At 43.2% G+C, this 576,716-nt stretch overlaps 5 protein-coding genes across 9 annotated transcripts in view; 2 read left to right on the forward strand and 3 right to left on the reverse strand.

Annotated features, from left to right (window-relative positions):
• Positions 1-804: 804 nt before the first annotated feature.
• LOC115482380 lies at positions 805-134,481 on the reverse strand. The gene is made up of 27 exons (XM_030222127.1): positions 134,455-134,481; positions 120,752-120,898; positions 117,635-117,749; positions 115,752-115,864; positions 109,088-109,175; positions 100,021-100,246; positions 96,394-96,517; positions 95,516-95,684; positions 94,020-94,198; positions 90,909-91,052; positions 83,739-83,900; positions 82,168-82,283; positions 77,846-77,877; positions 73,719-73,816; positions 72,970-73,126; positions 59,795-59,902; positions 58,834-58,995; positions 55,911-56,022; positions 46,533-46,683; positions 41,702-41,906; positions 40,881-41,059; positions 39,038-39,203; positions 35,442-35,603; positions 29,585-29,748; positions 17,120-17,301; positions 3,818-3,875; positions 805-951 (listed from the first exon to the last, which is right to left on the reverse strand). The coding sequence occupies exons 1-27, from the start codon at positions 134,479-134,481 to the stop codon at positions 805-807; spliced, it is 3,693 nt and encodes a 1,230-aa protein (XP_030077987.1).
• Positions 134,482-143,436: 8,955 nt separating this feature from the next.
• RNFT1 (ring finger protein, transmembrane 1) lies at positions 143,437-161,409 on the forward strand. The gene is given in 9 exon segments (XM_030222610.1): positions 143,437-143,517; positions 143,907-143,981; positions 144,459-144,513; positions 144,516-144,561; positions 147,096-147,249; positions 154,888-155,047; positions 155,590-155,654; positions 156,983-157,084; positions 160,842-161,409. Coding segments are annotated over 8 exon segments (753 nt in total). The 5' UTR covers positions 143,437-143,517; positions 143,907-143,945; the 3' UTR covers positions 160,977-161,409.
• A 5,559-nt stretch (positions 161,410-166,968) lies between these two features.
• Positions 166,969-254,446, reverse strand: RPS6KB1 (ribosomal protein S6 kinase B1). The gene is made up of 15 exons (XM_030222609.1): positions 254,255-254,446; positions 239,557-239,603; positions 236,923-237,043; positions 231,469-231,537; positions 229,961-230,108; positions 229,082-229,139; positions 217,516-217,616; positions 210,649-210,739; positions 210,194-210,284; positions 207,230-207,337; positions 202,454-202,516; positions 179,844-179,921; positions 176,667-176,774; positions 169,032-169,144; positions 166,969-168,445 (listed from the first exon to the last, which is right to left on the reverse strand). The coding sequence occupies exons 1-15, from the start codon at positions 254,384-254,386 to the stop codon at positions 168,208-168,210; spliced, it is 1,566 nt and encodes a 521-aa protein (XP_030078469.1). The 5' UTR covers positions 254,387-254,446; the 3' UTR covers positions 166,969-168,207.
• A 130-nt stretch (positions 254,447-254,576) lies between these two features.
• TUBD1 (tubulin delta 1) lies at positions 254,577-315,403 on the forward strand. Of its 3 annotated transcripts, XM_030185878.1 has the most exons (10): positions 254,577-254,778; positions 260,874-260,878; positions 271,127-271,323; positions 274,040-274,187; positions 280,675-280,891; positions 281,308-281,539; positions 290,209-290,373; positions 306,308-306,448; positions 308,779-308,962; positions 315,233-315,403. In XM_030185878.1, exons 3-10 carry the CDS (start codon positions 271,152-271,154, stop codon positions 315,333-315,335), a joined length of 1,362 nt encoding a protein of 453 aa, XP_030041738.1. In that variant the 5' UTR covers positions 254,577-254,778; positions 260,874-260,878; positions 271,127-271,151; the 3' UTR covers positions 315,336-315,403. The 3 variants fall into 3 exon arrangements, with proteins under 3 accessions (XP_030041738.1, XP_030041737.1, XP_030041739.1); XM_030185877.1 differs by lacking the exon at positions 260,874-260,878 and having other exon boundaries at positions 254,577-254,784; XM_030185879.1 differs by lacking the exons at positions 254,577-254,778; positions 260,874-260,878 and adding an exon at positions 267,485-267,510.
• Positions 315,404-381,997: 66,594 nt separating this feature from the next.
• The window catches only part of VMP1 (vacuole membrane protein 1), a 224,134-nt gene continuing 29,415 nt past the window's right edge, over positions 381,998-576,716 (reverse strand). For all 3 annotated transcript variants that reach the window (XM_030186296.1, XM_030186295.1, XM_030186297.1), the window contains exons 4-12: positions 566,110-566,200; positions 552,928-553,038; positions 505,727-505,894; positions 497,127-497,258; positions 436,207-436,287; positions 429,504-429,620; positions 425,308-425,369; positions 384,499-384,601; positions 381,998-382,820 (exon numbers count right to left, since the gene is read on the reverse strand). In XM_030186296.1, the coding sequence (XP_030042156.1) occupies positions 382,677-382,820; positions 384,499-384,601; positions 425,308-425,369; positions 429,504-429,620; positions 436,207-436,287; positions 497,127-497,258; positions 505,727-505,894; positions 552,928-553,038; positions 566,110-566,200 (1,009 nt within the window). In that variant the 3' untranslated portion in view covers positions 381,998-382,676. The remainder of the gene's footprint in view (positions 382,821-384,498; positions 384,602-425,307; positions 425,370-429,503; positions 429,621-436,206; positions 436,288-497,126; positions 497,259-505,726; positions 505,895-552,927; positions 553,039-566,109; positions 566,201-576,716) is intronic.

Below are 576,716 nucleotides of genomic sequence, written 5' to 3' on the forward strand. Positions count from 1 at the left end.
TAAAGATTCCAGAAAAATCCCACCCTCCGATATCCAAGATTTACTATATAGAACCTAATCGGAAAAAAGAACTGTTACAGGAGGATAGGATGGTTCCTCCGCCAAAGACATTAGACTTGAACTTGGACTTGACTCAAATAATAGAAGGAGAGAATGTGGGTTTAACAACTGCTACTCTTAAAGTATTTTTCATACTTCAGCCAGATAGAGACTGGATACTTAAGCAATATTTTCTTAATAAAAGTCAGGATTTCTTAGGTTGCCAAATTAGAATGTATCCAGATATCTCTAGGGCGACCCAGAGAAAAAGACAGGAATTCCTTAAATTAAGGCCGAAGGTATTACAATTAGGAGCACTTTTTTGGCTGAATTTCCCATGCAAGTGTGTAATAAAATTGAATTCAGTAAAGTATGTATTTTTTGAGGCAAAGCAACTAAATACTTTTATAGAGGCTAAACTGAGAGATTCTTCATCTCCATTTCCAATAACTGTAACAACTTCAACTCCATGATTGATTTAAATTCCCGATTGCTCTCACCAGCCACTTTATTCTTAATTAGAAATTGCTTTTCTGATTTTTTTTTCATTATTTCCTTAAGTTAGTAGGGGCTCCCTTTCTATTGTGGACTAAAGATGATAATTTAGTTTATTGTATTTGCCTGTATTGTTTTTCTTGTATAACTGGAAAAGGAACTATTATAACCATCTTTTCTATTCAAGATGTATACTTGATGTAAAAATTAAAATCTTATAAAAAAAAAAAAAAAAAAAAGAATGGTAGAATGAAAGGAAAAATAATGTATTTAAAATTCCTCCCTGTGAAGAAGTAAGTTCAGGTTTCTGAAATCCAAGATGCAGCATAAGTCTCCAGTCTTCTCTGGAATGAGGAAATACTTGGAGTAGAAGCACTGATGTCGTTCCTGTTGTGGGACTGACTGAATGGCACTGGACTGAAGGAGAGGAAATATTTCTTATTTCAAGAGTTTAGTATGGGTGTGGGGTAGATGAGTCCAGTGTAAGGACTGATCTGGAGGTCAGTGACAAATCTGAGTCAGTACTACTTTGATTATACTGTAGTGATCTTCTCCTAGGATGGAAAGAAGAAGTGAGTGCTCCCGCCCCCCGAAAGAATGTATATTGTGGTTGCTATAAATGATCATAATCAAAAAGAAGGCTGCAGCTTTGTTTGAGCACTTTCCTGTTGATGTGGCTTGAGAAAGACAGAGTACTGGGTCTGCTCCGGTTGTTGATACGGATACAAATCTTTTATGGTATTAAAAACATTTGTGGTACTGATTTAAAGTGCTATACTTTGAGGATGATCCAGATGTGGGTAGGATGGCAGAAAAATGTCAGAGTGGAGTGGTGATTTTTTTAAATGTTCACTGTCTGTTTTGCTTTATTGAAAAATAATAAATCTTCTGTAAAACAAGTGTCTGCCAATTTGGAATGAATGTCTTCAAGTAATCCAGATGCATGCTGCCAAGCTGGGCACATGGTGGCAGTGATGGAACCAGAAATTCTGGATGAGAATACAAAGATATCATACGCCATCTGTGTAACCCTGGAATACTGGTTAAACTCTTTAGGATTGGCACCCAGACCAGGATTTACAAAAGATATTGGGTCTGATAAGCTGGGTGCAGACCAGGGCCAGGCTAATTTCCTGTAGGTTAGGTGGGTTTCGCCACCACCTTTCCTCTCCCCAGTTAGTCCAGCAACAAACTCCACTCATACCCCAAAGGTTTCTTTTATAAAACATTGGACTTCACTAACAGGGCAAAATTTTAAAAAAAGTCAAAATGAACAGTTCTCATCAACAATCACAAAAGAAAAAATATCTGATGTAGCAACGTGATACTTCTCAGTCTTCAGTCTTCTCCACCACTAATTATGGTCCCACACCTTGCAGGCTCTGTCCCATCCCACCCTGCAGAAAAACTCAAGGCTATGGTTTGCCTTCACATTCCAAACAGACATCCTGCTGGGCTTTTCCTCAGCAACCAGACTGAACTGAGGACCGGATCTCCGTTGTCAGTCCTTTTCCAGAGGTACTTTCCCTCACCCATCTCCAGGTTCCTTTTCCTCTCCCCAGAGTCTTCACACTTCAAGACAGCTAACTTTTGTTTGCAGCAGCCCCTGTTTCTTATGACAACCCCCTTAGCTTCAGGGGTTCTGGCAGGGGTTTGGGCTACCAAAGACCTCATGCTCAGCTCAGTGGGTGGTTTTATCTCTTGCCATTCCCATCCCGCAGTCACAACCAACTGTCAATCAACTATCAATTTTTCCATAATCATAACAGCATAGCATTACGTCTACTCTACACCCTAGAGTACAGAGCATTAAACATACAGGAACCTGCTGGATGCACCCCTCAACAGACTGTCACTCACTTAGACCCTCCCTCTGCGACATATTTATTCTCTGGTAATCCCCCGGGGGAAACTCTCCCAGATATTTCCATGACAGTGATGGAAGCAGAAACTCTGGATGAGATTACAAAGACATACAGCATCTGTATCAAATGGAGGCCACACTCATCTCATCTCTTTCTGCTAATATGGCACTCTTTGAATCTGAGCCCACTGTGAAAGGCTGGGCAAAAAGGCTTGAACTTTTTGAAAGACTATATGCATGCACTGGACTATATAAAGCTGTTGAGCCACTGTGCAGGCAGAAAGCATGATGATCCCCTGAAATACTTTATTGTCAAAGTGGTATAAAAGTCATGGATCTTTATCAGGAGAAGGAGTAGAAAACTCCCAACATTTCTTGGCCTTCCTCATAGCCACGTCAACCGTAATGGAGGTGCGTGAAAGTTGGACGTTACTGAACCTGGCTAAGTCTCCCCATCCCAAATCATGACCTTCCTCTCTCTCCTCTTTTTCTCTTATCCCTCCAGAACATAAAAGGGAAAACAGCGGGAATAAGCCTTGAAAAGACCAGAATGTGAAAATGTGCCTGGGGCTGTGAGAGACAGAGAGAGAGAGAGGGAATGAGCTGGAGAGGCGTGGATAAGTGTTTGAGGCTGGGGGTGAGTGGATGAGTGGCTGAGTCTCGGTGTTGGGGGTCATGAGCCTTTGGTTGGAGAGTGAAGGCAAGTGAGAGGATAAAAGGAAAAGAAAAAGGGCAGACAGAATGGAGAGGAAAGAAAGAAAGGGGAAGGGAGCGTAGGATGGTGAGAACATAGACGCGGGTACATGCAGCAGAAACATCCACTTTAGAAAAATAAACACTGAAAATTTCAACAGGTTAAAACCCAACACATAAACATGTATGTGCCAGAAAATACATATTTATCTTTGACAGCTTAGAAATATAAATGCGTATTTTCCTGCCACTGTCACAGAGACTGGTATACCTTGCCAGTTTGGCTTTTTCAGGGGACAAAAACCACTAGGGAATTAAGGGACAACCTTCCTTTATCCCTCTAGAGTGCTGCTCAATTAGAGCAGTTTGCCAAAACCTAAATGTACTTGGTAGCAGGTATAAATATTGATGTTGATCTCTTAGGACATTGAGGTTTATTCCTCTTCTGAAATAAGGAATAAATATGTATTTTCTAGGTGTGCCCTTATTCCCCCCCCCCAAAAAAAAAAAAAACAACAAAGTACGTCCAGACCATGCACCTTTTGCCATTTGTATGCACTGTGATTTTTGTCATGCATATTCCAGTTTTGTAAAATGGAAACAGACATTTATGCAAGATAAACATTTAAGTGTATTTTATGCAAGTCTCAGATGTGAATAGTCCATCTAAAAATGACTGCCGGTATATTATAGAGCAATATTAATGTCTTTTTCTTGCATACTCACTGCACTGGGTACACCCTGAAACAATGGTGCACTATGGATCCCACTCTTCACGTACTGCCTGTAATTAAACATGAAAAAAAATGAAAGTAGTGAGACTAGATAAATTATGAAATTTATATTATAATGCATTCATGGCAAAAATGTGAAGTATCTCACCTGTGACTGTTTCAGTAATACAGACCTTGTTTAACACAGAATTAGTGCAAAAGTATTGGGTGCTCTAGATTGGTATTGTGATAACTATAGGGGAATAGTTATAGGACCTGCCCTGACATGACCTGACCACCAGGGGGAATTTTCCCAGAGAAGCTCGATGTAGTTGCATGAAAGAAGCCACTAGGGGGTGGTTAGGAGTTGAAGTGACTTGCTTAGTTGGGAAGCGGCTACTAGAGGGCGCTCAGGAGTTGAAGTGACCTGCTTCATTGGGGCATGGTCATTAGAGGGCACTCTAATATTGGAGAGGATTTGTTATCCTGTGGAGGCCACTAGAGGAAGCCTACCTCAGAGAGAACTCATATCCGTCTGACAGGGGGGAGAGACATAGGTTACCCTGGCTAAATGGAGAAGGGAAGGGCCTTGGTCGAGGGAAGGAAGTATTTCCTTGTAAGAGATAAGCCCACTGGGGAAGGTTCTGGACTTTTTTAGAACCTGTAGGATGAGGAGCCACAAGAAGGGTGGAGTTGGTAATAGGCCGCCCTTTAAGAAGGAATTTCTCTAACAGGAGGTCAGAAGGGAAGGGGAACTCCAGGCAGTAAGAAGGAAGAATCCTGAGCAGAGTCCCAGGAAATGAACCAAGGTGGGCTGAAAACCCTGGAGACCAGACCCCAAGGAGAAAGTCCATAAAGAATGAGAAGGAAGTATAGCAGAGAGAGAGAGATGGCTGTTCTAAACTGAGACCCATATCCCCCATAAAGTGGGCTCAATGGAAAAGTGTTTTGATGAACTGTTTGCTGAAAGAAGAATTCCCTGCATGTGTGATTAAGGAAGGCTAAGGGAAGTGTAATTTGCTAAGGGAAGTGGCTAATTTGCATATTTTGGTGAAGCCTGCTAGTACAGTGTTGTGTTCCCCAGAAAAGTACAAAGGCAAAAACAGAAGAGCAGGAGCAGAGCCTCTATGTGTGTAAACACAGTTAAAAAAAGGAGTAGAAACAAATGATAAATCTTTATTAAAAGCACCAATGTAATGGGACCCAACATGGGCCGTTTTTTTGGTGGGCACAGACAACTTCAAGCCCCTTACTGTAGGCTCAATGACCGGGGTGTCTATAGAGCAAAACACTGAACACTTTTTGCTGTTTTGCAACGGTGCTCACAGTGTTTTGCTCTATAGACACCCCGGTCATTGAGCCCATGGTAAGGATTTTACTGTGTCATGCACCACAGATACACTTTTTTAGCACGATATTGGGCTTGGAGTTAAACTTGCGACCCCTGAGGCAAGTGGCCTTGCCCACCGAAACACAGCTCATGTCTGGTTCCATTACACTGGTGCCTTTAATAAAGATTCGGAGACTTCATCCCCATGGCTGATCATCATTTGGTTCATCCTCTACTCCTTTTTTAACTGTGTTTCCCCAGTTCAAGTTCAAACTCATTGCCAGAGAAATCGATGGGATGCCGAAGAAGGAAACTGGCTGGCAATTTCTCTGGCAATGAGTTTGAACTTGAAGTGGGAAGAATTATAATGTGTTTCCCCAGTGCCAGGAGGGTGCACCACAAGTGTACAGAAACTGCAACCTGTTACCAAGAGAAACCTCAAAAGGAGGGGATTGGGAACAGGATGGCTGATAGCTGAGGAGCAGCCACCCTGAGTGTAAGGAGGACCCTTATCCCTAAGACTGAAGGTATGAGCAGCTATAGTTACTAGCTGTTTCTGAGATCTTTATTGGAAGTGAAGCTTTTGGGAGGCTTCTGTGAATGTTCCAAGTCGTGAGGCTCTGACTAAGGCCTGATGGTCCCAAGTAAAGGTGGCCTCCTCAGAAATTTGTTTTATTTATTTATTTGTTGCATTTGTACCCCACATTTTCCCACCTATTTGCAGGCTCAGTGTGGCTTACATAGTACCGTCAAAGGCGTTTGCCCAGTTGGTGGATAACAACTACAAAGTTGTATAGTGATCGTATGAGATATAAGTGGAGGGTCAGAATGGATGAAGATTGCGTGATGTCCTGTTTGATCATAGTCATGCTGTGTTGGTAGGTGAAGAGGGTTACGTGGGGTCGTTGGGGTAGGCCTTTTTGAAGAGGTAGGTTTTTAGTGATTTCCTGAAGTTCAAGTGGCCGTGGATTGTTTTCACAGCTTTTGGGAGCCCATTCCATAGTTGTGTGCTTATGTAGGAGAAGCCGGCTGCGTAATTTGTTTTGTATTTCAGTCCTTTGCAATTTGGGTAAGAATTTTCCTGCTAACTACCTGGAAAGGAGTTGAGTTCCTGATCTGCAGTGCCCCCTGTCTAAACGGAGGAATCATCACAACTGCACCTTCTTCTGGAGAAAGGAACATCACAGTATTCAGTCTTATATCTCACTCAATTGATTCTACAATCATGATTACCCTACAATTCTATAAAAAAAAATCAAAACTGGACATCATACTTTTAAATATTAATTGGTCAATATTCAGCCTGCAGTAGACAGAGTTTTTAAAAGCACTGACCATCACCAGGTAAACTAGAACTGGATATTCAATGCCAGGCCATGCCTCAAACCGATCCACCCTCCTGCCTCTGAACATATCCAGACCCCCCCCCCCCCCCCCGCTGGCCTTTTAACCAAATAAATGATGGCTTCTCCCAAGATGTCCTGACCCCTCCCCCCCCCCCGTCCCAGTAGGCCCCCCCTGGCCCTACCTTAACTTTCTTGGTGATCCAGTGGATAAGCGGGGCAGAAGCGAACTCTACTTGCTCCTGCCCCTGTTAGCTTCTGTATAAAAATGACAGCAATGACCTCTAGTGATATTCTCATGTTACTACTGCTAGGTCAGCCCCCTAGTGGCAGTAAAGTGAGACTACTGCAAGAGGTCACATCCTGTTGTTCTGTAGGAGGGCTGCTAAGTTTAGACCAACCCCTTAATTGGTATGTATTTGACTTTTACAGTTCTGTTTTGTGCTGCTGTTCAATATTGATTCACTCAGTGTACTGCATATAGTATGCATTTCACTAGTATTGCATCAGCTCTCTGAATAAGAGGAATTAGACTTAAATATGTTAATATGCTATTCACCAATATTATATCAGCTCACTACATAAAAGAAACTATATTGTAATACATTTGTTACTGTTGGATGATATATGGATTATCCTATGAATGAGCCACTACAGTGGATACAATTTTGTTGTTGAATATTATTCGTGCACACCATATCAGAGGGTTCCCATATAATTTTATTTTGATGTATATATTGTAATTTCTTTGCTTTATAATTAGTTGATTTGAACATGATTTATATTTATATTTTGGGAGTGTTTTTATTAATAAATGTTATGTTTTTAGTTTACACCTGAAGAAGCCTAGTTGTGGGTGAAACGAGGACCACGTTGGGTGCTTGAACCAATAAAGAAATTGTGTATATGAGAAACATACTCTGGGATCTGCTCTTTTTTATTCCACTGGACCACAACAGAGCCTCTGTTGTTTCACTGCAATGAGATACAATCTCACATCAAATTAACAAACCCCTAAATGATATTATCTTAATTCACTTCATCATTTCAAAAATATATTTTTTAAAAGGACCATCAGAGGGATTTACAATCAGTTCTGTAGACTGATAGCTGATATCTATTTCATCCAAATTGTCATTGGTCTGATTTAAAAAAAAAAAAAAACCTCATTCTCTCAATTCATATCTATATATGAATGTGCTTTATTGAAAGTAATCTCTTCTTTATATTACATAAGAATAGCCATACTGGGTCAGACCAATTGTCAGTGTAGCCCAGTATCCTGCTTCTAGCGGTGGCCAATCCAGGTCACAAGTACCTGGCGGAAACCAAATTAGTAGTAGATCCTAGGCTTCCAGAACCCCCCACCCCCGGAGGATGGAGATCTTGTATTGCTTATGATGAAGTGAACCAGCTCATTAAATTCAGACAAACTCTTCTGAAAAATAAATATTTGTTCCTTTTACTTGACCTAAATAAACAAATTACACTGTTTTATGAATTGGCTTTCACAATCATTTTATTAGACAGCTATTGCTGGCAGTTTTTAATTATTGGTCTTTAAATACAGTTGTATGTATATAAATGATAGCTGTGCTTCCTATGTGGTTCAGAGTTTTCATGGTGTTGCCAAAGACCCAGGAGGCTAATGGCAAAGTAAGCCTGTATTTAGTCTTGTAAAGGCTTTTTACATAATTAACAGAAGGCAATGATGATGTAAGCCATTTCCAAGGCTCCTGCTTTCTAATTCCCAAGCTTATATATTCCCTCCAGATGGAACAAACAACTGATACAACTTTCTAATATTATCTTTACTGACAACGCATAATTCTTACTGTTTCTGGAGACAGCTACCTCTCAATAAACAAGCTTTCAGGAAGACAGTGATCTTGGGGGAAAACGTTAAATTAAGTCTCAGGATAGCTTCTTATTCTAAGCAAGCAGACTGGTGTGCTTTCTATTTTATCACCAAATTGGGAATCAAATATAATTTCTTCCAATTCAGTTATATGGTATTTGCTTGTCTGTGGATAAAATAGAAATCTAATGCTGCTCTTCCAACATATTTCAATGTTCCTGTCAACAATGCTATTAACCAGATTTCTTGATTTCAAAGTAAATAAAAGCAGCTGGGATGATAGCACAGCAAGTCAGTCTTGCATATTTAAGCCTCATGCATGGAGGAATTTGTACTGGACCAAATTTGCATATTAATGAAGTGCTAATTGAGCTTTGCAGTCAGTTTTGCAGAAAATGGCTTTATTGCTGTTTGCACAATTTTCAGAGTGTTTGAGGAGGGAAAGGGAATGTGGCAGAGGGTGACAAAAATGAACACATGAGGAAATAGTAAGGAAAAATAGCAGGTAGAGAAATTAAATCACAGTTACATTCAATGTATATATTAGGGAAACAAAAGCCGATTAAGAATTATACCCAAGCTGAATATGGGACATAGAGTAACATGTTTCTTTTACAAGCTCTTTTTCTGATAATCTTCCCAAAGCCTCACAATTAATTCTGATCCTCCAAGGGCTCTTTCAATCAGCCCTACATTCCCAACTCCTGCCATCAAGGATTCTGGGATTTGTAGTTTTGTACTTTGCACTGGTAAAAGGTGGCAGAGAAGAGAAGGGGTTAAAAGTCAGGCAATACGAAAGGTGTCTGATGAATTGGAGGCAAATGAGAGTTATGTTTCTTTCATGTTAGGCTTTTCTTATTTTTATTTTGCAGCTGCCCTTATCGCTAGCCAACCAAGGACTCAACCTGTACATCTATGCAGATGATGTCACGATATACATCCCATTCAAACAAGACATAACCGAAATCACAAATGAAATCACACACAGCCTCCAAATAATGAACTCATGGGCAGACGCATTTCAACTAAAGCTAAACGCTGAAAAAACACAATGTCTCATCCTGTCCTCACAATATAACACTAACAAACCCAATACCATAAATACCACGGATTACACTCTTCCGATATCAGACAGCCTGAAAATTCTGGGAGTCACAATTGACCGAAATCTGACATTCGAAGATCATGCGAAAAATACAGCAAAGAAAATGTTCTTCTCAATGTAGAAACTTAAAAGAATCAAACCTTTCTTCCCAAGGGAAGTATTCCGCAGCCTAGTACAATCAATGGTATTAAGTCATCTAGACTACTGCAATGCCATTTATGCCGGATGTAAAGAACAAATCATTAAGAAGCTTCAAACTGCTCAGAACACAGCAGCCAGACTCATATTTGGAAAAGCGAAATATGAAAGCGCCAGGCCCCTAAGAGAAAAACTACACTGGCTCCCACTAAAAGAAAGAATTGAGTTCAAAGTATGCACCCTGGTCCACAAAATCATTCATGGAGACGCTCCAATTATATGTCAGACCTAATAGACCTGCCTATCAGGAATGCAAAAAGATCATCACGCACATTCCTCAATCTCCATTATCCTAATTGTAAAGGACTAAAGTACAAATCCATATACGCGACCAGTTTCTCATACATCTGCACGCAGTTATGGAACGCACTACCGAAGGCCATAAAAACAACACAAGACCTACCCATCTTCCGAAGGCTACTGAAAACAGATCTTTTCAAGAAGGCTTACCGCAAACATCCATCTTAGATACTAAATAATAACACTATACACGATCTATACAAAACCAATCTCTTATCACACAGAAGACTAACCTCCCTGATATTAACAATCAAGCAATACCACCCTAAACATTAAACTGAATAAGATCTATTTACAATGACCTAATGTATGTTACAAGCCAACCTATTGTTCAGGAACCTCATACAATACCATTATCTATTCTTCTTTACCTTATATATACAGTATATATATACATGATGTATATATATACCATGATCTGCTTCATATATGTTATGCTCCATGTATGTCACCTTGTATACATACACCTTTAATGTAATACCATATGTAACTCAGGTACCCAGAAATGGCATTCGCCATTACGGCAAATGTAAGCCACATTGAGCCTGCAAATAGGTGGGAAAATGTGGGATACAAATGCTACAAATAAATAATAATAATAATTTATGGTGTGGGCCTCCCCAGTGATTCCCCTTTTCCACCAATATATATATCAATGAAATACTGCAGCAATCTGTCTACTGATGATGGCATAAAATAGCTTCCTCAAGAGCTATGACACTATGAGCAGGACTTGGTGCTACCTTAGGAGCAGTGGCATAGCTACAGGTGGAAGGAGCCTACCCACTTTGGGTTCAGGCCCACCCAGAAGCAGCGTACCTCTTTGGTGTTCCTGGTGGTGATCCCCAAGCCCTACAAGCTGAGGATGTCCTCTGTGGAGCCTCTCAGATCATATGAAGAGCGGTGAAGTCGACAGCACACTTCTAGATGCTGACACCAGCAAACCCTCTCCCCCCCCCCCCTTGTATGCACAGTTCAGTCCCAGATTCGCAGCCACCATTTTTAAGCAGCAGCAGTGAGGAGCAAGAGTGAGTGGGGTTCGCTTCTGCCCTGATCACCCACTTGACCACCATAGACCTTAAGGTAGGCCATGGGGGGGGGGGGCTACACATGAGGGGGAGGTAGGAATTAGGAGGGGAATAGGAATTAGGGGGGAGGGGAATAGGAATTTGTATAATGCTGTCAGGATCCCAAGGAAAAGTTCAGAATGGGGGGGGGGGGAAACTGGGAGAATTTGTAAAGTTGGTGGGGTCCAGTCATATTGTAGGGGGGCTCAGGAGGAGAGAAGCAAGTGTGAAAGATGCAAGGCACCACTGACAGCTATGCGGGTTCAGGCTAATCTTCAGTGTCAGCACCCACATAGCTAAACAACTAAAGTTAAGACTGCTATTTATGTAGACCTATTTGGTCACTTAGCTATGCAGACACTTAACTATGCAGCTGCCAGCTTCTCCCCAACTTTGCCCTTGGATCGCCCCTCTCCAGCCCACTTCAAAAATGGCTTGTCAGAGCTAATATTCAGTGGTACTGCCTGGTCAATTAATGCTGAATATCAGCACCGGCTCACAGAGTGCAATTTAAGCAGGCGGGAGCCTCTCCTGCCCATTTAAATCACTTTGGGGCTCATTTTCAAACGAGAAAAATGTTCAAAAAATGTGTCATAAAACACGATTTGGACTGATTTCTTCTCAAAACATCCAAATCGGTATTTTTGAAACCTGTTTTGCAGATGTCTATGCATTTCGTCTGCAGTGCGTCCAAATCACAAGCGGGTTTGTCAGAGCCTTTCGAAGGCGTGCCTAACACTTGGACGTTTTACAGCCATAATGGAACAAAACCAAAACATCTAGAGTGAAATCTGCAACATTTGGTCTAGACCTGTTTTTCTAACGAATAAGACAAAAAAAAGATGCCCTAAATGACCAGATGACCACAGTAGGGATTCAAGGATAACCTCCCCATCCTCACCCCAAAATGTGAATAAAAATAGTACTCACCAGCCTCTATGACAGCCTCAGATGTTATAGCCAGGTCCACTAGAGCAACATGCAGGTCCCTGGAGTAATCTAGAGGTGAGTGTAGTGCACTGTAGACAGCTGGACCCAGGCCCATACCTCCCCTACCTGTTACACTTGTAGTGGAGACTGTAAGCCCTCCAAAACTCATCAGAAACCCACTGTACCCAAATACAGGTGCCCCCTTCACCCATAAGGGCCATTGTGATGGTGTACAGTTGGGGGTAATGGGTTTTGGAGGGCTCAGCAGACAAGATAAGGGAGCAACAGTGAGATATGTACCTGGGAGCATTTATATGAAGTCCACAGCAGTGCTCCCTAGGGTGCCCCATTGCTTTCCTGGAATATCTGGGGGACCATGCTAAAAATGCTGGTCCCCTCATATATCCCAATGATTTGATTTTGTGCATTTTTAACTTGTGCAGGGTTTTTTGAAAATAGCCTAAAAAGATAAACGTACAAAGCCTTGTTCAAAATGGTATTTTAGAAAAAAAGATCTTTTTTTCTGAGAATGGGTATATATCCTATTTGGATTTGGTAAGTTTAGCACAAAACGTCTAAAGTCCGTCTTAGAAGCACTATCGAAAATGCCCCTCCATGAATAACAACTGGTATGGCTTTTCAGAAGAGAAGACAAATAATTAAAAATGCAGCGGTAGGCACATGAGTGTGCAGACTAGCATGACATGTTAGGTGAGAGGGAAGAAAGAAAGTATCTACACAAAAATGGACTATCTTATTATTTATTCAGATTCTCAGTCCTCGATTTAAGATTTGCTGCTGTTCTGGCCCAGTAGCCAAGCATTACCTTTACATATTCCATAAGCTATAGGACCCAAAAAGTGATTCTTTAACAAATGTTTAGCCAGCTATATATCTTTTGATACCTTCCCCTAAAATGCAGGACTACAAGCTCTAGAATGCACTGAAAGGAGACTATGGAAATACTATTTAGCATGGAGGAAATTTTAGAAGGGTTGTGCAAATCAGAATTGAGATGTCCAGATCTGTGTGTCTCAAGTTCCACTAGTATTTTAGACATGGGGCCTGTTCTAAAACACCTGCTGAAATGGACATTTATCGGCTAGTTATATGCGGCAGGAGCATCTGTTTTAGAATCATAAATATCTAAAGTATGAATTAGACAATATGAGCACACAAATGCTTATGTTCCATGCTAACCGCCAATGGCATTTTACCTGGAAATTAAATGTCGGGCCATGTCAGCCATTTTAGATACATAAGCATTTCTTTTCCCCCAAACTATCATAGAGCCTGATATCCCTTGTCAGTTTCACTTTGGTGGTGGTGGTGGTGGTGGGGAACATCAATCAATGGGGTATTAGGGGGGTGATCTCCCCTAATCCGTCCAGTGGAGAATTGCTTAATACAAGCATTTTTCCTGAAACCTACATGTCCCGGGCAGCAGGTATAAATCCTGGTGTCGATCAATTTGGACATATGTTCAGACCTGTATATCTCAGCTTTGTAAAGTCAGGATTTAGGTGTTTAGGGGAAAGGGAAAGGGAATGGGACTTGATATACCGCCTCTCTGTGGTTTCTGCAACTACATTCAAAGTGGTTTACATATTATATACAGGTACTTATTTGTACCTGGGGCAATGGAGGGTTAAGTGACTTGCCCAGAGTCACAAGGAACTGCAGTGGGAATCAAACCCAGTTCCCCATGATCAAGGTCCACTGCACTAACCACTAGGCTACTCCTCCACTCTGTTTATGCAATATAAATGTCTAAATGCCAGTTTATATATGTGTAAGACTCAAGCTGTGCTACTAAAGTAAGCACCGTAATGTTTATGTTTATTTGGGAAGACCTCCTAATCCAAAAGCAGTTGCATGTTGAACTGGTAAATTAGTATGTGGCCTTTGACACTTAGACTTGCATGGGTCAAACTGAAATATGCTTCTTCAAACTGATTATTATAACACATTAACAGCATACAATCTAACACAATGAATCTATGGAGCAGGGTTCATAAAACAGAATGGACTAATAATGAAGGAATACAATTAAATTAGGTAGTAGGTGTAGGGCATAGAAAGCTATAATTGCACCCTGTGTAACTCACCTATCATTGTGTCCCTGACCCCCCCCCCCCAAAGCATCCATCCCCTTCTCATAGCCCCCTGAACCTCCTCCAAGTGTATCCATACCCTTCCTAAAAGCTCCCCAGAAGACATCAAATGCATCCATTCCCCTCTCATAAGCCCCACCTAACCCTCACAAAAAGCCCCCAAGTGTATCGACACCCCTCCCACGGACTCACCCCCACCCCTGTAGTCCCCCACGCCTCTCTGAAGGTTGCCTCTTCCAGTCCAGCATCTTCACCTCTCTCTCCATTCCTCTCTCCCCTTCCAGTCCAGCATCTCCACTTCTTTTCCCTTCCCTCTCACTAGTCTAGCATCTCCACCTCTCTCTCCCCAACACCAACCAACATCACTACCTCTTTCTCTTACTCCTACTGGTCCAGATCCTCCACCTCTCTCTCCTCCTCTCCCTTTCCAGTTCAATATCTGCATCCCTCCCCCTCTTGTCAGTTCAACATCTCCACCTCTCTCTTCATTCCCTTCTCCCCTTCCAGTCCAGTATCCCCCACCTCTCTCTCCCTGCTGCCAACCAGCATCAGTAATTCTTTCCCCTCCCAATCCAGCATCACTCTCTCCTAGTTCCCAACAACCAGCATTACTACCTCTCTCCCTTCAAAGCACCCTCCCTGCAGTACTCCTTTACCCAGCCAGGCCACAGCAGCAAGAAGAACAGCATTAAAGAGAAACATTAAGATGCCTTGAGGATATTTCCAGCGCCTGTGTGCAGTGGGGTTTTGCTGATCTCCTACCCTTGAGGTTGCAGGAATTGTATGTTGAGAGTAGGTCGCCTGCATTGGAAGTCTCTACAGGGCACTTTAATATTTCTCTTTAAAGTTTTTCTTCTTGCTGCCACATCCTGGCTAGGTAAAAGAGCACCACAGGGAGGGAGCTCTCAGGGGAAATATGACAGCACCAGAGGAGACCGCGGTGAAGGATAGGTTGGTGAATCAGGGACAGTAGGTAACTTTCCTCCATGAAGATGTGGACATCCAGCCATAATTAGGAACAATCCCGCAAAATTGGCGCCATCTGGTAACCTAAAGACTCTGGCTACCTTGGGAAGTGTAGGGAGGAGAAAGGGAGATGCTGGCCAAGCAGGGGAAGCAATGGAAGGGGTGCAAGTTTGATGTCTCCACCTCCCTTACACCCTGTGCAGCTGCACCAGCCACACATACCTCGGTAAATATGAATAGTTAAAGCATATACAATTATTACAGACTCAGCACAAAAAAACACTGTACCACAAGTTATAAGGATTAAAGATCAGTACATTGGATTCATATCCTCTGTCTGGCTCAAGCAAACATCAGTTGATTCTCTGATCATTTGAACTTTCTTCCATGAAATTTTTACACCTTCTTGAGGACCTACTAGGTTAGAGTACTGATCCAGAAAGAAGGCGTTACCATACTGATGGACATATGCAGACACTTGCTCTGTAACCAGTGGTGTAGCCAGAAGGCTGATTTAGGACGGGCCCAAAATGTCATCCCCACCCACGTGCCCCCCCAAAACTAAAAATAGAAATACTTGAGCTGGCGGGGAATCCCCATATCCCACCAGCCTAAGACCTACTGCATGATAGAGAAGTAGGGTGGCAAGAGATGGAGGAAAGAGAGGGAGAAAGATACTGGACACACAGAGGGAGGGAAACATGCTGGATGGTGGGGTGGGGTGGAGAGGAGAGAGACGGAGAGATGCAGAACTATGTGGGAGGAGGATAGGAAAAATGCTTGACCATATTGGGGGTGAGAAGAAGCTGCTGGGTGCAATTTACAGGGGGAAAGCGAAATAGGAAAGGATATGGATGATATTTTTGTTGTGTTTCCTCCTGCTCCTTTATCCTTTCAGATCAGCTGGAACTAGGGCTGGGATCTTGTACCATGAGGTTTCATTTTCAGAACAGGTGTAAATATATGCATGTATGCCTGCTGGGTTTTATGCACATACCTTATAAAATAGAAGATATGTGCATAAATATGCAACCCTGCCTAGCCCTGACCTCTGGAATGCCTACTCTAACAACACATAAAAATATGCACGAGTCCAACCTAAATACATAGGAGTTAATTTTATAAAAGCTTTTTTTGCTTATATGCCAGTATAACTGTGTAAAATGCCTCATAACATTACCCCTCACACAAAAGAATGCATAATGACAAGAATGCAAATACTGTGGTGAGGGCTTTATCTTTCGATTGTCTTGTATAGGAAGGGTACATTTGGGTTTAGGTACTCAGGCACAGGACAACTGCCTTTAGCCTTCTCTGCTGTACTTTTCCATTTACATTTTGATGACAATCACTCTAAGAAGTGCCTGTGGTCAACATCACAGGCCTGCTAGTATCAGTATCCACCACCCCAATAATTCTAGGTATTGTATATAGTTGAATATAAGCTGAGATAACATTTTTCCCCTAAAAAAAAGGGGGAAAGATTATACCTCAAATCCCTCTCCTACCTCCCTCCTTCTCACAGCGACTGACACTTCTCTTTTCCCTCCCCTCTCCCCACATTTACCAGCACATCATCTCTCTCCTTCCCCCACCCAACCCCCCAGGTGACCCACATTTCTCCTTACTGGTAAGCCTAGATGCTAACATTGATGCGGACACAGAAATAACTGCAAGTAGGGTTGGTCTGGGGCCCTTAAGCATCTGCACATGCTTGAGGCCTTCCACCTCCTACCTTGTTCGCAGTTACTTCTGTGTCTGTGTCAGCGTCCAGGCTTACCAGTAAGGAGAAATGCTGGTCACCACAGGGGGGAGGGGGAAGAGAGAAAGGTTCTGGTCACTGAAGGGGAAGGAGGAAAGGATAGAATATTGTGCGGACTCAACTATAAGCCGAGATTCCAATTCTGTTTTTTTTTTTGGGGGGAGGGAGCCCAAAAATCTCAGCTTACAGTCAAATATATACTGTATTTATTACTCCAGCACGTTCTCTAACCCTGCTTCAGAGAGTCAGTGCCCGATAAGTACTGTATCATAAGAACATAAGTTTTGCCATACTGGGACAGGCCAAAGGTCCATCAAGCCCAGTATTCAGCATCTTTGTTACCTGTCAAAGAGTGGAACAGCAGTCCAGCCTAACTGTGTTTGAGTATAAAGTTCAACATCTTGACCAGAACGGGATGTCACTATTCCTACTCTTTGTCCACTTGGGTCTGGAATGTAAACAGCATCAATACCAAACAGTTGAACTAGAAGCACACTGTGCTCATCAAGGTAAGGGTGCAGCACCTACAAAGAAAATAAAGTAGAACCAGTGACATTTTATATCTATGACATTCATATGGAACATACATCCAAAATCCTGTTGATAAAAGGCCCCTCACTCAATATTTTATTTGGATCCCTAGTAATTCCCACCCTTTCTGTGGTTTTCAGTTCATTGCTTTAAAATATATGAAAAGAGACAGAGGTAAAAAATTACAGTTTGAGTAAGGGAAAGGGGATGAGATTTGATAGACTGCCTTTCTGTGGTTACAATCAAAGTGGTTTACATATCATATACAGGTACTTGTTTTGTACTTGGGGCAATAGAGGGCTAAGTGACTTGCCCAGGGTCACAAGGTGCTGCAGCAGGAACTGAACCCAGTTCCCCTGGTTATCAGGCCACTGCACTACCCATTAGGCTTCTCCTCCACTCCACCCTGAGAATAAGGCTTGCCTAAACATTATCCAAATATAAACCAGAGATTCTTAAAAGTGGATACACGCTCTAGGTAGAAGGGTGATTACACATATAGAAAAAGTTGAAGCGCTTACTTTTGTTATGGAGAGTTCTCAGAGTAATAACTCACCCAAACGAGACTTGTTCTCTTAGTCTCTAGGGGTGTGGTTGAGCATCTCAATCATAGAACCTCTCCGTGGTTTTTTGTTTTTTATATATACCAATAATTTTGAAAAACCACATATAGTGCTCCAAATACTGTTCAAACTTTCAAAAATATAAATTTAAATTTAAATGTGAATGACACTCACTTCAACCTCGTGTTCCACTACTCCTCAGTCACTCTAATATCAAAAATGCCTTAATAAAGGTCTAATAATCAAAAGGAGGCACTTATCATATTCCGTCGATTGGTATCGGTAGGCTCTCCTTTGAGCTATTCGATCAACAACTTTCTCATGCTCTTGCTTCTCATCCGTCCGCCTCTCGACAAAATATTTATATTCACTCCATTAATCATCAAGAGTCTTGATGATTAATGGAGTGAATATAAATATTTGGGTGAGTTATTACTCTGAGAACTCTCCATAACAAAAGTAACGCTTCAACTTTTTCTATATGTGTAATCACCCTTCTACCTAGAGCGTGTATCCACTTTTAAGAATCTCTGGTTTATATTTGGATAATATTAACGTTTTACCAGGGAGTTATTTTGGGATCTATTGTTTGTTGCTTAAACATTAAGCAGACTAGGTAGTCACCAAGAGGGGCAGCAAAGAATAGCTGTAATCAAAGCAAACAATAGGTCCTAACAGTCATGGAAATTCAAAGAACCATCAGCACATGATTTTAAGTGCAGGAAGGATGACAAATTTTCAAATGCATGGCTTTTGGAATTAGCCTGGAGCTTTCAAGATTTCTTCCATCCAAACAGTCTTTTTAAAGACTAATTATTTGTGACCATCTATTTGGTATTGACTACCCACATTTTGTTACCCATTGCCAACAGACTCCTGAGGCAGGCATCTTGCCGAAACATGGTGCCATGTTGAGTCACATATGAATTAAAGGTTTTGCTGATTGAACATACGTCACTCTCCTGTTGTTTCTGGAAGTGCCTTGTTGGTCATACTGCTATATCCTCCCCAGGACAAACCATGCAATGAGATAAAGAGAGGTAGCACCTGCATCATGTAAAGCCATTTAGATAGCATAACCATTTTGACAAGGTAGATTCTCCTCAGCAATGGGAGAGGTAAAGGTTGCTATTTTCTCCAGAGGTGCTGAAGCTCTCTCAGGAGCAGGAGAATGTTAAGTTTATATGGACCCCTTAAGTCTTGTAGCAACCGTGATCTCAACATAAAATCCACATCTTCATCCCTCTGATACAGCATCCAACAAGGGCATCACCTCAGACTTACTATAAATCAATTTTAAACCAAAAAAGGTATCAAAGGTATCATCTCTTAAAGCTAAGAGTTTGTGCATGGAATCATGTGGATTAATCAAATATACCAGAATATCATCAGCAAAAGCTGCAGCTTTGAATGCAAAACCTCCCATATTAATCCATCCTTGATTTCTTCCTCTCGTCTGATGCAAACCATCAAAGGTTCAAAAAATAACAGAAACAGGAAGAGAGAGGGCAACTTTACCTAGTACCTTTCTGTAGTAAAAATGCCCTGAGAGGCAAGCCCATTGACTATTACAGCACCAAATATTTTCAGTTGTTCTGATTTTTATTTTATTCCTGAATAGATATCAGTGTTTAAAGCTTTTGAAAGTTCCTCCCACTCAGCCATTTCCACGTTGTGTACTAGGGAAGTTTCCCATAATCAGAAAATAAAAGAAGCTCTTTACTACACCTTGCCCTAGAATCCAGATTATAAATGTATGATGGCTTCCAAATTTGGTTACATGGAATTTTGGTTATAATATTTTAAAAAACATTTCTCAGCCCTGAGATTACACAAAGCACAAACTAAAATAATCAATATCTGAGGAGTTCACAAATGCATGATATTACCAAGGAAATGAAAAAAAAAGATTCTGTAGCTGTTTACATTCAGTTTCTCCTTTCGTCCTCCCTGACCCTCGACAAAAAAAAAAAAATCACAGATTTGTGAAGCTATTTTCTGTTCTTTCAAACCTGCCATGGAGAGATTTAGCTTTCAACCCAAATGTGGCTTTGTTGGGCAGATTCTCTGAACAACTGGCGATCATTCATGCAGAAAGAACATTGTTCTATGGTACATGCTGTTAATGTATGCCAATGTTATATAATGAGACTTTGGGAATCGGACAATGCTCTTTTATTACAAGGCTGGTTCTAGCCAAATGTCACATGACAGCAGACAGAGTGGCAGAAGGTATGCAAGTTATTATCTTCATGAATAGCTAACTGCATAGCTCCATAGCCTGATATATTTAACAAACACCATACTTCTCAGCAAACTTTCTGACTTAGAAGTCCCCATTAACAAAATTATGCCATACACTAATATACCCCTGCATTTGGAAATTTGATGCATTTATTTAAATTCTTTTCTCAATTTTTAAAAGTAGTAATACATTAAATTATTGGAAATGGTGTCTTGAGAATTTATTCTGTCTATAAGCATAAATATGTCCTAATCGATATTCTGCCAGTGACCTATATCCAGGCACCAACATTGAATATATGGGCCCATCCAGACATGTCCTGACCATTGGCAATTATGCAAGTCCCAGCCGATATTCAGCTGTGACTTGCATAAGTCATTTATAGGGGTCCAGGCTGAATATCAGCCAGGACCCACATAAAAAGATCTGTCAGGTTCCCATAACTCCTTCTCCCAGTCCCTCCCCCCCCCCCCCCCACCTTTCTGATCCCCCAACTGCATTCTCCAAACTCTCTGGATCCAATTCCTGACCTCCCGATTCACTTCTCCATTCTGGTCCCAATTCTCCTACTCTAGCTCCCCCCCCCCCCGAATCATGATTTGTAGAGCAGAAGTTGATATTACATCCTCGACAATCAGGATTTCATGCAAATCACAGTATGAAAACTATTCTAGCTCAGTTCTTAGTGAAGTGAGGTCTCAGTTAGATGCTCATTGTTTCAATTTAGCTATCTCACTTGATCTCTTAGCAGCCTTCGGTTTGGAAGATCATTCAATATTACTTTCACAATGCCAGTTACTAGTGATCTCTGGTGTGGTTTTTCAATGGTTTCAGTATTTTCTTGAAGATTGCTTATTTCATGTCACCACTAATCATTCTACGTCCTCAGATAAAGTTTTGTCATAGCAGTCAAATGGGCCCATTCCTCCTTACTAGGATATTAGCATCCATGGATATGATCCCCGAGTATCTCCAATTCTTGTAAACCGTCCCATCCAATCACTTAGCGTAGGTCCAGCCTGTTTCTTCCAATGAGCAACTATCTCACATTTAGCTTCTGCTAAACTTGCCATCGAAATCCTCTCTGACTGTGAAGTCCCAATAAGCAGGCTCTAGGATCCATAGAAAATGGTGTCCCCAGACCCCGTGCCAAACTAGTCACCTCCTCCCGCCAAAAAATCCGTATCATCCCACGTTCCCACCATATATGAAAAAAGGTACCTTTGACTTCCAAATACCGCCAACATACATCAGTAGTTACATGCGGGAATTTAGCTTTGAATATTTCTGGGTTGTAATACCATCAGGTGACAACCTTATAGGTATGTTCTTTTTTTTTAATAATTTTATTGATAGCAAAGATATAAATCAAGAATAGCACAACAAAGATAATACAAATAACCAACCCAAACCCCACCCACCATGTCATTAACAAAGGACTAAGCAAACCGCTATAAAGGGCTCAAGGGTTCATAAGTTAAGCAACCTACTACAAGCTAATAGGCATGTTCTTCTTTAACTAAAACACATATAGATGATTTTTGTACCTCCTGAAACACTTGCTTCCATTCAGTCTGCACCATTTCAACCCCTAGAACAGTTTCCCACTGGGTCATAAACCTATGTCTCTGAAAAACTCTGCCCCTCAAAAAATTTATACACCAAAGAGATGGGTCGTCAAAGCTTACCCAAAGCCATCCATACATTTTCAAATTGTTCTGTCTCATCTGGGTCAGACTTAAACCAACTCTGGCTCATCATATAATGTTTAACTTGTAAATAAGGAAAAATATTCCCCATCCGTAACTGATATGTGGCCTGCGACTCCTCAAAAGGGACAAATTCTCCCATATCCAAAAATTCCCTAAAATTCAATAATCCCCCAGCCTCCCATTTCACAAACACCCCATTTTCCCTCCCTGCCTGAAACTAGGGTTCATAGCGAATTGGGGACAAGGAAGAGCTCCTTGAATTGATGAACACTGCTCTAGAGTATATATATTCAAATGTTTAAATCTCTTCTCATACATCTTCTGGTGCAGACTCTACATCATTTTAGTTATTTTTCTCTGAACCGCCTCAAGTCTTTTTATATCCTTAGCAAGCTACAGCCCTCAAAACTGAACAGAGTACTCCAAGTGAGGGCTGTAACCTGTTAAGGAGAATTATCACCTCCTCTTTTCTGGTGGTTATGCTCCTCTCTATACAGCCTAGCATACTTCTGGCCTTGGCCACCATCTTGTCATTTTGTGTCACCACCTTGAGATCCTCAGACACTATCACCCTGTGGTCTCTCTCATGTTCCATGTTCATCAGCTTCTCCACCCCTACTCTATATTTCCTTTCAATTTCTACACCCCAAGAGCATCACTCAGCAGTTCTTCACGTTAAATCTTAGCTGCCAAGTATTATGTCATTCTTCTAGTTTTTGTATGTCAGTTCTCATGTTGTCTTCTCCCTATGGGATGTCCACTCTGTTGCAAATCTCTGTATCATCTGCTGAAGAGCAAACTTTCCCACTACCCCTTCGGTAATATTACTCACAAAGATAGTGAACAGAATTGGCCTCAGGACCAAAGTAAAAAATCAATCCAGGTTCATGAAATGCACATTATGTCATGCAGAACAGAAGTATCACATTAATAATCTTCTAAAAAGCAACAGCCTGGGAGCAACACTCAGGTTTTAATAATAAGAAAAGCTTTTATTAATTTTATTTTATAGCCTGTGTTATGATTATTATCTCCTAGTGCAAATGGAGACAGAGATCTAATTCACCAAAGCAGCAGGAAGCAATGCTTACTGGATGGAAATAAGATCATTTTGTCTGCCCTTAAGGACTATTAGACACCAATTGCTCAAACAAATTTCAGGTGTCAGATTCTATTTGGTGCAGGACAGTGAACAAAATCCTTAATGAGTAGAGCCTCTTCTACCTCCTGTATCATTGTTTTGAATGAAATAGAGCTCTGACCGCCACACCGTTGCCACAATAAACTCAAATTTAATTCTGTTGAGAATATTTGTGCACTAAGCATGATGAGCCTCATCTGAAAATACAACAGTTATTTTTTTGTGTGTGGAGGATGCAATAGCATATAATGAGGCTGATGTACTAAGGTGCATTACAAAAATGTCAAACAATGCATGTTATTCTGTTTACAAAATTCTGCATGTGCTATTTGCCATTTTTCTGTGTATTGTTTAACTTTGGTGATACACCACATAAAATATTCATAAAATAGGTAATGATCTGCATAATTATGAAAACAGAGCACATTACCTGTATTTACATAAGTAAATATTGTGCAGAAAACTGCGGTTTTGCACAGAATTTAACTTGAGAAACTGTAGAATGTTTTGCAATAAAATCCAGAATTTCAAGTGACTGTTATTAAAAAATATATATAAAATATAATTTCCATAATATGAAAAATATGTCATGTTATCAGATCAATTCCTGTGGAGTCCAATCCAGATTGGTATATTGGCCACTTAAAGTCAGGGCCACCAAGAGGGGGAGGGGCAAGATTCTCCCAGGCCCAGCCTCCAAGGGAGGTCCGGCACCAGGGTCTTTCTCTCTCCTGCTCCTAACGGGATCTGGGTGATCGAGTTCCGACAGGTCAAGGAGAGAGAAAACTCTGGCGCTGGGCCCCCCATTGAGTTTGGGGAGGAGCAGACACAGGGCTTTGGGGCCTTTGGTTTGGCTGGCGGGGATCCCCAAGCCCTGCCAGCAGAAACCTTCTTCCAGTTCTGTTCTACACCGCATTGCCTGCCCTGCAGCTGCTTTTCCCCTCACATCGCACATGCTGAGCATACAATGTTCAATATACAATGGTCAATATTCAAACAGATTTAAGCAGAAGGGAAAGGCTCTGGCCTGCTTCAATCACACTCAGTAGACCAGCCACCAATATTCAGTGGCACTTAACCGGGCACTGCCATTTTATATTGGTACTACTAACTTGCCAAACTGAAACTGGGCAGGAGAGGGGCATTAAGGGGGCAGAGTTGGGGAGGAGCTGGTGCCAGTGCTATTCAATGCCAGTATCCACATAGCTAACCAGGCAGGACTGCATAAAAAGCAGTCCTATCTTTCCCTGGATAGCTATCCGGACACTGGCATTGAATACTGGCCGGTGCTTAGATAATTTCTGGGCAGCAGCCTGAGAGGTTTCTGGTGCCTACTCCCTCCCCCCAATCCTGAGCTCTCCTTCCTCCCAAAGACAAGATCCCTCATCCCCTGTAGGCCACACCCAGCCTACCTTTGATAATTCTTGTGGTCTAGTAGGTCCTAAGGGCAAGAGAAATGCCCATTCACTCCTGTCCATCAGAGTTCCAGCCTCAAAATGGCTGTTACAACCTCTAGCCGGTTGAATATTGACCAGGATATCTTTTGTTACAAATATACCTTACATTGGTGGGGAAATAAATCAAGGAAATTGTCAGCAAACGATCAGACCCAGTAATACTTGACGTACTACTACAAACATACAAACAAGCAAGCACAGAGGAGTAAGTACAAAATCTAAAAAAAAATTGCAGAACTATTTTTTCAGCATCTTAAGGATCTATATGGACAAGGACCTAATGTTAGTATACCAGAGAGAAGGTTTTTTTTTTCCAGAATCAACTTATAACTTCAAAAGAAATAAAAACAGTCATTAGAGCACTAAAGTTACCAAATCCCCTGAACCTAATAGCCTAAGAGTTTAATTTTATACAACTATGTGATATGCAGTGAAATTTATCAGATGAGCTCTTCAGTTTCTCCAGTCTCCTCAGTCTCCTATTTCTAACAATAAATCTCTCCCCCCCCCCTGACCATCCATGCCCAGCAGACACTCTCTCTGTTACCCACCAACCCAGCAGTCACTCTCTCCATCACCCACTGTCCAGCATTGTTTCCGTCAGACTGTCAGTAATCACTCTCACTCTCTCAAAACCCCAAGCAACAAAGGCTGCCTATGAGGATTTCCTTCCCCTGTGGCTCCTTCCCACGAGCTCTCTGACTTGGACTACTGCTGCTCCAGCATAGCCATATATACCACTCAAGCCATCAAACACCTTCAAAGTTAATGCCTGGGGCAGTGTGCACAGAGGAGCTAATTAACACATATGCACACAAGCAACAAGCAGAGTCACAACCCCTTTATTAAATCAAAATGTTAACATTTTGACAATGGTATTAGCCAACAGACTAACAAGTCCTTTTACAAAGCCGCGATAAAAGGTGGTTTGCAGTAGTGTGGGAGCGTCTTTTAGGTGCGTGCTGGGCCAATTTTTATCGTGGCTGGAAAAAGGCAATTTTTCAATGGGCCGGTAAATGGGACTGCGCTAATATTAAAACTAGTGCGCCTATTTAAGACCTGAGCCCTTACCCTTGCACCATGCCAATGTGGACACGCCGCCAGTTACCACCAGGAACGTGCCCCCCCCCCCCCCCCCAGTAGAAAATAGAAAATTATTTTCTACAGTGGGATTTGGCGTGCACCAAAATCGGAATTACCGTCGGGCACACGCACTACCCCGGCAGTAGTATCGATTGGGCGCATGCTACCCGCGTGTTAGCCCTTCCGTACCTTTGTGTAAGGGTCCCTAAATAAGGTGCTAATATATAAAAACCAAATTGGTTTTAAAGCAGTATAACGGAGACAACTCTGAAGACAGTATTGGCCAGTTTGGATGCAAAAAAAGCATTTGATCAAATAAACTGAGTATCTCTTTTCTGGGGATTAGAACAATTTGGCATCAAATAAACTCAATAAAATTACTGTAGATTAAAGCAACAGCCCAATAAATTAATTAATGGACAACTGCCAGAGAAATATGAACTCCAAAGAGGGACTAGGCAGGAGTATCATGTCTCATCATTACTGTTTATACTTTCACCTGAACCACTAACAATAACATTGGAGAATCCAAAGAACTGCATATTAGCCTCTTTGCAGATATCTTCATTCTCATAGCAAATGCAAAAAACAAATATGAGAATAATTATTACTTTTGCTCGCTTTTCAGGTCTAAAAATAAACTTCAAAACATCAGAAGCTATGACGATGTGAATTACACCTGCTGTAAAATGTACATAAGTACATAAGTGTTGCCATACTGGGACAGACTGAAGGTCTATCAAGTTCAGTATATCCTGTTTCCAACAGTGGCCAATCCAGGTCACAAGTACCTGGCAAGATCCCAAAACATTTCAATACATTTTATGCTGCTTACCCCAGAAATAAGCAGTGGATTTTCCCAAGACCATTTTAATAATGGCTTATGGACTTTTCTTTTAGGAAGCTATCCAAACCTTTTTTAAAAACCCGCTAAGGTAACTGCTTTTACCACACTCTCCGGCAATGAATTCCAGAGTTTAATTACATGTTGAGTGAAGAAATATTTTCTCCGATTCGTTTTAAATTTACTACTTTGTGGATTCATTGCGTGCCCCCTAGTCCTAGTATTTTTGCAAAGAGTAAACAAGCGATTCACGTCTACCACTCCACTCAGTATTTTATATACCTCTATCACATCTCCCCTCAGCTGTCTTTTCTCCAAGCTGAAGAGCCCTAGCCGTTTCAGCCTTTCCTCATAAGGAAGTCGTCCCATCACCTTTATCATTCACATTGCCCTTCTCTGTACCTTTTTTAATTCCACTATATCTTTTTTGAGATGCAGTGAGCAGAATTGCACACAGTATTCAAGGTGCGGTCGCACCATGGAGAGATACAAAGGCATTATAAAATCTTCGTTTTTATTTTCCATTCCTTTCCTAATAATACCTAACATTCTATTTGCTTTCTTTGCTGCCGCAGCACACTGAGCACACGGTTTCAAAGTATCATCAATGATGAATCCTAGATCCTTTTCCTGGTCAGTAACTCCTAATCTGGAACCTTGCATCACGTAGCTATAGTTCGGGTTCCTTTTTCCCCACATGCATCACTTTGCACTTGCTCACATTAAACATCATCTGCCATTTGGATGCTCAGTCTCCCAGTCTCATAAGGTTGTCTTGCAATTTTTCATAATCCTCTTGCAATTTAACAACTTTGAATAACTTTGTGTCGTTGGCAAATTTAATTACCTCACTAGTTATTCCCATACCTAGATTTATAAATATGTTAAAAAGCAGCTGTCCCAACACAGACCTCTGGGGAACCCCACTATCTACCCTTCTCCATTGAGAATACTGACCATTTAACCCTACTCTCTGTTTTCTATCTTTTATCCAGGTTTTTTTTTTTTTAATATTTTTATTGAAGAAAAGTTAAGATAACTTTTCACTGGCTTGAGTAAAAGGAAAAATGAAATAGCTAGGATTATTCTTTAGTAGTAACTTACAGGTGGAGAGTAATTTTACAATACTACTAATACAACTTTTCATTTCTATAGTGCTACTAGACGTATGCAGCGCTGTACACTGAACCTGTAAGAAACAGTCCCTGCTTGATAGAGCTTACAATCTAATCAAAACCGACAAACAGGACAAATAAGGGATAAGGGAATTACTTAATGTGGGAAGTATAAAACAGACATGAGTACCGAACAAGTGAAGAGGAGTTAGGAGTTAAAAAGCACCTCAAAAAGGTAGGCTTTTAGCCTAGATTTGAAGATGGCCAGAGATGCAGCTTGACGCGTACTGATTCAGGAAGTCTATTCCAGACAACATAAAAGGAACAGAGTCTGGAGTTTGCAGTGGAGGAGAAGGGTACAGAAAAGAGAGATTTACCCAATGAACGGAGTTCCCAGGGAGGAGTGTTGAGAGAGATAAGAATGGAGTATGTCATTACGTTGGGAGCCCAAGCAGGCACCTGTTGTGAAGCTATTTTATAAAGATAAATAAGTGCCTATCCAGCTTATAATCGAACGAGAATAACACCCAAGTTCCGATCTAAATCGGGAGATGGGCGTTCTTCTCACAAAAACAAATAAAGCGGCATAATCGAAAGCCGAACTTTGGACGCTTTCAACTGCACTCCGTCGCGGATGCGGACAAAGTTGACGGGGGAGTGTCGGAGGCGTGGTGAAGGCGGAACTGGGGCGTGGTTATCACCCGAACAGAGATGGGCGCCCTTCGCCGATAATGGATGCGTTTGTAGCTAGAATTTAGGGCACTTTTCCTGGACCCTGTTTTTTGACGAATAAGGCCCCAAAAAGTGCCCTAAATGACCAGATGACCCCCAGAGGGAGTCGGGGATGACCTCCCCTGACTCCCCCAGTGGTCACTAACCCCCTCCCACCACAACAAATGATGTTTCACAACTTTTTACTTTCACCCTCAAATGTCATACCCTCCTCCCAAGCAGCAGTATGCAGGTCCCTGGAACAGTTGTTAGGGGGTGCAGTGGACGTCAGGCAGGTGGACCCAGGCCCATCCCCCCCCTACCTGTTACAATTGTGCTGCTTAATGCTACTAGTCGTCCAACCCCCCCAAACCCCCTGTACCCACATGTAGGTGCCCCCCTTCACCGCTTAGGGCTATAGTACTGGTGTAGACTTGTGGGCAGTGGGTTTTGAGGGGGATTTGGGGGGCTCAACACCCAAGGGAAGGGTGCTATGCACCTGGGAGCTCTTTTACCTTTTTTTTTTGTTTTTGTAAAAGTGCCCCCTAGGGTGCCCGGTTGGTGTCCTGGCATGTGAGGGGGACCAGTGCACTATGAATCCTGGCCCCTCCCACGAACAAATGCCTTGCATTTATTCGTTTTTGAGCTGGGCGATTTCATTTTCCATTATCGGTGAAAAGCAAAAACGCCCAGCTCACACCTTGGCGAATAAAGCATGGGCGTCTATTTTTTTTAAAAAATACGGTTCACTCCGCCCCTTCACGGACCCGTTCTCGGAGATTAACGCCCATGGAGATAGGCGTTTCTGGTCGATTATGCCCCTCCAAGTGTTTCTGCAAAAAGAGTCTCACAACACCTGCTGAAACAAAACAAGCTAAATGCAACCGTATCAGGAGATCTTAAGATGAGCCAATAGGTAGAAAAGGTGACAGCAAAAGCAAGAAGGATGTGAGTGTCTATGGCCAGCAGGAAATGAGAGGTGACAATGCCAGTGCCTCTATTTAAGTCTCTGGTGAGATCTCTTTTGGAGTACTGTGTACAGTTCTAGAAACCGCACCTTCAATCCGGAAAGTGGCTACTACAATGGTCAGTGGTCTTCATCAGAAAGCATATAGGGAAAATGGGAGAGGTGGCAGAGGATTAAAAAGAAGAGGGATAGACTCAGTAGTAATCTAAAGAAATATTTCTTTGTGGAAAGGTGGTGAAAGTGTGGAATAGCCTCCCAGCTGACACTGATGCTGAATATTTGTGTTTTTTTTAATCCCACGGCCAGCATTAAAAACAATGCTGACTGCTACATCTATATATTGACCTTAGCTAGGTTTTAAGGGTCATAAGCTATGAAAGCAATTAGAAATTAATAAATCAGTATCTATCACTATAAGCAAAGAAAGTTGTGGCATACCACAGATGGATCAGTCCACCTTGGTGATTTCAAGAGGCTGGAGAAATCATGTTGACGTGTTAGAAATTTCTCATCTCCTCGCCATCGTCCAGGTAACTCGGGTAAATGCATACTCGAGGTTCCCTTTAGGATTCTAGCAAATGCATTTATATAAAGTCCATCAACTGCATAAAAGACAAGATTCACACATTTTTACAGATCTAAAGGACACACTGTAGAGTAAAAAGGGGGACAGTCAGATTATCATCTTGTACCTTTAAAGTTCTTGTTATATATCTATTTTATATTATACATACATATGTATACACAGACACATTTTGATCCTACAAAATCAGTCCAGTTTTGCTCTGCTGATTCGTGGACATCTTAAAATGAGCTTCTAGAATTCAAAAGTTACTTTGGAAAACTGAAAATTCTTTGTTACTGTTGTAAAATTCCGTTGTGACTTCAGCTCAGTTTGCTGGCTAAAATCAATTAAAACAAATATTCCGTTATTTATTTAGTTTATTTATTTATTTCCAGACATTTGATATACCACAAATTGAGGGGCCCTTTAACAAAGTGGCGGTAAGTCCAACGCGGACTTATTGCTCGCTCATCCGGGACTACCGCCAGCCCAATGCAGCCACCAGCGGTAGTCCCGCCCTGAACACGCACCATTTCCGGGGGGGGGGGGGGGAAAGAAAACCCTCAGAAATGGCTTTCGCAGCGGTAACCTGGCAGTAACTTCAACAGATGGTGGTAAGGGCTCCCCATCGCATGGCCATGCGGTAAGGGTTCTCTTACCGCATGGCTGTGTGTGTCTGGGGGCTTTTTACCCGGTGCGGTAAAAAGGGCTTTTTTTCCTGCAGCTTGGTAAAAGGACCCCTGAGCCTGTACAGGCAACTATGTGGTTTACAACAATAAAACAAAATTCATCTCATTCTGAGCAGTGGGTGGGGGGCAAAAAGGAGGAAGGGGGATTGAAGAGGAGTGAAAAATGCCTTGGAGCTTAAAAACTAACCCCTGATATCAAGTCTATGGCAGTCAGCAATTTTTTTCAAACTGCTGGTCAGCGTAGGCAAAAAAATTGGATTCTCAGTGGTAGTATTCAGTTGGGAGCCAGGATGCTGCACACTAACAGGGGAATTGTATAATGGTGCTTAAAATTGCATGCACAAATTTGGGCATGCATTCAATTTACACGTGCAATTTAATTGAGTCACAAACCTATTAACACCAATAACTGGGTGCTAACAGTCAATTATTGACATTAGTTGGCAACAAGTTGGATTTACAAGTGCTTCTTGCTATGTGCTATTCTATAAATTGCACATGTAAATCTTTTAGAGTGCAACTGAAAAGGGGGCATGGCCATTGGACAGGTTCAGCTGGTGTAAATCCTTGCACCTAAAAGTTGGGTGCGGATTAGAGAGCTGCACGGGAACGGGGTTTCCCGTGGGGACGGAGGCAGTTCCTGTGGGGTTCCTGCGGAAGTGTAAGCTGCATCTGCACCAGCCTCTCATCTAGTGAGTACCAAGTTCATTGAGTGCTGTCTCCTCCTCCTCCTCTTCTTCCTTGCTTTAACAGCACAAATGTGGGAAGTCTCCATTAAAGAGGTGGTAGAGACACAAATGATGATGGAATTCAAAAAGGCATGGGATGAACACAGAAAATCTCAAATTAGAAAATGGAAGTTATAAAAAAAACCTAACCTTAAATGGCTGCATGTGTGTGGATATGTCAAGTGACGCTTAGATGGCGACTCTGGCTGTGATGAACTAGGGCTGATACCGGGCAGACTTGTATGGTCTGTGTCTCATACATGGCAATCTGGTTTAGGATGGGCTGGAAAGGGCTTTTTTTCAGCAACTTCAGTGGCTGGAACATAAGGACAGTGCTGGACAGATTTTTACGGTCTGTGGCCCACAAATGAGAAGACATGCATCTTGAGCCTCAAGAACCATGCAATGCATTTCTCCAATGCCAATAGGTGGGTAGTGCATTCAGTGTCCAATGTTGCATAATGAATTTTTTTTTACCTACAATTCTAGCTTTATACAGAAATAAGCGTTCTGCCTGCCGAAGTGGACTCCCACTCTACATTTCCAAAAAGTATGTGTTTGGGGAAAAGATATATGGATCTATACAGCAGTTGGGCGCAATATCTCATCAGCCATATCCAGTACCGTCTGATTAGGGGGCAAGTCCACAGCGCATGGGATAAGATGGTCTCTGATGAGCCACATTTAATACATGTGTCTGTTGGGAGGCATCCCGCATAGTAAGCTTGTTTTGGACAAAAATACGCTCTAGTAACAATCCTATGTTGATTTTCCCTATACTGGGAACTTCATTGGCTACCAGTACAATACAGGGCTAAACTTAAAACTCTATGTCTGATCTTCAAGGCCCTGAAAGGAAATGGCCCTGAGTACCTAAGAACAGGATGATCCTCCACACACCGCCAAGGACACTTAGGTCCTCCCAAGGTCTGTCACGAACTACAACCTCTCCAAAAGACATTACACGATGTGATACCCACAAGAGAGCCTTCTCCGGAGTAGCCCCCACACTCTGGAATGCATTGCCTGAAAGGCCACACTTAATAGAAGACTATCTCTACTTCAGGAAGCAGGTGAAAGCTTGGCTCTTCAACCAGGCCTTTAATGGAAGAAGTAACTAACTTGTTAGTCTCAATCACACAGACAAGGAGTGACTTGGGCTGCACATACTGCAGCGGGACATGTTAATCCACTCCTCCATGTGCAACTTTCTTCAAATCAGTCACCTTACTTTCTAATTCTTCCTACTTTCTTACCCATCTATATGTTACAACTTTGCCTCACCCTTCACTACCAATTATAATGTTCTATTAAGTATTGTGTTGACATTGCTAGTATACCATGCCATACTTTGTACTGTTTTCAAATATTTCTACTGCTGTAATTGCCTATTGGTCATGTCTGATCTATTCTTACTGTACACTGCCTTGAGTGAACTCCTTCAAAAAGGCGGTAAATAAATCCTAATAAATAAAATAAATTATACTGGAGTGGGCTTCAACGTCAACTCCAGCAGTTGGAACATAATTGATAATGAGTGTGACCATTGGGCAGACTGGATGGACCGTTCAGGTCTTTATTTGCTGTCACTCACTATGTTACAATTAATCCTCTTTGCTCCCGGGCTGATGCACAGACCTCAGCTTTGACACAGGCATGAGCATCGGATGCCACCAGACCTACTGGCGCGTGTATATGGTGACCTCTCAGCACACAGTGCCAGTAAATCAGAGACAAATTTTACATGTGCATACCACAGTGTTCCAAGTTTCAACTTCCATTCCTTCCTTGCCTACAGTGCTGTGGCTCAAATCCAAAGAGAGACTGAGGGAGCTGAAATTTTCTTTTATGTACCATTAAATTCTTACGGGGATGGGTTAAATTCTTGCAGGGACGGGTTAAATTTTTGCGGGGATGGGTGGGGATGGGTAAGATTCCAGTGGGAATTGGTGGGGATGGGTAAGATTCCAGCAGGGACGGGTGGGGATGGGTAAGATTTCTGTCCCTGTGCCACTCTCTAGTGTGTATCCCGTGCTATGTGCTATTATATAAATGGTGCCCAATTTGGAGCCCTATTTATAGAATAGGGCTCAGCGTGTTACTGAATTTTGTCCTAAAGGCTTATTTTATAGCAGCAATTGCATGTGTAATTGCTGTTATAGAATACTAGCACAAGTCCACATTTACATATCAAACTTTAGGCACGAACACAGGCTAACCAAATGGCTGGTATAAGAACGCATGCCTAACTGGAGGTAAGAGTAATGCAGGAGGGGGGGTTTTGAGGTGATGTGCCAGGGGTGCGTGTACAATGCTGTGCCGGGGGGGTGGGGTGCAGCGGCTATCCGCCTTTGGTGGCAGCTGACCAAGGAACACCACTGCTTACACACTTACATAATACTGGAAGTTATCTGCCAAAGTGCCACATTTAGGCGTAACCATTTAAGTCAGTCATAGAACTGGCAAAACTGGGTGTGCCTAAATGATGCAGACTTACACTAGTATTTTATTTTGTGTGTGTAAGTGTTCTTACAGAATAGGTTCACAATCTGTGTTAGTTGGGCCCCTAAACTGTGGTAACAACGAATAGCAGAGGCAGTCCAAAGAAGGAGAAGAAAACCATGGATTTGCCACAGACACTTTATTGGATTTTGACCCTTGGATAATGACTCGAATCGGCCAAGTTTCGGCAAAAAGCCTTCTTCAGGGGTCAAAAAGTTCTTGAATGTAGTAAAAAGGCAAATAACAGGGATAAATACTCTTCTCTTGAATCTGCCCGCGTCATGGGCAATCAAGGTTGCAGCACATTATGCAAAAACTAAACTGTGGTGCCCAGTTATAGAGGGCGCTAAGAAGCAAATTCTATAACAGCATCTGGCCACCCAGATTCCGTTCTAGAATGCTAACCTAAGTCAGCATTTACATGCCAACATCTATGCGCACTCACTTACGCCATGTCAATAGCAGGTGTAAATGCTCGTGCCTAAATGCAGTACTTTAGCAGTACTTATGTGCATATATGTGGGACTCGCCCATGCCCTGCCCAAGCATCACCTATGTGTATGTCCCCTTGCAATTACGTGCTAAGGGCTGGATTCAATAAATGGCATTCAAAATTTGGTGCCCAAAAAACTGGGGCTGAACGATATTTTATAATGGATATTCCAGGATGGGCGCCCCTTATAGAATATCACATAGTACAAAGATCCGCACCTAACTGGGTGCGAGGATTTACACCAATTGAAACCTGGTGTGAATCCTGGCGTGTAAGTTAGGTGCAGATCCCCGGTATTCAGTAATGCTGTGCGCCATCTTCAGTGAACACCCCTGACCTGTCCATGCCCCTCCCATGGCCACACCCCTTTTGAGTTGCACACTATAAGATTTGCGCATGGATCTTTATAGAATAGTGTTTAGCAAATCAAAAATGTTGCCAATTAACACCAGTAATTTATCGTTAGCACCCAATTAGCGCTAATTGGCTCATTAGACAATTTAGTTGCACGTGTATCTCAGGATAGTGAGCAATTTTGCACACGGAAATTTTCACGCCATTTATAGAATCCAGCCATAAGCATGTTGTATACCTATATTATACTGCTAAGAGCAGAACTAAAACTTACGCACATAACTGTAACAATTACGTGCGTAAGTGCTAGTATTTTATAAGCTACATGCATGATTGGTGCCTAACTTTAGATGACCTGTTACACAATAAGGAGGATAGCACTGAGGCGGCCTGTAAAGATATTCAGTGGCAGTATCCAAATGGTGCCGCTGATTATCTGTCTCAGCAAGACCTACCCAAGTAGTAGGTGCTGCTACCTGGATAAGTCCTTTTAAATATTTATCTCTGACTTAATTAGCAGGCAGCTCTGAGGGAATCACTAACACAAAAGTTATAAAGTGCAGCAAACAAGTGTGAATGGCCACAGATGGAATCACAAGACAAAGTCAGATTGCAAAGGAAGCAGTGTTTCTTGAAGGACCAGACATGTCCGTGTTCTGGCAATTGCCTGCGTCAGGGGTCAATGAAGTACAACATGGAATGTAATCTCTAAGGTCTTCACTGCACAAAAACAGCAAATATAAGCAATATCACAGCATTAAAAATAGGCGGGAGCAGAAGCTTCCTCTCTCGTGACCCCTGTGGCCAATCACATTTGTTTGCTGCACCCTGGCTTACTTAGATAATAGTTCTTTCTGAATGTACCTTATGTCCTATCAAAAGAAAATTTTGGTTGCAATTAGAGTTTATTTTTACACTTGTCTATTTATTATATTAAACACCAAAGCTCTGAGCTTCTCCTTACCATCCAATCCAAAGGCTTGTGCAATCCTTAAACGGATGCCTGATTCCTGACGATAGCGGACAAGATGATGAATGTTGATAGACTGTGGAGTATGCTGAGCTGCTGAATGATTTGACGCATTTAACCGTTCCTTATACCAATCTTGCAGCTGATCAGGTGGTACTGAAAGATCAAGCATACAAACATCCTTCATGTAGAACTGACCACTGAAGAAGGGTACAAGGCTTAATCTTCTGTCTGCAGGGACAATTATTAATTGTTTCATCATCAGGGGTGTTTAAACCCGGAAAAAGCAGTACTTGAAAGAAAATATCCTGGCCAGATAATATTATCGTAATTCAATAATGGATTAGTCAATGGTCAGGTACTAAAGGGTCAAGCCAAGGAAACTGAGCATTTCTAGGGAATTAAAACCCTGTTTGGAATCAAACTGAGCAGCCTAGTTAGCTGATATGAGCTGCACAGGAATGGGGATAGTGGGAATCCAGTAGGGATCTCTTCCAGGTCCACGGGGATGGACCGAGGTACTTCAAGGAGGAAAGATCCTCACTCTTTCCTGCCTACTGCCGCTGATCCTCTTGCTGCCGCCACTTGTTTAAAATGGCTGCCGAGATTTCAAGCGGCAGCCTCGCAAGACTTTATTAGAAATAAAGGATTGCTTATGCATGGTCCATCTGTAAAAAGTCAAAAGCTGTTCTAGTTGGATAGGCAATGCCTTAAAAGGTGGAGGACAAAAGAATTTTTTTTCTTACTTATTTGACAGCTTTTTAATTTATTTGAAAGGTTCCCATATGTAGATATAAATATCATGAAATAAAAACTGAATATCACTAAAACAGGTTCAAAAATTATTGTAGCTGGTAGAAACAGCACTAATAAAGGCTGTATTTTGTGCTCATTTTTCTACACTGTTCTATAAAATACATGGCCAAATTTCAGTGGGGATATCCTGTTTACTGATGGGTTCATCGTAACTATTGTAATCTGCCTTGGGAAACCTGGTGTTATAAAGCTTGGAAGTAACATTAAACTCTTCTTCCATTGGGGCGCAGAGAATCACATCTTCACCTCATCTTTTTTATACAAATGGATTATTCTGTTGCGAGCATGTTTCAGGGACAAGTGGTTTTCATGTCAAAATAATAAAAACAAATATTTCATGCAGATCTCTTGGGGGGGGGGAGGGGGAGCAAGGTGACTACGGTGCGTCAGGGGTTGGGTGGGCCAGGGGCTGAGATGGAGGAGATTACTTGTGGCAGGGATGGCCAGGAATGGGTTAGATTCCCATGGGGACATAGTAACATAGTAACATAGTAAATGACGGCAGAAAAAGACCTGCATGGTCCATCCAGTCTGCCCAACAAGATAAACTCATATGTGCTACTTTTTGTGTATGCCCTACCTTGATTTGTACCTGTCCTCTTCAGGGCACAGACCGTATAAGTCTGCCCAGCACTATCCCCGCCTTCCGCCACCGGCTCTGCCACCCAATCTCGGCTAAGCTCCTTAGGATCCATTCCTTCTGAACAGGATTCCTTTATGTTTATCCCACGCGTGTTTGAATTCTGTTACCGGGTTAGATTCTCCATGGGGACGAGTTGGATTCCAGCGGACACGGATTAGATTTCTGTCCCCATGCAACTCTCTACTTTGGTGAGCAATTTTACTGCTTGTTGTGCTTTCTTAATACTTTAATGTAAATGTGTCAATTTCCTAATTACTGTATAACATTTTTATTGCTTCTTTCTAACTATTCAAATGTTTTATGACAGCAAAAATGAAAGATTTGCCTTTTTCCTGGGTCTATTTAAATGAAGCAGTTGGATAACTGAACTGTGAACAGACACTTCTGGCTCCTTGCTGTCAGCTGATGCTGACTTTATCGTGGGAATAGGCTCAGTGTGATTTCTCTGCCAAATTCCAGATGTTTCCTGACATCAGGAAAAGAACAACCCCACATAAAGAGAAAGGATAACAGATAGTGGAGGAGTAGCCTAGTGGTTAGAGTTTCAGCCTTGAAATCCAGGGGTGCCTGGTTCAAATCCCACTGCTGCTTCTTGTGATTTTGGGCAAGTCACCTAACCCTCCATTGCTTCAGGTACAAAATTAGATTGTGAGCCCTCCAGGGAAAGGGAAATATCCAGCACACCTGAATGTAACTCACCTTGAACTACTACTGAAAAAGGTGTGAGCAAAAATCCAAATAAATATTGTGGAACTGAGACATGAGGAATCAGTGCATCTCTAAGAGCTAAGTGAAGAGATTGTTTGGATTATATTTAAATACAAATTTTTGGGAGGCTTTTTAGCCAATGATGACAGCAAGAACTCTTAGAATCTATCAGCTTTAATGTCATGAAAGAGTCTGTTGAGTCTTTTCCTCCCGATATTTTAGAAAAATTGAAATAAAAAGCGATAAAAAGTTAAATATTGAAAAATTGTTTAGTACTCATTAGAGAGGATTATTTCTAAGTTGTTTGTGATATAAGTTATCCTCAGAGGTCCCCTGTAGACTGTTCTGAATATCAGCACTTGACTGGCCAAGTACTGACTCTGCCCCCAGAACACCCCAAAAGTAGCAACCTATGATGTTAGCCTAGAAGAAAGAAGGGACAGGGGAGATATGGTACAGACATTTAAATACTTGAAAGGTATTAATATAGAAACAAATCTCTTCCAGAGAAGGGGAAATAGTAAAACTAGAGGACACGAACTGTGGTTGCAGGGTGGTAGACTTAGGAGTAACGTCAGGCAATTCTTTTTTACGGAGAGGGTGGTCGATGCCTGGAATGCCCTCCAGAGGGAGGTGTTAGAGACAAAAACAGTGATGGCATTCAAAAAGGCATGGGATGAACACAGAGGAACTCTAACTAGAAAATAAATGGTATAAAACAATAACAAAAAGTTTAGGATAGGCTGGACAGAGCTTCAGTGATGGGCAGACTTTTACAGTCTGGGTCCCGCAAATGACAAGACGAATTCGGATAGGCTGGAGTAGGCTTTGACGGCAACTCCAGTAGTTGGAACATAAGGACAGAGTGGGGTGGATTTCTATGGTATAAGTCCCAGAAAAACCAAAGAAAAACTTGTGATAAAGTGTATAATAATATCGTATTCATTGTTGGTTTAATCATGAATTGATAATGGGTGTGACTGTTGGGCAAACTGGATGGACCATTCAGGTCTTTATCTGCCGCCACTTACTATGTTACTAAGTTAGCTTTCACTTAGGTGCTAACTGCTAATTTTCAGTCATGATAACTGCTTAGGTGCTGCTGAAAATTAGTGGATAGCTTCGAACAAGCGATTTAACTGGTCAGCAGCCATTTTCGACCAGTTAAATCATTTTTAATATCAACAAGATTTTAAGTGTAAAACCACATCTAAATGCGTGGGAATAAATGATTAATACCATGCTTTTTAAGATGACATTTTCTACTGTATCACTGTGATAGTGCTTAAGAAATACACATGTGGTCCGTAGATCTGCTGAAAAATCATGGTTGAACCACATAAACAGTTCTTTCGAACTGTGGAATCAAATAAACGATACAGGGTAAAACATCCACACATGGACAGTCAGCTGTTTTGCTCACCTCTACTCTGTTCTTTATCCATTAATTGTTTTGACATGTCTTGCACGTGTTTTGGAAAACTACTGTCCCTTTCAAAAGTGGACATGATCTGCAATTCAGATTTAGTGGGCTTCGCATCACTGGAGAAATAATATCCTGTCAAGTAACTTGGTGCGGGTACTGGATCCTATAAGCAAAGACAGGAAAGATGTGACAAGCTGAGCTCAGTATTGGACACTTAGATAAACGGTCACAAAAGAGCATCCCAAAACTGTATTGGTAATCTATTGGCCTGCAAAACAAGATATAATGGACTGGATTCAGTTAAAAATGAGTACTGAGTGCTATTCTAAAAACTGCGCTCTGAGTTGGGCGCCGTTTATAGAATAGCGCTTAGCAAAGGGATCCACGCCCAATTACACTAACTGAAACCTGATGTAAATGTTTGTGTCTAAGGGGCCCTCTTACCAAGCTGCGGTAAAAGGGGCCCTGCACTAGCGGCGGCCATTTTTGCCATGTGCCAGAGCCTCTTTTACCGCAGCAGGTAAAAAGTCTGAAAAAAATGGTCATGGGGTAAGTTTGCAGTCGCACTTGCCATGAGGCCATTTCGGGGCAGTATGAGCTCCCGTGCTAAAACGGCGATAACCAGGTTTCCGGGTAACCCCCTGCAGAAATAGTTTAAAAATATTTTCTCTAGTGCCAGAAATGGTGTGCGCTGGGTTGGATCTACCTCCAGCACCCGCATAGGGCCGGTGGTAGTTCCAGGTTGTCGCATGGCAACTCTTTAGTAAAAAGGCCCCTAAATTAGGTGCAAATCTTCTGTATTCTATAATACTGCTTGCATCTTAAGTTAATGCCCCTGACCCGCCCATGTTCCGCTCATGGCCACACCCACTTTTCAGTTTCACGCTAAAAAAATGTATAAGCGCATCTTTATAGAATATTGTCTAGGAAGATGCGCACGTAAATTCAAATTGTTGCCAATTAGTGCCAATAATTGATCACAAGCACCCAATTATTGGTGCTAATTGGCTCGTTAATCAATGAAATTGCACACTCAAATTGAGCTCATGCCCAAATTTGTGCATGCAATTTTGAGCTCCATTTATAGAATTTGAGGGGAATCTGGTAATTAAATTGCACAAGAAGCTTATTTCTGTATGTGCTCTCATTGAAGACTTGTTATTTTTCTTCATAGGAAAGAGAAGGTAAACACGCTAAAAGAAAGAGGTTAATTTCAAAACAGTGCAGCTAGGTCAAGTTAATGCAAATCCAGCAGAAACAGCACCTAAAGGCACAGACATTATCCCTACTCGAGAGCATATTTTATAAAATACATGCATAAATCATAACTCTACCCTAACTCTGCTCCTGTGAAGGCCTATTGTACAACTGCATGCCAGCTTGCACCACGCAAGCCCTGACAATATTATACGAGTCCATTTATGCACATAAAACGTTGTTTTATATATGAAAATGTTTTTAAAACATTACCCCCCCCCCCCAATGGATGTAATTCTGTAAAATAGGAGCTAACATTTATTCGCCTATTATGCATGTAAATGATTAGAATAATGATATGTAGATGTCTATGTGTTCCCATATGCATGTAAATTTCACCTGAGAGCTACAGATGTGCCCCCTCAACCTGCCTTCTTGGCACTATATAGGAGTGATTTGCCACTGCCTTCTCCTGAGGCATGGAGAGTTAAATGGTTCAAGGCCAAAAGGAGCCACTGTGGGAGTTCAGCCTAGGCCTTCTGGTTCCCAGCCTGCTGTTCTAACCACTAGGCTATTCCTCTGCTTCAGAAATTTTAAACAACTACAGAAGTCCAGCCCAAATAAAGAACAATCATTAACTTGCCTGAGTGTGTGGTAAGAGGCGAATCAGCAGAGTGCAGCAAGAAAGGGCAGGGCAGTGATCAAAAGCTGATGGTGTTAGAGATCTGGATTTCTTTGAAGGCATTTCAAACCTGAGTGGGAGCTGAAATCCCCCCACATTAAGCTTCCCCTCCTCATCGAACACACGGATCATACAGTTTCCTGCAGCAATCACAGAAAGCTGAAAACATACAGTGTGCTACCAAAAATAACTATTTGCTTGGATATTTTAAGGTTAGGAAGATCAGCAGGTTTTTGTAACAGTTATTCTTGCCCAAGCCAAAATGTCATACATTCCATAAATAATGAAATCATTGTCAACAGATCTATAATGTACAAATCTGCAAAAATGTTCATGAGCTAGTCCCCATCTTTGTAAAATTTGTCTTTCCTTTGTTGTGATTGTCCTGGCATGACTGGCTTTACCCTCTTTCCAATTGAATTTTGTAGTTTTTTTCTACTCTGTTTTACCTGTTTGTTTTTACTGATTGCAAACCACCCAGTTCTGCGAGTCAGCTTGGGCGGTATAGCAAGTTTTAATAAACCATAAACTATACATGCGGTTGAACAATTCTTGGATTTTTAGCTGTACTGAGGGACAGCAGTTTTTTAACAGCCAAGTTATGCATGTAAATTGCTACTTATATAAATAACGTCAAAAACTCTCCTCAAAGATCTTGAAAAGAACCAGTCCTATTACTGAGCCCTGGAAAACCCCAGTGGTAATTTTTACCATAAGAAGGGAAGAGAGAAGGAGAGAGGAAGGGGGAAGATGGAGACTTACAACAATTCTGACTTACATACCTAACACAACAACTTCTGCAGAATCATAGTCCACTGTGGAAACTTGTAGCAGAAGAAATGTGTTGCTATTCATAGCTTTTGGATTGTCCAAATTTATTGCCATACAGTACTGGAATTTTGGGTTTCGGAACGAACTATTAAGTACCGGAAAAGCTATAATATCTGGCAGGTTATCAAGTCCAGAATTTATTAGTTGCCCAGTTACCTAGAATAAAATAGATTATTAACTTTAGATATTTTATTCAGTGTTGTTGTTTCCTATTCTCTTTCTACCCAATACTGTCTGGGTTTTGAGTGCTAGATATTCACAACCCCACAGTGGCTCTTGTGACTTTTTCTTGGTACTGTAGAATATTTTTTTTAATCAACATTTTAACATTACAACCAAGTAAAAAACTTGTACAGAAAAGTGTAGCTATGCAAATAATATAAAAAGAAAAAGAAATAACAAACTTTACAAAATAATAACTAGGGAAGCTTCACTCAAGTCCACAATACTAGATCCAAGATTACACAGAGTGGAGTACTTTACCAAAGAAAAAAAAAAAAGAAATTACAAAAAGAAATTAGCACCTGAGATACTACAGAATTCCATTTTAAAGTTAGAGCAATATCACAAGGAAATAATCAAACCTCCATGATCCATTTCTCTGCAAGAAAAATAGTGAGATGAGAAGGTTCGAAAAAAACATACTTTATAGATTAAATACACATTTATATGGATAACGTAAAAAGAATGTAGCGCCAATCTGAAGAACACCTGGTTTAAGCAGTAAAAACTGTCAGCATCTCGTCTTAGTTTCTCTTGATATACATCCAGAAAAATCTGGATTTTTAAACTCAAAAAGGTTTTATCCCTATTTTTAAAGAACATTTTTATCAACCAATTTTTATCTGGTGCAAGAGTAACAGTAGTAAGCAAAGTTGAAGGCATCGCAGAAGGCAGAGAGGGGCATAATCAAACGCGAATGCCCATCTCCATGGGCGACTATCTCCGAGGATGGGTACACGAAGGGGCGGGACAGACCGTATTTTCGAAAAAGATGGGCGTTCATTTTTTGTTTCGATAATACGGTTGGTGCCGGGCAAATGCATTGGATTTGGGCGGATTTGAGCTGGGCGGTATCGGTTTTCAGCAATAATGGAAACTGAAGCTGCCCAGCTCAAAAACAAACAACTCCAAGGCATTTGGTTGTGGGAGGGGCCAGGATTCATAGTGCACTGGTCCCTCTCACATGCCAGGACACCAACCGGGCACCCTAGGGGGCACTTGTAAAAAAAAAAAAAAAATTTAAATACCTCCCAAGTCCATAGCTCCCTTCCCTTGGGTGCTGAGCCCCCAAATCCCTCCCAAAACCCACTCCCCACAACTCTACACCATTACCATAGCACTTATGGGTGAAGGGGGGCACCTAGATGTGGGTACAGTGGGTTTGGGGGGGCGGTTTGGAGGGCTCCCATTTACCAGCACAAGTGTAACAGGTGGGGGGGGGGGGGGAATGGGCCTGGGTCCACCTGCCTGAAGTCCACTGCACCCACTAACAACTGCTCCAGGGACCTGCATACTGCTGTGATGCAGCTGGGTATGACATTTGAGGCTGGCATACAGGCTGGCAAAAAAAGTTTTAAAAGTTCTTTTTTTTTTGTGGGAGGGGGTTAGTGACCACTGGGGGAGTCAGGGGAGGTCATCCCCGATTCCCTCCGGTGGTCATCTGGGCAGTTGGGGCACTTTTTGGGGACTTGATCATGAAAAAAAAGGGTAAAAAAAAAGCCCCCCAAATTCTCGCTTCTGCCGCCCTTCTTTTTTCCATTATCGGCTGAACGCGCCCATCTCTCCTCGGCCGATAAACACGCCCCAGTCCCGCCTTCAGCACGCCTCTGACACGCCCCCGTCAACTTTGTTCGTTCCAGCGACAGACTGCAGTTGGAGGTGCCCAAAATCGGCTTTCGATTATACCGATTTGGGCCCCCACGGGAGAAAGGTGCCCATCTCCCGATTTGGGTCGAAATATGGGCACATTTTTCTCTTTCAAAAATAAGCCTGAGAGACATCCAAAGGCAAATTATCTTGATCCAAATTTTTTTGACCTTCCACAGATTTTACTGGGAGGTAATATGCTTGAGAAAATGGAGGAATATTGTCCTCTAAAACACCAATAGTTTCCTTAATGTACCTTTTAAGCATTTCCCTAGGAGAAACAGAATAAACCTTAGGAAAGTTTAATAGATGCAGATTATTAGCTCTTACAGTGTTTTCAAATGCTTCTGTCTTCCTACGAAGATTTATTTTTTAAATTTTTTTATTTTTGTTACATTTGTACCCCGCGCTTTCCCACTCATGGCAGGCTCATTACATCATTTATTATAGTTCCCTGTCAGGCTTATTTTCGAAAGAGAAGGGCGCCCATCTTTCGACAGAAATCGGAAGATGGGCGTCCTTCTCTCAGGGTCGCCCAAATCGGCATAATCGAAAGCCAATTTTGGGCGTCCCCAACTGCTTCCCATCGTGGGGATGACCAAAGTTCACGGGGGCATGTTGGAGGCATAGCAAAGGCAGGACTGGGGCGTGCCTAACAGATGGGCGTCCTCGAGCGATAATGGAAAAAAGAAGGGTGTCCATGACGAGCACTTGGCCGACTTTACTTGGTCCATGTTTTCTTACGACCAAGCCTCAAAAAGGTGCCCGAACTGACCAGATGACCACCGGAGGGAATCGGGGATGACCTCCCCTGACTTCCCCAGTGGTGACTAACCCCCTCCCACCCTGAAAAAAACAACTTAAAAAATTTTTTTTGCCAGCCTGAAATGTCATATGCAGGTCCCTGGGAGGGGAGGTATGCGTGTGTCAGCGGAGGCATAGCGAAGGCATGGATGTCCTTCTTTCAAACATTTTGGACGTCCTGAACTGCCCTCCCCCACAGGGATGGCCAAATTTCAAGGGAGTGGGGTGGAGTGGAGTGGAGGAGTGGCCTAGTGGTTAGAGCACTGGTCTTGCAATCCAGAGGCGGCCAGTTCAAATCCCACTGCTGCTACTTGTGATCCAAAATCCAAATAAATAAATGGGGTGTCAGAGGCATAGCAGGCATGGATATCCTTCTCACAGAAACATCCACATTTTGGATGTCCTGTCGAACACTTGGACGTTTTCACCTGGACTTGTATTTTTCTAAGGTTGTAGATGGCAATTTATTTAAGGTTGTAGATGGCTATTATACATGCAGTTTGTCTGCATGTATGAAGCCATCTTTGGCATGCGCAGAGCAGCAACACATAATGCTTGGCTGCTCTGCACTGGCTTCCCCTCCCTAGGAAGGAAATTGTGTGCAAATGAGCTAACGGTGAGCAGCTCATTTGCATGCGATTTCCTCTATGCATGCCCGTTCCTTTCCGAATCGCTAAGGGATCGGTAAGGGAAGGGCTTTTTCCGTTCAGTTAGTGCATCAATTAGTCCACTGCAGTGCCCCCTAGGGTGCCCGGTTGATGTCCTGGCATGTCAAGGGGACCAGTGCACTACGAATGCTGGCTCCTCCCATGACCAAATGAGTTGGATTTGGTCGTTTTTGAGATGGGCGTCCTCGAAAACCGGGGATGACCATCTCTAAGGTCGACCATCTCAACATTTAGGTTGGCCATCTCTAAGGTCGACCTAAATGTTGAGATTTGGGCATCCCCAACCGTATTATCGAAACGAAAGATGGACGCCCATCTTGTTTCAATAATACAGATTTCCTCGCCCCTTCGCGGGGACATCCTGCGAGGACAACCTCAGGAAAACTTGGGCGCCCCGTTCGATTATGCCCCTCCACGTCTTCTGAACATTATCCAAATGCTTCTTCTGGTTTTTCAACCCGCTCCTTTAATTTCTTAACCTCAGAATCAACAGTATCCAGCCTTTCCTCGCAAGAAGAAAATCGTTGCTTTAATATTTGAACCTGAGGATGCAAATCCTTACCCAAGTTTGCAATCAGAGCCCATAAACTGTCCAAAGTCACTTCAGATGGCTTGACAAGCAAAAAAGAAGGAAATTGTGGAGAAGGTACCAGTTCCTGAATTTTAGAAATTACTTCCTGCTCACTTTCTGCAGTAATCGGCTCACCTACAGAGAATGATGGTCCTGCTGCAACAATTTGGGGGTCCGAACAACCGGCAATCCCTGGTCCGACATTGACTGGTTCAGAGCCTCATGGTGCTGAGACTCCACTATACTTCCTTAAAGTAGAATCTGAAACGCCTACAACAGCGAACTGCTGGTCTGCGGCTGTGGGGGAGAAGCTCTAAAGTTGGAGCTCAAGGTTATATCTAGCCCTAAGGAAGCCACAGGGTCTCCACCAGCCACGGGCATCTCAAGCAAGCTGCCTTCCGAATTCCAGGCCTCACCATGAAGGATTTCATAGAGCTGGTAGCCTGGGTACTGGTATTACTGTGATTACATTGCACTTCTTTATTTGAGCTCTGACTTCATGACACTGGTCCTGCTGTTCCTGTTGCAAGGCATTATAAGACTAGTAATTGCTAACTTTAACAGAATAGGAGTAGCCATGTTAGCACAAGAGTCAAACAAATATTTAAGCATAAACATTAATTTACTTTATTTACAAGGTTTATCCCATGCCATACTAGGGCATCTTAAAATAAGAGGACAAAGAAAACGCGAAGATAAAATGCTATTGGAGATACACTGGCTAGAATTTAAAAACATAATAAATAGCTTGACCTCTATTCACTTTGATATCACTAATGATATCATGAACTGCCTGAACCAATCAGAGCCCATCCCATAAACTGTAATGATCTGTAAAGCATGGAATGACCCTATAGCTGCAGTGCTCACCTTTGTTATTGTTGCATTATCAGGGATGTAATGAAGTGCATCAATGTACAGATCAAATGGATGGTCAACTCGGGTAGAATCTGGTAAAACAGTGAGGTCATTGTGTGGGATCCAGGATGCATATGGAAAAGGTAACTCCTGATCTAAACCTCTAAAAACGACAAACACATTTATACAAATTTGAATCTTCTGTTGCAATTACTACATTTTAGCCCTCATTTCAAAGGTAATAGATAGAAATAAACAAAACATAAAAAAGAAAATAAGATGATACCTTTTTTATTGGACTAAATACATTTTTTGATTAGCCTTCAAAGGTAACACTTTCTTCTTCAAATCAGAAATTACCTACGTGCAGTGCGTTTTTTCTAGCAAAAAAGGTGCCGGTATTCAAATGCTAGACCACTCTTCAGGGGTGGGTTGATCACTGAGAGGGACTCATCCCACAATAGCCAGGCCCCCTGCAACCAGTCACAGAATCTATGACAAGGCAGAATTGGTGTGTAGAGCCTGAGCTCTGTCATTAAAACTTGGGGACCATGGGTCAATTTTAGCAGACAATGGAAAAGGTGCCAGTACTCAGTATCCCCAAGTACCCCCTCAAAAAAAGCACTGCCTACATGAAACATAAAAGCATTCCAATAGTCTCACAGGAAGAAGGTGGGGTGGGTTAGGTGAGAAACAGGGAGAGCTGGGTGGGTGATAGACAGGGGGGATAGATGGGTTATAAGAGGATGATAAAGCACCATGGAGCCCTTTTACTAAGCCACATAGGTGCCCACGTGTTCCCAACTTGCGCCAAGTCAGAACTACCGCCCGGCTATCGCATGCCCAGGTGGTAATTTCATTTTTTAAGCGTGACTAATACACATGCCAGAACATTTCTGGCACGCGGCGCTAATCGGGAAGTAATCAGCATTGTATGCGTGCTGACGATTACCGCCTGGTTAACGCATGAGACCTCACCACTAAGTCAGTGGTTGGTGGTAAGGTCTCAGGCCCAAAATGGACGCGCACCAATTTTCATTTTGCCTCATGTCTAATTTTGGCCCTCCAAAAAAGGCCTTTTTTGCAGGTGCGTTGAAGAATGAACCTGTGCATGTCGAATACATGCGTCTACATCAGCACAGGCCAGTTTTCGGCGCACCTTATTAAAAGGACCCCTATAATTTTATGGTTTATTGTGAGATAGAAAGCCTAGATCTTTGTTAAGTCCTGTCTGGTGGGTGTCAAAATATTCCATCATTTTGACTTCAAAGGTCTTACGCTCCTGGATTGTCTTAAAATTTCCTTTTAGTGTTCTCACTATAAAATCATTGATGCAGTGTTCTGGTTTTGTAAAGTGCTGTCCCACAGAGGTGACTTCCTGGTTTGCACTGTGATGTTTAATATGATGTCTGTGTAAATTGATTCTCATCTTTAGAATCTGGCTTGTCTCTCTAATAGCCCTCATTTTACAAACCCTGTTTGTGCTTGAGACATGCATAAACCAGCACTTGAACACTTATCTTCCATAAACATCTATTTCCCCATTTTGCAGTGCCGGGATATACGTGTATCAAACAAAAGTGCATGGAAATGGAAAGGGGGCACATAACTGGTTATCTTTGCAACCATGGAAATATAACTGGTTATTATTTCAATGCACACAGTGATCATTTTATTTTGCCAGTTTGACATGGTGGGGGGGGGGGGGGGGGGTGGAAACAACTGGGGGATTAAGGGGGCATCCCCCCTAGTCCCTCCAGTGGAGTGCTGTTCTATAGAAGTTGTTTTACAAATCCTAAACTTGCTTGGTAGCAGGTATAACTCCTAACGTAACTATTTTGGACATAGATGTTCAGTCCCTTTCTGAAGTGGGGAATAAACATCTATGAACTTGCCATGCCCTTGTCCCACCACAGACACATGCAGACCATGCTCCCTTCCATTTGCATGCTCTTGGGTTTTTGACGTACATATTCCAGCTTTGTAAAATGGGAACAGACAGTTATGCAAAATAAATATACAAGTGCCAGTTTAGGCATGTCTCCAATATGAATAGCCCTTCTAAAACGATCACCATAAACTTGTAACTGTACTCAGAATTTTAACTGTCTTATGTCATATGTACGACCAATATGTCTAGCAGGTTGTAAATACTTCTTTTACAGATTTTGGAAAGATTTTATTTTTGACAGTGCATGCAGTTATTGATTTATGGTCAGTTCGGTGATTTTGAGAGGTCCATGTAAGGATCCGAGATAGGAACCTTCCTGAAGCAGCCTGGATATCGGCGAAACAAGGCGCACTTGTTGAAGGGAGACACGGGATGGTGTCAAAGGCAACTGAACAGTGTGGTGTCTTCTCCATGTTGGATTATCATCAGCCTGGATTCACTAACCGAGCCCTGAGTTACCAACAAGCAGATAAGTGTCTGGTTTGTGGAAATTGGACTTGTGGAAAATTGACCTGTGGAAAGATTGTGTGGATTAAATAAGCCTGCAATTTTTTTGAGGACATTGTAGATTTTGTGGGTTTAACAGGCCCACGATTTTCCTTAAAGTTCTTGTTCATCTTGTAAAACAGGGCGGGTAGTTGTAGTTTAAGGGGCCAGGCTTTAAGTAATTGATGAGTGGTTCTTGGGGGGATACAAGATTTATTTGTTTAGAAGAGGGGTGTTTCACCTTGTTTAACTCTGTAGTTAGTGAAGGAGAAGGAGAGTTTTTATGCCATCCGTTTTTCTCATGTAATTATGAGTTTTTGCGGTTGGCTTTTTTTCTTTTTTTTTCTTTTCTTTTCCTCACTGGAACCAGTGATAGTACTCTACTCCTTCATTTAAACAGTGGACCAAGCTAATGCAGCAGTGTGTTCCCTATGAGGAGGTTTGAGGTTCCTTGTTTATTTACTTGAGATGATCCCGATTGTGGAATATTGAGTTACAGGGTGTTACACCACTGAATTCTATTTATTTTTCAAACCAGTTTTGGGTAGTGGAATGTATTTATGTATGCCATTAAATACTGCTTTGAAACCTATAATTGTCCCAAACTAAAGTACCCCCTAGAAGCTAACTATCATAGACTTTAAGTCTAGCCACTAGAGGTCACCATTGTGTACAGGCTGAGACTCCCTCCCTCTCTTCACAGCATTCCCATCTCTGGCCAGTCCAGAAATTGAGCTTGGGCTTTCACATGGCAATGCATACCACATGACACTCAGCTGTACTTTCTAACATCTCTGCAACTAGCTTTTTATAATTTACAAAATTGCTTTCAACATCTTTTCTTTTACTGTTACAATATCAATTTTATGCTCAAGTTGATTAATTTATTTTTGTAATTTATTACTTTCTTGAGCAAGTATTTTTGTAGATTTATGATAAACTAAGGGGTTCATTTTCAAAGCACTTAGGGTGTCTTTTACTAAGCCACAGTAGTGTTTTTAGCTTGCAGCAGAAATCAACTGATGGTAAACGTTGAAACGTCCATTATATACCTATGGGCATCTCAGTGTTTACTGCCATCTGATTTCTACTGTGAGCTAGAGAGGTGTGGTAGCCGTGTTAGTCCAATTTTAAAGGTAATCAATAGAAATAAAACAAAATAAAACATGGAAAATAAAATAAGATGATACCTTTTTTATTTCTTGATTAGCTTTCGAAGGTTGCCCTTCTTCGTCAGATCGGAAATAAGCAAATGTTGGTAGATGACAGTATATATAAGTGAAACATCAAAGCATTTCAGTGGCAGTCTAACAGGATGGGGGTGGATAGGTGAGAGACAGGGAGATATGCATGGAGAAAGGAGGGTGACAAACAAAGCAGTACATTTTTATGGTTTATAATGGGCTAGAAAACCCAGATCTTTGTTAAGTCCTGTCTGGTGGGTGTCAAAATATTTATTCATTCTGACGTCAAAGGTCTTACGTTCCTGTATTGTTTTAAAGTTACTTTCAGGATTCTTACTATGAAATCACTGGTACAGTGTTCTGGTTTTGTAAAGTGCCGCCCCACAGGCGTGACATCCTGGCTGGCACTGGCATTTTTCATATGATGTCTATGTAAATTAAATCTTGTCTTTAGCATCTGGCTTGTTTCTCCAATATAGCACCCTTCGTCACATTTTTTACACTGAATGATTGGAAGATGAGCATGTAAAGGATTCCTTTATGTTGAATATTTTTCCTTTGTGAATGACTGTGGGATCCTGTGAAACGTTTTGGCATAGTTTGCAGCTGGATATATTGCAAGGATGTATGCCATTCTCTTCTTTTTGAGTCTGTGTTGGGATCTTACTTCTAATTAGCTTGTGTTTTAAGCTGGGTGGCTGTCAGAAAGCCAGCACTGATGGGAATGGGAATATCTCATTCAGTAATTCATCCTCCTGGAGTAGAGGCTGCAGATCTTTTATGATTTTTCTTAATTTTTCCAGCTCTGGGTAGTATGTCACTATAAGGGGGATTCTGTCTGTGGCTTTTTTTTCTTTGTACTGTAGCAGATTTTCCCTGGGTGTTTTGAGGGAGGAGGCAATATTCTTGGAGATTATTTTGGGGTTGTAGCCTTTCTGTTTGAAGGATGCAGTCAGGATTTCAAGGTGTCAGTCTCTGTCCCCTGGGTCAGAGCAGATACGGTGGTATCTTGTGGCTTGGCTGTAAATAATGGATCTGTTTGTATGTGAAGGGTGGAAGCTGGAGTTGTGGAGGTAGCTGCATCTGTCTGTGGGTTTCTTGTACATAGATGTTTGTATATAGCCATCGCTGATTGAGACCGTGGTGTCCAAAAAATTGACTTTTTCTGGGGAGTAGTCAATTTTGAATCTGATTGTAGGATGGTATGTACTGAAAGAATTGTAAAATTGTTTCAGAGTTTTTTCCCTCTCAGTCCAAATCATAAAAATGTCATCGATGCACCGGTAGTATTTTAGAGGTTTGGTCTGGTATGTATTCAAAAATGTCTCTTCCAGTCAGCCATAAAGAGGTTGGCATATTGGGGCGCTGTCCTGGTGCTCATCGCAGTGCCCATTATTTGTAGATAGATAGATAGATAGATAGAAATGTATTAAGTTATGTCCAATAAAAAGGTATCATCTTATTTTCTTTTCCATGTTTTATTTTGTTTTATTTCTATTGATTACTGTGATCTAAAAATGCTACTGTGGTTTAGTAAAAGACCCCCTTAGACTTACAAAGTTCTGTAGGTTACTATCAGCCTTATTTTCGAAAGTGATGGGCACCCAGATTTCGACCCAAATTGGGAGATAGGCGCCCATCTCGCAAAGGCGCCCAAATCAGTATAATCGAAAGCCGATTTTGGGCGTCTTCAACTGCAATCTGTCGCGGAAATGGGCAAAGTTGACGGGGGGGTGTCGGAGGCGTGGTGAAGGTGGGACTGGGGCTTGTTTATCGGCCGAGGAGAGATGGGTGCCTTCGGCCAATAATCAAAAAAAGAAAGGCGTTTATAGCGCAAATTTGGGTCATTTTTATTGGACCCTATTTTTTCATGAACAAGTCCCCAAAAAGTGCCCTAAATGACCACATGACCACCGAAGGGAATCGGTAATGATCACCACTGACTCCCTCAGTGGTCACTAACCCCCTCCCAGCATAAAAAAAAACTTTAACAACTTTTTTTCCAGCCTGTATGCCAGCCTCAAATGCCATACCCAGCTCCATCACAGCAGTATGCAGGTCCCTGGAGCAGTTGTTAATGGGTGCAGTGGACTTCACCCAGGTGAACCCAGGCCCACCCCCTACCTGTTACAATTGTGGTGGTAAATGGGAGCCCTCCAAACCGCCCCCAAAACCCACTGTAACCACATGTAGGTGCCCCCCTTCAGCCATAAGTGCTATGGCAATGGTGTAGAGTTGTGGGCAGTGGGTTTGGGGGGGATTTGGGGGGCTCAGCACCCAAGGGATGGGGGCTATGGACTTGGGAGGTATTTACATTTTTTTTCCAATTGTTACAAGTGCCCCCTAGGGTGCCCGGTTGGTGTCCTGGCATGTGAGGGGGACCAGTGCACTACGAATCCTGGCCCCTCCCATGACCAAATGCCTTGGATTTGTTTGTTTTTGAGCTGGGCGTCTTCGGTTTCCATTATCGCTGAAAAACAAAACCACCCAGCTCAAATCCGCACAAATCCAATGCATTTGCCGCAAACCGTATTATCGAAAAAAAAGATGGGCGCCCATTTTTGTCAAAAATACAGTCTGTCCCGCCCCTTCATGTACCCGTTCGCGGACATAGATGCCCATGGAGATGGGCTTTCGCGTTCGATTATGCCCCTCCACGAAACTTTGTAAGTCTATGTGCTTTGAAAATACGCCACCATGTCTTCCAATTTTATAATGAATACAAAACTGAATTTTAGTATAAATTTCTTATGATTTTATTGCAAATTAATTTGCAGAACATGGCGTTTAGGGGGCACTGCCAAATGATGTTGTATATAAATGAAAGAATTACGCAAAGCTGAAGGCATAAAATAAACTGTCACTACAGCAGCTTGGCATGCAGTGGGAGAGGTTTGAATATTAATTTTGGGGCTATACTAAATCTATAATGTCAACTGTCCTAGTCCTTCTGCAGGTAAACCAAATCAGTCATGATGAAAGGCACAATATAGCATGCAAAAATGTTAAAATAAAAATTTAAGGAAGCTGAAGAAAATGATTCAAACCTTTTAAACAAATCAAACCAAGATTAATTTTGGTGAACCATATTTATGTCTTAGGATAATAGTCAATATTGTCTTTGGACCTTTCCAACACAGTCTGAACTTAAATATGTAACGGACTTGATTTAGTTGTATCTTCAACATATAAACTCCTTCTTAGTACAGGACTTGCAGTTCTGGAATAAGGCATATCAGTGGATTTTGTAATAAAGGACACAAATGATGTCTTTTCTCACACAGAAAAAAAGGGAGAAGATCTTTAGAGGTCTATATTAAATAAGTTTGTCTAGATGAACCTTGAGTTTTCAAATGCTCCTCTGCTCACTGGCTACAATTGATTCCCACTCAAAATTTACCTGGTTAAAAAGAGGAATTGCTAATGTTCCTAGGGCTGGTGAAACTTTGGCTGATCAGCCCTGATATTCATCATTGACTGGCCAAAGTGGACTTTTCTAGAGTTTAATAAGAGAACCTTGTCTAAGTAACTTCAGACTAAGGCTCGACAACGTTTTTTAAGATCTAAGTGCCAGCCCCAAAATCTAGGAGCCTGAGTTGTAGCAAGTCAGCACACGCGTACACACACACACACTGGTCTCCAGCATTTTATCTTCTCAGAAGGTGGGACCGGCAAAAGGAAGTCCTCAACATCGGCAAGAGCAAGCATGTCTTGAAAGGCTGCCACTGCCAGTGAGATCAGAGGCAAGTTTCCCAGGGAGGGGAGAGGAAGGGAGATAGAGAGATGCTGAATTTGGGAGCGGTGGGGAGAGGGAGAGAGATGCCGTCTGGATCCAGTAGGGGAGAGAGAGGAACTGCCAGCAGAGACAAAACCTAGGCGCAAGGTCAGATTATTTTTAAGTGCCGTGGAGGGGCATAATTGAACGTCGCCGGCCAAATAGATCGCTGGCGATCTATGTTGGCGGCGGCGCTACAGCTGGCCGGAACTGTATTATTGAAAAAGATGGCCGGCCATCTTTTTTTTTCAATAATACTGTTTAGCCCGGCCAAATGCCTTGGAGTTCGCCGGGTTTGAGATGGCCGGGTTTGTTTTTCAGCGATAATGGAAAAAAATGCCAGCCATCTCCAACCCGGTGAAATCCAAGGCATTTGGTCGTGGGAGGAGCCAGCCTTTGTAGCGCACTGGTCCCCCCTGACATGCCAGGACACCAGCTGGGCACCCTAGGGGTCAGTGCGGTGGACTTCAGAAAAACCTCCCACATGCATAGCTCCCTTACTTTGGGTGCTGAGCCCCCCCAACCCCCCCCCAAAAAACCTACTACCCACAAATGTACAACACTACCAAAGCTCTTAGGGGTGAAGGGGGTAACTACATGTGGGTACAGTGGGTTTTGGAGGGATTCCATTACCAGCACAAGTGTTACAGGTAGGGAGGGATGGGCCTGGGTCCGCCTGCCTTAAGTGCACTGCGGTACCCACTAAAAGTGCTCCAGGGACCTGCATACACGCAGGCCTCTAGGACTTATTGCTGCTGTAAAACCTTGGCACACCAGTTGACACCTGAAGACTAATCTCTTTGAAAAAGTCCTTATTTGAATAAGCATGTTTACTCACAGTTAACTGCAGATCAGAGGTTCTGCCCCACTGGCAAAGAGTCTCTCTGGTACTGAGATTAGCAGTAGGTCAGAGCTGGCAGAATGGTGTACAATGCCCTCTTTCAGCCACATTCAAGGTAATAATGTTCTCTAACGTGGGTGACACATGAAAGGGATCTAAAACTGGCTTTAAATAATGGCCACTACCTCATGGACTACCAGAAACGAAACAGGGCACACTCTGAACCCAGTTAGCAGGGGGGAAAAGCACCATGGGAGTAGAGTGGGTGTAGGGTACTGGGCTCTACTCCCATGGTGCTTTTCCCCCCTGCTAACTGGGTTCAGAGCCCAGTACCCTACACCCACCACAATGCATTGCTGATGTGACTCTGCAGGGCACCTAACAGAAAAGGTGTCACACTCACCCGAGAGCCACATCGCAACCAGGGAAGGGCTGTTGGAGGATACAACACATTCTGCTGTCATGGAGGTGGGTACAGCATTTGAAGCTGGCATACAGGCTGGCAAAAAAGGTTTTTAGTTTTATTTTTTTAGTATGGGAGGGGGTTGGTGACCACTGGGGGAGTATGGGGAGATCATCCCCCATTCCCTCCAGTGGTCATCTGGTCATTTGGAGCACCTTTTTGAAGCTTGGTCGTGAACATAAAAGGACCAAGTAAACCTGACAATATACTGCTTATCGCCGGGTTTTCTTTTCCATTATCGCCGAAAGCCGGCCATCTGGTAGCCACGCCCATGTCCCGCCTTCGCTTCGCCGCCGACACGCCCCTTTGAACTTTGGCCGGCGACGCGACAGGAAAGCAGTGATGTTGGCAAAAAAGTGGCTTTCGATTATACCGGTTTGGCCGCTTTTCCGAGATCGCCGGCCATTTCCCGATTTATGTCGGAAAATGGCCGGCAATCACTTTCGAAAATGAGCTGGATGGTGATCTGGCACCTGGGGTTTGTCAAGCCCTGCTTTAGACTGGATATTCAGCCTAAACACATTCAGTCTTAATATTCAGATAAACTTAGTAGGTCAAAGTTGCCTGGTTAATTTTATCCAGTGACTACCGGATGAATACTGGCCTCGTAGTGAATGAGGCTTATACTGCAACAATTTCCTATTACAAAGAAAGATCACTTTATCTGTAGATCCCAAATTCAATACTGACCTCTCATCCCTCACTTGGGTACTTCTCTCTCTTTCCTCTTCCTTCAATGGATCAAAAACAGTTAGATGGACGTTTGACAAACTCAGTGAAGATTCTTCATGTGGGTGACTTCCTATAATTCATCCATGTTTTAAACAGCACTTATGTTATGTTAAAAACTACAGGCATCAATATTCAAAAACACTTAGGTAGTTGCCAATGGGCACTGACTGCATAAGGAAAGGGAAGTGGATTTGTATTTAACTCATGATGAGTTACATTCAGGTGCAGTAGGTATTTCCCTATTCCCTCAGGGCTTATTCTGAAGGGTCCTTTTACTAAGGCGTGCTAACAGATTTAGTGCATGCTAATCATTAGCACGCACTAAATGCCATGCAGACCATAGGAATATAATGGGATGCATGGTATTTAGCATGCACTAATCATTAGCAGAAGAACCCCTAAATTTGTACCTGAGGAAACGGAGGGTTTAGGGAGCAATTCTATAACTGGGTGTCTTCAATTAGGCGCCCAGAAGGTACATGATAGGAGCCTATTCTATAAAGGAACCATATCGACTAGATTCCATTATAGAATATTAGCATAGCCAGCTATCAATGTGCCTAAAATTTGGGTACTTGCACTTACACCAACCATAGAGATGGTGTAAGTGTGCGTGTCTAAGTGTGACAGGAACACATGTAACTTAAAGTACTCTGTAAGTTATGCACATAAGTGGGAGCTCCGCCCAGTGGTGTGCTGGTACATGTTTAACAACAGGCTCTCTCCCCAGTCCACCTCTGCGCACCCCCCCCAAATTGCAGATCTGGCTATAGCCGGGGGGGGGGGGGGGGGCAGCAATGCATTACTCTCTCCAGGAAAAAAAAAATTAAATGCTCCGAGGTTCACATCTAATTCATATTTAATGTGGGATAAAATGCCATAAATAAGTAAATAAATATAAACTTTTAACGTTGAGAACCTGATTCTCATAACATGATGTCTGTTTTAGAAGCCCTTTACCAGGAAAAAAAAAATCTCTGCAGTATACCCAAAATAACACAAACCAAATTAGCATACAGACCAGGAATTAGGAGAACAGACAGTCTTGCCAACTCTGAAAAACAATGTGTTATCAAAATCTCAGAACCTAACAAACAGATCCCTATTCAGACACTTGGCCATGCAGAACAGAGATAGCCCCTATTCAAATTCTTCAAAATTAACCTGAAATCCTAAGAAGTTAGTCTCTGCATGCAGCACAATACCAGAAAAACAGAAAGAAACACGTTGCTATACACTGCAAAATATGATAGCAGATGTAAATTCTCAACGTGAGTGGACATATTCCAAACACTAAAATGAAAATAATTTTTTCTACCTTTGTTGTCTGGTGACTTTGTTTTTCTGATTATGCTGGCCCAGTATCTGATTCTGCTGCTCTCTATCTGTTCCCTTGACTCCGTTTCCAGGGCTTCCTTTCCATTTATTTATTTTCTTTCCTCCTTTCTTCTTCATTTCTGGTCCTCCACAGACTTGACTGTCCAGTGGATCCAGCTTCTTCCTATTTTCTCCATCCATGAGCAGTTTTTCTCCTCTCTTCCTTTTCCCTCATCTCATCACCTTCCTCTCTCTTCCCTCCATGTCCAGCATTTCTCCTCTCTCCCTTCCCTCTCCTCTATCCATGACCCCTCCATTCATGTTCATCTCACTTCCTCTCTCTTCCCTCCCCTCCATCCATGTCCAGAATTTCTCCTGCCCTTCCCTCCACCCATGTCCTGAAACTCTCCTCTCTCCCCTGCCCTCTCCTCCATCCATCCATGTCCAGCAACCCTCCTCTCTCCCCTGCCCTCCCCTCCATCCACCCATGTCCAGTAACTCTCCTCTCCCCCTTCCATCCACCTATGTCCAGCAACTTTCCTCTCCCCCGCCCTCCCCTCCATCCACCCACGTCCAGCAACTGTCCTCTCCCCTGCCCTCCATCCATCTATCCATCCATATCCAGCAATTCTCCTCTCTCCCCTGCCCCCTCCATCCATCCATATCCAGCAGCTGTCCTCTCTCCCCTGCCCTCCCCTCCATGTCCAGCAATTTCTCCTCTCTCCCTGTGCCCTGCCTTCCCATCCATATCCATCGATGGCTTTGATGCTCCTCTCTCCCATGACCTCCCGTTCCCATGTCCACCTGCCCGCCCTCTTCTCCCCCCAACATCCCTCATTTTGCTCCTGCTGTCCTGGTGGGTTTAAATCTTTGATTTACCTCCATCACAGCAGCCGCAGTGAAAGCCCGTCTCTAGCCTTCCCGTCATTTCCTGTCAGTGTCCCACCCTCGCGGAAAGAGGAAATGATGTCAGAAGAAGGCAGGACACTGACGGGAACGAAGGGAAAACTAGAGACGGGCTTTCACTGCAGCTGCTGCGACGGAGGTAAATCAAAGATTTAAACCCCCCCCCAGAGCGGCGGGAGGTGAGGTAAGCATGGCTTGTGGCGCCCTCCTGCCATGTTTATCTCACGTACCGCCGGGTTGCACCGCTCCTAGAAGCCAGCTTGCCTGCCAGAACAACCGGCTCACAAGAGCTTTAAAAATTTAACAACCAGCTCTTGCAAGCCGGTGCGAGTCGGCTCCAGCACATCACTGCCTATATGCTAGGTGCAAGCACGTCACACAGAGCTGGTGTAAGTGTGTGAACATAAGTTCCAGTGATACACCTAACTTGCAGTATGCTAATGATTTACCAGTATAATGGCGTGCTAACAGATTTAGTGCATGCTAATCATTAGCACGCACTAAATGCCATGCAGACCATAGTAATATAATGGGATGCATGGTATTTAGCATGCACTAATCATTAGCAGAAGAACCCCTAAATTTGTACCTGAGGAAACGGAGGGTTTTTGAGCATACTTTATACCACTGATAAGTTTACCATTCCCCCTCAAGTTACCTTTTATGCTGTATCCTATACTATGGTCTACAATATTATATGGCTCTTTCCCAGGATGCAGCAAAAGATGTAGAGTTGTCTCCCTAGGTGCCCAGGCACCTCTAGTAACAATGGTCTCTTCCTTAAATGCCTCTACTTTTGTCCATCCAAGTGTTAGTGAGTCTGTAAAGAGTAAAGGAAAAATACATAAATAGGTGTTTACTACTGACAGGGTGCTTTGGCTCTACTTGTTCAAAGTCTTGGTCAGTGATGAATACTAAAGGGCTGATTTTCAAACGAGAAAAACATTTCAAAATTGCATAAAGCGGCATTTGGACATTTCTCGCAATTTTTGAAACTCGGATTTGAGCCGTTCTTCTCTGTAGTGCGTCCAAATCACAAGGTGGCATGTTGGGGGCATACTAGGGGCGGGACTTGGGAGTTCCCAAAACTTGGACGTTTGTCTGCCATAATAGAACAAAGCAAAAACATCAAGGGCTAAAAGTTAGCCATTTTGGTCTAAACCTGTTGCAGTCATGCCTAAGTCACAAGAAGGTGCCCTAAATGATGAGATGACCACTGGAAGAATTAAGGCATGACCCTTCCTTACTCCTCCAGTGGTCAATGAGGTGGCGGTAAGGATTCCCACACAGCACTACCCAATTACCGCCGGATTACCCCCTGCGGTATATTTTTAAAAATCCAGCAGCGCCAGAAATGGAGCACGCTGAAGACGGATCTACCGCCGGTGGCCACTTGGGCTGGCGGTAGTTCCGGGTTGCCACGAAGCAACCCTTTAGCAAAAAGGCCTCTCAGTGACTAACAAACACCCCTAGCAATTAGATATATAGGGATGAGCCACATTGAGCCTGCAAATAGGTGGGATAATGTGGGGTACAAATGCAATAAAGAAAGAAAGAAAGAAAGAAAGAAAGAAAGAAAGAAAGAAAGAAAGAAAGAAAGAAAGAAAGAAAGCACACACCATTTGCTCCACGGCTGTATATTACAGTCAGTACCATGAAGGGATTTGCATCTGTAGGTGCAACATCAGTAAATTCAGATGGGTCCAAAGTATTAAAGGTCCAAGTTTCTTGAAATAATAAAAAATAAAAATAAGAAGTCAAAGTTGCACTACAATTTTAAAATTATTTTCTCTGATCAATTTAATTGAAAACTGCAGTATGACTGATGAAGTTTTGTGAAGTTAGACGATAACTTTTTTAACAGATTTCCTAACTTATGCAGCAGGAATATACCTAAGCTACACCATACTTTCCCTTGTAAATTTAAACATGCATTTGTTCCTGGCTGGTCAAAAGGTTTTGAATATTGGCCAGATAAGTTCTATTTGTTGTGCTAAATCAAAACTGTATTTTGTGTAATAGTTCAAACAATATAATAATCCACTTTTCTAAATTTCTCACAAGCAGTGTTATTCTTTTGCCACTGGATCCAGCAACCTGCGGGACTGAGATACTGCAGGTTGCTGAATCCTCTGGTATGTCAATGTGCAGAAAAAGATCACCTTTTACTGTACCTTGATAACTTCTCCCCTTAACAACACATTTGAAGGGACGTTTAAGAAAAAATAAAGCACCCAATTGTAGCACCGACAAATGAAACAGGATAAAAAAAATCCTTACTTTAATATTCAAAAACAATTTATCCCAATTCTTGAAGAGCATCTGGAGAAGCCAGTTTCAATCTGAACTAAGAGGTAATGTACTCATAGTTACAGGTACAACTGCTTCAGAATTCAATCTTTCCAACATAGCACAGACATCTAATGTACCCGTAGCATGAGAGGCATCCAATTGATCTTCTGGGAAGCTGGTAAGTGATAAACGTTTGTAACTAGGGAAATAGATTCTGCAGAAACTTTTAATATATCCACTAAATACCTCTTCAACATTTCTCTTGGTGAATCAAGCATAGGGGTCCTTTTACTAAGGTGCGCTGAAAAATGGCCTGCAGTAGTGTAGATGTGTGTTTTGGGCGTGCGCAGAATTGTTTTTCAGCGCTCCTACAAAAAATGCCTTTTTAAATTTGTGCCGAAAATGTATGTGTGGCAAAATGAAAATTGCCGCACATCCATTTTGGGTGTGAGACTTAGTGGTAAGGTCTCACACGGTAACCGGGCGGAAATGACCTACGCGTGTCAAATGCCATTTGACACGTGTAGCTGACGCGAGCCAGAAATTTAAAAATATTTTTCGGACACGCATAGCAGACATGCGCTAAAATTGAAATTACCGCGAGGGCCACACGGTAATTGGGTGGTAACTCCAATTTGGCATGCATTGGGTGCACGTAGGTGTCCATGCGGCTTAATAAAAGGGCCCCATAATTTGGGATAATCAGTAAAATTAAGATTACAAAGCAAATTAATTTGAGGCATCACTGCTTTCCCCATATCTGAAATTCGTTCCCAAATGACTTCCAAGGTAAAAGATTTTGGCTGGGTACTGACACAGCCAAAATCTTTTACCTTGGAAGTCATTTGGGAACCAATTTCAGATATGGAGAAAGCAAACTGAGATAAAGGTTGACCATGACATTCCATTTGTGAGAAGGGAGAGGCTGTCCTACCCTGGTTAGGCCCCTAGAGGGCACTGTTCCCCTAAAATGTCCAGGGAGAAGGGCTGGGTGAGTCGCTGAAGGGAGCCAGTAAGGGGAGGTATAGCTGGAGGTCACTAGGACCGGGGAGAGTCCTGGAGGTGGAAACAGGTGCAGCAGGTTATGGGCTGGGTCCTGTTTGGCCATTAAACACTTAATACCCCACCTGAGTGGTGAGGGGGAGAGGAGAGCTAGCAGCGGAAGAAGAGAGCTGGTAGCGGAAGCAGGAGGTCCCCATGTGAAGTACTGGCTGAGCCCTTTGGACTGGTGGTGAACTGTGTGCAAAGCAAGGTAGCTGGCTGGGGTAAGAAGGCCCTAGGGTGCCAGGTATAAGAACTGTGTGTTACAAGGACGGACTGGGTGTCCGGGTTACAAGGAAGGACTGGGTGTCCAGGTGCTTAAGCTGGAAGAGTGAACTGAGTAGGAAGAAATGCTTAAGCTGGAAGATTGAACTGAGTAGGAAGAAAGGTTTAAGTTGGAAGAACTGTTTAAGCTTGTAAAAGTGTCTTAAAGCTGGAAGAAGTGTGCCCAGGGGCTGGAATAAAGATGTGTATGAAAATATCCTGTTGGTGAGACCTGACTATGTTTGCCTTTTGAGAAGCAGGTCACCCTGAGCAGAAAGGGGTAGTAGAATAATTTGCATACAATCTGCATACTGAGAACCAGCTCACCCTGAGTGAAAGAGGGACCTGGGATCTTGAGGTGGGAGCTTCATCTTCACAGTAGCCTCATCTTCACACATTGTAAGCTCTTTGAGCAGGGACTGTCCTTTTATGTTAAATTGTACAGCACTGCGTAACCCTAGTAGCGCTTTAGAAATGTTAAGTAGTAGTAGTAGTAGAAGCTACCAAGTTCACAGACAGACAATCATCTAGTTCTAGGCTTGCAGCCACCCATCGTTGCAGGATAAGCCACACCAACAACTCCACGTACCTTCCCAGCATCCCAGAAAGACTTGATCACTTCAAGTCCCATTTCACCTCCAGCTGCCTGTATGTTGATTTCACTAGTCACCACCAGAGAGGCAGATGTTGCTGGAGTACTTGCAAGATTGAAGTTGCAGTGGGGGAGCCCTCTGTTCTGGGCTACAAGAGGTCTCAAGCTCTAAAGTCTCCAGAGGTCCTCCTATCTCCCACGAATATTCCAATGGGCCACACCTAAAACCAACTGCCTGAACCCCAGGGTGCTCCACGAAATTATCTATTGGTCTAGACAGAGGTAAGAAGACTGCCAGGGAGTCAGCTTTCTAAGAAAAGAACTTAGTCCTACCCTTCCATGTAACCATCTTAAGCAATACAGAAAATGGAAAGGCAGCATCCCAACCAGCTTCACAGACCTGCCAACATCTTGCCTCCCCCCCATCTCTCCCCCTCCCCCCCCAAATCAGAGGAAAACAGAGCATGGATGTAAACAGTGCTGGGAGAATGGGTTGTCAAAAATTTCAAAAGTCCCTGATGTAGAATAGAGGTTTAAACATGATATGTGTCAAATGAGCATACACAGTGGAGATAAATGATTTTTAATGGATTTTGGAAAATTGAAGAGAGACTGTTTGGATCATTATACCGTTTGCATAATTACAACACAACTAATATGAGCGATGATTACAGTTAATGGAGTGTGTTGATTTATTGGTGTAAGCTCTCCATTTTGTATGATGGTCCCTATATTTCAGCAGGAACTGACTGTATGTGTGGACAGTATTGGCTTGTATCAGATTTCCTATTACTATACCTTTCATGCATTATTATTTTATGTGCCTTTATAAAATAGGGTTGTACAATGAGTTCCAGCAGCACACAAATTTGCACCTGCTCCAAAGAAGGTGTAAATAAGTATATTATTTATGTGTGTGAATTTATAATTTGCCTAGAATGGTATATCATGTAGATAAGAAATGTCTTGCATAAACAAATGGTTTATAAAATATGCATCTCCCCAAATTATGACACTAGGAATGCATACTCATAGATTGTGTAAAAGTAGGTAGATGTGAAGCGTCTGTTTAAGCTCTCCAAAAATACTAGGACTAGGGAGCATGCGATGAAGCTACAATGTAGTAAATTTAAAACGAATTGGAGAAAATGTTTCTTCACTCAACGTGTAATTAAACTCTGGAATTCGTTGCCAGAGAATGTGGTAAAGGCAGTTAGCTTAGCGGAGTTTTAAAAAGGTTTGGACAGCTTCCTAAAGAAAAAGTCCATAGACCATTATTAAATGGACTTGGGGAAAATCCATTATTTCTGGGATAAGCAGTATAGAATGTTTTGTACTTTTTTGGGATCTTGCCGGGTATTTGTGACCTGGATTGGCCACTGTTGGAAACAGGATGCTGGGCTTGATGGACCTTTGGTCTTTCCCAGTATGGCAATACTTTTGTACTTAAGTATGCATGTATACGTGAGTTCAATTTATCATGGCCATTTTCCATGTGTAAAACCTCCATACCCCTAGATTCTATATAAAGCGCAGCGAGTGGCACAAATTAAATTGTGCGCACGGCCAATTTATGCGCACTACTCAATTGGGTAATGAGCCAATTAGAGATAATTGGCTGATAACAACCAATTATGATCACTAATTGACCATAATTGGAATTTACACGCTCTTCTTTTCAGGTGTATTCTAAAAAGAGGCATGCATAAATTCCAACATTTGTAGCTGAAAAAGGGGTGCAGCCATGGGAGGAATATGGGCGTATCGGGGGTGTCAATCATATATACACACCTTGTTATAGAATTTGGGAGAACACACGTACATTTAGGTATTTACAACAGGTTTTCAGTGGCGGAAATGGCCACGCCTAGATGTATGCATGTTCCCCCAGCTTATGCGCTTTTCTATAAACCACGTCTTACTGTAGACGCGGTTTATAGAATTGCACCATGCGTGTTATTGCAACGTGCCTAAATTGTGGACGCATATATAGAATCTAGCCCATATTGTATAAAATATGTGCGTTAAGTGCAAACCTGTTCCTTGGCAACCCTCCATCTAGATCAGATAATGCTGTGTCCATATAATGGTGGAGCAGGTTAGAGCAGTGGGTTGAGAACCAGGAGAGCCCAGTTCAAATCCCACTGCAGCTCCTTGTGATTTGGACAAGTCATCTAAGCCTCTGTTGCCTCAGGTAGAAACTTAGAAGAATATCTACTGTACCTGCATGTATACTGCTTCTATAGCCTTTGGGCTTGTAGGCAGTATATAATAAATAAATAAATAAAGGTGTCGATATTCAAAGTGATTTAACTGGTCAGACATAGCACCTGGCCAGTTAAATCACTTGTTCAGGGCTAACCAGGCACAGTCAGCAGCGTTTAACTGGATAGTACCACTGAAAATGATCAGTTAGCACCCAATGTGAAACTGGCCTTTTTGGGGGGCATTCCAGGGGCAGAGTCAGTGCTTGACTGATTAAGTGCTGATATTCAGCACTTAACCAGCAAAGGTAATCACATAAATAGGACAGCATAAAACACAGTCCTATTTTTATGCAGTTCAACACAGACAGTTAAGTGCTGAATATCGCACTTAACCAGTTATGTTTTCACCAGCCCCATATACCCAGAAATTTAATGCCGGAGCCCAGGCATGGCCCATTATTGAACTTCCAGAGACAAAAGCAAAATGCCGATTGCTGCCGGTTGAATATCAGGTCCATAAGGTATAGGCACCGGCACCTAATATTATGGGCATATACCCCAGCTAATTTTAGAAAAATCAATTTCTGCACTTGAAACACTGTTTTACAAGTAGAAATACCTTTTAAAATATCCCCATGAAGGTTACAATTATAAAATGGTACCTAGGTGATCAAAGCACACAGATTCATCCATTGTGCATATTTTATAAAGGCAACACAAGTTCCTATATGCCCTTAAAACATCTTACCTGAAAGAACATAAGAATAGCCATACTGGGTCAGATCAATGGTCCATCCAGACCAGTATCCTGTTTCCAACAGTGACCAATCCAGGTCACAAGTACCTGGCAGAAACCCAAGTAGTAGCAATGCTCCCATATACACTTACACCTATTCCAAGAAAGGAGTAACTTTATATGTGCATGTTCAAATAGGAATTGGCTCATCTATTTTGTATACGTGTATACCCCAGGTAATTTTATATGTAACTCCTTGTTCTCCCAAAACTGCACAGCTCAAGTTCACACATCACCATGCCTTTTTCTTCACGGTCCCCTGCTATTAGAATTTTTGACCCTAATCTTTGCGTTTGGAACTTTTATTCAAAAAGTTTAAAATAGCCTTAAAAATTTGGCTTTTTAAGGAGGCTTTTTCACCTCGATACTTCATGTAGAAATTGCCTGCACCTGAAACATTACCCTCCCCCTTCCAGTTTTTCCTATTAACGTTATCTAGCTTTGGCCTTTCCTCTGTCTACCCTTACTGTTATATCCTGATTGTTGGTTGACTGTTTTACTTTCCTATCAAAAATTTTTAGCTCTTTTCTTTCTCTTCTTTGTATTTTAATTTAGGGGGTCTTTTATACAGGTGTGGTTGCATTTAGCACGTGTTAAATGTTAGAGACACCCATGGGAATATATATGCATCTCTAGTGTTTAGCACACATTTATTTTTAGCGCATGCTAAAAACACTAGAACACCTTTGTAAAACACCCACAATCTGTAAACTGCCCAGTTCTGCTAGTCAGCTTGGGCAGTACAGAAAGTTTTAATAAACATAAACATAAAATGCTGTTTTACCCTCAAGTCATTTAGGGGTCCTTTTATTAAGGTGCGCTGAAAAATGGCCTGTGGTAGTGTAGGTGCGTGTTTTGGGTGTGCACAGAATCATTTTTCAGTGCACCTACAAAAAATGCCTTTTTAACATTTTTGCCAAAAATGGATGTGCGTCAAAATGAAAATTGCCACGCGTCCATTTTGGATCTGAGACCTTACCACCAGCCATTGACCTAGTGGTAAAGTCTCATGCGGTAATCGAGCAGTAAGGACCTCTGCAAGCCAAATGCCACTTGGCGCACGTCTGATACGTGTGGCCAAAAATAAGGTAAAATTATGTATCATACCTGATAATTTTCTTTCCATTAATCATAGCTGATCAATCCATAGACTGGTGGGTTGTGTCCATCTACCAGCAGGTGGAGATAGAGAGCAAACTTTTGCCTCCCTATATGTGGTCATGTGCTGCCGGAAACTCCTCAGTATGTCGATATCAAAGCTCCATCCGCAGGACTCAGCACTTAGAGAATTACACCCACGAAGGGACACTCTGCCCAGCTCACCACCGCCGAAACGGGGGAGGGGAATTAACCCAGCTCATCCCCACACAAGTGGGGGAGGGGAATCCGTCCAGCTCATCCCCGCGGAGCGGGGGAGGGACACCACACCCGCCGATGCGGGGGGATCTGGCTTATCCTGCAACCACAACCGTGGGAGGAGCTGACTAACCCTAACACCGCCGAAGCGGGAGGGGTACAAAGCTGCCCTACAGCCGCACGAAGCGGGAGGGAGTGCCGGCAGAATTTAAATCTCAATCCAGCCCCGTAAAACGGAGGGGAGAGGAATGCAGCAGCTCACTGTAACACAAACTCGTCTCAACTCTTGAAGAATCCAAGTGAAAAAAAAAACTTGAACACGAAGTCTTTCTGAAGTAACTGAAGACTAAACTTGAACCTGAAATGCAACCAGAATAAAAACAGTACAGATATCTGGGAGGGGCTATGGATTGATCAGCTATGATTAATGGAAAGAAAATTATCAGGTATGATACATAATTTTACCTTCCATATCATCAAGCTGATCAATCCATAGACTGGTGGGATGTACCGAAGCAGTACTCACCCAGGGCGGGACATTGAAATCCCTGACCTCAACACTGAAGCTCCAAACCGGGCCTCCGCCCGTGCAGCCACAGTCAAGCGGTAATGCTTGGAGAATGTATGAGCCGAAGCCCAAGTTGCCGCCTTGCATATCTCTTCCAAGGAGACGGACCCGGCCTCTGCCATCGAGGCCGCCTGAGCTCTAGTGGAGTGAGCCTTCAGCTGGATAGGCGGCACCTTCCCCGCGGCCACATAAGCCGCTGCAATGGCTTCCTTGACCCATCTTGCCACTGTAGGCTTAGCAGCCTGCAGACCCTTACGAGGACCTGCAAACAGGACAAACAGATGATCCGATTTCCGGAACTCATTGGTCACTTCCAAGTATCTGATGATGACTCGTCTCACATCCAGATATTTAAGAGCAGAGTACTCCTCTGGGTAGTCCTCCCTACGAAAGGAAGGGAGACAGAGCTGCTGATTCACATGGAAGCGAGAAACAATCTTGGGCAGGAAGGAAGGCACTGTGCGAATAGTCACTCCTGCCTCAGTGAACTGCAGAAAGGGCTCTCGACAAGAGAGCGCCTGGAGCTCGGAAACTCTTCTGGCTGAAGTGATAGCCACCAAAAAGACTGCTTTCAACGTCAGGTCTTTCAGAGATGCCCTCGACAAGGGTTCAAAAGGCGGCTTCTGCAATGCTCTTAGCACCAGGTTGAGATTCCACGCAGGCACCACTGAGTGCAGAGGAGGGCGCAGGTGATTAACTCCCTTGAGAAAGCGCACCACATCTGGCTGCGAAGCCAGGGAAGCACCCTTCAGGCGGCCCCTGAAGCAAGCCAGAGCCGCTACCTGGACTTTAAGGGAACTGAGCGACAGGCCTTTCTCCAGACCTTCTTGCAGGAACGCCAACACTGAAGAAATTGGAGCAGTGAAGGGAGAAAGTGAGCCTGCTTCACACCACGCTGCAAATATACGCCAAACCCTGGCGTAAGCAGTAGAAGTAGAGCGCTTCCTCACTCTCAGCATAGTGGCGATGACCTTGTCTGAGAAGCCCTTCTTTCTCAGACGCTGCCGCTCAATAGCCAGGCCGTAAGACCAAAGGGGGAGGGATCCTCCATCACCACGGGACCCTGATGTAACAGGCCCTGCTCCACTGGCAGCCGCAGAGGATCATCGACTGAGAGCCTGATCAAGTCCGCATACCAGGGACGTCTGGGCCAATCCGGACCCACCAGGATTACCCTGCCGGGATGCCTTGCCACCCGGTCTAGCACCCTGCCCAACATGGGCCAGGGCGGGAACACATAGAGAAGCTCTTGAGTCGGCCACTGTTGGAGAAGAGCATCTACTCCCAGGGATCGAGGGTCCCGTCCTCTGCTGAAAAAGCGCGGCACTTGGCAATTGGCCGATGACGCCATCAGATCTAGGCTCGGCTGGCCCCAGCGCTTCGTGATGTCCAAGAACGCCTGAGCAGATAGCTGCCACTCTCCGGGCTCCAAGGTATGGCGACTGAGAAAGTCAGCCTTGACATTCATGACTCCGGCAATGTGGGCCGCTGACAGCTGCTCCAGGTTCGCTTCTGCCCACTGGCATAGATTCATAGCCTCCTTGGCTAGAGGGGCGCTCTTGGTACCTCCCTGGCGGTTGACATAGGCCACAGCCGTGGCATTGTCCGACAGGACCCGTACAGGCTTCCACACCAGTACCGGGATGAACTCCAAAAGCGCCAACCGAATGGCTCTGAGTTCCAGGAGGTTGATAGATCACTTTACCTCTGCAGGAGACCAGAGCCCCTGCGCTGTCCTTCCCAAGCAGTGGGCTCCCCAGCCCGACAAAGAGGCGTCCGTCGTGACGACAATCCACTCCGGGGTCACCAGAGGCATTCCCGCAGACAACTTGTCTGTCTGCATCCACCAGCTCAGCGCCTTGCGCACTGCTGGGTCCAAGGGAAGGCGCACAGCATAATCCTCCGACATCGGAGTCCAGCGCTGCAGCAGAGATTGTTGTAGTGGTCTCATATGAGCCCTGGCCCAGGGCACTACTTCCATCGTGGCCGTCATAGAGCCCAACAGCTGCACATAGTCCCAAGCCCGAAGAGGAGAGGCTACTAGGAACTGGTCCACCTGAGCCTGAAGCTTGACAATCCGATTGTCTGGCAGGAACACTCTGCCCACTTGGGTGTCGAATCGAACTCCCAGATACTCCAGGGACTGAGTCGGGCGCAGCTGGCTTTTCTCCCAGTTGATGATCCATCCCAGGGAGCTCAAAAGAGCAACTACCCGGTCCACAGCTTTGTCGCACTCTGCATAAGAGGGGGCTCGGATCAACCAGTCGTCCAGATAAGGATGGACTTGTACTCCTTCCTTTCGCAGGAAGGCCGCGATGACCACCATTACTTTGGAAAAGGTCCGCGGAGCAGTAGCCAACCCGAACGGGAGGGCTCTGAACTGGAAGTGTCGGCCCAGGACTGCAAAACGCAGAAAGCGTTGATGAGGAGGCCAGATGGGAATATGCAAGTACGCTTCCTTGATGTCCAAGGATGCCAGGTACTCCCCTGCCTTCACTGCCGCTATAACAGAGCGGAGAGTCTCCATGCGAAAGTGCCGCACTTTCAAGGCCCGATTGACCCCTTTGAGGTCGAGGATAGGCCGGACAGAACCTCCTTTCTTTGGTACCACAAAGTAAATGGAGCAACGCCCCTTGCCAAGCTGACTTTCTGGCACCAGAACGACCGCACCCAGGCGGATCAGATTGTCCAAAGTCTGCTGCACTGCCACAGCTTTGACCGGAGACTTGCAGGGAGAGAGTACAAACCCGTCTTTTAAGGGTCGGCAGAACTCTAGCTTGTAGCCGTCTCTGATGACTTCCAGCACCCAAGCGTCTGAAGTTATTGTGGTCCACTCGCCCAGAAACGAGGACAGCCGTCCTCCAATCTGCACTGGGGCGTGGACCAAGGCCCTGTCATTGGGTACGAGACCCTGGGGGAGAACCGGAGGGAGCACCTCCGGGACGGCGGTCTCTGCGAAAGGAATGCTGCTTGGGGGAGAAATTCCTCTTAAAGGAAGAGGGGGCAGAGGAACCCGACCTGCCCGGGCGGTACCGACGGGCTTCCTGAAACCGTCCTCTGGAGGTACCGGGACGAGTACTAGCCCGAGCCCTGACCTCTGGTAACTTCTTGCCCTTAGACGTGCCGAGATCGGTCACGATTTTGTCCAGCTCGACCCCAAAGAGCAGCTTGCCTTCGAAAGGCAATCTAGCCAGGCGGGATTTAGAGGCGTGGTCAGCAGACCAATGTTTCAGCCAAAGCCACCGCCGCGCAGAGATTGTCTGAGCCATGCCTTTAGCTGAGGCCCTCAAGACATCATACAGCAAGTCTGCCAAATAGGCTAAGCCCGATTCCAGGGCCGGCCAATCAGCCCTCAAGGAATGATCCGAGGGGAAAGCCCGCTGCACCATAGTCAGGCACGCCCTGGCCACATAGGAGCCGCAAACTGAGGCCTGCAAACTTAAGGCAGCCGCCTCAAAGGACGACCTTAAGGCCGCCTCCAATCTTCTGTCTTGGGCGTCCTTTAGGGCCGTGCCACCTTCCACCGGCAACGCCGTTTTCTTAGTCACCGCAGTGATTAAAGAATCCACGGTAGGCCACAGATAGGCCTCACGCTCACTTTCAGTCAAAGGATAGAGGCGGGACATAGCCCTAGCCACTTTAAGGCTCGCTTCAGGGACATACCATTGAGCCGAAATTAAGGTGTGCATGGCATCATGCACGTGGAAGGTTCTAGGCGGGCGCTTCGTCCCCAGCATAATGGCAGAGCCAACAGGGGCTGAGAGAGAGACGTCCTCCGGAGAGGAAATCTTCAAAGTGTCCATGGCCTGTATCAACAGGTTGGGCAAATCCTCTGAGCTAAAAAGCCGCGCTGCAGAGGGGTCATCCGCTCCATCCGAGCGGGGATCCGTCTCCTCCAAGGAATCTGCAAAGGACCGTTGGGAGAACTCAGATACGCTGCCCTCATCTACATCGGAGGAGACAAAGTCCTCCAAGGCCTGGGAATCAACCCGAGGGCGTTTACCTCTGGAAACCTCAACCTCTTTACCAGACGAGGGAGCAGGGGCAGCGTTTTGCATAAGGAAGGCCTGATGCAGCAGCAAAACAAACTCGGGGGAGAAACCCCCCAGACTGTGCACTTCCGCAGCCTGGGCTACAGCCCTAGACGCACCCTCAACCGGCGCTCGCAAGAGCGGGGGAGAGACATGCTGCGCATCCAAAATGGCGTCCGGCGCGACACTCCGCGAAGGAGCCGCGCGGGAAGAACGGCGCTTAACTTTAGCCGCTTTTGTGCCGTCGCCCAAATTAAGGGCGTTCATGGCATTAATGTCTCCAACCTCAAGGGCGGCCCAAGAAGAAGCCGTCCGAGCCGCGTGGCCGGCCAAGATGGCGGAGGCGAGGAGCGGGGGATGGGCGTTTATGGCGGGAAAAACCGCCACGCCGGAGGAAGGACCGGGACATTCATCGGTCACGAAACTGTCACCCAACAAGGGCGAATCAGGCTTTAAGACCCCCGCATCCCCTCTAGAAGCGCTCAAGCGATCCGGGGAGCGACTCTTTGCGCCCTCGCCCTCCGACGCCATATGCCATGAGGAGAAGAATCGGGGAACCCCCTGCCCGCTATAAAAAGGTAAAAATTACCTGCTTGCCGCTCCGAGCTGTAACGACCTGGTGTCCCAGTGAGTAGCTGCAATAAACGTTTAAATAAACGTCGAAATAAACGCCTTTAAGGACGTTCAAAATTTTTTTTTTTTTTTTTTTTTTAAACGGAGCCAGCGGGAGGGGGGAGAAAAGGAGGGACCTGGCACCACCAGGTTTGCACTTGCTCAAAAGAGCCCTCAACCCCAGGCACTCAACAAAACCTAAGAATTAGGCTTGGAGGCCTAGCCAGAGCCTGCTGTGTGTGACCACCACCTGCTGAGATAGAGAACATACTGAGGAGTTTCCGGCAGCACATGACCACATATAGGGAGGCAAAAGTTTGCTCTCTATCTCCACCTGCTGGTAGATGGACACAACCCACCAGTCTATGGATTGATCAGCTTGATGATATGGAAAAATGATTTTCCAGATGCGCATATTGGACGTGCGCCAAAAATGAAATTACGGCAAGAGCCACGCGGTAGCTGGGCGGCAACTCCATTTTGATGTGCATTGGGCCTGCATAGACGCTTATGCGGCTTCGTAAAAGGGCCTCTTACTACTACTACTACTACTACTTAACATTTCTAGAGCGCTACTAGGGTTACGCAGCGCTGTACAGATTAACATAAATTGACATAAAGGACAGTCCCTGCTCCAAGGAGCTTACAATCTAAAGGGCAAAATGTCAAGTAGGGGCAGTCCAGGTTTCCTGAATAGAGGTATGATGGTTAGGTGCCGAAGGCTGGAGAAAATCATATGAATGGCATCCAGCTCTGTGGGTACTGTGTATGCATAAGCACCCTCGGTATTCAGTTAACAATAGAACTTCTCCAGAGAGGAGTATTTCCCAATCATTTTGAAAAGTTGGCTTCTATATGTAAATCAGTCTTACTGTGTGTGCTCTCCTATACTTTACTCATCCCGAGACTCTAAGGATGTATGGAATAATGAACATGTGTATGGAAAGGTTGTTCTTCAATCCAGAGCCTCTGATGGCAATTTATGATAACTACAATGAAGCGCAAGGAAACTGAGAAAAAGAGAAAGATCAATACCATTGAAGTTTAAAGTCATGGCAGTAGCTTTTCCTTTGTTCTTTGTTAGCAGACTGGGTTGAAAAGAGCCCATTTTGGAACGTAGTTTCACGCAGCCATAAAACACAGAGACTCTTAACTTCACAGCAAGGGGGTCAAATTCATTCAGCCAAGTCTGCTGAAAATAAAGACATGACATGAACATAAGGCACAAAATACTAGTCTGCAGTATGCTTACAACTGTTGGAGAATTCAACTGAGGGCAGAAAATGATTCCATATCTTTTTCTTCATCTGTCGTGATGCATTTTGGTCACAATTCTTTTCTGCAACAGCTACACATAAATTTTGGACTAGAGTTCCCAAAATCAAAACTTTATCCCCAGTTAATTCACACCCCGCTCAATACAGTGAGTTATCCCTGAAAAAAAAAATCCTTTTAGCTTCTATAGAGCAATATTAATCACTGAAATTATAAATCAGTTCATTAATAACGAGCCTTGAGAGAGTTTCTTTGAAAAGGTAGTAAATAAATCCTAATAAAGAAAGAACTAAAATTTATATTCAAGGTTCTCTTCCCTGAAAATGTTGCTAAACCTGTGCAGGCATGCAACAACTGAAATATCTAGTAGAGGAGGATCCTAGCATGTAGCTTTAGAGGTCAAATAACACTCGTGATGTAGGCACCCCCAATAGGATAGCTTTAGAATTGTCTTCTTTAATGTCATCACTGTACTGTTAGTCCCAGATGCAACAGAAATTTTCACTCACCTCGTAAGATTTCTCAGCTGAAGACACAGGAAGAACCAGATTCAGTAAAACATCCTTCACTCCAACTGGCAGGATCTGCCTGGAACCAACAGAAACTTCTGCAAGAACCACAACGATAAGTTAACCAGTTCTCGTCACTTTTACATTTTGATTTTACACCATATTCAGTGCAATCCGATCACAAAATGTTAACAAAGGGGTAACCGGCTGCGGCATTTAACTTATTCCATATATTCAGTACCACATAACTGCTCTGCTGCTATAACATATCCAGATGAATGCCAAAGCAACCTACAGGGATAATTTGGGGCCCTCCCTCTGTCCCTTTACTATATGCATAGTGTTGAGTCATTCAGATGGATTTTCAGCCCAAAACAATCTGTATAGGACCAACACTCCATTGGCAGGGAAGTCACATATTCACCAGTTATGTGTGAACATATAGGAGTTAATTTTCAACATTAAAAAACATCATAAGGTGGCAGAAGGACATTTTTCTCTCAAAAACGCCTATGTTGCAACTTTCAACACCTGAATTTTAGATGTTTTGCTCCACAGTTCTTCCACATTTTAATGAGAGTGTTTTGGGCGGACATGGACGACGCCATAAGATGGATGTTTTTCTGCAATAATAGAACAAAATGATAATGTCTAGGGCCAAAATAAAGACATTTTGGCTAGACCTGTTTCAATCACAACTAAATGACCAAAACGTGTCATAAATGACCACTGGAAGGATTAAAGTATAATCCCTCTTACTCTCCCATCCCCCAAAGATGCGACAGTGAAAGTATTTACCAGGCTCTATAACAGATTCAGATATGATGACCATTCCTATTAGAGCAGCAAGCAAGTCCCAGGAGTAGCCTAGTAGTCAGTGAAGTGGACTGTAAAGAAGGGAAACCATATCCCACTCTAACTGGTACACTTGTGGTGGAACGTGTAAGCCCTCCAAAACCCACCAAAAACCTACTGTACCTACACATAGGTGGCACCTGCAGGCATAAGAACTATTGTACTGTTCTACAGTTGGGTACAGTAGGTTTTTGGTGGGCTCACCATACAATATAAGGGGGTAATGGTGAAATACGTACCTGTGAGCTTTTATGTGAAATCCACTGCACTGCCTTCTAGGGTGCCCCACTGCTCTGCTGGGATCTCTGTGTGGCCAGTCTACTAAGAATGGTGGCCCTCATATATCCCAATGGCTTGTTTTTGTGTGTATTTCTCTTGAACTTTTTTTTAATGGTCCAAAAAGATAGATGCACTAAAACATCTAGCAAATGGACATTTTTTAAACAAAAAGTTGGTAGTTTTTCTGTTTCGAAAATGGCTATGTTCATTTCTGGATTTTTGGATGTTTTTTTGCAAAACAACATAACAGTTTCATATTGAGTATAATAATAATGTGTTGGCAGGTCTTGCTTTTGGAATGTGCAATCTTTGCACAAGGTGCTATCCATGAATGATGCTATTGTTCCATCACTTTCTTCTTGATACTGCCCTCAGGGCCCAAGAACTGCAGCTGCTCCAGGAGTATAGAGGAGCAGTTGCCCCCTTACTTCAGAACACCTGTGCAAGTAGAGGGTATCTTGATATAAACACAAGAGACAAGAGAGAGGACTAGAAAGTGAAACAAAAAGTCAACAGCTGAACATATTCCTGCAGTTCTGAGGAACACATTTCTGAATCTAAATGTGGCCTGTATTATATTTTGAGATCTACTGAGAAAATTGTAAAAAGAAAACCTCAACAAGGCAGCAAGCTGTAAAAGAGACCCTACTTATGAATATCTTTAAGAGGTTTCTTTACCTATGCGTCAAAGTCCTTATTCTCGATTGTTTCCCAAACTATACAACGTCCTGCCAAAACTAATAGTGTTTTGCCCTCTGCTAATGATTTGGCACTTTATTCTCATCCAGAATTTCAATGCTTCTAGCCTCTCTACCTCCCGTCCCAGTAGGCCTCCCTTCCTCTCCCCATTCTCATGCCCTGTCTTCTCCTCCACTACTGGTCCTTCCGTTTGGAGTTCCTTCACTATTCCCTCCCTGACTCAGCTTACTAAAGCCTTTCACACTATGAACATGACAACTTGCTCCCTAGACCCTTTAACTTGTAAATGGTTTTCTTACCTTGGTCACGGTTTGCTCCCACTTTGGCAACAAATGATTACAGAAAGCATCTCCTCTGGTTCCATTCCCGTGTCATGGAAATCAGCCATGGTCACCCCTATTCTTAAGAAACCTTGTTTGAACTCTACTTGTCCCTCAAATTTCCACTCTGTTTCTAATCTCCCATTTGTGTCCAACTCTGTGAGAAGGTGGTGTTCAATCAGCTCCTCCCCAACTATGAGCAATTATCCATTCTTCATCCCTGCCAAACAGGCTTTTTGTTCCATTCATAGTAATGAAACAACCATTACTGCCCTTTTGAGTGAGCTATATGCCATATTAGATCACAATCAGATTGCACTTCTAGTTTTCCTTGACCTTTCAACCACCTTCGACCTGGTGAGTCATCCCATTCTTCTTTCCCATCTTCAGGATATTTGGTATCTGATACCATTCTCTCTTGGTTCTCTTCCTATCTTTCCAACCATACATTTAGAGTCTCTACTTCTTCCACCACATCATCTGACCAGTCTCTGCCATGCAGTGTCCTGCAGGGTTCAATCTTATCTCCACTGTTGTTCACATCTATCTAGGTCCCCTAGATACTCTCATTTAGGATCACAATATTTGCTTCTTCATATACACTGATGGCATCTTATTGATTTTTCCTACCTCTCACCTTTTTCCGGTTCTCACCCAGTTTCAGTGCTGTCAATGTATTAGCAGATTGGCTTGCTTCTTACAGATTAATTCTTACCCCTTCTAAAACAGTCACCTCTTTGTTCACAGGATTTCATTCTTGTCCTTCTGTCATCCCTTTCCTCTTTAACAGACCCATACCAACAGTTACATCTTTTCGTTATCTTGGAATCATTATTGACTCCGAGCTGTTCTTTGATCTTCAGGTCACGCAAGTTGTAAAACTGGGCTTCCTTGCTTTAAGAAGACTCCAATCTGTCTGTAGCTACATACACTAACTCATGCCATTTTGATCTCCTACCTCAATTATTATAACCCCATTTATTGTGGTATCTCAAATTCATCTCTTCGTAAACTTCAAACCCTCCAAAATTCAGCAGCTTGTCTGATCTTCAATGCACGTACATTTGATCATATCACCCCACTTTTGGTAAGCTCACAGTGGCTCCCCATTCATTTTCATCCTGTCTTCAAAATCCTTTGTCTCACTCATGAGGCTCTTCATCTTGGTTCCCGTCCTACCTGTCCTCCCTGACTATCCCTTACAACCCTGCCTGTCTCCTCAGATCCCTTAATGCTAACTGCCTTGTTCTACACTCTCCCCGTTTCTCCCATTATGAATCTACCCAGTCCTGTGCCTTCTTTTTCATAGCTCCTAAATTCTGGAATTCAGCTATCAGATTAGCGGGCCCCCTGAATTCAAATCACAGCACCTCACCTCGCTCGGTGTGAAAGCGCAGCAGCAGCAGTCTGTAGATCGGCTCCCTTCGGGATTTCCCTCCCTGTGTCCCGCCCTCGTGGAAGTTACATCAGACAAGGGTGGGACACAAGGAGGGAAGGCCTGAAGGGAGGCGATCTGCAGACTGCCGCTGCTGCGCTTTCACACGGAGCGAGGTGGTGAGGCGCTGTGATTTGAATGGAGGGGGCCCGACCCGGTGGCGGACAGTTGATGGAGCTGAGGGCAGGTGGGTGGGACTGCAGCACCGGGCCCCCCTTGGAGGTCCAAGCCCGGGGAATTTTGTCCCCCCTGCCCCCCCCCACCCTCGGCGGCCCTGGATTGAGCCACCTTCCCATCTGCCCACTTAGCTTCACAAAGTATAAAAACCAGATCCTGCGGACTGACCTGGAAGGCACATATTTAATACTCTCCTGTCCTCCCCCTCCAAGGTAAAACAGACTTCTACAATCTCCATATTATCTTCCCCCAATGAGAATGAAGCTAAAGGCAGATTTGACCATATGTAAATATTTTTTGTGGTATTTTAAATTAACGCTGAGAAACATTACATTAAACGATCACCATGAGGTGTTACATACCTGGTAGCACTGAAGCCAGTGAGAAGCGCCGCCTGCACACAAACATTACTAATTAGTCTGTTTTAATAGTTTTTATCAGTCTTGTCTCAATGCACACTGCAATAAAAATAATCCTAGCTGAATTGAAATTTTAATTACCTTACAGTAATATAGTCAGTTAGGAAAGATGAATAAAGTACACTGTAACCAATCTAGGCAGTTATACTAGCATCATTGCACATTTGCTGCAAGAAGAATTTATCATTCCCAGGTGTTTATTATACTATTGTGGGGATTTTGAAACAAAATTAAATCCTTGCAAGTACTTTCCCTGCCCTAACTTTAACCTACCCAATTTTCCCCTGAGGTAAGAGCATACATATTTTACTTGCACTGAGGGGAGTGGGACAATTTCCAGGCAAGCTTTCTTTGCTTATGTACATAACATTTTTTACATTTATAAGGGCTCCTTTTACTAAGCAGCGGTAAGCCCAACGCAGGCTTACTGCTCACTATACAAGAAGTACTGCTGGGCTACCACAGCAGCCCAGCGATACTTCCCACCCCTAGTGCGCTGTCATTTCCGGTGCTATAAAAATGTATTTATTTTTGTAGCGCCAGAGTGTCCAGGGAAACCTCAATGGGTGGCGGTAAAGGCTCCCCCCAAAATGGCCATGTAGCAAGTGTTTCTATATTAATACATTTCAAGTATTTAAATGTCTGTATTACATCTCCCCTGTCCCTCCTCTCCTCTAAGGTATGTACATTCAGGTCTTCCAGTTTCTTCTCATACGTCTTTTGACATAAGCCCCTTAACATTTTTGTAGCCTTCCTCTGGACCGCTTCAACTCTTTTTACATCCTTAGCAGGATACGGCCTCCAAAACTAAACTCCAAGTGGGGCCTCATCAATGACTTGTACAGGGACACTGCTGTCCTCTCTCCATACAGCCTAGCATCCTTCTGGCTACAGCCACCCCCTTGTTATACTGTTTTGTTGCCAAATAATATCACCCCAAGGCAGTGGCGTACCTAGGGTAGTTGACACCCGGGGCCGGTCATTTTTTAACACCCCCCCTCCCCCCCAAATCCAGTACTAGGCATGCCGAGAATACAAAACACTCAGGACCTATAGAGCAATTCTACCATACCATAAGCAGTCATTTCTACGAGTCACACAAGGAAAAGGAAATCATCTTAAACACTACAGTGAGCACTAGAACATCAATTCACCTATTGTAAAATGAAACCAGACAGAATAGTACAGATCGTAGATCCTGCACAGTCAACGCCAACTGAAAGCCATGTCTTTTTCACAAACACAGATACACCCTAATCCACTATAGAATAAGTAATCATAAACTTTCTATTTAGACAAAAATTAAACTGAACCCCCAATGCCAGACTCTGCATACAATGCAACACCACAGAAACAAAAACTGTCCCCTAGTACTGTGCAAAATATAAAGACAGCAGATGTAAATTTGAAAAAAACTAACAAGTACCAATCACCACTTTACAAATTAACAAATAGAAATAAAACAAATATAGAAAGTAAAATAATACCATTTTATTGGACTAATACATTTAGCTTTCAGAGGCCAAAACCTCCGTCCTCGGGTCAGTACAGTATAGTGCTGTTACAGTATCCTATCCTGACCTGAGGAAGGGGGTTTTGTTCTCCGAAAGTTAGTCAAAATGTATTAAAATTAGTCCAATAAAAAGATTACCTTATTTACATGTTCTATTATAAACATTTAACACATCTATAATACTTTATCCTAAAGCAAAAAAAATAAAAAAATATATTTTATTTACAGTTTGTTGTCTCTGGTTTCTGCTTTCCTCATCTTCTTTTCACCGACTTCCTTCCATCCAGCATCTGTCTTCACTCTCTCTCTCTCTCTCGCTGCCATCCAGTGTCAGCCCTCTCTGCCGTCCCTTCCATCCACTGCCTGCCCTTTCTCTCTGCCCCTTCAATCCACCATTTGCCCTCCCTCTCCCATCCATCCAGGGTCTGCCCTCCCTCTCGCTCCCCCTTCCATCTAGGATCTGTCCCCTCTCTGTCTCTGCCCCTTTTTTCAGCCCCCAGTTCCAGCCCCCTTCTCCCCTCTGAACACCCCCACCCCAGTCCCCTTCTCCCCTCCCCTTCTCCTGTCTGAGACCCCCACCACAGTCCCCTTCTCCCCTCCCCTGTCTGAGACCCCCACCCCAGTCCCCTTCTCTCCTCTGAACACCCCCACCCCAGTCCCCTTCTCCCCTCTGAGATCCCCACCCCAGTCCCCTTCTCCCCTCCCCTGTCTGAGATCCCCACCCCAGTCCCCTTCTCCCCTCCCCTTTTCCCCTCTGAACACCCCCACCCCAGTCCCCTTCTCCCCTGTCTGAGATCCCCACCCCAGTCCCCTTCTCCTCTCCCCCTCCCCTGTCTGAGATCCCCACCCCAGTCCCCTTCTCCCCTCTGAACACCCCCACCCCAGTCCCCTTCTCCCCTCTGAGATCCCCACCCCAGTCCCCTTCTCCCCTCCCCTGTATGAGATCCCCACCCCAGTCCCCTTCTCCCCTCCCATTTTCCCCTCTGAACACCCCCACCCCAGTCCCCTTCTCCCCTGTCTGAGATCCCCACCCCAGTCCCCTTCTCCCCTCCCCTTCCCCCGTCTGAGACCCCCACCCCAGTCCCCTTCTCCCCTCCCCTTTTCCCCTCTGAACACCCCCACCCCAGTCCCCTTCTCCCCTCCCCTTCTCCCTCTGAGATCCCCACCCCAGTCCCCTTCTCCCCTCCCCTGTCTGAGACCCCCACCCCAGTCCCCTTCTCCCCTCTGAACACCCCCACCCGAGTCCCTTTCGCCCCTCTCCTTCCCCACCGGCAAAGCAGCGTCGCAGGCAGCGCCTCGTGCCCTGCTTGTAAAAAAAAAAAAAAATCAAATCTCCTTCCTTCTCCTCGTCTTGACGTCGACTCGGGCCTTCCAATCAAATTGATTGGAAGGCCCGAGTCGACGTCAAGACGAGGAGGAGAAGGAAGGAGGAGATTTGATTTTTTTTTTTTTACAAGCAGGGCACGAGGCGCTGCCTGCGACGCTGCTTCGCCGGTTTTTTTAAATGTGCGGCGCCGCGGGAACGGCCACGGGAGGCGGCAGGAGCGGAGCACCCCCCCACCCACTGGCACCCAGGGCGGACCGCCCCCACCGCCCCCCCTTGGTTCGCCACTGCCCCAAGGTCCATCTTCCTGTATGTACATAACCAGCCTCTCACCTCCTAGCACATACAGCTCCCTTGGATTTCAACTCCCTAACTGCATTACTCTGCATTTCTTTGCATTCAATTTTAATTGCCAAACATTAGACCATTCTTCTAACTTTTGCAGATCTTTTTCCGTGTTTTCCACTCCGTCCAGGGTGTCCACTGTTACAAATCTTAGTATCATCCAAGAAAAGGCAAACCTTACCATATATAACCTTTTAGCAATGTCGCTCACAAATATGTTGAGCAGAATCAGCCCCAGCACCAATCCTTGAGGCACTGCACTACTCACCATTCCCAGTTAAGTGAAGAGACAGTTAAAGTGGTTGAAGCCTTTACATAACAAAAGTGCTTGCAACTTTCAAAGTTCCACTGATGCAGGTATGTGTCAATAGTGTGTGGGCAATAATCAAGCAAACTGACCCAAGTGAAAATATGGATCGATTCTCCCCCCCCCCCCCCCTTACCCAACTGAATGTGGGTAAAATTTCATGGTTCTTTCACAACATAAAAAGGGTTACATTAGCTTGAAGGAGTGAAAGTGTGCATGGAGATAGTGTTTTGAAATTTGCATAAGTGCTTTTGCATTCACACTTTGCAATTGCTCTCATGCAATGCAAAACACATGGGTACCTCTGTACATTCGCTGTGTTTGCTGGCCATATTTTCAAAGGGAAACTCTACAACAAGTTTGACTTTGAATATGACTTTGCAGATTCATGGGTTTAAAACAGCCATGGAGCTTGAAGATCAACAAGGAGGCTCATTATTGTCCTCAGTCAGAGCTGTCCTTGTAGAGGGGAGGGTGGGGAACACAGACCCCACACTATCGTCCCCATCCCAGCATCATAATTTACTGTCAGCTTGCAGATGGAGCCTCATAAGTCAGCATTCTCATAGCACCCTCAGTATAGCCCTTTCCTCACTGTTAACAAAATAATGCCAAATAACCAGTGATAATGAAGTTGATGGCACTGAGCCCAACCTACTGAACGACACTGAAGACATCACAGTTGAGAGTGAACAAATTCCACTGGCATTATCAATCCCCAGCATAGTAAATCCAGGACTTGTTGTTTAATCTGCATATTTTAACTCCGCTTTTACCTCTCATTCAGCCTGTTGAATCCTGGGATATCAGCTGCTAAGCCTCCTTGTTGCAGGTGAATCCACGCTCTCTGAATGTCTGCCGTAAGGAGGTGATAACCATGAAACAAAAATACCTGGCAGGATAAAGAGAGAGAGTTACAGGTGGAGGCAGATTTTAGAAAGGACGCACAAATATCAATGGGGTCAAAATGGGCACATAAATGTTTACTGCCAGCACATCAACGAAATAACAACCTACATGCTTATGGTCATTTTAGAAATATAAATGTGTTTTTTTTTAAGATGTCACATAGTCTGACATCCCTTGCCAGTTTTGCATTCAGGGGGGACATCAACTACTGGGGGATTAAGTGGGTGACCTTCCATAATCTCGCCAGTGGAATGCTGCTCATTATGAGCACTTTTCTGAAATCTAGACATCCCAGGTAGCAAGTGTGAATCCCCATGCAGGTCTTTTTTGACACAGATATGATTTCCCCTCCTGAAATGGGGAATACTCATTAGGGAGTAATATTCAGATCAGCGATTTTTAAGCCATGGGCTGAATTAAACTCAGATATTCAACGTGGGCTATGTCCTGACTCCAGCATTGAATATCCGGGTAAGTGCGGTCACTCAGTAGTTAACAGGGCACCAGCCAATATTCAGACTGGTGTCCGGTTAGCTCGGCAGATAAAGTTAGGAAAGCCTTTTTACTTATTTAACTATCACCACTAACTGGTTCCACCCCAACCACCCTGGCACTAACTAGACAGTGTCATGGCAGTCAGAGGAAATATCCAATGACACTACCTGCTAGTGCTGCTGAATATTGGTAGATGCGTTGTCTCAGCAGGGTTTAACTGGGCAGAAGTCTCTCTTGCTCAGTTAAACTCCTCTAAATATAGGGCACATTTATTTTTTAGGCCCGCCCTACCCAAACAACACCCAGACCATGCCCCTTGCCATAGGCACATTTTTCATTTTTAGATGTGCATATATTTTACCAAAAAACTGTGCAAGCAAACTTTTGTGCTGAAAACAATGTATATCTTTTATCTAATGCTCAAATTTAACACTTTATAACAAAATTTCTGTGGCTCTTTTTGCAGTTTTTCATCTGAGAATGCATAAAAATAATACAAACTATTTACTATTTTAGAAGCATACTAACTAGGAGTGTCTGATTTTTGTCAACTAAAGGCATTAAAAATACCACTCATTCTACATCTTGCTTACTGAAGCCTTAGGTAATTTCCCTCATGCAATGCAAAACACATGGGTACCTCTGTACATTCGCTGTGTTTGCTGGCCATATTTTCAAAGGGAAACTCTACAACAAGTTTGACTTTGAATATGACTTTGCAGGTTCATGGGTTTAAAACAGCCATGGGGCTGGAAGATCAACAAGGAGGCTCATTATTGTCCTCAATCAGAGCTGTCCTTGTAGGGGGGAAGGTGTGGAACAGAGGCCCCACACTGTCACTGTAGTCCCCACCCCAGCATCATAATTTACTATCAGCTTGCAGATGGAGCCACATAAGTCAGCATTCTCATAAACAGTGGCAGAGAAAGTAACATTGTCATACCTGTCTTATAGAATAATAATCATTTGCAGCCATGAAAGAATTCTTCAGTAACATAAGGATGGCTACACAGAAGTTCTCCATCACCTTTTGATTCCAGTCCTGCATGAACAGCTGGTCCCAGATCAGCCATACTGCAGGTAAATCCACAATACCAACGAAGCCCTGAGTACAGTCAAGAAGAGGGAAATGTATTCCACACAGCTTACTTAAAAATCATGGCAGTGCTAGTTGGGTTCAACGAAAGGAGTATGTGCCTGGGTTTGAGGCTTTTCCTCCTATAAATACATAACTGGACACTACATTACAAGTAGAGTAGAGGTCACAGGGTTTGAGTTCTTATTTAGTAACTAGCAGACTCTCTACGAGCTCCTGTTGATATTTACAGGTTATCTGATAAAAATAAGAGCATATGACCCCAGGAATGCCTACACACACATCATACTGTATAAAAGTAAATGCTATGAGTCCAATACTCAAAGCAAATTATGCATCTGTCAGCAAGCACCGAACACATAGCTCACTTCGCAGGACATTTTCATCCCTTATCCTAATAAAAATCAGAAGTTTAGCTTGCTAGTCAGATTTTATCTTGGTAATAATGAGCCGTGTTTGGAAAGGGTTGGAGGCAAAGCAACAGCTATCCATGTAACAGGAAAAAAATGATCAGTTTATTTAGTTCTGGTGAATAGTTGCCTGCATAGTCATTGCCTATAGGTATAGGGGTCAATTCTTCAACTGGGTGCCACACGTTTGGTGCCTCGATGCAGCATGGTTAACACTAATTCTACAATGTCATCTGGGCGCCTGAATTCTGTTCTAGAATACTAGCATAAGTCAGCATCTATGTGCCGACGCTTAGGGGCATGAATCCTTCTCTTACACATCATGCCAGCAGAAGTACATGTTGGACACGCCCATGTCCCACCCACGCCCCTCCCCCTGTGCAAGCTCCCGTGAATTTATGCTTTAAGGGGCCCTTTTACTAAGCAGAAGTCAGCCCACCGCAGGCTTACCGTGCACCAAACCAGAACTACCACCGGGCTACCGCAGGAGCTTGGTGGTAGTTCCTACCCTTAGCATGCACCATTTCTATTTTTGTAGCACTGGAACTTAACTGGCGGTAATCGCCGGATTAGCATGGCAGCCCTTACCGCCATCTCGATGGGTGGCGGTAAGGGCTCCCCCCTGAAACAGCCACATGGTAAGTGTTTCACTTACTGCACAGTCATTTCTTTTCCTAAAAAAAAAAAAGACAGCCTTTTATCTGCTGTTTTAAAAGGGGGCCTCAGCGCATGTCAATAACACGCACTGACGCTAGTGCAGGTCCCATTTTACTGCAGCTTAGTAAAAGGGGCCCCTAAGTGAGCTGCGCACTGTTTTAGAATAATACTTAGCACCCAACCAATACTTATGTGTAAATGTTGGCACCAGGGGCGTATCTGAGGTTCGGCGGTAGGGGGGGCAGGGGCTAGAGTGAGGGGGCACATTATAGCCCCCCCGGCCGCCGCCCCCCTACCGCCGTCAACCCTCCCCTACCGCCGTCACCTACCCCCGCCGAGGTCCGCTTCCTCCGGTCCGGTGCCTTTAAAAGTGTTACTTCAGCTGGCTGGGGACCCCCAACCCCCACCAGCCCAGCCGAGGTCTTGTTTTAAGAAGTTCTTCCATCCTCGTGCTATTGAAAACTGCCTGCCTGCATCCCTTCCAGTTAGAGACTGAGTCTGACGTCGCAGCACGTTGTACGTGCACAGACTCAGTCCGAAACTGGAAGGGATGCAGGCAGGCAGTTTTCAATAGCATAAGAATGGAAGAACTTCTTAAAACAAGACCTCGGCTGGGCTGGCGGGGGTTGGGGGTCCCCCGCCAGCTGAAGTAATACTTTTAAAGGCACCGGACCGGAGGAAGCGGACCTCGGCGGGGGTAGGTGATGGCGGTAGGCGGGGGAGGGTTGACGGCGGTAGGGGGGTCCAGGACGAAATCTGCGGGGGCCCAGGCCCCTGTGGCCCCACACAGATACGCCCCTGGTTGGCACTAAGTTATAAAATGAAGAGGACAGTCAGCAGTGCTTCTTAAATATTTACCGCCCATTATTCAGTGCTATTTAACCAGCCAAGAACGGCTCCTGGAGGGTTAAATAGCACTTAATCAGCTATCCGAGAATATTCAGCGGGGAATAGCTGGCTATTTACCGCTGAATATTCATGGCCAGCACATGGTGCCTAACTGGCTAAATCATGCGATATAACCAGCTAGCCGCAAATATTCAGCACATCACCAGCTAAGTTTGACAGCCAAATCAGGCCACCCAAATAGCAGGCCTTTCTTTGGTCACTATAAACCTAACTGGCCAGTAGTGAATATTGACTTGGCTGGTAAGTTTAAACCAGCCAAAAATAAACCGGATATTCAATGCCAGTCACCTGAAATGGCCCCACATTAAATGTCTAGGCTCACCACCAACTGCAGGAGTTAGCTGGGCTGCCTCCCACCACCTGAATACCGACCCTAGTGCCATTTTATATATGTATAAGATTAAGCACTGCGGATGATTCTTTATTTTACACTATCCATGCTTTTAATTGAGAGCCAGTGCAGATCAATCAAAAATGGAGACACATGTCAAATTTGGCTTTAAGAAAAATAACTTGCAACAAAACACTGTAAATGAGTTTATATATTTATGAAAAATAAGCCTACCTGCTGTGTTCTGAATCAACTGCAATCTCTGGAATTGCTTTTGATTAATTCTAACACACAGAGAATTACAGTAGTCCAATTGTGATAAAATTAATAACTCACTAGCAACTTAAAGTGATTAGGAACAAAATAAGAACAAACTAGTTGGCGTTGTTTCAGATTAAAACAAGCCTTCTGAAAGAGATGTTTAATCTGAACATTCACTGTTAATGCAGAGTCTAAAATAACCCCCAATACTCTTGAGGTTCTATTCACTATCAACTGAGACCCATCTGAGCAAATAATATAACTAGGAATATTATGTACATTTACACTGAACCAAAGAACTTTTGTCTTATCAGTATTTAGCTTAAGCATAACAGGAAAAGACAACTTTCTAATTTTCTCCATACAGTAGTTGATTCTAGAAAATTTAAAGTTTTGCGATAAGTCCACTGAAAATTACATAACATAAATTCTAAGCTAGGAGAAAACTCAGTTGACACTATAGGAAGCTTAAAAAATTGCCTAAAAATTATAGCTAAACCTTTTTCTTTTTACCTTTCCTAGCAGAATGTAGAATACTATAACCTGGTGCATAGAGATGAGAAATAATTGAAGTATCTTCCTCTAATATCCATGTTTCAGTAATGAGCATAAAACCTAAATCTAATGTAGCTAAAAGATCCTGAAATAGTAAAAGCTTATTGTTAAGAGATCTTGCATTTATATAATAGACAGGATAGGAGCCATAGAGCAACAAAAAGGTCAAGTCAACTGTGCTGACAGAGGTATTACATATCTATCTAACCTAATATCTCCCAACGGCTTTTACTATATCATTTCCTAGTATGAATTCTTTTAGGACATACATCAGGCAAGACCCTTCTGCCAATAATGACATCAATGCTACGAGGGCAGACATCTAAACAATCAATCAATTGCCTTCTTGTTGTATAATTAGATGATTTAAATTTCGGCCTGCTCGCTGAAGATGTCAATACTGGAATTTTAATCTTATAATCTTGTATAGTTCCCAAATTTCCCTGAAACAACTCAAGTAAAAACACTAATAAGAAAAGTACCACTTCATCTTGAGGGTGATACACAAAATAATAGTAAGAAAACCAAATAAGTATTACCCAGTTAATCACTCCACAAAGATGCTTCACAAAGGTGCTTGCTAAAAACGCTCCACAAAGATGCTTCGCAAAGGTGCTTGCTAAAACGCTCCACAAAGATGCTTCGCAAAGGAGCTCGCTAAAAACCCCGCGACGTCTAGCATGAAATTCAATAGGTGGAGCTTGCTCCCACGCATAGTGCCCAGATGGCAATGACAACTATAGACAGAGCTTGTTCCCAGGCCAAAAATAGCAGTAGCAGCAACCATGTTGACATTAAAATAAGCACAGATTGGAGCAATTCTGTTTGACAGTCAGCTGCAATGTGGTTTAAAGATGGCGAAACAGCATGAGTTTAAAAGCCCTGCGATGTCAAGCATGGACCAAAGCTAGCCAGGTCCCTCCTTCCAGGTCTTTTCGTACTTTGGGTGAATTACACAGACAGTTCAATGAAAGTTCTCAGGCATAAATAATAACCATTGAAGTTGTTTCAAACAATTCTTTTACTTAATTAAACTTAACTTCTTAAAGTCTTTCTTCTCTATAATAATATGGACATGTAGACAAGTTCCCAGCAATCTGAGGGTATGCAAATGAGATCACTTCTTTCACTGGCTGAAGTCCAACTTTATGCAAATCAGAATGTCACCTTCTTCAAGAGAATAGAATATCAGCAATCAGCTTCTCTTGATTCACTGAAACTTATAACCTTTTATATCCTCTCCAGTTCCTTTCTCTCACCAAGGAGACCAAGATATAAAACTATGTTGCTAGAGTCCCTTCATTATGCAAATTGGCTTTACAAGCCTTCATCATGCACCAGTAATCAACCCTCTAACGAGTCCTGGAGTTCTCTTTTCAAACTCTTACAAACAGCAAGGCTGGCTTCTTTTCTGAACACTGTACACAGCCCAGCCTTTAACAGCTACTGCCCCTGGATGATACCCAGCACTCATAGCTCTCCAGTATCAACCTCCACCCCTGGCTGTTATCAAAAGAAAAAGGAAAATGCCAGAAAACACATTCTGCTGGCTTTCACTTTCAATTCAGTTTTCAGGTTTAAACAAAACTAGTATCTTGTTCCTTTATTCTTTGTCCAGTCAGGTCTGATCCAATTTGGTCATAATTCAACTGGTTTACCTCATAGAGCTTGTCTGGGCAGAGTCCACTCAGGTACAGCAAAAACTGAAAAACAGCCAATCACAATCCCAAAGGGTTGTATAGAGTGAACATACAACAATAATGGAAACGTGGGAATTACCCTCAGAAACCAAGGCTTCCACCAAGGTCTGACCAGCAGGACTCTGATATCTATATAAGATTTTTGTGTCCGCGGTCTAATCTCTTTCATAGGGTAAAACTTTCTCACTCGCTCTCAACTGAAACTGTTCTCATTTAAACATAAGTTTCGAAACATTGCTGAGTATACAAATATTCCCAAGTCACAGCTTAGCATAGGTAAACTTAGCTTTCTCTTAGCTGGCTTGGTAACCCCACATTCCAACTGCTGATTTTCATTCAACGGGGCCCAAACTGTTTCACCCACTTCAGGGTTTCATCAGGAACCACCCAGTTTAAACATAATTACAGGCGTATTGTTTTAGCTGACTAGAGAAGTCTAGTCAGCTAAATCAATACGCCTGTAATTATGTTTAAACTGGGTGGTTCCTGATGAAACCCTGAAGTGGGTGAAACAATTTGGGCCCCGTTGAATGAAAATCAGCAGTTTCAGTTGAGAGCGAGTGGGAAAGTTTTACCCTATGAAAGAGATTAGACCACGGACACAAAAATCTTATATAGATATCAGAGTCCTGCTGGTCAGACCTTGGTGGAAGCCTTGGTTTCTGAGGGTAATTCCCACGTTTCCGTTATTGTTGTATGTTCACTCTATACAACCCTTTGGGATTGTGATTGGCTGTTTTTCAGTTTTTGCTGTATTAGATTACGGAAGTAGGATTAACAGCCCATACTGTTTATTTGAATATTAGGCAGAGTCCACTCAGGTCCCAGATTGGGACTCTTCCTTGTTCCCCCACTCATCCTCCCTCTCTCATCCCAGGGAGGTTTATATAAGTTCAGGGTAAGATTTCCCCTCCCTCTCCTCTCTCATTGGACCAGTCCACCTCATTAATACAGGAGCTATGGAGTCTACCTAAGAATTTCCCCTCCCCTTTCTTTAAAGAGATATAGCTACTCTCCTCCCTTTAATACTTCCTCTGACTAGAAACACCTTCTATCAGGTTCTAGTGCTACCCTGTGGCTAGTCAAGATCAATACACCAGGGAGAGAGGACAATGTGAATGTCACAGGATCCTCCAAAGCCTCTGTTTAAAGCATGTCTACTATAGGACAGAGACCCTTACTGGCTCCTGTCTCTGTTCCCTGTAACAATATCCTGAAAAGCTGATTGACTGTGTGTGCCCTGAGGACTGGGTTGAGAAGCGCTGGTTTAGTGGGATGGGCTGGAGTGGTATCCTTTCCAGATGCCATAATGGCGACACTGGCCTCCAAGCAGTAGTACTACTGCTAGGGGTCAGCTTTCTATATATCTTTAAAACACTGACCGCCGCTGGCTAAATATTCACTGGCAGGTTTATTTGATCATTTCACTATTGTTATCATGTTTAGCAAAATTGTACATCCCCCCCCCCCCCCCCCGGATTCTTTATATAGAGCGCTGAGTAGTGTGCATTAAATTGCGCGTGTGGCCAATTTACATGCACTACTCAATTAGTTAACGAACCTATTAATGTTGCTAATTGGCCAATAATGACCAATTATCAAATCTAACTGGCTATAATTGGAATTTTAGGCATATTCTAAGAAGAGTCGAGCGTAAATTCCAGTGCACACAGCCAAAAAGAGGGCACAGCAATGGGAGGAGTGTGGGCATGTCAGGACAATCAATCAAATCTACATGCGTAGTTATAGAATTCAGGACCTAGATTTAGGTGCGGGCATTTACACCAGCTTTTCACTGGCATAAATGGCTGCACAGAAATTTAGGCACATCCACCCAGCCTATGCACAATTCTATAAACCGCGTCTGAATGCAGACATGGCTTATAGAATAACAGTAGGCAAAAAGTCGGACTCGCCTAAATTTTAGTCATCATATATAGAATTCAGCCCATGTCAAGCTCTACCTGCTGTACACTGCCTTTGGTGAATCTTTTCATAAAGGCAGGTAATACATCTCAATAAATAAATCAATAAATAAATAAAATGTGGCATTACCTGTTATCATAATAAGGAAAATGTACTTTGAGAAAAAAAAATCAAACATGCTGGTTTCTTGCAGAATGTAACTGAAAACATGACAATAGCTAAAGACTATTTCTTATACCAACTCATAGAGTATCCATATGATCTCTACCTCCCCCATCCACTTTCTCAGGAAGATAATTGGGCTTGGTGTTAATTCCTCGCCAAGAGAGTGGGGCAGGTCCATCCCATCTGAAGTTGTATGCACTTTCTGAGCCTCTCCCCTCTTCTGACTTGTCATTTCCACCAAAAAATCCTACAGGAACCAGAAGTGTGTTAGATTATGATTTTATAAATTTGCAAACCAAACTGTGTGTTTCATAATTTTTGGTGGCTTCATTATGTATGATATTTGTACTCTGCTTAGATTTTCAGATAATTCAGGTTATAAATTTTGTAAATAAACAAATTTGAAAATAAGAAAATGCATAAAATATAAGCACCCCCAGCTTGGTTTCTGTTTATTTATTGTTGCAGTAGGGTTTACTTCATTTCTGGCGTCCCTTAATAAAAGAGACATAAATTAGGCACTTTTTTTTGGATACTTCATATAGACACCCTATTATGAAATTATTCCTCACTTGACCAGGCTCCAAAAAATGATCCTTGACAGCAAGTAAGATTGTGAAAACTACCCTTTAAAGGTAGCTAGTTGTGTTCCTGTTTATTTTCAAATAAATGTAATTAGTTACAATTACTAACGACTGAAACATCAAACTAAGTAGGTATGGTCCAAGTACTTTTAAGGGGTCTTTTACTAAAGTGTGGTAAGGTTTTGCAGTAATTCCCCAAACTCCTGGAAGAAATAGTAGAAGCTGCATTAATTCCATCTTTTCATTGCTTAGTCTTAAAGGGAAAAAAATTCTTAATATTATTCCGTGCCTCTATAGCCTACCAGGCAGTAAAAGTCTGGAATAGTTTACCAAAAGAGTTATAAGTCTTAGGGGTCCTTTTACCAAGCTGCAGGAAAAAGGGTCCTGCGATAGCAGCGGGGGCCGTTTTCCCCACGCGTTAGGCACTTTTTACCACAGCGGGTAAAAAGCCCCCAGCACACATGGCCTTAATGAGGTGGTGATAAGGGCTCCCGCGCTAACCCGGCTGTAACCGTGCATTGCGCAGTTGATGCCCAATTACCGCCAGGTTATTGCCATGCAAGCCATTTCCTGGGGTCTTCTTTTTTCCCCAGAAATGGCTGCGTACCATAGGCTAAGCTAAAGAAGTAAATGTCCATGCTTGCAAGATAAGCAGAATTTCTGCCACTTACATTAGTATTTTATAAAGGCGAGTAGGCACCTACTTGTCTTTATAAAACATGCATATGTAAGCACTTACTTACCCTCTTATACCAGGTACCCTGTGTTATAAAATGACCTTCTAATAAGGCAATTCTGTAACATGGCACCTACATTTATGCATGACTTGAGTGCGTAAATGTACAGAATACTGTCACTTTTGTAGCTAAGTGTATATTTACATGCATAAGTTGAAGGGAAGCAACTAAGTTGGTGAATCGCAAACCTGGTCCTGGAGGCACCCCAGCCAGTCTGATTTTCAGGAAATCCACAATGAATATTCATGAGAGAGATATGCATGCATGAAGTACTTGATCCCAATCATTTTGGGTTTCGTCCTGGTCACGATACTGAAACATTATTATTGTTTCTGTTTGATATTGTACGTCTTGTTATTTAACTATGGTCAGTGTATTTTGTTGGTTATATTAGACATGTCAGCTGCATTTGATACTATAAATCATGATATTCTGTTAAACAGATTACAATCGATTGGAATTCAGGGTATAGTGTTAAGTTGGTTCAAATCCTTTTTGAAAAATAGATGCTTTTGTGTTGTAAAAGGGGAAGATGTATCTGACTTTAAACCGTTACTGACTGGTGTCATGCAGGGTTCCTGCTTATCTGCTGTTTTTTAAACATATATTTTTGATTCCCCTTTGCCAACTATTGAGTCGTTTTGGTGTTCAGTTCAGATTGGACATGCATGACATACAATTTTTGATACCTCTGGTTAATGACATTCAAGAAACGTTTGCGAAATCGAGCATGATTTTGCAGTCAGTTGATGGTTGGATGTTCATGAACAGTTTGAAACTGAACATCAATAAGATGCAGATTCTGTTACTGACAACCTACAGATTGGATGATGTTCCAACAATGTTTCAGTTTATTAGTGAATCTATCCCTATTGTTCGAAATCTGAGAAATTTAGGTGTGATGCATGATAAAAGTTTGACGATGAAAGCACGTGTGCATAAGATTATCAGGGATGTTTATTTTAAGTTACATATGCTGAGAAGATTAAAAGAACTTGTTAAAACCACATAAATTTAGATCTGTCATGCAGAGTTTAGTAACCCCCTGCTTTGATTATGCAAATGCTTTGATGTTAGGACTGCAAAGGCATTACAAATAGCTCAAAATTCAGTGGCGAGGGTTTTATCAAGGACCAGTTGTTTTGAACATATTACCCCTGTACTGAAAAACCTACAGTGGTTACCTATTGAGTTTAGAATTCAGTTTAAAATCCTGTGTTTAGTTTTTGAGGTATTGGTACAACAGGTTTCAAAGATTGTGGCTTATATATCAGCCAAGTCATCAGGTACTCAGCGACTTTTGATATTCCTTCCCATCACATTGTTAGATCTGAGAAATATAGAAATAAGATCTTCTATATTTCAGAACCAGTGACCTGGAATAAGCTTCCCCTTAGACTTGAGGAATATTAAAGATTTTAAAGAGTTTAAACGAGAGCTTAAAACTGTTATTTATGCAGGCTTTCAGTTGGGGTAAGGAGTGAAATTAATATTCTGAGTTGATTGATTCGGTTTGTATGTAATTTTCTTTTGCCAGTTAGGTTTGTGACAATATTATGTATATACCTATGTAATCCGCTAAGAACTATGGATTGAGCGGAATATAAATTTTTTAATAAATAAAAATAAAAATGTGCAGCCCATGCCTATTTCTCCGTTCACAATCCGTCCAGTTCAGCTTCCTAATGGACTATGCAGTTAAGTGAGGTAATGTTTGCACACTGGCTGGAGCTCGTACCTCAGGCCCCACCCACACTGACAGCGCGTGCTAAATCTGTGCTGTTTAGTGTACTTCATTAAACAGGCTTCTAAATGTTGATGTGGGAAGAGCGTGATGTTAACTCATTTCACGAGTCAATAAAAAGACATCAGTTTTGAAAGATAAGATCATACTTTGGGGTCAAATGTGACTTGCTTTTTCACACTGTGCTGAAGATGAGCAAATAATTCATTATCCTCTATTTCAAGAAGATTCATGACCCGTTCTGCCATTGCAAAGATTTCCAGCCATGATGGGAACAAGTGTTGAATTAAGAAGTGTAGGTACATGGCCAGCTCATATGGATGTTCAGCTGAAAGACAAAATTCATCTTTGTATTGTAAAAGTCTGAGTGGTATCTAATCATTTCCTTTTCATTTTAAGTCCCATATTTTATGTGGTATTAATACCAAGCACTTGAAATTCATGGTCAAATGAACCTAAGTTCCATGAATTCCTATTAATAGACAAACCAATTGTGGAACAGTCCAAAGCATAAGCAACAGATCCTTTTGTTACATCTCTTTGCTAAATTTGCTGTTTATACCACAAAATATACAGAGCAGCTTTAGGATAAGATGTAAATCTTAGAATTTTCACAGTTACCCTTTTTCAGTAGATAATAATCAGAGTTGACTGCACAATTTTGTGATTTTAAGACTGTAACTCTTAGGGACCCTTTTACTAAGCTGTGGTAAGCATTCTTAATAGACTTCCATGGAAATCTGTGGAGCAACCTAAGGAAATCCCACTTTAGCTCTTTGTGTTAATTGTGAACCTTCCAGATACAGAAAAATATGTACTGCACCTGAATGTATAAGAAACCTGCAAGCCTGAAGTCTATTGAAGCAGTGTACAGCAGGTATTTTCATGTCTGCTGGAGGGCTTGTAATAAAAAAAAATCACAAACAGATGACTTGGGATTTGAACCTAGGTCCCCTGTTTGCAGCCCAGTGCTCTAACCATTAGGCTATCCCTCTTCTCTGTATCACTGTCTATGGGGCCATTTTTTGACATGAACATTCCCATGCTGCCACAAAGACATTCATATACCTGTTATCCCTGTTCATAACTGGGATGTTACAGTTTGTAAAATGGATGCTCATGCTGGACATTTCCAGCATATGGACATCCATTTCTCATGTATTTTAAAACAGGCTGTATGTCAACAGATCCTTTTCTAAAATACATGAGAATTGGATGTTCATATGTGACATACAGACTTGGCCATCCATATTCTGAGTTGGACGACCTTTCTGAAATGCTGCTCCCCATCAACATTTATTTTTGTTTGTCAATTTTGACAGGTTCATTTTTAAGGCAGAAAGATCTTGTGACGTCAGATGCACACAGAGGAACTTCCAGAGAAGATGAGGAAGGAACACGAAGGGCACAGCAACACTTCGGCTGTCGGGGGTTTGGGTCCCCCGTCAGCACAGGTAGTACACAACGGCAGCGGGGGGCGGTTTTCGGCGGTCTGGGGGAGGGCGACAGGTTCGCCGAGGGGGGGGGGGGGGCGAAGGGGCCATAGCGCGGGGGGGGGGGGGGGAGGAATTGCCTGCCTAGGGCCCGTTTCCTTGCCTACAGAAACGGGCCTTTTTTACTAGTAAATAAATAAAGAATGTTTTACCTGTTGGCATGTTTTGTTTTAATGCCATTTGCAAAGGAAAAAGCCAGTGGATAAGATATGGTTTGTATGTGCCATTGTGAACATACAGAACGTTTAACGTTTTGCTGGTCTCTAAAATCATGTGTTCATTTGTGGCAAAAAGATGCATACACGGTGTGTTTTCATACACCTGTTTGGATTGAAGGGAAAAAAAGAAATATTGAACCCAATTTTGTATAAAATGGCTTGTAGCACTATACATATCACTATCAGTTATACGTAAAACTGCTGAATATCGGTGCATCTTTGTGCAAGCTACACATGGAAGCAGTGAATATTGTTGCTATATGTATATGTATAGTTGTGACCATCTCTGGGAAAAGGTGACTAAAGTCACCAGAAACAAAAAAAACAACAGGTTTTAATGTATTCTGTTAGAACAATTTGTAACACACAGTCCAAACCCCTCCTTTTAAGTGAAAATAAATTTTAAAAAGTTACAGGTGACTTATTCAAAACCGCTGGGGCAAGAAAGTTGGCCTCCACCACTGTGATAGCCTCTGCTAGCCACAGCACAGGGCAGCAGTGAATCAGAGTGTCCAAGAGACTCCCCTTCAATCTGTGTGGCAAGTGAGGATATCCATCCCACTAGAGACATACCATCTGATGTGTGTGGAGGGGGGATATTCAATAAGAAGAGGAAAAGGAGTGAAAAAGAAACTTAGAAACAACACCAATCAATACAAAGGAGTTAATATATCATTCAAAAACGTGATGGTAGTTTTCAAGGACAAAAAACACACACTAAAATGAAAGCCCCACCTGGCTGAAAAAGCTGAATTGTCAGTTACAAGAGAAAATGAACATGTAGCTACTGAACTTTCTCTCATGTTGCTCACCTCAACCACTGCGTTTTCTATTAGTCCTGAAATTGGTGACCGTGTGGCACTTCTAAGTTTTAGTTCTGCTAGTCTATGTGCCACTGTTCTTCCAAATTTCTCCCGTACTTCTTTCTCAACACTTCTAAGAAGAAAATAAGTCACAGTAATAAAAGACTAGTACCCAATTATTTCTGTCTATATTACAAGGATATATCCCAGTTACTCCTAATCTGCATAATACAACTATTTGAATAAACCAGTGGTTTAATTTTAAAGTCTGAGTTGACATTAGTTTTTTTTTTTTTTCTTCATATTTTTATTAAGGTTTTACAAGTATAACACAAAACAACCAAAAAGAAACAGTAACAATAATCCATGGCAAAGTTAATAACCAAAAATAAAAAGGCAGAACAACATACCATGACAATACCCATAGCAAATCAGCAATTATACAATTATCAGGTAGTGCTATTAGGAGTCTGACAAAATGAATCCAAACGAGCCCAGGTCTTCAAGACAGATTGAACACAACGGTGCCTATGGGCTAGAGTTGACATTAGTTAATCAAAGACTAAACCACAGAGAGCCACATGGTAGCTCACATCACCAAAGAGTTCTGAAGTTACTTTGATTATAAAAATGCAAGATTTCACCTTGGACTCCTAAGCAATTCTTAGTCTATGAAGGTCACTTAAGGGCCTATTTACTAAGTAGCATTAGAATCTTGATGCACATTAAGAGGAAATTTATTCTGACATGTTAATTTACTTTCCTTGATTCCTACTAGACAGGTCCAAACCCATGGGTTATACCACCCAGCCAGCAGATGGAGACAGAGAACATGGCTTTTCCCAGTGACATCATCTCTAGTATAAGGAGTGGTGCAGTCCTGGAATTTGCCGGTATACGTTTGACAAAGCTGATATAACACAACTGAACATATCAAGAACATAAAAGCCATAACACACAGAAGACCTCCAACTAATATTCCTATGCAAGGACAAGTCTGAGACTCAGATCCCAAGCTACTAATGTTGAAGGGCAACTGAGGGGAACTCCAGCCACAGCTACAATATTCCAAGGAGGATTCTAGACTGGTGTATCAGGAATCAAGGAAAGGAAATTAACAGGCAAGAACAAGTTTTCCCTTCTTTTTCAACATGCTAGACCAGCTCAGATGCATGGGAAGTATCCAAGTTCCAAAATGTTGTGTAGGTGGAATATAAGACCACCTTAAAGATTGCCTTTCCAAAGACAGCATCTTCTCTGGGCTGAATATCCAACTGATAGTGCTTCATAAAGGAATTAAATATTTTCAAGGATTACCATGCTGAATTCTACCCACAATGATGCATAAGCTTCACTGAATGAACCCAAAGTCCCACTGGCCCTGGACTCCCCTTTTAGAGATATACAGAACAGGTCGCCTGTCAAGTCTGATGGGGCAAGGATGCTGCTTCATTCTTAGGGACCTTGCTGAAGACCATTTGAAGGTTATAAAAAAGAATTGTAACCTTCAAATAGCAAAGGAAAACCCAACAAATGTCTAACAAGTGAAGACAGTTATGATCCCCATCTGTCTCCTGTTTGGTGAAGGCAAATCATCTAACGGAGATGAAAACAGAAAACAGCCATCAGAAAAAGGATGGAACTGTACATAGAAGTGGAATCTGGAGCAAAATTTGCAACCCTGAAATACACCAAGTGGAGCAGATAGTGGCCAGAAAGGTCATCTTCAAAGTTAAATCCTTTAAGGAGGCATGTTTCAACAGTCCAAAAGATGTCTCCACCAGGGGTGTAGCCAGACCTTGGGGGGAGGGGGTCCAGAGCCCAAGGTGGAGGGTCACATTTTAGCCCTCCTCCCCCAGCCGCCGACCCTCCCCCGACACTTCTGGCCCTCCCCCGACACTTTCGACCCCCCTCCCCACACTTTCAACCCACCCCTGCTGCCGCTGCTGCAAAGTACCTTTGCTGGCGGGGGTTAAGAACCCCCGCCAACCGAAGTCTTCTTCAGTGCCAATCTCCGGCGCATTCGCTGATCTATGCTGCTGTTGCATGCTCAGTTTCACTTAAAGGAACATGCAGGATGTGCAGGACGTCAGGACTTAAGAAGACAGCAGCACAGGTCAGCGAACGCGTCGGAGACCGGCGCTGAAGAAGGCTTCTGCTGGCAGGGGGTTGGGGACCTCTGCCAGCAAAACAAGGGGGACCAGGACTAAATCTGTGGGGGCTCATGCTCCCGTGGCCCCACCTAGCTACACCCCTGGTCTCCACCACTAGTACCATGAGACCACTGCTCGAGGTCAAGGCAGCCTTTTTTTTTTCACGGAGCTGCTAAGGGCAGGAACAAGTGGGGTTCATTCCTGCCCCCACTGCCCCACTGCACCACCAGGGAGTTCAGGTAGCCCGGGGGCTATTCTGACTGGGAGTGGGGTGGGAGAGGGGTCTTGTTGGAGAGGCTAGGAGGGGAGATCTTGCTTGTCAGGGGGGCTGAGAAGGGAGGATTATTAGCGGGAGGGATCCTTTGATAAATGCGCTAAGCTGGTACTACAGTTATTAAGGGGATGGTCCTTGAAACAGCCTTGTTAGGTGAAACATGATCTTATCAGACGTTAGGTTCCCCGTCTGACAGATATTAGATACAGCCCTAAGATGAATATATTCACTTTTTATAAAGATTGACTTAAGAAAATTGAAGTTCACTGATGAAAAGACATATAAATTGAATTTTTAAGACAGGATAAAAATATCTGTTAAACGATGAGTAGATTGGTGTTATAATTCTTGCAGAACTGAGACTGGGGAGCTGTCAAGTTACACCGCAGAGGTTACCAGATTTCGCTATATATTAAAAAAAACAGTTGATTTGGGACAGAATTTTGTATTTGATTGCTGCTTGATAGTCCCTTTGAAAGTTAATTTGCCTTGAATATAGTGGTGTAAATAGAATTTCAGCATTTATGCAGACGCACTAAGAGGTAGCCTGAGCACATGGGAAACACATACTAAAAGTAATGCAAGCCATTTTTTAGCACGTCCTTGTAAAATTATCCCATAGTTAGGACATCAGTTATGCTGTCCTAACTTTACCTGCTTACTTAACCAACTAGCAAACTGAGGGCCTCTTTTACAAAGCTGAACTACCGATTCTTGGTGAGGCAATTGAGAGGAAGCCCATTCAATTCCTATGGGCTTCCTCTCATTTACGACACAGGAATTGCTAGTGCAACTTTGTAAAACAAGCTCTCAATATCACCATTAACCCGTTAAGTACTGGTTTCATTCAAGCTCCACCCATGGATTACCCCGGCACTAATATAGGTGGCCAGGGCGCTGAGCTAGTGCCTCTTCTGCCTGGTTAAATGGCTTTCAAAATTGGGCATGTAGTCTTTAGGGAATCATTTGAGAAAGGGTAAGGTGACTACTTGACTCCAAGTCATGAATAACAAATGAGTCAGTCCTGACTTTTCATATTTATACTACATTGGATTCATGTATGTATGTATGTATTATGTACATTACAGTTTACATATTAATTATAATATAACTTTGAAAATTACAATAGTTGTTTATCAATCATGGTACATCATGGGCTCAGATTTAAAAGACAAGTTCATAGCACTGGAGATTTGAGAATGACATTACCTTCTTACATTAGTCCTTTTCATTTTTTTCTCACATTTTAGAAGCTTCTCAATCCAAATAAACCGTCGAAGTGTTTGTGGGAGCAATTTGCCACTTAGCCTTTCAAACACTGCTGGCCAACATTCATGATCAGATGAAAGGATGGCACAGAGAGACTCTCCGAGTATATCACTGTCTGGACAGTTCAATGCAGGAAAGCTTAGCTTAGGACAGATGTTATTCTGGCCTGTAATAGATATCAACAATAAATAAGCTACATCAATTATTATTTTATAGCATTAAAAAAGATGCATGACACTGTGAGTTGCTAGAAAAATATATTTATATTAGGACTTATTATTCCTTCAACTAACTAAAGAATACTTAACAAATCTAAATACTGAGGCAATATTAAAATGAACACTGTGGAAATGTAAATAAATTGGATACTATACCGTGATAGCACATGAAAAAAATCTCATAATTTACAAACATGAATGCTAGCAATATAAAAAAATTATAACACAATAGCTTGCCATTTATAAGAATGATGTCACAATGACTTGCAATTTACAGGAGTGATGTCACAACAGCTCCCAGTTCATACAAATGAAGTTCAAATCAAATCAAATTGCTAATATCCCCTTTTCAGGGTTCAGTGTGGTTTACATTCTAGGTGAGACAAAAGCCGATAATGTTAGTGTGAGGTATGAGAACTATTAGAGACCATCGGTGTAATGCATGAGACAAAAACATTATAGGAAAGGATAATTCTAGGAGTTAGAAATCAATGGATTGTTATGAAGCAGTCAATGTATTGTCATTTCTGGTAATGACAACATTAGAATTTTGCCAAATAAAGGTAGAATTTTAAAAATGCAGGATACTAACTGCCCAACTGGATTATAGCTGTAGTAAGGGTATGATACATACCTGTAGCAGGTGTTCTCCGAGGACAGCAGGCTGATTGTTCTCACGACTGGGTGACGTCCGCGGCAGCCCCCACCAACCGGAAAGAAGCTTCGCGGGACAGTCGGCACGCAGGGCACGCCCAACACGCATGCGCGGCCGTCTTCCCGCCCGTGCGCGACCGCTCCCGCCAGTTGAATGACTAGCAAAAGATGAAACACACAACTCCAAAGGGGAGGAGGGAGGGTAGGTGAGAACAATCAGCCTGCTGTCCTCGGAGAACACCTGCTACAGGTATGTATCATACCCTTTCTCCGAGGACAAGCAGGCTGCTTGTTCTCACGACTGGGGTATCCCTAGCTCTCAGGCTCACTCAAAACAAGAACCCAGGTCAATGGAACCTTGCAACGGCGAGGAAACAACAGAAATTGACCTACGAAGAACAACTAACTGAGAGTGCAGCCTGACCAGAATAAATTCGGGTCCTGGAGGGTGGAGTTGGATTTACACCCCAAACAGATTCTGCAGCACCGACTGCCCGAACCGACTGTCGCGTCGGGTATCCTGCTGGAGGCAGTAATGTGATGTGAATGTGTGGACAGATGACCACGTCGCAGCCTTGCAAATCTCTTCAATAGTGGCTGACTTCAAGTGGGCCACTGACGCTGCCATGGCTCTAACACTATGAGCCGTGACATGACCCTCAAGAGTCAGCCCAGCCTGGGCGTAAGTGAAGGAAATGCAATCTGCTAGCCAATTAGAGATGGTGCGTTTCCCGACAGCGACCCCTAGCCTGTTAGGGTCGAAAGAAATAAACAATTGGGCGGACTGTCTGTTGGGCTGTGTCCGCTCCAAGTAGAAGGCCAATGCTCTCTTGCAGTCCAATGTGTGCAACTGACGTTCAGCAGGGCGGGTATGCGGCCTGGGGAAGAATGTTGGCAAGACAATTGACTGGTTAAGATGGAACTCCGACACCACCTTCGGCAGGAACTTTGGGTGGGTGCGGAGCACTACTCTGTTGTGATGAAATTTGGTATATGGAGCATGAGCTACTAGGGCTTGAAGCTCACTGACCCTACGAGCTGAAGTAACTGCTACCAAGAAAATGACCTTCCAGGTCAAGTACTTCAGATGGCAGGTATTCAGTGGCTCAAAAGGAGGTTTCATCAGCTGGGTGAGGACGACGTTGAGATCCCATGACACAGTAGGAGGCTTGATAGGGGGCTTTGACAAAAGCAAGCCTCTCATGAATCGAACGACTAAAGGCTCTCCAGAGATGGCTTTACCTTCCACACGATAATGGTAAGCACTAATCGCACTAAGGTGATTCCTTACTGAGTTGGTCTTGAGGCCAGACTCTGATAAGTGCAGAAGGTATTCAAGCAGGTTTTGTGCAGGGCAAGAACGAGGTTCTAGGGCCTTGCTCTCACACCAAACGACAAACCTCCTCCACTTGAAAAAGTAACTCTTTTTAGTGGAATCCTTCCTAGAGGCAAGCAAGACCCGGGAGACACCCTCAGACAGACCCAACGCAGCGAAGTCTACGCCCTCAACATCCAGGCCGTGAGAGCCAGGGATTGAAGGTTGGGGTGCAGCAACGCTCCATCATTCTGTGAAATGAGAGTCGGAAAACACTCCAATCTCCACGGTTCTTCTGAGGACAACTCCAGAAGAAGAGGGAACCAGATCTGACGGGGCCAAAAGGGCGCTATCAGAATCATGGTGCCGCGGTCTTGCTTGAGCTTCAGTAAGGTCTTCCCCACCAAAGGTATGGGAGGATAAGCATACAGGAGGCCGGTCCCCCAATGAAGGAGAAAGGCATCTGACGCTAGCCTGCCGTGTGTCTGAAGTCTGGAACAGAACAGAGGCAGCTTGTGGTTGGTCTGAGAGGCGAAAAGATCCACCGAGGGGGTGCCCCACTCTCGGAAGATCTTGCGTACCACTCTGGAATGGAGCGACCACTCGTGCGGTTGCATGACTCTGCTCAGTCTCTCGGCCAGACTGTTGTTTACGCCTGCCAGGTATGTGGCTTGGAGGAGCATGCCGAACCGGCACGCCCAACGCCACATCCCGACGGCTTCCTGACACAGGGGGCGAGATCCGGTGCCCCCCTGCTTGTTGACGTAATACATTGCAACCTGATTGTCTGTCCGAATTTGGATAATTTGGTAGGACAGCCGATCTCTGAAAGCCTTCAGTGCGTTCCAGATCGCTCGGAGCTCCAGGAGGTTGATCTGTAGATCCTTTTCCTGGAGGGACCACAGACCCTGGGTGTGAAGCCCATCGACGTGAGCTCCCCACCCCAGGCGAGATGCATCCGTCGTCAGCACTTTCGAGGGCTGCGGAATTTGGAATGGACGTCCCAGGGTCAAATTGGTCCGGATGGTCCACCAGAGCAGTGAAGTGCGGCAACTGGTGGAGAGGCGGATGACATCTTCTAGATTCCCGGTGGCTTGGAACCACTGGGAAGCTAGGGTCCATTGAGCAGATCTCATGTGAAGACGAGCCATGGGAGTCACATGAACTGTGGAGGCCATATGACCCAGAAGTCTCAACATCTGCCGAGCTGTGACCTGCTGAGACGCTCTGGTCTGCGAAGCCAGGGCCAGGAGATTGGTGGCCCGCGCTTCGGGAAGGTAGGCCTGAGCCGTCTGGGTATTCAGCAGCGCTCCTATGAATTCCAGAGACTGGGATGGCTGGAGATGGGACTTTGGGTAATTTATCACAAACCCCAGCAGCTCCAGAAGTTGAATAGTGCACTGCATGGACCGGAGGGCTCCTGCCTCCGAGGTGTTCTTGACCAGCCAATCGTCGAGATATGGGAACACGTGCACTCCCAGCTTGCGTAGGTAGGCCGCTACCACCACGAGGCACTTGGTAAACACTCGTGGGGCAGAGGTGAGCCCAAAGGGCAGCACACAATACTGAAAGTGCCGTGCGCCCAGGCGGAATCTGAGATACTGTCTGTGAGCTGGCAGTATCGGTATGTGAGTATATGCGTCCTTTAAATCCAGGGAACATAGCCAATCGTTTTTCTGAATCATTGGCAGAAGGGTGCCCAAGGAAAGCATCCTGAACTTTTCTTTGACCAGGAATTTGTTCAGGCCTCTCAGGTCTAGGATGGGACGCATCCCCCCTGTTTTCTTTTCCACAAGGAAGTACCTGGAATAGAATCCCTGCCCTTCCTGCCCGGGTGGTACGGGCTCGACCGCATTGGCGCTGAGAAGGGCGGAGAGTTCCTCTGCAAGTACCTGCTTGTGATGGGAGCTGAAAGACTGAGCTCCCGGGGGACAATTTGGAGGCAGGGAGGCCAAATTCAGGGCGTATCCGCACCGCACTATTTGGAGAACCCACTGGTCGGAGGTTATGAGAGGCCACCTTTGGTGAAAGAATTTTAACCTCCCTCCGACCGGCAGATCGTCCGGTACGGACACTTGTAGGGCGGCTATGTTCCCGTGGATCCAGTCAAAAGCCCGTCCCCGGCTTTTGCTGTGGAGGCGCAGGGGGCCGCTTAGGCGCACGCTGTTGACGAGAACGAGCGCGCTGGGGCTGTCCCTGTGCCTGACGAGGCCTTCGGGCCGGCTGGTTGTACCTACGCTTCGCAAAAGAATAGGGTGCAGCCTGCCGAGCCCGGGAAAAACGTCCACCTGTGGAGGTGGATGCTGAAGGCGCCCGGTGGGAGAGCTTGTCGAGAGCGGTTTCCCGCTGATGCAGTTGGTCCACCATCTGCTCGACCTTCTCACCGAAAATGTTATCCCCCCGGCAAGGGACGTCAGCCAGTCTCTGCTGGGTGCGGTTGTCCAGGTCAGAGGCACGCAGCCATGAGAGCCTGCGCATCACTATACCTTGGGCCGCAGCACGAGATGCCACGTCACAGGTGTCAAAAATACCCCTGGACAGGAACTTTCTGCACGCCTTCAGCTGCCTGACCACCTCCTGATAAGGCCTGGACTGCTCCGGCGGGAGCTTCTCGACCAGGTCCGCCAGTTGTTGCACATAGGTCCGCATGTGAATGCTCATATAGAGCAGGTATGACTGGATGCGGGTCACGAGCATGGAGGATTGGTAGGCCTTCCTCCCAAACGAGTCCAGAGTGCGAGACTCCCGCCCCGGGGGCGCCGAGGCGGTATCCCTCGAACTCCGTGCCCTCTTGAGAGCAGAATCCACGACCGCTGAGTCATGGGGCAATTGGGGCCGCATGAGCTCTGGGTCAGAGTGGATCCTGTACTGGGACTCTGCTTTCTTGGGAATGGTGGGGTTAGTTAATGGTCGCACCCAGTTCTGGAGCAGCGTCTCCTTCAGGACATTGTGCAGCGGCACCGTGGAGGACTCTCTAGGTGGTGATGGATAGTCGAGGACCTCGAGCATCTCGGCCCTCGGCTCTTCCACAGAGACCACGGGGAAGGGAATGCTGATAGACATATCCCGCACAAAGGAGGCAAAGGAGAGACTCTCAGGAGGTGAGAGCTTCCTCTCCGGTGAAGGCGTGGGGTCCGAGGGAAGGCCCGTAGACTCCTCTGAGGAGAAATATCTAGGGTCCTCCTCTTCCCCCCACGAGTCCTCATCCTCGGTATCGGACATTAGCTCATGTAGCTGAGTCCTGTACCGGGCCCGGCTCAACGTCGAGGCACCGAGGTCTCGGTGTCGTCGAGCGGTGGACTCCCGCGCCGGCGGGGACGGAGCTCCCTCCATCGACGTCGACGGGGACTCCACCTGCGTGGCGGTCGAGACCGGCACCGCAAGCGGCGGCGGGTGTCGACAGCCCCGGCGCCGGGCTAGAGCTCGCCGGCGCCACAGTCATCGGCGCCGAGGGCGCAAGCACCCCCGGCGCCGGCACAGCCTGGCGCATCAGCCCTTCCAGGATCCCCGGAAGGATGGCTCTGAGGCACTCGTCCAGGCCCGCTGCCGGGAAAGGCGGTGGGGCCGGTAAGGGTGTCGGTGCCGGAAGCTGCTGGGGGCCAGGAGACGGCACCGAGGTGCCGGAACCCCGACGCGTCGGTACCTCCACAACCGACGGAGACCTCTCCTCACGACGATGACGCTTCGGCGTCGTCTCCTCTCCGACATCGGGATGCACCGAAGGCGACCGGTGACGACGCTTCTTGTCTTTCTTCCGATGCACGTCACCGGCGCCGGAGGGCATGGAGGAGGAGGAGGTCGATCCCCCTCGGTCTCGAGGTACCGGGTCAGACAGGGTTCGGTCCCGCGGCCCCCGAGCTGAGGGCGTGACCGGGGCCGACTGCCCACGCGGCCTCTCACCCCCACTCTCACCGGAAGACCAGCGGGCCGACGGGACCTGTTCTCCTGGGGTCGCTGCCATCGGCGCCGATGTCTCGGGCATCGATACCGGTACCGAAGGGCCGGGCGTCGATACCGATGCCTTCGAGGTCGACGTCGAGGGGCCGGCGCAAGTTCCAAAAAGACGGTCCCGCAGAACTTGCCTCGCAACCTGGGTCCGTTTCCGGAGACCGAGACACAAAGAACACGACTTGAGATTGTGCTCCGGCCCGAGGCACTGGAGGCACCAAGCGTGGGTGTCGGTCTGCGAGATCGGCCGGCCGCAGCGACCACACTTTTTAAATCCACTCGGGACCTTCGAGGACATCGACGGAAAAATCGCGTCGGCGAAGTCAAAGTCGTCAATGGTGGCTAAAATCACACCACGAAAAACAAACGACCGAGCGGCCACTAGGCCGCAATGTGGCGTCCCCGCTGGAAGCGAGGGAAAAAAGGGAGCGCGTGTTCCACACGCGCAGGGTTTCTTTTTTTTTTTTTTTTTTTTTTTTAAAAGGAAACCGGGCGGTAACTAAAACCGATAAACAAAATTAGAAAAAAACACGATCAGCGTATACGCGATCGAACGATCCGGCGGCTGAACAGAGAGAGCGCAAAACACGACTCTCTCCAGGCGCGGAAAAAAAGGAACTGGCGGGAGCGGTCGCGCACGGGCGGGAAGACGGCCGCGCATGCGCGGTGGGCGTGCCCTGCGTGCCGACCGTCCCGCGAAGCTTCTTTCCGGTTGGTGGGGGCTGCCGCGGACGTCACCCAGTCGTGAGAACAAGCAGCCTGCTTGTCCTCGGAGAAACTGTAGGTCCATCATCAGTCCACTAATTAAAGAATCCAATTCCAGAGGTGTATAGGAAATTATTACACTACAAATTACCTTTTAGTAGTCAAATGATTCTCACTTTCTTCTCAAAATTTATCAGTAGTCACAAAGTGCTTGTTGTAATTACTACCTTGTAATTCTGAACCCACTCTAAATTAATTTCTGCATTATCTGTCAGAAAGGGATTTTAAACATCTGAAGCAGTCACACCATTTAGTCTTCTACTGAAATATGTTCAGTTTGGAAAAAATGCACAAAGCACATGTCAACAACTCTCTGAGAAGCTCTCAGCTAGTACAGAGGAGCCAGCTCTGCTGAGCACATATAATATTGAGCGAGCTCCTTCAATGTCTCTAGGGAGGAGTAGTTTGTACTGTGTCTGGCACCCCCAGTCATTTTAATGTGTTGCCACCTATGAGCTAGTACAGGAAAGCAAAATGAAAACCCAGAGAAGAAAGAATGTACAAAGGAGAATCTGGTGGGGAGGAAGTCAGGGGGATCTGAATCTCCAGTAGTATCAAGCCTATTTTTCCATTCCTCTCTGCAGTGAGGTCTCAAGGCCAGCTAGCAGCCTATGTTCCCGTTTAATACAACACACCGGGTCCCCGTGCAACCTGCTGACCCAGATCACAACTTTCTGTGATCACAAGGGAGACTGAGATGGCAGTTTGTTTGAAGGAGAGATAATGTACTTCAGTTTCAGAAACAACTTAAAGTACTTTTATTTGAGAAAGCTTTTGGTGCTTAATTTTGGAAACAACTGAAGGCACTTTTGTTTGAGAATGAACGTGGCATTCAGTGTATAAAATGATACTCCACTGCTACAACAGCCACTACTGTGTTTCTTGTTGTAATTATGCCTGTTTGTTTTTATTTTAAATTATCTGGGCCTGATATTCAGCCAGCGGTGACGTCAGATGCACGCAGAGGAACTTCAACAGAAGAGCATTGAGGAAGCAATGCCGCGAAGGCCAGCACACGACTTCGGCTGACGGGGGTTGGGGTCCCCCGTCAGCACAGGTACTGAACAGCGGCGGGGGACGGTTTTCGGCGGGAAGGGGGGGTCGACAGGGTCGCGGAAGGGGGGTACAGGGGGCCGTAAAGCGGAGGAGGACCGGGGGGTGAAAACGGAGGGAGGGCAGAGTCTGCAACACCGAGGGACGGTGGGGGATTGCCTTGCTAGCGCCCGTTTCCTACCCTTCAGAAATGGGCATTTTTTACTAGTAAATAAATAATATGAATAAAGAAATAGTTACATTAATTCAAATTAAGGGCTAATGGCAAATCAGAAAATATAAAATATTAGAAATGGTAACAAAAATCACAGTTTAGGATCAGTTATAAATCTGAGCATTTTCCCTTGGGTGAGATTTATCAGATTATGATGGTAAATCACAATAAGACTTTTGGACATAATGAAGCAAATGGCAAAGGCCTAAGGGGCCTTTTTTCTAAAGGGCAGTAGGGTTACAGCATGGGTAGCATGTGGCAAAACAGCACCACTGCAGGGCACACTGAGGCATCCCATGGTATTGCTGCGATCAGCACGCGCTGATCCCTGTGCTAGAAAATGGAAATTATTTTCTAGCAAGGGGGGCAGGAAGTAAGCATGGCCTGCGGTAATGGGGCAGCACACGGCCATCGCTGCCCGCTGCCCAATTACTGCAGGATTAGCGTGTGAGCACTTACCGCCAACTATATAGTGGTGGTAAGGGCTCAAGCAGGAATGGCCGCATATCAATTGTGAAATTAGCGCACAGCCATTATTGACACAAATTACAATTCCGGCATTTTCTCGCCATGCTAGAAAGTGGCCAGAGAACTCAGCAAACCCACGTGCTAATTGCAGCGCCAGGCACTTTGTAACATGGCTTGGTAAAAGGACCCCTAAGTATGATTTCATTCCAATGAGGCCTCACAATGCAACATTTTCAAAAATTCAACCTTTCATATTTATGACTTCAGAGTAGACATTTTATTAAAAACAGAGCTATTTTCTGAATATCGTTCTACCTTTCTTATCTAGATGTAAGACTGGTTGTCCATGCATCATTAAATGCAAGTCTTTACTTTCAACCGACTTAGGTCGTTTTCTTGTGAGTACGGTGCAGCTGGAAAACCATGCTGTTGTGATCTGATCTTCAGTCAAATCTAGAACCTGAGAAGTTAGAAATGTTATTCAGTGCTTTGTGATGGACTTCAAAGCGACACAACTTAAAAGTTTTCAATAAAACGTCCATCTCTGCCCTGGATCAAGGCCTGAATATGCAGCTACTCTCGTTACAGTGTGTCTCCTATCCCCGTGTCCACTAGAATGTGCTGCAGCCAGATCCCAACCTATGAGATGGCATGGAAAGGAAGGAGGGGGGGGGGAGGGATGTTGGACAGCACCATCCTGTGACCCAAGGAAAAGTAGCCAGCATGTCACACACAGCTACCAAGCATTTTGCAGCACCTATGACAGGGTAAAACAAATTTGCCAGAAACACCCACAGCGTGTATCAAACCCACATCGAGAGTCCACAGCCCTAACCCTTACACCACACACATACCTGACAAGGAAGCATGCAAGGAGGACAGTACACTGATCTCCAGCCACCGCACAGCCAGCCCTGGACCAGCCAGCCGCAGACCAGGCTGCAGCTGAGAGGGCCTGGGTGGAAGTAGTCATGGACCCTGCCTCATGGAAGATGCCCCTCACTCCACAACAGGGTCATACCAGCAGGGGGACATTGAGGAGGATCCATGGAGGGGCATGCCCCCCCCAGGCAGCAACACAACACCTGACTCAGCTCCCCTGGAAATGGCTGTCAAGCCTGCGGCAGAGCCCACCATCACAGCCAACCTAGGCCAGCTCCTGCTGCAGGTCACAGGCCTGTGCACAGATGTGCAGAAAGAGCTGGGAGCCATAGGAACAATACAGGGGCAAATCCTCAATGAACTGAGGATGCTCTGTGGGGAGCGGCAGCAGTGTGAATGAAGGCCATGGACTGATTTTTGTTGCATTTAACATTGCTTGCTATTTTATTTATGTTTCAAATACAATGCTCACAGTTATTTCCATACAAAGTCTCTGCATCCACTCTCTAAAGTATGTGAACATTCCCTGATTTGCAAGGCTGACAACTGCTGTGGTTTAAACATCCCTAGGCAAGCCCTAGAAAAGGGACACTGTGGAACGAGGAGGGGAGGAGGTGTCGTAAAGGCCCTCAGTAGACATATTCAGAGCAGCTCCTCCTTAATGTCAAGTGCTGTACCAGAGGGCTGCCCAATTGAAATGGATCCAATGTGCCCTGCATCACAAGAAGGCCCAGTGGGACTTGAATCTGCCACCCCCAGGATGCAACAACACACCCCAAACCCTCATGCCATGCCTCCAGTAGCTAGAAAAAAAGGTGTCAGGAGCATGTAACGGGCTGCCATACCCAGCAATAGTCTTTGAACCTAGATTTACCACTCTAACACCTGACAATGACATGGGGAAAGCCACTGCTTGTCCCTGGGATTAGTAGCATGAATCTTGCTACAATTTGGGATTCTGCCAGGTGCGTGTGACCTGGATTGGCCACTGTTGGAAGAAGGATACTTAGAGGGTCCATTGGTCTGACCCAGCATGACTATTCTTATGTTCTTAAGGTGCTACCAGGTTCCATACTATGGGGGGGGGGGGGGGGGGGGAGGAAGCACAAATGACTGCAGTCTCTCTTTCCATTCCTTTCTCACAGATCACAGCTGTATGGCATCTGTCAGTGGGGCCTTTCCTGAGACGAGAGCTTTTGACACAAGGAAATCATAAGAATAGCCATACTGGGTCAGACCAATGGTCTATCTAGCCTAGTATCCTGCTTCCAGCAGTGGCCAATCCAGGTCACAAGTACCTGGCAGAAACCCAATTAGTAGCACTATTCCACGCTACCAATCCCAGGGCAAGCAGTGGCTTCCCCATGTCCATCTCAATAACAGTCTATGGACTTTTCCTCCAGGTGCTTGTCCAAACCTTTTTAAAACCCAGATATGCTAACCGCCATTACCACATCCTCTGGCGAGTTCCAGAGCTTAACTATTCGTTGAGTGAAAAAATATTTCCTCCTATTTGTGTTAAAAGTATTTCCATGCAATTTCATTGAGTATCCCCTGGTCTTTGTACTTTTTGAATGAGTGAAAAATCAATTCACCTCCACTCACTGCACACCACTCAGAATTTTGTAGACCTCAGTCATATCGCCCCCCACCACCACCACCTCAGCCATTTCTTTTCCAAGTCCTAACCTCTTTAGCCTTTCCTCATATGGGAGCAGTTCAATCCCCTCTATCATTTTGGTCACTCTTTTTTGAACCTTTTCTAATTCTACTGTATCTTTTTGGAGATATATATTTTTTTATTTGTTACATTTGTACCCCACGCTTTCCCACTCATGGCAGGCTCAATGCGGCCTACATGGGACAATGGAGGGTTAAGTGACTTGCCCAGAGTCACAAGGAGCTGCCTGTGCCTGAAGTGGGAATCGAACTCAGTTCCTCAGCTCCCCAGGACCAAAGTCCACCACCCTAACCACTAGGCCACTCCTCCACACAGTGACCAGAATTGAATGCAATACTTAAGGCGAGGTCGCACCATGGAGCGATACAGACACATTATAATATTTTGGGTCTTATTTTGCATCCCTCTCCTAATAATTCCTAGCATCCTGTTTGCATTTTTGGCCGCTGCCACATACTGGGAAGAAGATTTAAACATCTTGTTTACAATGACACCTAGGTCTTTTTCTTGAGTGCTGACTCCTAAACTGGACCCTAGCATCAGATAACTATGATTCGGATTATTCTTTCCAATGTGCATCACTTTGCATTTGTCTACATTAAATTTCATCAACCATTTGGATGCCCAGAGTTTCCTGCAATTTTTCACAATCCACATATATTTTGCAACTTTGAATAGTTTCGTGTCACTACAAATTTAATCACTTCACTCATCATTCCGATTTCCAGTTTATAAATATGTTAAATAGCACCAGTCCCAGTACAGATTCCTGCTATCTGTTATTGCAAAAAAAACGTATATCATATAAGGCCACCCATCTCATGCCCCCTGAAACGCCATTTTTCTTTTAGCGAATATCGGACTTAAACATTTATTTTTTGTTTGATTATACAGTTTAAATGTTTTCCTGTGGCAAACACATCCATCTGCCCTCTGTGTCACTTTTCTCACGTTCTTTTCTTTTGAAAATGAGCCCCATACTCTGTGAAATGGTTTTAATGTCAACAGGTGAGAAATAACCTTTACTCTTATATCTGACTATTGCTACACTTTTAACTTCAGGAGTATAATGCAACCCAATTTTGTCCATATTGCTCCATTGTAATGACTGCTGTTTATATTGTTTGTTGCTTGATACTGGATTATATTTACAATATTGCTTGCTTAATCTGGGTGTACTATGAATCCAAAAATAAATAAACAAACAAATAAATTTCTTCCTTATGAACTGTGAAATTTGTAGTGCTGACTATAAATAGAAACACACCCCACAATGCACTGGGATGAAAATCAAAATATCAGGACTGGTTATTATTATTATTATTTATTACATTTGTACCCCGCGCTTTCCCACAAACTGCAGGCTCAATGCGGCTTACATAGTAAATACAATTACAGAGTCGAGAAGGAGAATATTACAAGTTTTAGTAAACATAGTAATAGTGAAGTTTTGAGGATATGAAAGTTGGATATGTAGAGGCAAACAAAGATAGGATAAGCAAAAGGAAAAGAAATTGGGAGGGGTAAGGAGACGGAAGGATGGAGAGTCAAAAAACTCCAAACAGCCCAGAACACGGCAGCCAGACTCATATTCGGAAAATCAAAATATGAAAGTGCAAAACCCCTACGAGAGAAACTACACTGGCTCCCACTTAAAGAAAATCATCCGTGGCGATGCCCCAGCCTACATTTCAGACCTAATAGACCTACCACCCAGGAATGCAAAAGAATCTTCTCGCACATTCCTTAATCTTCATTTTCCCAACTGTAAAGGTCTAAAATACAAATTAATGCATGCATCTGCCTTTTCCTACATGAGCACGCAACTCTGGAACGCGTTGACACGCAACCTAAAAGCGATCTATGAACTGACCAACTTCCGCAAACTACTGAAGACCCATCTCTTTGACAAGATATACCACAAAGATCAACACATGTGAAATTCTCCACATATATCCACAAATGTCTTATAATGTCTTCTGCTATACCACTATCATGTATTCCATTACCATGCAACCCAAAATCCTTCTGTAACACCAAATGTATATTCTCTTCTTATTTCCACTATCCATGATATATTGTAAGCCACATTGAGCCTGTAAAGAGGTGGGAAAATGTGGGATATAAATGCAATAAATAAGGAGAAGAATAGAGGGATGGGCATAAGGAGATTGGGAGATATAATCTAAGGTATAATGATCATCAAGACTGGGATCAAGAGGAAGGGTTTAAGAGTTAACTAGGGTTATAAGCAGTGGTGTGCTGGTAAATTTTTAACAACAGACTCTCTCCCCGGTCCACCTCGGCGCCCCCCCGTCCACCACTGCGCCCCCCATCCACCTCGGCGCCCCCTCCCATCCACCTCGGCGCCCCCCCCCCCCAAATTGCAGAGCTGGCTATAGACGGGGGGGGGGGGGGGGGGGGGCAATGCATTACTCTCTCCAGGAAAAAAAAATTAAATGATCCCAGGTTCCAATCTAATTCATGTTTAATATGGGATAAAATGCCATAAATAAGTAAATAAATATAAAGTTTTAACGTTCAGCACCTGATTCTCAAAGTGGACATATTCCAAACACTATAATGAAAATAAAATGATCTTTTCTACCTTTGTTGTCTAGTGACTTTGTTTTTCTGATCATGCTGGCCCAGTATCCGATTGTGCTGCTATCTGTCCTCTTAACTCCGTTTCCAGGGCTTCCTTTCCATTTACTTCTTTACTTTCCGCCTTTCTTCTTCATTTCTTGTCCTACATCCGTAAGTAAAAGCTGGAGATTTGACTGTCCAGTGGATCCAGCTTCTGCCTATTTTCTTCATCCATGTGCAGTTTTTCTCTCTTCCTTTTCCCTCATCTCATCTCCTTCCTCACTGTTCCCTCCCCTCCAATTACCAAAACTGACATTCCTAGTTTCTGCTTCTTCAACCACATCAGGCATCTCTCCTATCTTCCCTTCCCTCATGACATTATGTCACCCTGATCTTCCCTGTGACCTACCTCCAAGTTCAGTACGTCCTCCCATCTCCCTTTCCACTATGTCCAGCATGCCCCCCCCCCCCCAGTTTCCCATGTTACTCCATTTCCAGGATCTCCCCTTCCACCTTCTTCTATGGCCAGTATATCCTCCATCTACTTTTCCACAATACCCAGTGTCTCCCCCTGATCTCCCCTTCCACTTGGCCTCCAGCATCTTCTCCTGATGTCTCTTTTCACATGGCCTCCTCTCCAGCATCTTCCGCCAATCTCTCCTTGCGTCTACCCGCCTCCTCACCAACATTTCCCCAATGTTTCCTTCCACCCGCTATCCCGTTTGGGTAGAGGGTGGAATAGGGGAGGGAAGGAGGTGCTAGATGCTTGTATCCTAGATGCCGGGGTGAGGTGGACATGGTGGCAGCTGTGATGGGGCAATCCAGTGCAGCAAGTTTTAGGTGCCCCTACACTTGAGCCCTCTAAGCCCAGTTTCCCTATTCTTTCCCCCCCAGAGTCCAGCAAATCCCCTTTCCCAAACCAAGAAGGTCTGTCATTTTTCTTCTCCCTCCCCTTTCCCATGTATTCCAACATTTCCCTTCTCTGTCTGTCTTTCTCTCCTCCTTCCTCATCCAACATTGCCCCTTCTTGCCCCCCTCCCTATTCCCTTCTTCCTGGTGTCCAGCAATGCATATCCCAACCCACAACTGCGTGCCATCTTTCTTCTCCCTCCCTTGCCCCACATATTCCAGCATCCCCCTCACTCCTTCCATGCCCAGCTTTATCCACCCCCCCCCCCATCCACTCCCTTCCCTCAAGCCTGTTCTCGTTCCGTTGCTGGACTTCCCCTGCCCAACGTGTTGAAGGATCAATCTCTCTTTCTCTCCCCTCCCCTATTCTGCTTTGTCCCTTCATGCACTCTTCCTCCTGCTCCCCGCTCCCTCACCTCAAACCTGTCCTAGTCTTGCGGATCTTTCCCAGTGCAGCCAGAAGTAGAAACGCTAGGTGCAGAGCCTCGTGCTGCTGTGAATCAAGTTGGAAGAGCCGCCCCCTTCTTGGCAGCAGGAAGTGCGTGAGAGCGAGGGAGGGTGCTTCCAGCAGACAGAACCCCCCCCCCCCCCCCCCCCGCTGTAACAACGGAGTCTGTAACCAGCTGGTTTTAGTTTCTGCTCATCGGGGCTCTACTAGGACAGATCTGAAGGGAGAGAGCGGGTGGAGGAAGAAGAAGGGGAGAGAGATGACAATGAAGGAATCAACTATTTACCCCCCAGAGTGACGGGTTGCGCCACCCCTGGGAGCCGGCTCGCCTGCCGGAACAACCGGCTCGCAAGAGCTTTAAAAATTTAACAAACGGCTCTTGCGAGCCGGTGCGAGCCGGCTCCAGCACACCACTGGTTATAAGTCTCCTTACTAAAACTCCCTATAGTTTGATAAATAACATGAACCCTCCTCTCCCCATAGAAAACTATGATCAAAATATTTTTAAGTGAAAGATTGTTGCTGCTTACCTTTCGTTTTGCTTCAAGTGTGGCCAGATGCCTTTCCATCTCTGTTGTTACTAAGCTGTAAGTATCATTAACAAAGCTCAGCATCTCAGGAGCCAGTCCTTCCATATCACCATCTACAGTTGAAGAAAAAAAAATAATGATTTGAGAGCAACTGGCCCCCAGTTGTATTTCTGTACTTATAAGACTGAGACCTTCACAAAACAAAAACAGCATTCATTTCTTTCTCTTGAACATTTGTTTTTCTTAGGATAGAGGCACTCGGGTTCGACTTCTATAAATTCTCAGTAGAGACTTCTAGTGACTTTATCAGTTATAGGTGTAAGACTTGTATACAATTGATGCTGAGAAGTTATGCCATGTTTTTGATTGTATCATCCAAGTTTAAGTAAACCCTTTGGTTCAGAACTGCAGTTTCTGGCCTCGACTAACTTACTGAATGAAAGCAGAGTGTTGAGTGAGTGGATTACTATGCCAGTAGGCCTCTCAGATATTGTTGGCCCAGGCCCTGATCCCACAAACACTGAGTGTACCACTAGAGGCCATGGCAGTCATTTTTCAAATGGAGCCACTAGGGGCACAAAAAATTAAGCCGAGCAAAAAGAGAGCAATGGGCTTCCAAGATTAGGTTGACAGTCAAACGTTATTGAAGGACCCGACATGGGCCATATTTCAGCAAAACGCTTGCATGAGAGGTTGTCAATGTCTGTTATACAGTCTGGACAATATCCTCTGTACTTTCAGTATCAGAGGACAATGCTACCACATATAAAAGCCATAGAAGTGTAGCCACTTTTTTCCAGTAAGTTTAAAAATGCTGCCAGGGTGCTCTATTGAGGTGATAGCATGTTAAGTGAGTTGTCTATCTCTTTCACAGCAGCTGTGACCCCTGACATAGGCATTCTGTTGAAACACAGCCCATGTCGGGACTTTCAATAAAGTTTGTCTGTCAACAGCTCAATTGCTCTGCTTGCTGAAGTTACGCCACCAAAACCACTACACTGCCTCTGATTAGAACAAAGTAAGTGGACTCACATTGACTCTGTGTTAGTCAGTTAACATGCGGTAAGTGTAGCACGTTAGCTGGCTAATGCTTCCATGCCCACTCTCTGCCCATGCCACATCCCCTGAGGGATAAATATCTAAAAAATGTAGTAATGTGTGACTTAATGTGCAGAAACAAGCAAAGTACTGCAAAACCCCTGGTAGCCTGTTTCCACCTGTTAAGGGCTTAACACCCTTTAGTAAAAGGATTCCTAAATATATCCAGCTTATAGCCATTTTTTGGCATTTAACCTGCCAGGTGCCAATCCTGGCCGATCAAATGCCACTGAGTATCAGAGGAACCTATATGTATGCAATTTCCTCTTTTTAACCTGGATCAAAGTCCACCCGCTATGAAATTCCACATAGACTGAGAGGATGGCAATTTTTAGCCAAGCTATTTCTCCTGGTAAATGGTTTTGAAAATCATCTTGAATATGATATCATGTGAAGACTTAGCGAAGCTCAAGCACAAAAAATATGGACCTCATACAAACCGTGTTCTTGATATCAGCAAAAGACAGGAAGAGGCAACAGACTAGATCCTGCTTCAGTTTCACCTTCAGATCTTTCTCCTGGGAGGTCACAAGGTTCATGACAGAAGAGGAAATGGTGGATTCAATACGCTCCACAGCACTGAACCCCAACAATCATTATTTACCTTTACTTCTGTCCATGGAGGTCATGCAGGTGTTAATTCAGTCCTTTGATGTGCTTTATATTTATAGGGAAAAAGCTGTAAGTCTAGAAGGGAAAATATTGCATGATAGGCCCTGGTTTTATCTGATCAGTGACATCAGTTCTGGAGATATTCCATACAAGGGGTGTCTTTAAAAGCCCACCTGACTGCAGCTGACAGTGAAGACTTATTGCTGCTTGTGAGCGCTGCTCCTGTAGCCAAACCCATGTGTCCTCTTGCACCTTCTTCCGAACTATGCTACTCAGGTTTGGTGAAGACTTAGGTGTAAAGAGATTAGGGCAGGGGAAAAAAGATAGATTTCAGTTACATATCAGCTTCAGACTGCTAGGGGGACAATTCTATAACAGGGCACAAGGTCGAAGCTTACTGTATTCTATTTCTCCAGATATTCTTCTATTGATCTGAGGAAAAAGACTTCAGAAGCTCAGAAAACTAATCACTTTTGTTGTCATTCAAGCAATCCTCCCATTTAGAATTGCTTTACTTCTGAGCAGCCTCATCACTAGTCTTAAAAACCTCCCCTTTATAAAACATTTTAGCAAAAGTTCTCCATCTATGATCATTTCATTCCGTGTTATCAATAATTTTGGTTATAACTCTTTACATTTCCAGTCTTATGTATATAGAAAACCAGGCAACTTAGCTTGTGAAAAATGCCAGCTCTACAGGAGTTTAGCAGTGCTGCCAGTCCATTTACCCCGGTTTGAAGTGTTTCCCCGAACCATCAATCTTCACTGCTTATTTTGCCAAACCGGGGCAAATGGTATGGGCAGCACTTTTAAGACTTATAGGGCTAGATTCTATACATGGTGCCACAAAATTGGCACTGATAAAGCGCTATTCTGTAAGCCATGCTTAAAAGTTAGGCACAGTTTATAGAATAGTGCTTATGCCCGGGAATCATGCCTAACTTTAGACGTGGCCATTTGCAACCACTGAAACGTGGTGCAAATGTATGAGCCCACAATAGGTGCATTTCCCTGTTATTCTACAACAATGTGTGTTAATTTTAGGAACGCCCCCGTTATGCCTGTGACCCTCCCATTTCTGCACCCCATTTTTAAGATCACATGTAAATGTTTTGCACTGACACTGCACCTAAATTTACACGCATCAATGATAATTAAATCTAATTAGTGCCAAAAATTGCTTGTTAAAAAGCCAATTATTGGTGCTAATTATTGCACAAGCAATTTTTGGCTATTTTTATATAATTAGGGGGATAATCCTACATTTAGTAGCATAATGAAAATTGCACTATGGTTGCAATTTTATAAGTGTGTGCCTCCTTTTAGGCGTTCCAATGCTTATTCTAGAAACAGCAACTAGGCACCCAGACACTGTTAAATTTTAGCATAATCCGGCATCAGCGTGCCTTACATTTAAGCGCCCACAGTTACACCAGCCATAGATCTGGTGTAACTGTGGATGCCCAAATGTGGCAAGTAATTCACAACATTCTGCAAGTTACACATGTACCTGGGAGTCCCGTTCCTGTCCCGCCCGTGCCACACCCACATATATTGCTCCCCTTGCAATTGTGCACTATAGCACTTACACATGCCCTTACAGAATAGTGCTTATGGTACTTATGTTTATTAAGGTATTTAATATACTGCCTTTTCAGGACAGAATCAAAGTGGTGTACAACACTAAGAGGAAAAAAATGGAAAGGAACTACATAACAAAATAGGACAGGGGAAAGAGGAGAAAAAATAGACAAAGATCAAGAAAATGTTGCTGAGTGCACAAGCATGTGTTAGGCCAAGATACATAATCAATCAAAAGAGGGTAAAAGAGTACACCAAAAGGTCAGTATAAAAAGAAGCACACGTTGATCTCCAGAAAAAGGACAATGAATTGTTCTTTATTGAGAAGACCTGACACGGGCCACGTCTCAGCGACCAAGTACCTGCATCAGGGGTCACTGGAATTGCAGAACTCTTAAATGATAGCAATAAGAGGTCTTCCGTATAGTCAACACAGTAAACATAGTCCCACTTCTAGACAAGACAAAACTCTACAGTGAGTAATATCTCACTATTAGGCATGAAGATGAAAAGAGTGTGTAGTATCCTTTGCTCCACCAACGCCATGTCAGTGAAAACCCGCCAAAACAATTGTCAAGATACGCCTGCAAGAGTGAAAAAAAAAAGACCAGGGAAAATTAACTAAAGGGGGTCATTAAATGCTACTGAGAATAAATGAGCCTTCAGCAGGATACATAAGCGAGGGTACGACAACTCCAATCTCAAGTCTGTGGGGAGGGAGTTCTACAGCGAAGGGGGCGAGACAAAAAAAGGCAGAATGTTGGGTAGGGTCTAGTGTTGCACAAAAAACTGAAGGGACAGACAGACGAGAGTAACAAGCGGACTGAGAGACCCTAGAAGGGCAGTAGGGGGTAATCATGTTAGACGGGAGAGCCTACTTGAAGAGCCTTGAAGGTAATAGTTACAATTTTATGGGTGATTCAAGATGAAATAGGCAACCAGTGATGCTGTTTTAGGAGGGGAGAGACAAGATCATATCATCTGGTGTGAGAGAGGATGTGTACAGCAGTATTCTGGACAGTGTGTAGTTTCTTAAGAGCAATAGTTGGGAGACCTGCATAGACAACGTTACAATAATCTAATCTGGATGCGACCAAGGGTAGCATATGTGCCATGCTGCTCTGCAGGAGAAAGGCAAGAATGAGAGTTAAAGGAAGAATGGGGAAGTGAGATGTTCATGAGAAGGAGTGCTAGAGCTACAGAAAATGTCAGAAACTCCAGCAAAATACAAAAAAATATGGAGAATATGGATAGAGAAGAGAGTAGAAAGCAAAAAGAGAGAAAAGGCAACAAAAAAGTCTAAGGAAAAGGAGCGAAACAGTCAAGCAGAATGAATACTGAAATAAGAAGCAGGAAGGAGAAATAAATTAACGGAGAACTCAAGTTGCAAATGAAAAAGATTCAACATTCAAAATAATTGAATACAGCTAACATAAAACAAAACTAAGTATTGCTGTCATGTATAAAATTGATTAAAGCCTGAAAGGACATGGAGTACAGTACACAAGACTGTGTATTAATGCTTGAAAGAGGTCCTTACACACCAAATCGCTTCATGTGATGAGAAAAATATCTAACAGGATTGTTTAGCAGGTGTATTTGTGACATACAGTCTAAAGGGAGCAATGTATTTTAATCTTGCATGGCATGCAAAATATCCATATTTCCTCATTATCTTACTTTATCTCAGACTGTTTCTGATGACTTACCAATAGGCTGGGTTGATTAGGATAGTCACGAAAATATCTTTGAACAAAGTGCTGTCCAAGGAGCTGGAAAACCATTTGTCTTTCTCTGGGATCTTGAAGTCTGTTTCTCAGCTTAGCAGCCAAAGCTACTTCAAGTTTATCTAATACCTATAAAAGAAAAAAAAAGTCAGTGAAGGATCTTTAGCACTTTACTCTCATGGCATCAAATAAGGAAAGCTGAACCTACAAGATTTTAACCAAGACCTGATGGATTACAAGCACTGTCTGGCTGAATGAGTTTCCTCTGAAGAAGCCTTTGTAGCGAAACAAGGATCCTTGTCAGAAAATGTGCATTTGGATGATCATTTATTGGGAAACCAATTTAATATTTGAGATGGGAGCCGACAGTGAACCTTTTATAGTTGTGAGCTGAAGAATTCCAGCTGCATACTCCCTTTCATCCATCAAGATTTAATTTATTTATTTATTTGTTGCATTTGTATCCCACCTTTTTGCAGGCTCAAAGTGGCTTACAATACATCATGAGTAGTGGAAGAATGTTAGTAAATAAACATTTAGTATTGCATGTTCTTGGTCAGCATGATGATAAAAGAAAAGTAGTAGTATACAAGCAGATTTTAGGAAACAGTTCTGAAATTAAATAGGCAAGTTGTGCATATTCACTTGGGTTGATCTTTTTGGTATGCTCTTTCAAAGAGATGGGTCTTCAGTAGTATGCGGATGTTCATTATTTCGTATATCGATTTCAAGTTGCGCGGCAGTGCGTTCCATAACTGTGTGCTCAAGTAGGTGAAGTTTGACGCATGCATTAGTTTGTATTTCATTCCTTTGCAACTGGGGAAGTGCAGATCAAGGAATGTGCGGGATGATCTTTTGGCATTCCTAGGTGGTAGGTCTATTAGGTCAGGCATGTAAGCTGGTGCGTCTCCATGGATAATTTTGTGAACTAGTGAACATATTTTGAACGTGATGCGTTCCTTAAGTGGGAGCCAGTGTAATTTTTCAGCTGCTTACTCCCTTTCATCCCTCAAGATAAGTATTCTGGCTTTATTGGCTGTTCTCCTGATTTCCATAATATTTTAATATTGTGCACATTTATGATTAGAGATCTTTTTTTGTTATTCCTTCAGGACAGTTCTTTTCAATTTTTTGTAATTTGAATTGATGTTTATGCTGCTTAATCACAGAGTATTTTGGCTTCATTTAAGTCTTTTTCTTCATGTCTTGTGAAATTTCTGCTTTTTTAAATCCTTTATAGATAGCTTAAAACTTATAATAATTAATGATTTTTTATGGGAGACTATATTCGATGATTGTGCTGTGGTCCTATATATTTTGGGAATTTTTATGCTTTTTTTTGCATTTACCCAATAGTGAACTCATGATCATTTAGGCTGTACCTCTCCAATTCATTGAGCAACAGTCTTTTTTTTGAATATATATATTTTTAATATATTGCATCTTATTGTACTCCTTCCCCTTTTTGTTGATTGTATTAAATTCCCATAATACTGTACACATAAAGGCTCAGATTCTATATATGGTGACTAAAGTTGAACATGCCAATTTGGCATGGCCAAATTGCACGCAACTTAATTAACAAGCCAATCGGCGCCGATAATTGGTCAATAACAAGCAATTATTGTCACTAATTAAAAATTACACATGCAACTTTCTAAGCGTATTCTATAAAGTGGTGTGCATATATTCTAATGAATGGATCTCAAAAGGGGTCATAGCCATGGGAGGGGAATGGGTGGGTCATGGGCATTCCTAAAAATTACATGCACTGTTACAGAATATGCCTGATCCATGCCTAAGTTAGGTGTGGGTATTTACACCAGATTTTAGTTAGTGTACATGGTCAGGTCTAACTTTTAGTCACGGGGATGGGTGCTACACATATTTATTTATTTATTTTATTTATTACATTTGTACCCCGCGCCTTCCCACACATAGTAGGCTCGATGCGGCTTACATTGTAAAAAGTAAATAGAATTACAAAGTCTAGAGGAGATTACTGCAAATAGTGATAAAACATAATAATAATGGTGTTGAAGGATATGTAAGTAGAACATGGAGGTAAACAAGGATAGGGTATGTAAAATAAAATGAAGATGGGGATGGAATGCTTAGGACGGAATGGACAGGGAAAAATATGGGATCAGTAGATGGAGAAGGAGAAGGAGGTTAAGATGGGTCATTAGGGTAAGCTTTTCTTGAAGAGATGGGTCTTCAACACTTTCCTGACGGGTAAATGGCCAATTGATTGCTCGTATGGATTCTTGTAGAGCGTTCCAGAGCTGGCTGCCCAGGAAGGAAAATTTGATGCATAGGAGGATCTGTATTTGATACCTTTGCAGTTGGGCAGGTGTAGATTAAGGTAAGTACGAGAAGAACTCAATCTATTTCTATTTGGAGGTCAATAAGGCTCATCATCATAGGTAGGGGCTTCTCTATATATTATCTTATGGATCATTGTGTAGATTTTGAAACTAATTCTTTCGCTGATGGGGAGCCAATGTAACTCTTTCGAAGCGGGTTGTGCTATCAAATTTTGACCTGCCAAAGATAAGTCTGGCTGCAGTTGTTTTGGGTAGTCTGAAGTTTCTCAAGAGTAGGTCTTAATCTAAAAAAACACTGTTGCAGTAGTCAGCATATGTAAGTACTGTGGATTGCACTAGGTTCCGGAAGGTGTTCAAAGGAAGATAAGATTTCACTCGTTTCAGGATCCACATCATGTTAAACATTTTTTTTGTGATAGATTTGGCATGGTTTCTGAATGATAAATGGTTATCAATCGTTACTCCAAGGATTTTAGGTTATCAGATATGGGGAGTGTAATGTCTGGGGTGATGAGAGTAGTTGGGAGGAGAGGAGAATATTGAGAAGAAAGGACTAGGCACTGTGTTTTCTCTTTAATTAATTTAATCTTGAAAGCGTTAGCCCAAGAGGTTAGGGTGGTCATGCCTGTATTTATTTTATCGGAGATTTCAGATAGATTGGATTTAAAGGGGATAAATATGGTGACGTCGTCTGCGTAGATGAAGGGGTTAAGGCCATGTTTGGATATGTTGACCAATTATTAGCGTAGATGTGGTGCCAAAAATTGTCATTATTAATCCTTCCTCTAGTAAGAATCGTATTGGGGTCATGTGGTCTGGTTTGGCCCTTTTTGTGCCATTGTAGGGTTAGGAAAGCTTTGTAATGGTCAGACCAGGGTATCAGAGACCAATCGATATCGGATATAACGAAGTTTTGGTCCATGGAAAATTTGTAAGAAATAACATCTAGCTAGTGACCCTTAATGTGAGTGGGTCGTGATGGAGGTAGTATGAGGTCGCATAGGTCGAAAAGATCCCTACAATCTTGGGTATGGGCAGATTTGGAGTCCTCTAAATGTAGGTTTAGGTCTCCTAGTAAGATTACGTTAGAGTTATTAATGCACGAGTTGGAGATGAAGTCCGTGAAGGTAGAGTTGTTGTGGTTCCAGTAGCAAGGGGGTCTGTAAAATAAGATACAGGTTAGGTGTAGGGCTGTGGAGTTTTATTGAGACAATTTCAAGTATTCTATAAACCAATCCTAACTTTAGGCAAGGTTTATAGAATAGTGCTAAGTGTGGGGGGGGGGGGGGGGGGGATTGGTGATGATTTTTTTCAGCACCATATATATAATCTGGTCCAAAATGGTCCAGAATTAAGGCTGGCCCATGACTTAGTGGCAGTGCTGCCATAACAAATACTCAGGTTCAGTTTCCAAGGTCTCCTTGTGTGGAGAGGAGAAAGAGCCCCCATCGTTGAGCATCAGTAGCACTTAGAACCAGATTTTATAAAGTTATGTGACCAAATTTCTGACTTGCATGCTACTTGGGCATGCAAGTTATTGCATAGTGCCCATTGTGCACCTAATGTAATTGTTAAATTAGGTGCCAATTGGCCTTAAGTACCAATAATAGCAATTGGTAATCTTATCCTTCTCCTACAATTTGACTTGTCCAGCGCTTTTGACATGGTTGATCATGCCATCCTAACTAAACTTCTGGACAAACTAGGTATTGGTGGTTATATCATTAACTGGATAAAGAGCTTCATTACTACAAGATCTTACCAAGTCAAAGGATCTGCAAACATATCATCCCCATGGTCATCTGAGTGTGGAGTACCACAGGGATCGCCGCTTTCCCCGATACTCTTTAACCTCATGATGATTCCCCTGGCCAGGTCACTAGCACTTAAGTAGCATTAACTGGTGCTAATTAGCATTAATTTGTAGTTATGTGCATGGCTGCACTTAGGGGTTATTCTATAAACTTAATGCCTAAATGCCATAGTGCAGAATTGCAAAGAGGACATGTGCAAGGGTGGATCAGGGGTGTGTCTTGCAGTTATAGAATACTATCACTTATGAATGCAACTGCCTACTTTAGGCTTAACCATTTACACCAGCCTTTGATATGGCGTAAGTGCTCACGCTTAAAGTTAGGCGCACACAAGCCGACTTATACTCTATTCTATAATGGCAATTTCATGTGCACTTGCTGTTATAGAATTGGCACTTAACAACTCATATTTTTCACCCCTAATTTTTTGTGCAGTTTCTTGAATCTACCCCATAGTAACCGGAATTAGGGCCTGCAAATTCAGGATGCTGGAAGCAGCCCTGGGCTGTCCACGGGCCGGGCCGAGGACTTTCACAGTAATGCTTGAGGTAATTAGACTGGGAGAGGGACAGAATATGGAAGAAAAGAGAGCCATAAAAAACAAGTAATCGCCAGACCTCAGCCCTGGTTTGGAGTGAGCTGAACTCCTTTCTCCACCTAAAAAAAAGGCCTGGTATAAAGCACAGATGCAAGAAGATTTCTAGTCATGAGATTGAAACATTCATATATCACATAGGTGGCTGCCTTATATCCAAATATTCAGTGCCAGTACTAGGTACAACCTAGAACTACAGACCCATGTATAAACACCATGGGAAATGTTTGAATTCAACACTATGAGGTGTTTAAATATGAGGGGGAGTACAGTTGGCCATTCATTCAAAAAGAGCACCCAAAAACAATCTAACTGATCATAAATGTGGCTCGCTGACTCTTTTCCTCCAATATACACTCTCCCCCACCATATGTTTACGTTTATTAAAAGTTTTGAGATACCACCTTTTCTGTAAAAACAGGACAAAGCAGTTTACAATAAAATTAATACGTTAATTAGGAAAAGAATGCTAATTATTGATAGGACAGAACGCAGTCACATCCAATGTACCATTCTCAAACAAACAAAGAAAGAGAGAGAGAGAGAGAGAGAGAGAGAGAGAGAGAGAGAGAAAAGCACACGCACACACATAGCATCATTCCTCTGCTCCATCTCAACGAACAACCAAACCCGTACCCCCAAACGCCAATTGAAAAAAATGGAGCTTCAATAGGGTTTTGAATTTTGGAAACGAAAGCTGTGAACGGACTATTCGGGGTAAGTCATTCCATAGTTTTAGGGCAACAAAAAAGAAGGTAGAACCTTGGGTAGACTCGTAATGAGCTTTTTTTTTTTCGCTGAGGGAAGAACTAAATGGTGAGCATCGAATGAACGGAAAGTCCGATTTGGCGTGTAAGGGATTCACAGAGGAGAGATATAGAGGGATTCCTACATGAAGCACTTTATGAGTCAAGCAAAGGACTTTAAACCAAATACAGTAATTAACAGGAAGTCAATGTAACCTGAGGAAAACCACAGGGGAGATATGATCTCCTTTTTGGGCATTGCAGAGGAAACGAACAGCTATATTTTGAAGGGTCTGTAAACTGCAAAGAAGATATTTAGGTATACCACAATAAACTACGTTTCAGTAATCCAAATGAGAAATAAGAAATGTATGCAGAGAAGTCCAGAAAATTGTGAATGGACCAGAGGCATCTGGTAACCCAAGAAACCTGTTCTTCAAATGTCAGCCAGGAATCGAATATCACTCCCAGATAACAGAAGAAGTCAACAGTAGTGATTGGTAGATCAAACAGTAGAGGAGTGAATAAAGGTTTAAAGTGAGATCCTGTAATCCAGCAAGCTGTTGTTTTAGAGGGAGTAAGAATCAGTTTCTAGGTAGAAAGCCAAATGGACACCTAGTGAAGACAAGATTGTAGAGAACTGATATCAGGAGAAACTGGTGAGGTAGGAAAGATGAGGAGAATATCATCAGCATAGATTAAAAAAAAAACCTGGATATGCGAATTTTGAAGCAAAGTAGCCAAAGGACTTACGAAAATATTAAACAGAAGTGGGAATACTTGTGCATCACCATATATCTACTCTAGGGGGGGCAAAGGGTGTCCCATCCCAAATGTGAAAAGTTACAAGTACCACTCTAATTAGTGAGATTGAAGGTTAGCAAATGAAAGTTTTCTTGCAGTATATTCAGTATATAAATTTGTCATGGTGGAGAAGAGACTGAGTCCCAAGGAAGGGCTGCTGGTTATTGACAAGTAATGCTTCCTTGTGCATGTAAAAATGGATTTATATATAATAAATGACATATCATATTTTAAACTCAATTATTTCAAGCACTTAACCAACACTAAACCACAAACACATCTATGGAACAATTCAACACCAGATCCTCCAAAATATTCTAAAACCAAACCATGTCTGGTGTTATGACAAACTAAAATTAAATTAAAGTGTTGATGTTTGTCACCTCAGTAAGGCCAACAATCCCTCAACTGCAAAACACTATGCACAAGACTCAGAACCTTACTGTACCATAAATATTACACTGGGCAGACCCTAATACACCAATATACCACCCATACGGACAACATCACAGACCGTCAACAATATGAAACAAGGGATCATATCACAATTCTCAAGTACAGCCACAAAACATCCTTTTAGGGTAGATAGTATTCACAATTAGCTCCTTTTATTAACAACCAGATAGAGATAAGAGTTTTCAAATTTCAATTTTGGCATAGTATAAGTCATAACAAACAAAATATAAGAAAACCAATGGACAGCATTAGGGGCTTATAATAAGCCCATTTAGTTATGTTTAAACAAAAGAGATCTGCATGAAACAAAATATTTATTTTTTTATTTTGACTTATAATATAAAACCTACCTCAGAGTCAGCACCTCTCCTGAAATCCAACGTGCAGCGTGCCACAATTTAGGTCTGGGAACACTAGTATTCAAGCTCAGACAGACACACTGGGTGGATAGTATTCACAATGAGCTCCTTTTATTAACGACCAGATAGAGATAGATAAGATTTTTCACATTTCAATTTTGGCAAAGTATACTGTAAGTCATCACAAACAAAATATAAGAAAATCAATGGACTGCATTAGGGGCTTATAGCTATAGTCCATTTAGTTATGTTTAAACAAAAGAATCTCTTTTGTTTAAACATAACTAAATGGGCTGAGATCTGCATGAAACAAAATATTTTTTATTTTGACTTAAGTAGAGGAGTGTGGTAGCCGTGTTAGTCCACTCTTAAGGTTATCAATAGAAATCAAACAAAATAAAACATGGAAAAGAAAATAAGATGATACCTTTTTTATGTATTAAGTTATTTTGACTTAAAACCTGCCCCAGAGTCAGCACCTACCTCTCCTGAAATCCAACGTGCGTGCCACAATTTCCTTTTTTATGAATTTGAGTAGGTCTACCGTCGTGGACCCCCATCTACTCTGGGAAGGAACACCTCAGACAGCCACTCTTAGCCAGTCTTCCCTACTTGGTGACTGGTCCCGCCCGCGTGTTCCCGCCTTTGTGGAACAGGAAGTTGCATCAATGACGGGAGCCCTCGTAGGGAAGACTGACTGGCAGAAGCGCTGAAGCAGATGACGAGAATACAGTGCTAATGGAATTGACGATCGCGATTCGCTACAGTACCGCTACTGGTAGCGATTAAGGCGGGAGCGCTCAGCAGGACTCGATCATGCCAGCAGCCCAGCCCTGAAGGCTGAAGTGACTGTGACATTGCGCGGGCGAGGGAAAGAGGAGAAACCGTGGGGCGCAGGCAGCGCTGCAAAGAAGAGAGAGGACTGGTCTGGAAGAGGAGGAGAATAAAGACGGAGAATGAGAAACGCTGATCCTGCTGCTGTTTGTTGAGAACTTGTGGCAGCCTCTTATACCGGGCGCCTATGCATGTAAAATGAGTTTATCTTGTTAGGCAGACTGGATGGACACTGTGCAGGTCTATATCTGCCATCATTTACTATGTTTGGCATCTCTGTATTAATTATGTGTATTCACTCAAAATGCACCTGAGCAGCCGGATTGGCTGAATCATTAAATGAGAACCTTCTCTTTGACTTGAAGTAGAGGAGTAGCCTAATGGTTAGCTCAGCAGCCTAAAATCCACAGGAACTGGGTTAAATTGGCACTACAGCTCCTTGTGACTCCATTGCCCCAAGTACAAAATAAGCACCTGTATATAATATGTAAACCACTTTGATTGTAGCCACAAAAAGGCAGTACATCAAATCCTTTTCTTCCCCTCTTTTGTCCAGAGCACCAATCGCTTTATCTAGCAATGATCTTGGCTCTTACAGTGAAGATTTTGTTTGAAAATAATGAAGATCACTAGTCTGGTCAGTTACACAATTAACATTTCGTCTAGCCACAACTATAATTTGTTGAGAGCATTGTGCTGGTGGAAGGTTCATCATTGGTATTAACAAATGATCCTGTCTTGTTGCTGGGGAATCCCGATCCACAGACTGTGCCCAGGTTCTGAACAATGTGATTCTTGCTCTTGCCATTAGAAAGTGATGCCTAAAACAACAGATCTCTGTCTAGAATACCTCCCTGCTAGGATGCTATAAAAAAAAAGTGCTGTTTCTTTGGACTTCACTTGAGGTGTCAGACTTGCATCCGAATTCAGCAATTATTCTCTGTGGTTGTAAGTACAGTAGCTACGTTACAAATATGTTGATGCCATCAAGTGGAGAAATTCTAAACTGCAATTGTATCAGTCATCTATATACCACATTACTACCCATACAGCATAAGCAGGCCATTATTTAGTTAGTTAGTTAGTTATTGATTTGGACTTATTTACCGCCTTTTTTAAGGAATTCACTCAAGGCGGTATACAATAATTAAAAACAATATGTACACTATTAACAATATCACTGTTCTGTGATATGTTCTCTTTATGTTAGCTGGATTGAATAATAAAATCTAAGACATATATATATATTTTTTTTTTTTAATTTTTTTTATTTGTTACATTTGTATCCCACTTTTTCCCACCTATTTGTAGGCTCAATGTGGCTTACATAGTATCGGAGAGGCGTTTGCTGACTCTGGTGTGAACAAATACAAAGTGATGTTGTGGTAAGATAAAGTTCATGTGGCATAGCCACATTAGGGAATCGCACAGCGGAAGAATTATGTTATGTCCATTCCATAGTTTAGTTTTGTTGTGTTGCAGAGATCAGGCATTTAAGTTGGATTGGTAGGGTATGCCTTTTTAAACAGGTTAGTTTTTAGGGTTTTCCGGAAGTTTAGGTGGTCGTATGTGATTTTCAAGGCTTTTGGTAATGCGTTCCACAGTTGTGTGCTTATGTAGGAAAAACTGGATGTGTATTTAAGTCCTTTGCAGCTTGGGTAGTGCAGATTCAGATATGTTCGTGTTGATTCGGGTGTGTTTCTAGTTGGTAGGTCGATCAAGTCTGTCATGTATCCCGGGGCTTCACCGTAGATAATTTTGTGAACCAGGGTGCAGATTTTGAAAGCAATGCGTTCTTTGATTGGGAGCCAGTGTAGTTTTTCGTGGAGGGGTTTTGCACTTTCGTATCGCTTTTTTCCAAATATAAGCCTAGGTGCCGTGTTTTCAGCGGTCTGAAGTTTTTTTTTAAAGGTTTGTTCTTTGCATCCCGCATAGATTCCATTGCAGTAGTCGACGTGGCTTTGTACCATTCATTGCATCAGGTTGCAAAATGTTCCCCTCGGGAAGAATTGTTTCACACATTTGAGTTTCCACATGGAGTGGAACATTTTCTTTGTTGTGGATTTCACTTGGCTCTCTAGTGTTAAGTTGCGGGCCATTGTAACGCTGAGGATTTTCAGGCTGTCTGAGATGGGGAGGGTGTAATCTGGGGTGTTGATACTTGTGGGAGGAAAGGTTGAGATCAGAACTGATGGGAGGGATGGTACTTAATGAGAGGGGCTTGGTAGGAGAGTTTGGAACTTGTGATTGGGGGTGGGGGATGTAATCAGGTGGTGGAGGCTTTGGAACTTGCAATCAGGACTTCTGACTGGAGATTGAGAGGACTTGGAACCTGTGATCAGAGGGGTTTCAGAACTTCTGATCAGGGGTTGGGGGATCAGGAGAACTGATTGCTACCAGTGGGAGGTGGTGCTTTAATATTGTGTTTTTAGCCACTAGCGTCAGGCAGGTTTCCTGGAGTCTTGCAGTGTTTGTCTGTCCCTCACTATTGAAAATGTGATAGTGAAACAGCCCTTTCCCCCCCCCCCCCACACACACACAAGGGCTGTTGGTGAAGGACTCCCACCCAGCTTAGAAAGAACATTGCCCAGGAATGCGTGGCACAACCGCAGGTATCTATACTGAAGAAAGTTTACGTATGCGCACCACAATTACATGCCCGGGCTGATAACCCACACTATTGGCCCAGGCATATAATGCAGTATCTATGCATTAACAGTTGGTCCTGTGCAGTAAATGCAGGGCAGATATAGGGCACACCCTGCATTTACTGCATAGGTTTTCCATTTATAGCACATTAATTTTTGCTGTTAACGTGCAAATCCTACTATACTTTAGTAAATGAGCTCCTACGTTTTGCATCAGCCAGATGATGGTTTAATTATCTTGCTAGAAGTTAAAACCATCTTTAAAGGAAGATTTAAGCACTATTTATTTACCTTATGCCATGGTTTCCCAGGTAATAATGTTTCCTTTAGACTGGAATCTAACCAAGACATATTGAAAAATTGCTGGCTTCCATGTGACCCTTTGTGATGACATCTTGATGATACTCTAGGATTATCCATTTAGTCTTAAAAGTCCTTGGGATCTGCACTGTATAATAATTTTAGATACTGAGGAAGCAACAAGAAATTCATCAATCATATAAAGTGTAAGCACAGCATATTTATTATTAATTTGTCAAGATTTAAAATAGCTATTAATGTACTAACATGTTAATATGCTGAACTATATTAGCATCAGCTGTTAATGCATGTAAATGTGATTTTTATGCTAATTAATGGCTAATGTTGATGGAAAGTAAATAGGCATGTCACCAAAGACAGTAAAACACACTGGTTAATGTGGTAATGCACACTCAATATGAAACCCAAATGATTATTCTTTTATCATTTGGTTTCTTCCATGAGATGTAGTTAAGTTTTTGCATTTGTTATATTTTGTGCATTTTAACACATCCTCTATTTCACTGTTCTAACAGTGCATACTTTTGCACTCATTACCTCAATAGCATAGATGTTTTGTTAACGCACAAGTTAATTTACAAACATAATAGCTCTATTAGTGCACATTAACTGCTTGTGATTACCATTAACATGCTGAATGCTTGCATTAACATTAAAATGTGCTATTGCACTAGTCACTTTGCTACTAGCATTGCTGTTCTTTTCATGGGGCATATTGAGGCAAACATTTCCCTTCTCTTACACCCTAATTTTCTTTCTTTAATACCACACTTTCTTAGGGAATAAGGAGTAGAAACCGTTTATTATGGTCATAAGCCAAATGCTTTGTATCTTCCACTTTATTATTCTACTTTTATCACTTTTTTCTGTCTTCAGTCTCTTCACTCTTTCCCTATGCCCACATCAAATTAAAAGATCGCATAGCAAGCCCTTCAGGAAGCAGTAGATTTAGAGACAAGCAGGAGGAGATGCTTGGGGGGGGGGGGGTGGGAAAGAAAGAAAGAAAAGGAATTACATTGAAAAATCGAATCTAAATGATTTTGTGAGTAGTTTTAATTTTCAGTACTAACTTTGCTGCTTTAGTATTATGTCAGTTTTGAAGAACGGATTTGTGCTGGGTTGACAGCTCAAGTTACTTGACATACGAAGGCTGTGTTGGGGGGGGGGGGGGGGGGAGCAGACAGTGAAGCGATGCTAGCTTCTCTCCCTGCTCGGACACTAGCACTTTACCCCAGGGCACCAGCAACACACCCAAATACTGCAGGATATGTGTCCCTTCTGCCGCGGGCTCTTCTCAGGCTCTCAACCGGGCAGTGACACTTTACCAAGTCCTCTCGTATTAATCACACCAGCCTTGGCTTTGGGTCCTATCCGCCACCGCCGCGGTTCCAAGAACTGCATTAGGAGACTGCCGCTTATCCCAGTACTGTTCTAGGTCAAGTGACGCGTGGTCGCGTTCCTATAGCAACCCTACGAACACGTCAGGGCGAGGCTGGGCGAGACCAAGGAGGTTGAAGAAAACAGGAGACGGGGTGTTCCTATCTAGTTCATTATACGGGCTGAAGCCAGTAGGCGGAGCTTCCAAGCAGTAGGCGGAGCTTGACGTCGTTTTAGTTCTCCCAAAACAATAGCTAAAGATGATTAGAAATAAGGGACTACCTACGTGTGGGCCATCTGTAAAAAGTCAAAAGCTGTTCCAGTTGGATTGGCAGTACCTTAAAAGGTGGAGAACGAAAGATTTTTTTTTTTACTTATTTGACAGCTTTTTAATTTATTTGCAAGCTTCCCATATCTAGATATAAATATGAAATAAAAATGGAATATCAGCTTAAAAATTATTGTAGCTGGTAGAAACAGCATTTATAAACTCTGTGTTTTCTGCTAATTTTCTAACCTATTCTATACAATACAGAGGGCCACATTTCAGTGAGGATATCCAGTTCTAGGCTGGAGATTTTGGGCCAGTCCTGGTTTTGAACTTCCATTCTAAAGCAGTGTGGGATTTGTGGTGCCTGATCCTGCCCATTGAAATCAGTGCTGCAAGTTCCATAATGCACAATGAAATGGTTAGAAATCTAGGACTGGCCCAATATCTCCAGCCTGGAACTGGGTAAGTTGGCATCTCTCCTGTTTCCTGATGGGTTCATCTTAACTATTGTTGTAATCTGCCTTGGGAAGCCTGGTGTTATAAAGATGGATAGACTGAAATTAAATGGAAGTAAACATGGAATCACATGTTCACCTCATCTCTTTTGTAGAAATTTTCATTTTACATACACAAATGGATTATTCCATTGTTTGAGCATGTTTCAGGGACAAGTGATTTTATAAGTCAAAATAATACAAATAAATATTTTGTTTCATACATATCTCATATTTGTTGAAACTAAATGGGCTATAAGCCCCAAATGCAGTCCATTTGTTTTCTTATATTTTGTTCTTGTGATGGTTTATACTGTGCCAAAACTGTGGAAATACAGTGAGACAGAATAACAGAATTCAGTAACATCCAAAACTTATTTTTGTATGTTTTAATCATCTCTATTAAAAGCAAAATATGTTGATTGATAAGCTTCATACAGAACAAGAAAAAACAATGAACCATCCAACATAGCACAATATAAACTTTTACAGAGAACATACCCCAAGAACCCTTCCCCCCCCTCCCTCCCTCCCTATAAGCCCACCTGCTTCCACCTGCCAAAATAAACAGATGTACAGATTAGTAGAACCCAAAGCAGTACAAAACTTTGGCCTGTAGAAGTAATTTAATTTTCTTACATGCTGAACAAAATTCTGTTTGTGCATGTTCAAGTTTCCGTTTTAAAGCTTGCTTTCATGGTGTATCTGAATTATTCAACAGAGCTGTCTCTGTAGTGGCAGGTTTATTTATTTATTTGTTGCATTTGTATCCCACATTTTCCCACCTATTTGCAGGCTCAATGTGGCTTACATAGTACCACAAAGGCTTTCGCCTAGTCCGGTAGAGAAACAAATACAAGGTGATAGTGTGGTTGAATAATGGCATTCGCCAAGTCTGGTAAGAGACAGATACAAGGTGATATTGTGGTCGAATATAGGTGCCTGTGTATCAGGTACAATGGGGGTTGAGGAGAGGAAAGGTTATAAAGTGTCCATTAGGTTCAGAAAGTGGCAAGTGTATTTTGTTATCAGGATTTGGTATGGGTGGTGTATAAGATGATCGGGATGTATCTGGATTATTTAACACAACTGTCTCTGTAGTGCCAGGTTCAGGAAGTGGAAAGTTAATTTCTTTGTCAGGATTTGGTTTGGGTTGTGTATTAAATGATTATAATTTTGGAGGTTTCTGGGTCTTTTTGACTGTTCAAAGATAAGATGGAAAAGCATCAGATATGCTTGGCACAGCACTTTCACTCAAATGAACAAGTAATGTGCTGCTTCTGTCAAAGTCCTCTTCCCTGAAGTGCTTTGAGAACAAAACTGCAGTATGTGAAGGGACAAAATCTTTACGTCGAATAGCAGAAATCCAATGTTATCAAAGAAAGGGCTTTGATGGAAACCTAAGCTAAGAACATGTGACAATTACCAAATTGTGGACTGTGGCTACTACTGAATGAATGGGTTAGCCAAGTGAATCCCAAACCTGGTCCTGGAGGTACCCCAGGCAGTCAGGTTTTCAGGATATCCACAACAAAAATCCATGAGATATTTACGTGCACTGCCACCACTGCATGCAAATCTCTCTCATGAATATTCATTGTGGATATCCTGAAAACCTGACTGCCTGGGGTGCCTCTAGGACCAGGTTTGGGAACCACTGGGTTAGCCTAACTACCTTCAGAGGCAGGCACGGTCGTATAATTAACATTATAATTGTGTTCGTATTTGGGTAAACTGAGAAAATACTGTTATCAAATCATATTAGGAAGCTTGAAATCAACTTGGTTAACTTCTGCTGAATATCAAACAGCTAATAGTTTGAAGGCTAGATTTTGTTTGCTGAACTCATGCTATAATTTCCCCTCCACCAGATTTGTTCTTCCTTGGTTAATTTTAAACAAGAAGTTAAGAAATGATTTACTCTAGTCTTACAACAAGGATATCCCATCAAGCTATACATCACCATTTGGAAAGGGGGAAAGGGAATGGGACTTGATATACCGCCTTTCTGTGGTTTTTGTATAAAATCTTTTTTTCCCAAGAGAGGTCTTTAGTAACCTCATACAGTCTGTTGTTCTGTCATCTGGATTATTGTAACGGAGTTTACGCTGGATGTAAAGAGCTACTAATTAAGAAACTGCAGATGGCCCAAAATACAGCGGCCAGATTAATTTATGGAAAGTCAAAATTTGAAAGTGCTGCACCCCTCCGAGAGAAACTGCATTGGCTTCCTGTCAAAGATCGAATCACCTTTAAAATCTGTTCTCTAGTTCAGAAAATAATATATGGCAAAGTTCCTGGCTACATGATTGATCTCATCATCCTACCTCCCAGGAATACATTTAGACTCTCCCGTTCATATCTAAACCTTCATTATCCAAACTGCAACGGCATAAAGTACAAATCCACGTATGCTACATCCTTCTCCTTCATTAGCACTCAGCTTTGGAACTCTTTGCCAAAAACCATAAAAACCATCACCAACCACCTAGCCTTCAGGAAATCACTAAAGACCATGTAATTTGGAAACGCTTATCCCACGGTCTCTGCATGTGTCTCCACTGTTGGATGTGCATCCATCTAGAGACAATTTTGGACACATTCCCCTTCCCACCTCTCTCCTGGTTTCCCTACTCCTTCCGTCCCTTCCTCTTCCTCCCCATTATCTCTTGTGTAGGTTTTTCTGCTGTATTAGCTTCATTTTACTGCATTGGCATCTGCCTCTGTGGTGCGCTGTAAGCCACATTGAGCCTGACACTGTTGGGTACAAATGAGATAATAAATAAATAAATACATTCAAAGTGGTTTACATAGTATATACAGGTACTTATTTGTACCTGGGGCAATGGAAGGTGAAGTAACTTGCCCAGAGTCACAAGGAGCTGCAGTGGGAATTGAACCCAGTACCCCAGGATCAGAGTCCTCAGCACTAACCACTAGGCTACTCCTCCACGAAATGCCCTTCAGCTCCAATTCTTCTACTGCTGCTTTCCCTTAGCCATCATTATTCCCAGGACACATCTATATACATTATTTGATGTGTCTCTTATAAATAGTAGTAATAAACAATATTAAGTGCATTTGTATAATATACCACTGCAAGGAGCAAGTTGCCACAAACCATCTTTCTCTTTTGATCTAGACACAGGAGGGAAAAAAAGATTTTAAATGCTCCTAATTCATGTTTAATGTGAGATATAAATGTCATTAGTAAGCAAATAAAAACTGTAAATGTTGAGCACCTGATTCTCATACGTGATGTCTGTTTTAGTGACCTTTGACCAGGAGGGAAAAAAAACGTCTGCACGAATACAACACGTTAGGGAGCCTTTATAACTAGCCCCTAAAGTTATGTTATTATACTTCCTCTGTGTACATCCATATGCTGCACAAACCGGCATGTTTGAAAACGTAAGTGAGATTAAATAAAATTGCTACCAACAATAAAGAACGACAACGAGGAAGCAGTAGCAGTAGCTCATAGTTTTGCTTCCTTTGTTTTAGTAGCTGATGACTGTCACTGGCTGCGCGCGGGGGCATGGAAAACAACGATTAACCAAATTGGCTTCAACTTGTTGACGTCATCCCGTCTCCTACTTTCTTCAATATCATTGGGCGAGACACTTGGGCTCGTGAATGAGGAGCGCAGAAGTCCTTCCCCTCCGCACAAACATGTTTAAAAGTGCGGTCTTTGCCCAATCAGAATCTTCCTCCTCTCCCGCCCCTTTTGCCTCTCCTCCTTAGTGCTAAGGTCCACTCCCCTACACCGGAAGATAATTGGTTTCCTGGCTTTGGGTTGGTGGTGGAAAAGCAGCTCTTCGCCCTTTAACCCTACCATACAGGAGATGACAGGAAACTAATGCTGGAGGGTGAGGGTGACGTGCAGGGGTGAGAGAAACAGGAGGAAGGTGGAATTGTTGGGGCAGGCGGCTGACGGGATCGGGCTGGGCTAATTGGGACAGGCGCGTAGCATAGTAGAGGAGGAGGGTAACTGGTTGGGGTTAATTGTTTTGTGTCGCCTGCGATGGAAGCTCTGAGAACTGATGGCTGGGACCATGAAACATCGGCCTCACCATGAAAGGTAATCACTTGGAATTCTTTTACTTACAGTATCTTTTCCCAGAATGAAATCATCCATTATTCTGTAAGTAATGTCAAGGTAGTCAAAAACGAACCCTAAAAAAGGAGAAAGAGAGATCATGTTAGGACCTTCCACTCCAGCTGCAGAGAAAAAAAGAAAGCAAGTTTAAAAAGTTTTTATCTAGTTGAGATTGTTTTCTTCTACTATTGTATTAATGTACAGTCATCTCTGTATTACTGTTTGCAAGTGACCCTTGTAAAATGAAAATTATAAATAAATGATAAAAAAATAAAACGTTTTCAGGTCAAGAGCGTGGCAGAAAAATCCCCATTACCCAAGTCATTCTATCCTTCGATTGTCACCTAGCTCCAAATTTGGCTGAAACATCGCGCTAATATCTACGCAAGTACATGCAGGGGAGCCTTGATTCTGGTCTCCCTATTGCTTTTTCTAAGAAAATCTCAATAGAAGTCTCTGCTTACAATGGAGTAAACTCAGGACAGAATCAACTTGTCAGGCAGATCTGGAGTCAGCTGGTAATCTTGCTTCACTCCTAGGTCTGATTCTTTAAGAGAAATAATTTGAAATTATTATGTTGTTGGCTAGTGTTATTGAAACTGAATAAAAACTATAACAAAATAATCATCACTTTCACCAAAGAGTAGGGGCTTGGTTAGTGGCATGAACATTTAAAAATATTTTTTGTGGCTTCTATGAACTTTGTTCTTTAATTTTTTGCCTTGGTGTTGTTTTTTAAAATTTATTTTCAGCTAGTGTGACAACTTAATTCTATGCAGTCTGTGATACTTGTTACTTTTGAGATCACACAAGTCCCTTCAGATCTATATACTAAACACTGGATAATTCTTCTTTTTGCTCTATGCAACGTATCACAGCCTGTAGAGAATCCAGTTGTCTTCAGGTGCAGTATGATTAACTAGAACACATCTTAGCCTTCTTGGAGGGTAAATCTCAAAAGGTCTCCTAAAGTTAGTTGCAGGATTTATAGCATACAATGTTGCTGCTATTTGGGTTTCTGCCAGATTTTGTGACTGGATTGGCCACAGTTGGAAACAGGATACCGGGCTGGATGGATCATTGGTCTGACCCAGGATGGCTATTCTTATATTAATGCTGCTTGCTAAGCACAAATTCTATATTAGCAATTATGTAAGTCTGGTTACATGCCTAACTTTAGGCATGATCATGCATAGTAAGCTCAAAGGCTGGTGTAAATTCTCATACTAACTGCTAGTACTCTATAACCTACTCCCATAAGTGCTAGGTATTGCCCCGACTTACCCATATCCCTCCCAGGTCCACGCCCCCTTGTGGTTGCACAAAGGCAAGTTAAACATGTAACTGCTAATTAGTGTCAAGTAGTACCAATTAGAGCCAATAATTGACTTAGAAATTAGCAGCTAATAATATTAAGTTACACACACAGTTGACACTATTCTATAATTTGTGCTTGCTAACCTCTGCCCAACTTTGGGCACGTTTCCAAGATGTGTGTGCAAATAAATTGGATACTGAGCTCTGAACCATCAAATTAATTGGGTGCTAACAGCCAATTATTAATGTTAATTGGCTCATTAAAATTTATGCACTCTATTCTATAAGGCACGCCACCTAACGCCCATGGTGTGTATCTCAAAAGGGGGGTATGGCCACAGGCATATCGGGGGGCATTCCAAAAATTTGCATGCAGAATTGCAGTATACTACCTAATCACTCATAACTTGGGTGCTGGCCTTTACACCAGGTTTCAGCAGGCATAAGTCTGGTGCCCAAAGATTAGGTGTGGGATCCGTGCTAAACACTATTCTATGGCACGTGCCCTTCATAGAATAGTGCTTAGCGTTGAATTTTTTGACACCCATGTTTAGGTGCCATTTATTGAATTGCCTGGTGAGTGTACAATTGTTCGTGCAGATTTATAGAATCAGGGGTTGTCTGTGTGCTGAGATGTGATGCAAGCAGATTTGGACTCTGCCCGGATAATCTGCCGTTATTACAATTCACTGCCATGTTGGCTATGCCCGGGCAGTGAAACACAGTAATGTAACAACAACCAACTTCAGAACATATTAAGGAGATTTTGTGTTTATTAACAACATAGAGAAATCTCCACAGAATATACAAGGAAACCAAAAAAGTGGAGGTGGCTATAAACAGAGACGTAAGCACAGGCATATCGCCGAAACACAGCTGTGTCAGGTCAATTAATAAAGGATTTCTACTTTGGACCCATAGTTACATCTCCGCTGTTTTGGTTTCCATGTTTTGTTTTGTTTTTTATTAAACCAGGATTAAGGTTTTCCTCCATTGCATTTCTTTTCTCAAGTCTCAGTGACTTCTGCCCAGATTGCTTTAGCTTGGTCATCTTATATTCTGTCTCAATCTTGGAATAAATATTAAATTTGCAGTAGCATTTTAGTGATATTTATTGTGCAGGGTGTTAAAATGTGTAACAATAAGTTTAATGCAGAACTAATAAAGCCTATGTTCTGAAACTCATTCAAGCTTATGTGCATCCCCCCCCCCTCTCAAAAATATAGTCCTGTCATAATGCCCGTGGACCCCTCAAATTGTACCAAAAATCTGGTGTGGATTGGATATTGAAATCAAAGGGTCTGCTATATAAAAACACCTCTGGGGAATTTCTGTGAACAACTTTGGCTTTATAAATTGCTATAAGACCAAAGTTATCCATTTACAGTTGGGTGAGCTTGAAGCATTTCAGCTTAAAGTTATATGGAGAGTGATGAAATTGTGCTCTTTTGGGGTCCTTTTACAAAGGAGCACTAAAAAAAATGGCCTTAGTGTGTCCTTACTTGGGTCTTTCCCACAAGGCCATTTTAGGACAGAAATCGACAGCGTTTTTCTGAGTGAGCAGACTCTACCTAAGTTAGAGGCACTACATCCTGACTGTTTGGTCAAACCCAAAGTTTTATGGAAATCATAACTAGGACTCTTTGACCCCTGAGGCAGGCGTTTGTACACCGAAACACGGCCCGTGTCGGGTCATTTTCATAATAAAAAGGACATCAATTATCTCAGTCCTGAAGGCCCAGTGTTTCTTCTTTTTTGTTTCTGTACGTATTTGTATGCTGTTTTACCCTCTCTTTTGTGATTCTTTTGCGCTAATGTTGCCATTAGCATGGGAGCCCTTACTACCACCCATTTTGAAGGCGGTAAGGGCGCATGCACTAATCACATGTTAATCATTTAGCACATTGGAATGCAGATTCGCTGACTGATTAGCACAGAAGTATCCACTCTCCGTCCCCCAGATGCACCCTTAGTGAAAAATTTTTATTTTTGGTAACATTATTAGAGGGACTAGTTACAGCTTAGCTTACTGATTATCTTAAACACTATAATATATTATATATCTCAATATAGTGGAATTAGAAAATGTACAGAGAAGGGTGACAAAAATGATAAAGAGGATGGGACGACTTTCCTGTGAGGAAAGACTAAAGCGGCTAGGGCTCATCAGCTTGGAGAAGACAGCAATACTAGGCCTAGGCGGTATGCAATGAAGCTATTAAGTAGTAAATTTAAAACAAATCAGAGAAAATATTTCTTCACTGATCGTGTAATTAAACTCTGGAATTCAGAGATCGTTTTTACCTCAAAGATTTATATATCATAGCTAAACCACCTCCCCTTTTTTAGCTCTAAGGAAATGAAGAACGGAATAACTGGGTGGACATACATCGAGAATAGTAGGATCATTTTTTGCATGTAGTCAAGTTTCAGAGATTTTAACTAAATCAAATTGAGCATCAATTATCCAATCAAACATATAAAAGGCGAGTGTTGTACTCACTCGCAAATGCGCAGTAGAGACTTCCCTCTCTGCCCCGCCCCTGCATCAATACATGATGAGGGGGGGTGGGACAGAGCGGGAAGTTTCTACTGCGCATGCCGAAGACGTACTCTCAACTGCTCCGCCCTCCCCCCCCCCCAAGGTCACTGCTACCGCTCCCCCCACCCGGAGTCGCCGCCACAGCTGCCCCTCCACCCGGCCCAAGCACTGTCTTTCTTATTGAACTTACATCGCACCATGCAGACGCAGCAGGCACATCAGCAAAGCTGCCGTCGGGACGGCCTTCCTTCTCTGCCTGTGTCCCGCCCTGACCGCGTTACGTCACACGAGGGCGGGACACAGGCAGAGAAGGAAGGCCGTCCCGATGGCAGCTTTGCTGATGTGCCTGCTGCATCTGTGTGGTGCGATATAAGTTCAATAACAGACAGTGCTCGGGCCGGGGGGGGGGGGGGGCGGAGCAGCGGCGTCCTCAGGGGGGGGCCTCGGAACCCCCCCATTCCAAAACAAGCCCGTTTACACGGGCTGAACGGCTAGTCTTTAATAAATACAGATTTACAACCAAATCGAGCATTGACATAACCTACAGACACAGAAAATAAGAACAAGTAAAGGTGCTCGACAGTGGGACTTTAATCAAGTGGCATTTATTACAAAAGGTTTTGGAGCCTTTTTTTTAGTATGGTGTTTAGTAGAAGGTACAATGTTCAGATCATTGTGATTCAAATAGCTAGGCGCAAAACCAGAGGGAATTTGTTTAGTGATAAGTTGGTAATAATAACATCTTGTAGAATATATCACTGGGATAGCAAAATAGGAAGTCAAACTCATTAGTAGAATTGTCTAGAATGGAACACTTAATGCACTTGTTTTTGTAATTAGGTTTTGCACTTACCACACAATTACTGTAAGTTTGCAAATAAGTATCAGATTCTCACAAGAGGCCTAAGTAAAATGTATTTGTTCTACAGTTCTGCCTGGTTTTTGTTTTAACTCCCAGATCACTTTATTCTGTCTTACTACTTAGTTGGTGTAGATTATAAAGATCAAGCTATCACATATTTTTGTAAAAAAGCACAGAGACAGACAGAGCTTCACATTGTACTCTCTCAATAATGATGGGCAACATTAAAACAGTGGATCCGGCTCTATTGACGTGAAAGTCAATGCAAACCCTGATATGGGCAGTTAAGGTATTTCGTTGTCACAAAGTGCCTTTTTGGCAGTAAGTACTGTTTTTTTTTTTTTATAACACTGGAACTGGAGAGATTTTGTATCATCCTTGTGTCAAGGCTTTGAATCAAATTATCTCTATCATTAATTTTTCATATTTTTTGGTTATATTAAGGAACATACTAGAGAGAGGGAAGATTCTGAAGAGAGAAGAAAGCCACCATAATGCAAACCAACCATGTCCATAATCATCCTGGAAATGGGAGTGGAGAATGTCCCTCAGCCTCTATACCTGCCCACATCACACATCTGCCTGGGGATGCTGTTTATAGCAGTGGAGATATACATATAGAACTGGATTCTGCTCAGGACAGATAATAGAGAAGGGCCAAGCTCAAGCTGTCCTCAAGCTGGATTCCAGGGTCGGCACCACTGTGCACACAGCCATACTCGTGCTCATTCTTCCAGTGAAACCAGGAGTACAGTAGATGGGAATCTGGATTCTGGAGAACAGAGCAGTTCGGCATCAGAACTACGCTATATCTTCCAGTGGCTTCAGAAAAGTCTTCCATACATTTTGATTCTTTGTGCCAAACTTATTGTTCAGCATATAGTAGGTATAGTACATCAAAATACTGATTGCTCAGGACAAGCAGTGGACAGAAAGGTGTTAGTAAGTCTTCTTCCAGGATGGAAGCATATGTTTCTTGTGTTGGATATTTAAGCACTTCAACATTCCTTTCTCTTTATATGTTAATTTAACTATATTGATCAAGGCTCTCAAATGTTTTTCATTAATTTGTTAACTTTATACCGTTAACTGCAAATGCATTAAGAGGTTTACTTGCCCAAAGCTTATTTTGTTGATTTTAGTCATTTAATTTTGGAGTTACTTATCCTGTTTAATGCATCTTTTCATTTTCTTTTTTGTTTGTGTATTTTTTTTAATTTTTTTTTTTTTTTTTTTTGCTGTTGGTAGCTAATTTCTCTTTTTCCTACTAGGCATTTCTGTTGGAATTGGTCTGCTAACAACTTTTCTATATGCAAACAAAGCATTGTAAATCAGAGTTTTTTAGAGTAAGTAAAATTATTTTAAGAAATAAAACTGTCCTCTTTCAAACCTCAGGTTTAAGCTTGGTGGGGGAAAGAGGCAAAGCAAGAACTGTTACCACAGCAAATAATCAGGTGGTAACAAGATTTTCCAGGGCTTGTTAGAACAAATATTTCTGTAACATTTTTTATAGTATGTTGTCCATTCTGTGTAGTCTGTCCTTAAATTATACTTTTTAAAATATAAATTGCAAACTTAAGTGGTGGGAAATTTTTAGTGACATTTGTATTCAAATGTGAAAACATTTGTTGTTGGATTTCTGACAGCTTGTGTCCTGGAATGTAAGAGCAGGGCCTCAAGAAGCCTTTTGTATCTGTGGTAATAACTTATTACAAGACTGAACAATTTGCTTCTTTCCCCTTCTTAATGAAATACAGTTCAGGCTTTTGAAGGCTTTCTAGGTCTCTGAAAACTGCAAAACTTGAATAATGCATCTTTTACAGGAAAAGAATTCAAAGCTGCAATGTTTGTGGCTGCTGGTAGTTTCTAGGATCATCTTCTTGTCCTCCTTTATTATACCTTTTATGTGCAGTCACTATCTTACAGGTAGGCATGCAAATTGCTTCCTGTTTGCATCTGTTGTATTCTTAGTCTTGTTTACATTAGGAGTTTCCTCCTTCTTTCCTTCCTCCTTTTGAGCTCTGCTCATTCAGAATTGTCCTCTCTTAAGCTTCATTCACAACTACCTACAGATGAGGTTATCTCCTCTCCAACTTGGATTTTCCTCACAAAGCACCTGGATGCCTTGACTATGTCCTATGTCCTTTTTTTGATTCCATTAGGAAATGCCTTTCCTGCATATAGTAGAGGGGAATCCATTGGGAACTATGAACCAGGGTACTCTGCAAGTCTGGCTTCTAAATTATCCCTAGGATATAGCAGTGCATGGGTGACGGGACTCACTATCAGCAGGATTCCCAGACCAAGCTGGTCTAGGGAGCTGTACACCTGACCCAGAAATCAAATCTAGTTCCTTTGGTCTGCAGTGCATAGCACTTTAACTTAGCTACTAGGCTGGCTGCTGCATTCATTTTTTTATGGTAATGCAGTATAGATGGCCATGAACATCTTTTGCTTACTGGTGTATTAGAGATAGTGAAATGCTTGTTGTATGTACAGTGGTGGAAATAAGTATTTGATCCCTTGCTGATTTTGTAAGTTTGCCCACTGACAAAGACATGAGCAGCCCATAATTGAAGGGTAGTGTATTGGTAACAGTGAGAGATAGCACATCACAAATTAAATCCGGAAAATCACATTGTGGAAAGTATATGAATTTATTTGCATTCTGCAGAGGGAAATAAGTATTTGATCCCCCACCAACCAGTAAGAGATCTGGCCCCTACAGACCAGGTAGATGCCTCCAAATCAACTCGTACCTGCATGACAGACAGCTGTCGGCAATGGTCACCTGTATGAAAGACACCTGTCCACAGACTCAGTGAATCAGTCAGACTCTAACCTCTACAAAATGGCCAAGAGCAAGGAGCTGTCTAAGGATGTCAGGGACAAGATCATACACCTGCACAAGGCTGGAATGGGCTACAAAACCATCAGTAAGACGCTGGGCGAGAAGGAGACAACTGTTGGTGCCATAGTAAGAAAATGGAAGAAGTACAAAATGACTGTCAATCGACAAAGATCTGGGCTCCACGCAAAATCTCACCTCGTGGGGTATCCTTGATCATGAGGAAGGTTAGAAATCAGCCTACAACTATAAGGGGGGAACTTGTCAATGATCTCAAGGCAGCTGGGACCACTGTCACCACGAAACCATTGGTAACACATTACGACATAACGGATTGCAATCCTGCAGTGCCCGCAAGGTCCCCCTGCTCCGGAAGGCACATGTGACGGCCCGTCTGAAGTTTGCCAGTGAACACCTGGATGATGCCGAGAGTGATTGGGAGAAGGTGCCTGTGGTCAGATGAGACAAAAATTGAGCTCTTTGGCATGAACTCAACTCGCCGTGTTTGGAGGAAGAGAAATGCTGCCTATGACCCAAAGAACACCGTCCCACGTCAAGCATGGAGGTGGAAATGTTAGTTTTGGGGGTGTTTCTCTGCTAAGGGCACAGGACTACTTCACCGCATCAATGGGAGAATGGATGGGGCCATGTACCGTACAATTCTGAGTGACAACCTCCTTCCCTCCGCCAGGGCCTTAAAAATGGGTCGTGGCTGGGTCTTCCAGCACGACAATGACCCAAAACATACAGCCAAGGCAACAAGGAGTGGCTCAGGAAGAAGCACATTAGGGTCATGGAGTGGCCTAGCCCAGTCACCAGACCTTAATCCCATTGAAAACTTATGGAGGGAGCTGAAGCTGCGAGGTGCCAAGCGACAGCCCAGAACCTCTTAATGATTTAGAGATGATCTGCAAAGAGGAGTGGACCAAAATTCCTCCTGACATGTGTGCAAACCTCATCATCAACTACAGAAGACGTCTGACCGGCTGTGCTTGCCAACAAGGGTTTTGCCACCAAGTATTAGGTCTTGTTTGCCAGAGGGATTAAATACTTATTTCCCTCTGCAGAATGCAAATAAATTCATATACTTTCCACAATGTGATTTTCCGGATTTATTTGTGATGTGCTATCTCTCACTGTTACCAATAACCTACCCTTCAATTATGGGCTGCTCATGTCTTTGTCAGTGGGCAAACTTACAAAATCAGCAAGGGATCAAATACTTATTTCCCCCACTGTAAATCTGACCACTAAATTAACAGGAATTATGGGGATTCATAAATAAAGGATTATCATTGGTATGAACTCACTAGTTATTTACAGTGGGAGGCTGTAATTGTTTTAGAACACTTTCTGCTTCCACCATCTTTTTAAGCTGTCACCTACATGGAGAAACCTGGTTATGTTGGTCTTATTGTAAGAGTATTTTTTAGTTGCTGGGGTTGAAACTTTGGTGCTTTTGCTCACAGGTTCTAAAGTTGTATTAAACATAATTCTGGCTCTCTCTAATAAGCTCATCATGAATTCAGTTGCAGATATAATTTTCTTTGTAGTAAGGTATAATACTTTCTTTATGGAATTTGCTAATATACAACTCTCATCTTATTCCTAGTCTAATTTTTCTAAAGCCAACGGTGGATTTCCTTACCTTTTGGGATGCGCTGTGGATAGTGGGAATCACAGACTTTATCATTAAGTTCCTTTTCATGGGGTTCAAGTGCCTTATTCTGCTGGTGCCTTCTTTCCTAATGTCTTACAGATCCAAGGTAAGTGCATTGACTCTTGCTTCTCTAACCCCCCCACCCCCCCCCCATAGCAGCCAGACTGAAATTTATTTAATTTTTGGATAGAGAAAATTTGGGCACTAGTCTTGATATGTATTAAATCTTTGTTTTGGGTGAGAAGAGAGAGACAATTTATAGATTAAGCCCGTGGTTACCAAACCTGGTCCTGGAGGCACCCCAGCCACAGGGGCGTATCTGGACTCTGGCGGTAGGGGGGGGCCAGAGGGAGGGGGGCACATTTTAGCCCCCCCCCCCCAGCGCCACTGCCAGACACCCCCTCGCCACCAATGACACTCTCCACCCCCTCCTGGCGCTGCTGTCACTTACCTTTGCTGGCAGGGGACCCCAACCCCCCGCCAGCCGAGGTCCTCTCTTCCATGCAGGCTGCAAGTTGTAATGCTTCCTGTTCTTCTGAGTCTGACGTTCTGCACGTACAACGTGCAGGACGTCAGACTGAGTTCCAAATTCTGAGTCTGACGTCAACATGCAGGACATCAGACTCAGAAGAACAGGAAGCGTTGCAACTTGCATCCTGCACGGAAGAGAGGACTTCGGCTGGCGGGGGCTTGGGGTCCCCCGCCAGCAAAGATCGGCAACGGGTTGGTGGCGTGCGGAAGGGAGGGAGGGGGAGGTGGAGAGGGTCGATGGTAGGGGAGTCCAGGGTGAAATCTGCAGGGGCCCAGGCCCCTGTGGCCCCACGCAGATACACCCCTGCCCAGCCAATCATGTTTTCAGGATAGCCACAATCAATATTAATGAGAGAGATTTGCATGCACTGCCACCACTGCATGTAAATCTCTCATGACTATTCATTGTGGATATACTCAAAACCTGACTGGCTGGGGTGCCTCCAGGACTAGGTTTGGAAACCACTGGATTAAGGCTTTGTCAAAATGCAATATGTGAATTTTTTTTTTTTCTTTAGCAACTTCTGTGCTGTACCTACATATACTCAAATGTTTCCAAAACTAACTAAAATGATTCTCAGGCTAAAAGTCATGTTAATATCAAATTTAGTTTTCCCTGACTAGCATAGTGTATTGGAGTGAACACATAGCCTTGTTCTGGAGAAATGGTTGTCATTAGCTACAGAATTGCCATTACTAGGGCCTGTGGGCAATAGCGCTGCTGTAAAAATATCACCCTTAGCATTTCTTCATTGTAAAAATCATTAATAGTTTTAGCATGTAGTGCCACACCCTGAGCTTATCTTGCAAGTCAGATGAAACCAACTGGAATGTTGATGTAGTTGAGTGTTTCCCATGTCTAGTATTTTATGACATCACAATAAAGGAATGGATCTCCTCTTAAGAACTGGTGCATGGGTTTCTCCTGTTATTGCTGAGCAGCTAGAGAAAGTAGTAAAGAAGAGGGTGAAAGAGAGATTCCAGTATTATGTTGCTGAGCGGACTTCACAAGATTGGCTTTCCTCATTTTTATTGTTCATTTAGCATTGTTATATATGTATTACAATGTTGGGTTATACTTGGGACAAGAAATTATATTTAACAGGATTCCCCACCAACTACAGAGTTGCTATCTGGTAATCACTTTAAACTATACACAGGTAATTAGAGGAAAATGTAGCTCCTTTAAACTGTCAGAATATATTACTGTAACTTAATTCCATTCTTTTATATTCACCAAACTGAGAAGATATTTTAGAGAACTTTAATGCCGCTACTATTTATAGATGAAGCACATGACAATAACTCAAACATGGGTCTTTTTGCCTTTTGAGGAAGGGGCCAAGAGTGGATATAGAATTAGTACAGTAGAAAAGATTGAATGGCAATTATAATACCAAAGGCATATGGAAGTATAAAGACATTTTTGTGCTCTTAGTAAAATAAATTAGGGCTTATCTGATTTATTTTCTTTCCATTAGTCCTTCCCACTATTTCAGAACCTTTGGGACAGCTGTGTCCATTCAACCAGCAGGTGGAGATTGAGAACTGAAAACTGAGCTGAGACATCTCTAGGATCTAGTCCAGCTCCTCAATTTACAATAGCCAAGTCAGAAGGACAAACTCAGAATAACACACCCACCATGAAACAATTCACTATCCTAACCAGAGGAGCAAACAAGTGGAACCTCTCTCATCTCTGGACAACTTGTAGAGAACAAGAAACGATGCACCCATGCAAGGCAAGTCATTATTTGACCCATACTTTGCACAGGACTAAAACCATCTCAGAAATCTCAGGTGGGCCTTTGGAACAGTGGGAAGGGCTAATAGAAAATTATAATGGTAAGACCTAATTTTTCCTTCCATTACATAGCTTCCCACTATTCCAGAATCTGTCAGGATATTCAAAAGCAGTCCCTAAAATGGGTGGTATCCTTGTGCGTCAGTCCTGATGACCGAAGCCCCAAAACTGGGTTCAAAGCATGTTACAACATCCACCAGTAGTGCTTGGTAAAAGTATGCAGCTTAAACCACGTCGCCCGCCTTGTAAATATCCGCTGGAGACAGCAAGGTAGTCGCCGCCTCATAGTATGATCCTGCAAGGCCTGAGGAGCCTGCTTCCCCACAAGCAAATAAGCTGACACGTTAATCTCTTTTAGCTATCTAACAATGGTGGCTTAAAAGGCCCTAAGGCCACGCCTCTGTTTGCAAACTCATTGGTGACTTCCAGATAGCGAGTGAGGACTCTATGCACATTGAGAAGCTTCAAGAAAGAATACTGAGCCTCTCCATCCTCTGCAAAAGGATGGAAGCTCCACAGCCTAGTTGAGCTGAAATGCTGATAATTACTTTTGGAAGAAAGGAACTGGGTGCAGAAAAGACTTTGCCTCCACAAAACAAAGGAAGGGATCCAGATAAGGGAGAACCTGAAGCTCCAAAACCCTATGTACCAATGCAACAGGACACCAAGAACACTATTTTTAGCCTAAGAATCTTCCAAGGAGGCCTTCTAGAGTGGCTCAAAGGGCCTAACTTAAGGTTCTACTCTGGACATGGCATATAAATGGAGGCTGCAAGCAGCCAGCTCCCAACAAAAGTTGAACAAACTACCCAGATGAGCCAAAAGAGCCGTCTTTTGTAGGTTGGACTCCTAAACACGGCCAAAGTCGCAACCTGAACTTAGAGAACTCAGTGCCCTCATTTCTAAAGGCCTGACCTGGAGAAAACACTAGGATGTGCGGTGATATGAGAAGAGAGAAAGTCTGAACTCGGAACACCAGCCCTGGAATGTCCTCCACACCCTTGTATGTAGAGCATTTCAGAGTCTGAAGGAAGTTAGTAATGACAATCGAATAACCTTTTCGTCTTAACTGAGCTCTTTCAATGGCCAGCTGTAAGAACCAAGGGGCACGGATCATCCGTGAATGGGGACCTTGCTTCAGTAGGCCATGTACCTGCAGGAAAGGAGAGGCCCCTGTCTAGCAGTCAGATCAGGTCGCCATACCATGGCCTCCACAGCCAATCCTGGGCTATGAGAATATTCAACCCCTGGTGCAATTTGATCCTCTTCAACACGCAGCCTACCATAGGCCAAGGAGGGAAGACATACAGAGAACCACATTGCGTCTGCTGTCAACTGAAAACCCTGGCTGGATAGTTCCATTCTCCAGGTCCAAAGAGGGCCTTCTGCGAAAGTCTGCCTCCACATTCAAAGACGGTGCGAGCTGCTGACAAGCGGAGATGAGTTTCTTTCTGCCCAAATCATGAGGGAGGCCACCTCCATCACCATTGGATGACTGCGGGTCTCGCCTTGCTTGTCAATAAGCCACCACCATTGCATTGTCAGAGAAAATATGGACTGGGGCCCTCCGCCAGCTAGGGGTAAGGCATTCTGCTCTGCCCTGAACTCCAAGTGATTTATGACCACCGAGATGAGCTCCCCAACCCAACTTGCTGGCGTCTGTTGTCACCACCTCCATTGTTGTTATCAAAAAGAATGCTCCAACAGTCAAATTCCTGGGCAACAACCAGTACTGCATACTCCGTCTGGCAACAGGTGTCTAAGGAAGATGAAGGTCAAAGTTCTTGACAGTGGGGACCAGCAGCTGAGAACATACACCTGTAATGGCCACATATGAGCCCTTTCCCATGGCTCTACTTCCATTGCTGCCATCACTGACCCCAGAACATAGCCCTCAGACTTTGAGCCTGCCTTGACTGAGAAGACGAATCTGTTGAACCAGCTTCAACCTCATGTACTCTGTAAGGAAGGATCCTCGCCTGTGCTGTGTCCAAATAGAACACTCAGATACTCCAGGGTCCACGATGGAGTTAGTCTACTCATCCAAACATTGATCACCCAACCCAAAGACTACAGAAGACATACAGTTTTGTCTATCACCGCCACGCTGTTCTGAATAAAACCATGCATGAATGAGCCAGTCAGAGAGATGGGTAAACTCCAGTTCCTTGTTGCTGAAGGAAGGCTGCCACTACCACCATAAACCTTGGTAAACATTCTTAGCTGTGGTGAGACTACAGGGTAAAGTCTTGGACCTGGAAGTGAGGCTCAACACTGCAGACGTAGAAACCTCCGCTGTGGTGGCTGTACGGGAATATGAAATTACACATCCTTGATCGAGGGCGTGTGAGAAATTTTCCTGCTTGAACTGAGGCTATGACTACTCAATGTCTCCATGTGAAAGTGGGACATTCATAAGCAGCGCTTAGAACGGGAGATCTAAGACTGATGAAAGATGCCTTCCTTCTTGGGACAATGAAGTAGATGACTTGTCCCTGTTTGGCCTGAGGAAAATAGAACAGTTGCCTGGCGCAGCAGCAAGGAATCAACGGGTGGTCTGAACCTCTATGGCCTTGGTTCCCTTTCCACAAGGAGACAGCAAGAAGAGATGAGTGATCAGGTGGGCAGAGCTTCAACTTGTAACCTTCTGTAAGAATATCCAGAGGCCCACTCTTCTGAAACTCCTGAAGACGTCCTCCCCACAGAGGAAGAGAGGGAGTGGACTAGCCTGCCATCATTGCAAAGCTCGGAGGCATTGGGTGCTCTAGCTGACTGAGAGGACTCTGTTCGCATAAAGGAAGATTGGCATGCCTGAAACGGGACTTCTGACCATATTGCTGATGCCCAGGCCAGTACACATTGCTGTCTCAAAACCAAGATAGAGAGACCCTAAAGACAGACGACCAGAGGCTTTCAGCTTGTCCTCAGGCAACCACTGTGGCTTAGTTTCCCTCAGTTCTTTCACCAAGTTACTGAGAATGTTCTTTCAATAGCCACTTGCCCCCAAGGGCAGTTTAATTTAAACATGACTTTGACGCTGCATCCACTGCCCAATGCCACAACCAGAGTTGCTGACATGCAGTGACAGCGAAAGACATTCTGCAGGCATAAAGCATAACAAGCCATACATAGCATCCGCCATGTAGGCCAACTCCCCTTCCAGTTGGGGTTATGGCACGTGCCTTGTGTTGCCATCTACTGATGCCACTTCAGGCATGCTCTTGCTATGAATGAGCTGCACACTGTCACTTGAAGGCCCAAAGAGGCAACTTCAAAGGCTTATTTCAGCAGCCTTCAGCTTCCTGCCCCCAGTAAGGTGGTCTCTTTAGTCATCACCATAACCAAGGATCCCAACCTGGTAAGCTGCAATTTATCTTTCTCCTCTGAAACTAACAGGTATAGGCGAGCCATGGCTCTTTCCATCTCAGCCCCGCACCTAGTGCAACAAATTGTACTATAATCCTGTCAGGGATGCATCAGGAAGGGCCTTAGTAAGATCTCAAAGCCACCTTATGATCAGCAGGATGGGGACTTCGATGCTAAAGTAGAAGGCTTCTATAGAAAGCACTGCCAGTGCCTCAGAAATAAAGCTCCTCTTTATGAAACAACCTTAGTACTTTCACATCATACCCCTCATCAGGAGGGAAGCTCTCCATTCTCTCAGACTCCTTCAACAATGGCTCCACTGAATAGAATAGGCCACATCAGGTAAGGAGGGAGAAGCAGAGAACCTCATCTGCCTACTCCTGGAGGTCTAAAGATTTCTTAGGAGCAGTGGGGCAATAACTGAAACACCTTGCATCAACTGGCTGTCCCTGCCAGTACAGTAAGAAAACAAAGATCCCTATGTGGCTGATGCGCTGTTGGGCCCAGAGCCTGTAAAATGGTGTCTGCGTTTCACGGACGTGGTCAGCCTGGCGCCTCTTCTCTTGCTTTTCTGCATCATACTGTGCACCAGCCCGGCTGGAGAACCCAAAGCCACTGGCAGAGTTGGATGCTATGCTAAATCCAAAGATGCGCTGCTGCCGACCGTTTCCTCAGTGTCCCGTGGGTATTTCTAGCTTGCACATACTACAATGCTTTGACACTGGCTGGTAGGTCCCACAGCAGGAAACACTGCTAACTGTGTCACAGGAGTTGCCAGTCCACCAGCAGCGAGTCAGCGATCCCTCCCCCTGCAGCAAGTAGAACTTGCAGCTTCTCCAAGTGGTTCTGCATCAATTTTTTAGTCAGACTAACGCTGCTTCCCCCCCCCCAAGGTTACAGTCTGCACAATCTTACCACACTGAGAAAGGCTCAGGACTGATACTCTGCCCCTCGCTCTCCAGCAAACTTCTTTCCTTCTCCTTTTTTTTCTGTATATATGTTTTAAAGTTGTTGTGGAGAGCACCACAGGAAATGGAAGAGATGAAGGAAGGAAGAAGTAAATTCACAGGGATCGGAAGACCTCAAGCTATGACTGACTGCAGACTTAAACCACCTGCAAAGCTCAACTGGAGACCCAGGAGGAGATCACTCAGAACCAGAGGATGAAAAGTGTGTCCATCCACTTTGCTGAAGAAGTACTGAGGAGCTGGCCTGGATACCAATAGAGATATGTCTCTGCTCAGTTTTCAGTTCTCTTTCTCCACCTGCTGGTTGACGGACACAACTGTTCCACAGGTTCTGAAATGGTAGAAAGCTAGGTAATAGAATTTTTGTTTCTGATCTGGTCAAACGTGATGTTGGGGCACTTGCCACCGTTTTATGCTGGGTTGCAAGGAGGACGAAAATTGAGTTCCTCTGCCAGAGCCTGATATGGCTGATTTTCTTTAATAAAGGCTGACCCCGGCCTTACCTTCTGTGAGCAGAGACTAGAACTGTATTTATTAACATTTAGGCTCTGCCGCGCACAAAGTGGTGTTCTTCCCCCCCCCCCCCCCCACCCATTTCTAACCTAAAATCTTTGGGTTTTGTATATATGATATACTGCCTAATCTGAGCTTGAAGGTCTAGGTGGTTTACAATAAAACATGGCTATATCACTTTACTCAATAAAATTTAAAAATACGAAACTCCAGGCTTAATAGGGACAAACTCACCACATTCAGAATTAAATAAAATTGCCTGGATGAAAAGGTGGGTTTTCAACTGAATTTTAAATTTTTTGAAAACCAAATCACTGCAACCGTACGGTGGTTGGTTGTTCCATAATTTGGGGCAATAAAAAAAATGCAGGGTGTCTGGTTGATTCAAGATGGGCTTGTTTAGGAGCAGAACATGAGTGCCTGCTTCTGAGCCCACTGTTCTATAAGACTTGGGGTTGGTTTTGTTTTGTTTTTTTAAATAGGTCACAGAATAGTTTTGAGGAATGATTCATAAATAAAACATTCAGTTTTGAAAAGAAAATTTAAACCTGTCTTTTCCTAGGGCTACTGGCTTATGTTTCTAGAAGAGTTGGGACAGTATTACCGTCTCCTTACTCCTGTACCCGTTTGGTTTCGTTATCTAATTGGCGACAGGGAACTAGAGAGCACGATGGGATGGAGCTTGGGGATATTACTGGCTCTGTTCTACCTCAATTCTAAAAGTAAGTAATACAGCTCTTTTAGCACTTTTAGTGAAAGTAAAGCACAAGGTAAAATCTCTGTCCATTTTGTCCCAAAGAGTTTTAGACAGTCACCCATACTCTATGCATGGAAAATGGTACATTGACTTCCAGAACACAGAACCAAAACTTTAATCACATAAAAATACCAGGTCCAATCCTTTATCACCCTGATGTGTTTCAGCTTAAGTGCCTGTGTTTGGGGGGCCATTAGATGAGATCATTGCTGTTGTGTTACCTTAGCAAATGTAGAACAGCCAGTTTACTCGTGATAAAACCAAAATTCACAGTGTGGAGGGCACATGTGTGAAGGGTTTTTTTCTTTTTTGTCCAAATCAGCCTTAGCACATCATGACCAGTAGAGTGACTACATTGTACATATGATAATGGCACCAAGCATGTGAAAATAATGCAGTCAATTTGGCAGTAGGTCTCTGCTGCCTTAGTTGAGTATCCTAGATTTTATTCAGTACAATATTGAATTAAACGAAGGTAAGTAGTTATAATTTTTTTTTTAATTTCAGCTTCTAGGGTTTTTTGCAAATGGACGACATTCAGGAAGGTTTTGCACCTGTGTTACACTCAACCTGTGAGTACTACTCTCTCCATAGAGTTATGTTTTTTTTTTCTGGTGTATCTCGGAACAAACTTTGGAGACCACACTACTACAGTGCTTCTTCAACCCTATCCTGGGGCCACCCACAGGGCAGTTCAGTTGAGTTTGCAGGATATTCACCCTACATATGCATATGAGGTTTGCATAGCAAGGAGGGCAGTGCATGCAAACCTCTCTCATGCATATTCATTGTAATATCCTTCAAACTGACTGGGATGAGAAGTATTGACCTAGTGTACATGCTTTTGATGTTGACATCTTTCTAGCTCATCTTTCCAAAAAGTGCTAAAGGCAGCTTGCATCATTTTAGTATCAAATAAAGTAAGCCCCTTCCAAAAGAGCTTATAGTTTAAGGCAGTAGGATATGAGCAACTTTCCCTGGTCACAAACTTTTTCAGTGGTAGAACAGCATTGAACACCTGGTTCTCAGCCCATTTGCTCTAACCACTAGCCAAGAACATGATGGGAGATATGGTGCAGAAATGAAAAGGATGAGAGTTGGAGGATCTGATAGTGGTATTAGAGTTGGAAATGTTGGTTAGGGCCACTAAGCCCCTGTTGATTTCAATGACGGTAGAAGAGGTGTTAGGGCCATCCCATCCACACCACCACCCCTAGGACAGAGGTTTTGTGGCAGGCCTGAGATATTAGATTGGGGCTGCCACTCCCAGGTTGTGGGGGAGCCACCTGACCCCTTTATCTTCTTGGACCATGTTACACCTTCTCTTCCAAAACTATGGTAAAAAAATTGACAGTGTACTTTGCCACAGCCGTAAGTTCATCACTACTATGTGGAGGTATATATAAACATTTCCTGAAGTCTAGAATGGAGTAGCCACCTTAATGGTTAGCACAGAAGGCTGAGAACCAAGTTTCAATCACACTGCTTCTTGTACTCTGGACAAGTCACTTAACCCTCCATTGCCTCAAATACAAACTTAGGGCCCCGTTTACTAAGGTACGTTAGTGTTTTTAGCACGACGCTAAAAGCTAGACACATCCATATATTCCTATGGGTGTCTCTAGGAATAGCTAAAAACGCTAGAGTGGCTTAGTTAACAGGACCTTTAGATTGCAAGCCTTCAGCTAAGGAGACAGAACAAGAGAAAAAAAACATCTTGATACTGCCTCCTAAACAGTATGGGCACTAGCACAGCTCAAAAGGGCTTACTACAGGACACACTGAATGAAAGGTTTACTTCTGTAATTAGATGTTGTAACTGCTACAGGTAGTCTTCAGTTGTCCCCTTTCCCAGAAACTTGTCTTCGTTAATGCTACTGCAGGTTTTGTTCTCTTCCAGCAATACGGAGTTACTGCCAGCAAAAGCCAGTGTGCTGAAGTTGATGATATCTGTTCCATCTGCCAAGCTGAATTTAAAAAACCAACTGTTCTTATCTGTCAGGTAAAACAACTTTGCAATGGCTTTTGGTGATGGGTAGACTAGGAGGACCTTGACTTCCTGTTTACTAGAGGCTGATTTTCAAAAGCACTTAGACCTGACCCCCCCCCCCCCCCCCCCAAGCAGTCCCCAGGATAAGGTTCCATCTCCAAACCTAGCTGTAATCAATTAAAAAAAAACCACAACTAAAATTGATGCAGTTTTCCATTTGGGTCCATCTTAACTGTGTAGCTTATGGGCACAGAAAAAACATATTTGGTTATTTTATTTTACTTAAGCAAAACAAGACACAGCAAGTCAAAATACTGTGCCAGCCTCTGTCCAATAACCATCTATAGGTTTTAAAGTGAGAAGATAAAAACACCTAGCCAGAATCAGCTGCTTTTTGTTTAATGAATTTGGTTGACCTATATAATGAAACGACACTGGCCTTGTGACAACTGGTGCTATTTTGGAAAAGATCAGCAGGCACGTAGAGCAACTGGGGATCACTTCTCCCTTACTTCAATTTACAATCTAGAGATTGGAGAATGATTAAATTTTTGCTGCTTTTCCCCCCCAAATGAGAGCACATACCTATTTAAATTACACAGGTAAGAGAGCCATGGCCTGGAAAAAACAAGACCATATCGACTACCTTAAATGCAGCAAGAATAAGTGAATTAGGATGTGGAAACAGTTAAAACATGTATTTTTTTTCTTTTATGCCACAGAACTTAATTTTCTCCATATCCAGCTGGGGAATGCAGGCACATGAACTATCTGAATACAGTCAGGCATTCTCTATTAAAACTTCACTGTTACTCTCATTTCCCCACCCCAGTCACAGTCAACCACAAACCGCTAGTCTTATTCAGCTCAGCTAATCTGAATACACAAGCAAAAAAAAAAAAAGTCTAAACAAATCCGAACACTTAAGTGATGGTCAGAGGCAATACAGATGTCAGCCCAGCCCTCAAACAGACCAGATGAAGGGTATTCATGGAGCTCAGTGCCAGCAGCACTATGCCTCTTTTCACAATAAGCCTAAACAAGGCACCTGCACAGAGTAATAGAGGAACAAAGACCACCATTCCTTGGGCAAAAAAAAACAGAAGGCTGAAGCCTGCTAGGGCAGGAGATAGTCCACCCTTCCTTATCTTACTCCACATGAGGAGCGATGGTAGAAACAAGAGAGGTTCCTTAAAGCCACAAGTCCCATGGAACAGATTCCTCCTCAAACATAGCCTGCATCTGCAAACCTTACAGTAGACACACAGCTTGGTGCAAATGCCATCTGAATTTGAGAATTGCAGCACAATCTTTCAAATAATATGCTACCATCACACTCTGGTTGATTATCTTCCAATGAATTGTTTTCCAAGGATTTTCTGTACTCAGATTGCACCTTTACTTCAGGATTTAAAGGAATGTGGATTTCCTGTTATGTTCCATCCATGATACAGCATCCCAGGTGACTGCAGTTGTTGATGCTAGCAGAACATATCAGCTGTGGGTTTTTGATTTTTGAGAGGATACATGATTGCCTGGCTGATGCACCATGCTAGGGAATAATCTTTTTTGGAGATAAAATCAAAAATATGGTAGCTCAATTAAAGATCACTTGTTCAAACTTCCATGACCCAAGCACACTATTTCATAGATGATATTCAAATTTCTACAGCAGCAACACTACCAACACTCTTAAGATTTCAGCTATGACTGTGTGAAAAGAAACATCAGCTTGCTATAGTCCCATCAGCCATAAAGAACATACTGAGTTTTTGACAGTCTTGCAGTAGGGGGCTATTCTTCAAACACATCTGAAAAATCATTGTCAAATAGGTAGCCAGATTTAGTTAACCAGGGTTACAAAATGTATTTCTGTACCTATAATCCAGAAAGGACTAAACCTTTCACAAAGAAACCCTTATAGTCAGAAATTGAATGCCCTATACAAAGCACTGAGCCATGAAAGAGATCAGAGGTTTTACTTAGTCTTTCCTTATTCCGAAATTCAACCAGTATCAGGTTTTACCACTCGGCCTTTCATTGGCACCCAGCTTATTTACAAAATGTCTGGTACTAGCAGAGGTCCATCGATACAGGAAAGGCCTTTTTTTATTCCCTTATTTTAAGGGCATGCTATTAATTAGCAAAACCACTACAACTTGCTCAATCATTGCTCCCTTTTCTGAATAATTACAGACTCTACCAAACCTAGAGTCAACTCTCGTGTCTTTCCAAGGCATGGACTTTCTAGGGGCCCACACTGCAACTCATCAGGTGGCCAAAGCACTCTTTAGAAAATGGGATATGCCCAGTTAAATCATATCATCAAATTTGTACATCGAAATGGATACTAGCTTGTACCATCCTCAAAATCCTGAAGCATGTGCCACCGTTATCTAGGTTGCTCCATAAGACTACATATGAGAGCATTACACTGTCACTTAAAATTCCAGTGGCACCAGTATCAATCCCTTTCGAAGACAACCATTGCACCAGTATGAGTCTGCTTTACTGGCAACAGCCCATCAAGCTCCAAAGGAGCTGTACTTCCAAAACCTCAGGACTAATTCATTTATTTTATTTACAACTTGATATACCTTAACTAGCAAAGAAGACCTAGGCGGTTACAATCCCAACTACAGCTGAATCAACATTTATTCATTTCAAAATACTGATTAAAAAAACAATGCTATGCGGTAAGCATCCATAATTATATTTTAAAAAACCCCAAAACTAAAATCTAAATAAATGTTATAAAAGCATCATCCAAAAAAATGACCTCATGAAACAAAAATGCCTTCAACTGCTTTCTAAACCAGACATGTGAACTCATGTATATGATGCTCATCACACTGGTGGCAACTACCCTCAAATCTACTCAAAGGATGCAAGTTCACTGAGAGGACTCCATGTCAATCAGCTAGAACATCCATCAGTCCACCGTGCCCTTCAGACAATGGCTTTTAAGAAAAATCATCTTTATTCAAACCAACAATTTAGGCCCTAAGTTTAAAAGTAAGAGATAAGGTGACTTCAGATTCTACCGACTATGCCTAGCAGCATTTAAGGAGATGGAATCTTGTGATGCTATAGAAGGCTTCTTGCAAGCCATTTGTCGTCCCCCCCCCCCCCCCCCCCCCCCACCATTACCATAGGCACTGGGAGGGGCCAGATTGCCATATAAGAGAGAATTCCCTTCTGGCTAACTAGCCCTGCCTGGTTCATCCCCAGAATGGGTGGGGCAGGGGCCACCATTTTGGAAAAGATGGCCTAAAGGCAGGAATGAGTGGGCATCACTTCTGTCTTGTTCAGGGTCCAGGAAAGGCTTGGAAAGGGAATTCAGGAGAGGTTAGGCGGGGGTACCACTACAAACCAGGGAAACAATTTTGTCATGAGGGAGGGAAACCTATATTGTGTGGGGGGGGGGGGGGGGAGAGAGAACCAGGTTGGGCCATTTCAGGGGGATGGGACAGTGCTTAAGTAGGGCACAAGGGAAGGAAATGGGGCCAATGCTAATTACAGTGGCTCTATGCCAGCCAGGCAGTCCTGGCAGTAGGTTTCTGGCATTGAGCACCCCGTAGTACACTTCAGTGCACAGCCCTATCAGCCCTTTAGCATGCATTTTAATATGCTGTGCACTGATTTCTACCACAGGAGCACAGAAACCCTTTTAGCATACAACGGCCCACAATGTTAACTATGTGGAAACAGCCAATTTACATCAGTGAACAGGGGAAAAGAATTCCTAACCATTTTTTTTTTCTTGTAGCACATCTTCTGTGAAGACTGCATCTTGCTGTGGTTTAACAGAGAAAAGACATGTCCTCTCTGCAGGACTGTGATTTCCGAGTGTGTTTATAAGTGGAAAGACGGAAGCAGTTCTCTGCATCTTCAGCTTTACTGAGTGATTCTCCATTTACAATCTCAGCCACTGAACTGAATTTAAAATGCACCTTTTTGTTGTTTTTTTTTTGTTATTGAAGAGAATGCATTACTTAGAAGCAATAAAAATGAAAAAAGCAACAGTTTTACAGTTGAACTAGCAAACCTCAATACTTTTAATTACTTATGATTTTAACAAGTTAATGCAGAAATTGTGGGTCCTAGGTTGAAAGAAATTATACAAAGGAAGAGCTAAACTTTCTGTTGTAAACATTTGTACTGCTATCTATGCTATTGCAAAATGTAAAAGTGTTATCCCTTCACCTCCTGTTATGGTACTAAATTGTAGCCATCAACTTAAAATGTTTCTATGGAAAATATTATCCTATTAATAAAACGCACCTCCAACATTCTGAAGCTGACTGCATGGCTGAGGCATTCCTGCTCTCTGTATCCATCTCCTGAATTGACATCACGTATTTCCAGGTTCGTCACAAGCAGAAGTGACCAACCACACGAGGTTTCTCGGCTTCAGAATGTTGGAGGTGCATTCTATTAAATAGGATTGGTCAGTTCCTTGAAGCACAGCCAGAGCTCAGCTTCCTGCACAGTAACGCTCAGACACCAGAGAGAGAGAGGGAGGGGGGGCCTGACACCAGAGAGAGGGAGGGGGAGGTATCTCTGTCACACACACACTCTCTCTCACACAGTCAATGTCTTTCTCTCTCACTCTCACACACTGTATGTCTCACACTGTATCACATTCACTCTGTATGTGTCACACAGTCACTCACACACTCTCTTGGTCTCATACACTCAGTCTCACAGAGAGTCTGTGTCTCACACACACTCTCTCTCTCTCGCACACACTGTATCTGTGTGAAACACACTCTCTCTCACACTATGTCTCACATACGCACTTGCACACACTCATTCTCACACACACACTCTCTCACAGACACACTCGCACCCAGACTCACTCTCTCTCTTTCACACACACACACTCGCACATTCACTTTCTCTCACACAGTCACTCTCACATACACGCTCTCAAACATACACACTCCAAGGAAAACCTTGCTAGCGCCCGTTTCATTTGTGTCAGAAACGGGCCTTTTTTTAACTAGTATTCTTATAAAATCCTACACAAGAGCAACAATTTAGATTTAGGCTGCAAGTCTTAGGCGATGCTGTATATGTCAAGATCAGCAGTAAAAGAGGGAAAATAAAGTAAAAATCAACTTAGTAGTTTTAACTGTGCAAAATAACATACACCAACTTAAAAAGGCAATAAATTTATAAAGCTAGGTAGTTGGTTCAGCTTGGTTTGTTGCCTCCATATCTTTAAGGCAGAAATATTTCTAAATCTTGGTTGCCAGCCCTTACTGAACCTATGGCCAAAACAGTTGTTAATAGTCAGCTTTTGCCAAGCAAATAGCTGAATTTAAAAAAACAAAACAAAAAAAAATTGAACCACGCTTAAGGAATTTTGTCAGAGGAATGGGAGAAAGGAGCCACAGGCAAATATTTTAAATATGTAAGTTGAATGGATCCGTGCAATAGCATTAATGAAAGAACAGTTTCAGTCCTCTCTGGACTGAATTACTGGCAACCGTTCCCTTTCTTAGGGGCCCTTTTACTAAAAGCTGCACAAGGTGCTAACGCGTGCTTAACGCAACAGAAAAAATGGAATACCATGGTACTCTGGCATCCTGCAGTAACAGAAACCTGTGTGTGCTAAAATACTTTTCAAAATTTTGAGGGATCATGGGTGGTCCTATAATTACCAGTTAGCGCATCTGCATTACTGTGTGCTACTGGTTAGCTTACCACGTGAGCCCTTACGCCTACAGAATGTGTGGCACAAGTGCTCACCCAAGTAATTAAAAAGAAATGGCTGCATGCTAACTGCAACATTAGCGCACAGCTATTAATGCAAAATTTAGAAGGGAAAAAAAGCATTTTTACAGCTGTGGTAAAAATGGCCTTAGCACGTGGGAAGACCTGCTAAGGGGTGCTCTAAGTCTATTTTTTACTGCAGCTTAGTAAAAGGACCCCTGAATTATTCAGAAAAGGCAGTAGATTTGAAAATTGTTGAAAAACAGTAAGATGTTCATAGTATGTTAGCTTTGCTCTTAATGTCACAAAATACTTTGATATTTTAGAATACATTTCACAATTTGCTTGTTTCACCTTGTAACACTGTACAGTATGGCACAGTGCTTCAGTCTCCTGTTAGGAGTTCTGTTAGCTGTGCATTAGTCCTGGAGAAAAAACAAAACTCTTTTTGAGTTGTGATACATTATAATGGACTAATAAAAGGCATATGTAAAGACGATGTTGTCCATATATGGGAATCCACTGGAGAAAGGGGGGATTGGGCACTAGGACCTCTGGGCTCATAACATCTCATCTTTGGCTAAAATTATATTGATTCAATAAAAGTGCAGCTCTGCTAAAAATCCAGCTTTCTTGCTTAAGGAGGGCAGTTTGATGCAGCCATATATAAATAAGGATATTTCTAAATTGAAAAACTGAAGCAAAAATAAGAACTTGCTAAGAAATGTTCATTCAAATTTGCATTTAATTGCTATTTACAGCCATTCATTCAGGAACCAAGTACATATCATATTACAGTAAAAACTAAATACAAGATTCAAGCAAATAGGGCTTCTTTCACCCTCACACCACTCTTAAGGCAGCCGAGTAGTTTGTTTCATTTTTACAGAAATGAACATAAAGCCAACCTGGCATAGCAGATATGAACAATCTCAATCTAACAACAAAAAAATAAAACAAAATTAACCCCCCAGGGCGGAAGAAGCACAATAGAAACATTTCAAGGCAGTGGTGCTTTGGGTAAGCTGTGAAAGGTATGAAGCAAAATTTTCTTCACTACTCACAGCTGTATTGAGCTGAGTGGGAAGTGCTGATCACTGTGCTCTCAGTTTCATTTGGACTGTCACTAATGCGAAATATGTTTGCAATGGCTGTCTGGATTTGTTTTGATAGTTTTCCATGATTTAAGAAACCATCCAATCTATAAATAGACTAAGCAAAATTCACCTATCAAGATTCGTTCTCCTCAGCTCAACATTTCTATGGAGGAAATGTTTTTAAATAACACTGGCTCTGTTCAAGAGTTTATAACAAGATGGTATTAAATATTAGCAATTCAGTCAATGCAAATAGGGATAGACCATGGTAGAAAATACTGACAGCAGATGCAGGATTAATGACAAAGGATTCAGTAAAAGGTAGTATGGCATCGGAATTACAATACTTTTTTTTTTTTCATATTTTGCTACCTCAAATTGTCCTTGAAAAAGACAGAGAATTGTTTTGCTATAGAGAAATTTCACTATTCTTTTTCCACACCTCAGAAAAAGAGTTAAAAAAAAAAATCTGATGCAAAACACTGATCAGCAGACCCTGCTGCTCTTTATACTTCAAGGACAAAAAGCAGAGCAACAGGATTAATTCAGATTCTTGCTTCAGCTCCAATAGAAAGTAACTGGTTTTTTTTTTTTTTTTTTGCCTTAATGTAATCATTTTTAAAGGTACTGGTTTCAGTATCAAATGAATATTTTTCTACAACATTTTGGCACAGGACAAAAGTTATGTGCAGATCAAATGTTGAGTTTCTAAACAATACTGAAGACATCAGATCCCAAATTTAAAAAAAAAAAGTTTTCTATATATCAAATACACTCTTGAAAACATTTTGGTAAAAAAACACATAAAATAAACACCCCTGAACAAACCCCTCAAACATCCAGCACAGAGTGCTAACTGTTGAGCTGCAATCTGTGGATTACCAAAAGAGTCTATAAATCATTAATACAGTTTGAATGTAATTTAAAACAAAATTTTAAATCCCTGGTTCAAGTTAATACTTTTTACATGGTTAACCAAAGCAGAGTCCACTTGGCCCTAAAAAATCCTATAAAAATCAAAATTAGTATAGTGAAATTTTTTCAGTGATTACATCATAATTTAAAAAAAACACAGCTCATACAAAATAAAAAGGTTCAATAACTGCAATATTTCAAAGAAAAAAATGAAGACACGTTAACAAAATGAGCAAAAAAAAATCTGTTCACTAATATTCAATGCATTCCATTCGCTAGCATTTATCAAAACAATCAGAATTAACTGAAGATCAGTTCTCCTTATAAGATCATTAATCTAGTAATAATGATACTAAATATATTTATATATTGTAGCTCTATGTTTGCTTTTTTTCCTTTTTACAAATAAATACAGGAAAAAACATATTGCATAGTGTGTGCTTGCTGTATGAGTGACGACAAAATGACACTCCAAAATTTTTCACAGTTATGGTAGGGTATCGCTTTTCTCTCCATTTCATAGGAGCAATGTTACAACACTTCTGGAAAGCGCAGGAAGCTGACAAACATAAATAGACATGAACTTTGTAGGATTAGCCCCTCTTGTATGTACTAACTGTGCTATGCAAAATTCTGCAGATGGCCCTCCATCTAGCCAGCCCATTAACCCAAGGAGCATTTTTTTAAAGTACCAATTGTTATTTTAAATAAGGTGTGCCATATTTTAGGTTACTAAAAATTTGCAAAATGGTGGTTGGGGGGGGGGGGGGGGGGAGGGAATATTAAAAGTACGACAAAAAAGCAAAGCAAACGGGGCCACATCCTATTTAATTTCTGACTACTTCAAAGGAAAAAAATATATATACAGCTTTGATCATAAAGAACAGACGACACCAGCTAGAAGCTTCTACAAAAAAAAAAAAAAGGTCTCTCAGCAAGGTCATGGAGAGACCTATTCTTGCTGAAAGAGTGCCTTTTTAAAATCGCTTGCCCTGCTCAAGCTCTCTGCAATATTTCTCTAAAAAAATGACAAAGCACAATGATATTCAAAACTCTATTAAAGCTGACTGCTAGTGATTAAGTCACTTTGTACACAAATGAAACTTCAAGGCCAGCTCTTGGATTTCCGAGTTAATTGGTTAGAACAGCTACCACAAAATAACTATTCATTAAGTTACAGCTGTAATCTTCTTAGATGCCACTGTCATGAGAGGTACTAAGAGACTAAAGGATGTCACTATATGAAAATCAAGTCAATTTCAGCTTCATTAGCAATTATCACTGTTTAATAACCAAGTACCTCATTCACTCATTTTGTCATTTGCACGCATTGGAAGAAATCCATCCAAGCTATACTGGACATAAATGACAGGCCCCAAAGTATGTTGCATGGGCAGTTAAATCAGATTGGTAGAATCAGGGCTCACAAGCGCATCAACTGATACTACCTCAATCCAGACTGATGTACTGAAAAAGATAAAGCCTGTAGAAAAGAAAACAGATGTCAGCTGGTGTGTTGGGGAAAATGAGACTTAGATGTCTCATTTTTAACTACCAGGATGATCTGAATAGGCTCAGATCTCACACAAAAAATACAAAACTACACATGGGAAAGAAAAAAAAGCAAGCTAATTAAGACTGTCTGCCCCACTACTTGTAAACAATTGAAGAATCAAAATTCCTATAGTCCCAATTTGTTTGGCACGCCAATAAGACAAATTCTGAAAAGAAGACTGGATACATGGTTGTACCAGTCACATTCCCTTCTCTTGATTTAACAAAAGAAAATATGTTGCTATACTGCAAGTGTTATGGCTTTGATCCTATGGCTCAAAAGTTTTGATAACACCGAACAGCTATAACAAAAAGCAGAAAAATAAAACCCCTACAGCTGTCAGACTGAAGGCCATACAATTTATGACAAGTCAAAAAGGTGAGAGCCCACAGCTGCACTAACAGTGATTCCTATATTTTATATATATATATATATATATATATATATATATATATAGCGCATTACAGTAAAACACTTTAGACATTAACCCTTTCACTGTTCATGGGAAAGTATTGTTTAAGGCAAAAGATACAATTACCATAACCTTATTCTTTGTAGTCATAATTTAAACAGATTAAACAAGTCCCCAAAAACATAGAGTTCCTTTCTTTTAACATTCCCTAGACTGTGACGTTCTCTTCTCATCATGGAAGACACGAGATAAAAAGCCCTCCAATTACTATATATAATGGTGAGGCCCTGTCTGTAGGGAGGAAATGAGAGAAGTTTACTTGTTCTGCTGAACTTAAAAAGTTTCTGTTGGAACAGGTTATAGGGAGGAAATGGCATGTGTAGCTAAAATTTTTAAAAAGTCATTAGTTGTTGAGGAATAAATGGTCTCTAACTCAGACAAGAATCCACTGGGTTATAACGATCCCTTGCACCAAGGAAACATTTCATCAGTCAGACGGTGTTTATCAGCAGTCTTCCAGAACCCACAGGCTGGTTCCTCACTACAGAGATAGGATCTATGTACTGCAAATAATTAGGTACTGCACTAGCATTACAGCTTGAAGACAATGCATTTAGCTGGGTTCTTGGCTTTTACAAAATATACAGATATTAGAACCTTCATCTGCAAAATAAGGAAACACTGGAAGACCAACTGTGTCTCTCCCTACAACCTACCTCCACAATACTCACATACATGCATAACAATGATTCTCATTTGCTAGTCATTCATTTAATTGCTTCTGAAATCTGTTTTTCTGGACCAACCTATAGCTTTTTAAAAAGCCCTTTGGGATAGGTCCATAATGGAGAATGAAAAATTAAGAGAAAAAAAATATGTTTAGGAAAAGATAAGTTGAGGCTAATGTTCTGATGTGGCAATCTAACCATAACACTATTTTATTTTTGCCATTTCAGTTTGCGTTTGCATATGAATGAAGCTTTGGCCTCACAAGGCTTTGTCTCCCCCAGTCCTACACAATCCAATGTGACTTTTCAGTAACATATTATCCTCCTTTAATACTGTCAATCTCAAGTGATGAAATGACAAAAATCTTGAGGTGAGGTGCTGATGTTCGGAATCAATTAGGTGATGCGCCTCCATACACAGCAATACCTTTTTGCGTAATCCTTTTGTGCACCATTGATTGCTATAAGAAAAAAATTCCTCGTTTGCTTCTATTTTTTTCTCTCCTTTCCAAACTAACATGTGTCGTATGACATCACGACTCTTTGAAAAAGTCATTTCCCTGGGTGTAAAGACGGACAAAGTTCATACTTTGAAAAAACAAACAAAAAAAAACCTCGTCATCTTGACCCCACTCATGGTCCAGTTTTTTGTTTTTCCGTCTTTACAGTAAGAAAACAAAAAAGAAAAACCTCACTAATTTGTCCTGTCATAGATTCATGCGCAGGTGTTCTGGTCGCTTGGAAATCATAGGATAGGCTTGTTTTTTGTACAGCCCTGTGTTTGGTTGCCGGATTGGAAGTGGAGCCGACGCTTCCCCACTCACAGTTATGTCCATATGTTCAATCCCACTCGTTTCCATGGGGTACTCAGAGTGTGGCCGGGTAGTCGATGCTGCAGCTGCTGGGCCTCGGCCCCAGAAATCCCCAGGGGAGAACTTGATAGGACTTTAAAAACAAAAGAAAATTATCAGTCAAAAACATATTCAGAAATGAATGGTTGGTCTTTTTATGTAGTCATGCTCATGTAGGCCTCTCTGGGGTGTTACCCCAAGTTCAATACATACCTAAATTCTGGTTGCTACAAAGAGTGTAACAGAGTGAACATGTACATAGTCCCTTTAAGCACCTGCTGCTTGCCACTTTAGACAGGATGATGGGCTAGATAGTTCGGGCTGACTGACTGGCATAAAATCCAAATAGAATGACAGATAAACAAGCCTGGACTAGATGTAGCTTAAGTTCAGTCCTCGAGAGCACAGATTTTCAGGATAACCCTAAAGAATATGTATGAGAGAGATCTGAATACAATGGGTATAGTGGGCATGCAAATATTTCTCATGCATATTCATCAGGGCTATCCTGAAAACATGGCCTATTTGCAACCCTTGAGGACTGAGCCTGGGCAAGCCTGATCTAGTCTGTCCAATTTCATTACTATTGGGTGTCAGAGATCCCAACTGATCTCTAGATTCCTTCTACTTCTTATACTAGTTTAATGACCCCTGGGTAGAAAGCACTTGCTGTAAAATACCTGACAGGTGTCCGTGGGCTGCCAATGAATCTGCGAGGTGAGCGGATTTTTGGTTCAAATGAAAACTTCTCCTTTACACTTTCAAGAACAGATGGAGCCACATAAGTAAAACCCTTAAAAAAAATACATACTTATATATTTTATAAACTGGTTTTATTTAAAAAAATCTTATTAAATTATGACAAAATAGGTACCCATGTGCCTTTATAAAATAGGGCCCCAGAATTACCCCTATTTGTATATAAATACTCTCCCCAAAATTTCAGTGCACCTATTTTTACACATGTATACATTTTCCATGTACGTAGAACATACTTTATAAACAAACAAAAAAATGTTACCCTCTTAATACATACCAAGATCAGAAACAGGCTTACTACCATAGACCAGCAGAAAATAGCTTTCAGAGATTCCTACAGTTATTGTGTCATTGAAGGTCAGATGTGATTGGCACTCTCCCCCTCCCCCCACACACAGTCATTAAAAAAGGGAAAAGTCCTTTAGTAAATAGGTCTTTAAATATACTAACACTCCATGTGTTTAAAGCCAGCACCATTTGCTAGAATCTTAAGAGTATTTCTCATCTCAATTAGTCCTATTTTCAGGTCTCATCTCTTTGTTTCCTCTCTTAGATTTTATTTTTTGTTTGGGGGAGGGTGAAGTGAGTTGCCCAAGGTCAAATGGAATGTCAGTAGCAGAATGTGAACCCTGGTTTTCTCTGGTACTCAGCCCACTGCTCAACCACTAAGCTACTGCACTTTTTTCTCTCTCCTCTCTTTTTTTTTGTTTTGTTTTGTTAAGTCAGTACTGTTGCATTTACAGAAACTGACAAGAAAAAGAATTATGAATGAAGTTAAAGCAAATGGCTCACATTAAATATGAAATTCTGGTAAAAACTATCTAGTCATATTATGCATCAATTTAACTCCTCAGGTTCTAATCTGGATGGATATAGTGAATGATACATACCTGTATCAGGTGTTCTCCGAGGACAGCAGGCTGATTGTTCTCACGACTGGGTGACGTCCGCGGCAGCCCCCACCAACCGGAAAAAGCTTCGCGGACGGTCGGCACGCAGGGCACGCCCACCGCGCAATGCGCGGCCGTCTTCCCGCCCGTGCGCGACCGCTCCCGCCAGTTGAATGACTAGCAAAAAGATGAAAACGCAACTCCAAAGGGGAGGAGGGAGGGTAGGTGAGAACAATCAGCCTGCTGTCCTCGGAGAACACCTGCTACAGGTATGTATCATTCACTTTCTCTGAGGACAAGCAGGCTGCTTGTTCTCACGACTGGGGTATCCCTAGCTCTCAGGCTCACTCAAAACAAGAACCCAGGTCAATTGAACCTCGCAACGGCGAGGGTATAACAGAAATGACCTACGAAGAACAACTAACTGAGAGTGCAGCCTGACCAGAATAAATTCGGGTCCTGGAGGGTGGAGTTGGATTTACACCCCAAACAGATTCTGCAGCACCGACTGCCCGAACCGACTGTCGCGTCGGGTATCCTGCTGGAGGCAGTAATGTGATGTGAATGTGTGGACAGATGACCACGTCGCAGCTTTGCAAATTTCTTCAATAGTGGCTGACTTCAGGTGGGCCACTGACGCTGCCATGGCTCTAACACTATGAGCCGTGACATGACCCTCAAGAGCCAGCCCAGCCTGGGCGTAAGTGAAGGAAATGCAATCTGCTAGCCAATTGGTGATGGTGCGGTTTCCCGACAGCGACCCCTAGCCTGTTAGGGTCGAAAGAAACAAACAATTGGGCGGACTGTCTGTGGGGCTGTGTCCGCTCCAAGTAGAAGGCCAATGCTCTCTTGCAGTCCAATGTGTGCAACTGACGTTCAGCAGGGCGGGTATGCGGCCTGGGGAAGAATGTTTGGCAAGACAATTCACTGGTTAAGATGGAACTCCGACACCACCTTCGGCAGGAACTTTGGGTGGGTGCGGAGCACTACTCTGTTGTAATGAAATTTGGTATATGGAGCATGAGCTACTAGGGCTTGAAGCTCACTGACCCTACGAACTGAAGTAACTGCCACCAAGAAAATGACCTTCCAGGTCAAGTACTTCAGATGGCAGGTATTCAGTGGCTCAAAAGGAGGTTTCATCAGCTGGGTGAGGACGACGTTGAGATCCCATGACACTGTAGGAGGCTTGATAGGGGGCTTTGACAAAAGCAAGCATCTCATGAATCGAACGACTAAAGGCTCTCCAGAGATGGCTTTACCTTCCACACGATAATGGTAAGCACTAATCGCACTAAGGTGATTCCTTACTGAGTTGGTCTTTCGGCCAGACTCCGATAAGTGCAGAAGGTACTCAAGCAGGTTCTGTGCAGGGCAAGAACGAGGTTCTAGGGCCTTGCTCTCACACCAAACGACAAACCTCCTCCACTTGAAAAAGTAACTCTTTTTAGTGGAATCCTTTCTAGAGGCAAGCAAGACACGGGAGACACCCTCAGACAGACCCAACGCAGCAAAGTCTACGCCCTCAACATCCAGGCCGTGAGAGCCAGAGACTGAAGGTTGGGGTGCAGCAACGCTCCGTTGTTCTGCGAAATGAGAGTCGGAAAACACTCCAATCTCCACGGTTCTTCTAAGGACAACTCCAGAAGAAGAGGGAACCAGATCTGACGGGGCCAAAGGGCGCTATCAGAATCATGGTGCCGTGGTCTTGCTTGAGCTTCAGTAAGGTCTTCCCCACCAAAGGTATGGGAGGATAAGCATACAGGAGGCCGGTCCCCCAATGGAGGAGAAAAGCATCCGACGCCAGTCTGCCGTGGGCCTGTAGTCTGGAACAGAACAGAGGCAGCTTGTTGGTTCGTCTGAGAGGCGAAAAGGTCCACCGAGGGGGTGCCCCACTCTCGGAAGATCTTGCGTACCACTCTGGAATGAAGCGACCACTCGTGCGGTTGCATGACTCTGCTCAGTCTGTCGGCCAGACTGTTGTTTACACCTGCCAGGTATGTGGCTTGGAGAAGCATGCCGAACCGGCCGGCCCAACGCCACATCCCGACGGCTTCCTGACACAAGGGGCGAGATCCGGTGCCCCCCTGCTTGTTGGTGTAATACATCGCAACCTGATTGTCTGTCCGAATTTGAATAATTTGGTAGGACAGCCGATCTCTGAAAGCCTTCAGTGCGTTCCAGATCACTCGGAGCTCCAGGAGGTTGATCTGCAGATCCTTTTCCTGGAGGGACCACAGACCCTGGGTGTGGAACCCATCGACATGAGCTCCCCACCCCAGGCGAGATGCATCCGTCGTCAGCACTTTCGTGGGCTGCGGAATTTGGAATGGACGTCCCAGGGTCAAATTGGTCCGGATGGTCCACCAGAGCAGTGAAGTACGGCAACTGGTGGAGAGGCGGATGACATCCTCTAGATTCCCGGTGGCTTGGAACCACTGGGAAGCTAGGGTCCATTGAGCAGATCTCATGTGAAGACGAGCCATGGGAGTCACATGAACTGTGGAGGCCATATGACCCAGAAGTCTCAACATCTGCCGAGCTGTGATCTGCTGAGACGCTCTGGTCTGCGAAGCCAGGGACAGGAGGTTGTTGGCCCTCGCTTCGGGAAGGAAGGCCTGAGCCGTCTGGGTATCAGCAGCGCTCCTATGAATTCCAGAGACTGGGTTGGCTGGAGATGGGACTTTGGGTAATTTATCACAAACCCCAGCAGCTCCAGGAGTTGAGTAGTGCACTGCATGGACCGGAGGGCTCCTGCCTCCGAGGTGTTCTTGACCAGCCAATCGTCGAGATATGGGAACACGTGCACTCCCAGCTTGCGTAGATACGCCGCCACCACCACGAGACACTTTGTAAACACTCTTGGGGCAGAGGCGAGCCCAAAGGGCAGCACACATTACTGAAAGTGCCGTGTGCCCAGGCGGAATCTGAGATACTGTCTGTGAGCTGGCAGTATCGGGATGTGAGTGTAAGCATCCTTTAAATCCAGGGAACATAGCCAATCGTTTTTCTGAATCATTGGCAGAAGGGTGCCCAAGGAAAGCATCCTGAACTTTTCTTTGACCAGGAATTTGTTCAGGCCTCTCAGGTCTAGGATGGGACGCATCCCCCCTGTTTTCTTTTCCACAAGGAAGTACCTGGAATAGAATCCCTGCCCTTCCTGCCCGGGTGGTACGGGCTCGACCGCATTGGCGCTGAGAAGGGCGGAGAGTTCCTCTGCAAGTACCTGCTTGTGATGGGAGCTGAAGGATTGAGCTCCCGGAGGACAATTTGGTGGCAGGGAGGCCAAATTCAGGGTGTATCCGCACCGCACTATTTGGAGAACCCACTGGTCGGAGGTTATGAGAGGCCACCTTTGGTGAAAAAATTTTAACCTCCCCCCGACCAGCAGATCGTCCGGTACGGACACTTTGAGGGCGGCTATGTTCCCGTGGATCCAGTCAAAAGCCTGTCCCTGGCTTTTGCTGTGGAGGCGCAGGGGGCTGCTTAGGCGCACGCTGTTGACGAGAACGAGTGCGCTGGGGCTGTCCCTGTGCCTGACGAGGCCTTCGGGCCGGCTGGTTGAACCTACGCTTTGCAAAAGAATAGGGTGCAGCCTGCCGGGCCCGGGAAAAACGTCCACCTGCTGAGGTGGATGCTGAAGGCGCCCGGTGGGAGAGCTTGTCGAGGGCGGTTTCCCCGCTGATGCAGTTGGTCCACCAGCTGCTCGACCTTCTCACCAAAAATGTTATCCCCCCGGCAAGGGACGTCGGCCAGTCTCTGCTGGGTGCGGTTGTCCAGGTCAGAGGCACGCAGCCATGAGAGCCTGCGCATCACTATACCTTGGGCCGCAGCACGAGATGCCACGTCACAGGTGTCATAGATACCCCTGGACAGGAACTTTCTGCACGCCTTCAGCTGCCTGACCACCTCCTGATAAGGCCTGGACTGCTCCGGCGGGAGCTTATCGACCAGGTCCGCCAGTTGCTTCACATTGTTCCGCATGTGAATGCTCGTATAGAGCTGGTATGACTGGATGCGGGTCACGAGCATGGAGGATTGGTAGGCCTTCCTCCCAAACGAGTCCAGAGTGCGAGACTCCCGCCCCGGGGGCGCCGAGGCGGTATCCCTCGAACTCCGTGCCCTCTTGAGAGCAGAATCCACGACCGCCGAGTCATGGGGCAATTGTGGCCGCATTAACTCTGGGTCAGAGTGGATCCTGTACTGGGACTCTGCTTTCTTGGGAATGGTGGGATTAGTTAATGGTCGCATCCAGTTCCGAAGCAGTGTCTCCTTGAGGACATTGTGCAGCGGTACCGTGGAGGACTCTCTAGGTGGTGATGGATAGTCGAGGACCTCGAGCATCTCAGCCCTCGGCTCATCCACAGAGACCACGGGGAAGGGAATGCAAATAGACATATCCCGCACAAAGGAGGCAAAGGAGAGACTCTCAGGAGGCGAGAGCTTCCTCTCCGGTGAAGGCGTGGGGTCCGAGGGAAGGCCCGTAGACTCCTCTGAGGAGAAATATCTAGGGTCCTCCTCTTCCCCCCACGAGGCCTCATCCTCGGTATCGGACATAAGCTCACGTAGCTGTGTCCTGAACCGGGCCCGGCTCGACGTCGAGGCACCGAGGCCTCGGTGTCGTCGAGCGGTGGACTCCCGCGCCGGCGGGGGACGAAGCTCCCTCCATCGACGTCGACTCCACCTGCGTGGCGGTCGAGACCGGCGCCGCAAGCGGCGGCGGTGTCGACGGCCTCGGCGCCGGGCTAGAGCTCGCCGGCGCCACAGTCATCGGCGCCGGGGGTGCACAGCCTGGTGCATCAGCCCTTCCAGGATCCCTGGAAGGATGGCTCTGAGGCACTCGTCCAGGCCCGCTGCCGGGAAAGGCGGTGGGGCCGGTAGAGGTGTCGGTGCCAGGATCTGGTGGGGGCCAGGAGACGGCACCGAAGTGCCGGGACCCTGTCGCGTCGGTACCTCCACAACCGACGGGGACCTCTCCTCCCGACGCGGACGCTTCGGCGTCGGCTCCTCTCCGATGTTCGGATGCATCGAGGGCGACCGGTGACGGTGCTTCTTAGTCTTCTTGCGATGCCAGTCACCGGTGCCGGTGGTGGTATGGAGGAGGAGGAGGACGATCCCCCTCGGTCTCGAGGAACCGGGTCAGACAGGGTTTGGTCCCGTGGGCCACGGGCTGAGGGAGTGACCGGGGCCCGACTGCCCACGCGGACTCTCACCTCTACCCTCACCGGAGGACCGGCGTGCCGACGGGACCTGTTCTCCTGGGGTCGATGCCATCGGTGCCGATTTCTCGGGCATCGATACCGGTACCCGAAGGACCTGGGCGTCCGATACCGATGCCGTCGAGGTCGAAGTCGAGGGGCCGGCGCAAGTTCCAAAAAGACGGTCCCGTAGAACTTGCCTCGCAACTTGAGTCCGTTTCGGAGACCGAGACACAGAGAACACGACTTGATATTGTGCTCCGGCCCGAGGCACTGGAGGCACCAAGCGTGGGTGTCGGTCTGCGAGATTGGCCAGCCGCACCGACCACACTTTTTAAATCCACTCGGGACCTTCGAGGACATCGACGGAAAAATCGCGTCGGCGAAGTTAAAGTCGTCGATGGTGGCGGAAATCACACCTCGAAAAAGAAAATCGACCGTGCGGCCACTAGGCCGCAACGCGACGCCCCCCGCTAGAAACGAGGGAAAAGGGAGCGCGTGCTCCTTACTTTTTTTTTTTTTGAAAAAAGAAATCCGGAGCACGCGGTGACTAAATACTAACAAACTAAATAGAAATTAGACGAGTCGCGTAAACGCGAACGGCTCCGGCGGCTGAAAACAGAGAGAGCGGCGAAGACACGACTCTCTCCAGACGCGGAAAAAAAGGAACTGGCGGGAGCGGTCGCGCACGGGCGGGAAGACGGCCGCGCATGCGCGGTGGGCGTGCCCTGCGTGCCGACCATCCCGCGAAGCTTTTTCCGGTTGGTGGGGGCTGCCGCGGACGTCACCCAGTCGTGAGAACAAGCAGCCTGCTTGTCCTCGGAGAACAGAAGTGACGAGGAGGAGCAATGAGGATGGTGTTTCTGAAATATAACCATGAGCTCATTTCTTGATGAGCTGAATAAAGTCACAGCTTAGAAAGGCTGCCATTTAGCACTGCATGACTCAGAACAGGTAGCAAAGTACAAATTTTTATATGGACATCAAATGATCCTCTAAAGCATCCACCTTCCATCCACTATATCTCCAACACTCTGTTCCAGAACCATAGGCAAGTAACAGCATATTCCTTGTCAACCCTCCAGACCAGTCTAGCAGCTGACACATTGGTTATGCTCACCTACCAGTAGATAGAGACTGAGAACACAATTTCTGAGAAGTGTATAAACAACATGTGCCACTTCATAGCCAGCCTGTATGTTCTCAGTCTCCAACAGATGGTTACCAAGCAGCCTGTGCAGTCTGCGGTCAGTCTGTTAGGGGGATAGTTCCCTGCGGTGTGATGTTTGGTCTTTAATTTTTCTCCTTTAAACAGCCACTTTCTTGAAATTAAAGAAAAAGTTTCATTCACCGCCAATTCTCTCACTTGATCTCTTCCCCCCACTCCAAGGGTTGAGGTCCATGGGGGCCACAGTGTACCCTAGGGTAACAGCATGCATACGAAGGATTACACCTTAAACCCACTCACCACAAAGACCTGGTTGGCACTTTCACTAAGAGCTGAGTCATCAGGGCTATCGACGGGCGTCTGACGTGTAAACTTCGAGTCAAACTGGCTCACATCCTCTTCAGATTGCTTTGTGAAAACAAAATTAAGTTAAGGTATTCTAGTACAGACAGCTTAGTAGTAAAGCCTGGGTCCTTTGGCAGAGCTCAGTTTTAGGGGAAGCCCACAGGACCACTGCAATCTGGCTGCTGCCTGTGATGACCCTAGAAATACTGTTGTTGAAGGGTTAATAGCAGGGGAAAGGGACAAGAATCAAGGCTAAAAAGGCAATCAATAATTTTTTTTTAAACTTTTTCCATATTGTAGCATAAAAGCATTAAAAAAATATATATGGTCTTTTAAAAAAAGTTGGTAGTTAAATTAGTTTTGCTGTGAAGTGGACCGATATGATTTCTACATGTAATAAAGGGACCATGAGAGACTATGCCTGGGTTTGTAATCACTAAGATTTATTATACAGAGATCAACGTATTGTTAAGGAACATCCTTCATACTATGTGCCTCTTAAATATAAGTCCAGATGTACTATGTATTTTCTCCATAGTGGTCTGCAAACCCTTTATACATAATCAGTACTCCTGTGCAGCACTCAACTAAATAAAAATGTATGTGTTTTTTGTTTTGTTTTAAAAGGAGACTGGTATACAATTCTGTACTACATATTTTCTCCTAAATACAGGAATGGAAAACCATGTGTTCCACTGTGGTCTGCAAACCCTTTGTAGCACTCAGCTAAATAAATAAAATGTATGGGGTTTTATTTTGTTTTAAAGGATACTGGTATACAATTCAAGGAGCTCCCCAAGGTTTGCAGGGCTGTCAAGTTACTGCTAGTAACATCTACCCAGTGATATGCTCAGGAGATGTGAACGCAGATTTTAGAAAGAATGCAATAAATAGAAATCAAATCAAAACATAGAAAAGAAAATAAGATGATACCTTTTTTATTGGACTAACTTAATACATTTTGGATTAGCTTCCGAAGGTAACCCTTCTTCAGATCAGAAATGAGCAAATGTTGACAAATATTAGAATATGTAAGTGAAACACAAAAGCATTCCAATGACAGTCTCATAGGAATAGGGTGGGATATGGTAGGTGAGAAACAGGGAGAGCTGGGTGGCTGGTGAGAGTGACAAAGCAGTAGAATTTTATGGTTTATAGTGAGATAGAAAGCCCAGATCAAGTTCTGTCTGGTGGGTGTCAAAATATTTATCATTTTGACTTCAAAGGTCTTACGTTCCTGGATTGTCTTAAAATTTCCTTTTAGTATTCTTACCACAAGATCACTGATGCAGTGTTCTGGTTTGGAAAGTGCTGCTCCACAGAGGTGACATCCTAGTTGGCACTGGGATGTTTAATATTGCGTCTGTGTAAACTGAGCCTAGTCTTTAGCATCTGGCTTGTTTTATCTTCATGCTTTTTGCGCTGAATGATATATACCAAATTTGAGGACGAGCATGTGAAGGATCCCCTTATGCTGACTTTTCCAATGAGAGTGATTTGAGGATCCTGTGAGATGAGTTGGTACGGTTTGCAGCTAGGTATATTGTACGGGCACGTACCATTCTCTTCTTTTTGAGCTTGTATTTGGATTTTCCTTTTCACTAATTTCTGTTTCAAATTAGGTGGCTGTTGAAAGGCCAGCACTGGGTGGGGCTGGGAATCTCTCAGTAATTTATCCTCATGGAGTAGTGGCTGTAGGATCTTTCATGATTCTTTTCAATTTTTCTAGCTTTAGATTGTATGCCATTACAAGGGGGATTCTCTCTATGGCTCTCTTCTCTATGTACTACAGTAGGTTTTCTCTAGGTATTTTAAGGGAAGAAGCAATATTCTTGGAGATTATTTTGGGGTTGGGATTCAGTCAGGATTTTGAGGTGTTTCTCTCAGTCTTTTGGGTCAGAGCAGATATGGTGGTATCATGTGGCTTGGCTGTGTATAACTGAATTTTTTGTATGTGAAGGGTGGAAGCTGGAGCTGTGGAGATAGCTGCATTTGTCCATAGGTTTCCTGTATATCAATGTATGTATATAGCCATTGCTGATGGAAACTGTGGTGTAAGTTGACTTTCTGGGGAGTAGTCAATTTTCAGTTTGATTGTAGGATGGTATGTATTGAAGGAACTGTAAAATAGTTTGCAAGTCTCTTCTCCCACAGTCCAAATCATGAAAAGTGTTATCAATATAACAGTAGTATTTTAAGGGTTTAGTCTGATATGTATTCAAAAACATCTCTTCCAGTTCTGCCATGAAAAGGTTAGCATTTGGGGGTCACATCCTGGTGCCCACAGCAGTGCCCATAATTTGCAGACAGATATTGTTAAAACGGAAATAGTGAGTTAGAGTGAATCTGATCAATTTTGTAATGGTTTCCGGTGAGTATTGGTGGTCCAGAGTAGATGTTTTTAGGAATTTATCTCATGCAGCTATGCCATCTACACAAAGAATGTATCATCTTATTTTCTTTTCTATGCTTTGATTTATTTCTATTTATTACCTTTAAAAGTGGACTAACACACCACTTTACTCATGAAAGAATGTACAAATTGGAATTTTGTTTGCTTGTTTTTGTGTTGTTTTTTTAATACACGCAGGAATGGATGTGCATTTTGTAACTGTCACACAACAGACGTTTATGTCCTGAAATATCAAACTTACATGTGTAAGTGCCGACACTTAAGTTGGCTAAGTGAGCACTTTTATAAAACCTAGAAATGCTGAGAACAAGTGTACATTCCAAAGCTGATCTTGGTGCTCTTAAAATGTGCATTCCCTTTCTGAAATGGGGGAATACATGTATATATTTTGGCCACGCCCTACCCCTTCCTAATCCTGCCCTAATCAAACCCAAACCATGGCTTCTTACCAATTTCAAGTATTTATGATTTTCACATGTAAATCCCAGCCTTCTAAATATCAGGTTTTCTACAATTATTCGATATGCATGTGTAAATCACAAATAGGGCTTCTAAAATAACCAGGCCTTTACACTTTTGAAATAACAATGAATATTCCAAAAAGCAAAATGAGCTGTTCAGCTCTATCCCAGTTTCAATTATTTACATCAAGCTTCTGGTTCTTCATTACAATTGCAAGAGATGTATCAAATGTTAAGAGTGCTGGTTTGCTTACTCACCAATAATGGTTTAAAGGGAGGTTCAACCTTCCGAGCTAAAAGCTCTTCCCAGTTTATGTGTCTGAAGAAAGGATGAGCCTACAAAATAACCAAATCCCAGTACACCATGAAGAAACCACAACAAACAAAAGTAACCAATAAAAACAAAATGCTCTCACATTTTGCTGACAGACTGTTATACCATCAAAAGTTTACAGCAAATGGGATTTTATAATGGCTTGAAGTTACCAGTTGCTTGACCAATCCATTGGCTCAACAGCAGAGCAATGTACGAAGTACACTCATGTGGAAAGACCCCGACTCAATTCCAGAGTCAGGAGAAATTAGTTATTACCTGCTAATTTTCTTTCCTTGAGTCCCACCAGACCAGTCCAGAACCTGCTGTTGCATCTGTCGACCATAAAATGGAGACAGAGAACAAAGCATTGTGAACCCTACCTTAAAAGGGTCCACTGCAGCCTGAGCTCTCCATTGTTTTTATTAAAAAAGAAGAAATAGTAATGGTATCCCATTTGTTAATCCAAATGAACTTTCTCCTTCCTTACATCCTCAAAATGTATTGTAATGCAGTAAATGACAGCAAATAAAAACCCGAATGGTCCATCCAGTCTGCCCAAAAAGGCAGCCAGAGATGCACCCGCCACTCTAAGGCCACATTCCTCCCTGATCAAACACTGGTAACACAAACATGGCAGTCAGCAATTTGCCACAGTGCGAACTATACACAGGAAGTTAAATCTGATACAACCTTGGAAGAATGGTTTTATAATATTGGTTTCAGCATATTCATATTAATTATCAATACTTGAGTAAACCAGTGTTGCAAAATGACAACATTTTACTATCAACCTGAGATACATTCATTGGTATATGATATGAATGCGATATAAAATACGCATACGTTCTTGAGCTGTCCTTGCCATTTTCAGGATGCAGACCATAGATGTCTGCCCAGCACTCTCTTACTTCCCAACTGAAGTTGCCATTCAAGCACCGTTACGTTTTGGTAATTTTTTCCTATCCTCTTTTCGTATAGGGATCCTTTAGGTTTATTCCACACATTTTTTCTAATTCTGTTACTGTTTTTGTCTCCACTACTTCCCCCAGAACCAGGGCCAGCATTAGGGGGTGGCAAATAGGGCAGTTGCTCTGGGCCCCCATGCCACAGGGGGCTCCAATCTACCTCAATCTGAAGGAGATACAGCTTGCAGACAGGCTTTGGGGGCCCTTTCCCAGTTTCTACCCCGGCCCCCTGCATGTTTAACACCGGCCCAGTCCCAAATACAGTCTTTATCTTTGCTGTTTTCTTACTATTTCTGTTTTTCAAATAAATAAATCTGTAAGCAACTTATAACAAAAAAGGAGAGGAAAGGAAACTGAGTTAGTCTGGTGGAACTCAAGGAAATGTTTTAAAAAGTTAACAGGTAAGAACTAAATCTCTCCTTTATTGTTCTCACCAGACCAGGTGGGACATAGCAAAGCATTACTCAAGATAGATGAGATTCAGCTACCCCTGCCCTTTGCACTTTGACCCCCAAATGCCAAGAGTCAGCTTTTGCAGCCACATGTATCCTATTGTACAAGGTGAAGACCAAATTGCCACTCTACAAATACATTCCAGCGACACTGTATGCTCTTAGTAGAAAGTGCTCTCAAACACTGAAGGACCTGCTTACTTGCTAGAATATAAACAGAAGAAATCATTTCCTTGAGCCACCATGATCAGCAAAAAAAGGATAAACTCTGTCCTATCTCCAAAACTCATTTGTCACTTCTAAGTAATGTACGAGTACCTGAAGAAAATCCAAGTACTGCAAAGTCTTTAAAGTCAGCTTCATAATCCTCTCTTAACAAAGACCAAGAAACCTATTAAGTGAAATAGAGAGACTACTTTCGGAAGAAAGAGAATGAAACCACATGAATTGAAACCCTGACTTTCTTAAACATTAGGAAGGGATTCCCGCAAGCCAAAAAAACTGCTAGAAGGAAAACTGGTCTTTAAGGCGAGATCTTAAAAAAGTTGCCTTTTTTAGGCATTTGAACGGCATTCAGCCCAAAGCCTTAAGAACCAGATTCAAACTCCTTGGACAAAAGGACCAGAAAGGAGGCCTGACCTGCATTGCTTGCTTTGAACTAAAGACATCACCCCTAAAAATGACCCTGAAAGGATGCAAGAGCTACTACCTGAACTTTCAAGGACTCCACTGCTAAACTCTTGTTGTGACCTTTCAGAAAGAATGCCAAAAAGTGAGCAATAGAAGCCCATAAGGGAGGTGATGCTCTGCTCAAACACCAACCTTGAAAACACTCAACTCTCACATAGGCCAGCAAGGCTGAATGCTTCTGGGCCTGAAGCAAGGTAGAAATTAACTTTATCCAAATAAACCCTATGCCTTTGGTGTGACAGCTCAACAGTCAAGCCATAAGATAAAAAGGAAGCCAGAAATTCCATCACTACTGGCCCTTAAATTATAAGTCTCTATCCTTCTGGCTTTCTCAGGACCCATGATGGGGAAGGGGAAGGGGAATGGGAGTTGATATACAGCCTCTCTATGGTTATAATCAAAGTGATTTATATATTATAAACAGGTACTTATTTTTCTGTATCTGGAGCAATTGGGGGGGGGGGGGGGGGGGGGAGGTTAAGTGACCTGCCCAGAGTCATAAGTTGCTGCAGTGGGAATCAAACCTAGTTCCCCAGGTTCCCAGGCCATTGAACTAACCATTAGGCTACTCCTCCAGGAGAGTCTATCCTGAGATGAACAAAATCCACATACCAAGGCTTTCTGGGCTTGTCTGAGCTACTAGGACCATTCATCTGGGCTGAGAAGCAGTCAGTCATGGAGGAAAGACAATGGAGACTCTTCTATGGCCAAGCCTGCACCAATGGTTCTAGGCCTTCAGAACCATGTTCCTTCTGATAACTGAAGAACCGAGGCATCTTCATGTAGGCCTTTAATGCTATCAGAACTATGCGGTGTCACCCCCGTTGACTCCTTATGAGATTGAATACTGGCTCTAATAACTCCCATTCTCCTGGAACTCGGAAGTGCCTGCTTAAAAAATCCACTTAAACATTCTGAACTCCAACAATGTGAGCAGCTGAAAGATCAAGATACTGCTCTGTCCAGAGAAGCAACCACCATGATTCCTGGGCTACTGATGCACTCTTTGTATCTCCTTGTTTATTGATGTATGCCACAGCCACCACAGTCGGAAAGCACATTGTTCTGCCACTCACTAGCTCCACAAAGGACAGCAAGGTTTTCTGTATTGCCCCGACTGCCAGACAACTGATAGACCAATATGCTTTGGACAGTGTCCACCAACCTTGAGTTACCCAATTCTGGCAATGGGCTCACCAACCAAATAGGCTGGCATCCTTTGTTGCCGCTAACCAAGCTGGAAGGCTCCATGTCCTTTGAGCAGGTTGTGGGATTGAAGCCACCACTTCATACTCCTTTTCATCTCTGACTTCCAAGCAGAGGTGTGCATGGGGACGTAATCTGGTCCCCATTCCCACCTGTCCCCACACCATCCTATTGTTACTGTCCCCTCACCATCCTCACACTCAACATGCACTTAAAAGATATTGTAAATTCAAACCACCACATAAAATGTGTCCAATAACTTGTTAAAATTTGACACAAAATAAACAGTACTCTGTTAAATATGCAAGAAAACATTTTTATTAACATGGCTTGCAAGAAAACAATCATTTCAAACTATGTAAAAATAATAAAACATTTATAGAGCCAGAGTTCTGTTCTACATTCCTCAATTGTTCGCCCTGCAACTGAAAAACAAAAATGTTCAGGCAACACGGGTCAGTTTCGGCCATACATGGGACCTCTGTTGGCAGTAGATAGTAAGAGATGAGCAGAATTCTTTGTCCAAGCTTATTATGTATGTATCCACTTCATCAATCACTAAAGCTCTTTCCTGCCTCTTGAAAAAAAAAAAAAAAAAAAGTCTGCCTCCAATTGCTCTTATTTTGGATGTTTTGTTGGCTGCACCTCGACTACAGTTTGATCTGCTGTCAGTGTTAACAGTCTGTTTATGGCACTGTTCCGCCCTTTGACTATCATCAGATCTAAAATGACCCTTCAGTCTTAGATCTAGCAATGTTGCTACCAAGTGTGTCCAAATATAAACAGGGCCAGCTCAATGGACTGTAGCATCCTGAGCCAAATTCTGGTTTGGCAACCTGGGCCTCCCTCCCCTCGGTATGCACTACCACCCCCCCCCCCCCCCACCCCACTTTGATCTTTCCATTTCTGCAGGGACGTGGCAGAGAGAACACACTGGAGCTGGTGTAGGTAACATTAGGTGGACTGCTGTTGGTGCTTGAGAGCAACCACATTTAAAGGTAGACACCTGGGGGGGGGGGGAGGGGGGAGGGGGTTGTCAGACCCAAGGATGAAGGTTTTGGTAGCTGCAGGGGGGGAGGGTTAGAAAGGTGTCCTAAGCCAGTTTCCCACTTGGTCTGTGCCTTGAGCTGGTTCTGACTGTAAAGTATTTATCCATGCGATCTGCAAGATGATTCTCCAAGAATGCTTTCACATGGCTGGCTGAGCTTGCAATTGTCAGATGCTCTTGTCAACTAATATTTTGTTAGGACCACTAGATGTAGTGGAAGCTTAGTACCTGTCAACAGTTCTTTTGTAGCCCTGTCAAATGATTTCAACACCACAACTTCTACTGGCAGAGTCATCAATTGTGCACAATTTGGCCAAGAACAGCTTGTTTGCACCTGGTTCAGTGACAATTGCATGCAGCTCCTCCATATTCTCCACAACAGATTTCAATGTTAATAGAACTGTTGACTTTTGTTCGTTTAGTGAATGTAACCACCTCCTCACTGGGGAGGTCATTCAGATCAACTTCAGTTTTTGATGGCTGAAGTCCATGAGAAAATATGAGATTAAGATTATGACCTGCGCAATCTACCCACACCTCACCTCGAAATGCTGCTTTCATATTAGCTGTATTAATCAGTCACATAGATGAGAGTAGATCAGTGGAGATTATATCTGCCAAAATGCTTGAAAACAAAATCGACAAAATATTCTCACCAGTTTATCAGTGATCTTACACATTGCCAAAATTGCTGAACACATGCACCAGTTTTAATCAAGTTGAGCTCCTCATTTTTTTTTTTTTAGCTGAGATGTTGGTATCAAGTTTGAGTCAAGGTGTGCACAGGGACATAATCTGGTCCCCCATCACCTCCCATCCCCATTCACTTTTGATCCATCCCCACAGTAGTAATGATGTTTTTGTTCCTATTCCCATGGAGTTCCACAAGTTTCAACATATACTTTAAACAGAGGGAGATCTTCAATAGTTTACTTTGTCCAACCAATGTTTAATCGGGCAAAACGTCACCCAAACTTCTGGGTACAATCAGCTTAAGAGGAAAAGGCCTGGAGAAGCCCCCAGCTTTATTATATTTAAGCTTCATGGGCTGGGCTTCATCATCATAGGCCAAAAAACCTCTACTGAAATAACTTATTTTTTTAAATGTTTACTCTTTTATATTTCATTCCATAAAAATCAAAGTAGTACTTAGCTCAGGTCGTGTTATTTACTAGCTTTCCTGGCTGCCTTCTAGGTCTCTCAAACACCTTCGTGTACGACCACAACCAATGGTGGCCAGCGTACCACAAATTTACCATTTTCCCTATCCCCGCACACACCTCCACTTTCAAGGAAATAGACACTAGTAGCTCTGTGACCAAGGGGACCAATGGATGAGCAGTGACTTTTGAAGAGGATGAATATGAATTTGAACCCATGTAACTACCTCTACGGTCACTGCTACTGAGGCCAACTCCTGCATGTAGTTCCAAGTCTAAGGTGTCTGTAAGGCAAGGAGGCGACCAACCTGAGACTGCAGCTTGACAGCATCCTCTGTCTTGGGAAGAAGACACTGCCATCCTTGGGCTAAAATGGAATGAGCATGCTTTTGTCAGAACTGATCATCCAGCCTGGGATTAGAGCACTTGCTTCATCCATTCCGATACCTGCACAACCTCGCAATGCGTACTGGCATGAACAAACCAATCGTCCAAGCAGGTATGAACTTCTGACTCCTTCCTGATTAAGAACAGCTGCCATGACTACCATTACCTTGGAAAAAGTCCTAGGAACAATAGCAAAGCCAAAGGGCACAGCTTGAAACTGGAAGTGCTACCCCAGAATTGTGAACCTCAAGAAGTGCTGATGAGGCGGCTACATATGAATGTGCAGACAGGCCTCTCGGGTCTAAAGAATTCCCCTCTTTGGACCCCTGCAATCACTGACTGCAAGATTTCTGTACTAAAAGTAAGAGCTCCAAGTGCATTTTTTGACCTCCTTGAAGCAATCAGTGTTACAGCATCACAAATTGGAGTTGGCCATGGCTGAAATATTGGGTATGACTATGAAAAACCATTTAACCTAGTATCCACTAGATGCTTACTTACAATGCTCTGATCTTAAGTTAACCATTAATCACACTGCTACTGCAATGATTCTTTCATCCTTGTCTATGATTAAATTTGCCTCTGAACATAAATTTTTATACCGTTATTGTTCTTTATATTTTATAAATTTGTTATCTGCAACAAATCTTTGTACTTTGCAATAAAATCAATAAGAATTCATGGGGAAAAAAAAACTCCCTCTTACTTGGGACAGGAATAGGCAGGTATTCCATTTAGCTCATAGTTCCCACCTCTGGAATAAGAACTACTGTTCCTAAGTCTAAGAGATTTTCCAGTGTAACTTATATTGTCTAGGGCACAAGGAGACCATATAAAAGAATCTGTGAGTGGGTAGGAAAACTCCAGTGTGTAACCTTGTGAGATAATGTCCAAGACTCACTGGTCAGATATGATCTGGGCCCATTCTCCAAGAAACTTGGAAAGGCAGCTACTTATCTGAAAGATCACAATATAAATCCACAGCTCCTCACTGGGTTGAGTGAGAAGCACCTGTGTTTTCTCTACTTGAGCATTTCCTGTTCTGTCACTTTGAAAGGAGGGCTGATAGCTTTGAAATAAAAACACTAAAAAGAATCATAGTCACTCTTATCACCTCATGTCCCAAAATCTAGCTCTGCTGGAAGACCTACAGAAGACGACTTAGTCTTGTCCTCAGGCAATCTTTGAAGCCTAAACTCCCCCAAATCCTTCACCAATATCTCTAGACTTTCCCGAAAGAGCAACTCTGACCAACCCTCCTAATTTTTGTCTTGAAAGCTGTATTGGCTGACCAAATATTTAGCCACAGAAAATGTCTGGCAGAGACAAACCACCACCAATTTCTTGAGATGTTCTTATATCAGACTCCTCTATCATGCCGAACGATATGATCATGTTACCCCACTGCTTCAAGCCCATCATGAGCTCCCAATCAAACAGTAAATAATACATAAAAAACTATTATGCTTGCATTTAAGGCAGTTAGAATAAACGGTCTACCACTTCGCTCACAATCTCGTACCCACCACCTCATTCACTGTGTTTTATTAATGATCACTATTTAGTGCCGCCTGGTCCAAACAAGCTCAACTGGAAACAACCAAACACTGTCTTTTTTTGATGCACCTTTTCTGTGGAATTCTTTGCCCTTGCTCATCCGAGCAGAATTATCCTTTTAAAAACAGCTCTGAAAACTTGGCCGTTTCAACAGGCCTTTGGATCTACCTAAATTAGTCACAGTTTCTCCTATCACTGGGATGCACTGTTCTTACTGTTTTTATTAAATTTTATTAGTTCTTTTTCTATTGTCCCCTTTACCTCCCCCCTCCTTTTCTCTGCCTTGCTTCTAGCTTTCCTTTGTTATTTGTCATATAATATTAGGTTAGCATGTCTGCTGCTTGTGCGAGTATTCTTTCCTGTCATTTTTGCAGTTTCTTTCTTTTTCTGTTTTATTGATTTGGCTTTGTAAACCACTTTGATCTGCAAGTTAGCAAAGGTGGTATAGCCAATGCAAGTAAACAAAATAAAGATCATATAAAGCATGAGATAAGCGAGGCTTGTTTCCAGATGCATTGCCTTGGCAGAAGGTCCAGCAGACTTCTCCCTGCAAGGCCATGGTCATGCTGAACTCAGCAAAGGCAAGACCTTGAGAAATAAGCACTATATAAGACTGCCCAAGACTAAGAGTGGAAACATCAAACTGCTTCAGTACAGACTAACTTAGGATTTTTAAGAGCCGTAACATCTTTGACAGGAATCGGCATCTTCTTTGTAACACTGTTACATAAGCATCCATTTTCACTTGTTACAACTTCTCTCTCTCTTCCTGGACTAAAGAGTAGAGCTTAGTCATAGTTGTACCACTCTGCTTCAGGAGTGAAACAACTGTGACGGTTATTAAGGCAGTTATTAGGGCCTGAACCATGGGACGCACCAGAAATGTTTCCTAATACCCACCAAAATAGGTTCCTTTACAAGGGTTACCCACTAGACTGGAGGATCAGGATACTGAATGCATCCAGAGATTCTGCAACACCTACTGCCAATTCTTCCTTTCAGGAGGCGGTGGACTACAGAGAAGTTATTTTCATCTCTTTGCGGAAGTTCTCTCTCTTCCAACTGATCCAAAATAGGAGTACTCCTGGTGGTGTAAGATACAATGTGCTCCAACTGAGACAAGGAAGAGTCCCAATCATCCAGGGCCTCCAAGCATAGCCTTTTTTGCTGATCTGGTCTCCATTGGTGGTCAGAGGAGGACCTTTAAAACCTGCTCCCAAGATCTCTGGTTCCCCTTCAGTAAAAAACAAAAAACAAAAACAAACCAAACAAAAACCCTTATGCAGAAGTAAAATAAATTTAAGAGAAAAGGCATTTTCCCACTCCTAGGGAGCTGCTGAGATGTCCCAAGGCCAGATAAGGAAGCTCTCATAGATGAAATGTCTCTCAGACACTACAAGTTACCAGATGTTGCAGGCACTAATCAAGAGGCTGCCTCAGGAAAATGAGGGGGCCTAATGGCTGCTGTTCCTACCTCCTCTCTGAGGGAGCTGCTGGGCTCCCAACGCAAACCAAATGTGAAACAAAGTCCTCACAGGACTACCCTAACATGCTCCTCCACCCACATCAGGAACACTGTTTTACTCATTCTGTCAGTGCTTCTATGCTAGAACTGAAACAAACACCTATGACATTAAGCATCTGAGCGCAATGCTATCCTTAATCGTTCCCATGGTTCTTGGGGCTCACAGCCACAGGTGCAAATCGGAAGCAACTGGCCATAACAAGAGATGGACATTCCCGCAGAAATTCCCTCAACCCATCTCCACAAGCTGTTTTTTTTGTTGCTGCCACTTATAAAACACCCCAAAAAAAAAAAAAGATAAGAGATTTCAGAAAGATTTCTGTTTTAAATCTGAGATAGGAAGAAATACTGGAGAATTCAGGCTGCAGGGTGACCTTATAGGGTAGGGTTCACTAAGCTTTTTTTCTGTTTCCATCTGCTGGTCAACAGGCACAACCCACAAGTTCTGGACTGGTCTGGTGAGGACGAAAGAATTTCCGCTCCCCAGGTTAGTTATATATGCTAGAGAGATATTGTTCATGAGAAGAGGGAATCAAGGTCACTGCTTAATGGTGGCACCTAGTGTTTGGATTCAGCACCCATGATTGCAGGGTTCCATAAAGAGTCGTAATGCACAACCCCTGGCCGAAGGAAGGTCACTACAATGAACAGACTAGGTATGAGGATTAGGGGCACAAAGGAGAGAAAAAAAATCTGTGGGTTGCTGCAAATGAAGAATCATGATACCAGGATATCGAAATTAATTTGAAATGGAACTGCAGCCCCAAAAGAGCAGGAATACACTATAATATAAAATAACTGATTTGTAATGTCCTTGGCCAGGCAAAATGCGTAATCAAGCCAGCCCCAAAGGATCTCACACTTTGTTTTGAATGCTCAACTCTTCAAGCTGAATATAATGTCCATGAATGCTCCACACTTCCAGCTGAATATAATGTCCATGAAAGATAGTACACTATCATCCAGTGACAACTAAAAAAATCAATATATTCCCAGAACAAGTACAGTATATTCAATAGTGCTATTACTGTACTCCAGAATGCATAACTTAACCAGGGTGACATTCTTGATCATTAAATGCCTGCCTTCAATGATTCCATCCTCTACAATACAGTAGGAAGCAGATTATCTGGACTAGCCTCTGCAGAGAGTATTCCAGATAATTGGACATTCCTTTTTGAAAAGGGCACACACTTTGATCATTACATGTTGAGCACTATTTTTTGTTTTCAATAATAAATGGAAAAAATATCAAACTATTTGTGATGGTATACTTTTTTTTTTTTTTTACTGTATATCAGCCAAAATATAACTATAATACAGAAATTATGATTAAAATTTTAAAAAATAAAGAACAAAAGCAGTCTGGAAAACTGGACATTCGGATAAAGCGAATGCTACATACCTGTAGAAGGTATTCTCCGAGGACAGCAGGCTGATTGTTCTCACTGATGGGTGACATCCACGGCAGCCCCTCCAATCGGAACACTTTCTAGCAAAGTCCTTTGCTAGTCCTCGCGCGCCGCGCATGCGCGGCCGTCTTCCCGCCCGAACCGGCTCGTGCCGGCCAGTCTCATATGTAGCAAGACAAAGAGAAGGGAAGACACAACTCCAAAGGGGAGGCGGGCGGGTTTGTGAGAACAATCAGCCTGCTATCCTCGGAGAATACCTTCTACAGGTATGTAGCATTCGCTTTCTCCGAGGACAAGCAGGCTGCTTGTTCTCACTGATGGGGTATCCCTAGCCCCCAGGCTCACTCAAAACAACAACCATGGTCAATTGGGCCTCGCAACGGCGAGGACATAACTGAGATTGACCTAAAAAATTTACCAACTAACTGAGAGTGCAGCCTGGAACAGAACAAACATGGGCCTAGGGGGGTGGAGTTGGATTCTAAACCCCGAACAGATTCTGAAGCACTGACTGCCCGAACCGACTGTCGCGTCGGGTATCCTGCTGCAGGCAGTAATGAGATGTGAACGTGTGGACAGATGACCACGTCGCAGCTTTGCAAATCTCTTCAATAGTGGCTGACTTCAAGTGGGCTACCGATGCTGCCATGGCTCTAACATTATGAGCCGTGACATGACCCTCAAGAGCCAGCCCAGCCTGGGCGTAAGTGAAGGAAATGCAATCTGCTAGCCAATTGGATATGGTGCGTTTCCCCACAGCCACTCCCCTCCTGTTGGGATAAAAAAAAACAAACAATTGGGCGGACTGTCTGTTGGGCTGTGTCCGCTCCAGATAGAAGGCCAATACTCTCTTGCAGTCCAATGTGTGCAGCTGACGTTCAGCAGGGCAGGAATGAGGACGGGGAAAGAATGTTGGCAAGACAATTGACTGGTTCAGATGGAACTCCGTCACAACCTTTGGCAAGAACTTAGGGTGAGTGCGGAGGACTACTCTGTTATGATGAAATTTGGTGTAAGGGGCCTGGGCTACCAGGGCCTGAAGCTCACTGACTCTACGAGCTGAAGTAACTGCCACCAAGAAAATGACCTTCCAGGTCAAGTACTTCAGATGGCAGGAATTCAGTGGCTCAAAAGGAGGTTTCATCAGCTGGGTGAGAACGACATTGAGATCCCATGACACTGTAGGAGGCTTGACAGGGGGCTTTGACAAAAGCAAACCTCTCATGAAGCGAACAACTAAAGGCTGTCCTGAGATCGGCTTACCTTCCACACGGTAATGGTATGCACTGATTGCACTAAGGTGAACCCTTTCAGAGTTGGTCTTGAGACCAGACTCAGACAAGTGCAGAAGGTATTCAAGCAGGGTCTGTATAGGACAAGAGCGAGGATCTAGGGCCTTGCTGTCACACTAGACGGCAAACCTCCTCCATAGAAAGAAGTAACTCCTCTTAGTGGAATCTTTCCTGGAAGCAAGCAAGATGCGGGAGACACCCTCTGACAGACCCAAAGAGGCAAAGTCTACGCTCTCAACATCCAGGCCGTGAGAGCCAGGGACCGGAGGTTGGGATGCAGAAGCGCCCCTTCGTCCTGTGTGATGAGGGTCGGAAAACACTCCAATCTCCACGGTTCTTCGGAGGACAACTCCAGAAGAAGAGGGAACCAGATCTGACGCGGCCAAAAAGGAGCAATCAGAATCATGGTGCCTCGGTCTTGCTTGAGTTTCAACAAAGTCTTCCCCACCAGAGGTATGGGAGGATAAGCATACAGCAGACCCTCCCCCCAGTCCAGGAGGAAGGCATCCGATGCCAGTCTGCCGTGGGCCTGAAGCCTGGAACAGAACTGAGGGACTTTGTGGTTGGCTCGAGATGCGAAGAGATCTACCAAGGGGGTGCCCCACACCTGGAAGATCTGTCGCACAACACGGGAATTGAGCGACCACTCGTGAGGTTGCATAATCCTGCTCAACCTGTCGGCCAGACTGTTGTTCACGCCTGCCAGATATGTGGCTTGGAGCACCATGCCGTAACGGCGAGCCCAGAGCCACATGCTGACGGCTTCCTGACACAGGGGGCGAGATCCGGTGCCCCCCTGCCTGTTGATGTAATACATGGCAACCTGGTTGTCTGTCTGAATTTGGATAATTTGGTGGGACAGCCGATCTCTGAAAGCCTTCAGAGCGTTCCAGATCGCTCGTAACTCCAGAAGATTGATCTGCAGATCGCGTTCCTGGAGGGACCAGCTTCCTTGGGTGTGAAGCCCATCGACATGAGCCCCCCACCCAAGGAGAGACGCATCCGTAGTCAGCACTTTTTGTGGCTGAGGAATTTGGAAAGGACGTCCCAGAGTCAAATTGGACCAAATCGTCCACCAATGCAGGGATTTGAGAAAACTCGTGGACAGGTGGATCACGTCTTCTAGATCCCCAGCAGCCTGAAACCACTGGGAAGCTAGGGTCCATTGGGCAGATCTCATGTGAAGGCGGACCATGGCAGTCACATGAACTGTGGAGGCCATGTGGCCCAGCAATCTCAACATCTGCCGAGCTGTGATCTGCTGGGACGCTCGCACCCGCGAGACGAGGGACAACAAGTTGTTGGCTCTCGTCTCTGGGAGATAGGCACGAGCCGTCCGGGAATCCAGCAGAGCTCCTATGAATTCGAGTTTCTGCACTGGGAGAAGATGGGACTTTGGATAATTTATCACAAACCCCAGTAGCTCCAGGAGGCGAATAGTCATCTGCATGGACTGTAGAGCTCCTGCCTCGGATGTGTTCTTCACCAGCCAATCGTCGAGATATGGGAACACGTGTACCCCCAGCCTGCGAAGTGCCACTGCTACTACAGCCAAGCACTTCATGAACACTCTGGGCGCAGAGGCGAGCCCAAAGGGTAGCACACAGTACTGGAAGTGACGTGTGCCCAACAGAAATCGCAGATACTGTCTGTGAGCTGGCAGTATCGGGATGTGTGTGTAGGCGTCCTTCAAGTCCAGAGAGCATAGCCAATCGTTTTCCTGAATCATGGGGAGAAGGGTGCCCAGGGAAAGCATCCTGAACTTTTCTTTGACCAGATACTTGTTCAGGGCCCTTAGGTCTAGGATGGGATGCATCCCCCCTGTTTTCTTTTCCACAAGGAAGTACCTGGAATAGAATCCCAGCCCTTCTTGCCCGGATGGCACGGGCTCGACCGCATTGGTGCTGAGAAGGGCGGAGAGTTCCTCTGCAAGTACCTGCTTGTGCTGGAAGCTGTACGACTGAGCTCCCGGTGGACAATTTGGAGGTTTTGAGGCCAAATTGAGGGTGTATCCTTGCCGGACTATTTGAAGAACCCACTGATCGGAGGTTATGAGAGGCCACCTTAGGTGAAAAACTTTCAACCTCCCTCCGACTGGCAGGTCGCCCGGCACTGACACTTGGATGTCGGCTATGCTCTGCTGGAGCCAGTCAAAAGCTCGTCCCTTGCTTTTGCTGGGGAGCCGAGGGGCCTTGCTGAGGCGCACGCTGCTGACGAGAGCGAGTGCGCTGGGGCTTAGCCTGGGCCACAGGCTGTCGAGAAGGAGGATTGTACCTACGCTTGCCAGAAGAGTAGGGAACAGTCTTCCTTCCCCAAAAAAGTCTTCTACCTGTAGAGGTAGAGGCTGAAGGCTGCCGGCGGGAGAACTTGTCGAAAGCGGTATCCTGCTGGTGGAGCTGCTCTACCACCTGCTCGACTTTCTCTCCAAAAATATTATCCGCACGGCAAGGCGAGTCCGCAATCCGCTGCTGGATTCTATTCTCCAGGTCGGAGGCACGCAGCCATGAGAGTCTGCGCATCACCACACCTTGAGCAGCGGCCCTGGACGCAACATCAAAGGTGTCATACACCCCTCTGGCCAGGAATTTTCTGCACGCCTTCAGCTGCCTGACCACCTGCTGAAATGGCTTGGCTTGCTCAGGGGGGGAGCTTGTCCACCAAGCCCGCCAACTGCCGCACATTGTTCCGCATGTGTATGCTCGTGTAGAGCTGGTAGGACTGAATTTTGGCCACGAGCATAGAAGAATGGTAGGCCTTCCTCCCAAAGGAGTCCAAGGTTCTAGAGTCCTTGCCCGGGGGCGCCGAAGCATGCTCCCTAGAACTCTTGGCCTTCTTTAGGGCCAAATCCACAACTCCAGAGTCGTAAGGCAACTGAGTGCGCATCAGCTCTGGGTCCCCATGGATCCGGTACTGGGACTCGATCTTCTTGGGAATGTGGGGATTAGTTAGAGGCTTGGTCCAGTTCGCCAGCAATGTCTTTTTTAGGACATGGTGCACGGGTACTGTGGATACTTCCTTAGGTGGAGAAGGATAGTCCAGGAGCTCAAACATTTCAGCCCTGGGCTTGTCCTCCACAACCACCGGGAAGGGGATGGCCGTAGACATCTCCCGGACAAAGGAAGCGAAAGACAGGCTCTCGGGAGGAGAAAGCTGCCTTTCAGGAGAGGGAGTGGGATCAGAAGGAAGACCCTCAGACTCCTCGTCAGAGAAATATCTGATGTCTTCTTCCTCTTCCCACGAGGCCTCACCATCGGTGTCAGACACAAGTTCACGGACCTGTGTCTGCAGCCGTGCCCGGCTCGACTCCGTGGAACCACGGCCACGGTGGGAGCGTCGAGAGGTAGACTCCCTCGCCCGCACCGGCGAAGCTCCCTCCGCCGACGTAGTCGGGGAGCCTTCCTGGGAGGCTACCGCAGTCGGTACCGCACACGGCACCGATGTCGGAGACCTCACCCCGGGCAATGGGCCAGCCGGCGCCTCGCTCGACGGTACCGGTGGTGCAAGCACCCCCGGTACCGGAGGGGTAGGGCGCAACAGCTCTCCCAGGATCTCTGGGAGAACGGCCCGGAGACTCTCGTTAAGAGCGGCTGTGGAAAAAGGCATGGAAGCCGATGCAGGCGTCAATGTCAAGAGTCTGTTCCGGGCGTGGAGGCTGTTCTGGGCTGTCCAAAGGGGAGCGCATCGACACCTCTTGAACAGAGGGCGAGCGGTCCTCTCGGTGCCGATGCCTACTGGGTGCCGACTCCCTCGGCGACCCAGAGCTCTCGGTGCCGACACGGGAAGGGGACCGGTGACGATGCTTCTTCGACTTCTTGGGACGAAGCATGTCACCGGAGCTTCCCGGCACCGACGAGGAGGACGTAGAATCCAGCCGTCGCTTCCTCGGGGCCGAGGCCGAAGGAGGTCGGTCTCGGGGGGGCTGTACCGCAGGAGCCCTCAGGGTAGGGGAGACCCACCCGAAGGCTCACCGCCACCAGTAGGGGAATGGACAGCCCTCACCTGCACTCCAGACGAAGCACCACCGTCCGACGACATCAGCAGACGAGGAGGTCTCGGTACCACCGACGCCGATGCAGCCCTCTGATGTCTCGGCCCCGATGCAATCGGGGGCGAGGATGAAGGTCCGGGCGCCGACGACGTCGAAGCAGTCGATACTACCGATGCAGAGGCCGAGAACAAAACGTTCCACTGGGCCAATCTCGCTACCTGAGTCCGCTTTTGCAAAAGAGAACACAGACTACAGGCCTGCGGGTGGCGCCCAGCCCCCAGACACTGAAGACACGACGCGTGCCTGTCAGTGAGCGAGATTACCCGGGCGCACTGGGTGCACTTCTTGAAGCCGCTGGGAGACTTCGATGTCATGGGCGGAAAAATCGCGCCGGCGAGATCAAAACTCGAAATGGCGAAAATGGCACCACAAAACAGGGGGAAGAAAAAAACTTCGAACCGAGGCCTAAATAGGGCCTACCCCGACGACGAAAGAAAACTTACCGGGGCAAAACTAGAGATACCGGAAGGGGAACAGACCGAAAAGGTCTCCTTCCGAACACCTTTTCTTTTTTTTTTTTGAAGCGAAGTCAAAATGACGCGCGAGGTCAACTTTCGGTGCGCGAAAGGCGAAAAACAACCGTACCGAGCGCGGACAAAAGAAGACTGGCCGGCACGAGCCGGTTCGGGCGGGAAGACGGCCGCGCATGCGCGGTGCGCGAGGACTAGCAAAGGACTTTGCTAGAAAGTGTTCCGATTGGAGGGGCTGCCGTGGACGTCACCCATCAGTGAGAACAAGCAGCCTGCTTGTCCTCGGAGAATCAGCATCTTGCTGTATTTAAATTACTGAAACTCACAAAATAAAGGTGAAATTAGATCTTACCTGCTAATTTTCTTTCCTCTAGACCCTCCAGACCGGTCAAGACGCTTGGGTTATGCACGCCTACCAGCAGAGGGAGACTGAGAACACAAAAACTGAACCAAGCATAAGCCAGCAGCCAACCCCCAATCAGCCAGTAAATCCTTAACGCAACCAATAAAAAACCTAAACTATAACCCCGAAAGGTCAAAGAACCCTGTACTCAGAAACAATTCTTGGTAACGTGCTTCAAATAACCGAATGCCACAGCGTTGCGGTCCTTCTCTGAAACCCAGAGGAAAACAACGGAACTTCAGAAACCCCAAAGCTCCCAATTTAGAGTCCTATCAGCAATAGCAACATAGAAATGTCCATATCAATCATCTCTCAAGCACACTAGGACAAAGCACCAGAAATATACACAGCGGGAGGGTTCTTGACCGGTCTGGAGGGTCTAGAGGAAAGAAAATTAGCAGGTAAGATCTAATTTCACCTTCCTCAGCGACCCTCCAGACCGGTCAAGACGCTTGGGAAGTACCAAAGCAGTAAACATCTAAGGGCGGGAACTTTGCACCCCAGACGTCAACACTGCCTCCCCAAAACTGGCATCCTGCCTGGCCTGCACATCAATTCTATAATGCTTCACAAATGAATGCAGCGAGGACCAGACCACCGCCCTGCAAATATCCTGCGGCGGCACTAACCCACTCTCTGCCCAGGAAGAAGCTACTCCCCTGGTCGAGTGTGCCTTTAGTACCTCTGGCACCCTACGTCCCTTGAGCAAATACGCAGAAGAAACTGCTTCTTTCAACCATCTGGAAATTGTTACCTTAGAAGCCGCAGCTCCCTTCTTAGGGCCTCCATACAACACAAACAATCTATCCGAAGACCGAAACTCTCGCGTCCTGACTAAATAAGACCGCAAAACTCGACGGACATCCAGCTTAGCCAAACGGCGCTGAGAAGAATCTCCGAACCTATCTCCCAGAACCGGTAAAGAAATGTCCTGATTCACATGAAAGGAAGAGACCACCTTAGGCAAAAAAGACGGGACCGGCCTCAAAGACACCTTCTCCTTAGAAAAGGTCAGAAAGGGCGCCCGACAAGACAAAGCCTGCAACTCCGAAACTCGCCGAGCCGACGTAATAGCCACTAAGAACACTGTCTTCAAAGTCAAATCCTTCCAAGTACTTGTAACCAAAGGCTCAAAGGGCGGTCCCACCAAAACCTCCAAGACCAAGTTCAAATCCCACGGCGGAACCACCGGACGAAGAGGAGGACGGATCAACTTCACCGCTCGCAAAAACCGAACCACATCGGGAGCAGATGCCAAGGAAACCCCCCGGATCCTACCCCGGAAACAAGCCAAGGCCGCAATCTGCACCTTCAAAGAAGAAAGAGCTAGACCTCTGTCCACCCCATCCTGCAAAAACTCTAACACCTGCGGAAGAGAAGAGGACCAAGGAGAATAAGAACGATCCCTACACCAGTTCTCAAAAATCCGCCACACCCACACATAAGCAAAGGACGTGGACTGTTTACGAGACTGCAACATAGTCTCAATTACTCTAGCTGAAAACCCTTTCTTCTTCAACCTGTCCCTCTCAAGAGCCAGGCCGTAAGCGAGAATGGAACCGGGTCGGGCATTACGATAGGGCCCTGCAACAACACCACCGACCCGTCCAACCTCAGGGGACCCTTGATCACCAATCGCACTAGATCGCCGAACCACGGACGACGTGGCCAATACGGAGCCACGAGGATCACCGTGCCGACGTATCGCTCTATTCTTTGAACTACGCGCCCCACTAGAGGCCAAGGAGGGAACACGTACAACAGTTGACGCGGTGGCCATGGAAGCACCAGAGCATCGATCCCCTCGGACCAAGGGTCCCGCCTCCGACTGAAGAACCTGGGCACTTGAGCATTGCTGGCTGTTGCCATAAGATCTACCACCGGCAGTCCCCACTCCATCACCAGCCGATGAAACAGCGGACGATGCAGCGACCACTCTCCTGGATCCAGAGTGTGCCTGCTCAGAAAGTCCGCCTGGAGATTGTCCACTCCGGCCACATGACCTGCGGAGAGACTCTGCAGATGAAGCTCCGCCCACTGCATCAACTCTGCCGTCTCCTCGGCTACATCGCGACTCTTTGTGCCTCCCTGATGGTTTACGTAAGCTACCGCCGTGGCATTGTCGGACAGAACTCGAACTGCCTTCCCGGCGAGAAGATACTGCAAGGCCTGCAACGCCAACCGGATCGCCCGGGTCTCGAGCCGATTGATTGACCAAAGGGCCTCCTCCGGTGACCAGAGACCCTGTGCCACCTGACCCAGACAATGTGCTCCCCAGCCTGCCAGACTGGCATCTGTGGTCACCACAATCCAATCCGGAGAATCCAAGGGCATCCCTCTCTCCAGATTCGGAGTATGAAGCCACCACCGCAGACTGGTTCGCACCGCCTCTGGCAAGAATAGTCTGACCTCCAAACTCTGAGACTGCGGAGACCAACGATCCAACAGTGCTGACTGCAACTGCCTCATGTGAGCTCTGGCCCACGGCACCACCTCTATCGATGCCGCCATCAGCTCCAAAATCTGAAGATACCCGTGAGCTGACGGGGACCGCTTGGCAGAAAACTGACGGATCAGCCCCTGAATCTTGGCAATCCGAACGGGCGGCAGAAACACCAGGCCCCGCACCGTATCGAAACGAACCCCCAGATATTCTAGGGATTGAGACGGAACCAGATGACTCTTGACACTGTTCACCACCCAGCCGAGCGACTCCAAAACAGATACTACCTTCGCTGTTGCTTCCACACTCTCCTGATAGGATTTGGCTCGAATCAGCCAATCGTCGAGATATGGGTGAACCAATACTCCTTGCTGCCGCAAAGCCGCCGCCACTACCACCATAACCTTGGAAAAAGTACGCGGCGCCGTAGCCAGACCGAACGGCAGAGCACAAAACTGAAAGTGATGTCCTAGAACCGCAAAGCGAAGAAACCGGTGATGCGCCTTCCGAATGGGAATATGCAGATAAGCTTCCGTCAGATCCAGAGAAGTGAGAAATTCTCCCGACTGAACCGCTACTATGACCGACCGCAACGTTTCCATGCGAAACGAGGGAACCTTCAACGCCCCGTTGACTCGTTTTAGATCTAAAATAGGCCGGAAGGAATCCTCCTTTTTGGGAACCACAAAATAAATCGAATAACAACCGGTCCCTCTCTCTGAAACCGGCACCGGAACTACAGCCCCTAAATCTATCAACCGCCGGAGAGTCTGCCGAATTGCCCTGGCCTTGAGCCGAGAGCGGCATGGGGAGGCTACAAAGAAATCTGGCAGAAACTCTTTGAACTCCAAGGCGTACCCGTCTCGCACCACTTCGAGGACCCACTGGTCTGTCGTGATGTGGGCCCACCTCTGATAAAACTGACTCAACCGAGCACCTACTCGCACCAGAGGCTGGACCCGCAAACCTTCATTGAGAAGCCTGACCGGAGGACAGAGCTCCCCCCGAGACCTCTCGTCCTCCTCGATGACCCCCACGAAAGGGCTGAGTACGCTGAAAATATCTGCCTCTAAATGGCGCACTAAACCTCCCTGGCCTATAGCGCCGGGCATCCTTCAAACGAGCACGCCCTGACATGCCGCGACCCCCTCCTCTAGGTCGCAATTCTGGCAACCGCGGAATCTTAGCCTCCCCAAGACCACGCACCAATTTATCCAACTCTTCTCCAAAAAGCATGGACCCTTTAAAGGGAAGCGAACACAACTTGGATTTAGAAGCCGCATCCGCAGTCCATCCACGAAGCCACAGGGCCCGACGAGCTCCAACCACCAAAGCCATGTTCTTCGCCGAAGCCCTCAACAAATCATAACTAGCATCTGCCAGAAAGGAAGATCCCATCTCCAACTTGGCTAACTCCTGCACCACGGAAGCCCTGTCCAGCGCGGGACCATCCAGGAGCTTTTCAGCCCAACGGAAACACGCCCGAGCCACTAGACCTCCACATAGAGCGGCCTGCAGAGACAAAGCCGAGAGATCAAAACTTCGCCGAACAAAGGATTCCAACTTCCTATCCTGAGGGTCTCTGAGGGCAGTCCCCCCATCAACCGGGATGGCAGTAGCTTTGGTGACTGCCGTCACCACCGCATCCACTGTAGGAGATTTAAAAGAATCCCTATCCTCTTGGGGAATAGGATAAAGTCTCGCCATTGCCTTAACCACCCGACAGGCTGAATCTGGAGAGGACCACTCCTGTAATATCATATCCCTCAGATCCTGATTCATAGGGAAAGAACGAGAAGCCTTACGAATGCCCTTAACCAAAGGGTCTATCTGCTTAACCTCCGCTACAACCGGCTGAGGAGCCTCAAACCTAAGCGTAGACATCACTTGCTCAATGAGCTCCGGAAGCTCATCCCTAGGAAAAATCCTTACCACCGAGGCATCCTCCCCTGGGAAGGATCCCTCCTCTTCAGGATCAATGTCTAAATGGAACTCATCACCCAATCCACTACCCTCATCTTCCGAGGGAGGGAAAGACAAAAAATCAGGGTCCTCCACATAGTCTAGCCGTGGGCGCTTGACCCCCAAAGGAGCTGCCCCCTTCTGTACATCTGGCTGAGAAGCACCTGCCTGCCAGGCCTGAAACATCGACCAGACAAACTCCGGTGGAAATCCCATAGCCCCTGAAGGCCCTGGAGAGCCCCCAACATTCTGTCCCGGGCCCTCCACCACCTGCTGGGCCGGGATCGCTAGAGGAGCCGAATCCAAGATGGCGGCGGTTCCCGCCAAAATCGGGACCGCCGCCACCGCACCAAAACCTGAGTCAGACCCCGGGAGGCTCTTACTGCCGCCCGAAACCTCAGCCGACAAAACCGGAGGGGAAGAGAGAGCATTCTTAGGCTCACCGCAAAACTTGCACGGAGCTCCGGGCGTTTCAATCCCCCGACGCGCGCAGGAACGGCAACGAGCCGCCTTTCCCCCCGACATCGCTAAAAACTTAAAGCGGTACACACACAAACCGCCAAAATCGCCCCAGCTCTACTCCCTTCCTCCACAACACACTCAAACCCTTGCCAGCCCCCAAAATGAGAAACGACAAAATGCTGAGATGCAGAACAGCACTGTCTGCTGCTTGCTATGCTCCTTTTACTTCTGTTTCTCTTTTTTTTTTTTTCACACACACAGCAAACAGCCCAGTTGCTATATACTGACAAGGGCTAAGGCTCTCAAGGTTCCTGTAGCACAGGAGCCGAGGCACCAGGCTGCCTTCACACAAGGTACAGCAGGGGCAAAACCCGGACACGGGTGCAAACCCCTAGGGGAACAGGGAGCCCCACCGGACCCGCTTCTCCGAAGCACAAATTCTAAGTACAGGGTACTAAAATCAGAATCTCTAATCCTACCAGACCAGACTGACTGCTCAGGCTGCACGTCTACCCTCTGCTGGAGACTGAGATTTACTGGCTGATTGGGGGTTGGCTGCTGGCTTATGCTTGGTTCAGTTTTTGTGTTCTCAGTCTCCCTCTGCTGGTAGGCGTGCATAACCCAAGCGTCTTGACCGGTCTGGAGGGTCACTGAGGAAATACCTTATATGGCATCCTAAATATGCAAAGAAGTAGGAGATAGACCACCTGTAGGCCTCTTCAGGCAGGCTTTCAATTGTGATGTGGTATTAGTAACAGACATTTATTTACCCATTGGAATGTGTGCAGAGACCAGCAATTCATTTCATACAGTTCACCAAGTCATTGGGTGATAAATTTCGAGCAGCTATGCTCTTTAAAACCAATAACCTAGAGATGAAAGGACGTGCATCCATGTACACATCTAAATGTAGGAGAAAATATATCCTCATACCAGTTTGTTGAACCACCCAGTCTTAAACAGCTTTCACTGAAATGAAGGACATAGGTCAGTAGAAAATGTAATGTATCTCAAAAGCATGTGATAAAAGTTCTAAGGATGTCTGTAGTGTGTAAGCCTGAAAATCCTACCTGCACCTCAGCAGCGTCTCCGGCTCCAGCCCCCAGACGTGAGGCAGCGTTTCTTTTTAGCAGCTAAAAGAGAAAAAAACAAACCCTGAATTATAGAAGTTTGTAGACTACACACAATACTGCTGCGGGCTAGAGTTGCCTTCAGATTTAACTTACAGGCATTAAAATACATAATGAAGTCACAAGTCATACTGGATGAAAATTCTTACTGGATAAGGCAGAAGACAGTTTTAAAATGGGTGTTTTTAATTTTATAATTTAGGATTGCCACCTTTAAGTAAACACAGACAACTGGAGAGGCAAGGAGGGAGGAAGAGGGGGAAACGTAAAATAATCTGTCAGTAAAGTTGTCAGTAAAGTGTCATGTGCAGTGGGGCAGGTGAATCCAGTGCCATGAACTCAGGTACTGCAAAGTTGTACTAATAAAGTCTAAGTGGATAACGGGACAAGTCTCCAACAGTGCACAGTATGAATGTGTCCATTAGAAAAGTGAGGTCATCAGTAAATATTTTCATGAGTTTGCAACCTTGTGCACCAAGACAAAAAAACAAACAAATTTAACCATGCAGACAAAAGAAGCTTAACAGTACAAGAGACCTGAAAACTGAAGGACACATTCAGTAGATGGGCTGGAGGCAGGGAGGTTTTCCTCTTAAACTATTACTTCAGAGGAAATCCAGGGACGTAGAAGCCTAAAATCATGCTTCAAGATTATGTGTCCGCTCATCTTTTTAATGTCTATTTAAAGACAGTCATACTGATTTCATACTGTATCACATAGTATACAGACACACTATACAAGCAGTCTTAAAATGAACTATTGATTATCTAAAACAAGGGTAGTGTAGACAACCGAAATTTGGAACAACATACATAAACACAAGCCCTAGCAGGGGTCATGTGATGCCAAGCTGCTAAGCAGGCATGGGTAAGAGCTGCTCCCAAGCCCCCGTGCTCCTCCTCCTAAATAGTATTTGACACCAATGAAATTCCAATAAAAAAGTAGCAGAATAAGCATAAGTCATGAAAAACAATGGCCAACAAAGCCAACAAAACATAGAATCAAATGAAGAGAACATTAGTGTCAAAAAACATTTTCAAATGCCCCTCCACCCCCCCCCCAAACCCCCCCCCCCCAAGATAACAATACTACTACTATCTCAGGCATTGAGAATATGGCCGCAAGCCACAGGTGACAGTGTCCCAGAAAGGTACCCAGGTTCGAAGGAAAAGCTCTCCTTGAGAGACAGCAAGATCACAGACGCCCCTGTGTTCCAAAGCACAAAGCTGAATCATAGTTGTCCTCCAATGGGATATTGTGGGGGTATCTGCAGTGAGCCATAATTGCAAGATCACATTCTTGGTGATCAAAACTGCACGCAGCAGAAATGTGCGCATCCCCGGGGGAGGGTTCCCCTGCAGCCAAAAGACATCCAACAGCTGCAGACAAGAAGGAGACCAACGAAACTGCCAAAACAAGGAAAGAGTTGAGTCCGGGCCCCAGTGCTTAAAGCAGCCTTCGTTCCTGCTCTGGAATTACAACAAAGAAATAATATCAGCGACTTTGGGGTCAGTGGACTCAAAAATTGAACGGCTGCAATCTGATTTCTCCCATTACCAACAACGCCTCTCTGATGTCGAGGATTGGCTTTTAAAACAGGAGATCCAGCAGGAAAGCCTGCAAACTAAATTGTTTAAAAGCAAAAAATGGATGACATGGAAAACTGCTCTAGGCGCAGTAAGGTGAAATTAGGCCTTACCTGCTAATATTCTTTCCTCTAGATCCTCCAGACCGTTCAAGACGCTTGGGTTATGCACTCCTACCAGCAGAGGGAGACTGAGAACACTAAAACTTCTTATACAAGTAGCCTGTGCAGACCTTCTACTAACCAGTAAACAGTAACAAAGCAGAGGAACAAAACACCTCCACCTAAACAAAACCACTGAATCCACACTCAGATCTCCTCCCCTTAAGACAGGGGAATTAACTGCAGATGGGCACAAACGGTACCACAAACTGCCCTTAGCAAAACTCCAGAACCCAAATCAAAGGAACTACTAGAAATATCAGCAACTTGTCTAAAGAAATTATCATACTGAACTGTCCGATACACTGGGTGGACTCTTGAACGGTCTGGAGGATCTAGAGGAAAGAAAATTAGCAGGTAAGGCCTAATTTCACCTTCCTCAGCAATCCTCCAGACCGTTCAAGACGCTTGGGACGTACCAAAGCAGTAAACACATCTAAGGGTGGGACCTGCGAAGCCCAGAGGACAGGACTGCAGCTCCAAAACTGGCATCCTCCCTTGCCTGTACATCCACTCTGTAATGTTTGACAAAAGAATGCAGGGAGGACCACACCGCCACTCTACAAATGTCCACCGGTGGAACAAAACTACTCTCTGCCCAAGAAGCCGCCATCCCCCTAGTGGAATGTGCCTTGAGCCCCACCGGCACTGTACGGCCATGCAATATGTAAGCCAAAGAGATGGCATCCTTCAACCACTGAGCTATAGATGCTTTAGAAGCAGCCGCTCCCTTCTTGGGCCCCCCATGAAGGACAAATAGCCTGTCCGAAGACCTGAATTCCTCCGACCTGCGCAAGTAAACCTTCAACACTCTGCGCACGTCCAATTTCGCCAAACGGCGCTGAGAAGCATCCCCCGTCCGGTCCCCCAAGACCGGCAACGAAATCACCTGATTGACATGAAAGGAGGATACCACCTTAGGCAAAAACGAAGGCACTGGATGCAGCGAAACCTTTTCCTTAGAAAACCACAGAAACGGAGGCCTACATGAAAGAGCCTGAAGTTCCGAAATCCAGCGAGCCGACGATATGGCTACCAAAAAAATCACCTTCATAGTAAGGTCTTTTATCGAACAAGACTCCAAGGGCTCAAAAGGAGAACCCGCCAAAGAGTCAAGAACGATATTAAGATCCCACTGTGGAACTACCGGCTGCTGAGGAGGACGAAGCAGCTTCACCCCCCTCAAAAAATGGACCACATCCGGGGAAGACGCAACCGACCTGCCCTGCAACTTACCCCGAAAACACGCCAAAGCAGCCAGCTGCACCTTCAAAGATGACAATGAAAGGTCTTTCTCAAAACCATCCTGCAAGAAATCTAAAATGCACGACACAGAAGCTGTCAAAGGGACACAAGCCCGATCCCCACATCAATCTTCAAATACGCGCCACACAAGCACATAGGCCAAAGACGTCGAACGTTTGCGAGTCTGCAGCATCGTCTGAATCATCTGAGGGGAAAACCCTTTCCTTCTCAACCGTTCCCTCTCAAGGGCCACACCATAAGAGAGAACGATCCGGATCCGGCATGACAATTGGACCCTGACACAACAGCACTGAGCCTCCCAGCCTTTCAGCAGTGGGGGGGATTGGGGATCGTGCATTTGCAGCATGTGCTGCATCCGAGTGGTGATTTGTTACCATTACAGCCTTGGGGGGGAGGGGGGGGGTTCAACCAGCAGATACTTTTGCTTACAATTGCGACATGATATTTCTGCTTTGGACGGAGTGGTGTGGGCTGACCAACACAGCTCTAAACTCCATTCTCTCTTGGATAGGGACCACTTATAAGTGTCGGTTTTACATAAATTGATTTTAGGAATTTCCACTCAGAAAAGCACATCAAGCTTGTCCATTAAATGGGGGGGGGGGGGGGGGGGGGGGAGGGGGAATTTGCATAGACCTGCTTCTTTGGATTTTAATAAATTGATTGCTTGAATCCCTGATTTGACAATAGAGGCGGGCTTATGGGAATGTCAGTCTTGAGTGTTCCATCAGGCATACATTACTCAAACCCAATTGCTAAAATGAGGTACTGATCCACCTCTTTGTAAGAAGAGTACCCAGCAGCCTAACTTTTTTTTCACACTTTTTGGGACTGCTCTGTGTTTCATCATTTTTGGTCACAGGTTGTTCATTTCATGGAACACCTTTTAGGTTCAGCCATTCCATTCTCAGCGTCAGTTTTTTACTGGACAAATATGAAGTATTTCCACTGCAGAGCGGGAGTTGCTGTCTGCATATTTGCAAGGTGGACTTATTGGGTAAAAAGTCTATCTTGAAATTCTGGACTGCCTCTTAGTCGCCTTCCTTTTAAGGATGGTGAAATATGCTGCACTATACTAAGCTAATGGAAAAGCAGTGGGTGGGACTAACTTTTAAACAAAAGAAGCAATTTTTGTCAGTTTGGGATATTTCCTATCATCTAGGGTTCAGAGTTTCATTTTAATTATGTTGTAATTCTTGGGTCTGGCCAATTCTGTTCCCTTGTTGTGGTTTGTTTTTTTAAGGGGAGAAAGGGTGGGTGAAGGGAGTGCTGGGGGGTGGGGGAACATTTGCTGCATATGTCTAGCTATAAGGGGGAGGGATGGGTGCGGGTTTGCTGCATATATCTAGATATAAATGTTTTGGAGAGGGGCTATAAGAACCAGAGCAATTCTCTACTGTATGTCATGCTGTGATATGGTTTGCCTCACTTTGAGTTGATCTGTCACGTTTTCCTCACTGTTATTGTTTGTAAAAATCAACAAACAATTTAAGCATAAATAAATAAAAGCAACATTCAGTACAGAGACACAGCAAATTCCCTCCCTTCAAAAACACTCATACAACAAATTGAAAAGGCAAAACCAGGTTAAAGCTCTACCACTATGAGTACAGAGAGAAACAGACTTATCAGAAAAGAAAGTAGTTGTGATAAACATTCAAATTAAAGATAACTTACTCCTTCTATAACAAAACTCATGTACCTTTTTAAGTAGATCCCTGGCTTCTTGCGTGAGGTAGGGAGGCAGGTTTAGTTTACACTTCAGAATCTTGTCAATTGTTTTCTTACGGTTCTCCCCAGTAAATGGGGGCTGGAAAACAGAAATATGGGAGGGGAAGAGAGGCAAGATAAGAAAAGATCAAGGAATATATACTGGTGAAATATGAAGTTTTATAAAAGTCAGAGAAAACAGTCAGTCATATAAAACAGACTTCATGTCTGCCAATCTGGCCAATCCTTTATCATCAGTTATTGCTCTGGATGGCCTGTAAACTAAACCTATATCTTGTTTGAAAACTTTTCACCTGCTCCTTTGGGTTCCAGCTATCACAACCAGATCTAGGATCTGCACCACAAGCATTTATTGACAACTACTCATGGCTTTGTCTTACTTTTAGAAATATCCTTCTTCCAGCCAAGGGCTATAAGACTGTGGCTCCATCTGGAACTCTGCACACATATTCCCCAAGCTAGACCATTAGATGCCACCAATTTGAAACAGACCATCATCCCCAATAGAGAAGTAAAATGTCTCCATAGCCTTCCTCAGCCCTGGATGGCCCAGAAAGTCTCAGAAATTGAAACCAGACCTATCATGGAGTAGCAAAAAACACTGCTACTGAACCACCAGATGCCCAGACATTTCTGCTTTCATCACCATGCAGCAAAAAAACAATCCAGGAGCTGAGGAAAGAACTGGAGTCAGATTCATGTAACTGAATGCCAAGCACAAATAATGCTGCAACCACTTTTTAGAAATTGAGTACTTCATTGATTTGTTCATCTCTATTTGTTACCCATAAACTCCATAGAAATACGGTAAAAATTTGTGTAATCAATCTTCTGTTTTTTGAATTAATGTTGCTGTTTACAAGTCTGAAATATGATGTTTGCACAATTATATACATACACACGTTATGCTCCTGGCTTCTAGTTCACAGATTATAACAGACAAAACCCCCCCCCCCCCCAAAAAAAAAAAAAACAACCCACACACAACTCTTAAGATCTGCTGGGTTCTTCCAAGTAACCCAGACTTGCCACTCGATGACAGGAAGTTGGGCTCAACGAACCATCACCTGTCTCAGCATAGTACCACTTGTTTTTATATTCCTGCATCTTTTGTAAGCAGAGACAGATGTTCAGAGCCTGGAGAAGACATGTGGCATGTATGTTGTCCCAAATGTATATGATGGCTTCACACATAATAACCCTGTGTCATGACATGTAAGTGCCACCCGACACAGCGCACTCTTTTCCCAACGGTTATCCCTTTAAAAATATATAAAATAGAACTTCCTTAGTTCCTAGGAATTGTACAAGATGCTTTAAAGAAAGTGGCTTTGTCAAAAAACACAAGTCACTCCTAATCAACTCAAATGCCTGAGAATAAAAGAAGTGTTTCAAAAATTAAATATAAGATTTAAAAATTTGAGATCATTATTTATTTGGATTTAGCTCATACCTTTTTCATAGTAGCTCAAGATGAGTTACACTAAGGTACATGTATCTCCCTGTCCTTGGTGGGCTTACAATCTTCTTTTGTACCTAAGGCAATAAAAATTTAAGTGACTTACCCAAGATCACAAGAAGCAGCAGTGGGGTTTAACGCATTGTTCAGACAACCAGGGAAGCTCAGTTCAGCTGCTAGGCTACTCTGTTCCATATGAGCTACTATGAAAGAGGTATGAGCTAAATCCAAATAAATAATCATCTCAAATTTTTAAATCTTATATTTAACTTTTGAAACACTTAATTCTCAGGCATTTGAGTAGCTATTTTATGATTGATTGTATGGAGTCTGAGCTCCACTTGTTCGTAATATTATCAAAATGGTCTGATTGTTACGTGTTTAGGCATTTAACACAAGAACAAGAAAAGGCTTTTTTTTTTTTTTTAGACCCTGATGACCAAATTTGGGAATTATATATATATATATATATATATATATATATATATATATATATATATATATATATATATATATATATATATATATATAGTGACAAAGCTAGCACTCGGGGCCCCACAGAGAAGCAGCTAATCCCTGAACTACGGTTCCCAGAAGCCCCTGAAAGCAGGAGAGAGGAGGGTAGCCCCAAAAGGGTGGAATGGATTTTCATCCTCAGCAGGGGGAGCAGTGGCTCAGTGCTAGGGCAGCCAGTTACTCCCCTCCCCACTAGAGGGAGAAGGGGAGGTGAAGCTCAGTCCCTTAGCTGCAACGCCAGTATATAATTCCCTCCAGCTGTGAGAGGAGGGAGAGATTTCCGGGTGGCTCTCAGCCACCAGGAGGGAGAGGAAACTGATTGAGAGAGAAGCTGCCATGGAGTAGGTGGAGGATGGAAAGGGCCTGCCACTGGAGCTTCCCGGGAAAGGGGGGAGGAAGAGTAAGCTGCCATGGAGTGTGAGAATGTAGATGTAACCCTGACCAGCACATGAAGGCAGTGTGAGAGGCCACAGGGGTGTGGTGCTGTGAGGTAGGAGGAAAGCTGCCAGCCCTGTTTGGTACAGGGTCCTCCGGGGTGCTGTGAAGAGGACAGGGGCATTAAGTAGTGGTTTCCTTTGAAGAGACTGTTTGTGAAAGGGTTGAGTTATTGGGATGTATAGAACAGCAGGCTGAACGTTGACTGAGCCCTTCTGAGGGAGAGGGGAAGGTAGTGAAAAGGAAGTGGGCCTGAACTGTTAAGGAACTGGATGTTGGCTGGAGTTTGGAACCCAGCCTGAACCCTGTTTGTGAACTGCATTTCAATTTTGAGAGTGGAACTGAATTGAGAATAAAGCACTTTGGTCTTAAGTCTGTATGGCAGTCTGGTTCTTTGCTGGAAATCTGTGAGCCTAACAGGATTGCCGGCCCCAACCCAGAGTGGAGGAAGCGGACCCCTTTACAATATCTATATATATCTATACGATGAATAAAAGTCCATAAACTCTGTAATGGTGCACCTACTGCTCCAGTCAGCATGTCATACATTAGTGCCCCTAGACTCCACCAGTCCACAGCACGGTTGTGCCCACTTCTCATCAAAATTTCAGGGGCCCTGGAGTGAGGGGGGGAAAAAAAGAACAGACAAATCATTAGCATGTTTTTAAAAGTACTTGTTCACCTAGGGCTTTTTTTTACAAAATCACGTTAGTGATTCCTGCATGACAAATGAGAGGAAACCCATAGGAATTGAATGGGCTTCCTCTCCGGCACCGAGAATCAGCAGCACAGCTTTGTAAGAGAGGCCCTTACACAGGTTTCATGCATCTGCCTAGAAAGGGCTTCACTCAAATCACAAAACATATACATGGTGAGCAATATCTAAGTCACCCATTTCAACAGAACTAACTACATCTGTCAAAAGGTCAGTGTGGTATCTCCTGAGAAACTCAAATATGTTCAATAAGTTAGCTACTCACATGTATTCAATCGTCCCACAGAACGTGTGTGTAACTGTCCCATCATGAATAGATTCTTTGCAGAGTCCAAAATCTGTCAGCTTCACATGACCTGAAAAGAAGAGGGAACAGGTCACTGGAACTAAGTCTCTAAAGCTACGCAAGATTAAAGATTAAAAATTAAATCCTCCCACCTCAGAGACAACCAACCTGACTTAAAAAAAAAAAACTACCTGCTAACCACCATTACTAAATCCCTATCACAATGGAGACTCACAGTGCTACTTTTGCACTTCTCCTATCACTATTTTTTTTTTAAATAGAAACAAGCTAATAAGATGGAATTGCTTACTTCTATTCTGTGTTTGCAGATGAAGGGCCAGGAGTAGGACTACAGAAGACAAACAAGTGGGAATGGAAATGTGGTAGACTATGATCAATTTTCAGAGGAACCTGTGTTCATGAGGAGCTAGCTAAAGTAAAACTATTTACAAGACCTTTAACATGGGGACTCATAGCTTTTTGAGAAATTGCAAAAAGTATACACCGTCACATACAATGAACTCATCCCAAAGAAACTTGATTCAGATGCCTTCTTTACATTTTAACAGCTACTAGAAATATATATTTTTTTTGTTATGCAGGATCTTCGTGAAAAGCTATGGGTTGAGTGCTGGCTAGTACTTTTAGCAAGCAAGTAATGTCTGTGGGTTCAAGACATAAGTTTTCAGTTATTTGATATAGGTTTCTAAGATATGCCACTGTATTAGTATTTTTTTTTAAATTGTAAACCACTTTACATCCTGGCTGTATTAAGCAGCATATAAAATAAATAAGATCACCCAAACAGATAGGAGATATTTCTGTATCTTTCTGCCACACAGCTTTGTGGTGTTTAATGTGACATCTGTGCAAGTTGATTCTTGTCTTTAGCATATTGCCCGTCTCTCCAATGTAACACCCTTCTTCACATTTCTTGCACTGAATGATATATACTACATTTCAGGGAGAGTACAACTAGTAGCCCCTTATGTTGAATGCTTTTCCCACGTAAGTAACTGTGGGATACTGTGATATGTGGTGGAAGGTTTTGCAGCCTGGTATATTGTAAGAATGTGTGACACACTTCTTTTTGAGCTTCTACTGGGAGTTTGCTTTTCACTAATTTTTGCTTCAGATTAGGTGGATGTTGGAAGGCCAACAGTGGTGGAGCTGGGTATATCTTTCAATAATTCATCCTTATTTTAATGCATTCCATCCTGCAATCCAATTCAAAATTGATTACTCCACCGGGGGGGGGGGGGGGGGGGGGGGGGTACAGCCAACTTTCTAGACACCACATTTTCTATCAACAATGGCTATTTACAAATATCTACCCTTAAATCTCAATTATAATACACACCACAGCATAATACACACCCCAAACTTTGAGTCTTATTATACAAAAATTTACAATCCTAACTATAATATGAAACCCAGATAGCACACAAAATTCAGAAATACAGACAAATGGCATTACCAAGTAATTATCGGACAACAGTGGGTGCCCTATCACATGATGCCATTATTGCTCATGCTTTCCCTACTTACTGTAGCCCCTATAAAAAAATATTGGTAGTAGTACCTAGTAGTTACCGGTCATACCATGAGTTCTCGATGTTCAATATATCACTGCTAAGAAACCAAAAGTGGTGCATTATGCTGAAACTCATGGCAACAGAGCAGATGGTCGGGAGTTCAATGGCATTTCAGAGGGACCTATCCTGAACTGGAGACAAAACTCCTTCAGTTGTTTACTGAACAGAGACAGAAGGGAAGTGGCATCAGCATTGCAAAGGTTCAGATCAAGGTAAAGGCTTTACTCAATATCACTGGATTCAAAGCATAGTATGGATGGGGACATTGCTTTATAAAGCATTAAGACCTCTCAATATGATGAATTACAAATCATGAAGTTACCAGAAGCCTTGGACACAAATTGTTGGAATTGCAGCAGCTTAATCTTAAAGATCTGAAAGGAACATGGGTATGAACTTTCTTTACTTGGGAATACAGACTAACCACCTTTAACTTTCGACAATCCATATGATGGAACCCTCGATTTTAAAGGCGCGAAAGCCGCGCACAGCCATGTCATACCGCGTACGATGGAACGAGCATTGCGATGCGACCTGCATTTCAGTGCCGCTGCCACTGCGTGCCGACCCGAATCTGCCTCTCTGCAAGCCCGAAAGTGCTACCAGGGTTACGCAGCGCTGTACAATTTAACAAAGAAGGACAGTCCCTGCTCAAAGGAGCTTACAATCTAAAGGACAAAAAAGTGCAGTCAATCAAATTGGGGGCAGTCTAGATTTCCTGGAAAGAGGTACAATGGTTAGGTGCCGAAAGCGACATTGAAGAGGTGGGCTTTGAGCAAGGATTATTAGCACTGTATTAGCAGTGGCCTTCATTTCTTCCCTATTAAATAGGTAAGAAATGATGGATGGGGGTTTGGGGGGGGAAGAGACCACTCACTACAAACGTTATCCTTTATAGTCTGTCTCATGACAATAACTCCTAGTGCACAACAGAAGAGAAAGTTTGGAACCGCAGATCCAGGTCTGTGTGTGCAATGGGTGCTGAGCAACCCAATATTGAGCAAATGCCTTCATTGTGTCAGGTGATGGGTAATTTGCGTTGTGTTTAGTACTCAATGATTTTGAACAGTTAGCACCTACGTTTGGAAGCAGGGCCACTAAGGTACCAGTGGTCAGGCCCACGCCTCCTAGAAGCAGTTGGACTATAGTTCATCTTTCAGGTATGCCTCACTAAGCCCAGCCCTTGAGCGGTTCTCATACGAACCTGACTTACTCGCCCCGAAAGGGCGGTGGTGCTGCCTACCCCATCAGTCCTTCCACACACCGGAACAGCTAGGCCCCACACCAGGTATCCAATCTGTACGCTGAGGCACCAGGCACTCACTCACTCCTCGCCCTTTTCCCGCTTCGTGCAGCCAGGCCTCATCAACTGTTGCTCCGCGCATCTTTTGTCTGAGTGAGAAGCACACGTCACGTTGCCAGCCTGCCGCGCTGTGCGCAATCACCGGAGCACGTGAAGGTGTCAAAATGAGAGGTGAGAGGTGGGAGCCGTAGAGCTGGAGCCGGCCGGAGGCCCCGGTTATTCCCTCCGAAATTCGGTATCTCCCGGGGAGTCGCCAGAACCTCCCGGTGCCCCTTGCAACCCCTCAGAGCCAAGGGGAATCGCGCGGAATTTCTTTGCGCAAGTCAGAACCGCTCGGGGTCTCTCTAAACAGAAAAGCGGCCCTTGGGGTGTCCCTTCGACGGAAAGAGCCGCTCGGTATCTCACTCAGTCGACCTCGGCCTCTGGCGGTGTCCAGGAACCGCGCGATGACTCGTCACTCACACAGTGGAAAAACTTTCAAAGGCTGCTGCAGTGCGCTTGGGTGGGCGGACCTGAGCCGAGATTGGATGGGCCTGGGCCCACCCGTAGCTACGCCCCTGCCTAATTCATGCTCTCTCTCAATTACTGTATACATTATTTAATGCAGAAAATGTGAAAAAGGCTACTATAATGGAGAGACAGGCCAGATGCTAATCAACTCACACAGGCACCACAAAGCAAACTAAGATGACACCTCTGTGGGAGATAATCTTTGTAAGACCAGCACACAGCATCAATGACATTATAGTCTGAATACTAAGAGGAAATTAACACAATCCATAAACGTAAGACCTTTGAATTAAAGGTGATGAAATATTTTGACATCAGCAAAAGAGGCCCTAACAGAGATCTGGGTTTCTTATCACATTATAAACCATATAATTATACCCCTCCCCCTTTCCCTGTGAGACATTAGAATGCTTTAAATGTTTCACTTATACTCTGATATTGTCATCTTTTGCCCATTTCTAATCTGAAGAAGGCATTGCTTTTGAAATCTATTCAAAAATGTATTAAGACTTTATTAGACTTTTTTGTTCATTTCCATTTATTTAAAGTGAACATGGCAACTGTACTATTTCAGCCTTTTAAGTAAACATGGTAACCCAAAATACACATCCTGCGGCATCCCTGATGCAGCATGAAGAAGAAAAAAAAATGTTTCAGCCCCCAGGACTCTGCAACAGTCATTTGCACATTGAACTACTAAGTCTTAATGAAGTCTGGATTGCCAATAAAAGTATCTCCCTCGATGAAGCATATGCTACGATATCAACAAAATCTTCCTATAGTGCCTGCTTAACCTCCTCTTCTGTATTAGTTCTTGTGAGCTTTCCACTAATTGTGAAAATAGTCCAGAGAAGGTTCATCTGTTTCTCATACATTCTCTCAAAGTTTTCATGTTATGTCCTTGAATCTCAAAGTCCACTGGGCCAAATCCATATTACTCCTGGTGGAGTTCTGCGCAAATTTTTTTTTTAAATTCTGTGCAATACTTGACTCTGCATAGTGTAATTATAATGTTTTTGCACAAAATTCCTCTAAGGCCAAAAATCTCCTCTTGCCTTTTCCATTCTCAGGCACCAGCCTCCCCAGTTCCCTCTCTGACTCCAACTGTGTTTCTCTCCTTCTCCCAGCAAGACCCCTAATTCCGTTTGCCCCCAAAGTCTTCTCCCATTTGCAATACTCACAGCTCTCATTCTTTCTCCTCCCCATGGCACACTCACCTTGCTCTGCCTCCCCAACCCATACACTCATCTTGCTCTGACCCATCTCATCCCCAAGGTATACTATAGCCACCAGCAGAGGCTGCTCTCCTCAATCTTTCTCCCCTTCCCCTGAAGAAATAGCACAGAGGAGGAGAAACAGAAGGCTGTACATCAGGCCACTTTCTCCTCCTATGCCAGTCTAAGCCTTGGAGAAGAGACGGCTGAGGGGAGACATGATAGAGGTATTTAAAATAATGAGTGGAGTGGAACAGGTGGATGTGAAGCGTCTGTTCACGCTTTCCGAAAATACTAGGACTAGAGGGCATGCGATGAAACTACAGTGTCGTAAATTTAAAACAAATTGGAGAAAAGTTTTCTTCACCCAACGCGTAATTAAAATCTGGAATTCGTTTCCGGAGAACGTGGTGAAGGTGGTTAGCTTGGCAGAGTTTAAAAGGGGGTTAGACGGTTTCCTAAAGGACAAGTCCATAAACCGCTATTAAATGGACTTGGGAAAAATCCACAATTCCGGGAACAACATGTATAGTATGTTTGTACGTTTGGGAAGCTTGCCAGGTGCCCTTGGCCTGGATTGGCCGCTGTCGTGGACAGGATGCTGGGCTCGATGGACCCTTGGTCTTTTCCCAATGTGGCATTACTTATGTACTTAAGCCTGACTGTTCACGTGAACCACACGGACCTCCGTACAGTCAGGGTCTAGACTGGCACAGGTGGAGAAAGTGGTTTGATGCGTAGCTGTTCACTTCCTTCTCCTCCTCCTGCGGCGTGATCTCTACAGGGAAGAGGAAGAGAGACTGAGGAAAACAGCAGATTCTGGTGTCTGAAAAGAATTCTGCACAGCAAATGTAGAAGTGGGGAATTCTGCTCAAATGCTGCAGCTGCACAGAATTCCCTTAGGAGTAATATATACTTGTCTTCTTGTTCATCCACAAGAGAGAGCCCAGAGGTCTAGCATTAGCAACAATCTGCTCTTTGATAGTAAAATCATGGAAACATGCTATTGTGTTTCTTGGCAGGCTATTCCAGGTTTACTCAATGATCTATGAGGCCCTTCCCCTCCCCCCCCCCCCAACACCTTGATACTACTGACTGCTCAAGTCCCCAGAGCCCAATATGGCCTCATAGACTTGCACCATCACCTTCCTGCAGTCAAAATAGTCTGGCTACTGCAGAATAACACAAAAGTATAAATTCTAGCACCAGGCCTCATTCTTCATTCCTTCAATTTTAACCACCATTTCCACACTGTTTTTCTCTAAGCCACCTATGCATTTCTTCGACTTCCTTTTCCATCTCACTGTTCATCAGGGCAAGTTTGTCTCCTCCAGCCAATGTCTAATACCTGTTACATCGCTCCAGAGCTATTCCATCAACCCCAATAACTTCCACTGAACTGAAGCAAACTCCTGCTCTAGTTCCTGGAACCACTCGCCCACCCCCCATTGCTAGGCATTTCAGACTCTGTATAGCTCTGTATCACAGCTCTTGTCATCTTAGCAAGCTTTCTGTATCTGTACAGTGGGCCTCTTCCTGGAGTCAACATTTTGCATCATGATTCTATCTTAGATGATACCTCCTAATATCAGACCAAAACAAACAAGCAACTGAGTGCAAAACTAGTCAATCATGTTTTTCCTGCTTGCTTAGGCTTGAGCTGCATGGAGCAACAAACCTAGGTTGGTATCTACGTTAATGATATGAAGTCCATCGGATTTTTACCTTTTGATTACTTAGAAAATCCCTCAATGCAGTAAATCTAGAGCACAAAACAAAATATTGCATATGTAGCCATTCTGAAGCAGATTTGTTAGACATAAGGTCTGAATGTCTTGTGTACGATACCTGGTGGAATAGATTTATACTACAGGTATATAGAAATCTCTCATTTTTCTGCTTTCAGCCTTTGCTACAATATGTTCTCCTGAAGGGTTTTTTTTTTTTAGGGGGGAGGGGTACAATTTTTACTGCCTTTTGTAGTTTCAAAATGTATGAACAAATGTCTTTAGTCATCGTTCTCCTCTCCCCTCTGCAACAGATTAGACACAAGGGGAGACCAAGATCCCCACGGCAGAATGATTTCAACTTTAAAATCAGGACATGCCAAAGACATTTTCCAATAAATGTGACTAAATAAGTCTGAGGTTTTCATAAATAGTTCTTAACATTTCCCAGTGTTCCTGGCTAGGAGAGAATTATATAGTATTTACTGGTTTGCAACCTTGATGATTCAGCATGATGTTTTCTGGCTTCAGATCCCGGTAGATGATCCCTTTCTGATGTAAATGCCCCAGAGCCATAGAGATTTCAGCTAAGTAAAAGCTGAAAAACAAATGATTTAGCATTGTTAAGTCATAAAGCTAAGCAGAACTTCTTAACCAGTACTTATCAGTGGTAGCATTTAGTCAGAGCCAAGGTGGGAGCAGTGCCCAAGAGTCTCTCAACCAACAGGCCCATTAACTACAGGAAATGCTTAACTCTATAATTCAGTAGCTAATGTCTGGAGAAGTTGCACTTCTTACAAACTATATTACCCTGAGGGAGCCAATTACTGCTATTTTAACTGTATTATGGGTTTTTTTTTTAAATATTAAACAGTTCAACACACACATGCCAAGTAGTTATGTCAGAGCTAGCCATTCCTAAGTGATTAATGCCTTCGTTTTCAACTATACCATTTTAAATACTTTTAGTACACAATCCTCTTGATTTGCTGGGTTTCCCTGTTCATTTATAGCTTGCCAGTCCCTTGAAACACAAGGGTGCTAATAAAGTTTCAAGGGAGTAGACAAGCTATAAAAGAAGAACAGGGAAACCCAGTGGTTAAGTGTATGTACAATGAAAACTATTTGCTGGACGCATGTGTAAGCACAGTATATATAATGATGCACACAAAGAGGAAATTCCTGATACCTCTTTAGGGAGCCATGCTAGATTCTCAAAAAAGCGAGTCCAATTGCAATCATAGATCAGAAAATCTAAGAAATTTTTTTTTAAATAACTTTGTATTTTTAATCAAGTGAAAGTTTTGTGCTAATTGCAACAATAAAGATTTATCTTCAAAACGTGTTAACGTCAGTACTGGTCGTTTCCAACAGGAAAAGCAACAGGCAAGCCTCACAGACAGCTATTGGGGCTTTTGGTGGTATCATCATTCAAGATCTGGCCTATGTTAATAGAAGTCTGCACAGAATGCGGCCACAGGGTATGCCCTGCCCCTCTGAAGCACAGAGGAGTGAGGGACTGTGCCAGTTTCTAAGAATGGGTAAGAAGAAAATAAGAGTGGTTGAAGACAGCGGAGAGTAGTTGTAACAGCCAAGAAAGGGCCTTTGGATCGACTTGTATATTGCCAAGCACTACTGATGCCATGATGAGTACTTCATCCTGGGCTGAAGCTCTGCTCAGTTCAGGAGGTAGAACCCCACCGCCTCAATCTGTGTCATCTCCAGTTGCAAGACTCAACTCCCCTGAGACTACCAGGGGAGAGGCATCCTTTCAGTGGTGTCAAACTCTTCTTGTTAGAATAGGAAGTGAAATCTTGTCTGGATAGTGTTCCCTTGCCTACTCCGATAAAATTGCCATTAGTACTACTTTGGGTAAGGTTACTATCAAAGATGTGTAGGCAGCAGTGACCAGAACAGAGGGCACTATAGGGAATTTTGACTCAATTACATAGTAACATAGTAGATGACGGCAGAAAAAGACCTGCACGGTCCATCCAGTCTGCCCAACAAGACAACTCATGTGTGCTACTTTTGTGTATACCCTACTTTGATTTGTACCTGTGCTCTTCAGGGCACAAACCGTATAAGTCTGCCCAGCACTAGCCCCGCCTCCCAACCACCGGCTCTGGCACAGACCGTATAAGTCTGCCCAGCACTATCCCCGCCTCCCACCACTGGCTCTGGCACAGACCGTATAAGTCTGCCCCGCACTATCCCCGCCTCCCAACCTCCAGCCCCGCCTCCCACTACCGGCTCTGCTATCCAATCTCGGTTAAGCTCATGAGGATCCTTTCCTTCAGGAGCTTAACCGAGATTGGATAGCAGAGCCGGTCAGTCTATTGATAAACATCTGAAATCTCAATCTTCTACTTTTCAAGCAAAAGCTCTTTCTAATATTACAAATAGTATGCAGATACAATCATTTAGAATTGTTAGAAAATGTAATAAGATCTAAGAAATTGCATATATTGAATTTGCTGATTACTCACTATTTGTCAACTCTTGACCTCTAAGAAATATCTAAAAGATGCCTTGTTCTTTAACTATTTCTAATATATAATTAAAAAGTTCAAAGTGGAGGTGCTGGAAGAAGATAATCTCAGTTACAACTCAAGTATCACCTTAAATCTGAGTTTCTGGAATCTTCATTGATAAGACAAGCGAACCACTTTAGCAGTGTCTTTACTGTTTGAAATAGGTAAGAATATTTTGAAGACTTAGGGGACCTTTTACAACACCGCGGTAGCTTTACTACTACTACTACTACTACTATTTAGCATTTCTATAGCGCTACAAGGCATACGCAGCGCTGCACAAACATAGAAGAAAGACAGTCCCTGCTCAAAGAGCTTACAATCTAATAGACAAAAAATAAATAAATTAAGCAAATCAAATCAATTAATGTGGACGGGAAGGAAGAGAGGAGGGTAGGTGGAGGCGAGTGGTTACGAGTCAAAAGCAATGTTGAAGAGGTGGGCTTTCAGTCTAGATTTAAAGGTGGCCAAGGATGGGGCAAGACGTAGGGGCTCAGGAAGTTTATTCCAGGCGTAGGGTGCAGCGAGACAGAAGGCGCAAAGTCTGGAGTTGGCAGTAGTGGAGAAGGGAACAGATAAGAAGGATTTATCCATGGAGCGGAGTGCACGGGAAGGGGTGTAGGGAAGGACGCGTGTGGAGAGATACTGGGGAGCAGCAGAGTGAGTACATTTATAGGTTAGTAGAAGAAGTTTGAACAGGATGCGAAAACGGATAGGGAGCCAGTGAAGGGTCTTGAGGAGAGGGGTAGTATGAGTAAAGCGACCCTGGCGGAAGATGAGACGGGCAGCAGAGTTTTGAACTGATTGGAGAGGGGAGAGGTGACTAAGTGTGAGGCCAGCAAAAAGCAGATTGCAGTAGTCTAAACGAGAGGTGACAAGGGTGTGGATGAGGGTTTTAGTAGCGTGCTCGGAAAGAAAGGGGCGGATTTTACGGATGTTGTAAAGAAAGAAACGACAGGTCTTGGCAATCTGCTGGATATGAGCAGAGAAGGAGAGAGAAGAGTCAAAGATGACCCCAAGGTTTCGAGCTGAGGAGACAGGGAGAATGAGAGAGCCATCAACAGAAATAGAAAACGGGGGGAGCGGGGAGGTGGGTTTGGGGGGGGAAAATGAGAAGCTCGGTTTTGGTCATATTTAATTTCAGGTGGCGTTGAGACATCCAGACAGCAATGTCAGACAAGCACGCTGAAACTTTGGTTTGGATGCAAGGTGAGATATCAGGGGTAGAAAGGTAGATTTGGGAGTCATCAGCATAGAGATGGTAGGAAAAGCCATGGGATGAGATTAATGAACCAAGGGAAGAAGTGTAGATAGAAAAGAGGAGGGGACCAAGAACAGAACCCTGAGGTATGCCGACAGGCAGAGGGATAGAAGTAGAAGAGGATCCACCAGAGTGAACACTAAAGGTGCGGAGGGAGAGGTAGGAAGAGAACCAGGAAAGGACAGAGCTCTGAAATCCAAGTGAGGACAGGGTATCGAGAAGTATGCTGTGATCGACAGTGTCAAAAGCAGCAGAAAGATCAAGAAGAATGAGGATGGAATATTGACCTCTGGATTTAGCCAGTAATAGGTCATTGGAGACTTTAGTAAGCGCAGTTTCGGTTGAGTGGAGAGGGCGAAAACCAGATTGTAGTGGGTCAAGAATAGCATGTGAGGAGAGAAAATCAAGGCAGCGGCGGTGAACAGCACGCTCAAGTAATTTGGAGAGAAAAGGAAGGAGGGAGATGGGTCGGTAATTAGAGGGACAAGTAGGGTCGAGTGAAGGCTTCTTAAGGAGAGGTGTGACCACAGCATGTTTAAAGGCAGCAGGGACAGTCGCAGTGGAAAGTGAGAGGTTGAGAATGTGACAGATAAAAGGAATAAGAGCAGGAGAGATGGCATTAAGAAGGGAGGTGGGAATGGGATCAGAGGAACAGGTGGTACATTTTGAGGAAGAAAGGAGAAGTGTAGTTTCCTCAATAGTAACTTCAGAAAAGGAGGAAAGGGAATGAGGGGAAGGAGAGAGAGGGGAACAGACTAGTGGAGGGAGAGGTGGTGAGGTAGAGAAAGCAAGGTTTATCTTTTCAACCTTGTTGTGAAAGAATTCAGCAAGGGTCTGAGGAGATAATGAAGGGGGAGTTGGGGGAGGGGGCACCTTGAGGAGAGAGTTCAATGTGGTGAAGAGAAGTCAAGGATTAGAGCCAAGAGAGTTGGTCAGTTGGATATAATAATCCTGTTTGGCACGTAAAAGAGCAGATTGGAAGGAGGTCAGCATGAACTTAAAGTGTAAGAAATCAGCAAGGGCCCGAGATTTCCGCCAGAGGCATTCGGTGGAGCGGGTACAGGAACGTAGGTAGCGGATATTAGAAGTCAGCCAAGGTTGGGCTTTTGTACGCCTTACAGGGCGGGTCATCAAAGGTGCAAGAGTGTCTAAGGCAGAGGATAGAGTATTGTTGTAAGAAGAAACAGCCTCGTTGACAGATGTGGATGGTGCCACAGTAGAGAGGAGGTTTGAAACATGGGAGGATAGAGATGAAGGGTCAATATCGTGAAGATTCCTAGATAAATGAGATAAGATAGGACGGGACTGGGAGGGAGGAGATTTAAGTGTGAAAGTTATAAGATGGTGATCAGAGGAGGGAAGATCAGAGGCAAGGAAACTAGAGGGTGAACAGTTGGAGGAGAAGATGAGATCAAGACAGTGACCATTTGATGAGTGGGGGAGGTGGAGCATAGTTGGAGATTAAAGGAGGACGTTAAAGCGAGTAACTTGGAAATATAAGAGTTGGAAGGATCATTAGCAGGAATATTAAAGTCACCAAGGATGAGAGAGGGGGAGGAAGGATCATGGAAGAAGGCAAGCCAGGCATCAAAGTCACTGAGAAAGGATGAAAGGGACTTATCAGGGGGACGATAAATGACCGCTATTCGAAGAGGCAGAGGAGAGAAAAGGCGGATAGAGTGGACTTCAAAGGAGGAAAACCAGTGAGATTGAGGTGGAAGAAGGGGTTGAAATCTGGAGGAGGGAGAGAGAAGTAGTCCAACACCGCCCCCACGGCCAGCAGGGCGAGGAGTATGTGAAAATAGATAACCGCCATGGCACAGGGCTGCGACTGAAGCAGAGTCATCAGGGCAGAGCCAGGTTTCTGTTATGGCGAGCAGATGGAGGTGACGCGAGATAAAGAGGTCATGGATATAGGCGAGTTTGTTACAGATAGAGCTTTACTGTAGCATTGGCACGTGGCAATCCGGCACTACCACCAGCCTATCACTGGCGCCAACGGTAGTGTCGCCCCCCATGTGCCATTTTTGGCATGACAGAAATTTGTTTTAATTTTTAGCACCATGGTTTTACTCAGTGATAATCAGGCAGCGCTGCAAGCAGCCCTGTTACCGCCGGGTTAGCGCAGGATCCCTTACCACCTCCTACACAGCCATTTCCTCTTTTTTGCCTTTTACCTACTGCAGTAAAAGGGGCCTCTGCGCGTGGCAAATTAATGCGCTGACGCCACCAAAGGGCCCCTTTTACCACAGCTTGGTAAAAGCAGTCCTTAATTTGCTAATCATAATTCCTTGTTTTGTGGACAGAAGCTTAATACGTTTCCTAATGCTGCCAGGTAGACTTAATTGTGTAGAAGGCTTTTTCTTTGGGAGCTACTTTTTTCCTTGTAAATGCCTAGTAATATTTGAGGATAATAAAAATACGTTTTTGTGTAAACTGCACATTTAGAAAATGTTTTGTTAAAGCACTCATCATTACTCTAAGTATTTATATACTGAAAATACCTTGCAAGCGTGGTTCACTGTGGTTTACATCAGAATTACAACATCATTAAGTTACACTGTATAAAGAATTAAAAGATATTTTTAAAAAAGGCAAACCAAACCAGTAATTTAGTTACTCAACACATATTTTTGAAATAAATACATTTTCTAAACAATTTATAATCAGTTAGTGAAGTGATATAGAATGGTAAAGTCTTCCAATCCTTTGCAGCTTGATAGGCAAAGGTAGAAGTAAACAACCTTCCAGGTTTCTTCCCCCTGGGATTTGGAAAGCTAAATGGAGATCTCTCACACAAAGAATAAAGTTGCTTCACTGGAAAAAATTGAATAAGAATTACATATAATATGGTGCCATCTCCACATAGGATTTTAAACAATATACAATAGAACTTAAATAAAATCCTTGCCTCTATTGGAAGTCAATGTAATCCGAGTAAAAAAAAAAAAAAAAAAAAAAAAGGAGTAATTCTAATACCTCTTGACAAAGAGAAAATTAGACATACCACTGTGTTCTGTATTGTTTGCAATTTCTTTAGTAATAACCTACGACAATCTAAATAAGTTTTCTTTATCAAAAGATTAATGTAAGGTTCTCATGATATAATGTAAGGTGCTCACGATATAAATTCTAATTACTGGTGATAGTGTATAATCCATGCGAGGTCTTCCCACTAATACAAATTTTGTTTTTTTATTTAATTTTAATTGGAATTAGATGCAGCCATCTATATTTAATCCCTAGGTCCCACAAGTGGGCAGTGAAGGGTCACAGTTTGGAGTAGTGCTTGAGGGTAGCGCTAGCTAGATCTTGATAAGTAAATTTCCACCTGGTAGGAATCCCGTTGGAAATTGTGATTACAAGCTCAAAGAGAGAGAGTCGTCAAAGCTGCGTGCCATGCCAGCAAAGGCAGGCCAGGATGTCCTTGAGCTGGTTATTTCGAGGACTCCCCAAGGGCCCAATAGTGTACGCTCCAGTAAGACAATAGCTGGATCCACTTGTCTGTCCCTGAGACAGGAGGGAGCTGGCTATCTGCTGCATCACAGATTCACTGACCGCGTAGGTGGGAGTGGGGTAGGCCCTGAAACCGGATGTGCTGACGCTGGCTCCGGTTTTCCAGGTCTTCCAATTTGTCTAAAATCTGCCAGGCGCCTATTCGGACATCTGCTACCTGCTGGTCAAGGGAGCCCAGGGGCTTATGTTCTTCAATCCACTCTTCCACATAGTGCCCCAGCTCTCAGATCTATTTCCCCCCCCCCCGGCAGATCAGCACCGCCAGATCACTGTGCACTGCTTTGATATCAGAATCTCTTGCAGCCATTCTTTCAACGCCCCAAGGGGGCTCAGCGAGACGTCCGGCGGCCCAGCACCCGTCCCAAACAAGTCTGGAGGAGAGTCAGCAACCTGGATCAAGGACCCCGGCCTAGACGCCGGGTCCAGGCTCACCACGCAGTAGGATGCCAAGAAGACATCTTACAAGAATGTGATTAAATCGACCGAGCGCAAGCAGCCACTCATCTGTACAGATCCCCCGCTGGAAGAGCTCTCCTCAGATGATCGCTGCTGTGTGTGGATTGCTCTGGATTGCTGTATAATCACCAGTTATTGCTTAGGGTGGGACTAGCTTACGGCTCAAGCATCCATACTGCCTGATGACATTACTTCCTCCCAGAATAGAGAGTCTTTAGTGATTTATGCTTGAAGCATTTATTACATAAGAATTGACCAGTCCCATAATGTGGGCTTTTGTATACAATTATCTTTTCCTGCTTTTTGTCTTGTCTTTTTATTATGTAGATTCTCTTCTCATGAATTAAAAAAAAAAGTGTAGACGTATAATATTTTGTGTCACAAAGGATATTAGACAAACCTTTGTTTTGCCTAGGGCTGCATCAGGGGGTGTGCAAATTATTGATGAAAGATGGTTCTCCTAAAGTTTTTAAATCATACACACACAAACAAAAGTAGCCTTATCAACCACTGCTTTCATCTTTTTTCCTCTTGCTGCTAAAAGCAGAGTGAATAAATGCCCTATATACACGCACAAATATATAGATAAATCTCTCTCTGTCTTACAGACACACACAGTGCATGCATTTTCATACCCTCACCTAAAAATTAGACAACTCTAAATGGATATTTCAAGACAATTCAAGTTGAAATTCTTTTCCTTTGACAGTGTTCTGAAATTCTTACTCAATGGCTGTGGTGTTTTCTCTAGGTACCATGTCTCAAAGGGTCATAATATCTACTACAACTAGTTAAACGCCTCAGCAGATTAACTGTTTCCATCCACAGGTTTAAATTCCTTGATTTGTAAGGTGACAGTCCAAGTTCGGTCACTTTTTAAAATGTGATCTCTATGATTGCAATTTGACACTGTTTTTGAGAATCTAGTGACTTCTTATAGTGGTATTTGAACTCATGCCTCCAATATGCATCATTATTGTGTATCAGACTTATACATTTTTTAGTTCAGCAAATACATGTTGTGTGTTCTAGACGAGTTTCATCAGTATCTGGGAGCCCCCATACAGATATAGCGTAGAGGAGTATATCATCATATACAAAGCTTTGTATTCTTAGATCCACTCTGTAGGAGCAAGATCTGTAATACAAGATTTTTATTTGTAAAAAAAAAAAAAAATGTTGCAGGACACAATAAATTCAAGAGTATTTCATGTAAGTTGCCATTCCCTCTATAATGGACAGTGGAAACAAATCCAAAGTGTTCAGCTCTCTCACATAGTAATAGCATTCTGAAGATGTCCCAGGTTTCAAGATATAAAAATGGCAATGTCACCAGTCTTATGTAATAAGCATAACTTTCTTTTCACTCTTTAGTACTGAATGGGTGAATGTAAGTAATTATACATTCTCTGTGATTAACTCTCTCAAAATAGACCTCTTGCACATTTAAAGACTGCAATCATATAGGAACTCATCTTTTCAAAATTTGTTTGGTGAAATTAAACATTACCAAATCAGAGATATTTGACAGATTGTAATACTTGAGAAGTGTGACCTAAGTGGAGGAGTAGCCTAGTGGTTAGTGCAGCGGACTTCGATCCTGGGGAACTGGGTTCGATTCCCACTGCAGCTCCTTGTGACTGTGGGCAAGTCACTTAACCCTCCATTGCCCCAGGTACAAAATAAATACCTGTATATATGTAAACCGCTTTGAATGTAGTTGCAAAATACCACAGAAAGGCAGTATATCAAGTCCCATTTCCCTTTCCCCACACTTTTCCAAAGGGATCAAAGGGGGGGGGGGGGAAGCTTTAGCATTTACAAAATTGCTAATTGAATAAAACCTATAAACAACTCCAAGACACCCATATCAATTCGTTCCTAGCGCAATCCACTTGTACAGCTAGACCAACACATTTTATTTATTGCCACTATGAAAGACAAGCAAATTGTTTCAAATTTCTGATCAGTCCTCTTAGAGAATTGTCAAGGTTTTTACACCATGTATGCGTCACAGTCTGATCACTTTAAATATACATGCTCTCAAACAGTCTACTGCCTCAATATAATAACAATATGTAGACATAATTTATTTATTTTATTTATTTATTTGTGACTTATATCCCACATTTTCCCACACATGCAGGCGCAATGTGGCTTACAGAGAATTAAATAAGAGTACAAACTTAACAGTTTAGGCAAGCATAAAGAAGTGAGTAGGAGGGAAGAAACTAACAAAGTGAACTAGATAGGGTAAGGAACAAGGGATGCTTTAATCAACATGGTAAATTGAGGGGTAAGTCTTAGCAAAGAGGAATGTCTTTAACAACTTCTTAAAAAGGGCATGGTCCACTTGAGTTTTAAGGTGACGAGGTAACGTGTTCCAGTATTTGGGACTCCAATAACGGAAAGACGAGGCGAAGATTTTCTTATACTTAACTCCCTTACAATTCGGAAAATGGAGGTGGAGATAGGACCGAGCAGCAGGGTTGGCATTTCTAGGCGGAAGATCGATCAAGGGAAGCATGTATTCCGGAGCAGCCCCATAGACGATTTTATGTGTTAGGGAGCAGATCTTAAAAGCAATGCGCTCCTGTACAGGCAGCCAATGAAGTTTAAATCGCAGGGGGTCGGCGTGTGCGAATCTCCTTTCGTTTAGGATGAGCCTCACCGCAGTGTTCTGAGCCGTTTGGAAAGTTTTCAATAAGGAGGCCTGGCAGCCCACATAAATACCACTACAATAATCCAGGTGGGATAGGACGAGCCAATGGACAAGGGTACGAAACAAGTCTCTGGGAAGGAGGTATCTGATGCGTCGAATCCTCCACATGGCCTGGAACATTTTTTTGGAGACCAAGTGTACATGATCAACCAGCTGGAGATGTGAATCCAGATGCACTCCTAAGAGTCTCAGGCTGTTTGCAATCGGGAGGGCAGAGCCCAGGACTGGAAGCATTGTATCAGTTACGTGAGCGTGCGTGGACGAGAGGATGAGACAATGTGTTTTTTCCCTGTTCAGCCTGAAGCGGAACACCCTGGCCCATTGTTCTAAAGTGGAGAAACAGGCATCTATGAGGTTGGCAACTTCTGATACTGTGGATTGAAAAGGGATGTAGACTGTAATATCATCCGCGTAGATGAAAGGGTTGAGGTCCAGATTTGCAAGTGCTGTGGCTAGAGGCATCATCATTATGTTGAATAGGGTAGGTGAGAGGGGAGAGCCCTGAGGGACCCCACAGGAAGCATTCCACGGTTCAGAAGTGTGGGAATTCACCATGACCTGGTAAGACCTTGATGTCAAGAAACCCTTGAACCAATGCAAAACTGGCCCTCCTATACCAAAAGAATCCAGTAGATGGAGCAGGAGTTCATGATCCACCATGTCAAAAGCACTAGACATGTCAAATTGTAGCAGGAGAATCTTCCTTCACTTGAATATTAATGGATTGGGGGTGGGGTCTCATTTGTCACTGGGTCAGATCACCCTAGTCTTCAAAGCCATGTCTATAAATGGAACCCACTTGTGACTGTTGTAATCATTGACAAAAACCCCTCAAAACCCCTCTCCTACCTATATCACTATCTTTACATCTTTTAAATCATTTTCCGTATTTTGTTTAAATTCAACCCTGTCGCTAAAAAATCTCAACAAGATAAATGGTATTGCACATTGTGAGCTTCATGCCAATTGCCAGTCACTGTGTTGAGATTTTTTAGTGACAGTGTTGATTAAAAAAAAAAAAAAAAAAAGAATACAGAAAATGATTAAAAAGATGTAGAGATAGTGATATAGGTAGGAGGGTTTTTTTTTTTTGTTGATGATTACAACAGTCACAAGTGGGTTCCATTTATAGACCCGGCTTGGAAGACCAGGGCGATCTGACCCAGTGATAAATAAGACTTTTCCCGGATGGGGGGAGGGAGGGAATTTAGGTGACGCAATAATAAATACTGCATGAGATGAGATAAAAGTTGATTTAAATATTTATGTAACAATGCAAAAGTACAAGTAAATATTTTGATTATGGTGATATAGTTGAAGGGGAGGGAGGGAGAAAATGATAAAACCATTGATGATAAATGTTAAGGGATACATCTAAATATGATGTATCCCTTAAAAGGTCATAATTAACGGTTATGTTCGCAAATGTTGAATCATCAAAAACTGTTGAAACATAAATGAGACTTTTCCCCCCTATCCATTAATATTCAAGTGAACATTATGTCACAGTCTGTTCAACCATTTAACCTAAGGGAGGGAGGGGAAACCATCATCTTGTGTGGTTTTTCACTTACCAAGCTGTGTCTTCCATAAAGATTCCCTCTCTCTCCAACTGCATGAAGAGTTCTCCCCCTAATCAATGGAGAAAAACAAACAAAAAAACATTTTTACATATAATAGCCAAAAATGTTTCTCACTACCATGGAAAAAATAGGTTTAAGACGTTTGTAACTATTTCTTTGTACCCTGTATTGTACACTGATTCACTATTTATGGCTGATGTTGGAGTTCTCTGCACAAGTATACTTCTAATACTGTTGACATCAGCAGGAAGAGGGACACTAGATATTTATTATGAATGTTTTAGAATTTATGAATACAGATATTCTGAACAAGTATTCTGAGTTCACATTTTTTCTGCTGGGGGTATTCGGAATACCATAAATATTCCAAAGTGTTTGGCATGTAAAGTGAGAGCACCAACAGCTATAGACATAATGAAAAGATTGCCAGAGTGCATATAGCTAAATGTCCCAGGCTGATTGTGAGGACATCCAGCTATACAAAAACTCTTCCTCTTAGCTAAGTGCACATAAGAACAGTCATACTAAGTGCGAAGGTGCAGAACATATCTGTAGCATAAGGGCCACACCGACTTAAGATTCAATCCAAAAGACCCATATGCAAGTAATGCCTTTATAGCATCCACAATTAAACTACCACAAGGGCCTGTACTGACATGGAACAATACTTTGTACAAGCACATTTGATCAATTTATCTGGATTCCAAAAAAAAAAAAACCCAGAAAACCTTTTTTTTTTTTTTTTTGCTTATTTGAAAAATTTGTTTTAAACATTGAGATAGTATCTAAATATGGACAAAATGGCATTTTCCAAAGAGGACTATGTCAATCATATCTTTGCTGGAGTGTCTGCTGGGACCACATACTGACCACTGAGATACTCCAGGATGAGGTAGAGCTTCCCTCCCGTCTGAAAGGCATAAATTAAATCTACAATAAAAGGATGCTTCACTTCTTCCAGGATGTTCCGTTCTGCTTTTGTGTGAGCTGTGTCTTTTGCATTCCTTATAATCATTGCCTATGAAACATGGAAGAATGACACACGTATATTAACAAAAGCAGGCTCTTATTTTATAGATCACACAAGAGAATCCCGTTGCACTTCACCATCATAAGACCAAGCATAAAGTACAAAGATCAGAAATGGCAAAAGTTGCAGAACAGGAGGTGGATTTTTTTTGTCTTGGTCTTGAACACAGAAGACAATCAAGGCAAGAGATGAGAGAGGCAAAGAAAAAAAAAAGGAACAACAAAAATAGACGAAGTAAAGAAAAAAAATGTTTAGGTCAAGGTAACAAAAGGATGAGGACTGGTGTAACCATGGAGCTTAGTGCTTGTATGTGTTCCCTTAAAATTGTGGTTCTTTTTGGCAAAATGTAAAATTTGGGCAGAGAAAACTCAACACAACTAGATGTATTATGACAGTCTGCTGCTTTTGAAACTCAGTGAAGACTACAGGAATTCTCTCAGTAGAAAGATGGTCCAATGCAAACTAAATTGCGAAAAGAAGCCAACCTGGCTATGCTGTTGGAGAATGAGAGGAGAGAGGAAAAGCAAGTAATACTAAAAGCAATTGAACTTTGCCAACAGATTTCAAGTAGTACCTTTAACAAAATGGGAAACTGTGTTGCTGTGTAGTTGGACAAAGGGATGTAAGGGGAAGGGGGTTTATATCTATAAAAAGGGCATAGGCATGTGTTTGTGGAAATGTGTGGCAAGAGAAGGTATATTATACACATATGTTTGGAAAGTTATGGGCTTTGTGGTGAAGAGATTGGAGGGGTGTTTCCTCCCCCGTAAGCCCTCTCATAGCCCAGAGCCTGGGCTCCCCACCACTATGCTTCACTATTCCTTGCTTTTTCTTTCCCTTTTCTACTCTATGCATCTGGTATGCACAAAGAAATGCATACAGATGGATGGATGGATGGACTGGTCCATCACAACAGGTGTTCACATTTATGTGATGTGTGCCTAAAAAACAGCATACCTAGAGAATGACAAAAATGTATATACTGAATCAGACATGCATACAATTATAAACATTTTGGTTTTCAAACCACCTACACTACCAATTCCTAACTGGCAGTGATTTTTTAAATGTTCTGACATCACAGTAGAAGGAATAAGTAGTGTTAAACATAAAATTACTGTTCGTTTTCAAGAATACATGTACAGAGGGACATGACTAAATTAAAGTTTGAACTCGCGAACAGTAGCACCAACCATAAGTTTTCACTCTTAATTACTGACTTTTCATGCTTCTTCATGACAAGTGTTTTCATATTGGCTTGAAGATCTTTAATTTGAGCTGCAATAAATCAGATGAAATCTATATTCTTGCTATGAACTGAAGTCATAAAAAGCAAAATCAAAATTACCTTTTTAAGTACTTTCATAGCAAAAATCTTTCCAGTGTTTGCTCCCGTTACTTTTCTTACTTGGAAAACCTACACAACAGGAAAGTACAGAATTGTAAAGCTTCATACTAAAATCTAACATCTGAATGACCTTCAGGTTATTTCAGTGTAGTACAGGGAGTGACCCTTTCTAAAAAATAAAAGTCGTTACCATGGACAGAAGTTATACAGACAAAAATATGTTTGGTATTAATGTTAAATTTAAAGATTTTTTTGCATTTAAAATCCAAGAAGAGATGAAACAGTATGTGCACCATGCCTATCATAAGCATAGAGAAATGAGGGCAAATTCCCTTCCAACCAGCCACCCATCTATGCGGCCTGTCCATCTTCCAGGTCCTTACATTACTGACTGGTTCATCAACTCCCACAACAGTAACCTATCCAAACTTCTCTTTCATCTCTATGAAAAAGTCTCTTTACAATGAGTAGATTTGGGCCATAAAGTCTCTGGAAACAGGAATGCATCATTCAGCCACTGTTTACCTCTACCACTTCTGTTAATCATTATCATAATTCTGATTCTAACCTACCACTAGGTACATATGCAGCCCTGCACAGGATGTACTCTGATTTTCAATTCTACACAAAAACCACACTAAGCAGTTAGTGTGCATGTCATTAGCTTCGGTCTGCTCTAAGACCAACTAGAATGGTAAAAATCTTGCTCTGTTTAGCATGGCCTGTAGCAGAAATCTGCATGGCCACAATTGACAGCTAATGTGCATATGTTACCACATCCTGTCACTGCTGTCAACAGAGTAGGTGCCCTTAACACCCTTAAGAGATGGTGTCACATGTAGTCACACTATCAGTTAGGCAGAATGACAGCTGTCCATACCATACTTTTTAAAAAAAACACCACACACATATACACTGCAGCCATGGAAATCTCCAAGCATTCTCCCAGTCCTATAAACAAAAAAGAAACAAAACAACCTACCATACTTTAGTAAACATTTCCCTAATTGTGTAACAGCTAGAGCTGGCCACCACGTTAGTTTACAACTAAAGTATTAACACATCCTGTCCCACTTCATAAAAATGGAGTCTGTGGCAAAACACATCAATTGTGTCGGCGCACCTTTGTAACTCTAGCTGTTAAATCTGCATTTTCAAAATTACTATCAGAATTTTTTTTTAAATTTGTCTTTACAAACGAACAAATACATAGCTTGTTTAAATTCAGGAAACAATTCATTGCTAAACAAATGTTTAAGTACAAACATCCAGATGCGGGTCCCTGTAAAGAATCGCTCTCAAATTTCCACCTCAGTAAAATTTACCAATTTGGAAATACAGAGGGATTTACAAAGTGAATTGCATGCAAATGAGCTGGTCGCTGCTTTTGCAAACAGGCTCATTTGCATACGATGGGGGGAAGGCAGTCGGTCAGCTGAGCATGCGCAAAGCAGCCAATCACTAAGCATGGCTGCTCTGCACATGCCACAGACAGCTTTCATACACATTTCCAAATAAAAGCAAAAGCTTTTTTCCTAAGAGTTTCAAAGAATGAGTGGGGGATTTGTAATGGGATAGCCTGAAATAGGTACAACAGCTTCAGGAGGATAGTCATCTTAAGTCTGAAATCCACCCCAACGAGGATATCTGCAAACTCTCTCACCTATCCAGATCCGTGAACTCATAAATCTCAGTTACCATATTTGTCAGATACACACCTAAATATTTCATAGATTTAGATGCACACTAAAAGGGAAAAGAGCATAGTTAAGTTTAATATTTCAGACTTCTGCAAGTTTATCTTGAACCCTGAGTCTAGGCTATATGTATCCAAGACATCTACCACTGTGTGTAGGGACGTTTGAAGATTTGTTAGTGTGAGAAGTAAGTGATCTGCAAAAAGCATAATCTTGTGAGTTACCCCTCCAGCATGGATCCCAGCTATGTCCGGAGATGCATAGATCATAGCTGCAAAAAGTTCAATCGATAAGGCAACCAGCAGGGGAGACAGTGTACATCAATGGCGCGTACCCCTCCGGAGTTCAAAGGCTGCAGTGCAGGAGCCATTAATGTTTAGCATAGCTAAGGAGTGCTTGTTCTCTGCATCGTATTCAGGCACTGAAGGCCCCAACAAGCTTATCTTCTGTAATATGGCCATTAAAAGGGCCAGGAAACCATATAGCCTTCTCTGCATCTAGCGATACTAGAGCAGTTGGGTCCCGTCCCCCCCTTTACCACAGTTGCTACCAACCACAGAGCCCATCTTGTATTATCCACCATTTGCCTGCCATGAACAAATCCCACCTGGTCCTCATGTATAAGATGAGGAAGAACTTTTTGTAATCTATGGGCCAATATTTGAGTAAAGATCTTGTAATCAGTACCCAAGAGTGATATAGGCCTATACGAGCTACACAGAATTGCCAGGTTTATCCGGTTTCAGCGAAAGTGTCACCATGGCTAAGCACCATGAATGGGGCAAAACAGTATCCTCTTCAATAGAATTATAAACCCTGGCTAACACTGGGGCTAAGGTATCCTAAATTTTTTATGACACTTATTAACAAAACCATCCGCTCCTAGTGCTTTTCCCGCTGGAAGGGTCTTGGCCCATAGTACTTCTTCCTGAGTAATAGGAGTAGAGAGTTTCTCTATTTCAGATGGAACCAAACCAGGGAGGGCTATACCCACCAGAAATTTTTCTATATCTTCTCAAGAGGGGTTCTTCTCAGGATTATAAAGTTGCTCATAGAAATTTAAGGACACCTGCTGAATAGCTGCGTCAGTCATGCATTCATTGGACTGGGCATCTATAATTTTATGTATATAATTATATGTGGCCTGCCACTTCAATTTATGTGCTAGTAATTTGCTCACACTATTATTAAACTCAAAATATTCCTGTTTTGTTTGATTCAACCCATCCTTAATGGTAGCTAAAGCCAAATCATATAGGTCCAATCACAATCTATGTAAGGCTGCTTGATGAGTGGTGTACCCCGCCCGTTTACAGAGAAATTCTAAAACAGAAATTTCAACGCGAAGCTGCTGCTCTCTCTCCCGTACTTCCCTATAAAGGTGCGCTTGTAAAGATATAAGATGTCCTCTCATTACTACTTTCAGGCACTCCCATATTGTCAGAGGAATCAGCTCCAAAATATCATTAAGTTGCAAATAATCTCAAAAGTTTTTCTCTAATTGTTGTACATGTTCTGATCATCCAATAGTCTATCCTGCAAACACCAAGGAAGACGATTAGTCCTATCTAAAGGAACTGGGGGGGGGGGGGGGGGGGGGGGGGGGGGGAGAGGGACATGATCAGACCAGGTCCTCAGGTGTATATCTACTGCATATACAGATCTTCTAAGCAGGGAGTCTCTCAATCATAGGTTGATCCTAGAATGTGTCATGCATAGTAGAATAAAAAGAATAGTCTCTTTCATTCCCATGTATCTCCCTCCATATGTCATAGAGGCACCATTTAGCTACAAAAGAGAGGACTTGGGCACGATCCCTTTTTGCATAGTTAACCTTAGTGGCTGAGGTATCTCTTGCAGGGTTCAGGGTAATATTAAAATCGCCCCCTATCAAAAGCATATCTTTGACAATATTTGCTAAAGTACCTGACACTTGTTGTTAAAAAAAAAAAAAGGATCTGCTTTTGATTAGGTGCATAAGTAGAGAGGTGTGGTAGCCGTGTTAGTCCTATCTTAAGATGAGAGGTGTGGTAGCCGTGTTAGTCCTATCTTAAGAAGAGAGGTGTGGTAGCCGTGTTAGTTAGTTAGGTGCATATAAATTCAGAAGAGTAAACACCAACCCCCGAAGTTCTACAATCAGTATCAGAAAGCGTCCTCCTTTAGCTGTGATTCTCTTACGTATTTGCCAGGGGAGAGCGCCAGGATGCCAACCCCTGCAGTTTTGGGGCGGACGCGACTGGAGGCAAAATGCGCTATAGCGTATTGCGCTGTTTGCTTAAGTATTCATATTTAGGTAGTAAATGAGCCTCTTGTACAACGAGCACATCTGTCTGCAGACGCCTCGCCTCCTTAAATAACAGCTGACGTTTATACGGTATATTTAATCCCTTAACATTAAGGGATATACATATCAATTCCAATTTATGTTACCTGTAAATCACCCCGTACAAAGGCCTAATCTAGAGATCCCTCCATTGTGGTGACCTGCTTCAATATACCTGCCCCTCAATCACTCCTAATATAATTCCCCTATTCCCTCCCTACCCTCCCCCCTTCCTCCCTCAAACATCTGTCAATGAAGACAGGAGGATGTGGCCACAGCGGTTAGTGTTTCTGAGTTTAAAAAAAGGTTTGGACAAGTTCCTGGAGGAAATGTCTAGAGTCTGCTATTCAGACGTCATGGGGAAGCAACTGCTTGCCCTGTGATTTGTAGCATGGAATGTTGCCACGATTTGGGTTTCTGACAGGTACTCATGACCTGGCTTGGCCACTGTTGGCTACTCTTATGTTATGACCAGCTGACCAACTGGACCAGGAGGAAATCACTCAGAACCAGAGGCTAAGAAGTGTTTCCATCCACCTGCTGAAGATAGAGAACTGAAAATTGAGCTGAGACATCTCTCTCGTTATCCTGACAGCTCCTCAATATTTTCTATCTCCACCTGCTGGTTGATGGACACAACTATCCCACAGGTTCTGGAATAGTGGGAAACAACTACAACTACTTATTTCTATAGAGCTACTTAGACATACGCAAGCGCTATACACTTGACCATGAAGAGACCGTCCCTGCTTGAAAGAGCTTACAGTCCAATCAGGACAAATAAGGGATAAGGGAACCGATATGGTGGGAAGGATAAAACATACAAGGGTACTGAACAAGTGAATAGGGGTTAGGAATTAAAAGCAGAATCAAAAAGGTGGGCTTTTAGCCTAAATTTGAAGACAGCCAAAGATGGAGCTTGACATAATGGAAAAGCAGGATATTAAAAAGGGAACTCTGAACAAAATCCAAGAATGCAAAACTTTTTAACTTCAAAGGATCAAATAGACCTAGGTTCTCTAGTTTGAGGCTAAGTTTTTCAACATAACCCATAAAATTCATTGTCTGCTACCTTCTGATCACCCATCCTTTCCCCCTTCATACTATCACTGAAGAAGGGAGTCTAAGCTTCTGAAAGCTAGTCAAAAATGTTTTAAAGTTTAACCAATAAAGTTAAAGTTTAACCTTATCTCTTACGCCTGCTATGAACTGTTTATATACTTAAATTTATTTTAATACTTTTTGTACTTTAAATGTTATAATACCTTGTATTTCTCATTCCGTAAATGGCGATCGCCATTACGGCTTTATGTAAGACACATTGAGCCTGCAAAAAGGTGGGAAAATGTGGGATACAAATGCAACAAATAAATAATGTATTACTTTGTATTCTTATTTTTAACAACTTATTTCTCTTGAAAATCAGGCCCTCACCTTTCCATAACCACCTTTGCCCAGGACACGAAGCAACTCGAAGCATTCTGGCCTAATCTTCTCGGGACCTTTGTTCACAATTGTTTCCGAGATCTCAAACTTCTCGCAATGTTCCATACCCCTGAATTGTAAAAGAAAATCCCAAAAAACACAGGATGTTTATTTTGAAATTCTCTTGAGACAAAAAGTAGTACCAAAAAAAGAAATAAATGAAGGTAAACATTATTTTGAATTTGTATTTCAGACTGAAAATTATGGAAACATTATGTTTTACCCAGTAATTTTCTTTCCTTTAGTCCTACCAGACCAGTCCAGACAAATGGGTTATGTTCATCAACAATGGAAGGAGACAGAGAACAAAGTAGTTCCAAGTGATTCACCCCTCTAAGGGAACAGTGTAGCCCTAGAATGTTCAGTATGTTCTCTGTATCAGTGGATAGTAGACAGACAGTGCAGCCCTGTCTTGGTGGTTCTCAGCCAGCTCCTGACTCACTTAAGTGTCAGTTGACCAGGGAGATTTGTATTGCAGAAATTATGCTCCTTTAAATTTTTTCATCATTTGACAGGCGGTGGATGACACTCAGTAGCACCAGTTCCTTTAAAAGGTTTCTGGATCCATTGCAATAACATGGCTTCAGATTCCCATTGCATGATCATATTTTATAGATTTTTTTTAATTTTTTTTTATTTTGATAGAAAGGACTTTGCTTGCTAGACTTCTTGTGTTTGCCAATATGAGTCTGTTCCTAGACTGTAGAGAGCACAAATAATGCTTCTTGTTTATTTGAAGGATTTCTTTCTCCCCCCTCCTTCTTTCCACAAACCGTGTACTCCCCTTTCATGCATGCTAAAGAACTGTGGTGCCTAGACAATGGGAAACAGGAGAGTACCAGTCATACCTGCTTTTCCGAGACTCACAGGGGGCCCCAATTCTTGAAACTTTTCTCCAAGAAGTGTACACCCATTCTCCACTGGACGTTAGATATATTTGGAATGAACAGGCCTCGAAAGAATTGGAGTCAGAGACGTCATACAACTCCCATTATAAAGAACACGTTTATTGGACTATTGGCCCCACAGTTGAGTTAGTAAAAATAGGTTAGAATATATCCCCTTTTTGATGTTGGAATTTGTTATCTGTTGCAAAATTTGGATGGTTCAGGTGAAAGGAGGGAGTGGTGATGCACCATATGTTGGATGGGAACATGTTGAGCTAACAGAGGGGTTTTGGAGAGGGAATATATGGGGCAAGAAGGGATGAGTTTTCTTTAAATATACTATGGTCTGTGTGTTAGATCAGTGTTTCCCCAAGTTCAGTCCTGGAGTACACCTTGCCTGTCAGGTTTTCAGGTCAGGATATCCACACTGAATATGTATGAACTTCATTTGCATAACTGCCTCCGTTATCTCTTTCATGCATACTCATTGTGGATATCCTCAAAACCTGACTCCAGGATCGGACTTGGGAAACACTGGATTGATCTGTGGGACACTATAGAAATCTATTTGAATGCTTTTCAAATTATATATTTTAAACAACAAAATATGAAATATGTACAAGGGTATGAAGACATTTATGAACAAATTACATAGGGCCCCCCTTTTACTAAGCAGTGGTAAGCCCAACCCAGGCTTACCGCTCGTTAAACAGGAAGTACCACTGGCCTACCGCAGCAGCCCGGCAGTACTTCCCACCCCTAGCACGCTGTCATATCCATAAATATATTTTTGTAGCACTGGAGTGTACCTGGTGGTAAACGGGCAGTGCCGCGTGCTGCCCAGTTACTGCCAGGTTAGCATGGGAGCTATGGCAGTAAGGGCTCCTCTCTCACCCGAAATGGTCATGCTGCAAGTGCTGCAAGACCATTTCCTGCAGGAAAGAGATACTTCCCTTTTATCCACTGCGATAAAAGGGGGCCTCAGCGCACGGGGAAAAAACATGTCGATGCCAGTGCAGTCCCCTTTTTCTGCAGCTTGGTAAAAGGGGCCCATAATTTGATAAATAAATTTCAATAAAAATTGCAAACATTTCATAGTAACACTACATTAAAACTTACATAAGCCAAAGTAAAGGAACAACATGCAATTAAAAAAAGAAACATTATGTCAAGGATATAAAAATGAAAGAATTTTTCCAGTGGGTTCAAACTATAAGAACTTCTGGGCCCAAATTACTAGAACATATTACATGTACTAAAAAATCAGTGCATGGTAACAGTTGATCATAGCAGATAAAGACCTGTATGATTCATTCGTTCTAAGATAAACTCATAGCATATCATGCAATATAATGTATGTATTCTCCATCTTGATCTATCCTTGCCATTTTCAGGGCACAGACTGTATAAGTCTTGCCTGGTACTGAACTTACTCCTCAGCTACTGGAGTTGCTGTCGAAGTTCACTCCAGTCCATTCAGATCTGTCCATAATCGGGGCACAGACAGTAAAAAGGTTTGCCTGGTACTGGCCTTATTTCCAATTACTGGAGTTATAATCTAAGCACTGTTAAAACATATGTACCGGTATGTGAAATCTACCCTATGTAATAAAACAAACAACTGTCTCCCTGTGAATAAAGATCTGTTTCGAATTGACATAATTACTGTTTAAGATGTATTCCAGTAGAGACTCACAGATCATAAGGCATGCCTCCATTGTCCATAAATTCACTTAACTGGCCCTGAAAAAAATATATTGAAAAAGTATGCATTAATGCAAATGCAACAGAAATGGTTGTTTGTTGACAGAAACCTGACAGGTTCAGATATTAAAGCACATCATTTAAGTTTATGTACTAGTACATCTAGTAGTGCTATAGAAACGAGAAGTAGTAGTAGTAAAAAAAAAAAAATAAATAAAATAAAGACAGAAAGCTATTTTGACCCAAATGTCCAATTTTGCAATATAATGAAGCTCCAGAAAAGTCCTTCTTTCTTTTTTGACCCTTTGTGGTTCAATTTCTCAATACTGATCACAAAAGTAACTTGAAGTAAACATTGAACTATAGCTGATGCCAAAACTTTCCATTTTTCTCTGCATTGCCAATTTTTACCTTCCCTATCCCTAGGACAGTTACTACTGCAGCAACCTCCTAAGCAAAACAGCAGCATGCTGCTTTCTAAAGAGCTCCATCTCACCATTCTTTGGGGCCGATGCAGAAACTTAGCACACAGTCCTGTCACTGCAGGGTTAACACTTTTACCGTGGGTTTGCAATGCAAAAAGGATTTCAGAATCGGTTAACTCATGCAGAAACCCTGATCACACGCTGCATTAAAGGTTATTAACCAACCTGCAGCACGTAAAACAAAAATTTAAAAACAAATTGCTTTGCATGCATGGCTAGCTAGCATGGGACAATTTTTGCTAGGTCAGGGACAGCATATTAGAGTTGGTTGAGAGAAGTGGGTGCCTACCAGAATGCCTTCTCCCCCAGATATCTGGCATCAGCCCCTGGTAGTCTAGTACCCCCCTTCAATCCCCAATGACTTGACCCTTCCTACGTCACAGTTCAAAACATTTCTCTGGTAGACACCACACACTTGAAACATTTTTCCTGGTAGTTTAGTAGACCCTCCCCCCACCCAGTAAAATAAATAAATCCCACCTGAGCCCATCCACCATATCTTAAAACACAGGAGGCAGAAGTGATGCCCCACTCACTCTTGCCTCCGGCGCCATCTTGAAAAATAGCAGCACCCTGACCCATGTGGTACATCCTGGGAATGTAATCTGCAGGGTCTATGCTGCTAAATAAGGGGAAAATTCCATAGGATGCAATGCACAAGGCAGGGTGTCAATATTTTTTCAAGATGGTGGCGCCTGAGGCAGAATCAAGTGGGCCACAGATTCCTTGCTTTCTCTAAGATTTTGCTCATATAAGCACTTGTCGGATAGGGATGACCTAAAACACCCTCCTTACGTTAGGCTGCTGCAACAACTACCATAACTTTTGTTAATGTTCTGGGCACTGTTACCAGACCAAAGAGTGCAAAACTGTAAATGCTGTCCTAGACCTACAAACCCAAGAAATCAATGTGTCTCTCAGATAGGAATATGCAAGCAAGCCTCCATAAGATTTAATTAGGTTGCTATACAGCTATTGTTACTGACTGCAAGGTCTCCACTCAAAAACTTGGGAAATTAAGAAACCTTTTGACCAATCTGAGATCTAGGATTGGTTGAAAAGTTCCTTCTTTCTTCAGTACTGCAAAGGAAATCGAATAGCAACCTCTGCTCTTTTCCTCTGGTGAAGTGTCTAACAGCAACCACCTTCTGTGTGGAATGACACAGATTTCAGAAAGACCTTAGGAGTAATGCAAGCAAACTTTAAGAGTGTAACCATAGTGAATAACTTCTACCACCCACACATCCAACACGCTCTGAGTCCACTTTCTCTTCACACCCCAACAACAAGCCAACGCAATGCCCGCTTGCCAGCATCCCCCCCCCCCCCCCCCAAAACTGCACAGTCCATCAACCCTTCTGGCTGCACTGCCATATTATCTCCTGCAGACAACTAAGAACTAGAGCTGAAATGGACACCACAGAGGTGGGGGGAGGGGGGTTAAGAGGAGAGGGGCATGGAGGAGGCAGTACAACTGAACTACACAAAAAGAACAAAAATAAATAGAAAACTCTCTCTTCCGAACAAAATTGACAAAGGTCTCTTGCATTCACAGAAAAGGAAATTAAAGAGCAGACAGAAGCATAGCATACACTAACTGAAAGTGTATGTGCGCGTGGCAAAACAACTTCCCCTTAAATTCCAAGGGAAAAAAAAAGCTGGGGGGTGAGGAACCTGGGACCTCCCCAGGTGCAACACCCACAAGAAGCTTTTCTCTTTTTTTTTTTTAACTCCAGAAAACAAAGCTTGCCTACCAGATGTGAGAAGAAGTTGCATAGCATAAGCATTCAAAATGTCCACTTAAATCTTGCTTCAGACTGCTAGAGAAGATATCACGTCAATGTTCTGCCTCAACTAAAATATTTATCAAACTTGAAGCCTCAACCACCCAGGGGAAAGTTGTAGACTTTTGAACCAACCCTAACTGGGTTTATCACTGGCTTCTTCAACAGACTGTAATAACAGAAGTGGGAAACAACTACCACTAGGGAGAAAAACCCACTGCTGAAAAAAAAAAAAAACAGTCAACCAAACAGTAATCAATTGACACAGCGCCTTCCGTAAACAATCACAAAAAAAGCTGTCTTTTGTATTCATCCAAAAAAATCGTTCCAAAAAAATTCGACGCTGGCACTTTTCTACTCAAGCAAGTCACTCTATTTCTTCATCCAAACAGTAGCACACTCACCATCCCCGACAATGGTCCCCTTGTTTCACCAAGCCGCGTCAGAAGAAGGAATACTTCTTTACTGTCACCTCATCTCGTCAATACATGAAGACTCCAGTTATCTGACCTATCACCTGCTGGAGACTGAGAAACACTGACTGGCTAAAGGGTCAATGACAGTTCAGTACTCTCCAGTCTCCACCTGCTTGTAGGCAAGCATAACCCAAACATCCAGTTTGGGAGAGCCAATAAGGCAACTATGTATTTTCTATACCCTGTGAATTTTTCTTTGTTCTTTAGTGAACATACAGGTATGCATTGTCCCCACAGCTACTGTAACAACTTACAAATAGTTCAAGAACAGAGAGAACTCATAGGAACTGATACTTTCAATAAAGGGAAGGGAAAGGGAAATGGGATTTGATATACCGCCTTTCTGTGATTTCTGCAACTACATTCAAAGTGGTTTACATAGTATATACAGGTACTTATTTGTACCTGGCGCAATGGAGGGTTAAGTGACTTGCCCAGAGTCACAAGGTGCTGCACTGGAAATCGAACCCAGTTCCCCAAGGTCAAGGTCCGCTGCACCAACCACTAGGCTACTCCTCCACTAAAGCCATAGTGTAGTTATTTGAGCAAATACCTTAATCCAGTGGGAACAGCACGTGCTGTCCCATACTGTGTGCACCCAGCTCTGGCTGCCTTCTCACCAAGCAGGAAAGGTCAAAGGCTCAGGCTGCATAAGTTAAACACAGACACCGCAAACCATAGCTTAAGTCTCTGCAAGCTTTGGTCTTGGCACATTTCTGACCTCTCAACCACATATCTATTTTGTGCTCAGTGCACTGGATTTCACAAGGCAGTCAGCCTGTTTTCAAAAGGATTTTTGGACAAGGCTAAAATTTTGCTCCTTGATTTCTGTAACCCAGCTGTGATCAACACGTAGCACCAAACAAGGGAAATCAAAGCAAACCACCTGCTATCTATTTCTTTTAAGTACAGAACACCTACCCATTTTGGCTCCAAAAGGCTTTGAGTTTATTTGTAAGCAAGGTTTCCCTCCACAAATGATAAAACAGTGACCTAAAGGCATGTCCTAGGGAAGGAGATATATTTTGGTGATCAGATAGCATAGGTACTTTGTGGATGTTTGTGCACTCCCAATTTTGAGTAAACTCTGTGCTCATGGTGGGTTAATCTGTATTCAGTTTAGCACCCCAAAATCAGTTTCCCCATTAAGACCTCTCTCAAGAATCAGCACAGCTCAAAAGGTACCCTTCTGCTCTCTTATGTTTTACTAGCCGTTAAGCCCGTTAAAACGGGCGAGATTTGTAATTCTTACCTCCATGTCCAGCAAACCTCCTCTCTCCCGTGCCCCCCCCCCATGTCCAGCAGCCCTCCTGTATCCCCTGGCCTCGCCCCGTCCACCAACCATCCTCTCTCCCCTGCCCTCCCCCCATGTCCATCAACCCTCCTCTCTCCCCTGCCTTCCCCCCATGTCCAGCAACCCTCCTCTCTCCCATCCCCTCCATCAATTCATGTCCAGCAACCCTGCTCTCTCCCCTGCCCTACCCCCCCCCCCATGTCCAACAGCCCTCCTGTCTCCCCTGGCCTCACCCCGTCCACCGACCCTCCTCTCTCCCCTGCCCTCCCCCCATATCCAGCAACCCTCCTTTTTCCCTTGGCCTCCCCCCCACCCTGTTCTCTCCCCTGCCCTCCCCCATGTCCAGCAACCCTCCTCTCTGCCCTCTCTCTCCCCATGTCCAGCAACCCTCCTCTCTCCCCCCTGCCCTCCCTCCATGTCCAGCTACCCTCCTTTCTGCTGCTCCCTCCCCCTCCGTGCCGGGCCCCCTGCACTGACATAAGAGCGCCTCTCACCTCCATGTGGTGAGAGGCGCTGTCATGTCAGTGCAGGGGGCCCGATACGGAGGGGGGAGGGAGCGGCGGCGACGATGATGTTGGGGATGGGCGGGAGGGTGGAGGTTGGTGCACCGGTGATGTTCCTTTCCTTCGTCTCCAGGCTCTCCAGCGGCAGGGCGGGACAGAGAGGGAAGTCTCTACTGCACATTTGCGGGTGAGTCGGTCACTTGTCTTTTATATGTTTGATTATTCACAAAAGCAAGCTATTTCAAGTCTGCCCAGAGAAGCCTTAAGGAGCTCCTCTCAAAGAAGGGGAGAGGGAGCCGTGGCAGTCACAACCCAGAGGCTGGATTTTTTTTTTTTTTTTTTTGGGGGGGGGGGGGAGGACTGGGACTCGCAGTATGGAGTTTACACCCCCAGGCCCAAAGGACCAGAGCCCACATATCCCAAGGGACAGGACTGCAGAGACCTACCAACTATCTGCTGAGGAGACAGAGAAATACTGAAGGGCAGCAAGACTGCACAGGGAGTAATATATACAAGCCTTTAGTAAGTTCTCAGTCTCCCCATATTACCCACTCATTGGGAATGGTCTAGAGCAAACGCTAAGGAATGTGTGTTCAGTTTACCACTTCTGCAAGTTTGTATGGTAAACTATCAGATACAGTTCAGAGTCAGCTTCTGCAATATGTTTTCAAGCTTATCAGCTTTAACCACAGTGGTAATTATCAGGTCTCATCCTAAACTAGAACAATCTAATACTCAGCAACTTGCAGTTAGTTCCATGGCTCACAGTTCAATAAAATCTCTATCCCTTCTGTCAGATTCTACATTTCTGTATGTCTCTTTTTACCACCATTTCTTTCTTTTCCCCTAACTTACTATCCTCCAAGCTTACTTCTCAAACTCACACCATATATTCCTTTCTCTTACAGCCTCACTGCCCAAAGACACCACTATCAGATTAGAATACTGCATCTACTTTATAATTTCCATGAAGAAGCAAAAACGTTTTACACATAGCTCGAGTCACACAATGATTCAAGTCATCTGCTGCTGCTAGTGTCCAAAGAGGGATCTTTTCCCTACCAGACAATACAAATTATCCTATTACTTCAAGGAAGTCCTCCCAACTTTCAAAAATTAAGTCCATTTTTATTCCATCAACACTCAATTCTCAAATAATTTCAGTTGAAATCTGCTCCAAAGTAACCACAACATTTCTTTACTTCTGCAACATTTTAATGAATACCAAAGTTACAGAGCCAAGACTGTAAAGGAAAACTTTATTCATACTGAAAGACTTCCTGGACACCAGAAAGTAAGAAGTCCAATCTAAATAGTAGGTCTCTGTTCTACTGAATCTCCTAATAAAAGGAAGCAGAAATCAGGGGGAAAACTTCTCTATTTCTATGCAACAAACTCATTCTATAGTGAAACATCTGCCAACGGCAAAGATTATTTGAATGAATCAGCCGCAACTTAAGGAAAGTTGTACATTGTTTAGTGTATTAGCAGTCAAGAGTTAAATAAATTCGTAACACAGTCATTAGATCTACACACTGCTGAGAATCAGCCTCCAAAATGGAACACAGTATTCCAGGTGAGGCCTCACCAATAACCTGTACACTAACACTATCACCTTTTTTTCTTCTGCTGGCAAGTCACCTCTATGCCAGCAGATCTCAACCCAGCCCTAGCCAGCCAGGTTTTTAGGATATCCTGAATAAATATGAGAAATGTACATGCACTACCTCTATTGTATGAAAATCTCTTTCATTCTTATCATTGTGGATATGCTGAAAACCCAAGTGTGTGTGTCCCAAGGGCTGGGTTGAGAACCTCCGCTCTATGCAGACTAGCATCCTCTAACTTTGGTCGTTTGGAGGGTGGCCAATTAATACCAATGTTTTAAAAAGGTTCCAGAGGTGATACAGGAAATTATACACCCGTGAGCCTGACATCGGTGCCGGACAAATGATGGAGACTATTATAAAGAACAAAATTACACAGCATACTCAAAATCATGGATTAATAAGACAAAGCCAACATGGATTTAGTGAAGGGAAATCTTGCTTCACCAATCTATTACATTTCTTTGAAGCACTGAACAAACATGTGAATGAAGGTGAGCCAGTCAATATTGTGTATCTGGATTTTCAAAAGGCATTTGACAAGTACCTCATAAAAGACTCCAGAGGAAACTGGAGACTCATGGGGATAAGTGGTAGTGTTCTATTGTGGATTAAAAACTGGTTAAAACTCTGAGAACTCGGTTGGGGGTGAGGATACGGGAGTTTTTTCACTCTTTTGGTGAGGGAGGAATCACGATATCCTCACTTCATAAAACAATATCAGGATGGCTGCCCCCTAGGGACTATAGACAGTTGAAGAGTGCTTGGGAAAAGGAATTGGGGGTTGTGGTGACATCATGGGACATTACTAAATCAATAGCACGAATACCCCTGTTAATATCAGATGCTCGATTGAGAGAATGTGCCTATCGTTGTATCCATAGGGGATATGTAACTACAGCTCAGTTAGCACATATGGGAGGGAACCGTAGCCCGGAATGTCTTAAATGTGGAAGACATCCTGGCACGATGCTGCATATGTTTTGGAGCTGCCCAATTTTGAAAAGGTTCTGGGCCCGAGTTCGAGGATTTTGGGAGGAGCGGTTAGGGTTGAGGATCTTAGGGACAGTTCAGCAGTTGATTTTAGATATTCCAGGGTCCTTTAGAGGGCGAAATCGCTTTGAAACATTAATGCTCCGCAAGATGAGCTTATTGGCAAGGAAATGCATTTTACAGAATTGGACGGTCAAAGACCCTCCGGCATACTGGCACTGGAGAAATCAGCTACATCAATTGGTGTCATGGGAGGCGGGAGAATCTCGGTTCTCACAGAAAAAGAGAGTCACATTTTTGGCTATATGGGGCCCTTATTTGCACAGTCTAAGCCATAAAGGCCGCAGTTTACTCCTAAATACAGGGTGAACTCAAAAGGCTGATACTGAATGATTATCCAGGTCTGGGGTAAAAAAGGGGGGGGGGGGGGGAAGGGAGGGAAAGGGAGAGGGTGGGGGGAGGATTGGTACAATTGATGAGGTAAAAAGTTGACAAAATGTACAAATGCTGTATGTTAGTTAATAATTGTTATACAGTTAGATTGAAGCACAGCTTGTATGACAATGTTGGTGTTGATTAATGTCAATAAAAAACGTTTGAACATAAAAACTGGTTAAAAGATAGAAAACAGAGAGTAGTGTTAAATGGTAAGTATTCTCAATGGAGAAGGGTAGATAGTGGGGTTCCCCAGGGGTCTGTGCTGGGACCGCTGCTTTTTAACATATTTATAAATGACCTAGAGATGGGGGTAACTAGCAAGGTAATTAAATTTGCTGACAACACAAAGTTATTTAAAGTTGCTAAAATCGCAAGAGGATTGTGAAAAATTGTAAGAGGACCTTAAGAGACTGGGAGACCGGGCATCTAAATTGCAGAAGACATTTAATGTGAGCAAGTGCAAAGTGATCCATGTGTGAAAGAGGAACCCAAATTATAAATATATTATGCAAGGTTCCAAGTTAGGAGTCACTGACTAGGAAAGGGATCTAGGCATCATCGCTGAAACCCTCTGCTCAGTGTGCGGAAGGCAGGGGCTAAGAAAGCAAACAGAATGTTAGGTATTGTTAGGAAAGGAATGAAAAACAAAAATAAGGACGTTATAATGCCTTTGTATTACTCCCTGGTGCGACAGCACCTTGAATATTGTGTGTAGTTCTCATCACTGTGTCTCAAAAAAAGATTAGAAAAGGTGCAGAGAAGGGCGACAAAAATGATAAAGGGGATGGGACAACTTCCCTATGAGGAAAGGCTAAAGTGGCTAGGCTCCTCAGCTTGGAGAAAAGATGGCTGAGGAGAGACATTACAGAGGTCTATAAAATGAGTGGAATGGAACGGAGAGATGTGAATCGCGTGTTTACTCTTTCCAAAAACACTAGGGGGCACATAATGAAGCTACAAAGTAGTAAATTTAAACAAATCAGAGAAAATATTTTCTTCACTCAACATGTAATTAAACTCTGGAATTTGTTGACAGAGAATGTAGTAAAAGCAGTTCGCTTAGCAGGGTTTTAAAAAAGGTTTGGACAGCTTCCTAAAGGAAAAGTCCATAAGCCATTATTAAAATGGACTTGGGGAAAATCCACTGCTGATTTCTAGAATAAGCAGCACAAAATGTATTGTACTGTTTTGGGATCTTGCCAGGTACTTGTAACCGGGATTGGCCACTGTTAGAAACAGGATGCTGGGTTTGATGGATCTTCGGTCTGTCCCAGTATGGCAATACTTGTGTACTTATGACATCTCCTTATATCCTTTCAACTATATCACTCAAAGATATTGAATAATGTAGGCACCAGGACTGAACCCCGAGGGAAAGCTAAGCTCTACACAGGGTCTTTGGAGAGAACCAGTGGAACCAATGTACAAACACATTGCTCCTTTTTGTGGTAATACCTGCTAGCATTTTCAGTCCATAACAAGCAATAATTTTACAGGAGTGACCAAGAAGCTTTGACTCAAAACACGACTCCATGTTGAGTCATGGTTTAACTTGATGTTTGAATAAAGGTGGACTTTTGTGTTTACCTTTGGAGCCTCCTCTTGGATTTGTTTTGGAAGGCTGTTTGACATCCCTACTTTTGTGTTTTTGGTCTTATGCATAAGGCTGTCTCTCCTTTTTCTTGTTTTTAGTCTTTGTATACCATTATTTACTACTATGTTACTTATATAGGCAGCAGAAAGGTGGTAAAGCTGACAGCGTCTTCAGAATAATTTGTCTTATATGAAACTCAGTCTGGAAGGATAGGAGAAAGCCTAAAGACTCCAACTAAGAACATGGCTTTGATGAGATCAGTCATGCTTAATGAGACATTCAGGGGCCTTATTCACAAAAATAAAAAAGTGCAAAGGAGCCAACTGTTGGAATCTCAGTACCTTGCCAATGGGTCAGACCACCCCTACAGAGTACAGATCAATACTACTAAATTAATTTTTTCAAATACAAGAAACTGATAGTAAATTAGGTATGAAAAGACAACTTAGAGCACAGAACTGGAAAGCAGGATTTTTGGTTCTAATCCCAGTTTTTTGTTGATACTAGAGCAACTCACAACTTACTGCCCTATACCTCAGTTAAGTAACTACAACAATATATCACAGCAAAGAAAAGCAGAGGTAGAGGTTCCTCTCTCAGCAGAAGCAGTGCTGTCTGTGCTGTGAAAAGTAAGTACTTGAACAGCTACCTCAGAAGCAGCAAGATGGCAAAGAACTTTGATGTTCTATCTATATATAAGAACTTATAAGTAGCAAATTCATAAACCACACCAAATGACTGTCAAACCTAACTCTTAATAGATAAATATTACAATGGTATCCCAGAGGAGTCAGAGGCCTGCAAAACAAACATCCAATAGCAGCTCACTTGAGCACCCAAGCAGTAGGGCGAGGGCCCCCAGAATGTAATATTATCGCAAACACCACAAGGTCTTCCAAGATTTTCCTTTCCAACTGATAAGTGTCTGTGTGTACATACAGTCAAAAATAGAGTGCAGTCTTTTTTGTAACAGAAATGAAAACAACAAAAAAACTTACACAGTCTGATTTCAAATGTTTAGCTTTTATATGAAAGTGCAAAACCCTTGAGAAAGAAACTACACTGGCTCCCACTTAAAGAAAACACCACGTTCAAGGTCTGTACAATTGTTCATAAAATCATTTACAGAGATGCCCCGACCTACATGCTAGACCTAGTGGACCTATCACCCAGAAACGCAAAAAAATCTTCCCGCACCTTTCTCAACTTACACTTCCCCAGTTGTAAAGGACTAAAATACAAACTCTCTCACGCGACCAGCTTTTCCTATATGGGCACACAGCTGTGGAATGCACTTCCAACACACCTGAGAACGATCAACGAACTAATTAACTTCCACAAATCGCTGAAGACTTACCTCTTTGACAAAGCCTATCACGAGAACCCATAGCTAGCCATAACAAAACACCTTTCCAAATTTTAGCAGAATGTATCTCTCTATAACTACTTGATCAAATCCTTTTGTCTTCCTTTACTTCTTTGTAACACCAAATGTATACTTCTGTGCAACATCAAATGTATACTTCACCCTATATGGCAATGCCACAACAGGTCTTTGTAAGTCACATTGAGCCTGCAAATAGGTGGGAAAATGTGGGATACAAGTGAAATAAATAAATAAATATCTATATATCTTTGTTTTTTAATGGAGATAAAAGGAATTAAAAGTAGGATGCCCAAAAATGTTTAAAAATTGTTTTCTGCAGCTTTATGCTGAAGTGACAGAATACTATCCCTACCCTAAACATCACTTATCAGAAATCCTCCAGTAATCAAGTTTGCAATCATAACTATTTAAACCATTTCTACACATTTGAGTAGGTCTTTATGGAAAATAAAATGAGCATATACATACTCCTACAGCATACCACATACACAAACCATTTCTGGTTTTAATTATTTAAGTGCTGTAAATCTAAAACTCCTCAGATTTTCAGGTATCAAGTACATCTGATAACTGACTTCAGTTTTCAAAAATAGTATGCCACTGTCTGTTTGTCTTGTTTTATTTCTGCAAGTAATCATAGATCAAAAACCTCCTGGAAAAATTTTTTTCAAAATGATTTTTCCAGGTGGTTTTTGATCTATGGATTACTTGTTGCACTGCGGGCAGAAGAACCGCAAAAAAAAGAGCAGTGTATCCTTTTGATATTGATTGCCGCTTGTTTTATTTCTGAACAGCTACCCTTTATTTCCTGACTCACCTGCAGGGCTGTATGGCCTACCAGTAGGCCCAAGGTTACTACCCTACAGTAGAGAATGACATGGGGCTGGGGATCCATGGTAACCACGGAAACGGGGACACATCCTACAGGGGCGGGGATGAACTTTGCCCCTGTGTCATTCTCTACAGGTCTACATTTGTCCCATACATACATCTTGGAGAAAAACCCTCTGGTATTTGACCACAATGTTTATTTAAAAATTTGAACTAAGCTTAACACCTTTTTCATTAGTAGCTCAGGGTGAGTTATACTCTGGTATACTAGGAATTCCCTGTCTCCAGAAAACTTACAATCTAAAATTTGTACCCGAGGCAATTAAGGGTTCAGTGACTTGCCCAAGACCACAAAGAGAAGCAGCAAGATTTGAACCAGCTTTTCCTGGTTGTCAACCCAGTGAGCTAACTACTAGGCTACTCCACCATGCAACTGATAAATCTGATTTAAGTAATATCAAACTATACCCTTCATATTAAGTATTTTTCCACAAACATGAGAGTAAATCTTTAGTACATAGGCCACTTAAGGCCCTGTTTACTAAGCAGCGTTATAGGCGCATTAACATTTTTAATGCGCGTTATCCATGTACGTGCCTACAATATCCCTATAGGCGCCTATATGGTTAGCACATGTGCTAAGTGTAGGTGCGCTAAAAACACTAACACACCTTAATAAACAGGGCCCTTAGTCTGCATACACCGATTACTTAAAAACATTTAAGACCTGTTTGAGATTGAAATTTTTTTTTTGTTTGTTACATTTGTACCCCGTGCTTTCCCACTCATGGCAGGCAATGGAAGGTTAAGTGACTTGCCCAGAGTCACAAGGAGCTGCCTGTGCCGGGAATCGAACTCAGTTCCCCAGGACCAAAGTCCACCACCCTAACCACTAGGCCACTCCTCCACAAATTGATTTTAAAACACTTGCTTGAACTCTCAAGAGGACTTTATACTAAACCTGCATTATATTAAAAACTAGTAAAAGAGGCCCCTTTCCAACAGAAAAGAAATGGGCACTAGCAAGGTTCCAGGGCCCCCTCCCTACCTCCCTCTCTCTGTCCTCCGAGTTCCAGCCCCCTCCCCTCCGAGTTCCATGCCCCCCTACCTGCCTCCCTCCCTCCGAGTTCCATGCCCCCCTACCTGCCTCCCTCCCTGTCCTCCAAGTTCCAAGCACCCCTCCCCTTTGAGTTCCAGGACCCCTCTCCCCCCTCCTCCCCTTCGAGTTCCAGGATCCCCTCTGCCCTCGGAGTTCCATACACCCCCTGTTGTCCGAGTTCCACACCCCCGCGCCTCCCTCCCTCTCTGTGTCCTCCAAGTGGAAGCAGGACATGTGCGGCTGGCCCTCCCCTTTGTAAGTGCCGGCTATTATTTAAAACTTCTTACCTCGTGGTCCGCCGGCAACAGTGAAGTCGAGCAGGAACGGCACGACGCGTCACACTGCCTTCACTTCTGTTTCAGCTCTGCCTCTGGTCCCGTCCTCATTTCCTGTTTGCGGAAGGGCGGGACCAGAGGCAGAGCTGAAACAACTTCACTGCTCAACTCACTATTGCCAGCGGACCACTAGGTAAGAAGTTTTAAATAACAGCCAGCACTTACGAAGGGGAGGGCCAGCCGCACAGGTTCTGCTTCCACTCGGAGGGCACAGAGAGAGAGGGAGGGAGGCATGGAACTCGGACGGGAGTGGAAGGAGGGGGAGGGAGAGAGGATGGCATGGAACTGGTGCTGGCTTCCCTTCCCAGGTCGTCGTGAACTCGGGGGGGGGGGGGGGCCATTCTGTGCAGACCTCCGGTGGCTGGAGCTGGCTTCCCTTCCCTCTCACTTCCCACTGGTCCGCCCTGTGACATCACCCCCAGGACGGACCAATGGGAAATATGTTACGAACCCTGGCATCCAGACGGAGGTGCAAGTTATTATATAGGATAGGATACAGAGCCACTCTGAGCTTTGGAGGTAATGGAAAGATATAAAGCTACATACAATGCCTGAAAGTCACATTACATTAGGCAGCATGAACATGAACAAAAAGAAAAAAATCATTCTTATCTCAACACAACAGAAAAAAATGTATTTTGAAATGATTCCACATTGTCAAAAGTAATGATATACCTATGGTCAGGACTGTGACCGCAGCTATCCAGGACACCAGGAAGAGGTTACCCCAAAATGCAGGACTACAGAAAAGAATAAAGTTACACTCTAAAAAATAATTACTATTTGACACATTTCTGTATTATCATTTACAATGGAATGTACAATAAGTATTTCCGAATCTGTCTATCAAAAGCACATCATTAAATAGTTTAACATGCCCAAGCTTCCCTACATTCAAACTCATCTGCCAACTAGATAACACAACTAGTTGGCCACTATAGTTCTGTGAGGTTATACAATAGTAGTTCTCCAGTTACAGCCAGAAATAGCTGCACTGAGCCCAATACAGTAAGTGACCAAGTCCACACATTTTGTCTGCCTCACTTTGTAACCTCTTAAGGATGTTCCCCGGTGGATTTAACATAGCAAGCGTTTGTTGGACTACTGAGAAAAAGTTTTGCCACGATCATTAAGTTCTAGCTACAGGACATGGAATTTTCACACCGATTACTGAGAAGACGGCAGAAAAATAAAGTGCACATATCCAAACACAAGGAAATGAGTCTAAATGAACGTTTTAAAGAAATGCTAACATTTTTCCTTAAGAATATATTTTTTAAGCTATCGAAAAGCAGTTCCACAAGTTACTAATAATCAAGTTAGGCCTAAAAAAAACGTTCATAATAAATTAGTAGTCACAATGTTTCTCATCGCAGAGATGGACTAAAGTAAACCAGTACAGAGCACAGTACACTGATGAAAAGCCCTTCACTCCGGTTTGCCTGATTGAGGGAGGGGCGCGTCCTGAAATAAACTGTTTCACCATACGGCAGATAAACTCCGCCAAAGATCGGCAGAGCAGGACTTGTTTCACTTCATCAGCTATCACTAAATATGCAATCTCTTTGCACTTACAAAACAAATAAGCGAGAGAAAAACAAGTCCTAAGTAGAAGTTCTGTCGGCATTCGGACCGGTTTGTTTGGTCCAAGAACCTACAGGCTGTCATGGGTTGCACACGGCGGGCGAGTAGGGAAGGCCCGGGGGAGCGCCTCTGGCTCCCCACCACGTATTCTCTACACCGCAGACAGGCTGCTGCAGTGTCACATCTGTCACAAGAGTGAGTTGCATGGCAGGCCTCCCTACTACTAAACCCCGCGTACACACACATCAACTGTCCAGGCCTGGTCACTACCATGCCTTACCCCATCCTCCAGCTCCTCATCGGAAATGCTGTCCTCAGGCTGATCCAAGTCAATGTCGAAAACCCCCGCCATTGCCTCGGATTGCCTTTGCTTAGTCCGTCGGCCCTCAGGACTGCGGTTCCCTCGCCTCATGGGCTCACACACACCGCCGCCATAACCGGCCCCAGAAGCGCGACTGCGCCCAGGCTTGCAAGCAAATCACCTTTCCGAACCGCGGGCACCGAGCATGCGCTTTCAGGTTATTGAAGCCCACACGAATTAGTACGGGCATGCCTTGCACGCAAAACAGGCGCTCGTAAGGCAGACTTCTGGCACTGAGCATGCGCTATGGGGTTAATGAAGCCCACAACAGTCACCTCGCCTGGTATTAGGGTTTGTGTGTGTAGAAGCGCGCGCTGCAACCAAGGAGGCTAGATGAAAACCTCTTTGGCTGGAACCGATGTAGAAGCCCCTGCTTCACCGCTGCAACTGCAGACATGAGCGCGAAGAAGTGGAACGTTGGGCACGTGTTCTGAGCATTTTTTTTTAGGGTAGGTGAACACTTTCGGCAGCTTTGGGGGGTGCTGGCTGTCGCTGCTTCAGTTTGACGGTTTCTGTTTATACTGTTAACGAGAGGGAGAATTGTGGTGGCAACAGAAGAGGAAGCAGGTACGGCGTGTGAATTTGGGGCTTCATGTGGCAACTTCTTGATAGGATTCTGCTAGGATTCTCGGAGTAAGGAGGCTGTTGAGCAAAATCCCTGAAACTCATAAATGCCAATTTGGAAAACAGTAACTTTTTTTTTCGTAACGGGGGAATCTATAATACATCTGTGTTCTATAATGTACCAGGTTTTGGAAGTAAAATGTTTTCTATACTTCTTTTTTTTAAACTCTTGTACATAGCCTTTAGAAGTTATTTCTCATGAAGATCAGTGTTTAATTTTAAGCATTTCTACAAAGGCTTAAGCCTTTTCTTGTCTGTGTATCTTGACCGGTTCGTATGTTCTAAGGAGCAAGTACCTCGTGTGTGTATGCACTATTGAATTATGTACAGATAGCATATTTTCTACTTTAATAAAAAGCACCTCCAACGTTCTGAAGCTGACTCCGTGGCACTGAAGGGTTTGTAGGGTCTGTGCTGCCTGTAACGCTGTATCCACCTCTGGTCCTGACGTTAGCATGCTTCCTGGTTCATCACAAGCAGCACTGACCAACCACATGATAGCAGCACGAGGCACACCAAAGGACTCAAAGAATAGCGCAACCCACGTGCCCGGACACAGATTCACACACAGAACTTTACCGCCGGGTAACACCCCTCAGAGACACATGCGGCACCCCCCCCCCCCCCCCCACCCCGGCTCCGCAGCCAACATCCAAAACCTCAACACTGCCGCTACTGGCGCCGGCGAAAACCACCTCAGATAACTTATGCCGCATCCCCACCCTCAGTCTGCACCCAACGTCGCCGGCATCAACACTGCTGGTACTGCCGCCGCTACCACCCCCCTGCAAGCCACTCACCACCTCCCTCACAACTCCCCTCCCAGACACATGACACACCCTCCCAGCTCACCAGCAACACCCCCCCCCCCCAAACACACAAAAGCAGGATCCCCCCTCCCTCCCTCCCAGTTATAGGGTTGTCGTCTCTCCCTCCTTTCCAGTTCCAGACCCCCTCCCTCCGAATTTTAAAAGTCAGCTTCACTTAGCAAGTTGGGGTTACAGCGGCCGGCAGCAGCGGTAAAAGGCGTGCAGGCTCGGCCCTTCTCTCTGTCGCAGCCCTGGTCCCGCCCTTGTGGAAACAGGAAATGAGGGCAGGACTAGAGCTGAGAGAGAAGGGCTGAGCCTGCATGCCTTTTACCGCTGCTGCTGGCCGCCGTAACCCTGACGAGGTAAGTCAAGATGACTTCTAAAATTCGTAGGGAGGGGGGCTGGAACTGGGAGGGAGGGGACCCTGAAACTCGGCGACATGGAGGGAGAGAGAGGGGACCCTGAAACTCGGAAGGAAGGGAGGGAGGAACCAGAAACTCGGAAGGAGGGAGGGGACGACCCTGGAACTCGGAGGGAGACTCATAGGGAGGGGGAGGGGACGACCCTGGAACTCGGAGGGAGGGGGGGGGGCCCTGGCACACACACTCATTCTCACACACACACTCTCTCTCTTACAAACACACTCTCACCCAGTCTCACTCTCTCTCTCTGTCACACACACACACACTCGCACATTTACTCTCTCTCACACAGTCACTCTCACACACACTCTCTCAAACATACACACTCCGAGGAAAACCTTACTAGCGCCCGTTTCATTTGTGTCAGAAATGGGCCTTTTTTACTAGTAGCAAAATAAACCATTCATTATTGTTAGATTACCAACGTCAGTGCTTAAAAAAACAACTCCAACACTGAACCCAATCTTTTTTTTTTTAACGTTGACTAAATTATTTCAGCTTTGTTCTCAAATAGTTCTGATTTTCAACAAGAGGTCAAACTACAGTTTTCTTTAAAAGTGGCATCTTTTTAAAGGGAAATGGGACGATATACTTCCTTTCTGAGGTTTTTGCGACTACATTCAAAGCGGTTTACATATATTCAGGTACTTAAAATGTCATAATGTTCTAAAACTAGCTTTCCTGGCCGTAGATCTTCCAGTGCCATGATGTTCGTTGATCTAGGGACTACAGCGTGAGCAGTTTACATGCTCGTTAATGACCTAGGGGTATGTTTACTAAGGCGCATTAGCATTTTTAACACACCTATAAAGTTAAGGTGCATTAAACACTAATGCACCTATAGCGTGCCGTTGTAAACACAGGCGCAAGTCTCTAAGTTGACCTAGAGTGTCTTTCACTCACTTTGGAAGCTAAAGAGATTGAGGCCATTTTCTCTAAATTTGTCTTTTGTATTTTGGTTCAACCCTTGTCCTCACTAAATTTGACTATTGCAATTCCATCTATACTGGACTAAAGGATGGTCTTCTCAAAAAATTACAAACATCTCAAAATAATCTGCATGACAAAGAGCCTATTATTGACCCTGCAGCTCTACTACTACTAATAGCATTTATATAGCGCTACCAGACGCACGCAGCGCTGAACACTTGACACAGAGAGACAGTCCCTGCTCAAAGAACTTACAATCTAGGTAAAACAGACAGACAAGACATTACAGGCAAGGGAATTACAGGGTAGAGAGGAACAGGGAGGAGGAGAGCAAATGAGTAGCGGTTAGGAGCCAAAGGCAGTAGTGAAAAGGTGAGCTTTCAGCATAGATTTAAAAACAGGTAAAGAAGGAGCTAAACATATGGGTTCGGGAAGACAGTTCCAGGCATAAGGTGCCGCAAGACAAAAGGAACGAAGTCTGGAGTTAGCTCTAACCTTCATTCTTCTGCTTTGACTTCATGAACAAGAGGAGACACTCCTTGGCTGAGGGCTCTCCAGCTAAAAGGGGAAGTTGTGTAGTTTAAACCTCATGTAGGCAATTTTCAACAGCATCCTTGTTAACACAAGAAAAGCCAACAAACATCACAGCCTATTTGTCAGCCCAGGAAGGATCTTATTATTCTGTTAGAGATATCAAGCATGACCAGCCAACAGAATGGTGTACAACCCTACTTAGTAATCTGGAAGAGGCTTTTCTACCACTTGGGCTCACATAATCACTGTCACATAGGTCTTATCTATAATTCTTGTAGTTCGTGATTCATCATCAAGTACAGTAGACAGCAGTGGTATTAGTAGCAGAAGCAAAGAAGGACTGGGGTTTCTACTCAAGATACATTTGTCTCCAAAGAAGTCTGGAGACCTGAGACCAATCTTAGATCTAAGAAATTTAAATGAATTCCAGCTCAAAGAGAAAAGTTTAGAATAAATTCCCTGGCCACAGTCTTTCATCTCCTGAAGGGAGAGCATCACTGTGAAGAGGCAGGAAGTGATCATATAGTCAGGACATGCCGTCCAGGGGATGCAACTTCCTCTCACACTGAGGATGTGTTTCCAGGGGCTTCTACCCAAGAGGGAAGGGTTAAGACTCTCATTGTAGTTGGAGATTTGATCATTAGGAATGTAGATATCTGGGAGGCTGGTGGACGTGAGGATCGCTTTGTCATTTGCCTGCTTGGTGCAAAGGTGGTGGACCTCACGCAGCACCTTGATAAGATTTTAGACAGTGCTGGAGAGGAGCCGGCTGTCTTGGTTCCAGTGGGTATGCGTGACATAGGAAAATGTGGGAGGTAGGTTCTGGAAAATGTAGGCTCATAGGTAGAATGCTCAAATCCAGAACCTCCAGGGTAGCATTTTCAGAAGCGCTCCCCATTCCATGTGCAGGGCCCAAGAGACAGGCAGAGCTCCAGAGTTTCAATGCATGGATTAGGCGATAGTGCAGGAAGAAGGGTTTTAGATTTGTTAAGAACTGGGCAACATTCTGTGGAAGGAGGAGACTATTCTGAAAGGATGGGCTCTACCTAAACCAGGGTGGAAACAGGCTGCTGACAATAGCATTTATAAAGGAGATAGAGCAGCTTTTAAACTAGAAACTGGGGGAAAGCTGACAGTCGCTCAAAAGCGCATGGTTCGGAATAAGATATCTTTCAAAGATATCACCATAACAGGGAAATAGCGAGGTTGCAATAGAGACCATAGTAGACCAGGGGCTCATTTTCAAAGCACTTACAAAGTTCCATAGGTTAGCCTATGGAACTTTGTAAGTCTAACTGCTTTGAAAATATGCCTCCAGGTGTCTTTTAAATAAAAAGCAGACAGATTTTCAAGCTTGCAAACGTCAACTGATGAGCAAGTTGTAAATAGGAACAACAAACATTGTTTGAAATGTCTATATGCAAATGCCAGAAGCATAAGGAATAAAATGGAAGAGTTAGAATATTGCACTAAATGAAAAGCTATAATAGGCATTTCTGAGACCTTGTGGAAGGAGGATAACTAGTGGGACACTGTCATACCAGGGTGCAAATTATATCGCAACAATAGGGTGGATCAAATTGGTGGAGGGGTAGCATATGTTAAGGAGGGCCTTGAATCGAACAGACTAAAAATTCTGCAGGACACAAAACACATCTTGGAATCCCTATGGATAAAAATTCCATGTGTAAAGAGAAAAAGGATAGTGATAGGGTGTACTACCGTCCGAAATGTTATCAGAAATTAAGGAGGCTAACAAACTGGGGAACACAATAATAATGGGTGACTTCAGTTACCCTGATATTGACTGAGTAAATGTAACATCAGGGCATGCTAAGGAGGTAAAATTCCTTGATGAAATCGAGGACTGCTTTATAGAGCAGCTAGTTCAGGGACCAACAAAAGGGGGAGCAATTCTAGACCTAGTCCTTAGTGGAGCGCATGATCTGGTGCAGGAGGTAATGGTGGTGGGGCCATTTGACAACATTGATCATAACATGATCAGGTATAATATAAGCTCTAGAGTAAGTACATACAGGAAATCCAGTGAGTTAGCACTTAACTTTCAAAAAGGAGACTATGATAAGATGAGAACAGTAAACAAACAAAATAAAAAAACTTAGAGGAGAAGCTGCAAAGGTCAAAAATTTACATCAGTTGTGGATGCTGTTCAAAAATGCCATCCTGGAAGCCCAGGCCAGATATATTCCATGTATTAAAAAATTGAGGAAGGAAGGCCAAAAGACAGCCAACATGGTTAAAAAGTGAGGTGAAGGACGCTATTAGAGCTAAAAAAAAAACAAAAAACCTACAGAAAACGGAAGAAGGATCCCACTGAAAATAATAGGAAACAGCATAAGGAATGGCAAGTCAAATGCAAAGCACTGATAAGGAAAGCAAAGAGAGACTTTAAAAATAAGATTGCATTGGAGGCAAAAACACTTAATAAAAACTTGTTTAGGTAGGCAAGAAGCCGGCCACGGAATGGGTTGGACTGCTAGATGAAAGAGAGGTAAAAAAGGGGCACTCGGAAGACAGCCATAGCAGAGAGATTAAATGAATTCTTTGCTTTGGTCTTCACCAAAGAAGATATGAGAGAGATGCCAATGCCAGAAATAGTATTCAATGCTGAGAAGTCAGAGAACCTGAATCAAATCTCTGTAAACCTGAAAGATTTGGCAAATTGAAGAGTAGCAAATCACCTGGACCAGGTGGTATGCATCCCAGAGTACTGATAGAATTGATAAATTAACTTGCGGAACTGTTGTTAGTAATATGTAATTTATCTTTAAAGTCAAGCATGGTACTGGACAGGGGCGTAGTCAGACTTTGGCGGGAGGGGGTCCAAAGCCCGAGGTGAGGGGGCACATTTTAGCCACCCCCGCCACTTTTGGCCCCCCCCCTCAGCGCCCCCTTCGACCCCGCCAGCCCACCCCCGCCAGCATCGCCGTCGGTACCTTTGCTGGTGGGGGTCCCCAACCCCCGCCGGTCTCTGGCGCGGCCGTATTGCTGATCTGTAATGCAAGGATTCTGTTTCTGTGAGTCTGACGACCTGCATGCTCAGACTCGCAGAAACAGAATCCTTGCACTACAGATCAGCAACGCGGCCGTGCCGGAGACCGGTGCTAAAGAGGACTTCGGCTGGCGGTGGTTGGGGACCCCTGCCAGCAAAGGTACCCCACTGTGGCGGTGGGGGAGGGTTGGCGGCAGCAGGAGGGGGGGGGGTCGAAGGGGTTGGTAACCAGGAGGCCAGTGCCAAATCTACGGGGGCCCATGGCCCTACGTAACTACGCCCCTGGTACCGGAAGATTGGAGGGTGGCCAATGTAATGCCAATTTCTAAAAAGGGTTCCAGAAGTGATCCGGGAAATTATAGACCTGTGAGCCTGATGTCAGTGCCAGACAAACTGGTAGACACTATTATAAAGAATGAAATTACAGAGCATATACATAAGCATGGATTAATGAGACAAAGCCACCAAGGATTTAGTGAAGGGAAATCTTGCTTTACCAATCTACTACATTTCTTTGTAGGGATGAACAAACATGTGGATACGGGTGAGTCGTTTGATATTGTGTATCTTTATTTTCAAAAGGCATTTGACAAGTACCTCATGAAAGACTCCTGAGGAAATTTAGTGAGTCATGGGATAGGAGGCAAGATGTCCTATTGTGGATTAAAAACTGGTTAAAAGATAGAAAACAGAGAGAAGGATTAAATGGCCAATATTCTCAATGGAGAAGGATAGATATTGGGGTTCCCCAGGGGTCTGTGCTGGGACCGCTGCTTTTTAACATATTTATAAATGATCTAGAGATGGGAATAGCTAATTAGGTAATTACATTTGCTGATGACACAAAGTTATTCAAAGTTGTTAAATAGCAAGAGGACCTTATGAGACTGGGCATCCAAATGGCAGATGACGTTTAATGTGAGCAAGTGCAAAGTGATGCATGCGGGAAAGAGAAACCCAAGCTATAATTACGTGATGCAAGGTTCCACATTAGGAGTCACTGACCTGGATAAGGATCTAGGTGTCATCATTGATGATACTTTGAAACCCTCTGCTCAGTGTGCAGCAGAAGCTAAGAAAGTAAATAGAATATTCCTTAGCGTCCCTCTGGATCGGCCCAGAATGTGACTGATGGGTTGTGCACGCCTTCCAGCAGGTGGAGACTGAGAAAAAAGCTGTGACTCCAGTGAGCCAATAAGAGCCCTTGCCATCTAGGGAAAGATCCAGTAATCTCAGTCTCCAGCAGGTGGAAGGTGGTGAGCCCTTCAGTCTCATTCCTTTCTTTCTATTCTGTCATATTTTTCTCTTGGTGTTTAAGGTTATTTGTTTTAGTTGTTTTTGTGCAGCTTAAAAAAAAAACCTGGTTTTTAGAGGCCGAGGCCCATGGGGGTCTCTTGGTTCCTTGGGGGTGTTACACTTGGGAGGCCGAGTCCCTCCCCCATTCCCTCCCTGTTGATTTCTGATGCTGGCTGCTTAATTTCAGGCTACCTTTCTTTATTTAAAAAAAAAAATCAGAAAACCTTTCCTCAAGTTTTTCACGGGAAGAGCTTTAGAGATGGGGAGAGGCAGCTGCTTGAAAAAAAAAAAAAAAGTCCGGTCTGCTGGGTTTTTTATAACGGTGCTGTGGTTTGGTCTGTTTTATTGGAACAAGCAGAGCAGCTCCTTCAATTTGCGTCTTTTCTGATCAGCTGTTTTTAGCGATGTCCGAAAAACTCCGCCCTTGTTCCGTCTGTCAGCGGCGGGGTCTCGGTGCAAGTGGTGTCTGTAAGTACTGCACCACTGCGGAGGATTTAGTGCAACAGAGTGCAGGTACCGGGAAATCGTCTGCGCCATCGGCAGGAGGGTCCGATTCGGGCGTTTCAGTGGCGGTCACGTCTCCCTCGCTCCCGGTCCCGATTTCAGCAGGAAACGCCGCCATTTTGGATGGATCGCTGTCGGCTGCACCTCAGGCTCCTCTGTCTGCTTTGCCTATGTCTGCCATTCAAAATCCCGTTTTGGCAGTGGGTGAGGGAGGTTTTCCTCCTGAATTTGTGGTGCAGATGTACCAGGCATTTCTTTTGCACAAAGCGGTTCCTGTGGACCCTCCAGGAAAAGGTTCTTTGGAGGGGGCTTCTTTTGCCTAGAAAACGGGTTAGGCTCCCTGTGGAGGCAGAACAGGATTTTTTATTTTTCCCCTGTTCAAGAAATGCCATCTTTAGAGGAGGAGGCATGGTTTCCTGAGGAGCAGTTTTCTGAGGAGCTGGAGCAGACAGTAGATGGAGAAGACTCTCTCTTCCTGTGGGAGAGGATCCTTCGGTGGTAAGGATTTTTCATAAAGATGACCTTCAGGAGCTTATTTCTCAGGTCTCTTCTACCTTGCGTTTTTATGACCATGATATCCAGGTGGCCGAGCCTAGAAAGGTGGATTTGTTGGTCAAGGGTATTGGCAGAGCAGATAAGTCTTTTCCTATGCATCAAGATATTAAGGATATTATTCAGGCTCATTGGGAGGTTCCCGATTCTGCTTTTAGGCTTGCGAGATCTATGGTCAGACTTTATCCGGTTCCAGACTCAGATAAAGTTGTTTTGCGCCCCCCCCCCCCCCAGTAGTGGATGCGGTAGTTTCCGCGGTTACTAAGCGAAACACGGTGCCCGTGGATGGGGGTACAGTGCTGCGGGATAACCAGGATCGTCGTATTGAAACTTTGCTGAAGAATTCCTTTGATGTTTCTGCTCTGGCAGTGCAGGCTGCAATTTGTGGGTCCTTAGTAGCGAGAGCTTGTTTCCGCTGGTCAAAGGGTTTTAGACCGTTTTTCAGATGATTTTTCAGCTATTGATGTTGAAGTGGCAAAGATAGAGATGGGTTCAGCCTTTTTGGCAGATGCTCTGTATGATTTGCTTCGGACTTCTTCTAAGTCTGTGGCTCTCTCCGTCATGGCCCGTCGTACTCTTTGGTTGCGAGGATGGTCGGCGGATGCGGCTTCTAAGTCCAAGCTTAGTAAATTTCCCTTTAAGGGCTCTTTTCTGTTTGGTGAAGAATTAGACAAGCTGGTGCATAGCCTGGGTGAGGCTAAGGTTCCAAGATTGCTAGAGGATCGTCCCAGAGGTTCTGGCCGTGGTAATTTCTCAGGTCGTGGTAGAGGCCGGGATTTTCGGCGTTATCAGCCAGGTACAGTGTTTCAGGGCAACGCTCCAGATTTTTCCAAAGGACTCAGTCCTTTCGAGGAGGTCATAGAGGGGGTCCCATCCTCAGCAATGAAGATTTGTGGGCCCAGCCTCTAGTCCAAGTAGGTGCTCTGTTAGCACAATTTCAAGAGAGGTGGGCCCAGATTACTTCAGACCAGTGGGTTCTGGAGGTTATTCGAGACGGGTATGCCTTAGAGTTTGCTCATCCTTTGTCAGATGCTTTCCTAGAGTCCCCATGCTGTTCTCGGTTAGGGTTACCATACGTCCGGATTTCCCCGGACATGTCCTCTTTTTGAGGGCATGTCCGGGGCGTCCGGCGGATTTTGCCCCCGCCCACGTTTGTCCGGATTTCTGGACAAGCGCGGGTGCGGGCAGGCGCGTGCGTGCGGTGGGCGTGTGGGCGGGCGATCGGCGCGTGGTCTCCCGTCCCCTCCCCTCCCCTTCCTTACCATGTTCCCTGGTGGTCTAGTGACGTCTTCGGGGCAGGAAAGAGCCCCCTCTTTCCTGCCCGGAGCGCTGCCTCCCCTGTCTATCATCCTTCTCGGTCTGGCTGGGGATTCAAAATGGCCGCCGAGAGTTGAACTCTCGCGAGGCCGCTTCAACTCTCGGTGGCCATTTTGAATCCCCAGCCATACCGAGGAGGATGCAGCAGGCAAGGGCAGGCAGCGCTCCGGGCAGGAAAGAGGGGGCTCTTTCCTGCCCCGAAGAGAAGACGCTACTAGACCACCAGGGCTAGACAGTAAGTGAGGGGGGGGTATGTGATGGGGGGAGGGGACTATGTGACGGGGGGGGGGAATAGGGGCGGAACCCGGACCTGAAGGGGGCGTGGCAGGGGCGGGGCATGAGGCGGGGCGGGGTAGGGGGGCGTGACATGTGTCCTCTTTTTCAGAGGACACAAAATGGTAACCCTATTCTCGGTTCAAGGCCAGAGTTGTCAGAGATACTCTCCGTAGACTTACTGTCCCTAGGTTGGGTAGTCAATGTGCAGAAGAGCCGTCTTCAGCCTTCTCAGTCGTTAGAGTATCTGGGAGTCCTGTTCGACACAAAGCAGGGTCGCATGTTTCTTCCGCCGGCCCGTATCCTCAAGTTGCAGACTCAGATTTGTCAGTTCTTGCAGTATTCGAGTCCGTCAGCAAGGGACTATCTTCAGCAAGGGATCCATGGCGCCAGCAATCGAGGCAGTGCCCTGGGCCAGGGCTCACATGAGGATTCTCCAGAGGTCACTTCTGTTGAGATGGTCGTCCCAGATGAATTCTCTTCATCAAAGATTGCCACTTTCACTCCAAGTTTAGATCAGCCGGGCCAATGTGACCAAAGGTATGCCTGTAGATCAGCCCAGCTGGATTGTGGTGATGACGGATGTCAGTCTCCACGGCTGGGGAGCTCACTGTCAGGGGCAGTTTGCTCAGGGTCTCTAGTCTCATCAGGAGACATTGTTTTCAATCAACCTGTTGGAGACCAGAGTGATTCGTCTGGCGCTCCAGAGGTTTCTTCATCTTCTGAGAGGCCGGGCAGTCCTGGTGATATCGGAGAATGCCACCATGGTAGCATATATCAATCGGCAAGGAGGGGCGAGGAGCCTGCCGTTGGAGTGAGAAGCGTTGTTGCTGCTTCAGTGGGCGGAGGTTCATCTGGTAGCTCTATCAGCAGCTCACGTGGCAGGGGTGCTAAATGTTCAGGCAGATTTTCTCAGTCGTCACTGGCTCGATCCCGGAGAGTGGTAGCTAAGTGAACTGGCATTTCGGCAGCTGGTCAATCGTTGGGGGTCTCCCAGGATGGATCTGTTTGTCTCCACCGGCAATGCAAAACTTCCTCTGTTCTTCAGTTGTCGCAAAGATCCCAAAGTGCAGGGCGTGGATGCTCTTCTTCAGTCCTGGCCAACCGGTCTAATTTATGCTTTTCCTCCATGGCCTCTGATAGGGCGTCTTCTTCAGAAGGTCGAGACTCACAGGGGATGTCTGATCTTAGTGGCTCCAGATTGGCCTCGCAGGCTGTGGTACGCCGACCTTCGGCGTCTTCTGGTGGATGTTCCCTTCAGGCTTCCGGTCACGCAAGATCTGTTGTCGCAGGGTCAGGTCGTTCATCCGGATCCGGATCGATTCTGTCTTATGGCCTGGCTCTTGAGAGGGCTAAATTGACTAAGAAAGGTTATTCCGCTCGGGTCATTGCTACTATGCTTTGCTCTCGTCGCCGTTCTACTTCTTTGAATTATGTGCGCACCTGGAGGATATTTGAGGGATGGTGTAAGGACTTTAGTCTGTCTCCTTGTTGTGCTTCGGTTCCGCAAATTTTAGATTTTTTGCAGCGGGGCTTTGACAAAGGCCTTGCTTATGCTTCTCTTTAAGTGCAGATTGCGGCTTTGGCATGTTTTCGTGGTCGTGTCCAAGGGAGATTTCTAGCTAGTCATCTGGATGTGGTGCGTTTTTTGAGAGGGGTTAATCTCCTTCATTCTCCGTCTCAATGTTCCTTTCCTCGTTGGGATCTGAATTTGGTGCTTTCGGTTCTTACTAAGCCTCCCTTCGAGCCTTTGTCGTCCTGTACCCTGAAAGACTTGACTCTGAAGACAGTATTTTTGGTGGCCGTTGCTTCGGCTAGGCGCATTTCGGAGTTGCAGGCGTTGTCGTGTAGATCGCTGTTCTTAGAGTTCTGTTCCGATCGGGTAGTTTTACGGCCAGTTCCTTCCTTCCTTTCTCCCCAAGATTGTGACTCGGTTTCATGTTTTTTCAACCGGTGGTATTGCCTGTGTTAGGTTCTTTCTCCGGCTCAGAGGAGCAGTGGCATTTGTAGTGTTTGGCTGTCAAACGGGTATTGAAGCACTATATCAAGTCTACTGATGACATTTGGCAATCTGATCGTTTGTTTATTCTGATTGGAGGTTCGCGCAAAGGGTTCATGGCCTCTAAGCCAACTATTTCTCGATGGCTTAAAGAAATGATTGCCTCAGCTTATCTTCTTTCTGGGAAACCTGTTCCAGAGCATGTTAAGGCTCACTCTACAAGAGGTCAGGCAGCCTCTTGGGCAGAGCGTTGTCTGGTACCTCTGGAAGACATATGCAGGGCGGCGACCAGGTTGTCTTTGCATTTTTTTTCTAAGCACTATTGTTTGGACGTCCTCAGTCGTCGGCAGGTTGCTTTCGGAGCGCATATTTTGTTGGCCCATAATTTTACTGCTTTGTTACTTCCCATCAGTCACATTCAGGGCCGGTCCGGAGGGACGCTAAGGAAGGGTAAATTAGGCCTTACCTGATAATTTGCTTTCCTTTAGTCCCTCCGGACCAGCCCAGATCCCTCCCTTCAGATATCTGTGTTTGCAGAGGTTAAGAGAGATTTCTTTGTTTGGAGCTGTGTTGCTAGTTTATAGTTTATTTCTGTATTTAAAAAAAAAAAGTTCTGATTTTCTTAACGCCCTGGTATGCAGGAGCATAATATGTTTGGAGGCACTCACCTTATGTTGGCAATGTGCTGGTGGCTGCTCAGGTTTTTTGGATGCACAGGTTATGTATTTCTTCTGTGGCTTTATTTCTGCTTTTACTGGATCTTCCTCTAGCTGGCAAGGGCTCTTATTGGCTCGCTAGAGTCACAGTTGTTTTTCTCAGTCTCCACCTGCTAGAAGTAGTGCACAACCCATCAGTCATATTCTGGGCTGGTCTGGAGGGACTAAAGGAAAGCAAATTAGCAGGTAAGGCCTAATTTACCCTTAGGTATTATTAGGAAAGGAGTGGAAAGCAAAAATGAGAATGTTATAATGCCTTTGTATTGCTCCATGGTGCGACCATACCTCTTAATACTGTGTGCAGTTCTGACCACCGCATCTCAAAAAAAGATATAATGGAATTAGAAAAGGTACAGAGAAAGGTGAAGAAAATGATAAAGGGGCTGGGACAACTTCCCTATAAGGAAAGGCTAAAGCGGCTAGGGCTCTTCAGCTTGGAGACGAGATGGCTGAGAGGAGATAATGACAGAGGTCTATAAAATAATGAATGGAATGGGTGGACATGAATCACTTGTTTACTCTTTCCAAAAGTACTAAGACTAGGAGGCACGCAATTAAGCTATTAAGTAGTAAATTTAAAACAAATTGGAGAAAATATTTCTTCACTTAACATATAATTAAACTCTGGAATTCATTGCCAGAGAATATGGTAAAAGCAGTTAGATTAGGGTTTAAAAAAGGTTTGGATAGCTTCCTAAAAGAAAAATCCATAAACCATTATTAAGATGGACTTGGGGAAAATCCACTGCTTATTTCTAGTATAAGCAGCATAAAATGTATTTTTATTGTTTTGGGATCTTGCCAGGTACTTGTATCCTGGATTGGCCACTGTTGGAAACAGTATGGCAACACATGTTCTTATATAACTAAGGGAATTTATTTTTCTTCACTTATCTAGGCAATTAGGAGACTCCTTACCATAATTACCAGTACTGCAGACCACTAGAGACCACCTCAAAAGAGTGTCAGCTATGAAAGATCAGTCTTTCAACCAACCCAGAGTATTCAGTACATAAGACTATGAATAAACACCAATACACACAGGTGTCTCTTCTTATAGATCAGGTTCAAGCCTTAGCAAGTTTAGCCTGCAAGCTCAAGACACCTTCACCAAAAGCCCATTTTTTATGATCTCCTCATCCATATGGCTTCCACAATTCAAACGACTTATTCCCATCTTCATGTATGATCATTACAGTGGTCATTGAAATCAATTTTGTCATCCTTTGTCTTGCAGAATCTGCCTCTTAAAAGATTGAAGGTCTGTGAGTTGGTGGGAGTGAGTCCACTTGCCTGACTCTTGACCTTCTACTTCATCCAAAGCCTTACCCACAAACCTAATCTTCAGTGCATCAAGGTCAGAATGGGGAGCTGATAATTTCTCCCCAGCCATTCACAGATACTGGTCCAGGCAAGAGAGACAACTGAAAATCAGCCTTCTCAAACTTGAGGCTATTTTCAGTGGTCTAAAACCTTTCCAGATCTTTCCAGAGTTCTTGGGGTTGTCCATTCTGATCCAGACTGACAACTGGACAGCCATGTATTAGGTAAACAACTAGGTTCTTGCCTTCCATGCAAGGAGACAGAGAAAAATTGGAATTGGACAATACAATATTTTTGTGAGGACAATTATATCTCTATGTATTTATATATGTAGTAGCTGTACATCTACAATCTCTCTCTCTCTCTCTCTCTCTCTCTCTCTCAAATCAGGTATAGATAGCTATCTATATCCTTTCTGTTTGTGGTTTACTAAACTTGATATACCACTTTTCTCATTCCACATAGCAAAGTGGTTTACGTTACAAACATTCAGAGAGGAAAGGAACACAATTGGACAATAGGAGAGTTAGAATGTAGTATACTTGATTAAACCATTACTTCTCTCAGTTGGAAGGCCTGGAACATAAAAACAACTTTGCTTTCTTTGTTGTAGATGGTGGCAAATAAAGACTGAGATAGCCCATATATATAGTCTGCCTGGTAAGATGGTTAGGGGTATAACTGCTGCTGCTCTATGCAGGTTAACACCCCCCTCCTCCCTCATGTTGTCAAAGTGCAAAAAATGTTATTTCACTACTTTTCTAAGCCGGGACAACCTGTGGTTGGTTTTCATCCTCTTGCCATTAAGGCAGCCTTTGTGCTTCTCATGCCTTTTTAAATTAATTACTATTTTTGCCTTCACCATTTCCACCAAAAGGGTCAAGCATCTATCAACGTTTCATGAAGAAATAGTTCCTGATGTTCCTGAATCTGTCTCCTTGCAGCTTCATAGTATGTTCCCCAAATGTTTCGGAGAGACAAGCCAAATGCTTAAGATAAGACTAAACTTATACAGACGCTATATTAAACACTATAGTGCTAACAAGGGTGACACCTCTGTAGGACAGCATTTTGCAAGACCATTAATGACTTTATGGTGAGAATACTAAAAGGAAATTTTAAAAACCATCTAGGAGCATAAAACCTTAGAAGTTAAAATGATGAAATATTTTGACACCCACTAGCCAGGAATAAGATCTGGTTTTCCTATCATATTATAAACCATAAAATTATATACTGCTTTGTCATCTTCTGATGACCCATCCATCTCTCCCTATTTCTCTCTCCCCCCCCCCCCCCTCCAGTATCTGCATTTACCCATGAGACTGGCATTGGAATGCTTTTATGTCATTATTTGTTCATTTCTGATCTGAAGAAGGTATTGCCTTAAAGAACTCATTTAAAAAAATGTATCATATTTTCTTTATTTTGTTTTTATCTCTATTGTGCATGTAGAATAAAGGCATGTATGCATGTCTATATGCACATACAAAATTCCACCTACATATGTATTTACAAAATAGTGCTTTATCTTACATAGCATGTATTTCTAATGGGGGGAGTATGAGTGAGACTCGCACTTTTATGCATAGCGTTTAGAATAAGTTACTGCATATCTTGGGCAATTAGGAGTACACACATGCCAGCTCTATGTCATAGAGCCTTTTGTAAAATACTGGGGGAATTGCGAACATCCTAACCTGGATATTCTAATTCCTCCATCAGTTGTCTATGCAAAATTGGTTTCACCAGTTCTGTTATTCTCAGTGGTGCCTGTTTGCTAACAAAGTACTTTTATAACAAGTCACTTAGTTGTAAAGGCGAAGTGGACAACTGTGTCTTTTTAAAAAAAAATTTCTTAAATTAGCATAAATTCAACAGAAACACCAGCTGTAATGAATCTGTGTATATTTGCACTAGTGCTGAAGCTAGTGTAAATTTATGCATAGTCCTGCATATTTTGTAAACAATGCACATTCACAATTTTGTCCCACCTCTGCCCAAACTCCGCCTCTATCACCCCTACACCAGTCGCATGCAAATATATACAAAATAATATAAAAGGGATTTTAATGTGTGTGTGGAGGAGTAGCCTAATGTTTAGTGCAATGGCCTGAGAACCAGAGGAACTGGGTTTGATTTCCACTGCAGCTCCTTGTGACTCTGGGCAAGTCACTTAACACTCCATTGCCCCAGGTACAAAATAAGTACTTGTATATAAATATGTAAACCATTTTGATTGTAACCACAAAAAGATGGTATATCAAATCCCATCCCCTATCCCTTTTCCTTTGTATACTGGTATATACATATTAAGAAAAAAAAAAAACCTTTCCAAATTACCCTCAGGTACAAAGTTTACCTTAACATGAGGTGACCCTGGGATTTATTTTCCATGGATGGACCTGGGAAAGTGCACATTTTCAATTTATATTTTGATTTAAAAAAACAGCATGCTTACTCTCTATTTTTCTTTTAGAATTCCCATTGGGCTGCTGGATAAGATGTCGGTGGTGGCAGTGCAGCTTGGTCAGTGTGGCAATCAGATCGGCTATGAACTATTTGATGTTATCTGCTCTGATCTCCATAATACAAGTGGATTGTACTCTAACAGAGAAAATGAATCTTACCAGGCAGCTTGCAAAGAACAGTTCTTCAGTGAGGAGGCATCTGGAGGTATGTTGAGGTATTTTTAGAGAACAAGAAGACAGAAGCATCAGCATTGTTAGATTATAGACATTAACCTGGGAATTTGGCATGTGACTTTGAAAACGGAAAATTCAGGCTAGAAGTCCTTCTTTATATTTTTTCAGTGATTAAAGGAAGTCACAAACTACAGAAAATTGAGAGAGAGAGAGAGTGAGCCTGAGGCTTTCTGTCCTTTAAACCAAAAATTTAGTTCATCATAGACACAGGAAGAAAGAAAGAAAAGCCTCAATGAAATCAGGTCTGAAGTGTTTTACAGCACATTATCCTTTTAAGCCATTGGTTCCCAAACCTGTTCCTAGAGGCACCCCAGCCAGTCAGGTTTTCAGAATATCCACAATGAGTATTCATGAGACATTTGCATGCAGTGGAGGCAGTGCACTAGCTGGGGTGTCTACATGTTTCCGAGACTATCTTTCCCTTATATAAACATAAGCAACACTGCATAGGAAATTCTGAAGTGCATGAAACCCTTGCACTCTGGTACTGACAAATTTATGGTTACTGGCCACTTATTACAATTTTTAAAGACTTTTTTTTTCCAGACTTTTTATTGGCAACCTTTTTATAATTTTGCTAACCTACGTTTCACCATTGACATTTGCATATAGCTGGATTTATTATGCCACAATTCACTCCCTTATGCATCAAGATAGACCTTGACCTCCAAGTGCTGTAGCCTTGCAAACTTGAGCTCACAGCAACAGAACAGGCCTATTGCTAATAACATTTTTACAGGCATTAAATTATTTTTTATGAACATTTCTTTGGTTTGGGGAGTTTTTTTATTGACTGTTCACAGCTCAGCAGTAGGTTCACCAGACTTTTATGACCAGGGAAAGTTAGTGCATGGTCTGCGAACCTCTGTTTGCCTTGACATTATAGGCCAGGGTATAAGGTTACATTATTGTGAGTGTTTTTAATTGGTCCAAAATGTCACCAGTTCACCTGTTTCTGGGTAGACTGGCTCACAGTGCAAAGCTGGCAGTAAGTTAAAATAAGAAAAATAGAATGTTTTGCAATGCAGAAGGAGTGATTAGAGATCAACAAAAAAAAAATGATTTCACCTCTTGGACAAACTCTCCTGAAAATGGATACATCTTAAACAAATAAAAAAACTGGCAGAAAACCTTGAAGTGATGAGGAAATAAACGCCCATCTCCTGTTGAGTGAAATTGAGTAGAAGGTTGATCATCCTGACTTTAATATTCCCTTATCGCTTGTTTGTCCTGTTTGTCTGTCCTAATTAGATTGTAAGCTCTGTTCAAGTGTACAGCGCTGCGTACGTCTAGTAGCGCTATAGAAATAAGTAGTAGTAGTAATATATTACTTCTGGGAGAATTCTGCGCAAAAGTTTTGAAAATTGTGCAAAATTCTGCACTATTTGTAGCATTTTTGCACAGAATTTTCCCATCCTAAGGCCCAAAATTTCCTTCTGTTTCCCTCTTCAAGCTCCAGCCTCCCTCACCCTCCCCAATGGCACATTTACCTTTGTCTTCTCCCTCCCTCCCTCCTTCACTGTACTCCTGGAGCTGGCTCTCCCCCTCCCCCACACAGAGATCATGCGGCAGGAGGAGGAACTGAACCTCTGCATATCAGGTCACTTCTTCTTAGACGCACGCGACTGCTTATATGAATTGTAGGACCTCCTCCTCCATTGAGAAAAATGGTTATTTAACCCTACCTTCTGTTTCCTAATCCACAACAGAACATTGCCTCATATCCAATAACTCATTTTCTCAAGAGTCTCTCATGAGTAACTTTGTCAAAAGCTTTCTGAAAATCTAGATGCACTACATCAACCAGCTCACCTTTATTGATGTTTATTGAAGCCTTGAAAGAAATGAAGCAAATTGGTGAGGCAAGACTTCTCTTGGCTGACTCTGTCCCTTTAAACCATGTTTTATCTATGTGTTCCATAATTTTGTTCTTTATAATAGTTTCCACTAATTTGTCCAACATTGACATCAGGCTTACCAGTCTGTAGCTTCCCGGATTACCCCTGGAACCCTTTTTAGAAAATGTTTCTATCTGCTAATTTTCTTTCCTTGAGTCCTGTTAGAACAGTCCAGAACCCGTTGGGGAAGATGGCGGCTATAGATTCCACCTCGATTTGGCATGGCAATTAGGAAGACAGTCTTGGGATTCTCCTGATGATGGGGTAGAGTTCCGAGAGGTTTAGATGATCATGCTGAGCCATGATGTTGATCGCTAATGTTGGTCATAATGCTGATGCATAATGTTCAAGTACAACATTATGAATCAACTATATGGATCAAGTTCTTTAGATCTACTTCGTCAGTATACTGGCAGGTTCCAGGACTGCACCACTCCTTATACTTGTAATGATGTTACTGAAATGTCAGTGTTTCCTGCCTCCATCTGCCAGTAGGGTCTAGACTGGTCTAGCAGGACTTAAGGAAAGGAAATTAGCAGGAAAGAACATATTTCATCTGCGTAGTTCTCATGTTTTTTTTATATCATTTCCCATAATAAATTGAAACTCCCTAATTTCTTGTCCTGTTTGTCTGTCTTGAATGGATTGTATGCTCAGTGGAGCGAGCACTATTTGTTATGTGTACAGCACTGCATACATCTAATAGTACTATAGAAATAAGTATTATAGTAGTAGTAATAATATATTTCCTCAAGCTATCTTTTTTTTAAAATACTTTTTCTTCCCTAGTACCAGTTGCTCACGCAGTGCTTGTTGATATGGAACCTAAGGTGATCAGTCAAACCTTATCAATGGCTGAAAGGTCTGGCAGATGGAAATATGACCCTCTCTCACAGTTTTCTCAGAAGCAAGGATCAGGAAACAACTGGGCAAATGGGTATGTATTATCTAGTCAGCCTTTTTTATTTTTAGAAATGTATGTCTGCAAATACAAAGACAGAAAATATATCCATTGAGAGACAGGAATGTCTATCCCAGCACTATCCTCACCTCCCAACCACCAGCCCTGCCTCCCAACCACCGGCTCTGGCACAGACCGTATAAGTCTGCCCAGCACTATCCTCACCTCCCAACCACCAGCCCTGCCTCCCAACCACCGGCTCTGGCACAGACCGTACAAGTCTGTCCAGCACTATCCCCGCCTCCCAACCACCAGTCCCGCTGCCCACCACCGGCTCTGGCACAGACCGTTCAAGTCTGTCCAGCACTATCCCTGCCTCCCAACCACCAGCCCCGCTTCCCGATCTTGACTAAGCTCCTGAGGATCCATTCCTTCGGCACAGGATTCCTTTATGCTTATCCCACGCATGTTTGAATTCCGTTACCGTTTTCATTTCCACCACCTCCCGCGGGAGGGCATTCCAAGCATCCACTACTCTCTCCGTGAAAAAATACTTCCTGACATTTTTCTTGGGCAGACTCAAGAAAAATGTCAGGAAGTATTTTTTCACAGAGAGAGTAGTGGATGCTTGGAATGCCCTCCCGCGGGAGGTGGTGGAAATGAAAACTGTAACGGAATTCAAACATGCGTGGGATAAGCATAAAGGAATCCTGTGCCGAAGGAATGGATCCTCAGGAGCTTAGTCAAGATCGGGAGGCGGGGCTGGTGGTTGGGAGGCAGGGATAGTGCTGGACAGACTTGTACGGTCTGTGCCAGAGCCGGTGGTTGGGAGGCAGGGCTGGTGGTTGGGAGGTGAGGATAGTGCTGGGCAGACTTATACGGTCTGTGCCAGAGCCGGTGGTTGGGAGGCGGGGATAGTGCTGGGCAGACTTATACGGTCTGTGCCCTGAAGAGCACACGTACAAATCAAAGTAGGGTATACACAAAAAGCAGCAAATATAAGTTATCTTGTTGGGCAGACTGGATGGACCGTGCAGGTCTTTTTCTGCCGTCATCTACTATGTTACTATGTTACTATCAGGCATATTTTCAAAGCACTTTGGGAGGCTAAGTTCCATAGGTTTCTATGGAACTTTGGGAGGCTAAGTGCTTTGAAAATGAGCTTGAAAGTCTCTTATTTAGAAAATGCTGGAGAAGTGCAGAATTATAGCTTATTGTTGTATGGGAGGTCAGATAATTGCAAATGGGCGTTCTGTACACATTTTAGTCTCTGACTTCATTGATTGACAAGAATATTGTGTATTACAATAGATGGCATCTGGAAGTGAAAAAACTTTCATCCAGATTTGTGGGTTTATGCCTCCCTACCAGCAGATGGAGACTGATGGACCAAAACTTCCAGGGCACTGGCACTCTTTAATTGTGTTTGTAAAAGTAATATTTGACAATTTAATTGCTTGAAGTAGTATTTAATATAAGAAATTATTTCACTCTGTAGAACTGCTTTCCCTGCTTCCCAAAATAGTCCCGGGGTCTGCTCCTATTGTCTGTTATGGGTGCTGTATTCTTTCCATTTATTATGCAAGAATTTATGAAAATTTGATTTCATAAAAGCCCCTAGGCATTTTCCATAATGGCGGTTGCTCCCTCCTAACCATTGTACGTAGCCATCGTCACCATTGCATGGTCTGAAATCAAAGCAAAATAAAATATCTACCCTGTCCACCTGAGAACAAGGAAAATTCTGAAAGTAGTATATAATCCAGTTTGCTTCTGTTAAATGAGCCCTGGATACATGAGTATAAGTTCGGTCTCTAGGATGCAGCACTCGGCACACATCCAGCAAATTTAAATCTGTACACAAGAGTTCCCCACCCCAAGGCGAGGGACAGAGGTCTCTCAAAGACAGTTCGTCTATCCCATTCTGGGTCTGCTACTGCATTAAAGTTGCCACCCACTATGAGTACACTATTCTGAAAACTCAATAAAACTCTCAACAGAGCTGGGGAAAAGGTGCTATCAGGGAAGTTTGGAACATAAACTGAAACTAACCTATAAGGGTTTCCGTACAGCAAATAGTGAACTACCACCCATCTACCCTAGGAATCCCATATAATAAGATGCTTTTCAAAAGGAATGGATTTATTGATTGATATCGCTGTCCCTACCCTCCTTGAAACTGGAGCAGTAGGAAAAATAGCAATGGCCCACTCACTTTTTTTCTTTTTTTTTTTTTCATATTTTTATTAAGGTTTTTCAAGTATAACACAAAACAAACAAACAAAAAAATTACAATAATCCATGGCAAAGTTAATAACAAAAATGAAAAGACAGAACAACATACCATGACAATACCCATAGCAAATCAGCAATTATACAATTATCAGGTAGTGCTATTAGGAGTCCGACAAAATGAATCTAAACGAGCCCAGGTCTTCAAGACAGATTGAACACAACGGTGCTTATGGGCTAGAATAGTTTCATATTTCCTAATCACACACACGTTACTCCACCATTCATTATAATTAAGATGTACATTATTTTTCCAGTTTGAAACAATTAAGGGTAAAGCAACAGCTAACAAAATATTAAACAATTTCTTATCGGATTCTAAGAGAGAGCGATTAGGAGAAGAGGCCCTTAAAAGCACAACATCATAAGAAATCACGGTTGACGCAGGCAAATGAAAAATAAGGCGCAACTTAGCCCAAATGAGTCGCCAGTATGATCTTACGTTCTTACAGTAAAAAACCATATGGGAAAGTGATCCATCTGATTCTTGACAGGACCAGCATTTGCAATCAAGACTCTTAGTAATCCTGGCCACTCTAGCAGGTGTCCAATAGGCCCTGTGAAAAAGAAAATAGGAGGATTGGGAAATTGCTGCTGATTTAGTTGGACACATCGAATGGACCCAAAAGGTGTACCAGTCAAAATCAGACGCATCCAGACTGAGATCCCTTTCCCAAGACAGCCGTAATGGAGCAACAGCATCAACACACAAATCCTGAAGTTTTTTATAAAGGACAGATGCCCACTCACTTTCTAATTAACTTCTGATGCTCAATATCAGATGGTTCTCTTTTTAGAAAAAAACAATTCCTTCTTTCTGGTGCACAGTGTGTTTAATATCTTGTGAGAGAAATAAATCCACATATATTTTAAGAGAGAATTTTGAAACGCTCATCAGGACCAGAGGTATGGTGACAATTCCAAAGCTTTCACAAATAAATTTAACAGGCATGTAGAGGTTCGCCTAAAAAAGGCATTGACAGGGAAAATGGGATATTGTGCAATTTTTGGGTAAAGACTTCCCCTTTCCCACCCCAGAACCCGCATATAAGCAAATAATGCAAAAAGAGAGAATTCTGCTTTCCCACAATCTTCCCCCCTCCTTCTCCCTACAGAAAACTGTTTTTGATCATCTCAATCAAGCAACAAACACCCATAAAAAACACGCATAGCTTCTCACATACCTGGACCAAGTCAGTAAAAGCAATGTACTAACGTATACATATAGTACTTTATCAACAAATGATACAATTAACATGCATCAACCAAATCTGATTTACTGTTCAAATGAAGATACACCAGTTAGGCACAAATCCTAATGTTCCTGGGAAGCTGAGAAGTGCTCAGTTTTGTGGGAGAGGGGCCTCCAACACATCAGAAGATTTTCACTTCAGACCTTTGCTTCTGTCTGTCACACAGACCCAGCAAGGTGTTGCAGACTTACGAACCAGACCAGGAGTTGGTTACGGCTCTGGGTCTTTCCATAAGCCCACTTTTTCTCAAGTTTTACGGGCCTCTACCAGTGTTTTAACTTGGTAGGTCTTACTGCTGATCATGAAGGAGAGCCTAAACTAATGTAGCCATTTATATTGGGTGCATTCCCTCTGCAGCAACAAAGTCACCAATTTGAACTCCGTGTGTTTAGCCAGGGTAGTGGATGATAAATCTCAATTTTTGAATCCAAATATTTTAAATTCCTCATCTTTCTTGCCCTTGACAATAATTGGACCTTGATAGGATATATATGGAAACAAGCTATGATATCACGGGGCCTGTTATTGTTTTGCGGGCCCAATGCCCTGTGTATCCTGTCCAACTTTATCTGTATGCTGGTATCAGAAGGACTGTTTTTAGATTTAGGTATTTAATGGATAATAAAATTTGATACTTTTGTAATTGATTTTTGTATGGTAGAGTATGCTGTCATCAGGAGAAGAGGATGTCCACCAAGTATCTGCTTGCAGTTAGTTTGCACTTTGAGAGGATCACACAGAATGAGAGATCACTTCTGCATCCAAACTTCCAATCCCTAGCCCTCACAGCTTGGATGTTAAGAGTGTAGAATTTGAATCCTTAGATTTGCCAGAGGGTGTGTCTTGCATCTTGCTGCCTTCCAGGAAACACTCCACTAAGAGGTGTTACTCATTTAAATGGAGAAGATTTGCCATCTGGTGTGAGGGCAAAACCTTAAGATCCCCTCACTTGTCCTACACAGAAACTGCTTGAATACTCTTGCACCTCTCCGAGTCTGGTTTGAAAACCACTCTGTAAGGGTTCATTTTGGTGCAATTATTGCTTATCTACATGTTGGTGGTAAGCCCATCTCTTTACAGCCTCTAGTTGTTCGCTTCATGAGAGGTTTGATGTTGACAGCCTCCCGTCAGACCTCCAACTGTGTTAAGGGATCTCAATGTTGTCCTCACCCAGCTGATGAAAGCTTCTTTTGAGCCACTTGATTCCTGTCACCTGAAATATTTGACCTGGAAGTTGTGTTTTGGGTAGCGGTCACTTCAGTTTGCAGAGTTGGTGAACTTCAGGCCCTAGTAGCTGATCCACCTTACCCTAAATTTCACCACAATAAAGTAGTCTTCCACCTTCACCCTAAGTTCCATCTTAATCAGTCAATCATTCTGCCAACATTTTTCCCAAAACCACATGCCCACTCTGATGAACATGTACTGTATACCTTAGAATGCAAGCGAGCCTTAGCCTTCTATCTGGAGTGGACTAAAGCCCATAGACAGTCCACACAGCTTTTGTTCCTTTTGACCCTGACCGGATAGGGGTAGCCATTGGCAAACTCACGATTTCTAATTGGCTAGCAGATTGGATTTCCTTCACTTATGCCCAGGCTGGGCTGACTCTAGAGGATCATATCAAGGCTCATAATGTCAGTAGCCCACTCAAAGTCAGCCTCTATAGAAGAGATTTGCAAAGCTGTGACATGGTCTTCTGCGCACACATTCACATCTCATTACTGCCTTAAGCAGGATACCCAACGTGACAGCCAGTTCAGTCAGGCAAGCCTGAAGAATTTGTTCGGTGTCTAGAATCCAACTCTGTCCCCTAGGCCCAGTTTTCTTCTGTTCCAGGCTGCACCTTAAGCATCGCCATACTGGGACAGATCAAGAGTCCATCGAGGCCAGCACCCTGTCACCGACAGCGGCCAGAACTAGTATGTGAATAGTTTCAGGTTAATTGACTTTGAAGCCTCCACGTTTTGAGTCCCTATTGTCCCAGCATTGTTGTATTTGGAGAGCCTGGTTGCTAGGGATTCCCAGATGTGAGAATATGGACACACTGCTTGTCCTTGAAGAAAGTGAACTTACTGACCTGTACCAGGTGTCTAAAGTGTAATAGGGTTCCATTTCGCCTAAGGATGTTGCACATAATTGTCTGAATATTTTCAATTGGTGTGAGTTGACCTTTGGCAAGGAGGTACTCTGTTCAGCCTTGGCTTCTTCCCCTTCCCCCAGTCATTAGAACTTGGGTACTTCCCACGTGTCTGGATTGGTCTGGCTGAATAAGGAAGGTGAATTTTGTGCTTCTCCAAACTTTTATTATTTTTCCCTTCAATCCAGCCAGATCAGTCCAGGACCTGCCCTGGATTCCTGTGGCAATAGTGTGAATGTATCTGTTTTATTTTCTTTGCCCTTCTCTAAGGCTTGGAGGTAGTGGAATAAGGGTTTTGCACTTGGGGGAGTTCAGGCTCTCCGGTTTTACTGGCTGCTGTGGTTGTAGGCCAGGGATGGGGGGCGGTCTGAAACTTGTCTGTCATGTTCAGTTGTTCTGGTGACTAATACACTTTTTGTTCTTGAGTTTTACATGTTCAGTATTGTTAGCTTTGATACAGGTATGCTGGAGGTGTTCCAGTTGCACCCATCTCCTAGAAGGTTTACTTTTTTGGTCTCCATCTGCAGGCAGAGAAGCAAAAACTGACATCTAAACTGATCTGATCAAATTCAAAGAAAGGAAATTAGCAGGTAAGCACCAATTTCACCTTTTAAGCTTGAGGGTGTTTTTCTGCATATCGTTGGGGGCCTCTTCTGTATGCTGTACTCCCACCTTGTCTCCAACCCTCTGGTAGGGCAGATTTTACAAAGCAGGGGCACCTTTTATTGTACCTGTTTCAGATTGACTGACAAATTACCACTGTAATGGGTACAGCATGCATTTTCCTAACTTCTGTTCAATTTTCTTAGTTTTTACTGTTTGTTTTTTATAATCCTAGATATTGTGTCCATGGACCCAAACACAAGGAAGCCATCATGGACCTGATACAAAAAGAAGTAGAGAAGTGTGATCGTTTAAGTGGATTTCTCACTACCATGAGCCTGGCAGGGGGCACAGGATCTGGCCTGGGGACTTATGTAACGCAGTGTTTGCGAGAGGATTATCCCAATTCATTCTTGCTCAATCAGGTCATATGGCCATATAGTGCTGGGGAGGTAAAATCTGTTTATTACCCCATGAAAAGGAAAATAAGATTGCTTGTTTTGGTTACACACTGTGCATATGTAGAGTTGTTTTGTTTTTTTTTCATTTAAAAAAAATATTTACAACAAACATGGAAGGTTGGTCTGAGCTTTTTGCTGTTGAGTTCTTTGCCTGGTGTCATTCTATCCCTACTTTTTCTTTGATTAAAAAATTTTACTGGAACCCTATTGCATCATAACTCAAACTATTGCATCCTGAACAATACAGTAAACATTTGTTTTCTCCTTTGCTTTTTAGATAAACAGATATCCATGTGACTAGCTATTTTTATTTTATTTGTGGTTTCATAATGTATGGGAATAGAAGTTTTTTGGTTTAGTAATTCCCTACATGCACATTTGTTTTTTTTGTATCTTTTGTTTTCTAGGTTATTGTGCAGAATTACAACTCTGTTCTGACTCTTTCCCATTTGTACCAGTCCTCGGATGCACTGCTAGTCCATGAAAATGATACGATCCATAAAATCTGTGCACAGCTAATGAATATTAAGCAGATCTCATTCAGGGATATCAATAAAGTCCTTGCTCATCAACTGGGAAGTGTTTTGCAGCCCACGTATTCCACAGAAGGTGCATCTTGTTACAGCAGAAGCCCATTAGGTATTTTTCATTCTTGTATCACTCAAGTATTCCAAGAATATATTTGTACTGATCACAGCTCTTACTGCATGTAGTCAGTTGGGATTCAAGGAGCCTTAAAAATGTGTCTTGACACACTACCGGGTACTCAGGGATATTGTCTCAGGGCAACAGACTGAATTTCTAAAGCCTTTTCCTTGTCATCAAGCAGATGAAGCCGTTACGTATGGGTTGTGTCCATCAACCAGCAGGGGGAGATAGAGAACACTCAACTTTTCACAGTGCCTCATGGCCAGCCAGTTCCACTGCCTCTTCAGTATTCTCTATCTCCCCAAGCAGGGTGGCTGCAGCTTCTTCGAGCTCCATCAGAAATCTGCCTGGGGGTGGCTCCTGGCTTGCCAGTTGTTAGCCGGGGTGTTAGAGGCTATAGCAGCTTCACTTTGAAGGCACATAGGTTAGCCCTTTCCCTGCCTTACCCATGCCCCCGTGGATGTGGACATATTAGCTTGCTTTTCCCTGTCCTTTCCCACTCAGTGGATGCAGGCACATTGGTTCGCCTTTCCCTGCCTTTCCCACTCATCTGAGCCTCCAGAGTTCTTATTACCTCTGCTTTCCTCACAGCGTTTAAAAAAAAAAAAAAAAATGGAACAGATGTTTTCCTTTGATTCTTCTATGGGACTGGAGCTGTGATACTCGGTCCGGTGAGGTAAGAGTGTTTTCTAACTCCTCCAGGGTGGGCCCGCGATCGGGGCGTTTTTGGCGCGAAACCGCCATTTTGAATTTTCCCGCCGTTTTCAGCGATGGCTGCAAAGAATGTAAAGCGCTGTTCCCGGTGTGGCAAGCGCAAATCAGCAGTGGGGCTCTGTAAATCGTGCTGTACAGGTGTAAGAGCCGGCCCGAGCATGGCGAGCGATGATTCTTCCCGCTCAGAGCTGGCAGCGGACGCCATTTTGAATTCTCCGCAAGGCACGGCCTCCGTAGAGACGGAGAGTCCTGAGCCGGGGGGGGGGACCTCGAATTGAGGCTATTCAGGGAGCGGCTAGCCCCGGACGGGATCTGGGTGCCCAGGGCTAGTTTTTCTCCCCTGATTTTGTGTTATTTTTGCATAAAGCATACGTGCTGAAAAGAGCTCTCCCTCAAGGGTCGTCTGAGGCCCCTTCTATTGTCCCCCCCAGTGGATTCTGGCCTGGGACTGCCCGCTGAGGCTATTTTCCCTGATAATTGGCATAAAGAAAAGCGTAGAAGGGCTAATTCCCCTTCAGATTGTGGTGCACCTCTCCCCCCCCCCTTCCCCCCCCCCCCCCCCCCCCCCCCCCCCCCCCCCCGTGGTTGGGCTGTGAGGATTCGGAGAGTTCTGGCAGGCCTTCGTGGTCTGAGGAGCCAGAGTCAGGTGCAGAATTACCACAGGATCTGGATGATCCCTCCACGGTGAGGATTTTCCACCGTGATGAGCTGCCAGCGCTTATTTCAGATGCCTACAGGTCCTTTCTATTGAAGAGCCTGACAGTGGCACGGCCTCCTCTGTGAATCCTAGGATGGCTAGTACCAAAAAGCCTGCTCGAGCCTTTCCTTTGCATGACTCCATTCAAGAGCTTATTTCCGCTCAGTGGGCTGACCCCGAGAAACCTTTGAAAGTTTCCAGGGCTATGGGGCAATTATACCCTCTGCGAGAGGAGCATTTGGCTCGCTTTGCTATGCCTAAAGTAGATGCCCTAGTCACTGCGGTGACAAAGAGAACTACCCTCCCTGTGGAAGGAGGAGTTGCCCTGAAGGATATACAAGACTGTAGGCTGGAAGCAGCACTTAAACGGTCCTTTGAAATTGCAGGTCTTACTGTTTGGGCGTCTGCATGCAGTTATGCTGCTAGAGCCTGCCTGGCGTGGTTGCAACAGACAGTGGAACAGCCCGGAGATGGAGCGGAGCCCTTCTCGGATGTGGCTTCGCGGCTGGAGTCGGCCTTGTCCTTTTTGGCTAATGCCCTTTATGATATTGTCAGAGCTTCGGCTAAACAAATGGCAGTAGCAGTGGCGGCTCGCCGTCTTATTTGGCTACGACATTGGGCAGCGGACATGGCCTCTAAGCAAAGGTTGGTGAAGTTGCCCTTTCAAGGCCTTCTCCTGTTTGGTGAGGAGTTGGAAAAAAAAATTGTTAAATGCCTGGGAGATCCTAAACACCAGCGCTTGCCCGAAGATAGGCCGAGGCCTTTCTCCAAGGGCCAGGCGGTCCACTCCTCTTATAGACCTCGCTTCCGTGAAGCTAGAAGGTACCGCCTGGGGCGTTCTGCTGGGTTCACTTCTCATGCCCGTTTTTCAGCAGAGGAACTCCTTTCACTCGGACAAGCGTTCCGCAGCCACCGGCTCTAGGCCTGGAGTTCAGGGGCGACCCTCTCAATGATGGTGCACCGGCCCCCTCCTCGCTTTCTGTCATTGGAGGACGTCTTTCCCTCTTTGCCGAGGAGTGGGCCAATATTTCCTCAGATCAGTGGGTTCTGGACCTGATCAGAGATGGCTACAGAATAGAATTCAACGCCCCAGTAAGAGACGTGTTTGTGGAGTCCCGATGCGGTTCTGCCGCCAAACGGGCGGCGGTAGAGGAGACTTTGCAAGGTCTAATTCAGTTAGGGGCCATGTCCCCGGTACCTCCCGCCGAACACGGCTACGGCCGATACTCCATCTACTTTGTGGTACTGCGAAAAGGTGGGTCTTTTCGCCCTATTCTGGACTTAAAAGAATTAAACAAGTCCCTGAGAGTGCGGCATTTCCACATGGAAACCCTGCGCTCCGTCATTGCTGCGGTACAGCCAGGAGAGTTTCTCGCATCTTTAGACCTGAGAGAAGCTTACTTGCACATACCAATTTGGCCCCCGCACCAGAAGTTTCTGAGGTTTGCGATGTTGGAAAAACATTTCCAGTTCCGGGCCTTGCCTTTTGGCCTCGCCACAGCTCCCCGAACCTTTTCGAAGGTAATGGTGGTAGTAGCTGCTTTGCTCATGCGAGAAGGCATGTACCTAGACGACTGGCTCATCAGAGCAGACTCTGTAACAGAGAGCTATCAAGCTACAGCCAGAGTGGTCTCAGTACTTCAATCTCTAGGCTGGGTCGTCAATATGGCCAAAAGTCACCTGACCCCCTCGCAATCTCTAGAATATTTGGGGGCCAGGTTCGACACAGACTCGGGCTATGTATACCTACCCGAGCTAAGGCGGTGCAAGCTTCAGAATCAGGTCCGTCTGCTCCTGAGGATGCCCCGCCCACGAGCTTGGGACATTGTCCAGCTGCTGGGATCGATGACAGCCACATTGGAAGTGGTGCCCTAGGCGAGAGCGCACCTGAGACCTCTACAGTATTCCCTACTTCAAAGATGGTCTCTAGTTTCTCAGGATTATCAATGCAGACTTTCTTGGCTCCCTGCGGCCCGACTCAGCATGGAGTGGTGGCTCTCAGACAGCATGTTGCGGTGAGGAATGCCGCTGGCGCTCCCCGATTGGTGTCTAGTAGTGACAGATGCCAGCCTGAAGGGCTGGGGCGCACATTGCAAGCGGAAGCATGCCCAGGGTCTATGGACACCCGAGGAGTCGGAGTGGTCCATCAACCACCTGGAGTTGAAAGCGGTGTTTCAGGCGCTTCTGGCCTTTCAAGTGAACCTGGAAGGATTGGCTGTCAGAGTGATGTCGGACAACCCGACAGCAGTGGCCTACATAAATCGACAAGGCGGCACTCAGTGCAGAGCACTGGCTGCGCAGGCCGAACAGATTTGCCAGTGGGCCAAACTGCATCTTCAGTTTCTGTCGGCAGCTCACATTGCAGGTCAGAGCAACGTGCAAGCCGATTATCTAAGCAGGCATCAGATCGATCCAGCAGAATGGGAACTAGCAGACGAAGTATTCCTGTAGATATGTGCCAAATGGGGCAAGCCCGTGATGGATCTTATGGCAACAAGTTCAAATGCCAAAGTCCCGTGCTTCTTCAGCAGACGGAGAGATCCTCGCTCGGAAGGGTTGGATGCCTTGACTCAGCCCTGGCCTCCGGGCCTACTATATGTGTTCCCTCCGTGGCCCTTGATAGGGCGCGTGCTCCTGCGGATTCAGCTGCACCCAGGAGAAGTGGTCCTCATCGCCCCGGATTGACCCAGGAGGCCTTGGTATGCGGACCTCCGACAGATGCTAGTGGAGGCTCCCCTTCCTTTACCTCTGGTACCGAACCTGTTGTCACAGGGCCCGGTAGCCATGGAGGACACCTGCCGCTTTGGTCTTATGGCATGGCGATTGAGAGGGCGCAATTGAGGGACAAAGGCTATTCAAACATAGTAATTTCCACTCTCCTGCAGGCCCTCAAGCGTTCCACTTCCGTGGCTTATGCCAGGATTTGGCGCCAGTTTGAGTCTTGGTGTGCTTCAAAAGCGATCATACCGTTGCGGGCTCCTGTCTCGCCGATTCTGGACTTTTTGCAGGATGGTGTACAAATAGGCTTGGCCTATAATTCCCTGTGGGTGCAAGTGACAGCGTTGGCCTCCCTTCGTGGTAAGGTTGAAGGCGTGTCGTTAGCTGCTCATCCAGATGTGGCACGGTTTCTTAGTGGGATGCTTCGGCTCCGGCCTTCCGTGCGAGCACCCTGTCCAGCTTGGAACCTGGGGCTAGTTTTGAAGGCCCTGCAGGCTTCTCCTTTTGAGCCTCTTCGGTGAGCATCAGAGAAAGATTTGACACTAAAGGCCGTTTTTCTTGTGGCCATTACTTCGGCGAGACGGGTGTCAGAGCTCCAGGCGCTGTCCTGTAGAGACCCATTTCTGCAATTCTCAGAGTCCGGGGTCACGGTTCGGACCGTGCCTTCCTTCATGCCTAAGGTGGTTTCAGCGTTTTACCTAAACCAGCCTATTTTCTTGCCCTCCTTTGATAAGGAGGAGTTTCCAGAATCTTTTGGGCAGTTGCACCTGTTGGATGTGCGCAGGACTCTGCTGCAGTATCTGCGAGTTACTATCTCTTTCAGGATCTATGATCATCTGTTTGTTTTACTATCAGGTCCTCGCAGAGGGTCTCCAGCGTCTAAAGCCACTGTTGCCCGCTGGCTCAAAGAAACTATCTTTTCAGCTTATCTGCTTGCCGGCCAGTCTCCGCCTGTAGACTTTAAGGCGCATTCTACCAGAGCAATTTCTTCCTCTTGGGCTGAAACTGGAGCACTCTCTCGTCAAGAGATATGCAGTGCAGCAACATGGGCTTCTAAGCTCTCTTTTGCCCGACATTACAGGCTGGATGTGGCTGCTAGGAGGGATGTGCGTTTTGGAGCACAAGTGCTAGCGCGTGGTGTGACCTGTTCCCACCCTATATAGGGATTGCTTTGTTACATCCCATACGTAATGGCTTCATCTGCTTGATGACAAGGAAGGGAAAATTAGGTTCTTCCCTTGGTAATTTTCTTTCCTTTAGTCATAGCAGATGAAGCCATGAGCCCTCCCTGTATGATTGTCTGTATGCTGTGAATCTGTTTCAGGTTCTGTTCTTTTTTCCTGAAGTTCCTTCCGTGGGAGAAAGTTGGAAAACAGTCTTCAGGATTCATGTTCACTTGTAGGAGGATGAGTCCATTCCCTCCAGTTTATGTTTTGGAGGATGAGTTTATTCCCTCCAGGAGGTTGCGTATATCCCCTCCAGTTATACAATAAGGAGGACGAGTTTATTCCCTCCAGGAGGATGTGTTCATTCCCTCCTTTTGAGTTCATGCCCTTGTTCATGCCATCGTTCGCTGTGAGGAAAGTTCATGTTATTCCCGGCTGGCTGGCCATGAGGCACTGTGAAAAGTTGAGTGCTCTCTATCTCCCCCTGCTGGTTGATGGACACAACCCATACGTAATGGCTTCATCTGCTATGACTAAAGGAAAGAAAATTACCAAGGTAAGAACCTAATTTTCCCCTCCCCCTCCCCCCACGCTTACTTCAAAGCATCCACATTATCATCTGATCAGTGCTGCTGAAGAATCTACTCTCATTCTTGAAAGCTCAAGCATTTGTAGAAAAGTCGATAGACCATTACTGAAATGGCTTGGGGAAAATCCACTGCTCATTTCAAGGATAAGCGGCATAAAATGTATTGTACTTTTTTGGGATCTTGCCAGGTACTTGTGACCTAGATTGGCCACTGTTAGAAACAGGATGCTGGGCTTGATGGACCTTCGGTCTGTCCCAGTATGGCAGTACTTATATAAGAGCTGTCTAATCCCAAAGAAGGTAGGTGGTCTTTAGCTCATAGACAACTATGTCTGCAGTGGCACAAAAGAGGGTAACATGGTGATTAGTACCTTTTGCTCTACTCCTCATTAACTATAGGAGTGGAGTGGAACAGGTGGATGTGAAGCGTCTGTTCACGCTTTCCAAAAACACTAGGACTAGGGGGCATGCGATGAAACTACAGTGTAGTAAATTTAAAACAAATCGGAGAACATTTTTCTTCACCCAATGCATAATTAAACTCTGGAATTCGTTGCCGGAGAACGTGGTGAAGGCAGTTAGCTTAGCAGAGTTTAAAAAGGGGTTAGACGGTTTCCTAAAGGACAAGTCCATAAACCACTACTAAATGGACTTGGGAAAAATCCACAATTCCAGGAATAACATGTATAGAATGTTTGTACATTTGGGAAGCTTGCCAGGTGCCCTTGGCCTGGATTGGCCGCTGTCGTGGACAGGATGCTGGGCTCGATGGACCCTTGGTCTTTTCCCAGTGTGGCATTACTTATGTACATAAGTATTGCCATACTGAGAAAGACTAAAGGTCCATCAAGCCCAGCATCCTGTTTCCGACAGTGGCCAATCCAGATCAGAAATACCTGGCAAGATCCCAAAAAAGTACAAAACATTTTATACTGCTTATCCCATAAATAGTGGATTTTCCCCAAGTCCATTTAATAATGGTCTATGGATTTTTCCTTTAGGAAGCCGTCCAAACCATTTTTAAATCCGCTAAGCTAACCGCCTTTACCACATTCTCTGGCAACTAATTCCAGAGTTTAATTACACGTTAAGTGAAGAAACATTTTCTCCGATTCGTTTTAAATTTACTACATTGTAGCTTCATCGCATGCCCCCTAGTCCTAGTAGTTTTGGAAAGCGTGAACAGACGCTTCACATCTACCCGCTGAACTCCACTCATTATTTTATAGACCTCTATCATATCTCCCCTCAGCCACCTTTTCTCCAAGCTGAAGAGCCCTAGCCGCTTTAGCCCTTCCTCATAGGGAAGTTGTCCCATCCCCTTTATCATTTTCGTCGCCCTTCTCTGCACCTTTTCTAATTCCACTATATCTTTTTTGAGATACGGCAACCAGAATTGAACACAATATTTGAGGTGCGGTCGCACCATGGAGCGATACAAAGGCATTATAACATCCTCATTTTTATTTTCCATTCCTTTCCTAATAATACCTAACATTCTATTTGCTTTCTTAGCCGCAGCAGCACACTGAGCAGAAGGTTTCAACGTATCATCAACAACGACACCTAGATCCCTTTCTTGGTCCGTGACTCCTAACATGGAACCTTGCATGACGTAGCTGTAATTCGGGTTCCTCTTTCCCACATGCATCACTTTGCACTTGCTCACATTAAATGTCATCTGCCATTTAGACGCCCAGTCTCGTAAGGTCCTCTTGTAATTTTTCACAATCCTCCTGCGATTTAACGACTTTGAATAACTTTGTGTCATCAGCATCCCATCTCTAGGTAATTTATAAATATGTTAAAAAGCAGCGGTCCCAGCACAGAGCCCTGACAGATAAAGATATTTCTTGTGACTCAGAGCTAGTTAGTGAACCAGTTTAGCTCTCTGACATGAGCTCCCTTTAAAATTATACTCAGTGCTATTCTTAGACTGGCCAGCAGGTGGCATTTTAATCTGATACAGAACAGTTTTTTATTTTCTGGGATGCGTGCTGTTGAGTGCTGTTTCAACGGCATGCAACCCCACGAATCGAATGTGATCTAGGAATTAAACCCCTTTCCTTCCAGTTGATAGCAAGTGCCCATATAAAAAAGTCATCTGTTTAAAGTTTCAGTACTAATTTACTATTAACATATTTTTGCAGCAGGGTTTTCCCTTCATTTTGAGTTATTTATTATGCTCATTTGTTAATTTACTAATTCAAGTGACTCAGTTTAAAAAGGGATTTTAAAAAACACTTGTTTTTGTTAAAAGAAACCGATGAAATGCTGTTCGTGTTACAGAAAACTTTGTCCAGAAACATACCTAGTGACTGCGGTCTCATTTTCCTGTGTTGTTTTGTAAATAAAATACATAAGTTGAGGCTTTTTTACATCAAGTTTTATTAATCAGGATATAAAATAAAAGATTTTTTTAAATCTTAAGCATAAATATTCCTCTTTCAATCTTTACATGAATATAGCATTTCGTATTATGTCCTTTAAAAGCCAGATCATTTTTTAAAATAAGTATTTCTTTTCTTTTGACTCTCTCATTTTATGTTTGCTGGGAGAGCATCAAAAAGCTGGTCAGGTAGTATGATGGAAACAGGCTAGTAATTTTAGAACATTACAGGTAAATACATACATTGTATTGTTAAAGCTGAAAACCCTGACTGGCTGGGAATGCCCTGAGGACTGGGTTGAAAACGTCTGCTCTAAGCTATTTCTCAAGAGAACCTTTGCATTTTGGAGGGGAAATAATTTAGACTATATTTTTCCACCTCCCTAGGGGACCTGATGGTGTCTTTAGTCCCTCATGTAGAGTTGAAGATTTTGGGACTTCGCAACATTCCTCAGATGTCTGAAAACTCCCTGGCATACAGCAGCTTTACTTGGCAAGGACTCCTCAAACATCTCAGACAGATGCTTATTGCTAATGCAAAAATGGAAGAAGGTGAGATGTTTGTGCATAGTAAAAGACCTGTAAACTTTCTCCTAAGCTTCAGTCATTTATTTCCCTTAGAAGGTTTCTGGCCACCTATGACAGAAGGGGAGCCTTCATTTAGGAATAGCTACTGCATCCCCTGGAGACTCCTTTTAACTAAAGCTTATATGTCACACAGTTCCACTTAATTCCCAGAACAAACACTGCTTAATGCCGCAGGCTTTCAGACTGCTTTAACCAAACCAGACATGTTTCTGGAAGCTCCCATTTAATAAGCACAACTATTTGAAATAGAAACATTTGAAGGGTAAAATTGATTTAATTTCAGAAAGGACTATATATTTTGTCCCTGGCATTTCTTACTTTTTTCTGCCTGTTTATTAGTGCAAACTTGGTAATATTTACATGAAGTCATGTGTAAAGCAAAATCTAATCACTTCCAAAAATCTATGTAGTTCATAATTAAGCTCTTCAGTTTGCTTAGAGGTGTGGAGAGGATAATGTGTCGGTTATTCTAGTTTTGTTCTCATGTGCAAGTTATTTGAGACTTTATACTAAAGAGCTGAACATTGTGAAACTGAGGATTTATTGTTCATAAATCCCTAATCAGGTGGGAATTGTATATGCTTTAGTAATGAGTTGACACCAACCTGGCTGTATCCAGGAACCTGTTAAACAGGACCTGTTACAAAACTGATGACAACATTTTAGACATGTAAAAATCAAGTCGGAGAAAAATAAGCAATGAGGCTGTTAGCATGTGACAGCATCTTCTGTTTTCTGAGGCCAGGATGTGATGATGTGGTTTTATTAGTCACACATAGAATCATTATATGGCTGCATTGGGAGGAGTATTATAATTAAATGGATGCTGGGATAACATCCTAATGGCTCTCCTTTAAATACAACTCAGGGATTCACTGCTGCTGTTTATCTTTCAACCGAACATTGTTCCCATTTTAATTGCCACACCACAGCATGATAAGTGTGTGTGTGTGTGTGGGGGGGGGGGGGGTAGTGGGCTAAGGTTGGGAGGGGAATTAGCTAAGTTGGGAGTTGGCTTTTCCTGCTACAAAGTTACATGTCACACTGTATTGTTTATTTGATGGTTTATTGCATTGTTCAAATGATTTAAAATTTCAGAGGGTCATAAGAGCCTAGAAGACCCTCTGATTAAGCTTTTCAGCTGTTTGGGGAAAAGGTGGGGTGGGGTGCGGATATTTCTTGAAAACTTTGTTGACTTTTTGATTAAGAATATGTTCTGTCGTTCATTTTCGTTCATTTGTTCTTTTTTTCTATTCTTTTGTTCTTCCATTCGTTCGTTCTGTCATTCATTTTAGATTTGTTTTTTTCTTTTTCATTTCGTTCTGTTTCATTCTATTCATTTTCACTCATTTGCTCTTTTTTCTTTTGCATTCTTTGTTTCATTCTATTCATTTTTTCGTTTTTTCATTCTTTTTCATCTATCGTTCATTTTCGTTCACTCGTTCATTTTCATTCACTCGTTCTTTTTTCTTTTGCGTTCTTTCATTTGTTTCTGTATTTTTGTTCATTCATTCTTTTTTCTTTTGCGTTTTTATTTGTTTCTGTTTTCGTTCTATCGTTCATTTACGTTCTTTCTTCGTTCATTCTTTCATTCTGTCCATTTTCATTTGTTTTTTTCATTCTATCATTCATTCTCATTCATTCGTTCTTTTGTTCTTTCGTTTTTATTTCTGTTTCTATCATTTTTGTTCATGCTTTTTTCTTTCGTTCTGTCATTCATTTTTGTTCTTTTTCATTGTTTTTGTTCTTTCTGTTTTGTTTTATCGTTCATTTTCGTTCATTCGTTCTTTCGTTTTATCGTTCATTTTTGTTCATTCGTTCTTTCTGTTTCGTTCTGTCATTCATTTTCATTCATTTGCTTTTTATTTTTTGTTTCATTCTATCATTCATTCTCGTTCATTCGTTCTCTTTCGTTGTTTCATTCTTTTTCGTTCTATCATTTTTGTTCATGCTTTTTTCTTTTTCATTCTGTCATTCTGTCGCGTCCCGCGCCCCTACCTGCTCTCCCACCGCGGGGGGCGGGAGCCAGCGTCCTCAGCGGCGCAGGGTAGCGGCCCGTAGGCCCCGGCGTGGGGGCAGGCTCCGCCGCGGTGATGGCGGGTCTGGCCGAGTCCGGCGGCCGGCGACTGCGGCCACCGGTCTTTCTGTCGCCGGGTGTGGAGGCGAGGTTCGCGCCGCCCAAGATGGCGACGCTAGTACGCGTGAGTCGGCGTCTTTCTCCTTCCAGAGCCGGGGACCCTGGAGCTCTGCCTACAAAGCGCCGGATTGGAAGGCCGAGCTGGTGGTTCCGCCTGGGAGATCGGGCAGAGCCAATCCAAGGGGCTCTGCCGATACCCAGGGCCGGATTGGTGGGCTACTCCTACGAGGGCAGGGCGGCTAATGTGGCACGATATTTAAAGATGGAAACTGAGCTGACACATTGCTTCAGGTTCTGTTCCCGAAGCCCTGCTCCGTGTTCCCGTGTTTGTTACTTCCTGGTATCCTGCCCAGAGACTTGCTTGAACCTGACTACTGCTTTGATAGCCGCCTGCCCAGAGACTTGCTTGAACCCGACTACTGCTTTGATAGCCGCCTGCCCAGAGACTTGCTTGAACCCGACTACTGCTTTGATAGCCGCCTGCCCAGAGACTTGCTTGAACCCGACTACTGCTTTGATAGCCGCCCGCCCAGAGACTTGCTTGAACCCGACTACGGCTTAGATAGCCGCCTGCCCAGAGACTTGCTTGAACCCGACTACGGCTTTGATAGCCGCCCGCCCAGAGACTTGCTTGAACCCGACTACTGCTTTGATAGCCGCCCGCCCAGAGACTTGCTTGAACCCGACTACGGCTTAGATAGCCGCCTGCCCAGAGACTTGCTTGACCCAGACTACTGCTTGTTAGTTGCCCACGTCTCCCGACTCCAGCCAGGTCAGTCCGTCAACCCCGCGGTTCCAGCAGTCCCGTTGGCCGCCTACAGCTGGGGGCTCAACCCCTGGTGAACGGCGGTCGCCGCGGGTGAAGATTTGGGGTTGCACGGCTGTCCTTTGAGGCCCCTCGGGGCCTTCTGGGACCTAAGGGCTCACCAACATTGTGGACAAGACACATTCATTTTTGTTCTTTTTCATTCTTTTCTTTCTGTTTCGTTCTTTCATTCTTTTTCATTTTATCATTCATATTCGTTCTTTCATTCTTTCTGTTTCGTTTTATCACTCATTTTCGTTTTTTCATTCATTCTTTTTTTTTCACTCATTCTTTGTTTCATTCTATTCATTCTCGTTTTGTTCTTTCATTCTTTGTTTTGTTCTAGTGTTCATTTTCATTCATGCGTTCTTTTTTCAATCTTTCGTTTTTATTCTTTCATTCTATTTTTCATTTTCTTTCATTTCTTATTCTTTTTCATTCTTGTTCATTCATTCTGTTCTTTTCCATTCATTCGTTCTTTCATTCTATCATTCATTTTTGTTCTTTTTTCTTTTGTTCTTTCATTCTGTTTCGTTCTAAAGTTTTTGTTTTTTCATTTTCATTTTTTGTTCGTTCTTTTTTTCTATCGTTCATTTTGTTCATAAATTTTTTTCTTTTTTCATTCTTTTCGTTTATTCTTCATTTTCCTTCAGACTTTTTTCTTTTTCATTTCGTTCTTTCATTCTGTCGTTTGTCTTTTCTTTTTCATTTCGTTCTTTCATTCTGTCGTTTTCTCTTCATTTTTCTTTCAGTCTTTTTTTCTTTTTCATTTCGTTCTTTCATTCTGTCGTTTTCTCTTCATTTTTCTTTTTCATTTCTTTCTTTCATTCTCTTTCATTCTATCATTTTATTCTTTTTTTCTGTTTCGTTCTGTTATTCTTTTCATTCGTTCTTTTTTCTCTTTCATTCTATCATTCTTTTTCTGTTCATTATTGTTTTCTTTTTCGTTCTTACCTTTCATTTTTTTCTATTTTGTTCTTTCATTCTTTTCATTCATTCTTTTTCGTTCTTTTGTTTTTATTTGTTTTTTCTCTTGTTTTTTCATTCTTTCCTTCTATTTCGTTCTTTCATTCTCATTCGTTATTTTGTTTTCGTTCTTTTGATTTATTTTTTTTCGTTTTCTTGTTCATTTTCTTCTGTTTCATTCTATCGTTTATTTTTATTCATTCTTTTTTCTTTTTCTTTCGTTCCGTTCTTTTCATTCTTTTTCTTTCGTTTTGAATCTTTCATTCTTTCTGTTTAGTTCTATCATTCATTCTTTCCTTTCATTTTTTCGTTCTTTTGTTCTTTTAATTCATTCATTCTTTTTCTTTTTTTTTGTTCTTTCTTTGTTTAGTTCTATATTTTATTTTCGTTCATTTGTTCTTTTCATTCTGGGCTCCCTTTCCTTCCCTACTATATAATTTTCTATAGTATTGTAAGAATTGGTCCCTTACAGCTTTATCACTATATACCAACTCACCCCAAACCCCTTTTGTCTTCTATTGTACTAGGCTGCGTTTGATTGCTATTCTTATTTAAAAAAAAAAACAACTCAGGCTAAGTTAGAAGAAGAAAAGGAATCTTTATTTCTCACTGCAACAGCACAAGAAATACTATTGGCTCTTGGCATTAGTAATTTTACAGAACAGAGTCTAACAATAGGAAGGAAAATTTTATTCCTCACTGTCATACAAAGGTTACATAACAGAGAGAAAGAAAGGAAGAAAGAAAGAATGAAAGATTCTTAGCTGTAAAGAATTAGTTCTTACAAGGGGGGGGGGGGGGGGAGGACAATCTCACTCGGGAAATAGGCTGTGGGCAAGGATATGAAACTCTCCTGCTTCCGGGCTATTTCAGACAGGGTTGCCAGGTGGAAACATTTTTCCCCACCCAAACCAGCCCAAAACCTGCCCAAAGTCAAACCCCGCCCCTGACACCCCCACCCCGCCGTCATCAACCCCGTCCCGCCTCTTCCATCACCGGCCCTGCCTCCCTGTCATTGGCCCCGCCCAGAACATCACTAACCCCGCCCAAAATGTCACTAACCCCGCCCAAAACGCCGCTAGCCCCGCCCCCCGCGGGCTGAAAAACCACTCAAAAAAACCGCCGAAAGACCCCAAAACAAGCCCAAAAAACCGCGACCCGCCGCGGGCAAAAATTTCCTGCGGCGGGTCGCGGAAAACCGCCCAATTGGGCGGGAAAACCGCCCACCTGGCAACACTGATTTCAGAGTCTCTTTAGATGAGCAGTAACTTATATACCCTTCCCATCACAAAGGACCACCTCATATATCACCTAATCAGCAATCCTGCAAGTACATAGGAGTCCTGTGATAGGGTCTTAGTGTCCTTGCCACACCTCTGCTCAGTAACAAACAGTTGAGATGTCATGACAACAGGGGGTTTTGTCAGTTTGTTTGTAACAAGACAGTTGGTTAGGATGTCATGGCAATGGTCTTGTCAGTTTGTGTCCGCCAGAAATTCCTGTCTTGCCACTATTAGTAGAAACTCACAGAAACAAACAGACAGGGCCGGTCTTAGGCCGAGGCGACCGCATAGGGCCCCGCGCGGCACGCCTCAGTCAGCCTCTTCCCAGGGCACCGACGTAAACAACAAGCCAGGTAAGGATGGCACGGCGCCGCCGCGCCATGCTTACCGCCACCCTGCCCGCCCTCTTCTTCTCCCCCCAACCAAGGGGAATGATAATTTTTCTTTTAAATTTACCCTCCGGGGCGGGACAATGAGAATGAACGAATCAGGAAGAGCTTCTGTTCTGCTACAGACGGGGGGACTCCGGAGGGGAGGAGCGTTTTCACTGACGCTCGCTGCTGTGCTGGATTCCGGCGACGGAGGGTAAATTTAAAAGAAAAGTTAACCTTCCTTGGTTGGGGGGGAGAAGAGGATGGCAGGAGAGGGCAGGGGGAATAGGAGGGTTGCTGGACATGGTGGCAGGAGAGGGGGGTTTCTGGACAGGATGGCAGGGGCAGGCAGGGAGGACAGGAGGGTTTCTGGACATAGGTGGATGGCAGGGAGGACAGGAGGGTTGCTGGACATGGGTGGATAGCAGGGGAGGGGGGTTTCTGCACATAGGTGGATGGCAGGGGAGGGCAGGGAGGACAAGAGGGTCACTGAACATGGGTGGATGGCATGGGAGGGGGGGTTCTGGACATAGGTGGATGGCAGGGGAGGGCAATGGGGATGGGGGGTTTCTGCACATAGGTGGATGGCAGGGGAGGGGGGTTTCTGGACATAGGTGGATGGCAGGGGAGGGCAAAGGGGACGGGGGGGTTCTGCACATAGGTGGATGGCAGGAGAGGGCAGGGGGGACAGGAGGGTTTCTGGACATAGGTGGATGGCAATGGAGGGCAGAGGGGACAGGAGGGTCGCTGGACATGGGTGGATGGCAGGGGAGGGGGGTTTCTGAACATAGGTGGATGGCAGGGAGGACAGGAGGGTCGCTGGACATGGGTGGATGGCAGGGGAGGGGGGTTTCTGGACATAGGTGGATGGCAGGGGAGGGCAAAGGGGATGGGGGGGGGTTTCTGCACATAGGTGGATGGCAGGAGAGGGCAGGAGAGGGCAGGAGGGACAGGAGGGTCGCTGGACATGGTGGCAGGGGAGGGGGGTTTCTGGACAGGATGACAGTGAGGACAGGAGGGTTTCTGGACATAGGTGGATGGCAGGGGAGGGCAAAGGGGACGGGGGGGTTTCTGCACATAGGTGGATGGCAGGAGAGGGCAGGAGGGACAGGAGGGTCGCTGGACATGGTGGCAGGGGAGGGGGGTTTCTGGACAGGATGACAGTGAGGACAGGAGGGTTTCTGGACATAGGTGGATGGCAGGGGAGGGCAAAGGGGATGGGGGGGTTTCTGCACATAGGTGGATGGCAGGGGGGACAGGAGGGTCGCTGGACATGGGTGGATAGCAGGGGAGGGGGGTTTCTGCACATAGGTGGATGGCAGGGGAGGGCAGGGAGGACAAGAGGGTCACTGAACATGGGTGGATGGCATGGGAGGGGGGGTTCTGGACATAGGTGGATGGCAGGGGAGGGCAAAGGGGATGGGGGGGTTTCTGCACATAGGTGGATGGCAGGAGAGGGCAGGAGGGACAGGAGGGTCGCTGGACATGGTGGCAGGGGAGGGGGGTTTCTGGACAGGATGACAGTGAGGACAGGAGGGTTTCTGGACATAGGTGGATGGCAGGGGAGGGCAAAGGGGACGGGGGGGTTTCTGCACATAGGTGGATGGCAGGAGAGGGCAGGAGGGACAGGAGGGTCGCTGGACATGGTGGCAGGGGAGGGGGGTTTCTGGACAGGATGACAGTGAGGACAGGAGGGTTTCTGGACATAGGTGGATGGCAGGGGAGGGCAAAGGGGATGGGGGGGTTTCTGCACATAGGTGGATGGCAGGGGGGACAGGAGGGTCGCTGGACATGGGTGGATAGCAGGGGAGGGGGGTTTCTGCACATAGGTGGATGGCAGGGGAGGGCAGGGAGGACAAGAGGGTCACTGAACATGGGTGGATGGCATGGGAGGGGGGGTTCTGGACATAGGTGGATGGCAGGGGAGGGCAAAGGGGATGGGGGGTTTCTGCACATAGGTGGATGGCAGGGGGGACAGGAGGGTCGCTGGACATGGGTGGATGGCAGTTGAGGGGGGTTTCTGCACATAGGTGGATATCCGGCAGGGGAGGGCAGGGAGGACAGGAGGGTCACTGGACATGGGTGGATGGCATGGGAGGGGGGTTTCTGGACATAGGTGGATGGCAGGGGAGGGCAGGGAGGACAGGAGGGTCGCTGGACATGGGTGGATGGCAGGGGAGGGCAGAGGGGACGGGGGGGTTGCTGGACATAGATGGATGGCAGGGGGGACAGGAGGGTCGCTGGACATGGGTGGATGGAGGAGAGAGAAGAAATGCTGGACATGGATGGAGGCGAGGGAAGAGTGAGGAAGGAGATGAGGTGAGGGAAAAGGAAGAGAGGAGAAAAAGTGCACATGGATATAGAAAATAGGCAGAAGCTGGATCCACTGGACAATCAAGTCTGCGGAGGACCCAGCTTTTACTTTCGGATGTAGGGCAAGAAATGAAGAAGAAAGGCGGAAAGTAAAGAAATAAATGGAAAGGAAGCCCTGGAAACGGAGTTAAGAGGACAGATAGCAGCACAATCAGATACTGAGCCAGCATGATCAGAAAAACAAAGTCACCAGACAACAAAGGTAGAAAAAACTATTTTAGTCAGGATTTATTAATTGGAATATGTCAGTTTTTGGAAATGTGCATCTGTGATATTTTTCATGTAAGTTTCAATTTTTGTAGTATTGCTGCATGCTGATTCTGACTTCTTGAGGTTACTTTCCAGTTCAGTATTTTGCCTTCATGTGTTTTTCAAATGTGATCAAGGAAGGTGCAGTATTCTGCTAGCGTATAGTTTGCAGCCATTTTTGTTTTTTTTGTTTTTTTTTCCACTAGGTTGTGCACTGGTGTTTTAGAGCCCGGTGTAATTAAAGTTGGCTTTCCATGCCACGCATAAGGTTGTAGCTCGTCTTGTCCTTGGAATTAGTGCTGTTTATGGTTTCATGATAGCATTTTGCTTATTATTTCAATCAGTTTTTTTGTACAAGTTTAACGTCATTTGTCTTTATTTGAATTTTCATAATTAAAAATATTTTCTAAAAATGGAATAATCTTATCAATGGGGTGGGGCTAGGGTGGGGGCGGAGCCAGGCTGGGGCGGGGCTAGGGTGGGCAGGGCTAGGATGGGGCCCCACCAAATTGGTCTGCATAGGGCCCCGCACTTGCTAAGACTGGCCCTGCAAACAGAAATAAGCAGACCCAAAAGAAAAGGCCAGAAAATTCCAGAACACTATACATAGATGGCCAGCCTCCTTTCTTTGAGTTTTCTTACCACCATTATTCCAGCTTTATTCCCCACCTCAGTATCCTCTGCTTAAGCCTCATCAACTGATAATTCACTTCTTCCATTTGTATCCCCTTAACTGTTCCTTGCTTTTTCTAGCTTCTGCCTCACCTCTTCACTGTAGACAAAGAACAGAAATATTTGTTAAGCAATTCCACCTTATCTTTATCATCTTCTACATATCCCTTCCCCCTTCATCTTTGAGTCTCACAATGCCACTTTTGCACTTCCTTCTATGTCTTAACATATCTAAAAAAAAAAATGGCTTGTCCCCCCCCATTTTACCTTAGGCAATTTTTTCTTCCATTTGCATTTTTGCCTTCCTGACTACCAGCTTCGTGCAGTAGGTTGAGATCCTGGGGAACTGGGTTCAATTCCCACTGCAGCTCCTTGTGACCCTGGGCAAGTCACTTAACCCTCCATTGCCCCAGGTACAAATAACAGTTTGTGAGCCCATTAGGGACAGAAAAGTACCTGCAAAATAATAGTATACATAAACTTGTGGGATGCTTTTAAAGCAATAGTGCTTGGATGCCTGGTTAAAAGGGGGGCAAGGAAGAAGAGATGGAGAAGAAAAAACTTAAAGGGAGATGAAAAATTGTCATACTGATATACCGCCTTTCTTTAGATCAGCATGCCAATTTTTCTTCTCCATTTTAAGTTTTTTTTTCTTCTCTCCATCTCTTCTTCCTTACTCCCCATTTTACCAGGCATCCAAACACCATCACTTTAAGCACATCCCACAATATTCCTAATCCTACTTGCTATTGAACCTCAAATAATTCTCTATACTTTTTTTTCTCTACATCTTGCACTACCACCTTATCTCTGAGTAATGCTTCAATCTTTTTCTATGGCTTGCACTCCTCCCCTCCTCCCCCTTCCTTTTAAGTGATCCACTGGAGTGTCTAGTGGCAGGTTGAAGTCTCTTCCCAAACTCACTTCTCCCACTACAAACCGTTCCAGTTCTCCCTAAACCCCACACAAAGATGTCCCCTTGACCCTGATTCAGTGTATATATAGTCACCAACATCATGAGTAATGTCCTTTACTACCACCCACCTCTGCTCCTTAACAGTCCAGTTCTCCTATATGGTCTTTCCACTCCTGATATACTTCTGCCAGTTCAGGACCTCTCTACTTTCTACAGTGTTCCTCCATTGGACAACCTTTGTAGTGTTCTCCCTTTGTTAGAAATGCTTTCATGTTGCAGAGTTCCTCTTTTCTTGTTTCTTGGGTTCCAGAAGTTGCTCCAAACTGAATTCCTGCTTCTTGCATCACCTTTCTCGCTTCCACTTGCATGCAAATTTTATAAAACTTTCCCCTTACTGTAAATGCCAGGCTGAAGGTGAAAAGCCATTTGTCTGTTTTCTGCCCTCAGTTTGGAAGTTACCGCTTTCAACTCCATATGCCTTTGCAGTGTACTGCCGACAGATCTGCAAACAAGGTCACTTTATGGCCTTCCCACTCCAGTTCTCTCATCTTAGCCATAATTCACTCCTTAGTCCGAATGGACATGCACATTACTATAATCTTTGGTAGATTCAAAAGCAGGGCTCTCAATGCACTCTCTCAAATCTCATTTTGTCCTCTCCTGATGTCCACATGTGTTCTGTATTGCCTGACAGATTTTCTGCATTCATACAGTCTTATACTGCACCTGCTCTGAAATCCCCCTTATCCTCACATTGTGTCTGTGAAATCTATTTTCTAAGTCCTCGGACATGTCTAGCATTTACAGATGATACTGCCCAAGCTTTTACTCAGTCCTTTCTGCAGACCGCCAATCTCCTCTCCCTGCTCCTTCAGTCTGAATTCTGCTTCTCCCATTCTTTGGCCCATCACTGTCCACAAGTCTTGTATGCTGGCCAACAGTTCTCTCTGCATCCATTTTCAGTTCAGTGAAGCACATTTTGAACTCTGGCCTCGATATAAGGGACACTGCATTGTGCTGCATCCCTCCCCATTGCTCTCTTCACTCTCCTCCCAGTGTGTCTGCCACATCTGCATGTCACCCTATTCCCATGGACCACACACTTCTGTATGTCTGTATTTTCTTTTCACTGCCATCTTTGACACTGCAATTCACCTACTGCTGCTCTCTCCAATTTTCTGGACTCTCCAACCCCTTTCGGTGAGTGCTCTACTGGCCGTTTACTTTCCCAGTCACACTGAACACCTAGCTTAGATGTCCATACTGGGCTATGATGTTACTTTCTTTCTCTCCTCTTGTTTTTGTGGACGTGGACAGTGTTCTGCTTCTGTTGGGGTGAGAGTTGCTGTACTAGGGCCACTAAGCCCCTCTTGTTTGGCCCATTCACTGACTCACGTACTGTAAATGTTAACCACATACCACTGTTCAAGTGTTTCTGCCACCAGTGAGTCCAGGAGGCTTTACTTCTGCTGACCTCTGACTCAGGACAGTAGAGTAGAGGAGTAGCCTAATGGTAAATGCAGCAACTGAGATCCTGGGTTCAGCTCCCACTGCAGCTCCTTGTGACCTCTGGCAAGTCACTTAGGGACCCTTTTACAAAGCGGCAGTAAGCCCAACATGGGCTTAGTGCTTGCTAAAAAGAAAGTACCGCAGGGCTACTGCAACAGCCCGGTGGTACTTCCCACCCCCAGCGCACCATCATATCCAGTGCTACAAAAATATTTATTTCCTTAGCGTCCCTCCAGACCGGTCCAGGAACTGACTGGTGGGTTGTGCACACCTTCTTGCAGGCGGAGACTGAGAACTCTGACTCTAGAGAGCCAATAAGAGCCCTGGCCAACTAGCCCTAGATTCAGTATTCTCAGTCTCCGCAGGTGGAAGAAGGTGAGCCCTTCAGTTTCTTCTCAGATTTTTTCGGTCTTTTCCCTTTCTAAGGTAGTTTGTTTAAAAAAAAAATAAAAAAAGAAAGCCTGTTTGATTTACTTCTGTGCCCCGGGGTATTCAGGCTTCTTCTGACAGAGTGCAGTGTACATTTCAGTCTGCTTAGGGGTGTAACACCCAGGGGGGAGGGGGGTACCGGGTCCCTCCCCAGCAAATTGTTCTTATTTTAGGGCTGGGAAGTGCTCAGTCTCTCCGGAGGGAGAATACTGCAGCTGTTGGAGAGGCAGCCACGTTAAAAAAAAAAAAAAAAGGGCAGCGTTTTGTAGTTCCAAAAAAGGAAGGTTCCTTTCGACCGATTTTAGATCTCAAGGCAGTCAATCGGGTGCTCCGGCTCCCCGGTTTTCAGATGGAAACTCTGCGCTCGGTGATAGTGGCTGTCCAGAAAGGAGAGTTTCTGACGGCTCTGGATTTGACAGAAGCCTATCTGCATATTCCAATTCGGCAGGGGCATCAGCGCTTCCTCCTTTTTGCGGTCCTGGGGTAGCATTTTCAGTGTCGGGCGCTCCCCTTCGGTCTAGCCATGGCTCTGCGTACATTCACCAAACTCATGGTAGTAGTCGCAGCGGCTCTCAGAAAGGAAGGCATTTTGGTTCACCCATATTTGGATGATTGGTTGATTCGGGCAAAGTCATACCAGGAGAGCCTTCAAGTCACAAATCGACTGGTTCAGTTTTTGCAGTCCCTCGGATGGGTGGTCAACTCAGCCAAGAGTCGGTTAGTGCCGTCTCAAACCCTGGAGTACTTGGGGGTTTTGTTCGACACGGTGGGTGGTCGCATATTTCTTCCTCAAGCAAGAATTTTCAAGATCCAGTCTCAGGTTCAGGCCTTGTTGCGCAGGCGGGTCCCTTGTGCTCAGGATTATTTTCAGGTATTGGGCTTGATGGCATCTCTCCTGTCCAGGTGGTCTCCTCAGATGGACTTATTGCATGTGAGGTTGCCTCTGCAGATGCCAGAGCGCAGCAGCTTGCTTTGGTGGTTGAGGGCATCCAGTCTGACCAAAGGCATGCCATTGGATCCGCCCAGCTGGACAGTAATAACTACGGATGCCAGTCTCAAGGGCTGGGGTGCTCACTGCCTGAGACAGTTTGCTCGAGGTCTGTGGTCTCCTCCGGAGACGTCCTTATCGATCAACCTCCTGGAAACCAGGGCGATCAGTCTAGCTCTGGAGGCATATTCTCCTCTAATAAAAGGAACGTCTGTTCGCATTATTTTGGACAATGTGACAGCGGTGGCATATGTCAACCGGCAGGGAAGAACGAGGAGTCGGCTCTCGGTGCCGCAAGTGGCAGGAACGGAGAACGTGCAAGCAGATTTTCTCAGTCGGCACATCCTAGACCCCAGAGAGTGGGCTCTTGGATCCTCAGGCTTTTCAAGTGATAGTAGATCAGTGGGGGTGGCCAGTCATGGATCTCTTACCTTGGCGTTGACATGAGTGGCTAAGTCACTTCTTCAGTCGCAGAATAGATACGCGAGTGGATGGAGTAGATGCTCTTCTTCAGCCATGGCCTCTGGGTCTTCTCTGTGTTTCCTCCGTGGCCTCTTCCTGGGAAGACTTATCCAGCACATTGAGGCGCATGCAGGATAGGTGATACTGGTAGCTCCAGATTGGCCTCACAGGCCCTGGTACGCAGATCTCTTGCGCCTTCTACCTGCTCCTCCATTCCGGCTGCCAGAGCACCCCAGCCTGCTCGTTCAGTGGCCCATTCTCCATCCAGCTGATTTTGTCTTGTGGCCTGGCTCTTGAGAGCACGATTGATGAAGAGGGGTTACTAGAGAGCACGATTGATGAAGAGGGGTTACTCTTAGAAAGTCATCTCTACCATGCTTTGTTCCTGCCTCTAAATTATGTCAGAATTGGGCGGATATTTGAGGCCTGATGCGCTGACATTTCTCCTTTACGAGCCTTGGTGCCGGAGTTGTTGAATTTTTTTACAGCATGGCTTTAACGGCTTGGCTCTTGCTTCCCTTAAGGTTCAAGTCACGGCTTTATCGTGTTTTCGGGGTTGTGTTCAGGACAAGTCCTTGGCTAGTCTTCTGGATGTTTCTCATTTTTTTGAAAGGGGTAGGTCTACTGCGGCCTCCCTCGAGAGTTATTTTTCCGGCTTGGGACCTTAATATGGTCTTGTCAGTTCTTACTAGGCCTCCCTTCAAACCTTTGGCTGCTTGTTTTCTTAAGGACTTAACGCTCAAGACGGTGTTTTTGGTGGCCATTGCCTCGGCCAGACGTGTGTCAGAGTTACAGGCTGTTTCTTGTAGGTCGCCGTTTTTGGAGTTTTCTAAGGAGCGTGTGGTGTTGCGTCCGGTTCCTTCTTTCCTTCCTAAAGTTGCCTCCCGTTTTCATGTCTCTCAGTCTGTGGTTTTGCCAGTCTTAGGTTCTTCCTCGGGTTCGAAAGAACAGCGTAGGCTGCGGTCTCTTGATGTCAGAAGGGTACTTAGGCAATATCTGAAAGTTTTGGAAGATTTCAGGTGTTCAGACCATCTGTTTCTCCTTATGGGGGGTTCCCGTAAGGGGCTAGCAGCTTCTAAACTGACTCTATCTAGGTGGTTGAAGGAAATGATATAGAGTCCACGTATCTTCTGTCAGGTAAGCAAGTTCCGCAAGGGATCAAGGCTCATTCTACTAGGGGGCAAGCGGCTTCTTGGGCGGAACGTTTCTTAGTTCCTCCTTTGGACGTTTGTAAGGCGGCAACGTGGTCTTCTTTGCATTTGTTCTCGAAGCATTACAGATTGGATGTGCAGTGCCATCAGGAAGCGGTTTTTGGGGCAAGGGTTCTCATGGCAGGATTGCTGGGGTCCCTCCCTTAAGATTACTGCTTTATTACTTCCCACCAGTCAGTTCCTGGACTGGTCCGGAGGGACGCTAAGGAAGGAGAAATTAGATCTTACCTGCTAATTTGCTTTTCTTTATTCCCTCCGGACCGATCCAGGTCCCGCCCATGTCTGTGTAAATAGTATGAAAGAATGTGTTCTTATTGTTTGGGTAAGGTTTTGGTTCAAGTTTAGAGCTGCTTTGTGGTTGGCGATACTGCAAAACTTGAAAAAAAATAAGAAATACATAAAGTATTGAATTAATTCCTACAGAGGTTGACAAAGTACCTCTACGAGAGAGGGCTGTACTTTGTCCAATTTATTCTTTGGCTGACCGGCACGGCGGTGTCGCTATCTTGCCGTTGTTTCATTATAATTTCCATGGAAGGGCTGCTCAGATACCCGGTGGCACAGAAGGCGTTTTTTCTCTCTTGACCCTTCTCCTGCTTTGTTACTTATATACTGAATCTAGGGCTAGTTGGCCAGGGCTCTTATTGGCTCTCTAGAGTCAGAGTCCTGAGTCTCCACCTGCTGGAAGGCGTGCACAACTCACCAGTCAGTTCCTGGACCGGTCCGGAGGGACTAAAGGAAAGCAAATTAGCAGGTAAGATCTAATTTCTCCTTATGTAGCGCCGGTGTGCACCCAGCAGTAATCACTCCCAGGTTAGCGCTGGAGCCCTTACCGCCACCTCAATGGGCGGTGGTAAGGGCTCCCCCTGAAGTGGCCCCGTGGCAAGTGCTTCACTTGCCGCACAGCCATTTCTTAAAAAAAAAAAAAGAAAGACCTACCTTTTACCCGCTGCGGTAAAAGGGGGCCTTGGTGCATGTCAAAAACACACTTCAACACCAGCGCAGGCCCCCTTTTGCTGCAGCTTGGTAAAAGGGGTCCTTAATCCTCCATTGCCCCAGGTACAAAGACTTAGATTGTGAGCCCACTTAGGACAGAAAAAGCACCGGCATATAATATGTACAGTGCTGCGTACGTCTAGTAGTACTGTAGAAATGATTATTAGTAGTACAATGTGTAACCTGCAGCAGACTAGTGAGCATTGTTCTGGTTTCATGGTTGTTTAGCCCTTTTCTTTTAAATGTTTATAGTGCTGCATACTGGCAAAGTGTAGGGAAAAAACCCCAAGACTTCCTACATTACATTTCTACTCAGTCCATTAGTTGCAGCTGGAATAGTGATATAATATTTACACATTAGAAGGACAGAATTGAAAAAGTATATTTTAAGTAAACTGTTATAATTTATGAGTGTTATGAACAGGAAACATATCTTGGTCCAATACAAAAGAAAAATATTCCAATAATATGTAAAATGGCCTTATCTTTCTGTTGATTTTGTTTAAATTTAACACACTCGCTTATGTTTAGGTATTGATTGGCAGGTACGCTCGCCCTCCTCATGGGTCCCTGCAGCACAGAAAGTATCTGTAATAAAGGAAATGAATTTTAACACTTCTGTTGCTAACCTGGTTGTCCTCCGAGGAAAAGAAGTACATACTTCAAGAGTAGGTGAGGTAAAATCCTTCATTCTATCCATATGAACTTTTGTTTGGCTAGGATTTGCTGGTGGATAGGAAGATTCAGAAATCCGTTGCAGCTCTCTGTTCTTTAATTTCTTTGGCATTTAGTCACTGTCTTGGTCTTGAGCCTATGTCACGATAAAGGCAGTAAATTAAACACAAAAGGATATTGAAGCCAGAGTGAAATAGTGCATTTCCCCTTCCTCGTCAGTAGGGTGGTAGGAGCCATGTGTATGGGTGGGGGAAGCATATGTGATCTGTTTGTGACTGATGTTGTATGTCTATAAACAGTGTAGTGTGTGATATGTTGGGGATTTGTATGGGGGGGGGTGTTGGGGGGAGGTACAACAAGTTGTTAGAAATTGTGGTGTGGTGTGGTATAGTGTAGTGTGGAATTGTGTGTTTCAGGATGTTTTTTTATGCCTCTTTTCGCCTCACGCATTCCTTCCCCCTTGTACTCACACTCCCTCCCCCAAGCTTCTTCACTTTTTCTGCAGCTCAGTCAGCAACTCTTACACCAGTGAGAATTGGGTACCCACTGGCAATAACTGCTCCTGTCCTCACCACAGTTGACTGACTGGCTGGCTGGCTCCACTTCTCATGTCTTTGTCTTGTCTGTAGCAAACCTCTTTTTGATGTGCCACTGAGGTTGAAGCTCCCCAAAGCCAATAGCACAAGAAGAAGTGTGCTGCCACAGAGGTGAACATGTGAGCAGGGTTTGGGGGTCCACATGGCATGCTGCTTATGTTGTCATTGTGCTGGCATGCATCTTCTTTTCTGAAATGTGGCTTCCACTACAATAGACTTCTGATTCTTGAATTGTAACAATTTTCTCCCCACTTGCTCATCTTTGGGTGGCAGAGGCTGACTACCTCGCCATCCCACTGCTTCTTCTCAACTCCTGCTCTTCTTTAGATAGAGGTTTAGACCTATATGTATGGATGGACAGCAGGGGCGTAGCCAGACTTCGGCGGGAGGGGGATCCAGAGCCCAAGGTGAGGGGGCACCTTTTGGCCCCCTGCCCCGCCGCCATTGCCCCCTCCCGCCGCCATCAGTGGCGTAGCTACATGGGGCCTGGACCCCCCCCCCCCCGGCCGTCAACCTGCCGTTGCCTAACTTTGCTGGCGGGGGACCCCCAACCCCCGCCAGCCGAGGTCCTCTTCTCCTCTCAAAAGGCTTCCTTCTGTTTCTGACATCTGCAGGACGTCCAGGCCCCCCAGGCCCCACGTACCTACGCCACTGATGGACAGACAGATATACAGATTAACAGAACCTTCCCAAAAGACACCATTACTTGAGCGAACTGCACTGAAAAATATGTGCCAATGAATAGATAATCCCAGAAGTTTAACAGAATATTTTTTAGGTAGACTATAGAGACTCCATGAGGCCTCATAGTGCAATCAGTAGATCACTTGCCTACTGCTCCCATGACCTGAAACTGAATTCCTTACTGAGAGTTTTGTCAGGTATCTGGCCATCCATTTTTAGTCGGTAAATGAGCGCATGGCCTTAGCTGGGGTAAAGATGACTGAAGATGGCAATGGCAAACTATCCCACTAATAGTCTGCGAGAAACCATCATGGAAGTGCCGGCCCCTATAACTCATTTGCAACTTGGTACTTGCATACAGGGGACTATTTTTACCTTACCTATAGAGACCCCATGGCAGTACTGTACACTGCTACGTGAAGGACCAGTTTTGATTCCCAGTTCATATCTTCTGTTCCCAGAGCAGGGTGGGGCTCGAGATACTGTAGATGCAGTGTACATAGTTCCCAGTAGAAAGAGAACCTAGTCATTGTGCAGTGGTGACACCAAGCAGTTTGGATTGTGAAGGTATGGTTGTGAAAGAAGCCATTGTGCATAGCCCTCTTTTAGGACTGTTACTGCACTAGACTAACAGAAAACTTCCCAGGTGGTTGTGAATGAAGGCTTATAGTGCTGGATTTCAGTTCTTCCCAACTGAATTAGAAGCTTGAATGAGCAGGATTTCTACCAGAACATACACAAACAAAGTTATTGCTGCCTCAAAGCAGGTGTAACTTTCTGTGAGAGCTTCTGGGTAGGCCCTTTTAATTTAATTAACATGTGTTGCCTTTATAAGATAGGTGCAGCATGTGTGTCTATATGCCTTCACAGCCAAGATGCCCCGTTATACAATTACTCTCTCTACGTATAAGGACTTAGTTGTGATTATAAAAAGAGAGAAAAATGCTTGTATTTCTGTAAATGTCAGTTGGAATGTGGTGGTAATAGCTGCATACCATTCAGGATGTCATTGGAATACTGACGATTTGCACTGTTCACCCACTGCAGATGCTTTCAAAGATCCACTGTTGTATACATCTTGGTTAACTCCTGCTGATGCCTTCAGTATTTGGACAACACCTAGAGTCTTTAACAAGTATGAGAAGTCTGCCACTTTGGTTAGTAACAGCCAGTTCTTGCTAAAACCACTGGACACCATCGTGGGAAAAGCTTGGAATATGTTTGCCTCAAAGTAAGTGACGACAGTGATTTCAGAAATAGTAATACTCCCCTTCCCCCCCCCCCCCCCCCCCCCAAAAAAAAAAAAAAAAAAAATTTATATATATATATATATATTGTAAGGTCTCCACCACCGGGAGACTTTTGCGTCCATCGGCCCTTTAGCTGAGCTGTGTGCTGTAATCCACTGCTAAAGAGCACACGGCAATCCAGAAGGTCAGATTATATACTTTATTGTAATCCCTTTGTGTCATCTGCTCCTCCAAAGGTAGTTCCCACCACAGCATTTCTCAAGAAGCATAGCAGTTCAACAGCATAGTATTCAAAACAAAACAAAAAAAACAAAAGGTTCCAAAATCTCAGCAGTTCATATAAAGCAGTTATGCAAATCAATTCTTCAAAGTAGCTCAAAAAGGGCTCGGACTCCCAGCAGTTCATGTATAGCAGGTATGCAAAGTAATTCTCCAAACACGGTAGCTCCAGAAAGGGTTCAAACCCTCCCCAGCAGTTCATGTCAGCAGTTAGGCAAAACAATTCCCCAAACACAGCAGTTCAGAAAGGGTTCAAACTCCCAGCAGTTCATGTATAGCAGTTATACCCAAAACCACCACTCTTCCTCTCTCCCTTTCAAAAGAAATCAACCTAGGGACAGTAGCAAGGGTCCCTCCCCAACCAGGCCAGCATTATACCCTGACCACCACCCGCATGACCGTTCCGTGGTAAAACTGTTCTCTCAGCTCGCCTCGTGGGATAGCCACCTTTTTTTCCCTTCTTCTACCAGGCTCTCCTCCCGAGCAGCCCTCTCCTGTTTCACCTCCTTTCTTTCCAGTTTATTTATTTGTTACATTTGTATCACACATTTTCCCACCTATTTGTAGGCTCAATGTGGCTTACATAGTACCGGAGAGGCCTTTTCAGGCTCCGGTGTGAACAAATACAGGGTGATGTTGTGGTAAGATCGAGTTCATGTGGCTACATTAGGGAATCGGAGAACGGGAGAGTTGTGTTATGTCCATTATGTGCTTTAGTTTGATTGTGTTGCAGAGATTAGGCATATAAGTTGGATTGGTAGGGTATGCCTTTTTAAACAGGTTGGTTTTTAGTGATTTCCAGAAGTTTAGGTGGTCGTACGTCGTTTTCAAGGCTTTTGATAATGTGTTCCACAGTTGTGTGCTTATGTAGGAAAAACTAGATGCGTAAGTTGTTTCATATTTAAGTCCTTTGCAGCTTGTAGTGCAGATTTAGATAAGATCGTGTTGATTCGGATGTATTTCTAATTGGTAAGTCGATCAAGTCTGTCATGTAACTTGGGGCTTCTCCGTAGATGATTTTGTCAGAGTCAGAGCAGCAATCTCCATCGGCTTCTCTTGCTCTAGTTCCTCCCCACACCCATTGCTCAGCTGCTATCCATTTGCTTGATTAGGCAGGTTCAGAACTCCTTCCCTCATCCTGGCTCTCTGGGACAGGTTTTTGCAACTCCCTTCTCGTGCCCTTCTCCTGACCTCCTATGGGGGCTGTTGGGGATTGAAGTCCCTGTTTCTACCCTGGGACCTACTCGGGCTGCTGGGAATATATATATTGTACATAGATTGAAAGTAAGATCTGCATAGACATTCTTGCATTTGGCAATAATAATTGGCATTGTCTGATTGAAGGCATATCTTTTATGTAAACAGGATCCTTTATTCTTAGCAAACACTAAGTCCTGTTCAGATTTTGTGTCTCAGCTCAGTTTTCAGTTCTCTATCTCCACCTGCTGATTGATAGACACATCTCGCTTTGCATCCATGCCAGCTTCTCAGTATTTTCTATCTCCAGCAGGTAAATGGACACACTTGTCAGCCTCTGAGTGATTGGCTCCTGGTCCAGTTGGACCCCAGGTTGAGCTTTAGGGTTGCTTGAGTCTGCAGAGTCATATCTGGAGGTCTTCAGATCCCTGTCTCTGGTGCCCTATGAATTTACTTCTTCCCTCTCTTCACTTCTCCCCTGTTTACTGTGGAGCTCTCCTTTTCCAGCACAACAACCTTTAAAAAAAAAAAAAAAAGAAGAAGGAAAGACATTTGCTGGAGAACATGGGACAGAGTATCAATCCTGAGCCTTTCGTATCCGTGGTAAGACTTGTGGAGATGGTGAGTTGGGGGGAGCAGCCGGCAATGGTAGGTCCAACTAAAGTTTTTTTTTTTTTTTTTTTTTTTTTAATTATTTATCAATTTCAAGTTTTACAAGCATTTTCCATCTTGAGTAAGAAAAACAGTACATAAATTCAAAGTGGTAAATCCATAGGAAAATAAAAGAAAAATTATACAGCTTGTATTAGACCACAGTAAGAGTGGGGTTGGAGCCTTCACATACTCAGGAGATGAGATTCAAAAACATATTTTAAATAAGCACAGCTTAGCAAAATTAAACCATTTATTCCTATTCTGTCTCTCTGATCTAATGCTCAAGGCTAATCATTACTGCCTAGTCTCAGCATGTATTAAATTATCTTTTTCTGAGTAATAAATTGTTTTAAATGTTCAGGAATTAAAAAAATATATTTAACCCCTAAGTATTTGATGCTACATTTACACAGGTAATTCAGGTTGAATGACGCTCCCAGGGCTAAAGTTGCAGATCGCAGTGCCAAAAACTCTTTTCTCCTAACTTGAGTCTGCTTAGTAACATCTGGGAACACCCAGATTTTTCCCATAAAATGGGGTTTGTAAGTTCCTCAATGCAAGTTTCCTAACAGATTCCAAGTCTTGGTGAAATATAAATGATACCAAGAGAGTTTGGTGCTCAGTTATTTCTGTTAATGAAGATTCTAATAGATCTGATACATTAAGATCACGTTGCTCCTGTTGAATGTTTTTTTTTCACCTTTTTTACTGGAAGGTAGTATATTTTATTCAACGGAGGTATGTTATCTTCAGAAAATTTCAAGTTCTCTATTAGATATCTTTTAAAAATTTCCAGTGGAGTGTAGATTGGAGTCCTAGGAAAGTTCAATAAACGGAGGTTTAACCTCCTATTAAAATGTTCAAAATATTCCAATCTACTACGTATCAGAGTGTTATCTTGTATGTATCAGTTTTACAGTGATTTCCTTCAACTTAATATTTTCATCAGATAAATGGTTTATCTTATCTGTAACATCACTTTTCATCGTGGCAAAAGCAGAAGATAGAATCTCTTGTGAATAATGTTCAGACTTTATCTTACTTGTTGATGACAAGACAGTCTGGAGTGTATCCCCCATATTGCCTCAAGCGTTACTGGCGCTGTTTGAGCCTTAGATGGTAAAAGGACCTCGGCTGGAGACTCCACAATAGGACCCAGTTGAGACACCGCTCCTCCGTCTTCGCCGGATTGTGGTTCACCTCTATGGCTGGCCCCAGCCAGTTGCGGCGGTGGAGAACGCTTCGGGGGGGGGGGGGGGGGGACAACGAAATGTCCTGTCCCTGGAGCTCAGCTTCTCCTTGTGCTTGTAGCTCAGCAGGACCTTCCAACGCTATCAAATTGGTTCTCGCGAGAAATCCTTCGATCGTTTGTTGGGTCAGTGTAGATGTAAGAACCGGCTGGGCTCCGGTTCTAATAAATGCCTTTCTCTTTGTATGAGGCATGTATAAGTAGAAAATATTTCTAATCTAGAGGAAAAAAATTTGAGAGAGATTTTATCTCCAGCAAACTTCTCGAGGTCACTCGCGGTATGATGTTGCTGCCGCCATCTTGCTCCGCCCCCCTGTCCGACTAAAGTTTGACTCGGAAACACTTGGAGGTCTGCAAGATCTACTTGATGCAGAGGAGGGATCCTGATGCCACTTGGGACATGTTGTGCTGCGCTTCTGACAGTCAGGGTGAGTGGTGACTCCCGCGGAGGCAGATAAGCTATGTTCTCAGTGTGGCACCTGCCAGCCAGCATCAGGGCCTTACATGGGTGCAACCCGGGAATCCCATGAGATATAGAGGGAATGGTCGGTAGCAGCACATCTTTGGATTTGGCACAGCATCTGCTGGGGTTTTCAGGCTGTCCGGCATGTCTGGTGTACAGTTTGATGCAGGAGAGCACAGAAACAGGCGCCATTTTGTCAAGGCCGACTGGCACTGAGGAGCAGCCTCTGATCACACGGGGAGCACAGCCACCATGTTATAGCCTCCGAGTCTGACAGAATATTCAGCTGCATCAGGATCTTTGTTTTCTCTGGAGTTTATATTGTTCTTACACCAGGCCTATTTACTGAAGCAGGGACAGTCAGAGTTGCTGTAAGATGTTTCAGTTTCTGTCCCCACTGCCCTTCCAGCAGCTAAGAGAACTTGTTTAGACCTCCAGGAGTGGAAAGATGCATGTCTCTGCTTCTCCTTCCTTATCTGATGTGGCCTTTAGAGGAAGGAGATGATCCGAAAGTACTGAGGTTGCTTCATAAAGAGAAGTGTTCTCTTTATGAAGCAACCTCAGTACTGAAACTAAATGCAGAAAAAACTCAATGCCTGATACTTACCTCCCAATACAACACGAATGAGTTTACTGCCATAAATACACCTAACCTAAACCTTCCAATCTCAGAAACGCTAAAAATCCTTGGAGTTACTATCGACAGCCACCTAACACTCGAAACCCATGCAAACAACACAACCAACAAGATGTTCTACTGCATGTGGAAACTGAAAAGAATTAGACCATTCTTCCCAAGATCAGTCTTCCGCAGCCTAGTACAATCCCTCGTACTCAGCCATCTGGATTACTGCAACTCACTGTACGCGGGCTGCAAAGAGCAAATCCTAAAGAAACTTCAAACAGCCCAGAATACAGCAGCCAGACTTATCTTCGGAAAACCTAAATATGAAAGTGCAAAACCCTTACGAGAGAAGCTACACTGGCTCCCACTCAAGGAACGCATTACTTTTAAAGTATGCACACTAGTCCACAAAATCATTCATGGCGAAGCCCCAGCCTACATGTCTGAGTTAATCGACTTACCACCCAGAAATGCAAAAAGATCATCCCGAACTTTCCTCAACCTCCACTTCCCTAACTGCAAGGGCCTGAAATACAAGACACTGCATGCATCAACCTTTTCTTACATGAGCACGCAGTTCTGGAACAAACTGCCACGGAACCTGAAAACGATACAAACCAACTTCCGTAAGTCACTGAAGACACATCTTTTTGATAAAATTTACGGAAAGAACCAAAACACATAAAGCTCACACGTACTGTTCAGTAATACATCAATACATCCACTTATGAATTCACAACCTCCTAATCTCACCACACTCATACCTTTACTCACAGAAAAATGTATACCATATGCTTCATATAGCGCCCCTTAATTTCCCGTTCTCTCCTTCCAATGTCTCATTTCTCTCATTTTTCCTTTCAATTAATTTATTCCTTATCGAATTTGACTTTATCTCGCTTACCCTTCACAATGTAATCCATAACCTGAATTGTAACAAAGTGTATTTCCATTATTCATAATGTATTGGAAGCCACACTGAGCCCGCAAAAAGGTGGGAAAATGAAGGATACAAATGCAATAAATAAATAAATAAGGAGATGATCCGAAAGTACTGAGGTTGCTTCATAAAGAGAAGTGCAATACTCTTATTTCTGAGGCACTGGCAGTGTTTTCCATTGAGGAGCCTTCTGCTTCGGTGGCAGGAGTTCCATCATGAGGGGGTTTGGGGGTCCTTCTGAGGCCTTCCTAATGAATCCAGATAGTCAGGACCTGATTACAGCAGATTCAGTGTCAATGGATACAGGACTGAGATTGGGGAAGAACCATGGCTCACCTCTGCCCATTAATTCTGAAGGAGAAAGATAATGTGCAGCTTCCCAGGGTGAGCTCCCAGGTTACAGCAGTGACTAAGAAGACTACCTTGCCAGTGGAAGGGGGCATTACCCTAAATGACCTTTGAAGTGGCCTCCAAGTGACAGTGCTGCCCCCTCCCCCACAGTTTCTGTAAGCAGTCATCTGGCCTTTAGTCAGGGCCATTGTTCCCTAGTGGAGGTGTACCTGGGGCAGTGTGAGCCTGCTTTCCACAAAGTGCTTGGGGGGATCAGGCTGATACAGGACCTCTGTCTTAAGATAATCATTTTAATCATCTGTTTGAAAACTATTCCTTTCTGTTCTACTTCTCTAGACTCTTTCTGTATTTAAGAACAAAAAAAGAGAAAAAAATGTTTCAAACTTTGCAGGATAACTGACCAACTTTCTGACATGTACAAATTATTCCTTTGCCCTGGTGTTTTCACTAAAGATTTGTCTTTTTTTTTTTTATCCCCCCCCCCCCCCTTTAGGGCTTATGTTCACCAGTACACAAAGTTTGGAATAGAAGAGGAAGATTTCCTAAACAGTTTTACTGCTCTGGAGCAGATTATTTCTATTTACTCTACCCTCTGACTATGTATTACTTATGACCAGATGATGTTGCCAGGATAGAAGGTTTGCTGTGAAAGATTTAAAAAAAATAGATGGCCCTGTCTTAAAACCCCTGGCCTCTACTACCAACAAAATATACTTTGTGAACTAGAGTTCGGGCACTGCTGAAAATACTTTTGAGTTGTTACTGCAGCAAATGGAATGGGTGCTGAGAGGATCTTCCCACCCACTGAAATCTCCCCTGAATTAAGAAAAAAAGGTGCATATCTGAAGAGCTACTGAATCTTTTAAGAGATGGTGAGGCTTTAGGAATGGCGCTACAGTTGAATGTCCATGTCGTGCTAACGTGTATCAAATTAAATGCTATATATGAGAATATTTGTATATTAAACTATATTTTTCTGAACTTAAAGCTTATGCTCTTAGCTATGTGTTTTGGATTACCTTCATGTTTGTTTCCTGATTCCTTCCTTGTTAGAAGAAATAGCAAGACAGTTATCTTACTGAAGATGGTATATTCTTTCATGTTATGGAAGCCTTCAAAAGAAACATGAATATTTTTTGGATTGTTTTTTTAGTTTTTCTTTTAGGTATTGATTGACCCCTGCTCTCTTATTTTCAGAAAATACACGCACACACACACACAAATCTCCAACACAATTCCAGGTTCTCCCTGAGCAAGCATAAAATTAAGCACAATTTAAAATATGCATACCAGAGATTAACCCCCTCCCCTTTTATTTTTTTTTACACAGCCCATTCACTTTGAATGTGTTGTGTCAGCATTACCGCACAGGAAGCCACTAGCAGGCTTTGTAAAAGGGGTGGGGGGTAAGTGCATCTAGGAGTTTTAAACTGGCTAAAGCGACACTGCAAGAAAAAGCTCTAACAGCCTCTATATTCAACAAAACACAGAAGGAAATAATAGAACTTCCAACTAAAATTAAAATTCAGATGATTCAGTAGCATCATTCCACTACTCCTGTTGAATGGGCGTGAAGCAGGATAGTAGTGATAGACTCCAATCTATACAGAATTGGACAGAGCTCAATAGAAGTCCTACACCTTCAGTTCAGCAAATAGATCTTCCAAATAATGGATGTAGAGTAGAATTGGAATGATTCCCCTTACTAGAAACTTGCACCACTATCAGGCATTCTAGAAAGAAAGAGAAAAAAAAACCTGGTATCAAGAAATACCTAGCACCCACCTAGCGTTAACCCTGCAGCCACCTGGAGGTCTGGCTTCAGCATTACTCAGACCCGCCTGCACCTGGGCACGTGCTCTATACTAGTACCTACCCACCGATTGGGTCCCAATTGTCTCCCACTCTCAGGTGATTTCTAGGACACTGGGGCAATGCTCCAGGGGTCCCACAGTTCCTGGAAAGCACCCACAGACCAGGATTCTTAGTCAGTCCAGGACAGCAGAGCTAATAAACTATAGGTTTATTATCACAGAACTTGAACAGAAAAGGTGAAATCAGCAAACAATAACAGGTAACTGAATATTGAACAATTATAAAACTAAACATTTGTTTACTGCCTGAATAGTACCTGGAGAGTTCAGGAAATATAATTGCTCACAGGTTATAAAATATTCACAGGGCCTCAGTGAAGAAATCTCTCTCTCTCTGCTTCCTGGCTGAGACAGGAAAATCTAGTACCTCCTGGTTAGATTTGAATGCCAGAGCCCAGAGCACCAACCTTTGAAAGCAGCTGTCCAACAGTACTGCAAATTGCCTTTCCATAAGCTTAAACTGGAAAAGACAAAGTGTTTCTACAACAGCATTAAAACACAAAACAATCGTCATCTGCTGACCAATTAGGAGACATACACTTCATGAAATAATATAGTTCACAGGCTTAGAAACCCGTTTTCATCACACTTGGAAAATACACATTCAACACATTTATCAAACCTGCCCCACCAAATCAACATTAATAGCTAGTACCCAAACAGGCTACAACTTGGCCTGCAAAAAAGCAGGTAGTGCATGCTTCTTAACTCTCCTGGAGGCACCTAGCCGGTTGGAGTTTCAAGATTACCATTATAAGGGCTGGATTCAGTAAATGACACCAAAAATTAGGCTATATGCTACATAGAAACCGTTCTACTCAAGCAATTCCTGTCCTTTTTTTTAATATATATTTTCAATGCTGTGAACAACAATGTGAACACACTATATTTAGTGGTGATAGAAGTGCTCAGTCAATAACATATCCCTCTGGCTAGTCAACTGGGATGATGACATGTTTCATGGGCATCACTGCACTTCAGCCCTCCCTGCCTCCACAAAACTAGATGTAAAAATGAATGTTGGTATCAAGCAGTAGGTACTTAGCTGTGGGCTGGTGCTTTTATAACTGCTCAGTTGCTCCGTCAATAGCCAGAAGCTGTGGTGCATGTAGAAACGTGAAATTAAAACTCAAACTATTTTTCATCAATGATAGGTCCATCATCAATTCTTATTCCAATTCTCAACACCCATGGTGTTTTGCCGATGCTGGCGTCCTCAGGAGAATCGAGATTCAGCTGGACTTCCCTCCCAATGTAATATTCCCATCTGTAAACAACATAAAAGTTCACTGTAATCCGGATGCCGTTTGGCACCTCTCAAACCCTGCACTGCATTATCAGTACTGAGTTAACGCATTCAATAAATTATCATTCTTCAGCAACAACTAACTTTTAATAAATCCTGATGATGGCATACCTCCAGATGGAACATCCTCCACTTCCAAAGTCCGACCAATGTGACCGCGGCGGCATTACTGCGCTGTTTAAAACTTCACCTGACTTAATGACGTGGGCACTCAGCTGTTCGATTTATGTCAACTGAATTCACTGGGGATATCATCATCAAATTCTTCCCATTACACTAAAAGCTTGGAATTAGGCACCAGAAAGATCCAAGCTGAAATCGCATTCTATAAAGGGTTCTCTGCACTAAGCGCCCTTTGCAAAATAGCACCGATTCCTGCAGCCAACCTTGGGTGCACAGACTTACACAAAATAAAACCTGGTGTAAATCCTGGCATGTGAATTGAGCATGCAGCCCTGGAATTCTATAACATTATGACTGAATTATGAGAATGCCCCTGACTTGCCCATGCCCCTCCCATGGCCACACCTCCTTTTTGGGGGTTCGCAACTTTGTAGAATAGCATGTCGGAGAAGCGCATGTAAATCCAAATAATTGCCAATTAATGCCAATAGTTGGTGTTAATTGGCTTGTTAAGTAATTATGTTGTGCACACATCTGAGGATTGTGCCAAAAATCTGGTGAGCAAATTTTGGGAACCTTTATAGAATCTGGGGGTAAATATGCACATGATATCCACTGAATGTAAATTTATCTATAATGGAGGCAGTTCTATAAGTGGGCACCCCAACACTGCAGTAAGAACCTACTCTATAAAGGCACCTGGTACCTAGATTTAATTTTAGAATATTAGCATAAGCCAGCATCAGTGCATCTTACCTGGCGTAACTGGTCACATAAATGCAGCAGGATGTGCATAACTGACAATGTTCTGTAAGGGGCCCTTTAACTAAGCTACGGTAAAAAGGGTGGCAGCTGTTTTTGCTGCGCGCCAGGGCCATTTTAACTGCAGCAGGTAAAAAGCCTGAAAAAAATACATGGCCATGCGGTAAGCTTGCTCTTACTGTGTGGCTGTGGGGGGGGGGGGGGGGGGGGGGAGTGGTAGGGGCTCCTGCACTACCCTGGTGCTCTTTTTTTTAAATCCAGCAGCACTGGGAATACTGCGCAGTACAGGTGGAACTACTGTCAGCGGCCACATTTCCACACAGCAACTCTTTGGTGAAAGGGCCCCTAACTTACATTCATATGTGGGAGCCTCACCCATGTCATGTTGTTTGTCCCCATTGCAGTTACATGCACCATTACAGAATAGCGCATGGGCACCCAGTTGGCAATTTTGCAGTAAGTGGGCACTTGTGTGCATAAGTGCTAGTATTCTGTACAGTTGTACGTGCAAAGGGTGTGTAAATGCAAGCACCCAGTTATAGAATTGCCATTCACATGCAAATGTAATGATGCATATTCATGATAATAATCCTGAAAACCTGACTAGTTAAATATACTTCCATGAGACAGTTGAAGCACTGCCCTAGAACATCAATATACTTCCTATTGGAAGATGCAGATTGAAAATCAGAACAGCTTACTTAACCTGCTACAAACTACACACTAGCAGAATACCTGATCTGGCACACATGTGAAGCACACACAGTCACCAAATACAGAATAAGTACCCACAGACAACATTCATATACAAACGGAACTGGAAACTTCAAGAAACCGGAGTGCATGGACTGCAATACTGGAGAAACAGAAACATTTCCTCATGCACTATGCAAAATACAAAGACTTCAGAGATATATATTAACCAGAGCTGACAGAGAAAATTAAAAGCTTCCACAAAAGAATGAGCTGGAAAATTTCTATAATTGTAGGTGTATAAGGAGAAACAGCAACTCTAACAGCAAAACATTATTTGAGTCAATATTTTATGAAATTCCATTTTTATTTAAATTTTGTGTCAACTCCAATTTCACACCTTTACAACCAGCAATGCAAGTCTAAAACAACACGTTAAACAGCTTATGCCCCTCCCCCACCTATTTATCTCTCCTGTTCCTCCCAAGCTCTCCTTACCCCAAGGAGAATCATAAATTCTTCCCATTACACTAAAAGTCTCAGCATATTTAGTAACATGCTTCTTAATTTGGGGGTCAATGACTTCAGGGAAGGCGTCCAAATTTGTATGAACTATTTAATCTTCTCTCCTTTTCAACTAACCGATGTACACTCCATGCACAATAACTGATGCATTTGATTTCTCCAAAGCATTAATGTTGGTGGTTCTTTCTGAATCCAGTGCAGGAGAATATATCTCTTCGCTATTAAACATGCCTTGCAGACAAACAAATAACTACTCCTGGTTTAACTAAATCTAATTGGGTCAGTATTTAAATGGGACATCCAACAACGTCCTACTATATATATACATGTGTAATTTTTGCAGATTTTCAGCAGTAGTGTATGCCAGTGTTTCCCATCTTGCCAGTCAGGTTTTCAGGATATCCACAATGAATATGCATTAACTTGATTTGCATACACTGCATTATATGCAAATCTCTTTCATGCATATTCATTGTACATATCCTGAAAACCTGACTGGCAAGAGGGTACTCCAGGACTGGACTTGGGAAACACTGCTGTATGCCACTGAAAATATGTGCCTACGTTTGCACATACAGTAGTTATGTTCATATGCTATCCCCCAGATTCTATATATGGTGCCCTCAGTTGCGTGTGTCCAGTTTGCACACATAATTTGAGTAATAAGCTAATTAGCACTGATAATTGGGCATTATCTATTATTGTCATTATTGGGCAACAATTTGGATTTGTGTGTGCATCTTGCTGAACGGTAGTCTATAAAGATGCGCATGCAAATCGTTTAGTGTGTAACTTTAGGGGGCATGGCCATGGAAAGGGCATGGGCGGGTCAGGGGCGTTCACTAAAGACACACAGTATTATAGTATTGGGGGGATCCGCGCCTAAGTTACACACAAGGGTTTATACCAGGTTTCAGTTGGTGTAATTCCTAGAGCCCAAAGTTTTGGGTGCAGATGCCAGCATAACATGCTGTTTTGTCAATGGCACCCAACTCATTTATAGAATAGCACTTGGCGTGCATTGTTTTTTTCAGGGCCCAAATTTGGGCACCATTTACTGGATCTAGTCCCATATGCATGTGCTTGCATATTGGTACCTATAACACAAACGCTTATACATTTGGCCCAGATGCTCCACGTTATTCCTGGTTTTTGCCACATTCAGGCCAAATGCATAAGTTTGAGGTGTAGGAATCCAGTATTGGCACCGCTCATATAGGATATATGCATAATGGGCAACATTCCCAGAACCCCCCCCCCCCCCTGCCTATTTCTCTCAATGTCATTTTAGAAGCCTTTTGTGTTCTGGAAAGTGTATATTCCACACCTACTGTTCAACTACATACCAGCTTGCATCCCACATATTTTTACATATGATCTAATTGTATAAGGGTCCATTTACATGTAATAATGGTTTATAAAATTATCCTCAAAAGAGCTACTTTTATCACAGGTCATGTAAGTGCCTATTTTAAGATTATTTTATAAAGACACATAGATGTCTATGTATCACTATTAAATTGCACAAATTGCAGCTAAAATGAAAGTTCAGATTTTTTTACCTGCTCAGGAGCAGGTGTAAATGCTTGCACATATTTTATTAATTACTCGTGTAAACTGCAACTTTACTTGTGTTCTGCTCATAATCCACCCTTGCACATGCATAAACTCAAGTCACATAAAAATACATGCATTCTTGTCATGCACATAACTTTTACACAGAAAGAAACATAATAAGTGGTATTTTGTGCACATTTACTGCCATATATGCACATATGAGTGGAGGAGTGGCCTAGTGGTTAGGGTGGTGGACTTTGGTCCTGAGGAACTGAGTTCGATTCCCACTTCAGGCACAGGCAGCTCCTTGTGACTCTGAGCAAGTCACTTAACCCTCCATTGCCCCATGTAAGCCGCATTGAGCCTGCCATGAGTGGGAAAGTGCGGGATACAAATGTAACAAAAATAAAATAGATACTATTGGAGATTCTACATGGAATGTTGCTACTATTGGACATTCTACATGGAATGTTGCTATTCCACTACATTCCATGTAGAAGGCTGCGCAGGCTTCTGTTTCTGTGAGTCTGACGTCCTGCACGTACGTGCAGGACGTCAGACTCACAGAAGCAGAAGCCTGCGCGGCCACATTGGTGATCTGCAAGGGCCGACTTCTACATGGAATGATGCTAGTGGAATAGCAACGTTCCATGTAGAATCTCAAATAGTAGCAGCAGTGGAGGAGTGGCCTAGTGGTTAGGGTGGTGGACTTTGGTCCTGGGGAACTGAGGAACTGAGTTCGATTCCCACTTCAGGCACAGGCAGCTCCTTGTGACTCTGGGCAAGTCACTTAACCCTCCATTGCCCCAGGTACAAATAAGTACCTGTATATGTAAGCCGCATTGAGCCTGCCATGAGTGGGAAAGCGCGGGGTACAAATATAACAAAATAAAAAAATACCCCAAAAATGGGAAAACCATTTGTAGATTAAGTACTGACTTGTTTAAGAAGGCAATACCATAAACAACCATCCTAATCATTAATAATAAGACTGATCATGAACCAGACAGAACCAATCTCTTAACACTTGTTACAGTCTAAGCTATATGTGATACCATAATGTATTCTTTTCTACAATGTATGTACCATAATGCATTCTTCTTAACAATGTATATACGCACCTTAATGCAATACCATTTGTAATTCTGTCAACCGGAAATGGCAATCGCCACCACGGTAAATGTAAGCCACATTGAGCCTGCAAATTGGTGGGAAAATGTGGGATACAAATGCTACAAATAAATAAATAAATAATGATCTTGATTGGCTGTTCTTAGAAGCAGGACACTGAACTTGATGACCCTTTAGTTGACTTCCGGTGGAGCTGAAAAACAGCATGGCCGCCATGAGGAGAGCTCCTTAGAGCCCCGATCGTGGCCCCCAGGTCCGCGAAAGTGGGACCCTCTCCCGGTGGGATATATCAACGGCAGAAGCTGACGGGAGTGCACAAGCGTGAGCAGCACAAATAAAAACGCCCGGACAGAGCGGGGAGAGCAGCGAGAGTGCCCACATCGCGGCGCGATTCAAGATGGCATGGTGAGGGACACGAGACAGGGGCTGGCAGTGAGCAGAGAAGAGAGCTCCTGAGGTGCCCTGGACGCTGGGAGGAGAAGAGCCGTGGCGGGAGCAGCGGAGGCTGGTGAGTGGAGAGAGAGCAAGATCTCCAATGCATCCCCCCCTCCCCCGTTCCAGAAGAGACAGCTAATTGCAGAGGCAGCTGGGGAACCCTGCAGAGGACAGAGGTGAAGTGGTGAAGATCTGGATCAGGGGAGGAGAGGGAGAGGTGGGGAGAATGCCTCACCGGTAGTGCGCTGCAACTAAAAGGGGCAGAAGATACATCTTGGGGCACTGGGGGAGAAAGTGTATTGCAGTGAAAAACAGCACTAGTTGAGGGAGAAGAGCCCCCCCCCCCCATGGACGGAGAGGAAGTCGAGCTTAAGCTACTGGAGCAGCAACTAAATATGGACTTCTGGTAATTGGATAACATAAAACAGCTCTAGAAGGCTGGAGTGGAGGGCTGAATAGGGAGTGAGAGAGAAACATGAACTATAATTAAATCATAATCTATCAGCAGAGGGGACAGTACCCCAGTTGATACCTGGGGTGGACATAAGTCAACATACCGCACGGAGCGGTGAGAAGGACAAAGAGCACTGTCATCCGGATACCAGAGACTTTTAAAGTAAGCTTGGAGTAAAGAGACACAAAGGATGCTACCGAAAAACAGTCTAGAAAAATTCCGGTATGCAGCAGATCAGGCGGGGAAGGCGAAGCAGGAGGTGGCAGGAACTACTCAGGAAGTAGAAAAAATGCTCACGATTCTCTCAGACTCAGAAGATGACACCCACAGAGAGATGGGTGAGAATAATGAAAAAATCACCGAAGCAGATGTGGTGGGATGGTTCAAGGAGCTGAAGTCAGAACTGGAATGGTTCCGAAAAGATACCAATGTACACTCAGAGAGATCCGGACAGAGATTAGAGACATGGGGACTCGGGTGGAAGAAATAGAGAAGATGGAAACAGTACAGGCCGAAGCTCGGAGTAAAAATAGAGTCCCAAAAACCAGCACGGGAGCAACAACCACCGGAGAATGAGGAGCCAAGAGCAGACTTGGCATGGCAGATGGCAACCACCAAAGGGAAGAGACCTGCTATAAGCGCCTCCTGATGTCCTAAAAGAGCGAGAGAGTTGATAGACTGGATGTGTATGATATGAACTATGTTCAGGTTGAATGTTAGGTAGTGAGTTGATTCATGGTGGGGGATGTTCTGTGGGGGGGGGGAGGGGAAGGGAGGTGAGACACATATTCAATAAGCTAAAAAGAGGGGAGGCAGGGGAGGTGGGGGGGGACAGAGGTTTGGGGGGTATGGGGGCCCGGGGGGCAAGAGCGGAGTGTCCTTTCTAATCGTCGGACTCAGAAGTGTCCGGAGTAAGGGAAGGAAAGGGGGGGGAGGGATTTAGAAGGGAGGGGGGAGGGAAGGAAGGGGGGAATTCCTGGAGGGGGGAAGGGACAGGGGAAGGAATGAAGATTGGTCAATGGGCTCAACAACCCTGGGAAAAGAGCAAGGGTAATGAAAGAATTAAATAGGTTGAGATGGGAAGTGGCGATGCTGCAGGAGACTCACTTAAGAGCCAGGGATGGACATTTGTTACGGGGGGGGGGGGTGGAGTAAGCTCTATTGAGCAGGGACTGTCTCTGTGTATCAGGTGTTCAGCGCTGCATGCGTCTGGTAGCGCTATACAAATGCTAATAATAAAAGGTATAAAGGGGTAGTGACACACCAAGCCACAGGGGGGAGGAAAGTGGGGGGAGTGGCCATACTGATAGGACAGACAAGCGGGATGCTTATTGAAAATGAATTCAAAGATACAACAGGGAGATGTGTGGCTATAAGAGGTCGGATACAGGGGAAGGAGGTAACTGATCAACATTTATGCCCTTAACACGGGACAAGGGGAGTTTTTTCAGACTTTGTGGGAAGAGATTCAAGGATTCATAAGGGGACAGGTGATAGTGGGAGGAGATCTCAATATAGCTCCAGATGCGCGGTTAGACCATTCGGGAGGAGGGGGGATATCAATTGAGCTCGGGGAGAAAGGCACTGCAGAAATTGTTGAGACAGGTGGAGTTGGTGGATAGCTGGAGGGTGGTACATGGTATGCAATGGGGATACACTTTCTACTCCCATGCAGCTAGCTCCTATATGAGGATAGATGGGTTGTGGGTGCATCGTAACTGTGTGCAGATGATAACAGAGGCAGAAATAGAATCTATCCACATTTCAGACCATGCGCCTGTATGGCTTAGATTACAGGGATGGGGTTATGGGGCAAGAAACACAACCTGGAAACTGAATGAATCTCTCTTGGGGGAGGAGCAGGTGAGGGAGGAGGTGCAGGCATATTGGAAAATCAATGACACAGGAGAAGTGAGGGATGGGATCTTGTGGGATGCAATGAAGGTAGTGGTGAGGGGAGTATTGATAAAATGGGGAGCGAGAAAGAAATGAGAGAAGGGGCAGGCGATGATGGTGTTGAGAATGAGAATGAATAAATTAGAAAAGACCCACCAGAGAAATCAGTCAGCAAGGGTATGGGCTGAACTTAAAAAGATTAGGGGGGAGATGGACCAGGCGCAGATGGCGGAGATTGAATATATGAGAACGCGCCTTCGTCAGCAGTATTTCGAATTTGCTAACAAATCAAGCTCTATGCTGGCCAGATGTTTGAGGGCTAGGAGGGGCAAGTCAGTGATACAGAAAATAAGAGATGAGAAGGGAGGGTGGCTGTATACTGATCAGGAAATAGTAACATAGTAGATGATGGCAGAAAAAGACATGCACGTTCCACCCAGTCTGCCCAACAAGATAAACTCACATGTGCCATTTTTTGTGTATACCTTACCTTGATTTGTACCTGTCTTTTTCAGGGCACAGACCGTATAAGTCTGCCCAGCACTATCCCCACCTCCCAACCACCAGCCCTGCCTCCCACCACCGGCTAAGCTTCTGGGGATCCCTTCCTTCTGAGCAGGATTCCTTTATGTTTATCCCACGCATGTTTGAATTCCGTTACCGTTTTGCTCTCCACCACCTCCCGCGGGAGGGCATTCCAAGCATCCACCACTCTCTCTGTGAAAAAATACTTTCTTACATTTTTCTTGAGTCTGCCCCCCATCAATATCATTTCATGTCCTCTCGTTCTACCGCCTTCCCATCTCTGGAAAAGGTTCGTTTGCGAATTCATACCTTTCAAATATTTGAACGTCTGTATCATATCACCCCTGTTTCTCCTTTCCTCCAGGGTATACATGTGTACATGTGTATAGAAAAAGGATTTCTACAGTATTATAAGGAATTGTATACAGCAGCAGAAGGGGAACAGCGGGAGAATATAGTTCAATACCTGAGTCAGATCCCCCTGCATAAATTGAGCGAGGAGGAGAGTCAGAGGATGATGACCCTTTAGTCTGATCCAGTAGTGCAGTTCTTATTATAATGAGAATCAGTCCATTCATTGCTTGTTTAGCCACCAGGAGGTGCTCTCTGTCCACACACTGGCCAGCACTATTTACCTGTCATTATGTGAAATAAACTTCTCCAACCTTTATTCTTCAGCCTCCCCCTGCCTACAGTCACTTCCTTCTATTCACAGCCCTCCTATACGCCTCCTTTTTCCTGCCTGTGTTCATTCCCATGTCTAGTCTTTGTGAATTACTAGCTATCCATCTTCCCCTGCCTTTGTCTATTTTTCTTTTCTTTAAAAGTTTGAGTGTGTTTATTATCAATCCTACATTTATACCATTCGATGTAGATACATCATGCTGATTTTAGGGGTGACAGCAGGGCAGTTGTCACCTCACCCAGGTCAACCTGAACAGTGATCCAGTCCTTGTTTGCCTCATTCTAGGTGTAGAGATTTGAGTAATTGCAGCAAATCTGTGTGCAGTGGAGCAAGACCAGAACCACACACATCAGTTTGCTTAGGGGCGACATGGCTGAGGTAGTAAATTAACTAAAAGAAGACTTTATACTTCTAATTTTTATACCTTAATCTGTTGTACAGAAATTAATAGTAACTGTTTAATAACTCTATCTAGTGTTCCTTGCATGCTGTATCATTTTTTTTCAAAGACTAATTGCATTGTATAACTCATTCACTTCATGAAAAACCATAAAATACACTGGAACCTAAGGGGGTAATATTTGGCAAGTTTTTAAGCCACTGACTGCTGCAGGCTGAAATGAACTGGGATCACCAACATTGAATATCCAGGTCACAGCGGACACGCAGAAGCTAATTATGTACTGGTTGATATTCAGATTTGCCAAATCTCTGCACACGGTCTGTCCCTAAATGGACAGTGCCGTGGTGCTCAGAGTATCAACTCCTGATGGCGCTACAAAAATAAATGTAGTGCCGGCTATGATGATGCACTGGGGGTAGGAAGTACTGCTGGGCTGCTGCGGTAGCCTGGTCGTACTTCCTTTTTAGTGAGCGGTAAGCCCGTGTTGGGCTGACCGTTGCTTTTTTAAAGGGGTCCTAAGTGCCATTTAACCCTACCTGATTAAATAGCTTTGAATAATGGCACCCTAAAATGTTATCATAAAATAAAAGATACAATGGCTGTAGTTCTGTGTACATGATCTGAAAATGGCCATAGCATGTTATACCATGGCACTTGGCAGGTAGTTACACAGAGGTACAGTGAGTCCTTTCCCCAGAAAGCTTACGATTTGAGCAGTCAACGTAGTAACTAAAATGCATTGACACTGGCCACAACTGCATGTTAATTACTTTGTGTTCGCAGCCCTTGTTTCTTTATTCATATTTGCTGAAATCGCCTTTTTTTTTTTTTTACAAAGCAAATCAAGGTGATGTAATGAGCTGCTTTACATAGTGTATCCTACTTCATTAGATAAGGCGAAAATTTAAATTAGAATAAATGAGCATAGGTTGTTGCATTAAAACTATCATAGTAAAATTAGCTTGCATTAAATGTGCATGAACTAAGTTGCACACTCGTAACAGTGCTTTCAGTGTTTGCATATTATATGTTGGGCTGTAGGTGGCCACCTAAGGTAATGGGTGTTAAATAAATTGCCCAAGACAACAGGAAGCAGCAGCAGCAGCAGCACAATTTGAACTAAGGTCATCTGGTTCCCAACCCATTATTCTAGCCACTAGGGCATAGCTGGTTTTCCAATAGAAGTAAGCAAAGCAGGAATTCACTACTTGAAGTGCGTAGGAAATTTTCATATTGGACTAAAAATACAAATATTGTACATCTTAGCTTTTTCTAGCTATTTTCTTATGTATATCACAGAAGACCAGCATAAAGAGTTCATGAAAGGAGATGCTGTCTAAAACCTCAGTACTAGGAAACTTGGTTTTATGTCTTATACTGGTATCTCTATTTATCTCAAGAACTTTACTCTCTGAAGCCAAAGGAATCTTGGTAAGGGACCACATCAGAGAACAAGCCTGTATCGGGGAGAATTACCAAAACAATGCCTTACAATTTTTTTTTAATAGCACTCCTGGTGCTGGGTTCACTGTATTACAGTGCACCATCATCTCTTTCCTCCCTCCACCAACATCAACTTCCCTCCTTCCCACAACCCTGACATTATCCCCCTCCCAAATCTTGGCATCAGCATCACTTTCTCTCACCTGCATCATCTTCCTTTCTCTTCTAACACTCTGGCATCAGTGCTTTAACTCAACCTCTGGATGGCCTTCTGCGGCAAAAGGAATGACTAGAGCAGTGCTTCGTACCTGCTGCTGCAGCCACCACCTCCTCTGCCAGCTTCCTTTTGAAATTGGAACCACCTGGGACCCAATAATCATGCGATACCCACTGAAATTCAAACTTCCAAAAGAAGGCAGCAGTAGTAAGGAATGTGTCTTGCTAATTCCCCCTGCTGGCAAGAGATTATGGCACCAGCAACCAAAGGAAAATGTGCCATTGGAGGAGGCACTGACCCAATGACTTTTCCCTGTGCAGGCAGCCAGATTTTCATAGTACACCTAAAGTTACCCTGCAACAAACTGGTTGTAAACCTCTGAAATAGGCCCTGGATTACTAAGGCTTTTCTCCCGCTGCATTTCAAGGGGGAAAGGTTTAGGAAATCATCCCCTAAGAGACTAAGCAGGAACGGCTGAATCCAGGTCTTGGGTTTTGTTCCGGTGTAGTAATATAAATGCCAGCGTGGTCCCTCAAGTTTGCCCATCAAGGTAGGCAGAGTTGTACCTGTTGCTCTTTGCAGAACATGCAGGTTACCTCCTCTGTGCCTTTGTTTAGGATTGTACCTACTGCTCCATGCATGTTCCATTTGTTTTCCTTGGATCCTGTTCTCTTGCTCTGTATTTATCCCTTGAGTTTTTTTAATTGTCATTGGTTTTTATCCCATCTACCCTTTCAGTGAAAAAGTATTTCCTGATGTTGCTTTTAAGCTTACCTCTTTACAGTTTTATTTCATATTCTAAGCTCCTCTGTGTTTGAAAAGTATTCAGTTTTATATTAATACGTTTCAGTATTTAAATATCTGTATCGTAGCTCCCCGTTCCTTTTCTTCTCCAGGGAATACATACCATTTTGGTCATCTTCCTCTGAAGTGCTTCAAGTCTTTTTATATCCTTAGCAAAATACGACTTCCAAAACTGAACTCAGTGCTCCAAGTGTGGCCTTACCAATGACATACACAAGGGCATTATCGTCTCCTTTTGCCGGTTATACTAGCTTTGGCCACTGCCTTGTCACGTTGTTTCACCACCTTGAGATTTTCAGACACCATCAGAGAAAAAAGAATTTTAAAAGTCCTTGAATATGACAGGAATTAAACAGGCAGGTTTCCTCAACCTATACCAACGGCCCAGAACTAAAGGATCATGACAAAAATCAGCTTGTAGGAGAGGGTTGTGGTTGGAACATTTTGATTGAAACAATAAATTACAAAGTGCTACAGCTCTCTCTGTGTGCCAAATTTGATAAAACACTTTTACTAAGCCTACTACTAAAATTTAAAATACAACAATTCAGTACTTTAATTCTTACATCAACTTGCAATGACTTGTAGGATTTTGCCCACTTAGAATACTTTTTTTTTTACCAAGTTCTTTTTTTCATCTGTTGCTTTGATTAATACACTAATTCATATGAAAAGTAGACAACATGACACTAAATATAAATACTCAACCTTGCTGCCCACAAATGTAAGTAGGGGGAATCTGAAAAGTATTAATACTAAAAGTCTATTTAAGCAGAAGCTTGAAAGTAAAAGGCATAAGGAAATGACATCAAGGAGTTAAAATAAAGAAATCTGACACACCAGATTCAAAGGATTTCTAGAACTAGTATCACGTAGTTCAGGTAGCACCTCAACCAGTAAAGCCAGACTATATCATAAATGACATTAATTTAAGAGCAATGCTGAAGTTATATACATGCCCAGAAAAATGTCCACATTAATGCAGGGCACAAGTAATCCATTTGATATACTGCCTTTCTGTGGTACAAGCAAAGCAATTTTCATATATTACATACAGGTGCGTTCTCTGAAGCTAGCGTGCTCACAGTCTAAGTTTTTGTATATTAAGATATGTTGAGTAACTAGGTGAAAAGTTGCTTTTTGGCCAAGACCAAGTGCAAGATCTGAGTAATGAGCTGAGGATGGTCCTTTGGTGCAGACTGAAATCCTGTACACCAGGAACAAGAAACTGGATGATTTTAGCCAAACTTCCCATAAAAATGATGATAGTTCTTGGGACTACTTTGAAAAACATTCTTAGCAAAGCTGTAAGAAAATTTATCAGCAGAATTGTTTGTAGGATAGTATGCACCAGTGCTGAGGATGGGTTCAAAGGGGGTGGGGGGGGGGACTTTGTCTCACTCACATTTTTAGTGAGTTATTAATCAGAGGACACCTTAAACCACAACTGAGCTAGATAGTGATTTTTGATAGAAATGATTTCTGGATTTAGCCAATGATCCTTATCATTTTTACTGCAACTTGTGAGCAGGGATACTTCAACCATTTATGGGACCCTGGGCAAACATTTGTCATTAGGTCCCTTTTATTTTTTTTTATAGACAGCCTCACCCCAATCATTTATCCAGTAAATACTGAATCACCTCCCAAGGCATAATTGTCTTTACTATAACACAGCAAAAATAATTAATCTTGTGATATAAATGTACCCAATGTAAAGATGTCAAACAACCAGTACAAACATACCATGAAGCATTAAGCATTTCACTTACCCCTATTGCGCCCCATCCTTATGAAGCTACCCTACTTTCACTGCATATACTCTGCATATGTGTCAACATCCCTATTACTAATGTAAGCCACAATGAACCAATTTAAGTTGGAATATTGTGTTGTATAAATGTTATTATAAATAAATAAGTTTGGGGTCTATACAGGATAGGATAGAAACTCCATTATAAACCCTGCAGATTCAGTTCCGTAAACACATTCGCCATTCAGAGAAATTTCCCACTAGGGAGTGTGGAAGTGACATCACAGGCTGGGATGAATGTGTAGTAAAGGAGTTCCTGTTGAACCGTGGCTTTAAAAGCTATAATTAAAACATCTCAAGTGAATCCAGAAGCCAATCTGGCACAGTGATAAAGAATGGAGGAGAGGTGACAACAGGCAAATGTCTTCCAAACAAATTCACTTACCCGAAAGGGAAAGAAAACTGTGGAACATGGCAAGATGGCGGCATGAGAAGCCACAAGGCGAGAGAAGAGAGGATAATGAAAGACAAACTGAGAGTGGTTTTTGGAAATAAAAGTTGAATTTGGAGCAGTGAAACAGGGTATTCTGTCATAAGTACATAAGTATTGCCATACTGGGGAAGACCAAAGGTCGATCAAGCCCAGCATCCTGTTTCCAACAGTGGCAAATCCAGGTCACAAATACCTGGCAAGATCCCAGGTTTGGATGTGACTCTGATATAATCTTCCCTGACCCACCGCGTGGAAGAGGTAGAGGAGCACCCGGACAAGCAGAATAATTAGCTAGTACATGTTTATAAAGGAGTTAGGACACTAGAGCAGAATAATCAGAAACTGTTAAGACAAAGTTGAGGGCCTTGACAAATAGGTAATGGACTGGAGGGTGCCAGAGATGAAAGAATATAAGGACTGTATGACAGCCACAAGAATTTGCATTTGGAGTGGAGGAGTGGCCTAGTGGTTAGGGTGGTGGACTTTGGTCCTGAGGAACTGAGTTCGATTCCCACTTCAGGCACAGGCAGCTCCTTGTGACTCTGGGCAAGTCACTTAATTCTCCATTGCCCCAGGTACAAATAAGTACCTGTTTACAATATGTAAGCCGCATTGAGCCTGCCATGAGTGGGAAAGCGCGGGGTACAAATAAATAAATATGCTAGTTTTGTGCGAGCAGGATGTTACCCACCCCCCTCCCCCCTCCCAGGTAAGCCAGGATAGAGAACAAGGTGCCTCAAGTGCTCCAAATGCAAATTTGGACTGAAAGTGGAAGAGTATAATAATTGATATGGATTTCTTCCCTGGGAATTTGCAGAAGAGGAAGGATATCAAAAATGTTACAGCCCAGTTGAGGATTGAAAACATTACATACATGTAGCTGTTTCTATTTGGGATAGCAGTCATGATATACTGCGCTTGGAATTGGGAGGATACTACCAAAGCACTACAGGAAGTTGGTATCAAGGGCATGGAAATACTGCACTTAGGAGAAGACCACCAAGAGAATTGATTAAATGGAAGAATATCTCCAAGAAGGGACATAGTCTACACTGGATACCAATTCTAAAAAGCAGTACCCAACCATCTACTGATTGAGTTGCTGGTTGACCATGTGTGCAGACAAGCAGAAGGCATTTGGACTTATTTGAGACTAAGACTTCCATAAACTTGAACTATAGTGTGTGCTATCTAGAAGCATGGGGGACAAATGTCTGAATGTATGTGGGAAGAGTGCCTGGTGGATTGAGGTAGCTGATACTGAGAAGAACCCCAATGGAAGATACCTGTTGCTGAATCTGAAAGTAAATGGAGTGGAAATGGCAGTGTGTTGTGTGCATCTCTCAATCTCAAGCAGGGACAATGTTTTTAAAACTCAACTCTTTAATAGTAGTTGGGGGTAGGGGGGATTTTCAAATTTAACAATTGACCCAGGGTGGACAACTCTAAGGGGCTGGCAGAGGCACCATGAATCTTTAAAAAAGGTCATCCAGCAGTTAAACTTGATATTTGGAGGCTGAGAAATGTAAGGAAGTGGAACTATATGTTCTACCCCCATTTACAAGACTTGTACTTTGTGGGAGTGGGGAATGTGAAATGTAGAGAAGTACAGGGTACAAATCGAGCAAACTCAATTTGGAGTTGTACTGCTACAAGGTTATGTTTGGAATCAGAAAGGGGATCATCCTTCCATGATGGTGGAGAATTTGTATATTAGGAATGTGATCAGAATTTGGGATAGATTGGGGAGCAGATTGTTAGGGAAAAATATCAGTGTGCGGGTCTATTAATTTCAATAAAGCATTTCCTCTGGTTCTGGTATAAGAAACATTTTTAGACTGGAAAGAGAAAGAATTATATTGCTTGACACAGCTATTGGACTAAGAAGGGAGGATAGTTCAATGTTAGGACTTGAAATCTAAGTTCAAAATTCAGGATAAGGATTTCTATGTATACTTACAGCTTAGGCATACTGACAGCAATTCTATAACTGGGCACTTTCATTTAGGTGCCCCAAGAATGTGCAGTAGAAGCCTTTTCTATCACAGAACCTGGGCACCCAAGTTTCATTACAGAAATACTAGTGGAAAGGGGATGGGATTTGATCTATTGTCTTTCTGTGGTTACAGTCAAAGCAGTTTACATGTTCTATACAGACCACCTATTTTGTACCTGATGCAATGGAGGGTTAAGTGACATGCCCAGAATCACAGGGAGCTGCAGTAGGAATCAAACCCAGTTCCCCAGGTTCTCAGGTTAGTGCACTAACCGTTAGGCTACTCCTTCACTCAGCCTGGTAACTTGGTATCAGCGAGTCTAACATTTACTTAGCCACAGTTACACAAGCCGGAGACTTGGCAGAACCGTGGGCTCTACAATGCAGCAGGGACAGTCTGTAAGTTATGTATATAATTGTTAGCTCCACCCATGCCCTGCCTCCGTGTATGGTGCCCTTTCAAATATATGTTATGTAAGTTAAGCAGCTATTTACATTATAGTGCTTGTGCACTCTGCTAACCTTATATGGGTACGTGTACACATAGGTGCTAGTATTCTAGACATTTACACATAAATGCAGGTGCCTAGAATATACCATTGCCTTTTATGTGGTAAGTTTGGAGGGAGCTTTGTCAGGATACTTCACCTTTTGAAAACCTGTACTTGAAGTTTTGAGGGACCAAAGGGTTTGTATCCAGAATATATAATATGCTAAAGTAATAGAGGAGAAGGCATAGAGTCACAGGAGCACCGTTCCCTCTAAGCTGAGCAGGAATCCTCTACTCCATTGCTGCCCGTGTGGGAGGGGGGGGTGTGGGGGAAGGGGGGATTGCTTCAATATTGTGTTTTCAATCACTAGGGACAGGTAGGTTCCCTGGAATCCTGCAGAGCTTGCCTGTCTCTCACTATTGGACATGTGATAGTGAAACAGCGCCACCCACTGGCAGGACTATAGGTGGAGGATTCCTGCTCAGCTTAGAGGGAACAGTGCACAAAAGTATGGAACACTTTTTATGGGGGGGGGGGGGGTGGGGAGGATGGAGAACAGGGATTGAATGTAGGTCCTTTTCTCTCTTTTCTGCATATCCATTCATAACTAGATTTTACTTTCCATTCTCTGTCTTAGGCCTCTGGTCCTTAATTTCCTTCTTTTCATCTGCCACCTACCTATGAGCTTTCCATCTTCTATTCTTGACCCCTCCCCAGCCTCATCTTTCTTCCAAGTCTCATTTCCTCACCAACCTCAGCTCCTTACCTGCCACTCAGCCCCTCCTGGCATTTTTCTTCTCTCTCTTACTCCCACCCCAAATCCCCACTTTCCCTTTCTCACCCTTTCACAGATCTCTGTCCCTTCATCTGTCTCTCACCCTTTCTGGTACTCTGTCTCTTTACACTGCGTCTCAGCCCATCTCTCCAAACACTTCTCCTTTCTCATCCTTCAAGATATTTTTTTTTTTACCCCTTCTGACCTCCACCCTCTTGCTACTTTGATCCCCTTTTTCTCTTCCAATCTCTCGCTCTAATCTGACACCTTCTCACTTCCTTCCCTCCCTCCTTCCAGAAGCTATCAAACCCCCACCTTCAAACAGATCTTCTAGCCACTGAGTGCAGCCCCAGTCACAAACTCTTACCAGGTGAATAATAGGAGATGTGCTTAATTGAACATCATCATCTACTGCATAGTTGCCAGGTGGGCTGGTTTCCCACCCAGTTGGGCTGGTTTTTAAGCCAGGATGCGGGAAATTATCGAAGGTTGCGGGCTGCGGGAAATTGGGCTTCTTTTTCACTGCAGCTGTGCAGGGTGTGGGCTCTTTTTTCGGGGCTTCTATTGGTCTAATTTGGTCCAATAGAAACTTTTCCGGGGCTTCTATTGGTCCAATTTGGTCCAATAGAAGCTTTTCTGGGGCGGGGTTGACATTGGGGGCGGGGTTTATGACGCCAGAGGTGTCATTGGGGGCGGGGAAATGACGTCAGAGCTGACGTCAGGGGGCAGGGTCGGTGACGTTGGAGGCGGGGTCGATGACGTTGGGCTGGTTTAAGGCTGATTTTGGGCGGGGAAAATTTTTCCCATCTGGCAACCTTGATCTACTGTTGTGGGGCCAGTCTCACAGGAGACCCGAGACTGGCTCTGCAGCAAATGATGCCAAGTATAGTGGTTTGGGTTACCCTGGGTCTGATTCAATGGGAGTCCACACCATTTTAGTTAAAGGGACACTTGCCACCTCATAGCAACATCAAGGCCTTCTTTACTTATGAGTCCCCTACTATGCAGAGCCTGGGGCATGTGCCCCTTTTGCCCATAGGAAAAATGTGTTCTGTATATGAGAGAACAGAGTTTGGAGTTTAATGTCTTTCTGATTGACGCTCTGTTTCTCATATAATTCATAACATCTTCAAACATTTCTTCAATTTTTTACTTCTTAAACTGTCAAACAGCAACATAGAATCATATGGCTCCTGTTTTCAATATACGTTTTTAGTTTGAAGACATCAACCAAACCTGATTGATGTCTTTAATACATTAACAGCTTGCCTACAATTCTAAGATACCTAGCCGGCTCTAGAAACAGATCTGTAGAGCTGCATAAAGGTACTAGCCACACCTGAAATTCCCTCAAGTCCAAAACAGACACAGTTATCCAAGTTGCTTCTGATATTTAATGCAATAACTGAATTTTGGGTCAAGCAATTACAGAAGGACCAGGTGTTTCTTAATCACAAACACCTGCACACTATTGTAATGATTTTGAAGTGTTCTGGAGATTACGATTACATAAAAAGAACAGTTGGAAGGGAGTTCAAATTTTGTCAGCTGTAGGAAGCAAAGCTGGTGTGAAGGTTTGGTCTAGTGTTTCCTGTAAGGGGAGTGGAGCTATGAAATCTGAGTTCAGATCCTGTTTCTGCCATTTGGCATCAACTTAGGCAAGTCTCTCTACCCCTGTCTATTACAAGTAGCCACTTAGTCTGTAAATGCTTTGGAGCAAAGGGTCAGTTGCATTGGTATGTAATTTGTGTCCTGGTTTAGGGTGTCACATAAATAGTAACATGAAATGGAGATAAGGGGAAAGGGAAATGGGACTTGATATACCACCTTTCTGAGGTTTTTGTAACTACATTCAAAGCGGTTTACATATATTCAGGTACTTATTTTGTACCAGGGGCAATGGAGGGTTAAGTGACTTGCCCAGAGTCACAAGGAGCTGCAGTGGGAATCAAACTCAGTTCCCCAGGATCAAAGCCCACTGCACTAACCACTAGTGCACTAACGTGCAGGACGTGAGACTCACAGAAACAGAAGCCTGCGCGGCTGCATTGCTGATCTGCAAGGTCAGGCTTCTACATGGAATGTTGCTAGTGGAATAGCAACATTAACATTCCATGTAGAATCTCAAATAGTAGCAACATTCCATCTAGAATCTCCAATAGTAGCAACATTCCATGTAGAATCTCAAATAGGGAAAGGGAAATGGGACTTGATATACTGCCTTTCTGAGGTTTTTGCAACTACATTCAAAGCGGTTTACATATATTCAGGTACTTATTTTGTACCAGAGGCAATGGAGGGTTAAGTGACTTGCCCAGAGTCACAAGGAGCTGCAGTGGGAATCGAACTCAGTTCCCCAGGATCAAAATCCACTGTACTAACCACTAGGCTACTCCTCCACTGCATGGAAGAGGTGCAGTGCACTGGAGTGAATCCAAGAACAATGGTACATAAGAAGCTTTTTTTTTTTTTGACTCAGGAAAGAACCAGAGCATTTTTAGTTTTGGCCTGTAGCACCAACTCTGTAGCTGCTTCCGGTTATTTCACCGCCCCCCTATTTAAAGCGTTTCCTCTTCAGCATCCATTCTACAACAACATATGTGCTTTCTTTACGGGTAGAAGGAGGCATTCTGCCATTTTGAATTTTGCATCCACAGAATTAAATTTACACTGCCTGGTTAAATCTCTTCTGACTGCTTAAGTGGCGATATTCAGCGGCACTTAACCAGACAGTTCCTGCACTGCCCAGTTAGTGCTGAGGTGGTCTGTGGATGGAGCTTGGACAGAGCCTGGATGTAACTGGTTAGCGGCTATATTCAGAATGTCCTAACTTTAGGCACAAAGCTAACCTGACACTGGTATTGAGATTGGCCAGTGTCCAGTTGTGGCATCACTGTTCCTGGTGCCCCTATCCCTCCTCTGCAATCCTGATCTCCCTCCCTCCTACCCATGAAGTGCAAAAGGGCCAACTGAGCCCCCACCACTTACCCCCAACTCCTCCAGTCTCTGTAGGACCCCCCCTTCAGGCCTACCTAGTAGATGCCTGGTGGTCAATTGAGGTCTAAAGGGCAGCAGCGATGCCCACTGTCTCCTGATGTAACAAAATTGCTGCCACACTCTCTAGCCCAGTATTGAATATCTGGGGCTAATTCTGCCCACAGCAGTCGGCATTTAAAAATAACACTGATTGCCATGGGCTGAATAGCGGCTGGACAGTGTTTAAGTTCTCCCACTTTTTGCATCTGTCATTGTAAAAATGAAAATGTTCAAGTTCTGTGCATTATTCAAAGCAGTTTCTTTCTTCCTGTTTTCTTGTGCAAGCTCTGGGTTTTCACCCTGCACAGAATTTATCCCACTCCTGAGGAAGTCCCTTCTAATGTACAACTGAGAAACATACACAAATAACTTATTCAAATCATTTCCTACTGGGTGAGCTACACCCTAACTGAAATAAAGTACAGGGCTTACTCATCTAGTCTTCATTAAGAAAAGAGTGTGAAGGTTGCTAGGACAAAAGTTACAGGATAGTTTAGCTCTGCCATTAAACGAGAAAACTTAAGCCTCTGTTAACTAAGTTGTGCAAGTCACTTAACCCTCTATTGCCTCAGGTATATACAGATTGTAAGCCCTCCCAGGGACAGGAAAACACCTAATGTGTCTGACTGTAACAACTCACCTTGAGCTACAACTGAAAAAGTTGTGGGCAAACTTTTTGAGACAGCTTATCCCACTGACAATACTAAGCCCTAACTTTTCTCATATCGTCTGTACCCGCCTAATCACCGACTACATCACCCCTGTCCTATCCTCGTGTTCTTATCTCTCTCTCTGATTGCTTGAATCTGTATTCACCCTGAATTGTAACCTTTTTGTAACATTGTAAGCCACATTGAGCCCACTCTTGTGGGATAATGCGGGGTATAAATGTACCAAAAATAATAAATAAATAAAGAGCCCCCTACCCTGTTCAATGCAGAAGTTAACACGCATTAACAGCAAGGCACCATGTTAACTGCTGGCATGCACTAATTGCACTGTTAAACAACTAATGCAGAAAATGCCATTTTATGATGGGAAACAGGTAGGGACTGTGCCTTGCAGTTAATGCAGAGGACATAACCATGTGTTAACTGCTAACACAGAAGAGAATGCAGAGCAGTCAATGCCACCTCAATGCATTATACATTAACAACCATGCTATTAATGCACAGCAATGATTGTTACTTATATGATTGCTATCCCCAAATTAACAGCATGTTAATTTTGTCTATATTGCATGGTAACTGCAAAACCAAGTTTCCAAGTTTATTAATACTTGATACCTAATATAGTACAAGAGCATCATAAAAACTGAAAATACAATATTCACTACAGAAGAAAACTAACATAAGCATAGGCACCTTAATGCACCTTAGCAACTAGATTCTGTATAAGGAAAAAAATCCGCCACAAGACGGAGAACTCAAGACACCCCACGAAAAACAACAATATAAAATAAAAGTGGGAGGACGACCAAGGATACCAAAGACTGAGAAGATGTATAATAACAGAAAAGTTTATTGAAGTATGGAGACTCGACACAACGCTATGTTTCGGCCGTTAATCCTGCATCAGGAGTCTATCCAGAGAGCGAGTCGCGCTGAAATCAGCATGGATTCTATAACAATGTGTGCAACTCAATTGGCTTAATAAGCTAATGAGCACTAATAATTGGCACTGATTAGAATTCAGGCACACAACTCGCTAAGCATATTCTGTAACGATGTGCGGCAAACTTCTAACGTGCGCAGGCAAAAAGGGGTTATGGGCAAGAAAATGGGCGTTTCATGGCCATTCCGAAATTTATGCAACTACTTATACAGTATGGCCCAGTGCACCTAAATCTGTGCGCCAGGATTTACGCCACGTTTTTGTTGTTGTAAATGGATGCGTGTAAATTTAGGCACTGAAAGAATCAACTAAGCGTATTCTATAATCGGTACCCATTATAGAATACGCTTAGTCGGCACTGATTTTTTAGGTGCCATATATGGAATCTCCTCAGTGTGTATATACACAGCCCCTGATCCTCCATGTTCTTTCCCTGTGTATATTTATTTTTTTCCTCAACAGAATATCAAATAAGGGGATAGCATCCGAAAAGAGTTTTGTATTATATTTCCAAAAGGCCTAAGCATTTCAAAGTACCATAAACGTGAGAATCAATCAGCTCCATTTGCTAGTTTCTCGTGGCAATTCCACCTGCTTGCTGCTTACCCAGTTCATATCTTTATGGCTATTTATGCAATCATGAGTTATTTCTAGTTGTGCAATTTTAGTCGCATGATTTCATTTGAACTTATACCCAGTAAATTAACACAGTGAACAAGTTAACTTCATGCAGTAGTTACTCATGTTTGTTAAAAATATTTAGAACAGCAGTTTGAACTAAGTTCTTAAAACATTCCTTTTTTTATTTATGATTTTCTTTGTTCTTGAAGAGATAAACACGACATCTTTCAGAAGCTTTCACTTGGCCACTTTCACAGCTACACATAAATCGGGGCACTGCTCTGCCAGTTTCAGTCTGCAACCTACAGGAGCAGTACCACCCTGAACATAGAATTCAATCTGAACAATGACCTCATGACAGAAGTGTTTTGAAATCTGTGGTCAAAGCACAAACCGTACCTTTTTCTAACCCCTTCTCTCACAGAGGTACTTTTTTTTTCTTTTATTTTGAAGAAAGCAAAAAAAGGAGAATTTAGGTTAGGCTAGAATCCAATGTGGGGAACAGTCTTATGAACAGGCACTTTGGCAAGTAGCCACAGTAACAAGCTGAACATTATTTGCTGATAGTAAAACTCTATAGTATCCAAACATGAAGCAGCCTTGCCCTTCAGATTTTCACTGGAAGAAACAGAAAAGGTACAGTAAAAGCAACAGCCTTTTATTTCACAGAAAACTCTGCCCGGTATTGCTTTTGCTATTTTTTTTGCTAAGCATGCCATTGTAGTCCATTTATCTGTTAAAATCAGTATAAACCATAAATACCTCTACTTCTATGGACAAATAATCTTATGATACAGATTTAAATGTGAACAGAGGAAGAGTAGCCTAGTGGTTTCAGCAATGAGTTGAGAACTCAAGAAATCATAGCTCAAATCCCATTGATGCTTATTGGGTTTGTTTGCCAGGCATCAAACTTGTGTCCTCATAGACCAGTATACTGCTTTCACATGGAGACACTAAGGGCAGTAGTCATAGCCTTGGTTCAAGCGGGACAATTTCTCACCACCCTCAGTCTCAAGAAGGCATATTCACATATACCCATATGGCTGCCACATTAGAGGATTCTACATTTTGCAGTGCTGAGTTGTAACTTCCAGTTCAGGGCTTTGCCCTTTAGTCTCGCTGTGGCTCCAAGAATGTTTACCAAGGTTATGGTGGTGGTGGTTGGTGGCCTTCCTTCGGTGCCAAGGAATCAACCATATCTCGATGACTAGCTCATTCATGTATTGTCCTATTCGTATAGCCTGGCAGCGACAAAGTTGTCCATCTTTTGCAGTCGGATTGGGTGATGTGAAGAGGATGCTGCCTACTGACAGCGTAGGCCAAGGTCTCCATAGCAATTTGCCACCCACTGGTAACATGGGCCAAGAGCAGTTCCGCCGCCTACCGACAATGTAGGCTGAGAAAAAAAGGCAATTTTGCCGCTCACCCAAAAGTGATTCTCTGCCTACTGACAATGTAAGCCAAAGGTTCAAAAAGCGATTCTCCATCTGCCTACAATGTAGGCCGAGGGTCCAAAAGTGATTCTCCTCCCCCCCCCCCCCCCCCACCAACATATAGGCCAAAGCTCCAAAAAGCAGTTCCCCACTACTGACAATGTATCGCTCTGTAAAGTCCTGGCCAGGCCCTCCCCCTCCTTGTCTCATGACTCTCTCTCTCCACCCCACCCTGAGTCCTATCTCACCTAGGATGTACCAGGCTCCTACCCTGGGCCTCCTTGCCCTTCTCAGGGCACAAATACTCAGCCAAAATCAAGTTCTTTGGTCCTTGTAAATCATATGCAAATTATCCTCTGAAGTTCACTTTCTAAGGAAGTGTTCTATACTCTCCAATTGGGTTTGTCATAATCGGCCACTACCCATATAACCTTCCACGATGGGCTACTACCACCCAAGTTGGTCTCTGTCGTTCACCCTAATCAGTCTAGGGTGGACTATACCCAAGTAGTCAGCTTATAGGGGACCTTGTAAGGCTCTAACTGGAACAGGGGTTTCCATGTGATGGGATATACACAGTGACACACCATCACAGATGATCAATCAAGAAGAGCAGACTAACTTCTTTGCAGACACTGGAGTATCTGAACATTCTATTTGATACCAGCACAGGAGAGAATCTTTCTCAAAGAACACAGGAGCTTGAATCAGGTTCAACAGATTTATCTTTTCCTCAGTCACGACAGGCCCAGGGTCAGAGACTACATCCAGGCTCTGGGGTCAGTGACAGCAGTGATGGAAGTGGTGCCATGGGAAGTGACTCATATGCAACCATTACAAGAATCTCTTCTTAGCCTCTGGTATCCGGTGTCACAGAAGTATGACCTTCATTTTCCTTAGGCACTGATTGCCAGAGTATGCAGTGGTGTCTGTCACTCAGGAATTTGACCATCAGACCTCCCTTTCTACTACTACTACTATTTAGCATTTCTATAGCGCTACAAGGCGTACGCAGCGCAGCACGAACATAGAAGAAAGACAGGCCCTGCTCAAAGAGCTTACAATCTAATAGACAAAAAATAAAGTAATCAAATCAATTAATGTGTACAGGAAGGAGGAGAGGAGGGTAGGTGGAGGCGAGTGGTTACAAGTGGTTAGGAGTCAAAAGCAATGTTAAAGAGGTGGGCTTTCAGTCTAGATTCAAAGGTGGCCAAGGATGGGGGCAAGACGTAGGGGCTCAGGAAGTTTCTAATAACACAATGGGAAGGGTGACAGTGGTCACTAGCAGGTCGGGTTGGGAAGCTCATTACAAGTTCTATCTGGCATATGGCACTTGGACTGAACAGGAGTCTCAGTGGTTGATCAATCGCTTGGAGCTCAGAGCAGTGTGGAATGCCTTATGCGACTTCACTCCCTTTCTGGTGGGAGCCCCAGTCTGAGTTTTCTCTGACAATGCGATGGCGGTGGCTTATATGTACAAACAAGGCTGAACCCACAGCCATCAAATGGCTCTGGAGGTGGCCTCCCTCATGATTTGGGTGGAAAAAGATCTTCGCTACTTGTTGGCAGCTCACATTGCTGGATCCTTGAACATGGAGACAGACTTTCTCAGCATCCACTCCTTGGACCCGGAGAATGGGAACTATCCAGCCAGGGGTTTCAGTTGATAGTGGACTGATGGGGTTCTCCACTTCTGGACTTGATGGCAGTGAAAAGAATGACAAAGTATCCAAGTTCTCCAGCCTTTAGCAAGAACCTAGCTTGATGGAGATCGGTGCCCTATTGCAGTCCTGGCCAGAGGCACATCTACTGTATGTCTTCCCTCCTTGGCCCATGGTAGGCTGTATGTTGAAAAGAATTGCATTAAACCAGGGTCGAATAATTCTTGTACCCACAGAGGCCGTGGTACATGACCCTGATTCGCCTGATGAACATGGGTCCTCTCCGTCTTCCGCAGGTACATGGCCTACTGAAGCAAGGTCTTGTGCTCATGAAGGATCCATGCCCCTTTGGGCTTACAGCTTTGCCATTGAAAGGGCTTGGTTGAGACGAAAAGTTTATTCTGATTTGGTCATTGCTAACTTGCTTCAAGCTCAGAAACCCTCTATATCCATGACATATGCGAGGGTGTGGAGGACGTTTGGGGACTGATGTTCTGAGCATGGCCTTTCTTCCTTCTCTGCTCAGATAGCACACATCCTAACATTTCTCCAGGCAGGTCTTCAGAGAGGAGTGGCGTTGGGGTCTCTAAAAGTTCAGGTTGCGGCTTTGGCTTGTTTCAGGGGCCGACTACAGAAAACTTCTCTTGCAGCTCACCTGGATATCATTCAATTCTTGTGGGGATTGGGCTTCTTGCGGCCTTCCCTTTTGTATGCCATGTCCAGAGTGGAACCTTAATTAAGTCCTTTGGGCTCTTCAGACACCTCCTTTTGAGCCACTCTGGAATACCTCCTTGAAAGATCTTACACTACAGACAGTGTTCTTGATGGCTGTTGCATCGGCACATAGGCTTTCGGAGCTTCAGGCCCCCTCGTCGGGCTCTCGTTCTTCGCTTTTCAGAGGCAGGGGTCTCCCTGTGCACAGTTCCTTCCTTTCTTCCAAAAGTGGTATCAGCATTTTATCTAACCCAATCTGTGGAGCTTCCATCCTTTGAAGAGGCTCAGCATTCTTCAGTGAAGCTTCTCAATGTGCATAGAATCCTCATTAGATATCTGAAAGTCAAAAATTAGTTTCACAAATTGGACAGCCTGTGCATTTTGATAAACAGAGGCTGTGCCTTATGGCTTCCAAGCCCACAATTGCTAGGTGGCTGAAGAAGACTATCGCGTCAGCTTAGTTGCTTGCGGGGAAGCAGGCTCCTCAGGCCTTGTGGGCTCATTCTATAAGGCATACAGCAGCATCCTGAGTGGGGACTACCTTACTGTCTCTGGCGGTTTGCCAAGCACTACAGGGTGGACTTTGCAGTACACTCAGAAGCCAGTTTTAGGGTTTTGGTCCTCAGGGTGGTGCTGCCAGGATCCCACCCACTTTAGGGACTGCTTTTGAACATCCCACAGGTTCTGAAATAGTGGTAAGCTATATAATGGAAGGAGAGATATTTCTATTGGAAAGAAAATTATCAGTTCCTTCCCACTCTTCTAGAGGCCCACCCTAGGTTTCTGAGATGTTTAGTCAGTGCGAAGTAATGTGTCAAATAACAACTGACACCTTGCATAGTGCTTCCTGCATATCTCTTGTTCTCTACAGGTTTTCCAGAGATGAGAGATCTCCACACATTTGCTCCTCTGGTCAGTGTTAGGTTAGCAAGTTGTTTAAGATTGCCGTGTTTATTGTGAGTTTCTCCTTACCGCTTGTCTACGTAAATAAGGAGCAGCTGGACTGGATACCAAGAGAGAGGTGTCTCAGCTCAGTTTTCAGTTCTTTATCTCCACCTGCTGATTGATGGACACAACTATCCCACAGATTCTGGAATACTGTGAAGGACTAAATGGAACGAAAATTATCAAGACCGCGACCTACTTTCTCCCTATCTGAACCTGCGCCAGTGGAGTAGATTAAAGATTCCTTCTTCCCAAATTTCTTACAGAAACTACCAAAAATGCTAGCCCTCACTTCTCTGACAGTCCATGAGGTTACATAGAGGCATATTTTCAAAGCACTTAGCCTTCTAAAGTTCCATAGGTTTCTATGGAACTTTGGAAGGCTAAGTGCTTTGAAAATATGCCTCAATGTAATATATTTAAAAACAAATAGGTGAAAATATTTTTTCACTCAACACATAGTTAAACTCTGGAACTCGTCAGAGGATGTGGTAAAAGCAGTTAAGGTAGCCATGTTTAAAAAAGGTTGGATAAATTCCTGGAGGTGAAGCTCATAAAATTTGAAGGTACACCTGGGAAAAGTTACTGCTTATTCCTGGGGTTAAGATGCATGGAATTTTGCAACTTTTGGGGATTCAACCAGGTTCTTGTGATCTGGATTGTCCACTGTTAGAAACAGGATACTGGGCTGACCCAATATGACAATTGTTATGTTCTTATGTTCTAAAGCAGTGGGTCTCAACTCAGTCCTAGGGGCACACCCAGCCAGTCAGGTTTTCAGGCTATCCACAATGAATATATACAGTGGTGGAAATAAGTATTTGATCCCTTGCTGATTTTTAAGTTTGCCCACTGACAAAGACATGAGCAGCCCATAATTGAAGGGTAGGTTATTGGTAACAGTGAGAGATAGCACATCACAAATTAAATCCGGAAAATCACATTGTGGAAAGTATATGAATTTATTTGCATTCTGCAGAGGGAAATAAGTATTTAATCCCTCTGGCAAACAAGACCTAATACTTGGTGGCAAAACCCTTGTTGGCAAGCACAGCGGTCAGACGTCTTCTGTAGTTGATGATGAGGTTTGCACACATGTCAGGAGGAATTTTGGTCCACTCCTCTTTGCAGATCATCTCTAAATCATTAAGAGTTCTGGGCTGTCGCTTGGCAACTCGCAGCTTCAGCTCCCTCCATAAGTTTTCAATGGGATTAAGGTCTGGTGACTGGCTAGGCCACTCCATGACCCTAATGTGCTTCTTCCTGAGCCACTCCTTTGTTGCCTTGGCTGTATGTTTTGGGTCATTGTCGTGCTGGAAGACCCAGCCACGACCCATTTTTAAGGCCCTGGCGGAGGGAAGGAGGTTGTCACTCAGAATTGTACGGTACATGGCCCCATCCATTCTCCCATTGATGCGGTGAAGTAGTCCTGTGCCCTTAGCAGAGAAACACCCCCAAAACATAACATTTCCACCTCCATGCTTGACAGTGGGGACGGTGTTCTTTGGGTCATAGGCAGCATTTCTCTTCCTCCAAACACGGCGAGTTGAGTTCATGCCAAAGAGCTCAATTTTTGTCTCATCTGACCACAGCACCTTCTCCCAATCACTCTCGGCATCATCCAGGTGTTCACTGGCAAACTTCAGACGGGCCGTCACATGTGCCTTCCGGAGCAGGGGGACCTTGCGGGCACTGCAGGATTGCAATCCGTTATGTCGTAATGTGTTACCAATGGTTTTCGTGGTGACAGTGGTCCCAGCTGCCTTGAGATCATTGACAAGTTCCCCCCTTGTAGTTGTAGGCTGATTTCTAACCTTCCTCATGATCAAGGATACCCCACGAGGTGAGATTTTGCGTGGAGCCCCAGATCTTTGTCGATTGACAGTCATTTTGTACTTCTTCCATTTTCTTACTATGGCACCAACAGTTGTCTCCTTCTCGCCCAGCGTCTTACTGATGGTTTTGTAGCCCATTCCAGCCTTGTGCAGGTGTATGATCTTGTCCCTGACATCCTTAGACAGCTCCTTGCTCTTGGCCATTTTGTAGAGGTTAGAGTCTGACTGATTCACTGAGTCTGTAGACAGGTGTCTTTCATACAGGTGACCATTGCCGACAGCTGTCTGTCATGCAGGTAACGAGTTGATTTGGAGCATCTACCTGGTCTGTAGGGGCCAGATCTCTTACTGGTTGGTGGGGGATCAAATACTTATTTCCCTCTGCAGAATGCAAATAAATTCATATACTTTCCACAATGTGATTTTCCGGATTTAATTTGTGATGTGCTATCTCTCACTGTTACCAATAACCTACCCTTCAATTATGGGCTGCTCATGTCTTTGTCAGTGGGCAAACTTACAAAATCAGCAAGGGATCAAATACTTATTTCCACCACTGTATGAGATAGATTTGCATACTGAAGAGGCAGTGCATGCAAATCTATCTCATCCCTATTCATTGTGGATAGACTGAAATTCTGACTGGCTGGGTGTGCCTCAAGGACTGGATTGAGAAGCACTGTTCTAGAGAAAGCGAATGATACATACCTGTAGCAGGTGTTCTCCGAGGACAGCAGGCTGATTGTTCTCACGACTGGGTTGACATCCACGGCAGCCCCCACCAATCGTAACAAAACTTTGCGGGCGGTCCCGCACGCAGGGTACGCCCACCGCGCATGCGCGGCCGTCTTCCCACCCGTGCGCGACCGTTCCCGCTCAGTTGAATGACAAGCAAAAATGAGTAAAAACGCAACTCCAAAGGGGAGGAGGGAGGGTAAGTGAGAACAATCAGCCTGCTGTCCTCGGAGAACACCTGCTACAGGTATGTATCATTCGCTTTCTCCGAGGACAAGCAGGCTGCTTGTTCTCACGACTGGGGTATCCCTAGCTCTCAGGCTCACTCAAAACAAGAACCCAGGTCAATTGAACCTCGCAACGGCGAGGGCACAACGGAAATTGACCTACGAAGAACAACTAACTGAGAGTGCAGCCTGACCAGAATAAATTCGGGTCCTGGAGGGTGGAGTTGGATTTAAACCCCAAACAGATTCTGCAGCACCGACAGCCCGAACCGAATGTCGCATCGGGTATCCTGCTGGAGGCAGTAATGTGATGTGAATGTGTGGACAGATGACCACGTCGCAGCCTTGCAAATCTCTTCAATAGTGGCTGACTTCAGGTGAGCCACCGACGCTGCCATGGCTCTGACACTATGAGCTGTGACATGACCCTCAAGAGTCAGCCCAGCCTGGGCGTAAGTGAAGGAAATGCAATCTGCTAGCCAATTGGAGATGGTGCGTTTCCCGACAGCGACCCCTTTCCTGTTGGGGTCGAAAGAAACAAACAATTGGGCGGACTGTCTGTGGGGCTGTGTCCGCTCCAAATAGAAGGCCAACGCTCGCTTGCAGTCCAATGTGTGCAACTGACGTTCAGCAGGGCGGGTATGCGGTCTGGGAAAGAATGTTGGCAAGACAATTGACTGGTTAAGATGGAACTCCGACACCACCTTTGGCAGGAACTTAGGGTGAGTGCGGAGCACTACACTGTTATGATGAAATTTAGTATACGGAGCATGAGCTACCAGGGCTTGAAGCTCACTGACCCTACGAGCTGAAGTAACTGCCACCAAGAAAATGACCTTCCAGGTCAAGTACTTCAGATGGCATGAATTCAGTGGCTCAAAAGGAGGTTTCATCAGCTGGGTGAGGACGACGTTGAGATCCCATGACACTGCAGGAGGCTTGACAGGGGGTTTTGACAAAAGCAAGCCTCTCATGAATCGAACGACTAAAGGCTCTCCAGAGATGGCTTTACCCTCTACATGAAGATGGTAAGCACTAATCGCACTAAGGTGATTCCTTACTGAGTTGGTCTTGAGGCCAGACTCTGATAAGTGCAGAAGGTATTCAAACAGGTTCTGTGCAGGACAAGAACGAGGTTCTAGGGCCTTGCTCTCACACCAAACGACAAACCTCCTCCACTTGAAAAAGTAACTCTTCTTAGTGGAATCCTTCCTAGAGGCAAGCAAGACACGGGAGACACCCTCAGACAGACCCAACGCAGCGAAGTCTACGCCCTCAACATCCAGGCCGTGAGAGCCAGAGACTGAAGGTTGGGGTGCAGAAGCTCTCCGTCGTTCTGCGAAATGAGAGTCGGAAAACAGTCCAATCTCCACGGTTCTTCGGAGGACAACTCCAGAAGAAGAGGGAACCAGATCTGGTGGGGCCAAAAGGGCGCTATCAGAATCATGGTGCCGTGGTCTTGCTTGAGCTTCAGTAAGGTCTTCCCCACCAAAGGTATGGGAGGATAAGCATACAGGAGGCCGGTCCCCCAATGGAGGAGAAAGGCATCTGACGCTAGTCTGCCGTGTGCCTGTAGTCTGGAACAGAACAGAGGCAGCTTGTGGTTGGTCTGAGAGGCGAAAAGATCCACCGAGGGAGTGCCCCACTCTCGGAAGATCTTGCGTACCACTCTGGAATGGAGCAACCACTCGTGCAGTTGCATGACTCTGCTCAGTCTGTCGGCCAGACTGTTGTTTACACCTGCCAGGTATGTGGCTTGGAGAAGCATGCCGAACTGGCAGGCCCAACGCCACATCCCAACGGCTTCCTGACACAGGGGGCGAGATCCGGTGCCCCCCTGCTTGTTGATGTAATACATTGCAACCTGATTGTCTGTCCGAATTTGGATAATTTGACAGGACAGCCGATCTCTGAAAGCCTTCAGTGCGTTCCAGACCGCTCGGAGCTCCAGGAGGTTGATCTGCAGATCCTTTTCCTGGAGGGACCACAGTCCCTGGGTGTGAAGCCAATCGACATGAGCTCCCCACCCTAGGCGAGATGCATCCGTCGTTAGCACTTTCGTGGGCTGTGGAATTTGGAATGGACGTCCCAGGGTCAAATTGGTCCGAATGGTCCACCAGTGCAGTGAAGTGCGGCAGCTGATGGACAGGCGGATGACATCTTCTAGATTCCCGGTGGCCTGGCACCACTGGGAAGCTAGGGTCCATTGAGCAGATCTCATGTGAAGACGAGCCATGGGAGTCACATGAACTGTAGAGGCCATATGAGCTAGAAGTCTCAACATCTGCCGAGCTGTGACCTGCTGAGACGCTCTGGTCTGGGAAGCGAGGGACAGGAGGTTGTGGGCCCTCGCTTCGGGAAGAAAGGCCTGAGCCGTCTGAGAATTCAGCAGAGCTCCTATGAATTCCAGAGACTGGACTGGCTGGAGATGGGACTTTAGGTAATTTATCACAAACCCCAGCAGCTCCAGGAGATGAATAGTGTACTGCATGGACCGGAGAGCTCCTGCCTCCGAGGTGTTCTTGACCAGCCAATCGTCGAGATATGGAAACACGTGCACTCCCAGCTTGCGGAGATACGCCGCTACCACCACGAGGCACTTCGTGAACACCCGTGGGGCAGAGGCGAGCCCAAAGGGCAGCACACAATACTGAAAGTGCCGTGTGCCCAGACGGAATCTGAGATACTGTCTGTGAGCTGGCAGTATCGGGATGTGAGTGTATGCGTCCTTTAAATCCAGGGAACATATCCAATCGTTTTTCTGAATCATTGGTAGAAGGGTGCCCAAGGAAAGCATCCTGAACTTCTCTTTGACCAGATATTTGTTCAGGCCTCTCAGGTCTAGGATGGGGCACATCCCCCCTGTCTTCTTTTCCACAAGGAAGTACCTGGAATAGAATTCCTGCCCGGGTGGCACGGGCTCGACCGCATTGGCGCTGAGAAGGGCGGAGAGTTCCTCTGCAAGCACCTGCTTGTGATGGGAGCTGAAGGATTGGGCTCCCGGAGGACAATTTGGTGGAGGGGAGGCCAAATTCAGGGCGTATCCGCACCGCACTATTTGGAGAACCCACTGGTCGGAGGTTATAAGAGGCCACCTTTGGTGAAAAAGTTTTAACCTCCCTCCGACAGGCAGATCGTCCGGCACGGACACTTTGATGGCGGCTATGTTCCCATGGATCCATTCAAAAGCCCGTCCCCGGCTTTTGCTGTGGAGGCGCAGGGGGCTGCTTAGGCGCACGCTGTTGACGGGAATGAGCGTGCTGGGGCTGTCCCTGTGCCTGATGAGGCCTTTGGGCCGGCTGGGTGTACCTACGCTTGTTGTAGGCGTAGGGCGCAGCCTGCCTGGCCCGGGAAAAACGTCCACCAGCTGAGGTGGATGCTGAAGGCGCCCGGTGGGAGAGTTTGTCGAGGGCGGTTTCCCGCTGATGTAGTTGGTCCACCAACTGCTCGACTTTCTCACCAAAAATATTATCCCCCCGGCAAGGGACATCAGCCAGCCTCTGCTAGGTGCGGTTGTCCAGGTCAGAGGCACGCAGCCATGAGAGCCTGCGCATCACTATACCTTGGGCCGCAGCACGAGATGCCACATCACAGGTGTCATATATACCCCTGGACAGGAACTTTCTACACGCCTTCAGCTGCCTGACCACCTCCTGAAAAGGCATGGACTGCTCCGGGGGGAGCTTGTCGACCAGGTCCGCCAGTTGCTTCACATTATTCCGCATGTGTATGCTCGTGTAGAGCTGGTAGGACTGGATGCGGGTCACGAGCATTGAAGATTGGTAGGCCTTCCTCCCAAACGAGTCCAGAGTGCGAGACTCCCACCCCGGGGGCGCCGAGGCGGTATCCCTCGAACTCCGTGCCCTCTTGAGAGCAGAGTCCACGACCGCCGAGTCATGAGGCAGTTGAGGCCGCATTAACTCTGGGTCCGAGTGGATCCTGTATTGGGACTCCGCTTTCTTGGGGATGGTGGGATTAGATAATGGTCTCAACCAGTTCCGAAGCAGTGTCTCCTTGAGGACATTGTGCAACGGCACCGTGGAGGACTCTGTAGGTGGTGATGGATAGTCGAGGACCTCGAGCATCTCAGCACTCGGCTCATCCACAGAGACCACGGGGAAGGGAATGCAAATCGACATATCCCTGACGAAGGAGGCAAAGGAGAGGCTCTCAGGTGGCGAGAGCTTTCTCTCTGGTGAAGGAGTGGGGTCGGAGGGAAGGCCCACAGACTCCTCTGAGGAGAAATATCTGGGGTCCTCCTCCTCCCCCCACGAGGCCTCTTCCTCGGTGTCGGACATGAGCTCCTGTAGCTCAGTCCTCAACCGGGCCCGGCTCGACTTCGAGGCACCGAGGCCTCGGTGGCGTCGTCGAGCGGTGGACTCCCGTGCCGGCGGGGATGAAGCTCCCTCCATCGACGTCGACTCCACCTGCGTGGCAGTCGAGACCGGCACCGCAAGCGGCGCCGGCATCGAAGGCCTCGGCACCGGGCTGGAGCACGCCGGCGCCTCCATCAACAGCGCCGGGGGCGCAAGCACCCCCGGCACAGTCTGGCGCATCAGCCCTTCCAGAATCCCCGGAAGGATGGCTCGGAGGCACTCGTCAAGGCCCGCTGTCGGGAAAGGCGAGGGGGCCGGTAGAGGTGCCGATGCCGGAATCTGCTCGGCTCTAGGAGACGGCACCGAAGTGCTGGCGCCCTGACGCAGCGATACCTCTACTACCGAGGGGGAACGCTCCTCCCGGTGCTGCCGCTTCCTCGGCGTCGAGTCATCTCTGGCGCCGGTAGCCACATGCGCCGTGGGCGACCGATGAGGGTGCTTTTTAGCCTTCTTGCGGTGCCTGTCATCGGCGCTCGGCGGTAGGGAGGAGGAGGAGGTAGATCCCCCTCGGCCTCGAGGGATCGGGTCCGACTGGGTTCGGTCCCGAGGGCCCTGGGTAGAGGGAGTGACCGGGGCCGATTGCCCACGCGGCCGCTCACCCCTGCCATCTCCGGAGGACCGGCGGGCCAACGGGACCTGTGCTCCTGGGGTCGATGCCGTCGGTGCCGATTTCGTGGACATCAGTACCGGTACCGAAGATCCGGCCGTCGACGTCGAGGGGCCGGCGCAAGTTCCGAAAAGACGGTCCCGAAGAACTTGCCTCGCCACCTGTGTCCGTTTCCGTAAACCGAGACATAAGGTGCACGTCTTGGTATCGTGCTCCGGCCCGAGGCACTGGAGGCACCAAGCGTGAGTGTCGGTCTGCGAGATATGCCGGCCGCACTGACCACACTTCTTAAATCCACTCGGGACCTTCGAGGACATCGACGGAAAAATCGCGTCAGCGAAGTCAAAGTCGTCGATGGTGGCGGTAAAAATCACATCTCGAAAAATAAACCGACCGCGTGGCCACAAGGCCGCAACAAGGCGCCCCCGCTAAAAGAACGAGGGAAAACAAAGTTTTCTTTTTTTTTTTTTTTTAAACAGAAGAAAAAGAAAACAATTCAAGAAATAATTAAAGAAAAAAACTCGCGTCAAGGCGCGATCCGGTTTCCGGGGCTGACAGAGAGAGAGACGAACACGGCTCTCTCCAGCGCGGAAAAGAAAAGACTGAGCGGGAACGGTCGCGCACGGGCGGGAAGACGGCCGCGCATGCGCGGTGGCCATGCCCTGCGTGCGGGACCGCCCGCAAAGTTTTGTTCCGGTTGGTGGGGGCTGCCGTGGACGTCAACCCAGTCGTGAGAACAAGCAGCCTGCTTGTCCTCGGAGAACAAGTGGTACTTTGACTCAATATTACAATCTATGCTCACAAAGAATTAATACCCTGATAGTTAGTTAAGTCTTACAGTATCTCCAGTTAAAAAGTTGGCAGAACCCTCTTTCAACTGAAACAACCTCTATACACATAGACCTTGACTACAAAGAACTCCCAGTACTTGGGCATGAACACATACAACATCAACAGCACTGTATGGTGACAGGCAGGACTGGTGCAAGAATATTTGGCGCTATAGGCAACCTTTAACCTTGTGTCCCTTGTCCTTGACTCCAGCCCTTCTTACAACCTACTGATCCCCTCCCTGAGACCCCAACCCAACACTTGACCCCTGTGGTTGGCAGGAGGAAAGGCTTTCTCTGCCACTCATATTATGGTATGACCCATGAGAGTATGGGAGGAGGAAACAGTTCTATTAAGGTACTAAAACCCATACTAGTAGTACTCCCATCAGATTAAAAAAAACCCCAGATCATCTTTGGGATTGTTTGTTTCAGCAAACTTTCATACTGTCCAACTCCGTACTGGGCAGCTTCCACAATCAGATTGTGCCATTTAATTATTGTTCCATGTAACGTCATCTAATATTTGTACTTTCTTTTAGTATGTTGCTATTTAATTGTTATACATTTGATATGGTTACATTTGTCTTAGCCTATTATTTCTCATGTTTTATTTCCACTGCTAAGGATTTTGAGATAACTAACTATAGCTAAAATAAACTATACCAGATCCTTTAAGAATGCAGCCTGCACTCAATTTGTTTTTTTATATTATGTTTGTATCTTGTTTTTTAATTGTTTTTATATGCTTCATGTTTTTAGACCACTGATAAAGCAAAACCAAAACTTGATAAAGTTGGGTTCTTCTTCAATGTTGGTTTTCTCCTTCCTTGGACCACCTCTGCTGTTTGTGTTGCCTTACACTGATTGTCAAATCCAAACAACCCAGGTGATCAATACATATATCTGCAATTGAGACATTATACTCCAGGGAGTATAGTGTCACGTATGGGATAAAAATTGAGGGAGTTTTTGGAGATGGACACAACACAGCGGGGATCTATAGCCCAGTCTCAGAAGGCTATCTTAGTATACCACCTAGAAACTATGGAGACTTACTTGAAGAGATGGAACCTAGAACTGGGAATGGAGGTAAATACACACTTGTTAATAGCACAGATTCCTAAAACAGTGCAAAGTTGCAAGAATGTCAATTTAGATTCCTTCATAGAGCTTATTTTTCTCAGATGCAGGTGTATAAGGCGGGCAAACTAGCAACTCCAGTTTGCTTTAATATCATGTGGCACACAACATATTTTCCCATGCATTTTGGGAATGTACTACAATTCAGTTATTTTGGTCACACATTACGATCAGCACTAACGAGAATTTTGTTAGGTAAAATGGATTCTTAAGGGGTACCAGGAGCTAGATGGTTTCTAAGGCCGCCTTTGTGAGAGAAAAAAAAATGCATTCTTACACATTGGGTGCAGGACAAATCACCCTCTTACTGGTACTGGAGAAATACATTCCACTCTTTATTATTGTTGGAGCTCTGTAGTGCTCGACAAACCTATAAACATCAAAAGCAATTTTTGTTGGTTTGGGATAGTTAGATTCAGGCCCTGTCTTCTAGGACAAGGAGTATAATTGTCATTGATCTGGGATGCCTGGCCATGTGCTACTTCGGGATGGGAGGGGGAAAGAGGGAGGGGATTAGTAGGGGGAAGAATTAAAAGTTTTTGCTGGGAATAATTCATGGGGCTATAAAAGTCCAAAAAGTCCAAGTCCCTAGGTTACAAAAAAAAAGGGGGGGGGGGGGGTTAAATATGCAAAACAAATTAAAAGGCATATTGAGAGAGAGCATTTGTTTATTGTGCCTATATTTAGCATTGTATGGTTCTGTAGTCCATTGTTATTTGTTATAATAAGTTTTCAACAAACTAATTTAAAGAAAATGTGTAAAAAATGATAATTTTGGACACCCACATAATATGCTCGTAAAATACATAGAGGGGCATAATTGAACGAAAACGCCTATCTCCATGGGCGTTTATCTCCAAGAACGGGTCCGTGAAGGGGCGGACCCAACCGTATTTTTGAAAAAAATAGACGCCCATATGTTATTCGCTAATTTGTGAGCTGGGCGTTTTTGTTATTCAGTGATAATGGAAAATGAAAGCGCCCAGCTCAAAAACGAATACATCCAAGGCATTTGTTCGTGGGAGGGGCCATGATTCGTAGTGCACTAGTCCCCCTCACATGCCAGAACACCAACCGGGCACCCTAGGGGGCACTTTTACAAAACAAAAAAAAAAGGTAAAAGAGCTCCCAGGTGCATAGCACCCTTCCCTTGTGTGTTGAGCCTCCCAAATCCCCCTCAAAACCCACTGCCCACAAGTCTACACCATTACTATAGCCCTAAGGGGTGAAGGGGGGCACCTACATGTGGGTACAGTGGGTTTGGGGGGGTTGGACGACTAACGCATTAAGCAGCACAATTGTAACAGGTAGGGGGGGGATGGGCCTGGGTCCACCTGCCTGAAGTCCACTGCACCCCCTAATAAGTGCTCCAGTAACCTGAATACTGCTGCCAGGGAGGTGGGTATGACATTTGAGGGTGAAAATAAAAAGTTGTGAAACGTCATATTTTGTGCTGGGAGGGGGTTTGTGACCACTGGGGAAGTCAGGGGAGGTCATCCCCGATTCCCTCCAGTGGTCATCTGGTCATTTAGGGCACTTTTTGGGGCCTTATTCGTGGAAAAACAGGGTCCAGGAAAAGTGCCCTAAATTCTCGCTGAAATCGCATATTTTTCTTCCATTATCGGCGAAAGGGCGCCCATCTCTGTTCGCCCGATAACCACGCCCCAGTTCCGCCTTCGACACGCCCCCGTCAACTTTGTCCGCATCCGCGACGGAGTGCAGTTGAAAGCGTCCAAATTCGGCTTTTGATTATACCGCGTTATTCGTTTTTGTGAGATAAACGCCCATCTCCCGATTTAGGTCGGAACTTGGGCGTTTTTCTCGTTCGATTATAAGCAGGATAGTCTACCTGAATGTAACTAGCTACTACTGAAAAAGATGTGAGCAAAATCCAAATGAATAATAACATTATTCCATACATTTAAAAAGCTCAAAAGACAACCAACCGATGGCCAGCATGCTTTCATGGTGAGGTGGAAGAGGCTGTGAATGCCAAACTGCATCTTTCAGAAAATAGAAAGCAGATCCTAATGAAGAAAATAGGGATTACCACAAGCAATGCCAAGTTAGATATAAAACAGCAATAAGACAGGCCAAGAGAGACTTTGAGGAAGGACTTGCTATAGGGCTAGAAACCAATTTAAATTCTTGAAGGAGTCATTGGATCACCAGATGGCCAAGGGCAAAGTGAGTGTTCAAGGAGAATAAGGTAATAGCTAAAAAACTAAACAATTTCTTTGCCTTGGCCTTTGCTAAGGAGAATACAAGTAGAGCGCATCCCTGTAAGTTTAGAAGATACAAGATCAAATTGACAAACCAAGAGCAAGAAATTTACAGAACCAGATGGTACTCACTGTAGAGTCCTGAAAGAGCTCAAACATGAAATTATTAACCTGTAGCTATTAATCTGTAACTTATTATTCAAAATGTCTTTGAAATCTGAGAACTGAAGGCTAGTAGATGTGAACACCAATTTTTAAAAAGGGTTCCAGAGATAATCCAGGAAACTATAGACCATCAAGTCTGATGTTGGCACCAGGCAAAATGGTTGAACCTATACTAAAAAACAAAATTACTGACCATATGGACATAAGTACATAAGTACATAAGTACATAAGTAGTGCCATACTGGGAAAGACCAAAGGTCCATCTAGCCCAGCATCCTGTCACCGACAGTGGCCAATCCAGGTCAAGGGCACCTGGCACGCTCCCCAAACGTAAAAACATTCCAGACAAGTTATACCTAAAAATGCGGAATTTTTCCAAGTCCATTTAATAGCGGTCTATGGACTTGTCCTTTAGGAATCTATCTAACCCCTTTTTAAACTCCGTCAAGCTAACCGCCCGTACCACGTTCTCCGGCAACGAATTCCAGAGTCTAATTACACGTTGGGTGAAGAAAACTTTTCTCCGATTCGTTTTAAATTTACCACACTGTAGCTTCAACTCATGCCCTCTAGTCCTAGTATTTTTGGATAGCGTGAACAGTCGCTTCACATCCACCCGATCCATTCCACTCATTATTTTATACACTTCTATCATATCTCCCCTCAGCCGTCTCTTCTCCAAGCTGAAAAGCCTGGGTTCAGCAAATGCAAGATTTTCTTTACTATTTTTGTTTTATGAAGGTGTAAAGAACTGGATAATGGTGAGCCACTTTCTAAAATATAATTAATGGATTTTCAGAAGGTGTTTGACAAAATCCTTCATGAGAGACTCCTGAGGAAATTAAGAATCGTGGGATAGGAGGCCATGGCCTTTTTGTGGATTGCAAACTAGAGGCCCATTTTACTAAGCTGTACTAAAAGGGGGCCTGCGCTGGCATCAGCCAATATTTTTGAAGCACGCTGAGGCCCCCTTTTACTGCAGCAGGTAAAAGGCTGTCATTTTGTTTTCTAAGAAATGGCCATGCTGGAAATAAACCACTTGCTGTGTGGCAATTTGGTAGTGGGGGGGGGGAGAGTACTTACTGCCACCCATTGAGATGGTGGTAAGGGCTCCTGGTAGATGCCTGGAATGCCGCAGGAGGAGGTAGAGATGAAAACGGTATCAGAATTCAAAAATGCCTGGGACAAACACAAAGGAATCCTGTTTAGAGGGATCAGATCCAAAGAAGATTAGTGGACATTAGATAGGAAAGCCAGTGCCGGACTGACTTCTACGGTCTATGCGCTGATGGAGGCTGAATTAGATTTGGGTGGGCCAGGGTGGAGCTTTTCAGGGGCTTTGACAACTACAGAAATTTCAGAACAAGGCCAGTGCCGGGCAGACTTCTATGGTCTATGCCCTAAAAATGGCAAGGATAAACCAAGAACAGGTATACATACCATATGTAATGAGTTTATCTTATTGGGCAGACTGGATGAACCATACAGGTCTTTATCTGCCGACATCTACTATGTTACTATGCATATAGGGAAAAATAATCCCAACTACAGGTACAAAATGCTGGGTTCTTCGTTAGAAGTTCCCATCTTGGTGTTATCAATAGATAATACATTTATAATTTTCAGCCTAGTGTGCCACAGCTGCTTAAAAAGCAAACAGAATGTTAGGGATTATTTGAAAACGGGATGGAAAACAAAACAGAGAATATCATGCTTCTGTATAAGTCCCTGGTAATTCCCCACCTTGCATATTGTGTGAAGTTCTGGTTACCCCATCTCAAAAAGAGATATATTGGTACTATAAAGGTTTCAGAGAAGGGTGGTAAAAGTTATAAAGGGAATAGAATACCTCCCTTACAAAGAAAAGTGAACAGGTTAGGACTAGAAGTGGCCTAGTGGTTAGTGTGGTGGACTTTACATAGTAACATAGTAGATGACGGCAGAAAAAGACCTGCACGGTCCATCCAGTCTGCCCAACAAGATAACTCATATTTGCTGCTTTTTGTGTATACCCTACTTTGATTTGTACCTGTGCTCTTCAGGGCACAGACCGTATAAGTCTGCCCCGCACTACCCCGCCTCCCAACCACCAGCCCCACCTCCCAACCACCGGCTCTGGCACAGGCACAGACCGTATAAGTCTGCCCCGCACTACCCCGCCTCCCAACCACCAGCCCCACCTCCCAACCACCGGCTCTGGCACAGGCACAGACCGTATAAGTCTGCCCAGCACTATCCTCACCTCCCCAGCCCTGCCTCCCAACCCCGGCTCTGGCACAGACCGTACAAGTCTGTCCAGCACTATCCCCGTTTCCCACCACCGGCTCTGGCACAGACCGTATAAGTCTGCCCAGCCCTATCCCCGCCTCCCAACCACCAGCCCCGCCTCCCGATCTTGACTAAGCTCCTGAGGATCCATTCCTTCGACTTTGGTCCTGAGGAACTGAGTTCAATTCCCACTTCAGGCACAGCTCCTTGTGACTCTGGGCAAGTCACTTAACCCTCCATTGCCCCAGGTACAAATAAGTACCTGTATATAATATGTAAGCCGCATTGAGCCTGCCATGAGTGGGAAAGCGCGGGGTACAAATGTAAATAAAATAAATATTCAGCTTGGAGAAAAGATTATTACATCTTCTGAGAACAGGGAAATATCTACTATATCTGAATGCAACTTGCCTTGAGCTACTACTGAAAAGGCACATTAGGTATAAATAATTATGATTATCTATTTTGTGAAAACACACAGATACCTAGGTAGCCTTTATAAAATAGGTACTTTTTGAACATTTTGCATTGGCATTTTGTTATGAAATTATATTTAAATAATTTTTATTGATATATAATAAACAGTACAAAACAGCAATAACATATGCAAGAATACAACTAATACAAACTCCACCTCCCTACCTGCCCTCCTTAATCTCACACACACACCCCGAAGAGAGCTATTGAAGGACCTGTTAAGGGGATATAGAAACTGTTAGAAATTAAAAATGCTGCTTCTTGCCCTTGCCGGTAGGGAAAGCCAGAAATGCTAAAGGTTAGTAAACAAAATTGCAGTATGAACTAGAGTTCAAAATTGGGTAACCTAATACTATGATATACAAAACTCTAGTGAAAAATTTTTTGAAAACAGTCATGCTCTAACACTGTTAAGGAGAAAAGCCCTCAGAAACCGTCGGCACACGGCCATGGGTTTTAAGCGATGTTATGATTTTATTTTTATAACTATCGCTCAGGTTCTATCATGGGGCATAAAAACTCCTTCAGGTGTTTAAGTATGATTTTGCTTTTTGTCTAGAAAGTTGAGGTATCTCTTACTATTCAACACAGCTTATGATTACTGTTAGCATATTTTAAATGACCAGCATCAAAAAAATGAGAAGGCACTTAGCTGTGTGCTGCTTTAAAAAGCACCCTCTGCTTAGCGTTCGACGGGGGCCACCATTTCACCCCGAAAACAAGGTTTCATCAGGAACTGAGTGCAGAATACTAATGCTGTAAATCTGTGTGGAGAAAAGTTATTAAAATTATATCAGACATCGCAGAAATCAGCACAGAATAAAAGTAAAGTCACCCGTGGATACACACTTCAAAATGGAAACGCTCAAAATCTAAAATGGCGTCTCAGCGTCATCACTTGCACATTTGGTTTAAATAAGCTCATCAATTTAGAAAAAATGCTAACGAGATACTTAGTAGAAAACGTTCCAATCTATGCAGCTGTTTAAACCATTTGGTTCTAATGTATTTAGATTGAAAATCCATTTGGCTTCTTTCCTTTGTAGTTTCAGCTTGCGATCCCCTCCTCTGTTTGATGAATCAATTTTGTCAATCGCACAGCATTGCAAATCCTCAAACCTATGATTTTTTGACAGGCAGTGTTCAACTAATGGTTCTTTGCGAGCATGTCTGCAAATATTAGACCTGTGCTCAAGAATTCTGATCTTAAGGGCTCTAGTGGTCATCCCTATATATGTCTTATTACAGGGACAGCTGATCGCATAAACAACGTGATCAGACAAACAATTTGTAAAATGACGTAAATTGCAAGTCTTATTTGTACTGTGATTGACAAACTGTTTGATCTGTTTGGTAATGGGACAAATTTGACAAAGTCCACATTTGAAATGACCATGAATTTTATTGACATCATGTTTTTTTGTGAAGTTTCAAATCTGCAGGGCTAATCATCTCTTTGATGTTGCTACATCTTGAAAAGGCAATACGTAAGTTGACGTTTCTGAGTGCAGGAGTGGTTTGCATAATCTCCCATCTGTTCCTAACAATCTGAGCTAGATGTGGACTGGCTTCGTTATACTGCATCACCATAGTGAATGTGTTACCGTTGATTTTATTCTTGGTGGTGCTTGACAGAAGTAGTTCCCTGTTGTTGTATTTGGCTCTACAGTAGGCTTTTTTGAGAACTGTGTTAGAATATCCTCTCTTGGCCAAATATTTCATCAAATTCTTGGCTTGTGATTTGAAGGTATGCATTTCAGTGCATATACATCTCAATCTTAACATTTGTGAAAACGGAAGGCTATTCTTCAATTGTTTCGGGTGGCAGTTGGAATTATACAAAAATGTATTTCTGTCAGTGTGTTTTTTGTAAACTTTGGTTACAAAACTGTTTTGATGAATTTGCACTTCAACATCCAAATAAGTGATGCATTCATAAGAGTGCTGTTCAGTGAATTGGATATCTTCATTACAGCTATTTATCCATTTAATAAAATTCAATAGGTCTTGTATTGTACCACTCCACAACATAAAAATGTTGTCAATATATCTCCACCACTTCATAATGGCATCCTGGAAAGGACAGTGGGCAATCCATTCTTTCTCAAAATTATTTATGTATAGATTAGCAATTGAAATGCTCCCAGGTCTCTTTCCCTGGTGGAACGGGTTCGACTGCATGGACCTTTAGAAGGGTGGAGAGTTCCTCTGGAAGTACCTGCCTGTGCTGAGAGCTGAATGAGCTCTCGGTGGGCAATTTGGAGGTTTGAGATGTCAACTCAGGGCATATCTGAGACAGAATATTTGAAGAACCCATCAGTTGGAGATTATAAGAGGCCACCTTTGGTGAAAAAACGTTAGCCTCCCCCTGACCAAGTTGTCTGGGATGGACACTATTGCTGTGGCTATGCTCTGCTGGAGCCACTCAAAAGCTCATCCCTTGCTTTAACTGGTGAGCACCAGGGGTCTTAGGTGCAAGCTGTTGACATGAATGAGCACGCTGGGGCTGAGCCTGAGTAGGCTGATTAGCCAAAGGAATGTACTTAAACCTACAATAGTAGTAGGGACTGCTCCTTGGCTTGCCAAAAACCCTCTTAGATGAGGAGGTGGATGCAGAAAGCGCCTGGCGGGAAAGAGAAGAAATTGTATCAATATGCTTCTTGATTTGGTCAGTGACCTCCTCAACCTTCTCTCCAAAAAGGTTATCCCCCTGGCAAGAAGCATCCATCAACCGCTGCTAAACAGTGTGTTCCAAGTCAGAAACATGCAGACATGAGAGTCTGCATATTGCTATACCTTGAGCAGAGATCCCGGATGCCACATCAAAAGTATCTTAAGTGCCCCTGGCCAAGAACTTTCGACACGCCTTCTTGGGCACAACAGGGACCGACAGATAACATGGAAAATCAAATCAGGAATAAACACCATGGAATCCTGGACAACAGCATTCAAATTGAAACTCAACAAAGAAAAAGTCCAATATCTAGTACTAGCATTGCCTCATAGCAAAGACATCTTCACTGCCATTAATTTAGACCAAATAGTGCAACCAATAGCAGACAATCTGAAAGTCTTACGAGACACACTGGATCGTGAACTGATGCAAAAAAAAATGTTCTATACAATGTGGAATCTGAAACATACACGAAACTGCTTTCCCACAATCGTCTTCTGCATATTAATTCAATCAGTGGTGCTGGCCCTTATGGATTACTGCAAAGCGAATGCTACATACCTGTAGAAGGTATTCTCCGAGGACAGCAGGCTGATTGTTCTCACTGATGGGTGACGTCCACGGCAGCCCCTCCAATCAGAATCTTCACTAGCAAAAGCCTTTGCTAGCCCTCGCGCGCCAATGCGCACCGAGCATGCGCGGCCGTCTTCCCGCCCGAAACCGGCTCGTGCCGGCCAGTCTCATATGTAGCAAGACAAAGAGAAGGGAAGACACAACTCCAAAAGGGGAGGCGGGCGGGTTTGTGAGAACAATCAGCCTGCTGTCCTCGGAGAATACCTTCTACAGGTATGTAGCATTCGCTTTCTCCGAGGACAAGCAGGCTGCTTGTTCTCACTGATGGGGTATCCCTAGCCCCCAGGCTCACTCAAAACAACAACAATGGTCAATTGGGCCTCGCAACGACGAGGACATAACTGAGATTGACTTAACAATTTATCCAACTAACTGAGAGTGCAGCCTGGAACAGAACAAAAACATGGGCCTAGGGGGGTGGAGTTGGATTCTAAACCCCAAACAGATTCTGAAGCACTGACTGCCCGAACTGACTGTCACGTCGGGTATCCTGCTGCAGGCAGTAATGAGATGTGAATGTGTGGACAGATGACCACGTCGCAGCTTTGCAAATCTCTTCAATAGTGGCTGACTTCAAGTGGGCTACCGACGCTGCCATGGCTCTAACATTATGAGCCGTGACATGACCCTCAACAGCCAGCCCAGCCTGGGCGTAAGTGAAGGAAATGCAATCTGCTAGCCAATTGGATATGGTGCGTTTCCCAACAGCCACTCCCCTCCTGTTGGGATCAAAAGAAACAAACAATTGGGCGGACTGTCTGTTGGGCTGTGTCCGCTCCAGATAGAAGGCCAATGCTCTTTTGCAGTCCAATGTGTGCAGCTGACGTTCAGCAGGGCAGGAATGAGGACGGGGAAAGAATGTTGGCAAGACAATTGACTGGTTCAGATGGAACTCCGACACAACCTTTGGCAAGAACTTAGGGTGAGTGCGGAGGACTACTCTGTTATGATGAAATTTGGTGTAAGGGGCCTGGGCTACCAGGGCCTGAAGCTCACTGACTCTACGAGCTGAAGTAACAGCCACCAAGAAAATGACCTTCCAGGTCAAGTACTTCAGATGGCAGGAGTTCAGTGGCTCAAAAGGAGGTTTCATCAGCTGGGTGAGAACGACATTGAGATCCCATGACACTGTAGGAGGTTTGACGGGGGGCTTTGACAAAAGCAAACCTCTCATGAAGCGAACAACTAAAGGCTGTCCTGAGATCGGCTTACCTTCCACACGGTAATGGTATGCACTGTTTGCACTAAGGTGAACCCTTACAGAGTTGGTCTTGAGACCAGACTCAGACAAGTGCAGAAGGTATTCAAGCAGGGTCTGTGTAGGACAAGAGAGAGGATCTAGGGCCTTGCTGTCACACCAGACGGCAAACCTCCTCCATAGAAAGAAGTAACTCCTCTTAGTGGAATCTTTCCTGGAAGCAAGCAAGATGCGGGAGACACCCTCTGACAGACCGAAAGAGGCAAAGTCTACCCTCTCAACATCCAGGCCGTGAGAGCCAGAGACTGGAGGCTGGGATGCAGAAGCGCCCCTTCGTCCTGTGTGATGAGGGTCGGAAAACACTCCAATCTCCACGGTTCTTCGGAGGACAACTCCAGAAGAAGAGGGAACCAGATCTGACACGGCCAAAAAGGAGCAATCAGAATCATGGTGCCTCGGTCTTGCTTGAGTTTCAACAAAGTCTTCCCGACCAGAGGTATGGGAGGATAAGCATACAGTAGACCTTCCCCCCAGTCCAGAAGGAAGGCATCCAATGCCAGTCTGCCGTGGGCCTGAAGCCTGGAGCAGAACTGAGGGACCTTGTGGTTGGCTCGAGATGCAAAGAGATCTACCAAGGGGGTGCCCCACACTTGGAAGATCTGGCGCACCACTCGGGAGTTGAGCGACCACTCGTGAGGTTGCATGATCCTGCTCAGTCTGTCGGCCAGACTGTTGTTTACGCCTGCCAGGTATGTGGCTTGGAGCACCATGCTGTGACGGCGAGCCCAGAGCCACATGCTGACGGCTTCCTGACACAGGGGGCGAGATCCGGTGCCCCCCTGCTTGTTGATGTAATACATGGCAACCTGGTTGTCTGTCTGAATTTGGATAATTTGGTGGGACAGCCGATCTCTGAAAGCCTTCAGAGCGTTCCAGACCGCTCGTAACTCCAGAAGATTGATCTGCAGATCGCGTTCCTGGAGGGACCAGCTTCCCTGGGTGTGAAGCCCATCGACATGAGCTCCCCACCCCAGGAGAGACGCATCCATAGTCAGCACTTTTTGTGGCTGAGGAATTTGGATGTCCCAGAGTCAAATTGGACCAAATCGTCCACCAATACAGGGATTTGAGAAAACTCGTGGACAGGTGGATCACGTCCTCTAGATCCCCAGCAGCCTGAAACCACTGAGAAGCTAGGGTCCATTGAGCAGATCTCATGTGAAGGCGGGCCATGGGAGTCACATGAACTGTGGAGGCCATGTGGCCCAGCAATCTCAACATCTGCCGAGCTGTGATCTGCTGGGACGCTCGCACCCGCGAGACGAGGGACAAGAAGTTGTTGGCTCTCGCCTCTGGGAGATAGGCACGAGCCGTCCGAGAATCCAGCAGAGCTCCTATGAATTCGAGTCTCTGCACTGGGAGAAGATGGGACTTTGGATAATTTATCACAAACCCCAGTAGCTCCAGGAGGCGAATAGTCATCTGCATGGACTGTAGAGCTCCTGCCTCGGATGTGTTCTTCACCAGCCAATCGTCGAGATATGGGAACACGTGTACCCCCAGCCTGCGAAGTGCCACTGCTACTACAGCCAAGCACTTCATGAACACTCTGGGCGCAGAGGCGAGCCCAAAGGGTAGCACACAGTACTGGAAGTGACGTGTGCCCAGCTGAAATCTCAGATACTGTCTGTGAGCTGGCAGTACCGGGATGTGCGTGTAGGCGTCCTTCAAGTCCAGAGAGCATAGCCAGTCGTTTTCCTGAATCATGGGAAGAAGGGTGCCCAGGGAAAGCATCCTGAACTTTTCTTTGACCAGATATTTGTTCAGGGCCCTTAGGTCTAGGATGGGATGCATCCCCCCTGTTTTCTTTTCCACAAGGAAGTACCTGGAATAGAATCCCAGCCCTTCTTGCCCGGATGGCACGGGCTCGACCGCATTGGCGCTGAGAAGGGCAGAGAGTTCCTCTGCAAGTACCTGCTTGTGTTGGAAGCTGAGCTCCCGGTGGACAATATGGAGGTTTTGAGGCCAAATTGAGGGTGTATCCTTGCCGGACTATTTGGAGAACCCACTGATCGGAGGTTATGAGAGGCCACCTTTGGTGAAAAACTTTCAACCTCCCTCCGACCGGCAGGTCGCCCGGCACTGACACTTGGATGTTGGCTATGCTCTGCTGCAGCCAGTCAAAAGCTCGTCCCTTGCTTTTGCTGGGGAGCCGAGGGGCCTTGCTGAGGCGCACGCTGCTGACGAGAGCGAGCGCGCTGGGGCTTAGCCTGGGCCGCAGGCTGTCGAGAAGGAGGATTGTACCTACGCTTACCAGAAGAGTAGGGAACAGTCTTCCTTCCCCAAAAAAATCGTCTACCTGAAGAGGTAGAAGCTGAAGGCTGCTGGCGGGAGAACTTGTCGAAAGCGGTATCCCGCTGGTGGAGCTGCTCTACCACCTGTTCGACTTTCTCTCCAAAAATGTTATCCGCACGGCAAGGCGAGTCCGCAATCCGCTGCTGGATCCTATTCTCCAGGTTGGAGGCACGCAGCCATGAGAGTCTGCGCATCACCACACCTTGAGCAGCGGCCCTGGATGCAACATCAAAGGTGTCATACACCCCTCTGGCCAGGAATTTTCTGCACGCCTTCAACTGCCTGACCACCTCCTGAAATGGCTTGGCTTGCTCAGGGGGGAGCTTGTCCACCAAGCCCGCCAACTGCTGCACATTGTTCCGCATGTGTATGCTCGTGTAGAGCTGGTAAGACTGGATTTTGGCCACGAGCATAGAAGAATGGTAGGCCTTCCTCCCAAAGGAGTCTAAGGTTCTAGAGTCCTTGCCCGGGGGCGCCGAAGCATGCTCCCTAGAACTCTTAGCCTTCTTTAGGGCCAAATCCACAACTCCAGAGTCGTGAAGCAACTGAGTGCGCATCAGCTCTGGGTCCCCATGGATCCGGTACTGGGACTCGATCTTCTTGGGAATGTGGGGATTACTTAATGGCTTGGTCCAGTTCGCCAGCAATGTCTTTTTGAGGACATGATACATGGGTACTGTGGACGCTTCCTTAGGTGGAGGAGGATAGTCCAGGAGCTCAAACATTTCAGCCCTGGGCTCGTCCTCCACAACCACCGGGAAGGGGATGCCCAGCCCCCAGACAATGAAGACACGACGCATGCCTGTCAGTGAGCGAGATTACCCGGGCGCACTGGGTGCACTTCTTGAAGCCGCTGGGAGACTTCGATGACATGGGCAGAAAAATCACGCCGGCGAGATCAAAACTCGTGATTGTGTACGGCACCAAAAAGAGGGGGAGAAAAAATTCGACCCGAGGTCTCAAAAGGGCCTACCCCGAAGACGAAAAGAAACTTAATGGGGCAAAAACTGAAAATAGAGGAAAGGGAAAAAGACCGAAAAGGTCTTCTTCTGAAATCCTTTTTTTAATTTTTTTTTTATAGCGAAAAGTCAAAAAAGACGCGCGAGGTCGACTTAAGGGGCGCGAACGGCGTAACACGACCGTACCGAGCGCGGACAAAAGAAGACTGGCTGGCACGAGCCGGTTTCGGGCGGGAAGACGGCTGCGCATGCGGGGTGCGCATCGGCGCACGAGGGCTAGCAAAGGCTTTTGCTAGTGAAGATTCCGATTGGAGGGGCTGCCGTGGACGTCACCCATCAGTGAGAACAAGCAGCCTCCTTGTCCTCGGAGAATGTTGTGTATGCAGGTTGCAAAGAATTAGTCCTCAAAAAATTACAAACAGCCCAGAACACAGCCGTGAGACTCATATACGGCAAATCAAAATTCAACACAGCTCACCTTCTACTGAATAGCCTTCACTGGCTACTGATCAAAGCACATATAGCCTTTAAGCTATGCTCCACGATTTATAGAATTATCCATGGTGATGCTGCAGGTTACATGACAAATTTAATCAACCTTCCAACATGAAACACTATCAAAGAATCTCACAACTGTATGATTCTACATTTCCAACACTGCCAAGGCCTGAAATACAAATCCACATATGCATCCAGCTTCAACTATCTAGGTACCAAAACATGGAACTCACTGCCAAGAGATGTTAGATGCATGAACAACTATCTAAAATTCCGGAAACAGCTAAAGGCCTTCTTCAAAAAAATACTTTTATGAAGAAACCACATAAATCATACACTACATACAAGACACTTTAAATACAATCTACGCCATTATACAGTGTCCTAAATGTAAAATTTGACAAGAGTCCATTATGGGTGGGACAAACTGCTTGTTCTTTTGGCCACTGTTGGTGACAGGGTGCTGGGCTTGATGGATCCTTGGTCTGTCCCAGCATGGCGATGCTTATGTACTTATGGCTATACAGCAGTGAATTACAATGTAAATAGGTAGCTATGAAAATTTCTATACTATTAGATCATCTGTTGTTCTCCCTAAATTTGTATTGCAAGCCACATTGAAACAATAGTCTATTTTATAATGTGGGGTATAATTGACAAAATAAATAAAAATCTTCACTTCATGAGATCTGCAAGGCAGCCCATGATCTGTTCCCACATTTACTGTGCCCTGTTGTTTGGACCATCCCATGGGTGCAGACGGTAGTTCTGGCAGATCTGGTCTCCAGGATGTTCTGATCTGACTTGTAAATTTGTTACCTCTGACTGGTGCAAGCCCTTTCTACACTAGGCTGTAATGAATTGCTTTACCACCTTCTTATCAATTCCGGTTGCAAGCATGTCATAAAACAAACAAGTATTTTTCAAATATTGGTATACACTCATCGCTGTTTTTCATACACTGGCAAGAATAAGCTGTTCTGTTTTTGTTTTCAATGCAAATATGATTATTATAATAAAGTTGATTGCTCGCTGTGCACAACATTCTTTCATCACTTGATGCTTCAACCTACCATAGCTTCTGCGGGGCAAGGGATGGCCTGATGGCAACTCATTCTCTGCTCGTGTAGCCTTTGCTCAGAAGCCATTTCAGTATGGCTACCTGCTCCTGCTTGTCCACAGAGAAAGTGAGATTGTTTACCTGCAATAGGGTTTCTCCATGAACCATTGGATAAGCCAGCCACATAAACCCTCCTGTCTTCCCCTCTGGTTGAAGCCATGGACACCTCATTCACTCTTCAGACAGGAAGGATAGCAGTTGCCTCGAGGTGGGCACACACTGATATATGGTCAGAAAGGCTTCCACTCTTTTCTGACCTCTAGGAAGCAGGTCCAATATCACTGTCCACAGCGAACCCCCGTTACAGGTAAGCAACCTCACTTTAGCCATCCCTTCTATGACATGCATTACTTACAGAGTCTGCATACAATACTACTTGCTGCTTTCCCATATGACAGACATTCCGGATGTTCAATGAGTTGTTTTTAATTCCCAGGGTCATGTGATGTTAAGCTCATAGGATGTTAAATAGCCTAACCACTGTTTAGTATCTCAATGTAAAAAAAAACCCAAAACAAACAAGTTCAACAAATACAGGAAAAAAACTGGCAGGAGACCGTATATAAGCAGTCACAGTACCCAGTTTCTCCCATCCCTTGCAAAAACTGTGATAAAGCTCACAATAAAGTACTATCGTTCAAATTCTCTCCCACTTAATCCCAAAGCTCAATTGTCTCAGTTATTAAATATTCAAGCCTGTCAGAGATTAAACCCTTTCTACAATGAACAGAAAAATACTTACTGTACCTGAATGGACACCAGCTTGCATGTGGTATATAAGAAATTAAATAATTATAATTAATAATTTATGTGCTAAGACTACATGCTAATGTTTCAAATATATGGACATGTGGACATGTGGACAATGGGGAGCCGGTTGATATTGTATATCTGGATTTTCAGAAGGCATTTGACAAAGTGCCGCACGAAAGACTCCTGAAGAAATTGCAGAGTCATGGAATCGGAGGTAGGGTATTATTATGGATTAAGAACTGGTTGAAAGATAGGAAGCAGAGAGTAGGTTTGCTTGGCCAGTATTCTCAGTGGAGGAGGGTAGTTAGTGGGGTCCCGCAGGGGTCTGTGCTGGGTCCGTTGCTTTTTAATGTATTTATAAATGACCTAGAGATGGGAATAACTAGTGAGGTAATTAAATTCGCCGATGACACAAAATTATTCAGGGTCGTCAAGTCGCAGGAGGAATGTGAACGATTACAGGAGGACCTTGCGAGACTGGGAGATTGGGCGTGCAAGTGGCAGATGAAGTTCAATGTTGACAAGTGCAAAGTGATGCATGTGGGTAAGAGGAACCCGAATTATAGCTACGTCTTGCAAGGTTCCGCGTTAGGAGTTACGGATCAAGAAAGGGATCTGGGTGTCGTCGTCGATGATACGCTGAAACCTTCTGCTCAGTGTGCTGCTGCGGCTAGGAAAGCGAATAGAATGTTGGGTGTTATTAGGAAGGGTATGGAGTCCAGGTGTGCGGATGTTATAATGCCGTTGTATCGCTCCATGGTGCGACCGCACCTGGAGTATTGTGTTCAGTACTGGTCTCCGTATCTCAAAAAAGATATAGTAGAATTGGAAAAGGTACAGCGAAGGGCGACGAAAATGATAGTGGGGATGGGACGACTTTCCTATGAAGAGAGGCTGAGAAGGCTAGGGCTTTTTAGCTTGGAGAAGAGACGGCTGAGGGGAGATATGATAGAAGTGTATAAAATAATGAGTGGAATGGATCGGGTGGATGTGAAGCGACTGTTCACGCTATCCAAAAATACTAGGACTAGAGGGCATGAGTTGAAGCTACAGTGTGGTAAATTTAAAACGAATCGGAGAAAATTTTTCTTCACCCAACGTGTAATTAGACTCTGGAATTCGTTGCCGGAGAACGTGGTACGGGCGGTTAGCTTGACGGAGTTTAAAAAGGGGTTAGATAGATTCCTAAAGGACAAGTCCATAGACCGCTATTAAATGGACTTGGAAAAATTCCGCATTTTTAGGTATAACTTGTCTGGAATGTTTTTACGTTTGGGGAGCGTGCCAGGTGCCCTTGACCTGGATTGGCCACTGTCGGTGACAGGATGCTGGGCTAGATGGACCTTTGGTCTTTCCCAGTATGGCACTACTTATGTACTTATGTGGAAATTATAAAAGAAGTGTCATTTTACAGTAGATATAGTTTATAAATGCTGTACAAAGGGCTGGATTAACACTATATTGGGCCCTAGGCAAACATACTTGCAGGCCCCCTATCATGACCCCCCACCCACACCTCAACCCTCCAGAAGTAGCTGGGAAAAATGCAGAGCAGTTTTTCCTGCGAGCCAGGACTCATTTCACTGCAGTGGGTAAAAAGCCCCCAAAATGTCCATGCGGTACGAAAACTCTTACTATGTGGCCATGCAGCGAGGAGCCCTTACCACCACCCAATGAGGTGGCGTTAAGGGCTCCTGTGGTAATGTGCTGCCCAATTACCACCGTGCTAACCATTTCCTGGGGGGGGGGGGGGTTCTCTCCCCACAGAAATGGCACACACTAGACCTGTAACTCATAGGCGGTCGGTGGCCCAACTGTTTGGGGAGGCTAAAGGGGGCGGGTTAGGGGTGGGGCCAGGGGTGGAGCTTAAATCCATAATTGTCTGATAACACACAGAAAAAATAAATAAATAAAAATAAAAGTCACAACACCTTTTATTAAATTTAGATATTAGATATGTATCATATGTCAAAGAATAAAGTGGTTGCTCAAAGCATATTCTAAGCAGTCGCTCAACTGCAAAACACTATGCACAACTTTGTGCAAAAATACATTCAGAACCTTCTGTACCATAAATATTACACTGGGCAGAACCTAATACACCAATATACCACCCATACGGAAAATGCAGACCGTCAACAATATGAAACAAGGGATCATATCATCACAATTCTCATGTAGAGCCACAAAACACCCTAATTCATGTTTAATGTGGGATAAAATGCCATAAATAAGTAAATAAATATAAACTTTTAATGTTGAGCACCTGATTCTCAAAGTGGACATATTCCAAACACTATAATGAAAATAAAATGATCTTTTCTACTTTTGTAGTCTGGTGACTTTTTCTGATCATGCTGGTCCAGTATCCGATTCTGTTGCTATCTGTGCTCAGTGCAGGTCAGGAAGTCATCACCATCTGCTGGGAAATTAGGTCTTCACTATAGGCAGCGGAGTCTCTGTTCCTGGCTCCCTGTCCTAATTGTTCTTCTTACCAGCCAGCCTTGAGCCTGCAGTGCACTGCTTTCCCTACGTGAGGCGCCCCTGCCTCCCGCGTGTTCCTGCCTATGCAGCACGGGAGCGAGCAGCGAGGAGGCTGACTGACTGGCTGCCTGGGGGCGAGGCACAGGACCGCAGAGCGCCAGTGAGAGCCCGAGCGGGCGGAACTACTGCGATCAGCTGATCGCATCGTCGGTGAGTCTGTCCGAGCCCCGGGCGGGCGGAACTGGGTCGCGTGTCGGTGTCGTCGCGGGGGGGGGGGGGCGCCACGTGAAACTAGTGATGTCATCAGGCTCCGCCTCCCCAAGCCTCTTATACCGGGCGCCTATGCTGTAACTACTGCTGGCAGACATGTTGAACTTAACACTGCTCTGTAAATGGGCCCCGGAGTGACTTAACAGAGCTGGGGAGTTCCAGGAGAGACCATTTTAGGCCAGTACTGGATTTCTGACAAGTCTATCCTGATGCACTATGGAACCTGAAGTGCTGGTTTCAAAGGGTAAAATCAAGGACAACAAATAGCACAATTCAGCAACCAGACTGAGGGTCTCCCTCCTGGCAATGGATAACTTGGCAGCTCTGCAATAATGAGCTGAGAACCAGGGTAGAGTTGCAAATCATTTTCTCCCTCCACTGCCTCTATTACAAACCAGAGGTGCCAAGGGTGGGCTGCCTGAAAGCATGAGATCTATAGGCAATGTTATCTGAGGTATAAATTTACACAGCTTTACATGTGAAAAAGCTGCACAAATGGAAGAAGGAAAATAATATCTATTAGCTTTGCTTGATGTTTCTGAAAGGATAAAGGCAGAGTGGAGGTAATAAAACAGTTTTCAAAGGAATTTGCCCAGGTAACTTAATAGCTAGCTTGGTAAATTCTTTAGACTGAAAACTCCTTCACTTACTGTGCAGACAGGTACATTTGTACCAGTTGACTTCTCCACACCAGATGAAATTTCAAAGGATATGAGCTGGTCCCCAACAAAGACACAGAAACATACACGCTGTGTTGCACTTGATTCATACGTCATCCATTCACCACCAATCAGCCACAAACGTGTGCACTCTTGTCATATTTTCAGACACATACACTCTACTGATGCTATGCTACTTCTGTTCATGTGCTCGTTTAGTGTCCCCTTCCCACCATCTAAAGTTCTTGCATTTGCTGCCAGTTGCTTTTCTGAGCTTGCAATAGTCCTCTCACACTTCACCCCGTTCCTTTAACATTTGTACCCAACAACCTTACTCGCCACTCCTCCTCCAAGACACTCACTTGTTCCACTGACTCCCTCTGTAAGACCCTGTGCAGAATAATTTCCCTACAGCCCTTTCAGATCAGCCCCTCCTTCCTGTGATTGGAGCAGTCTTTCTAGTGGTTGGATCCTACCGCAGTTTCTTCTTTGGAAGGAGAAGGACTGGAGAGCTCAACTCTGAAAAATATCCAGACAGTTTAGCCATCATTCTGGCTTCAAAACCAGTTTATTTACAAATGTATACAATCCTGGGGGGGGGGGGGGGGGACAATTAGCAATCCTAAACTCCTGATTCCTCAGCATATCTAGCAGGACCCCATAACTTTTCAACCCTAGGCATGTGCCTAGTTTGCCTTTGCCTTAATTTGCTCTAGCTGTACATTATGCCAAAGGGGTCAGGGCTTCCTTTAGCTATTTGGAGATAACACCCCTATCAACTTTATCAATAGCTCTGGCAGGTTGGCTTGTGACCTTCACAAAAACATAAATGGATTACAGTTAGTGAAACTGGCACTTAGTGAAACCAAAACCTGAAATCAGATGAATGACTCACCACTCAGAAGACCCACATAAAGTAACTCAATTTTGTCCTCTTTTTCTTAAAGGTGAACTAGAAGCAGTGCATTTTGTCTAGCAAAAAAGGTGCTGGTACTCAAATACCAGGCCACCCCCTTCAGGGGTGGAGTGATCGTTGAGGGACCCACCCTGCAATAGCCAGGACCTCTGCAACTAGTCATACAATCTATGACAAAGTAGAATTTGTATGTAGAACCTGAGCTCTTTCATTAAAATATGAGAACCATGGGTCAAGTTTAGCAGACAGTGGAAAAGGTGCCGGTACTCAGTACCCCCAAGTACCCCCTCAAAAAAAGCCCTGACTAGAAGCAACCCAGATGCTGCTCCTTTATACTTTAGGCTTATTTGGAACCAGGGTTGGGATCTGAGCCTTCATTCACAGCTACCCAGGAGTTGTATTCCCATATCTTTTCTCTTTCCTTCCCCTCCCCTAACCAAAACACTTGGGGGGAGGGTCATTTACTAATAGTGTTCACAGATGCTAACCGTCAATAAATGATCCCTCTGATCTAGGCATTGCAGTGACAGTTTTCAGCTGGGGCCCATATACCAGGCGTACTTTCAGATCCCTTAAAATATGGGCTCTAAATCCAACCAGTGTGCCTAATTCTATAATTTTGTGTGCCCAATTTTACACTCAGCATATAAAATTATGCACACAATTTAACTGACAAATTAGCTGCTAATTGGCACTAACAACCAATTCCTGGTGATAATTGATGTCATTAGGTGCTAATTGGCATAAATTAGTAATTATGCAAGTTACTGCATGTAGGATGCTATAGCACATAACTGCAAGAGGGTGTGGATGTGGGAGAGGCATGGGCAGGTCAGGGACATGCCCTGTACTTCTGCACTAAGGTTATAGAATACTATCAGTTACATGCGTATTTACACCAGCCCTTGACATGATGTAAGCAGTTACACCTAAAGTTAAACGTGTAAATGTGAACTCACGTGTAGAATTGCTAATATAGAATTCACGCTTTGTGCATATAATTCCGACACCCAACTTTAGGTGAACTATAGAGAATTCACCCCTAAGAGTGACCCTTAAGCAATGACCATAGCCCTCCCTTCCATCAAGGGCTATGAAGCTGCTTCCAAGAAGTAGAGTCAACCACCAAATCCAAGTTCAAATCCTGCTGCTGCACCATGTGATCTTGGCAAAGACACTTAAACCTCCATTGCCTCAGGTACAAATTGTAAGCCCTCCAGAAAAGGTAAAATATCTAGTATATCTGACTGTAACTCTCACCTTGAGGTACTATTAAAAAAAAAAAAGGTATGAGGAGCTGAAGACATAGACCATTTCTGTTGTAGAGCACAGCACTTGCCAGCTAAGCCACTGGGACAGGCAAGCAACAAAAGGTAGCTTGGTCACCGTCAATGAAGTTGGATTGGCTGATTATAAATGTTCTTAAAAATAATCTTTGCCATTAAAATTTAATTACAAAAATGTATACATCACCTTTAATATCCATTCCAACTGACGAGTGCCATTTTGTGGATTTAGTCTCTGAAAGTTCAAGCTACAATAAATCATTTAGGGGGATATTTGACACAGGGTTTATGCTATGTTAGCGTGACACTCTGCATTTATTCGATTGACAGGTGCTGCTAACTAGATAAGTGCCAACAAGAAGGCAAACAGGATATTCTAACTTTATCTGGTTAGAGATCCGAGTATCACTGCCAACCAGATAATACTTCTGGGTCAGCAATGAAACTGGCATTCAGTGCCAGCAGTGTTTTGCTTAAACATTGACTGTGCTTCATTATCAGCCAACAGGTGTTTGAATGCGACAATTAGCATGTGCAAATGCAGAACATTGTGTGAACTGTGCCTTGCAGTTAATGCACTGGTTGTTACTATACATTAACGGGTAATGCCAAGGAATTTTGAACAGGGGGTGCATCTCATACTGCATCTCTCTCCCTTCTCCCTCTCCCCACCTGTACCTTAAAATCACCTCCAGTCTTTGTCTGGGCAGCGCCAGAAGCACCCATAGGCTTCCTGCTGCCTGCACTGGTTCTCTGTCTGAACTGTCCCACCCTTCAGAAAACAGGACGTTACATCAGAAGGGGCGGAATGGTTAAGAAAGCCCTGATGCAGGCCAGCTATGAGTGCTGCTGGTGCTGCCTGGGGGAAGACGGGAGGTGATTTTATGGCACAGGAGGGAGTGAATTGCGAGAGCTTGGGCCTGGAAGAGACACACCTTGAATGGATACGCCACTGAGTAATGCCACTAACAAAATAGTAACTTCAAAGATGTAATTAATTGAATGCCACCTTAGCAGTCATGCTGTTAATGTGTGGTAATTTAGTAAATAAGCTCCATAGACTAAGGTGGCAATAACCTTTGCCATGTTGCTGTTACATTTATCACTTTTGTTAGTTGGAACTGTAAATCTGTTATCATCCATATTTAATTAGCCCCTGGCAAAAGTTTAAGTTCTGTGAAGCACAGCAGAATCCAGCAGAGAAAAGGAAGGGAGAGCTTGGCTTATCTATACAGTCAGTCAGACTTATGGGATGATAGGTGACTCCTTGCCTGGGAAAGGGAGCAGGCATAGCAGATAAAGCAAGCCTGGAAGGAAAACCAAACCATTATATGAGCCACCATAAAAGTTACAAACAGTACTTTTATTTATGAAGAGGACTCTAGCATAAATTGTCCACTAGGCAATGCAAACATACTTTTGAATATTTACAAAGTACTGGTTAAAATAAATAGTTACTTCTGTCCCCCCCAAAAAGCAGAGGGATAGTATACACCCCAAATTTCTTCTGGGCACATTTAAAACAGGGAAATGTCACCATCAATTAAGGTCCAAATCTATGGCAAAAGAGCTTGATGAATCGGGTCCATCATGTGCTGTGACTAGATAAGCGTGCATAAGACGTTCCCTGCAGAGTCAGATCATGGGTCCATTAAGCCCAGCATCCTGTCTGACCATGACCAAGCTGGATTGCTAGGAAGTGTCCAGCACACCAAAAACAATAGACCCATTCCTTGTTGCTCACTCCCAGGGATAAGTAGTGATATTCCACCAGATCTAACTAGTAATTGTTTAAGGTCTCTTCCTCTGGCAATAAATTCTATAGCTTAATTGTGCATTGAGTGAAAAAAAAAAAAAAACATTTTCTCCACTGCATTTTAAATCTGCTACTGGTTTGTTTTATGGAATTTCTGCTAGGGTAAATAATAGGGAACAGTATTAAGACTAACAGAAATTCCATTAAAAAAAAACAAACAAAAAACCAGGAGCAGAGCTGTTCACTTACACATATCAGCTGAAGCAATGTTTTGTTCTGCAGGAAACAGCTTTTAGCACAAAGTGACTTCATGAGAACTCCTAGTTTTTAGTAGAATGAGTAGGTAATTGTTCTACCTACTTTTCCAAGATATATAGAAAGTCAGAGGTACTTATAGTATGGATTCAATGTAGGCTGTGTAAAGAAAGTCCAACATGAAGGAGTAAACACAGAATTATTATTCATGCTCCTGACAAGCAGTGAAAAATCTGCCCAGAATGGCTAGGATTTGATGGCTATCACATTCTATAAAAAACAAACAAAAAAAAACCCTTGCTTTTCTTTGAACTGTGCGCTAACCCACCTTTCATACACCAGATTAAAAGCTGTTACCTCTCAGTTCAACTACAGAAAAATCATGGACAGCACCAATCAGGGGAAATAATCCTAACCATATAAATGAAAGTGTGTTTTGATACAAGGAAGGGATTTCAGTGCTGGAAAATGGACAATTTAAAGAGAGAACAGTAATTTGTGTGGTGAAAGGTTCACATAGAAAGAGTTGCACAACAATCCTCCTTTGAATAAACATCATAAAATATAATGCACTTCAAACCTCCCACTATGGAATGTAATGAGTGTCATACCTCAGTAGTAAAATGCACACAACGCAATGCACATTTGAGCCAGCTAAATGGAAAAAAATGGTCATCAAGTTAACAGAAACTACCAGTCAGTCCCACCTAGAACAGAGGTCAAGTTGGAAGTCCTCTAAAAAGTACAAGGACATGTTTCCTGACCAAGAAACAAAGATTCAGGGGGAATATTACCAGTGAAATAACAGAAAACACTCTGGGCTTAAGACATAACTTTTATTGAGATGATTAAAATAAAATAAACATTAACACCCCCCATCTCTATTTTACACTTTTTTGAAGCTTAACATAAATAACCAAAAATTCATTTGTCAACATTTTGACATGAAAAGACATGTTACAAAGTTCAGTATGTAAATATTAAAGATAGAACTTAAAAGCTGGAATTACAGTACAACTTAAACATTAAAAATGCTTCCTGGTTCTAGTGTGCATGCTTGCTCAGGTAGGATACCTTCTCTCTTTTAGTTTTACACGGCAAAACGCTTAACTAATCAAAAAGTTTAGAACCACAAAGTAAAACCTTTGTGCATCTGTATAAAGCAACACAAAAGATTCTGTATTTGCTTTTTAAAAATAAATTAAAACAAAATAGGCGCCCAGTCCAATAACCGTGATGTGTACTGCCATGAGTGGAGGGGTGGCCTAATAGTTAGTGCAGTGAGTTGCAGACCTGGGAAACCAGGTTCCGATTCCCACTGCTGCCTACCAGTTGGCAGTGGGTTAAGATCCTGGGGAACCGTGTGACCCTGGGCAAGACACTTAGCCCTCCATTGCCCCAGGTACAATATACTTAGATTGTGAGCCCATCTGGGCCAGTGCAAGTACCTGTAGTTATATGTAAACCGCCTTGATTCATGCTTACTGGGGATGCTATGGAGGAAGCATGCAGAGCCACTGGGTAGGAGAGATTTAAGACCCCTTTTCCATGAACCATGGTCTACAGCTTTAATAAGTGGACTGATTAAGTTGGGAAAGGGATGTAAAATAAGGGGGGAAACCCTTGGTGGTTGCAAATAACTGATGGCAGCTCAAAACAACAAAACAAAACTGCTGGCCATAAAAAGTAATCGATTAAAAAGAAAACACTCCAAAGAGCTGGAATAAGAAATTGGTGCACAAGAAGGCACAAATACTGTTTGCATAATATTTACAATATTAAAGGGGGAGGAGACGTTATCAACGTGGACTACTGTTAAATTGTGTTATTTTACTACAGGGTCTAATTTTATTTATTTTACGCTTTTATAGACTGCTTAAATCAAAGCAATTTACAAGAAAAGAAAATACAATATAACACCAACAATAAAATACATAGAAAGCAAATACTACCACTTATGTCTCATATCTATGACTTGCATCAGAACTGCACCACTAACAGCCATCTTTACATGCAGTGAGCCCCTGTGCTAAAAATAACCCGACTTAACAGCTGCCCTGATTGATTATACTTCTTCTTCAATTGTGGGGGGGGGGGGGGGGGGGGGGGGAGTTGAAGTAAAGGACAAGAGAGTCCCTCCCCAACTAAACAACATATTCAGAACACACACTAGGGATTGACAAGTCAGAAAAATAAAACTAGACCAGAAGAAACTACAAATGTTTTTACAGTTCTATAGGTTAGGTGAACCTAAACCTGGAAAATATCCTTTGGCAAAATAAAAATATGCAATAATCTCTTAAAATATAATGTAAAATTCCTGGAATGCTATTGTAAATGAAGTCTTAATCAAATCTAATGCAAATGCATTCATACAGAATAAAAGATTTTTCTTTGAGATGCAAAGCATTCCTGATAAGGAAAAGCTGTTTTCTCAATAACATGACATTCATTAAGAGTTCTGTAATTTAAATGAAACAGACTGTATTGTACTGTACAATCTATAATGGAATTTGGTCAGACTACTAGAACTTAAGCAGGATGCTTAATAGATAAATTTGTCACTGCTAAGTAAAAATTCTATGGAATATTTCCAAGCTGCTTAAAGCATCAGGCAAGGTCCCAAACATTTCGCATCTTTCCTTATCCAACATCTTTGATATTTACTCACATGAAAGAGTTCACAAATATATTTTCTACACTGAAAACTTCCAGTCCCATTGCCATTTCTGTTTTTAATCTTTGCAGCAGACTTTGCAACATTGCAAACCACAGCTACAAGACAGTAAAACACATCTGGAGATACATTTGGATCTAAAGGATTGCACTTGCTGATGTACGATGGTAACACACCTTGAGATGAGTGAGCAGACAAAGCAGGTCAGATGAAAGACACCAAAATGTCAGACAGCCTACCGACTGTTGTTGCCATGAGATCCAACAGTCAACATCAGTCTGATAAGCTATCCGACAGGAAGGTAGAGCCATGGAGACGTCAGCATGGTGGATAGGCAGCTAGCATAGGTGGAAACTCACACGTATATTCTATTGAGATGGTCTGTAGCTAGATCCATGCTCAAGACCCAAATAACTTCTATTAATACAAACAAGAACACACTGAATTTACACCATATCTTTTATGTAAATAGGGATGCAGAGAGGTGTAGTTTCAAAGCACTTAGCCTTACAAAGACTTTGTAAGTCTAAGTGCTTTGAAAATGTGCCCCTTTAGTAACCTATGCAACTTTGTAAGTAAGTGTTTTGAAAATGAGCTTCATAATGTCTTAAAAATAAATTACTATTACTACACCTTTCCTAGGGTAAGCCAAAATGCAGAAGAAAGTGAAGGAAGGTGTATTGCATGGGAGACCAGCACATACCAACACCTGATTTACTGTAGATTATACTTTAAATTATATAGAATAACTTGTATTCATAATGTGTACACAAGGCAGGTAATGTTTTTCTGATAATAGTAGTTTATATATAGGTTTTTATAAATTCAGATGACCCTCTACAGTCAGCAATTTCCATTCCTGTATTTTGGATAGAATAATTTCCCATCTCTAAGCCTAATTAGGGTCCTGTACCTTGCATCTAAGACCCTGAGCATAGATCAAAGAAAAGTGATAACTTAATTGATTCACAATTTTGGTGTAAGCCTTCAGGGTCAGCCTAACCATTAGGAAAGACCAGGCAGTCACTTAGGGCAGACGCTTCTGGGAGGCAGCAAAAACAAGAGATCCTCACAGCATACAAACTCAAGGAACCATCAATACATACTTTTACCTACATGAAGGGTGGGCAATTTTCAAATAGCCCATTTACCTGAGTAAATGACTTGTAGAAAGGGCAGGGGGGGAAGGGCAGATTAGAGGCCTGAAAATTAGCATAAGGATGGCATAAGGTTGAAGGTTCACCTAGGGCACCCAATATCCTTGCACTGGCCCTGGCTCCCTTGAAAGTGTACTTTTGGGCATTCAGTTTCTTATCCCAGCTTCCTTCTACTGAACACAAATTCTTAAGACAGGAGTCTTCTGAAGGAAAGAAGAAGACACAGGCAATAAGGCTGTGTAGACTTCCTGATCAGAAACACAAGGAAAACCCATATGGAAACTTAAAACCCAGTGTTAAGCCCAATGGCATAGACAGAAGAAACAGCTTAACAGATTGACACAAGAAATTCTGGAATGATCAAAGATGACTTTATAAGTTTTGTTCTGGAATTCAAATCTAAATTTACAGAATAAAAAATAAAATTTGTCAGTTGAGTTGTGTTAGACAGAAAAGTGTTTTGTCAGCTTTAATGTTTATGAAGTTCAAATGGATGATCTAAAATAGACAGGGGTGTGCAGCATTTCCTTAATGGGGCCTGCGCATGGGACATCAAATATTAAATACAGTACACATGCAAGACTGTTACCAACCTATTATCTTTCAGATACATCATTGTGACTTTGAACATGGTAAACAATGACAGGTCCATCTTTTACAGACCTTGCCACTTTAAAAAAAAGTTGAGAAAAATGTTTGTGGCATTGTGTATAATGTCTCAATTTAGAATGAGTTTAAATTGGAAATTTAATTTTGTTCAACATATTAACTCAAAATGTTACACAGAACCCAAGGAAATAGAAGTCAAAATGAATTAAGAGAGATCGTACAGTACCTGAACACTTCCTTGTTTCTGTCACCAACAATAACTGAATCATTCTCAAAATTAAAAAAATAAAAGTAACACACCCTGTCTGCCCTCCCCAAAATTTTTGATACATTTTTGTTATTCTGCTTTTTCCATTTCAGGTAATGCCAATTATTTGTTTCTGATACAGTCAATCTAGGCTTTTTTTTTTTTTGCTCCCCTTTCATCATTTAGTTTTTTCAACCGAGAGCTTCTTCTGTTGAATTCGTTTGGCATAGCTTTGTGCCATAGAGCTGATGATTGACAGGATGAAATAACACACCATGACAATCACCAATTTCTCAAATACCCAGGACAGCCAGTTTTCACCCTGCAGGAACAAAAACAGAAAGAACCAAAGGAAAATGCCATTAGTCCAGGATGAACATAAATGAGTCATCAAGTTTCCAGGAGAGCACAGGAAGAGTTTTTTTTGCCTATTTTATCTATATATTCAGTAAAATATATAAATGTATAGAAAAAATTATAGAAAGATTCTTTGAAAGTTGCTTAATTGGTACCTTCCTGTTTGGGTTTTGGGATGGCAAAAGTTAAACTGAAAATGAAACAGTTACAGATATCTAAATACTTGTGCTTAATCCAGTAAAGGGGGTGAGAAGCACAATACAGCGAGAGGATGTCAAAGTGAACAGGAAGGCAAACACCTATGGACAATTCAACTGAAAATGGGGAGGGGAGGCAGTCCTGTGACAACATTGCAAGCTGCCTTATGGAGGACTTGGTTCCAGGCTCAGAACTTCTGCTCCCAAGGTTGACTCAGGAGAAGGAGAGGAATACCAGTCATTGCACAATGGTGACATCCATTGGTTGGAATTAGGACCCATGGCCCCACATAATCACTGTCATTACTGAAGTAAAGTAAGTTTGGGGTTGGGAGAAGATCAAAATAGGGGGGGGGGGGACAGGGGGAACCCTGAGATATTGTGCCAGATTCCAGCCCTGAGCTAAAACCCCAAAAGAACCAAAAAATGTGCTGGGTCAAGAAAGAAAATACGAGGAGGGATTCTACTCATTACTTAAGTTCCATAGAAACAGGCTGTCACTTCCCTAATTCGCTCTCTGGTTTTCCCCAGCAACTCAGGACTTTTAACTGAATTGTGTGGGGGATGGGAGACCCACTGCTGGTCGTTTCCTTCTCCCCTCCCCCACCCTGACGAACAGGTAATGTGACTTGTGAGCAAAGGATAAGTCATCCACTACTCATCCCTGCTTTGTTTGTTGAGTCACCATGTTCGGGGACAAACTAATCCTGATGCAAATACTTATCAAAGGAGCAAGTTAACATCAGGCATTCTTGCAGTTAATCATACACAGTATATTTGGGCCTCTTGCTGTGTGTGGTTTTAAGATTTTCTTGTTTAGCTGTGCTCAGTGTCTAGTCTGGTTTAAGGATGGCAGCGCAGGGTTCCTCAGACTTTTTGCGTGTACAGAGTCCAACTTCTGCCTAGTTTCTTAATCCAGTTTGATCCTTTAGTCATATTCCTTCCTCCTCGCTTTTTTAAAATGCCTCTAGCAGAATAAATACCAAGAGAACAAAGAGGCATAGGAAATGTTTTCTATACCCCAAACTAACTGTGCAGTCAGAAGGACGAACTAGTTTGTTGGTCTCCAGCTAACTAAAGAAAAAAAATACAGAGAAGTTCCAACCGTGTATAGTAACTTGACTATATGACTAAATCAAATCAGAAAATGACACAGAAAAGTATAAATTGCTAGAATTTAAAAAAGAAAATGCTACCACACTTCTCTTTAATTTACAGGTTCTTCGTGTACTAGACAAAACCATCATTATTATTAGGTTTAAGTTAAAAAGCATAATTTACATCCAGACCAAAACTGCCAATAGAGAAATGGTTTTGGCTTATACAAAAAGATGCTGTGGATGAGGACAAAGTGAAACCAATTAGTCATGCGGAGTGGGGTTAAGGTGCTAGTAAGAAAGAGTAAGTGATAAGGGGTATGAAAAGTGGTGCTGCAGGGACTCTTACCTGCACTTGTCCACCGTCACTTCTGTGGTGAAGCTTCTTCCGTTGTGCTTCTAGGTATTCTCGGAAAGGCTTTTGAACAGAGGGACCTATGCTGGGCACAGCACTGTTCCAAGACAACAACCAGGAAGTGGAAAGAGAGAGAGAGGGAGAGAGAGAGAGAGAGAGAAGAGATTATTTATTTTACTTACCATCTGGTGAAAAAGAGAAAGCAAACAAAGCTAGAATGAAAGTTAGTGATCAATCATCCCAGGGTCTGATAGGAAGGAGCAGTCACACAATACAGCAAGAACTAGTGATGTTCCTACATGATCACATAGGAAAAAAATAAAAATGAATACAGAATATGAATTAATATAAATGAAAAAAAAAAGGATAAAGGATCAAACTCTCCCTGGAAAAAGAGGGAGCAGCAAAGTCTAATGTTTGGCAGCTGTTTGGAATAAAATGAACTCTGTCTGTAACAAACTCCAGGCAAGTTCCTCAAAGTGCTGGAGAGAGCTTGGCTGAGCTGTGCCTGATACACAGCAACAAAAAAAAAAAAGCAAATGAATGACTTCTCTCAAGCCCCGCATTTATCAGCAGCAGTTCCTGTAAGAACTGGTTTGAGCCGATTAATAAGGAAATGAGTTCTGCTTGTGTCATCTCCAGTTTAAAAAGGAGCTGCCCACCCTTCTTAGGACTTGCCCCCTTCTTTTTTATATATTTTAAAAAAAAAACACTCTTCAAATCCTTATTAGGACAATCTATGCGTCATCCTTGCCCAAAAAGAATGCATTAGCAAATTCAACATGCACCTCCCACCAGTCAGAAGTCAGTGATTAACAAAAGGAACAAAGGAGGAACTATGAACCTTGTTCGGAGTTACTTCATGGCTTACAGCTACATGATTTGCACATGGGACCAAAACACCTAGCTCTATAATGATTACTTAAGTGATCACAGATAAATGTATGGAACAGCCTTCAGCACTAACTGTACTGAATTGGGAGGGAAGGGAGTGGCCCATTTAAATGTTAAGTTGGGGGCAAATAAATTGCTTCGGCAGCCCAAATTATATTTGTTTTTAATATTTTTATATGATGATTACTTTAATATAATCACAGTTTTGGGCAGTTTTTTTTTTTTTTAACTTTCACCCCAACCCATTCTACAGTGATTTTGCTGTTGGGGGGTGATAGGAAAGCAATCCTCTACCTCCCTGCTCTTCAAAATCCAAGCCTTTTATGAACACTGGTGTTTTACACAGAGAGTTTTGACCCTACAATTAATTCTCTCCAATTTGTACCTGCGGAATTGTAATATCTCTTTGTAAAGGTGAAGCTTCAAAGGCATCACCATCTTATTTACACTACCCACCTTAACAATGTTAATTTAAATTTGTGGTTCTGTCCATTTCCTGAATTTGCTTTCCCTCCATTTTTTGAAAGAATCACAGAAAATATAAAGTAGATATACAAGTAGTCATTCTCCTTTTCCTTAAAGCTTCCATGCTGGCCACAGCTCTAACCTTACTAAAATATTTCACCAAATTTTCTAGCACTTTTTTTTCTGGAAAAGAAACTACGTATATATTTGCTCTGTCTGTTTCCTGAATCATACAACCTACAGCAACCACATTTTCAGGATAGATAGATCTACATAAAATCCAGAGATCAAAATAATTTTTTCCCAAAAATGTTATGGTTCTAGTCCAAAATTTACACAGTGACTTTTCCCCCATTAAACTTATGATCTAGCTTTAGGGAAAAAAAAAAAAGAAAGAGCTGGAATGAAATGCTCTGCATTTTGTCTTAGTCTTTTTTGTTTAATTTTATTATTATTATTATAGTCAACACATTTCCTGTAAATTAAGTACCATCAAACCTGAAAAAAAAGACTTTAAACATTCCTTAAGACTCTTGCAATTTCCATGGAGCCATGAAGGAAAGGCAACTGTGCTTAAAAGCAGTGCCTCATACAGTGAAATGCAATTACATTTATATTTTCTGATACTGTGGTACTGTATCAAGATTAAAAGAAAAAGTACCTGCAGCAAAAAACATGCCAGATTTTACAAATAAACTCTATTTGTTCAGAAACTTCTATTAGTCAGTGGGTGCCTGAAAAGCTTGTGGTCCGAGACGTCCCAGATGACTCGCCATCTTACAAACTAACAAGTGATGGTTCTTACTCTATTCCAGGAAGAAGTAATGAGCAAGCACAAAAGAAACTATTGAAAAGTAATATCAAACGTATATCCACTCTCCAAAGCCTCCACAATTACTACTAAAGGCTTTAGAGTTCTCTGACATTTGAGTATTTCACATTCTATTATTTATATTTTGCTATCATTTGCATCACAAAAAAGGGTGATAATTTACTTACATCTTCATTATCTTCACATGCCCAAACATAAGATATTAATTGACATCAACATATTAATATATAGCAATTCCTAAGAAGAGTCTTAAGACTAAAAAATTAAGAATAATTTCAGTACAGAATGTGAGACTTCCAACCTAAGCAGATAATAATATATATCGCTTAACTCTGAACTATGAGAAAATATAAAAGAGAAACTTAGGCATCCACATTTTACAATGTGGAACAAAACATACAAAAAAGTTCAGGATGGAGAAAGTCTAAGAACTTGAAATTCTTGTATTTCTTTTTATGCCAGAATTTAAAATTCTTTGTTCAAGGTAAAAGGCACACTGAAATTAAATTCAGGCTCTTCCTTCCATGGGCTTTATATTTTGAACCTACAACTATCACAGAGCAGTTTAAACTATGGTACCCAAAAAAACAAACAGTTATTATTGTCCCAATGAAAGCCCTAAAACATACATTTTACAATTTGAATCTCAGTTTACAGCAAGGTAAAAGCTAAAATAGTTTTAATCTTTGCTCTCTGTTCTCTTTTTAAGAAGCTTACAGTAATTGGTTAATCATTCACTACAACATATTTGAATTCATAGGCAAATCAAGTGCTTTCGTTTTCATACTTGCTTTTAGTTATATCACAGAAAACATTTTTCTGTATAATAATATTGGCTGAGATGGTTAAACCAGTAAAGTGTGTAATTTTTATCTTGGGTAATCATAGCATCTCAAGACTGATTAACTTTTTTTAAACTTATGCTTGAAGTTTAGTGATTTGGTAAATATAATATTCTATATAACATTTGTACAGTACATTAACTACAAAGAAAAATCACAACTCTGCCAGTGTTGGACTGTAGAAGCTCAGCTCACAGCATTAAACACATACAAGAGAGTTCAAAGTACAGCTGCATTTTCAAATACTGCACTCTGAGGGGTAGCTGGCAGACGTGAGCTAGCGTGACATTTACGTTTCATGTGCCTACAGCCTATGGCTGATGCAGAATGACTGCGCATCTGACAATAGGGCGTAGAAGTCCTAGTTGCACAATGAACAAATCCCATTCATATCACAATCTCATGACATACAATCATACCTGGAGAAGGTCTTCGCAAGAAACTCATGGAATAGAAACTACTGCAGTCACTATCAGAAAAGTCAAATACTGTACAGTGATATTACACAGTAATTTTGTTTCCTCAAACATATTCAAGGAACAGGAATTCAGTGTCTTTACAAACACATGTGCTCCCTTTGCACTACCAGCAATATGAAAATGTCAGCTTTAAAATCCTTAGATACTAACTTTGCATTTTGGGATTTGAAGAGAAGTATTTCAGTCTTGGCTATCCATGCAAAACTGCATTTTCACATATCAACTCACATTCATACAGTAGATAGAACATATGACATAAAATAGAATATACATTGTTTAAAAAACTGCAGTAACTGTTTTAATTTAACACATCACATGATAACCCAGAAGACTTAAAAGGGGATTATTGGTACACTGTGATTTCAGTGCCTGAAACACTTTCATTATGGTACTCTAGGCTGTCTTACACTCTACAATATACAGAATTTGGTTTCATTAGTAAAAATTATCAACAAGGAGAGTTTCAAATAATATTTAAATAAAATTGTTAACAGTGTTAGAAAACATTTTTTTAAATTCTAGTACAGAAGACACATGTGGCCCTTCATACATGTAGGCTGCTGAGGATTATATGGGTATAGAAGAATTAGAATAAGATCCCACTGTTAGCTTCCTATTCTACTCATAAAGGCAATAGTCCTGGTCACAAGCCATTTTTTTTAAACAAGAGCAATTAATGCATTTGTGCTGTGAATGTATATGTGAATTATCTATGTATATATATTATAGTACATATTTTGTATGCATATATATAAACGTATATACACACACATTAAAAAAATATATATATATATTATATATATACCACACACACAAAATAGAATATTTACACATTTCACATATACAAATACCACAGCTGTGACAACTACAAGTAATCTGCCAAAAGAGTAGATCTAAATTTCATTCCTACTGATCCCTTCTAGTCACAAAGCACACACCATGCTTTGCAAATGAGAAATGGAAGGTAAATATCACCACAAGGCATTTTTATATTACCACAGGATTCACGACCAAATAAAAAATCTTTTAGCAAAGCGTATGTACATATTCAATTCATCTACTCAGTTCTATTTGTAATTAGAAAATGGGCACCTACATGTAATGTAGTCTGCACCTTTAAATAGTTAATTATGCTTGAAAGGGTGATCTTAACAGTGCTGATGGCATATTGATGAGTTGTCACTTCCTGCTCTGATAAAGATTCTCACAATATTTAACCTGCCATTTCCTTAAGGTTCCAGAACATGAAGATATCATTCACGATGAGTCAAAACTGACCTCAGACCATAAAGTGCCTGACTCAACTATGATCAACTGCAGTACCATGAAGTCAGTCTCACACCCTAGACACTTTCAGCCTTGTAACAAGAGCATTTGGAGGTAGACAATGTGCTCACTTCTAATATTTCTCTTCTATAGTTTTACCTTTGTAAGATTTTGGAGACATTAGAATAAATGAACTATATACTAACATAAGAAGTGAATACCCAGCAAAGCGAACTGTCAACACTCATGTTACTGTTAGATTAGATTCAAATCCTCCAATGTTACTGACTGATATGATAAAATGTAGTGAACATTAGAAGTGAAATCCCTATCTTATTTTATTACAGATGATTTATCTTATTCACCTCGATCAAATGTCCTTTGTTGATTAACAAAATGCAAAATTCCCATTTTCTGCTATAATACAGTCATTTTAATTCTGTTCACTGATAAGAAATTTTATTTGGACATTTGGGGGATCATTTTCAAAGCACTTAGACATACAAAGTACCACAGTAACTTATGGTACTTATCTCTGTGTCTAAGTGCTTTGAAAATGAACCCCTTGGTATACTGCAATTAAATTGAAAATTTTATAATATCATTGCAGTGTACAATAGGGTTCATACAGACTATAACAAAATAAACCTCAATATAACTGCATTTGGTAGACAATAATTCTCATCCAAAACTGATCAACTAAAAACAACATAAAACATTTTTTCGCAACTGAATTTTTTTTTTTTTAACCAAGACTTGCCTTTTTTTTTCCCTGAAGAAATCTGTATTTACATAAGTCTTGGTTTTGTTCTGCTTGGTTTATTAATTTTTGGGCATTCTTGTTCTATAAATTTGGACAATTTATATTTATAATAAGAAAAACAAAGTTTGCAAAAAAAAAATATTTTTATAGGTAGTTTTCCACTGACCAGCAAACAGCACAATTAGCTTTAAAGAGAACAGAATGTCAGCTTTCATGCTTTCAAATAGCTACAACCCTTATACATAACATTGATGTGAAAGGAATTGTCTATAGATTAAAGGCTTCATCTGAAATGTCTAACTTTAGAGCTATATTAGTGACGCTACCCCTTTAGATAATGGTGCTGAATATCCACATACAAGTTGCAATGTCTAAATCAGTTCTGTCAGGTTATACCTGCTACTTCTGTGGACTACCTGGCTGTCTATTTTATTTGTTTAGCAGCTGAATATCATATAAGATAAATGTCTAAGTGGCACAGCATTCCGAACACACCAAGTCTTACCCTCTTTTTGGATGGATAACTTTGGCCATGTACATGGCCAAAATTATCTGTTCAAACACAAGAAATTTTTTCAAAGCTCTTATGTGGCCTGAGTTGCCACAAGAAGCCTAAGGGCCCCTTTTAATAAGCTGCAGTAAAAGGGGCCCTGCGATAGCGTCAGCGTGTGGATTGGCCACACGCCAAGGCCCTTTTTTTTTTTACCACAGCAGGCTTTTTGTTTTTCACAGGCAAATGGCCCTGCAATAAGTGAACCACTTGCCGCTGGCCACTTCCTGGGGGAGCCCTTATCATCACCCATTTAGGAGGCGGTAAGGGCTCCTGTGCTACCCCTGCGGCAAACAGGCAGTGCATGATGCTGCCCGATTACTGCTGGGTAAAAGTCCCCGGTGCTAGAAAATAAAAATGCATTATCTAGTGCTAGAGTTGGCGCATGGCAGAGGCCGGGACTTCCGCCAGGCTCCTGCGATAGGTCCGATTTGCTGTGCACCAACAAAGCAGTAGCCCTATGCGTTTGAATATTTATGCTCTTATATTTTATCTGGTCTGGTTAAGTGGTGCTGAAAGCTGAAAATTAATTCTTCCTTCATTATCTGTAATTGTTGCATTTCACAAAATCTCCATAAAGCCTACAACCATCACCACATATTTTTTTTCCTTTTGGAGAGTATGGCTTTAGATCCTCGTTCTTGAGCAACTACTGAAAAAAGGTGTGAACAAAATCTAAATAAATTAAAAAAAAATCTGAATTTTAAAAAATGATTAATCAGAAGTTCCCAGTTTAAAATGTATATTGCACATTACCAGAAATAAATGTTAAGTAAAAATAAAAGAATTATTTATATTGGACCAATTTAATACATTTTCTGTCACCCTCTGCACTCCAAGGAGGCAATTCTATAAAACGTGCCAAAAATTAGGTGCCGAAATGCAACGCACCGAACACAAATTCTATAATACCATCTCCCTCTCACCTCCATAGGTCAGACAAACACACATAAGCAACACAGTTGCCAACATGCATGCATACAGATGCATAGGAATTGGAAAGAATTCCATGAGTATTCCCCTTTTATTTGCATTAAGTGCAAGTATATGCTTGACCACTCAGTCATTTCCAGATGACTTTTCACTTTTTTGGCTTTACGTGAAGTATCGACTCTACAAGGACACACCTTTCTAATGAATCCTTCTGAAACTTCACTTATGAACTGCACCTTGGATGGACCCTGAGAAACTCCACTGATTAGACCCCATTTCCTTAGCGTGAGTCCTGTTTATGTTTTGTTGTATATGTTAAATTCCCACAAATAGTTCCAATAAATTCTCAAAATATGGTTAATGCCAAATGATTCAAACACTACTGCATGCTTTACAGCACTAGCACTGCACTGAAACTGCAAATTAGCCTTTTTTAAAAATGTCTCTTGCTTGTTTTTTTTTTTCTGTTGTCATCATTGTTTTACTCATAGGTTATTGGTTCAAAAATGTTTAGAATAAAAAATGAACAATTTTTGTCCGGTGGTCCAGACGCAAACTGTGTATGGGAATTGCTGCTACCTTCTTCAGTGTTTCTAAATTTTACAAAAATCAAAACACTTAGGGCTCCTTCTACTAAGACGAGCTAACAGATTTACCACACGTTAAATGATAAGACACCCAGAGGAATATAATGGATATCTTATTTAGCACGTGCTAAATCTGTTAGCTCGCCTTAGTAAATTGATTCTGTTTCTTGTGAGACAATGAATGGTTATGTCCCCTGCTAATTTCAGAAAAAAAAGTATGTAATATTTCTTAAAAGTAGAGGTGAAGAAAGGGCAAAATGTTAGACTAGTACATAAATTCCTCTTCTGTCTGACTCAGATTCTAGAAGATAAAGAGAATCTACCGAACCCTCCAACTGATTACAAATAAAACTCCACAGATTGCATGGAATAATAAGACGGAAACTCATCTTCTGACTCAGTGATTAATAAACAATGCAGATTTCCACTTGATCTTTGAGCTGGTATAATCTGAAGTAAAGGACGAATTCTACAAGGCATCCTAGCTTGTGCCTGGTTTTGGATGTCCTATTCTTCTTCCGCATTCCGCTATTCTTCTCTTTACTGCTTTCTCTTTCTAGGATTAATGTAATTCCTTTTCATAATCTCTCATAATTTTAAACATTGAGGGGTCCTTTTACAAAGAGTGACTTACAGTAGTGTAGGCACAGGTTTGGGGTGTGAACAAAATCATTTTTCAGCAAACCTGTAAAAAAGGCCTCTTTTTCCCCCCTGAAAATAGATGTACGGCAAAATCAAAATTGCCACGTGTCCATTTTGGGTCTCTGACCTTACCACCAGCCATAGGCCTAGCAGTAAAGAATTTGGGCGCTAAGGACCTATGTGCATCACATGCCACTTGGCGCGTGTCCGCTATGTCTGGCCGAAAATAAAAATTATTTTTCAGACGCACATAGTGGACACACGCCAAAAATGAAATTACCGCAAGAGACACACGGTAGTCAAGCGGTAAGTCCATTTTGGCGCATATTGGGCGCACATAGGCTCCCAAGCAGTTTAATAAAAGGGGCCCTTAGTTATTGTGAATCGCTTTGGTGGCATTAGTTCTTTAGCGGTATATCAAGAACAAAGAAACCTGAACAAAAAAAATCTTTGAAAAGCAAAATTATGCTACTTTGAACAGATGTGCAGTATGGGAAAGAGGAGACTGAGAAGGTGATGGTTCATCTGCTTCTAGAACACAAAGTCTTTTTGATTTCTTCACTGGTAAAACACCCATTCCTAAATGTGGCTGAAAGCAATCTAGAAGCTGGATGTCTGAGCTCTTTTGGAAGAAGAGGTCCTTCTATTATGACATCATTACTTTTATTAAGCTGGTCTGTGCTACTATTTCTACCCCCAGAACCTACGCATGACCAAGTAACTGGTTTGTATGGCATCTGCACTGAGGACCTGACGGTCAAAAGTAAATGCGGGCGCTAGAGGCCATTAGCACTGTACTAGTGCCCACATTTACCTGCACAGAATGTTCTAGCGTGGGAAACAATGACTGTACCAGGCACTAGCGCAGATAGAATGGAAATGTAGTGAAGCTCATGTTAATGAGGTCATATTGTATTCCTCCCCATTTCTCAGCAAAGACACCCGAAACAAAACTGCCTTACCACTGCCAGGTTGGAGCAGGAGTTAGGGTGTTGGAAGAGAGAATTTCCCATGATTCTCATGCTTCTTTCTGCAAATTCTGCAGGTTTTGATTGCTTTTCAGAGCAGAATGGAAGTCCATGCAAGCCCTTAAGTGCTAGTTGTGAGAAACGGCAGACCCATGCATCTAAATTTCCTGCATCTAAATTTAAAGCGTCCATACTAAAAAAATTGGGGTATGTCTCCTAATCTAAATTTAAAGTGTTCAAGCTAAAAAATATATTAAAAACACTCAGTGAAAGCACACATGGTCGTCTGTTTCCTGAAACTAAATATAAGCATCCAAGCTATACCCCTCCCCTCAAAAAACCCGCTCATATTTAGGCCGCAGAAAATTGACGCCAATGTATGCTTCATGGTCAGGTTTTACCAGGTGCATATGCACAGGAGCTGAGCTTACTACTGACCTCTTCTGCTCATGCACCTAGCACAATCCTCCCACCGAACTACCTAATGCTCAACGCTATGAGCACGCCTATATTTGCATCTCATTAGCAATTAGAATTAGAGTGTTCTTCTTCTGCACTGTTTAGTGGTATTTTTATGGTGCTATCTGGAATAGTGCCAGAGTTTTCAGCATTGGGACCCGAGAGCATAGTTCAGTTCCAAACTGTGGCGTATTTGCATTGGACCCTTCTGTGCCAAAATGCTGGTGTGGAAAAAATATACCCATCCTTTTTGCACTAGAGTATGGTGTGGAGGGTCTGTGCTGATACTCACAGCTATACTGAGGACTCAATGGTGATACTGTGGAGTGAGTTTCATGTTGACTGCTTCCTGTAGCACAATTCGTTCTTCTGAGAAATGTGATTGAGGTGTGACCCAACCTTTTGGCTTGTGCCAAAAAATGTTTAAGACCATGCCAAGCTTCAATCTTTCCTCACCATAACTGCACCACAAAAGCCACTATGTATGGGACCAACATCATGCTCCTGTAATGCAAAAGTCTGTGACATGCCTCCTGCCGCTGATGACTTTTTGCACATGCTCAGTTCACGCAAGAACTGAGCATGCTCGGGGAGTCCTGCAGTCGGTAATTGGAGGTAGTCACAGACTTCTGCATTACAGAAGCAGCACAAGGAGACGGGAAGCGGCTTGTGCACTCCATCTCTTTGGCTGGTGGGGCTTCGGCATCCCTGCCAGCAAAGGGGGTGGTGGGTGGTGGTGGAGGAAGAGAGGAGGAATGCACTGCCCCCCTCCCAGTCCACCCCTGGTCCCCTCAAAATTGGAGGACTGCCTACACCCCTGGTGCACATCAAAGAACAGGTTAGCCAAGTTGAACTCAAAGGCTCTGTGAGGTAAGAAAAAATGACGACTATTTTTTTTTTTTGGGGGGGGGGGGGGGGGGGGGAATAGAAAATAAAGATGAAGAAAAATCAAAGAATAAGAGATACACTTTAGCAGTTAAGCCACTAGGTAAGAGAGCTTTCAATAAAGCCCAGTTAGAAAAGCAGAAAAAAGATAACTGACACACTTTTGTAGGGATGTACTGTACAGGAAGGTATGCACATGCTCAAACCTTTTCTAGTTGTTTTTGAGCTCTGGGAGAGCTACTCTATCCTGGCACAACTGGATGACATCACCCATTTGTGTAACTGAATCATCCTGCTGGTTGACAGAGAAAACATGTCCTCTTCAGCTTTTTTTTGGGGGGGGGGGGGCAAGAGGGGGGGTTCTATTACATAGATCAGGGAGATTGCTCAGAATTCAGAAGAATAGTGAGTACAGCTCAGGAGGAGCAGTTTTCAAAAGCCTCAAACCCTTGCTGTGCTGTCTCACAAATAAATCAAAGATAGAAAGTAGAATCGTGATGACTATTTCAATTGTTTATAGAATTATTAAAAGTGTTTTGGTAACTATGTTATATAGCTTAGAAAGGTCATATGTACAGGAAATATTCAGAATCCATCTATCGCTATTTGTTGTATAAAATTTAAGTTACAAAGAAAAACAAGTTGACAAAATGGCATATTTTCCCCCTTCTTCCATTTGTTCATTCAGGCATGTCTATACGGAGGACTGGGCTGGTGGTGTATGTGATTGTGTATCACTGTGATTTGGTATGGTATGTGCATATGGCTGTGGCCACACTGTAGATGTGCTTCTGTGAGGATGAATAGTGGGTGTATGGAAGTCATTGGGGGCAGTTATGGGTGTACAACTTGATGGGAGGCTGTATATGAATGTATGTGGTGGGGGTAGTTTTTTGTAGGAGTGTTGGGCTGCATGTGTTTCAGCATGCCTTTCTGCCTCCCAAAAAACAAAACAAAACAAAAAAAAAACCCAAAAGAAAAACCCACCTTAAAATGCTCAAATGCTACCCCAGGAAAGCATTTATAACAAACGCAACACAGAACTTTGCAGCTTTTGTCCTATTCCATCTAGACTACTGTAATATGGCCTATATACATAGACTGAATAAAAAATGGTAACCTATTATAGGTTGTCACAGATGGAAAACAGCTCTCCCCCCCCCCCCCCCCCACCACCTTTTTTTGCTTTGTACTTGCTCCCACTAAAGATTTGTATGATATTTAGTATCAAGCTCCTACCCTCATTAAAAAAAACGCCTTTTGTTTTTCCCATATATTGCCCTCATGCACCTATGTACCTAAAACCCTCTTTTTGGCACCAGGTTTTGAGCCATTTATTGAAGTTCTCTGCATTATGCAGTCCTTCCTCACCCTTTCTTACGTAGGCAGTACAGAAAAGCTACAGATTACCAAGGACCTTATCCCCTCCCCCAGCTCCTGGAAAGCTACAAGTGTGGTATTCCTGGCCAGGCCATTTGTTCCCACTTGGATTATGTCAACACTAGAATCTCTACTCTCTTCCATAATCACACTCATTTTTTGATTTTTATTTCTTCTAGCTAAGGAAACTGGAAGGCATATTACTTTGTTGAGGCCCATGGAGTCTGCTCCCAATTTAATGCCTCAGATAATGGAGTCCCCTAGCAGCAAGACCTTTCTGTTTTGAGATGTTTTGTCTGTGTTGGGAATGTAATTTGCTTACTACCCCCTTTGTGAGGGCCTGCTTAGCTATGCAGTACAGGTGCACTTCTGAGGGGGAAAAAAAGTTTGCTTCTTTTCAAAAAAAATTTTCCTTTGAGAATCTAGTTATGTACACCAAAGGACACTCACGGCAATAATGTATAGAAAAAGCATGTTGAGAACTGCTGCCCCCACCAATATGTTTCCCAAAAGAAAAATTGAGAATCGGTGAGCTTCACATACAATGTGGACCCTTCTGGCAATTTGTAACAAACTGATGTAGGACTGCTAGTAGCCCAGATATTTAAAAAAATATAAAAAGATTTATTTTGTTTATATTCCTTTCTGGGCTATGATCTTTTCTGTTTTTCTTTCCAAATGAAAGATATTTATTTATTTATTTGTAGCATTTATACCCCGCTCTTTCCCGCTCGATAGCAGGTTCAGTGTGGCTTACAAGTGTGGTACAGAGTATCACAGGGATAGTGCAAAGTATGGTCCAAAGTATCATGGAGATAATACAAGTATGGTACAATGTATCACAGAGATAGCACAGTTATATGGGATGGAACAATAGTAAGAGATGTGAGGAAAGGATGTGGGTATGGGTACCGGTGGTGTGGGTTAGGTTTGAGAGTTAAGTTGGGTTGATAGGGTAGGCTTGTTTGAAGAGGTAAGTCTTCAACAGCTTTCGGAAGGGTAGGTGTTCATACTGTGTCAGAAGATAGTGTTCATGAGTATTTTATCATTCACTGAGACTACCTTGTGCACTGTACAATGCATTCTTTGAGGTTGTTACTAGGAAAGGCCTATTCTTCCAAAATATACATTTGTTCTCTTTCTGATATCCTTTAGATCTGTAGTATATTGATTTATGGAAAGTTCTGTAGGCAAACATACCAGGCTATAATCTATTTAGAAAAGACAGAGATGGTCGAAAAGGTGGAGGAGTAGCTCTGTATGTGAAAAGCAATATTAAAGGAACTGAAATGCATAGATCCTGGGGAAAGGAAAAAGTAGCATGGATCGCCTTAGAAAGAGAAGATGGAACCTCTATCCACATGTGTGTTGTCTACAGACCTCCAACACAAATGAAGAAGCTAGATAAAGGTTTGATTGTAGATATCTAAAAGTTGGGAATAAAGGGGGATTTGCTGCTGTTGGGAGATTTCAACCTGCTGGATGTGGATTGGAAAGTCAGATCTGACACGACCAGAAGGGAGCAACCAGGATCATAGTTCCGCGGTCTTGCTTGAGTTTCAGTAAAGTCTTCCCTACTAGAGGTATGGGAGGATACGCATACAATGCAGAAGAAAGGCATCTGACGCTAGTCTGTCGCGGGCAGAATTGAGGGACTTTGTGATTCATCTGAGTGGCAAAAAGATCCACTGAGGGAGTGCCCCACGCTCGGAAGATCTTGTGGACCGCCCATGTTGAGCGACCACTCGTGAGGTTGCATGATCCTGCTCAACCTGTCAGCCAGACTGTTCTTTACGCCTGCCAAATACATGGCTTGGAGAAACATGCCGTGACGCCATGCCCGAAGCCACATCCGGACGGCTTCCTGACACAGAGGGCGAGATCCGGTGCCCCCTTGCTTGTTGGTGTAATACATAGCAACCTGATTGTCTGTCTGAATCAGAATGATTTGCTTGGAAAGCCGATCTCTGAAAGCCTTGAGAGCGTTCCAGATCGCTCGTAATTCCAGGAGGTTGATCTGAAGACCCTTTTCCTGAAAGGACTAAGCTCCTTGAGTGTGAAGTCCATCTACATGAGCTCCCCAGCCCAGGAGGGATGCATCCGTCGTCAGCACGTTTTGTGACTAAGGAATTTGGAATGGACGTCCCAAGGTCAAATTGGATCGAATGGTCCACCACTGAAGGGAACTGCAAAAGTCGGTGGAGAGATGGATCACATCCTCTAGATCCCCTGTGGCCTGGCACCACTGGGAAGCTAGAGTCGATTGAGCTGATCTCATATGTAGGCATGCCATGGGAGTTACATGAACTGTGGAAACCATGTGTCCTAAGAGTCTCAACATCTGCCGAGCTGTGATCTGTTGAGACACTCGAGCTATGGATACTAGGGCCAGGAGATTGTCTGCCCTTGCCTGGGGAAGATAAGCTCGAGACGTCCGTGTGTCCAACAGAGCTCCAATGAACTCTAATTTTTGAACCGGGACAAGATGGGATTTGGGATAGTTGATCACGAACCCCAGAAGCTCTAACACTCTTATAGTCATCCGCATGGACTGTAGAGCGCCTGCCTCCAAGGTGCTCTTCAACAGCCAATTGTCGAGATAAGGGAACACATGCACTTCCAGTCTGTGTAGCGATGCTGCGACAATAGCCAGGCACTTTGTAAACACCCTGGGCGCAGACGCGAGGCCAAAGGGCAGTGCACAGTACTGAAAGTGCCAAGTTCCCAACCGAAATCGAAGATACTTCCTGTGAGCTGGGAGTATCGAGATGTGGATATAGGCATCCTTTAAGTCCAGAGAGCATAGTCAATCGTTTTCCTGAATCATGGGAAGAAGGGTGCCGAGGGAAACCATCATGAACTTTTCTTGGACTACGAATTTGTTCAGGGCCCTTAGGTCTAGGATGGGACTCATCCCCCCTGTTTTCTTTTGCACAAGGAAGTACCTGGAATAGAATCCCAGCCCTTCTTCCCCTGGTGGAACGGGTTCAACCGCACTGGCCTTTAGAAGAGCGGAGAGTTCCTCTGCAAGTACCTGCTTGTGCTGGGAGCTGAAGTACTGAGCTCCCAGTGGACAATTTGGAGGCATGGATTCCAGATTAAGAGTGTATCCTAACCAGACTATTTGAAGAACCCACCGGTTGGAGGTTATAAGAGGCCACCTTTGGTGAAAAAATATTAACCTCCCTCCAACCGGTAAGTTGTCCGGAATTGACGCTTGCACTGTGGCTATGCTGCACTGGAGCCAGTCAAAAGCCCGTCCCTTGCTTTTGCTGGGGAGCCGCATGGGCCTTAGGCACACGCTGTTGACGAGCACGAGCGCGCTGGGACTGAGCCTGGATAGGCTGCCGAGAAGCAGGAGTGTACCTATGCCTATTATAGGAATAGGGAGCACTCCTCCTCCCTTCAAAAAACCTCCTAGATGAGGAGGTGGTAGCAGAAGATGCCCGGTTGGAGAAAGAATCCATAGCATCATGGTGCTTTTTGATCTGATCGACCACATTCTCTACTTTTTCGCCAAAAAGGTTATCCCCCCGGCAAGGAACATCCGCCATTCACTGCTGGATCTTATGATCCAGATCACAGACACGCAGCCATGAGAGACTGCGCATCACTATACCTTGAGCAGCTATTCTGGATGTCACATCAAAAGTGTTGGGAGTAACCCTGGCCAGGAATTTTCGAGACGCTTTCTGCTGCCTGACCACCTGGTGAAAAGGTTTGGCGAGCTCCAGAGGAAGTGCTGCGATCAAACTGGACAGTTGCCTCACCAAGTTCCGCAAGTGGATGCTCGTGTAGAGCTGGTATGTCTGTATCTTGGCTGCGAGCATAGTGGCCTGATACCTCTTCCTCCCAAAAGAATCCAAGGTCCTAGACTCTCTGCCTGGGGGCGCTGAGGCATAGTCCCTAGTACTCTTGGTTCTCTTGAGAGCAGAATCCACCACCATAGAATCATGAGGTAGCTGAGACTTCACCATCACCAGCTCTCCATGGACTCTGTACTGGGACTCAGCTTTTTTTGGGGACCACTGGATTAGAGAGAGGGAACGACCAGTTTCGCAAAAGAACTTCCCTGTTATGCAAGGGAGCCGTTGCAACCTCTGCAGGTGGAGAAGGATAATCTAAGACCTCGAGCATCCCGGCCCTGGGCTCATCCGCAACCTCCATAGGGAAGGGAATATCCTTACAACATTTCCCGAACAAAGGAGGAAAAAGAAAGACTCTCAGGCGGAGACAATCTTCTCTCAATGGGCAGAGTAGGATCAGAGGGGACCCCATAAGACTCTTCGGGAGTCGGAGAAACTAAACAAATTCTCTGTAACCTTGGAGGATGTAATGGGTCAGTTCAGCAAGCTGAAGAGTAGTAAATCACCGGGACCTGATGGTATTCATCCCAGAGTATTAATAGAACTAAAAAATGAACTTGCGGAGCTACTGTTAGAAATATGCAATCTGTCCCTAAAATCGAGTGTAGTACCGGAAGACTGGAGGGTAGCCAATGTTACTCCGATTTTTAAGAAGGGTTCCAGAGGAGATCCGGGAAATTATAGACCGGTGAGTCTGACGTCGGTGCCGGGCAAGATGGTGGAGGCTATTATTAAGAATAAAATTGCAGAGCATATACAAAAACATGGACTGATGAGACAAAGTCAGCACGGATTTAGTGAAGGGAAGTCTTGCCTCACCAATCTAATGCATTTTTTTGAGGGGGTAAGCAAACATGTGGACAATGGGGAGCCGGTTGATATTGTATATCTGGATTTTCAGAAGGCGTTTGACAAAGTGCCGCACAAAAGACTCCTGAAGAAATTGCAGAGTCATGGAATCAGAGGTAGGGTATTATTATGGATTAAGAACTGGTTGAAAGATAGGAAGCAGAGAGTAGGATTGCGTGGCCAGTATTCTCAGTGGAGGAGGGTAGTTAGTGGGGTCCCGCAGGGGTCTGTGCTGGGTCCGTTGCTTTTTAATGTATTTATAAATGACCTAGAGATGGGAATAACTAGTGAGGTAATTAAATTCGCCGATGACACAAAATTATTCAGGGTCGTCAAGTCGCAGGAGGAATGTGAACGATTACAGGAGGACCTTGCGAGACTGGGAGAATGGGCGTGCAAGTGGCAGATGAAGTTCAATGTTGACAAGTGCAAAGTGATACATGTGGGTAAGAGGAACCCGAATTATAGCTACGTCTTGCAAGGTTCCGCGTTAGGAGTTACGGATCAAGAAAGGGATCTGGGTGTCGTCGTCGATGATACGCTGAAACCTTCTGCTCAGTGTGCTGCTGCGGCTAGGAAAGCGAATAGAATGTTGGGTGTTATTAGGAAGGGTATGGAGTCCAGGTGTGCGGATGTTATAATGCCGTTGTATCGCTCCATGGTGCGACCGCACCTGGAGTATTGTGTTCAGTACTGGTCTCCGTATCTCAAAAAAGATATAGTAGAATTGGAAAAGGTACAGCGAAGGGCGACGAAAATGATAGTGGGGATGGGACGACTTTCCTATGAAGAGAGGCTGAGAAGGCTAGGGCTTTTCAGCTTGGAGAAGAGACGGCTGAGGGGAGATATGATAGAAGTGTATAAAATAATGAGTGGAATGGATCGGGTGGATGTGAAGCGACTGTTCACGCTATCCAAAAATACTAGGACTAGAGGGCATGAGTTGAAGCTACAGTGTGGTAAATTTAAAACGAATCGGAGAAAATTTTTCTTCACCCAAAGTGTAATTAGACTCTGGAATTCGTTGCCGGAGAACGTGGTACGGGCGGTTAGCTTGACGGAGTTTAAAAAGGGGTTAGATAGATTCCTAAAGGACAAGTCCATAGACCGCTATTAAATGGACTTGGAAAAATTCCGCATTTTTAGGTATAACTTGTCTGGAATGTTTTTACGTTTGGGGAGCGTGCCAGGTGCCCTTGACCTGGATTGGCCACTGTCGGTGACAGGATGCTGGGCTAGATGGACCTTTGGTCTTTCCCAGTATGGCACTACTTATGTACTTATGTACTTCTTCAGAAAAGTATCTGGGATCTTCCTCTTCCTCCCATGAACTCTCATCCTCGGTATCGGAAAAAAGCTAAGAGCAGCCCGAACCCAAGCGACGACCTCGAGGGGAATGTCGAGAAGTTGATCCCTGCCTGAACTGCGGCGAAGCTGTCTCCGCCGACGTTGAAGGAGAGTCGACCCAGGTGGCAGCCAATGCCGAGGTCGGGGACCTCACCACATGCGAAGGACCAGATGCCACTTCAACAGTCGGTGCAGAAGGCACAAGCACATACTTAGGGGGGGCGGAGTTTCAAGATGGCAGCACGCTAACCTCGCGGTAAACCTCTCTCTGTGAACGCTGCGAATTAAACTTGATTTTTTCCTTCTAACATACCTCATACAAAACGAAAAGGACTGGTTAGAGCTGCTGCCTCCTCAGTTAGAACCTCCTCACCTTCGCAGCGAACCATTGAAAGCTTTGCTGTGAGGATGCCAGACTTAGATATCGGAGGACGCCCTGCTGTCTCATCGGTAGGAGAACCGCGAGACTTAGAGCTGGATATTTCGCTATCCCCTCCGGCACTCAATCCACCACCTCCCCCCGTAGGATCACTATCTCAGTCAGTGATTCCTCCATCGGACATCGATGTAGGAGGAACTCTGAAACGAGGCACTGAGAAGATCCGATCCAACGGAGGTCTGGGTTCTTCGAGCCCACTAATTCAACTTAAAGTGCCACTAACGAAACCAGAAACGGTTGCTTTAGAGAGCATTTGGGAGGCCTTGCAACAACTGGCCATCAAATTGACCAGCTCAACAGAAGAAATCGCTTCATTAGTGAGTACTGTTGATTTATTTTCCAAATCGTTAGATGCCATTAAAAAAGACTCTTATAATCAAACGAATGAAATAAAAGAAGAGGTTAAAAAAACTACAAGAATTTTCTACTGCATCTATCAAGGATAAAAATTGGACACATAGAAAAATAGAACAGATTGAAAATTATAATTGCAGACTAAACCTACGTTTTCTGAATTTTCCTAAGTTTGTGGGGATCACCCCCTTAGATGCACTCAAGAAATACTTTAATAGAAAATTTAAAGTATTCCTCTGATCATATTCCTCCAGTAAATCATGTATGTTACATAATGAATAGAAAAAAAAATCAGATGAAGCAATAAATATGGAACAACAGATGAAAAAGGAAAAAATCAAGATCAACTAAATTGAACTGATATTTTAGAATCCTCTTCCTTTGAAATCTTAGAACATATGACTTTAATAGCCTCTTTCATTTTTGAACAAGACCTAGAAGCGATTAAACGATTATATTTTCGAAATCCTCAACTTCAGTTTTATGGCGAGAAGATTTGGATATATATGGACGTTACAAAACAAACTCAAGATAGAAGAAGACTTTTCCTAACTTTAAGAAAAGATGTTTTGGTCATAGGAGCCTCATTTTATCTTAATTACCCCTGTAAATGTGTGGTAAAATATATAGGACTCAAATATATCTTTTTTGATCCAGAACATTTAAAAACTTTTATAAATGATAAAAAGCTGAGAATTAATTGATGTCAACGATTGAAAATATGAATAATTAGTCTGAGCGAGTGCTAAGCATTACTTTGACTTTATACTTAAGTTATCTCCTAAAGAATGATCATACTCTTCCCCCACTGTATGGTCTAAAGAAGACTAATATTGTAATTTTCTTTATATATTTTACTTTTTTCTTATGCATTTTTTCTGTGTGTTATAGTAATGTATAGAAATATTTAAGTCTGTTTTTCTGTTCAAGTGAAATACTTGTAATTATATTGTAAAAGCATAAATAAAAAATTAAAAAAAAAAAAAAGGCGCAAGCACCCCTGGCTCTGAAGTAGACTGGCGCAGCAATCCTTCCAGAAGCTCTGGAAGAAGGGCCCTGATGCGCTCGAGAGCCACCATCGGAAAAGGCTGCGGGGCCGGTGGCAGAATCTGTGGGGGCTCGAGAGCTGAGGCTGCCAGAAGACCGATGCATCGGCACCTCCTGTATAGAGGGTGAGCGGTCCTCTTGGCACCGACACTTCTCAAGTTCCGAATCCCTCGGCTCCCCAGAGCTCTCGGTACCGCGCATGGAAGGAGATCGATGGTGGTGCTTCTTAGCCTTTGCTCGACGCCCATCATCAAGACTCCTTGATACCGAAGAGGAGGATGTGGAATCCTCACGCCTCCTCGGGGCCAGGTCTGACGAAGGTTGGTCCTGGGGGGCCTGCATAGCTGTAGGCCTCAAGACAGGTGGAGACCCACTCGATGCCTCGTGGCACCCAGCGCAATGTGGTCGTTTGGCAGACATTACCAGTGCTCTGGAAGTCGATGCTTCCCTCGACGTCAACGCCGCCGACCTCGGTACCGAAGCTGATGCCGAAAGACCGGACCAATTAGCAAAACATTTTTGCCGTTGAGCCTCCCAAGACACTTGGGTCCATTTTTTCATTAAAGGACACAGCTTACAAGCAGCTGGAAGATGATCGAGCCCAAGGCACTGGAGACACCACGAGTGGGGGTCGGTACACGAGATGGTCCGGTTGCACTGAGTACAATGCTTGAAGCCGCTGGGTGACCTCGATGAGATGGATGGAAAAACGGCGGCTGCGAAATGAAAAGACGCGATTGTGCCAATTAAAAAGGCACAAAAAAGGGAAAAAGAAAACCTGACCGCGTGGCCTAAAAGAGGGCCGCGACGAAAAGAAAGAAAACTTATACTCAGTGAGAAAACTAAGAAAATAAGGGACTAATAACTTTTTATTTTTATTTTGTGAAACTAAATAAATAAAGAAAGAAAGAAAGAAGATAAAGAAGCGGTAACGCTAAGGTCTCCTGGGCCTTGAAGGTAACACAGCGAAAAAAAACTCCGTGCCACCTCAGTCGCGGAAAAACAGAAACTGGGGATGACACGCTCGTGCCGTGGGCGGGAAGCCGTTCGCGAAAGTGCGGTGCGCTCTGCCCGCGCGCCGGAGAGTTCTCTAAAGATTTTTATTTTGCTTGCAAAATTTTGCCGGTTTCCTGGGCCACCGCGGACATTGACCCAATCGTGAGAACAAGCAGCCTGCTTGTCCTCGGAGAAACTCATCTTCTTAAAAAAACATTTTTTAATGTGGCAATCAAAGTCTGGCAAAAGCTTTAGTGAAAAAGTGACACTGCAATACTCTCATAATTAAAAAAAAAAAAAAAGAATTCTGTCAAATTTTCAGAGGAAAAATAGAAAACCAAAGCAATTACTCCTTTATAACACACATGTATGAGTATGAGACAAAAACTGAAGGTGAAAGAGGTATTGAATTTGCAAGTAATTAATCCAGCTTCTATACCTGGCCTTTATGATAGGAAGATGCTATTATGCTTCCACTTCTATGCACCACCAGTTTTGTCTGAACTGTTAATGGTTCCCTATGTGTACTTTTTCTCAGTGTGAACCCAGTACACAAAGGAGTGAACAGGAAAGATGCTATACAAAATATGATCAATATGAAATTCTATGGTGCAGAGATTCTTTCAGATTCTTGCATCCCTTTCCCATCATTAAATCTAACACACCCCAGCTGAATGCTGCATTCTGACCAAACTGTGGTGACTTATAAAGTAATATCTATTACTAGATAAAAATGTTGCTCTATTTTGGCCAAAATGGATGAACTACAGGTTTAATCTGAACAAAAGGAACCAAGAATAAACAGAAAAGTTGTTGCTCAAATGAATGTCATTGTAGAAAGTGGACTTTTTCATTTTTTTATGCTACTAGTGCAGCATGATTTCTTTTTTTTTTTTTTTAGTGTAGCATGACATGACATCTTTGCAGTTTTTCTGCCACTAAGGAGACTGGTGCTCATTTTCAAAGCACATAGACTTACAAAGTTCCATAGTAACCTATGGAACTTTGTCTAAGCGCTTTGAAAATGAGCCTCTTTGTCCTTAGGTACACAGCAAGTCTGGTTCTGCAGCTTTAGAAAGAACCTTCTATACTACATATTAACATGAAGGTACAGCAACAGGAGGTGGAGAAGAAAAGCTGCGCACAATTAGAGACAGTTGATCATTTTACTTTCCACAGTAAGATATCTAAAGAGGTACAATACACTGGAAGTAACACAATAAAAGGTGGAACATGTAATCAGAGACAAACTGCTTTCAGGGCAGGAGCCAAACGTTTCTTGCCAACTCCACTGGACAGTACAGTTGGCAGGCCAGCTCTTTCTGGCAGGTAGGTCAAAGTGCAGGCAGAGAATAGTGGGTATAAAATATGAAACCCTGATTTGATCACAATCACTCCATGGACTATGAAATGTAAAACCACAGCACAAGAAAAAGGACTCCATTGTGTTTTTCCAAGCTGCTCCCAGTAGCATAACATCAATTAATTACAGAACACATCTTGTCAGAAAACAAAATAAAACATATCATTTGATTAAAAATAATAATAATAATAACGGGCCCAATATTTAAAGCTAGTTATATGGGTAGCACAACTTGCTACCCAGATAACCAGTGTTCACTGGGCCCAATCAGTGATTTTCAGCAGAATTATCCAATGTTCCTAAAAATCATATCTGACCATTCAGCTCTATCTGGGTAGTGACGGGGTGATCTGTGGGCATAACTAAGGTAAAGCCATAAGCTATATGGATAATGTCTGGCGGCCAGCTTATACCCAGATATTCAGTATTGGTAGCTAGGTATATATGACCCAATGCTAAAGATCCAGAGATAATTTTAAATCAGTGTTTGAAGGCAGTGCTATCTATGGAGCTTAAATATTCTTTTTTAGAAGGGGGGGGGGGGGGGGTTAGTTTAGTGCAGATCCAGCTAGATGGTTCCTCTTTTCAGTTGCTTTTCGTGCTGTACCTATGTTGATACTGCTTGCCTTCTATTTCTTAACACATTGTTGTGTGCAGCACAATAAAGCCTCACTGCTTGAGAATGTTCTCTTGTCACCACTGGTACTCCCTGTAATCAAGCGTCAGGCCTCAGAGGCAGGTTTTTGTGATTTCACTATCATACACTTACAATTCCCTTCCTCTTTTGGTCTAAACCACTGGCTAAATAGAAAAAGATAATTTAAAACATTGCTTGAAAAAGCTTAATGTCCTTTGTTAACAAAATTATCTTAACAAGATATGTGTTAAGGTGATGCAGGCATATCAGAAGAATACCTGGTATGGCTCTGAATGAGTTTACTCAGACTTTCAAATTATCTAAACTCTGGTCATATCCAACATAGTTAGTGCTTTTAAATAAAAGAAGTAGACACATAGTTTGTATAATCTGAAATAGTGCAAAAATGTATTTTGATCAATAGAGATTAAGTAAAAAAAAAAAAAAAAGATTGGTGACAATCAAATAAAAGGGATTAGCAGCTGGTAAGATAACACATAAAAGTCAACTGCTACACAAAGATGTATTTAAAATGTTTTGTATTTTGTGAGAAATAGAACGAAGAGAAGCCTACATAAAAATACAAAAGAGGAGAGAGAAAGAAAAAGCGAGGGAGGAACTGATGAAGTAATCTTGCAGACAGTGCTTGGGAAAACTCAAGGAAACCGGAACATTCCGACTTCACTCTGTCTCCTGAGAACATTGTTAACCCATGATATCATCTGACTTATTTAAAAAAAAATATATATCTTACTTCAATTTTCTCTAAGCATGCTAACATTTCAACTGATGGTACAGATAATTTGTAAAGGTGCTTAACTGTACAGAAAATTTACTAGCTCTTCTATTACAAAAACTCCTTCTGAAACTCTTGCCTCTCACATCAGGCCCCAAAAAACAATTCAATTGGCAAATGAAAACCCCCAACCTGTTTCTGACAACCAGCCCTATGAGACCAATGAAGAAATGAAAACAATCTAAGCATTTGTCTAAGTTACTGGCCAGTAACTAATATCCCATTTCTGGGAAAACTTATAGAACAGTTTGCATTCAGCTCACTTGTTGGCTAGAAGAGAGAAACTGGCTAGATCCATGTCAATTTGGATTCAGAACCAGTTATGGAATGGTGATATTCTCATATCCCAGTTAAATGATCTTCACAGAAACCATGACAGGGAATTTGCCTTGATGTTAGTACTGCTGGATTTCTCAGTAGTTTTTGACACTGTGGACCATAATATCGTGCTAGCTGAACTGACAGAATCAGTGGCACAGTACTTGCTTGGTTCAGATCCAATTCATCAGAAAGGCCATAGTTCATACTTTTTGGCAGCACCTCATTGCCACCATGGGCACTGACTCCAAAGTACCACAAGAATTCATACTTTACCTATTTGGTTTAATATCTACTCTGAGCCACTAGCTCAGCTGATTCAGTCGAAGGACACAGATGTACAGCTACTCATACCCATAGAACCAGGCTTACCTACAGCCCTGAATAAACTGACTGCCTGTCTACCAGCAATTCAAGAATGAGCAAACAACACTCCAAAAAAATTGAACCCAAGTTAATCAGAGCTTCTATGGGTCCCTACCACAAGTGGTCACATACCCAAATAATCAAAATACCTTTTGGGAGTTATGAACTCCCCTTTAAATCAAAGGTCAGGAACCTTGGGATACAGCTGGACCAGTAGCGTAGCCAGACCTGAATTTCTAGGTGGGCCTGGGAGTGGACTGAGTGGGCACAGCTAACACATTTCCTCTCCACCCACTACTCCCTTCCCCCAACCCCCATGGCAGGAAAAAATTAATACCTTGGCTGGTGGAAATCCCCACACCCTGCCAGCTGAAGAGTCCTCTCCTGAGCAGTCTCAACCCTGTGGCAGACCAACACCGGAGGCCACCCCACATGCATGCTCAGTTCAGTCAGCATCCCTCCTTGCATTTATATGCGGGGTTGCAAGCTGACCTGAGAATGCACAAGTAAGGCAGGGGTGTTGGTGGCTGGAAACGTGCCACTGACTGTCCCGTGGTTGAGACAGCTCAAGGGGCTTTGGAGAAGACTCTTCAGCTGGTGGGGTTTAGGAAGCCCCACCAGCTACACTAACAATGTGTGCTGCCACTGGGTGGGCCCCTGCCTACCCATGTCTATGTTACTGAGCTGGTCCCTAAAATCCAAGCAACCTTCAGGAGCTGCCTCTTATCTGCAACAACTATGTCTCCTCTCACCATACATCAAGAAGACAAAGTCTTGTCATAGTGCTTCATGCCATTGACATCAAGGCTGGATTACTTTATGTTTCAACAATTTTTATTGATGAAGCAACAAAATGAACAATCACCATCTAATATATGAAAAAAACATTAGTGACAGAGTTCTCCGAATGCAGACAAGGTAATGGTTACATCATCAAATTTTTGGAACAATAACCCCCTCCCCCCTACCTAAACCTAGAACCCAACTCTCCCCTTTAATACTTTGGTACAGTGCATTGTATTGATGATCTTCCATTGTAATATTCACAATTAACTTTGTGACTGTTACCACCATATCCAATTAAACCTTATACAAACCAACATTGAATCCAACCTCCACTGTATGTGAACTTAGCACAAAGCCTCCATTCACCCCTTACCCAAACATATCAGAACTTTACCGCTACGCCATGGTCTCCTGCAGCCTTGACTCCGATAGCCCCCCCGAGACCAGTCAGCCACTTACAACTGCTTCCTCAAGAAAGGCTGGATTACTTTAATGCACTCACTCTACATTGCTATGGCTACAAAGGGCTTCCCCCAGCTCTAATTAATTAATTTGCATTTAGGTCATCCCTTTCATTGGCAGCTCAAGATAAGTTACATTTAAATACACTAGGTATTTCCCTATCCCCAGAAAGCTTACAATCTAAGGGGGCAATTCTATAAACAGTGCACCGCTATTTAGGCACCCCAATGATGCATGGGGAATGCCTATTTTATATCAGCATCTGGGCACCCCAATTCCAATATAGAATACTAGTAAAACTCGCATTGGTGCACCTAAATTTAGATACTACCATTTACGCTAGGACTATGGCTCGAAAAAATGAGTGCACCAAACAGCGCTATGCGATATGCACAACTTATAGTCTACTATAATAATTTCCACCGCCAACGTTCTGAAGCTGACTCTGTGGCTTCACTGAAGTGAAGGGTTTGTAAGGTTCGTTAGGTTCGTCACTCTGTTATCATCTCTCTCTGTCCCGCCCTCGTGTCAAAACGTGATGACATCGAGGGCGAAGGAACAGTGAAAGGCAAGGCAACCAACCATGTTTCCCTACTCCTCCAAGCGCGACACCACAGAACCCCTCTCGGTGCATCACCCAAGCCCCCCCCGGCACATCAAACACCTCCTCCCCCCCCCGAAGCACATCAAACACTCCCCTCCCCCCCGGTGCATCAAACCCCCTCGCAGATGCCAGTAGTAACGCTGTCCGGCCGCTGCTGCTTCTCCTGTTGAGCAGCAGCGGCCACTACAAAAAGAACGAAAAATGTTTTAAAACACAGCCCAAATCATTCGCAAATGCCCGAGTCTTTTTTTTTTAAATATATGTTTGTTTATTGAATTCTTGATATACCGCTTAAACTGATGCACAGACCAAAGCGGTATGCAATCACAAAATTAAAATTAGACAGAAAGGAACACCAATTATCAATAGGATACGTGCTTGCACTCATCACAAAAACATAATACAAGGAAAACAAACCAAAATACATAACATCAAAATATTTTTCCTTCTTTCCTTTCTACTTTATAACTCAGATGTTATTCTGTACCTATATGCCACTCATTGAATGTTAAAAATTTTTTTAATCTTGTTTTTATTAAGATTTTATAATTCCAAACAAAACATTTCCATAACTCTTCATACATTTTCCTGTTAGCAAATCTTAGCAACGCTTGAGAAGCCTCCCCATGACCCCCCCCCCCCATCCTCCTCCCCTCCCCTCCATCTAGCACTATGGTGTACATTAATAATCCTTCCCTCACACTTTCATATGGTTGCCACACTTTCTGAAAGACCTTGACCTGCAAATGCCCGAGTCTTAAAAGGCATTCTCTGCAGCCGCTCCTCCTCTCGCCTGTTACGTCACTGTGCGCCTACGGGGTCTTACTCCAGAAGCAGTGACGTGGAGGCGAGAGGAGGAGCGGCTGCAGAGACTGCGTTTTAAGACTCGGGCATTTCCGAATGATTTGGGCTGGGTTTAAAAACATTTATCGCTTCTTTTCTTTTTGAAGTGGCCACTGCTGCTCAACAGAAGCAGCAGCGGCCGGACAGCGTTACCACTTGCAGCTGCGGGTGGAGAGGGGGTTTGATGCGCTGGGGGGGGGGGGGGGGGGGAAGGGTCGCTGGACATGGGTAGCTGGAGGGGGGGAGGGGAGGGTTGCTGGACATGGGTAGCTGCAGGGGGGGCAGGGGGAGAGGAGGGTCGCTGGACATGGATGGCTGGAGGGGGGCAGGGGGTCCTGAGACCAGAGAGGTGGGGGTGGGGGCTCTCACTCACTCACTGTCTCTCACATACACTCTCTCTGACACAATCCCTGTCTATCACACACGAACAGTCTCACACACACAGACACTCTGTCTCTCACACAAACACGCTGTCTCTGTCTCTCTCTCTATGACACACACACTCCATCTCTCACACACACTCTCTCTCAAACATACACACTCAGAGGAAAACCTTGCTAGAGCCCGTTTCATTTGTGTCAGAAACGGGCCTTTTTTACTAGTATTCTATAAAATGTGTGTGTAGGTTGGGGGCACTCCCATGCTCCACTTATGTTTATGCCCTTTTGCAGTTACACACTATATTACATACATGCTATCTTACAGAATAGCACATACCGCACTTACATAAGTGCCTCTTGTCTATGTACTTACATGTGTAAGACGCACATAACTGCACGAGCCCAGTTATAGAAATGCTTTTTAATTTTGTACCTGAGGCAACTGATGCTTGAGTGACTTGCCCAAGACTACAACGAGCAGCAGTGGTCTTTGAACCTGGTTTCAGTCAGGTGCTCTAACCACTAGGTTACTCTTCCACTTCATTCAGAATGCCACAGCACAACTGATAGAACATTGTAAGCAACATAATCATATCATGTCATTTGTGCAAAACTTCACTGGCTATTAGCAGGGGCACAGCCATGGGTGGGGCTGGGCCCACCCACCTTGGGCTCAAAGCTCACCCAGTAGCGGTCTACCCTTGACAACGCCGGCATTGGGAAGCAAGCTAGGCTCTTGCCGCTGTCCCTCTGCATCTGTCTTCAAAGGGTCGCTTGCAGCATGTAAGAATTGTTGCTGATGCTTCCCTCTACCACGTCCCTCCCTCCCCCCCCCCCCCCAAACTCTGATGCAACTTCCTGTTTTTACAGCCTGGGAGGAATGTGGCAGAGAGAAGGCTTCCAGGTCAGCAAGTAGCGATTCTTACACTGTGCTGGCCGATGAATTTTTGAAAGATGCTGCATTGGGAGAGAAGGAGAGATTTTGCACGGGGTGGGGAAGAAGAAAGGGATAATTGTTGGACATGGGGGGGTGGAGGAATAATTGTTGGACATGAAGAAGGGAGGGAGGGAGAGATGCTGCATGGGAGGGGGAGAGAGGGAGAATTGCTGGATGTAGTGTAGGGTGGGGTGGGCAGAGGGAAGGAGAGATGCTGCAAGGAGGGGTGAAGGTCAAGAGAGGAAGAAATGTTAGACCTGGAAGGGATGGAGGGAGGGAGAAATGCTGCACAGGGGAGAAAGGGAGAAATGTTGGACATAGTGATAGAGGGGAGGGAGATATGGAGGGATGCTGCGGGGTGGGAAGAAAGATGTTAGACTTGGGATGCAAAGGAGGAAAGAGAGAAAGATGGTGAACAATGGGAGAGGGGAAAGAGGAAGAGGAAAAAGAGAGCGATGCTGGACATGAGGGTGGATGAGAGGAAACAGAAGACAAACAGGAAAGCAGAAAAGAACAACTAAAAATAACATGATGGAAAAATAAAATGTCCAGATATCAAAAGGTAGAAAAGGCATTTTATATTGAATTTATTGACTGAAATATATTAGATTGGGAAATGTGTTTAGTGAATGTCTTTTTATTGTGTTCAATAGGAAAGGAAATACATTTCTATTTCTCCACTGTTGCAGTGCATGCCGAGGTTACCAGTTCAATTTTTGTCTACATATTTTTATTTCTAATTTGTGAACCCTTGTTCTGTACTTGGTGAGGGTCTGTCAGTGTGCTTGTAATGTCAGGTAAGGAGATTGGAGATAGGAAGGAGAGAGAATTAGTGGGGGGGTCTTCTTTATTTTCTGCCATGGGCCCTAGCATGTCTGATACTTTGCTGTAGGTGGTAGAGAGGTCCCCAAGCCCCACCAGCTGAGGACCTCCTTTGAAGACAGCCAAAACTCCCTTCTACTGAGCTTGGCAGATGGCAGCAGCGCCCTTGAGTCACCAATAACTAAGCATGTGTGGGGTGCTGGCATTGGTGGCTCAAGGAGTTGCTGCTGCTGTTGCCTGCCAAGCTTGGTAAAAGGGAGTTCTGGCCATCTTCGGAGAAAATCTTCAGCTGACAGAGCTTGGGGATCCTCATGAGCTAAATTATTTATATTTTGAGTTGGAAAGTGCCAGGGGAGGAGTGGAGAGTGGTGGGGAAGGAGGGGGCAGGGTCAGAGAAAACATTTTGTGCCCACCCACTTTGGATTCAGGCTTATCCAAAATTGGCTGTCTGGCTATGCCACTGACTATCAGTACCATACAGTGCTAAATTTAAATATCTCTGATCTTCAAGGCTCTTAAAAGAGATGAGCCAGTGTACTTGAACAGGATCTCCCTCTATGTACTTCCACAGTCACCAAGGTTCTCCCAAGGAGTATCCCTAACCACACCCTCTCCAATGGGTAACAACCACCGATGAGCTTTCTCTGGAGTAGTCCCTCACACTGGGCAATGCACTCCCAGAAAAGACAAGCAGGCCATTGGTATTCTTATATGTCCCTAGATACCAGGATCACCAAAAACAATAATGCTAAGACAATAGGGACTCGAAAAGTTGAGGTCTTGTAGTCAATCAACCTTAAACTATATACATACTATTTGTGACGGTGCAGCCTGGAACAGAAAAAAACTGGGCCTAGGAGGATGGAGTTGGACTCTAGACATCATACAAATTCTGCAGAACTGTCACACCAAACCAGCTGTTACATCAGGTATCCTGGCCAAGGCAGAAATGAGATGTGAATGTGTGGACCGAAGACTACACTGCAACCTTGCATATCTCCTCGATGGAGGCTGGCCTCAAGTGGGCTACCTACATAGCCATGGCTCAGACATTATGAGTTTTGACATGACCATCTTGAGTCAGCCCAGCCTGGGCATAAGCGAAGGAGATGCAACCTGCTAGTCAGTTGGAAATAGTGTGTTTGCCGATGGCTAACCCCATCCTGCTTTGGTCAAAAGAAACAAAAAGCTAGGAGGACTGTCTGTGAGTTTTAATCTGCTACAGATAGAAGGATAAGGCTCGCTTACAGTCCAAGGCATGCAGTACACTCTCATCGGGATGGGCATGCAGCTTTGGAAAAAATGACAGAACAACTGATTAAGATGGAACTCCAACAATACCTTAGGAAGGAACTTAGGATGCATGCGAAGAAGTACCCTATTGTGATGAAACTTCATGTAAGGTGGATCAGCTACTAGGGCCTGAAGCTCACAGAGAGCTGAAATGACTGCCACCACACAACTTTCCAGATTCAAATACTTCAGATGACAGGAATCAAGTAGCTCAAAAGGAGCTCTCATCAGCTGGGTAAGAATGACACTGAGATCCCATGACACATTAGGAGATTTGACTGGGGGATCTGTTGACATCAAACCCCTAATGAATCAAACAATTAGAGACTGCACAGAGATGGGCTTACCTCCTACATGAAAAATGGTAAGCACTGATTGCACTGAGACATACCCTTACAGAGTTGTTTTTTAACCCAGACTCAGAGGTGCAGAAGATATTCAAAGCAGTTTTTGTGTAGGGCACGATAAACGATCTAGGGCCTTATCCTCACACTAGATGGCAAACCTCCTTCATTTAAAATAAAAACACTTCTTAGTGGAATCTTTCCTGGAAGCAAGAAAGATTTTAGAGACACCCTCAGGAAGGTTCAATGACTGAAATTCCACGCTCTCAACATCTAAGCTATGAGAGCCAGGTTGGGATACAGATGGGACCCCTCATTCTGCATTATGAGGGTCGGAAAACACTCCAATCTCCATGGCTCCTTGGAGTATAACTCCAGAAAAAGAGAGAACCAGATCTGTCTCGGCCAGAATGGAGCGATTAGGATCATTGTTCCCCGATTTTGCTTGAATTTCCGCAGTCTTCTTTATGAGAAGTATCGGAGAAACTGAAAGATATACTGAGCCAAACCGACATGTTAAAAAGAGTGATTAATCACTTGGACTGGATGGTATACACCCCAGGGTACTGAAAGAACTCAAATATGAAACTGCTGATCTGCTGTTAGTAACCTGTTAAAATCATCCGTAGTACCTGAAGATTGGAGGGTGGCCAATTTCACCAATTTTTTAAAAAGATTGTGGGGTGATCTGGGAAATTTATTGACTGGTAACCCTGAAGATAGTTCCGGACAAGATAGTGGAAACTATTATAAAGAATAAAATTACAGAACATGTAGACAAATGTGGTTTAATGGGACAGAGTCAGAATGGGTTTAACCCAGCTTGCCTCACCCATTTGTTTCATTTCTTTGAAGGTATCAATATACATGTGGATAATGGTGTGCTGGTTGATGTAGTGTATTTAGATGCTCAGAAAGCTTTTGACAAAGTTCCTCATGAGAAACTCCTGAGAAAATTAAAAAAGTCATGGGATAGGAGCCATTGTCCTTCTGTAGATTAAGAATTGGTTATTGGACAGAAAACAGAGGGTAGGGTTAAATGGCCATTTTTCTCAACGGAAGAGGGTGAATAGTGGAGTGACACACAGATCTGTATACTGGGGCCAGTGCTATTTAACATATTTATAAATGATCTGGAAATCAGAACGAGTGAGATGCAGATGACACAAAACTATTCAAAATTGTCAAAACGCATGTGGAGTGTGAAAAATTGCAGGAAGACCTTATAAAACTAGAAGACTGGGCATCCAAAGGCAGATAGTTTAATGTGGACAAATGTAAAGTGATGCACATTGGGAAGAATAATCCGAATCATAGTTACCTGATGCTAGGATCCACCTTAGGAGTCAGAACACAAAAAAAAAAGATCTAGGTGTCATCTTAGACAATATGCTGAAATCGTTTGCCCAGTGTGCAATGGCGGTCAAAAAAGCAAACAGGATGCTAGGAATTATTAGGAAAGGGATGCAAAATAAGACAAGAATATTATAATGCCTCTATATCGCTCCATGGTGTGCCCTCACCTTGAGTATTGCATTCAATTCTGGTTGCCTATTTCAAAAAAGATATAGTGGAATTAGAAAAGGTTCAAAGAAGAGCGACCAAAACGATAAACGGGATGGAACTCCTCCCATGTGAGGAAAGGCTAAAGAGGTTATGGCTCTTCAGTTGGAAAAGAGACAGCTGAGGATGAATCTCCAATGGCTGACCGGGAGGAAAAGATTAGAACAGCTGTCATACTTGGCGATTCAATCATTAGGAATGTAGATAGCTGGGTGGCTGGTGGACAGGAGGATTGCCTGGTGACTTGCCTGCCTGGTGCGAAGGTGGCGGACCTCACGCGGCACCTAGATAGGATTTTAGATAGTGCTGAGGAGGAGCCGGCTGTCTTGGTACATGTGAGCACCAATGACGTAGGAAAATGTGGGAGAGAGGTTATGGAAGCCAAATTTAGGCTTTTAGGAAGAAAGCTCAAATCCAGATCCTCTAGGGTGGCATTTTCTGAAATACTACCCGTTCCACGCGCAGGGCCCAAGAGGCAGGCAGAGCTCCGGAGTCTCAATGCGTGGATGAGACGATGGTGCAGGGAGGAGGGTTTTAGATTTGTTAGGAGCTGGGCAACATTCTGAGGAAGGGGGAGCCGAGGGGTAAAAGGGGCGATCAAGGAAGACAAAGACGTAGCCGAGAGATTAAATGAATTCTTTGCTTCAGTCTTCACCGAGGAAGATTTGGGTGGGATACTGGTGTCAGAAATGGTATTTCAAGCGGACGAGTCGGAGAAACTTACTGAATTCACGGTAAACCTGGAGAACGTAATGGGGCAGTACGGCAAACTGAAGAGTAGCAAATCACCTGGACCGGATGGTATTCATTCTAGAGTACTGATAGAACTGAAAAATGAACTTGCAATTTATCCTTAAAATCGAGTGTGGTACCGGAAGATTGGAGGGTGGCCAATGTAACGCCGATTTTTTAAAAAGGTTCCAGGGGAGATCTGGGAAATTATAGACCGGTGAGTCTGACGTTGGTGCCGGGGAAAATGGTACAGGCTATTATTAAAAACAAAATTACAGTGCACATCCGAGGACGTGGATTACTGAGACCAAGTCAGCACGGCTTTAATGTGGGGAAATCTTGCCTGACCAATTTACTTCAATTCTTTGAAGGAGTAAACAAACATGTGGACAAAGAGGAGCCAGTTGATATTGTGTATCTGGATTTTCAAAAGGCGTTTGACAAAGTGCCTCATGAAAGGCTACAGAGGAAATTGGAGGGTCATGGGATAGGAGGTAATGTCCTATTGTGGATTAAAAACTGGTTGAAGGATAGGAAACAGAGAGTGGGGTTAAATGGGCAGTATTCACAATGGAGAAGGGTAGTTAGTGGGGTTCCTCAGGGGTCAGTGCTAGGACCGCTGCTCTTTAATATATTTATAAATGATTTAGAGACGGGAGTAACTAGCAAGGTAATTAAATTTGCTGATCACACAAAGTTATTCAAAGTCGTTAATTCGCGAGAGGATTGTGAAAAATTACAGAAGGACCTTACGAGACTGGGAGACTGGGAGGCTAAATGGCAGATGACGTTTAATGAGAGCAACTGTAAGGTGATGCATGTGGGAAAAAAGAACCAGAATTATAGCTACATCATGCAAGGTTTCACGTTAGGAGTTACGGACCAAGAAAGGGATCTGGGTGTCGTCGTTGATAATACACTGAAACCTTCTGCTCAGTGTGCTGCTGTGGCTAGGAAAGCGAATAGAATGTTGGGTATTAGGAAAGGTATAGAAAACAGGTGTGAGGATGTTATAATGCCGTTGTATCGTTCCATGGTGCAACCGCACCTTGAGTATTGTGTCCAATTCTGGTCGCTGCATCTCAAGAAAGATATAGTGGAATTGGAAAAGGTGCAGCGAAGGGCAACGAAAATGATAGCGGGGATGGGATGACTTCCCTATGAAGAAAGACTAAGGAGGCTAGGGCTTTTCAGCTTGGAGAAGAGACGGCTGAGGGGAGACATGATAAAGGTATCTACTATAATAAAACTCACCCTCAACGTTCTGAAGACACTGATGTCAGTGAAGCCAAGCCCTGACTTCCTTCAAAAAGGTTCGAAGGTTCGTGGTGGTGAAGCCACCAAAATCGCTCCGGGCCCCGCCCTCGAGGGTGGAGCAATAGCAGAACAACGAAGGGGTTGGCGGGGAGGGAGGCAGGGAGGCGGGGTGGGGTGAGAAATCGCTCCGGGCCCCGCCCTCGCGTCAAACGTCATGACGTTGGGGGGCGGAGCAATGGCAGAACAACGAAGGGGTTGGCCAGGGAGGGAGGGAGGGAGGGGGGGTGTTGGCGACGAAAACCTTGCTAGCGCCCGTTTCATTTGCTCTGAAACGGGCCTCTTTTACTAGTATAAAATAATGAGTGGAGTGGAACAGGTGGATGTGAAGTGTCTGTTCACGCTTTTCAAAAATAGTAGGACTAGGGGGCATGCGATGAAACTACAGTGTAGTACATTTAAAACAAATAGGAGAAAATTTTTTCTTCACCCAACTCGTAATTAAACTCTGGAATTCGTTGCCGGAGAATGTGGTGAAGGCGGTTAGCTTGGCAGAATTTAAAAAGGGTTTGGACGGTTTCCTAAAGGACAAGTCCATAGACCGCTACTAAATGGACTTGGAAAAATCCAGAATTTCGGGAATAACGTATAGAATGTTTGTACGTTTGGGAAGCTGCCGGGTGCCCTTGACCTGGATTGGCCGCTGTCGGGGACAGGATGCTGGGCTTGATGGGCCTTTGGTCTTTTCCCAGTATGGCATTACTTATGTACTTACTATTAAAAAAGGCCCGTTTCTGTGAGCCATAAAATGGGTGCTAGCAAGGTTTATCTGCGGCAGCGTCGGGAGGACGCAGGACGGCAACGTGGCAGCGTGGGGAGGGTGCAGGCGGGTAGTTTTGTTTTTGCGGGCGGCAGCTTCGGGTTCCCGGCGGCTCAGGTGTTCGGATGGCACTCCTCCCCCTGCGTAGCTCGGTATTTGTCGCTCTGCGTTGGGGGTGGAGGTCCTGCGTAGTCCGCTGTTTCTCGCAGTGCGTCGGGGGAGGGGGTACGTCGGAGGGCGGTGGAACTGGCGATTGGCTGAGTGTCATAGCCCCGCCCTCCACGTCATCACATTGTGACGCGAGGGCGGGGCATAAGCTCATGGGATCTTGCAACTACAAATTTGCATTTAGAATGTTGGGGTTGTGAATTATGTGTGGATGGGGCGTGGCTGAGGGTGGGTCTATGAGTGAGAGTGAGTGGTGCTGCAACCTAGAAGACTACAGGGCTTCAGTGTTTCCCTGCCACACAGTGAGGTTCTGAACGTTGGAGGTGAGAATTATTTATATAGATGAGGGGGGATATGACTGAGGTCTATAAAATCGTGAGTGGTGCAGAACAGGTAAAAGTGAATCAACTTTTCACTTTTTTAAAAAGATTAAAGACCAGGGGACATGATGAAATTATATGCTGGGTGGGAGGGTGGGAGGGGGCTTGGCCGGCGGCCACTAGACCACCAGGGACCATTTTCTGGGGGTTGGGGGAGGGCTGGAGATCCACCGGATCTCCAGCCCTCCCTGAACCTGGGGGGGGGGGGGGGTGGGATCGTCGGGGGGACCGGAGGTCCGCTGGACCTCCAGCCCCCTGTTGGCAGGTTTGCTTTGGGGGGGGGAACGGGGGCCTGCCAGCATGCAACAACATGCTGGAGAGGGCTCACCATTCCTCCCCCAATGATCTGCAAACCCTAATGCCAGCTCGGAGCTGGTGTAGGGTTTGCCGCGGCCAGCGACCCAAATTTTGGTGTACTGGCCGCTGATCATTGGTGATGAATGCGCTGAGCCCTGTTTAGCATGCATTAGCATGCTACTTGTGCAAAGAGCCCTCAAGCGCGTTGTTTCACACACTCGAGGGCTCTAATCATGGGGCAGTAGCAAATGCCGGTGCTAGTATGGCGCTAACAGCCTCTAGTGTCAGCGTTTGCTTTTGATCATGAAGGTATCAGAGCACAACTGCATAGCTGTTTTGAAATGGTGCTTTGATGACGACAACCATTATCTTGCCTATTTATCAGAACCTTCTCCTGCTACCTAGATTACAGATTCTCCCATTCTACCATATGCTGATTCACATACCACAATACCAGTCATCAATTTACTGCCAGAGAAGTTCTACAGTTTGTATCACTATTGGACTTCAACTGGGAATTCCCTAATATAAACTCCTGGGTAAACCAGTCTTATTTGGTTTCACATAAAAAAAAACTGCCCAAAACTGTTCTCAGTTGGAGATTGCATTCTTTGTTATGAAAAGCTCATATACCACCAATCACTTCCCACCCCTTCCCCTCCAAATATTTCTGAAGTGATTCACAAAGAAAGATTTTTTTTCCCCTTTACTATGACAGGGAAAAGAAAAATATTTTGCTAAATAAATTGATAATCTGCAGAATGGACAATAAAATTAGAGCCACACCTTTTATACCAAAATATTTTCAGCATGTGCTACAGTCACTGAGAAGTATGCCCTAGAAAAAAAAACAATTAGTTGGATAAAAAAGCTCTAACCAGAACTAAGGAGTCCGCATTCTAGGATGTGCACATCCATGATCCACAGGTATACATGGATTTGGAAATACATCACCTCTGTCAGATGTCTCATGTTCCCCCCTCCCCTAACAAGTACTGAAAACTTACCATGACTAGGAAAACAAACAGAAAAGTTATTAAAGACAACAAACACAGACAGTGACAGAGAAGCTACTAGGTCTAAACAGTACATATTAGTACATAGTAGAAATGCACTTTAAGTAGACTTACAGGAAATTTGGAGAATGGAGATGCTTATGGTGCGCTCCAGAAACACAGGAGAATTATAATAGCAGAATACTGGTTGCTTGCGGAAAGGCTCAGCTCAATGGACAAAACATTTTCTAATGGTTGCAGGGTATATTATTACTATATAAAACTGGCAAGACTTGTGAATGCAGAACTTTACCCAACTGACAGATATCAATGTTAACAGCCTTGATGCTGGTGATCTATATTATTTCTTCCACGCTCTGAACTGAATATCCGTACATCTATGCTGATGATGTTATGATATATATCCTGTTCAAAAATGATTTATCAGAAATCACAGATAAAATCAATCACAGCTTCCAAATAATGAACTCATGGGCGGATGCATTCCAATTAAAGCTTAATGCAGAAAAGACACAATGCCTTATCCTTTCATCGCAATATAATAAAACCATCTATACCACGATAAATACACCAAGTCACTCTCTCCCTGTTGCGGACACCCTGAAACTCCTGGGTGTCATATTAGACCGAAATCTTACCCTAAATAGTCACGTGAAAAATGTTATAAAGAAGCTTAAGAGTGAAACCTTTTTTCCCAAGGGAGGTATTCCGCAATTTGGTGCAATCACTGGTATTAAGCCATTTGGACTATTGGAATTCCATCTACGCCGGATGCAAAGCACAAATTATTAAGAACCTCCAGACTACCCAGAACACTGCAGCCAGACTCATATTCGGAAAAGCGAAATATGAAAGCGCCAAACCCCCTCAGAAAAAAAATTACATGCCTCCCACTAAAAGATCGAATTACATTCAAGATCTGCACCTTGGTTCATAAAGTCATTCATGGAGAGGCCCCATCATATATGTCAGATCTAGTAGATTTACCAGCAAGAAATACAAAAAGTTCATCACGCATTTTCTTAAACCTCCACTATCCCAATTGCAGAGGACTTAAATATAAAGCAATACATGCATCTAGCTTCTCTTACATCTGCACGCAAATATGGAATGCATTACCAAATGCGATAAAAACAATGCATGATCTGACAACCTTCCGAAACTGTTGAAGAATAACCTGTTTAAAGAGACTTATGAAATGAATCCTTCTTAAAAGACTTAATTTCAAAACTACACCAGAACAAACCATTATCGAACTCTTATTATTAGGTTACTTTAATCACATTATTATTATTGTATGCTATACCTTGTCCTTGATCTCATATGCCTGATATGAATTGCTTATTTATTTACTCCCTATTTTTCTGTTACTTTTATATACCTTAATTGTATCAATAATCTGAGCTTCTCATTCCGTTAATGGCGATCGCCATTGCGGCATAATGTAAACCACATTAAGCCTGCAAATAGGTGGGAAAATGTGGGATACAAATGCAGCAAATAAATAAATAAATATAAGAAAAATACTAAATATTCGGGGCCCCTATTTACTAGAGTGTGTTAAGGTTTTGCAGTTAATTTTGGCTGTTACCATGTGGCAAAACACAATAACTACAATGCAATTATAGAAACTTGCATATAACGTGCAATGTACTTAGTTACACCTCTTGAAGTAGCATGAACTGCTCTGGATTATCTCCCATGTATGTTACTAGTTAACTTGCTGTAATGACTTTCACATTAACTGCAGTCTGATTTTGCATAGGGACAAAAGGGATGTCCAAGTCAGGACATTTACAGTTTGCAAGGTACTTTATAAAGGTTTACTGAACATGGAACCATTTGGAAAATACCTACAAGGCTGTGGGAAACGTGTGGCATACCCAAAGAGAGCTTGTATTTTACAATGAAAGGTATATTTTTTTAAAGGGATGCTGTACATGTAAATGCTGGCTTCTTCATGTGTGAGAGACAGATTTCATAAAAGTGGATGTTCTGTAAGAGTTAATTTAGGAGCCGAGTGAAAAGCTTCCTTTTTAAAATAAAATTTTGTAGTGCTAAGCACAATTGCCCCCCAATCACTCGTGCAAATACCAGGTTAAACTGAGCTGCTAGCCAACACATCTGCCTCAGAGCAGGAGTAAATGCTAACACCCAGATCTGCTTAAAATATGCATGCATTGCTGTTGTAAAATTTAAATCACACACATACTTTGCAGCCCTCCCAAACCACACCTACAAAATGCTATCTTCCAACTGCACATGTAATCTAAACATGCAAAGAGCAGCTTTCTGAAATTGCTATTTACATGAGTAGGGAATCTGAATGTATAAATGGCATGTAAACCTTATAAAATGCCCTCCATAAAGTAAAGTCACTACCCATTCCATTCCCAAATTGGTGTTTTCCACATTATGGAAGGGATTTTTGGATTTAGCTCACACTTTTTTTTTTTTTAAGTAGTAGCTCAAGGTGAGTTACATTCAAGTTCACTAAGTATTTTCCTGTTCATGGAGAGTTTACAATCTAAGGCAGTGTTTCCCAAGTCGGTCCTAGAGTACCCCCTTGCCAGTCAGGTGTTCAAGATATCTACAATGAATATGTACAAGACTGATTTGCATAGAGTCCTCCATTGTGTGCAAATCTCTTTCATGCATAATCAATGTGGATATCCTGAAAGCCTGACTGGCAAGGAGGTGCTCCAAGACCAACTTGGGAAACACTGAGATGTCTCCATTTAGGCGCCCCAATCCAGAGTGGGGAGCGCCTATTGTATACTGGTAATTCCATTATAGAATACTAGCAGAAGCTTGCATTGATGCACCTAAGTTTAGGCAGAACCAATTACGCCAGGTCTATGGCTAGCTTTAACGGGCACGTCTAAGAGCACCATGCAATGCATCTAACTTCTCATATTCTGGAAGTTATGTGCATAAGTTGGAGACATGCCCACTTACACGTATGTCCCCTTGTAGTTATGTGCTATCTTACAGAATAGTGAGTAGTGTACTATTGTGCACAAGGCTTGTGTAACTGCATGTGCCCAGTTATAGAACTGCCTTTCACTGTGTACCTGAAGCAATGAAGGGTTAAGTGACTGTCAGCTAGCACATTTGCTTATTTCCGATCTGAGGAAGAAGGGCAACCTTCGAAAGCTAATCAAGAAATGTATTAAGTTATGTCCAATAAAAAAGGTATCATCTTATTTTCTTTTCCATGTTTTATTTTGTTTGATTTCTATTGATAACCCTAAGTTAACAAGGAACCACAATGGGATAGGAACCGGGCTTCCCTTATTCTCAGCCTGCTGTTCTGACCATTAGGCTACTTCTCTCCACTCTATATAATTCAGAAGCGCTGTGCTGCTGGTGTGCACTGAAAGCTGCACTGAACAGTTAAAACAGATTAGCAAACAGGCCCCTTAATGTGCTGCTTTTCATTCAAAGAACAAGTGCACTGCACTATTACTGAAAGCGAGCACGAAGCAAGGAGGAACATTGGCATGACTATTCTAGTTTGATTTTTTAGTGGGAGCCACAGCCAGCATATAATAGCAAGTTACTCTGCAGTAAACATTTCTACAGTCATTTGAGCTATACTGTACATTAACAAGCTGAAGGTTCAAGCCAGATGAATTCTGTTGCATGATATAATGAACTGAAAATCAGTGCAAACAAAACTAATTTTTAAAAACCTGTCTTAGGGCCAATAAGTCATAGTCTTTTGCATGTTTTGTCAACAGGGAAATGAGACTGCCTGTCCTAAATCAGTTACTTACCCTATTAGGGATACCATCTGTTCCACTATATGCTTGCTGAACGTGATAATAACAAACAGCTTCTGTAGGAAACAGGAAAACAGCACTTAAAATGGATATTTAGTCAAGGGAAGCACAGACAATGAGTTTTGTATGAGGGATGGTGACTACTACTACACCACTTGGTATTTCAAGTAACCAGCAGTTTTACATCATTAAAAGAAAATATTTTGTTTACAATATAAATTATCAACTGCAGAAAGTATTTAAACAATGACGACCACTGGGAAAGGCATTTCCTGGCACTTACTGACTGACTGGAAAAATTCCATCTTGGGTCCTTAACAGCAAGGAAATACTTGAGTTAGAGGTCACTATTGTCACAAACTATTTTATACCAAGCTAGACATTTAAAATATTAATTAAATTTTTTTTTTTTTTTGCTGCAGGAAAAATGAGTTGCTATAGTGATTTCTGTTTACAAGGAAGAGACTGCTACTTTGAAGCAGTTAAAAACAGACCAGTGTTGCAACCAATCAAAGCTACATGACTAAAAGTTTCATCAGATTTATAATGGAAAATAGGTTGTGATAATTTATGGAATCTAAGATAGTAGTTTGTGTATTTGTTTCTGGAAATCCAGGAGCATCAGGTCTAAGTTAAGCTTTCATGGTATCCAAACTCTATTTTATAACAGGGTACTTAGTCATGGAAGATGTATAAATGCGGCTCCTCAGAAAATTACCCTCAAACTGCTAAGGAATTACATAATAAACATAATTAGGTGTCTGATCACTCAAGGATCTTTCTACTCCCTTCCTGCTTCTCAGTGTAAATAAAGCAAATTATAAAAATGAAGTAAAATATTGCAGTATATAAAAATAATTTTTGTTGTGTTTTAATAAACCAACAAGAGTTTTGTATGATTGCAGAAATACACCAATTAAACTATACTGAATAAGTGGGATTTAGAGATTTAAAATTACTATTGTATTGATAGTTGTGCTGGTTTTTGTAAAAAGGTGGGCTAGGTTTTGCCATTTTTGATATTTTTATTGTATGGGTTATTGATTGCACTGTATTATTTTGTACTTATGTTTAATTATATTCTGTAGTCATTTTGTTTTGCTAAATAACTCACTTTGGCTACATATTGTTGTAATGTTTTATAAATTTGATTCATTGTCTTTCGAGCCAGGCCAGAAGACACTGTATTTAATCCAAACAAAGCAAGGGTAAAATGCAAATATAAAAATCAAATTCAAACCATAAATCAAAATGTTGGTTGGATTCAAGCGACAGGTCACGAAGCTTAAAACCAAACTTTATTTTCCCCCCCCCCCTCCCCCCAACTAGCATATTACTTTATAAAACTTTTCTGTAGCAGGTAATCTGAGGAGACAGGATACAGGCCCTCCACAGCATAGGTGACATCACTAAGCATGTAAGAAGTATGACCCCTTGAAATACCCTCTTGCCAAAGTGGGCTATAAGCTGTGGATCTTTTCTGAGAAGAGTATTGGAAAAACCCCTACAATTTTTGGGCCTTCTCTGTACCCATTCTACTAAAAACAGATCAGCCGAATGTACCACTGTATTCTGAATATTTTGTAACTATTTTTAAGTTGTTAATATAAGTTCACTGTAGTGAACATTCCCATAGACTAGACAATTCATATCAGAGAATGCACTAATGTAACGTGAACTGAACACCAGACACGTTAATGTATTAATATATTATTGCACATTTGTAAATAGGCCTATTTGTTGTTGCTAATGGTTTTAACTTTAAGATTTTCTCACACCCTTCCATTGGTAACTCAAGGCAAATTACATTTAGTTACAGTAGACAGTTCCCTTTCTTCAGGAGGCTTACAAGCTAAGTTTATACCCAAGACAACAGAGGATGAAGTGACTTGCCTAAGTTCACAAGGAACATTAGCTTTCCTCATTCTGAGCCCACTAATCTAACTATGCTATGACCCTCCACACTCTAGAGCTTTGTTCATTTTATTATCATTGCACCCAAACTTTTTAAAAGTAACCCTCTTTACAATAAGAGGTACCTCCCATAAGACACAATTTATAGTCTGTGCTCATTTTGTTTATAAGTAGACAGAAACCATTAAAAAAGTGTGTGCGCTGCAGTATCGGACGCTTAAGTGCTAAAGCATACAGTTGACAAATTGTAAACCAATCACACGGGCTATAAAATAAGTAGTCCAATTTACAAAGGATACTTCCAATAAATAAGGAATAGGAGAATGTTTTATGAATCTGTTCACAGTATTTAAAATGCTAACACAAACATTTTCATTTTCTTCTCCGAAAAATGTCCCCCTGCTTTATGTATATGCCACTTCACCCTAGAAATTGTGCCAAATACTTGAAGAGCAAATTTTAACTAACAAACACAGTTTTGGTGGGGCAATGAGAAGACAGACACATGAGTATGTACTGAAGGCAGGGAAAGTAATTTTTCATCTGTGGTGGGGTTACGGTTGAAGTAATTAGGAAGGCAGGCAGCCATGACTTCAATGTCTTAAAAACCACTCTCTGTAAGCTGGTTCTTGCCAGCCTTATGCCTTGCAACTGTGGGCTATTGAATCCAGCTGGAGCAGTATCAACTGAAGACTAATGGACAAGCAGACTCACACAGAGGGAAAGAGCATCTAATGGCTAACCATAATATACTTTCAATGAACACATGAAGTGTAATACATTTTGTAAAAAGGTACTGGGCCTTAGAACAGTAATATCCAGAATGATCAGGGCCCTTGCTTGATAATGAATGCATTTTCCCTGTCTCTAGTCCAAGGAGGGGATTTAGAACATTCTATCTAAGTTATTTTGGGAAATGTATATCAAAAATGGGCTCGGACATACACATATAACAATGCGTATTTTTTGTAATGTAACTATAAAACCTTTTTCCATCTAGTATGAACCCTAGGTATATAATCTGGTAAACCACATAGGTGGCAGATAAGGGACAAATGGCCCATCCTCCGTAACCACTAACTTTCTTTTCCTAAGGGATCCCACGTGCCCGTCTCACGCTTTCTTAAATTCTGACACAGTCCTCGTCTCCACGACCTCTAACCAGGAGGCCATTCCACAGATCCACCACTCTTTCCGTGAAAGAGTATTTTCTTAGATTCCTCCTAAGCCTATGTCCTCTTAACTTCATCATGTACCTTCTCATTCCAGAGTTTTTCTTTATTTGAAAAAGGCTCACCTCCTGTACATTAACGACACTGAAGTATTTAAAAGTCTCTATTATATCCCCTCTCTCCCGCCTCTCTTCCAGTGTATACATGTTGAGGTTCATAAGCCTGTCCCTATAAGTTTTATGACCAAAACCACTTACTAATTTTGTAGCCGCTCTCTGGACTGACTCCATCCTGTTTATATCTTTCTGTAGGTGCGGTCTCCAGAATTGCACACAGTACTCTAAATGGGGTCTCACTAGAGACTTACACAAGGGCACTATCACCTCTTTTTTCCTGCTGGTCATCCCTCTCCTTATGCAACCAAACATCCTTCTGGCTTTGACCGTCGCTTTTTCTACCTGTTTGGAGACTTTAAGGTCATCAGATACAAACACTATCAAGTACCGCTCTTCTTTCATGCACCTCGCCTCCTATATTGTAATCCAAGTGCATGACTCTGCATTTCTTAGCATTAAATCTTAGTTGCCAATTATTGGACCATTCTTCAAGCTTCGCTAGATCCTTCCTCATGCCAACCACACCCTCTGGGGTGTCCACACTATTAAAGAGTTTGGCATCATCCACAAAGAGACAAACCTTACCAGACAGCCCTTTCGCAATATCATTCACAAAGATGTTAAAAAGAGCCGGCCCGAGGACTGACCCCTGCAGTACACCACTGATAACACCCCTTTCCTCAGAGCGAGCTCCATTTACCACTACCTTCTGTCCCCTTCCATTTAACCAATTTTTAACCCAGTCAGTCACTTCAGATGCCATACTGAGGGCACTCAGTTGATTTATAAGGCAGTAGTATAGATGGTTTGGTTCCCCCATATTCTGAACAAATTAACTGTGTTAAGGCATTCTGTCTCTAGCCTACTTCCCAACAAATTTCAAGGACATTAAATCTATAAAAAGGGGTTTAAGGCTTATTGCGTTGCACTGATGAAAACAGCAAGTGAGCATTTTGCACAAAAGTTGAAGTTCTGAAAGTGTACTTGCCTGGATGTGCATCTTAACTATTGCTTTCCCAATCAGAGTTGCTCCAAAGAAGGTCCAAAAAGGAACTAGAAAATGTCCACAGGTTATTCCTGCCAGATCAAATAGAGGATTCGGAATCTACAAAGAAACAAATGCTTTAGATCAAAAACTTGAAAAGTGACCCTTAATTGTTCTTGGAGAGAAGACATTTCATTGCCTGCTAGAAAATTATTGAAGACTATGGTAAAAAGCAATATTGCTCACCAGGGTTGATCAGGCACATAACTGGGTGACATCATCATCCCACAACTCAGATCTACAGTTCACAGTTCTGAGCACGCATGGCCCTTTCTGTATGTAGAAGTCTCAGCTACATGCAAGTCTACAGCTTAAGGTATTAGGCAACTCTCAGAGAAGTGAGAGGGACTATGTGTTTGATCAATCCTGCTGTTTATGGAAAGCATCTGTTATAGGTGAGCAGCACTGCTTTTTCTGTTGACAAACTGAGTAGGTACACAAGTGGGTGACTCAAGTTTAGGGCTACTCCATCCTTTGTACCTTCCACAAGTTTTAGCCCATTCTGACAGAATGGCTAGAATAGCTTGATGGAAGGCACTGTACACTACTGAAGCTTGGTCCAGGCAGAAATGTGAAATAAAGGTATGTGGAGAGGACCATGTTGCTGCCTTGCAAATAGTATCTAGTGATGCAGACTTTAGTAGGGTGACCACAGCTACAGTAGCTCTAATCTGATGCGACTCCTCCTTGGAAGTGAGAGGAGCATTTGCCTGTTCATAACAGAACTGAATGCAGGAATCTAGTCAATTTGCTAGAGATGAACAACTGTGTAGGTTTTCTGATAGACTTGATTCTTTTAAGATAGTATGCAAGAGCACTTTCATTAATAAAGCTAGTGCCAGGGTAAATTCCCAAGGAACAGCAGGCTTCTGCAGTGGAGGCTTGACCTGAATAAATCTTTTCATAAAGCTTGAGATTGTGGTACAGTGGGAAGCTGTAAGATAATCCACTGGGGCATTTAGATTTAGGCCGAGAGAGAACTAATGTATACTCTTATGGAGGACAACTGGAGGTTAACTGATACAGATCTTACAAGCATTGCAAGACTGTAGTCGGTGGACACATTGTGGGGTTGTGTTCATTAGCAAAGCATCAGGTAGTAAATAGTTTCCACTTGAACAAGCACATACATTACCTCCTGGAAGCTATAAGAATGTCACCAATGAGTTAAGGCAATTTCCAGGTCATGAGGACGGAGAATTCAAGTCTAGATGAAGTAGATGACCCATTTGATTATCACTATTGCAAGCTGATGATGTTTTAGAGGAGGGAGAACAGCCAATTGCTTGAGAAATGGAGACCAGTTCTGCCTTGATCAGTAAGGTATTAGGAGAATCATGCTGCTTGGCCTCTGATGGAACTTGTACAGGGACTTTGTAATAAAAGGGATCAAGGGGAACATACACAGGAAGGACTAGGTCCATGGTATCAACAATTTATCCCAGGCTAGACATCCCAAGGACAGAAGGATGGATCAGTAGAGTGAAAGTTTGGCATTTTTGCTGCTAGCAATAAAGGTTAGTTTGAGGTATCCTTCATTCCTTGAAAATTCCTGCCTGGCCCACTAGAAACCAAGGAATGTCAAAGGTAGGCCTGGAGTGGGACGGGACTTGAGAGGGCTTCCAGTGGGTGAGGGGGAACTTCTGGATGGGGCACTCAGCAGTCAGAAGGGCCCTTCAGATGGGAGCTTCTGGTTGGAGCACTATTTTGTAAGGTTGCTGGCCCCTTTAAGATGCAGCCCAGAAACATTGAGTCATGACTTGGCGATCCAATGCTTTAGGGCAGTGAAAAAGTTGGGGTTATTTTACCAGCTATAATGCGGCTTGTGGTGTGCAACTGGTGTTCACTAGAAACCATGATATGGTATTTATTTATTTATTGCATTTGTATCCCACATTTTCCCACACGTTTGCAGGCTCAATGTGGCTTACATTGCTCCGCCAAGGTGTCACCACAACAGAATAGCATATACAATTATTAATTTCATAAGAACATGGGAAACAGTGTATAAAAGCATCATATATAGAGATAACATTATCGGAATAACAGGTAACGCGACAATGTATTAATGTTCAAATGCATGTTTTGCATCTCATTACTTCGTACCGTAGGGTAACCTAAATAATGCAGGTTAGGCCTTCGAAACCAACATTAGAGTCCTTTAATACATCAATGGGAAAACAACGTATCTTGATAACTACCCCTCTTAGTGTTATAGGTTGTACCATTTTCAGTTGTTTCGGATGATAGTAAAGTAATTGTCAAAATTAAAATGTTTGCATTAACTTTTTGGGGCATTCCCAGCATTTTTACGAGGGCTGCTGCCCAATTAATGCACAGAAAGTGTCACTACCATATGTTAGCTGCATAGCAGATGACATGCAATGTAGCTAATGCTATCTCAAGTGTTATAGCTAACCTCCGTATAAACTGTGGGGCAGGGAAGAGCCTGTGCCTTAAAATGGCATTTTCTGTATTAACTCATATGGGAATTAGCATATGCGAACAGTTAACATGTGTTAATCCCCATGTTAAATAGCTAATGCAACTTGGTAATAGGCCCCTTAATGAATCACCCAAGGACCACATTATATATATATATAATTTTTTTTTTGGCATATACCTGCCTTTCCCATGTTATTCATTCCTATTATTCAGATTGGCCCTATTGTTTTTGCGCTGCTGTTGTACTTTTCTTATTTAATTTGGTTTAAATTATGACACATATAGAATACACTTTGGCATTGGTGGCAATAGATTTAATCGATGACAGACACATCCTCAATGTATGTGTGGTTTCCTTTAGCTATGAGGCTGCTGGAGAAGTAGCCTAGTGCAGCGGACTTTGATCCTGGGAAACTGGGTTCGATTCCCACTGCAGCACCTTGTGACTCTGGGCAAGTCACTTGACTTTCCACTGCCCTGGGTACAAATAAGTACCTGCATATACTATGTGAACCACTTTGAATGTAGTTGCAAAAACCACAGAAAGGCGGTATATCAAATTCCATTCTTCCTTTATTTTTGCACTATTGTCGTAAGTTCACCAGTAAGCTCATCTGAAGCTCCTCTGTAAGTTCTTGGCAGCTTTTTATCTATTCTCTTTTTAGGCATGTGGCAAGGAGTTTTATGTTTAGTTTACAATGTAATTGGGGTCACTGGAACCTCTTTTGATCCACAACTGCTTTCACAGTTATTTAACTCTTTGTAGTTTTACTACAGTTGTGATGGTGGTTGTTTGCCAACTGTTGATTAGTGACAATTTCCGCCTATTTGGGTAATTTTCAGAAGTACCATATGGTCATCAGCGGTATTAGATTCAATTGATGACATCGACATCTCCTGTGTATGACTTCAGCACGTCAGTGTTGCGGCTTCCTTTATCTGTGTGGTCATTGGCGCCTCCTTTTACTTTTCTTGCACTATTGTTGTTTGTGAGTGACCACCGGCCAGCTTCCTCAAAGGTGCAGTGTAAGTTCTTGGCAGTTTTTTAATTTACCTTCTTTAGGAATGTGTTAGAAAATTCTTTGCATAATTTATGGTATGACTGAGATAGTAGAACCATTTTTGTCCTGTAACTGTTTTTTTGGCAGTTCATAGGTCTGTAGGTATTCTAAAATTGCAAACTTTTTATTTTTATTTTTTAACACCAGCCATAAGTAGAATTGCTGATAAGTTACTTATTCTGTCAAAATGGGTGAGTGTGATATGAACTGTATGTCTTGGAATATGATGCCAGTTGGTTACATTAATGTGGAATTGCTTTTATGTGATTAGCCCTCTTTTGTACCCCAGTGGTCTTTTTTATGTAAGACTGCACACTTATTTTTTGGTATATTAGGATTTTTTAAAACAAGGGTTGCTTTTAAATGAAGGTCTATTCATTTGAACCTTAAACTGTAAGTTCTCATGATTTATAATTTAATGAGTGCATTTTGTGTTTTTATGAATTTTCATTTTTATTCATATTTTTACTCATGTCTCTTTAGACAATCTGAATTTCTCGTATACAAATTGCTTGGCATGGAACTGGTATGCAGTCCTGTTTCTCTTCATACTACTGCTTTTTTGCACTCCTCAGAGCATGTGCTCTTTCATAATCTCATATCCTTTTATAAGTCACATAACGTTTTTAGGTTCCTCTTCTCACATTTTTATTACCATATATTTCTTTTATTCACTTGACTTCTCCACATTGTTATATATTTTGGTCACATGCTTTTTTACAGCTGACACAGCCTCACTTCCCAACCTTTCTGCATTCTAGCAGTTTTTTTTTAATCTCCCTACTGGTTGGCCTAAAACGGTACATAGAGATATTGATGTTTCTTCTTTATCATTGTTTTTATGAGGACTCCTGATGAAGGTGTACTAGCTGAAACACAGACTGTATGGGATCCTTCTTCAAGCAAGTAGTTCTCTGCTACTGAGTTCATCTGAGTTTTATCTTCAAGCAATTGTTTTGTTACTGCTGTTATTATTGAGGCCACACTCATCCCAGTTTTCCCTGAAACTGTATATTCAATGAAAGAACTTGGTCTTTCACCCTGGTTCACCCGCTTTGGTCATTCCCACTGGTCTTTCTGCCACTGGAACATGTGACCAGATCAAAGGAGCAGCAAAAAAATTGAAATGATCTTTGCCTATTAAGTCCACAAGAGTATTTCTATCAGAAAACTATTGATCCAAGCATGTGAAAAAGAAATCAGCACAGTAGTTGGTTAGAGAGATATCTTCATGAGGAAAATAAATGGTTTTAAAGATACGCTCTTGTTACTACTAAGGTCCCTTCCTTAAGCACCATAAGTTTAGTCATAATGAAAAGACCCCTAGCAGTAGTCTTGCGGGACCACCACTAGAGCTCATAGGAGCCATTTCCTGGGCCCATGCCAGATGGGATGGGTGTAGATAGGGACAGCTCCCATGCTGGGAAGGGGGCAGGTTGATGAGGATGAGGGTTGTCTGTTGGGTGGGGTTCTGATACCAGAGGTGATTGGGAATTACATGTGTATGTTTAAAAAAGGGCTGCCATATATATGTTTGTGCTGCTATTTGGCTGCTATTTTGCAACCTACACAAGTAGCAGCACATATGCATTTAAAACCTAGCTCTGTAAGTGGATAGCACCTTAGCCTAACATTTCCCAACTCACCTAAATGTTTTTCTCCCGAGGGGCGCGGATCTGTCAATTTTAGATGGGGGGTAAATGTGCAGATCTGCTCTTGTAAAATATGTCATATTTTCTGCATGTTTTCACTTCTCCGTCGATATTCATACATATATAATCTATCTAAAATGGAATATTTTATATATTGTGCTATATAGTTCCCTCCTTGCTCAGTTTGTTGCAATAAATTATTGGCTTTGTACATGCAAATATTGTTTTATTTGAATAGCAGTCTCTCAAATCTACAAAAATAAATACATTTACTACTGAAGCAATCTAAAAAGTCTAAAAAAAAAAGTACTTACCCTTCTCCCTGCTAAACTATACCATTAATATATAATTTGAGTGGATCAATGAGACACTTCAATAAGAAATTCAGCTTCAAAACAATCTGTCTCTATTCAGAGAAAATTAAGTTAAATATTGATGTCTAGATCTGTCTGTGCTTTGGATTTAGCAATATTTGCTCTAAGTTCCAGAAGTAATGATAGCAAAAGGCAAAATGTTAAGACTTAGATTTGTTTAAGAAATGACATTTATCTGACTGTGCTATAGGTGGTTCAAATTAATCATGGCCCAGCTTAACTATCTACCCATGCTTAGAATATTTTCAGTATGTATCACACACTTTAGTTTACTTAGGTTACATTGATGTTCATAAGTTATGCCTGAAAACTTTCCATTACCTAAGGAGGAGGACTGCAGTTTGCATTTCTTGAACTGGACATCCTGTAATAGATTATACTGTGATAGAATGGAGTACTCTGTAGACACTGAGCCATGTATCTATTCAGTGTATAAAGTAACACAGAGACTTAGTTTGTATAAGGAAATCCCTATAAGATTTCTGGAAAGAATTGTCTTAAATAAAAAGGTGGATTTTTTTACTGTTCAAGCGGTAACTTGTTTTTCCCATTTGAGAAGCAGTGCAGTGATTAAACACTGAACAGTTATAAATATCCAGACAGTATGGCACTGATGCCCAGTTCATCTTAGATCGTCTAGATGAATGAATTCCACTTGTAGGAATGTTTTACAAACATTTGCCTTACAGAAAAAATGACCCAATTGTGATAAAACAGCATTCCGTTTGTGAGAGCTTCACTTCAAAGTATCTGCATTCAGCAGCCCATGGAACAGTTACAAGGATGACCTTCATAATAAAAATTAATCAACCTTTACTGATTTTTATCATCAGCCAAAAATTATAAAGATTATACGTGACTATGTAACATTTACATTTGGAAATGGTCGTTTTGTGGGTGTGAAGTGAGGGCTTGTGCATAAAAAAGAATAAACGCTGAAAAAGCCTGTATTAAAAAATAAAAAAAATAAAAGGCACAATGCCAATGCTTCAAATTCTGATTTGCAGTAGACTATTATGTGCATTTCACCAGAACAATGGAACCAGAAAACCAAATCTAGAAATACTTGTATTTACAGGGTGCATTTTTACTTTGTTTGATTGAATCAACTTACTGAAGCACATGCCAAAATCCCAAAAAATCCAACCTTCTGCACCAGGTTCTGTACTGCCAGCTTGGCTCGGGAGGCATAGTCCTGCATTAAAAAAGAAAGGAGATTAGTTATATCCAACAGAACTTCTTCTGTGTCTACCCCCATTTTAAAAGCCTCAAAAACATCAAAAAAAGTCAACAAAACAATAAAAGCTTTGTTTACTAAGGTGTGCTAGTGTTTTTAGTGCGTGTTAAACGCTAGAGACGTCCATATATTCCTAAAAAAGAAAGCCTGCCTATAGCGCAACTTAGTAAACAGGGCCCTAAGATACTTGAAATATGGAGAATATCCAAAAGTCTCTAAAAAAACATTTTCTCTTGTCCCACTAGTACTATTTACTATTTCTCTAGTGCCCCTAGATACATGCAGATCTGTATAAATACATACCCAAAAGAAATCTATTCATGTGGTGCTTACTGGTTTCCCCTAATTTTCTGCCATCTTGCCTTTGATAAAGCTTTCAGTTATGTCCACTATTAAATATACTATCGTTTTTCTATACGAAACACTAACACTGACATTGAATACGAGCTGAAAATTATTTTGTAGGTTTCTATTGATAAGATCTGGCTTTTGCACAGGGATTATCATCAAATCTGGTGGACTGGTGGTTGTAGAATTATTTTGTACAACTGAAAACTAATATATTGTTTTCTTATTGTTCTTATAACTTCAATATTGACTTGGTTTGTCTACATCTTGAAAGTCAGACTAAAAATCGATGCCCTATAATAACTGACAAAGAAAAATATTGTCAGTTGTATTTTTATGCGTCTATAATAAAAAAAATCTTACTTTTCAACTATTATTACAGTACATATAACAAATGAAACAAACACAAAAATAAATGTAACAAGCAAAATGGAAGAAGTGTGGAGGCAGATTTTAAAAGGTGTGTACAAAATGGAATTGAGACATCCAAGTTAGGATATCTCAACTTCCACTAGTATTTTAGAACAGGATCTGATATCCTAAAATACATGAAGAAGTGGACATTTATGCATCAAATTACGTGTGACAAGAGTATCCAATTTAGAATCCTAAAAGTCTAAAATATCAACCAGTCAAAATAGGCAGCAATGTTTATGGGCCATCACATAAATGTTTATGTTATAAAATAGCACTATAAAGTTTGTGTGCTTAGAAACAAACTTCTATTTTTCTCAAAAACTGTCACAAAGCCCAGTATCCCCTGCTGTTTCACTTTCGGGAAAGACACCAAACACTGGAGAATTAAAGGGGCAACCTCTCCTTAGCCCTTCAGTGGAGCGCTGCTCAATAGGAGCACTTTTTTGAAACCTAGATGTCCCATGTAGCAGGAATAAATCCTGACATTGATCTTTTTGGAAATAAAACATGCACTCCCCTTCTGAAATGGCCAGTTTTAGGATATGCGTATCCTATCTTTGTAAAATTGGGATTTAGATGCTTATGCAACAAAAACATCTAAATGCCAGTTTATGCATGTGAATAAGCACCATATTTAATAAATAACATTTTTATTCTATCTGGGATTTGCTAAAGAAAAGTCTATTCTATGCAGAATGTTGTACATTGCCAGAACATATCTACATTAAAGGAGACCATTAAGCAGCTTTTTGTAAACTTCTGAGACTATTAAGTTCATATCATTGTTGGGATATTAAATTTGAAGTGAAACTGAACATGGCCAAGACCGAGCTTATTGTCTTTCCACCCAAACCCACCTCTCCTCTCCCTCCACTCTCTATCTCAGTTGATACCCTCATCCTCCCCGTCTCATCTGCCCACATCCTCGGAGTCATCTTCAACTACTCCCTCTCCTTCTCTGCACATATCCAGCAGATAGCCAAGACATGTCGCTTCTTTCTCTATAACATCAGCAAAATTTGCCCTTTCCTCTCTGAGCACACCACCCAAACTCTCATCCACTCTTTCATTACCTCTCGCCTTGACTACTGCAACCTACTCCTCACTGGCCTCCCCCTTAGCCATCTATTCCCCCTTCAATCCATTCAGAACTCTGCTGCACGTCTCATCTTCCGTCTGGACCCATATGCCCATATCACCCCTCTCCTCAAGTCACTTCACTGGCTTCCGATCAGGTACCGCATACATTTCAAGCTTCTCCTACTTCCCTACAAATGCACTCGATCTGCAGCCCCTCATTACCTCTCTACTCTCATCTCCCCTTACGCTCCTACCCGAAACCTCCGCTCACAGGCCAAATCCCTCCTTTCAGTACCCTTCTCCACCACCGCCAACTCCAGGCTCCGCCCTTTCTGCCTCGCCTCACCCTATGCGTGGAATAAACTCCCTGAGCCCATACGCCAAGCCCTCTCCCTGCCCATCTTCAAATCCTTACTCAAAGTCCACCTCTTCAATGTCGCCTTCGGCACATAACCATTATACCTCTACTCAGGAAATCTAGACTGCCCCAACTTGACATTTCGTCCTTTAGATTGTAAGCTCCTTTGAGCAGGGAATATCCTTCTTTGTTAAATTGTACAGCGCTGCGTAACCCTAGTAGCGCTTTAGAAATGTTAAGTAGTAGTAAGTCCAAGGATAGTTATTTTTCCTGCAGAAGCTGCTTTATTTATTAGGCAAATCTTTTAAAACATTGATCTACAACATAGACACAGCATAACCGAAAATATTACATTTTGATTTGAAATAAAATTTCCCAAACTGAGAAAGGTATCAAACACTGATGCTTGCTCTCCAAGATAGCGAAGATACTTACCTGTAGCAGGTATTCTCCGAGGACAGCAGGCTGATTGTTCTCACATATGGGTCGACGTCCGCATCGGCCCAGGAAACGGCAAATTTTTCACCAGCAAAATAAAAAGTTTTGCCAGAGCCTTCTAGCGCGCAAACCGCGTGCACCGCGCATGCGCGGACAACTTCCCGCCCGTCGCGTGAGCGTGCCTCCTCAGTTTAATCAAAAAGCATATAAACAAACAAACAACAACTCCAAAGGGGAGGTGGGTGGGTTTTGTGAGAACAATCAGCCTGCTGTCCTCTGAGAATACCTGCTACAGGTATCTTCGCTTTCTCCGAGGACAAGCAAGTTGCTTGTTCTCACATGTGGGGTATCCCTAGCAACCAGGCTCACTCAAAACAATGAACATTGGTCAACTGGGCCTCGCAACGGCGAGGACATAACATAGATTAACTTGAAACTCTAAACAATTAACTGAGAGTGCAGCCTGGAACAGAACAAAAAAGGGTCTAAGGGGGTGGAGTTGGATTCTAAACCCCAAACAGATTCTGCAGCACCGACTGCCCAAACCGACTATCGCAGAGTATCCTGTGGTAGGCAGTAGTGAGATCTGAACGAGTGGACTGAAGACCACATTGCAGCCTTGCAAATCTCTTCAATGGAGGCTGACTTTGAGTGAGCTACTGACGCAGCCAAGGCTCTAACATTATGAGCCGTGACATGGCCCTCCAGAGTCAGCCCAGCTTGGGCATTAAGTGAAGGAAATGCAATCTGCTAGCCAACTGGAGATTGTGCGTTTTCCGATGACGACTCCCCTCCTGTTGGGATCAAAAGAAACAAACTGGGCAAACTATCTGAAGGGCTTTGTCCGCTCCACGTAAAAGGCCAATGCTCTCTTGCAGTCCAAGGTATGCAAACTGCTTTCGCCAGGGCAGGTATGAGGACGGGGAAAGAATGTTGGCAAGACAATAGACTGGTTCAGATGGAACTCCGACACCACCTTTGGCAAAAACTTAGGGTGTGTGCGGAGGACTACTCTGTTGTGATGAAACTTGATATAAGGTGCATGCACTACCAGGGCCTTAAGCTCACTACCAGCTGAAGTAACAGCCACCAAGAAAATGACCTTCCAGGTCAAGTACTTCAGATGGCAGGAATTCAGTGGCTCAAAAGGAGCTTTCATCAGCTGGGTGAGAACGACGTTGAGATCCCATGACACTGGTGGAGGTTTGACTGGGGGCTTTGACAAAAGCAAACCTCTCATGAAGCGAACTACTAAAGGCTGTCCAGAGATAGGCTTACCCTCTACACGGCGATGATAAGCACTAATCGCACTAAGGTGAACTCTTACAGAATTGATCTTGAGACCAGACTCTGATAAGTGTAGAAGGTATTCACGCCGGTTCCGTGTAGGACAATAAAAAGGATCTAGGGCCTTGCTGTCACACCAGATGGCAAACCTCCTCCATTTTAAAGACTTTTTCGTGGGATCTTCTCTGGAAACAAGCAAGACTCGAGAGAGACCCTCTGAAAGACCTGAAGAGGCAATTTCTAAGCTCTCAACATCCAGGCCGTCAGAGCCAGAGACTGGAGGATGGGATGTAGAAGCAACCCCTCGTTCTGGGTGATGAGGGTCGGAAAACAGTCCAATCTCCATGGTTTTTCAGAGGACAACTCCACAAGAAGAGGGAACCAAATCTGATGGGGCCAAGAGGGCGCAATCAGAATCATGGTTCCGCAGTCTTGCTTGAGTTTCAGTCTTCCCTACTAGAGGTATGGGAGGATACGCATACAGAAGGCCTGTTCCCCAACGTAGCAGAAAGGCATCTGACGCTAGTCGGTCGTAGGTCTGAAGCCAGGAACAGAACTGAGGGATCTTGTGATTGATCCGAGTGGCAAAAAGATCCACCGAGGGGGTGCCCCACGCTCGGAAGTTCTTACGGACTATGCCCGTGTTCAGTGACCACTCGTGAGGTTGCATGATCCTGCTCAATCTGTCGGCCAAACTGTTGTTTACGCCTGCCAGGTAAGTGGCTTGGAGAAACATGCCGTGACGGCATGCCCAAAGCCACATCTGAATGGCTTCCTGATACAGAGGGCGAGATCCGGTGCCCCCCTGCTTGTTGGTGTAATACATGGCAACCTGATTGTCTGTCTGAATTTAAATGATTTGGTTGGACAGCCGATCTCTCAAAGCCTTTAGAGCGTTCCAGATCGCTCGCCATTCCAGGTGGTTGATCTGAAGACCCTTTTCCTGAAAGGACTAAGCTCCTTGAGTGTGAAGTCCATCTATATGAGCTCCCCACCCCAGGAAGAATGCATCCGTCATCAGCACTTTTTGTGGCTGAGGAATTTGGAATGGGCGTCCCAAGGTCAAATTGGATCGAATCATCCACCACTGAAGGGAATTCCGAAAGTCGGTGGGCAATTGGATTACATCCTCTAGATTCCCCGCAGCTTGATACCACTGGGAAGCTAGGGTCCAGTGAGCTGATCTCATATGTAGACGTGCCATGAGAGTTACATGAACTGTGGAGGCCATGTGCACCAGAAGTCTCAACATCTGCCGAGCTGTGATCTGTTGAGGCGCTCGAACCATGGACACCAGGGACAGGAGGTTGTCTGTCCTTGCATCGGGAAGTTAAGTTCGCGCTGTCTGTGTTCAACAGAGCCCCAATGAATTCTAACTTCTGTACTGGGGTGAGATGGGACTTGGAGTAATTGATCACAAAACCCAGTAGCTCTAACACCTGAATAGTCATTCGCATGGACTGTAGAGATCCTGCCGTCGAGGTGCTCTTCACCAGCCAATCATTGAGATAAGGGAACACATGCACTCCCAGTCTACGTAGCGACGCTGCTACTACTGCAAGACACTTTGTAAACACTCTGGGCGCAGACGCCAGACCAAAAGGCAATGCACGGTACTGAAAGTGCTGAGTTCCCAGCCGAAATCGAAGATACTTCCTGTGAGCTGGAAGTATTGAGATACGTGTGTAAGCATCCTTTAAGTCCAGAGAGCATAGCCAATCGTTCTCTTGAATCATGGGGTGCCCAGGGAAACCATCCTGAACTTTTCTCAAACCAGAAATTTGTTCAGGCCCCTTAGGTCTAGGATGGGATGCATCCCCCCTGTCTTCTGTACAAGGAAGTACCTGGAATAGAATCCCAGCCCTTCTTCCCCTGGTGGAACGGGTTCAACCGCTTGAGCCTTTAGAAGGGCGGAGAGTTCCTCTGCAAGTACCTGTTTGTGCTGGGAGCTGTAAGAATGAGCTCCTGGTGGGCAATTTGGAGGTTTGGATTCCAGATTGAGGGTGTATCCTAATCGGACTATCTGAAGAACCCACCGGTTGGAGATTAAGAGAGGCCACCTTTGGTGAAAACATATCAACCTCCCCCCGACCGGCAAGTCGTCTGGTACAGACACTTTTATTGAGGCTATGCTTAATTGGAGCCAGTCAAAAGCTCATCCCTTGCTTTTGCTGGGGAGCAGTATGGGCCTTAGACACACGCTGTTGACGAGAATGAGCGCGGTGGGGCTGAGCCTGGGCAGGCTGCCGAGAAGCAGGAGTGTATCTATGCCTAGGATAGGAATAGGGAGCACTCCTCTTCCCCCCAAAATACCTCCTAGATGAGGAGGCAGTAGCAGAAGGCGCCCGGTGGGAGAGAGAATCCATAGCATCATTATGCTTCTTGAGCTGATCAACAAGATCTTCTACTTTTTCACCAAAAAGGTTGTCCCCCTCAGCAAGGAACATCTGCCATTCGCTGCTGGACAGAATGATCCAGGTCAGAGACATGCAGCCATGAGAGTCTGCGCATCACTATACCCTGAGTAGCGATCCTGGATGCTACATCAAAAGTGTCAAATGTACCCCTGGCCAGGAACTTTTGACACGCCTTCTGTTGCCTGAGCACATGGCGAAAAGGCTTGGCCAACTCCGTAGGGAGTGCATCAACCAAGCTTGACAGTTGCCGTATTGAGTCTTGCAAGTGCACGCTCGTGAAGAGCTGGTATGACAATCTTGGCAGCGAGCATAGCGGCCTGATACGTCTTCCTCCCAAAAGGATCAAGAGTTCTAGCCTCTCTGCCTGGGGGCGCCGAAGCATAGTCTCTAGAACTCCTGGCTCTCTTGAGGGCGGAGTCCACCACCATGGAATTGTGGGGTAACTGGGACCTCATCAATCCAGGTTCACCGTGGATCCGATACTGGGATTCAGCTTTCTTCGGGACCATAGGGCCAGACAGAGGGGCCGACCAGTTTCGCATAAGGACTTCCTTCAGTACCTTATGCAGAGGAACTGTCTTAGCCCCTTTAGGTGGAGAAGAATAATCCAGGACCTCGAGCACCTCAGTCCTGGGCTCATCCTCAACCTCCACAGGGAAGGGAATAGCCGTAGCCATTTCCCGGACAAAAGTGGAGACAGTCTCCTCTCTGGCGGAGGGGAAGGATCAGAGGAAATCCCTAAGAACTCATCAGAAGAAAAGTACCTGGGATCTTCCTCTGACTCCCACGAATGCTCCTGCTCAGTGTCGGATAAAACCTGTGTCAAGGTACTTCAACACTGAACCTGCCTCGACGCTGAGGAATGATGTCCTCTATGGCAATGTTAAGAGGCTGACACCCAGTCCGACTGCGGCGAAGATCCCTCCACCGATGTCAAAGGGGAGTCGACCTGCGTGGCAGCCGATGCCGATGCTGCAGGCAGCACCACAGTCAGAGACCTCACTGCAGCAGATGGTACAGAAGGTGCAAGCACCCCCGACACCGAAGCTGATTGACGTAGCAGTCCCTCCAGAAGTTCTGGAAACAAGGCCCGGATGCACTCGTCGAGAGCCGCCATCGGAAAAGGCTGCGGGGTCGGTGGAACAGTGGTGCCAGAATCTGTGGAGGCTCGGGAGCAGGCATTGGGCTGCTAGAAGACAGATGCATCGGTACCTCCTGTATCGAGGGGGAGCGATCTTCGCTGCGCCGATGTTTCTCAGGTGCAGACTCTCTCGACGCCCCGGAGCTCCCGGTACCGTGCGTCGAAGGAGAACGATGATGGTGCTTCTTTGCCTTTGCTCGATGCCCGTCGAGACTCCTCGGTACGTGGAATCCTCACGTCTCCTTGAGGCCGGGTCCGACAAAGGTCGGTCCTGGGGGGGCCTGCATAACAGGAGGCCTCAAGACAGGTGGACACCCACTCAACGTCTCACTGCTCCCAGCGTGAGTTGGTCTCTCAGCAGCCATTACCTCTGCTCCCGACGTCGATGCTCCTCTCGATGTCGACGCTGCCGACCTCGGGTACCGATGTTGAAGGACTGGACCGAGCCCCAAAAAGCTTTTCTCGATGGGCTTCTCGAGACGCTTGGGTCCATTTCTTCATACGAAGACGCAAGCCACAAGTGGCTGGGCTATGGTCTGGCCTAAGGAACTGGATACACCAGGCGTGGGTATCGGTACCTGAGATGGTCCGGTTGCACCGAATACAACGTTTGAAGCCGCTGGTTGTCTTCGATGACATAGAAGGAAAAACGGCTTCAGCAAAATCAAAAGATGCGATTGTGCCTGTTAAGAGAAAAAAGGGCACAGAAAAGAAGGGAATAACCTGACCACGCGGCCAAAGTGGGCCGCGTTGAAAACAAAGGAAACTTAAAAAGGGGACAAAAGTAAAAGAAACTACGGGATCTTTTTTTTTTTTTTAAGTGTAAAATTGAAATAAAACAAAGAGAAAGCCAAAATAGTTGCAAAGACTTTTTCCTGGGCCTGAGAGGAGTGCAGAAAAACTCTACCGCACCTCAACGCGGAGAAAAGAAAACTGAGGAGGCATGCTCATGCAACGGGCGGGAAATCGTCCGCGAATGTGCAATGTGCGCACCAGAAAGCTCTGGCAAAACTTTTTATTTTTGCTGGTGAAAAATTTGCCATTTCCTAGGCTGACGCGGACATCGACCCACATGTGAAAACAAGCAGCCTGCTTGTCCTCGGAGAAAAGAAATATGCTTTGGAAGCAACATCATAATGTGAAAGCACATTTTAGATAGAATGTACAAATTGGAACCAAGACATCCAGCTCAGGATGTGTCCACTTTCACTAGTATTTTAAACAAAAAACCTGATGTACAGTCTTTTCTAAAATATATGCAGGAATGGATGTTATGTGCTGGTTACATGTGGCAGCAGCACCCATGTGTACATGCCAGCACATACATATGTATATCTGCCATTTTAGATACACAGATGTCTATCTTCTCCTAAGTTGTCACTGTACCCAATATTACTTGCTACTATCGATTTTAGGGAAGAGGTGAAGGGAAGGGAGAAAAATAAACAATGGGCAACCTTTCCTAATCCCCGCAGGAGAGTACTATACAACACAAGCATTTTTATATAACCTACATGTGCCTGGCAGCTGATGTACATCCTGACATTGATCTTGGGGGGGGGGGGGGGGGGGGGGGAGGGGCAGAAGGATGTGAATGTGTATTCCTCTTCTGAAATAGGGAACACATGTGTATATTTTTATCCATTGCCATGTGCATATATGTGTTTTGGAGTTTATATCATGACTTTCTAAAAATCAGGTTTTAAATGTGTATGTGATATACATGTCTCAATGCTGGTTTTTTGCATGTCTAAATTAAGAACAGGGTTTCAATAAAATAACCACCTGAGAAGTGTAGTTATCAACATGGGCTACCGTTAAGACATGTTATTTTACTGTTACCCCCAGTTATTAGTAATTAGGTCTCATGGCATAAAGTGGGATATATGGTAAAACAGAACAAGTTAGTGATAAAATAACACACCTTAATGGTAGCACACATTGATAACTACACCCTTTAATCAGAATACAATTTACAAGGAAAAAGTAAAGCTAGTAAAATTTTGTTTTAAATGTTAGAAAATCAAATTTTATTTTTTATACTACAGAATATTATTACCATGTATAATGTTTATTTATTTATACTTCTTTACATATCCTTTCCTTAGATGCCATCTACTCAAGATGATACAAATAAATTAAAAATATTACAGGGCAGAAACACAAGCAGTATGCTTTTCATTTTGGGTTTTAAGAAGTGAGGAATTTAAGTATTTGTAGATTATGGCAACTTAATTTACCCAAAGTAAATAAAGATTATAAAGCCCTTTTACAGAGCGGCAGTAAGTCCAATGCAAGCTTACTGCTCGCTCTTTTGGGACTACCACCGGCCCAATGCGGTCACTGGCGGTAGTCCCGCCCCTAATTGGGGATCACTGCGCGCTGCCTGGTTACTGCCAGGTTAGCACCGGAGCCCTGACTGCCACCTCAACGGGTGGCATTAAGGGCTCCCCACTGCATGGCCACACGGTGAGAGTTTTATCTCACCGCGTTGCCATTTTTTTATGGGGGGGGGGGGGGTTACTTCCTGCTGGAAAAAGGGCCCTGACGCATGGGAAAAACAGCCTCCACCACCAGGGCAGGGTCATTTTTCTCACAGCTTAGTAAAAGGACCCCTATGTGTTTTGTCTTTTTCTCCCCTCTTTCTTTTTTAACAAGATCTTGCAAGTTTATCCAGTTTACAGGGACTACAAATTAAAACTGTGAAAGGTTTACTATCAAATACACCCCAAACCTAAGGCAGATGAATCTTGATATCTAAAAAGAATAAAGGGTTTAAACTTGGAAAAATTTACCTGAAATCGTTTAAATATAGGCAAGTAATAAGAACAGTTAAATCATGAGAAATACTTCCAATTTAAATCATTAAAACATGATGCATTTTAATCTCTTGTTACAATGGTCAAACATATTACAATATTTTGTTATACTGTATACCCTCCAAACCATTTTCAAACCTTTTAAGAATACATGATATATGGGTGATGTGCTAATTAAGTACCCCATTTGACATACTGATGGAGTATTCTTGATGGAAAGGTGAATGAGACAAAGTCAGGGGAAGAAATCTACTGAAATTTGAAATAGGTTCTTTCAGATTCTATGTATTTTAAGAATGGTAATATTAGCAGACTTTGTAAACATTATGATTCTTCCCTGATATCCTCTTTACTCACATATCCCAAAGGCAGAAATTACAGTACTGTTCTCTAGGACAGAAGTATGTTCATATCACTTTTCAATGGCATTTTATTCTATAGCTGAACACAATCAAGGGAAATAATCAGATCTGATGTACTTAGCTCTTTTAACCCTTTAGTGTCCAATGTTCCCATCAATCTGTTCCCATATGGCTTATTACGGGAACATTGGACACTACTGGATCCTATGGTGTCCAGTAAGAAATAAAATACTTTTCATACACATTATATGCAAGTTAATTAGCTAATATAGGCAATTAGATTCTTTTCAGTAATTTTTACCCTTCTCTATTCAACATGAAAGCATTTCCTCTATATTGCAGTTATATAAAAATTATTTTACATCTACAGTATGTTTGTTTTCCAAGGTGAGAGATTGTTACCTACTTGGGGGTTAATTTTATAACAGGGCGCCTATGTGAGGAGTCCTAAAAAGCGCATATTTTAAACCCATTTTATAAGGGAAGCATAAGCACCTATGTACCTATATAAAATAAGCTCCCACAACCAGCCCCAATAGCACACAAGTACCCTCACACAACTTTGCACCTACTCTAGTACACATATACATTTCTTTTATAAAATACATATATACATTGCAACTCTGCCACCAGAAATATCTGCATGCTTTCCATGTGCCTTTTTACATATATACGTGATAGCAAAAAAAGCTTTATAAAATTATCCCTTTATGTAAACGGAAACTGCGAAAGAACATTAACAAAACACAAGAATAAAAGAATCAAGGAATTTTATAGGCACAATATAGGAAAAGGTAGTGAATAATTACAGCCTTAATGTTATACTGTATCAATACAAACAAATCTTAACTGAAAACTATGCAAATGCCACAGGCTTAATTGTTTTCTATATTTCTAGCTTTCCTTGATAATCAAAATTGTTAACTATATATCAGCAACAATAAAAACACAATTAAATATACTGGCGAACAAACATACATTTCAAACTTTGCAGAGCTATTTTCAAAACCTTATTTTCAACTGTGAAAACAATAATTATAAATCAGAAGGAACAGCCATATGTTTCACTATACATTTATGTAGAAAAAGTGAAAGCAGGTAGAAGGAAAATTTCCCTGGTTTAAAGTCTGAGACTCTCTTGAATCAATACCAAACTGTAATGTAATTAATATGCTAGTTTAAAGATTCACAACCTGCCTCTTCTGCCAAAGACACTACAAGGTGAATTACAGAAAGTAAATAACAAAACAAGGGAACTCCAACCTGAGCTCAAAATAGAAAAACAAAGCAGAACAATTCAAAATCAAACTGAATAAAAACAAATAATCCACATAAGTAAAAAGCATGCATGCTAGACAATAGACAGCAGAATTTTGAATGAGAAATGGAGGTTTAAATGTTTTTTTTAATTTATTGTCTTACCAAAAAATGTCTAGTACACTTTTCACAATTTTGTATTTATGAAACTGAGCTGGTTTTGTGCAAGTTAGTTAAGAATTTAAAAAAATTTTCAATTGGTGCCTGCATAGGGCAAAACAATTCACTATAGGAAGAAAAAAAGGTAACAAGGAACAAATACCATTACAGTTAATATAGCGTTAATTAAAAGATCTGGACTGTTTTTTTTAAATTTATTAATATACAGATCAGAATGATATAATAAAATGTTTTCTTTGGATAATCTGATTTGTTTGTGTTAATGTTATATTACAGGATGGGTCAAAATTAAGTTGCAGGATAAAAATGGAGGAATAAAGTATAAAAGAAGCCACAAGCTAGTTCACTAGCCTAATTTGGAAAAAGAATGCCTACTCCACAGAAAAAGTTGTGGAAGCAGACACATCTTAGAGATTTAAGTACTGCATTTAAGAATGGGGCAAAATGTTTTGCAGGACTCTTTGCATAAGTTTTTCTTGGACAAACATTTTTAGTTGTATCTTTTCCTTTTGAAAACTTACAGAACGCCAAATAATTAAAGAAGAGATAGTCCCTTTCATATCAGCATTTCCAAAAGTGGTGTGGTAACAGTGTTACTCCACTTTTAAAGGTAACAGAGATAACACAAAACAAAGAAAATAAGATGACACCTTTTTTTTATTGGACTAAATATATTTTATTGGCTTTCAAAAGCAATACCCTCTTCTGCAGATCAGAAAGGTATTGCCTTCGAAAGATAATAAAAAAAATATTTAGTCCAATATTTTAAAAAGAAATCAAGTGAAAATCTTGTTATTCCAGTTGATCTTTATTTTTCTATTTGTTTACTTAGAAACAAATGTTACTGAATATGTCTGGATATGTATGATTGCAGCTGAGATGTGGGGTGGTTTAATGTGGGGGGCTGTGAATCACCTCAGGTGCCTTTCTAGAAGAGGTTGCAAATTGTAAGCCACACTGAACTTGCTATCGAGCGGGAAAGAGCGGGGTATAAATGCTATTAAAAATATATATATATAAATCTAAAATAAATAACCACAAACTGATTTGCAGGAATTTGTATGCCTTATTTGTGCATAAAAGGTAAGTCAGGCCCCATGCACACAGACTGATTTTAAACTAATTACATAAATATAAGTTTTCTCCTAATATTGTAAATTACACATCCACAATAGTGCTCACTAGAATAGATTCTATCAATTAATACCTCTATGGCACTTTAAACTTTTCAACACAGTCTTTTTAATGAATATAATAATCTTGACTTCAGATTTCCGGTGTGTTTATTAATTTTTTGCTTCATAAACTACACCTCTCCGCTGTACCGTTATTCTAACAGCGGGAATCCTCATTAGTCTAGATTAAAGATTTTTTACTTTTTCACTTTTTGTTCTTATTCTTTTTCAACTTTGCACTTATCTTTTCTTCCAGGCTTTCTCACTGGTTTGCTCTAAAGTGCGCTTCTGTTTCGTAACATCTTCATCTGGAGCTAAACCTTTATATACCAGTTCTTGTGCCAGTTATCTCATTTCTCTGCTTAACTTCTCTGTCTGTCTGCTATCCTTCTCTGATATCCTCTAGCAGAGAGACAGAGAAGTTAAGCAGAGAAATGAGATAACTGGCACAAGAACTGGTATATAAAGGTTTAGCTCCAGATGAAGATGTTACGAAACAGAAGCGCACTTTAGAGCAAACCAGTGAGAAAGCCTGGAAGAAAAGATAAGTGCAAAGTTGAAAAAGAATAAGAACAAAAAGTGAAAAAGTAAAAAATCTTTAATCTAGACTAATGAGGATTCCCGCTGTTAGAATAACGGTACAGCGGAGAGGTGTAGTTTATGAAGCAAAAAATTAATAAACACACCGGAAATCTGAAGTCAAGATTATTATATTCATTAAAAAGACTGTGTTGAAAAGTTTAAAGTGCCATAGAGGTATTAATTGATAAATATAAGTTTAAAAAAACAAGGTATGATACTGATAAAATCTGTTAGAAAATATGTATTAATAAAGCACCTTATACAAAAAGGGCCCTGTTTACTAAGGTGCGTTAGTGTTTTTACTGCATGTACATGGTTAACACGCCTATAACACTGCTTTATAAACAGGGCCCTAAATGTTTTGTAAGTTGAAGATATGTTATGTGAAACTGACATGCGCCTGATTCATGAAGGCTTTTACTCTTAGTCAGTGTCTACAGTATTCATCCTTAGTGAATCAGCCTTATTGCAGAAGTGAGAATAAAGCATTAAAACAAAGCTGAAGTCAAAATTTTAACAAATGCAGCTACCTCACAACTTGAATTCCAAAATATTTTTAATTGAAATATGGACATTTTTAAGAGGCAAACTTTAGGTACATTTCATTAAACTGTCAATGCACAAATTTATTTTGCCTTTGGCCTGCGACCACAAAAAGATAATAATTTATAAAGGTTTCAAGCCAAAACTAAGCTTTATTCTACTGTCTCATACAAACAGAATATTTATTCATTTACAGCAATTTTATCACTGCTTTAACCTTCACTTTACTCATTAGGATCAAGGCAAATAATTTTACCAATGTTAATTGCTATTTTATTGAGACAGGTAGGCACGTGTATATAATGGATGCTGTGATATTGCTGAGCAAACTGAGAAGCCGACCCCTGGATTCTGTAGTTTAGTAGAAAGGCAAAACAAAATAAATAAAAATAGCAGCCCATCTTGTGATTTATCAGCTGATCAAAATACAAAACTGATCAACTCAAAACTGTAAGGAAAAAAGTAATCAAGTTTTTTTTTGTCTTATTTTACTGTGAAATAAACACAGAAGCAAACTGCAAATGATTTCAGCTATTGTTCTTTTGTCACAATGGTCCTCTTTTACAAAGCCACACTGCTGATTCTTGGTGCGGCAAATGAGAGGAAGCCCATTCAATTCCTATGCGCTTCCTCTCATTTGCTGCACAGGAATCGCTAGCGCGGCTTTGTAAAAGAAGCCCAATGTTACTTGTTATTTCTATTACTTGAATATCTATAAAACATCCATACAGCATTATAACATTTGCAATCACCCATCCAAGATTTCAAACAGAAAATGTATTCAAAATGCAACACACATCATTATTTAGATATATCCTTTGCAGAAGAAGACATTTTCCAAATAATGTCTGCTATTACCAACTAGATTTTTGAAGAAACACCTGAACTGATATAAAAACAAATTATGCTAAAACAGTATTTGAAGAGAGGTTTGGCAAATACAGATTTTCTATGCAGTTTTATACATTAATGCTACCTCTAAGACCATCTTGAAAAAAAAAAAAGAGATAACCTTTATTTTAAAATTATGGCTTCATTAGAAGTTAATTAGAAAATCCATCTGTCATTAATTTTAATTAAACTAAAACAAAATTTAAATTACAATTTCAGAAAATATATTTAAACATTGGTTTATTGTGGTATAAATAACTTTAAAAGATTTTCTTCTTTTTGACCCTAAAGTTTTCAATTTCTCATGTTATCTGCTTGCCAAAATAACATTTCTTTTGTATGACATAGATTTCTTGGCTCTGTATATTTTCATTTTTAAATATTTGCCTTATTTTTTAATCAATATCTAAACTATTGGTTTTTCTTTTTCTCATCTTAGAGATGTGGTTGAATCTTTTTAAATTTTTCTAAACTTTAGTGCTAAGACCTCTCCTTCATGCATAGTGACCTTATTTTCTCTATATTTCTCCTTTTGGATATTATTTCACTTATGATCCTCTGATAGCTTTACACACTTTAAAATTTCCTTTGCATTAGTTTAATCCACAAAAGCAATTTCTTAGTAAGTAGTTAAAAAAAAAAAACTACCAGTGCTCACTGAATACCAATACATAGATTGGTGCCATATTAAAAACTATGCATCTGAAATAATCTAGGAGCACTTTTATGCTAATGAAAGCAAAATCATATATCACACACAAAAATTCTTACATCAAACTTGGTTACTTCCTCAAATTTCCACTTTGTCTTAGTTTTTTTCTAAAGCAAATTGCAAGTGAGAAGCCCCTTTCACAGTTTCATTTCTTTGGCTGTATGGCTCTAAGTTTCACAATGTTTTACCAATTTCACAATGCCAGAGAACAAACTAAAACTTCACCTTGCCAGGAATCACCATTCTATCACATATAAACCTGCAACTACAATCAAAATGAACTCTTTCAGGTACTTAATATAAGGGTTTAAGACTACAGAAATAACTTATATAAAATTGAGCTACTTACAGCCAAAACATTATTGCCCTTTCTTTCTTTCCTCTTCTGTTGCTATTATGATTCATTCTACTCCTAGTACATAACTTCTTTTTCTCTCATTAACTCCCAAAGTAGATTTTGCAATCTGGGAATCTGATCCCTGCTAGTAGTGGAATAAGGGCAGAGAAAGTTTAGAATAGTGTATCACTCTGATATTTCTTCATAAAATAAATCACATGAAAAGAAGAATTCAAGCACAACAATCATAAGAGAAACAAGGGAAGGGAGATACCGCAATACCTGGGAAGATTGTCACAATTTGTGTTCAACCATCTTTTAATTGGGCAATGCCTGGTTATGTTGCTAGAAAATCCGCCTTTTGAGGAAATTGTACTAAGAAACTGAAAAGCAGAGTACTTTGGAACTCTCTCCCTCTATTCTTCGCATCAGAAATGTCATACTCTAAATTTAAGACTCTTCTCAAGACACATCTCTTTCAAGCTTCCTTCTGTTCAGTTTCTTAACCTCTCTTAGTTGCTTCTATTTCTACCCTCTTTTCTTCTTTTGCTGCTATGTCCTATTCCCATCCCACTCCTACTCTATGCTTTTATTGTGAACCACACACTGAAGCCTTTTTGGCCATAATGAGGTATATCAAAAATTTGTAATAAATAAAAGAGGTTCTTCAGAGCAGTCAGTGGTTTCTGTCTGTGCCTTTAGCCAATTTGCTTTAACATGAACAAGCACTTTTAACGAACAATGTACTACCTAACCTGTGAACAAATTACGAGTTACATCTGCAAAGCATTTTGTGCCATTCCCATGACTGTCTGGGTCCTATCTATACCCTCAGGACTTCAATACGCTTGAATGGCATAAACCAATTTTTAATGTGTCCTATACTTTATTCATGAGATAATCTAACCGGCCTATTTCATTCATATGTACACAGACCTACAATGGATTTTAGCTATTACAAGTCCCCAAATTTGTAAGTAATAGTGCCAATCATTAAGACTATTGATTAGGGCTTCTGCTCAGGTTTCAAACTTGCACTAATTCAACCCTTTATACTACATATAAATGACGCACATTTCCTCGACTCTAGGAAAACCTACGGAACCCTTATCATATCGCCAACACATATTTAAAACTATCTATGTTTTAGTTCATCTACAGATATCTTTAACATTGAACATTTGGAAAGGCATTTTAGAAAGGATGTTTAAGTAAAATAAACAGACACCTAAGTCAGGACATCTGAACTTCTAGTACTATTTTAGAACAGTATATACTGATGTAGAGCCTGTTCTAAAATTCAAAGTGAAATGGACATTTATGCCTTGCTACGTGCAACATGATCATCCATTTTAGAAATAAAAACATCTAAAATATGGATGACCATAACATAGCCACACAGACATTCCTTTCACAGCACATGAACGTCTATGTTGTGAAATAACAACTGAACATTCATAGTGGCCCAAGCTATCACCTTACCTGCTTCCTTGGTTCTGATCCCCCTCTAACCCCCTCATTGAAATAGCAATCCTTGAATAGCAAACCCAGCCTCCCCAAAAATCACACCACCCCCAAGTCTTCCCTTCCCCCTCCTCCACTCATCCAGAACCCATCTGCAGTGCCGTCTTTGATCCTGGCATCTCTTCCTTCTAGCAGTGATGGAAGGCAGGTGTGCCCATCTTTGATCCTGGCATCATCCTGGCCAGCAGCACAGGAGGACTGCTGCAGCCTGGGATGAAGATCCACACCAAAGTAGGCCCCGGGTGAGTACATGAAGGTAAGACTTGGGAGTGGTGCTTTTTTTTTGGGGGGGGGGGCCAGCTTTCCCTCCCCCCATTGTAATACACTATTCCACAAACAGCAAAGGGGCATCAGAACCAAGGAGGGGGATTGGGAAAGGGCTGGACACTGGGGGTGTACGAGGGAGCTAAGAGCATGATGGGGGTTAGGACAGGACTGGACCGGCCAAGGGGCCAACCAGAAGGGGGGACATGAGGTATGGAAGTGCCAGAGTACACCACCTTACTGAGAATGGTAATGGGGGCTCAGCATGCCCTGTGCAGTACATGCAGGGCAGATACTGGGAATACTTCCTGCATGTATTACACAGGCTTTGCACTTACTCTGTGTTCTTTATTGCAAAGGTTCCTAACTCTTCCAACAAGGGTTCCCTTTTGGACATGGATGTTCTTTCCCCTTCTGTAATGGAAGATGAACGTCCATGTTTTAAGCTCAGTCTTATCCCGCCCCAAAACATGCTGAGACCATGCCCCCTTGTTATATGGGCATACAGCAATTTCAGACATCCATATCCTGGCAAACCAGCATTTGGACATCCATTAAATATGTACATCTAAATGCCAATTTTCAGATGTCCAAAACATGATTAGGGTTTCTAAAATATGCACCTTGTTGTACTAAACTAATACAGACACTTGTTCTTTCTTTCCTGAATTTTGTCTCTGCTGTATCCTCACAAGTGATGCCTGACTGAGTATTTTCTTGCAGCGTTGTTTTCTATACAATGTCTCAAGTTTTCAAAGTCTTCTCCTTCCATTCTTGTTCTCAATATTTATGTACCAAATAGTGCAAGTCCTGGGAACAACATAATGCTACTAGTGGGTCAATAAATGAGCAGAAGGGTGCATGCAAATCATATTACTCAGGTCATTAGTATATCCCTAAGTTAGATATTTTTTCAATGATACTTTCTGAACTACATAGAATATTTCATAAAATACTCTACAAAAAGTTATCTATTTCACAGGCCAACAGCAGCATCTTGATGGAAATGACAAGAATTCCAATAACACTTGTATTTTATACTGACATGGCACCTGGGGAGGGCAATAATCAAACACTTTAGGGACCTTGCAGGCCTGTAAGCTACACATTTTTCCTTTGAAAATGTGAGCTAGTGAACGTTCATATCACAGGTAAAAAGTATCTGCATATTTTGCATCTGCACTAACACAAGTGCAAAATGCAGGCTCCCGCTTCACCATTCTTGACATGGCTAAAAGTATGCATGCTGCCATCCAGTACATACACTTTTAGCTGTGTTAACATGCATGGGTGGAAGCAATTTTCAAACCCAGATTTTGTGTGGGTAAGCACTTTTTTTGTGCAAAAATGTTTAGTTATTGCGCCTGAATAAAAATTAAATTAAAAGCAAAATCTCTTCCTTTATGTTATGATGTTAAGTTTTATATTTGAAAATCTGACTGTGCAGTAGACAGGATCATATGTTGAACAGTTTTAGACTTCATTCACAATCTATATAACATGCAAAATGTTCCGGTAAATCTTTTTGGGATTTGCAAAAACACAAACAAAATTCTATTACTGATGCCAAACACTTAAAAGTCCTATGGCCATTAAACAGTGGTCTTATTCATACAAATATCTAAGGTATTTTAAACATGACCTGGACAATAATCCATTTTGTCTGCATTTTTAGAATACTACAGTGGAATCAAACATATGTCTAGAATAAAGGCAGTCTGTGGTCAGGTTATAAATTCCACATTTTAGGTTCTCTATATATAAATGATGATTAGCTAAGAGCTATAAAATGTTCTGTGTTACAGGATGTTACATTTTCTTTTTTTTAATTTAAGGGGTTTTATTAAGTCAATATTGTCCACAAAGTACATAGTAACAATGAACCTTATACAAAGCAATGATACAAAATCACAATGAACTAACAATAAGCTGGACCTAAGAACTCCTACACCTCAACCTCCATTTGACAATTTTATTAAATGCTCCCCCTCAATACCTCCCCCGATTCCCACCCCCTTAAACAAAACATACAAAAATACATTATTGAAAAAAGGCTAACATTAGTACAGGCTGTTAAGATTACAAAGTATACACAGGACAAGGTAAGGCACAGCAGTAACACTGCACTCACTAGAACATAAGGAATGGATGTGCTTTTAATATACAATACATAGTAACATAGTAGATGACGGCAGAAAAAGACCTGCACGGTCCATCTAGTCTGCCCAACAAGATAAACTCGTATGTGCTACTTCTTGTGTATACCTTACCTTGATTTGTATTTGCCATTTTCAGGACACAGACCGTAGAAGTCTTGCCCAGAACTAGCCCCACCACCCAAACACCAGCCCCGCCTCCCAATCTCGGCTAAGCTTCTGAGGATCCATTCCTTCTGCACAGGATTCCTTTATGTTTATCCCACGCATGCTTGAATTCCGTTACCGTTTTTATCTCCACCACCTCCCGCGGGAGGGCATTCCAAGTATCTACCACTCTCTCCGTGAAAAAATATTTCCTGACATTTTTCTTGAGTCTGCCCCCCTTCACTCTGATATCATGTCCTCTCGTTCTACCGCCCTGCCATCTCCGGAAAAGGTTCGTTTGTGGATTAATACCTTTCAAATATTTGAACGTCTCTATCATATCAACCCTGTTTCTCCTTTCCTCCAAGGTATACATGTTCAGGTCCGCAAGTCTCTCCTCATACGTCTTGTAACGCAATCCCATACCATTCTCAAAAATTCCACTTACCTAAACATCTAACGCTAAAATCTGGGCTTAACACATTTGAATGGAGGACTTTCCCTCACGCTAAGCCCAGATTTAATGCAGCAGTTTACAAGGGTGTTCTTTTTTTTTTTTTTAAGGTGCCATGCTAATTTTTCCATTAGTGTGCAGGACCTGCAAAAGATTAATGCAGGAGGTTTTACCACCACCAATTTAGGAGGCAGTAAGTGCTCTCTTGTTAAGTCCTGTGTTATCCAGTTAGTGCAGGCTAATTATAACTTGCTAGTTGGATAATGCTTCCATGCACATTTCTCACCCATGACATGTTCCCTCCAAAACATATTTTTAAAAAATTAGTTGTTAGCACATGGAAAATGGGAAAATACCGCAAAACACTTTAACAGATTTTACATTAGCCCAACACACATTAAGTGTCTGACATGGTTTAGTAGAAGGGCCCTTTACTTAGCATTTAATTATGCAAATCAATCTTTTCACTTGTACTTTTATTGAGTACTGCAGAGCTAGACAGAAATCAAGGTTTATAATAACAACTGGTTTCTGAACTTATACTGCATGAGTGTATTCATGTCATCTTATAGATGATCTTTATTTCAATAGAGAACACCACAACTCATATTTTAAACACCCCAAAAGTATGTGAAAACAGTTGAACTAAAATACATTGAATAAGTAAATATGACTTCATGAAAAGATACTGAATTTTATCATTACATATCTCTAAAATGTGTTTACGGCCAGGCTGTGTGTGTGGGGGGTGGGGTCAAAGGAAGTAACAAAGGCCAGAAAAAAAAAAGACTTTCTGGGTATGGAAAACTGCTGCAACATAAGCAGTCATGAAATGCTTATTCGAGATGAACAAAAAAAAAAAAAAAAAAATATATATATATATATATATATATATATATTTTTTTTTTTGTTACTTGGCAGTTTCCTCCTGTCCTCTTGTAGTTCCAACTCAGTCAGAACAAGACTGGTGCCATGAGCTTTCATTTGCATCTACCCAGGAATTTCTATTCCCTCCTCCCTCCTCCCTCCAACTTACCTGGTCTAGTCACTGCAGTGATGGTTATGGACTGGGGAACCCTGTAACCAAAAGTTAAGAATTTGACCAATAGGTCACCATAACTCTCTCTGGTTAACACCAGTTTTACAACACTTCATTTAATTTCTTCTGCCCTATCAGGACCAGATGGCCCAACTTGGCAAACAGACCAGGTATCTTCAGCATGGCAATGCCTGAGCCACGGAACCAATTCACCAAACAGTACTATCATTTAGAAAGAAAGGCACCTTAGGTCAGAATTAAGGCACAGGTAAACTAGAGCACAAAGGTTTGAGTAAAGCCCTTCAGATATGCTTAAAACTGGCCCTAATCAGGCTCACATAGGAAACAGATACCACCAGCCATACAGGACAAGATACATCAGTTATCCCATGTTATCAGCTCGAGCTATGAATTAGTATCCTCTGAGAGTCATTAAATCGGAATCCAGTGGCATCAATAGCTATCACTATTCATCAGCCCCTGTGGTGTCCTCAAGCCTCAAAGCACTCAAAGGCACAGGAAGCCCTAAGCAGAACTGCTGGGAGTTTAAGGAACTAGGGACAGTCTTCACCAGGATATTGATGGGGGGGGGGGGGGGGGGGCTGAGAAGGGCTTGCTTGCTGAGATCTAGGGGATTTGGATTTTAGATTTTTCACATTTATATCCTGCTTTTAACCAAAGCGGGCAAAAAATCAGACAGACATAATAAAATGACATTATACAACAACTATCTTTAAGCAACACACACACATAAGTAAATCACTGAGATCCATATATACCCTTGCAAAATACAGTCCATTCTTCTAAATAAGCCTTAACAAATAAATGTGTGTTCAGCAAGCGCTCAACTGTTGAACATTATCACACAGTCTCATATAACCAGGGAGACTATCCCATAAACCAGGACCAACAGCAAAAAAGGCACACATTCTGGTTTCAGCATAATGAAACACTGTTGCTGAAGATTTTTCGGACTGCAAGGACCAAGTAGGCTGATACATTTTTAAAACATCACAGAAATGCAGCGGAACATTCGCATAAACATTCTGATGAATCAGAACCAAAACCCTGAATAAGATTCTGAACAATACTGGCAACCAGTGAAGATATTTTAACTTGATGATATTTGATTACTTGTCTTTCCAAATCCAAGCTGAAGACTTGTTATCTGCCGAACATATATATATTTCCTTGCCAAAGGTAACCTAAAATTTTTTTATTTTTTTTAAATTTAAGGTTCAAACACATACCACCACATTGGTTGTAACTGTTCCTTTTACAAACCAACAACTCAGCACCATAATACAGAAACCAAACATTTTTAAAGTATTTGTCTTTCCCTTACTTCCCCACTCCCCAAACTGAACCCTACTGAACAGATCCTCTTCTATAATACCATGCTCCTTAAACTTTTTAATGATAACTTCATAACAGAAAACAAACCTGTCTCAATTGGAAAACTCATTTTCTCATAAAATCCCCGACTAGAGAGCCGCTCACCTCTCCTTCTCTTCTTAACCAACCACTCCCCCACCCTATCACAGATTCATAGTTTTGAAACAACTTATAGAACTACCTTCTGCCCCCCCCCCCCCCCAACACCTAGGAGCCAACTCTTCACTCCGGCAATTATAATTACAATAATATTCTGTACTTCTCATTCCGGAAATGGCAATCACCATTACGGTATAATGTAAGCCACATTGAGCCTGCAAAGAGGTAGGAAAATGTGGGATACAAATGCAGCAAATAAATAAATAAAGTTCATTGTCTTCTTGTAGGTGATCCCTTTTTTTCGCTTTCTTTTTTTCCCCAAAATTTTTTTATTAGATTATTAATAATGGTACAGAAACAATACAAACACACTAGCTTAAGCCTAGACCACTGAAAAAGTATAAAACAAGGAACAGAACGAGCCACACACACCATGAAACTAGCATAATGCCAACAAATTCTATCTGCTTTCTGATTCAAGTTCTTAAATCCTTACACCACCTCCTGAAACTTTGTCTTTTTGTTCTGCAACTCTGTCAGTTTAGTCATTAAATAAATAGAGTTCAACTTCTCTATGATTCAGTTTATGAAAGGTAGTACTGTGAGGCAGTGGCATAGTGGGCTCGTCCCCTCCAAATGTGCAGTTCCCAGTTGAATGGCTGGCGGGGATGCCGAAGCCCCACCAGCTGAAGAAATTTGTTGCAGAGCTGCTCCCCTGCTCCTCGTGCTGTAGTATAGAAGTTGGCAGAATGGCTCCAGCCACTGACGCAGAAACTCCTCACGCACGTTCAGTTCGCACAAGAACTGAGCATGCTTGGGGAGGCACACCGCTGACTTCTTCTGTACTGCAACAACCACAAGGACAAGGTTTTGCTGGTGGGGCTTCAGCATCCCTGCCAGGAAAGGTATTATTTTTGGCACGCCAGGAGGCAGGGGAGAGGGAATGCTTTGCCCCTCATTCCATCTCTGTGCCCTCTCCCAAATTGGAGGACTAGTTATGTCCCTCCTGTGAGGCTGTTGCTAGAAGTCATGGCAGCCATTTGGAGGAAGGACTGAGTGGGCATCACTCCTACTTATTTCATCTCTGCGGGGGGGGGGGGGGGGGGTGTTGGCCACTGCTCTAGATGGGGATCAGATAACCTTTCAGACCACTACCCAGACATTATCTGGGCACTGGTCAATATTCATTGCCAGTGCCTGATTAGCTAATCGGACAAAGACAGGACCACATAAAAAGCGGTCCTATCTGCCTGGTTAGATATCTGGACACCAGCAGAGAATATCACCAATGCCTGGATAAATGCTGGCACTGCTCAGACTCTACCCTCGGAACGCCATTTCATTGCTCAGATTCAGTTTGTGCAGTTAGTACTAATATTTAGTGGAACTATCTGGTTAAGTGCTGTTGAATATCTGTGGATAGCCCCTACCCAAACAATTTAACCCCTATATTTATATTATGGTAGGGTCCAACTCACTTGTTTGCTTAGAACCCATCAAAAGGTTAATAGTTGTCTTAAGCACCCTACTTTCACTGTTAAGGCTGCAATGAAACTTAGATAGTGGTAATTGGTAACAATATAGGAAAAGGTCATTACCACAAAGTATCACACTATTGTTAAAATGTAGAGCTTGAATAACTGTATTGATCTTGGTGAAAACTGGATTCTGTGTTATAGTATGTGAGCTTTCAAGATCATGTTTGAAAGAATAACCTATATATATATATATCTCAAACATATAAAGAGCGAGTGACCGTACTCACTCGCAAATGCGCAGTAGAGACTTCCCTCTCTGCCCCGCCCCCGCTTCAATACGTGATGATGGGGTGGGACAGAGAGGGAATTCTCTACTGGTATGCTGCAGACGTCGGAACCGCTCCCCCTCCCCCGGAGTCGCCGCTGCCCCTCCATCTGGCCCGAGCACTGTGAACTTACATCAGCACGCAGCAGCAGGCACATCAGCAAAGCTGCCGTCGGGCTTCCTTCTCTGCCTTTGTCCCGCCCTCGCCAACGTTACGTCACACAAGGGCGGGACACAGGCTGAGAAGGAAGCCCGCCCCGACGGCAGCTTTGCTGATGTGCCTGCTGCTGCGTGCTGATGTAAGTTTACAGTGCTGCTCGGGCCGGGTGGAGGGGAGGCGGCAGCGACTCGGGGGGGGGGGGGCTCGGAAACCCCCCCATTCCAAAAGTAGCCCGTTTTCACGGGCTCAACGGCTAGTGTATATATATATAGTCAGGGGGAGGGGAATTATTGAAATATAGAATTTTGTGCCTTCTAAATTAAATTTAATCCTTCACAAAACATTCATATTTTTTACAGTGAATTTTTGTTTATAACTTGTGCTATCATTTACTGATCAATCCAGCAATAAATTAAAGATGTTGGGAGCAGATACATTGGCAGTGAAGTGGACAGGAAGTCTATTCCAGTACCAAACTTGTCCCTACTACTCATGAGTCAGTAAGGAGGGAAGCCAAAACAGCAGATGATCATTAACCCTGCTCCTGGGCTCTTATGCATCACACCAAGCCCCACCATGTACCAAAACCCTTTCAGACAGGAGACATAATTCATCTGGAGCCCTGTAACATATCATCATAACAGAAACTGACTCATACTAAAGTAAGCGATAGAAATGGTGTGGCTTGCTCGACACAAAGCTGCCATTCTTCCATTTCCAATGATTCATAGTTTACCAAAATAAGCACCAAGAATTCACTCAAACAATATCAAAGCTGAGAACAATGGACCAACAAGTTGATTTCTCAGCTTAAGCATGGCACGGACATACTTTTGCAGAAGTTAGATCACACCTGCTCACAGAAAAATAACGTCATAAAGAGGGATCTAAAGGATGTGGGATGGAGGAAAAGAACTGGGTATCAAAACAGGAAATTAATCTTGTCATACAGCCAAACCTTATTAGCCCTAAGCAAAGCAAAGATGAGGTAGCAATGCTTTGAACAAGAAAGATGCAGTGAGCTTTCTTAGCAACTGTCTTGCAAACCTTAGAACTAGGCACAAATCTAGTATTGGCCATGGCTAATCACTACAACGGCCAACTGTGGATAAGATTTACTCTTTTCTATAACCATCATCCCAAGGAATGCCACATGAATAGTGTTTTCTAAGTCACAAATTATGATGCAAATTACCCCCAAAAGAACAAGCCGCAAAGAGCACGTATATTACTGTAATCTATGCGGGATGCAAGGCTCAAATCATAAAGAAACTTCAGACTGCCCAAAACACAGCAGCCAGGCTTATATTTGGAAAAACACGTTTTGACAGCGCCAAACCACTCAGAGAAAAATTGCACTGGCTACCAATCAAAGAACGTATCACTTTCAAAATCTGCATGACTGTTCATAAAATTATTTACGGCGAGGCACCGGGACACATGACAGACCTCATCGACCTGCCAACCAGAAACACCACAAAATCTGCCGATCATACCTAAACCTCCAATACACAAGCGGCAAAAGACTCAAATACAAATCCACCTATGCAACCAGCTTTTCCTACCTTAGAGCACAACTACGGAACGTATTACCAAAAGCATTAAAAACTACACTCGACCATCTAACATTCAGGAAAGCACTAAAGACAGTCCTGTTCAGAAAAGCATACCCCACCGACCCAACATAAAAATACCTGATCACATGCGACACAATGTAACCAAATACCATAACGGACATTATCTGACTCTTCTTCCCCCATTCCCTCTCTAACTTCCCCCCAACGCACAGACCATACATGTAACTCCCTTACATGTACCTCATTCTGCTACAATATCACTTTGTATTCATTCATACCATGTATTTGTTCAGACGGTAATCGGCTAACACCATTAACGGTCATATGTAAGCCACATTGAGCCTGCAAAAGGTGGGAAAATGTGGGATACAAATGTAACAAATAATAATAATAATAATTGAACAAAGGTTTTCCATGACTGGATTGAGGTTAGGAGTTATGTCATTTAAATACAAACTTTACTACCAAGGCTGGAAAGACTATTTTATCACTATAAATTCTATGCACCAAATTTAACATTTATTTATGCATTCTTGTATACCACTGTTATACAAAAACAGGTTTTGGTTCTAAGTGGCTCACAATTTACATTTTGGTGGAATTACAATGGTGTTTTGCTGTTAAGATGGGGAGAGGGCGTCGTTATCTTTCGTAGTTATTTATAACATTTTTATAGGATTTTTTTTAAAAGTAATTTTTATAAGATGGTGAAGAATGGTACAAATGTAATTGTCTGATCCAGGTACTAAAATGTTTACTGAAGGACATTGTTTTGGATATTCTTTCCCATCCCTCTTCCTCACTTTCCTCTCAGTGGAACCTACTTTACTCATTACTAGTAGGTATCAGTGGTGCTGTGGAAGGACAGTTGACTTGAATTCTGAATAGATAAATTTCACTATACACAGGTCTTTTCATAGCTGGGAGGTTGGCTTCAGGTTTGTAGTAATTGTTCTCATTATATGCTGGTACTGGCACAGATAGACAGCTGGCTTCTGGTCTGTATTGATCCTTTACATTATACATTGATGAGGCCACAGGATTAATGTTCATCTCTGGTCTGGATTCATCTGGCATAATGATGACTGATTGCATGTTGGACATGGAGTTACAGCAAACAGACTTACATCCAAACACAGAGGTAGATATTGAGATGCAGAGCTCCAGGAGCAGCAGAACCAGGAGAATACCGTCAATGTCCAAGATCACCGTCAGCAAGGCATTCACCCAGTGGTAAGATGAAAAACAATTACTGTAATATGAATCGTTCATATAGATGCCAAAGCCAAGATCGAGGCAAATAATAATTATTTCAACAAAGGCAGCAAGGGAGCTGACATCCCAAGCTTCCATTTACCAATCATATATTTGCATGATTCTGAGCTGCGACAGACAGGGATCCTGAAATTATGAAAAACAATCTGCCCCAGAAAAGTACTGCACTAATCACAAAAATGGTGAGAGCTATATAAGAGGTAACAGCCAGAACGATCCCAAAGATCTGGATGATGCCTATCAGGATCTGGGTGACTCTCAGAGCGTTTGGCTCTCCTTTGAAAAATTTCTGAAGAGCCTCTGGGATCTGACATGGGGCATTTTGAAGGACATTGGGTTCCATCTGAACTACATGTTGGCCAGTTGATGGGAGAACCTGAGTGATTAACACCATCCCATTGGCTCCAGTTACTGTTGGATTCATGGCTCACAACCTTGTGGTTTCCTGCAGCTGGGTTGGTGCAGTGCTGAAAGTCTTGTAGAAGTTTAAAGCCAGCAGCTCTTCCCTCTTGTTTGCTGCCCATCCTGTGGTGAGCTGTATTATTAAACCACATTTTACTTGAAAAATAAAAAAAGAACACTTGTTTTACGCTACTGAGAATGGTGTAAAAAGTCCACATGATTCAAATTATCTGGTATTAAAACTGAAATTTAGCACTACCATAAAACAAATGATTATATAGTTGATATCATACTTTTATGCACAGATTTTCATTGCAGGCAATAGGATAGTTATAGGATATTTTACTCCTGGGCAGGGTAGGGGTCACCAGGGATAGCATTTTGTACAGATTGTACGTGAGTAGTCTCCTTCAAATGTTAACCTGTCAAAGCCTCGGTGTTATTTCACATTTTAAACCACCCTTCCATATAATGCTCAAAGCAATAAAGAACACATGAATAATACCCAATCATTTTAAAGCTGAGTTTCATACAAAAAATAAACACAATTGAATTAATTATAAAAACACTGCAAGCCAGTAATTCAATGCCTGTTACAAATATATACATTCAGTGCTGAAACAGAGAGATTAGAAAGGTCCATTATGATACTGTGAGCGAGGTTTAGGGATGGGCCTTCACAATAACATAGCTGGACAAGGTGGTAAACATGAAACAAGTGCTTTATCAGCTTAAATCTGAGGTCTGTTATTTCATAGGCCTTGGAACTAAGGTAAAGTCTCTTATCTTCGGAGATGGAAAAGTCCTAGCATGGGCCTGTTATCTAACAGTGCCCAAAACACAGTCTCCCTGTCTCTCTCTCTTTGGATTTCCAGGTCTGGCTGCAGCCAGACCTCAGAACAAGGTTCACAAGTCTTCAAATAAAAGATTGGCTTATCTCACCCAGGTCACAGCAGCTAGAAGTATTCAGTAAAGGTGTATACTGAGGCTTCACTTCTTCCTCACATATCCTCTCCCCTTCAGCTCAACACTGCCCGGTTGAGCACCTGCCATATCAAGGTCTACCTCCCAAGACAAAAAGTCAGCATTAGAATGTTCTTGGCCTGCCCGATGTTTCACCAGATAGCCACAGTGCTGGAGGCTAAGGAACCAGTGTTTGATATGTGATTTGAGTCTTTATTCCGAACCATCCACTGAAGGGGTTGATGATCAGTGATCAGCAGAAGTGTCGCTCCAACAATTAATGGAACATTTCAAGGGTGCTCCTTCTCAATTACCATATAATTTGTCTCTCTTGAGAACAGCTTCCAGCTAATGTATGCCTTGGTGCCTTCCAGTTGAGGTAATAAACTCCCTGAGCCCATACGCCAAGCCCCCTCCCTGCCCATCTTCAAATCCTTGCTCAAAGTCCACCTCTTCAATGTCGCCTTCGGCACCTAACCTTTTACCTCTACTCAGGAAATCTAGACTGCCCAACTTGACATTTCGTCCTTTAGATTGTAAGCTCCTTTGAGCAGGGACTGTCCTTCTTTATTAAACTGTACAGCGCTGCGTAACCCTAGTAGCGCTTTAGAAATGTTAAGTAGTAGTAGTAGTGTTTCCGCATAGGCAGGAACAAGGTAGGACCAACAGAGGCAAGGTCCCGATGCCAGCCACAGCAGCATGTCTTAAATCGCAGCCGGTGTCATGGAAGGGGATGAAGTAACTTTAGCGGGTCTGGGAGGGAAGGAGAGAGCTGGCTTTCAGGTAGGCAGGAGAGAGAGGGACATGCCAAGGCCAGCGTGGGGCCCTTGGGAGTGCAAGACCCTGTGCAACCGCCCCTGTTGCCTCTGCCTAAGACCAGCCCTGGATGGGCAGATTGAATAGTAGTTAAGTAGTAGTAGTAGTAATAGGCCATATCGTCTTTATCTGCCTACATTTTTCTTTGTTTGTTTCTAAGTTTCAATAAAAATGGATTGAAAAGCCCACTGTTTTGAGTGCAAAATTGTTTTCTGCACTGACTTTAATGGATCTGAATAATTAAGAATCTGAAAATGAAGCAACCATCTGACTGAACACAAAATGACCCAACATCTTTTGTTATGCCATGTCAGTTACTGTAACAGTGAAGGAACTGAAATAGAAGGATGAGAGAGCAAGAGAGAGTAGAAGTGAGAATTGGGGGAGGGGGGGGAGAGAAATAGCCTGCACAGAGTACCCTGTTTCCCCGAAAGTAAGACATCCCCCGAAAATAAGACCTAGTAGAGGTTTTCCTGAATTGCTAGATACAAGGCCTCCCCCGAAAGTAAGACCTAGCAAATTTTTGTTTGAAAGCAGGGCCGCCGAGAGCCGGACAAGGCCGCCCCCCCCCCCACCCGCCCTCCGTCGCTCCCGGAACTAACTTTAAACGCCTCCTTTCACCTTCGCAGCAAGCAGCAGCAGAGCAGACCTCTCCTTCCTTTTGTGCCCCGCCCTCGCGGACGTTACATCAGGCGAGGGTGGGACATGGAAGGAAGGAGTTGCCTGCCCTGCTGCTGCGAAGCTGAAAGGAGGCATTTAAGGTTAGTTCCGGGAGCGATGGAGGGCGGGCGGGCCAACCCCGATGTTTCCCTGAAAAATAAGACAGCCCCTGAAAATAAGACCTAGCGCATTTTTGCGGGCAAAAATTAATATAAGACAGTGTCTTATTTTCGGGGAAACACGGTAGCAGATACAAACCTAACCACCTTTCTGGGCAGACTGGATACATCATACTGGTCTTTATTTGCCATCATGTACTGTGTTGCTATGTTTCAAACTTGCCTCCCTTAGCAGTACAATTATGACTCTATAATGTTAGGCTAGGACTCTTAAATATGGCCCAGAAAGCAATCAAATGAATAATTTCTTTGGATGCATGCATTACTCATTTTGTACATGCGCTACCAATAAAATGCAGGCCATGCAATAAAGGGGGAACATAAAAGTCGCTGTGAATAAGAGTTTTAGAGCTTTATACAACAAGGTATTTGAAAGAGGAACCTGAACATCATCTCCAAATTAGTGTAAGGTAACCCAATGCTTCCAGATGGCTATTTTTTCATATCTGTAAACAGGTGTGCCAAGGAATAGAACAAAGCAAATGTAAAACTACTCTATACTACTGCCAACATCCAAGCTACAAAAAGTAAAGCTTAAATATTTATTACATATAGCTTTTACTGTCAACTGATTCAACTTTTTAACCATTCACTGCCTCATGTTTTATATTTTAAAGTAACGATGGTTAATGAACAGATAGAAAGCAATACTTATTTTACTGGACTAACTCAAACTTTGTATTGTTGTTTGAATATTTTTACTACTACTACTTATCATTTCTATAGCGCTACAAGGCATACACAGCGCTGTACACCATACACAAAAAGACAGTCCCTGCTCAAAGAGCTTACAATCTATATAAGACAGGCAGACAGACAGAACAATTAAGGCTAAGGGAATAAAGAGGTGAGGATAAAAGAATAGGGCAAGTGAGCAGTGGTTAGGACTCAAAAGCAGTGGTAAAGAGGTGGGCTTTAAGTTTGGACTTAAAAATGGCCAAAGAGGGGGCTAGATGTACAGGCTCGGAAAGTCTATTCCAGGCATGAGGTATGGCAAGATAAAAGGAACGGAGTCTGGAATTAGCAGTAGAGGAGAAGGGACAGATAAGAGAGATTTATCAACAGAACGGAGTACCCGAGGGGGGTGTGGGGAGAGACAAGAGTGGAGAGGTATTGGGGAGCGGCAGAGTGAATGCACTTATAGGTCAATAAGAAAAGTTTGAATTGAATGCGGAAATGGATAGGGAGCCAGTGAAGCGACTTAAGGAGAGGGCTAATGTGAGCATAGCGACTTTGGCGGAAAATAAGTCGCGCGGCACAGTTTTGGACTGATTGAAGAGGAGAGAGATGGCTGAGAGGGAGGCCGGTGAGAAGCAGGTTACAGTAATCAAGACAAGAGGTAATAAGAGTGTGGATAAGGGTTCTGGTAGAGTGCTCTAATTGCCTATTGCTCATGTTTGATCTATTCTTACTGTACACCGCCTTGAGTGAATTCCTTCAAAAAGGCGGTAAATAAATCCTAATAAATAAATAAACTTGTGGTTACTACATAAGAGTTATGTTTCTGTTATGAGTGTAATGCAACATAACCTAACAAAAGAAGTATAATTTTCAAAAGCTATTCACAAATATATTACTACTACTACTACTTAGCATTTCTATAGCGCTACTAGGGTTACGCAGCGCTGTACAAGTTAAAACATGGGGAAGGACAGTCCCTGCTCAAGAGAGCTTACAATCTAAAGGTAACAAACTATGTAGTCAGTGTATCATGAATGGGGAAGGTGGTTAGGCGCCAAAAGCAAGGGAGAAGAGATGGGTTTTGAGTAAGGACTTAAAGATGGGCAGGGAGGGCGCATGGCGTATGGGCTCGGGGAGTCTGTTCCAGGCATAAGGTGATGCGAGGCAGAAGGGATGGAGTCTGGAGTTAGCGGTGGTGGAGAAGGGTACAGATAGGAGTGATTTGTCCTGAGAGCGGAGGTTATGGGTGGGGACACAGGGGGAGAGGAGGGTAGAGAGGTAATGGGGGGCTGCAGATTGAGTGCATTTGAAGGTCATTAGGAGAAGCTTGAACTGAATACGGTAGTGAATCGGGAGCCAGTGAAGCGACCTGAGGAGGGGGTGATATGAGAGTATCGGTTCACGCGGTAGATAAGACGTGCAGCGGAATTTTGGACAGATTGAAGGGGGGACAGGTGGCTAAGCGGGAGACCAGCAAGGAGAAGGTTGCAATAGTCAAGACGAGAGGTAACGAGTGAGTGGACGAGGGTTCGGGTGGTCTGTTCAGAGAGGAATGGGCGGATTTTGCTAATATTATAGAGGAAGAAGCGACAGGTCTTAGCTGTCTGCTGGATATGGGCAGAGAAGGAGAGGGAGGAGTCGAAAATGACTCCGAGATTGCGGGCTGACGAGACGGGGAGGATGAGGGTGTTGTCAACAGAGACAGAGAGTAGGGGAAGAGGAGAGGAGGGTTTGGGTGGGAAGACAAGGAGCTCAGTCTTTGCCATGTTCAGTTTCAGGTGACGGTTGGACATCCAGGCGGCGATATCTGAGAGGCAGGCCGAGACTTTGTCCTGGGTTTCGACTGTGATGTTGGGAGTGGAGAGGTAGAGCTGGGTGTCATTGGCATAGAGATGGTACCGGAAACCATGTGATGAGATCAGTGAGCCCAGGGAAGAGGTGTATATTGAGAAAAGAAGTGGTCCAAGGACAGATCCATGGGGAACTCCAACAGAGAGCGGGACGGGGGTGGAAGAAGAGCCATTAGAAGATACTCTGAAGGTGCGTTGGGAAAGATACGAGGAGAACCAGGAGAGGACGGGGCCCTGGAATCCAAATGAGGACAGTGTGTCAAGAAGTAAATTATGATTGACAGTGTCGAAGGCGGCAGATAAGTCGAGGAGGATAAGGATGGAGTAGTGACCTTTGGATTTGGCAAGGAATAGGTCATTGCAGACTTTGGAGAGAGCTGTTTCTGTTGAGTGTAGTGGGCAAAAGCCAGATTGAAGCGGATCAAGGATGGCCTGAGAGGAGAGGAAATCAAGGCAGCGGCTGTGGACAGCTTGTTCAAGTAATTTGGAGAGGAAGGGTAGAAGGGAGATGGGGCGGTAATTGGAGGGACAGGTGGGGTCAAGTGATGTTTTTTTAAGAAGTGGAGTGACTACAGCGTGCTTGAAGGTGTCAGGGACAGTAGCAGTGGAGAGAGAGGTTGAGGATGTGACAGATTGAGGGGTTAACTGTAGGAGAGATGTTGGTAAGCAGATTGGTGGGAATGGGGTCAGAGGAACAGGTGGTGCATTTAGAGGAAGAAAGAAGGCGAGCAGTGTCCTCTTTGGTGATCTCAGGGAAGGAGGAGAAGGAGGACAGGTTAGGTTGGTTGAGGGAGTGGGTTAAGAAGTCACAGGGAGGAGAAGGCTTGGAGGTGAATTCAAGGCTTGGAGGTGAACCCAACTGACCTGGAGAGGAACATCCAAAAACTGTTGTTGTGGCAGAGGTACAGCACACATTTGCACAGTGCTCTTTTCTCAAAACTTCACAATTAAGTCCAATAAATAGGACTCACCTATAACCTGCTTACTGACATTTATTTTTATTATTTATTTTATGTACCTGCTGTACACCGCCTTTGGTGAACATTTTCATAAAGCCAGTTAATAAGACCCAATAAACAGTGTGGAATTCTGGTCACTGCAGCTTACAAAAAGATATAACAGAGATGGAAAAAGTTCAGAGAAGGATGACAAAAATGATACAGGGATAGAACACCTCCCTTAGGGCCCCTTTTACCAAGCTGCACTAAAAGGGGCCCTGTGGTAGTATCAGCGTGTGGATTTGCCATGTTCCGAGGCCCCTTTTATCGCCACCTATTTAGGAGGTGGTAAAGGCTTCCACACTAACCCGGTGGTAACCGGGCAGCACACAGTGCTGTCCGATTACCACTGGGTAAGCCTATTCTCTGTTGCGCTGGAAATGGTGCACACTGGGGGCAACACTACTGCGGCATTGTAAAAGGGCTCCTTAGGAAGAAAGGCTGAACAGGTTAGGCCTCTTTAGTTTCAAAAAATTCAAATGAGACAGGATGTCACAGAAATGTATAAAATTATGAATCAGGTGGAATAGTTAAATAGGGAATGGTTGTTTAACCTTTCAAACAGCACAAAACACTCCATGAAACTAATGACCAGCAGCGTAATTAAGCTGTGGCATTGGTTGCCAGAGGATGGGGTAAGATGACAAATAAAGAGGGTTCAAAAGAGGTTTGGCCAAGGTCCTAGAGAAAAGCACATAAAAATTATTAGCCAGGTAGACTTGGGAAAAACACTGCTTCTGATTGAAAATATGCTGTAAGAAATACATCTACTTTTGGGATCTGCTAGTTATTTGTGAGCCACATTAGCAACGGGACAGAAACAGGACATTGGGCTTTTGGACCTTGGCTGACTCAGTACAGCTTATTTTATGTTTTTATCTAAGTAGACTAACATGGCAACATACTCTGTTTCCTTGGCACTGTGCAAATAAAAAAATACCTCTACAACTCACATAAGACTCACAACATTACTAAGCATCACATTACAACTTGAAAATAAAATAAGGAAGAAGGGTCACAACATGCTGTCTGAGTCCCACTTCAGGGAGGTCACGTGGAGAGGCATAATCAAACGGGGCACCCAGGTTTTCATGAGGGCGTCCTCGCAGGACGTCCCCGCGAAGGGGCGGGGAAACCCGTATTATCGAAACAAGATGGGCGATCATCTTTTGTTTCGATAATACGGTCGGAGACACCCAAGTCTCAACATTTAGGTCGACCTAAATGTTGAGATGGTCGACCTTAGAGATGGTCGTCCCCGGTTTTCGGCGATAATGGAAATCGAGGACGCCCATCTCAAAAATGACCAAATCCAACTCATTTGGTTGTGGGAGGAGCCAGCATTCATAGTGCACTGGTCCCCCTGACATGCCAGGACACCAACCGGGCACCCTAGGGGGCACTGCAGTGGACTAACTGATGCACTAATTGAACGGAAAAAGCCCTTCCCTTACCGATCCCTTAGTGATTCGGAAAGGAACGGGCATGCATGAAGGAAATCGCATGCAAATGAGCTGCTCGCTGTTAGCTCATTTGCACACGATTTCCTTCTTAAGGAGGGGAAGCCAGTGCACAGCAGCCAAGCGTTATGTGTGGCTGCTCTGCGCATGCCAAAGACGGCTTCATACACACAGACAAGCTGCATGTATAATAGCCGTCTACAACCTTAAAAAAAATAAAAGTCCAGGTGAAAACGTCCAAGTGTTCGTCAGGGATGTTTTTTGGGTTTTTTTGAGTATGGGTGAAGAATGTCCAAGTGTTAGGGTTATGCCTCCGTCCCTGCGACAGGCAGTTAAGGATGTCCAAAATGTGGATGTTTCTGTGAGAAGGACATCCATGCCTTTGCTATGCCTCCAACACCCCCTTTATTTATTTATTTGGATTTTGGATCACAAGTAGCAGCAGTGGGATTTGAACCGGCCACCTCTGGATTGCAAGACCAGTGCTCTAACCACTAGGCCACTCCTCCACACCACTCCCTTCAAATTTGGCCGTCCCTGTGGGGGGAGGGGGGGCAGTTCAGGACGTGCAAAATGTTTGAAAGAAGGACGTCCACACCTTCGCTATGCCTCCACTGACACACACACACCTCCCCCCCCCCCCCCCCAGGGACCTGCATACTGCTGCAATGGACCTGAGTATGATATTGAAGTCTGGCAAAAAAAGTTTTTAAAGTTGTTTTTTTTTCAGGGTGGGAGGGGGTTAGTCACCACTAGGGGAGTCAGGGGAGGTCATCCCCCGTTGCCTCCGGTGGTCATCTGGTCAGTTCGGGCAACTTTTTGAGCCTTGGTCGTAACAAAAAATGGATCAAGTAAAGTCGGCTAAGTGTTCATCAGGGATGTCCTTCTTTTTTTCGTTATCGCTCGAGGACGCCCATCTGTTAGGCATGCCCCAGTCCCGCCTTTGCTACGCCTGTGACACGCTCCCGGGAACTTTGTTCGTCCCTGCGACGGGAAGCAGTTGGGGATGCCCAAAATCGGCCCTGAGAGAAGGACGCCCATCTCCCGATTTGTGTCAAAAGATGGGACACCCTTTTCTTTCGAAAATAAGCCTGATTGTGATGAATCTGCAGAAAGGCATAAAACTACTCTCTTGGGATTCCATACTTGCTCTGGAGCTGTCCAAAAGCCATCACAAATTTTTCTTCTTCCTCCATCATATCCTGCACCAAGCAAATCCTTACTTGCCACACGAGATTAGCCTGAGGACTTCACCAGCAAGTGTGCCTGCATCTCCCTTGCTTGTCTCAAAAGAAATCCTATTCCCCAGCTTGGAATAAAACCTGTATTTCTGACAAACAGTAATAACCCTGATGCTTCTCCTCCAAGACTTCTCTCCTTGCAGAGCTGCCTTCAGGTTTTCATTGCTGCCAGCATCAAGACCCTTTGCCAAGCCCCCAGCATCCTTCTTGTCATTGTGCAATGTGATTTAAAAAAAAAAAAAAAAAAACAACCCACTGACAACCATCACTGCCTGGGTTAACTCACTACCAAATGAATTGAACCTTACAAACCACATTATACCGCATACAAAACAAGGCAGTTTGTCTCTCCAGAGAAACCTGAAGACCGCCGTCTTCCACTTTAGGTCCTTGCCTTGTACTCCTCAGGGCAGCATCTGCAGTTTAGCAGATTGGGCAAAAGCACCATCTTCAACAATGCATTACACCCCAACAAAGCATGAGATCCTGCCACACTTCCACCTGTCTCAGAGATTGAAATGTGTTTTCCCTTCCATTCATTTTGTAGAACTGCTCTACTCTTTTTGGAACCTACACTCCTAGATACTTAAGATCCTGCAGTCCCCACAAGAAGGGAAAAACACCCAGCTAACCCATTCATAGCCGCTCATCAGGAGACATTGCCTCTGACTTTTCAACGTTAATTTTTAAACTTATGAATGCCTCAGTGTGCAAAGACTTTTATTAATTCTGGTATTGCTCATCTAGCATTTCCCATAAATAAACTGTTGTCTCAAAACATGCGGTCTCTTAGCGCCTTTCCACCTATATGTACCACTTAAAAGACCTTTGAGTTTCTAAACTGGTTTCACCATGGGCTCCCTTGTGAAGACAAATGCAGGCATCTCTGATGGGAGCTACTAAGTTTGAAAGAAATATTTTCATCCACATTTTAAAATGCAAGAAACAAAAATCAGAATACAACATGAAATTTATAATTAAAATGGCAACATTTTTGGCACGCTCTTCACCACAGACGGAAACTTAATGTTGTCTGATCGAATTGTTTTGTATTTTTTAGTGGTTTGTTTAATAAAAATGATTGAAACATAAATAGCCACAGTTAATCTTAGTGAGGCACACAACCTGTAGCAATACAGGCTATGCAGGGCTCAAAAGTAGAGACAAGTGGTGATGCAAAAAAAGGGGGGGGGGGGGAACTGGAGAGGTTCTTCTCACTTCAGGTTCTGCACTGCAAATTTTCTGACTCATTGCCAGTGCATTGATAGTGACATGATAGAACGGGACAGGGTCACAAAATTGAAGTGTGGGACCTCACCAAAGCATGGGAACTGGGCTTCTTGGCTTAATCAGCCCAAACTAAGAACAGCCCTGTATGTAGCCCCTAAATACTAAATTATTCCTTTTCTACCCAATGCTTTCCTTCTGCACTTTTAACTCTGCCATAATTCTACATAGATTTTTCCAGTTGCACAGAATTTACTTTTTTCGTGCAGAATCTATACCGTGGTCCCAGTTACTGCAGTACAGCGCAGTGCAGTACAGTATCGGCGGAACAGGGACTGTGGTAAAGGCCGGCTGGCCGCCCCATTCCTGGGCCTACTTTAACACACCCTGGTGGTCTAGTGGCCTCTTCAGGGGCAGGAAAAAGCCTTACTCTTTCCTGCCCACTGCCGCTACTCTTGCCGGTACCACCGCTTCTTCAAAATGGCCATTGAGACTTCAAGCGTCAATATCATAAGGTTGCCTCAGGAAATCTCGGCAGCCATTTTGAAGAAGTGGTGCTATCGGCAAGAGTGGCAGCAGCGGGCGGACAGGAAAGAGGTTCTTCCCTGCCCTGAGGTACTTCCAAATGTGTGCCTCTGCAGCTCCTCCTGCACTAGACTGGTGAGTGCGGGGATGGGGGCTGGAAAAAGATGATTGATATCTGTGTACAGGGAGAAAGGGAGGTAGGCTGTAAGGTGGGAAGTGTGGGGGGAGAGAGGGCTGTAAAAATAAATATGGATGGGGGCTGTACAGGGAGGGGGGCTGTAAGATGGATGACGTGTGGGTGCAGGGAAAGGGGGGCTGGGAACAAAGTTAGATGGCTGTGGGTGCAAAAATATTGTTCAAGCAACTTGCAGAATTTCAAATTCTTTTGCGCAGAATTCCACATTTTTTTGCACAGAATGTTGAATTTTTTGGCGCACAATTCCAGCAGAGTACTGAAGTCAGTTATGGTGTCATGAGCCTTCATTTGCAATTACTTGGAGCTTTCCCCTCATTTTAAGTTCCATTCAGACACCTTTAGCCAAATATCACAGCAACTGTCGTCAGCTGTGGTCCAAGCACCAGGGCTCCTTTTGGAACCTTGCAAACGTGGATTCTAAATCCAGCTGTGCATCACTGCTGTACAATGACTATAATTCTTCAGATTCCCCCACCCCCTGGGGCGGTGAGTACTGCTGACCCTGGAGCATCATCTGTCCCATTTGGCCTCAGAAATGGAAAAGCAGACCTAGGAACACAACACAGGTCCCTCCCACATGGCAACCTGCAGCGCTACCATTGAGGTACTGGCTGACACCAAATTATTTTTAAATACTACTTTTTCTTATAACAAATGAGTTTTTTTTTTTTTGTTACATTTGTACCCCGCGCTTTCGCACTGATGGCAGGCTCAATGCGGCTTACATGGGGCAATGGAGGGTTAAGTGACTTGCCCAGAGTCACAAAGAGCTGCCTGTGCCTGAAGTGGGAATTAACCTTTTTTTTAGTAAAGGTGGTTTCCATGAGAATTGCAGCTTGGGATCCAACCTTACACACTTGTATTGTAGGGTGGTTTTTGTTTTTTTTATATTTTACCTCCAAAATATAATTATTTCTATTTTCTTAATTATCAGTAAACATCTTCCTTTTCCCAAAGTAATGAAATGCAGCTATTAATGCAAGTCTTAACACTGGAGTTGATTTCTGTCTTATGACGAAGCACAGTAGGGTGTATGTGGATACAGAGACAGTACTGTGCAAGCTGCTTTGAATTTTGAAATCCTTAGCTCAGAAGGCAGGCACAGAAAAGTGATCCCAAACTTACAATGGTTCTAAGAAAGGTTAGAAGGGCTTATAGTCATGTGCAGTTAACGCTCAGCGTATCAAAGTTCAACAGTTTAACTCGTTGCAGACAAAGGCAGTCTCATTACAGGAAGTTGTTCCATGGAAGCCCTGACGCAGTGCAAACCACAGCAGTTTCAGCTCAGTTAAACACAAGCCCTCTAGAGTCCACGTTGACAAATTCTTTAACAAGCCCTGTGGTTACAGGGAAGCTGGTTTCACTCTGAGTCACTCCTGTTCAAACAGTTTACTGGAAATGCAAGGGAGGGGGGAATTTTCAGAGAAGTCATGTGATGGGCCAGACAAACCACAACCAATGAGGGTTCAGATTAGTCAAAAACAGGTCCTGACAGAAACTGACATCCTGTGTGCCTGATGGCACTCAATCATTTCCATCAATCCTGCTTTATTTCAGGCTGGCTGAGCAATATTAACCCTTTGCATGGGTCTGCACACTTACAAAGGGAACAGATGTTAATTGGAACATAAGCAGCAAAGGCTGTCTGTAACAAAAGCAATCACAAAAAATACATATTATAGATATTTACACAAGAGCACTGGGCTGTCTGAAGACAGCATAGCACAGAGAGCATACTCTATTCCTTCATCCACGTCTATCCAAAAGTACTCATCTGATGACTATACGTCTTTAATGTAATGTATTTCACATTCCTTCCCTTTCCAACAGATGCTTCTGTGTTATAGCCAACACATTACATAGCATAAATGATTTTCAATTATATTCATTGTTACCAGTGGTGATTTTCTGTCAGTTCACACCAAGCTGCTGATGGGGGAACCTTATAGAACTTGTTTCCTCTTTTCCTTACTGTAGCTAGAGTAGAAGATGGAAGCTGAGAAATTTTTTTTTTTAAGAAAATTGCCACTGGTTATTAGTGAAATCAGTGCACATAGTTGTATCATTATTCTTAAAGATTACATTCCTGGGAAAGGCTACAAATCAGTTTACAACAAATCTTAAAACAAACAAAAAAAGACCCCAAATGGTATACATAATAAAAACTGTGCAACTTTTGAGAACAGGGAGGTTAAGTGATTTGTTCAAGGTTACACTGTAAACGGTGGTGGGACTGGAACCTGGGCCTGAAAGTTTCATAACTGTCAGTAATAACCTAGTCTTATAGGTAGTACAGAGAAATAGCTTACTATTTTTGGAGGAATATGCTAAGAAATCCCCTAAATTAACAACTGTGAAGGTTTTTCTAGAACTAAGGGGTCCTTTTATTAAGGCATGCTAATCATTAGTGCGCCTTAGTAAAAGGACCCCGAAGTCATTAATTCAGTAAGCAGTTTGACTGAATATAAAATACTACCATACCTAAAGAGCATTAAAGAAAACCATGGCAGTTATGAATCATTTGATCTATGCTGATGCTCACATTTAAATCAATAAAGCTCAGTTCCTGTGCAGCCTGACTCACCTATCTCTATAAAGAAGAGGAAGCACAAAGATTATTACTAATCGACCCAAGGCAGGTTGCTTTATACCACACTAGAACTTTATTACAACAGAATCAAGGACATCTTGTTTTCATACTTTAAGCTAATTCTGAAACTGTAATTTAATAACGCTATAGAATAGAATGGAATGAATGGGAAGGAGTACACCAAGCTAATTTTTGAAAACACAGTTATCTCCCAGAACATTTTCAAGAGTAACTCAAGTATGCCTATTCTTCTGATGGAAGAAATTAACAAAGCAACAGGTCTCTCCTTCCCCTCCCAATAAATTCTAACAATGAGTTCTACTGCTTGAACAATCAAATGAACGAAACAGGCCATTTCATTGCTCCTTTCAGTATATTTCATACTTTCTAACTACTTTTTTAGAATCAAATGTAAATTAAAAAAAAAAAAATAAATCTAAACCTGCAGAGATAAAATAGTCACAGAAATTATTTTAAAACATTAATGAGCCCAGAAAACTCTGTATAATTTGGAACTTGGAATGGAAAACAGGCACTCAACATGTATCTTTCTTCACAATTAAAGCAAAAAAACATTATTCAATAAGCACATTTTGCAAAAGAAAAATAACTGCAAATACATAACTAACATTTACAAGCATTTATTTCAAGTTATCAGTACAAGGGTTTTAGTCTAATCCTTTATGCTTCCATAGATTCAAATCCATGTTTGCCTTTTCTTTCTTCTTTTTTTTTTTTTAAGTATTTTAATTTTTTTCTTCGGTTGACACAGACTAGAATGAATTTTTAAAGTCACAAGAATCCCCAAAAGCAACTGAAAAAAATGCTTATCCCTCATAAATAAAGCTATGCATACTGGAAAAGAAGAGCGGTCCCACATTGCTTCTTAGTTCACCAGCATTTAGTTTAGTGAAACGAAATTCCTAGTTGACACAGAACCAATTCTGTGACTGAAATAGAGCTATAAAGGGGGTAGGGGCGGGAACCTGATTTTATTTAGACAATTCATTTCACTGAAAGACAAACTATGTGAGCACAACATGTTGCTCCTCCTCTTATCAGGACCTAAATCTACCTAGGTTCCTGCATTGCCAGTCACTTTCTTCAGAAGCAGGTAGTATATAAACGGATATGAGATTTATGCTTATCTTATTATGACATCAGTGTGTTTTATTAGTTACTGTGATCCTACATGTCCACTCCTTAGTGAGTGTGGATGGAGTTCACTGGGTAACTTGCATGATGTGGCAGCTACAACCCTAACCACTTTACTGGGCAGACTGGTAGAACCATATTAGTCTTCATCTGCCATCATTTACTGCTTTACGAATTGTATTTTAAATCACTTTGGGTAATTCGTTGAATTGACAGAAGGAAAAAGTGTAAAGACAGACAGAAAAAAATAGATAAATTAGAACTGCAGGTAGATGATGTAAAAATTACAATTCTTTTTAATAATTACCTATGCAATACTTTCCATGGTAGTAATATACGTAGTAGGAACTGTATGGAACAAACAGCCTGAGCATTAGTTTAGCAACTCTGATAGAAAAAAAATTAACCAATAATTCTAAATAAAATCCATTTGCTAGATATGTGCATTTTTAGTTGTTTATAAAACATTTCTTATGTTTGCTCTGTGATTTACGCAGAACATTTAGACTGGTAGAATAATTAATGTTTCAATTTTCTTACTGACCTTAGAAAACATACTGCATAGTTCATACCAGACTTCTGTGCAAAAACTTGAACATAAACCATTCTTAATTTAAATGTTAAAGTTTAGCCCATCTCCCTCCCCCACCTTCCCGTACCCATCCCTCTACCTGAAACTTCTCAGAATTAGAGTGAAACGGATACACACCAATATTTCACTGACACCTATTTGTATACCCAAAGTCACTTAATTCCTCACTCGGTGTAAAAACATTTGGATATAACTATTCCAAACAGCTAAGATGACCTTCTTACTGTTGGAATGTAATTGTATTTTACATGCATTGCCTGTCACCTATTATTTCTCTGTGATTACTCTGTGACCTCTGATGTGAATTACTTAGAGAGGTCACACAGCTATGCAACTTCCTGTGGGGGTTCAGACACAGCAGATGCAGCACATGGAGCACATGGAGCTCATGATCTCTCCTAACCTGAGAGGATCTATGGTGGTGTGAGCATCCATTACCATCTAAGCACATGGAAGGAGCTGATAATACAAATGTATAGTATTATGTAAATATAAGCCTGTCTGATTATAATCAAACTGCAAACTGTGAGTAAACAGATGTTTTGTTACTTCAACTTTAAAGTGACTCAGCAGTGAATTATTCAGGGGTGAATGAGAGAGAGATGAAGAAAGAAATTAACATTTCTAAAGCTGAAGCTGTGTGTACTAAAATCTGCTAATTATTTACTACAAATAATCCAACAAAAGGGTTATGGGCCCAGGGTCCAGGAATTGAAAAAGAAGAGAAATATTACCAGGCAGAAAAAAAGGCCACATTTTTCTCTTAAGTTTTAAAGGAAAGATTCAGTCTGTCTCTCTCTCCCCCCACACAGCAGACAGAAGGCTAAGAAAATGGCTGAGGGAAGAAATTCACCATTGTTCTATTCTCTCAAGGTGCCTAAATTAACTGAGTTTAATTATCAACAGTGGGAACTAAGATTCATATGTCTCCTTCGAGCAAAAAGATTAAATATATGCTTAGACCAAGACAGAACAGCTGAAAATATGGCTGAATGGGACAATGCAAACTATTATGTGAAGTGCATGCTTTTGGAAGCTCTCTCAGAGAAACAAGCCATATTAGTGGAGGGAAAAGATACACCAAAGGACATTTTATATAAACTGAGAACTATGTATGCAACTACATATGCAAAGCAGCAACCAATTTGGCTAGCAGAGTTGAATGAAACCAAATTAAGGGATAAAAGTAAATGTAATGATCACATTATGTATCTTATGTCTTCATTTCAAAAGCTAGAACTTTCTGGAATTCCCATGTGTGATGCATTGAAAAGAGCATTTCTTTTTACCTCACTATCAAAGAAGTTTGATGTTTTTAGGTCTGTAAATGAGGCCATTGAAGGGCAATCTTTTGAACAGGCAACATCAAAACTAAGGCAGGAATGCATAATAAATGATTCTGAGGAGATGTGTTCTCAAAGCAAGTCAGAGAGAAATGAAACAAATTTCTTGGCAAAGAACAGAGGAAGGCGGAGCTATGGGAAAACTCCACCCAAGGGCAAGCTGATTTGCTACTCATGTGGAAAGGAGGGACATGTATCTAAATGGTGTAAGGAAACACAAAACACTCCCTCTAGCTCACCTAAGCCAATGGAACTAAAGAATTTTCAAACCAGGAAATGTATGAAGGACAAAGATAAACACAAGGGCTTTCTAATGGCAGAAAAATCTTTGACTATGGTAAATAATAATTCAAATGAAAGTACTTGGATTTTGGATTCAGGGAGCACATGCCATTTAACCAATTGTAAGAATTTCTTTCAGGAAATGTGTCCAGAGGAAGGTATTCTTAAAACTGCAAACGCAGGGACTGCTAAGATCCAAGCAAAAGGAATTGGATTCTTAAAATGCAAAGTGTCTAATGAAGTTAAAGAAATTCCTGTAAGTGATGTCTTGTATATTCCCCAAGCAGTTTGCAATATGCTTAGTGTATCTACATTAGATAAGAAGGGATTTGTGATTCATTTTGAAAACAGTAAGTGCACAATCTCTAAAAATGATGAAGTGTATGCTGAAGCTTTTATGCATAATGATGTTTATAAGCTGAACATTTCAGGTGAAGCCTCACATATGGCGCAAGTAAGGAAGAATGATGGAAAATGTAGTCTGGAAATCTGGCACCGCCGCCTGGGACATCGTGATTCTAAGGTGATCCAGGATCTTTACAGTAAGCAACTGGCCACCGGCATTCAGATAAGTGCAGATGCTGGTAAAATGGAGAAATGCATAGACTGTGTTACTCAAAAAGGTGTGAGACCCTCATTTCCTGCATACACAGGAAATAGGAGTAATAAAGTGCTGGACTTAATACACAGTGACTTATGTGGACCGTTTAATATCCCATCATTGGGAAATAACAGATTTGTGCTAATATTCTTGGATGATTTCTCTAGATATTGTGTGGCCTATTTGCTGAAAGAAAAAAGTCAAGTCACAGACATGCTGAAGAAATACGTAGCCATGGTGAGCAATAAATTTGAAAGAAAACCAAAGGTTCTTCAGACCGACAATGGTGGTGAGTTCACTTCACAAAGCATGCGCACATTTCTAGAACAAGAAGGCATTCAGCATATCACAACAGTAGCTTATACACCAGAGCAAAATTCTGTTGCAGAGAGAAAATTTAGGTCACTTGTGGAAATGACCAGATGTATGCTGTCAGATAGCAATCTCCCTAAAAGACTATGGGGGGAAGCCATTCTCACAGCAGTGTACCTACAAAACAGAATGCCAACTAAAGGCGCTGAGCGCACACCACATGAGACATGGCATGGTAGGAAGCCAAACCTGTCACACATAAGAACATTTGGAAGTACAGCATATGCTCATGTACCAAAGCAAAGAAGGCATAAGCTGGATTCCACAACAGAAAGGGGCATTTTAGTTGGCTATACTCCAGGACACAAAGGATATAGAATTTTGAATCTGAAAACTGGCATTGTTGGCATAAGACATGTTACATATTTTGATGAAAACAAAAGGGTTGATAAAGGCTGGATTATCCCAGATGAGCCTTATCATCCAGAATATGAAACTAGAACCATAATAGACATGCCAGTGTATATAAATGCCATACCAAGGCAGATGTCTGAAAGCAACTCACCTGTATCTAACGAGGAACAGGCAGAGGAAACAGACACAGAAAGGATCATTGAAGAAGACAGTACAGTTGGAGAAGGGGAATCAATTGGAGAAGGACTCTCAGATTTAGAGGATGCGGAGAGGTCAGACCAACCTGTTGTCAGACGCTCATCCAGGGAAAACAAAGGTGTTCCAACCCCAAGACTGTCTTACCTAACAAAGTCAGCAGAAGCTCAAGAGCCCTTAACATGGGATGAGATTGAGAAAATGCCAGCAGAAGAAGCTGCTGAATGGCATAAAGCTGCACAAGAAGAAATTGATGCATTGGATAAAAATAATACTTGGATTCTTACAAAATTACCTCCTGGCAAGAAAGCTATAGGATGCAAATGAGTATTCAAGTTAAAAAGGAATGCACAAGGAAAAGTGGAAAGGTATAAAGCCAGATTAGTCGCAAAGGGATATCTTCAAAAATATGGAGAAGATTTTGATGAAGTGTTTGCACCTGTAGTGAAACACACGACAATCAGAACACTTCTGAGCATTGCAGTCTCAAAAGGCATGCAAGTCAAACACATTGATGTGAAAACAGCGTTTCTTCACGGAGATATAACTGAAGACTTGTACATGGAACAACCAACAGGTTTCATAAATACAAAACAAAGACAGCTAGTGTGTAAATTAAACAAAGGTCTTTATGGATTAAAGCAAAGTGCAAAATGTTGGAATGAAAAATTGCATGAAATATTGACAAATTTAGGATTTAAGCAAGGTGAAGCAGATAAATGCTTGTACACTAGGTGCAGAAATGGACAATATGCATACATTTTAGCTTTTGTTGATGATCTGCTCATTGCAAGCAAAAGTGAGCAAGAGTACAAGGACATTGTAAAGTGTTTAAACCTCAATGTTGAGATAAAAGAACTGGGTAATGTGTCATACTATCTTGGTATAGAAATTGAGAAACAAAATGATGGTTCTTATCTTCTAAGCCAGAAGCAGAAAATAAATGAGCTTATTGAAAGTTTAGGTATGCAAGATGCCCAAGTTGTAAGCACTCCCATGATCACTGATTTTCTGAAGGATGAAACAGTAAGAGAACCTTTACCAGATAACATCCAATATAGATCAGCCATAGGTAAGCTTTTATATCTAGCTACCACATACAGGGCTGATATAGCAAATGCAGTAGGAATTTTGAGCAGAAGGGTCAGCTCACCTACCAAATCAGATTGGACTGCAGTTAAAAGGATGGTAAGGTATTTAAAGGGTACCATTGATTGTAAATTAAAGATTTCAGCCAATAGTAATCCAAAACTAATATGTTACTGTGATTCAGATTGGGCAGGGGATCATTCTGATTATAAATCCACAAGTGGATATGTGTTTATGTATGGAAATGTACAAATTTCATGGGCCAGTCATAAACAAAGTATTGTGAGTTTGTCTTCTACAGAAGCTGAATATGTGGCCGTATCGGAAGCGTGCAGAGAACTGATGTGGATTGAAAAACTTTTGCTGGATTTTGGAATAGCTGAAAAGAGACCAATCCAGATAATGGAAGATAATCAGAGCTGCATCCGACTGTCACAGAATGACAAGGTTCAGTCACGCACCAAGCACATCGCAACGAAATACCACAACGTGCGAGAGTTGGCGAAAGAAGGGGTCATCAGTCTACACTATTGTCACACCAGTGAGATGACAGCTGACATCATGACCAAACCGTTACCCAGAGAACATTTTGTGAATCTGCGTATAAAGCTTGGACTTTGTATGAATAAATAATTGCATGACAGTTATGCATGAGAAGGGGTTTGTTGGAATGTAATTGTATTTTACATGCATTGCCTGTCACCTATTATTTCTCTGTGATTACTCTGTGACCTCTGATGTGAATTACTTAGAGAGGTCACACAGCTATGCAACTTCCTGTGGGGGTTCAGACACAGCAGATGCAGCACATGGAGCACATGGAGCTCATGATCTCTCCTAACCTGAGAGGATCTATGGTGGTGTGAGCATCCATTACCATCTAAGCACATGGAAGGAGCTGATAATACAAATGTATAGTATTATGTAAATATAAGCCTGTCTGATTATAATCAAACTGCAAACTGTGAGTAAACAGATGTTTTGTTACTTCAACTTTAAAGTGACTCAGCAGTGAATTATTCAGGGGTGAATGAGAGAGAGATGAAGAAAGAAATTAACATTTCTAAAGCTGAAGCTGTGTGTACTAAAATCTGCTAATTATTTACTACAAATAATCCAACACTTACTCCTTGGTGACTCCCTGACAGTAAAATTCTATTTGCAGATGATGACCATGATAAGCATTCTTCCACTGTCAAAATGAAGGGGTCTCATTACCTCCCCAATTCCTAAGTATCACCTTATGAGCAACTATAACAGGCCTTTCAAAGAAACAAAGCTGAGTAACACTCAATTGTCTTCTTATAAAACAAATAAAATCGGTATCAGGCGAGTTCCCACCCACCAATTCCCCCTCCCCTCGGGACAATTCTCACCTAGGACAATTTCCCCCGGGACAATTCCCACCAAGGACGTTTCCCCCATAGTCATTTCCCACCCTCCTTAGCCTTTTTTTTTTAACTGACTGTAGCTTATTTCTTGTATTGAGTCCCATAAATCCTGGCGGTGCTTTTTTTTTTTTAACCGACCTTAGCTTCTTGCTTGGGTCCCATAAGTCCTGGTAATTTGTTATCATCATAATCAGTGTGTCATTTCAAGGGTCTGAATTAGGTTGAAACCTAGTTTGTTTTGTTTTTTTCTTTTTTATGGGGGGGGGGGCAATGAACTGCAATTGGTATTTATCTATTTACTTATTTATGACATTTAGATCCCAGATTAAACATGAATTAGGTTGAAACCTAGTTTGGGGGTGTGTGGGGGGCATTGTCTCTCCATACTCACAAACTGCATGCCTGGAAGGGGAAAAAGATGTGTAAAAGATAATGATGAGGGGGAAGGGTGTGAGGGGTACTGGCCCCCTGAAATGATCTAGAAGAGGAAAGGGAGGGAGATTACTTCTCTTAGTGCGTTTTTGTATTGGGTTATGGGTGGGAATTGTCCTCCCTGGTGTGGTGGAAATAGGTTCGGTAGGAATTGACCTATAACCATAAAATCCTATCTATAAAAATGTACTCATGGCTGCTTTCTCATGGACATCTAAAAGCAAAAGAGGAGAAACAGTATGTACAGTATGAATGAGTGACAAAACGCTCTCCACATTGTCAGGCCCATGAAAGAACTACAGCTTTTTCAGAAGATATGATTAGCAGGTCATGGAACATATTACTATTATCAATTACTATTTAAATCATTTCCATTTGACCTGAAAATCCAGTATTTGAACATGTGCAGAGAAAATGTATCAGAGATAGTAATTTTCTTGGTAACTATCAAGTCACAGTCATTGTGTAATACTTTTATTAAATTAAATGCACAAGCACCAGGGCTGTGCCTAGCTTATTCCCTACAATTACTGTACGTTAAGCATATTTTTAATTAGCACAGATGCACTTAACGCCTTCTTTTAAGGAGGCAGTAGGTGCACCCACCCTAACAACACAAGTGACACAAGCAGTCCATGCCCATTGTCTATCCATACCTCACCCAGTTCCTGCCCCTTAACATAGCACACCGTTAACATATGAATTAGGGGCCCTTTTACTAAGCTGTGTTAGGCACTAATGCAGCTAAAAATGGAGTACTGCGGGATGCTCTCAAGTGTCCTGTAGTAACTGTGAAATAAGCATGTGCTAACCATGCACTAAAAAATATTTTGAATTTTTTTGAGGGGGTAAGTCATGTGTAGAGAGTGAGTGTTCTTGAATTAAACAATTAGTACATCTACATTACCAAATGCTAACTGATTAGCACAGAATACCGCACGAACCCTTACCACCTACAAAATGGGTGGTAGTAAGCACTCACAGCAATTTTTAAAAATGGCCGCACGCTAATGGCAACATTAGTGCATGGCCATTAATACAAAAAATAGAAAATCAACCACTTTACAGCTGTGGTAAAATGGGCTTAGCATGTGGAAAAGACCCACTACATAAGAGCATGCTAAAGCCACTTTTTGCCACCGCTTAGTAAAAGGACCCCTCCATGCATGCTAACTGAAGTGCTGGCATGCTAACAGTGAATGTTAATTTATATAATAAACAATGACAGATAAAGACCTACAGCCAGACTAGTACCTGAACCCCTCTATGCCCTGTTTAAAGTGTGAAGTTTTGCTTTAATTCCAGCCTTGTTCTATATAAGGATCCTCTGTGTTTATCAATTTGCACGTTAACTGAAAAGTCCCTTTACTATGTGGTTATATAAGAACATAAGCGTCACGATGAGTCAGAACAATGATCCACCAAGTCTAGCACGTCTCCACTGGACATTCAGAGAAAATCCCTTCTCAGTTGCCCATTCCTAGACATAAGAGATGGAGATTCTTATGCTTCCCTGTCTAAGTGTAAATGGAACAGTTCTTCACATACCGGCTTGTATTAAAATTTGACCACATGCTCAGGCAAAAAATTAAACATCATATTTGTGTACTAACTAAAAAATAGTCAAAAATTTGCTTTGCGTCTGCTTAAAATCTAGTTATGGAGCTATTCTACCTTGCCATCCCCATTGCTCATGCCGCTGGCTGAACTCTTAGCTTCTCCTTCATATCCACAACAGTGGAAATGATCCCTTCTCCTACCATCTTGGCTTTAATTCCATCATCTACCATTTCATATGTGCTTTTTGTGAGACCTGCATTTGTACATTCACCTTCCGCGTCCATGGCTGCCAATGTTGCTAACTGCTCATACCACGTGCTAGCCTCATGGTGCCATAACCATGTCCTCTCTTTGTGTACTTGTATTTCTCTAGCTACTTCCATGTTGTCATATTGACTGCAGCTGCCACCCAAACTCTACTGACTTGCTTTTCAGAGTAAGTGAGGGTGTTTTAAGCACTTTTTACAATGACACTGACAGGCACTCTTTCTAAATCTCCATTCCCTCTAATAACTGTGCATGAAGTATGTTCTTATAAGATTAACCTCTACAATTATATAACAGGTTGCTTACGTAGGAAATCCAAGTAGACATCTATTTTGGGGCTAATTTATAGATGTCTATGCGGCTTTATAAAACAGTCTCACAAACCCTGCAACAATTGGAGTTAAATACACCTGCAAACATTTACATCTGCTCAGAAGCTGATATAAATCTTCATACGTGAAGTCGTGCTCCGCTCAAACACGCCTCTACACTTGGGTCATATAAAGCAGGTATGAACATGCTCAGTGCTGAGTTTATATATGCATAATCCTGGGGTAATTTTATTAAACCATTTTTCCATGATTACCTGTAAAAAAAAGTTTTTAATAAAATTACCTTCTCTGAGTGTTATTTAACATTCTATTATTGTTCTCACTCTATCATAAATATTTTGTAGTTGTGCTATTAAATTCAAAATAAAAGGTTAAAAAATAGAGTGTTGCTGTGTTTTAAGAGAGGCCTGCACCTATCAATCCAAGAGCTGTCATTGCAATAGCTGGGCTAGATGGGACAGGGCTAAAATGGCAGGCTGGGAATAGGGAAGGAAATTTTAAGTAATTACACAAGCTTGTTTATATAGAAACATAGCCCAAAAGGATGTAAACGTTGCCCTTCTGTATCAAAACTAAGGTCCATCTAGCTCAGTATCCTGTCAAGAGTGGCCAATGGAGGTCACATGCACTTAGAATCCCGCAAAAGTAGCAAGATTCCATGCACTTACTCCAAGGCATATGTAGTGGCTTTCCCCAGGTCAACCTTAATGGTTTAGTACTTTTTCTCCTGGACAATAATTGCTTTTACCACTTGCTCTGGCAATATGCTCCAACGACGAATGTCAGAGCTTAACAATGCATTGTGAAAAAATATTTGTTCCTATTTCTTTTAAATGTACTACTGTGTGACTTCATGGAGTGCCCCCAGCCTTTGTACTTTTTGAAAAAGTAAGAATAATCAATTAATTTGTGTTTACCCATACTACTCCACTTAGGATTATCCTACATCGTATCTCCCCTCAGCTGTCTCTTCTCCAACCTGAAGAGCCCTAACCCCTTTAGCATTTCCTAGTGGTTAGGGTGGTGGACTTTGGTCCTGGGGAACTGAGTTCGATTCCCACTTCAAGCACAGGCAGCTCCTTGTGACTCTGAGCAAGTCACTTAACCCTCCATTGCCCCATGCAAGCCGCATTGAGCCTGCCATGAGTGGGAAAGCGCGGGGTACAAATGTAAAAAAAAATAATAATCATCATTTTGGTGACCCTTCTCTGTATGTTTTCCAATTCCACTATGTCTTTTTTGAGATGAAGTGACCAAAATTGAACACAATGCTCAAGGTGCAGTCTCGCCATGAAGCAACACAGAGGCATTATGATATTCTCTTTTATTCTCTAATCATTTCCTAATAATTCCTAACATCCTCTTTGAACCTGAAACTCTTTGCCGGAGCAAATGGCAGAAGCATTTTGTATAACTGGGTTTAAAAAGTATTCAGACAAATTCCTGGAGGAAACGTCCATAAATTGTTATTAAGGTAGACTTAGGAAATGCCACTGCTTATCCTTGAGATTAAGTAACATGGAATCCTGCCAAGTACTTGCAACCTGGTCTGGCCATTGTTAGAAACAGGGCACTGGACTAGATGGACCCTTGCCCTGACCCGGTAGGGCAACTCTTATGTTATCATTTTTTGGCCACGGCAGCACACTGAACTCAAGCAGAGGTCAGCTCTGATTTGGTTCTTGGAACTTTCAAAAGAACATTGAGTGGAGGGCAGCTATGCTTAACTGCTACACCATTAATCTGGATAACAATTAGATACCAAAGAAACAAACTGAGCATGTGAGTTTCTTTTTTGTCTCACCTAGAATATAAACCGCACTGAACCCTGGAAAGGGGATATTAGCGGTATACAAGAAATGAATTGAATTGTAGCAAATATGAGATGAACAATACTGTTCAAATTGCTGAACAGAAACAAAAATATATTGTCATGCTTTAGTTTGCTAGTGTTGAGCTGGAAAAAAAAAGGGATTGAATCTTACATTTAAAAAATAATTCTTTGTCAAATCCTGTGAGCACTCATATATATATATATATATATATATATATATATATATATATATATATATATATATATATATATATATATATATATATATCTACAAAAGGAAAAAATGGATGAGATTTCAAGTGAAGTCAGAGATTACAAAACAAAATTTTTTTTTGCACTGATAGTAAGCAACAAACATGTGCGCATGTCTGAACAAAGCTGAAAGTGAAAGTACACATACCAGTATTTATGTGCAGAAGAAAAGGTGCCAAGCGCTGACACTTCCGTACAAGAGCCGCTCTTACCACAGCTCTGAGTACCAGCCTCTAAATTTGCACTATATTTGGAGATTCCAAAACTACGATGCTGGCAAAAAGAAGCCGCTGAAAATCAAGAAGCGTGCTCACCGAGGTAAGCCGTCAAAATGACCAATTCTTGAAGCCAATATGAAAGAATGGATACTGGCAGAAAAGAAAAGCAACAGGCTGATTTCAACAAAAGATATCAAGCGCCAAGCCACAGTGCTTGCCGCTGAAAAGAAAACAGATAATTTCTCAGAAGTGTAGTGGGTGCATAAATTTATGCGTAGGAATAATCTGACAGGGCTAGAATCCCTGTAGGGCAGAAGCTGCCTGAAAACTGGGAAGAGTAAATGGATAGTGTTTTTGAATTTATTCGAAAAGAATGCAGTGATAACTTTGAACCCAGAAGCATAATTAATACAGATGAAGTACCTATGTGGTTCAAAATTTCTGTCATATGAACTGTAGCTGAACGGGAAGCTAAAACCATCCCAATTACAACAACTGGCCATGAAAGGACTAGTTTCACAGTAGTTTTAGCATACACCACTGATAACAAAAAGCTAAAGCCCCTGGTTATTTTTAAACACATTAACATGCCACAGGAAAATTTTCTAAAAGGTGTATCCTTGGTATGCAATAAAAAAGGTTTATGTTCTTTTGAGGCCTGGATTTTGAACTGCACGGGGGACTGGGGGGAAGGGGGTGAGGTAAGGATGTTACTATGCTTCTCCGTAAGGCTGCCCTGGTGGGGAAAAAATGTATACTCCAACAATTGGTGCAACCGGAGAGCCCCGTCCACTGGCAATGGAGAAAACAGCTACATATTTTATGATGTGGGAAGTGAAGGAGGCTCATCTTATAGCTAAGCATTCCAGGCATTTACTGGAGACTTGGGGTGCCTATGCTCAGTCTCTTCCACCAAGGATGACAAGTACTATTGTCAATAAGTTGCAATGTTAATGCTTGTTGGTATATGCCCATTTCCTTTTTATATCCCTAGTACACACCTCTACATGTCCTATAGACAGAGGGCGGGGGAGGATCAGGGGATGGGGTAGGGGGAAAGGGAGTGCATGGGTTTTTTTGTTGTTTTTTTGTTTTCTTAACCTGCGGGAGGAGGCTATAAGAGTCAAAGCCTCTTCAAGTGCAGATAAATTGGGGGGAGTAAACTGGAAACTTTCTTATTGTTTCTATTCAAGAAAGGAGTTCTCTTAGCTATTGTGTTTTGTTGTTTATTGTTTACTCAGTTGTTGCTTTGCTGTGGGTGTGACACTGCTATTATTGTTCTTCCTTATTTGATAGTACTGTATGAGTTTAATAAAATATATTCAACAAAATAGGTTGCATGAACGAAGACAACATGAAGGAATGGATGGAGAAATCATTTCATGCATATATCCTGGTGCATTTTTTTAATGCAAAAATCTCTTTTGAGATTCTATGGCAACATAGAAAACTGATTTGAGAAAAATAAATTATAAACAAGACTGGTGCTCATATTGCTGTGATACCCAGGAGTCTCACTTGCAAGCTTGAGCCATTAGACATTACTGTTTGTTTTGTTTTTGTTACATTGGTACCCCGCCACTTTCCCACTCATGGCAGGCTCAATGCCCCCCCCTCTGCCCCGTCCAACTTTAACCACCACCTCCAGGAATCTCCAGGCTATTGACCCCCCCACTCTATCCTCTAGTATCTCTAATCTCCTCCCCTCCATCATGTCCGCTGAGACTGTAGACAAAGCGGTCCCCGCTTACAATGCCGCTCTCTCCTCTGCTTTGGACACCCTCGCTCCATCCACCTCCCGTCCCACAAAGCGTACTAGTCCCCAGCCTTGGCTGACCCCTTGCATTCGCTACCTTCGCTCCTGCACCCGATCCGCTGATCACCTCTGGAGGAAATCTTGTACCCATTCAGACTTCCTTCACTACAAATTCATGCTATCCTCCTTCCAGTCCTCCCTATTCCTTGCAAAACAGGACTACTACACCCAATTGACCAATTCTCTCAGCTCCAACCCTCGTCGTCTCTTCACCACCCTTAACTCCCTCCTCAAAGTGCCCCCCGCTCCCACTCCCCCTTCACTCTCTCCTCAATCACTGGCTGACTACTTCCGCGACAAGGTACAAAAGATCAACCTTGAGTTCACTACCAAGCCACCTTCTCCTCAGCCTGTAGCCCTATCCAACAACCAACCAACCATGGCCTCTTTCTCCTCCTTTCCTGAGATCACCGAGGATGAAACCTCCCGCCTTCTTTCCTTCTCGAAATGCACCACCTGTTCCTCCGATCCCATCCCCACCAACCTACTTAACACCATCTCCAATACTATCACCCCCTCCATCTGTCGCATCATTAACCTTTCTCTCTCCACTGCAACTGTCCCTGACACCTTCAAGCACACAGTAGTCACACCTCTCCTAAAAAAACCATCACTTGACCCTACCTGCCCCTCCAACTACCGCCCCATCTCTCTCCTCCCCTTCCTCTCCAAAATACTTGAACGCGCCGTTCACAGTCGCTGCCTTGATTTTCTCTCCTCTCATGCCATCCTAGATCCACTTCAATCCGGCTTTCGCCCTCTACACTCGACAGAAACAGCACTCTCTAAAGTCTGCAACGACCTGCTCCTTGCCAAATCCAGAGGCCACTATTCCATCCTCATCCTGCTCGATCTATCCGCTGCGTTTGACACTGTCAATCATGATTTACTTCTTACCACATTGTCCTCTTTTGGGTTCCAAGGCTCTGTCCTCTCCTGGTTCTCCTCTTATCTCTCCCACCGCACCTTCAGAGTACACTCTCATGGATCTTCCTCCACCCCCATCCCACTATCTGTTGGAGTTCCCCAGGGATCTGTCCTTGGACCCCTTCTCTTTTCAATCTACACCTCCTCCTTAGGCTCACTGATCTCATCTCATGGTTTTCAGTATCATCTTTATGCTGACGACACCCAGCTATATCTCTCCACACCAGACATCACCGCGGAGACCAAGGCCAAGGTATCGGCCTGCTTATCCGACATTGCTGCCTGGATGTCCAACCGCCACCTGAAGCTGAACATGTCCAAAACCGAGCTCCTCGTCTTTCCACCTAAACCCACCTCTCCTCTTCCTCCACTCTCCATCTCAGTTGATAACACCCTCATCCTCCCCGTCCCATCTGCCCGCAACCTCGGAGTCATCTTCGACTCCTCCCTCTCCTTCTCTGCGCATATCCAACAGACTGCCAAGACCTGTCGCTTCTTCTTCTTCAACATCAGCAAAATTCGCCCTTTCCTATCTGAGCACACCACACGAACTCTCGTCCACGCTCTCATTACCTCTCGCCTTGACTACTGCAACCTACTCCTCACCGGTCTCCCACTTAGCCATCTATCCCCCTTTCAATCCGTTCAGAATGCTGCCGCACGTCTTATATTCCGCCAGAACCGATATACTCACACCACCCCTCTCCTCAAGTCACTTCGCTGGCTTCCGATCAGATACAGCATACAATTCAAACTTCTCCTCCTTACCTACAAATGCACCCGGTCTGCGGCTCCTCACTACCTCTCTACCCTCATCTCCCCCTATGTCCCCGCCCGTAACCTCCGCTCACAGGACAAATCCCTCCTTTCAGTTCCCTTCTCTACCACTGCCAACTCCAGGCTCCGCTCATTCTGCCTTGCCTCACCCTTTGCCTGGAACAATCTTCCTCAACCCCTACGCCAAGCTCCCTCCCTACCCATTTTCAAATCTCTGCTTAAAACTCACCTCTTCAATGCTGCGTTTGGCACCTAACCTTTTGTGAAATATAGTATTCCCTATCAGACGGACTCCACACTTGTCTTTAGATTGTACACCTGTCTTTTAGATTGTAAGCTCCTTGAGCAGGGACTGTCCTTCCATGTTAAATTGTACAGCGCTGCGTAACCCTAGTAGCGCTTTAGAAATGTTAAGTAGTAGTAGTAATGCGGCTTACATATTGTATACAGGTACTTATTTGTACCTGGGGCAATGGAGGGTTAAGTGACTTGCCCAGAGTCACAAGGAGCTGCCTGTGCCTGAAGTGGGAATCAAACTCAGTTCCTCAGTTCCCCAGGACCAAAGTCCACCACCCTAACCACTAGGCCACTCCTCCACTCCTGTAAATCATCTGGCATCCACATGTACACTCCATGCCATCAAGACTGAAACAATCGTCAACAGGTTGAAAAAGGTGATAATTCCTGCTGATAACCCACTTTCCTTGGACCAATCCAAGTATGACTCAGAAGAGGAATTCTCAAAAGAAACTGATCCTGCAGTAGAAGAGTTTCTAGTGGAATATTTTATGGGTTCAGACATTTAGGAGGATTTTCAAGGATTTTGATCTTGTGGCGATCATAAAAATCAGAACACAGGATTCACATTATGACACTAATTTTTTATATCATCATACTTTACAATAAATGGAACTGTGTTCTGCTTCATTCTTATGTTAAGTCTTTACATTGCATGATTCACTAAACACAAAGTAAAGAGGAACCATACCCATGTATTAACTGTGACCATTCCTGTTAAAACGTAAAAACGAATATTAGCTGTGGCTTATATGCACAAAAACATGGTATACTGAGGGACTGTCTTTTTTCTATGTTTGTGCAGCGCTGCATACGCTTTGTAGCGCTATAGAAATGCTAAATAGTAGTAGTAGGTTTACAAAGCGGCACTTTATCAGCTAGGTCCTTAAGCCAATTCAGAAGCAAAGTCAACAAGAACAAAACACAGTAGTGATATATTCACATAGTGCTGAGGGTTAAGAAAGGTTAACAAATTCTGAATAACCTGCCTTACTTACTGCAAAGTTTGCAGTATTTTTGAGTTGTTGATTTTGCAGAAAAGTTTTAAAGGGAAATTATGCAGGTAATTTGCAATTGAAAACTACCTCCTAGGTCCATGGGTCAAAAATAACCATGAATATTCCATTCCACCTGCTTTCTGTCCGTGGACAAAAATGAACTGTAAACACACTGAATTTAAGTTTGAATCTACATGAACTTTTCATAACATGCCTAGATATGCCTCCCCTTAACACAACTAAATGCACATATGCTGTGGAAGCTGTCAAATCCTTTAGGCTGGGCAGATTAAGGTAAATTTTCATCCAGAGCGATTTGAATGGGAAAATGGCTTTAAATATTATCCTCCTCACAAATATCTACAAAATTTCATAAACGTCTGGTTCTCAATTTTAATTTTGAATAGATTTTGGATATGTAGAAATAAGGGTCAACAACTGGTTGCAGGTGATACATTTTTTATTGGTTTAACTGAAAATATCTTTGATAAGATATCAAAGCTTGTCAAAGAATCATCTATGACTTTTTTTTGTTGATCCTTAGCTCTGCATATCCAAATGAACTAACACAGCAACAACAATTCTCTGCTTATAGGTTTTGGATAAACTCAAACAAATTCAAAATAAATAATTTTGAAGGCAAATAAAGTCCAATTGGCTTATCTAGTCTGCTCTGTTTCTCTTAGCCATACTTTAAGGATATAGCTCAGATGCTAGTTGGAGATACTTGAAAGCTAACATGTCTTATCCAAGTCAGTTTTTGTTTTCTTCCTCAATGCTTCTCCACCTTCCAGGATAGATACACACTAAGATCCATACTTAATTCAATACTCTGCTCACTATTTCCCTCATGTTTTAACTACAAGCTAATTTAAACAGTTACCAAAACAAATGAGGCTGTTGCTTAAACATCTAGAATACTAGATTCCCCATGGCTTTACTGAATTGTCTTCACCAATTTTCTGGCACCAAAATTTATTGGTTACTGAAGCATTCGAGTCTGTTGGTATCAACTCAGTGACTCCATGGCCTGTAGGTTGCGCTTCCTCTATCTACCCCCTTTGCTTTGCCTCTATCATTTCTGCCCCAGAAAGAGTGAAGGATAGACTGTTTGTAGTACTGCAACATTTCAACCCTATTCCTACTACTGTTAGAAAAGATTCAGAAAATACATCATTAGAACCTTCCAGGCCACCCTACCTTATCCCCAGAAGGACATAAGACTCTGATCAGTTCACCTGGCCCCCCTTCAACTCTGTGCTACCAGGGATCCTCTGTGGTTATCTGAGGCTTTCTTGAATTCAAGCACCAAGTTTGTCCTCACCAATCAGAGTCCATTCTATGGAACTATCCTCTTTTGCATGAAGAAATATTTTCTGATGTTGCTCCTGAGTCTACCCATTGGGTCTGCATACTGTCATCTCTTTGTTCTAGAATATTTCCTCTAAAAAAGCATTGTTTCCTGTGCTCAAATTTCACCTTTCAGGTATTCACTAAGCAAAATAGCAACAAACAAACTTATAATATTCACAATTCTAATTTGTAAAACTGACAGAATATAAGTATAATGATAGATAGCCTCTATGAAAAACCATAATACATTTAATTTATTATGAACAGTGAAATGTTTTTGTCTGTTTGGAAAATAGTATTGTCAAGGAAAATGAAGATAATAAAACTGTTCTTACTTGAGCAGCTTCTGCATGCTCCAGCATCTCTTCAAATTCTTCATACTCCTCATCATCAGGTTCAGCACCAGAAAGCCTAGCTGCTCTGGCCATGAAGTATGGTGGAAGCTCTCCAATAGCAGTGCCAGCCCCCTGTACAGAGCAAAAACACACAGAGGAGAAGAAGATGTTTGTTTTACCATTCATGTTGATTCTCTCCCATTCTAAAATTATGTTCTCCCTCTCCTTCACCCCCCCTTTTTTTTTTTTTTTTTTTAATATTTCAATTTTCCTCCAGAATGTTCTATTTACCAGGCTTGGAGGCTCATATTTAAGTTGGCCTACAAACACAATTCTTCACTTTAGGAATTGTAGAAACACAGAACATGAAAGCAGATAAGGACCATCTAGTTTGCATAATTTTCTTCTTGTCGCAATACCACTAACTACATGCTTTTTCCCAGTTATCCATTTGAGATATGCTGTTGCAATAAACAGAACACTTGCTGCATTGTACATTTCCAAAACCTCAAACAGCAATTTTCTGTGCTGATTGATAAGATGAGTTTCAAAAGGGAAACTCCACAATTTCTGGTTCCAGCAACGATGCGAATGGATAGATTGTGTGGAGCTCCTAACAAGCTCAATTATAAAATGGTGGTAACAATATCAACAGCTTCTGAGAGTTGCTGGGAGTAGAGAAAGAATGCAAAAAACAACCAAAGGAAAGAAAGGCAGTTCTATAAAGGAATTATATTTTGAGAAAGTCAGTCAAATAGGCAGCAGCCCCAAAGGAAGCACATCCAAAGCTGGTGGAGGTGGTAAGCAGCAGCTTGGAGCAGGAGGGTGAAGAGTAAGATGAGGAGGTGAAACTCAGGTTGTTGCTGTAGTAAATCAGAGAATGAGATTGTTTCCTGGGTGTTGGAACACTTTGAGGAGAAATTTGATAGGGTAATGTGGAAGAGAGGGTTGGAGCACTCGGAGACATTCAGACAGAGGACAAAAGTGAGCACAATAAACTGCGTAAGCTGGTGAGCTGGCTTCAGGAAAAGGCAGAGGACCATGAAAATAGAGATTGCTGAGCTAATATTAGGATTTTCAGGGTCCCAGAAGGGTGAGCTGCCTGATATTTGAGCATGGAACCAGTAATCTAGTAATATAACTGGAAAAGACACTCCAAAGGGAGGAAGGAGGGGCTATGAGAATAACACATTCTCACAACGGGGAATCCCTAGCTACAAGGCTTACTGAAAAACAACAATGCTAGGACAATAGAGACTTGCAACAGCAAGAACCAATTAACCTGAAACTATATACTACAACTGGCTGTGAAGGTACAGCCTGGAACTGAAGTAATGGGACTAGGAGGGTAGAGTTGGATTCTAGACACCAAACAGATTCTGCAGGACTGTTTGACCATAGCGGCTGTTGTGCTCAAGGCAGATGTGAATATGTGGACTGAAGACCATGTTACAGTTTTGCAGATCTCCTCAATAGAGACCGACCTCAAATGGGCTACCAACGCAGCCATGGCTCTGCCATTGTGACTCGTGACATGACCCACCAGAGTCAGCCCAGCCTGGGTGTAAGCGAAAGAGATGCAATCTGCTAGTCAATGGGATAAAGTACTTTGTCAATGGCTACGCACATCCTGTTGGGATTGAAATAAACAAAAAGCTGGGTGGACTGTCTATGGGCTTTTGTCTGCTCCAGGTAGAAAGCCAAGGCTCGCTTGCAGTCCAAGGTGTGCAGTGCACTTTTGTCAGAGTGGGCGTGCAGACTTCGGAATGTTGGCAAGACGATTCACTGGTTAAGATGGAACTTCAACACCACCTTAGGAAGAAGCTTAGGGTGCGTGTGGAGAACTACTCTATTATGATGAAACTTTGTGTAAGATGGATACACTACTACGGCCTGAAGTTCATTGGCCCTGCAAATTTCAGGAAGTATTTTTTCACGGAGAGGGTGGTGGATATATGGAATGCCCTCCCACAGGAGGTGGTGGAGATGAAAACGGTAATGGAATTCAAACATGTGTGGGATAAACACAAAGGAATTCTGTTTAGAAGGAATGGTTCCGTGGAATCTTAGGGGAGATTGGGTGGCAATGCCGGTAATTGGGAAACAAAATGGGAGCTGGGCAGACTTCTACTATCTATGCCCTGATTGTGACTGAACAGATAGGGATGGGCTGGAGTGTAAATTTTAAAGGGCTTTGATGTTAGTTCCAGAATTTAGTACAAGAACAGTGGTGGATAGACTTCTACGGTCTGTGCCCTGAAAAAGGCAAGGACAACTCAAACTCAGGTATACATATAAAGTATCACACACCATGTAAATGAGTTTATCTTGTTGGTTAGACTGGATGGCCCGTACGGGTCTTTATCTGCCGTCATTTACTATGTTACTATGTGAAGTGACCGCCACCAAAAACAAGACCTTCCAAGGTCAGGTGCTTCAGATGACAGGAATCCAGCGGCTGAAAAGGAGGTTTCATCAGTTGGGTGAGGACAACGTTGAGGTCTCATGACAGTGGGAGGTATGATAGGGGCTTTGTCAATAGCAAACCTCTCATGAAGTGAACAAATAGAGGCTGTCCAAAGATGGGTTTACCTCCCACAAGGTGAAGGAAAGCATTGATTGCACTGAGGTGAACCCTTACAGAGGTGTTTTTTTAAACCAGACTCAGAGAGGTGCAGGAGGTATTCAAGCAGTTTTTGTGTAGGGCAAAGGAGGATCTAGGGCCTCGCACACACCAGACGACAAACCTCCTCTACTTAAAGGAGTAACTCCTCTTAGTGGAATCTTTCCTGGAAGCCAGCAAGACCCTGGAGACACCCTCAGGTAGGTGCAAGGAGGCAAATTCTATGTTATAGTATTCTATAATCTACATGAGTAAGTGTGCACTCTGACCATGCTCTGTCCAAACTCAACTCTTGTGAACACCCACCTAAAAAGTACACACCACTGAATATTGGTGTTACATACAGAATGCTGCATTGCTGAAATATGGTCATTTACTTGCGTATGTGTCCAGTTTGTGCATAAATGCTGGTATTCTAATCACTTATGCACATTTTTTGCCACCTAAAATTAGCTGGTTCCTTACAGAACTACCCCCGTGGTGTCTTAGTTAACAGATCTTAATTCTGATTCTGCTAGGATCTCATATGATATGGAGAAAATGTAAAATAAACAAATCGTTTTGTTCAAGGTATCTAGTGTTGCTTGCTAAATATACCATTTCTTTTTCCACATCTCTCATTTTCACTTCTCAAAATCCATGTTCTTGTGGCAGTCTTCTTAGTCTCCACCCAATGCTTTTAGCATTATGTTAGGGTGTACAATTTCTCTCAGCACAGTAATTCATAAAGACCATTTACTCAAATGGTCATAATGTAAAGGTAGGCTACTCAAAATCTATCCAGTGAAGTATTAGGGGCCAATAGTACTTAAGTAAATTTAATTTTCAAAGTAGAACACATGTGTTTTTTTAGACACCAGAAGTGTCAAATTTCAGCCACTTGTGGGTAATGCACCTTGAATACCCAGTTCTGGGCATACAGATAAACAGAGACTGATGAAATAGGAACTGGGATTTAAGTCAAACAGATTAATGACAGGCAATGGGGAACAAAAGGCAGATACTCCCATTGAAAGAACTCTGTTTTGGCCTTAAAAACTGTACATATGTCACTGCTTGAACCCAGGTACACTATGCCCATATTACTATTCAAACATTTTTACTGTATTATTTTTTTTTTATTGTACAATGCCTAGAGTGAATTTTAAATAGACGTGTGTTATCAAGTAGAACATAGAAAAACAAACTGCTACCCTATAAACACTCTTATTACAGTCAAATAGACACATAATTCAATCAGCTCCAAGCATTAGAACAAAACAAAAACATTTACTGCAGTAATTTAAAAGTGAACAAATCTTTATTAAAGATGTTTGAATCTACTTTGTGTGATGCCCAAAACACATAACTTCACATACCTTTTAAATTTCCACTTCTCATCAGAAAGCAAATGTATATGTTATAATTCTGTTTATTATATGATTATATCCTATGTCTGAAAGATTACATTTATATATATTCATAATAGACAATACAATATGACTGGAAATATCCATGTATGCCTTATGTCTTGCTAGTCACTCCAGGATGTAAACTTATGCACTTGTACAATGGACACTTTTTAAAATTAGTTGCACGAGATTAAAAAATTGCAACACAAAACCATAGTTTGGAATGAGATATATCAGTTTTCTCCTGTTCATTTTGTAATATTTATATAAATACAACATACTATATCTACTTAATCAATAAAGGGACATTTTTAGGTATTGGAATTACATTTCCACGACTTACACACTCACATTAAAAGATTCAACAATAAAAAATAAACCAGCCCCCAGAGAGGGTGACAATGGTTCAACAGCTACAGAACAAAAAGCTACCCATGTTATACTGGTTGTTGGTTTCGTTTTGACACTTCCCTCCCTATCTTCCCCCCAAATATTTGTTTTCTCTTTCTCCCCCTCTTTTTTTTTTTTTTTGGAACACCTCGATATTCTGAGCCCCTTTTTGGAGCTGAGCTACAAGATGACTTTGATGAGCAAGATGATACATTTCAATGTTTGTCTAAGGTTGTTGACAAGTTGTGTAATGGGAGGAAAATGGGAGCCTGTCCCTCAACTGGCAGTGTCCCGTGAAGACAGGTTGGGAGGACTGTTAGATGATGGATGACTCAAGAGTAAAATAATAATGAGGCACCTGTTGTGCTGTTACCTTGCAATAGGTTTAGTGAAGTGGGGTTGGCATCACTCCGTGATGGCTCTTAGAAGAGAATAAGGGAAGGGATACAATAGGGTGTAAAGGGAAAATGGGGAGAGTCTACAGAGGGAAAGAGTGGTATATTTTAGAGACAGGTGGGGAGGGGTGTGTGTTTCTTTTGGTAGTGAACATCTATGGATCATATTGATTGAACGACTTGACCTTGGAGCTCAGAGTGTGCTACATTCTCAGGGACTCGAGATATACATGAGCTTGGAGGAGGAGGGGGTTTGGAGGCTAGGACAAACCTCCTCTTGAGTAATCCATCATTTGTTTTATTGGCTTGTACAAATACCGGCGCCCATATAAATTGCATACTGCAACATGGAATATGGGTGGAATAAATTCCCCCATTAAAAATAAAAAAATATTACTACATCTCCACTGACATTGAATTGACATCGCACTATTGCAAGAAACCCACCTTACAGCCACAGAACACGTCAAACTAAAAACTTAGTGGGTGGGAGATATGGTAGCTGCCCATGCTCTAGGGAAGAAGGGAGGGGTGGCCATACTGTTTCGGAAAGGAATAACCGCTCAGGTTCAAATAATTTCAGCCAATCTGGAAGGTAGATATATTTTATGTAAAGCAAAGATGAACAACAGGTATATTTATTTTTGTAGTGTATATATCCGTAATGTTTATGACAGGGAATTTTACAGGGTAGTAACCAACTTTTATTACCTTATCAACACATGCCTATGCTGGTGGGGGGAGACTTCAATGCTGAGTGGAATCCCGACATGGATTGATCTACTTCTTCTAACAGTCTCCATCAATTCAGTAATCATCCTAATTTGGTGGACACCTGGAGAGTTTTACACCCCAGTGAGAAGGACTATATTCATTTATTGTGTGCGCATGTCACACAATCACGTATTGATTATTTTCTGCTGTCTCGCAATGTGTCAGGAATATATGCAGGGTAGAAATCGGTCCGTATGTAATATCTGATCATGCTTGGGTATGGTTGGCTTCCACTGGGTCTTTCCTTTAGCATTGTATCATGATGTTCTATTCTGAGAGTGTGTGGTGAAATGTTAGCAGGAGTATTAGCTTAATAACGTGGCACATATTACATCACCGGTGTTATATTGGGAAGCTGCAAAGACAGTCCCTCAGGGTGAAATTCTCAGTTATTCTTCTTGTATCAAGAAAGTAAGAGACAGGGAGATCTTACATTTGGGGGAACAGTTGCGTAGGGCCAGGCAACAATTTGGAAGGACCTACACTGTAGCCCATAGACAATAGGTCATAGATACTCAGATGGCACTGAACACTTTAATACATCAACGAGCACTAAAATCACAGGCTTATTATAAATATATGCTTTACAGACGTTTGGGGGAACAGTTGCATAGGGCCAGGCAACAATTTGGAAGGACCTACACTGCAGCCCATAGACAACAAAAATACTCAAACGGCACTGAACACTTTAATACATCAATGAGCTCTAAAGTCAGCCATGGCAACCAGGCTGGGAAATGATTAGCTTGGTTGATCACCGATAGAGATGAACCCTGAAAGACTCTGCAGATCCAGGATGAGGCTGATAGAGGTGTTATAGCCGACCATGAGATCTGGGACATCTTTAAATCTTTTTACATGAAGCTGTACGCAGCCCTACCAGATGAAGGTCTGGATAGCTTTTCGTGTTTGGACAATATAACTGTTCCAACACTGGAACAGCGAGACCAAATAACCCTATTCATTCTGATGAGGTTCTTTGGGCTATTCGACAAAGCCCGTTGATGAAGGCTCCTGGAGAGGATGGTTTCAGAGCTGAATTTTATAAGCTATTGGGTGAGGAAGTAGAGGAACCGCTTACCAATATATTTAATGCTATGATAGACTCGGGGTCATTGCCACCCTCCCTTAAATTAGCTAATATTGTGGTACTCCCCAAACCAGGTTGCGATCCTGCTCTTCCAGAATCATATCAACTGATAACCTTATTGAATTAGGAGGTTAAATTACTCACACAAGTTCTGGTCAATCGACTAGCAAAGATCTCGCTTATACATGAATTGCAGATGGGTTTATCTCCGGATGTTCCACAGCCAAAAGTCTTAGGAAAATTCTTGCTACCTTAGAGCATTGAGCAAAAGAAGATATACCATCACTTCCGTTAGCTTTGATGCAGAAAAAGCTTTCAACCGAGTCCACTGGCATTTTCTCTTTGCCACACTGGAGAAATATGGCTTTTCAGGACATTTTGTCTCTGCCATAACAATGCTGTATTCGTCTCCCAGAGCACAATTACTGATTAATGGTCTAGTATCAATGGACTTTCCTATTTTACATGGCACGTTACAAGGCTGTTCCCTCTCCTCACTGCTCTTTGCCTTAACTTTAGACCCTCTCCTTAGAGACACAGACACAAATCCAGATTCCGAGGGAGGCAAATTGGTTGGCTTAGTTTTAAGATAGCTGCATTTTCCCCTACGTCCATTTAATAACATACTATGGCCTTTTCCTTCAGGAAGCCGTCCAAACCTTTCTTAAACTCTGCTAAGCTAACAGCCTTAACCACATTCTCCGGCAACGAATTCCAGAGTCGAATTACGCGCTGAATAAAGAAAAAATTTCTCTTATTTGTTTTAAACTTACTGAACTTCAGCTTCATCGCATGCCCCCTTGTCCTAGTATTTTTGGAAAGCGTAAACAGACGCTCCACATCTATCTGTTCCACTCCACTCATTAATTTATGGGCCTCTATCATATCTCCCCTCAGCCATCTATCATATCACCCCTCAACTGCCTTTTCTCCAAGCTGAAGAGCCCCAGCTGCTTTAGCCTTTCCTCATAGGAAAGCCATCCTATCCCCTTAATCATCTTTGTCGCCCTTCTCTGCACCTTTTCTAATTCCACTATATCTTTTTTGAGGTGCGGCGACCAGAATTGAACACAATACTCTAGGTGCGGTCGCACCATTGACCGATACAGTGGCATTATAACATCCTCATTTTTGTTTTCCATCCCTTTCCTAATAATACCTAACATTCTATTTGCTTTCTTAGCCGCAGCAGCACACTGAGCAGAAGATTTCAACGTATCATCAATGATGACTCCCAGGTCCCTTTCTCGTTCTGTGACTCCTAACGCTGAATCTTGCATGACGTAGCTATAGTTTGGGTTCCTCTTTCCTACATGCATCACTTTGCACTTGCTCACATTAAACGTCATCTGCCATTTAGACGCCCAGTCTCCTAGTCTCGTAAGATCTTCCTGCAACTTTTCACAATCTTCCCATGATTTGACGACCTTGAACAACTTTGTGTCATCAGCAAATCTGATAACCTCGCTAGTTACTCCCACCGCCAGGTCATTTATGAAAATGTTAAAAAGCAACGGTCCCAGCACAGATCCCTGAGGGACCCCACTAACTACCCTTCTCCATTGCGAATCGTGACCATTTAACCCTACTCTCTGTTTCCTATCTTTCAACCAATTTTTAATCCATAACAATACACTACCTCCGATCCCATGACTCTCTAATTTCCTCTGGAGCCTTTCAGGAGGGACTTTGTCAAACGCTTTCTGAAAATCCATACACAATATCCACCGGCTCACCTCTGTCGACATGTTTGTTTACCCCTTCAAAGAAATGCAGTAGATCGGTGAGGCAAAACTTCCCTTCACTAAATCTATGCTGACTTTGTCTCATCAGTCCATGCTTTAGTTTGATTATTGTCCCAGAACATTAAAAAAAATAACCCTGTGTAAGCAATAATTTATTTAAAAATGATACCCAAAGGATTAACTATGTCTTACCCACATACAGGCTTCCAACCTGACTTTTGAGATGATGGTCCATAAAGAAATGCTTCCTTCTACCCCTTCTTCATCTGGACAGATGATTGCATCTGGGTATGGAGGTTCAGGGAAATTAACCGAGTTACACTCATAAGCAGCAAGTGTCACTGAGGCTATGTGTGGACCCTGCAAGACAAAACACAAAAGCAGAAGCGATTATTTTTATGGATACAAAACACAAACTGCCAAATTCAGCAAAATCACATCACATCACAAAAAGAGCTATCCTTTAAAGATGAAAGCTAAATCCTTTTTGGGAAGTATGAACTCCCCCCCAAATCACAAGTCAGAAACCTTGGAATACAGTTAAATTCAACACTTACACGGATTCCCCAAATCCAAGCAACCTTCAAGAGATGCTTCTACTATTTGCAACAGGTACACTGCCTCTCTCCTTACATCAAGAAGGTAAATCTTATCCCAGTTGTGCATGCCATGATAACATCAAGACTGGATTACTGCAATACACTATACAATGGTCTGACTACAAAAGGCCTGAACCAGCTCCAGTTGATTCAGAATGCAGCAGCAAGACTCACAGAAGGTTGCAAGCGACGTGACCAAATCAGGAAATGGCCCTGAAAAATAGGATGATCCTCCACAGACCGCCAAGGACACTAAGGTCCTCCCAATGACTTTCACTAACCACACCCTCTCCAAAAGACATTACACGATGTGATACCCGCAAGCCTTCTCCGGAGTAGCCCCCACACTCTGGAATGCACTGCCTGAAAGGCTGCGCTTAACACAAGACTATCTCTATTTCAGGAAGCAGGTGAATGCTTGGCTCTTCAACCAGGCCTTTACTGTTAGAAGTAACTAGCTCGTTAGTTCTCACTCACACACACAAGGAGTACTCAGGCTGCATATACTGCAGCAGGACGTTTATCCATTCCTACCCTAGCTGAGATAACATTTAACCAATTCTCTGACCTCATGTGCAACTTTCTTTAAATCAATCACCTTACTTTCTTACCCTTCTATATGTTACATCTTTGCTTTACCCTTCGCTATCACCTTTAATGTTCTATTACGTATTGTGTTGACATTGTAAATAGTATACCATGCCATACTTTGTATTGTTTTTGAATATTTTTACTGCTGTAATTGTCTATTGCTCATGTTTGATTTATTCTTACAGTACACCGCCTTGAGTGAATTCCTTAAAAAAGGCAGTAAATAAATCCTAATAAATAAATAAAAATGTGGAAAATGTCACACTTTGGGGCCTATTTACTAAAACGCAGTAATACTTTACAGTTGCCACAGATTAATGGCTGAAATAAACACGCAGTAACTGCAAAGCCTCAGAATTAATTCTGGAGCATTCAACTTTATGCCATTAAGTGAACAGCAAATAATGTGATGCAGTTAGTTACATCTATTCAGATGGTGTTAACTGCACCATGTTCTTTTCCCCATCTTAATTTTTCTATGGATTTTAAACCTATCATGCTTAAATAAAAAGTGGTACATCAAGAGAAAAACCTAAACTAATGCAAGATAAATTCCTGCACATTATTAAACTAAGGAATAGTTTTTGTTCATTCTCAACCCTGATCTGTGTTAGCTATTAATGTGGAAAACTATTGTGTGTTAAACTGCTAAGGCACCAAGTTAACTGTTGGCACATATTAATTGCCATGTTAACAGCTAATGCAGCTTTGTAAAAAAAAGGTCCTTTTGCTGTCATACAGGTTATGAGCATTTAGAAATTAAAAATATAAATTCTTCAATCACCTGCTCTTGAAAAATGGAAAGTGGTCTCACTTTGTATAATACCAGATATGCTGACTGTGCTTGCAGCATCCTTGGCCAGCAGGCTGTAATCAGACATTTAAACAAGGTCACAAAAGACATATTTGGTAGGTTTCAGCCCAGTTTTCAGTGGGTACTTGTAACCTTACAGAGATGCTACACAAATCAAACAAATTGACAGCTTTTGTTTGCCACAAAGCTCAACCAAGAAATGTAGACCACTAACAGGACAGTGTGGACCTTCAAGCACAAATTCAGCATGTTCTCAAAGAAAAAGAAAATGGGGGGGGGGGGGGGGGGGGGGGAGAGACAACAGGAAATTAATTTAGGAGCAGTTTTGCAAAAACTAAGCGCATGCTAAATGCTAAGATACCCAAAGTTATAAAATGGGTTTCTTAGCATTTAATGTGCACTACGTTTTTGTAAAAGGGGCCTGTAATTTATACAAAACGGTACTATAATTGTCCAAGGGACAACTGTATTTTCCCATAAAATCAGAGGCGTAGCTAGGTGGGGTACAAGGGGAGCAACCGCTCCCCTAAATGGATTTTGAATGAAATGGTGCCTATGCAAATTGGGCCTGCAGCCTCACACTGGCACCTCTTTTACTTAAGGTCTGCTCCCCCTGACATCAAAACCTTGCTACGCTTCTGCATAAAATATAACCTATTATTTAAAATATATATCTACTATAATAAAACTCACCCTCAACATTCTGAGGACACTGACATCAGTGAAACCAAGCCCTGATTTCCTTCAAAAAGGTTCGAAAGTTCGTGGTGGTGAAGCCACCAAAATCGCTCCGGGCCCCGCCCTCGAGGGCGGAGCAATGGCAGAACAACGAAGGGGTTGGCAGGTAGGGAGGCAGGGGGGGGGGGGGGTGGGAAATCGCTCCAGGCCCCCGCCCTCTTTAACTACTGTTACAATAAGACCCGCCTCCTCAGCAACCAATCTAAAAGCCCGTAGTTGTTGAGGGCGTGCTGTTTCATAGAAGGACACTTGAACAGTCGTAGCAAAATGCTAAGATAGGACCCACCTACTAAGAGGAATCAGCCAATCAATAAGCTCTGTCCTCCTTCAGGGCGAGCCAGTTTCTTTCAATAAGAACAGGACGGGTTCAGCTAAGCTACTAGAAGAGAGCATGGTGCAGGCTGAATGACAGGGAGGAGCAGTCAGAGGACTCCTGAAACTAATCAAAATGGCAAAAAAAAAAAAAAAAAAAGTCGACCACACTTCTGCAGGGACTTTGGCTAACTGGTGAGGGGAATTCTATTGTTTCCCGTTTTTTTCTCTGTACCTATACATAAACTTTGATCACTTGTGATGCTAATGGCAAAAGAAGGCTGGGAGACAGTTTTGGTCCTGACACACAGTCAGCTGCAGATCTTCTCTTCTTCACACATCCTCTACCCCTAATCGTTTCTTTTTCTGTGCTGCTGGCTGTCAATGGGAGCACAACACCCACATTCTACAGCCACTTCTGTTCTCTCACTATGCTAAACGGGACTGAGTCACAAACTTTTAACAAACAACTGGATCCTTAGAACAAAGAATTGCCTGAGCTGAAGATCGGAGCACAAGAAAGGTTCTTCTACTCACAACAAACACAGATTGGCCAGCAAAACTGTTCTCTGAACTTCTCCTACCCGGGACAGACGATGCCAGGTTTTGCAGTATCAAGTTCAAGGAGGTTTTTAAGTCCAGCCTCGAATAACTGCACATATAGCCCTGTACGTCGGGGAGAAACTCGGAGGGAGGGAAGGGGGATGACCCTGGAATTCGGAGGGATGGAGGGCGGAGGGAGGGGCCCCTGGCACACACTCTGATTCTCACACACACACTCTCTCTCTCACGGACACACTCACACCCAGTCTCAGTCTCTCTCTGTCACATACAAACATTCGCACATTCACTCTCTCTCATGACCCTGGAACTCGGAGGGATGGAGGGGGGAGGGAGGGGCCCCTGCCACACACTCTGAGTCACACACACACACTCTCTCTCTCATGGACACACTCGCACCCAATCTCAGTCTCTCTCTGTCACATACAAACACTCGCACATTCACTCTCTCTCACACAGTCAATCTCACACACACTCTCTCAAACATACACACTACGAAGAAAACCTTGCTAGCACCCATTTCATTTCTAACAGAAACGGGCCTTTTTTACTAGTCTCTTAATAATGTATAAGCACATAGGAGACCTTGTTCTGATGCTAGAACTAACTGCTGGGTATGTGTGGCAGGCTATAAGAGTGGAGGAGTGGCCTAGAGGTTAGAGCACCAGTCTTGCAATCCAGAGGTGGCTGGTTGAAATCCCACTGCTGCTCCTTGTGATCTTGGGCAAGTCACTTAATCCTCCATTGCCTCAGGTACAAACTTAGATTGTGAGCCCTCCTGGGACAGAGAAATATCCAGTGTACCTGAATGTAACTCACCTTGAGCTACTACTGAAAAAGGTATAAGCAAAATCTAAATAAACAAAATAAAATAATTATAAGTACTGTAATATCTACAGTCCTAAAGCAGTGGTTCTGAACTCCAGTCCTCAGAGGTTGTAAACCAGTTGGGTTTTCATGGTATCCTTAATGGCTATGAATGCATACATACATACATACATACATACATATTATGAATATGCTGAAAACCTGTGGTCTATGGCTCAACAGGACTAAAATTCAAGACCCTGTCCTAAAGGAAATATGTGCACCTATGTAGCCAGGTCTATCTGGCAGGTTATATGCTCCTCGTGTCAACACGGTTGAATTTGATGGTTGCAGCTAGTTGGGACCTAAGAGGTTGGATGCTCTGGGCAATGACCATATTAGTACTGCTAGCTAGTCAGATTTCTATAAAGCTGTGTGATAGAAAGGCTGATGGGATCCTGTAATTTCGTTCAACCAAAAAATATGAAGTAGTATCTTAGGGCCCTGGCGAAGTACAGTAAACAGGGCCTTTAGATAAGGAGTGATATTCTCAACTAAAATCATGCATTTTTGGTACTACAAAGAACAGGAGAAGCTATTCCATTAAAAAAGAGTGGCATCACTAGGGTGTGTGTATGAGTAAGTCCAAATATCTGCTAATTAGAGATACATACATGTACAGTACATGATTTTACTACTTAAGAGGCAGATTTTGTAAACCATGAAACAATATATACATTTCACATAAACAGTGTGCTGCACTTAATTACATCATCCAAGAGCAGAATTTTTTTTAAAATAATACTTCATGTTTTTTAAAGGTTTTGAATATTCATATATATATATATATGAAAAATGTGCCTAAGTATTTTTAAAAACAACCTTCTACATTTACAATATTTTAAAAATATATTAAAACTTCATTACAGTGTCAGACTCTCCCATCTTCACTAGTAGGCAAATCAAAGGGCAATGTTCAAAACTACTTCATGAGTAAAATAATGCATTGCATATAGTTTTGAAATCGCCATCCTGTATGTGAATAAAATAATGCACATGGAAGGTAATTTTATAAAAAAAAAAAAAAAAAAGAGGACACCTATTTTGTAAAAGGCTACAGAGGTCCCTGTGTGTGCCTTTATTTTAAAAAGGCTACCAAAACAATCCAAAATAACACAAATGGTTCAGCACGAATTTACACTTGCATTGAAGGTACAAATGTATGTATGCAAGTCAAATACTTGATAAAATATGCACATACATGACAAATCTGGACTAGTTCTACCCAAGTTAAGCCTCCAGGAATGGGAATGTCTACACACACATTCACACACAAACCAGGACTATTAGCCACCAACTCAAAGAGAGTGCTTGAAACAGTTCACACCAGTATAATATAATAGAAATTTTTGTGTTTGTAGAGTACCCTCAGATATTTTCCACTATTACTGCAGTCAATAATGCTGCTACAAAGTGGTATAGCACTTCTTTCATCAGGTAACTCTAAGGGCGGTTTCAGGGGAAGGCAATTGATGAATGTTTCAGCGAGGCAAGAATTTGTCAAGATAAGTGCACAGTTTTCACCTAGTATATATATTTTTAAAAGTGATAAGTGATTTTATAGCACTGAGGTGATTGGGAAGCATGAAAAAAATGAGCATATGTTGCTCCCCCCCCCAAAAAAAAATGTGTTTGAGTTACCCGATGAAAGAAGTGCTATACCACTTTGTAGCAGCATTATTGACTGCAGTAATAGTGGTAAATATCTGAGGGTACTCTACATACACAAAAATTTCTATTATATTATACTGGTGTGAACTGTTTCAAGCACTCTCTTTGAGTTGGTGGCTAATAGTCCTGGTTTGTGTGTATATGTCATTGGATGTTACCAGAGATATTGATATTGTGGATTCGTTTTCTGTTTGTGGACTTTATACACACACATTCAGCCACACAATTTATGAGAACTGCTTTCCACATTTTCTCTCATCTAATATATGTGTACATGCAAAAAAGCATTAAAAATTACCCTCTATAGAAGGGCACCTATGCCACCAGTTTCAAGCAGTGTGGGAGTCTTTTTGGACTACTCTAATGTCCAGTGCCCGCAGCAGAAGCTTGAATTGTTGACAGCTTTCCTGCTTTGGTTGCCTGCTAAGGACTAATTTTGGTTTGTCCAAATTCTACAGTCTATGCTCTGAAAATGGAAAGGACAAAATCAAGATCAGGTATACATACGTTGTATCATCTCATACCTTATGAAATGAGTTTATCTTCTCGGGCAGACTTGATGGACTGTACGGGTCTTTATCTGCAGTCATGTACTATGTTATGTCTGGGGGGGGGGGGGAATACATGGGGCTTTACTTTTGTAAAATTGGAGTGTGGTTACCTATTATGTTGATGGGCTTTAGTTGTCAGATGTTACATGCATAGTGTAACCTTTTTTGTTACTGCTGTGGCTTCACACTCAAAAATGATTAAACATAGAATGGCACCTATGCTGCACCTATTTTATAAGGCAACATAGGCACTTATGAGGATTTAAAATAATTACCCCAGAGAAAAGTAGATGCACACATTTACACCTGCTCAGGAGGCAGGAGTAACTTTGTGTGTTTTTGTGTTGCTAAGAATCAGCACTTGTTTGCATATTTTATAAAGATACATGCATAGGTGTCAATCTTACTCCCACTCCATCCATTTTTTTGCTTATGGAAATGACTACATGTGCAACACATAAACATAAGAACATAAGAGTAGCCATACTGGGTCAAACCAATGGTCCATCTAGCCCAGTATCCTGTTTTCCAAACAGTGGCCAAGCCAGGTCACAAGGACCTGGCAGAAACCCAAAATTGTGGCAACACTCCATACTAGAAATCCCAGTATAAACATAGGTGCTGTGTTTTTGCAGCATCTATTTTTATTCATGTATACACTAGGGTAATTTTATAAGTGGTTACTTGAGCATATAAAATGCTGTTCTACACATGCAAGTCATGTATAATGCAAACACACACATACTTTTACTTTGAAAATGAACATAAGAACATGAGAATAGCCATACTGGGTCAGACCAGTGGTCCATCTAGCCCAGTATCCTGTTTCCAATCCAGGTCACAAGTACCTGGCAGAAAGTTCTTGGATATACATTACTAGCAAACTGTGTAAATATGCACAGAGTTAAGAAAAATGCCCTTACCAAAATGCCACATACCAAAAAATTCAAGTAACGTGGAGGGGCATAATCGAACGTCGCCGGCGATCTATGTTGGCAGCGGCGCTACAGCTGGCCGGAACCGTATTATCGAAAAAGATGGCCAGCCATCTTTTTTTCAATAATACGGTTTAGGCCGGCCAAATGCCGTGGAGTTCGCCGGGTTTGAGATGGCCGGGTTTGTTTTTCAGAGATAATGGAAAGTTATGTCGGCCATCTGAAACCCCGGCCAAATTCAAGGCATTTGGCCGTGGGAGGAGCCAGCATTTTTAGTGCACTGGCCCCCCTGACATGCCAGGACACCAACTAGCCACCCTAGGGGTCACTGCGGTGGACTTCAGAAAAGCTCCCATGTGCATAGCTCCCTTACTTTGGGAGCTGAGCCCCCCAACCCCCCCCCCCCCCAAACCCACTACCCACAAATGTACTGCACCCACTAAAATTGCTCCAGGGACCTGCATACAGCCTCTAGGACTTATTGCTGCTGTATAACTTTGGCACACCAGTTCACACCTGAAGACTAACCTCTCTGAAAAAGTCCTTTCTTGAAATAACCACGTTTACTCACAGTTAACTGCAGATCAGAGGTTGTGCCCCACTGGCAAAGAGTCCCCTGGTACTAAGATTAGCAGTAGGTCAGAGCTGGCACAATGGTGTACAATGCCCTCTTTCAGCACCATTCAAGGTAAGAACTACGTTCTCTAACGTGGGTAACACAGGAAAGGGAACTGGCTTACAAAAATGGCCACTACCGCATGGACTACAACAGGAAACAAAACAGGGCACACTCTGACCCAGTTAGCAGGGGGGAAAAGCACCATGGGAGTAGAGCCCAGTACCCTACACCCACCACAATGCATTGCTAATGTGACTCTGCAGGGCACCTAACAGAAAAGGTGTCACACTCACCCGAGAGCCACATCGCAACCAGGGAAAGGCTGTCGGAGGATACAACACATTCTGCTGTCATGGAGGTGCGTATGGCATTTGAGGCTGGCATACAGGCTGGCAAAAAAGGTTTTTAGTTTTATTTTTTTAGTTTGGAAGGGGATTGGTGACCACTGGGGGAGTATGGGGAGGTCATACCCCACTCCCTCCAGTGGTCATCTGGTCAGTTGGGGCACCTTTTTGAGGCTTGGTCGTGAAAATAAAAGGACCAAGTAAAGCCGGTAAAATACTGCTTAATGCCGCTCTTTTTTCCATTATCGGCGAAAGCCGGCCATCTGGTAGCCACGCCCATGCCCGCCCATGTCCCGCCTTCACTAATCTACCGACACGCCCCCTTGAACTTTCGCCGGCGAAGCAACGGGAAAGCGGCGATGCTGTCAAAAATGCCGTTTTACAGACCACTGTGCAATTGGAACGAAAGCCAGTCAAACTTCACAGACTTCATTTCAAATACGTGTGTATCCAACTCCAATATACTAGTATTAGGAGACATTAACCTTCACCTAGAAGACCCAAACTCTACCAATGCACGAGAATGCAAGGCAACACATGCAAACAACCCATGCGAAAAGACACACTCTCGACCTCATCTCACATAAACTGTCCACAAACCAGAACCTAATAATAACAGAAACTAAATGGACAGATACACCATGGACCCGACCATTACAAACTAAATCTATCCCTAAAATGGCGGAAAAGGGGTTCTCTTCAAATACGAGATCAACCCACAGCACAAGAGGCCAAATAGACTCGGAAACATTCTGGCAACAGATATACAATAATGATTGGTCAACACAAACGGACTCCATATACTACCTCTCTGAATGGGATAAAAGATGTAGAAGCATATTAGACGAAATAGCACCCTTACAAACAAGAACCTCACGTAGACATAACTCGATATCGTGGTTCAACGCAGAACTCAAAAGATTAAAAACACAATCCAGGAAACTTGAACGCGCAGGTAAAAAAATAAAAGATGAACACACACTCAACGCATGGAAACAAATACAAAGAAAATACAAATACGCAATAAGACAGACCAAAAAGTCATACTACAAAACTAAAATAGGGCCAGATTACAAAGACACAAAGAAATTATACCAACTTGTGAACAAACTACTAGACATAACTCCGGTCACCACACCCAATACTGACATCCCATCTGCAGACAATCTTGCCAAATACTTCATAGAAAAAAATCACAAACCTACGCAAAATTCTACCTCTAGACAACACAGATATCGAAAACTTCATCGAAGGCTTGGACCCAACCCCTGATGAATACCCAGCGAACTGAACCTGGTCAAACTTCGCTCTCCTCACCGCCGACATAGTCAACCAGGCAATTAATAGGTTCACCAACTCCCACTGTCAATTGTATACTTGCCCCAGCTACCTAATGAAATCTGCCCCTCACTGCTTCATAGTTGACCTCACATCCCACTTAAACTACATGCTTCAACAAGACCTCTTCCCTAAGGAAAAAGGTAACATCCTACTCACCCCAAAACCAAAAGAGACCACCAATTACCACCCAGTAGCATCTATCCCACTGGTAGTCAAATTAATGGAAAGCATGGTAACCAAACAACTGAATGATTATATAAACAAATTCACGATACTACATGAATCACAATCAGGATTTTGCCCCCTACATAGCACTGAAACAGTACTATTTACTCTCCTAACTAAAATCAAGCAGGAAATAGCAATAGGTAAAAGTGTACTCCTCCTTCAATTCAACATGTCCCAGTGTGTTCGACATGGTGAACCATAATATACTACTAAGACTCCTAGACTACTTCGGGATTGGTGGAAACACACTTGAATGGATCAAGGGCTTCTTAACCAAACATATCAAGTGAAACCAAATACAAACATATCATCACCGTGGAAAGCAGACTGCAGAGTACCTCAAGGATCACCATTATCACCGATCCTTTTCAACCTTATGATGACCCCACTAGCCAAGTCCTTATCCGACCAAGGCCTTAACCCATTCATCTATAAGGACGACGTCACCCATTCATCTATACGAACAATGTCACAATATACATCCCTTACAAACACGATCTGGCAGAGATTACCAACGAAATCAAGCTCAGCCTGAACATCATGGACTCATGGGCAAATGCATTCCAACTAAAACTCAACACAGAAAAAACACACTGTCTCATCATCTCACCCCAATACAATACATACAAACCCACAAACACAAACACCCCAGGCTACACCCTTCCTATCTCAGGCAGCTGAAAATCCTCAGTGTTACAATTGACCGGAACCTATCACTAGAGAACCAATCGAAATCTACAATAAAGAAAATGTTCCACTCAATGTGGAAACTCAAACGAGTGAAACCATTCTTCCCGAGGGAAATATTTTGCAATCTGATACAATCAATGGTACTAAGCCATGCAGACTACTGCAATGGAATTTATGCGGGATGCAAAGAACAAATCATAAAGAAACTTCAGACCGCTCAAAACACAGCAGTCAGGCTTATATTTGGAAAAACGTGTTTTGAAAGCGCCAAACCCCTCCAAGAAAAACTGCACTGGCTCCCAATCAAAATCTGCACCCTGGTTCACAAAATTATTTATGGCAAAGCCCCAGGATACATGACAGACCTCACAGACCTGCCAACCAGAAACACAACAAGATCAGCACGAACATACCTAAATCTCCACTACCCAAACTGGAAAGGATTCAAATACAAATCAACATATGCATCCAGCTTCTCCTATGGAACACACTGCCAAAAGCCATAAAAACAATGTATGACCACCTAAACTTCAGGAAATCACTAAAAACATACCTGTTCAAAAAAGCATAACTCATTGACCCAACATAAAAGCCTGAATACCTGCAACACAACAAAACCAAAGAACGTAACGGACATACTTAACTCTTCCTCTCTAAGATCCCCCAATGTGTCTATCACACATGAACCTTATTCTACCACAATATCACCTTGTATTTGTTCATACTGGAATCGGTGAAAGCCGATACGGTATCATGTAAGCCACATTGAGCCTGCAAATAGGTGGGAAAATGTGGGATACAAATGTAACAAATAAATAAATAAAACTAAATTTAATATAGTCTAGCTATCTTCCTTCAGTTCTTACCAGTCCCATACTTAATCCAACATCCAGGCCCCTGTCCATTTCTTACCACCCAAACTCTGTAATAGTAGAAAATAGGTCTAGTAGTGCATTCATATACATTCAACAGTTCATCATGCTGGACCAAAGTCTGGTCAAGTTTAAATGTAGGCTCTATGACACAAAACTCTGAGCAGCCTCCTGTACTACAAGAGATGACAGCAAACCACCAGGCTTGTAAAGTAATTATTTTCTAGAAGCCAGAAATACCTTTGTGATCAGTTCATAACCAGTGAGCAAGCACAACACATTTAAAATAATTTTGGAAAAATAGTTTGGTTACCCCCCTAAAAGCATAGCACCAATGGAACAAACACATCAAGCACTTCCCAGGGTTTAGTTTCTGCTATTAATTACATGGTGGACATATTTTTCTTTTTCCCTTAGAAGAGACTTCTGGTGATGAGTCTCTTTCATTGCTTTCCCAAATGACTCATGTTTTATAGGAGCTGTGGGACCAGGTCACTGTAGAAAGTTAGCCAGAGCTCTCTCTAAACGTTAGGAAATAATCTGTGATTGAAAGATGAAAGAGAATTTGGGGACCTTCAGGCGATGTTTGATTTGGACTCTTTTACTAATATTTATATAGTTTGCCTGAACAAAACAGTGTCATTATACCAGTAGAACTAGACTAAATTAAATTAATACATATATACATTGACAGTTAATGCTTAAAACGTCAACACTGCTTTAGCGCAATCAAATGGTTTTTCAGTCTACTCACTTCCCGACTACACTACAAAGCTAATAACATTCATTTAACTAAAGGACCCGTTTTCTAAGCCGCACTGTAGGCGAGCTAACATTTTAACGTGCGCTAACGATAGAGACACCCATTAAATTCCTATGGGTGTCTATCATTAGCGCACGCTAAAATGTTTGCGCATCTACAGCATGGCTTAGTAAACAGGGCCCTAAAAGTGTACTTTTTAGTACATTGATTTAAAAATGATCAAGAAATCTTTGAGATGAATGGCAACAATTGTAAGAAAGCATGATGTTTCAATATCAATCTGCAATGACTGAGCTCTTGGGATAGTGCATCATAAACAGAACTGTGGTTTCATATGACATGGTGGTTGTAATAGGTAAAGCCAATGACCTTTAAATGCTAGAGATCGTGGGATCAGCATAAATAAATTTACCACTAATAAACTTGCCTTTACTAATTGATTATGTTAAGAAAACCCCAGCATGAGAGAGGTCTGGATAGATCAAGAGAAGTGGCAAAAGACTACAGAGTTTTTCACCTGTAGGTCATCTGTCAAATTTGGCTTAAATTGGTAGTGACCAGAAGCACAAATTGAATCAGTAGTCAAATAAATGGAAGTGAGGAGAGAATGCAGCTGTATAAATGATCACAGACATATCATTTACAGTACTATGTATGATTCTGAAGACCAAATCATCAGAAAGATATAAGCTGAATAGTCAGCCCAAAGGACAGCCACTGAAATGGTCAAGTAAAATGTTATAATTATCTTGACTGTATAATATTTTTTATGTTTTTCTTGAACATAAAAAAGCTTTTGAATTTTAGGGAGCAATTCAATATTTTTATGTTTCAGACAGTTGTACCAGAGGGTCTAAATGCTGAGATTGAATGGGCTTCCCTAATCTGAAGAAGTGTCCTCTGTACCACCGACAGCAGTACAGGACTGGCTGCCTGCTGCCGGTGGAACGCCCTGGGGGCGGGGCCATGTACGTCATTCTCTGAGTAGATATTTAACTGTCCTTGACACAGCCCATATTGGGCGAAATGTGCATGTCGGGCAGATGATCCCCTGGGTCCGACAAGTAAAAGACAAATTAAGCTGTTGAAGTCTTTTTGTAAATTATTGAAGATGCTATATATATATATATATATATATATATATATATATATATATATATATATATATATATATATAAAAAGAACTGGTGAAGACTCTGTGATATACATCGCGTGAGCCTAAAAATTGGCAGCAATTCACATCACTGAGGTTCTTGGGAAATCGTTACAAGATGAAGTGAAAGATATAAGATTGACTTGAAGCTATAAGTGCATGAATACATGATACTGATTGTTCTGTATGAACTGTGACTAAGCCTTTCTTTTTGGAATTTGTGACTGGATATATAAAAGCTGCGCTGGGATTTCTTGAATATAAGCCATATTGAAACCTTGTTCGGGATAAAGTGGGATACAAATGTCATAAATAAAATAAATTGTCTTCACCATAAAAGCATATGGGAACAGATTTTAAGATCTAAACATGCATATCATTGAAGAAAAGGATAAATATGATAAAAACATTCATATACCTCCAAGGAATAGAGGCATAGAGATAACCCTTATAATGAGGGATCCTGAAAAGGTTAGGACTCAGGAACAATTTTAGGAAATCTTTATACAAAAAAAGAGGTGTAGATGCAAGAAATGGCTTACTGATGGTGGTGATGGAGACAAGAACAGTGTCAGAATTGAAGAAAACACAGGACAAATATACAAGTTCTGAAAAAGAGGCACAGATTGTAATGTGTCACTCCCCCTCCCACCTGTTCTCTATGGTCTCCAGCTGTAGTCCGAGCCAAGAAGGATCTATTTACTTCCTGTAAACCCAGCACTTCCTTTATAGCTCTGAATGAGGGCACTGGCTAATGTCATCACTTCCTTTTTGGCAGTATTTAAAGAAGTTCCTACCTCCCGAGTCCCAGCCAGTGCCTTTGCAACGGGTCTCCTAGAGTTGTCTAGTGTGTGTTGCAGCCTTGTTACAGTTTGTCTCCTGTTCTAGCCCTGTCTCCAAGTTCCAGTCCTGCTCAACGGCAGCTCAAGGGCTCACCCCGGGTTGTGACATAATGGTAAGCAGGAGGTAATGAAAAGCAGATTAGATGTACTTTATTGTCCTTATCTGCCACTATGTTTTATGTTTCAATGCTTGGTGGCTTGTGTGGAATGACTGGGGGGGGGGGGGGGTAAATAACCATATAAATGCCACCAACAAAAATTGGTACTAAAAATTAAGTCTTTTTGACAGTCTTAAAATGAATTAAACTGCACAGGCAGAAGACGAATTACTCTGAAAGGGTGGAGGAGTAGAGTTGTATGTGAAAAACAATATTAAAGCAGCTGAAATACATGGAACCTGGGGCATGAAGAAAGCATTATGGATCAGTTAGAAAAGAGAAGATGGAACCTCTGTACACACAGGTGTCATCTACAGGCCTCAAACACAAATGGAGAAGCTGGACAAAGATCTAGTTGCAGATTAGGAATAAAAGGGGAGGTGCTGTTACTAGGAGATTTAAGCCTTCCTGATGTAGACTGGAATGTCCCAACTAAAGAATCAGAAAGAAGTAGCGAGATCACAGATGCCCTTCAAAGTGCTCTGCTTAGACAAATGGTGTCAGAACCCACTAGGGAAGGGATGATGCTGAATCTGGTGCTTACAAATGGAGAAAGTGTGTCTAATGTCTGGGTACCCACCTGGGCAGTAGTGATCATCACAGAGTATAGTTTGATATAAGAGCTAAAGAAGACAGTGGACACACAAAACTCAAAGTCCTGGATTTCAAACATGTTGATTTTAGTAAAATGAGAGTTTCTGAAGAAAGAGCTGATGGGATGGTAGGATACAAGAGAAATGGAAAGAGGAGTGGTCCAAGCTGAAAGTAGCTATAAAAATGGAAGCAGAACTCTAAGGAAAGTTAATAAAAAGCAAGCGAAAAAGGAAACCAATATGGTCCTACAAACAGATGGCCGAAAAAAAATAAAGGCAAAAGGTAGCATTCAAGGAATTACAGAATGCAAGAGGAGAAACAGAGAAAGGAAAACCAGATAAAACTCAAACAAGTGAAGAGGCACCCTCAGCAGTGCTTAATAGAGTTAGTGTTGCTGCTCCACACTGGAAGGCTCACCGACCCTCGCTCAGTTGACTCAGACGAGGGGAGCCTTCCACCAGTCTTCCAGGCATGTTAGATAAACTGCCACCCCTGTTCTGTGTTTTTTTTTTTTTTAATTTAACTGCATAGGCATCATTAGTGGCAAACCTGTGGTATACCAAGCTCCATGTATAAATAAAACTGATTTGTTCTATATGCTACTTCTGTTTGCAATAAAAGGTATAAAAATCACTGGCCCAGCAGGAACCAGCCCAGGTAGGCTTAAGCATTTCTGCTCCACATCTGGGCTTCTTACCTGCTGTTTCAGTCCTGTTTTCTTGTACATCATGCATTTTGTTCCCCTTACTTTTTGTCATGCTCTTTGTTTTAAATAATCCTTCTTTGTCTTTTTAGAAACACAGAAAATGATTGCAGATTAAGGAGTATCCACCCAATATTCAAAGCAATTTCAGAAGGCAGGAGAGGCTCATGCCCACTTAAATCGCTTGGAGCCACCCGACCTCCAATATTCAGTGGCACTAAACCAGGCAGTGCCACTGAATATCATCTCTGACCATCCATGTAGCAAGTGGGCAGATTAGGAGTGGTACAAGGTGTGGTATTGGGAAAAAGCCAGAGTTTACGCGGGTGCCAGCAATATTCAATGCTGGGACCCGCAAGGCTAATCCAGCCAAATTAGAGCAGCTCAAAACCTGTTCTAAATAGGCCAGTTAGCTATGCAGGTCCTGGCACTGAATATTGGCCAGGACCCACATAACTTTCCAAGTACCTTACATTATATACCCCTCCTGCACCTCCAAAACAGCATCCCTCCTCCCATTCATCCTCTCCCCCCCACTCCAGCCCACTATATATTTTTTGACATATGGCAACTAGAACTGCACACAGTATTCAAGGTAAGGTTGCACCTTGGAGAGAGAAAGAGCATTATAATATTCCTTGTCTTATTTTCTATCCCTTTCCTAATAATTCTATTTGCTTTTTTTGACTGCTACCACACACTGAGTAGCCTTTGTCATGCAGGAAAGCCAGGCAAGGAGAGTGTCTACTTTATTTTATGAGATAAAAACCACCCCTGCTTGAGGCCTTTTCAATATTTTGCTTTGGGAGGGGGGGGGGGCGGGCAACTGAGACCATTTGGATACAATGGTGTCAATGCTTATGGTCTACTCATTTGGTAATACCTTTTAAATAGACTACAAAGCTAAAGCAGTGAATAAATTATTGTACTAACTGTTCATTATACTGTCATTCTTTCCAGTTAAAGTCTTCATGGTCATTAAGACAAACAACCAACAATCCCAGCTGTACCACAGGCAAAAACAAGGCAAAGATAAAAATATTACTCAAAAAAATAATTCATCCAAGGGTAAAGTAGCTGACAGAAACAAAACTATGTCTAGAAACCCATTTCAGAAAGCAGCTGCAAAACTCCATCAAACCTCCTGAAGATACCAATGACTATGTCGGCATGTTCTAGGCTGAAATTCATTCCAGGTTATACTGGGAACAAAAGTTAAAATAACAGAATCCACAAACCACATTTTTACTGTAATAAGTAGTACAATGCAAGGCTGTTTGTTTACTATGATGATGACATGCCTAGTTCTCAGAGTCTCTCTTAATCATCTAAGATTGTGCCTTCTTACTCTGTAACATCTAGCAGCTGGTCAAAATACAGTCAACCTGACATCATACCATGGTTTGGCAAGCAGAATGTAGTCATACATCTCACAGCTGCTTTTGCTCGAGTTCGTATTTACAAACCTACCTATCTATGCATATTTTCATTAGCCATGTGGTTTTATAATTTGCCAAGGCCTGCTTTCAGTTTACTTGACATATACCACAACCAAGGTGATACATTCGGTTCAACATATCTATTAGAACAAAGAAATAAGAGTGTTATGGTAAAAGAGTTGAAAATAAGTAGGGTCCTTTATCAATTTAAATCAGTTTTCATGGATATGCTCCCCACTTTTGCAAAGATGAAAATCACTTTAAACTGATGAACTAAAAAAACAAAAACCAAACCGATTTTTCCCCCCTTATTTCAAAAACATAGGTAAAGCCCATGATGCTTTCTAGCATCACCTTATAAGTACATAAGTACATAAGTAATACCACACTGGGAAAAGACCAAGGGTCCATCGAGCTCAGCATCCTGTCCACGACAGCGGCCAATCCAGGCCAAGGGCACCTGGCAAGCTTCCCAAACGTACAAACATTCTATACATGTTACTCCTGGAATTGTGGATTTTTCCCAAGTCCATTTAGTAGCGGTTTATGGACTTGTCCTTTAGGAAACCGTCTAACCCTTTTTTAAACTCTGTCAAGCTAACCGTCTTCACCACATTCTCCAGCAACGAATTCCAGAGTTTAATTACGTGTTGGGTGAAGAAAAATTCTCTCCGATTTGTTTTAAATTTACTACACTGTAGTTTCATCGCAGGCCCCCTAGTCCTAGTATTTTTGGAAAGTGTGAACAGACGCTTCACATCCACCTGTTCCACTCCACTCATTATTTTATATACCTCTATCATTTCTCTCCTCAGCCGTCTCTTCTCCAAGCTGAAAAGCCCTAGCCTCCTTAGTCTTTCTTCATAGGGAAGTCGTCCCATCCCCGCTATCACCTTCTACAGAAGGCCAACAAAGGGGGCATGTGCAGACCAGTGCTTGGACTGTATTTACAGAAAAATGTACAGGATCAAAATCTACAAGCAAGCTACTATTGGAAACAAAACAGCAGAGCTACTGTTGAATAGACAGACACATGGAACTCTGACATGTTAGGAGGGTAAAAGAGAAGAAACACTGGGGAGGGCCGATTAAAAAAAAACGATGCTGTGGGTGAAGGAAAGAATAGAATGGGTAAGGGGGAAGCAGAGAGGGAAGGTGCCAGGGGGAAGAGCATCTGCTGAGAAGGGAAACCCTGGGGAACAGAGGAAGGACGAGAAGAAACACCACCAACATGAAATAGGCAAGATAGAAAAAGGGAGAAGCTGTTAGATTAGAGGGAACGAGAGCAGAGAAAAATGGATGACTTGGATAGAAACTGGTTGAATGGCGGATAACAAGAGGTAATGGTGAATAGTGTTCACTCAGAGAAATGAAGCATCATCAATGGTTTTTAGTCCAGTTAACTTTTGATATTTTTTAAATGACATTGCAAACGAGTTGTTGAGAAAGGCTTGCTTTTTTGTGGGTGATACCAAAAGGGTAGATAACCTGAAAGTTATGGAAAACATAAGAAAGAATCTAGCTGAGCTTAAGGAATGGTCTAGAGTTTGGTAGTTAAGAATTAATGTGAACATTACAAGGTCAAAAATTTGAACTGCAAAATCCTACCTGTCACAAAAATTGGTTTGCAATCTAAATTATTGGTATGGATTAGTAGATTTTACATGAGAATGTAAATGTTATCAATTACTACTATAACTTCCTGGATATGTCCAGTTTCTTGTGAACTGTGATCCGCTTAGAACCACAAGGTATTAAGGCATTAACAGAATACAAGTTACATTGTTAATGTTAGTACAGGGTGTGAAGTAATCCTCCACATAAAACAGAAGTGGAACAAACTAGAGTAGACCAGGAGTTCAAAAGAATCTTTATTAGAATAGACCCGGTGTGGCCATATTTCACCAAATAAGCTGCATCAAGGGTGTGCAAAACACTATGCAATATACATATAAAAATAATACACAAAATACAATCCAAATTATTACATATAAACATGCAAAAATAATTAAAAATAAAAACATGCAAAAATACAAACATGTAAAAATAAAATACTCAGAAGCTAAAAAAGTAACGTTCTTTTAAAAAAAATGAGGGGAGACCATGTGATGCACTGAGAGAGTGAGACGCTGATTTCATGCTCTCTGAGGCGCCGGCGCTCCAAAACATTATAAAACAGAGCAAAATCAACGAACCACCTTCAAAAAACACTTGTTGGATGGACAAATATATAGAAGTCAAACCTGGCACGATGGTTGGCAAAGGAACAAAGAAAGAGAAGGAGAAAGATAAAACGTGCGGTGCTGAGAACGGGACAGAAGAAAAGATGGCGCTGAGTGGGCCATGCTTCTCGAACGAACAAGTAACTCAGCTAACGATGGCAATTGAAAAAGCATTGGAACCCAAATTCACGTGTTTGATAGACCAAAATTTCACAATTTGAAACATTGCAAGAGGATGTGACAAGGAGAACAGGAGAATTAGAGCAGCGGGTCTTGGTGCTGGAAGATGCATCTTCTTCGATGTCAGAGGCCCTGGACAAAATGCAGGCAAAGGTGAAGGAATTGTCTGCCAAAGTAGATGACCTGGAGAACCATTCTAGACGAGCCAATTTGAGGATAGTGGGCCTACCAAAGACGCTGGGAGAGAGGCACTTGATATCCAGGTTAGAGAGTTGGCTGGCTGAAGTGTATGCGCTATCAGACCGGGCAGGTCCCCTGTGCCTGGAACGAGTGCACCGAATGGGAAGAGTGCAAGAGGGCCGCCAGACTCCCTGAGCGGTCATAATAAAAATACACAACTACACGCACAAAGATGAGATTTTAAGAGGATTCCGACTGAAAAGAGATACGACACAGTTTGAGGGACACAGCATAAACATTTTTCAAGACTACTCACCGTCTCTACAAGAGTGAAGAAGGCTATTCACCCTGCTTTGTAAACAACTACATGAGAAAAATATTAAATTCCTTTTCCTCTACCCTGTGGTTCTCAAGGTGCACTATAATGGCTGCTGGCAAGCTTTCAACTCTGTGGAGAAAGCACAGGACTTTATAGTGGGACTTGCCCCAGAGTCGCAGAGCAGCCCTTCAGGAGACTGAGATAAGTAAACGGAGTAACCGTTAACAATCATTGCAAAAGTGGAAATAGTGAGTTATGTTGGGGTGATATAATTTACTTTGTTGATTTTGTATGGTAACTGGAATGGTTGGGGGCCAGGGCCTCAAGAAGTAAACGTGGATCGATCTCCATGTCAGGAATGGGATGGAGCATAAAGGGGGGGGGGGGGGGGGGGGAGGAAGGGGGTGTGGGAATAATAAGGGTGGGAAACAGAGATATTGTGAAGTTCACTACGGGGAGAGCTATCAAAAGTGCAAGGGTGACTGCTTGAATAACAGCATTTACAGTTTTCAGACTCAACATAACTGCTGGTGTGTGCTGTGGATGGAGATATCCCTGGGGGGAGGCTGGGCTCCCCGGGGCAAGAAAATAACAGTGTCATTATTTTGGTACCCATGTAGGAGCGGTGGCTAAGCCAACGGGACACCTTAGTCGAATAGTTTCCTGGAATGTATGCGGGATTACCTCGCCTATTAAAAGGGCTAAAATCCTGTCAGCCTTGAAAAGGTACGGGGCTGATACAGCCTGCCTCCAAGAAACCAGACTTTCTGCAGAAGAGCACATGAAACTAAAATGCCAGTGGGTGGCTGAGATTTATAGATCAAAGGCAACGGGACGCAGAGGTGGGGTTGCAATTTTATTACATAAATCCTTAGCATGTCAAGCTAAACCGCTATTCAAAGACAGTGAAGGGCGATATGCAGGCCTAAAACTTAATGTGCAAGGGCAGAATCTCCTATTGGTAGAGGTAGACACCCCAGTTATATATGACAAGACCTTTTTTCCACAATTGCTCGCTAGCTGTCAACAGTATCCTAGTTTGCAGGTAGTCTTGGCAGGAAATATGAACTTGGTATTTGATCAGAGTGTCGATCTCTCCGGCCCTGTACAGGCCCGTGGCCCAGCAGGACCTTCGGTGTTGGAGTCATTTAGCCAGGAGTTGGGCCTGGTAGATATCTGGAGGTTGTTAAACCCAGGGTAAAGGATTTCACACATACTTCAAGAGTACATCGGACACAATCTTGCCTTGATTACATATTGTTGTCCCAGGGCTTAGTCCTGGAAATTTGATCAACCAACATAGGGCCGGAGGAAATATCAGACCATACCCCAGTTTGGGTAGACCTTGCACCAACACCCTATTTTCAACAGACCCGTGGGTGGCACTTCCCAACCTACCTGTATTCGTCCCCAGAATTTGTAAAATATTTACAAGGGAAATGGGAAGAATTTGCTACTTCAAACAGCCAGCGCATAGATAACTTTTTTGGTCCACTGCGAAGGCGGTACTGCGAGGCGATATTATTGTCTATGTGAGCAAACGAAATCGTAGAATCACACAGGGTATAGTTGACCTTGAACGCAAACTAAGGGCGCTTAACAGACATTACAGTAGAAATCCTACATTACCATTATATGACACCCTTACAGGCACAAAGGTGGCCTTAAATAGTTTATTGCATGACAGAACGATGAAGTCCCTCACTTACCATAAATATCGCTTCTGTAAATATGGGGATAAAGCAGGGAGATTATTGGCACGTATAGTCAAAAATCATAGAAAATCACATTTTATATCTGCAATCAGCAATAAGAAAGGAAGTGTTACCACAAAACTGGAAGAGATAGCAAAAATTTTCAGGCACCATTTTGCCGACCTATATGCAGAGGATAAGACAGGGGGAAGCACAGAAGAGGCCATCATACAATACCTCTGGGCATCGGGAATGAGTAATCTCCTGGAAGAGACAATAGAAACCCTTAATCAACCAGTGAGGGTGCGAGAACTACAGTTGGCCATTAAGGTGCTAAAGCTCTACTCTGCGCCGGGAATAGACGGGTTCACAGGAGAGTTTTATAAGATGATTCGAGACCAGATAATGGGCCCCGTTAGACTTTTGCACTACAGTAGTGGAGGATGGGGTATTTCCTCAACATGCTAACACGGCATTAATAAGCGTAATCCCCAAGCCCGGAAGAGAGCCGACAGAACCAGATTCGTATAGACCCATCTCACTGATTAATCTATATAAATAAAAATGTAAATGTTCATTTGTTCAAAATCTTAAATCTCCGAAAGTTCTTCACCGATTGCTTTCAAATTTGGACACAACGTTGCATTCGAATACGCGCATATTTTTATATACCTACTATTATATAGATGTTACAGCTGTCGTACTCACAGAGCAGAAGCAGTGCGACGAGTAATTGCAAATCAAACTGAGGAAGAACGGCCATCACCGAACGAGCGAAACAAAGAATGGCTCAAATACGTGCTGAGGAAGCAGCAGAGTGACGTGCAGCCAGACTTGACGATGCACGGTTGCGAGCACGGCGATCGCATTCTGCAGCTTCAGATCTGCTTTGTTCTCAACAGAATCAACGCGACAGGCTGAGAGTGGCTTAAATCTCTGAAAGTTCTTCACCGATTGCTTTGAAATTACGCGCATGTTTTTATATACCTACTATTATATAGATAGGCTACTATGAAATCCTTGTTTGTGAATGCATTGCTTGTTTTCACTAGATGCCAATGCTTCTTCAAAATTTCAACAATATCTTTTGAAAGATGATTAAACTCCAAAGTGCATATGATTTTGTTATCACTTTTTTGTTCGTGGCTGTCAGAGGTTCTTCTCTACTCTTAGACTGTGTCCTTCTGTAACAATCCCTAATATATGTGTTAGGCAGGATAGCCTGTTTCCAAAAATTTATGCTTCAAATCTTCAGCTCTTCCCTTTATTCCTGGTATTCAATCTTATTTGAAAGTCACTGCACATTTTTTAATAGATTACAACAACTACAAAATGTCCCTGAAGGAATCATTTTGCCTACCCTTGATGTGCAATCATTGTACACGATACCACAGGAGGAAGCCCTAGATACAATTCGGATCATTTTTGAATCTTGCCCCAGACCTATGCCAGTTCCTACAGATTTCGTAATGAAATTGGCTACAATAGCATTAAGATATAATCATTTTTTATTTGAGGATTCCATTTATTTATAACTGTCAAGGTACTGGTATGGCCGCTACTTTTACACCCTGTATAGCTAACCTTTTTATGGATCACCTTGAATGCCAAAAAATTTACACCTTAAGGGAATTCAATCAGGCATTGGTCTGGTGACATTATATTGATCTGTTCCTTCTGTGGCAAGGAACAGTGGATACACTACAATTTGTGTCAAAACTCAATGCATGTCATCTGATGATTAAATTTCAAAGTTTGCATAATTTTTGAGAAATACAAGTTATAAGAAGAAAAATTTGAAACTGAGATTTTTTCAAAGCCTGCTGATTGTAATACTTCTGCCATATGATAGTACGCACCCATACCACATACAAAAAAAAAAAAAAAACAGTTTGGCTGGAAGGAAGCAAATAAACCATAGATGCATGTGCAAGACGTCTTCAGCATGAATCCTTCATGAAAGAACAGAGAGGAGGTGGCTAAAGATTGATGCTTCATGAAGCATTTCATCGATGTATTTCTCATTTTTGTGGATGCTTCTCAAATATTTACAGCAGTGGGGGAAAAGCAGCTGTACTGAAAGAGAACGTGAGACCCTGCAGAATCAATACCATGACTCCACCTGCCCTCAAACTGAAGAACCAATATGCAGCTCTGAAAGTGGAGGTGGTGAGAGCATTGCAGAAGAGGAATTGGAGCTCAAAATCTTCAGTTGCTGGATCAGTTACCACTAATAGGTAAAAGGTAGTTGTGGCTGGTGATTCTCTTCTGAGTGGTACAGTGGAATCCATCTTCAGACCAGACATGATGTCCCAGTAGGTGTGTCTGAAAGGTGCCAAAATTCAAGATGTTACAGAGAACTTGCCAAGACTCATCTGCCAGGTTCTTGCGACCTGGCTTGGCCACTGTTTGGAAAACAGGATACTGGGCTACATGGACCATTGGTCTGACCAAGTATGGCTACTCTTCTTATGTAAGCCTATTATCCAATGCTGCTCATTCATGTTGGCACAAATGATACTGCTAGGTACCCTCCGAACATATCAAGAGTGACTTCATGGCTCTGGGAGAGAGGGTGAAGCAGACAGGTGCACAAGTAATATTCTTGTTGATCCTCCCCGTTGAGGGTAAAGGCCAAGGCAAAGAAGCTTGCATCCTGGAGATGAATATGTGGCTGCGCAGATGGTGTTGTCAAGAGCATTTTTGGTTTCCTGGACCAAGAGCTCCAGAGCAAAGATGGTGTCCATCTATCAAAGAAGGGAAGACGTGTTTTCAGCAGCACACTGGCTAACCTACTGAAGACAGCTTTAAACTAGAATCGTTGGGGCAGGGTGATCAAAGCCCCCAGGTTACTACAAGCCCTCAGGAAAGTGAAGCATTAAATACCTCTACACAAATGGGGAAAAAGGAGTGGAGTGGCAGCCTAGTGTTTAGATCACTGGTCTTGACATCCACAGGAAGTTGGTTCAAATCCCACTGCTGCTCCTTGTGATCTTGGGCAAGTCACTTAACTCTCCATTGCCTCAGGTACAAACTTAGAGTGTGAGCCCTCCGGGGACAGAGAAATACCCAGTGTACCTGAATGTAACACACCTTGAGCTACTGTTGAAAAAGATGTGAGCATATCTAAATAAACAAACATCTGGAAAGTAATATATACTATTGCTCAATGTATAAGAAATAAGGTTTTAGATCTTGAGGCTGTGAAGGAAGAGGCTGATTTGGATTTAGTGTCAATCACAGAGATCCATGACTGGGATATAGCTATACTGGGCTATCATCTGTTCCGGAAAGACAGGGTAGGAAGAAAGGGAGTGGCATTGCATGTTAAAGATAATATTAAGCCACAAAATTGCAGGACCTAAAGGAAAAGAAAGAGGCACTGTGGGTCAATCTGGAAAGAGAGAATGGCAAATGTATCTACAGACAGAAGAATTGGGAAGAGATTTAATTAAAGACATTCAAAATATAGCTGTTTAAGGGGAAAGTACTACTAATAGGTGATTTTACTATGCAAGATGTTGATTGGGGCATCCCTATTGCGGGGTCTTTTAGAAGTAGGGAGATCCTGGATTCTCTACAGGAGGAACTAGTCCAGCAGCTGGTCACAGAACTCATGTGGGATGGGGCCTTACTGGACTTGATACTTACTAATAGGGAAAGTTTTTGATGTTATAGTAGGTGATCATCTTGCATCAAGTGATCACCAGATGGTGTGGTTTAATATTAAGATAGGTGTGGAAAGGGTTCATTCAAAATTGAAGGTTCTAGACTTAAGAAAAAAACAAACTAACTTTACTCAGATGGGGGATTAACTCAAGGAGTTGCTGTCTGGATGGGAACATCTGAAAGAAATTGGAAAGCAGTACACAAAACTGAAAGGAGATATTGTAAGGGCAACAAACCTTTTTGAAAGGAAAGTAAATGAAAGTAAGATGAAAAGGAGGCCACTTTGGTTCTCAAAAGTAGTAGCTGAAAAGGTATAGCGGTTAGCCTTTATAAACTACAAGAGATTGCAGAAAAAGGAAGACAGGCAACAATAAATGTAAAAGGTAAGAGAAGCTGGTAGTCAGGAAAGTAAAAATGCAAATGGAAGAAAAAGTAGCCAATACGGTAAAATTGGGGGGGGGGGGGGGGGACAAAACATTTTTTTTAAAGATATGTTAGTAATAGGAGAAAGTGCAAAAGTGGCATTGTGAGATTCAAAGGTGAAAGAGAGGAGTACGGAGAAGCGTATAAAGATAAGGTGAAATTGCTGCTTAACAAATAGTTCTGTTCTGTGCTCACAGCTGAAGGGCTGGGAGCAAGACCACAGAAGACAAACACAAATAGGAATGGAGGAGAGGTAGACCCTGAACGATTTTCAGAGGACTGTGTTCTTGAGATGCTGGCTAAACTAAAGGTGGACAAAGTGATACAGAATACATCTGAGGATACTGAAGGAACTTGGGGAAGTTATAGGGGCTCCACTGGCTGACCTTTTCAATGCTTGTCTAGAGTCAGGAGAGGTCCTAGGGGACTAAAGAAAAGCAGATGTGGTCCCTCTCCACAAAAGCAGAAGAGGTTGGAATCTACAGGCCAGTAAGTCTGACTTCTGTGGTAAGTAAATTAATGGAAATGCGTTTAAAACAAAAATAGTAAAGTTGTTGGAATCCAATGGATTACAGGACCCGAGGAACATGGTTTCACTAGAGGCCTGTCAGACAAATCTGATTAATTTCTTTGACTGGGTGACCAAAGAGTTGGATCGAGGGAGAGCGCTAGATGTGGTGTACTTAGATTTTAGCAAAGTCATTGACATGGTTCCGCATAGACGACTAATAAACTAAGTGCCCTCGGTATGGTCCCTAATGTGCCTGACTGGGTTAGGAACTGGTTGAATGGAAGGTGACAGAGTAGCGGTAAATGAAGCTCATTCCGAGGAAAAGGATGTTACCAGTGGTGTGCCACAAGGTTTGGTTCTTGGGCTGGTTATTTTGAACATTTTTGTAAGTGAAATTGCTGAAGGACAGTCTGGTAAGGTTTGCCTCTTTGTGGATTAAACTGAAATCTGTAATAAGGTGGACATCCCCAATGGTGTGGATAACACGAGGAAGGACAGCGAAGCTACAGGAATGGTCCGGAATTTGGTAGCTTAGATTTAATGCTAAAAATGCAGGGTCATGCATTTGGGCTGCAAAAACCTAAGAGAACGGTACAGTTTAGGGGTGAAGATCTTTTGTGAATGAAAAAGGAGCGGGATTTGGATGTGATTGTATGTGATGATCTTAAGGTGGCCAAACACGTAGAAAAAGAAACGGCGTAAGCTAGAAGGCTGCTTGGGTGCATAGGGAGAGGAATGGCCAGTAGGAAAAAGGAGGCATGTTACCCCTGTATAAGACTCTGGTGAGACCTCATTTAGAATACTGTGTACAATTCTGGAGACCGCTAATTCAAAAAGATATAAACAGGGAGGCAACTAAAATGGTCAGTGGTCTTCATCATAAAGTGTATCGGGACAAACCAGATCTCAATATGTATACTTTGGAAGAAAGGCGGGAGAGGCGAGATACAATAGAGACATTTAAATACCTATGTGGCATAAATGCATAGAAGGCGAGTTTCTTTCAATTGAAAGGAAGCTCTGGAATGAGGGGGCATAGGATGAAGGTGAAAGGGGACAGACTCAGAAGGAACCTTAGGAAATACTTCTTCACGGAAAGGGTGGTGAATTTGTGGAATGGCTCCCAGTGGAAATGGTGGAGACAAAAACAGTATCTAAATTCAAGAGAGCTTGGGACAAATACATGGGATCTCTAAGGAAATAAGGAGATAAGGAGAGTAGATGGCATGGCTGGGCAGACTGGATAGGCCATAGGATCTTTATCTACCTACATTTTTCTCTGTTTATTGTCAACCTTTTTGAAGCATACCAGCTTTACAGCTTTAGTATTGAATCTCATATGCATCAAAAATGAGTATGTTCTATATTACCATACATTGTCTTATTAATATATATCTATACAACCAACATATCAAATCAAAAACACTCAGCATACAGATGCAACGTTTTACTGAATGAAGAAAGTACTAAGAGATCTAGAAATAACTGCACAGCTATGCATTACTGGTATCCTCATCAACAGTTTGACTCAATTTTTGTCCTGTATTTTGCAGATGGGCAAGAAGAGGCAAAGTCTAGCGCAGGAGTTAGGAATAGCGAGTCACATGCTGATTCATATGAGAACCATTTGTTTGCCACACTTTCTGACCAAGGACCAAGAGGAGCCTGCGGTCTGACTGGAATGTGATTCCCTAGGAATACTTGGGCAATTTATAAACTAAATCAGACAGTGACTGATCATCAGAATGACATGATATAAGTCTGCTTTTTGTTCTATTTTTGGGCAGACAAAAAGACAGGGGAATTCAGGGGTTTAATCATCTACCTACAGCCATATCTGTCTAGCAAAGAGAAGACAAGTTGAAAGTGTGGAAGCTCTTTGTCTAAATAATTGTTGCAATGTCTTTGTTTGCTGAATGAGACCTGATGCTGTTTCGACAGGAATGCTGAATGGAGTTGCCGCCTAATGGTTAGATCACCAGACTGACAACCAAACAACTCTAGTTCAAATCCTGCTGTTGCTGCTTGTTATCTTGAGCAAGTCACTTAACCCTCCATTTCCTCAATTACAATGCTGGGCAGACTGGATGGACAGTCTATGTTACTATGTAAGTCCTTCAGGGACAAGGAAAACCCTAGGGCCGGATTCTATAAGGCGTGGCGAGTAGCATACGTTAAATTGTGTGCATGGCCAATTTACATGTGCTACTTGAGTAATGAGCCAGTGATAATTGGCCGATAACAACCAATTATCATTGGCAATAATTGTAATTTATGTGCACTTCTTTTTTAGGTGTATTCTAAAAAGAGGAACGCGTAAATTCCAATGCGTGTAGCTGAAAAGGGGGCGCAGACATGGAAGGAGCGTGAGCATGTCAGGGGAGTTACTCGAATTTATGCGTGTTATAGAATTTGGGGGAATGCGCCTACATTTAGACGTGGGAATTTACACCAGCTTTTCAGTGGTGTAAATTTAGGCACATTCACCAGTACTATGCGCTATTCTATATACCACGTCTAACTTTAGGCACATTATATAGAATAGCACTAGGTGCGTTAATCAGACGCATTTAGATTTTAGACACCATTTACAGAATCTGGCCCCTATTGTTCCAGAATGTAACTCACCTTGAACTACTACCGAAAAAGATGTCAGTTAACTCTAAATAAATACATTTTAGAATTTTAAACACTTTTACAGAATTTGAGGGCCCTTTTACTAAACTTGCTTGGTTTAGATCCCATCAGACAGCTAATAATCCATAAAGCAACTCATCGTCACTATGGGCACTGACCTGTGGGGTATCACAAGGATCGATACTGTGACCTATTCTGTTCAATACCTACTTCAAGCCACTAGCTGAGCTGATTCAGTCAATGGACACTCAGTTCTATATCTACGTGGATGATGTGCCGCTACTCATACCCACTGAACCAGGCTTATCTACAGCCCTGAATAAACTGATTACCTAACATCAATTCAAGAATGGGCTAAACACAACAAACTTTGCCTGAACCCAAGTAAAACCGAGCTTCTCTGGGTCCCTAACACAAGTGGATACATACCTGACATCAAAATCTCTTTTGGGAAGTACAAACTCCCCCTCAATTCACAAGTCAGGAACCTTGGAATACAGTTAGATTCAGCACTTACTCTGATTCCCCAAATCCAAGCAACTTTCAAGAGCTGCTTCTACTATTTGCGACAGCTACGCTGCCTCTCTCCTTATATTGAGAAGGTAAATCTTATCCCAGTTGTGCATGCCATAACATCAAGACTGGATTACTGTAATGCACTCTACAACAGTCTGACTACAAAGGGCCTACACCAGCGCCAACTGATTCAGAATACTGCAGCAAGACTAACAGAAGGTTGTAGTCACACCATTTTTGCAAAACGTCACTGGCTACTAGTACAAGGCTAAATTTAAAACTCTATGTCTGATCTTCAAGGCCCTTAAAGGAAATGGCCCTGAGTACCTGAAGAGTAAGATGATCCTCTACACGCCTCCATGGACACTAAGGTCCTCCCCAAGGCATCCCTAACCACACCTTCTCCAAAAGACATTACACAATGTGATACCTGCAAGTCAGCTTTCTCCGGATTAGCCCCCACACTCTGGAATGCACTGCCTGAAAGACTCCGCTTAACACAAGATTATCTCTACTTCAGGAAGCAGGTGAAAGCTTGGCTCTTCAACCAGGCCTTTAATGGAAAAAGTAACTAATTTGTTAGTCTCACTCACACACACAAGGAGTGAGACAGGTTGCATATACTGCAGCAGGGCATGTTTGTCCACTCCTACCCTAACTGAGATAATATTTAACCATCTCTCTGACCTCATATGCACCTTTCTTTAAAATTAGTCACCTTATTTTTTAACTCCTCTTACTTACTCTCTTACCTATCTATATGTTCCATTTTGCTTATACCCTACACTGTCAATTAAAATGCTACAATGCCAACACAATATCTAATATAATAAAACGCACCGTGAACGTTCTAATGAGGACAACGTTCTGTGAAGCCCTGAAGCCATGCCCTGAAGCCATCTGACGTCACTGAAGCTGTAGGGTTCGTGGATTCGTGGTGTGAAGCCTTCAAGCCAGCCAGCCGTCTCTGCCCCGCCCTCGCGAAAAAAACAAACAAATCGGGAAGCGAAACGTCAGGGAAGGAGGCGGCGCTCCCGACGTCTAGCCTTCCCTTCGCTGTGTTCCGCCTTCAAAATAAGGCGGAACACAGCGAAGGGAAAGCTAGACGTCGGGAGCGCCGCCTCCTTCCCTGACGCTTCGCTGCACGAACCGCCACGGAGGTAAAGTTAAAAAGAATAATAAAAAAAAAAAGGGATGCATGGATGCGAGGCATGGATGCGAAGGGGGGGGGGGGGAGAAGAGGGCGGGCCAGGCTGGGACATGGGAGAGAGAGTAGCATGGATGCGAGGGGGGGGGTCATGGAAGGGCGAGAGGGGACTTGCTGGAAAAGGATGAATGGAGGCGGCAGGGGACAGAGGAGCATGGATGGGTATGGATTAGGAAGACAGGGCACAGGGAGAGAGGGGAATTACTGGAAATGGATGAATGGAGGGGGCAGGGGACAGAGGAGCATGGATGGGCATGGATTGGGAGGGCAGGACTCAGGGAGAGAGGAAAATTGCTGGATAGGGAAAAATGGAGGGGCCAGGTGACAGATGAGCATGGATTGGAAGGGCAGGACTCAGGGAGAGGGGAATTGCTGGATAGGGATGAATGGAGGGGACAGATGGGCATGGATGGATATGGATTGCAGAGCAGGCCTCAGGCAGAGAGGGGAAATGCTGGATAGGGAAAAATGGAGGGGCCAGGTGACAGAGGAGCATGGATGGGCATGGATTGGAAGGGCAGGACTCAGGGAGAGGGGAATTGCTGGATAGGGATGAATGGAGGGGACAGATGGGCATGGATGGATATGGATTGCAGAGCAGGCCTCAGGCAGAGAGGGGAAATGCTGGATAGGGAAAAATGGAGGGGCCAGGTGACAGAGGAGCATGGATGGGCATGGATTGGAAGGGCAGGACTCAGGGAGAGGGGAATTGCTGGATAGGGATGAATGGAAGGGACAGATGGGCATGGATGGATATGGATTGCAGAGCAGGCCTCAGGCAGAGAGGGGAAATGCTGGATAGGGAAAAATGGAGGGGCCAGGTGACAGAGGAGCATGGATGGGCATGGATTGGAAGGGCAGAACTCAGGGAGAGGGGAATTGCTGCATAGGGATGAATGGAGGGGACAGATGGGCATGGATGGATATGGATTGCAGAGCAGGCCTCAGGCAGAGAGGGGAAATGCTAGATAGGGAAAAATGGAGGGCCCAGGTGACAGATGAGCATGGATGGGCATGGATTGGAAGGGCAGGAGTCAGGGAGAGGGGAATTGCTGGATAGGGATGAATGGAGGGGACAGATGGGCATGGATGGATATGGATTGCAGAGCAGGCCTCAGGCAGAGAGGGGAAATGCTGGATAGGGAAAAATGGAGGGGCCAGGTGACAGAGGAGCATGGATTGGAAGGGCAGGACTCAGGGAGAGGGGAATTGCTGCATAGGGATGAATGGAGGGGACAGATGGGCATGGATGGATATGGATTGCAGGGCAGGCCTCAGGCAGAGAGGGGAAATGCTGGATAGGGATGAATGGAGGGGGCAGGTGACAGACAAACATGGATGGCCATGGATTGGGAGGGCAGGGCTCAGGGACAGAGGGGAATTGCTGGAAAAGGATGAATGGAGGGGGCAGGGGACAGATGGCCATGGATTGGGAGGGCACAGCTCACACTCTCTCTCTCATATACAATGTCTTTCTGACTCTCACTCTCACACACTCTGTCTCACACTGTATCACATTCACTCTCTATGTGCCACACAGTCACTCACACACTCACTTGGTGTCATACACTCACTCTCACAGAGAATCTGTGTCTCACACACACTCTCTCTCACACTGTGTCTCACATACACACTTGCACACACTCTCATTCTCACACACACTCTCTCACAAACACACTCACACCCAGACTCACTCTCTCTCTCTCTCACACACTCACACTTTCACTCTGACTCTCAAACAGTCACTCTCACATACACTCTCCCAAACATACACACTCCAAGGAAAACCTTGCTAGCGCCCGTTTCATTTGTGTCAGAAACGGGCCTTTTTTACTAGTGTAATATAAGTAGTATAATATGCCATACTTTGTATTGTTATTTGAATGTTTTTACTGCTGTAATTGTCTATTGTTCATGTTTGATTTATTCTTATTGTACACTGCCTTGATTGAATTCCTTCAAAAAGGCAGTAAATAAATCCAAAAATCCAAATAAATAAATAAACTTTAGCACATGCTAAATTCTAAGAAGCACAATTTATACTTATGGGTTTCGTAGCATTTAGTGTGTGCTAAGCTTAAGTAAAAAGGCCCCTTAATTAGCTCACAATTCTAACCGTGGGTTTCATTTCAGGTCTGTAGCCCCCTATAACCCCCCCCCCCCCCCCCCGACCATGCTTTCACTTACCTTCTTCCCCCTTCTAGGTCACAATCTCAATGCTAATTTCTCATAGTTTGTTGCTCACAAGCATCTGGTCTGTTGTGGCAGAGGAAATCATACCTGCTTCCTACTGAATGTAGAGTAATGCTGCAGTTGCACTTGAGACAGTTACTTGAACTGGTGACTCCCCCTTGAAAAAGTAGCCACGAAACGGGGACCTGTCGGGGTTTTAAGAGCACCAACTTGTTCAAGCTAAGTGCTGCATAAAATTAGATGATAGCATATCGATAAACAGAAATATATTTTCATATATAAGATTAGCAAAGGAAGGTGGAGGTTAAGTCAATGATTAGACAATACACACAGATAATACACCCAGTCATTGGGTGAAAAATCAAATAATCTTTATCGTGTGTTATATATGAGACTACTCCACTCTCAATAAGCTGAAGAAGCAATACACTTGTATTCATGTGTGTTTAAATATTTTGTCCTACTGAATGTACAGCATTTTTTGTAGATTCACACCAATTTCTATGTACTATGGGGAGCCACACGAACCAAGGTGTGATGCTGGGAAAACTGCCAAACATCAAATGGCAGCTATTTTAAAGTTAATATCCATGTTAAGAATGGCTATATTGTGTTAACTACAGAACCTGCTAAAACTTTATTTTATAGACAGTCATATTCCAGGATATACTTTCAATATTGCTGGGGGCAAGGGGGGGGGGGGGGGGAGACAAAGAGTTCCTGTGTACACATGCAGTTACAATCTGAATGTAATTTTAGTACATCAGATGCAAAAGGCTATTATACTAAGCACAGTAAAAATTTGAAAGGTTACTTTTCCCAACTTTTTCATAAATTTAACATGCATTTGTATACAGGCCCTTATGAGTCATAGTCCTATCTCTTGAAATCCTGGTAGAGATTTTGACAGAATGCAATCGTTTATAAACAAGCATTTGAATTTGGTCAACAGTGCAGCATCCAGAAACCTCCAAACCTTCTGCTGAGCACAAGTTGCAAATTGGCAATAGAAGCGCTTTACTTTTTTTTTTGTTTGTTTGTTTGCTTAAAATGTTTTCTCTCTCTTTAGGGGAGCACAGACTTAAGTTACACACCTACCAGAGGGAATTTCAGACTAATCCGATGCCTCAGAGCAAACCAACATGCCCTTAAACACCCTTCCTCCTCCAGCTTCAGGTGCTGAGCCACCTATACTGACTCCATACCTCAAAGGAAAGCAATGTGCTTTTACATATCCTTCGTTCTCCAGCTTTAGGAGCTGAGCCAGCAATACAGTTCAAACGTCTTTTTGGCTTGTGTCAGCAGTTGCATGGCACAAGATTGCCAGTTCATCTAGGGTGCCCAATATCCTTGCACCACCCCTGTATTTTGTGGCATGGAACGGGCAGGGACAATACCTTGGCAGTAAACCCACAGGTCATTACACATTAACTGCTAATGTAGCAGAAAACGTGATACTGTTAACTAGACCTCTAGAAGTGTAACTAACTTTCATCTGTGTAATCTGTTATGTGTTAACTACAGAGCAGCCATCCCAAAATGGTTGGATTGCCCCCCAACATTTATTACAAAGATTTTGCCCCTAATGCACCTAAATTTTGTAGGTAGGCTCTTAACACATCAGGGACAAAAATCTTTAGTAAATAGGGGCCTTTAACAATATTTTAAAGCTGTTCTCCTTTATTACATCAAAATGTTTAACCACTGCTCTGAAAGTTTTCTGAAAGAAAAAAAAAACCCCAAGAAGAAGCTTCTGAGTCATTCCTAACCATAGGGAACATCTGTTACTCCATATCTGATTAAGACAAGGGGCAAACTGAAGAATGTATCTCTGGCTGGGGATCGCCAGCTCCCACGGGTGTGTGACTCATTCCATACTTATCTCTGCCATTAGTGTACCTTTGAAAAGAAGATAAGGCAGGGCAAACCACAGCTAATGCAAGGTACTTTCCTTTTTTTCAAATTTAATTCACCATTATAGTACCCCAAGAAGATTAAAATAAATACTATAAAACATATCAAACTATTAAATAAACTCAGCCGAGGTAGTGCTGCACATTGCCACAGAGAAAACTTGAGTTTGACTCCAAGTCCAGTTTCTGTGGAGACTGCTTCTACAGGCATAGAGCATGCTCAGAGGAAGTCCCCCAAAGAAAGAGTACACGGTTATGTTTCTTTCAGTATTTGCTATACTGTTCGTTGTATGAAGTGTATAGTATATGTGTACAATTTTATTTATTGACACTGGGCATTTTGGACAGGTATCATCTTGCACATTTACTGATTTCCTTATAGCCCAAGTCAGTCACTTAGATCATCTCAACAGAGCTTACTAGTTCTCCCTCACTTCCATCTAAGAGCTGGCTAGAGGGTTCAAGACATTCTACTTTTATTTATATAGCTCCTTTTCTTTGGAATTCACTCACCATTTATTTCAGGGAGGAATCCTCATGTGAAATTAAAAAGGTGCTTAAAAAAAAAAACATATGAGACAGCTGGGTTACTGGCCTGTCAGGAATATTATTGGCATTGTAGCCATGTTCTTTTGTTGTGGCTCCCTATCAGTTTTCGCATCCTGTTCAAACTTCTTCTACTAACCTATAAATGTACTCACTCTGCTGCTCCCCAGTATCTGTCCACACTCGTCCTTCCCTACACCCCTTCCCGTGCACTCCGTTCCATGGATAAATCCTTCTTATCTGTTCCCTTCTCCACTACTGCCAACTCCAGACTTCGCGCCTTCTGTCTCGCTGCACCCTATGCCTGGAATAAACTTCCTGAGCCCCTACGTCTTGCCCCATCCTTGGCCACCTTTAAATCTAGACTGAAAGCCCACCTCTTTAACATTGCTTTTGACTCGTAACCACTTGTAACCACTCGCCTCCACCTACCCTCCTCTCTTCCTTCCCGTTCACATTAATTGATTTGCTTACTTTATTTTTTGTCTATTAGATTGTAAGCTCTTTGAGCAGGGACTGTCTTTCTTCTATGTTTGTGCAGCGCTGCGTACGCCTTGTAGCGCTATAGAAATGCTAAATAGTAGTAGTAGTGAAGAATGTGCAACTGTTATATTTAGTGTTGTGTTTTTATTTTATTTATAAGCTTTTTTTTATTTTTGTGTTATGATGTAAAAGTACTTAAAGTTTTATATTATACATCGCTCTGGTGTGGTTAGCAAAGGGAAATTTAATCAAACATACTTTCTATTCTAAAAAGAATGATAATTACTCAAAGTTCTTAGTTGCACATGAGCAAGAGTGCTTGGCTGAAGACATACTGCTGATCCAAATTTCAGATCATGTAATGCTAATTTTGAAGATGACTCTCAGTGGGGGGGGGGGGGGGGAGAGGGGGGACAGAACAGAGGGGTATTAATATCTGAAAACCAAGGTGCTCATTTTCAAAGCAGATGGATACATCAAAATGCTTAAAAAAATCCATCTCTTAAAAAAACATCCAAATCCTGATTTTGAAAAGCCAGAATTTGGACATTTCACACTGCAGTTTACCTAAATAGCAAAGGGGTATGTTCTGGGCTGGACTAGGGAGGGCCCAAAAGTAGGACATCCAACAGCGATTTTCAAACTGGAAGAAACGTCCATGTCTAAAATGGAAGACATTTTTATCTAGTCCCGTTTCAAGTCCCACTTCAACTTTTTTTTTTTTAATATATAATTCTAAGACTTCCAGAAACACAAAAATACCTACTGCACCTAAATATATAAGACACCTGAAAGCCTTAAGGCTTACCCATCCTGTTTTTTCCCTTCGCCCCCTCTTTCCTTTTTATATTGTAGTTGTGCCTATTCTTCTTGTCTCTAGTTTGTGCTATTTGTCCGCCCCCTCTCTTTTTGGATTGTATGCTGCCCAGATGGTATGTTCAGTTGGGCTGGATAGAAAGTCTTGAATAAACTTGAAGTGTGTATATTCAGGTACAGTAGGTATTTTTCAGGTCCTGGAGGGATCACATTTACAAACAGTTACAGTGGGGTTTGTACCTGTGTCCCTTGGTTTACAGTCCACTGCACTAACCACTAGGCTACTCCTCTGTTTTGCAGAAACATCTGTGTCACTATATTTTTGAAAATGATGCTATACATTCATATTCCGGTTTTCTTGTCATTCAAAAATGGATGTTTCACCTTGGAAAATGGATATTCATTTTGGACATTTTCAGTGCAAAAACTTCCACCTCACAGCCATAATCGAACAGGAAATCTAGACGCTTTTCCCGTTTATGGCTGTGAGATGGACTTTTTTTTGATTTTATGAGCAGGATTTTTTTTTTGGGGGGGGGGGGCTTAGACTTTTTTTTTAATGCTCCGCTTAGTAAATCAGTTTTTAAAACAGCTGCTGCAACTCTAAGGGAATTCCCTCCCCTCTAAATTTTAGTGGGGATAATGACTGGGGGGGGGGGGAGGAGGGGAAGATGAGAGAGATCTCAGTTACTGACTCCTAAGTGTTCGGGCTGGCTCCTAATTTACCAGTTCATAAATAAAGAATTTAAAAGGAAAAAAAGAAGAAAGAAACCATTATTTTAACTGTCATGTTAACTGCTGCAGATGTTCCCAAATTTTACATCTATTCTTCCTTCTCATATTACAGAAAACACATTTTGGTAATGTTAATACCTCTCATTAAATTGACTAAAACATCAAGTATGTGTGCTTTGAAGATCTCAAGAGTTCTTTCATTAGCCACATCATACAAGAGGGAAAAATCCCGCCTCTGCTGGGTGAGGCATTTGGCGGTTTTCAATACATTCTTCCTTACACCTTTGTGTGCTCTCATATATTGCACTGAGTTTACATTTGTTTTTGAGGAACACTCAGTTCCAGTCATCCATGTTATTAACATTTAGATCTGTGGTGTCCTATTTCTTAAAGCAGCACCTTTCTTAATTTTAATTTATGCATTAAGGGCACTAACCAGACCTCATAATTCATCCTTTTGAAAATGTGTTGCATAGATTGTGACTTACTGTAACTTGCCATTAAAACAAATCTGCAGAGCTAGTGGGCATTAAAGCAACCTTTCAGTTAGCTTATGACAACTTATTTTGACAATATCTGCAAAGATATTGCCAGGATTTGTGTCAGAATTTGATGTTTGTTCCACCTTTTGGAAAGTTTTCACTGTGAAAAGTAAAAGTCACAGAACCAGCCAGTCAGTCTCTCAGTCATGCTCAGCATGTGTACCTTTTGGCCACACTTAGATAACCAAACTGTACTTTAATCTCCCACATTACCTATCCCTTCTTAATTCTACATAAATACACAGACAGGCCACCGTAAGAGGCATTTCAAGCACCACTTCAGCTGACATCAACATCTTCTTGCCCCATACAATTGCTCCATTCAGTGTCTAAGAAAAGACAGGAAGCAAATCATATGATCCCACCAGAGAATTCACTCCTCCTTTTGTAACAGAAAGCAGGTCACTTTCAGTCATCATCACTGGACAGCTGTGATAAATTCTCTGAAATCTATTTTGTTCTTGTTATTCAGTGACTCATATTCTTTGTCCCATCAGTAGCTCTTATATCTGCACAGGGAGTAATAATGTGCTGGTAAACATAGATTCCTACTTATTACTGACCCCCATGTATGTTTACTCCATAGAGATCAGTGAATCACGAGTTAAACTATTTTTAGAAGTTTATACAAACTGGGGGAGGGGTATACTTACCCAGATGGTGTTTTCCATGTCTTTTAAACGGAAACTATTCCAGCCAACTTTTGACTTGATAAAATAGCCAATTGGCTTTTACCTTTCCAGGGAGTTCTGGAAGTTTGTTCAGCACCAATAGTCACAATGACTTGTGTAACTACATACAGTAAATCTGCTTGTCTTCAAAGAAATTTCTTTTCTTAGTCTAAGTGCAATTCTACTTCCTCTTGTGCTCACTGTACTATTCAACAGGTGAATGAGTTCAGTCACAAGTGGAGAGGGGGACAGCCTTTGCAGCGTACTAGCAATGTACATAGACATGCTTAAATTCATCTCAATAAATAGCTAGTGGGTAGCAATAGTAATTTTCACCTTCATGTCACTGTTTTTACCTTACTACAGCCACTAGTGATCAAATGCCATTTGGTGGCTGATTAGGTTGCTCACCATGAGCTGGTGGTTTGAGTTTACTTCTTAACCGACAAGTGCTAATGTTAAATTTACTGAGAGGTATATTTTCAAAGCACTTAGCCTTCCAAAGGTTTTTTTTTTTTGTTACATTTGTACCCCGCGCTTTCCCACTCAAGGCAGGCTCAATGTGGCTTACATGGGGCAATGAAAGGTTAAGTGATTTGCCCAGAGTCACAAGGAGAGCTGCCTGTGCCTGAAGTGGGAATCCAACTCAGTTCCTCAGGACCAAAGTCCACCACCCTAACCACTAGGCCACTCCTCCACTCCAAGTTCCACTTTGGAAGGCTAAGTGCTTTGAAAATATGCCTCTAAATCTCCAAACTAATACGTACTGCTAATCCCAGTAACAGTTTCAGGAATCAAATGGCCATAAAAGCTTATCAATCCTTGTCTCTAGGAATACGCTAGAGAAAAAGGCAGAGGCATGTTGAGGGGTACAGAAAACCTTGTACCGTAACTGGTCATGCTGCCTCTTCTGAACTTCATTGTCTAGGGCATTTAATCTGACATAGCCCACATGAACTAAAATTATAACATAAAAAAATGTAGGACCTGGCTATATAAGCACTCATCCTAAGGAGTACCACATAAAATTATCAGCTGATCATTTTTGTTTTAATTGCAAATAAGGCTTCTGAAGACAGTTTGTCTGTGCCAAATTGTAGGTCCACCAGCCTACTATAAAAATAAATACAGTGATCAGAAGCAGCTACAGAATGGACAAGGATGGAATAAAAATATACCTCTATACCTGTTAGCATTACTAAACCATGCCAAGATGGCTCACCTGACCAGTGCAGCAGGCTCAATTACCTATCAGCCTAGCCCAGTTAAAATGGTTTTAATAATATGTTTAAAAAAGCACTGCACCTATGCTGTATCCAGGGTGATTCTGCACCACTGGGCTTACTCCAGTAACTAGAGACAAGGACATCATCTGTTATACCTTAATCCAATCCTGAACTGCACTGTGAGCTATCAAATTATACAGAACAAAGTAAATAACAGACTTTCGCCTTTATCAACTCACCTGTAAGAGACAATGAGCCTTTAAGCATGATTGCCTCTTAGCCCCTATGTGGCTAAGATCCAAACCTAGGATCTGAGGTCTAAAGACCAGGACACTCCTGTCTTGACCTTTGACTCAGAAAAACATGTGCCCAACATAGGAAGCGGTTAACACCCTGTCATCTGACTACACTAAGGAGACAATTACTTTACAACTCTTGCCAAAACAAGGGAATTAAACCACTTGCTTAAAAATGCTGAATAACAAAAATGGTAAAAGATGAAAAAATACATACCAAAATATCTTAATGTACAACAGATCCTAATGTGGATAGTACTATCAAAAATAAAAATTATGGCAATCTGATCTTTACTTGTACAAACCATGGATGCCCAACATTTATAAAGCAAGGGGAATGAGCTTAAATTAAAAAAAAAACAACCCTGGAAAATACATTTTAAAATACAGCTGGTATATAATACAGAGCAGGTGGAAATATAATATCTTATTACAGTACTTCAGATTCTGTCACTTCCCACACCTGGGAGAGCAGCTTATAAAACACTTCTAATTAGATTTCTCTGACTTTGCTGCCACCATCTGGCATTACATATGCTAGCAGCACAGATCTGCATTACACTGGGTCAATGGAAGGGAACCGATAATGATTCAAACTGTCAATTAAAATGAGAGTCCTTCAGGAAACAAATATAGAGCGCATTCCCCCAAACCAAATGAATCATAAAACATATAGCACTTCTTATAAATTCAAACCAAGAAATTACATTCAGAAATATAGTGGAAAAACAGTGATCTTTGTCTATGGTGGACCCACAGCTGTTTGTTTTACACTGCATGTTATCATAAGACTTTGCTTCCCACCCATTTTTCTACCTTGCCCCACTTTGGGGCTCTTTTCCAAAGGGCCTACTGCATGCCATTGGGCTTTCTGTGTGACAATTTGGAACTACCTCGCCCCACTTTGGGGTCCTTTTACAAAGGGCCTACTGCATGACATTGGGCTTTCTGCGTGACAATTTGGAACTACAGTTCCCACCACCAGTGTGTACCATTTCTAGCTTTTTGTGGCTTACCCGGTGATAATTGGGCAACGCGTGTTACTGCCAGGTTAGCGCAAGAGCCCTTATCGCCTAAATAGGTAGCAGTAAGGGCGCCGGCCCCGGAAATGGCTGCACATCAATCCCTGTGATTAGCAAAGAGCCATTTCCTTTAAAAGGAAATTTAAAAGGAAAAAAAAACCTCAGTCTTTTACCTGCTGCAGTAAAAGGGGGCCTCTGTGCACATCAAAAACATGTCCCGGCCCCCTTTTACCACAGCTTGGTAAAAGGGCGTCCCTAAATGCCACCTAAGGAGGTCTGGATTAAACAGGGCCCACAATTTCACCAGGGGCCCTCCAGAGCTTCCCCAACTCTGATGAAGGCACTACTGGGCTTGAACCAAAAAACACAGGAGCCATGCGGTCTGGCAGCAAGATGCTCAATTTTCCCGCTGAAAATGGCTCAGTGCTGGGACCTGCAGACTGTAGCTCCAACTGTTCCTCCAGCAGCACCTGTGGCTCCCTGAAGTCACACAGCTGTGCTAGTGCTATTCCTGACTGCATCAGGGACTAGGAGCCAGCCGTTGTGCTTAATCACCAGCTCCCACACTAGCAGCCTGAAGGCATCGAGACCCTACTGGCGGTAAACTTTGATAAAGCTGCCCTATTCAGTTGACAGTATCACAACCAACACTGCTCAGAGAGAACTAGGGAGGAACCAGCAGTGGTTCCTAAAGGCTTCTACTGTGCTACCGCACCTGAGGAGAATCCAAAGGCTATGTTCAGTACTGCAAAAGGCTAAGTTGCACCACATTTAGCTGAGGGAAGGTCCACAAACTAAATCCCAGTTCAAGGACTCTACCTCAGGACTGTAGCCCATGAACAGAAGCCTAGAAGTCTGGCCAATCTTATGATCCTTCTGCACCAGTCCAACTTGCACCAGCTGCTGGTGGCAGAGAATACTGAAGTGTTCCAGGCTGCACTACTCCTTATTGTGGGTAAGGACACTGGAATATTCAAATTTTTCTCCCTCCCATCTATTGGTAGGGGTGCACTACTTGCTGGTTGGTACTGGTCTAACAGGATGATAAGGAAAACTTTTACTATAAATTCAAATTGTATAAATATGACAGTAAGTAAGATAAGATGCTTTTAAACATTACTAAAACGTAATAGATTTATCTGCTATGCACACTCAGTTGGGAAAGGTAGTAAACAGCGAAAAAAATTATCAGCAAAATAATTCAGGAACTGCCTATTTGCAGCTGTGCAAAGCAGCCCTGTGGTAATTCATGAGTTTCTGAGCAAACTTACACTGCTCAAATAAGATGATCACTACATCATGGAGTTGAATACATCAGTAGCAAAAGAGGAAATTCACAAAATCATACAAGTAGCCTAATTACATAACATCTGGCCCAGGTGGCTTTAGTTAAAGAGCTTTACAAGATTCTGCGGGACCTGTACTCCTTAACTAACCTTACAATTCTCTTTAGATCCAATGTCATCTTCCTGGATTAAAATAAAAAAAACAACAACTCTCACCTTTAGACCTTTACCCATTTATCTTAGCACTTGTTAATACCATCTTCTGGATGTCACCTGAAAGCAAGTGTATGTGCGCTTGATGCAAAACAGAGAAAATGAGAAGTGAAGTTTAATGTGTTTGTTATAAATCACCATTAATATACCTACAAAATAAGTGATGGTAAGGGCTCACCATGCTAATTTTTATTAATGGATGCACGCTAAAGGCAACATTGTCGCATGACCATTAAATTGGAAAACTGCCCATTTTCCAGCCGCAGCAAAAAGTGGCCTTAGCACGCAGGAAAGACCCGAATAAGGGTGCAATAAGGCCACTTTTTGCCACAGCATTGTAAAAGGACCCCTACTAGTTTTATATGAGCCAATATTCTGCTGTGCTCAGCATTTTTTCTCTTTAAATGCAGGCTGCAGCAGCCAAATATAATCTGGAAATTCAGTACCAGTATTCCCTTCTCTTTCAAAGCATTCTTGAAAGGTCAAATCATTTAGCCCTTGACCTGGGGCATCACAGTGCATCCAATGTGCGATATCTCAGCCAGGTAAAAGCACAGTCATTCTTATTACATCTTGCCATGCTTTGATTTTATTATGCTTAATGTTATAAAAAGATTTGGGGAAGGTGGGAAGGAAGAGAAAGAAGGGAGAGTTCAGAGAGATTTCACTTAACAACTTTAATAGACTTCTTTGCAAAATCTCAAATTATTCAAACCATAAATTTAGTAAAAACATATTTACTTCCAGAGTTCAGATAACCTCAGTAAGTACAGCTTGGGACATTTTGAGGTAAAGAAAAAATAAAAAAGCTCAAAATATAAAGTTACTACTGAGAAGTAAGAGTGAAAATATCACACTTACATGTCCCTGACTGCATATTTGATGTTGTGGAACAGATTTCAGCCTCAAGTGATCACTTTATCACCAAGGTTGACCGAAATATAGGGACAGCATTCCTCACAAAGGTGTGAAAACTTATTGCTGTAAAATTTGATTACATGTAGAGTAAAAAGCAATAAACTGCATTTTTCTGTATTTTTAATTGGACTATATTCCACATCTCACAAAATATAATACAGTATTTCAAATACAAAGGCCGGGAAGGTAAGAATTCTATTAGGTTTTATCATTTCTATTTCCTTGCCTTTGAAACACAAGGGATTCTACCCCTGCATAGCACAGAGACAATGCTCAGATGGCCTGTGGTGACCCACACACAAATTTTCTTTTCCTTAACATGAATGCTAGTGGAAAATATTTCATAATATATTTTTGCCTTAACTGTCCCACAGTACTCAAATGCTGTTTACAAAGAAAATCAAACTCTCTTCATAACAAAAATTCATCCTGTCTTTGGGAAGATCAACGGTTAGCACTAAAAAATAGAAAACAAAAAGCCTTTACAAGTCATTTCCAACATGATTCAGATCTGATATTATCTTCCCTAGAGCTAAAGGCATTTAAGAGAAAACAAACTCCTGGAAAGCTCACTCTGATTAGAACGTACTGGGCTTAAATGTGGCACAGGAGACAGGAAACCTCACAAACCCATACTTCAACAACCTGATCTTAACTTCATCATTTTCTTATTATTGTGTCTTAGCCAAAGTGTGAAGAGGGAAGATTAATTCAGGTTAGATGGGACTGATGAAGAACATCATAGTAAGTGAATGATGTATGCAATGCTTAGGCGGTGAATGAAAATGTTATTGTATTGTGGAATGATTTTTTATTATTTGTAATATTTTGATGAGATGTAAAACTCAAATGCAATAAATAGCTTCGTTGAGCCAAGCCACTAAAACAGGGGGCACATCAATGAGTTTCTAAACACTCAGAACACTGAGCATAAGAATATAATATAACATCCTCCAAATGTTCCTTTTTTCAGTCTATTCTGCTAACATGCATTTATTAATAGTCAATACTCATTTTTTTGTGTAATATCCCTTCAAATGTTATAGGTCCTGCTCCACTGTGCCATATCACAAAGTTCTCTTTAAGGCTTTTAATGCACACAATCCTTAGCAGAGTCACTCAAATATATATACATACACACACACACACACACACTGTCCAACTACATTATTTGTTACATAATCACTTTATAGCTCTATCTTAGGCCTTATTTGTGAACCAACTTTGATCACTGTAGATCCAGCCATCTATGTGTTATAAAGAAAAATAAAAGGAGCCCTTTTACACTGTTTCAAAATATCAGGACCCCTTCTTAAGTTTCTTTATTTAATGCATTTATTTTTCATACCTTACTGTGCTAGAGACCTTAGTAACAGAGGATTACTGCAGATCAAGTCGCAACCTTTAGCTGAAAATAACCTCTCATTACCCTGGATCTCTACCCTTATTTATCCTAGCTTTCCCCAGTTTCTATTTTTGTCAGGTGTGAGCTAAATCCAATAATAATAATAATAATAATAATAATAAATAGCGCTTTAAGTTATCTAGGGAGGTAGCATGTGTGCCTCTGAACCACCTTTGACTTTGAAGGAAGACAGATATGAAACGGTCATGGCAGTTTGCTGCAATACAACAGAACCTACAGGACAGAGATTATGACACTTGAAACAAAAAACAAAAGACTAACATTCATCGCCCTCAATTTTAACACTTTCGTTTCAGCTCATGTGAGAACCATTCCCACTAAAGGTAAGCATTGATTTCCTCACTCTCATCTGAAGTTACATTCACAGAGAAGTGCTTACCACAAAACTGCTTTAAATCGAGTAGTATTTCAATATTGCAACTTTCAGCCATGCAAAACTATGGGAGATATAGAGAATGCTTACAGTGCTGCTGTTTTACAATAAGCAGGATACAGAAGTGCCCCAGAACAGTGGGGCTAAAAACAAGCTTCAGACAATAACGTACCAGACAAATAGATCAAGTTCTCTAGAACACACACAGTCATTTTTGAAATCAATTAATTATACACCTCATTAAAGTTCCATAAACACTTATTGCAAAATATATTACTGGTAAAAATCAACTCATACTGTGTTCATACTTCTTTTGCCCGGGTGGAAGAAACAAGAAGTCCCTTACTCCCTGAAGAGCTATGTCGTTCCTATTGCATCATTAAGCTATCCTGAAGATAACCTATTAATGATTATAGAATTTGTTGCTCATGATAAATGCACACACAAAGAAGAGAATAACCCCAAGTCTTCTAAATGTACAATTCAGATGTCAGCTAATTCCACTCACTTCCCCTGCACAGCAGGATTCCACTTGATTCAGATTTTCTAAAACACAGTAACATCCACGGCTAATATTTAAAAGCTTTCAAGAAGAGATCACAGCAATACAGCAAAGAATGTTTAAAAAGAAAACAAGAAAAAAAAAAAAAAAAAAAAAAGAGTAGAACAGCAGCAATACGTATGGAGAAAGGAGGGCATCTCCAGCCTAAAAGTTAGCAATTCTGTAAAAACTTACGGAAAGTATGTAAAAGTGATTCATTTACCTAGCACAGGTTTTTTTTAGATACATTTCCCATATCAAAACATGTTCATCCTAAAATTGTCCAATTGCTCAAGGTTCAGGGTTCATTTTATTTGATAAATTGCTTTAAGGAAAGCCACAGAAGTAGAGAAACAGCCTAAGTACTCAAGCAGCGAGATAGGAACCAGGGAAGCCAGGGTTCATACCCCGTAAACTCAGGTACGTCATTTCACCCTGAACTGTCACAGGTACAGATTTGGAGCTGGATTTAATAACTGACATTACCATTCATTATTACACATTAAAGTGCATTGATATTATTGAATATGTATTATTTAATGCAGACTTGATTACTGTCAATCGGGGCTATTTGTTAATAGTTTGCATTACTACAGTAATGCAGGTTAGTAAATTTAACCCTTAAATTGTAGGCCCTCTGAGGCAGGGAAAATACTTAATGCACCTGAATATAACTCACTTTTGAGCTTGGATTAGCAGACAGTGATTAAATCTAAAATCCAATTTTGCAACTTTATAGACAAATTACAGTGTGAGAATTCTTTCTATTTCTGAATGATTTTACACCAGTTCAATAAACTAGCTAGAAAAGGGACAGAAAAAATGTGAAGCAAGCCATGGCCCTAGTTATAATGCTTGCTGCTTTAAAAGCTTTGCTATGCCTTTAAATTTGCTACTTCTGAAAGATCACATAATAATTTCAGAGACTCTCTCAGATGTTGATTCAGATTCTTATACCAAACAAGCATTTGTTTTCTGAACCAAATTAAATAATGCAAGCAATCCACAAGCTTAGTTTTATCTACAAAAAATATCTAAACACTACCTGAGCAACCCTTTACATTTTCAGAAGACTGCATGCATCATTAAGCACCACCTTCACTCTGAAATGAATTTTCTGTGAATGTTGCTTATGTTGTGTCATCGGTCATGCAAAGTGTTGACATGTTCATGCATCCATTATTGACAACCATAAGTACAGCATACCATCAGCAGAAAATAGCTTACTGAGTAAGCAATATTGCACTTACCAAATACAGCAGAAAGGTATGAAGGCCTGTTCCGAGTCCAACAGAGGACAAAATTCCTAAGCCTACCCAGTAGGCACACCATAAAAATTTTTTTTCCATGTACTGCACATACTGAAAAATAAAATGATTGATGCTATATCAGAGAAAAGCTTGTGTGTATATAGAGAAAGCAATAGTACAGTTTTTTTTTAAAGTTTAGTATGAAATATTAAACATAAGGAAGGTAATTTTATAAAGTATTTCTATATGCAAAGCTTATTTTATACACAGAAAATGCATTTTTATTCTCCCCAACAACGGAAGTTGAAAAGAATTATATAAAAGGGATTTGTCTTTATTTGATGAGAGCAAAATAACTCTCCAAAAATGGAATAAAATAGGATGAAACTCTGATTTGGGGAGGGAAATCAGTGAAGAGACATTGAAAGTGAGCCAGATTGTACCAGGGGTTACAGAGAAATAAGCCCTACCTCCCACCAAAAAAAAATGGTCCAATGCATTTCTATGGGAAAAGCAATTCTAGTTTCTGAAGCATAGAAACTTACATATAATGAAACGTAGCAGTTAGGAAATTCCTCCATTCAAAATGTTTCCCCCTATTATTCTGTACTATCCCTACCTCCTGAACTGCTCCCAGATCTACTCCCACCACAAATAACCCACCAACTGCTACACTGCCCAAAAACCTACTCCCTAAAATACTCCATAACTATATTACCCCCCACCCCAACTACGCCCCCTCAACAACCCTCCCAAAACTACTCCTTACCAACTACCACATCCCCCCCCCCCAAAAAAAAAAAAAACCAATCCACAGCAGCTACCTATCCAACCCCAAAACACCCACCACAAAGCCACCCCTACACCCTGGAACTAACCCCCTCACTCACTACCCCTCAAACCCCACACCCAACTGACCTCTACCACCTTACCTACCCCCACCACCCCCAACTATCAGTCATCCTAACCCACACCCCCCATGAACAAAATTGCCCCCCCTCTAAGTCAGACACACGTTCAAACACAAACATACAGACACATATACATAAAGACGTGGAGGAGTTAGAAAGAATTCTATGAGCCATGCTCTACATGCTTCTCTACTTCTATACACATAAATGGTTGCGCAATTTTATACAAGTACATGCACCTACAAGACCGCACTTTCAGGGAGGCAATTAGACATTGAAAAAAAATAAATACATAAAAAAGCACCACACATAGAACCATATGGTGAAATTTGGACTTCCCTGCTAATTTCCTTTCCTTTAGTCCTGTTTGACAAGTCCAGACAAGTGGGTTGTGCTCCCAACTAGCAGAAAGAGGCAGAGTGCATTAACTTTTGGTAACATCACTATCCCTATAAGGACTGGTGCAGATCTGAATCTTGTCTGCATACTTTTCGAAAAGAAGAATTAAACAATGAGCCCACAAATAACTAACACTCACAGAGCAGTCATGTATACATATGGCACCAGGGAGCCCAGCACCGGGTGCTTAGCTGTGACATAAAACATATCACAGAAGCATGTGGTGTTTGTGGGCGAGGCCATGGCTGATCTAGTAGGGCCTAAAAAAAGGAAATTAGCATAAGACCAAATTTCACCAGTCCAGACAAACGGGATGTACCCAAGATTTACCAATACAGCCAGAAAGAAAACAAGGTCCCTTCTAGGACCACTCTGCCAATAGTTTCCCTTAGCGTGGACATTCAATCTATAATGCTCAATAACTGAATGCAGTGATGACCATATTAATGCCTTACAAATATCTTCTTGGCCCACAGTCCTAACCTTGGCTCCTGAGATGCCTTTGTGCCCTGGCAGAATGAGCCTACAAAACAGAATGCATCGTCATCTTGTTCAAGAAGTAAGCCATTTTGATTGCCTTCTTTATCCATCAGGGCAACAAGGACTTAGATGCCATTTTCCATTTGAGCCATGATGGTGTTTTTTTGCTGATGGATTTAATTAAGTTTAGTGACTGCTCAGAAATCCCCCGAAACAGGTCATGAAGACTGAAATGCCGTTTGCTTAATATAGGCATCAGTGTGTTTTGAACAAGTTTCACAGCACTGACTTTACATATCTGGGAAAACTAAAGTAGCCGCTTTTTTTTACTTTATCTTTATTTGAACAATTGTTTCTGGTAAAACTAATGTTACAGCAGCTGTTTGAGATATGTTTGAGTTTTTATTTTTAAAAGAAATAAAAAAAGTCAATAAAGTAGTAGAGACACCAAGGCACATGATTTATGTGCTTTAGCTTAGAACTGAAACAGCTCTATGCTATAAGAGGTCTGATAGCTCATCCTGATAACCTTCTGATGCCTCTATGTCTTTACATAAAAATTAAAATACAGAACACATAGAGTATACTGTGTTTAGCTTTAACATAGTAATTGTTTTTGTTGCCATGGTGGTATTACTCCTATTTGCTCTTTAATACATTTTTTGTGGAGTGACCTATTTCCCCTTTGACTATTTGACTTTCTGCCAGGTACCTGTGATCTGTATTGGCCACCGTTAGAAGCAGGATACTGGGCTAGACGGACCTTTGGCCAATCCAGATCACAGGTACCTGGCAGAGTTGATACCATTACTGCAGAATAATCCCTGGGCCAGTGGTTCCCAAACTTTCTCGGGTCACACCACCACCTAGGCTACACATTTCCTTGAAGGAACCCCCTCCCCCCCAACAGCATTGAGTCCAACCTTTGCTGGTGGATATGCCCAGCCCCGCCAGCCGAAGAGGTTCACTGCAAGTGCCGAGCTCCAGCGAGCAAATTGGTGGCATGCTTCAGCCACCGATGCCTGCGTTCCCATGCATGCCCTCCTTCCCTCTTTCCATCCAGCGTATGCCCTGCCTCTCTTTCTCTCCTTCCTCCCAGCCTCCATCCAGCTGCTGATTCTCTAGACTAGTAAAGCAAGCTACAGCCACCGCAAGGCAGGACTCTTCATTCGTGCGGCTGCCGGCTGTGCTGCAGATCAGCAAGAGACATATGAGGGGGCAGGACTGTCAGATGTGTATGAAGAGTATGGCCCCACGGTGGCTGCAGTTTGTTTTGCCACCACTGCTGCTTCTCATCTAGAGAAGCAGTAGTAGCAGCAGCTTGGATGGCAGCAGGAAGGTGGGGGAAAAATGCCACAGCATCCCTGAGAGTCCACTGTGGTACCAGGGTGCTGCAGCACACAGTTTGAGAATCACTGCCTTAGTCATTAACAGACACCTTTGAAGGCCAAAGCCATAAGCCAAAAGGGGCCTGCATTCTCCATTATTACCAGTCCCTGCTTTAACAGCCCTGAAATTCACAGAAATCACAGCAGCTCTTCCACCAAGCAGCTCATGAGATCAGCATACCAAGGCTGTTGAAACCAATCCAGAGCCATCACTAAAACTGGAAGACTGAAAATCCTACAAAGAAATCAGCTAATCAGTGACTATAGTAGGAATATATACAGAAGGCCCTAGACCAAGGCTGCAGCAGCACATCTATATCCCTTGTATGTTGACCTCTTTCCTGCAACTGAAGAATCTGATTGCCTTAGTGTTGCAACTGGATGCCATCAAGTCAAATGCTGGAAGACACCAGCAGTCCACTATCATTGGGAATGTCTGGGTCCCTATCTCCCACTTGCCTTGATCCAGGACATTCCGACTAAGGAAATCAGCTTGCACATTATCGACTTCTTCAATGTGGGCTTAAGGTAAAACCACAAAATGGTTCTCCACCCATCAGTACAGGACAGACACCTCTCTTGCTACTTCAGAACTCTTGATTCCACCTGTTTGTTGATATAAACTAATAGTCATGGCATTTTCTGACACGATAAAAACTGCCCTTCCTGTCACTAGTGAGAGAAATTTTACCAGGGCTAAACAAACTGCCCTGGCCTCTAAGCAAATGATTATGCAGAAATACTCCTAACGCAACCACCTCCCCTCCACCATCTGATCTTGGCAATGCAAACCCCAGTCAGACAGACTGGAGTCCATCATGACTCATGACCCAAGAGAGAGGTTCCAAATCCATGATCTTGGAGAACAGCTGGCGCTCTCCACCAAGCCTGCTCCCTCTGCCAATGGCTGCAGGAGCAGAAGATTATCATAATTCTGGTGACAGCAATGACAATCTGAACAGGAGCATCTATGCAGGGGCCTCATATGAGCTCTCACCCAGGGTATCAGGTCTAAAGGTTACACCCTCTAAGTGGCCGCAGGGTAACCCCAGGCAGATGGTTAGGCATTTTGTGACACACTCCTAATGTGAATGAGGCACATGTTTGATTGTTGCAGCTGTCCAGGTCTTGCCAGACAAATGTTTGCTTGAGCAAGATCTCCACTTTCCCTTGGTGAGACTTTTACAAGACCAGGCTGCCATTCACTGTGAAAGTGGTCTTCTTAGGTTAATCCCTTGACTTCACCGTGTACGTCTATGCCGACAACATCCAGTTGCTCTATGTCCTAGATCACTTTACCCCATCAAAAATCACTTCCATAAATTGCAAATTATCACAGAGAACCTACTGGCTTCATTCACATAAGTTATCTTTAAATCCAAATGATTCCAAGGATGCGAAGACTTTGAATTTGGGGGATTTGTATATTTGCAAGAAATATTGACAAGGGCAATGTAAGAGTCTGTGTGTGGAATAATAGGTTATATTTAGATTTATTTGGATTTAAAGATAACTTACGTGAATGAAGCCAGTAGGTTCTCTGTGATAATTTGCAATTTATGGAAGTGATTTTTGACGGGGTAAAGTGATCTAGGACATAGAGCAACTGGATGTTGTCGGCGTAGACGTACACGGTGAAGTCAAGGGATTAACCTAAGAAGACCACTTTCACAGTGAATGGCATCTTAGACTCCAGTCTTTCTTTGAAACCACAGGTTTCACAAGTTGTCCGGCGAACTTCCTATAAATTACGCATGATTCATTCAATTTGCTCACTAGTTTTTGCTTCTGCTCTCAACATATTAGTTCATTCCTTGGTTATATTTATTTATTTATTGCATTTGTATCCCACATTTTGCCACCGTATGGCAGGTTCAATGTGGCTTACATATTGCTAAAAAGGCAGTTACAAAATTTAGATTTGTAGAAGTCTAGTACATAATACAGCAGTACAATAAACGCTTAGGTTGATATATTAGCATATTGTGAGAGAAGTTAATATTATTGTTTTCCATTTGTGAACTTTTCATGATGTATGTTAGACACTTCCTATTCCAGAGCCTCTGCAATGCGGAAGGAGGACACTACTTAGGAGTTAACAATGTTTATTGCTCCCATCTAGGTGGATGACAGGAGACATATCTTCGTTTGAGAGTGAGATTTCCTCATCTTCTATGAACAGGTTGACTATGGACAGACCCTCCTCATCTTCTTCCATCCACTCATCTCCAAAGGGTAAGCCCTGAAACCCCAGCAGTCCTCAGATTCCTAGGCCACCACTTATGGGCAGTTCTTACTCTTGGCCCCACCACCACCATCAAGGGCCTTCCAGAAACAGCCCATAATCTGCTGCAGCAACTGAAGATTCTATCCCATATCCAGAAACTCAACTGCAGTTTGATGGCCAGAAAAATAAGTTTCTCCTAGTCCCGGGAGTGCAATTCTCCCACTGAGGTGTAGGCTGTAACCAACAATCTGAGCTGTGCAGCACCTTCTCGCTCCAGTGTCACACCAGACAACAGAGTTTCAGATTCCACTACTACTGAAACTTCTGCTGAATCAGTTGGATTGCAACTTGGCCAACAACATCCCACCCAGAACTAACCCAGCAAAAGTCAAAGCTCCCACATTGGAGACCCTTCGGGCATCGAAGTTTGTGGAAAACAAACTCTTCCTTCAAATCCCCACATCACAGCCAACTCAGGTGTCCTAGGGACCACCCACTGCACAGAACAGGAGAAACTTATGGCTTGTTTTGTTTTGTTTTTAACACATCTGGTGGGGGCAGAGAGAATAGAAGCAGATCAGAAGTAGAGAAAAAAAGGGGAAAAATTAAGCCTTGCACCAGACACTTCTCAACATACATGATCCCCCCCCCCCCTACCTTTGACCAGTGGCCTTGTGGGGCACAGCCAAGCTAACAGTCCAGGCCCTAGGCTTGACACCAGACACATGAGTAACAACCTAGCTCAGGAGTGGACAAACTCAGTCCACGACGGCCACACCCTAATCAGATTTTCAGGATTTCCACAATGAACATGCATGAGATTTGTATACAATAGAGGCCCTGCATACAAATCAATCTCATGCATATCCATTGTGGAAATCTTGAAAACTGGGTTGCAGCCCTTGAGTACGGAGATTGCCCACCCCTGCCCTAGCTCAACCGGGGGGGGGGGGGAGTGGAGGTCTTCAGACTGACCCCTAGGAGCTGCACCATGGCCACTGCAGAACACTGCAAAACTGACCATAACCCACAGTACTCAGGAGTCAGGCCCAAAACCAATCCTGCTGCACCAATCCCAACTGCAACCATTCACTGAAGGCAATAATTCTAACAAGATGCAAGTGTGCAACAATCCTTACAGGAGTGATATCATCTAAAGCCTGTGCTCTCTGCCTCCATCTTCTGGTTGGGGAGCACAACACAATTGTCTAAATTGGTCTAGCAGGGTAAGGAAATTGCCTTTATAAAACAGTAACAATAAATGCACCTATGTGCCTTCACAGCCTAGATGCCTTGTTAAGTTCTCTTCCTCTGACGACGTGACATCACCAAGCAGAATGGAAGCTTAAGCAGAAAATTCTGCTTAACCCTGGGCAATTTATGGCGTTTCGTCTCCATCCAACTGTATCTGAGATCCTATCTGACACGGTGTTCTAGTGCTGGCAATGGCAGTCCAAGCTGCAAAAGGTGCCCATTCCAGTCCTACCGATTTAACAGAGTTTGCCTACAGAGGTGGTTCGCGTTCCAACCACATGACCGCATGGAAAACCTGAGCCCTCAGACGGAGCGAGAAGCAGAACTGACTGGTGGTTCCTCTTCGAGAGATCTTTTTGGGACAGGAGAGGAGCAAGTGCTGGCTGAGCAGACCCCCTTTGTGGAATTCCAGGACTAGTTACAAGAAATCAAAACAGATATCAAAGCTGTTCACTCAGAGCTTATGGTATTAGAAGCTGATTTACTAGGGGAAATTTGGGAGCTAGGGCACCGCATGAAAAAAGCAAAGAGCGCATAGAAGAGCATACCGAGGCTCTTGGGTCCCTGGAGCAGCAGGTAGTCGATATCCACCTGGGTGCTCAACAAATCGATTCAGAATGCTGCAGCAAGACTCATAGAAGGTTATAAGTGATGTGACTACATCACACCATTTTTGCAAAAACTTCATTGGCAACCAGTACAATACAGGGCTAAACTTAAATATGTCTGATCTTTAAAGCACTTAAAGGAAATGGTCCAGAGTACTTTAAGAACATGATGACTCTCTACATATCTTCAAACACATTAAGGCCCATCCAAAGGGTATCCCTAACACCACCCTCTCCAAAAGACATTACACGACGTGATACCCGCAAGCGAGCCTTCTCTGAAGTAGCCCCCACACTCTGGAATGCACTCCCTGAAAGTCTTGAGTTAAGCGGAGTCTATCTCTACTTCAGGAAGCAGGTGAAAGGTTGGCTTTTCAAGCAGGCCTTTAATGGAAGAAGTAACTAACTTCTTAGTCTCACACACACACACGAATGACACAGACTGCACATACTACAGCAGGACATGTTTACCACTTCTACCCTGAGATAACATTTAATCATCTCTCTGATCTCATGTGCAACTTTCTTTAAATTAGTTACCTTATTTTCTAAATCCTCTTACTCTCCTACCTATCTATATGTTCCATCTTCGCTTATACCCTATGCTATTAAAATGTTCAATTACATATTTTGTTGACGTTGTAAGTAGTATACTATGCAATACTTTGTATTATTTGAAAATTTTTACTGTTGTAATTGTTTATTGCTTATGTTTGATTTATTCTCACTGTACATCACCTTGAGTGAATTCTTTCAAAAAGGCAGTAAATCAATCCTAATAAATAAATTGCAAATTGGAAGATTTAAAGAATAGTAGCCGACACTGAAACCTTTGCTTTCAGGGGCTGCCCGAGACCTCTACCATATGTAGATTGTGAGGCAATGGCTTAACAACTAGTAAGCTTCCTATTGTTGGAGAGGGAGGAAAAGATGGACCCGAGCAGTCTTGCAGGAAAGAGCACATCGGGCCATGGGATCACAATGATTGAATCAATCTAAAGACATAATAGCCTGTTTTTGTGATTTTAAATTGAAGGAGTGTATTCTAAAGGCTGTGCTCCTAACAAACAAATTCCAATGGGACTCTTACCAGGTGGAGATATACCAAGATCTGGTTTCAGTGACCCTTAAAAGGCGGGCGGATTTGCAGCCCTTTACCCGGAGATTGTGGGAGCTGGGAATTAGCTAATTGGTGGAGACACCCATTTGAGTTATCATTCTACCAGAATGGCCATCTTCATCAAATTTGGACACTGGCTGAGGCGTGAGAGATTTTACTTGAAGAGACAACTAGAACATCATCTCCGGCAGCTGGCTCTGGCCGACCTTCATCAGTGTTGAAAGAACCCCCAAAATGGAAACGGGTGGTGAAGGGGCACAAGCGTCTGCAATGCCAGAAGTCAGCTGGTCAGCTTACCTGGCACTGGCTAAGTTTGACTTACAACAAACTACAAGCACATACCAGGCCATTTTTGTTCCTCAAGGGATGCTCCTGGGGGCCTTGGGCATGCTAAATTTTGAATGCTGGCTCATGTTAAGGTTGGATGGTTATTTTATATTATTATGTATATCAGTTTAAAATGTATTAACAGTTACATTTATGTGCTAGACTGGGAGAACATTTCTCTAACACTTCTCTTGGTAAAGATGGAGGGGTTCCAAACATAGGTGAGGGAGGGAGGGTTAGGGGAGGTTGAGAGGAATAGGGATGGACTATGTGGGGCAGAGGATGAGTATGCTCAGTATGAGAGATGGATCCTACAGATGTATGATGGGTGTTGCAGGGATTTAATGTATAAGAACTATATTTATGAGTGATATTTCATTGGTACTGCTGAATATTTGGGACCTGAATACGCCCATGAGGAGACAGTTCCTTTTTTGGGAGCTGCTCTGGCTTTGGGTGAATATTGTCCTCATTCAGGAGACCCACTTTAAGCTATTCCATGAGTGTTTTTGTAGGCACTAGAAATTACTGCAGCTATATTTCGCATCAATTGTGACAATACTAAAACTAGGGGAGTTATGATAGCCCTGAACAATACTCGACCATGGCAGGTAAAGAAGTTCAGATTCATGGGGGGCACTATTTGCTTTTGCTCTTAGAATTGCAGGGTTAGATATACACTATAGTAAATGTTTATGCTCCGAATAATGACTACAGGGAATACCTAAGCCAACAAGATCAACTACTTCTGGGTCACAGGGAGGGTTCCTTGTTGGGGGGAGGGGATTTTAATCTTACGCTGCACCCCCAACTGGATAATTCGGCAACATCAGGGCAATACATTTATTTTTATTTGTTGCATTTGTATCCCACATTTTCCCACCTATTTGCAGGCTCAATGTGGCTTTCAATGCTCCGCTATGGCATTCGCTGACATGTACTTAACAACTTTCAGTATATACTTATGCCTCACTACTATTTCTTGAAATTTTTAAGGAATGCCCTCAGAAATTTCCACTCAAAAGGCAATATCATTTGTTTTGCCAAGTGGCATAGCACATCTTTCATAGGGCCACTCCTATTTTTTGTGTAAGTGCTATAGCCTGAATCAAACAGTGCTAAGAAAATACAGTGCTCAACAAGTAATTGAAAAAACGTGAACTTATCTTAACGTTTTTTTTTTTTTAAGGATTCTCATCCAGCTTACGAAACTTGCTGTGTACTTCCTAGTCATCAAATGTCCTAATTTGAACGGCTTTCCTTCAGGGGAAGCCGTTCAAATTAGGACATTCGATGACTAGGAAGTACACAGCAAGCAAGTTTCATAAGTTGGATGAGAATCCTTTTTTTAAAAAAACGTTTAGTTCACGTTTTTTTCAATTATTTGTTGAGCACTGTATTCTTTTTAGCACTGTTTGATTCAGGCTATAGCACTTACACAAAAATAGGAGTGGACCTATGAAAGATGTGCTATGCCACTCGGCAAAACAAATGATATTGCCTTATGAGTGGAAATTTCTGAGGGCATTCCTTAAAAAATTTCAAGAAATAGTAGTGAGGTATAAGTATATACTGAAAGTTGTTAAGTACATATCAGTGGTAGCCTGTATCCATGACTATATAACAGCAGGAATCTTTGGTTTTTGTTGATTTATTACACGTATTTGTACCAAGGATTGTGGGTTTTTTTTTTTTAATATCCCGTTAAGGCATTCGCCATTCCAGAGTGGAAGTTACAATAGTTGTTACATAGAGAGTAGGTTGACAAGATAAGATTAAGAAGAGTGGGGATTGAGTGAGACCGAAGTTACGATGATATAGGCACAAGGGGGGGGGGAGGGAAGGGGAGGGGAGGGGAGGGGGAAATGGAGGTGCCGTGGGGTTGATATTAACTACTGAAAAACTGGTCTGTAATTTGAAGTTTGTATTTAATTATGGGGGTATTAATGATGTACAGGCTGAGACATTGTGTTATTGAAGTTGTTTTAAGTATGTTTAATAAACTTCAAAGTTAAAAATAAAAAAGATTAAGCATACAGGCATAGAAAGAAGTCAGTCAAAATGGAGGTGTTGTGGTTACAGTTATTAGACTTTGTCATATGCTTTGTTGAAGAGATATGTCTTCAGAGATTTATGAAAGTTCGTTAGTTCTCTGAAGACATATCTCTTCAACAAAGCAAAATACTATATACCCAAAAAGATCAGGACTTACTGCATACTTTTATTACTTGCTGGCACCTGATAGGTATAATCTCATGCCACAGGATACTCTTGCCTCCAAAGATCTGTTACTCATCAGTCCTCAAAACTTAATCTTGTATTGACTTTTGGTTGGGTGATGCCTCAGTACTCAAACTCAACAGACATGTACTTGGTTGGACCATTGCGGCCAGTACGCCATGGCGAGACCCCCCCCCCCCCCAAGGTGGCGGATCCATGATGCTTTGCTTTTACATACGAATATTGCTCAGCTCGAACGCCACATCAGTGATAATGTGGAGGTTTCCCCCGGGCATTCTGTGGGAGGACTTTAAGGCAGTCATGCGGGGTCATTTTATAGCTTTGCAAGCTCACCAAAAAGAAAATATTTTGTGGCAGAGAAGACCCTTAGGACACACTTAGCAAGTCTAGAGCGACGAGCCGGGGTGGGGGAGGTTTGTCACAGCTAGAGATCAGGCCTATAAACTAGGATGGAATTGCATGATTTACAACTGGCAGATATCTCAGAGCAGTTGCAGTGAGTCTGCCAGGCTCACTTTGAGTTTGGAAATAAGGCCAACAGGTTGTTAGCCCATAAACTTAAACAGATAGCCCGAACCCATATACTATGTCTCCATGATGATCAGGGTACATTATATACCTATTCTCATACCTTGCAGAACATGTTTGTTCAATTTTATAAGAACCTGTATACCCCAGATATTCATCTGTCCACAGATAATATGTCTTCTTACCTGGCTGGGGTGGGAGCAGCATGACAGCTATAGAAGAGATTCATCAGGCGATTTAGGATCTACCTAATTGATAGATGGCGGAGCCTGATGGCTTCACTAGTAGGTTTTACAAAACCTTCAGGAGCATGGTAGCTCAGTTGCTTCTGCGGATGTTTCACTCGTTTGATGAGGGAGATCCGCTACTAGAGATGTGGACTTTAGTGATGATTACAGTTTCACCTAACCTGGGTAGAGACCCTCAAGTTTTGTAACTCTTTATCATCCCATCTCATTAATGGGATCAGACTAAAAGATTTTTAAGAAAATCCTAGCTACTCGATTACAGCTTTGTACATGGTCAGCAGACCTTTGATAACGTGCGTACAGCACTGTATCTTAGCCATAGCACCCAAGACACAGAAATCCCTATGTGTTTATTGTCGCTAGATGCGGAGAAGGCATTTGATCGCGTGCAATTGCCATTTTTGTTTGCAGTTTTAGACCAAGTGGGCATTAGAGGTCACTTTTTAAGTTGGCTTCATCATCTTTATGCCGCCCAGGAACATTGATCAGTGTAAACTCTTCCCCTTTTGCATTACATCTGGGAACTGGGCAGGGATGCGCTCTGTCACTCCTGCTTTTTGCTCTATCAATTGAGCCCTTGGCAAGTGCGATACGGGAACATGCGGAAATTTGGGGATTACGTCAGGGCCCTGTTGAGGCTAAGTTTTTGCTTTTTGCTGATATACTACTAGCTGTAACTGATCCAGAGGTCTCTCTTCCAGCTGTGGGGACTGAGCTGCAGAGATATGGTGGTGTTTTGGGGTTCAAAATTAATATGAGCAAGTCTGAGGTGATACTTCAGTGCCTCAATTTAGTTACCTGGCTAGATCCTTTGGAAAACGTGTCTTACATATTATAACCAAGACAACAATTCTCAGCCTAGTCCCTGCTCCCATTAATCCAGCAGATGTGAAGAAAGTATTACATCGCTTAAAAGCATCCAAACTTCAAAAGCAATACGCAGTACTGTCTCAGCCAAGGCATACCTTTCAAAAAGATAAATCTCAAATTTTAGCTCTAAAAGGTGCAAGGATTTAAATTCAAGTGAAGCAGGAGGGGAGAACAAACACTGATCTTTTAAAACTTGTTTGCAGAACCTCAGACAAGTTGTATTTTTTTCCAAATTATTGGACTAGTAGAGTAATAAGCATACTTACCTGGATGCAAGAATGAAGTTAAATGGATTTCTAATGAGGAGAATAAAGGCGGGAAAGGACAATGCTAACCACACCACTGACAGAGAAGGCTGTTCAGTTACTAGTCCAAAATGTTTCTCAATGGTAAAACTTTTCACAGGGACAGATGTAGTAAGCAAAGTTGTTAGTTCATCTGGGCCACAGTTAAGCTGAAAGAAGAGATCAACTGAGGATCTTACTAGGTGCGTTTTAGTTAGGAAGGTGATGGGGTGGACTTAGGCAACATACTAGGATACTTAAGGCTTTGAAACCAAAGGAAAATCATTTATTCCATACCTGTTGATGTGCACCTTCAATATAATATGCAGATGTAAGCATCGTAAATAGCAGCAAAAAAGACATCACAATCCCACGACGATGCCATAATCTTAGAAAAACAAAAAAAAAGGCTCATATTCCAAAGCTAGTCAAGTCAGATAGGAACAAGAGTGCAAATTATTACTAATATAGAATTGTTTCTCAATAGTGGAATGAAACCTTGAAAAAGTTTTCATATTTTATAAACACCAAATAAGCTAATAGAGAGATTCTTCTTATAAAAAAGGAAATTTACTAACCTAATTTTTATATTCAAAAGTATGAAATACCAAAAAAAATGTTAATTTGCATCTTCTGGTCTTGCTAGAAAAGCAGTTATAACTTGGAACACCCAACAGATGGTCTTAATCACCAAGAATGAGTTTATAGTTTTCTTAAGCACAAACTATAAATTTCAATCTCAATTTTGCAAATAATCTCTCTTGGCATATACTCAACTATAAAGTTATATTACTCTACATAATCATTCTTGTTGATATTCAACTCAGAAAAATATCAGTTACAAAAAATGATCTGCTAATCCCTCCGCTTCACTATCCCCTTGCTGTCAATTATTGGACAATGGACTCCTTCTCTCCAAGCAGCCTAGGGAAGAGAGAAGAAGTTGGAAGGATGCAGCTTCCTTTTTGAAAGCTCATCTGTCCACACATTGCTCCATAACCATTTTGTTTTGCCCTAGTTTCAGCATTTTTTTTTTTTAACAGTTAAAATTGGTACTATGCTTCCTCCTTTGTATTTACTATTTTCTTCTTGGATGGAGAAGTTTGCTTTTTAAATAGGATTGTTAATTTGGCACACTTTTCCTTTAAGTCATATTATCAAAGCACAGTTGATTCAGTAGGTCTAAATAAGACAAAGGAGGCTAACATCTACTTCAATATATATCCCAGTGCACTGCATCTTTGAAGACAGCCTCCATCATCTCTCCACATACTCAGAAAACCCAGTACCTAATCATTCATTCATTTGTTAATTTATATACCGCTTAGACCTAAGCAGTTTAGTTTCACTTTACAGATTCGATGGGGTACTTTAAAAGTTTGAACATAAATGGATCAGGTCTTGAACATGCTCAAACTATACAGTTATTAACTTACAAAACTTACTTTACTGCACTCAATATTCAGACCATTCAAAAGAATACTCAGTTACAAAAAACATTCATGAACCTAGCTAAGTTGTTACTCTGAAGCTGAGGCTTGCTATAGTAACAGATTTTAAAAGTGGCTGTGAAAGTTAGCTTCCTGTGGGTTTTCAGCAACTTATACACTGGCTGTTTGTAGCCATTAATGTAACCACTGCATAAAACAGGAAATTTGCTTTTCCTTTTTATGGAGATAAAAATTGTTTCTCTGTTAGTCATCCTCCCAGAGGAAGCAGCAATTTCTGTCAGCAATATATTTATTTTTAAATAAGTTACATATAAGGTGAAATTTGTTCTTACCTGCTAATTTCTTTCCTGCTAGACCACTGTATACAAGTGGGTATGCTCCTCAACTTGCAGATGGAGGTAGAAATCCTACATAAAGAGGCAGTCTGTCAAAAAGAAAAAACAGGGATCTCTACAAGAGAAAGCCTTAACTCTGAGGCACACCCGACTGAGCAGATCACTAGGCAGAAGATGCTTTGAACAACAAATCTCGACAAGTGGGGTGCTTCAGAGGTTCAAGTTATAAGCACACCAATGTCTTCAGCACCAAATTTAGGTCCAATGTGGCACCACCATCGGGTTGGTCGTAGCTGCTTCACTCTTCAAAATCTTGTAATATCCAGATGACCTGCCAACTCAGATATCCGACCCCCAGTAACAGGCCAGCGTCATGGCCTGCATTTTAAGGGAACTGACAGTCCAGCCACATTTGAGACAGCCCTGCTGGAAGCCCAGAATTGAGGAAGTTTTCACCCACCACACAGACAAGACATGATTCCCACAAAAGGCTCAAACACACCAGACTTGCACACATGCCAGGTAATTAGAAGGCCTATACACCTTCAAAAATCATGGAAACCAAAGCTGCAGAATAGCCCTTGCATGTCAATCTGCACTTTTCAAGGACCAGACCATATGCCAAAAGGGATCCAGATCTTCCATGAGGATTGGGTAGGGCCATGATTAAGTAGCAGCCCTGAACCCCAAAAGAACTGAAGCAGTCCCCCACCAAGAGCTTTACCAGGTCAGCACATTACAGCTACCAGAGCCAATTTGGAGCCACCAGAATCAAGAGAGTGGGATGTCTAGCAACTCTGTGCAACACACAACTGATGAGCTGCCAAGAAGGCAAGACATATATAAGTCTCTCTAGAAGCCACGGCTAGCAACACAATTCCCTGGGAACTGGGCCTCCACCTTCAACAGAAAAACTGGACAACCTCGGCTTTCCTGTGGGACACCATCAGATCGAAAACCAGTGTTCCCTGGCAACTCACTGGTATCTGGAATGCCCAGATTCCCAGTTCCCACTTACTCAGATCCAGAACATTCCAACCGAGGAAGTCCACCTGCATGTTCTACGAACTGAGACAGCTAAGAGGTGACTCCACTCACTGGCAGAGCAAACAACCTAGTGCCATTGCTGCCCACAAAATGTCTTTGTGGATCATCATTACTGCATTGTCCGACAGAACATGAAGCACTAGTCCCACAAACATGAGAGTTTTCCCAACTCTGGTTGAACTACTCAGGCTTCCAATCTGTAAATGGACCATGAGCCCTCTAGCCTGGGGGGGAGGGGGTCATGACCGGTGCCAGTCAATTTTAAGGGAATGCAACCAGGTGAGCACTTTCCATACTACCACCTGCAAAAGAAGTTGAGTATTTTACTCTTGCAACTGAAGGGGGAACCATCTGGTAAGCAGGGCTCACTAGGAATGTGTCTTGAGAGCTCTCACCCATGGAATCAGGTCCAGAATCACCACTATGGAACCCCAAAGCTGCAGGTAGTCCCAAGCCCTTGGGGTGGGTTGCGTGCAAATGACTCAAAGCTGAGAAAACAGCCTGCTCATCTTTTCCTTGGTCGGGAACATTTTGCCAACTGATATCAAACTGAATCCTCAGATATTCCAGCAACCAAGAGGGGACCAAGCTGCTCCTGGTATAGTTCACCATCCAAATAAGACTCGTTCTAAAACCTTTACCACCCTGCAAATAGCCAACCTGGCCTCCTCCTCCTCCACCAAATTGGTCCAGATCAGTCAGTCATCCAGGTATAGATGTACTCTAATCCCTTCCTTGTGCAGAAATGCTGCTACTACTACTACTACCACCATCGCCATGGAGAAGGTCCTGGAAGCTGTGGGTAATTCAAATATCATAGCCCTGAACTGAAAAAGTGCTCTCCAAGGACATAAAAATCAGAGGAACATTTGGCGATAGTCTCAAATCAGGATGTGCAGATAAGCTTTGGAAAGGTCAAGAGATGAGAAACTCATTCAGACACTGCCACTCCATGCAGAATATGGGCACCAAAAAGTGGCACTGAGCACTTTTGAAATCCAGGATTGACCAAATGTACCTCCACTTCTTGGGAACCTCATTCTCACTCCTCTGCTGGAACCAGGACAATGGTTGCCATCTGGAATGGATGTCCTGAGCCATAGGGAGAAACCATACAGGCATTGGAAAAGGGTTCTGCAAATTCCAAGGTATAGCCCTGATGAACTAACAGAACCCACCAATCTGAGGTGGCTCAAGCCCACTGCAAAGAAAATAGGTGGAGATTACCTCCCATCTGCTGCATCTCAGACTAGGCCCACCATTACTCATTAGGGACTTTTGCCACCAGCAGCTGAAGATCCACTACCATCTCGAGGCTTACAGTAGCTTCTGGAACTTTGCCTCACCCAAGTCTTTGACTAACTTCTAAAGGTCCTTGTCAAAAAGAAGATTCCCTCAAAAGGGAAGTTTGGTAAGCCATGACTTACGTTTCAAAGCCAGAGTCATCTATGCACTACCACCACAGAGAACATAATAGCCATAGTGGATCAGACCAATAGTCCATCTAGCCCCATATCCTGTTTCCAACAGTGGCCAATCCAGGTCACAAGAACCTGGTAGAATCCTAAATAGTAGCCAGATTCTATGCTACCAATCCCAGGGCAAGCAGTGGCTTTCCCAATGTCCATCTCAATAATAGACTACGGACTTTTCCTCTAGGAACTTGTTCAAATCTTTTTTAAACATTGATATGATAATCGTTGTAATCACATCCTCTGGCAATGAGTTCCAGAGAACTATTCATTGAATGAAAAAATATTTCCTCCTATTTGTTTTGTTTTTCAGCTTTACCAACCAAGCATTCACTTGTACAGAAAAGGAAGAAAAAAAGTCAAAAATACATTCTTAAAGCAATTATATCAGACCCTCTAGTACTCCATAAGGGAGTGAACCAAGTAAAAAAAAAACTAAGAAAACCAAAACAAAAAAAGAAAAAGCTGCTAACACTAAGCTCATAACACAGAAGACAATTCCATGTAAATCATCTGCCACTAGTATGGGGGGAAGATGTTCTGTCCTGACCCTCAATTATCCCTCTAGAAGAAATAAATGTGGAGAGTTTCACAAATTAAAAAAAAAAACACTTATGTGATCTACATTTGATTCCTCTTATTTGTTTTAAAAGTATTACCATGTAACTTGAGTGTCCCCTAGTCCTGTACTTGTCGAAAGAATTAAAAAAAAAATAATTCACTGTTACCGGTTCTACACCACTCACGATTTTGTAGACCTCTATCGTATCCTCCCTCTGTGATCTCTTTTCCAAGCAATAGAGCTCTAACCTCTTTAGCCTTTCCTCATATGAGAGGAGTTCCATCCCCTTTATCAGTCTTGTCACTCTTTTTTGAACCTTTTCTAATTCTGCTATATCTTTTTTGAGATATGGTGACCAGAATTGCCAGAAATACTCAAGGTGAGGTTGCACCATGGAGCAATACAGAGACATTATAATAATCTTCATCTTATTTTCCATCCCTTTCCTAATAGTTCCTAGCATCCTGTTTGCTCTTTTGACTGCAGCCACACACTAGGCAGAAGATTTCAGCCATTGACCTGGCCCCATTTCAGTTAAGGTCATACAAAGCATTTGCCAAAAAGGCTGCCCCAGTTCCACTATCTCAGCAGACTCCAAATGCTGAGTTTACAAGCACCCAGGCCATCTAACCCCATTGCCGCTCCTTTTAAATGCTTCCTTAAAGCCAAGATTGGTCTTGGAGGACTAGAGAAGGACAAATGTGAAGATAAGGAGAAGGCTGGTGCCGGCGAAAGGGAGAATTCGGCTTCCCCTGGTTTCGACATCACTTTGAGCCCCGCCGCGCGCACTCCTCCTCCCCAACCGATTGGCGCTAGTTCCTTCCTTTCAGAACCGACAGGGTCGCCCCAAGTGGGAATCATGGGCCCAGAAGAGCGTCGGCTGGAGGTCCTTGTTACAACAGCGGAAGGAATGGAGGGCAGTCTGCCCATGGAATCGCCACGGAATGAGGGCAGAGAAGCTGAGGGAGTAGGCGAGATTCGTAGGCAACGCTCTGAAAGGTATGAACTTCCAGCAGAATTAGTAGTCAAACCAAAAGAAGTGACACTGGATGCATTATGGGACTTAATGTCAACCCTGGGACAAACTTTTATAAAACAGATTAATGAAATTACACCAAGAGTAAAGTCATTGGAAATTGACTTACAAAAAAAAGAGGAAGAAGTTAAGGCTTGAATGACAAAATTGAAAATATGGACCAAAGAATTGTGAAGTTTGAAACAATGCAACCAACTATAATAAAAGATTTGACGAATCTCAGGCAGAGAATGGAGGTGTTTGATAATTATACCAAAAATCATAACCTGAGATTTGTTAACTTTCCTAGAGTGTTAAATGTTGATCCTCTTGAGATGTTGAAACGTTATTTACGTGATGTTTTGAATATACCTGATCAGAATCTGCCACCATTTTCACAAGCATATTATATACCAGTGAAGGACTTAAATCCAATGACTGAAAATCCAATAGATGTTTCTCTTTTGCTTGAGACTTCTGACACTGAGTTGGCAACTGCAGCTACTTTAGTGGTGACGGTTGCATTATTGGCGGACAAAAATTGGATTTTCCGTTTGTTTTTCCGAAATAAAAGATAAACCTTTTTTAGGTTTTAAGATATTGCTTTTTCCTGACGTCTCTAAGGAGACAAGGCGACGGAGGAAACAATTTTTGATCCTTAAGCCTGAAGTTCTGCACCTGGGGGGCACCTTCTTTTTAAGATACCCCTGCAAGTGCATAATAAGACTTGGAGAAAAGAAATATGTATTTACAGAACCTGCCCAGGTGTCAGCGCTTATAGCCTCAGCGAAAATAGAAAAGCGCCAAGGATAAATAAGATATTAACTCCACTTAACAGAGTTGTGTTATCCTGAATGGTTTTCCTTTTATTTATTACTCTCCATGTTTTTCCGAATTCTTGGATCCCACTTTATGGACTTGAGTGTTAATTTTTCCTAAAATGTATGTATTCTAATTTTTGCTTATCATTATTATAAGTAATTTCCTAAGTAACAAACACTTTACTACACAAGATGTTTCTTGTATAAATCACTAAATGAATAATTAATAAATAAAATAAAAAAAAAGGAGAAGACTGGTTAGTCTGACCTCTGTCGTGTCATGTTCCTCACCTGCCTCGTGCTGGTTCTGCTCCTGGCCCGCTCTGTCTCGCGCTCCTCATTGGCTCCGCTCGTCTCCACCCTCGTGGAGGGCAGCGTCGAGCATCGGCCGTGGCAGGGCCGATGGCCCTGCAGCCGCGTTCCCTGTATTCTCCCAGGGGTCCTGGTTGCGTTCTGGGGGGCGTCCTGGGTCCCGCAGGAGGGCGCTAGCCATTTTGGCAGCGCCAGCGTCCTGGTGGCTCCTTCTCTTCTGGGTGCAGGACCCAGGAGCGCGGGAGGTCTGGCTCTGCCTCTGGTGGCCGGGATTGGCCTCCCACAACCTGGCTCCGCCTCCCTCCTGCGGCCAGCCAACCCAGAGCCTTCCTCACCAGCTGAGCCCTGTTGCTCCCGATGGTCGGGGCTATTTAGGTTCTTTAACCAAACATAATACAAAAAAACAGAACAGGTCTTCGCAAAAAAAAACAGAAAAACAAAACAGCGAAGATGACTCACAAAAACAAAAAGAAAAATTGTGAACAAAATAGTACAAATAAATAAATAAATAAAAATCACAAAATATGTATTTAAAAATATAGATACATTAAAAAGACGACACTTTGGTTGTAAAAATTAAAAAATGAGCTTTATTGGTCATAAAATAACAGGGAGAAAAGGACTCGACACAGTTGTGTTTCGGCCATACAGGCGTGCGTCAGGAGTCTTCTCATCGTATGCAGATAATTTATTCTATCCAAAGGATGGGGAAATATGTAGAAATGCGTCTTTTAAATATCGTAGCGCTGAATCATGCCCGAAGCAAAGTCGAGCGGGGATGATCGAAGTAGCGTCTCATCTCAAAGAATGCAAAAAAGATGAGACACTACTTTGATCATCCCCGCTCGACTGCTTCGGGCATGATTCAGCACTACGATATTTAAAAGACGCATTTCTACATATTTCCCCATACTTTGGATAGAATAAATTATCTGCATACGATGAGAAGACACCTGACGCACGCCTGTATGGCCGAAACACAGCTGTGTCGAGTCCTTTTCTCCCTGTTATTTTATGACCAATAAAGCTCATTTTTTAATTTTTACAACCAAAGTGTCGTCTTTTTAATGTATTTATATTTTTAAATACATATTTTGTGATTTTTATTTATTTATTTATTTGTACTATTTTGTTCACAATTTTTCTTTTTGGTTTTGTGAGTCATCTTCACTGTTTTGTTTTTCTTTTTTTTGGGGGGGGGGGGGCTATTTAGGAGCACCAACTCTTTCTCTCAGGGCTTCGGCTTCTACTTTGGTAGATTTGATAGTGCTCCTGCGTGCCTTTGTCTACTATTGCTTGCTGCCTGACCTGATCTGACCTCTGCTGGAATCCTGATTATGCTTTGCCTGCTGCCTGACCTTTGCCTAAACACCGGATTACGCTTTGCCTGCTGCCTGACCTTTGCTTGAACACCGGATTACGAGCTGCCTAATCTGACACCTGCTTGAATCCTGTTTGCGCTCTGCTTGCTGCCTGCCTGGGTTCCTGCTAGATTCCTGACTACTCTCTGCCTGGTGCCTGACCTACTACTGCCTGTAACTAGCTGCTCTCTGCCTGTTGCCTGCGGCCGTCTAACCCCTGCCTATATCCGGAAGTTCTGTCAGCTGCCTCCACCTGGCTCAACCCTCGGGGAACGGCGGTCAGCACAGGTGAAGTCGCGGGGTTGCTCGGCTGCCCAATGGAGCGCAGGTTTGAGTCTTCACCTCTGTGCTCCTGCTGGGCACAAGAACTCACGAACGTGATGTGTCATGAATAAATTAATGGAAATGCTTCTAAAACAGGGGATAGGGAGGTTTCTGAAATCAAAACAATTGCAGGGCCCAAGGTAGCATGATTTTACTAGAGATAGGGTCTTGTCAGACAAATCTGATTCATTTCTTTGACTGAGTGGCCAGAGAATTGGATTGAGGGAGAGCACTAGGTATGGTGTTTTTGGATTTTAGCAAAGCCTTTGACATGGTTCCTCATAGGTGACTGATAAATAAACCAACTGCCCCTTGTATAGGCCCCTAAAGCGACTGACTGGGTTAAAAACTGGTTAAGTGGAAAGAGACAGAGAGTAGTGGTAAATGAAGTTCACTTTGAGGAAAAGGATGTTACCACTGGTGTGCCACAGGGATCAGTTCTTGTTCCAACTCTTTTTAACATTTTTGTGAGTGATATTGTGGAAGGGTTGCCTGCCTCTGTAATAGGGTAGATAACCCTGATGGAATGCACAGTTTGAGCAGGGATTTACTGAAGCTTGTAGAATGGTCCAGAAATTGGCAGCTGAGCTTTAAATGTTATAAAAATGCAGGGTCATGCATTTGGACTGCAAAAAAGGTGAAATTAGATCTTACCTGCTAATTTTCTTTCCTCTAGACCCTCCAGACCGGTCAAGACGCGTGGTTATGTCCTCCTACCAGCAGAGGGAGACTGAGAAAACACTAAGCTTTTGAAGCCTGTATATATAACCTGTGCAGAACCTCCACTAGCCAGTATAACCCTGACAAAGCAGAGAAACAAAAAACACTAACAACAACTAGCAACCCTGTACGTGGTCACAGTAAACTGCAAAAACAAGAAACATCTTCCGCTTGCTCTTACGGAAACATGTTCCTTTGCCTTTGATAAAACAGTTGGGCTTCTACAGGTGGACTATCAAAGAAGAGCCCCACCTGTCCCGGACTCCTATCACAACAGACTCCTATCACAAAACAGAAATAAACAGTCTGCAATTAGAGAAACAACAATCTACAGCAGCCAAGAATTATCCAACAAACACACCTCCTGGCCTCCAATACAGACAGGGCGGGCTCTTGACCGGTCTGGAGGGTCTAGAGGAAAGAAAATTAGCAGGTAAGATCTAATTTCACCTTCCTCAGCGACCCTCCAGACCGGTCAAGACGCGTGGGACGTACCAGAGCAGTAACTAACTTACGGGAGGGACCTACTAAGGCCAGAGGTCAAAACTGCTGCCCCAAAGCGCACATCGTCCTTTGCATGCACAGGAATCCTATAATGCTTCACAAAGGAATGCAACGAAAACCAAACTGCAGCCCAACAAATATCTAACAGAGAAATCATACTATTCTCCGCCCACGAGGCTGACATTCCCCTAGTGGAATGAGCAGACCAGCCCCTAGGCACCACAGGACCCTTCACCAAGTAAGCAGATGCAACCGCCTCCTTCAACCACCGTGCTATGGTCACCTTAGGAGCCGCTGCATCCTTCTTTGGGCCACCATGAAGAACGAACAAACGGTCAGAGGCTCTGAAGTCCTGAGTTCCAGAGAGATAACAACTCAAAACTCTCCTGACATCCAGCTTGGCAATACCACGCTGCTCCGAATCTCCAGCCATATCACCCAACACTGGCAGAGAGATGACCTGATTAACATGGAACTCGGAAACCACCTTGGGCAAAAAAGGAAAGCACCGTCCGCAACGAAACCTTTCCCTCAGAAAGGACAAAAATGGTTCCCTACAAGACAAAGCCTGAAGCTCTGAAACACTCCGTGCTGAAGTAATCGCCACCAACAAGACCGTCTTTAAAGATAAATCCTTACAAGATGCCGATACCAGCGGCACAAACGGAGGCCTGATCAAAGCATCCAAAACTAGCTTCAAATCCCACGGAGGCACCATCCGTCACTGAGGTGGACGCAGCAACTTAACACCCTTCAAAAAACGCACTACCTCAGGCACAGACGCGAAGGACTTTCACTGAAGCTTCCCACGAAAACATGACAAAGCTGCCACCTGAACCTTCAGTGTAGACAAGGCCAGACCCCTATCAACACCATCGTGCAAAAATTCCAAAACTTCCGCCACCGAAGAGCGAAACGGCCGAACTCGATGGTCTTCACACCAGTGCTCAAAGATTCTCCAAACCCGGACATACGCCAAG

The sequence above is a fragment of the Microcaecilia unicolor genome, chromosome 13 (assembly GCF_901765095.1).
Source record: "Microcaecilia unicolor chromosome 13, aMicUni1.1, whole genome shotgun sequence".
In the NCBI taxonomy this organism is placed as follows: domain Eukaryota; kingdom Metazoa; phylum Chordata; class Amphibia; order Gymnophiona; family Siphonopidae; genus Microcaecilia; species Microcaecilia unicolor.

Coding starts and splice junctions, on each gene's coding strand:
- LOC115482380 (XM_030222127.1), bottom strand. CDS start 134,481: ATGCACAAACAGAATTTTGTTCAGCAT. Junction 82,284..83,738: donor ATTATTATTCTATAAGACAG/GTATGACAATGT, acceptor TTATCCTGCCAG/GTATTTTTGTTTCATGGTTA. Junction 3,876..17,119: donor GCTGTTCCACTCTTTGACAG/GTAACAAAGATG, acceptor GTTTAATTACAG/GCAGTACGTGAAGAGTGGGA.
- RPS6KB1 (XM_030222609.1), bottom strand. CDS start 254,386: ATGAGGCGAGGGAACCGCAGTCCTGAGGGCCGACGGACTAAGCAAAGG. Junction 230,109..231,468: donor CTATGAAAGTACTTAAAAAG/GTAATTTTGATT, acceptor CATGTTTCATAG/GCAATGATTATAAGGAATGC. Junction 229,140..229,960: donor CATCCTGGAGTATCTCAGTG/GTCAGTATGTGG, acceptor TCCATTGATTAG/GGGGAGAACTCTTCATGCAG.
- TUBD1 (XM_030185877.1), top strand. CDS start 271,152: ATGTCGGTGGTGGCAGTGCAGCTTGGTCAGTGTGGCAATCAGATCGGC. Junction 271,324..274,039: donor CAGTGAGGAGGCATCTGGAG/GTATGTTGAGGT, acceptor TTTCTTCCCTAG/TACCAGTTGCTCACGCAGTG. Junction 280,892..281,307: donor GGCCATATAGTGCTGGGGAG/GTAAAATCTGTT, acceptor TTTGTTTTCTAG/GTTATTGTGCAGAATTACAA.